The sequence below is a fragment of the Peromyscus californicus genome, unplaced genomic scaffold (genome assembly GCF_007827085.1).
Source record: "Peromyscus californicus insignis strain IS unplaced genomic scaffold, ASM782708v3 Scaffold_20__1_contigs__length_68692818, whole genome shotgun sequence".
In the NCBI taxonomy this organism is placed as follows: domain Eukaryota; kingdom Metazoa; phylum Chordata; class Mammalia; order Rodentia; family Cricetidae; genus Peromyscus; species Peromyscus californicus.
In genome coordinates, this window is record NW_026294503.1 from 11,513,653 (window position 1) to 12,090,368 (window position 576,716).

Below are 576,716 nucleotides of genomic sequence, written 5' to 3' on the forward strand. Positions count from 1 at the left end.
ACAGATTTAATTAATAGCAATTTGAAGGGTACTGGAAAAGTATTTTTGGTATAACTCCCAGCAACTGAGAAAATAAATGAGTCCAATAATGGCTAGGAAATCTTTGCAAGTGAATTGGTTTTCCGTTCTTGGCTCTCAACAAAATTGAAGATTGGCCTAATAGAATAGGTCAGGTAATAGATCATTAAGGATGATTTCTGATGTCAGACTACTATGAGATACTTGGCTGATCACTCAGAAAATATCACAGAATTAAATTAATTCCACTTTCATCTACTTATCACCAGATAAAATCCATTTCATTCTAAGAACCAAAACTATACAGGTTGATGCTGAACCTTCCCCATCTTACTCAAGTGGTAAATATATTCATCCAGATTTTCACTGTATTAGTCAGAGTTCTCTACAGTAACAGACCTTATATAATTTTATATACATATATAATATATATGGAATTTATTAGAATGATTTACAGGCTGCAGTCCTACTAATCCAAGAATGGCTGACTGTGAATGGAAAATCCAAGAATCTAGTAGCTGCTCAATCCTCAAGGCTGGATGTCTCTTCTGGTCTCCAGTATATGCTGGAATCCTGAACAAGTAACCTCTAATGCCAGTGAATGGACTTGCTAGTGAGGTGAGGGCAAGCAGGCAAAGAGCAAAATCTTCCTTCTTTGGTGTCCTTATATAGCCTTCCAGCACACTGTGTGGCCCAGATTAAAGGTATCTTCCTTCCTCAATATCTGGATTAAAGGTATGAGTTTTCCTACCTCAAAGGTCCAGATTGGAAGTGGGTCTACCTACTTCAAATTAAGCAAAATTCCCTCATAGGTGTCCCTTCAATTTTTGGATTTTAGTTAATTCCAGATGTAATCAACTTGACAACTAAGAATAGCCATCACATGCATTAGCTCATTAGAGAAAGTATTATCTCAGAAAGTGCTAATCTAATCCCATCTCTCTGTATCTCTCTTTTATTTGTTTTTTTTTTAATGTATATTGGTAATTGTCTGCATGTGTGTCTGTGCACCATGTGTGTGTACCCAGTGCTTGTGGAAGTAAAAAGAGGGTATTAAACCCCTGAGATTCAAGTTACAGAATGTTGTAAGCTGGGACATGTGTGATTAAACCCAGATCCTCTGGAAGAGCAACTAGTGCCCTTCACCACTAAACGACTTCTCTCTTCGACTCTCTATGACATCTGGTTTTACTCTATAGTCCAGACTAGCCTTTAACTTGTGGCATTCCTCTTGTCTGTCTCAGCATCCCAATTTCTGAGATTGCAGGCATGAACCAACATGCCTGGATGTTTTTGTTTCACAATTATCAAAAAAAAAACAAAAATTTGTCTGGGTCAGTTGGAAGATGAACAATGATGCCACAGCTCTCAGGTATATGGAAGAGCATGAGCCCTGTCAGGTTCCAGAAGTGGGTGGATATTGGTGAAGTTATTAAGGCCACTCCACGTAGTTAAAAGGAGATTTATTTAATGGCGTGACTTACAAATGAAGGGATAGGTAAGTTGAGGGTTCTGGGGAAGACGCAGCAGTAGTCCGGCGATGTTCTCTGGGGAACTCTCCTCCATCCACCTCTAGATGTTCTCTGGGGAACTCTCCCCCGTCCACCTCTAGATGTTCTCTGGGGAACTCTCCCCCGTCCACCTCTAGATGTTCTCTGGGGAACTCTCCCCCGTCCACCTCTAGATGTTCTCTGGGGAACTCTCCTCCGTCCACCTCTAGCGTCCAGGCTCCCAGCAGCAAGAGAGTGCGGCACATCCCGATCTTGGGTCTTCAGGCCCTCCCTTGGCCCCGCCTTGTGGGCATGATAGTTACCAAAGACTCAATGGGGGTTGGAAATTCCAGACCAAAGGTGGAGATTTATATTAGATCAGACTTAGAAGATAAAGCACATGATCAACTAAATGAACATTGTTTACGATATGCATGGAAACCTCTCTCTTTTGCACAACTATACGCACTGCAGAGTATCAAGACTAGAGAATGATGGACTTATACTTTACTTCTTAATTAATAACTATTGATATCATTTTGATATCAATGAAAGAGGCCTTACAGGACAGTTCAGTAAATAGCATAATACCACAATATACAATCTTACCAGTATTTGAAGAATCCCTACCCTAGCAGATATTACAAATGAGTAAAATAATTGGGTGAAGAAAAAAATCAAGTCTCTGATACAGAAGTGATGAAACTTCTGAAAAGGAACATAAACAATAGCAATCCTCAGAACCTCAATATAGGATGGGTGACCAGCAGTTTAAAGACATTTTACCTTTAACTGTTGGAGAAAAGGAAAAACAAAGAAAACCTAAAGTCTTTATTTTAACTGTTATCTCATGGGAAAATAAAACTGCAAGTGAATGGGCATGAGGTTACTGAGATTCCCAGATTTCTTTCCTCCTGATGACTCTTGGGCACCACTGGTGTGCTGAGTGGCTTGTGCTGAAGAAGTCTTGAGAAAGCTGAGACAAAAGTAGACAACATATTGTTCTGGTCTAGCACAGCAGAAGAAGATTTTAAAGATCTGTGAGATGCATTTGAGAAGAAACACTTAGGGAAGTGAGAGGCTCAGGCTCTTACCTATTGTTGTGGACAATGTTTTGGATGCAGCAGGGGATAAGCACACACCTGCTGTTGGTGAGATTTGCTCATGACAGTTATAGCCTTTAACAGGAATATGTGGGCTTTCTGCCTATGAAGCTTATGTAGAAATTTTGCCTAGAAAGTTTCCTTCTCACAGTGGCAAGAGGAAACGGAATATGAAGTATTGTGATGGGTCCAGGCTTATGTTATATACAGTGGGTTTTTCTTTCCAGTTTAGAGTTATAGCTTCTAGACTCACATAAAACTGTCCCCAAGCTATATAAACACCCTGGTTTTTCCTGGCCTAAAGCATGCAGTTAATAAAAAATCTGTCCCTGTCATATGGATATCAGTTGCATTCGGAACAAATGAGAACTTTGTTCTTTTTTCCATTGATCACAATTGCTTTTAAAACATGACAATGTAATTTCTGTTCTCTTTCAGAATCATGAAAAATAAGGTAGAGAAGTAAAGGAAATTCCTGAGACTCAGTGGACAGCAGGCATGCTTTTGAAATTTAGCAGAACTCCTATAAGCACTCTGTGGGTTTTGTTGTTGTTGTTGTTTGATTTTTGGTTGCTGTTTTTGTGTGTATTTTTTGAAATTAAAATATAATTATATCATTTTCCACTTTTTCCTCCCTCCACTCCTTCTATATACTCCTCCCCCTTGCTCTCTCTCAAGACATGGCCTCTGGCCTCTTTTTCTTTAATTGTTACATAGATGATGATAATGATGATGATGATGATGATGATGATGATGATGATGATGGTTGATGATGATGATGATGATACATAATAGATTGATAGATAAATAGATAGATTCTTATTCTTAGATATGTAAACATAGCCTTATCAGTTCGTGTATGCTACTTGTATATATATAATTTTGTGGCTGACCACTAGTATTGAATAGAAAATTGGGGGGCTTTTCCCTAAGGAAGACTATTTTTCCTACTCTCAGCATTTCTTAGTTACCTATAGTTCTTTGTCTTGAGTTTGGGATTTCATGAGATTTCCCCTTCATGTTAGTGAGTCTATAGGTATCATCCTTGTGCAAGTCTTTTTTTAGGCAGCCATGTTGGTGAGATTTCATGGATGTCACTTCCCAGACATTTCCAGGGGATGCAATCCCATGGCAGACATCTTGTTCTGCTGACTCTTAAAATCCTTCCAGCCCCTTGTCCATGAATCCTTATACCCAGACATAAGTGTTGCTCTTATTCCGTGGAGAAACTTCTCTTTGCAATAGATGGGGACTGTTAGAGAAAACCACAACAGATCAAAATGCAGAGAACAAGTGATCATGTGCTATTCAGCCCCACCTTATCCATCTGTAAGTACTTGTTTCATGTTTAGATGTTATAAAGGGCCATACAAGTATTAGATGGTATGATGACTACTCTTGGTTGTCAGCTTGACTATATCTGGAATGAACAATAATCCAGAAATGGAGGGCACCCTTGTGGTCCAGTGCTTGAGGCTGGAAGACACAGGCTTTTGATCCAGATCTTAACCTGGGATGATGCAGGTCTTTAATCCAGATCTTAAAGTGGGAAGGCACACCTTTTATCTGGGCCACACCTTCTTCTGGAAATCTATACAATGACAAGAGAAGAAGGAAGGGAAGGGAGTGTGCTCATTCATTCATACACACACACACACACACACACACACACACACACACACATCTATACATACATATATATGTATATATATATATATATATATATATATATATATATACATATATACAGAGGGGGGAGAGAGAGACAGGGGGGATTCATTCCAAAAATTCTGTGATTCTAGAGAACCCTAACTAATACAGATTTTAGTACCAGAAGTTCTAGAGAAACAGAAGTATAAGGATGAATCTTGTAAGTATCTAGAATAGACTTTTTAATGTTCCACCATCCTCAAACTCACCAGCACCTTCAGCTACTGAAGCCTCACCAGTCACTCTGCCTTCTGGGAGCTGAGAAAGTCTTGAAAGCCCATGGTGTAAACTATATTTCAAACATAAAGAGATAAACGCTTTTGGTTATCTTGATTCCTCAATAGTGAGTGGCAATGGATTTAGTGACACTATATACAAAACTTTTGACAGTTTGGGGGAAAATAAGGAAAATAATGATGCTGGTTTGTTGCTCTTAATATCTCTGGATAAATTGATAAAGGGTAGGAATGAGCTCCATGATAAAATTAACCAACTTCAGAATACGGTGAACAACAACAATGAACTTAGTGATAAAATTGACTGGCTCCAGATGTAAGTAAACAGTCTAAAGTCTTCTAAGTGTGCTCTGGAAGAGAATCTTCTCTCCAGCAGCCACAGAGCTTGAGTTGTGGAAAATCAAACCAAAGCGCTCATTATAAGGTTGGCTAAATTACAGCAAAAATTCAAGTCTTAGCCTCAGAAGATGTCAGTGGTTAAAGTAAGAGGGTTAATTGGTAAAGAATGGAATCCTGTAACTTGGGATGGGCAAGTGTGGGAGGACTCCACTGAAGCTGAGAATTTTGAACCCTCAGATTTTCATGAATTTAATCTCACCTGAGGAAGTAGTGCCCTCAGCCCTACCCCTACCTCTTTTCACCTTTCACTGAGGAAATGAATCCTTCAGTATCTGCTAAAACAGCATTGACTTTTCTGAAGAAAATTCCAGGCAAGGCAATACTGATGTTTCTCAAGGCCACCAATAGATGCCTGTAGACCTATAACCAGACTCAGGCAGGGCAGGCTCCTAGGAAGGGAGGTAGAAAGTGCAGTCCATGAGGATGTGCACTACACTACTAAGGAGTTTAATGATTTCACCAATTCATTCAAGCAAAAGTCTGAGGAATATGTGTGGAAATGGATTATAAGTATGTGAGATAATGGTGGAAGGAACATAAGACTAGATCAGGCTGAGTTTGTTAATAGGGACCCTACGAGTGGAGAGTCTAGGTTTGATGTGGAAGCTCAAACAGTTTTTTTTAAAAAAAAGTGTCAAGTTTGTTTGAATGGTTGGCTGGAGCATTTATCAAAAGATGGCCTACTGAAAAGGAGTTGGAGATGCCTGATATCCCTTGAGTTAGTGTTGATGAAGGGATTTTTTTTTTTTTTTCGTTTTTCAAGACAGAGTTTCTCTGTGTAGCTTTGCGCCTTTCCTGGGACTCGCTTGGTAGCCCAGGCTGGCCTCGAACTCACAGAGATCCACCTGGCTCTGCCTCCCAAGTGCTGGGATTAAAGGCGTGCGCCACCACCGCCCGGCCGATGAAGGGATTTTTAAGGCTCCAGGAAACTGCAATTCTAGAGTGGGTGAGCTATATAAAATCTAATCCTCCATGTGGTGGTTTGAAAGAAAATGGCCCCCAAAGGGAAGGGTTCTAACAGGAAGTGTGGCCTTGTTGAAGGAAATGTGTCACAGTTGGGGCAGGCTTCTTGAGGTCTCCTATGCTCAAGATACTGCTCAAGATACTGCCTGCAAGATGTAGAATTCTCTTAGCCGCTTCTCCAGCACCATGTCTGCCTGTATGTTACCACGTCCCAACATGATAATAATGTACTGAACTTCTGAACTGTAAGTGAGCCACCCAATAAATGTTTTCACTTATTAGAGTTGTCATGGTTACGGTATCTCTTCACAGCAATAGAAACCCTAACTAAGACACTCCACAATGGGAAGGCCCAAAAGACATGCCCTTCACAAATCCTATAAAATGCAAAATAGTGAGATACCAGCACATTTGAGGAGTTTTGTTGTTGCCCTTTTCCTTGTGCCAGACCTTAAAGGGTTGGAGATGCTGCCACTCAAATGGGCGGATTAAATGCAATGTATTTAATTGTGTCTGAGGTAGCAGGGACCAGGTGGCAGCATTGAATCACTAGAGGAAAGATGATCATAGTTATTATAATGGGCAGCATAACCAAAACAATGTTCATAATTGCCTAACTCATAACGGTCAGCACAGGCAAGGTGATTTTTATAGTAGCATGACTCATTTGAACCATTGGGGTTGGCTAATCAATCATAGTGTTTCCAGGTATGAAATAGATAAGAAGTCTACTGCACTTCTGTTTGATTTGTATAAGCAGAAAATTTCTTAAACAAATAAAAGAAAGGCTGCATTGGGTAGTAATAAAAGGCAGTCTCAGTCAGTGAATCAATTTCCAAACTTGAGCCGGCTTGCAGACCCAGAACCCCTTTAATGAAGGGATGGCCATGTTCCCTTGAAGAAGAACCCTGATAAGATATCTAAAAGTTTCACAGTTAGCCTTTCTCTGGTTTTTCCTCAGAGGGACCTACAGCCGTTTACAAGGGTAACTGTACACTGGGGGAAAGGAAACAACCTAACTTTCCAGGGTCTGCTGGATACTAGTTCCGAATTGACACTGATCTGGGAGATTCCAAGAAACATTGTAGCCCTCCAGCTAAAATAGGGGCTTATGGAGGCCAGGTGATTAAGAAGTTTTGCCTGATGTCCAACTCACAGTAGGTCCAATAGGTCCCCTAATTCATTCTGTGGTTTTTTTCCCCAGGTCCAGATGCCTTTAGAGTTGCCTCTGCCAAAGAAAATAGTGAATCAAAACCAGTTTTGCAGTCCTGGAGGGATTGCAGAAATTAGTGCCACCATCAAGGACTTGAAAGATGCAGGATTGCTGGTTCCCACCACATTTTCCTTTAACTCTCCTATCTGGCCAGTGCAGAAGACAGATGGATCATGGAGAATGACAGTTGACTATTGAAAACTCAATCAGCTAGTAATTCTGATTGCAGGTGCTGTACCAGATGTAGTGTACATACTTGAGCAAATTAACACATCTCATGGTATGTGTTATGCATGGTATGAAGCAATTAATTTAGCAAATGCCTTTTTCTCAGTACCTGTCCATAAGGACCAGCAGAACTAATTTGTTTTCAATAGCCAGCAGTATACCTTTAGAGTTTTGCCTCAGGGATATATTAACTCTCCTGCCCTGTGTTATAACTTAGTTAGAAGGGATCTTGATTGTCTGTCTCTTCCACAAAATATCACACTGGTGCACTATATTGGTGATGTTATGCTAACTGGACCAAGTAAACAGGAGGTAGCAACCACTTTGAACTCATTGGTAGCATATTTGCATATCAGAGGATGGGAAATACATCCAACCAAAATTCAAGGACCTTCTACTTCAGTGAAATTCTCAGGAGTCCAGTAGTGTGTGGCTTGCAGAGATATTTCTTCTAAGGTGAAGGATAAGTTATTGCACTTGGCCCCTCCCACCACTAGGAGAGAAACACAATGTTTAGTGGGCCAATTTGGATTCTGGAGACAGCACATTCCCCACTTGGGTGTGTTACTCTGCCCCATATACCAAGTGACTCAGTGTGGAGACACACAGAGGTTCCCTAGTGAGAGCGGTGGTGATATATTGTCTACCCTAATAAATTTGCCTGAAGATCAGAGAACAGAACAAGCCACTAGATTAAACATAGATGCCAGGCAGTGGTGGCACACACCTTTAATCCTATCACTCGGGAGGTAGAGATCCATCTGGATCTCTGTGAGTTCAAAACCAACTTGAACTGTATGAGATTGACTCATTCTAGGAGAGAAGCAGAGCCAGGCAGTGTGGCACACACTTTTAATCCCAGCACTTGAGGTCTCATGCCTTTGCTTGGGAAGTACACACATCTTTAATCCCAGCACTAAGAAGGAATTGATGGCTGGGCAGAGAAAGGTATAGAAGGTGTGAGGAGACAGAAACTAGAGGCTTTTTCAGGCTGAGGAGTCTAGAAGTAAGATGTGGCAGTGGCTTGGTTTTTTGTCTCTCTGATCTTTCAGCATTTACCCCAATATCTGGCTCCAAGTTTTTATTCTAAGACCTTTTAAAATTTGAACAACAGAAAACTTACTCAGGGTCAAGAGTCTGAGCTTGCTTTACCCAGTAGGGCTGCATAAGGGGATGATTTGACCACGGGAGTGGCTACCAGGTGTTTAGAAAGGCCTATACTTGACTATGCAGTATGCTTTGATCTTGCAAGGGGGGAAGTCTTTTGCCCAGCCCCTTGGCATTGTTATAAAAACCCCTTTTGAATAAAGAGAAAGGACTGTTTGGTATTGAAGCGGGCCCTCTTGAAGCTATCCTGTGTTTCTGTTTTTCTTCTCATCAGCTAGGTCTCTCTTTCTATCTAATATTTTCTTGTCCCTCTCTCACAAGAACCCTTCAAAAGACAGGAGCTGGCTTCCCACAACTCAGAAAGCTGCTAGCTTTGTGTGGGACCTGGAATAGGAAAAAGAAAGCTCTTCCACAGGTCCAGGCTGCTGTGCAGGCTGTTTTTCCACTTGGACCATATGATTAAGCCAACTCTATGGTACCTGAGGTATCAGTGGCAGATAGGGATGCTGTTTGGAGCCTTTGGCAGGTTGAATCACAGAATAAACCATTGGGGTGTTGGATCAAGGCTCTGCCATCATCTACAGACAATTATTCTTTTTGAAAGATAGCTCTTGGCTTGCTATTGGGCTTTAGTGGAAACTGAACATTTGACAATGGGCTGCCAAGTTACCATGCAACTTGGACTGCCCGTCATGAGGTGGGTGTTATCAGAACCAACAAGTCATAAAGTAGGATGTGCACAGCAGCAACCTATTATCAAATGGAAGTGGTATGTACAAGATTGGGCCTGAGCAGGTCCTGAAGCACAAGCAAGCTACATGTAGAAGTTGCCCAAATGGCTGTGGTTTCTACTCCTGTTACAATGCTGTCTGCTGTCAAGCATTCACCAATAGCCTCGTGGAGTGTTCCCTATTATCGTTTGACTGAGGAAGGGAAGAATAAGGCCTAGTTTATTGATGGTTCTGTATGTTATGTAGGCACCACCCAGAAGTAGACAGCTGCAGCATCAATGTAGCCCCTTTCTGGGACAACCCTGAAAGATACTGAAGGGACATCTTCACAGTAGACAGAACTTCAGTTTGTACACACGGTATCACAGTTTGTTTGAATGGAGAAATGACCAGATGTGCAATTGTTCAATGATCCATGGGCTGTAGACAATGGATGGCTAGATGGTCAGGGACTTGGAAAGAGCAAGATTGGAAAATTAGTGAGAAAGACATCTGGGGAAGAAGTATATGACTAGATCTCTCCAAATGAGCAAAAGATGTGAAGATACTTGTGCACCACATAAATGCTCACCAAAAGGTGATGTCTGTTGAGGAGGAGTTCAATAATCAAGGAGATAGGATGACCCATTCTGTGAGCAGTCAGTCTCTTTCTCCAGTCATCTCTGTCATTGCCCAATGGGCCCATAAACAAAGTGGCCATGGTGGTGAAGACGGGGCTTGTGCATGGGCTCAACAACATGGACTTTCATCCACCAAGGCTTACTTGGCTATAGTAGCTGCTAAATGTCATATCTGCCAACAGCAGAGACTAACACTGTGCCCCAGATATGACACCATTTCCTAGGGTGACCAGCCAGCAACCTGATGGCAGGTTGACTACACTGGACCACTTCCTATGTGGAAAGGACAATGTTTTGTCCTTACTGGAGTAGATATTTAGTCTTCTTATGGATTTACCTTTCCTACATGTAATGCTTCTACCAAAACCACCATCCATGGACTTACAGAATGCCTGATCCACTGACATGGTATTCCACACAGTACTGCTTCTGATCATGGAAGTCACTTCACAGCCAGAAAAGTGAGACAGTGGGCTTATGATTATGGAAGCCACTGGTCTCACCATGTTCCCCATCATCCTGAAGCAGATAGCCTGCTAGAAAGATGGAATGGCCTTTTGAAGACAGTTACAGAGTCAATTAGGTGGCAGCAGCATGGGGGGCTGGGTCAGGGTTCTCTAGAGGCAGCATATGCTTTGAATCAGCATCTAATATATGGTACAGTTTCTCCCATAGCCGAAATCCATGGGTCCAGGAATCAAGGGGTGGGAAAGGGAATAGTTTCACTCACTATCATCCCTAGTGATCCCCTAGGAAAGTTTTTGCTTCCTGTTCCATCAACCCTAAATTCCGCTGGCCTAGAAGTTTTGGTTTCAGAGAGGGAGTGCTATGGCCAGGAGCCACAACAAACATTCCATTGAACTAGAAGCTCAGACTTCCCTCTGGTCACTTTGGGCTTCTAATGCCCTTAAGCCAATAGGCTAAGAAAAGAATAACTGTGTTAGGAGGGGTGATAGATCCAGATTACAATAGGGAAATTGGGTTATCTCTTCACAATGGAAGTAAGAAGAATTATGTCTGGAGTGCAGGAGATCCTTAGAGTGTGTCTCTTGGTGCTACCGTGTCCTGTGAAGTTAATGGGAAGCAACAATAACCTAATTCAGGAAGGATGACAAAGAGCATGGACCCACTAGGAATGAAGGTATGGGATACTGCTCTAGGAAAAGAGCCTACTGAAGTGCTTGCAGAGGGTGGAGGAAATATAGAATGGGTAGTAGAAGGCGGCAGTTCTAAATACCATCTAAGGCCATATGACCAGTTGCAGAAATAAGGATTATCACCAGCATGAGTGCTTCTGCTGTATTTTGTTAAGAATGTATTTATACAGATATTTGTGTTTTCTTTCAGTTTCCTTATAATATGTTGTAACATCAATTAATAGAACATCAATGGTTATAATATGTAAGATTGAGACACTAGAAGGATATCTCCCAAGGGACAATGCCACCTACTCTAAACTTATAATGCCTTTGTGATTGTACAAGGGATACTTATTAGGAATAATTGTGAACTGGCTAAATATATAATGGATTTGTGATTATATATGGGATAGTTATGTTTAGGCATTACTATGACATGGCTATTGTTTTCATTTTGGAAATTAATCATGACATAAGGAGACATGATTGTGTGTCAAGTAGACAAGGAGTGGATTATAATGGCTATTCTTGGTCATCAATTTGACAATATCTGAAATGAACTACAATCCAGAAATGGAGGGCACATTTGTGATCCTGATCTTGAGGCAAGAAGATAACATACCTTTAATCAAGATCTTCAGGCTGAAAAACACAGGCTTTTGATCCAGATCTTGAGGTAGGATGACACAGGCCTTCAATCCAGATCTTGAGATAGGAACACACACCTTTAGTCTGGGCCACACCTTCTCCTGGAAGCCTGTATAAGGACAATGGCTTTTCACTAAGGACTCAAGCATGGAGTCTGATGATTCATGGAGACAGGATCTTCCCCTTTTGCCTGAGGAGTTGGGAAGTATTCCTTGAAAATATTACTTGTGAGAGTCCACCAGCACCCTTTGGACCAAGACGTGAGTCTTTGTTCTCCTAGCCAATCACCCCAGCTTTTAGACTTTGGGCCCAGGGACAAAACTCAATTCCCCCATACCAGCACCCATTGCAGCCCCAGTTTCAGGCCAGCAGGCAGGACCCTTGCAGGCAGGCTGGACTACCACCATCCCCCACTGACCCTGCAACTTACAAGCCCCAAACCCACTTACCCTCCAAGACCACAGCTGCACCCTTAGACACAAAGTCTGCTAGTGCCTATTGTACTAAGAACTCAGATTGGACCAAGAGTTCCCTGTAGCCCGGCTAGCTCAGTCGGTAGAGCATGAGACTCTTAATCTCAGGGTCGTAGGTTTGGGCCCCACGTTGGGCGCCATTTGTAACTAGAGTTTTCCTGCCTGACCCACAGTCAGGACAAATCTCTCTCACCCGCCAGTCCCACAGCCACTCAGACCCGACCAAGTAAACACAGAGACTTATTTTGGTTACAAACTGTATGGCCGTGGCAGACTTCTTGCTAACTGTTCTTGCAGCTTAAATTAATCCATTTCCATTAATCTATACCTTGCCACATGGCTCGTGGCTTACCGGCATCTTCACATGCGGCTTGTCATCATGGCGGCTGGTAGTGTCTCCCTCTCTCAGCCTTTCACTTCCCAGTTTTTTCTCCTCCTTGTCCGCCTATACTTCCTGCCTGGCCACTGACCAATCAGTGATTTATTTATTGACCAATCAGCAACACATTTGACATACAGACCATCCCACAGCAGTTCCCATTGGACCAAGAGTGTCAATTGGACTGAGAGAAGCTTCCTCAGACACAGACACCACTTGCACCAATTGGAGGAAGAGATGGGTAGATGCCAGTGCAAAAATACAGTCAACAACATAAAGAACAATATGACACAACCAGAACCTAATGGTTCTACATCAGCAAGACCTGAACATCCCAACACAGACGAAGCAAAAGAAATTGATCTTAAAAATGACTTTAAGAAGATGATAGAGGTCTTTAAAGAGGGAATGAAAAATTCCATTAAAGAAATAAAGGAAAAGACAAACAAAAAAAATTGTAAGAAATCAATAAATCCCTTAGAGAAATCCAGGAAAACCAAGAAAAAGCAATTAAATAGGTGAAGGAAACAGTTCAAGATTTGAAAACTGAAACAGATGCAAAGAAGAAGACACAAACTGAGAGAATGCTGAAATGGAAAAAAAAATGAGTAAATGAACAGGAGCTGCAGATGCAAACATAACCAACAGAATGCAAGAGATGGAAGAGAGAATCTCTGGTATTGAATATAAAATAGAGGAAATACATTTGTCAGTCAAAGAAAACAATAAAGCCAACAAAGTCATAACACAAAATGTCCAGGAAATCTGGAACACCATGAAAAGACCAAACCTAAGAATAATAGGAATACCAGAAGGAGAAAAATACCAGCTCAAAAACGCAGAAAATATATTCAACAAAATCACAGAAGAAAACTTTCCCAACCTAAAGAAAGAAATGTCTATGAAGATACAAGAAGCTTATAGAACACCAAATAGACTTGACCCCCCCGCCTCAAAAAGGCCCTTGGTCACATAATAATCAGACAGCTAAATATACAGAACAAAGAAAAAATATTAAGAGCTGTAAAGGAAAAAGCCCAAGTAACATATAAAGGTTGACCCATCAGAATAACACCTGACTTCTCAATGGGAACTCTGAAAGCCAGAAGGTCCTGGACAGACTTTATGCAAACACTAAGAGACCATGGATGCCAACCCAGACTATTATACCCAGCAAAACTCTCAATCACCATAGATGGAGTAAACAAAATATTACATAATCAAACCAGATTTAAACAGTACCTATTCAAATCCAGCCCTACAGAAAGCACTAGAAGGAAAAATCCAACCTAAGGAAGCTAGATGCACCCATGAAAACACAGGCAATAGATAATCATGCACCAACAAATACCAGAGAAGGGAAATACACAACACTACCACCAAAAAATAAAATAAAATAACAGGAATTAACAATCACTGGTCATTAATATCCCTTAATATTAATAGACTCAATTCATCTATAAAAGACACAGGCAAGCTAACAGAATGGATATGAAAACAGGATCCATCCTTCTGCTGCTTACAAGAAACACATCTCAACTTCAAAGACAGATAATACCTCAGAGTAAAAAGCTGGGAAAAGGATTTTCAATCAAATGGACTCAAGAAGCAAGCTGGTGTAGCCATCCTAATATCTAACAAAATAGACTTCAAACTAAAGTCAGTTGAAAGAGATCTGGAAGAACATTGCATATTCATCACAGGAACAATCCATCAAGATGAAGTCTCAATTCTGAATATTTATGGCCCAAAAAAAGGGCACTCATATATGTAAAAGAAACATTACTAAAGCTTAAATCACACATCAAACCCCACATGTTAGTAATGGAAGACTTCAACACCCTACTCTCGCCAATGGACAGGTCTGCCAGATAGAAATTAACAGAAAAATAAGGAATCTAACAGATGTTATGACTCAAATGGACTTAATAGATATCTACAGAACATTATACCCTAACAAAAAAAAAGTATACCCTTTTCTCAGCACCCCATGGAACCTTTTCTAAAACTGACCACATACTCAGACACAAAACAAATCTCAACAGATATAAGAAAAAAATTGAAATAACCTCCTGTATGTTATTGGACCACCATCGCTTAAAGTTAGATTTCAACAACAACACAAAATACAGAAAGTCTACAGTCTCATGGAAACTGAATAATGCCCAACTGAATCACCAATGGGTCAAGGAAGAAATAAAGAGAGAAATCAGAAACTTCCTAGAATTCAACGAAAATGAATGTATTACATACCCAAACTTATGGGACACTATGAAAGCAGTGCCAAGAGGAAAGTTCATAGCACTAAGTGCCCACATAAAGAAGTTGGAGAAATCTCACACTAGCGACTTAACAGCACACCTGAAAGCTCTAAAACAAAAAGAAGCAAACTCACCCAGGGGGAGTAGACACCAGGAAATAATCAAATTGAGGGCTGAAATCAATAAAATAGAAACAAAGAGAACAATACAAAGAATCAATGCAACAAATCAATGCAAAAAAGTTGGTTCTGTGAGAAAATCAACAAGATAGACAAACTCTTATCCAAACTAACCAAAAGGCAGAGAGAGACCATCCAAATTAACAAAATCAGAAATGAAAAGGGAGACAAAACAACAGACAATGAGGAAATTCAGTGAATCATCAGGTCATACTTCAAAAACCTGTACTCCACCAAATTGGAAAATCTAAAAGAAATCGACAATTTTCTGGATAGATACCACATACCAAAATTGAATCAAGACCAGTTAAACAGTTTAAATAGACATATAACTTCTATGGACATAGAAACAGTCATTAAAAGTCTCCTAACCAAAAAAGCCCAGGGCCAGATAGTTTCAGTACATAATTCTACCAGAATGTCAGAGAAGAAGTAACACCAATATTCCTCAAATTGTTCCACACAATGGAAACAGAAGGAACATTGCCAAACTCCTTTTATGAGGCTATAGTTATCCTGATACCCAAACCACACAAAGAGGCAACAAAGAAAGAGAATTACAGACCAATCTCCCTCAAGAACATTGATGCAAAAATACTCAATAAAGTACTGGCAAACCAAATCCAAGACCGCATTAAAAAAATCATCCAATACAATCAAATAGGCTTCATCCCAGAGATGCAGGAATGTTTCAACGTATGAAAATATGTTAATCGTCCATTTCTATCAGATTTTCTAATTTTGTGGCATACAGATTTTTGAACTATGATCTGATGATTCCCTGGCAGGAAAACTCTAGCTACAGATAGGTAGGATCAACATAGTAAAAATGGCAAACTTACCAAAAGCAATCTACAGATTCAATGCAATCCCCATCAAAATTCCAACACAATTCTTCACAAACCTGGGAAGAACAATACTCAACTTCATATGGAAAAACAAAAATCCTAGGATACCTAAAACAATCCTTTACAATAAAGCAACCACTGGAGGCATCACCATCCCTGACCTCAAGCTCTACTACAGAGCTATCATAATAAAAACAGCTTGGTATTGGCATAAAAACCGACATGTGGACCAATAGAATCGAATTGAAGACCATGATATTAACCCACACACCTATGAACACCTGATTTTTGACAAAGAAGTCAAAACTGTATAATGGAAAAGAGAAAGCATCTTCAGCAAATGGTGATGGCATAACTGGATGTCAACATGTAGAAGACTGCAAATAGATCCATATCTGTCACCGTGCACAAAACTTAAGTCCAAGTGGATCAAAGACCTCAACATAAATCCAGTTACTCTGAACCTGATAGAAGAGAAAGTAGAAAGTAATCTTGAACTCACTGGCACTGGAGATCACTTCCTAAATATAACACTAGTAACACAGACACTGAGAGCAACAATTAATAAATGGGACCTCCTGAAACTGAGAAGCTTTTGTAAGGCAAAAGACACAGTCAATAAGATAAAACAACAGCCTACAGAATGGGAAAAGATCTTCACCAACCCGACATCAGACAGAGGACTGATCTCCAAAATATATGAACTCAAGAAACTAGACATCAAAATACCTAAAAATCTAATTTAAAAATGGGCTACAGAACTAAACCGAATTCTCAACAGAAGAATCTCAAGTGGTGGAAAGACTTTAAGGAAATGTTCAACATCAGTAGTCATCAGAGAAATGCAAATTAAAATGACTCTGAGATACCATCTTATACCTGTTAGAATGGCTAAGATCAAAAACACTGTTGACAGCTTATGTTGGAGATGATATAGATCAAGGGGAACACTCCTCCACTGTTGGTGGGAGTGCAAACTTATACAGCCACTTTGGAAATCAGTATGGCAGTTTCTCAGAAAATTGGGAATCAATCTACCTCAGGACTTAGCAATACCACTCTTGGGCATATACCCAAGGAATGCTTAATCATACCACAAGGACACATGCTCAACTATGTTCATAGCAGCATTATTCATAATAGCCAGAACCTGGAATCCACCTAGATGCCCCTCAACTGAAGAATGGATAAAGAAAATGTGGCACATATACACAGTGAAATTTTACTCAGCAGTAAAAAACAGTGACATTATGACATTTGCAGGCATATGGATAGAACTAGAAAGTATCATCCTGAGTGAGGTAAACCAGACTCAGAAGGACAAACATGGTATGTACTCACTCATAAGTAGATACTAGATGAAAAGCAAAGGATAATCAGACAACAACCCACAACTCCAGGGAAGCTAGCTAACAAGGAGAACCCTAATAAGGATGCATGGATCACCCTGGGAAGGGGAAATAGATGAGATTTCCATGAATAAACTTGGGATAAAAGGGAGCAATGGGAGGTAGGGAATGGGGGATGAGAACATAAGGGAATTGGATGGTTGAGCTGGAACGGAGTGGGAGAGCAATCAAAGAAATATCTTGATAGAGGGAGACATTATGGGGATAGAGAGAAACTGGTGCTAGGGAAGTTCCTAGGAATCTACAAGGATGACCCCAACTTAGACTACTAGCAATAGTGGGGAGGGTGCCTGAACTGGCTTATCCCAGTAATCAGATTGGCGAATACCCTAACTGTCATAATAGAGCCTTTATCAGGTAACTGATGGAAGCAGATGCAGAGATCTATAGCCAAACACCAGGCCAAGCTTTGGGAGTCCAGTTTAAGAGAGAGAAGAGGGATTCTATGAGCAAGGAGCATCAAGTTCATGATGGGAAAACATACAGAGACCACCAAACCAAACTAGTGAGAACTCATGAACTGAAGGCCAACAGCTATGGAGCCTCCATGGGAATAGACTAGACCCTCTGCATAGGGGAGACAGTTGTGTAGCTTGATCTGCTTAAGGCGACCCCTGGCAGTGGGATCAGGATCCATCCCTGGTACATGAGTGGGCTTTTTGGAGCCCACTGCCTCTGGTGGGAGACCTTGTACAGTCTTGGTGCAGGGGGAGGGGCTTGGACCTGCCTCAACTGAGTATGTCAGGCTCTACTGACTCCCCATGGGAGGCCTTGCTTTGGAGGAGATGGGAATGGGGGTGTGTTGGGGGAAAATTGGGGGGTGGAAGGAAGAAGTAGAAAGGGATCTGTGGTTGGTATATAAAATGAATAGAAAATTTCTTAATAAAAAAATAAGGACAATGGAAGAAGGTAGGAAGCGAGTTCATTCCTTGCCTGCTTGTCCTCATGTTGTCAGCATATTCCAGCATATACAGAAGACCAAATGAGACACCCAGCCTCATGGGACTGAGCAACTACTGGATTCTTGAACTTTCCCTTCACAGCTAACAATTGTTGGACTGAAGCCTGTAAGTCATTCTAATAAATTTCCATTTAGATAGATAGATAGATAGATGATAGATAGATAGATAGATAGATAGATAGATAGATAGATAGATAGATGATAGATAGATAGATAGATAGATAGATAGATAGATACATAGATACATACATACATACATACATACATACATACATACATACATAGATACATAGATAGATACATAGATAGATAGATTCATTCAGTCCGTAAACTCTGTGACTCTAGAAAACCTTGACTAATGCAGATGGTATACTGGTTTTAACTGTCAACATGACACAACCCAGAATCATCTGGGAAGGGAATCTTAATGAGGAATTCTCTAAATCGGGTTGACCTATGGGCATATTTGTGGAGGACTACCTTGGTTGTTAATCAGTGAAGGAAGACATTCTACTGTGGGCCACACCATTCCCTAGGCTGGGCCTCAAACCATGTAAGAGTGAAAAAGAGTTTCCAAGTAAGCAAGGAGCATGTGCTGATTCTCTCTCTGCTCTTGACTGTGAATGTGGTAGTTGAAGTCCTTGCCTTGAATTTTCTGCAATAATACACTATAACCTGGCTTTGTAAACTAAATTAACCCCCTTCCTCTCCTCTGTTGCTTTTTTTGGTCAGGTTCTTTGTCACAACAACAGAAATGAAATTATATAGATGGCCTAACTGCACAAGGGCCAAGTGTTTGTACTCTGTAGAGGAATGACAATTCTAACTGCAGTGTTCCAATTGTATTTTTGAAATGTTTTATCTTTACAAAGGCCTTTGGGAAAATTTCCAAGGACAAACTTTGTATCCAGTACACAGACTACAGTACTTCTTACACTCTGTGAGGTAAAAGAAAATATTGAAGTGTATCATAAGATTTGGTTTGAAGAAGCCACACATTTGACAACCAGATTTTCTAAATTGAATCTCCTGAGGAAGTACCATAGGGCTCAAGCCAACCTCTTGGAAGAGATTACAATTCAAATTACAGTTTATAATGAATATATTATGTTTTCACATCATTGTTAAGTCAAAGAACAAAACCACAAAAATGGAAGTAAGATCTGCCAAACAAAAAAAAAATAACCAAACCAGAACTCAAGATGTCTTAAGTTGGAGAACATTTGTACATAGTTCCTAGCAAACAAAGAACTGAATTATTTGAAAGAGAAGTTGGAAAATGATCTCAGGACTGAGAAGGTTAACTTTTTTCTGAATGATTAGATGAACTAGTTTCCTTTAATTTCTTTTTCTTCTGAGAGTGCGTGGAGGGAAAAGAAAAGGGAGAAAACAACAAGATAGTAAGAGACCAGGATATCATACAACAATCCAGGTCCTTTAAAAAGAATCCCAGTATTGAATAACTTGATTTGAATTGTTCATCTTAAAGTAAGGCTTTACTGTGTTTTCCAACACGGCAGCAACTAACTACAGGTGTCCACTAAATAATGAAAATATCAGTAGAAAGAATTGAGATATACTCTAATATTAAAAGATCACACTAATTATAGTCCAGATTTATCACAACTTATCATAATGATATTTTTGGCAAATTAGATTAAGTAAAATATAATATTAAAATTAAATTTACCTTTTTAAAATGTGTATTCTGGGCCCACAAGATGGCTTAATGGGTAGAGGCACTTGTACACAAGTCTTACTGTTTAAGTTCAATATCTATATCCCACAAGGTGGTAGAAGAGAATCAATTCTCAATAACTGTGCTCTAACCTTCACATGCATGCTATAGCACGTACACTAACCCCACCCTCACACATGTGCACACACACACACACACATACACACACACAAATTAATCAAAATGTGGCTACTAGTAAAAGTACAGGAATAGTTTTGCTCTGTTATGGTGGCTTGCTCTTCATGATGATCCTGTGAGAACTTCACTGTTCAGCTGAGTAAACTGAGGTATAGAAACTATGTAAATTTTTGAAGAATGCACTCATGATGATGATTTGAATGTGCACCATCTGACTGTGGAGTCCGCACTCACAGTTTCCTTATTGGAGTACTGCTTTCACCCACAACAGAGCTGAAACTTTAAAAGGGGTGGGGGGGCTGTGTTTGTTCTGAAAAATGGCAGAAGCATACAGGAAGTGGTGAAAATTTTCACAGCGTGTGATAGCTATTTATACTAGTCTTCCTAGACTTTAAAGAAGACTGCTCTCTGAAACAAGAATGACATAAAGGTCTGGTTGACTATTGGGTTCCATGCTCAATTAGCTAAACCAAAATTTATTCCTGTACTATCTGTTGTAATTCTTTCCACTTAAGGATCCTTTCTTAAGGACTCACTCTTACAAAATTATATTTTCTTATTGGATCTCTTGGGGTTCAAATCCAAGTTGAGTTCTTCTTCATTGACCTAGGTTTTTAAAATTGTTTTTGCTTATGCATATGGATCTCTATGTGTCTTCTGTAACAATTTCTTCCAAGACAAAACATTCTGTCTTGAAGAGAAGCTTGTTAAGACTCAGTGTGGTGGTTTGAATAGGTATGGCCGCCATAGACTAATGTGTCTGAATGCTTGGCCCATAGCAAGTGGCATAATTAGGAGGTGTGGCCTTGTTGGAGTCCATGGGGCCTTGTCAGAGAAAGTGTGTCCCTGTGGAGGTGGGCTTTGATATTTCATATCAAAGCCAAGCCCAGTGCCTCAGTTCACTTCCTGTTGCCTGCAAGATGTAGAACTCTCAGCTACTTCTACAACACCATGTCTGCTTGCATGCCACCATGCTTCTTGCTATGATAATAATGGACTAAACCTCTGAAAATGTAAGTCAGCCTCCATTAAACATTTTCTTTAATAAGAGTTGACATAGTCATGGTGACTCTTCACAGCAATAGAAACCCTGAGACACTCAAGAAGTTAACAACTCAAAAGTTTCAAGAAATGTGGGAGTCCCTGAAAGTATCACAACCAGCTGGGGAGTGAACTATGATGGACAAGAAGGAACACTCACCAAGCAGTAGTGGCACACATCTTTAATCCCATCACACAGGAGGCAGAAGTAGGCAGATCTCTACGAGTTTGAGGCTAGCCTAATCTACAGAGCTAGTACCAGGACAGCCAGGTCTACACAAAGAAACCCTAGCTCAGAAAAAAAAGAGGAGGGGGGAGGAAAACTCAGTTCAGCCCAACTTAATTGGTTCTGGTTCAAACTTCTGGAGAGTCTGACACCAGGCAATTTATTGTAAGTGGATTTAAGTGCAGTAATTTTGGAAGAAAGCTTCCTGGTGTAACACAATCCCTGGTGCACAAGGAGGCATAATTACATCAAAACTCAACTCAGAGTACATGTGACCATGAAGATGGGATCTATAGCTTAAGGGCCGCAGATCTGGTCTTGTCTCTGACTGAGACAGAGTAGAAGTGAGCAGGCTGGAAAGTTCATGTGACATATCCCCTAAGATTGGGATCTACTGACTGAGAAACAAAGCTAACGATAAAAGGTCTAGGGAAGGAGAGTCTGGGATGAACATTCTGGGGGATGTAGGTGAGAACTGGTTCTACAGATAGCAAAGAAACACCTAAAACTAACTGGAGTCACTAGGTTCCCCTCCCTCTCTGAGCTTATATAAGCTGTAAAGACTGCTGAGAGACAATCTCAAGACACGACAAGCTGCCTGAAAGATGTTCAGAACAGCTGAGCTGCCTGAGAGAGACATTCTGTGACCTATTGAGTTGCCTGAAGTGTGCACTAGGATTCCAGCTTTTATGAGCTGTTTTCTATACTAGCATGCTAGCATGCATTTTTGATAATACAGCTGTCTTTGTGCCAGTTCTGTCCCTGTAAGATACCTTTCACCCATATTTCTATAAGAAACCCCAATAAAATCATTGGTTTACCAAATCGGGTATTGTTGGTATCTAAATCTGTTGTCAATTCACTGTCTGGAGTGAATAGAAATGTGTTTATGTCTTCCCAGAAATAGTGTCAACCAACAGTTTGGGTGCTATTGGTGAAATTATTAAGGCCACTCCACATAGTCAAAAGGAAGATTTATTTAGTGGGTAACTTACAAATGAAGGGATAGGTAGGTCGCGGGGTCTGGGGAAGGTGTATTGCAGTCCAGCGGTGTTCTCTGGAGCTCTGCTCAATCAACCTCCACCGTCCAGGGTCCCGGAACAGAGAGAGAGCTGGCCCATCCAGATCTCAGGTCTCCAGGGGCCTCCCTTGGCCCCACCTTGTAGGCGTGACAGTTGCCGAAGCCTCAGTGGGGGTTGGAACTTCCAGATCAAAGCTGGAATGGCTACTCACTACATCTCCCCCTTTTTGTCTAAATAAGAAGGTTCTAACTTAATACAAGACTATATATAAAGGAATGGTTATCAAATATTGCCCAGGAATAATGAGGGATAATGACCTAGATAAGATGAAACTACAACCAATGCAAACAATATCAAGCAAGAAACACATACTAAAATCCAGAGAAGTATAGAGCATAAGTAAATGGCATGCTACTAAGATCATTCCAAAAGGTGTCCTATCCTAAAGAACCTGAATCTAATACTTAATATGTTCTATCTAAGATTATATATATATATATATATATATATATATATATATATATATATATATATACTAAGTTGTAACTATAACTGCTAGTCTTCAATCCCATCAAAGACCTGAGAAGGAATATAATGGTACCTGAGAAATGGTAGATGGATGCAAGCAACTTTCAGGAATCTTGCAAGAGTAGACCAAGACAGCTGGAAGACTGGACAGTCACCTAATGTTTCTCAGCATTGTTGGTGCATTCAAATTGACTACAGGTCTAGAGTATTTGACAGACCATTTTCAGAAGCAGGAATTCTGAAAGACCATCTTACCCTGTCTTGGCAGAGTACAGTGGTCACTTTCCTTGTGTCCCACTTGTCCGGAACGGACAGCATTGCATTCGTACTGTCAGCAGTCGAGGCAAGGGCAGTTCTTTGCCCAGTAGGCCATTTTGTGCCAAGAAGACAAACTTCCAAATGGAAATGTCTTAGAAGCCCAACATTCTCTCAGGATCAAATTGGTGCTGCCAGGAGCAATTGTGTCTCACATCAACAGAATTCTCAGTTATTGAAATGCCATATTCTCTAGGTCTATGAAGTGTTTGAAGATTACCTGTCCATCTGACCTATGTATCTGTAAATCTGGATAACCTAACTAACATAACTATAGAGATGACAAGCATAGGTGACTATAAATCTATAAGTCTTATCTACCGAAATAACCTGAGGACTAAGGCTTCACGTAAACAAGGTAAACAGTCTATAAGCAAATGTATGGTAAAGAACGATGACTTCAAAATTGTGACAATACACAAGATATTTATACAGAGATAGGAATATATAGTACGAAATGCAATATGACAATAATCTTAAATATATATCAATATACCAAATATCCTAAACAGAAGTAGAACATACATAAAGTATGACAGATATAAATTTACATTTGTATCAATATACAAATATTTCAAATAAGAGTAGAAATATATGTACATTATAACAAATATAGTTCTGTATTTGTATCAATATACAAATTATCTTAAACAGGAATATAAAAATAGTTTACATTTGTATCAACATATAAGAATCCATAACAGTGCAAATTATCTAAGGCTGCTATTTTACTAAATTTGCTTACTAGTATATACAATAATCTACCATAATATCTTATACCTATCCATTCCATTTCTTCTTTTCCCTTTTGTTTTTTTTAGAATACTGAGTCTAATATTTTCTTCCACTCCTAACCCTATAACCATCATTCATAACCCTGAGAATTATGAAACCTAAAAGAGAACGGGCATTGTTTTCTTAGAATTGCTTCCTGCTGTTTAGGGGGTGATGGTATCTCTGTTGGGTACTGCGAGAAAGCTCAGATAGTTAAATCTTGGTTAGACTAACTGTAGGTTCCACAGCAAGTCTTAGAGTAATAGGTAAGATTGTCTGAAATTCTGGCAAGAAGTGTAATATGATGATGATTACCATGGCATCATTCTGGATTAGGTAGAGTTGTTGTTTTTGGGGCCCCATCTTCCTTCTGGAGACTTCAGAGATTGCTATTGGAAAAACTTACTTGTTATCAAAACAGAAGGTTGGATTTAAAGAGGACATAGCATGTAAGAAAGGATTCTGAGAAATCAAGAGTGAGCATGGAATTAGAATCTTGAAAACAATGGTCCCTTTTAATTGGTTTCCTTCTGTCCCACACCAGAGCGCTCTTCTGATATGGGACTGAAGAATCTCTCAACCTTTTCTTTTAGCAATATGCTTGGGTTTAGAGAAGGAGTGAGCCAATTCCATCTCCAAAGCCAGCTTGGCTTATAATTGAATTGGAACCACAACTTTACTAGATTGATAGAGAGATAGATGTTAGACAGTGAGATTTTACCGTGTGTAGATTGGTACCAATAGATTCTTTCTTTCTGCTGTAAACATCCAGATATCCAAGGCCTTATGATTTTTGGAAGATGGGTATTTCCATTATCCTGGAAAGACAAAAACAAAACCCTACCCCAACCTTTGATTGTTAAATTTTTCTTACAACTTGTAGAGATGTCACATTGATGGATGATCTTTTACTTCTCCTCATCAAGGGTTTTTTTCCGTTCGAATCGAATTTTTATTAATTTTGTTGGTATCCATAGCTTTTCTTCTCCTGCAGAAACAAAGGCAAAACCCCTTCCCCAACGTAGAACATATCCAGGTTTCCATTCTGAGGTCAGCACATCCTTGAAATAAACTGGTTGGTTTAGCTCAGGAGTTTTGTCTGTCGTCCAATGTCTCTCTGCAGCTGTTGTTCCTTTCTCATCAGCATTGAGAAAATTCAAGGTTAATAAAGCACTATGCAATCTATTTCTAGGAGTCATTGTTACCTGTTGCTGTTTATTTAGCATATCCTTTAAAGTTCAATTGGATCTTTCTATGACTGCTTGGCCTGTGGGATTGTATGGTATACCTGTAACATGCTTTATATTGTAATAAGCAAAGAATTGTCTCATTTTATTGGAGACATATGCTGGGGCATTGTCTGTCTTAATTTGTACAGGTATTCCCATGATGGCCATAACTTCTAATAGGTGTGTAATCACAGAATCAGCCTTTTCAGAACTCATAGGAGTTGCCCATTGAAATCCTGAATAGATGTCAATGGTATGATGTACATACTTTAATCTACCAAATTCTGCAAAATGAAACACATCCATCTGCCAAATTTCATTTCTTTGTATACCTTTTGGATTGCTTCCTGTAGGTAATGGAGTTTGGTTATAGATGGAACAAGTAGGACATTTTTTTCACAATATCCTTAGCCTGTTGCCAAGTGATGGAGAAATCCTTCTTCAAACCTTTGCTATTTACATGGTATTTCTTATGAAATTCTGAGGCTTCTAGCACATTACCTATTAGTAACTGATCAATCTCATCATTACCTTGTGCTAGAGGTCCTGGCAAACCTGTATGGGATCTGATATGTGTTATATATATATAGGATGTTCCCTCTTTCTGATGATTTCCTGCAATTGTATGAATAATGAAGTTAATTCTGTATTATCAGGAATAAATTCAGCAGTTTCAATATGTAAAACAACTCTCTCTGCATATTTAGGGTCAGTGACTATATTGAGGGATCCTGTGAAGTCCATCAGTACCATAAGAATGGCATACAGTTCTGCCTTTTGTACAGAGCTGTATGGACTTTGTACCACTTTACTTAAGTCTCCTTGTTGCTAGAGTTTTCCTGCCTGGCCCACAGTCAGGGCAAATCTCTCTCACCTGCCAGTCCCACAGCCGTCAGACCAGACCAGACCAAGTAAACACAGAGACTTGTATTGGTTTCAAACTGTATGGCCATGGCAGGCTTCTTGCTAACTGTTCTTTCAGCTTAAATTAATCCATTTTTATAAATCTATACCTTGCCACATGGCTCGTGGCTTACCGGCATCTTCACATGCTGTTTCTCATCGTGGCGGCTGGCAGTGTCTCTCTGACTCAGCCTTCCACTTCCCAGCTTTATTCTCCTCCTTGTCCCGCCTACACTTCCTGCCTAGCCAATAGCCAATCAGTATTTTAATTATTGACTAATCAGCAACACATTTGACATACAGAACATCCCACAGCACTTCCCCTTTTTTTTTTTTTCAAAAAGGAAGGTTTTAACCTTAACAAAGTAAAAATACATATAATTTGGGAATTTGGGCGTAGCTTCTCTTACTACTTCCTGCTGGAAGGGGGCGCTGTATCTTATGGGGAAACAAAGAAAATTTTAGGATTATGGAATAGTCCATGAGGCTGTATCGTCTGAGCCAGATGCCTTCAAACCGTTCTGGATGTTGGATCATCTGGGCCATGGTGTCATCGGAGACCTTTCAGGGGGTCTTGGCTGGTCAAACCTGATGTGTCTTAATCTGGAACAAATCCATAGCCTCTGGCTTTCTGTGGGAACAAAAGCAGAGTCTCCTTTCCAAAGTAACATATCCTTATATCCAAATTTTGAAGTCAAGGTACCTTTAAAATATACATTTTGGCGTAACTCAACAGCTTTTACAATGAAATGTTTTTCTGCAGTTAAAAGTCCCAAAGACAAGACAATGCAGATTCTCTGTGTAATATCCATTTTTACGTGGCTTATTTTTTATACTACCTTTACTGTCTCTTTAAAGACTTTATTTTTTAAAACTATGTATTTGTTTCTATAACTCTATATATCATCTTTTTTGTCTCTTTAAAGCCTACGTATATTTTACACACATTGTAAACTATTACATCTGAATCTGTCTTATTGTAAATCTATTGCCCTAAACTGCAGCAGCTGTGACTGCTGGATCCACCCACCTCAGCTTCCCAACATGGCCATGGTTTACCGCCAGCTCTGGGAGCTATCGGGGGTCTATGCTTTTATCCAAGCAGCGTGTAGTCCAGAAACCTTTTTTTTGTTTGGTTTTGTTTTGTTTTGTATTAGCAAAGTCTAAATCCACCATGCAGCTTAATGTGCCACTTGCAGAGGCCTTATTCCTGCCATACAGCATGTCGAGCATGCACACCAGGAACCCACAAGTAGCTCAAACCAGCAGCTGCTGCTCATTTGAGAGAGACAATTAGGAACTGTTTTTTAGCTTCATTTTAGAATCTTTTTTTCTCAGTTTTTAGGTGGAAACTCTTGCCACCACGTTGGACGCCATTTGTTGCTAGAGTTTTCCTGCCTGGCCCACAGTCAGGGCAAATCTCTCTCACCTGCCAGTCCCACAGCCGTCAGACCAGACCAGACCAAGTAAACACAGAGACTTGTATTGGTTTCAAACTGTATGGCCATGGCAGGCTTCTTGCTAACTGTTCTTTCAGCTTAAATTAATCCATTTTTATAAATCTATACCTTGCCACATGGCTCGTGGCTTACCGGCATCTTCACATGCTGTTTCTCATCGTGGCGGCTGGCAGTGTCTCTCTGACTCAGCCTTCCACTTCCCAGCTTTATTCTCCTCCTTGTCCCGCCTACACTTCCTGCCTAGCCAATGGCCAATCAGTATTTTAATTATTGACTAATCAGCAACACATTTGACATACAGAACATCCCACAGCATCTCCTGATTTATATCTTGCTTTCCCTGATTTATTTGCATCAGTATAGAATGTGAGGACTCCAGAAATTGACTTTGGTCATACAATGTGAGGAAGGACCCATTCAGTCTTCTTTATGAATTCTATTCTCTTTCTTTTGGGATAGTGGTTGTTAATCTCTCCCAAAAAGTTACTGCAGGTTCTCTGCCAGTATTCATTACCTTTCCATAGTGATGAAATTTCCTCATTAGTTAAAGGTACTAAAATTTCTGCTGGGTCCATTCCTGTCAACTGGCAAAGTCTTAATTTACCTTTTTGAATCAAATCAGAGATCTTTTTTATATAAGTCTTTAATTTCTTATTTGGTTTACATGGTAGGAATATCCATTTCAATATAATATCTTCCCTCTGCATCAAAATACCTGTTGGAGAATGTCTAGAGGGGAATATGACAAGAATGCATTTAAGTTCTGGATCCACACAATCCACATGTGCTTCTCGAATTGTCTTTTCTACTAGAGCCAATTCCTTCTCAGCTTCGGATGATAATTCTCTTGGACTATTTAATTCTTTGTCCCCTTCTAGAGTATTAGCCAAATTTGGTAGTCCATCTTTGTGTATTCCCATGATACCCAGTAAGTTGGAAATGCTTTCTAATAACTTTTGAAAATCATTAAGAGTCTTCAATCAATCTCTCCTTAGTTGTACCTTTTGGGGTCTAATTTTTTGTAGCTTTATCTTATATCCTAAGTAATTAATAGAATCTCCTCTTTGTATTTTTTCAGGAGCAATTTGCAGTCTCCAGCAAGGCAAAACATTCCTTACTTCTTCAAACATGCTTGCTAATGTATCTAACTTTGGATCAGCTAATAGGATATCATCCATATAGTGATAAATTATGGATTGTGGAAACTTTGCACGAATTATCTCCAATGGTTTTTGCACAAAGTATTGGCACAAAGTAGGGCTGTTTAACATTCCCTGTGGGAGGACCTTCCATTGATATCTCTTAACTGGCTGAGAATTGTTATAATTGGGTACTGTGAAAGCAAATTTTTCTCTATCATTTTCTTGTAAGGTTATGATAAGAAACAGTCTTTTAAGTCAATAACTATTATAGGCCATTCTTGGGGTAGCAGAGAGGGCAAAGGTATCCCAGTCTGTAGGTAGCCCATTGGCTGAATTACTTTATTAATAGCTCTCAGATCTGTCAGCATCCTCCAATTACCAGACTCTTTTTTAATAACAAATACAGGAGAATTCCAAGGGCTGGTAGATTCTTCAATGTGTTGAGCATTTAACTGCTCTTGAACCAGCTGTTCTAAAGCTTGTAGCTTCTCTTTCGTCAAAGGCCATTGTCCAACCCAGACACATTTATTAGTTAGCCATTTTAAAGGTAAGGCAGTTGGTACTTCTGAGATTTCAGCAGCAGTTGTGCTCTGTTTGTATACAGCCTGAATGGTTGGTGACTGTTTTTTATAGCATGTTATGATATTATTCCTGGAAACATGCATTGGTCTGTATTCCTTTTCTGAGAGTGTAGGAATTTTAATCTGGGTATTCCACTGTTGTAACAGATCTCAGCCCCAAAGATTTACTGCTACATTTGCTACATATGGCTTCAGCCTTCCTCTCTGTCCTTCTGGCCCTATGCATTCAACCCATCTCGAACTCTGTTTTATCTGAGATAGGGTGCCAATCCCTAAAAGTTGGACATCTACCTCTTGAAGAGGCCAATTCGGATGCCATGATTTTGGTGTAATTATAGTCACATCTGCACCTGTGTCTACCAGGCCCTCCAGAACCAGGCCATGAATTCGAATTCTAAGCTTTGGTCTTTGTTCATTTATGGAAGTCTGCCAAAATATTTGTTTTATAGTGTTCTTTGTAAACTGTGATCCATCTATCAGAGCTGTTTTATCATCCATTGCAGTATCAGTTTTTACATTAGGCATTGGTTTATTCAGTTGTCCTGGAGAGGAATTTCTTCCACAGTGGCTCGGAATGTTCATACTACATTTGATTTGGGGGCCTGCAAGAGACCCTCTGAGGCGTTTCCCGCCAGTAAAGGGTTGCCTTGTATATCTATTTTTGATCTGCACTCACTGGTCCAATGTCGGCCTTTGTTACACCTTCTACATAATCCAGGAGGTGGTTGGGGTCTCCTGTTTAGGCTATTCCTAAAAGGAGTATTACTTCTAGGAGTACCCCACATACAGTTTTTATTTATATGACCTGGTGTACCACATTTAAAACATGTGGTACCACGGGGCCTTCTTTCACCTCTGGGATTTGTCTCTCCTATCCAAGCCTCATTACTGTAGTTAAGAGACTCAACACCATTAGTATACTGAATCCATTCTTCCAAAGGAGCTGATCTGATCTTTAATGGTGTAAGTATTCTTCTGCATTCTGCATTAGCATTGTCAAATACCAAGGACTCAGTTAATACTTTTCTTAATTCTTTATCTGATACAGCTTTTGTTATAGCTGTGTTCAGCCTTTGTAAAAAATCAGTGAAGGGTTCGTGCAGTCCCTGAAATATCTTTGTGTGTACCTCAGTTGGTTTTCCAGGTTCTGGAATTTTTTTCCCAAGCATTTAGAGCTGCTGTACAGCATAGGGATATTGTATACTCATCATAAGTGGCTTGTACTTTCCTGTCAGTGAAACATCTCTCACCAAGTATTTGATCTTGGGAGATCACAAAACCTCTAAGTTTACCTTGTTGTTCTCAATTTTTTGCCTCTGCTCTCAACCAGTTTTTCCACTGTAACTGCTGGCTATATTTTAGAACAGCTGAAATTAACTGATGCCAGTCATCTGGAATGATTCTATGTGAGGTAGACCACGAATTTGACATCTGTTTTACGTGTGTGGAGAGTATACCATATGTAACTACTGCTTCTTTTATATTTTTAAAGTCCCTTGTTAAAATTGGTTGTAATGTATATGTATTATATGGCTCGGGGTGTGTGTCATCTGCTGGCTTCTCATGGATGATAACAGGATAAGCCATTTTATGAGAGCCATTTGGAGATGTTACAATCTCTATGGTCTTGCCCTTCTGCTTATTAGGTCCCTTGTCATGTTTACTGAGAGCTTCTTCAAGGGCTTGCAAATGAACACCTAGGATCTGTTCTAGGGAGTGAACCTCCCCTCTTGCAAGGGACTCCAGATTTCTCATGAAATCATAGAAGTTTTTATGTTCCTCAGAAACACATGATTTCATGGACCTTATCTTATCAATTAATGATAATTTTTCTTCCTTATATAGTGTCTGAGTAGCCACAACTTCACTCTGGAGAGTTAGTGTTCTATCCATTAAATATTCATATTTATTATCAATAAAATCAATTTTGGGTCCAAGCCTGTTTTGTAAATCCTGATTAGCAGATTCCAGAGAAAGAATCTTTTCCTGTAAGCTTTCATTGCTATCTTTTAAAGCAGATTCCAGAAAGAGATTCTTTTCTGTAAGTTTTCATTGCTATCTTTTAAAGCAGATTCCAGAAAGATAATCTTTCTCTATAAACCTTCATTTCTATCTTTTAAAGCCTGTATCAGTCCCAATAATGACTCATCTTCGTTCTTATTATTAAACCAGTGTTTGAACACTGTGTGAATTATTATGATGAATGCCAAAATGGTACAGGCCAAATATGCCTGAGGAAGGTCATATATTTCCAGGAGAATGTCATTCATCATACAGACAAAAAAGTTTTTAAATTCTTGTGTGGTAATGTTGTTGGCCATATTACAAGAATTACTCAAAATTTGTTAGTCAATTTTAAGATATAAAATTATCAAGTACTTTTACTTGAAATAAGACACTGCTTTGCCTATATTACCTTTCTGCGGTTCTGGGGGTGTAGTAGGACTTTTCAGCCAGAAGGTGGCATTGGTACAGCTCCAAAGCAGGGCCTGCTGGTGACCTTAGCTGACTGCAGCTAAAGGCAGGAATCCAAATGGCAGGGAGCCAGAGCTGGCACTCAGGGAGCAGGGGAATGCCTCACTCACAGCGATTTTTCACTGGTCTCAGGGCTAAGCTAGGGAACTGAGACCAGACTAGCTGCTCCCTTTTTCGAGAATGGAACCATGTAGGCATTCTCTGGTTATATGGAACTTTGCAGGCGGGTTTAGGTACCCACCAGCAGGGGAGGAGGCTGAGGGTGGGAGCCACCCAGGCTTTTGGAATTTGCCCCACGTGAGTGCCAGATATTGGTGAAATTATTAAGGCCACTCCACGTAGTTAAAAGGAAGATTTATTTAGTGGGTAACTTACAAATGAAGGGATAGGTAGGTCGCGGGGTCTGGGGAAAGTGTATCGCAGTCCACCGGTGTTCTCTGGAGCTCTGCTCAGTCAACCTCCACTGTCCAGGGTCCCAGAATAGAGAGAGAGCTGGCCCATCCTGATCTCGGGTCTCCAGGGGCCTCCCTTGGCTCTGCCTTGTAGGTGTGACAGTAGCCGAAGCCTCAGTGGGGGTTGGAACTTCCAGATCAAAGCTGGAATGGCTACCCACTACAGGGTGCATGTGGGTGCAGGTGCCTGGGGAGGACAGATGAGGGCACCAAGTCTCCTAGAACTGGAGTTGCAGGTGGTTGTGACTAGTTCTTGGGAACATTAGTGCTGGGAACCAAGCTCAAGTCCTCTGCTAGAGCAGCAAGCACTTTTAACTGCCAGACCATCTCTCTATACCCACAAGCTATACTTTTAGTACTCTACTTCTCGAAACTGTAAGCCTATTTATTCAATTTCTTTCTTACTTATTTAAATATTTTTTGAAAACTTTAAGACCTTTTATAGAACATTTTCAGTTCACACCAAAATAGAACAATTCAGACCTTCAGTATACTTTCAGATAGCAGATTTTTATCAAAGTCTTTTGCAAATATTTCCCCATTTACAGTTTGTGTTGTCATTCTCTTGACAGTATTATAATATGGACAAATGTTGTTACACAGTCAAATAGCCCAATACCTAATGCTATGATTCCTAAACTATTACTTGTACTTTCTCTGAGAGTCCTTTTATAGGTCTACACTCACTGTGCTCTAGTCTCATCTATTCTGTTTTTATTTAATGTATATCTATCTCCTACTTCCATATCCACAGGTCTTCTATAACCTACTCACTTCTTCCAAATACATTGCTTCCTAAAATTATCGTTATAATGTACATTCTTTAATACTCAAACCATAATATAAATAACTCTAAGGAGTGGGATGTCCAGAGAAGAAGTCTTCAGGACATAGGATCCAAGGGACCAAGAAAGAAACAATGTTTATCACATCTATGGAATATTGAAGACCAGAGACTTTTCAAATGTGACTTTAGCTTAGATTAACCAGGCACAGCAGGAAGGTAATGATGACTACCAAAAGGGCTCAGATATTATTAAATAGGTTCTGTTATAGCAAGATCTAGTCCTTAAAATCCTATGAGAGTCTTCTTAAGTGGAACTGGTTATGTAGGCTTGAGCTGTCTTTTCTTGGGTAAGTAGAAGTGTTCATGAATGGGTAACTTTCTTAGACTTGCTTTATATACTAATATAGAGCAGCTGCATATTCTAGATACTAAAGTGTAAACATATTTCCTTCTCTTTGGGTTTCAATACTGGGCATAGCACTGCAACACTTCTTAAACATAGCACACCCCAGGAGAAATCTTGATCTGAGTTTTTATTCTGAATTTTCTCCAATTTCAATGATGCCACTGTTCATTAGTCCTTAGGTGGTTAGGAACCAGTTACAATCCTTTTTGATAATCTACAACTCACCCTCAATGCATCAGGAAGTCCTGTCATCTCTCACTTTGTGGGTTTCTAAAATTTGATTATTTTCCAATTCCCCCATTGCTCCCCAAATTAGAACAAGGCATCATCTTTTCTAACAGAACAATAATAACCCTTCATAAGGGAAGGACCACAGAGGAGAAGTCTTCAGGGAATCAGGAATCCAATGCCCTTGAAAAGGCCAATACTTATGTATACAGGCCAACCACACCAAGGAAAACTTCAAATATGCCATAGATCTCATTAATAAGGCAAAATGGAAATATCATGGTGAATGCCAAAAGGGCTCAGATATTATTAAATAAAACCCGCTATAATAGGCCCCAGTCCTGGGAAGGCACTTTTCTAGTAGAACCTGCTAGGTTCAGTTGCCTCCTCATTGGTCACTGTGTCCTACTCCTGCTTCTCCAGCCTCTACATATAGTCAAATTGATCTCCTAAAAATCATGTCAGATCATGGAATTCCCATGTCAAAATCCTTCCAGTATCTTTCCAAGATACCTGTCATACAGTACGAGTCCTTATCATGGCACACTACAACTCTTCTGTCCCTTGTCTACCTCTTTAATCTCATCTCTCACCCCAGACCTAGGTCTCTTCAGAAACAGTACCTTTCTTTCTATTGGTTGGTATGACTAGGCTCATCAAGACCTTTATGCTCCATTCAGGTACATACTTAAACATCCCCTTTAGAGATTAATCCCCTGACCATGTATCTCATCAAAATTAGTTCTCTTCTTGTTCCCATTAATTAATCTCAGACTTTTTAACTTGATTTGTCTTTTTTGCAGGGTTTACTTTCAACTTGGAATCACTTGCTTATGTGTTCAACTGTCTTCTCATGTCCCATACTGATCCTGAAGAGATTATAAGTGATCTGCCTCATTCACCACTGCCCCTCCAATAACTAGAAAAAATGGTTTATATACCAAGTAGTCAAGAATTGGTTTTTAATGGAGAAGAAATGAGTTTGTTTATTCAATACAGCCGACTAGTTAAAAAAAAAAAACAACAGTTTATTTAGTGTCACGTTTTGCCTTTATTTACCTCAGTTAGCCTCTAGGGTTATTTTTACTTTAAAATAGTATCCAAATGAATTGATGGCAGACAAAAAGAAAAGAAGCTCTAATGAGATTCTTGGTGCCAAGAAATTGAGCGTGGTGAAAAATCTATCTAGAAACTCTTCATTTCTCCAGACCAGAGCTATCAGTCCCAAGATTTCAAATCATAACACACAAATAAAAATTGAAATATCCTCAAAGCCATATTAAAGATGAAAGCTATCCTTCTTACTTCTTTTGACAGTGAACCTGCTTTTATATTTAGTTCTTTAAGTAATTCAAGTAGTGAAGAATTGCATGTTGCAACAAGAGAAAAGGTTTTGCAAGATTAAAGCCTTAGACATTTCAATCCCTCCTGACCAAAGACCACAGGAACACTCCTGTACTTGGACAAAGTTAAGCTTATTGATTTATTCTGAAGAGAGAGTTGATACACCACAGAGACCCATGGGGTTTCTCAGTGAGTACTCAGAATTGACCTCTCATTTCATTTGTTCAAGCAAGGGTTGGAGTTTGTGGTGGAAACATCCAAGTTGGCAGGACCTTGTTCTGAATTGGAAGCTATCCAGAAGTACAAGAAATTTTATAAAATTACCTTAGTAAATCTTATCTACTTTTTGGAAGGTTATGAAACAAGGATAAACATGTGATGGACAACAACATAGTTGTTAGTGAACAGAGGAAAATATTTGGTCATTTTTGTTCAGATAATAATTATACTTTGTCTGAATTCATTCAACCTTGTTTTGTCTTGAATTTCCTGAGGATAGTACAGCTTGTCTAACATATCACTTGCTCCTTACTTCACATACTTGAACCCAACTTACTTCTTATCAACTGAAGGCTTTGGCTCAGTGATGGCAAAGTGAATATCTGTGTGTCAAATCTGGTGCAAATATAGGATTTATCTGTGTCTCCCAGTATCTTTCCAAGATCAAATTAGTTGCTAACGTTTAAAGTTGGGGAATTTTATGTAAGATAAATGCACATTGGTTTGTCTGGAAAAATACATACCCTTTGCAAAGCTGAATCTGAATGCCTGCCTGGCAACACTTAGTTGGGGCTGAGGAAGAAGCTGGCATGTGGCTTGCTCCCCTCAGGCGTATGGGCTTGGCAGATGTCTGAGCTGGAGCTCCAGGTTCCATTGCTTCCCTTCAGTACTTACTCTGCCACCGTTCACAGTTGTTTCAATAATTTCTGGGAACCCATCCAGCACTGGGAGTCCAAGTTTCATAACCTTCCCTCAAAATGATCTTGGTTCTTACTTTATTTCAGTTTCATAGCTCAATATTGCCTGTGGGAGTTTCAACCAACAAAGCCATCACTGTCAGTCTTCTCTGACAACAGCTTATAACCTCTACCCACCCTTTGTCTCCCACTAGAACTTGTAGTTGCCCCATATAGACCTTGTATTCTTTTAATCAGCTCACCTCCTCCTTCCAATACCCCCTTTTCATCACCACTGTTGCCAGCCATAATAGATTGTATGGACCATTGCTAAAACGATGCATTTGCAAGTTATCTCATGGACCATCTGACTTGTTTTTGAGCTCAGCTATCTTCCTTGCATTTCCATGTCAGAATAAATGAATGTAGCCAGAGAAATCATATAACTTGAAGATATCATGTACATTTTTTAAATTTACTTAAAATTCAAATTATAAACTATAAAGTTAACATAGCAAAAAGCCTATGTAATATTTTCATTTTTCCAGTTTTCACTCTCAGTCATCCTCATCTCCTCCCTCATACATTTGTCTCAGCTGTCTCACCTCAAATTCTTTAGAAGGTAGTTCCAGGATGGCAAGGAGTTTATTGTTTGGGATGGCAGGCATTATTGTTTACATTTAAGGACACCAAGTATAGTGGATGATACATAGTGAGAACCTAATAAATATTGTTCAGGGTGAATATTTTCCTGCCACCAAGTCCACCTAACTGCCTGTACATGTAAACATTCTTGTCTACCTTCTCTCCTAGTCAGCCCTGTCCATATCTGTGTATTCTGCAATTTTAGCCTTCTACATTATTTTTAAATACTTGATAAGAGTTTCATTGCATTTTTAAAGCAATCTGGGTTATCGCAAGATATCAAAATATTACATTTGTCCAAGAGTCCTCATGTACGACCCTTACATAGACTATTTTATTATGATGATGATTATAATCACAGATAACAACTATTCAGTGCCCTCCTTTGCTGAGTACTATTCTAAGGGCCCATTGTGTACAAACCTATTTAATCTTCATAATAGCATCAGATAGACACTAGGCTTTCATCTCTATTTAACTGAAATACAGAGTGTGGCTACCCACATTCTTACAGCCTAAAGATAATGGAACAAAACTCCTTTTCACTATATTTTTCTGCATCCTTTAGAAAGTAAAAATTAAAGGGGAAAACATTAATATAACCAGTCATAGTAATATGTAGGCTAGTACTCAGATGGAAAAATGAAAGTAAGGAAAAAAGAAGAAAAACATTGATTCTCCTATCTCTGGAACCTGACACACCTTCATCTTTCCATTTTTCTCCTGGTTCAAAACACCATTACTCTCCACCCAGGCTACTGTACTAGCGTACTCACTGTCCTCTGTCACTCTTCCTGAGGCAACCACAGTCACCTCTTTAAAACATAAGCTAGGAAACTAAATGATTTCTGTATGTTTTACCATTTTTTCTGGCTCTCTATCCCAAGTATCTAGAGCAGTGTTTTGAGTTCTGATGATACTCAGCATGTACACATTGAATTAACTAGTGAAATGAAATACTATGTAGAGAACACTTAACATCTCCGAAACCCTAGAATGTACCACAATGGCCAACAACTGATTAGTGACTGACTTCCTAAAATAAGGTAGAATGCTTCTTAATATACTTTGAAATCTCAACAATATTTTTAAAAATAAAGGAACAGCTTGGGCTAATTGTGCATTTCAAAAGAAGCTTAGAAATGAAGTCACTAAGTTTCTTTGAGCATGCATCACTCCTTCTCTAGTTACACACTGCTTTTTAAACAGTAGTGGTATTTTAATTTACTTCATCCCACCCAGGAGAGGGACTTTCCCTATGATAGTCTCTGCAAAACACTGTCATTTCCATAAAATAAAACCAGAAGTAATGATTTGAATGCTAAATAACTGTTGCTAACTTTTGATGGTGATTTATTGTCCATACAAAATGAGTAATATCTCATTTGTAGTTCCACCCATCAGTTAGCAGCTTTAAAAAAAAACCTGAAATGCTAATTCCTTTGATTTAAGGTAAAAAAAAAATTCTAATCTTTTCTTTTCATTTTGTGTCCCTCAAAGGAAGAACTGAAGACCATTTTTCATATATCTTGGGAAAATCAAAGGGTTTTTTTTATACACAGTCTTAAAGACTTAAAATATAGTGAATTTCTTTTTTGCCTCAGCTTCTACTTTAGATATAAGTCTAACTTCTCATATCAGCCCAGGGCTTTGTCACCCTTAACATGGTTTTTAGTGTTCTCTATCACACCCTCATGACTCAAGCCAGAGCCAGACACAAACTCAGCTGGATTTCAACTTTCAATGGTGCATTCACGCAGATGTCTATAGTCCCAGAACTTGAGAGACTGGGGCAAGAGTTTGCTATGATTCCAACCTTAGCTATTCAGTGAGTTCAAGTCAAGCCTAGAATACACAGAGAGGGGCCTTGTCTCAAAAGGGGGGGAGAAAGAAAGAAAGGAAGGAAGGAAGGAAGAAAGAAAGAAAAAGAAAGAAAGAAAGAAAGAAAGAAAGAAAGAAAGAAAGAAAGGAAGAAAGAAAGAGAGAGAGAGAGAGAGAGAGAGAAAGAGAGAAAGAGAGAAAGAGAGAGAGGAGAAAGGGGGAGGAAGGGAGGGAGGGAGGAAAGAAAAAAAAGGAAGGAAGGGAGGGAGAAAGAAAAAGAGAAAGAGACAGCCCAAACCTTATAAGCTCTTCTTAGCTCTTTATTTCTCATAAGAAGTGGAATATGAGAGGAATAGTATGTAGGTGTCTCAAAATGTTTTGTTATCTGTCACAAATACATCTAATTTTTTTCTGTTAAATTAAAAGTAAGAAAATTTGAAAACGTTTTACTAAAGAACCACTGTAGATCCCTATCCTGTCAATATACTGAGCTCTTCACTGCATTTCCTGGCCACTTCCCTCAAACAGACCATTCTGGCATTTGGAGAAATTGTAGTAACCTCCCCTCTTTTCTCTTGCATATCCTTTTAGTTGGCACAGCAATGGTTCTCTCTTTTGCTGCCCAACTTTTCATGTCTACCTCCAGCGACTAGGGACAGAAACTGCCTTGCAGATTCATTACTTCTTCCTGGCTTAGATTTGAAGCTAAATCTTTGCTGGTGTGTCAAATTCATGCTTCTCATCTGAAGAATTGGACACTGCCCCTGCCTGACTTTTCCCTAAGATGTCGGGAAAATACAAGATACAGCACCCAGCACCACAATTATGGACAAGCAGGCATGATGTTTTCATGGATCAGAGTCACAAGAACATCTACTAGTCTAGAGACAAGTTTCCTGCATGAGTGACCCACTCAAAATGGGCCAAACAACGAGACATTGTTAATTTGGTTGTCATCCAAACACAAGGCACAGCTAAAGAATTCCATGAAAGGCACACAGTAAACCACTATAGCTAGATTCTTTTTCCTTGTAAGGCAGGATTACTGGCTGCTCTCGTACTCAAACATTAGTTTAGCCGGGAGCTCTCAAAATATACTTTTTCCTCAATGCATCATTTTCTGAAGGCATTAATGTTGGACCTATTCTATGAAGCCAATACTTGTAGCTAGAGTTTTCCTGCCTGACCCACAGTCAGGACAAATCTCTCTCACCTGCCAGCCCCACAGCCACTCAGACCCAACCAAGTGAACACACAGAGATTTATATTGCTTACAAACTGTATGGCCATGGTAGGCTTCTTGCTAACTGTTCTTATATCTTAAATTAATCCATTTCTATTAATCTATAAGTTGCCACGTGGCTTGTGGCTTACCAGTATCTTAACATCTGCTTGTCATGGTGGCAGCTGGCAGCGTCTCTCTAACTCAGCCTTCCTGTTCCTCTAGTTCTCCTCTCTCCTTGTCCCGCCTATACTTCCTGCCTGGCTACTGGCCAATCAGTGTTTTATTTATTAACCAATCAGAGCAACACATTTGCCATACAGAAGATCCCACAGCAAATATTCTCTTGTTAGAAATAACTAAAAAAAAATAGTTTGATCAACTATTTAAATGTATCATCTTGCAAGACAACCTACAGGGTTTCCACAAGAGTTGGTGGCAGTCTTTGTTTTCTTCTTCCCAAATTTATTCACACAATGCTTTATGATTCGTAGGAAATATGGCCAATCTCTGAGTGCTACTTAGAGTGAGCTCAACATATATGTAAAATCTGTATCATGAAAGTATCTTCTTGATGTAAAGGGGGCCCTTTTCTGATATAAACTTCCCTATGTGGAATAATTTCTTTTCATGTTTTTAAGAGTATAACATAATTACATTTGTCCTTTCCTCCCCCCAATCTACCCAAGGAATACCTCTCTATTCTCCTTCAGTTAATGAAAGAACAGTAGGGTAAAAACAGAGAAAAAATATACAAAAAAAAAAGAAAGAAAGAAAACATAACTAAACAGTATCATGGTCCTCTTGTGGTACTCCTGACAGTGGGAACAGGGGTTGTCTCTGACTCTTTTACTGGCTTTTGGGACCCTACTCCCCATACTGGGTTGCCTTGCCCAGCCTCAATACATTGGGGAGGTGTTTAATCTTACTGCAACTTGATATGCCATGTTTTGTTGATACTCATGGGAGACCTGCCTTTTCCTAAACAAAAACAGAGGAAAAGTCCATTGGGGGGTGTGGGTGTGGAGAAAGGGACTGGGAGGAGAGGAGGGAGGAGAAACTGCAACCAGGATGTAAAATAAATAAATAAATTTATTTTTTTAAATGTTAAAAAAAAACATAAGATGGAATTTAAAAAAAAAATAAAAGGAAAGGAAAGGAACAGCTCAGATATGACACTATGGGACAAGGACCCTCCAAAGATGCCATGGCCTTCATTTTTCTGTTGGCCATCTAGTGCTAGCCATGTATCCTACCCTTAAGAGTAGTTTGTTTTCTCAGTGAGACTCCCTTGGAGGGAACTAAATTTTCATTTGCAAGTGGTTATCCACTGGAGATTGCTTCTGGGTTAGGGATGGCAGCATGTGTCCTCTTCTCTGTTTACTTCTAAGACACAATCTGATGCATGCTGCCTATGGGTTCATATGTGCTTGGATCATGTTGATTTAGAAGGCCTTGTTTCATTGGCCTCCTCCATCCCTTCTGGCTCTTACATTCTTTGTGCCTCCTTTTCTGCAGGGTTCCCTGAGCCCTGAGGGGAGGGATTTGATGGAGACATCTGATTTAGGGCTGAATATTCCAAGGTCTCTGTCTCTCTCCCTCTCTCCCTCTTTCTCTGTCTCTCTCTGTCTCTGTTTCTCTGTCTCTCTCTGTCTCTCTCTCTCCATAGTGTCTGACTATGGGTCTCTGTATTTGTTCCCATCTGCTGCATGAGGAAGCTTCTTTGATGATGGCTAAGCATGGCACTGATCTGCTTCCCTGGTTGGAGCATTATAACTTTTGTTTTCAAATATCATATGCCCTTGAAGAAATTAAGATAAAAAGAGAATGCAAATAAATTTATAAGTAGTTATATATCAGTTTATCATTCATGATGTTTTCCATTTGTTGTTATATTGTTTGAATTGCCATCTGGAAAAAGCTTCGTTTGCCTGAAGAACTTTCTGTAATATAACATAGTAAAATGTGTTTTATACTATAAATTTAGTGATAACTAGTTCTCTTGGTTTTTTTTTTTTTTTTTTTTTTTTTTTTTGGGTTTTTCGAGACAGGGTTTCTCTGTGTAGCTTTGCGCCTTTCCTGGAACTCACTTGGTAGCCCAGGCTGGCCTCGAACTCACTGAGATCCGCCTGGCTCTGCCTCCCAAGTGCTGGGATTAAAGGCGTGCGCCACCACTGCCCGGCTCTCTTGGTTTTAAATTGAATGTTTTTTATTTAAACTTCATTATTGACAGCTATACAAGATATTATTTGTTTCTAATAATTAATATAACGTAAGTTTTCTGTTTCTAAAAATGTCACCCTTTCTGATTACTTCCAAGATAAGTTTTTATAGTTGGTACCTGCTACTTTAACTCTGATGACCTAGGTGCTGTCTTTTGTATTTATTTTACTAGAGTTTCTTTGAAATTCTTGGATCTGTACTTTAATCTTCTTCACCAAATTTGTAAATGTTAGAGCTAAGGTTTCCTCACATAGTTTTATTCTCCTTTCTTTCAGCCTTCTTCTAGAACCTAAGTTACACTCCTAGTGAACTTCCTGTTTGTTCCAATAGTAATTTTTTCCAGGCTCTCTTGATGTATCTAGAAAATATGAAGTGTTGCTGTATGCTATAGCATAGATAAGCCTTGAAAACATTTGGTAAGTAAAAGAAGTCAGACTAAGAGTGTCTCTTATCAATTGGATTCATTTATTTGAAAAGCTTTTCAGGTTAACAGGGGACAGCAATGGGGAATGTAGTATGATTGTCCTTGAAGTGTCCTTGAGGAAGGATGAAATAGAATGGGATAGGATAACGATCACTGCACAATGCTATGGTTTGAGTATTTGTTCCTCAGGATTCACATATGCCAATCTTTATCCTCAAAATAGTGTGTTCATGGTATTTGGAGGGAGTGCTTCTAAAAAGTTCATCCCACAGTCCATTTGTAGGAGCTCTTAGGTGGCAGGTATATTAAAGATGTCATATCTGTCTGATGCTCTCAGATCTGATGTCCTTTCCATGTGTAACCTCGTGACAAAGAGATTCAGAAACCACATTCTTGGCTTCTCACTCTCTAGAACTGTGAACTAGGTAAATTTCTATTCTTTTCAGTGAATAGTATGTGACATTCATATATAGCAACAGAATGTGGGGTAAAGTAGACAACCTGCTGAGTACTTGAAAGCCATTGAGCCTTTAAAAATGGCAAAATCGATGCTATGTGAATTATATCCCTATTTTAGAAAACATAAGGATTTGTGTAGAGGAAAATATTACAACTAAGGAGACCAAGAATCAACATCCATAAAGGTAAGAAAAGATAGGAAATAATGGTGTCATAGAAAGTAAGACAGAAAAGATGTTCCTGGAGTGCTGTGCAGTACCAAGAATCACAGTGAGTGGAGGCTAGAAACAAACTAACTCCTGGGTTGAGAACTAGGCTGGAATTGATATCTTAGTAAAAGGTCTTTCAGCAAGTTGCTAAGAGAAACCAGGGAGCAGTGTAGGAGCAGATTAAAGGAAGTAAGAAAGCAATTATTATTTACTTCTTCTGGAAGTTTTACTGGGTAAGAAAGAGCAGACAGGGAGAACATAAATGAGGTAGAAGGTTTCATTGAAAAGCTAATGGGGGGGGCTTAATTGCTTTTTATGTGTTATCTAACCAATAAAACTACAAAAATGACAATGACTATAATTGAGGTAATTTAGACTTCTTAAAAGGACTTATGTAATTTTACCCCCTGGTATCACACAACCCCTTCTCTATTACTTAGTATCAATTTGAAATATTTAATGCTTTCCCTATAATTAATGGGCTTTAGCAATAGTTCCTATTTTATATTTGATTTCCTACTGACATTTTATATTGCTTCATATTACCTTAATATTTTGATAACATGCCAATGCCATGGAAATCACTTCTCAAGTATGGGGAATTCAATAATGCATCACATAAAGGAAATTAAATAATGCATCATTTTCTGTCCTTTTAAAATATGTGCTCATTGTTACCAACTTGTAATGAAAAGGAAAGAAGCAATTTCAAAGAAAGTGTCTATGTGACTTAAGCCACTGACTATTTAATGCTTAAGTTTGACTTATCCTTTACAATAAGAAACTTTTATCAATTTTGCTTTTAGGTTTTTAAATCTAGGTTTGTTTGGGGTTTTTTTTTTTTTTTTCATTTTTCTTAGGAATACTAACTCTCACCAAATAGTATAACCTTATGTTTTGACAGGTACCTCTTATGTCTCAAATAAGTCCAAGAAGAAAAAAAAAAAAGACAAAAAAATAGTGTATATTCCCATATACTAAACTCATTCAAGGAAGTTATGTTTAAGTCTTTCAGATACTCATTTTCTTTTTCTCCTAAAGATAAATATGAAGAACCTGACACATGTGAGACAAATGTAAACAATCCTTCAAGATCTTTACCCAAAAAACCATCTTTTTCACACAATGAAAAGAATAACCTTCTCTCTGACACACTATTTCTCCAGAACTCACAGAAGTGGCACCAGCTGGGTAAAGAAATATCCAGGCTCTGTTTCAGCAACAAAAGCACAGGTTATGAACTGAAATATTTCACTACACCTAATGCTCAATGTTTTTGTTGGTTTCCCCTACACTTCTATTTTTGGCTTTTTTTTTTCTTTTTCCTTTTTTAACATGATTTCTTTATTGATTCTTTGTGATCATGCACCCCAATTCTGCTCATCTCTCAATTCCCTCATATCCACCCCTCACCCTTGCAGAGCCCCCCCAAAAGAAATTTTTAAAAATTAAAACCAAAACAAATAAAGAACAAATAAAAAACCTTTTCATTCCTCCATCTTTCCACTACCTCTTCATTCCTCTTAGTGGCTTTGGGAACTGGGGTGTGTTACACAGCATACCCTTTTGTCCAATCAGCCTTACTTGTAAATGTTCATTGTAATGAGTCATTGGTCTGGTTCTAGGCTTCTGGTTTCTGGTACACCAACATCACTGGGCCCTCACTGAGACTCCTCTTGGATATTCTATGGCTGCACAGAGTCATGGAGATCCTGTGGGTATCATTCCATAGGACCATGTCCCTTCATGAGCTCCAGCAGGACACTGATGGGGTAGATGTTAGGGTGGGCCAACCGAAGACCCTGGATGTGGGTCTGGGTGGCAGCTGAGCTGGTCAGTCCTGGCCACTGGGGCCCCATCCCTCCCTCAGGTGAGGGGCAGAGCCAGCTCTTCTACACCCTTGCCATCAGGGCCAGTCCTCCCAGGCCAGTGGTGAGGTGGTGGGGCCTCAAATCACCACATGAACACTTGTGCAACCAGTCTCTCAGGGACAAAGCTCATGCAGATTGTCTCTCAGTTGCCAAGGACCAGTGAACCTCAGGACAGCACAAAATACTGGGCAGCCTGCCTGCTCTCTTCTCTTTCATAATATTGAAGATTCTTTTGGCAGTTTTTTTTTTTTTTAGAAAAATTTCTTATTCATTTTACATACCGATCACAGATTCCCCTCTTCCCTCCTCCCGCCCATCCAGCCTTCCCTCCCCTCTACCCCCCCATTCCCTCCTACATTCCCTACTCCATGGAGAGTCAGCAGAGCCTAGTGCATTCAGTAGAGGTAGTTCTAAGCCGCCGCCCACCCCCCCCCCCCCCCCCCCCCCAGTGCTGAACAGGATTATCTGGACTGCTCAGCAGGATTATCTAGATATCTTCAATCCAGGGTGTCTGCAGGAGGATAGTGCTCTGTATCTGTTCAAGCTGTCCTGCTGGAGCACATGAAGGGACTGGTCTTTTGGAATGATACCCACAGGATCTCCATGACGCGGTGCAGCCATAGGATATCCAAGAGGAGTCATTGTTTTGAGCACCAAGGACATCAACTCAGACCCTGGCTTCAGTAAGGCCATAGACCCAGACATGGGCATCAGATGCAGCTCTGTCCCAGAGGTCACCATGGCACTGGGCGGTAGCCCAGGCCACTCAGATTGGTATGGCCCCTGGGGCATCACAGCCTTCAGACACCTACATGGCCACAGGTACTGGGCATCCTTGTGGCCCTTCGTGGCAACATGGACCTAGGGTGTCAACACAGACCCTGGCTATGGTAGGACCACAGACCCAGACATGGCCCCTGGCAGCAGCCTGGGCTAAGATGTTACCATGGCCTCTGGTGACAAGCAGGGCACCCACATCAGCCCCCTCCTCACTGTTCTCACTTCTTTAGTCATGCCTCTTCCCACAGTACATGAACCCTTCTGCTTCTCTTTCTCTCCTATTTCTCCACCACACATTTGCTCATCATAATGGCATCCATCTGCTCAGTGGGTCTGTGGATGTCTTCCTGCCAGCCCAGGCCTTGAGGATCCAGGCTGGTTTGTGGATGGCTAGCACCCACCTGAGTGGGGTTGGCTTTCTTTAAAACTTCTGGGCTTAGTTAAGTCATCTTCACAGTGGGAACTCATTTTTGTCCAATTGTGAGTGAAGATCAAAGAATCTTAAATTTTTAAGGATGTTAAGTGTTGTGAACTTGTCAGATATGTTTTGTGAGCCTTGATGTGAGGGTTTGTCCCAACTCTTACTGTATCGTGTTATGCTGTGTTCCCTTGATATCTTGGGAGACCTGCTCTTTCCTGAAGGGAAATGGAGGTGCAGTGGATCTGAGGGAGAGGGGGTAGGGGTGGGAACTGGAGTGGAGGGATAGTAGTCTGTGGTTGGGATGTATTATATAAGTAAATAAAAAAGAAGTTATAATACAACAGCAAGAACAAAAATAATCAATTTTTCTATGCTCTAATCACTTGACTCAGGTTAGGTATAGCTATAACTTGGACAGTGTGGAACACTTTCCACCATACCAACTCTTCCTTCTTTCTGTTAGAAATGCTCCATCTCTGTGTACTAAAAATACTTCTGAGATAAGCCTTCTAAGAATGTTTTATCCCTGATGACAATACCTGCCACCTACCAGCTCTTTTGTAGGTTACATCCAACCTAGAAGTAGCGTCTCTGTGCCTTGAGTCAAGAAAAAGTCTATGGCCATTTTAAATATAGCAGAATACAATAGAAAGGCACTTGTCTTCAAAGACTGACCCATAAAGGGTGACACATCTTCTGCCAGATTCACAGAAACACTTGAGATTGGAGAACTATATTACTATGGAAGAACTGAGTGATTCAAGACCAACAGTCTACACAGAAACCAGGCTGTGTGAGGAAGACATATTCAGAAACCTTGGTCAGGGTTGTAGTCTTTGACCAAAACCACTGAGGGACCAGATATATAGCCTCCAGATAATGAGTTCAACTACCGAGTCCCCCTTGCCTTTGTATCCTTCTGGACAGTAAACAAGTCATCTATACTACAGGCTGACTGAAAGAATCCTCAGAATCACGAGAGTGATAAAACAGTCATTGTTTTGAGCACCAAGTGTTAAGGAAGTTCATTACATGCCAGTAGTAACCAGACAAAAAAACAGAGTCATAGAAATCTGTGGAGTGTAATGTTTAATTGTGCTGAGTTGTTGGGCAGTCCTGTCTGCCCTTCTTTCCAAATCAGCAGCAACAATGGCCTGTCCTTTACCTTAGATATAGCTCCGCAGATGATGACTGCTTTAAACTACAAAGTGCCCACAAGGATTCAAACTGAATGTGCCACTTATGTTGTTAACTTCTTGTCAGATTGTACCAACATGTGCTTTTTTTTTCTTTTCTTTGTTTTCTATTTTCTATGACTGAGATTGAACCGAAGACCTCAAACATGCAAAGCAAGTGCTCCACCACTGAACTACAGCCCTAGCCCTACATTTGCTTTTGAAAAGAAGTCAACTTATCTTTCCCCACTTGACTTTCTGCTGCTTCAGTGACAACAGTTGCCCTCACTTCCCCATTCCCCTGGCACTACCTGAACTGAATTGATGTTACTATGGCACCTCAGAGACAGCAACAGCTGCTGATCTTGGAGGCCCTCTCTTCTGATCATCACCTTGGAGCCACTAAGTACTGGAGCCTCTGCTCTGAGCTACAAAGTAACCAAAATTGGCTGGATTTTTTTTCCTAGCCCTGGGGTACAATGGCTGTATAGTTTCTTCTGGGAAACATTGTCCCTCAACTTAGGTCAGACCATCCTCTGGTTGCACTTACACTTCCTATTACTATTGTAATTGTTCCCCTGTTTCAAATATCTCTTGGTTGAAATATCTGTTGTAGGTTGTATTCCAAATTACCCCCATCTAATAGAGCGATGACTATTACCTTGACATAAACCAAGCAATAAGGCTACCAGGAGCCTGTGATTTATTTTTTTGTTTGCTTGTTTGTTATTTTGTTTTTTTCTTAATTCAGCAGACTTTTGTCAAGCGTCTACAAATAGAAGTGTTTGCTTGGCTTTGAAAATAAAAAATGTATTCTACACAGTCCTTTTTATTTTCAGGGAAATAAAGGGATATGAAAAGCCAACTTTAATTGGATTAAGTACCCATCAGACTGTTTGCAATCTAGCATATCACTTGGCAGCTCACTGATCAATACCAAGAGCTGTCTTGTATTGCATTTATCTCTATTAGTTTTAATTGCTTTGGGCATGTGTCCTGGGGGTTTTTTTTTGTTTGTTTTTTTAATTTTGGCTCTTAAAATGAAGACACATTTATTGTGACTCACTCACTTTTATCTTTATCAAAAGATGTAAGTAACTCCATGAATTATAAACAACAAATTATTAGCCAGAGTGTGTTAGTAAATATGATTTCTTCATTTAAACATCTTTGTGATAACTGGAAAGGGCATATTCCAAAAATATTTAGTAAAATGGATGAAGAGTGAGGGGAGACTTGTGAACAAGTTATGATAAATATAGCTTTAAAAAGGTTTTAGAATTATTTTTTGAAGAAAAAAAATCCACATTCTCTCTTCTGCTTGAAAATGTCCTGTAAGACAAGGAAAGGCCTTATTCAGTTACTAGCTTGTGTTCTAATCTTGTTTGTTTTGAGACCAGCTTTTTTTAAATGGTCCTTTCCTCTGCCTCCCTCTGCCTGAGACACTTGCTGGCATGTACAAAACTAGCAAAGTGAAAATGATAAATTTATTATGAGAATATTGTTGGATCTCACCAACATGAGGAATACACTGGATTTAGGACTATTGGAACCAGGGTATTACATGCTTTAGTTCTCTGGCTATTTTCTCTACTTTCCGTACTTCTGTGTCATTTTTTTTTTGGCCATTGATGCCACTAGTTGGTAGCAAGTAAAGCAGGGTTTTATGGGGATGGTAATAAGTTTTTTTGATAAAATTTATGTCCTATTGATAAAATGCTCCTTCCCAGCAATATAAAGATGGATAATCAGCCAAAAGGAAAATTATATGTGATTTAGTTACAAATTATATTCTGCTCAACAATATGGTAAACAGAAACCCTAAAGTAGAATACTCTTAGATGCCCTACTCAAGGAGATGATACATCATACTATTAACTTTCAATACAGAGACAGGTTTGCAAAAACTAATGATGTGTATTTGGAAATAAAATAAGATTGCAATGAAAACATAGGTACCAAAATAGATTACGAGCATATTCCAAGAGGCAAGGGAGGGTTTTAATATGAACATGAGAAGTATGCAAAATAATTTTTAAAAATGGTCCTAGGCCACAAGAATTCATAGCAAAGGTGGTATCAGTCTGAGGCTGAACAGGCAGCTGATGAGTAGATGTCTTTGTTACAGAAGTGTGTGTGTGTGTGTGTGTGTGTGTGTGTGTGTGTGTGTGTGTGTGTGTGTGTAAGGTTGTGATGGCCTTTACACCAAGTTGTAGTCCTAGGAGGGTCTTTTCTGATAGCTGCTGTTAGACAACTATGGTTGAAAATCATTCTTTAGATGTCTCAAAATGTCGCAGCACGGGCGTGTGGGTTCATGCAAATCCATGGAAAGAAAACTCAGAAGCACCTTAAGAATGAATTTAGCTTTTTTTCTCAGCTGCAGCAGGGAATCCAGTCTCTAAGGACTGAAAACTTTTCCTTTGCCCAGGGCGTTTTTATTTTTCTCTTTATTTACAGTTTAGCCAGTTGATTTTCATATATTCAAAACAACCTGAAAGAAGTTCCTTAAAAAATACAATGCCAAGTGCAAATTCCTCCATTCATTAGGTACCACAGTTTTCCAGGTTTCCTGAACCAAGTTTTGTATGGGCCTTTGTATCCTCGGGAGACTCTGAGACAAGGCTGACATAGGGAGACAAGGGAAACAAAAGGTGTCTGCTAAACAAAAGACGGATTAGGGCTAGGTGCTGCTCTCTGGAGCCCAGGCCAGGTGGAGCCCAGTGGGGAGTGCAGCCACATTTAGAACCTTCTGGCGCCTTTATATTTTTGTTAGTTTTGGTACAAAGGATTCCATTTTTATTCTGAAAATTTTCGTAGTTAATAAATATAAACAAGTAAGAATGTTTAGACTCTTTCCGACCAACCTGTAGGTATTGTTTATTTGTTCCCATTTTGAACAAAAATATACCAAGAAGGCTTTAAAGAGTTTTATCAGCGTGAGACTTTCTAAGCATACATATTACTCCTTTCTATTTAATAGTTAGTTATACTTGGATATTGGCAAGTGATCTCCTCCACTAAGGTTTAGTCTGTCTCCGCTGAGCCCTCTAAGCTTTGACGTTATCAGGCCTGAATAGCACTGTTGAACAAGGATGTCTCTAAGTTCTCTTAGAGAAAAAGTCTATCATCTTTAATATTTGGTCAGATTGCTCATCATCCCTCACCCTTGGCATCTGGCCACTCTACCTCCTTCACCCTGATGTCCCTGCTGAGTAGCTTTCCATCTATTGATTCTCCCTCCCCAACCCTAATCTTCTCTTGGCTATTAGTTACTATTTGCCTCTGCTGTATTGAGAAGCCATCCCAGTCATACACTGGGGTCTCTTTTCCTCTATTGCAATAGTTTCTAAATATAATTCCCCATTTAAAATTTGTTTTCTTTTTTTCATATATTTAAAGACAGTATTTGATATTTAGATGTGTTTTGGTCATATCCTCCCCCCAAGTCCTTCCAGCTGCTCTTCCCCCAACCCACCTAAACAAACAAAAACCCAATGCAGCAACAAAAGCCCCAAAACCAAGAAAACAAAACAAAATCACACCCAGAGAAGAAATAAAAAAAAAAACGCTAAACTGTAACCACATAAAAGCTGTGGAGTCCATTATATGTTGGTTAACTACTCCTGGTTAACCTGAGGCATGTCCTGGAGTGGTTGATATACCCAGTATCTATGGGAGAAAGTGATTTTCCCTCTCCCAGCAGATGTAAGTGACAGATCAGTAGTTAATCTTTACCCAAGTGACTAGCTTTTCATTCACATATAGAAAATATTCAAATATAGTAAAATGAAATATAATAAGCTAAAACGAAAACTGTCACATCCAAGTTGGACAAGGCAAAGCAACAGAAGTAAAAGAGCCCAAGAAGAAGCCCAAGAATCAGAAACTCCCTCATTCACATTCTGAGGAATCCCGTACACTGAACTAGAAGCCACACTATACACACAGAAGACCTGATAGAGATCCGTTCAGGCTCTGTGCATGCTGCTTCAGTCCTTATAAATTCATATGAGCTTTGTTTAGAAACTTGTTTTCTTTTTCTTTTTTTTTACACCATGCATAGATATTTATTCAGGATTTCAGTGGGAAACAGCTTTGAGTTCTGAAAAGGTTGACTCTGTAATTACACATCTATTAGAAGTCATGGCCATCATGAGAATACCTGTACAAATTAAGACTGACAATGCTTCAGCATACTTCTCTAGCAAAATGAAACAGTTTTGGAATATTACAACATAAAGCATATTGCAGGTATATCACACAATTATATAGGACAAACACTTATAGAAAGATCTAATCATATTTTTTTAAATACGCTTAATAAAAAAAGGGGTAATAAAGACCCCCAGAGACTTGCTTTCTTGGTGTCCTTGTTAGTTAATTGGCGGCGTTGTACCCTTACCCTGCAAGGAAATGTCACGAAACACGACAGAATTCGCTAGTAAGAGTTTTATTAAAGATAAAGGGATAGAGAGTGCGCAGGCCTGTAGGAAACACGTGTGTGGAGAAGAAAGAGAACCGGGAACATGGCGCCGGATTTTAAAAGGCTGGGCGTGCACAGATCAGCGTCACTACTCCACACAAGCACGTAGATCACATGGCTACACTGCGCGCCGCCTACGTAGCCATGCCACGTCACGGATCCTGGTCACACAAGATGCCCTGACCCAGAAATGGCTATCCTGACCTGGACCTGACTAGGCAAAGTGTCCGCGGGGCATATGCAAACACGTCCGACCATGGGGGCGTGTTGTGAACCCTTCAGTCCTTCATCCCCTTTGACTCTTACACTCTTTCTGCCGCCTATCCCTAGGGATTCCATGAATTCCGAGGGCAAGGATTTGATGGATACATCCCATTTCAGGCCGAGTGTTCCAAAGTCTCTTACTCCCTGTACAATGTCTGGCTGTAGGTCTTTATTTTTGTTCCCATTTGCTGCAGGAGGAAGCTCCTCTGATGATGGCTGAACATGGCACTGATCTATAGCAGAATATCATTGAGTCTTTTTATCACTACATTCTTTTTCTTTTATAGACCAGTATTATTTGTTTTTTTCCTAGGTGCCTGGACTGTCTAGTCTCGGGTTCTTGGTCTCTCAAGCAGTGTCATGTATGGGTTCCATCTTGTGGAGTGGGCATTAAATATAAACAGTTATCAGTTGGTTAGTCCTACAAGCTCTGTGCCACATTGCCCTAGCCTATCTTGCAGGTAGTACATCATTGTAGATAAAGGTTTTTTGGCTGACTTGGCATTTACATTTCTCTTTTGAGAGCATGCAGAGTATGTTCTTATACCAACGACACTGGAACTTAGGGCTTAAGCTTTAAGTAGGCACCTCCTTGACATCTCCATCTTCAATGAGTTGTATAGGTGTTGTCTTCAACATTGGGGATTGTAGCTAGAGTTTTCCTGCCTGGTCCACAGTCAGGACAAATCTCTCTCACCTGCCAGTCCCACAGCCGTCAGACCCAACCAAGTAAACACAGAGACTTATATTGGTTACAAACTGTTTGGCTGTGGCAGGCTTCTTGCTAACTGTTCTTACAGCTTAAATTAATCCATTTCCATTAATCTATACCTTGCCACATGGCTCGTGGCTTACCGGCATCTTCACATGCTGTTTGCTATCATGGTGGCTGGCAGTGTCTCTCTTACTCAGCCTTCCACTTCTCAGCTTTATTCTCCTCCTTGTCCCGCCTATACTTCCTGCCTAGTCAATGGCCAATCAGTGATTTATTTATTGACCAATCAGCAGCACATTTGACATACAGATATCCCACAGCACTTCCCCCTTTTTTTTCCAAAAAGGAAAGTTTTAACCTTAACAAAGTAAAATTACATATAATTTGGGAATTTGGGCATAGCTTCTCTTACTACTTGCTGCTGGAGGGGGGTGCTGTATCTTATGGGGACACAAAGAAAATTTTAGGATTATGGAATAGTCCATGAGGCTGTATTGTCTGAGCCAGTTGCCTTCAAACCGTTCTGGATGTTGGATCATCTGGGCCATGGTGTCATCGGAGACCTTTCAGGGGGTCTTGGCTGGTCAAACCTGATGTATCTTAATCTGGAACAAATCCACAGCCTTTGGTTTTCTGTGGGAACAAAAGCAGAGTCTCCTTTCCAAAGGAACACATCCTTACATCCAAATTTTGAAGTCAAGGTACCTTTAAAATATACATTTTGGCATAACTCAACAGCTTTTACAATCAAATGTTTTTCTGCAGTTAAAAATCCCAAAAACAACACAATCCAGATTTTCTGTGTAATATTCATCTTTACGTGGCTTATTTTTATATTAATTTTACTGTCTCTTTAAAGACTTTATTTTTTAAAACTATGTATTTGTTTCTATAACTGTATATATCACCTTTTTTGTCTCTTTCAAGCCTACGTATATTTTACACACATTTAAACTATTACATCTGAATCTGTCTTATTATGAATCTGTTGCTTTAAACTGCAGCATTTGTAAGACTGAATCGACGCTATGACTGCTGGTTCTGCCCACCTCAGCTTCCCAACATGGCTAGTTTACCGCCAGCTCTGGGAGCTATCGTGGGTCTATGCTTTTATCCATGTAGCGTGTAGCCCAGAAACCTCTTTTTCTGTTTTGTACTAGCAAAGGCTAAATCCACCACGCGGTTTAATGTGCCACTTGCAGAGGCCTCATTCCCGCCATACAGCAGGTCGAGCGCACAGGCCAGGAACCCACAAGTAGCTCAAACCCGCAGATGCCGCTCATTGAGAGAGACAATTAGGAAGCTGTTTTTAGTTCTGTTTTAGAATCTTTTTTCTCAGTTTTTAGGTGGAAACTCTTGCCACCATGTTGGACGCCATTTGTAGCTAGAGTTTTCCTGCCTGGTCCACAGTCAGGACAAATCTCTCTCACCTGCCAGTCCCACAGCCGTCAGACCCAACCAAGTAAACACAGAGGCTTATATTTGGTTACAAACTGTATGGCCGTGGCAGGCTTCTTGCTAACTGTTCTTACAGCTTAAATTAATCCATTTCCATTAATCTATACCTTGCCACGTGGCTCGTGGCTTACTGGCATCTTCACATGCTGTTTCTCATCATGGCGGCTGGCAGTGTCTCTCTGACTCAGCCTTCCACTTCCCAGCTTTATTCTCCTCCTTGTCCCACCTATACTTCCTGCCTAGCCAATGGCCAATCAGTGTTTTATTTATTGACTAATCAGCAACATATTTGACATACAGAACATCCCACAGCAGGGGATTGCCTTCAGTTTGTGGACAGCAACCTATAGTCTTGACAACAGCCTCCATTGTTTGGGGATTCATTTGGGGTCCCTTTGACCAACAACTACTCAATTACTGTAACCCAATCCCAGTACAGGAAACTTCATTTAGTCACAAGAGATATCCAGCTGGGACTTTTTCTCTCCCATTTATTTAACAATTTCATTTAAAATGCCTTCATGTACACATATATTTTAGAACATCTCTACTGTATTAGCTCTTCATACAACCCATCAAATGCTCCTTATTTTTAGCTCTTTTTCCCAATAGTCCCTCCCACAAGTACCCCTCCTGACTTGATAACTGTCCATAACTATCTATTTTATCTCCTTTTCTTAACAAGGTATATCTGTTCCGTCTAGTCTGCTACTCTATAATACCCTTTGTGGTTCTTGGATTTTAGCTTGGTTATTATTGACTTCACAGGTAGTATTCACACATAAGCAAATATATAATGTATTTGTCTTTCTGGATCAGGGATATCTTACTCAGGATGATGTTCTTGTAGTTCTATCCATTTGCCTGCAAATTTTATTACATCATTTTTTTTTAATGGCTGAGTAATACTCCATTGTTAACTGTACCATATTTTTTTTACTCATTCTACTGTTGAGGGACATCTAAGTTGTTTCCAATCTCTGGCTGTTATGAATAGAGTAGTAATGGATATGGTTGAGCAAGTGTCTTTATGGTAGGATGAAGTATCCTTTGGGTATATGCCCAAAAGTGGTATATCTGGATCTTGAGACAGACTGATTCCCATCTTCCTGAAGAACTGCCACACAGATTTTCATACTGGATGTATGAGTTTGCATTCCCACCAGCAGTAGAGAAATGGTCCCCTAACACCACATCATCAACAGTGTGAGCTATCAATTGTTTTATTGCTCTTAGCCATTCTGAGAGGTGTAAGATGAAATCTCAAAGTCATTTTGATTTGCATTTCCCTGATGGCTAAGAATGTTGAAATTTTCTTTAAATGTTTCTTGGCCATTTGAGTTTCCTCTATTGAGAACTCTCTGTTTAGATCTGTATGCTATTTTTTTAATTCGGTTATTTGTTTTATTGATATCTAATTTTTTGAGTTCTTTATATATTTCTGATGTTAGTCCACCATCAGCTGTTGAGTGGGTAAAAATTTTTTCCCATTATTTAAGCTGCCACTTTGTCCAAATGACAGTGTCTTTTGCTGTGCAGAAGCTTTTCAATTTAATGAGGTCCCATTTATTAATTGTTGACAATAGTGCCTGCATTAACAGTGCTCTGTTCAGAAAGTCTATTCCTGTCCCTGTGACTTTAAGGTTATTCTCCATTTTTCTTCTATCAGTTCAGTGTACCTGGTTTCAGGTTGAAGTCTTTGATCCATTTGGAGTTGAGTTTTGCAGGGTGATAAATATGAATCTATTTGGATTCTTCTGCACTCAGTCATCCAGTTTGACCAACACCATTTGCTGAACATGTCTTTTTTCCAGTGTGTATTTCTAGGTTCTTTATAAAAAAGCAGATGTCCATATTTGTGCAGATTTATGTCTAAGTCTTCAATTCCATTCCATTGGTCAATGTGTCTGTTTTTGTGCCAATACCATGCTGTTTTTATTACTATAGAGTTGTAGTATAACTTGAAATTGGGGATGGTGACACCTCCAGCAATTCTTTTATTAATAAGGATTGTTTTAGCTATCCTGGGTTGTTTGTGTTTCCATATGAAGCTGAAAATTGTAGCATGAATCTTAGAAGGTCTTATTAATAAAAACAAACCTGGGAGCCAGGTTTTGGGGTAAATTCTGAAAGATCAGAGAAATAAAACAGGCCACAACTAACCTCACCTCGATAACTTCTCAGCTGATCCTGTTTCCTCAGACTGGAAGCTTCTGTGTCCTCATCCAGAATGAATCTCAGCTGAACTGTTGCTCAAAAGCCTGAAAGCTTAACCAGGCTCTAGTTCCTCATCCTCATGCCTTAAATACCTTTCTGCTTCATGGGATTAAAGGCTCTTATTACCACGCCTGGCTGTTTCCAGTGTAGCCTTGAACTCACACAGATCTCTGCCTCTGGAATGCTAGGATTAAAGGCGTGTGTGCTACCATTTTCTGACCTCTATATCTAGTGGCTGTTCTGTTCTCTGACCCCAGATAAGTTTATTAGGATGCACAATATTTGGGGAACATAATATCACCACAGAAAATTGTGATTTCAAGATCTGTGAAGAGTTGTGTTGGAATTTTGATGGGTGGGGATTGTAGATTATTTTGGTAGGATGGTCATTTTTACTATTCATGAGCATGGAAGATCTTTCCATTTTCTGATATTATCTTAAATTTCTTTCTTCAAAGACTTGAAATTTTTATCATACAAGTTTTTCACTTGCTTGGTTAAAATTATCTCAAGGTATTTTATATTATTTGAAGCTATTGTGAAAGGTGTTGTTTCCCTGATTTCTTTCTCAGTCTGTCATTTGTATATAGAAGAGCTAGTGATTTTTTTTGCATTAATTGCATATCCAGCTATTTTACTTAAATTATTTATCAGCTGGAGGAGTTTTCTGGTGGAATCCTTAGGATCACTTATGTATACTATAATATCACCTGCAAATAAAGACATTTTGATCTTTATTGATCATGGTAGATGATCTTTTGAATGTATTCTTGGATTTGGTTTGCAAATATTTTATTGAGTACTTTTGCATCTATGTTCATAAGAAAATTGGCCTGTAATTTTCTTTCTTTGTTAAGTCTTTAAGTGGTTTGACTATCAGGGTAACTGTGGCCTCATAAAATAAATTGGGCAATGTTCCTTCTGTTTCTATTTTATGGAGTAATTTTGAGTAGTATTGGAGTCAACACTTATTTGAAAAGCAGGTAGAATTCTACTACAAAACCCTGGACCTTTTTTGGGGGGGTTGGGGAACTTTTAATGACTGTTTATATTTCACTAAGGATTATAGGTCTATTTAAATGGTTTATTTGATCTTCATTTGACTTTGGTAAATAATACTTTTTGAGAAAATTATCCATTTCTTTGAGATTTTCCAATTTGGTAAAGTACAGATTTTAAAGTATGCCATTATGATTCTCTATATTTCTTCAGTGTCTGTTGTTATGTACCCTTTTACATTTCTGATTTTGTTAATTTGGATAGTCTCTCTCCCCATTTTAGGTAATTTGAATAATGGTTTGTCAGTCTTACTTATTTTCTCAAAGAACCAACTCATTGTTTCATTGATTCTTTGTATTGTTCTCTTTGTTTCTATTTTACTGATTTCAGCTCTCAGTTTGATTATTTATTGCCATTTACTCTTCTTGGGTGTGGTTACTTCTTTTTGTTCTAAAGATTTCAGGTGTGTTGTTCAGTTGGTAGTATGATATGTCTCCAGTTTTTGTTTTTGTTTTTTAAATGTAGGCACTTAGTGCTATGAATATTCCTCTTACCACTGCTTTCATTGTGTCCATTTTTGGGTATGCTGTGTATTCATTTTCATTGAATTATAGAAAGTTTTTAATTTCTTTATTTCTGTCTTGACCCATTTTTCATTCATTAGAGAGTTGTTCAGTTTTCATGAGTTTGTAAGCTTTCTGTTGTTTCTGTTGTTGATGATGTCCAGCTTTAATCCATGGTGGTCTGATAGAATGCAGGGAGTCATTTCAATTTTTTTGTATCTGTTTAGACTTGCTTTGTGTTGAGTATGTGGTCAATTTTGGAGAAAGTTCCATGAGGTGCTGGGAAGAAGGTACATTCTTTTTGTTTGAGTAAAATGTTCTGTAAATATCTGTTAAGCCTATTTGGTTTGCCACTTCATTGGGCTCCGGCATTTCTCTGTTTAGTTTCTGTCTGGATGTCCTGTCCATTAGTGAGATTGGGGTATTGAAGTCTCCCACTATCAGTCTATGAGGGTCAATGTGTGACTTAAGCTGTGGTAGGGTTTATCTTACAAATGTGGGTGCCCTTGTGTTTGGGGCACAGATGTTAAGAATTGCAAAGTCCTTTTGATATATTTTTTCCCTTTGATGAGTATGTAGTGCCCTTCGCTATTTCTTCTGATTAGTTTTAAGTTGAAATCTATTTTGTCAGATATTAAAATGGCTACACCATCTTGCTTCTTAGGTTGGAATATCATTTTTTTTTTTTTTGGAATATCTTTTTCCAACCCTTTACCCTAAGGTGATGTCTATCCTTGTTGTTAAAGTATATTTTCTTGGATGCAGAAGAAGGATGAATACTGTTTTCACATCCATTCTGTTAGTCTGCTTTTTATTGGAGAATTGAGACCATTGACATTGAGAGATGTCAATTACCAATGATTATTGATACCTGCTATTTTGTTATGGTGGTGGTTATTGTTGTGTGTCCTTCTTTTGACTTTGCTGATCTAAGATTATTTATTCCCAGTGATTTATTGATGTATTTAACCCCTTTAGACTGGAGTTTACCTTTTAGCATCTTCTGTAGGGCTGTATTCATAGATATATATTGCTTAAATTTAGTTTTATCATGAAATATCTTATTTTCTCTCTCTATGGTGTTTGAAAATTTTGCTGGGTATAGCATTTATGGTCTCTTAGAGTCCGCAGCACATCTGTCCAGGCCCTTCTGGCTTTCAAGGTCTCTATTAAGAAGTCAGGTATAATTCTAATAGGTCTGCTTGTATATGTTACTTGGTCTTTTTTCCCTTAAAATTTTTAATATTCCTTCTTTGTTCTGTGTATTTAAAGTTCTGATTATTATATGCTGAGGGGACTTTCTGTTGGAATTCCTGGCCACTGGCCACTCCCCCAGCTACATGACTGCACATGCGCTGTCCAGTAGTCAAGCAAGAGACTTAATCATCCTGGGGCCTTACATCCTGTGTAATCCGTGCACTTCATGGTCACATAATTTGCACACAGTGTGATCATGTAATCTATGTGCATGCGTGGCATAGCTATGTAAGCCCATATGCACATGTGTGGGGGAATCCATAAAAATTGGTCACAGATTCCTCCCCCTTCTTCTTCTTCCTCTCTCTCCCTGAACAATCTCCATAGGCCTAAGCACATCTGTCCTTAATAAACTCTTATAATGGACTTTGTTGTACTGTTGTGCCCCCAGAGATTGCAACCCCCAGAGAGACCACTGAAGACGAGCTTACCAGAATGCAAAAGCAAGGTTTAATTCGGGATATCCAAAAACAATACAAGCCTAGACAGGGACTTCGTCCAATACATCCAATGCAGTGGAGGCTGGAGGAAGTGCCCACCTCTCTGCAAGCTCAGTTTTTAAAGGCAAAAACTACAAGGTTACATCAGTTAGGGGTGCTAGGATGGGTACAATTCTGATTGGCTCACTTCTAGGAACTTTTCAGAAACCTTATCTTTATCTTACATTTAAGGGGGGTGGATGCCTGTCACCATTCCTCATTGGCTACCCTCAGGTGGGGACATTTCTGTGGTTAGTTACCCTGGAAACCAGGGTTGGAACATTCCTAGAATCTGGGTCAACTGATTCCAGTAACTCAAGGCCTACACCTAAAATGGAGAACATTTAGTCCTTATTTCTAAGATGGAGGCATTTTGTTCTCATTTTGGTCTCACAGTACCTCATGGCTTTTCTCGTATGGTAAACAGTGCCACTTAATGAATAAAACTAACACTGCATAAAACTGACACTTTCTTTTCTGGTCCAATATATTTGGTGTTCTATATACTTCTTGTACTTTGATAGGCCTCTCCCTCTTTAGGTTAGGGAAGTTTTCTATTATGATTTTGTTGAAAATATTTTCTGTTCCTATGACCTGTGTTCCTTCTACTTCTATTCCTCTTATTCTTAGATTTTTGTCTTTTCATAGTGTCTCAGATTTACAGGATATTTTGTGCCAGTTTTTTAGATTTAACATTTTCTTTGAGAGGAGGTATCCATTTCTCTATCAAGTCTTTAATGCCTGATATTTTCTCTTTTCCATGTTTTATATTCTGCTGATGACTTTTCTCTGGGGTTCCTGTTCAAATTCATAAAGTTGTCATTTCCAGATTTCCCTCAGTTTGGGTTTTTTTATTGGTTTTATTTTGACTTTCAGATCTTGAATGGTTTTATTTATTTCCTTCCACTGTGTTTCCATAGATTTCTTTATTGGATTTTATTCATTTCCTCTTTAACTTCTATCATATGCATAAAAGTTGTTTTATTTGTGCTTCAACTATGTTAGAATATTCAGGGATTGCTGTGGTAGGGTTGCTGGGCTCCGGTGGATAGAGACACATCGTCCTGGCTGTTATTGTGGTTTTATGCTGGCATCTAGACATCTGGGATTGGTGAAAGGTTTTTTTGGGCAAAAGAATATCTCAGTGACCAAGGGCCAGGGAATACCACAAAAATCACACCATTCAAAAAACCTACACAAGAGATATTTGGGGGCAGGGGATGGCAAAAAAAATGACTGTCTCTGAGTGAGGATGGAGACAGCAACATGCCAGGCCATGACGTCAGGCTTTATAGGGGTTATCGAGATTGTGCATTGGGAAAATATAGTGATGCTAGAAATGAGTCGAATTGGCCATTTCTGATGGCGGGGGCCATTGGTGCTGATCATTGAAGGTGGGGTTGGGGTGGGGGATGGGAGAGCTCTGAGGCAACCCGGTTCTGGAATGTGGGCAGTTCTTAGTATGATCAACTATTGGGAAGATTATAGTTCTAGGTGCTGATATCCAATCTTGTCTTTGTGGTGGGAGGTGTGTTTTGTTCCTTGGTTTGTTTTCTCTCTGTTCTTAGGAGTGTGATGGCTGTGTTGTTGCCTGTAGGAAATCTTCTGGTGAGCACTGAGGGTTCCAGGTAAAATGTGTTTCTGGGTATGGGGACCTGAGATCTAGGAGTGTGGATGGGCCGGGGGCATGGGGGGGGCTTCACAAGAAGGAAGAAAGCAGGGTGTTCCACCAGGATCTGCTTAGTTTGTCTGCAGGAGTGGGGTTAGTGAGTGAGGAGAGGCCACAGCAGAAAGGCTGGTACAGAGCTAGGGAGGAGACTGTGGGAGCGGTCTTGGAGGAATGAAGGGAGCGGTGAAAATCTGCAATTAATCCTACTTGCTTTCCTGTTCAGAGTGGCCTGTGTTTTCCCAGGGAGTGCATCCTAGAGTTGAGGCTAGGATAAAGCGGTAAGTGCTGGGAAAGAGGTCTGGATGGGAAGATCTGTATGGTCCACTGGAGAAGGATGCTGGAGGGGAAGGGAGACTGCAGCAGGTGTTCTGCTGCAGAGCCGGGGGTGAGACTGAGATTTGGAGAGGCAGAAGGAAAAGTGAAGGTCTGCAGCTGGCATACCTTTCTTCCTGACTGGAATGGCCTGTGTGTTAGCAGGAAGCACCTGCTGAAGTTGGGGGATGGGGGAGGTTAGGAGGATAAGATCTATGTGATACACTGGAGGTGGGGGAGTGCTCGGGAGGTGGTCTGCTGAAGACTTAGGGACAGGACTGGGGGATTGGGCTTGGAGGAATGGAGGAAGGGGTGAATATCTGGTGTTAACCTACCTGTTCCCCTGACCAGAATAGCCTGTGGGTTCCCAGGGCCTACCTGCTGGGGTTGGAGGCTGGAATGAAGTGATGGGGGAAGTTAAGAGAGGAGATCTGTAGAATTCATTGGAGAAGGGCGCAATGAGGGGATGGGAGACTGCAGCAGATGGTCCGCTGCAGAGCTGGGCATGTGACTAAGGAATTTGGTTTGGAGGAGCAGAAGAAGTGAAGCTCTTCAGCTAGTCTACCCACTTCCCTGCCAGCATGGTCTATGGGTTCCCAGGGTAGGCCTGCTAGAGTTGGGGGCTAGGATAAAATAATGAGTGGGGTGAGGTAGGTTAGGAGGAGAATACCAGTGGGATCCACTAGAAAAGAAGTGGGATGAAGATGCCAAAGGTGGTCTGCTCCAGAGCTGGGGTTAAGACTGAGTGATTAGACTTAGAGGGATGGAGGCAGAGGTGAAGGTCTGGTGTTACACTATGTGTTTCCCTGACCAGAGTTAATATATCCTTTTAAGTATCTGCTCTAGATGTTATAACATATCACCCTAAGTATGAGTTTTAAAAATCTTGGAACAAATCTAAATGTATCCATGCTTGTTGCTTGGATTCTAATGACTCCCTTGGGGGAGGGGGTGAGAAGGCATGGCGTCAATGGCACAGACACCAGGAGTCCATTGAAGGCAAATAATTAACTCATTTATTCAATAACAGTGAAGGCCTTATATACTCTCCTCCAAGCACCCAGTCTGTGTGGTTGTCCCTCTTTGACTGGGCACAATCAGGAACTCTGACAGTCACCAGGACCTCTGACAGTGACCAGGAACTTTAACAATGACCAGGAACTCTGACAGTTCCTGTGGCTAGACCCTCAGGCAGACTCCAGGTTGGCTCATAAGGAGTACGTTATGTACATGCCTTGGCAACTGGTCTGAGCCAATTTCCTCGACTCTATGGGTCTGTCCTACTACACATGCTAGGTACTGTTACTCTGCTGGGACTGGCCAGAAAACAAAATCACTTGAGCATTTAAAACAGATTTGGTATCAGATAGCTTTATCCAGGTCTATCTTAATCCAAAATCTCTGTAGCTTTTCCCGAAAAGCTTCATAACATCATAACTGGCCTTTCAGCTTTTAAACCCCAAAGAAAAATTTTAAGGATGACTACCATCCTTCTGAGAGATAAATAGGCAAACAGCCCAAGTCACAAAGATGAGGGTACAATGCAGAGTTATACTAAGAGCCTGGCTGCAGACCATGAACCTTTCTGTTAAACAAAACAAAAATGTTGTTCTAACTTTTTACATAAATCATTATTATTCTACTTAATGGGGCTGCTATAAACTCAATAACCTGAAGGATTTGCAAACATTTTAATGAAAAATATACTGGCATTTTAGAGGAAATTAATTTGGCCCAGAGAGAGATAGTTTGGATACAGGGGGAATTTATCCTAGATAATCAACCATGAGCTCTGTTACCTGGGTGATGTAACACATTAGAAAAGATGAATTTATGTGATAAGTTGCTGCAAGCAAAATGCAGAACCTGACGCTAAGTAGAAGGGCTCAGAAGAGGTATACATTACACAAGATGCTAAGTGGAGATGAGCTGGGCTGTGAAGTAAAGGCCGCCTTGAGAACAGTGGATTGCTGGGGGAATTCTTCTGGATTTGTTGTTAGAAACCTGTCAACCAATTACTAACTTGTACAAATATATGCATGGTTGAGTAATGCACAAAATTCTCCTTCTTGAGTGCTTGAAAACCAGGTGTTCACATATTCTGATATCCATAATAAAGCCTCATCTACTTGATGATTACAGTTATTTTCCTTGTAGTAAAGTGAGAGTTTATACAATACTTGATTTATGAGTGTGTGTGTGTGTGTGTGTGTGTGTGTGTGTGTGTGTGTGTGTGTGTGTTGGCTTTGGGGTTTTTGTGCTGTGGACACAGACTGGGCTCAGAACTCTTCTATGAGCTTTGATTGGCCTCTTAAAATCAGGTAACAGAGAAATTCCCATGCCACAGCTGAGCTACTGGAGAGCCTTGCTCCTTTCACCAAAATAATTGCCAAGAGAGTGGTTCACAGACCAAGACTATCTGAAGGCCAACATGTGGGTTTCTTTTCTTAACTAGCAGATCATAAATCATTATTATGGACTACTGTAAACTGTGCCAAGTCGAATTGTCAGTAAATGGAGAAATCCTAGGAGCAGCATGATAGTGTGAAGGTGATATACTAAGGAAAAGAACCCAGAGGGAATGTGTGTCAATAGGGTTGAAGTTGTAGTTCACTTTCTGAAGTCCCACACAGTTCCTGGGTCATGAAGACCATATCTTTCCCACAAGTGTTTCTGTTAGATCCCATGTCCTTGCTTAACATAGCTGCTATAGGCATTATAGTGATTCAAATACCTTAGCTTTCTTTAAAACGACCTCTGTATTCATGAAACTTTCTCCCCTCCCTGCCCCAGTCAGGCCTTTACCCTACTTTCAAAGACAGTAAGTAGCTGATTCCTGGGGACTTTATGGTCTTCCTACCACTTTGAGTAAGTCGACTCAGCTTCTTGTGTGTAAATGACCTGTACCAAATGATGTGTTGAGAACACCACAGCCTCTTGTGTGACCGACCCTCCTCACAAAACTCACTCATTCACGTATGTGAGTTCAACAGACTGTGTGGAGATTTAGTGGCACCTGAGGAACAGCCACATGGCATATCCCATGACCTTTTCTTTTCTGCATTATTGGTACTTGTGTTTGTGTATACACACTCACATGCCTGTGTGTGGACCCACATGTGAGTGTGTTAAGGCACACCTGTGGGGGTCATCAGACAACTTGTAGGAGTTGGTTTTCTCCTTCCATCTTGGGGGTCCCAAGGATGAAACTCAGGTCATCAGGTTTAGTCACAAGCACCTTTACCAACTGAGTCACCTCACCACTCCCCTTCATAGCCTTCTACTGTAAGTACCACATTCTCTCCTCTCCTCCTCCCTTCCTCTCTCATATATATGGTTATAGATATGTTATTTGATTGTTTGAACTACTAATGTCACACTAAGGAAAAAACAAAGGTTAAAATTTAAACTTCAAAGCCTGAGATCTCACCATAGTATTTGAAACATGACTTATTTTTTAATCTTCAGTTTTATATTTTGTTCAGGGATTGTAGAAGGCCTGCTCCCACCTTTTAAAGGGTTCCTATAAGGAGGAGAGAGAAATAGAAAATATTAGGTAGAATGACAGGCCTAGCTGATGAGAGGAAAGACAGAAACACAGGATATCTTGGGGAGGACCTGGGTCAATACCCAGCCAGCTAGAACTTTATTCAAATGGGCTTTTTTATAACAATGCCATGGGGCAAATCAAAAGACTTCCCCATTGCTAGATATAACCAAGTGTAGACCCTTCCAAAGACCTGGTACCCAGGCCCGTGGTCTAATCATCCTCTTATGTAGCTGAAAATTTTCTTGTGTCCCACCCAGTCCACAGCCACTCACACCCAAATAAACACACAGAGGCTTATATTAATTATAACTGTTTGGCCATTAGTTTAGGCTTAGTATTGGCTAGCTCTTACACTTAAACTCAGCCCATTTCTGTTAATCTATGTCACCATATTTTCTGTGGCTTTACCTGTGCGCCATTACATGCTGCTCCCTGGATGGTGGGCTGGTGTCTCCTGACTCAGCATTCCTCTTCCCAGAATTCTCTTTTTCTGCTTATCCTGCCTATACTTCCTGCCTGGCTACTGGCCAATAAGCATTCTATTAAACAAGTGTAAAAAAGCATTATTCCACAGCACTCTTATGCAGTCCTGCTGGGTAAAGCAAGCCCAGATCTCACTAGGAAACCTCTATAGGCTCCCACAAGGGATTCAATTTACCATTTGCTCTCATACATGATAATTATATTTAGCAAATACTGAGTAGGTCAAATATGGATTACACTCTATAAAGGGCCACCTCTATTCTAAGGCTTTTGATCTTGAAATCTTGTTCCTCATTTAATTAACTGCTCATTATTTTACTTATATAGCTGCCTAATGAGACTCTTCTTATTACTTCACTTCCTGTGTCCAGTATTTCTTTCTTTTTTTTTCTCTTGGTTCTTACTCTCATTGATTTGACAAACCTGCACTTAGTAAGAAAATATTCACTATTCTGAGAGCTTACACACAGGGAATGTATCTAATCTGAACTTAAGCTGATGATTTTTAGGATAAAAATTTCTGGATTGGAAATAACTTTATGACAGAATTTTTAATTTACTGTGCCATTATTTTTATTTGTCAGTAGAATGGGGGAAAAATTAGGTGAACTGGGTTTTTTTTTCCTTTGAAGTATGTGGGACTATGATTTTGTGGTGTTACTGGGAAAGTTCATGGCACTATTCAGATATGGGTTTCCCTGTAAAAATTCAGTCCTTTTAGCCTGAAGACTCTTCTTTTCCTAATATTCACACAATTGTCATTACCAATCATCATCTAATTTTTTAAAAATAAATGTCATGTCATACTACCACTGATCATATTCTCTAATATTAGGAATCTTGATTTCTCACTAGGTCATTTTACGGGGGGTGGGGGGGGACGACACAAAAAAACCAAAACAAAAAACAGGGTCCTCTTTAAACTAGGAAATCTAGTGAGGAATTCAGCATCAGTTCATTAGTACAAGGCACCCTGTTGTGAGCCAGCAGAGAACTATCTGTGAAGCTACAGATCTGCCTAAATTCTCAAATGAGAAAGACTTTTCTCAGAAATGTTAACATCTTTACCAAGAACCCTGAGTGGGTTCAGAGAATCAGTTCTGGGTCTTTCACTTGAGCAGAAAAGGCCACAGATGCTCTTCTGCCCTGAAGAATGCTATATCCTTGTGACCTGTGAACAGGGAAGGGGATAAAAAAGGAAGCCACAGGCACAGTTGGTCATATAGAAACTGTGGAGTTGTGTAAATAGTACTTCTGATTGTATCTGGTTGAGGCTCCCTCATGCTGCCCAGTGTTTGAATCTGAGTCCAGGGTTACCATAGAGTTCCAGCTTGGTAAGCTGGTTCCTGTTTCCTCAGTATCCTTCTCAATGTGTGTATTCCTTTCAAAGTGTGTATTCCTCTCCTCATTTCGTCATTAGCCCACTTCAAATTTCTACTTTCCAGAAATTACTTTGAAAGGTGCTGAATCTAATATCTTCCCATTTGCCTAGCAGAAGGTCATTTTTAAATTTTTATTATCCATTTCTATGATCACTTCATTTATAAATTTTTTGTCTTAGCAAACATTTCTACTTATATGACCCTGTATGTTGTTTTATTTCAAACAGGAGTTGAAGTAGAGATTGTTTTCAATCTATCTGGAGATAGAGAGATAGAGACATACACATGTACACAATTTAATATCAATCACAATATAAATCTTAGATTCATTTAATTTGACACGTTGTTTTATACATTTTAATACAACAAATCACAAAAAATAGCAAATTATTGCAAACGCAGTCACTTTAAACAGTACAGTCTACGTTGTGCTTTGACTGTAAATGTCCTACATAGGTTTTTGTGCACAGAAGCTCAAATTGTGCTGCTGTGGTTTGAAAGGAAAAGTACAGATAGGCTTATGCCTTTGAACACTGGGATCCTGCCTGTTTTGGAAGATTATGGACCTTTGGGAAGTGGAGCCTCAGTGGAGGAAGTCGGTCACTGGATCAGGGACAGAGACTGGCCTCCTTTCTGTCTGCTCTCTGACTCCTGACTGCTTCGCGCTCCTGCCATCATGCCTTCCCTGCCCCGAGGTACTACCTCTTATTAAAACCAGAAACCAAGCTGGGTGTCGGTGGCACATGCCTTTAATCTCAGCACTCAGGAGGCAATGCCAGGCAGATCTCTATGAGTTTGAGGCCAGCCTGGTCTACAGAGCGAGATCCAGAACAGGCACCAAAACTACACAGAGAAACCCTGTCTTGAAAAACAAAAACAAAAACAAAACAAAACAAAAAATCAGAAACCAAATTGAAGACTTCCTTCAGACTTTGTATCAGATATCTGGTCACAGCACCAAGAAAACAAATACAAACTGATTGATATAGAGTTTTGGAGGTCAGAAATCCAAAGCCAGTCTGACAGTACTAAAGTCAAGCTATTGGCAAGGCAGCAGATGTTGGAGAGGCGATGGGGAGCATTCCTTTTCTTTGCCTTTGCAGCTTCCACAGGCTTCATACACTCTGTGGCTCAGAGTCTCTTCCACCCAGAAGCCAACAATGGTTGAATTTTCTCCATGCTATACAATACTTCCACACCTGGGTGTCCTTTTGATTACATGGGAATGCCCTGGCAATCTTTTTATTTATTATAAAGTTAGCATATTAATAAACTTAATTCCCTCTCCAGTTTTATTTTTGTTACTTTAGATATTTATTTTATTAGAACACTAGTATAACAAGGAATATCCCAAACTAATGAATCTCTAGGATTCTTACCATGATTATTTTTGGACACCTAGAATGGACAAAATAAGCTAAGTAACATAATTTTAAGAATGTTCTCTCTCAACACACTGTTTCCCTATTGGTAAAAACAAATTAATGACAAAAACATATAGCAACCTCTTTTTAATGTGCTTTTAAGTACAATTCTTGGAGAAAATTAGGGAATGTAATTCTCACAATTTCCATGCTACCAGCCATAAATACATATGGCAAATTTGAATTTCTCTGTTGATTAAAATCAGAATTTTTGACCCAAAAAGCACCATTATTTTGGTACTTTATCATGAATCAACTAGAGTTTCAGTCTGTGTTGTGATTTCAGGTTGTTGTTAGACCTGAGATCAATGCTTGTTAATGCCAAGTGAACACATTTCTTAACGGAAAGATGGTTGCTCCACTCCTCCCTCTCTTCAATGGGCCAACTCTTAGGAATCATGCTTTCCAAGTCCTATCAGGAAGGTAATGGGAGCTACTAGTTATATGTCTATCAGAGAACTTCACTCATCTACAAAAGTCTGTCATTGCACCTGTCTTCACAGGAGGCCAACTTGGCAAATAGGACTCCAGGCTTTCCAGCTTTGTAAATGACTCATGAACACTGGGCTTATTAGGGAGTTTAGATGATTGCTATCTTTGTAAAACAAGGTGTACAGACAAGTAAACAAGTGCTTTTAGGCCAAGATTAAACAAACATTGAAATAGTACTTTAAGAAAATACATCCTGAGAACTTATTTAAAACTCATCCAGGGTGAGGGAGGGGCCCATGAAGTGCCATCCCTACTGAGGAGCTATTGCCAATGGCTTTGTGAAGGCGAGAGTCAGTATCATTCAGTGACATGGTCCCCAAACATCTACACATGCTCCAGTAGATGCTCCTATATTCATGCACATACATACAGCACTAAATGGGCTCATTAAGTTTTTAAAAAAGAAAGAAAAGAACACATGAAGGTGAAATGGAAAAATGGTGGTGGTGCTGTGCAGATGTAGGAGGAACTGGAAGGGAGGGAAAGGTGAGTAGATTTGACCAAGGCACATCGTGCCTTAATTGTCAATTAAAAATATAATGGAGCCAGGAGTTGGAGGACAGAGTCAAATGACTCTTACCAAAGAGGAGCTGATAAGAGAGCTGAGCAGGTAAAGGCACTGATACCAAACCCGAGGACCGGAGTCTGATCCTGAAACTCACTAGGAGAGAACTGACTCCAATTTGTTCACTGACCTACACAAGACCACTGCTATGTGCTCCCTTTTTGCCAAAAATAAATGCTTAAAATTTTAAAAACAAACAGACATAAGCCTGCAAATGAACCATTGCCTGAAAGAAAGCTATTCAGGGGCAGCTTGACCAGCAGCTTTCCTTCTCATGGTGACAGGCTCGACTAACCTTTTAAAGCCTATTTAGGAGCTTTCCCACAGCTGGAGTCAGTGGCTCCTTCAGAGCACAGGGGAAATCATAAAAAGGAATTCATTTAAAAGCAATTCCAAAACCAGCATTCATGAAAATCACAGTGGAAAGTGACCTATCCACCACGTATGAGATAAAACCATGAGCTTCTTAAATCAGAAATCAAATTTCCCATTGGTGTGAAAACTTTTACCCACTTTTCCAAAGCCCCTGTCCTTGAAGATAATTTTGATAACTGCAAGGAAAGTCGCAAACATCAAAATAAAAGCAGTTGTTGAGACACGTGTGTGTGCCCCATGCTCTATCTGCCTATTAAACTAGAGATATGGGACAGAGATGATTTAAGTCATCACCATCAGAATCATGAAAACTCGGGCATAAACTAAAGACACAGCTCAGTGCTATAGTGCTGGCTTAGCTTACCAGGGACCGTTGGTTGTCAGCACTAAAGGAAAGACATTGATAAGCTGATGTTTGTCCAAAGCAGACGTGATTATCTTGGTTCAAATCAAGGCCTCACCACGTACTGGCTGTGTCACTGAGACAGCTACTTAATTTCTCTTTAAGGTTGGTATAAAAAGAGGATTAATGTATAAAGTGTGCTAACACTGGCTCATTCAAAGTAGTGCTCTCGATGTATTAGCTTTAGTAGCCTTTCAAGGCACATATTTCAATCTGCCACTAAATGTGTAAGTTGAAGGTGTGTTCATTCATCTTGTTTCGAGATCTCAAGAGATTTTGCTACTGTTTCTGAAAGGAGAATTCTGTCTTTAATGTGGGAAGGTCTTTCAAAGGAATGTAAGACTGAAGTTTTCAAAAGAGAATGGTTTAATATGTGTAATTATATTTCTTCTACAACTTTTCTCTAACCCTAAAGGCATGATTAAAGAGAAATTTGCGTTATATTTCATTTCATGGTTTTCTTTGCCACTCTTGTCTAATATTGTCTGTTTGCCCTCTGCTTTGGCTGCCTCTGCCACTACTCTATTTCTTTTCTAATATTTTCTATGTCCTTATCCTTTGACTGTCTCTACTATTACTGAGGAGCTCTTGCAAAGAGCTCATGCCTCCAGTTTCTCTGTTGTCCATACTCTTATACTATATACGTATAGTATAAGAGACGATATTAAGATGCGTGTGTGCCCCATGCTCTCATGCTCTGTCCACCTATTAAACTAGAGATGTGGGACAGAGATGATTTAAGTCATCACCATCAGAATCATGAAAACTCGGGCATAAACTAAAGACACAGCTTATATATATATATATATATATATAAACAGTAATGGAGAACAAACCCTGGCCCTTGAACCTGTTAAGCAAACACTGTGCTGCTGAGCGACACTAACTAGAGATGAATGTCTTCAAGTGTCAGTTTATTTCCTGTACTACTTAGCTCCCAAATTCCTTCAGTTCCCTATCTTCACAACCTAATATGTAAGGCCCTATCGAATTTGACTATTACTTAATGTTCCTCTTACAATAATACCTCTTATAAGTTCAGTGCTCTATTACAGCAGTCCATCATGAACACTTTTGTTCCCAACACACATTTGGCCGTCTTCACTGTCAAAGACAAGATTCAGAATCACTTAAGAGACACCCTTTGCATGCATTTGGGGGTTTCCAAAGAAGACTGAAGAGAAAAGGTCCACATTTAAATGTGCAGCAGCATCTCATGAAGGGCCCAGACTGAAGAAAAGTAAAAAGGAGAAAGCCATTTGAGCACCAGGATTCCTGCCTGTTTCCTGTTCCACGTCCAAGTGAGCACCTTCTGCTCCCACAGAAGCGAGCTGCTCCTGCTGCTCCAGGTCTCTGCAGTAACAGCCTGCATCCCCTAACCCATGAGGTGAAAACCTGTCCTCCTTCGGTTGCTTCTTGTCCCAGTGAGGAGAAAACTGGCTATATTGACAAAATTGTTACTGAAAAGAAGAGATGCTGCTGTGGTGGACATGGTTCATTGATTTGTGGGATTCATGTTGAAGAGTTTGAAGCTGTGGGCTAGGGAGGTCCTAGAATGTTGTAAAGATAGGAAAGCAGAGATTATGGGCTATTCCCTGGGAGTTCAGAAGATTGCAGTGGCAAATGAAATACAGGGAGTAATGGTTTCAGAAGAGGACACAATTTGATAGAAGCTTGTCAGTCAGGTTCTCTACAGGAACAGAATCAAGACAAACACACACACACACACACACACACACACACACACACACATCAGAATTTATTACATGAGCTTTTAAATAGTAATGACAGTCAAATCACATTTCAGATGCTAAGAACATGACATTGGGTCCTTTGAGGTTGGGTGCCTCAACAGTCAGAATAGTCCCAGAATAGCTCTCTCTCACTAGGGAATGGTGACCAGTAGTTACTCAATCCACAAAGCAGGGTACCTCGGTAGTCCCAGTTTGGTACTGGAAACCTGGAAAGTTCCCGAGATCCTTGTCCAGGATGAAAGCTTGGAAGTGCTGAATCTGCTACTGGTTGTGATGGGAAAAGGGGTGGGAGCAGCAACAGGGCCAATGAACTTGGCCAGCAAGAGGGAAGGTCAAGTGAGTAAGCAGCATGCAAGAGAAACTTCCTTCTGAAACTATTGTCCTCTATTGCTACCCGAAGGTGACCAGCCTTCCCATATCAAATCAGTTCTTCAGGTGTGGCTCACTACTGAGCTGATTATTAACTGTGGCAAATTGACATCAAAACCAACCATTTTAAAGACACTGATTGTTTCACCTGTGTACTGTAAAATTGAATGAGGCGAAATTCAAAAGTCATGGACTAAGGTGTTTGGCAGAAGAAATTTCAAGACAGTGTAACATCCAGGCAGTGGCATGGTTATTACTTATTTCGTTATGGATCTGCAGTGGGAAAGAGTGGAAGTGGATTCAGTCTGAGAGAGGGAAGCAGAGCTTATGTGGAAAAGGTGCCATTCTGTCAAGGAGAGCAGTGTGATCCTAGAGAAAATTGACAGCCATGTGCACTTTGTCCAGAAAGGGAGCTTGAGCCTCGTTAAAGCTGGGGATAGGTTCAGAAGTTACCTACAAGTGGCTAGCCATCCACCAAAGTATTACAAAAATACACTTTATCTCTGTAGATTCCAAAGAGCCCTCAATATGCAGTGTTTGGGGAGCTTTCTAAGAGATGAACACGGCTTCAACAAAAATACATTTATAGCTTTAGGAATTATATGGCAGGAAAAGGAATATTAGATCAACACATATTTCATATCTTAATTGTGCAGCTTATTATATATTAATCTGTTCAAATAATACCAGAAAGGTAAAAAACAAAAAACAAACAAACAAAAAAAACTGTCTTTGGGGAAGAGCAGGTACTTTAGGAATTGCAATTCAGAAGACATCAGGGATTTAGGTAGCTGTCAACCAATGTTCCTTCAAGCAAGGTAAGCAAGTGGGAGCTTAAATGGGACACTGAAGGCTGAGAAAGATCAGGGGACACAGAACACGACAGAAAACAGATATATGAACAGAGTGGTAGTGTCCATAAGTCAAGCCTGAGGACATCTCGACCCTCTGGGCACAGTAGAGTCCAGCATTCCGATGCTTGTGATTAGAGTGAAAGTGACCATATTCTAGGCAGCAGCTGGGACTGTGTGTAAGTGCTGCTTAATAGTTTCCATTCTGAAAAACTTTCTTTCTTGCATTACATTTTTCTTTTGAATTTCAGTCAATCCATTAGTAACACTGTTAAGAGTTTTAAATTAGGTATTGAAATTTATCAAAATTCTCCATATAACCTTATTTTGCTACATTTTCACGTGTACAACTTTTCTTACAGAACAATGGCTTCTCGCTGCACATTTCTTGTATTCTGAGCATCAACATCTATTTTTCTTTACATTGGAAGCAACACTATCATTTCTAATTCCATGTATTTGTATGCTACTGGATCCAGTCTTGGCACCAGTATGGAGAATACCACAAAGGATGAGCCAGTGGGTACCTTGCAAATGTGAAGTCCCTGATGACCAAGATTTGCTCCAGTGGGCACTTGACCCATTTAGAAATAATGGTTCACAATAGGCATTTGCTATGATTTTTGCAACAAACATTTATTGGATATGATAGTGATGAGATTTAAAGACTTGAATTTGTCACTGCAGTAAGATAAAATTTTTTCAAACTATATAACCAACTGAGAGAGGGAGCTTAGTGATTTTAAGAGAAAATGAGCCTTGATGATATCTAGTACCATCTACCAATGTTCAGCTCTACTTTTGGACTTCCCGGTAATATGAATCACTATGGCTTCTCTTTGGCCACGTTAGTTTAGATCAAGTTTTCCTATTTGTAGTCAGAAGAGGCCTGACTTCATGTTGAGCTGTGTGTGTGTGTGTGTGTGTGTGTGTGTGTGTGTGTGTGTGTGTGTGTGTAACTATACTCTCCAAACCTTACTCTATTTCCATCTGAGTTTATGGGTAAGATTTTTCTTTTCATTCTCAAACAGTTTAGCGACTCCTCAAAGATACATACTTATATAAAAAATAAATGAAAAGACCTTCTTTGATACCAAGAGGGAAAGAGAAAAGAAAAGTTGCAGAATCTTCCAATTCTGAAAATGTTTACAAATTCCTATATCCAAACTACACATCTTTATTCTAAACGGGGAGGGATTGTTCTGCAACAACCTGAGGCCATTTAAATTTCTCTCTGGAAAACTACATTCTGACAAAGAGCTGAGTTACCTACTCACTTTATAGTACTGGGCATCAAACACAGGGCTTTCAACATAGTGCTACCATATTTCACTCTGGTCTCCCCAGTCTTTAGGATCTCTGTTGAAAGAATTCAGACAAGCACAAAAAACGCACTGTAGAAGACAGGCAGAGTTTATTACAAGGTAAAAAGAGCCATTTTTGAGGATGAGGAGGGCAATGGCCAAAGTGGCCACTGGGGGTGGGGTGGGCATAGGGGAACCTCAAGGTGAAAGTGGACAGTGGACAGAGAGACTACAGTACTGACCTAAATTTTTAGGTATGCTCTGTATTATTTCTTTGAGTCCTTAGAACCGAGGGCTTCCTGGGCCTTTTCTTTCCCAGTTGACTAACAGGCTCATCTGGATTTAACTCTTAAGGGAGGTCAGGGCACCTTTTGTTTTTTATTAGAAACACTCACCAGACAGTAATCTTGGGATCTTTTCAACAGTTCCACCAAGATCTCAAATCCCAGTCTTTTGGCTACTAATCAGAGTTCCACAGTTTGCGTTCCTCATTTTACACGATGATTATAAAGGGTCCAAACTCAGTGATCTTTAATCCTACTACTGCTAGAGCTCCACCCCTGAGCTATGTAGAATTTCAATGTGTAATCTCTCTTTTTTTTTTTGCCTCTTTTGTCTCTCCAGAAGGCCTGGCCTGCCTTCCTTGCTTCCCTCCTTCCTTTCCTAGTCTCACTCACTATGCTGGAGAACAAATGCAAGAATTTCATTGATATTTAAATTCAGTCAAAATTCAGTTGAAACTGGGTGTTCTGGATAATGCTGTGCAGAAGACTGAGGTAAGAAAAGGGTGACTACCAGTTTCAGGCCAGTCTGGGCTACAGTGAGAACTAACTGTCTCAGATGAACTTAGCCACAACAGCAACAACAAATTAGTCAGTCACACCTAGCTGAAATTAACCAGTCAAATACTGGCTAAAATTTCTCTCTCTCTCTGTGAGCTATTATGTATATGTGTATGCTTATATGTATATATGTTGATGAGCCTGTGTGCATACGTGTATTCATGCATGGGGGAGGCAAATATCGATACCAGGTACTTTGCTCAGTTTCCGCCTTATTTGATGAGACAAGGTCTCACAGAACCTGGAGCTCAGCTGATTTGGCTAGACTGTGTGGCCAGCAAGAATCCTCCCACTCTGCCTCCCAAATGCTGGTATTACAGATATACACAGCCATGTCTGCTTGTTTTTCTTTTCTTTTTTGCCATGTGGGTTACAGGAATCTAAACTCGGGTCTTTATGCTTCTGCTGCATCCCTAGACCGAATACTTGTTTAAATTTAAGTCAGTTAAGTATTTGTTCCAGATAGGCAAAACATACATTCATACAAATATTTTCCATATTATAATTCTTTATTTTCTTCCTCTTCGATTAAATTCTTAAGGACTTTAATAAAACAAGAATTCTAAAAATAATGTGAAAATAAAAACAAAACAAACCCACAATAAATACAAATTGAAAGAAGTTTGGGGAGTAAGCCTGAACCACAAATATTTGGAGAAAAAATTCAATGTGTAAATAAAATAAACTGTCAGAAAAGTAAAGAGATTTTAATGAGACAACTATAGTATAATCTGTCCTATGAGCCTGTCACATCAATGGCCCTAATGTGTTACAGCTCTGCTGTCTGTCTAGACTTGGCCATGTGAATCACATTGTCTGTGGTGATATTGTGTTCCCCAAAATATTGTGCACCCTAATAAACTTACCTGGGGTCAGAGAACAGAACAGCCACTAGATAGACATAGAGGCCAGAAAATGGTGGCACACACGCCTTTAATCCTAGCATTCTGAAGGCAGAGATCCATCTGGATCTCTGTGAGTTTAAAGCCACACTAGAAAGAGCCAGGCATGGTGACTCACGCCTTTAATCCCAGGAAGTGAGCCTTTAATCCGAGGAAGTGATGGCAGAAAGCAGAAAGGTATACAAGGCGTGAAAACCAGGAACTAGCTGGTTAAGTTTTTAGGCTTTTGAGCAGCATAGTTCAGCTGAGAGGCATCCAGTCTGAGGAAATAGCAAGTCTGAGGAATTGGCAAGGTAAGGAAGCTATGGCTTGTTCTGCTTCTCTGATCTTCCAGCATTCACCCCAACACCTGGCTTCCGGTTTGATTTTATTAATAAGAACTTTTAAGGTTCGTGCTACAATTGTCCTTTTTTTTTTTAGCAAACATGGAAGTTCAAGCTTGGCAAACTCTTGCACCCTGGTTTGCTCTTAGACTGTTCTCTTTCAGGGCAGGAAGCACAGCTGAGCCTACCAGAAGACAAGAGACCACCCAGAGCATGAAAAGCCAGTTCACAGAACCAAGAAAAATGAATCATAAACCTTGAGTTGTTTTTTTTTTTTTTTTTTGGTTTTTCGAGACAGGGTTTCTCTGTGTAGCTTTGCGCCTTTCCTGGATCTCGCTCTGTAGACCAGGCTGGCCTCGAACTCACAGAGATCCGCCTGGCTCTGCCTCCCGAGTGCTGGGATTAAAGGCGTGCGCCACCACCGCCCGGCTTGAGTTATTTTTATTTTGAGACAAGGTCTTGTTATGTGGTCCAGGGTGGTCTTGAACTGGTAATTCTCCAGCCTGAGCCTCCCAGATGCTGGAATAAACTCTTAAACACCTGAGCTTTGTGGTACTTGGTTATGCAATAATGGAAAATGCCTAACTTTCTACAATGTAGTAGAGCAAATACATAAACAAATCTATGTTTACTATGAAAACAATTAAGGTTTATAAGCAACATTATCAAAACTGCTGTACTCTTGTAACTCTGGACTCACAATTCTTTACACAGACTTCAGCCCATTAAAATACCTTATAATGCTCAGTATTTTACTGCTACCCTAAACATTCTATATAGTGACTGTAGCAATCTAAACAATGAGCTAAGCACATGATAAATATTTTTATTTTTAAACAATGAATTGTATGTTTGTCATATAAAAGATGAGATTTAATCACCAGATTTTAAAAAATAACTACATTTGTCAAAATCATGTTTTTTACAGAAGTCAATGTTCTCTAAATCCGTAGCTTCATCTATCCCATAGCTTTTACAGATTCATAATCTCTTGAATACATTTCCAATACCATTTAAAAATAAAACTTCATGAAAGATATTTTCATTTAACACATTAAAACTTAACAAGTTACAGTACAACTGTTCAGCTCTCCAGGTGCCACTGGAAACTTTTCAGCCAAATGTTGGAGGATTAATTCTCCGTATTTACTTTTATTAAAAACAGGTTTCTGGTAGTGAGAACAAATAATCTCTCATTTGTTGCCTGAAAGCCTAAAATAGGATCATTGGTTTCCAGGCTTGCTACTTGCTGCTTAGCAACCTGCCCCACATGCCGGCCTTCCTTTCTGTTGTAAAGCACAGTGGACATGGGAGTAGGCTGCCGATAGATGAATACGCGGCGAAGGCACTCACAAAGGGCTGCATAGGAATAATCTGGAGAACAGGCAAAAAATTTCTTGTCTCTCTTTGATGCTTGGACGTAACCTGACAAGAATATAAGGAGGAAAAAAAGAACTGTATGTTAAACTGATGAGCGAAAAGTCACGATTGAACACTTACTATTTTACAGTATCCATGAAAAATTTAAATACTTAAGTAAAACATATACCACTAATAGTCAACAGTGGATGAATTCAGTACCATTAACACTAAGCCACAATTCCTTCTAAAAAGTGCAAAAGTACAAGCTTAATTTAGTTACTAAGGAACAAAACAGGGATTCTCTTCAACAAAAGCATAATACAGTTCTATTTAATTTCTGTGAGATAAAATAATAAAAATCTGAAATTTTAAATACTAAATATACAAAAACTTAAATGCCTCACTTAAAAGCAAAAAACTTAAAATGACATGTTAATTTTTTTTTTTTTATTAAATGAAGATGACACTAGATGATAGAAAGGCCTCCCACGCCCACAGACTGGCAGAATTAGTACTGTGAAATGGCTCTATTAGTGAAAGTGGTTTATAGTTTACAAAAGATCCTTATCAAATTCTAATGACATTCTTTACAGAAACAGATAAAACAACCCTGGAATTCCTATGGAAGCACAAAGGACCCTAAATAGCCAAAGAAATTCTAAGCAGAAAGAAATGGCTAGGAGTTATTACAGTACTTATTGATTGCAAGCTATACTATAGAGCCAGAGAACAAAAGCAGCACAACACAGACACAAAACCAGATGTACAGACAAGTGGAATGGTATAGAGGGCCCATAAATAAATAAGCACAGCCAAAGCAACCTAACTGACAACAAAGGTGTCACTAACAAACATTAGAAATCCTACAGCCTCTAGAACAAGTGATCTTGGGAAACAGGGTAGCCACATGGAGAAGAATGAAGAAACAATTCCAAGTGGATCAAAAACTTTAAGACCTGAAATTCAGAAACTAGTACAGAAAAACATGTAAAACAACAACTGATAAGTAAAGGGAGGACTTTCTGGGAAAGACTACAATAAGCTCAAGAAATAAAACCAAAAATGCCATTGGATAATGTGGAATTAAAAAGGCAATGCACAGTAGAGAAAACAATTGTGAGAAGACATAGCCTACAGAGTGGGAGACTATCTTTGCTTTCAATATATTGGAGAGATGATTTGTATCCAGAATACATAAAGAAGTCATAACTACCCCAAACCCAAACAATTCCAGTGTATAAATCAATATATCAGAGAGAAGATTTGTATCCAGAATACATAAAGAAGTCATAACTACCCCAAACCCAAACAATTCCAGTGTATAAATGAGTGATGAAATGAACAGGTAGTTCTCAAAAGTGAAAGCACAAATTTCCAGTAGACATAAAAAATGTTCAACATCTTTAATGTGGACATTCAAATAGACCTCCATTGAGATTCTACCTGTGTATTCTCAGGATAGCTGGTATTAAGAGAACGAAGGACAATAAATGTTAGAAGAATGTGGAGAAAGAAGACCCTTCACTTCACTGTTGATGGGTGTGCACACTGGTGCAGACACTATGGAAATCAGCACAACCTGAAAAATAGAACTACCATATGATCCAGTTATAGCTGGTCATATAATGGAAGAAACCAAAGTTAGCAAACCAGGAATGATTACACACCTATGTTTATTACAACACTATTCACAGAAGTGAAGATATAGAATTAGCTTAGATACCCAACAGATGAATGCATAGAGAAAATATGATACATACTCACAAAAATATGGTGTTTTATTCACCTGTAAAGAACAAAATATAGGTTGGAGAGATGGCTCAGAGGTTAAGAGCACTGGCTGCTCTTCCAGAAGTCCTGAATTCAATTCCCATTAACCACATGGTAGCTCACAACCATCTATACTGAGATCTGATGCTCTCTTCTGGCATAAGGTCATACATGCAGATAGAGCACTCATATATACACAAAATAAATAAATAACTCTTGCCAGACAGTGGTGGCACACGCCTTTAATCCTAGCACTCTGTGAGTCTAAGGCCAGCCTGGTCTACAGAGAGAGATCCAGGACAGGCACCAAAACTACACAGCAGCCTGGTCTACAGAGAGAGATCCAGGACAGGCACCAAAACTACACAGAGAAGCCCTGTCTCAAAAAACAAATGAACAAAATTATGTCATCTACAAGGGAAAAGATGTGAATGGAGATTACTATGCTAAATGAAATCAGTCAGATTCAGAAAGACAAATACTGCATGTTTCTTTCACATACCAACTCTAGATTTAAACACATACATTACACAAACACACACACACAAATATATGTAAATACAAAGAAAGATAGAAAGGTCAGACAGATGACAGTGTAGGGAGAGGAAGGGTTCTAAAGTGAGTGGGAAGTAAAGAAGGAAGGATAAGGGAGGAAACAAAATATCACAGTTTTCTCATATGCAAATTCTAGGTTTAAATGCAAACATGTATACTTATATATTTATATATATATGTTTATATATGCAAAAGTAAGTAAAGCCAAGAGGCAAAAGCTGGTCAATACTGCTTTTAAAATATTAGGTAAGATGTGAAGATGGAAAAGAGAAGATGTAGGGATCTATCTGAGTAGATGAACATAAGCTGTCCAGGCAACTTTGATAGTAATGCACATAATAACTCAAGTACTATCTAACATAAAATTGATTGAACTTAGGATCAAGCACAGCAGAATTCATTTGCAAGAGGGTTTTGACATGCAGTTGAAGACTCTGAGCATCTAAAGGTGACCTGGACGAACTTTGCTCTTCCTGAAGGAAGATAATTACAAAAGAGGAATTACAGTAGAGGCCTGAAATTGTGTGATTAATTAATCCATCAAACCTCTTAGCATTTCAAGTCATACAAATCCACTTAGAGTCTGAGTGAAGCAGTTTAGTCATAAGTGTGACGTGACAAACTTCCTCATCAATTAGTTGCACATATATAGGCATTAAAACCCACAATTTTACATTTTTGCTGCCAATTTAAAATTAGCTTACAATAAAGCAATCACTGTAGTTAAATAGCATAACAGAATTCCCACACAATATGGATATATTTTGGCTTAAAACCAATGATTGCATAGTCTATTGTTACATACTTTAAATTTTTTTCGAGGTGTGGTTTTAAAACAAATATTTTTAATAATAAATTTTAACAATAAATTCAATTTATACTTATCGTTTTCATAATTCCTTTCATTACCATGGCTTCTTGTTTTCATTGTAGTTTGGATTTTGAGTCAAACTCTTTGTATATAACTCTGACTGGCCTCATACTCCTGCCTCCTGCTTCATCCATCCAGGTGGTGGGAATGCAGGTATGTACCACCAGGCCCGGCTTCTTTTTCACTTAAGTTCAATGTATGTCTTCTCATTAAAAATGTGCATCCTTGTACAACAACTATATAATGTTTTAGAAGAGATTACTCTGAAGAGACTTAAATACAAGTTGACGTACTGTGCTGAGGGATGTCTTTCTGTATGCTGTGAATGTATGTTGTTTCCATTGATCATGGCAAAGCAGCTTAGAGGCAGGCAGGAAATCCAAGGAGAGACAGGAAAGAAGAAGGGCAGAGGTGCCTGCTGCCCAAGGAACAACATACCAGCACACTGGAAAAGCCACGAAACACGTGGCAAAACATAGATTAGTAGAAATGGGTTGATTTAAGATGAAAGATAAATGGGTTAATTTTAGATGAAAGAGCTAGCTGGCAAGCGGCTAAAGCCATAGGTCACAGTTTCTAAATAATATAAGCCTCTGCGTGTTTACTTGGGTCCAAGCGGCACCTGAGAAACTTAGGGCTATAGTACCGCAATGCCAAAGCCCCTACTCAAACTGTATTTTACTTCAGTATTTAATTCAACCCATTAGAAAGATTCAAATGGTTATATTGCCACTTCCATGTTCATTCTGTGTTACCATCTGTGCAACTGTAAGAACAGGTTCATCATTCTATTCTAACAGTTTAACCCCAGTGAATAGAACACAGATAACTAAATCGTAGTTAACTAGCAGGGCTCAAATGAAAAAGATAGTTTTCATTTGAGATGATGACTAATTGAGTGGACTGGAAACGCTACAGAAGAGAATGCTTTCTACCTAGGGCGTTGAAGGTCGCAATGTGCTCCCACATGTCATCCTGCTTGCTGCAGTGTGGTTGCCAGAGAAGGGCATCAACATCATGGCGTAGACAGAAGCAGGGCATTTCTTTAGGATCCACAATGACTGAGAACAGGTACTGGTTGCTGCCAAGATTTACCTAAAGTGATAAGAATAAGTTTATTCAAAAAATTAGTAAGAGTGATGAAAACTGACATACAACATCATCAGCAACTGTTGTAAAATGAACTTTCCTCCCTCCATTCTTTCTAAGACAAGGTCTTAGCATGTATAGCTCAGACTGGCCTTTACTTGGCAATTCTCCTGTCTCAACCTAGTATTTCACACATGTACCAGTCACCATGCCTTGCTTGCTCTAAACTTTGAGGACCTAACTTGATTGATTCTTCATAGAATTCACAAAAGGAATGTGTTTCTATTACATTCATTTTAAAGCTGAGTGAAGCAGTGATGCACACAGGGCACTTAACTTGTCCAAGGTCAGTATGGTTTTAAGTTACGGACATGAAATTTGGACCCAGAGTCTCTGTTCTTAACCATTATGCTATCTGAAGGGACACACTAGCCCACTCAAAGATGTGGCTCTGGCAGGCCTTGCCCTTCTCCCCATTTCCTCTGCCTTGCTAAAAACCATTATTTTGCAATCCTGAAGCTAGCCCCCAAGGTCTATTCCCTTATTTGACCACTTCCTCCTCCTGAGGTTAACCACCAAGGTCTGGCTATGAAAGTATTAAAGTCCAACAATCAAAAGCCCCTTTTGCTCACCCAATTAGCACGCCCAGTTAAAATTAAACACCTCATCCTAACATGGGCTTCCCTTCTTTACCTTTACAAACTACCATTTTCCTATGGGCCATGTCTGTCTCCTCTCTATCCAGAGATAGTCCTCTGGCCCTTCCCCTTATCCTTCATCCTCTATCTCCTGTCTTTGTCTCTTATTTCCTGCCCTCTGTCCCTCTGGGGCAAATAAATCTCCTTTGTGCTGAGAACTTGGTCTTGGGGTGTTCTTTCCCTGTCTATCCCTGTTAGTAGTTAGTTTAACATATGACAGGAAGTACCAACTGAATAAAAAGAATAGTTTTAAATGACAGAATACAAAGATTAAACTTACTAATGTTAACTTGTCAATATTACCAAGAATAATTAACAGCTACTACAACTTATGAGGATATTCTATATGTCAGGCATGGTCTAAGTACTAATTTCCATAGCTCAAGAGGCTGCTGTTATCTCCACGCAATAGTTGAAAGCAGTACCTTGAGATTTTGAGTAACTGCTTCTATGCTACAAGGAAAAAAAATCACAGTATTAGATAAAGCCTCAGGTCCACTTACCAATTGCTCCACTGTGCTCCTGAATTACAGTATTAATATCAATATTATTAGCAGCTATTACTGTAATATTGATGCTTGAGGAACTCATTTCACTACAAAAATCATCATTTCAGACTCACAGTTAGATCCCACACATAGAGCTTAATAGAGCTTAGTAGAGCTAGGTTGTAGCTGTGTTCTTCATCAGCCATTCTATTATTAAAGAATTAAATATTGGCAGAAATAATATCAAATGTAGATGCTAAGGTTAGGGTTAGGGTGGAGATGCCGAGTGTATGATAAATGCTGACTTGAGTCTATAAACTTTACAGTACAATGAAGAACAAAATGTTGGGTAAGAAGCTGAGACCTGACTTGCACTCTGTAAGGAACACTGTGAAAAGCTGTAGCACAAGGATTTACTGGCTCACCAGGGCAACCTAGGCTCTCAGAGTCCAACAGAAAAGCTGCCCACCCCATGAGAAGAACCTCCAGGAACAGAGATTTTTAGGGAGCCCCAGAGCTCACTCTCTGCAGCAAGGAAATGGGCTGGGGTGCTCTCCCCACTGTTTATCTCTTCTTCCCTTTGCTCTGGACTGTCAGGGGCTAAGTGAGGCTTATTTTCAAAATACCACTATTGAACGGGCCTGCTAAGAAAGCCTCAGAGGAGCCAGCACTGCCGTGGCTTTCCTCACCTCCACTGCTTTTCTCTGAATTACCAGGCTTTCCCAGGAGGACAAACCGAACTGAGGTACAAGTGGGCTACAAGAGAACTTTCATAAAAACACGCTTACTTTCATGAGTGAAGTGAGTATTACCATTACTAGTGAAATAACTAACTCACCCCCAAGCCTCCTATGCATGCGTGACTGGACAGCGTGTGAAAGAACAAATCAACCATCAACCGAAAGCTTAACCAAGAGAGAGATCAACCACCATGCAAACGAGAGGATGAGGATCAGGTCTCTCATCGCCAGCCCCTTATTCTGACTAGATCTTTCTCTTCTTCCACTTGCTTACCCATACTTGTGCTACGGGCCGCAGGAAAATATTATAAGAACTCAGCTGGTTATGGCAAAGCCACTACCTGAAGGGATCAAGGAATTTCTTCAGAGGAAGCCAAATTCCAAGGAGCTTTTGGTGTTATTTGGCTTGTTATGTATCAGTTGTCTTCTGTTATGGAAATCATGTGTGCCTTCATAGCTTTCCCAATTGATTTTTTCCCCGACAAATTGCTAACAGTGTGAACTGATCACTCTTTGCACATATACCTTCATGGTATTTGGAGAACAGCCTCAGGAAAGGCTTCCTTCCCCACTAGCCCATCTGTTTCTTCCCTTTCAGCACTGAAATCAGATATCTCCACATTCAAGGACTAACAGTAATAACAGTCCAGACCACCACATACTAGTCTCCTGATTTAAGGTAAATTCTACAAGGAGACACCGCCTAGGTCAGGTGGACCTTAAGTAATAGCTTGGAACCTAATTTCTTACAGTCTCACTAACTTTATAGACCCTTAACTTCTTACCTAACCACTTCTCAGAATGTAGACTGAGCACACAGATCCCTTTTTGGATATACTAAGCTGTCATTAGCACTCAGTTGACCTCTTCTTTTACCACTCCCATTTTGGATTGTAAAAGAAAGCCTGGTGGTCACTGCCTGAGGAAAATGCTTACTGTCTTTTTGACCCTGTAAGAATTCTAATCTGGTGACCTTGCTTGGGCAGCGGATTGCTATTGCTTGGGTTTATAACTGGATTCCTGAGAGACTTAGAGAGAGTTGGGAGAAGACAGAGAACAGAGAGGTAGAAGGGGAGAGAGGAGGATTTTTGAAGAGAGAACTTGAAGACGAGACAGAAAAGAGACAAGAGAACAGAAGAACTAGATGGGTAAGAACTGGAGAGGAATGAATTAGATGGGAAGAACTAGAATGAAGGGCTAAAAGAGAATACCAGAGGAACAAGATGGAAGATGAGGAAGAGCAAGATGGGGAAGAACAAGATGAGAGAGAAAGAGATGGGAGAGGAACTGATATGGGAAAGAACTAGATGGATGAGAACCTAGAAGGGGCAGAACTAAGATGAAGGAATTAAGATAGAACCTAGAGGGGACAGCAGATAAATGTAGAGAGAAATCAGGCAAGAAAGGAGCTAAAAATGAGAGCAGAATAGAAGCTTGTAGAGAGAGAACTGACACAGAATAATAAAGTGTATGGACTAAGGAGTTTGATGTATATAGATTCATTTATTTTCATCAAAGATTAATTATCAGCGGGTTGTAGATTCTTCCTGGACCCTGGGAGGGGACTATCAATGGGCTGGACCCCCAGAGTCCTCAATATACTTGTGCTACACAGTATGTCAAAGTGCTACAGTCTGCATTTACTGACTTCTCTTGTCCCCTTCACATTCTACTTATCCCCCCAAGACACAGTTCAATCATCACCTTTTCCTAGAACACCTATCATGATCCTAGGAGATGTTCACTTCTAAAAACAAAATATATTGCTATACTAGATTATAGTTAAACATGCAGACCATCTATGGTAGGCCAAATATTATCACCCTGGTACACCCACACCTTAGTCCTCTGAACTTCTCAATATTTCTTTAGATAGTGATGAGGTACGTTTAGGATTTTCAAATGGCAAGATTACCCTGCATTATCTGAGTGAACTCAATGAATTAGTGAGCTTCCTTGTAAGAGGGGGAGAGAAGGTAACGAACATGGATGACAACAGGAGAACAGATACAAAGAGAAGGAGTGACTGCAAGATCCCACACTGTTGATTGTGGGACTAAGGGATGTGCCAAAAGCCAAGCATGTAAGTAGCCTCTGAAAGTGAGAAATGAAGGAATGAAGTCTCCCTTAGAACTCCTCAAAGCAATACAGACAGACCTCACAACTATTTTAGGACTTCTGACATTCAGAATTAAACTGGAATGAATTACCATTTTTTAGTTACTAATTCATGCAATTTGTCACAGTAAGAGTAACCCAAGATAGTGGCCATGTTAGTAAATATCTTAAGAACTAAAAGTTTGTCTTGTTTCCATATTCTATGTCTTTACTGCATAATTATTTTAAAACTATTTTCACCAAGGCTCTGTACTCAGATATGAGAATACTATAGTCTATTTTACAGTTAGAAAAACTAAAAGACTTTTAAGTGAAATATCTGACAATCAGATTCTTAAAGAATATTCCTGGTGGGTAACAGGCTCACTGGTGCAGATGGGTTTCTGTGCTTTCTGTTTTGATCTCCCAAATTCGGCTACCCATCCTGCCCTGTCCCCACTCTCCTGCCCCCTGCCCTGGCTTTCAGTGTTTGTGACAAGATCCATGTACTTCCTTCTAATACACCCACATCAAGCTCTTTAGAGGACATGACTCCAACAGCCCAGCTCCATCTCATCAGTTTTCTCTGTACTTTCAGCACTACAACATTCCATATTTTAATTGATGAAGACAACTCACCTCTACAAGTTACTTTCTGCTTTGGCTATAGTTTGCTCTTTTCTTCATGTGGAAATTTAAGTAATGCAACATGGGGTGATGTAAATTTCCCCCTGAAGCACCTAGCCTCCTGTCTATGCTGGGTGTCATCTGTACTCAATACAAAATTTCTCTTGACTTGTGAGTTACTGAGAAATGTATCCCCGAATTTCCACATATTTTTGCATCATTAACTTATGGCCTGAACCTGCTAGCCAGAAAGCATTTTCTATCCATTCTCTTAGAACTTGTTTTTGTTTGGTCTTGAATATGTTCTATTTTGATGAGCATTCCTTGGCTCTTTTCAGACTCTCTACTTAGTGTTATATACAGAGCCCTTGCATATGTTTGAGGGAAGCAACAGCAAACACTGAACAGTCTCCTGCCAGACAGCGCGCTGCAAATAGACACTTGGATGGGATGTGGAAAGTTTCAGTACTGGAAATTTTTAGCATGCCCCTCTCAAGATTATTCATTTTTTTTTTTTGGTTTTGTGATGCACTGAATACACATGAATCTGTTTAGTGCAATTCTTTCTGAATTGCTTTTTTTTAATTCTTAATTTTATTCTTTTTCAATTTTTATCTCTAATGTGTAGCATGTCTTTATCTTTTCTACTCTGTCTTTACCATAATACTGTGGTGATTCTAACCATGAGTCACCTCTGAGCTTTGTTTCTTAACAACAGGATGTTTTTACTATTGTGGTGAGTTGCTTTTGCCGCTTCTGTGATGACGTGCCTGTCATAAACGGTGTCCAGGACGAAGACTTCCTTTGGCTCCCTGTTTCAGTCACCACAGTGGGAGAGGGAGGCACAGGAACAGAACAGCTTACATCATGGTGGCAGGGGTAGAGCGGGGATGGGCATGGAGTAGGGCATATGCTTGTGCCAACTGGCTTTCTCTTTTCCCGTACTTATCAATCTGGGACCATAGCCTATCATATGGCACCTTTCACATTCAGGGCAGGGCTTCCTCCTTTAGTCACTCCTCTCTGCAAAAGTCTTCACACAACACACCAGAAATGAACTTTTCTAATCTACATGCTTTTCAATCCATTCAAGATGAAAGTCAAGATTAACTGTGCAGCAGACTAAGCTGATTAAAATAACTACCTCGACATTCTCGCTAATTGGACTCCCAGAGATCCACCCAGGGCCTTGTCATGGATCTCTGCATCCAGATCCCTCAGTAGTTGGATGAGGTTTCTAGCACAACAATTAGGGTGTTTGGCCATCCCATCACCAGAGTAGGTCAGTTCGGGCTGTCTCTCGACCATTGCCGGCAGTCTGTTGTGTGGGTATCTTTGTGGATTTCTGTGGGCCTCTCTAGCACTTTGCTTCTTCCTATTCTCATGTGGTCTTCATTTACCATGGTCTCCTATTCCTTGTTCTCTCTCTCTGTTGTTGATCCAGCTGGGATCTCCCGCTCTCCCAAACACTCTTTCCCTCGACCCTCGCCTTTCATTACCCCCACTCATGTCCAGGCTGTTCATGTAGATCTCATTCCATTTCTCTGTCATTGGGCGATCCCTGTGTCTTTCTTGGGGTCCTGTTTTCCAGGTAGCCTCCCTGGTGATGTGAGTAGCAGACAGGTCATCCTTGTTTCATGTCTAGTATCCTGCTATGAGTGAGTACATACCATGTTTGTCTTTCTGAGTCTGGGTTACCTCACTCAGGATGATTTTTTCTAGATCCATCCATTTGTCTGCAAACCTCATGATGTCATTGTTTTTCTCTGCTGAGTAGTATTCCATTGTGTATATGTACCACATTTTGTTTATCCATTCTTCAGGTGAAGGGCATCTAGGTTGTTTCCATGTTCTGGCTATTACAAACAATGCTGATATGAACATAGCTGAACAAGTGCTCTTATGGTGTGGTTGAGCATTCCTTGGGTATATGCCCAAGAGTGGAATAGCTGGATCTTGGGGGAGATGGATTCCCAATTTTCTAAGAAAGCGCCATATTGATTTCTAAAGTGGTTGTACAAGCTTGCATTCCCACCAGCAGTGGAGGAGAGTTCCCCTAGCTCCACATCCTCTCCAGCATAAGGTGTCTTCAGTGAATGAGGAGGGTTTATATGAGCGAGAATTGTTGAGACCAAGGTTGGATAAAGCACAGGGACAAATAGCCAAATGAATGGAAACACATGAACTATGAACCAATGGCTGAGGGGTCCCCACTGGATCAGGCCCTCCGAATGGGTGAGACAGTTGATTGGCTTGATCTGTTTGGGAGGCATCCAGGCAGTGGGACCAGATCTTGTGCTCATTGCATGAGTTGGCTGTTTGAAACCTGGGGCCTATGCAGGATTGTTTGGCTCGGCCTGGGAGGAGGGGACTAGACCTACCTGGACTGAGTCTACCAGGTTGACCTCAGTCTGTGGCTGTGGAGAAGGCTTTGCCCTGGAGTAGATGGGAATGGCGGGGGGGGGGGGGGGGGGGGGGGGGGTTGGGGGGAAGGTGAGAGGGACGGGAGGGGGGAGAACAAGGGAATCCGTGGCTGATATGTAGAACTGAATTGTATTGCAAAATAAATTAAAAAAAAATAACTACCTCGATAAGTGAAGGAACTGAAGTGAGATAACTAAAAACCGTAATTTGTATTTTTGTATGATCCTGAAGAGGCTGAAACAGCAATAACGGAGGGGGGGGCACTTTTAAGCAAAAAACACATCAAGTTGAAGAAGACAAAACAAAAGTCAGACATTAACCATTACCTAACATGGGCAATTACCTGGAAAAAAAAAAAAAAAGAAAACAAGAACAAAATGTTTAGAGGGCTCCAGAGTAGCCAACGTTACTACAAGGGCTACTAAGTGTGCTTTAGTGGTACAACCCTTGTCTACAAAGCTCTGGGTTCAATCCCCAGATATTTTTCAATCCTTAGTCAGGGACAGGAAGCATAAATCACAATTTTCAACAGAGAACTCTATATCCCTGTTCTAATGAAAATCTCACGGAATTTATAACTGTAGACAAAGTAAACTGGGAGCATGACAAAAAACCCATGATTGCTGTGGGCAGACATACCGTCAACAATAGGTAATAATCAATGGTTTATTAGGAGTATAAAGAATATGGTAAACCAACTGCAATCAGAAATGAACATTGTAGGAGTAGACTGAAGGGCCAATAAATACCAATGACTTCAAATGCCTCTATAGACATATATAGGAACGGACAGTACGGTAACTGAGGTTTACAGGTGACTTTCTCTTCAGGATACTCTACATAACAACAATGGGAAAAGAAAAATTTTGAATGAGACCATTGGCAGGGCTTTAAATATATGCTTCATATTTAAATGAGAAAAATTAATCTAGACAATTTACTTTATAGAGGCTCATTCCTTGCTCATACCAAATAAATAAATATATATACATATATATAATTGCCTAAATTTAATAAATCTTTTGTCCAAAATTTCACATTATCTCTATTTTCATATTCACTGTCAATATGGCTATATTTAATGTTGATGTTCAGTGAAGACTACAGTCAGAGTAAACTATTCTCCTGAAAGTGGGAAGAGTGTTTCATCAAGTACTCAGTTGAAATCCTTCTTACCCAGCAAACAGGCTTGAATTCAATAGCAGAATGAAGAAATTCAAAGAATTCTGTTACTGTTACTAGCAAATGAAACTGAAAAATACTACTGAGAAAAAGATGCTATTTATCTATTGAAGAACAAAGTCTTTGTTGGGATACCAGATCAAGATTTGGATTTCCAGTTCATATGTGGTACACAGATTAAATCTCTGGAATACTCAGAAGATCTCTATTTTCTACCTTATTTAATCTTCATTGTCAAAGAAACAAAAATACGATCTCACTTCACAAATGAAGAAATTCAAATTTAAGGAGCAGAGATATTTAGGAAGTAACAAATAATGGCTATAATTTAAATTTTGATGTGCTACCAAACTTGTGTTCTCCATTACCAAACTGTATTATCTTCAACAATCCATTTTATAGTAACTATGAAGCAACTACCCTAGTTTCCCTGTGTTGTACTATTTCAGATATGGTAATCTACATACTGTATTATGTTTCTGTTCTATTTCTGTTAGTTAGGTTATACAGTAAGTTGTTCACGCGTTTATATCTTAAATTGAAAATGGAAGTTTTATAAAATCCTGTTTCATTTTGTTTGATCACTCATTTATTAAATTAACTATATAATTTTTTTCCATGAGTAGAAGCTAGGATGATATAATTAGCTAAGTGATATAAAATGCAAATGATGGAAATAAACTTTCAAATATTTACAAAAATCTCTAAGAGAATAATTTCCACTTATAAGAAAAAGACTGACAATTTTTCCATTTTCAAAACTGATGTTTTTGTGATATATCAAAATTTGATGTTTAGTGATATAAATCATAATTGTCATTAAATTCCACCAAAGAATTCTAATAGGAAAATATTAATATACTAAATGAATTACACAAAATAAATTCAGTGTCAAAAATGTTTTATAATTGGCTGTTCTATAGTAAAGGAGAATAAAGGGACACTAAATCTAAATGTAGTGTGTGCAGGGGATGAGTTTGTGAGTCAGGATCGAAATTGCTATAAAGTACATACTTGACCAACTAGTAAAATTTGAATATGAGTTTTATAGTAAGTAAAACTATTCTATCAATATTAAATTTCCTTAGCTGTCTCATGATTACAGTAAAAGATGCCTTGATCTTTAGTGTCTATATCAAATAGGCAAAGGGACAATATTTGAAGCTCATTCCTAAACACTCCAGCAAAAAGGGAGGACAGAGAAAAAAAATAAATGTGGTAAAATCTCTGCAGCTGCTAAGATCTGAGTTATAGACTGAATTGCACCTCGCCCCCCATACATGATGTACCTACCAAACCCTGGCATTGCAGAATGTGTCTGTAGTTAGAGAATGCTTTAAAAGAGCAGTCTCTAATCCAGAATGACTGTCCCTTAAAGGAAGACACCAGGATACAGAAATACAAAGCGGAAACCAGGTAATGACAAAAGCCAAGCTGGCCATTTACAAAGCAAGACTTTAGAAGAAGCCAGAGTTATCCACACTGTGATTTCAACCTCAATGATGAGCAGAGAAGTTTCTGTCACTTCAGCCATCCAGTCTCTTGGCACTTTGTTATGGTGGCTCTAGAAAACTAACTCTGAATTTTGCAAATTCATTTTGTTATTGAAAACTTTACCCAAAGTTTAAATTACTTTCAAAATTAAAAGTCAAAATTTAAAATGAAAGAAATTTTAGCTATTAAGTATAAAACTGACCACGAAAATCACGACTTTCTTCACTCACTCTGTAAAGTGACAATAATCTTAGAAGGAAACATCTCGGACTTAACTATAAGGAATAAACACAGAGTGTACTGTTGTAACTACTCTCAGCAGGTGAGTTACTCATGGAAAGCACACCTTTAAAAATTTACCCGGAGAGAGATGTGAATGTACCCTTACTTTTGCAGAATAATTTAAAGTATCAGATCCTATGGAGTACTGGAAAGGTTAAAGATTGCTCACTAACTCCACCACAACTTCCTGCTGCCTGCCACACACGGCTTTCAGATACGTGAGGAATCCTCTAGAGGAGCAACCAAAGCAAAGGTTCTCTGTAGTCAGTCTCTTTTCCTAATGATGTGTTAGCTGTCTGGCAGTCATAAGGAGGAGAGAGGGAAGCTGGGGTCCTTTACGTGACTGTCAATATTTCTTTAAAGTTGAGTTTTTAGGGTGGTTGTTCATTCATGTAAGATCTTCCAGAAAATCTTCTAGAGAATAAGCCATCTCTACACTACCTTGATTCACTCTCTTTAGATGACTTGGAGGAAACTTTCGATCAGATGACATTTCTACCCCCTCTTTTCCATTTTTCATGTGATGTATGACCACAAAATGAGCATGCTCACGCATGCCTTGTACCTGATTCTACAGATGATAATGGGTGTTAAGTTTCTCCCAATTTAAAAAAAAAAAGCCCCTTATCTCTCTCTTTGGAGTAGACTACTTGCCAATAATAAGCTTTTCTTATTTCTGTCTCCTGGTTGTGCTTGCTGGCTTTGTACTCAACAAAGGCCAACCCATTGTTCTTGGTACAAATCATTTGACTTGAGAACTCATTGCTGCTGACCTGAAGTCACACACACACACACACACACACACACACACACACACACACACACACATTGTTCTACCTCTTAAATTTTAGTGTTTACTCCTGATGGCTATACTACTAACCAATGTCTCCTGGCATTCTCTTCTTATTCTCTGGGCATGTCCCAGCTATGCTCTTTGGGACCCCACCACATGGGAATTTTACTTACTAAGACACTTGCGCCTCTCCCTCTATTAGAACCCTCCCTTTTCCAAAAGCCTCTCCTAGCACACCTCTTCAGCTGTTTTCTCCTATCTGCTCTATCTACTGGTCTCTCCCCTCCTACTGGGTAAGTGTCAATACAGAGATCCCTGCTTTTATCTATTTTTACTAGAAAAGCCACATCAGTGTGCCAGGAAGCTTCCTACACACTCCTGGGTCTGTGACCTTTTCCTTACCGTCTCTCTACCCCCACCCCAGCTACCTGCTCTATCTCTCCTTGTGCCCTCCTGGGATGATATGTTGTTGAGTTTCCTTGCCTCCCCCTAGGAGCTGCATGCTCCCACAGCTTCCATAGTCTTTCTGGGATACTGTGGTGACCTTGTCCCTCCTGCCTCTCAGCTCCCTCCTTTACTTGACTGTTCCATTTTGTTTCTTTTCAGCTGATGGTGAATTCTAAGAACAAGCCCTGTGAGCAATTCCCCTGAAGAAGATGGGAAATGAAGCTGCCCCTCACTTCTCCCCTGCTATAAGCATGGCCTTTTAGAACTAGACCTGACAAAATAACCAACCAGCCAGACTGCTAACCATACAGACCTCTGCATCGCCACCTTGGTCTATACCCTATGGTCCCAGAGCTACTGTGAACACCTAGAAGACAGCTGCGGTTTAGATGTGGCTGGACTGAAATTCTTCTCAATGTTCACCACTGTGACAGTGCTAGGTCTCAAACCCAGGACAAGTCTCACTGAGTACCTGTGGCTCTTCCCAGCATTCCTCACCCCCCAGCACTCCTCACCCCACACCTCTCCCTCCCAGGGGCGGGGCTTCAGCCTGATTCCTCTAGAACTCAGCCATTTTGGCTACTCCAGTCTCTTGATCTTTTGCTTCAGGCCACCTCTCTTGCTCTCCCTCCTCCTTTCTCCTCTCATGGTCTAGTTTAGTCTGCCAGCCATGGTCAGCCTGGACTCTTCCCTCTGCCTGCTTTCCCCTTTCTGTCTACAATAAAATCTTCTCCATGCTTCAGGAGTAGTCATGGCCTCCTCGTTTGATTTCATTTTTTCATTCAGAAAGCAAATTCAAACCTCTTTCCAGCTTCACCACCGCTCAGAACTCCCTCCTGTTGGGAACTAAAGCAAGTGGCCAGACATGGTCTGTTTGGACCCCAGGAGCAGACCTTAGGCCTGGGACTATGACAACTGCCCCACCTCTTCTTAATACTTTTAAAATAGTAACTAAATTTTAGCGTGGGTTTTGGAGGGACATTTAAGTTTCAACAACGTTAGATAGCCAGTTAGAAATGGACATGTACGGAGATCATTAAAGATGGCCCTCCTTCATAATCAGTAGTTTGTAAAATCCAACCCAATAATGCTACTCTGCTTATGGGTCAAGAAACTGATCCAAGTCCTACCTCTGGCACTAGATAGACAGGAAACTCTGAACTGCCCAGAAGGCCATTAAAATGGGTCACCTCTCTAAGTCTACAGCTGTATGAGAGGAGTTCTGATAAAGAACTGTAGCACGAATCTTAAAAGGTCTTATTAAAAAAAACAAACCTGGAGCCAGGTATTGGGGTGAATGCTGGAAGATCAGAGAAGCAGAACAAGCCACATCCAACCTTACCTTGCCAGTTCCTCAGCTGATCGATGTTTCCTCAAATTGGGAGCCTCTCAGTCCTCATCTGGAATAAATCTCGGCTTAACTGCTTCTAAAAGCCTAAAAGCTTAACCAGGCTCTATTTCCTGGTCCTCACGCCTTAAATACCTTTTTGCTTCCTGCCATCACTTCCTGGGATTAAAGGCATGAGTCACCATGCCTGGCTGTTTCCAGTGTGGCTTTGAACTCACAGAAATTCAGACAGATCTCTGCCTTCAGAATGCTATGATTAAAGGTGTGTGTGCCACCATTTTCTGGTCTCTATATCTAGTGGCTGTTCTGTTCTCTGACCCCAGATAAGTTTATTAGGGTGCACAATATATTGGGGAACACAATATCACTACAAAGAACAAGCATATATCACCATCCCTTCCGGTAAATGCCCATCCAAATAGGCCTGTCAATTACCCGGAAAAGCAACAAAAAAATAACTCCTGCCCCCCTCCCCCATCCCAGGAAAAGCTGTCAGTTCTATGGGTTAATGGAAAGCCTATCTTTGGCCCCTGTCTACACTCACTCCTTGAAGCTACACTGCTTAGTAATGGACTTCTTGGTCCCTGCCTGCCCAGCACTCCTGGCCTTGAAAACACTGCTCTCATTTGCAGTACATTACCTATCATCCACACTACATTCTGTGTCTTGTCTGAATTCTCTCAGTGGAGAGCATAAGAACCTGGGGGTCAGGAAAGTCTAGTGAGCGTTCAGTGACAACAAGAATTAAAAATCAGTTATCTAATCTCCTCCTAAGATTAAAAAGACAATTTAAATTAGATAAATAAAGCAGAAAAATAAGGAGCAAAGTGAATAAAATTGGCAAAAACAAAAAAATAATGAAACTGGGTTATTTTATTAAATTAATTAAGATGATCAATTTCTAGCCAGACTGACCAAGAAACATAATATGACATATAAAAGAGACTTAGCACAGGTTCTGCAAGCATCAAGGGTTTTTAAAAGGGACTATTCACAAGAACTTTCCCCAATATATTAAAGAAGGTGGATGGTATGAACAAATGACAACCACGCTTTCTCACCGGAGCCACTATCACTGAAACGCCATCTTTGCATGGAAAGGTGTTTGACTTGAAACAGCTGACAGAGTGCAGTTATTAAGAAGCTGATGTCTGATAGCAGCAGCCCAGAAGGTGTGGGTAAAGCGCAGTGAAGCGGGCAGTGACGGACACCCAGCTATGTGAATGACGGTAGAAGCCAGTCTCCAAGAGCATTTTCTATGACTAATTTGACTTCTCTAACTCTTTCTTAAAGATTTCTGAATATAAAAAAGATTTCGCCTAACTAAAGATTTGTTGTTGTCGTTTAATTATTAAAGGGTGCTAGAAGAATGGCTGGACACTTGAAAGCACTTGCTGAATAACCATAAGAACCAGTTTACATTTCAGCACCATATAACAAGCTAGGCATTCTGCAAATGCCTGTAACTTCAACTTTCAGGGGTCTGACCCCCTCTACTGGCCTCTCTCCGAACATTCCTGAGCTCACACACACATATTAAGCCATTGTTTTAAGTTATTAATAGCGAGAGAAAATGCTTACTTTTTCATGTTCAGTGTCAGAAAACAGGCATGAAGGAAGCTACTATATATATATACACACACACACACACACACACACACACACACACACACACACATATATATATATATATATATATATATATATATATATATATATATAAACGGAGTCACAACTGTATATAAAAAGTAGGCAGAGGACAAAGCCTGGAAAATATCAAGGCACAATAGTATTCAAATAACAGGCCTGCATTTTACTGGATTTGGTAGTATGGAAATGAGGCTACTTTGTGGAGGGATGAGATTTATTACATCCAATAAATATCAATCAAATAATTTTTGCAAAACATATATTTCATTCAATTTTTATCTGCCAAATTTCTACTTATTATCCACAGCTTTTTAGAATTCCCATTATCAAGAACTTACCACATGAGTTGTTTTTAATGTATTGCCATCAAATCTGCATAAACTGGAGCTCTCTTCAAAGAAAATATCACATTCTTCTAATTCCTGAGCATTACAAGGAGGTTTTTCTTTATCTGGATTTGGATTCTTAAACCAAAAACAAACAAACAAATAAATAAATAGCAAATAATATACCAAACAGAAGGAAATAATTTATCCATCCTTAAAAAAATGTTGTCAAAATGACAGATTCGGTCAGCTGGACACAGTGTCTCAAGCCTATGAACCTAGGACTCAAATGTTTGAGACAAAAGGACCATCGTGACTTCAAACCCAGTCTGGGATACATAGAGAGACTGCGTTCAGTCTGGACTCGAATCCAGTATCAAGAAACTAAAACCAATCAACCAACAAATTAGTTAACTAGCTAACAACAACAAACACCCTTAGCTACTGTAAATATATTCTATACACTCAAAGTTGAAATAAAAATTGAACATGATGAGATATGAAAGATAGAAAAAAAAAAAAGAACCTGAATGAACTTCTGGACACGAAAAGGCAAAGTGAGACTAGAAAACAAAACGTGAGCTATGTAATTAGCCAATGCATGAAGTATAAAGATAGAACAAGCTAAACACTATAAAACATCAGAAATCACTGTGTTTAAAAAAGTCAGAGAGTATAGCAAGTCAAAATAATAAGATTGCTGAAAAGTTGTAATAAAGAGAAAATGCTAAAAACAGTCAGGAGCAAATATTTCACATGACTGAACACAGATACAAATTGTTGACTTCTCACAGAAGCTATTTAAGCCAGATGAAATACAGTGTGTCTAAAACAAAAATAGAAACTGTGTGTCTAAAACAAAAATAGAAACTGCTGCTACCACTGAATGATACTCCTAACAAAAGTAACAAGGTTACTTGAAAAAGGTTAAACAAGAAAAATACTTTTACCAGCAAAGCTGAGAGAATGAATCCCCAGCATATATACACTACTGCAAGAAACACTTGGGGAAATTCCTAAAGCAAGGGAAAACGTCAGTGACGTCTGACTCGACCCAAATGGAAACCAGAGGAAATGAGGACAGACGCGTAAGTGAAAAGACTTCTTTTCTTCCACTTTTGTTCTTCTCCAAGAAACTGACTAAGGCTGAAAAATACTGCACTATCAGGGATAGGAGACAGAAATAAAATACATGACAACAATACAAACAATAAAGGAATGGATACATTACATAATTCTTAAGTTGTAAATGAAACAATACTTTTAAAAAGAGAAATGATATTAGAGATAGTCATTTAACATATACACACAAATATTCACCCAAACAAAAATAAGTGTACATATTAATTATTTTAAAAATTAATTGGCTAAGCTACCTTCAAAGGCAGAAAAAGAACAAACTAAATTCAAAGTAAGCAAAGGGGCAAGATAAATTTAGCAATTTAGAAAGTAAAAAACTGAAAGTCAATAGAAATTGATATTTAAGATATTACTCCATGTATTAAAACTGAATAGTTAAAAACTTCCAAAGAAGGGACTCAAAGTTCAGATGGCTAAAACATAACAGTGATATTATATAATTGTAGCAGGAATCTTAAATGGACTTACTAATAAGATCAAACCTGAGGCCAGTTATTAGGGTGAAGCTGGAAGATCAGAGAGACAGAACAAGCCACAGCTAACCTCACCTGGCCAACTGTTATTTGTATGTTAAATAAAGTTGCCCGGGGGTCAGAGCTATTAGCAAGCCATAGGAAAGCTGGGCGGTGGTGGTGCACGCCTTTAATCCCAGCACTTGGTAGGCAGAGCTAGGTAGATCTCTGTGTGTTCAAGGATACAGCCAGCATTGGAGACACATGCCTTTAATCTCAATACCAACCATAGAAGACCTGGAGGTCTGTACAGACAGGCAGTGACTAGGAGGTCATGTGGTTGGGTTTACAACCAATGAGAAGGCAGAACAGAAACTCTATAAAAAAAAGACAGACACAGGAAGTAGGTCTCTTTCGGAGAGGCAGAACCACCGCGAGAGGAAAGGTAAAGTTTTTAGCTCTTAGCTCTGACCTCTTGGTTTTCTTCTTTGCATTGGTTCTGTGTTTCTTATTTAATAAGACGGTTGGTTACATCTACATATAATCTCTTCCATGATGGAGGATGATTTCCCTAATCATTTTATAATATAAGCATTACCTAGCTTTTATCTGTCATAGTAATATACCATTTAACATTTACCTAGTTCACTGATGTTGGATGTAGATGACAATATTGTATCTCTCTATTGTTCAAATCATAAAGCACTGCTTGGGACATAAGTGACTTTTCTCATAAATATCAATGCTTCTTTGAAACCATCAAGCTTAAAAACAGCTTAATTATCTACAATCTCTTCTAGTGTCACAATTATTATATTCACAACAATGCTGGTCATAATAAAATCTGCCAAGTGAATGAGCCTAAGGAAGGAAGCTATTGTAAAAAGAGCTTGAAATCACACTTCATATCCTGGCATATGAATTCCAATAATTCTTGAAATTGTTAATGACTATTGGCAAAGATGAAACTTGTGTTTTCTATTTGGGCCACACTTCTCTTTGATACTTTTAATATTTTAATCTCTCTTTTCCAGACTAGGATGTACTTAACCCTTCAGGGTCAATAATTTTTCAGAATCTTCTTTATCACTTTAATTCAACATGGCAATAAGTCAGACAATTACACATGCTGATAGCACTTTTGGTAAATGATTATATTACCAATGTTCTAAAGTATTGCTGAATGTTTTCAAATTTTCAACAGGTTATTGCAAGTCATTAACATGGTAATATTTTCTACCCCTCAGCTGAATAAGTACTGTCAGGTCTTTGTAATTACAAGGAAATATTTCATCCATTAAAACAATTACTGTACTAGAAGACAGTGAAGTAGGAACAAACAGTGATCTTCCACATCTCCACAAACCTTAACTCAAGACTGGACTTGAGAAAAAAGGAGGAGGCACGAAGTGGCAATGGACAGCAATAAACAATGAAACAGATAAAGATAAGAACACTGAATGCAGACTTATAAAGTCGCAAAGCTTTAAATCCATGAGACAACAAAGGAATGCAGGACATTCACTAACACTGTAAGAGACATGGTCACTGTTGCTCTTATTTTATTTTTACCTCGCCTTATCCTTTTTTTAAACTTACTCTCATATAGTCAATAACTAATTAGGTTTTATATTGGTTTTCCTTTGACTGTTCTAGTCATGATTGTGAGCTCATGATGACATGGGGAAAGAGGGATTTATACACTTACCTGGGAGTTGTATATGGTACAGCTCAGACCCACAGTAGTTTTACTTTTAGTTTTGTGAAGAAACTCCATAGTAATTTCTACACTGGTTATGCATGTAATGCAGAGACATCTGTACACTCACATTTATTATAGCACTATTTACAATAGTAAGTTATAGAATCAGTCTAGGTTATTAACATAAATTTGGCATAATTGTAATTTCTGCTTCTGTCAACATTGGTTGATTCTTCTAAAGAATGTCAAGGTATATTTCTACATGTACACCATATATATATATATATATATATATATATATATATATATTCAGAGTAAAGCAGAAATATTAGAACTTCCATCCATAGTAAAACATTAATTAGGTTGATAATCACTTATCTGTGTCATTTCTATTAGGAAAGGCACACTAATGCTTGACATGCATAGCCATCATTTAAGATACTTCTGGATTCTTGGACAGTGCTTGACTACTGTAGTCACTTACCAGCTCATCAGAGGTCAAGTGCATCAAGCGTTCTGCTATTGCAGCACATTGGGCTGGGTCTCTTATAAGTTCCCCTTGTTTATCACCAACCACCAGCTCTGGCCATGTCAGACTTTCATTCTTCTTAATCAAGGAAATCTCCAAGCTAAAAGATTAAGTGAGAAACCTGATGCTACATTAAATATTACACATTTAAACCAGATGTGGTATTTCATTCCAGTATCCCAGCACTCAGTAGGCTCACACAGGAAAGAATCAAGAGTTCACAGCCACTTGAGGCCATGTAGTGAGAGCACATATCAAAATTAGAGAGAGAGGAAGAAGAGGGAAGATGAAGACTAGAAAGGAAGAGGGAGGAAGAGAGGAAGGTAAATATCTGGTATCTAGAGAATATTTTACCAAAAATCTTACTCACTTTGGCTTTACATCTGATGGAAAAATCTATAATCCAATGGTAAGTAACCTAAACTTAATAACTAAACACAAAAGTATCACTAGAAATGGAGCATCAAATGGCTTGAAGACAGAATGTGGAGTGGCTGGAAAGAGAGCTTGTAGAAAATGCTGTTGGAACGTAGGTATCCAGGGTATCACTAAATCCAAGCAATGAAGTCCAAGCAGCATGGATCTATGTGCAGCAGCTGTGCAGTAAAGCACATACAGAAAAAAAAAATGGCCTACAACTAACCTCTCAAGACACAGAGCCAACAATTTACTATCATAAACTAGGAGCCTTAACATGTAATTTTAATCAAAGACAGGACAAGTTAAATTAATGCCAATGTTAATTTTTAAAACATGTATTTTTAAACAACTGAAATCAAATGTAGGAATTCAAAAAAGAAACTTTGCAATACAGGAGAAATGTTAGTATAGTCTATATAACTTGTTTTCTATCTAATTCTATACATTTAAGCTGTTAAAGAACAACTCCAAATGCACTAGGCAGGGTCGGTCAGAGACCCACAGATCAAGAACTTAGGCTACAGGAAAATGAAGCACTGAGTCAGAGCAGACAGGAACAGAGGAGGAGGCAGTTGCCCCAAGTTTCTCTGGACAGGACAGGCAAATCAAGTGGCAGGCCTTGTGTTGCTTCCACAAGAAGGAATCTTTTCCACGAGCCATCTCTGATAAATATGCACCACACTTACCCACATCCTGGAACACAACTTCAAGCAAACAAATCCACAAGTACAATAATAATCCATTACTGCAATTATCAAATAGAACATGCAAACTTATAAACTATTCTTTAGCAAGGTTATCATGAATTCATAAAATAATTAAAGCATTAAAAATTTTCTGCAACTATTTAAGAGACTATACAAAATAATATCACTTACAGAGCAATATAAAGTTCTTATCATTAACACTGAAAATTATCACCACAATCAATAATGCCCAGACTTAAGGAATATGCTAATCTGATGAAAATGATAAAAACAAAAGCAACAACACTAGCTCATCCTCACCTAACGCTTTACCATATGATAGGGACTGCCTTGGGAACTGCATGTTTTACCTCATTTATGTTTAACACAACCAAATAAAGTTCTGTCTTTAGGTCCATGTTCCAAATATGAATGAAAAACACTTAAGGGGTTAAGCAACTTGCCAGACTTGCAAGTTAGGAAAGCACTGCATTTAACAGTATGTTCTAGCTACCAATTTTATCTGCTAATTTTTAACTGCCAATTTTAACTGCTATCCTCAAACAGATGTGGAAATACACAGTCCTTTCAAAAGAACTTTGAAGATAATTGTTTTCATATATTACGAAAAACAAAAAAAACAGTAAATTTGTGCATGCTAAGCAATCTCTCTACCAACTGAACTAGTCTAAGTCCCTTGGTTATCTTAGGAACTTGTAGGACTTTTATGCATTGAAAATGTAAGTTTTCATATAAATATTTTTGTAACTATTCATGTCTTACTTTAAAAGTAAAACATTTTTAGATGAGCATAAAATTTCAATTTTTAAAATTTGATTTTGGCTTCTGGAGATAGGGTTTCATGTAACCCAGACTGACCTCAGACTAAAAGTATAGCTGAGGTTGACCTTGAATTCCTGATGCTCAGCTTTGCAAGTACTGGGATACAAGTCATACACACCACCACACTTGGCTTAACATCTCAATTCTGAAGAGCAGAAACATTTTAGACCAAGTCCAATTACCATGCATTTCTTATATGGTTTAACTTTTTTGTGTACCAAACACAGAACACATAAAAGAAATGTAAGTGATCAATTTATACTGAAGTAAAATTTGTTTCTCAAAATTAATTCTTCAAAGGTATTTTATACATGCAAAATAACAGATATATATTCATTGTAGCAAAAGAATGGAAACATTCTAAAGGTTCAACAACAGAAAATTAATTGTTTTAAAGGATGATCTACCTAACAGACTTAACTTTACAAAGACATAAGAAAGTACTGAAAATAATCATGAATCCTTAATGGAAAAAGACCTAAAACTCACTGTTTGCAAATGCAAAAAACAAGATGTATAGCCATATATATATATAAAATTCTCTGAGATAGATATATATCTATCTATCTTAACAGAAAATGCCTCTAGAAGGAAACTAGTAACAGTAGCCAGAGGGGAGGATGCACCGATGACTGGGGGGACTTGTTGGAGGGAAACTTCTCACCCTATAACTTTTTACACTTTAAATAAATTTTAAAGAATGGGATTATATTATTATTTCGGAATTAAATTAAACTTGAAACTGTTTCTATCACAAAGCTTTTTTTTTTTTTTTTTTTTTTTTGGTTTTTCGAGACAGGGTTTCTCTGTGTAGCTTTGCGCCTTTCCTGGAACTCGCTTTGGAGACCAGGCTGGCCTCGAACTCACAGAGATCCGCCTGGCTCTGCCTCCCGAGTGCTGGGATTAAAGGCGTGCACCACCACCGCCCGGCTCTATCACAAAGCTTTAAGAGTACAAGCTAAAACAAGCAAATAGTCTCAGCTTTTGTCATCACTGTATCTACAGGTGGTAATAAGAAGCAGGTAAGTGCAACAGCGTCATTACTCTTAACTACAATTACTGTTTGATGTAGTTTCAGCATTTTTAATCTACCTAAAAAATCATCACTATGGGTGGACTATTATATTCATCTTCAATATTACTACTGTAGAGAGAGAAAAAAATAAAAAGTAATAAAAAATAAAATTTCAAATGTAAAACTACAAAAATACCTATCATTCTCCTTAATTGTCCATGTACTGCTTTCATGATCAATAGATGAATAGAGTTTTCCTTCCAAAACCTGGATTTCCTTCAGCATAATGTTGATGTTATCAGGCAAAAACTGTATCTGAATATCTTCCTTAGTACAGTTTTCTGGAAGCCTTACTGTTACTGTCAAATCATCGTCAGTTTGTTGCCAGTAATACAAAGGTTCTACTGGAAATAAGAAAATGCATTATGTAATAAAAATTAGATACAACATAACAAACTTAGACTTCTAAGAGAACACCTATCCAAGTCAATCAGTGTATTTCCTAGTGAGAATCCCTCTCACACATACACCAATTGTAAACACACAAGACTTCAAGGAATTTGACTCAAAGAGTTGTAACAAATACACATATTTTCCTCTTCCAGGCTCACCCAATACATTAAGGGATGGGCACTCATAAATACTACTGACAGCAATCCCTTACTTCATTACTTCACTATCTGCCTTTCCTTATCGCTCCCTCTCTTCTCCCTCTTATTTACAATGCGTGTGCACACAGGCACGCGCACACACACACACACACACACACACACACACACACACACACACACACACATACACACACTCACCAGTCTCCCTGAATTGTGAACCTATCAGTTAACTCAATATAATCACATAAAGGATAACTTCTGACAGACAATGAGGATAAGAGGAGCCTGTAAAATTACATGTTTTTTTAGTGAAAACAGACTAAAGAAAATCCAGAATTTTTTAATCCCCTCATCATAGGGAGTATATTAACATTTACATTTTTCCCTGTTTTCTTATGGTGAAGGTCAAACCTGGGGTTTGCACATGCTATGAAAGCCCTCCTCCAGTAGGCTGTTTCAGACCTTTTTGACTGTGGGTAACTTGAGGTGTCATCCTGTGCCATTAGAGATTATGTCTACATTTTTACAAGAAAATATAATTATTTGTCTTATTATGATGATACCAAATAGTTCAGACACCATTTTTCATGAGGTTTACAGAAAATGAAACCAGTTTCTATTCTCAGAAGTGTTAAAAAATGCTAATCAACCAAGCATATGTAATTTGAAATATGACTCTTTTCCTTTATCATTGTGGAAAAAAAATCACAAATAATAATAAATTGCAAAAGAATTCAAGTTGTAACATGAAGCATCAACAAGAAAACCAGCAGCTGGACTACAGTGACATAAACACATACAGTACTCTGCTGGGACTGTGATTGGTGCTGGTCCCAACATGGATAGAGACATCTCAGTGATCAAGGCTCTCGTTCGCTCGGTGAATGAGTTCTAAGGGCGTGTAGACTTGATACGTGAGCACTGACTTGGTAAGGGCTTTAGCACATTTACCAATGAAACAAGGTTAGGGAATTTATTGAGAGAAGTCCCAGTCTAACAACACGTGTGTGTAAGGAAACAAAGTGGGGGAAGGAGAGAAGGCCTCAAGGCACAACTTTTTCTATCTAGAGGCTCAAACATTTGTAAATCTGGGGAAATACTTTTAAATATTGATTACATTAGTATATTTAAATATGGTTTGAAGGATCCATTTTTTAAAAAAGTACACAAATATACTGAGGACACTTATGTTAAAGCTTTATTTATTGCTATTTAATATGTATGTGTGTTTGTATATATGTTTGTATGTCTGTCTGTATGTATGTATGTACATGTAAATGTGTGCCTGGTGCCCTCAGAGGCCAGAAGAAGATGTCAGATCCTGAAACTGCAGATAAGGATGATTGTGAGCCACCAAGTGGGTGCTGGGTACCACACCCAGGTCAGCAAGATCAGCAAGTGCTCTTAACATCTGAGTCATCACTGCAGTCCTTAATTTTATTTCAAATAATTTAATCATTTCAAAATAAAAGGTAGATGCAAAGAATAATATGCAACTATCAAACACTTTATAATTCTGTTAAATATACTATTCTCTGATAGGAACAACAATATCCTTTATTTATAAATATAAGCTTCTTCCAGAAGACCTTGTTGACCTCATGACCTTTATGCACTCACTCAACATTGAGGAAAACAATGATTCTGCCCTCAAGGAACTGTCAGTTTAGTATGAAGGTAAGAATATGGATACTACACCTTATTTTAGAAGAACACTATTGTACTGCCTTATCCATTGCTAATATAAACATTATTTATTAAGTATTAAACAAGGAATCATGTAAGCAACTTCAATTTCTAAAACACCAGATAATTACAAAATTATGAAGGTAAACCAGTCCACATCATTCAGGGAGAATCTTCCAAAAAGATGGGGGTGGGGGATATGAAATAAAATAAAATGAAGAGAAAGCATCTATTGTGCCCTAGTGGGACGCACAGCATCTGGGAGGACAAAGCAGACATCCACATCTGTGTACCTAAGTACGCATGAGGTCCCCTGACGGGCTAAATTACCTTTGATTTTCTCTGACCTGTCTTCATCCATACTTTCTTCAAGATCCTGATCAACTGAAATAAACTTGAAGGACTTGTAGGATACAATCATTACACCGTTTCCATTGGGCTCAATAGCAGCATAATGCGGCACTGACTTTCCACGGAGAACATGACGCTTGGTAATTTCATACTTTTTACTATCTGCAGGAAAATAAGTATTATGAAAAGCTACATTTTAAAAAATCTTTTGGTAAGAATAAAAAATTGACAACTTACGGCCACCAAGGCAGCTCAGTGGGTAAGGGCTCCACCAAGCCTGATGGGCAAGACCCACATGGCGGAAGGAAAGAACTGACTCCTGTAACTGTCCTCTCGCCTCCCCCCCCCCCCTCTCTCTCTCTCTCACACACACACACACACACACACACACACAGACAATCTTATCCACCTCAAGTCCCTACTTTAAAGTACTGGTTTTGATGAAACCCACTCTCAGTTGTCCTGTCCAGTGCAGCGGCCGCTTGCTGCAAACGGCTGTTAAAATCACGTCCATTTTGAAACTCACTACCTCAGCTACTTTGTCACATTCCAAGTGGCTAATCCCAGTGAATGACACACGCACAGCGCATGTCTAACCTGCACACGCTTCCTCTGGAGAACAAAGTCTAGACCTTCAAAGGGACTGACTACTTTCCCAGCAGGTATGTGACAGGCACCTTTTGAAAAGAGACACTAGCTGAGACCGAGGGGAAAAATGTGGAATGAACTATTTTCTCTTGTTTTAGCTAATGATAAAGAGGGTTTCTAAAAATGAAATATTTTCAGAGCAACTGATTTTTATATACCAAGATAGAACTGCATGATTATTATAATCAATAATGAAATAACAGAATTTAAAACCTTTACAATAAATACCAATTTAACTGAATTTTAAAGTTTTAATAAACTTATTCTCTTATGAAGACAGATTGTTTTCAACATGCTCAAAACACTTCAGATAAAAGAACCACTCTCTACCCAGAACCCCACAGCCCCCACAGTTGGCTGGGACCCAGATTACTTCATTGCTCAACCCTTACAAGAGAATTAACACAGAGACCCACAACTGGACAGTGTGCAGACAGTGAGTGATGTTGGAGAACTCAGACCTAAATGGGATGTCTATCAAACTTCTCCTTTCATGGCTCAAGGATTGTCTTGGTTAAGGTTTCTATTGTTGCGAAGGGACACCATGTCCACGGTAATTCTTTTTTGTTTTTTTCAAGACAGGGTTTCTCTGTGTAGTTTTGGTACCTATCCTGGATCTCTCTCTGTAGACCAGTCTGGCCTTGAACTCACAGAGATCCGCCTGGCTCTGCCTCCCAAGTGCTGGGATTAAAGGCATGTGCCACCTCCACCTGGCGACCATGATAATTCTTATAAAGGAAAACATTTCTTTGGGGCTGGCTTATAGTTCAGAGCTTTAGTCCATTCATTATCATCATGGCAGGACATGGTGGTATGCAGGCAGATAGTGCTGGAGAAGGAGCTCAGAGTCCTCCATCGTGATCAGAATGCAATACAAGTAAATTGAGACACTGGTCACGGCTTGAACTTATATAAGACCTCAAAGTCCAACCCCTCAGTGACACACTTCCTCCAAGGCCACACCTACTCCAACAAGGTCACACTTCCTAATAGTGCTACTCCCTGTGAGCTTATGGGGGCCAACTACATTCAAACTACCACATTCCACTCCCTGGCTCCCATAAGCTTGCAACAATATAGCATTATGTAAAATGCATTTAGTCCAAGTTCAAAAGTCCCTATGGTCTATTACAGTCTTAACAATGCTTTAAAGTCCAAAGTTCAGTCTCTTCTGAGATTCATACAATCTCTCAACTGTAATCCCTTATAAAATAAAAATGAAATAACAAATCACACACTTCCAACATATAATTGCAGAGGATATTCATTACCATTCCAAAAGTAGGGAAGAGAGCATAAGGAGGAAATACTGGACCAAATCAAGACTGAAAACCAGCTGGGCAAACTCCAAACTGCATCTCCATGTCTGATGTCAAAATTACTCTTCAGATCTCCAATTCTGTTCAGCTTTGTTGACTGAAATGCATTTCTTTCTCTTGGGCTGGTTCCACTCCCTGTTAGCATCTCTCCTTTGCAGATATCCCACAACTCCAGCATCTCTAACATCTTGGGGTTTCCAGGCTTCAACTCACAACTCACAGAAAATGGCCTCTCTAGGCCTCCATTCAGGGATACCTGTGACACATACCTGGCCTCACGGCTTTCCTTAGCTGCAGAGGAAGATTCCATGATGCCTTTCTTCTATCCTTGACTCTAGAACCACATGGCTGAAGTTGCCGAGTTCTGCTGCTTACTGGGCTGGATTATGGCCCCCTTGTTTAATTATATCTTCACTAGCTTTCTTTTTCCGATGGTTACCTTCACTGCCTAAGCTTCGCTATCCTGGAACTTGCTCTGTAGAACAGGCTGGTCTCAATCTCAGAGATCCGCCTGCCTTTGCCTTCCAAGTGCTGGGATTAAAGGCAGGTACTACCATACCTGGCTGTAAGCTTTTCTTTAATTCCTTTCCACAAATTGAAAACTTTGCTGTTTGGGATCTTACCCTGAGGTCACCACTCCCTTTATTTCGTTTCTTAATCTATCTCCTTGAACACAGGACTTAGCTCCATTCCACTTCCTGCTGCTCCTTTTCTCCTCAAATTTTACACTTTCTATTTTTCCTTGCTCAGCTTGCTCCTTTTCACTACAAATCTTCATTAGATTTAACACTAAGAACAATACAACAGAATCCATACTAGGCTGTTTTTGAGATTTCCTCTGCCAATGGAATTAATTCAAAAATTTTCACTTCAGTCTCAGGCAGACTCTTCAGACAAGGGCAAAAAGCAGACACATTCTTCACCAAAATATCACAAGAATGATCTCTAAGCCACACATTAACATTCTCCTCTGAAACCTCTTGAGCCAGGCTCCCACAGTTCAAACCACACTCAGCACCACTGTCCTCCAGGCTCCTACTAGGATGGCCCACTAAGCAGTGCTCAGAGCTTTCCACCGCTTTCTAACCCAAACTCCCGAAGTCCAAATTCCTCCAAACAAAAGCATAGTCAGACCTATCACAACAATACTGCAGTCCCTGGTACCAACTTTTGTCTTTAGGATTTCTATTGCCGCAAAGAGACACCATGACCACGGCAACTCTTATAAAGGAAAACATTTTAACTGGGTGGTTTACAGTTCAGAGGTTTAGTCCGTTATCATCATGGCAGGACATAGTGGCATGCAGGCAGACATGAAGGAGCTCAGAGTCCTCCATCGTGATCAGAATGCAATAGGAAGTGAACTTAGACACTGGTCGTGGCTTTAGCATATTTAAGACCTCAAATTCCACCCCCACAGTGACACACTTCCTCCAACAAGGCCACACCTCCTAATAGTGCCACTCCCTATGAGTTTATGGGGGCCAATTACACTCAACCAACCACAGGGATCTATGCAGAAAATGAGGTAGAAAGATTGCAAAGGCCAGAGGTAGAGGATGACTTCAAGGAAGTTGAGTTATCTAGACAAAACAGGGCTAATACACCTATGAACTCACAGAGACTGCAACAGCACACACAAGAATTGTACAAGTTCATGTCAGATAAAATTCTACCACAAAGAAGTACAAGTGAAAGTGTACAAAAGTCTCACTACTAACTAGTAAGTAATTTGCATTTGATACCTCCTGGTAAAATGAAAATCAGTTTTCTCCAGTGCAGTATCACTAGGTATACAAGCACACCTCAGTGCAGACTTCATGCTTAGGAGTAGCTGACCAACAATTTGGTCCCCAGAATATACATTTAAAACACCAAGTATGGTGTTTTTTGTGTGCTTTTTGTCTTGTTTAGTTTTGTTTTCTTGTTTTTTTGTTTTAGGGTTCTTTTGGTTTTATGAGAGAGAGTTAAAGAACATGTAGTTGGGTAGGAAAGATCTGGGAAGACTTGGGGAGAGGAAAGAATATGATCAAACTATATTACACAAAAATTTTAAAAATAATAAGAAAAAATGCAAATAAACAAGCAAACAAAAAAATCATTTCAGGTGAGTATATACCTTTATCCTACTAATATTTTTATAAGCTTAACATTATATAGTTAAAAAAACAACTCACTGTTATGAATTAAATATAACAATACAATCTTCCCTAAAACATGTAATTATTTTTACTCTATATCCTCACCTAAAGCCACACATTCAGTTCATAACTATTTAAGAACCAGCTTGTCATTTCATGAATGAACTAAAAACTTCTATATTTCACCCACAGAAACATGCATACCAAACAGTCCTACATTTCTTTCAAGACCCCAAACCAAGGATGATTTTTTCCTAATATGTTTGGGAAAGTAAATAATAGTAAGTGTTAAGCAGTAGATTCCATGATTAAATTTTCTATTTTGCTAAATAAAACTTAGAAACTTCAGCATTCTTAGTGTGTTTTGGGGATGTTAAACATTTTCATTTTCCAACTTAACTGACAACAAAATATAATTAATTCTATGTTCCCCTCAACGTAGTTTAGAAAAATACTGCTCTGCTATGTTAGATTTGAACATCAAAAGGACTGGAAACACAGCTCAGCCCATTAAGTACTTACTCTGCAAACATGAGAACTTGACTTTGGTCCCCAGAAAGCATGTTTAAAAAGCCATGCACAGTGGCATGTACTTGTATTCCCAGCACTAGAGAAGCAGAACAGGTTGTGTTACTGCCAACCAGTCTAGTCTACTTGGTGAGTTCCAGACTAGTGAGAAACACCATCTCAAAACACAAGGTGGACTGCATCTGGCCTCTACATGCACCTGAACACACACACACACACACACACACACACACACACACACACACACACACACACACACACACACACACACACACACACACACACACACACACACACGGGAAGAGGGGTTAATACACTAAAAAAAAAATAACACAATTCTATTAGTAATACTTGGGGAAAGCAAGGTATTAAAAAGAGCAGAGAAAAAGTAAGATAATTGCTGAGTTCCACAAATACCAATCCTCGGAGAAAAAAGAAAGGTCATTCTAATTGCGCCTGTTCAAATGAGGCGAGATGAAGAAATGGGGCTGCGATGGCAGAGCTGCTGTGAAATCTACAGGCATCAGGTAAGTAACATGGACTGACCTGCACTACAGAACCAAGTGTCTTGAACAGGGAGAAGGAAAATGCATGATGATTTCTCCTCTAAGAAGCTAAATCATATACAAAAAAAAAAAAAAAAAAAAAAAAAGACAAACAAACAGAAAACCACTTCTACTGTTTCCTTAAATAGCAGTCTTCAAAGTACTACCCAGGAGCCAAAGCTGAATCTATTCCTGTATTTGTACAGTTTGAGGGTTAAGCATTACTTTTTATTTCAAATGGCAGGAAATCAATCAAAAGAATATTTAAATACCTATAACAATTCTTGTCACTCAAGCTTCAATGTCCCTAAGTATTTTAGAACCCAGCTTACTAATTCCTTCATAAACTAGCCACTGCTTTTTTCTTGCCGTAACAAAACAGGTGAATAGCTGTGACACAGACTGTATGGTTACTGTCTGGTCCTTTAAAGCAGTGTTTTTTTTTCCAACTCCTAAAATATAGTTACTGCTTTCCTATAGAGATGGAGATAATGCTGGGAAAAACAAACGTAGGAGATTTATTCAGCTTAAGCATAAGCAATTCCATGTCGATATAGACGTTTCTTAACAGAGTTATTCCTTTTAGAAAGCAAGTATTCAGATACAGAAAGCCTGTATCTGAAATGTAAATTGGCAGTAAGGTTTTTTTGTAGTGAATAAGAAGAACAGTGGAACAATGTCAACATGGAAAAAACAAACAAACAAACACAAAGAAAAACAAGCAAACTCTCTTCTTAGCAGCAATTAGAGAAAAGCAGAGACTGACTGAGAGGAAGAATGCTAAATACATCACTTAAACTAAGCAATGGCAAAGAGCAGGCACTCACCATTAGGAACCTCAGTAATACACAAGAAACTACTTTTTAATGTCATGCTTGAAGTCTGACATATATTGATAAGAAAGTTTTATGGAAGGTAGAAGCAAAAGACTAGGTTGAACAAAATAAAGGCAGTCACTCCATTTCCCTTTTTGTATTTATATTTAAATGTATTTAAGTTAGACTAAAATTTACTATTGCTATTAGGTAGCTATTTCCTGTAATTTGAGACACATCCTCATTTAGAAAAAGAGGTTCCTAAGACTCAGGTGAAAGAAACAATTTTCAGGAAACTCCTCAAAGTTACAAAATTCAAAGGCCCTCCCAAGGTTATATAAGCTGTAATGGAGCACGCTGAGAGTTGGGGGGCAGGGAGACAGTTCTGTGAGTTTGTTACCAATGCAGGGGTGAGCTCTTCAGTGCTGTAGCTGCCTGTGCACCACCCAGGTCCTGCAAATAACACATCTACTGGGGCTCCTGTATGTAGCCCCAAAAAACGTTAGGGCTCACTCAGCTATACACTGTATGACTTTGGTCGCTGTCAGTGCTGTATCTAGTGTGGATGAAGTTTATTCATGTCTCACAACAGATATTTATATCCATGTTCATATATATGAATTTTTAGATATAAATTTTTAGCTGTTTTAATTATATATATAATTATTTATTATATATATTATATATATATATTATGGTCTCCAAAATTCATGTAATTCTTTTAAATAGACTGCATAATTGGTTGTAGAAGCATATCATAGTCTTTTTAGAAGCATAATTTATCACAATGCTCAAGAAACAAGCAGTATTCCATTTCAAGCCCCAACCAGCTAAGGCAAGCTGGAGAGGTTCAGAATCTTGTTTACCTTACCTTCTTTTTTCTTACTGACAGTGACCCACTCTAAAGAAACATAGAAGCCACTTCCTTTCATGTCCAATTCCTCCTTCTCTATGCGAAGAAGAAGCATAGCTACTGAGTGCTCTTCACCTTCCAGCAATGAGATACTATGAATTATAATAAATGGATTCCCAAGTTCTTCATTAAACATAATCTATAGGGGAAAAAAATCACACATATTTTAAATGCATGGTTTATAAAAGCGAAATATGATCATCACCAAAGAAATAACAGGACATTCGAATAGAATGAGCAGGGGGAAGAGAAATAAAGCATTCTCCTAGAACCATATATGGAAAAGGGGGATGCTTCACAAAGCACTCAGCACAGTCCCATAAATGTCTCCATCTAATTTACACACGCCTTCGGGACTCTGCACAAGTCTTACCAAAAACAAAAAACAACTCACCTCCCATTTTTCAGGACTATTTCCACGGTTGCCTGTTCCAATGACATATAATCTTCCAGTTCCGTCTGACAAGGTAACCCAGGTAGGGGATGTGAAATGGATAGAAGCACAAAGACGATTGTCATATGTTGTCAAATCTGTAGGGAGTCGGAACACCTCTCGAGGTTTTCCTAAGGCAGTGTCCTAAAACGAAACCAAGGATTATAAATAAATCCTTCCTATTCCTGATCCATACACACACAAAATACCTACAGTACGGCTGATTCTTCTGTATTCAAAAGCTGCGTCAATTTCCCTTCCTTTGAGTATGAAGTGTACTGATTTTAACAAATAAAAAAAAGTAGATGGGACAGGTGGCACGCAGCCTCTAGGATGAGATCACAAACATTTTACATCACCATCTTTGCTCTTTCTTAGGTTACACACTGTAAGGCGGCTAGCAGTTAAGCTGCGGTGAAGATCAGATAATGAGTAAATGTAAAGACCCACATTGAGAGGAAGGGGGGGGGAGGGAGAGGCTCCCAATAATAACAGCACCATGTTGAAATTGCATTCCTTAGTGGTGTCAAGTTTCCCATGAGAAACCATTAGGGAGACAGTCACTTACGCCACTTTGTGAATTTCTGACCACAGGGAGAGTGCGATGGTCATTGCTCACTGTCTCAAGTGACTGAGTTCTGTAACTGCTCTATCAAGAGAAGCTAGTACATTACAGTAATCTAATTTCGTTCTTAGTTTTAGGGTCAGTAGTGCTAATTTACTAACAGGACATACCATGTTATATTTTCAAATGCCTATGTAGATAATATTCTATAGCAGTGTTTCTCAACCTTCCTAATGCTGTGACCTGTTAATACAGTTAATCATGTTGTGATGACCCCCAACCATAAAATTATTTTTGTTGCTACTTCATAACTATAATTTTGCTACTGTTATGAATCACAATGTAAATATCTGTGGGTTTTGTTTTTGTTGTTGTTTTTTATTTGGTCTTAGGAGACCCCTATGAAAAGATCGTCTAACTCCCAAAGGGGTTGTAACCTACAGGTTGGGAACCACTGTTGTATAGCAAAAAGAAAAAAACAAGCAAACAAACAAACAAAAAAAAACCGAAAAACAAACCAACATACCTTTAACCCAGAACTCAGGAGGCAGAGACAGGAGGATCTCTGAGTTTGAGGTCAGCCTGGTCTACAGAGTGAGTTCCAGGACAGCTAGGGCTACACAGAGAAACCCTGTCTGGGGAGTGGTGGGGAGAGTGTTACATTGAGATACTATCAACTCAGATTTTTGTTAACAAATTCTCAGTTGTGTCTGTCTTTACAATATAGAGCTATGATATGAAGAATCACCAAAATGTTTTATGAGAAAATACATTCAGAATTTACCATTTAGGAAACAAATGCTCATAAACTACCAGACTATATTCATTTAAAAAATTTTTAACTGTCAGAGTTCCCTACAGAAGGAAAGTAATCCTTAATTTATGCACTGTATTTGTTCGATTCTACAACTGTTTTAATCTATACTCTTTTAATTACAAGGTTTTGAAAAAAAGCAAACCAATTTAGTTATCTATGAAATCATATCTTTAATTTTTTACTCATGTTTTATAAATTTGGTAATGTTGAATTAAATAAGAAATATAAAATAGCAAGCATAGCTACCAACAACTGTTGCAGAAACATCAAATCTGAATATTAGCCATGTGAAACAGGATTACATCATGACAGTACTGAGATGCCTCAAAGACAGGCAGTACAGCCTCCATCAGTACACACTTGACTTATTGTAGTCTCCAGTCCTGACGTTTCAGAGGAAACAACATCAGAAAACCCAATCAGTTAGATGGAGGTCAGTGAACAGAAATTTTGCCATAGGCTGATGTCCATGTCTATCTACATTTAGAACACAACATGGTATTTCCACTAAAAGTAAACAGACTGGTCAACAGGTGATACTGGCATGCTTGAATACTTCTGGGGAAAAAAATTCAAACCTGACACATACACGAAAATATTCAATATTCCAGATGGACTATTAATCTGAATGCTTTAGAGGAAAAGTTAAATAACTGATAGAGGACTGTTTTAATAATTTTAGGGTAGTCAATGACTGCCCATACAAAAATGCAAGATATAGGAACCAAAGACAACAAACACAGGACTAACGTCTGTATAAAAATCACCTTGTCTTTAAAATTAGACTTGCAATGTCTATCCTTGGCTGAGGTGCCCTGTTGGTAGACAAAATAAGTACAGGCTTATTAAAAATGAAAAGAAATCAAATTTATTGATGTTTTACATACCCTTTGATATAACTCAGCTTATAGGGATTTATATAGTATTTCTATTAATATAAAGCTCAAGTATAAAGAAAAAGACACTTAAGCCAGTAAAAACTGGGATGGAGTGTAACAGCAGCCTCTGACACAGGGCAGCTGGCTTAGGAGCCTCACGCAGGTCTTGGTTTGCCTAGAAAAGTCCAATACTTACAGCATTCTTCTAATGAACACACATATCAGACAAACACAACTCCAATGGAGCAAGACAAAACAACATCACTCTATGAGAATTCCTATGCACAGAAGAACACATCAACACTACAAATTTGATTCTATAGCACACTAGTGTGAGCCACTACATCTTCCTGACTAATGACAGCCAGAGTTCCATTCCAGTCTTCCTTCCTAGGTGAGACCTGACATACCCACACACCCACTTCCTTAAACCCTGCCCCTCCAAATCACCTAATGTGAGTCAGATCCCTCACTATCACCAATGCTAAATCCTCCCAGATACTCTGTGGCTCTCCTTCACTTATGTTCTCCCTTACTGTAAGAAGTAATAAATCCAACTTATTCAACAGTGTGACTGTTGTTTGCCTAGAAAGTGCTAGCAAGGAAATAGAACATCCACTCTAGGGAATCCCAAATACCAGTTAAATGTACTGAGATAGATTTGTATTGCTGACAAAAAATAATAAATTCAATGAGATACTAACAAAGAAAAAGACAAAATGATACAATGTGTTTAACATTCATTGTGAATTCATACATTCTGAAACAAATGTGAGGCATCAGCTTACAGTAAATTACAGACAGACACACAACAGTGCTTAGTATCAGGAAGGGAAATAAGATTGGAGTATGACTGGGGGAAAGGAGATGAGGGGGAAGGCAAATTTTCCTCCTTTGTTTCAAATATGTTGCTATTTTTGTCCTATACCAATGATTTGTGTAGCATAGATAATTTAAAAATATTAATAATACAGAGTAAAATAGAATTTCACAAAGCAGGTGTTTACTGCATGGCCCGTCAGACTTACTCTAGTGAACCATCATTAAGAAGGAGGGCTAAACTAGGCAATCACTGTTCAATCATATACAAGTAAGTGTTTCAGGTCATTTTCTTTTAAATACATGGCTACACATGACTGAAGTTAATAGCAGTATAATTATCAGATAAATTGGTACAATATCTAATAGAATAATTAAGAGGCTTGAGTATATAAATGTGAAGCCAAAATTAACTAATTTAAAACACACAGTGTCTGCCTCATTTGAGTTAAATGATAAAACAAAAACAACCCAAATGTTCCCGACTTAGAATTCAGTTCAGTTTGAAAGCGTCCTCATAATTATGCCTTATGAAAGTGACATCTCCAGTTCCAGGTTCCACCCATTTCCCTTTCCTCACAAAAAGTAAGGCAACCATATTCAAGGATATTGGAAAATTAGTCTGAGGCAATAATTCTCTGTTGATTTGCAGGACTGGAATTGTGTTGGCAAATTGACGACTCAATGAGGGACTACAGCATGAAGCAGTTCCAATTTTGGCCATCTCATTTAAACATCACCAAACCAATGAATCATTAACTCCAATTTAAGAAGAGGTTCACATGGATAAATGTGACTGAAACTCCACTGCCACAGGCCAAGATTCCAATCCTGCTCAGTCCTGTGGACGGTTAGTATTTCTTCCCTTTATCATTATCTTCTAGAAAAGAAATCATTTTTCTAAACAAATACTTCAAGTCTCAATGCAATTTCCAAATATCATCCCCTAAAACATTCACATTGACTGCAATTACCACATTAAGTTTTTCTTTAACCAAACATGATAGTTTTGGCTATACTGGTTCCTATACCAATAAGGTGTAATATAAGTCATAATGTTCATTTATTACAGATGGATGGCATTATACAGGAATAGTCAATAAGCACTTAAATAGCATATATTTATGTAAATTAGATTTGGGGACCCTTGTAGGCAGCTGGAGATAGAGCTTTGAATGAATGAAGTTTTGTTTTTTGTTTTTTAATACTTACACTCTAGAGGGAAACTCAAGGTTAAAAACATGTTCAAGCAGAACTTAGGAGGGATGCCACCCACCAGTGCTGTTAGAACAGCATTTAAAACTTTGTTCCTTAAAAAGGAAGCAAAAAAAGCATCCACTGCTGTGGGATGGTTTGTATGTTAAACTGCTCTGATTGGTCAATAAATAAAACACTGATTGGCCAGTGGCCAGGAAGGAAGTATAGGCGAGACTAACAGAGAGGAGAATTGAGGGAACAGGAAGGCAGAGAGAGACACTGCCAGCCGCCATGATGACAAACAGCATGTGAAGATGCCGGTAAGCCACAAGCCACGTGGCAAGGTATAGATTTATAGAAATGGATTAATTTAAGCTGTAAGAACAGTTAGCAAGAAGCCTGCCACGGCCATACAGTTTGTAACCAAATATAAGTCTCTGTGTTTACTTGGTCGGGTCTGAGAGACTGTGGGACTGGCAGGTGAGAGAGATTTGTCCAGGCAGGAAAACTCTAGCTACAAATGGTGTCCAACGTGGGGCAAGAGTTTCCACCTAAAAACTGAGAAAAAAAGATTCTAAAACGGAGCTAAAAACAGTTCCTAATTGTCTCTCTCAAATGAGCAGGCAGCTGCTGGTTTGAGCTACTGGCGGGTTCCTAACGTGCGCGCTCGACCTGCAGTATGGCGGGAATGAGGCTTCTGCAAGTGGCACATTAAGCTGCGTGGTGGATTTAGCCTTTGCTAGTACAAAACAAAAAAAGAGGTTTCTGGGCTACATGCTGCTTGAATACAAGCATAGACCCACGATAGCTCCCAGAGCTGGCGGAAAACGCCATGTTGGGAAGCTGAGGTGGGTGGAGCCGGCAGCGACAGCTGCTGCAGTTTAAAGCAATAGATTCACAATAAGACAGATTCAGATGTAATAGTTTCCAATGTGTGTAAAAGATACGTAGACTTGAAAGAGACAAAAAAGGTGATATATACAGTTATATAAACAAATACATAGTTTTAAAAAATAAAATCTTTAAAGAGACAGTAAAATTAATATAAAAAATAAGCCACATAAAGATGAATATTACAGAGAATCTGGATTGTGTTGTCTTTGGGATTTTTAACTGCAGAAAAACATTTGATCGTAAAAGATGTATATTTTAAAGATACCTTGACTTCAAAATTTGGATGTAAGGATGTGTTGCTTTGGAAAGGAGACTCTGCTTTTGTTTCCACAGAAAGTCAGAGGCTATGGATTTGTTCCAGATTAAAATACATCAGGTTTGACCAGCCAAGACCCCCTGAAAGGTCTCCAATGACACCACGGCCCAGATGATCCAACATCCAGAATGGTTTGAAGGCAACTGGCTCAGACAATACAGCCTCATGGACTATTCCATAATCGTAAAATTTTGTGTCCCCATAAGATACATCGCCCCCCTCCAGCAGGAAGTAGTAAGAGAAGCTATGCCCAAATTCCCAAATTATATGTAATTTTACTTTGTTAAGGTTAAAACCTTCCTTTTTGAAAAAAAAGAAAAGAAAAGGGGAAGTGCTGTAAGATGGTCTGTATGTTAAATTGCTCTGATTGGTCAATAAATAAAACACTGATTGGCCAGTGGCCAGGAAGGAAGTATAGGCGGGACTAACAGAGAGGAGATTTGAGGGAACAGGAAGGCAGAGAGAGACACTGCCAGCCGTCATGATGACAAACAGCATGTGAAGATGCCGGTAAGCCATGAGCCACGTGGCAAGGTATAGATTTATAGAAATGGATTAATTTAAGCTGTAAGAACAGTTAGCAAGAAGCCTGCCACGGCCATACAGTTTGTAACCAATATAAGTCTCTGTGTTTACTTGGTCGGGTCTGAGAGACTGTGGGACTGGCAGGTGAGAGAGATTTGTCCTGACTGTGGGCCAGGCAGGAAAACTCTAGCTACAATCCACCACTGTTAAGAACTAACTTCATTTCTTAAGCTTTCTCCATTTCTATTCTTATAAAGCTTTAAGCATAGATGTTTATAATCAATTTAGCTTCATTAATGTCTAAGTAAAATGAAGTATTTAATACTGCACTAAACATTTTTATTTTCAAAATTCACCCCTCTCATTTATCTTCTTCTTTTGCCTTAAATAACTAGGCCCCATTACCTAACTGAACTGTTATAAATAAGCCAAGCTTAGGCCTAGAATTAGCCTGCTGGCACCAAAGGATCTGGGCTGAAAAGTAGTTCTAACTTGTTTCTCTATGGCATGGCCACAGAATATATGTTTACAAATGAAATCCAAGAACTACTGCCTACATTTTAAAGACACCCAAGAAGATGACATACTTGTTACTGGAGAACACAAGATAGCTTGTCAAGTAAATAGAAGTCTATTATGACAGAAATATTCTAAATACAGAGAAACAACAAGTTTCCTTAAATTGTGCAGTAGCAGCAAATAAAATGTTTCTCCCTCCAGGCTTTTTCTATGCCCCAAGCACACTTTCTCCTCACTGACATTTCTTAAAGCTTAACTATTGCAATCCTGCAGTTAAACTTGCTTGGCGTGGGAGGCCTCTCTGTAACCGCTATATTGAGTTGCTGCCATCTGCTGGCTCCTAATAGTTAGGGAAGGAAGGAGCCTTCTACTTTCCCATGGTGTTATTTGCCGATTTAACAAGGGTGCTCATTTACACCAGCCACAGGGAAAAGCTGGTGTCTAATTAATGCTCTGCATTCTTCACATGCTGTCAACATAGTAGTTCAAAGAATTCGCTGGTTTATTTTATTGTTGATGAGAAAAAATAGTAAGTATGATATTCCACTGGGCTTCAAGATTTAGTCACTACTAGGACCCCAGGAAAATTACCTACCGTGCTGGATAAAATTTTAAATTTCCTGACCACCGTCAGTCATAACACACTGATTCAGAGGCTTTGGAAATGGAATCCTGAAATTAGTTCTCATGTTAGCCAATTACTCTACATGATTCTGAGGTGAAATGGAGTTTGAAAATCAAAGAAAGAAGCTGAATTAATGGAGCAAAAAACAAGGCAAAAAACCAAAACAAAACCCCTAAAACATGGCTTTTTAGAATATATACTATTATAATAATGGTCTCTTTTTAAAACTTGATTGAGTAAAAGGAGGAATATTTCAGAAAAGAGAAAAGGCACTAACTAAACTAAAAAAAGTATAACCACTTTCTATAAGTTGCCCATAGATAAGACAAATTAGGTCAGAAAAAAATGAATTTCAAAAGTATTGGTATTTGCTCCAATTACATGTCAAATAATCTGTTTGGATATAATTATAAGTAACTTGTTTCTGCTGTGGAATAATCCTCTTGTACACTGTAAAGATTTGTCACTTGAATTGGTTTAATAAAATGCTGATTGGCCAGTAGCTAGGCAAGAAGTATAGGCCGGGGGTCCAAACAAAGGATGATGGGAAAAAGGGTGAAGTCAGGAGTCACCAGCCAGATGCAGAGGGAGCAGGAGATGAACATGCCATGCTAATAAAGGTATCGCCACGTGGCAAAGCATAAATAGAAATATGGGTTAATTTAAATATAAGAGTTACCTAATAATAAGACTGAGCTATTGGTGGAGCATTTATAATTCATATTATGCCTCTGAGTGATTATTTGAGAGCAGCTGCAGAAGAACCCAGGAAAACTTCTGATTACATGTTTCCTGTGGAAGTTTTCAACAGAGGAAAATACTTGAACCAAGCTACAATGTTTACGTAGATTTCCAGTGAAATTAAATTTTACCTCAGATTTCTAATCAAGTATTTGTGATTTAAGTTGGACATGGTACTCCAAATCCTGGTCATCAGCAAGACAACTGATAACAACCAAGCTTTTGGCTCTGTGATCCTATCCATACACCCCTCCCATTTCAATATACTGCCTATAGGGAGCCACTATGCCTTAACTTTGTTTGTCCAATGTATATCTATGTTGCCAGAATACTCATCACCTCAATCTAAAAGGCAAGTTCTTTTCTTTCCTTCCTTTGTTTAGAGATAGTTTTGTTATGTAGCTCAGTTTGCCTCTGACTTATAATTCTCCTGTTTCCATGTCCTGAGTGACGTGAATACATCCAGCTCCTATGAGGCAGATTCTAATTCATCCTTCCAAACTCTGTTGAGGTGACATCAACTCAGGAAACCCTGACCAGTGCATCCCCAACATCTGTCATTTCCTCCTCTGTACTACGTACGGTACATCTTACTGCTGGGCTTCACTTTGGCATACTATCAACTTCTTTTTGACTAACTACATAGAAGCATTCAATCAATCTTTGAAGAAAAGTATTTCTTTACTTGGGAGATTAATTTATATAAAAAACTAAAGATAACTAAGAATACTTATTCATGTGGGTTTTTAAAAATATTGCATGGTGAAAAATGAGTAAAACAGAATAAAAGGGGTTAGAAATGAGCCTTTTATAGTGTGCTAATGGAATGTTCCCCTTCAAAGAGAACCACTAGGTTTTATTGAAAATATTTCCCCAAGAGCAATCTACCTCTACTTTACTAAGAAAATTCTGAGAGAAGAAGAAACAAAGAGGTGTGATGTCACTGATGAACAACAGTGGAAAGCTTTGAAGCATATACACGTGTCAAAAGTAGGCCAAACTGATCCTAAGCACATAATACAAGTTGCTTGGAGACACTATTCAGAGGACCAAAACTAAAAGAGGCAGCTTGAATTAAGTGGTCTGAATCATCTTTTTACAAAGAAAAAGGATGTAAGAAAGACAAAGGAACCATAGCGCCTACAATAACTGCCCACTCTTCTTCCTTTACGTTAAAGAGGCTCACTCTTCTTACTGTACTCACCAATTCAAGTCGATAATCATATACTCTAAAGACCATGACATAAAAAATTTAAGAATTATTTGACAAAAGTTGAAAATGTATATAGAGTATGGTAGTTATTTCAGAAATACAATGTCACCTGTAGATCATGCAGGCTTGTGATTTTTACCTGGTAAGTTTTCCTGCCAGCAGATCCAAAGGCTAGAATTAAGGGAATGACCATTATACCTGGAATTCAAACAGTGTATTCTGTGGGATGATCCATTAAGATTTACATAAAAATAAAATCATGTTCTAGATTAGTTTCATATACCATCATAGTTGATTGCTATTCTGTACGCCTGATTTGGACAGGAACTTCTACTAACAACAACAGCTAAACCAAAATCAAAAATCATATGGAGCAGATGAAAACACAGAGCCGCCTCTGGAGCCACTGTGAGGAAAGCAAACACTGGAAAAAATATAGGCAAGAGGATCCTTAGCCACTGTTGGTGGCAGTGTGGCTACTATGGAAACCAGTACAAGGTCTTCTCAAAACACTAGCCATAGGACTAACATGTGAGCCAGCTACACCACGTCTGGACATATACACAAAACCCAGATATTTGCACAGCCATTGTTAACACTGTTCTAGTTATATTAGCAAAGAAATAGAGTCAGGCTAGATGCCCATCAATGTGAATGGACAATAGAACTGTGAAATACATATACAATAACATATATGACATTATGGATAGAACTGGAAAATACTGTATAACAAGATAACCCAGATGTAAATAAACAGACCCTAGACTCCAAGTGTTAAATATGTGTTTCCAGATGGGAGTAAATATGGGTAAAGACAGAAAACTAGAAACAGTCCAAGTGACTAGAGAAAAAAAAGAGGCTTTAAGGGAGTGGAGAGTAGGAAAAACAATACAACAAAATGGATGGGGGAATACCAGGAGTGAAAGGTGACAGCAGGAGAAGGGGACAGAGAGAAAAAGGGGAGTAAAGAAGGAAGGAGAATCAACCAAAACTATATATATGGAAATCTATTACTCTTTAAATTAATTTAAAAACTAAAATCAATTATTAATATAAAAATTAGTAGTAGCAAATGCAGTAATGTAATGACAACAATGTTTCAAAGAAATGTGTTAAAGACACATGGCCTAGTCCACAGGTCAGCTAACAACAGTTCATCAACCATTTCTGGCTAACTCTCTGTGTTTATACATAAAATTTTATTGGAAGGCAGTCATACTTGTATTTTTTAACCAATTATTTTTATTTTCCCAAGGAAATCAAAAAGTAAGCAGTTGTAACAGAAGACGAGCCTATTAAGATTGATATATCTAGCCCTGAACAGAAAATCTGCTAGCCTCTGATAAAGGAGGTCATGGTCCATGCACATCTGAGCATTGGTGGCGTGATTATTCCTGGGCGGCAGAGGAAAAGATACAGAGCTTCTTACATGAAGAAATGAGTTACTGAGACTTACACGAAGGCCTGGAAGCAGCCGGACAGAGGACTAAGAGTACGGGCCAAATGGATGGGACCAGATGAGAAAAGCCCCAATGCTAACAGCTGGTTTTCAGGACTGTACTAGTTTAGTACTGATGGAGTATCATGGACGAAGTGGTAGAAGAGAAGATTGGGGGGAGGGGGTCTATTCCATGATCAAAATTGCATTTTTAAGAACTTATGTGTGCATGCACACCTTGCTTTAGATAAATGAAGAAATTTCACAAGAAACGAGTACTGGCGAGGACAGAGCAACAATGTGGTTAAGACGTCACTAAGTACCTTTGCCGTTTTCAGGGTTTTTTTAAATCACATAAATACTGCTTGTTCTAGTTACATACCAAACACTGTGCCCTAACATGAAATAACTATTAAATGAATTTAAATGAGAGAGGCAATTAAACAGACAGCACTGTAGGGGAAATGTACAGGAAGACAAAAGGAACAGTGAGCAGTTAGGGATCAGTTAACATACTACTTAGTAGCCGTTTAGCTAATACATTAACATGCATCATTTATATGATGAAATAAAATACATAACACAAATAGCTCAAAAGATGAGAGAAGTAAAAGTGGTTGTATATGGTTTTTATAACATAAATAGAAACATTCATGAAGGCTATGTACCATGATCTCTACACTGAACAATATAAATAATAATGTCACTATGTTTGGAAATAAGACAAGATAATTTCAAATAAAATTTCAGGAAAAAGTAGAGTCTGAGCAGCTGTGCTCAGTTAGGCTCAAATCCCAGCACAGAGGTGCTTCCAATCGCAGCACTGGGAAACAGAAACAGGCAGATGTAGGTCATTCATTGTGGACAAAACATTGAGCTTCAGGTTTCCCGGGAGAACTTGTCTCAAAAGCCAAGGTGGCAAAGTGATGGAGCAGTACCAGTTCCCTTTCTGGACCAGTGTCTCTGCACAGCCCTGGCTGTCCTGGAGCTCACTGTGTAGACCCAGCTGTCCTCAAACTCACAGATCCACCAGCCTCTGCCTTCCAAGTTCTGAGGTTAAAGGTGTGTGCCACCAAACCTGGTGGAGGAGCACCAAGCTAACATCCAACTCCAGTTTGAACATGTGTCTGCGGAGAGGAGCATACCCTCATACGTATGTCCACACATAAAGTTTTTAAAACTAGTCACTGAAAAGCATGAACTAAGCTTCTCAGGCTTGCTTTCCTCCTAGAAGTAGGAAGAACAGGAGTCAGAGTACAAACTGGAGGGAGGCCAACATAAAACCCAAGATATTAACCATGAATATACTAACCTTCTAATTAAGATTGTTATACTGGGTAAAAGACTAACAGCTAGCTACTTATTAGTTATTTATTTAAATATTCATTTATTTTTTTCCTTTTATTGAAAATGGATTTTTTTTCATAGAAAATATCTGATTTGTTTCCGCTTCCTCTTCTAGCTCCTCCCTACCTCCCCTCTCATCCAGATCTACTCCCTTTCAGTCCCTTATTAGAGAGACAGAAGCAAACAGGCTTCTAAGGGATAATAATAAGATAAATATGAGATATAAAACAAAAACTAACACATTAGAATTGAACAAAAACAAACAAACAAAAGGAAGAGCCCAAGAGAAAGCACAAGAAACAGAGACCTCTTATTTGCACACTCAGGAATCCATAAAAACACCAAACAGGAAGCCATAAAATATATGAAAAGGACCCAGGGCAGACCTGTACAGGCCTGTGCACACTGCCTCAGTCTCTGTGAGATCATATGAGCTTTGATATGTTGATTTAGTGGGCCTTGTTTTCTGTAAGATCATGCTGATTTAGGGCTGTGTCCTCCATGCCCTATGGCTCTCACACTCTTTGAGCCTCCTCTTCCACAGGGTTCCCTGAGCGCTGAGGGGAAGGATTTGATGGAGACATCCCTTTTAGGGCTCTATATTCCCAGGTCTCTCTGCATAATGTCCAGCTGTGGGTCTCTGTGTTTGTTCCCATCTGCTATAGGGGGAAGCTTCTCTGATGATGGTTGAGCAAGGCACTGATCTATGAGGATAGCAGAATGTCATTAGGAGTCATTTTATGGCTACATAGTTATTTTTTTAAGCATAGTAGTATTTGGTTTTACCCTATGTCCCTGGGCTATGGCTAACCAGTCTCAGGTTCTTGGTCACCCAGGCAGTGTCAGGTATGAGTTCAACCTTGTGAAGTGGGCTTTAAGTCAAATGAGGTATTAGGTGGCTACTCCCACAAGCTTTGTGTCATCACTGCACTAGCATAATGGGCAGGACATCATTGTAGATCGACATTTGTGGCTAGACTGATGTTTATGTTTCTCTTTTGGCAGAGTGCAGAGTATCTTCCTGTACAAAAGACATTAGCACATGGGGTGAAGACTATAATTGGGTACCAGCTCGACTTCTCCATGTTCAAAGAGTTGTGTAGGGATTGTCTTCAGCAATGGGGACTTTTTGTCAATATGTAGAGAGCAACCTATGATCTTGGCAACAGTCTGGGTTGTTTGGGGATTCCCTTTGGCCAATATCTCAATTAGATGTAACCCAATTCCAGTACTAGGAGTTTCATTTGGTGAAAAGATAGAGCTAGTTGGAGCTTTCTCTCCCCCATTATTTGGTGATTTTAGTTAGATCACCTCCATATATGTCTATATTTTAAGACACGTCTACTGTATTAGGTTTCTGTGCTGCCCTTAAATGGCCCTCAATTTTAGCTGTCTCTCCCCATATTTCCTCTCTTGTGCCCATCTCCCTCCCCACTTGACCTTCCCATTCCATCCTCCACCATCCATACGTAACTATCTGATCTAGTTCCCATTCCTAAAGAAATCTATCTGTCCCTCTTAGTCCATTATTCTATAGCTAACTTCTGTGGTTCTATGGATTGTAGCTTGGTTATCACTGTCTTCACAGCTACTATCGGACATAAGCAAATACATACCATATTTGTCTTTCTCAGTGTGGCATACCTCACTCAGGATGAATTTTTTCTAGTTCCATCCATTTACCTGCAAAACTAATGATTTCTTTCTTTCTTTCTCTTTTAAACAGCTGAATAATGCACCATTTTATAAATGTACCATTTTCTTTATCCATTCTGTTGAAGGACATCTAGGTTGTTTCCAGTTTCTGGTTATTATAAACAGAGCAGCAATGAACGTGGCTGAGCAAGTGTGAGGGAGGATGAAACATCCTTTGGGTATATGTCCAAGAGTAGTATAGCTGGATCTTAAGGTGGATTGATTGCCATCTTTCTGAGGAACTGACACACTGATTTACATACTGGCTGTACAAGTTTGTACTCTAACCAGCAATGGATGAATGTTTCCTTTATTCCATGTGCTTATTAGCATAAACTGTCTTGGCCATTCTGATGGGTGTAAGATAAAAATCTCAAAGTAGTTTTGATTTGCACTTCCCTGATGATGAAGGATGTTGAAAATTTTTTTAAGTGTTTTTCAGCCATTTGAGTTTCCACTTTTAAGAATTCTATTTAGATCTGTATCCCCATTTACAATTGGGTTATCTGTTTTCTTGATACCTAGTTTTTTTGAGTTCTTTATGTACTTCAAATACTAGTCCTAGTTGGGTTACTACTGCTGTGATGAAACACCATAACGGGGGAGGAAAGGGTTTATTTGGCTTATGCTTCCACATCACAGTTTATCATCAAAGGAAGTCAGGACAGGAACTCAAGCAGGGCAGGAACCTGGAGGCAGGAGCTGATGCAGAGGCCTAAAAGAAGTGTTGCTTACTGGCTTGCTCAGTCTGATTTCTTACAGAACCCAGGTCCACCAGCCCAGGGATGGTACCACACACAATGGGCAGGGCCATCCCCCATCAATCACTAATTAAGAAAGTGCTCTACATGCTTGCCTACAGCTCGATCCAATGGAGGCATTTTCTTAACTGAGGGTCCCTGATGACTTTAGCTGTGTTAAGTTGACATAAAACTACCCAACACAGCACTCTATCAGGTGTGTAGTTGGTAAAAATCCTTTCCCACTCTTCATGCTGCCACTTTGTTCCAAAGGATAATGTCCTTTACAGAGCAGAAGCTTTTCAGTTTTATGAGGTCCCATATATTAATTGTTGATCTTAGTGCCTGCTGTGGGATGTTCTGTATTCTGTGAATGTGTTGCTCTGATTAGTTGATAAACAAAAAGCTGATTGGCCAGTAGCCAGGCAGGAAGTATAGGCAAGATAAGCAGACAAGGAGAATTCTGGTATGGGGAAGGCTGAGTCAACAGACACCAGCCCACCATACAGGATAGCATGTAATGACACACAGGTAAAGTCATGGAAAACGTGGTGATACAGATTAACAGAAATAGGCTGAGTTTAAGTGTAGTAGCTAGTCAATGGCAGGCCTGAGCTAATGGCCAAACAGTCTTAATTAATAAAAGCCTCTGTGTGTTTACTTGGGACCGAGGGGCCACGGGAGCCAGGCGGGACCAAAAAAACTTCAGATACAAGTGCCTGTGCTAATGATGTTCTATTCAGAAGTCTTTTCCTGTCCCAATGAGTGCAACGTTATTCCTCAGTTTCTCCTCTATGAGATTCAGTGCAATTGGTTTTATGTAGAAATCTTTGATACATTGAGACTTGAGTTTTGTGCAGGATGACAAACATGGATCCATTTGGATTCTTCTACATGCAGTCATCCAGTTTGACCAGCACTATTTGTTGAAGATGCTTCCTTTTTCCTAGTGTGTATTTCTGACTTCTATATCAAAAATCAGATATCCATATGTGTGAATTTATGTCTGGATCTTCAATTCAATTCCATTGATTGTATCTGTTTTGTGCCAGTACTATGGTGATATTTTATTTGTATTAAAATGTTATTTGTATGTTAATAAATAAAGTTGTCCGGGGGTCAGAGCTATTAGCAAGCCATAGGAAAGCAGGGCAGTGGTGGCATACACTTGTAATCCCAGCACTTGGTAGGCAGAGCTAGGTAAGTCTCTGTGTGTTCAGGGATACAGCCAGTATTGGATACACATGCCTTTAATCTCAATACCAATCATAGAAAACCTGGAGGTCTATACAGACAGGCCATGATGAGGCGGTCATGTGGTTGGGTTTACAACCAATGAGAAGGCAGAACAGAAACTCTATATAAAGACTTTAACACAGGGAGTAGCTCTGGTTCGGAGAGGTAGGACCACCGCAGGAGGAAGGGTAAGGTTTTAGCTCTTAGCTCTGACCTCTTGGCTTTTTCTTTCCATTGGTTCTGTGTTTCTTATTTAATAAGAAGGTTGGTTACATCTACAAGTACCATGCTGTTTTTGTTACTATAGCTCTGTAGTATAACTTGAAATTGGGGGTGGTGATATCTCCTGCATGTCTTTTGTTATTCAGGACTGTTTTAGCTATCCTGGGTTTTTTGTATTTCCATATAAAGCTGAAAATTTTCCTTCAAGATCTGTGAAGAATTGTTTTGGAATTTTGATGTGGATTGTATCGAATCTTGAGATTGCTTTTGGTAGGATGGCCATTTTACTATATTAATCCTATTGATCCATGAGCATGGGAAATCTTCCCATCTTCCGCTATCTTATCCAATTTCTTTCTTCAAAGACTTGAAATTGTTTTCATACAAGTCTTTGACTTGCTTCATTAGAGTTATCTCCAAGATAGTTTATATTATTTGATGCTATTGTGAAAGGTGTTGATTTTCTTTCTCAGTCTGTTTGTCATTTGAATATAGGATTTTTTTTAAGTTAATTTTCTATCTAACTACTTTGCAGAAAATGTTTATCAGCTGTAGGGGTTTCCTAGTGGAATTTTTAGGATCACTTATGTATAGTATATCATCTGCAAATAAAGATATTTTGCCTTTTCCCCTTCCTCTTTGCACCCCCTTGATCTCCTTCAGTTGTCTTATTGTTCTACCTAAGTATATATTGAATATGTATGGAGTATAGACAACCTTGTCTTGTTCCTGATTTTAGTGGAATTGCATCTTAGTTTCTCCCTATTCAAATTTATGTTGGCTATGGGCATGCTGTAAACTGCCTTTCTTATGTTGAAGTATATTCCTAGTATCCATAATCTCTCCAGGACTTCTATCATGAAAGGGTGCTGGATTTTGTCAAAGGCCTTTTCTGAATCTAGTAAGATGATTATATGGTTTTTATTTCTCAGTTTCTTTATTTGGTGGAGTACGTTTATCAATTTATGTATGTTGAACCATCTCTGTATCTCTGGGGTAAAGCCTATTTGATCATTGTGAATAATCTTTGATGTTCTTGGATTCAGTTTGCAAGTATTTTATTGAGTATTTTTGTATCTACGTTCATAAGGAAAATTGGTCTTTAATTCTCCTTCTTCGATGGGTCTTTATGCAGTTTGGGTATCAGGATAACTGTGGCCTCCTAAAATGAATTGGACAATGTTCCTTCTGTTTCTATGTTATGGAATAATTTGAAGAGTACTGGCATTAATTCTTATAAAGTCTGTGCTAAAACCATCTGGTCTGGGGCTGTTTTTGGTTGGGAGTTTTTAATAATTGCTTCTATTTCAGTAGGGGTTATAGGTCTGTTTAAATTACTCATCTGGTATTGATTTACCTTTGGCAAGTGGTATGTATTGAGCATATTATCCATTTCTTTTAGATTTTCCAATTTGGTGGAGTACAGGTTTTTAAAGTATGTCGTTATAATCATAAGGAGTCCCTAGGTATCTGTTGCTATATTCCTCTTTTCATTTCTAATTTTGTTAATATGGATAAATGAATATACAACATATCCAAACTTACGGGACACAATGAAGGCAGTTCTAAGAGGCTAATTCATAACACTAAGTGCCTATATTAAAAAAAAAAATTAGAGAAATCTCATACTAGCACACCTGAAAACTCTGTAATAATAATAATAATAATAATAATAATAATAATAATAATAATAATAAAATCACACCCAAAAGGAGTAGACAGCAGGAAATAAACTCAGGGCTGAAATCAGTAAAACAGAAACAAAAAACAACAGCCAAAACAAAACAAAACAAAATAAAAAGAGTTAATGAAACACAGCATTGAGTTTTTGAGAAAAATCAGTAAGATTGACAAACTCTTATCCAAATGAAGTACTAGCTGTTTATAAGAGATACACTTTAACTTTAACCTGGCAGTAGGATCAGGATCCATCCCTGGTGCACACACAGGTGGAAATGGCTGGGGACAAAGGGTTATAAAATACAAGAACAAGAGTAAAAGCTACAATTGACATAAGCAGAAAGGGAGCCTTACAACTTGATGACAGGTTTCCACATTCCAAAGGTATGCTCACCTTGACTGTCTGGACATCAGATTCAAAGAGATTAAAGAATAAACAGAATAGGATGAGCTATCTTTATACTCTGTATGTTTTTCTTACCAGCATCACTGTTAAGTTCATAATTCTCCCAAGGTTATCAATGTAGTAGACACTGTCTTGATACCAGGCATCACAGTGCAGATAATTATACATTCCAAAAGCATGCATGTGCTCCAACGTATACTGGTCATCCCGAAGTTTTACTTCTGCTACAGCTGAAAGACAAATGTATGTATATATATATAGATAGATAGATAGATAGATAGATATAGATATACACACACACATATATTTACATAAACTGATATGTACAGTTCATCAAAATCATCAAATCATCAAATCACACAATCATCAAAACTTGCACCTTAGATAATTACTTTCTGGAGAATGCCTACAGGGCACAGAAATCAGGCAATTCCAGCTACAGAGGCTATAACACACAGGGCTTTCATAGTACAATCTTTTTCTTTTATGTACCTCTACAATTTTGAATTACAAAAATAGAAATTCTAAAAACAAAGGACTTCTAACCTATGGGCAAACAAGCCCAGTTTATAAAAGCATTTTATGCTTTGTAAAACAATCTTACCCCAGTGTATTATTCATCTCTATCACACATAAAGAAAGAAAAAAATGTCTTTATTATATGATTACATAGTTAGAAAACAATGTGTAAACACAAACAGTCACCTTATCATCATAGTCTATCATTCCTAATTATATAGAATAAAACAATATCATAGTCAGGACATACATAGGTTTTTCTATGTATAGAACAGGGCTCTCTAAACTAACACATTAGCTGTTTTCCTCATTCTGAATTGGCCAAATATAGTCTCTCCCTCACACTCCTGCCTTTCTGTGCAGTTAAGAACTCTTGCAGCTCAGGACTACTCATGTCCTACAACTAATTTCCGTTGTAACAAAAAATATGAAGTAAACTGCACTGGACCTACATGTTACCTTTATATAAAACCCACTTTAACTCTATTCTCATTGCAATTATTTTCTTCTTTACCCACGGTTTTACTTTCCCTTCTGTTGCTGTCGTAAACCTCATGACCAAAAAAAAAAAAAAACCCTCAGAGACGAAGGGGTTAATTCCAGCTTTCGCATCCAGGTCACAGTTCATCACTGAGGGAATTCAGGACAGGGACTCAAGCAGGAACTGAAGTAGAAACCATGGAAGACTGTTGTTGTTTACTGGCTTGCTTCCTCTGATTTGTGATCAGCCAGCTTTCTTCTTTTAATTAAGAAATTTTTAAATTTATTTTACATACCAACCACAGATCCCCTCTCTTCCCTCCTCCCACCCCCCCCCCCCCCGCATCCCCCCCCTCTGTCCCCCATTTCTCCTGCTATAAGGTAAGGCCTCCCATGGGGAGTCAGCAGAGCCTGGTACATTCAGCTGAGGCAGGTCCAAGCCTCTCCCCCTGCATCAAGGCTGTGAAAGGCGTCCGACCAGGGATAGTGGGCTTCAAAAAGTCAGTGCATGCACCAAGGATGGATCCTGATCCTACTGCCAGGAGGCCCTTAAAGCAGATCAGGCTATACAACTGTCTCGCTCACATAGAGGGCCTGGTCCAGTCCCAAGGAGGCTATACAGCTGTTGGTCTAAACTTCCTGAGTTCCCACTAGTTTGGTTTGGTTGTCTCTGTATGTTTCCCCATCATGATCTTGATGCTCCTTGCTCATAGAATCCCTCTTCTCTCTCTTAGACTGGACTCCTGGAGATCAGCCTGGTGCTTGGCTGTGAATCTCTGCATCTGCTTCCATCAGTTACTGGATGAAGGCTCTATGATGACAGTTAGGGTATTCACCGATCTGATTACTGGGGTAAGCCAGTGTTCAGGCACCCTCTCCACCACTGCTAGTAGCCTAAGTTGGAGTCATTCTTGTGGATTCCTGGGACCATAAGCCAGTTCAGGTACCCTCTCCACCACTGCTAATAGTCTAAGTTGGGGTCATCCTTGTGGATTCCTGGGACCTTCCCTAGCACCTAGTTTCTTCCTATCCCCATGATGTCTCTCTCTACCATAGTATCTCTTTCATTGCTCTCCCACTCCATTTCTGTTCCAGCTCGACCATCCTGTTCCCTTATGTTCTCATCCCCCATCCCCTATACGCTATTGCCCCCTCATCCCCAGTTTACCCATAGAGAGCTCATATATTTCCCCTTCCCAGGGGGATCCATGCATCCCTCTTAGGGTCCTCCTTGTTAGCTCACTTCTCTGGAGCTGTGGGTTGTAGTCTGGTTATCTTTTGCTTTACATCTAGTAGTCACTTATAAGTGAGTACATACCATGTTTGTTTTTCTGAGTCTGGGTTACCTTACTCAGGATGATATTTTCTAGTTCTATCCATTTGCCTGTGAACCTCATGATGTCATTGATTTTTACTGCTGAGTAGTACTCCATTTTGTATATGTACCACATTTTCTTTATCCATTCTTCAGTTGAAGGGCATCTAGGTTGTTTCCAGGCTCTGGCTATTACGAATAATACTGCTATGAACATAGTTAAGCAAGTGTCCTTGTGGTATGATTAAGCATCCTTTGGGTATATGCCCCAGAGTGCTATCATTGGGTCTTGAGGTAGATTGATTCCCAGTTTTTTGAGAAACCACCATACTGATTTCCAAAGTGGCTGTACAAATTTGCACTCCCACCAACAGTAAAGGAGTGTTCCCCTTGCTTCACATCCTCTCCAACATAAGTTGTCATCAGTGTTTTTGATCTTAGCCATTATGACAGGTGAAAGATGGTATCTCAGAGTCATTTTGATTTGCATTTCCCTGATGACTAAAGATGTTGAGCAACTCCTTAAATGTCTTTCAGCCATTTGAGATTCTTCTGTTGAGAATTCTCTGTTTAGCTCTGTATCCCATTTTTTAATTGGATCGTTTGATATTTTTATATCTAGTTTCTTGAATTCTTTATATATTTTGGAGATTAGCCCTCTATCAGATGTGGGGTTGGTCAAGATCTTTTCCCAACATGTTGGTTTTTATGCCAATACCAAGCTGTTTTTATTACTATAGCTCTACAGTAGAGCTTGACGTCAGGGATGGTGATGCCTCCAGAAGTTGCTTTATTGTACAGGATTGTTTTAGCTATCCTGGGATTTTTGTTTTTCCATATGAAGTTGAGTATTATTCTTTCCAGGTCTCTGAAGAATTGTGTTAAAATTTTGATGGGGATTGCACTGAATCTGTAGATTGCTTTTGGTAAGTTTGCCATTTTTACTATGTTAATCCTACCTATCCATGAGCATGGGAGATCTTCCCATTTTCTGATATCTTCTTCAATTTCTCTCTTCAAAGGCTTAAAGTTCTTGTCATACAGGTCTTTCACTTGCTTAGTCAGAGTTACCCCAAGGTATTTTATATTATTTGTGGCAATTGTAAAGGGTGATGTTTCTCTGGTTTCTTTCTCTGCCCATTTATCATTTGTATATAGGAGAGCTACCAATTTTTTTTTAGTTAATCTTGCATCCTGCCATATTACTGAAGGTGTTTATCAATCATAGGAGTTTCCTGGTAGAATCTTTGGGGTCATTTGTGTAGACTATCATATGGTCTGCAAATAGCAAAAGTTTGACTTCTTCCTTTCCTATTTTTATCCCTTTGATTTCCTTTTGTTGTCTTATTACTCTAGCTATAACTTCGGGCACTATATTGAATAGATATGGAGAGAGTAGACAGCCTTGTCTTGTTCCTGATTTTAGTGGAATTGCTTTGAATTTCTCTCCATTTAATTTTATGTTGGATGTCAGCTTGCTATAAATTGCCTTTATTATGTTTAGGTACAGTCCTTGTATTCTTGGTCACTACAAGACCTTTATCATGAAGGGGTGTTGGATTTTGTCAAAGGCTTTTTCAGCATCTAATGAGATGATCATGTACTTATCGTATATATCATCTGCCCAGAGGTGGCACTGTCCATGGTGGATTGGGTCTTCCCACATCAATCAAACTAAAGACAATTCTTCACATACAGGGCAAAGGCCAATCTGATCTGGGTATTACCTCAACTGAGATTCCTTTTTCTGGGTAACTGTTAATTGTGTCAAGTTAACAACAAAAACTATCCAGGACATCATATCACTTTGTTATTTTCATTTGCATTTTATTCTGTATGTTTGTTTGTCTGCAGGAATGTATGTGCACCATTTGCATGGAGGTCAGAAGGGGCATCCAATCCTTTGGACTGGAGTTACAGATGCTTATGAGTCATGATTTAGGTTCTGGGCACTGAACCCTCTACATCTCTCCAGCCCCACTTTCCCTGTTTTCAATGCCTGCACCGAGTCCTGCTTACATATTTATTCACTCATTTATTTAGTCTTTTAACAAGCACCAATAACACTAATGATACACAAAGAGAACATACTGTACTTTCTAAGAACTTAGGATCTGGTAAACCAAGGGATAATGGGCCAGGTGTGATAGCACACACCTTTAATCCCAGCACTTGGGAGGCAGAGGCACACAGATCTCTGTGATTTAGGGACCAGCAAGTTCTAGGCCAGCTAGGGCTACATAGTGAGACCATGCCCCAAAAATAAATAAATAAATAAATAAATAAATAAATAAATAAATAACCCCATTCCCAAACAAAACTAAGGGACACTGGTCAAATAATTATGTGTTGTATACTGAATTCTATAGAATTAAACCGTTACATAAAAAATACAAATACCACAGGAAATGTAAAAGATAATTGATCTTTAGGAGATTAAGAACAGCTTTCCAAGACTAAGCCAAGATACAGAAGGAAGAATTAGTTGAAGAAATACATGTTTAAATAATATACCTTCTAAACAAAAGCAGGAAGAAACTGGAAGAAAAAGATAAGTATTCATACTGGATGTCCTAGTTTTCTTTCCTGTTGCTGTGATAAAACCTGGACAGAAGCAACTTTGGGGAAAAAAGGGATTTCTGTGCATCATGACTCCAGGTCACCATCCATCACTGCTAGGGATGTCATGGCAGAAACTTGAAGCAGCTATTCACATCCATGGTCAAGAACAGAAAGAGGATGAAGGCATGCTCATTGCTAAACTTGTCTTTCCCTTCCCTGTCACTCAAGCCAGAGCCCAACCCATTAAACAGTGCCACCACATTCAAGGTATGCCTTCCCACCTCAATTAACTGAACAATTAATTAATTAACATCAATTAATCCTCACAATCACACCCACAGGCCACCCTAATCTACTCCTTATTGATATTTCCTCCGCAGTGATTCCAGATTGTGTCAAGTGACAATTAGAACTAGCCACCACATTGGCTTTGTAAAATACAGGAACTATGCACCAAGAATAGCTGCAAATGAATGCAGCTGGAGAATAAGGGGAGAAGTTAGATTTCTATAATCTAATCTGACTTTACCTTTATTTCTTCCTTTCTAAACTCGATGTAAGTAAGGATTCATCAGTTTCTAAACAGGAGAGGAAAGTTCAGATTTGAGTTCCTGAGACAGTACTTAAAAATAAGATGTGGAAAACAGCCTGCAGCAGAGAAGGGGCAAAACCATTATTAGCAAGCTACTGTGGTCATCCATGTCACATCCAAGAGGGGTGACTGAAGCCTGGAAATATTTCAAACTTCACAGGCAAAATCCGAAGTTTATGAGAATGTTGGTGGGAGCTGTGGAAATGTCCCCTTTAGTCCAATGAACTGTTTATTTTGTAAGGAACGGTTAGAAATATATACTGTACTAAATAAGAGCAACACAGTAGCCAACTGTTGGTTTTCTAGCACCACTGTGTGGATGAAACTTAATAATGCAGGAGGCATATATGAACATAATAGCCCAAAGCAGTAATGATATTAGATAATAATAAGCCAAGTATGTTCTTGTTATATTTGGATAAAGAACCCTGGGTAACCCTAAACAAACCAAAAGTTTTTAACCTTTAGCTTCACTATAACACCACCCACAAACATACATAGATCTGAGTTTGATTGATAAGATTTCTACAATATAATTCACATGTCACTAAAATACAAAAGTCAGCATTAGGTATATAACATGATGACTATTTTATAAAACTGTTAAAAATTTCATAGAAAAAGGCTATTTCTCTGGCCTCAAATGAGCAATGAATAGTTGTAACTGCATTTATCATGCCAATCATCTTAAATACAAAAATGAGATACAGAACACCCCAGAGGAAGAAAGCAGTTTTCAGTCCATGGCAGAGCTTAAGCACCAGAAGAACTCTTCCAAAAAGCCTGCCCATTCCAAGAAAGGGAGGAGGGGCCAGGATGGATCTAATCTCTCTGGGATATTTGAAATTGATGAAGACCGCTTTTAGAGAAGACAAAAGTTAATGTTTTATTATTTAATGTTATTATGCACTATAAAGAAGCATTACTAAAAATGTCATTATTTTACTCTTTTCATACAAAGAATCCAAGAAAGTGATCTCCCCTAAATCTTTACAACTCCTGCCCCCTGTCAACCCATAAAAACAGCTATGGTTATATGTTGACTATCTACTACAGGCCAGGCATGGATTGTACTTGGCTTTGGGCACATATTGATGAGAAAAGCAGACCTCACTCCTTTGCTAATGGTGTTAAAAATGCTACTCACTGCTACTTCTTGACCTCTTGAAATATACTATTATGCAGAACCTCTTGAAATGAAACAATCTAGTAAGTATATAAGTGCATTAGTTTACAATGCGGGGGGGGGGGGGGGCAGGACACAAAGAACATTGTTTGCAAGGTTGACTTTGAGACCATGAGCAAAATAACTCTTTTCCTTGAAGTTGTGACACGAATTGAATAACAGTCTCCCTGCACCTCTCAAACTTCTTTACAAAGCTGTATCCTCTTCCATTCTACACATCCTTATCAGCCATTTCCAATTGTTTCCTGTTTGTAACACAAATTTCTAAATGTCTTTTTAATAAAAACCCGCAGCCAGAATATTGTAGTAAATGCCAAAAGACCAGAGAGACAAAGGAACAAGTCACAGACACCTCTTACCTCTAGGACTCCCCAGCCTGAAAAAGCCTCAGCCGATAGGCCTCTAACCGAATGAGCTTCCTTAGCCAAAAAAGCTTTGGTTCCTGTCTCCTCACGCCTTAGATACCTTTCTCTGCCCACCATATCACTTCCTTTCTCAAGCTAGTGCTTGAATTAAAGGTGTGTGCCACCACAGCCTGGCTCTGTTTCTCTCCTAGACTGAGAGAGAGGTGTCTGTGGCTTGTTCTTTTGTCTCTCTGATCTTTCAACATTTGCCCCAATATTTTGGCTCTGGATTTTTTGGGTTTTTTTTTTTTTTTTTTTGATTATAAGACCATTTAGCAATTCATGTTACACCTGTTCAAATGCTCCACAGAAATCATTTTTTTCACTTAAAATATATCTTGAACAATTTTTATTTCCAACCAAGATGCAGTAACAGAAACCAATTTCTCTTTCATCAAAATAATCAGTAAGATAAATCAGACAAACTTACATGAAGCAATAGTTTCCCAAAACTATACACAAGCAACTAAGGATAGAGATCCTCAAGACACCAGACACACAGAAGGCCAGCCTGCCACGCCCCATCTCACAATCTTGAAAAGCTTCCAGACCACAGGACAAGGTACCTGAGATAGAAAATAGTGCTTGACTTGAAGACACTGCCCTGAAATTCTGAGAAAACCTAAGCGGCCATAGTTCCTGGCACAGAGTAGCAGAGAAGAGGAGAAGAGCACAAGACACAACCCTGGAGAAGGACACAAGGTCTCCCTCCCTCAAGCACTCAGCACAGCAGAACCTGCATGAGTTGATGAAAGTAATGGGCCTAAGTAAGACCCACAGCAAGGATTAGAGGGAGCAGTACTGGACACTCACACAAGGCTGGGAAATGACTAAGATCAGCAGGTAGAATGGAAAAATGTCCTAATTAGGTTTGTTGGGTGGAATATATGGGAAAGTCTTGCCTCAGTACTAATAGTTTGTTCTACCCTGAGCACTACTCCAAACCAGCTTAACCACAAAAACAAGGCCTAATGGTGTTAATGTTTCCAAGTAACTGAACTATATCCTAGGGGAAAAACATTTAAGAAGACTGTAAGATTACAAAAATGTTCTATATCCACATACTCAATCAACAAATGTAATACACTATATAAATAAACATAAGAAGCCATCTATCATCTTGATAGATTCAGAAAGGGCACTAGACTAAGTTCATAATTTCTTCATGACAAAAGTCCTAGAGAAATTAGGAATAGATGGATTATACCTCAAAATAATAAGTAACAAACCTATAACCAACATTATAAACTAAATGGGAAAAAAGCATTTCTTCTAAAACTAAGATGAGACAAGAGTAACTACTCTTTCCATCTTATTTAATATGGTGCTCATAGGCTGACATGATTCTATATAGACTCTATCAGAATACTCTCAGATCAAATAAAGGCTTTCAGTAAAGTTGTAGGATACAAAATCATCATTCAAAAATTAACAGCTTTCATATATACTAATAATGAGCTTGCTGAGAAATAAATAAAATATTCTATTCATGAATTCTTTGAAAGAAGGAAAGAAAAAAAGAACCAGCCAACCTAGAAACAAATCTTACTGAGAGATCTTTCTGTACAATGAAAATTTTAGATACTAAAAAATAAATCAAAGATGATATTAGATAATGGAAAGACCTTTCATGATCATGGACTGGATGAAATAATACTGTAAAAATGGCTATATTACCAAAATTTTTTCTATAGATTTAATGCAACCTCCTTCAAGATTCCATGGCAATCTTCATAGAAGTAGAAGAAATAACCCCAAAATTCACACGGAAATGCATAAGACCACAAATAATTAAAGCAATTTTAAGCAGCAATACTACTGAAGGTATCAAATATCTGACTTTATTCTACTGACATAGTGACAAAGACAATGTGACCCCAGCATGAAAACAGACACATAGACCAATGGTACAGGTGGAAGACCAGAAATCAACCCACACAGCTAGGACTACTTAATTTTTCACAAAGGTTTCAAAAACATAACTGGAAATAAAGATAGTGAATTCAACAAATCCTGCATAATAATCATTTCAAACTCCATCATAGGTCTTAATTGAAAACCTGAAATATTGAAATGGTTACAAGAAATCCAAGGGAATATACCTCAAAGCATAGGTATAGACAGAAACTTTTGAACAAGACTTCATCAGCACAGGAAGTAGCCACAGGAATTAATAAATGGGATTACATAAGATTAAAATGCTTCTGCATAGCAAAGAAACTATTAACAGAGTGAAACAACAGGTTACAGAATGAGACAAAGTCTTTACCAACTACATTTCAGTCAAGAGGTTATAACTATACAAAAAAAAAACCCTACAAAAATTAAAACACACATACACAGACATCACATCACATCCTTAGCAATCAGGAAAAGCAAATTAAAACTTTGAGATTCAGTGTCATCCCAGTCAGAATAGCTATCCATAAGAAATGAGAGGACAACAAATACTGATGAGCCCTTATTCACTACTGGTGGAAATTTAAACTAGTTATAGCCATGTAGAGATCAATATGAAGGTTCCTCAAAAACTTAAAATGAACTACCATATTATCCAGCTATACCATTCCTGGGCATATACCCAAAGAATTCTATATCCTACTACCAAGAGATCCTTACACACCCATGTTTATTGCTGCTCTGTTCACAGTAGCTAAGAAACAGAATCAATCTAGATGTTCATCAACAGATGAATAAATAAAGGAAAAATATCATTCTGGATCTATATCCTCTGCTGGGACCTTCCAGTGACTCTTGATTTTGATCATTTAATTTACTTTGGCAAACAGAACACATGGAAACTTGTTGAAAGCACACTGAAACAACCTACCTCCTGCAAAAGACCTGAGTTGGCCTGCTGAAAGATGACCAACCACACAGAGTACTCAAGTCAAGACCATCTGACACATTCTGAAACAAGCGAATAGTCAGCAAACCCTCTTGAAAAGTTGAACCAAGATGGCCAGAACTGCTTCTGCCAACCCATAACTGAGCAAAGATGCAGGAATGCGCCCTGTGAGGAGGACCTGCTGACGTGTACATTACAGAGCAACAGTACCTTCTGATTGGAGCCAATAGGCTTTGATCCTCTAGATGTTTTGTTCCCAATTAATTAGCTAACTGAACATACCAGTATCATTTATTGACATGGAGACAAAAACATCAAAATACCCAGGACAGAGAGTAAAAGGAAGGAAGCTCTTCTTTTATACTGCCCAACAGCGACCTACCTATCCTTCACCGCCAACTTAGTTATCAACTCCTCAGGAGGCTTTCCCAGATCTCCAGACAAGTTGAGAAAACATACTCAGTTATACCATTACATTGTGTTCATATCCCTATCACTGCTTGCCCATACTGTAATTCGATGCTTCTTCCTAAACGGATTACGATTTGTTAGGTACTTATTGTTTCATACCAATCATACCATCACCATAATGTAACACAAAACAGACCCACAATGACTTCTAAATTGAATAAACAAACTAAAAAACAGGCATTTGTTGGGCTGCATGAGGGAATGGGGGTGTATGCCAATAATCCCAGCACTTGGGAGACAGAGTCAGCTGGATATCTGAGTTCAGGGCCAGCCTAGTTTTCAAAGCAAGTGTCAAGTCGGTCAAAGCTACAAAGTCCCTCTATATATAAACAAATAAATATCAACACTTGCTTGATTCTCAAACGTCTGCTAATACTTTTGGATCAGTATTTGTCAAAGTGTGACCATCGGAAAACGTGGATCAAAATCAGAATCTGCAGAGGCATGTATTTAAAAACACAAAATTGCTGGGGGCTTTCATTAATAAAAACTGCAGGTCTTAACGTTGTAAAAAGAAGGATGAGAATAGCCTCTGGCCAGTTACAAATAAAGTCAAGTAGTAGCAGTAAGCAGTAGTTAAGTGCACTAACTCACTTTCCCTCAATAAATTATAGTGTCGTTGTGTGTGTGTGTCTTAAAACTGCTAACTGAATGTGGAAAAATTTCTCCAAAGAAATAGTTCTGCGTCAAAAGAAAAAGGAGCTGGGGAATTTTCCAAGGAGGTGTGGCTTCTCAGCGAACACGTTTACAAGAGGTGCTTCGGGAAGGAAGGGCAACCTTCACCACCGCAGGGGCCAGAGATGCATGGGCGGAGAACCTGAGCTCGGGCTGTGGATGCCGGGGAGGGCCCACCGTCCCGCGCGCGGCTAAGACGCCGAGGGAAGGGGGTGCCCCCGGGTCCCCGCGCGGACACCGATCTCCAGGGACGGCCGCTCTAGGTGCAGCCCCGCAGGACGCGTGGAGGAAGGCCACCACGCCTGGCTGGCCAGAGTGACAGAGGGTCGCGCCAATGGCAGCCTCAACGCAAAGGAACCGAGTGCCAGAGGGCGCCGCCGATTCCCACCTGCATCAAGCTCCAGCTGGTAGCAGGGCAGCGGCTCTAGAGACAGCTTGTAGCCCTCGAAGCGGGGATCCAGTAAGGGTCTCTTCACCCGCAGGGAGCAATTGGCTGCCTCCATCGCGTTCCGGGAGCCCAGCGAGAGAATCAATAAAGCTCTTGTTGAAAGGTCCGCGCTTCACTCCTGGAACCGAGGGTGGGAAGCAGCGTGGTTCCCATCCCAGAGGACTCTGCGGCGCCCAATCTCTTCTGGGAAATGTAGTGTGCATGAGCAAGCTGGCTCTGTTGCATGCTGGGAACTGTAGTTTTCCGATAACCGAACTCGCGCCCACCCCGCGGGCTCTGGACTCCCTTACCCAGAGGGCTGAGCGACCAGAAGGCGGCCCGCGCTAGTTGAATTCTCACATTATAGGCAGGGTGGCCAGATCCCGCCCCGGAAATGCGTGTTCTAGCTTTCTGTGTGCTTTAGGTGCCCGAGCTACTGAGGGTCTAAGTCCGGGCAGCCGAAGAGTGTGGTAGGTAACGGTCGTCAGCGCAAGGGTCATTTCGTCGCTGGGAAGGGACGGCCCTCGCCCGCGGTGATGGTGGTGAGCTATGCCCGTGGTCCTCAGGGCCGGGACCCGGGCCCAGCCCAGGCTCCTTTCGATGTGCTGTCTTTTCGTTAGCTTCCCCGACCCGCGCTCGCGGGCCTGCAGGGCTCTCCGACAGGGCGTGCTTCTGGAGTTGGCCTGGAGCCAGTCCTCGCTTTGTTTTCTGGCTCCTCCCCTCCCGCCTCTCCAGCTGTCTCCGCCGTGTTTCCTCTTCCCCCAGAATGTCAGAGCCGGGAGGGATTCCCTAGTTACCAGTGAGAAAACTGAGGCCTTGAGGAATTAAGTGACTTGTCCAAGGTCACCAGCCGTGATTTTTTTTTTTAGGGGCCAAGGCGAGATGAAGTTTCGCTCTTCTCCGTAGGGTACTGACGGAACTTTGCGGTTATTTTGGAAATGTTGAGCTCCAGCTACAGAAGTCAGGCATTACCTAGTGATTAACCCTCTGTTCTCCTGTTCCCTTGCCCGATCCAACTCTGAAAATTCTTCGTCAGTTTTCGTGTAGACGAGTTTTGGGCAACTACCAAGTAGTCTCAAGTTAGTGACCTTAAGTAGGAAAACATTAGCTTAGCCCTGGTTTTATTTTAAACCTTTAAATGGCAAAAATGCCCAAGTTAAGACCGTGCTTTTTTTTTTTCTACACCAGTTTTGGCATTGGTTGTCTGTTTTTAATGAAAATGGAGAATTTTCGCAATTAAGGACTAGTTGGAGATTTGTTTTCCCTTCTCATACCCTCCAATAATAAGTGTATTTGTGGGCACAGAACCCCACAGCTAGGGCGGCAGTTGTAATTCTCAGTAAATTTTAGTGGCGAGTAAAGCACGCAGTCTTATTTCATTTTTCATAATAGTGTCTTTTACTGGTATGCATACTGTATGGCTTTCCCAAAATTTGAATTCAGTTAAGGTGCAGAAATGAACAGTAGTCAGTTATGAATGTCCAATTAAATAAGGTGTTTGGGGCTCCTGGTGTCTGAGTACCTGAGTTTAAATTCTTCCCATCACCATTTTCTGTCTCTGTGCCTCAGTGTTCTCATCTGTAAAATGAGCAAGTTTGGGAGTTAAACTTGTATTAGGTATTAGGCAGTAAGTGCTTGATGATGTATAATAGTAGTGATTCCCCAAAGTCATTAATAAAGAGCATAGAAGGGAATAGCATAGCAAATAGGAATTGGGATACAATAAATAATACTAAGAATAATGATACCATGTAGCATACTTGAAATTCTCATCTTCTCCTTGCTACAATGTTCAATGTGCTGTTAGGATGATTGTCTAGAGAGGACTTAGAAGGAAACAGTTTTCTAAATATTATGTATCTCAAAATGCATGTTGATGTCCAGGTTAGCAAGATGAACAAAGATGCGCAGATGAGAGCAGCGATTAACCAAAAGTTAATAGAAACTGGAGAAAGAGAACGGTGAGTAATAAATTGTATTAATAAATTAGGTTTTACTAATCCATAGTAATTACGTTATATTGGAAGAATTTCTAGTGTCAAGGGGGAAAAAACCTATCTGGAAGGAATTAGAGAAAAGGAAAGATTGCCAGAGTTTCTGTTCTTAACAGCTATCATAGTTTGAATCAGCCTTGCAAGATTTGGAAGAGTTACATACAAAGTAAGCAGTAAATGACACTGCTAACAAGACAACAGGGACACAAGTAACTGCAGCTGGAGAACATTACCCAGGCTCTACTATAGAACTAGTGTTAGTTACCTCGTGCTCCTAACTCTGAGCAGCATGTGCTGTTACTATTTTCTGCAGTACTTTCTTCCTTCTCTTATTTAATATTCAGTTGTTTATCTCCAAATTGTAACTCTTGTATCCACTACATATTCCGTTAGTTTATGGTCTTCAGTGTAATCCAGGTTCCATGACAGAAATAGCTTTGTATACCCACTATATAATGTTATGCTTAAAACCTAATTTAAGGAGCAAATGTTTAGAGAAAGGACTGAGAAATATAGAAAGACTCCCAGAGCAGAGTAATCAAATTTACAAAAGGAAGGTGAATATTCAGAAACAGGAATCTCTTCCATGTTACCAGGAGGTGATTGGGTAAATTTTGATAATAAAAGAATTTCACCTAGGGTAGAAGAAGAATCAGTATTTCTCTAGGTCACAGAGGGAAAAGATGGTCTAGGCATGTTGAACAGGATATGCAGTCAGAGCTTTGGTACCTGAGAAGTGCTCAGGGAACTGCAGGATGTAGGGAAAATGTGAAGGCTTATAGCTGGAGTGGTATACAGGAGTGTAGAATTTTGTGTAAGAATTCTGTCCATTGAAAGCATACTGAATTTCAGAACTGTTCTAGCCAATGAAGTATTTAAGCCTGTCTAATTGAAAGATTGAAGATGGTTTTCCATCATTGAGACCAGGCACTTAGAAATTGTTGCAAGATTTATCTTTTCCTCTCTCAGCTCTCCTTTCCTCTTTGTTGTCTTTATTCTCAAACAGGCCCTACCCACAGGTGGCAGAGATTAGCAGTTCAAAATTTATATTCCACCAGCTCAGAGTACCTTTCTCAGCAAAGAGCCTCACTTGATTACCATCTTTCTTAGGTAATAGGCAAGTTATGATCAGCCTTGCCCAGGTCATATTTCAAATTACAAGAACCATGTCCAGATTTGTTTAGGGAGAGTGACACAGTAGTGTTGTTTGCTTGTTTTTCTGTTACAGAGCAGAAAAATGAGTTTGCACAAGCATAATGTTGCTGTCTTTATCCTTAGATAATGAGAATTAGTAAGAGTTTTTGGAAAGGAAATGATCAGGGTACATTTTCATGGTAGGGATATTATTTTGGCAGTGTGAATGTAGATTTGAAGGGGCTAAGATAAATGGCAGAAAATTAGTTAGAAAGGTAATGGGTGTGAAGGTGAAAGGAAGCAAGAATTCGGAAAGGAGGACATGCCTGTATACTTTTTCAAAATGAGAAGGAAAAACAGATATCCATATGGAGAAAGAGATACAGATGCTGTGCTGGGATGTGTACAGATAGTGTTGATAGGAATGTGTTTAGAGAATTACAGTTTTCTTTTTTATTCATGCCGTGTCTGTTGTGTGCCATTATCTGTTAGGTGCCCAGGATACAGTAGTAAAGTGTACTTTCGTGCGACTAACATTTTCATGGCAGGAAACACATCATAACTGTGTAATATGTCACGCAGTAATGAGTGCCAGGGGAAGAAGCAAGCAAGGGATATGCAGGGAGAGAGATGTAGACAAAAAAAGTAAAGTATCTCTTGTAAGCGATCAGACAAGTATGAACAAGTGGGGGAGCTCCAAGTGCCACAGTCTCAGATAAACTTGTCTACTGATCCATGCTAGCTAAGGAATAAAGTGGGTGAAAGGAAGAAATAGAGTTCAAAGCATGACTGAAGAGGAGGCAGGGCTTGTTTGGTCCATAGTAGAATCTTTGAATTTTACCCTGAGGAAGTTGGGAAGGCACTGGAAGATTTTGAGGAGAATGTTATGATCAGGGGAAGAGGCAGGGAGGTGTGTAGGAAGTTAGGTGTAAGTCCAGACAAGAAAAGATGGTAGCTGGAACTAGGGTACTCTTGGCAGAAAAACATTTGAATTCTAGGTAAGCATTTTAAAACTGAAAGTGCAGGATTTACTCATTCCTTGTATGTGTAGCAACATGAAGGATACTCCCAAGTTCTAGCTCAAGAAACCAGAGAATGAGATTGTCGTTTTGAGAAGGAGAGAAAGTGGGAGGGAAAATGAAGTTGGCTTCTGGCTCTTGAAATGGAAAGACCTACTTAGGCATCAAGATAGACATATCACATAGTGTATCTCTAGGACTATTATTGAAAGAGTGGTGCTTTGCAGGGAAAGAAAATCTGTTTAGTTTAAAGCCTGGCACATTTAAACAAAAATTTTTTCAATTAAGGATATTGAATTTATAAAAATGGGTGTGACAAAAAGATAGCATAATATCTTATTGGTGTCACTAATTGGTACAACATTTTCAGCATTAAGAAAAAGAAAATCCTGTTAATTATATTTCAGCAGACATGCCAATTGCTGAAGTATGGAAATGGGGAGAGACATAGGGCAGGTTAATACTATAGTCAGTGAATGGATTTGGAACCTGAGATAAGTGAGGCCGAGAATTGGCTTGTGTAACATCAGAAAACTAAGTAATGACTCAGGATTAGACCCCAGTTAGTCTGGGGACAGAAAGCCACGGGTTTTTGGTTGAACAGTTTGTACTAGTACATTGCTTCAGACATTTCTGTCTAAAGTATCTTGCTTTGATTAAATGAAAAACATTTCCTCTTTAAACAGCCTCAAAGAGTTGCTGAGAGCTAAATTAATCGAGTGTGGCTGGAAGGATCAGTTGAAGGCACATTGTAAAGGTAATCAGTTTCACTTAGATAAGCTGTGGCTGCTGCTCTGAACTGGGTTGGTATGGGAGTCATTACAAGAAAGTATAGTTCGTACCTTACAGTGTAAATCCTCAAGCATCATTTTAAGCAAATAGGAAATTGAGTTTTATGGTGAGAGTTTTCTTCTCAGTGATATTTTTAGACTTAATTTCTGAATTTTCCATGTATTTTCCAAAAGTGAAGCATAAATACTACAGATCCTCTGGGACCAAAATATGGTTGCCTGTGTTTTTAAGTAATGTTAGTAATCCTGATGTACTTTCTCTTAATAAAATGAGCGCTTGATGGTTGATAGACATAGAGCAGTTGTGTGAGGAATAGGGTCACGTGTTTTGTAACAGTGTTGTCAGGGGACTAAGCGTACTGTAGAAAATGTACAATAAAAGTTTTTATGTTTTTGGTAGCTATTGTTGATATTACACGTGCTTTTAAAATGAGCCCTTTTCTGGCTCAACTTTTGGTATAGTAAAATTCTAGATATTTTTAATGAGTTGTCCTTAGTACGTTTTCTACAAGTAAAAACAACAGACTGTGTATTAACTATAAAAAGCATTTTGACAAGTTAATAAAGAGGGAAGCTGAACTGTGCTCTGCCACGTACAAATGAGTGGTCTTCACGCTTCAGTTGCCTCACCTTTGACCTGGAGTTACTGTGGCTATTGAAAGTTGTAAACCAGCTCCCAGGGTACCAGTAAATGTTGATTGTATTCCTTCTTCATTTCCTTTGTTGCAGGCTAGAGAAGAGAAAAGAGCAAAGTAGCTGTACATCCTAATTCTTGCCTATAAAGTTATACAGTAGATTCCAGAAGTAAATTTTATTTCCTTGATGCATTTCAACTTAATCTAATTAGAGTAAAACCTATTCAGTTACAAATTTCCAGCTTTTTACAAAAGTTAGATTTGACACTACACAGTTCTAATTTATCCTAAGTATTCCAGCTATTTGCTTAAGTTAATTAGTGGAAGGATATACTGACTGTCTATAATCTGGAGATTAATACATTTATGAGTCTATAAATTTTCATTAAAAAAGAAAAAAGAAGTGTCCTCTTTTTATTTAAAGACCAATCTATACTCTAAAAACATGATTTTAACCCTTCCTCTATGAAAATCTTTCTTACAGATAATGATTTTAAATGATATGATTTGTTTTTTGCTTTTGCATAAGAGGTAATTAAAGAAAAAGGACTAGAACACGTTACTGTTGATGACTTGGTGGCTGAAATCACTCCAAAAGGCAGAGGTAAGAAACACAAATTGTATCAGAGGAAATACAGGCTTTCTGTAGGAAAACATCCTTGCCAAAATCATGGAGTTGTTCTTCCTGTGGGAAAGTTTAAGAGTACAGTTGCCTCACTGGCTGGTGTAGCAGTCTTGAGTAATTGATACAAATTGGCACACACACTGTGGGCAGTGTTAGGTTGATGTTTGCTGAAGCAGATTATTTTGGACATGAGATTTTATACAGGAAAATGTCATCTGAAGCTTGGATTTATAAACTTTATTAGATATGGCCTGATTCCACTTAAATATTTAATAATTCAGAGTTTTGCTCCAGTCCTGAGTCATTGTTCTACTCTTTCCTTATTAAAAATAAATGAAAGTCTGTCTTCTTGAATGTCTAATTAAGACTTTGGTAATTCAGGGTGATACATATTTAAGACTTAGAAGTGAAAGTCTCTAGATTAGGATGTCTTTACACATAGTCAAAACCACTTGACTATAATAAATGTCTGAAAATTATGACAGAATACAAATTCCCTGTTGAGAAGGAACTATAAAACCCATGGTCCTTTTTCTTAAAGTTTATTTACAACTTAAAAATATTTGTTTTTTTCAACTATGGCTCATGAAAAATTTGTTCATTTTATGAGTTTATACTTTAAGCTAGTTTTCTCTAATTTCTTTTTCTATTTTTTCCCTTAATCTGTTAAGATTGCGTAGACATTGTTTATTTAAATAAGAAATTATCCTCTGTTTCTCCTTCAACATTTCCATCTTGGATATGTTCATACCTTACAGCTTTTCTATTGGTATCCACTAAAATTGCCCCTTTTTTTGAAATTATAATTACAACATTTTTCCCTTTCCCTTTTCTCTCGCTTAATCTTCACACCCCTCCCCCACTTCTTCAAATTTATGGCCTCTGTTTTAAAGAAAAAATTCCTGTATTTTGTACACATGTATAGATTCATTTGGCCACTGCCTCAAGAAGGTTCGTTAAAGAGTTTCCTCACCCCCACTCCTCAAATAAAAGTTCTCTCCAACTCTATTGATGACTTTACAGTCAGACTATTCAGAGGTAACTTGCTTGCTGTCAGTCTTATTAAAGCCAGATTTGTCAGCGTGCCTTTGCATTTTCAAATGGACGTGTGTGTGTGTGTGTGTGTGTGTGTGTGTGTGTGTGTGTGTGTGTGTGTATGTGTGTATGTGTGTGTATATATATAGTTTAAAGAATTTTCCTGGGGCTTGGAGAGATGGCTCAGAGGTTAAGAACACTGGCTGTTCTTCCAGAAGTCCTGAGTTCAATTCCCAGCAACCACGTGGTGGCTCACAACCATCTATAATGAGATCTGGTATCCTCTTCTGGCATGCAGGAATGTATGCAGACAGAACAATGTATACATATAATAAATAAATAAATAAATCCTTAAAAGAAAAAAAAAAGAATTTCCCTAGGCTTCTCATTGATGTGCTGTGTTTAGGTTTTAGATGTTAAGTCCTGATATCATCTTTTTGTTTTTTTAATTCAACCATGAGAGTTCTGTGAAATCACTGTATTAGTAATGTATACTAAAATATCAAGTCAGATTGACATGTGGTCATTGGAATCCTCTGACTTTGCTGTTTGATTTTTATGTTTCAGCCCTGGTACCTGACAGTGTAAAGAAGGAGCTCCTACAAAGAATAAGAACATTCCTTGCTCAGCATGCCAGTCTTTAAGGGTGAACTAGAATGTGGTGTTCTGTGGGTTTAGTTCTGAAAGTAAAACTTGCCATAAATTAGAGATTGATTTCCCAAAATAAAGTCCTTTTTTGTATGATGGTATACAGTTTTCAGTAATGATGTATACATTGTATTGATTTTTTCCCTAAATGTGTTATTTTAATAAATATCTCATGAATGAGTTTCAAATTTTTTTCGATTTTGGAATAAATGGGACTCAGTTTATTACTGATTGACTAGATATGTTGAGAGAAAATGCCAGCAATTACTTAATAATCCAGTATTTATATGTGTGGTTCTCTGTGCTAACAGCTTAGAAGGCTTTCTGGGTTGTCTACATATGGTATGTTCTTCTTTTAAATTATCATATTTGATAACTGTTGTGCCCCATCTTGTACTATAGGTTGTCTAATTTCTTATTTGTTAAAAATTCTGAGGGTTAGGACTGGGTCTTATCTGTATGTGCCTTCCTTATGCTTCAAAGAATTTACCATCTAGTGGAAGACAGAACATTTGCAAGCTGACTGCACACCACATTCTCTACTCATCTGAACTTTGAAAGCAGAATCTCTAAATTGCATCCCTATATACTGAGGTCAAGAAAGAACTTTAATGGAAAATAATCTCTACCCATTAGCTTTCCTCTGCCATCAGGATTGTTAGAGCTAATGGACTCTTGTTTGTTAATGTGACCTTTGACGCAGAGTGATAATGTTGACCATCCTTCTGCTTGGAACTTTGCATCCCACTCCTCACACCTTTTCTGGTTGTTTTTGTTTGTGTGTTTCTTTGGGAGCTGTTTTGGTTGGTTGGTTTTTTTTGTTTTGGGGGTTTTGTTTGTTTGTTTGTTTTTTTCATCAAGTACTTTTTGCTGTATGTAACTTTTAAGTAATGTTTTGTAGGACTTTCTTCTGAGTCCTCTAATTAACAATATATTTTCCCTGGCTTGAAACCCAGGAAATGGGTCTGACCATGGCTTCAAATACCAACAGATTGATAAATGCTAAACTTCCTCATAGCCAGACTTAATTCTAGCCTCAATACCGGAATAACCATCAGTGAGTCTGCTTCCTTGGATAGTACACAAACACCTTTAAAATGACCATACTTTAAATAGTAGCATTTCCCCCTAGTAACCATCTTTGTTTTATTCCTTATTCATGGGGTCTCTCAGCTACAGATGACTCAAGATGATAGTTAATGCTATTTCTGAAGGTAAGAGATAAGAGACAGGATTATTTCTGAAACACTCTTAAGTTTGTATTACTGCTGCTGATTGATTGAGGACCGCTGTGAGAATATCCGATATAAACTTGGATTATCCTTTTTGGCCCTCTTAAACCCAAGTGATTGCAGTGACTTCTTTGTGCCTCCATTATCTCTCCCTTACTGTTACTGCCTATGTGGCCTTATAAAATTCAAGTCTGATCATTTTATTTCCCTACATGAAATGTTTCAATACTGGGTGGAATCCAAATTCAGCATACTAGCTAGACCTTTCTAAATCTAGTATGTACTTACCTCTCCAATCTGTAGAATCCTCAATATATTAAATTGTTCTATCCCTTAGTACTTTTCCAAACAAAGCCCGCTAAGTCAACTTACTACTTTACCTTCAGAGTTCAACTTGTGTTTCTAAATGTTCAGACAGTCCTATGATTTCAGTTCCTTATCACTGATTTCTTTTTGGGTTTTTGAGATAGGCTGTTTCTTTATAGGCCAGATAGCCTCAAACTCATAGCCCAGGCTGGCTTTGAACATAAACCCAGAGAGCTGGGCTTACTGGCTTGGTGATACATCTGGAGGGGAGGAAGCATGTCTTCATTGTAATGATGCTCATTTGTAAATAAATGGGTAAGGGAATGAATGAATGAATGGAGTGTGTGCTACAGGAACGTGAGATAAAGCCCTAATAGGGTATAATTGAGAAAAGGCTTCTCAATTTGTGGTTCATGGTCCACACTTAAAGTCATGAGTTCAAACGTCGTCAAGTCATTTACATAACTATGTAAACTATGTCTTGATATATGTATACACAAAATCTTACCCAAAGTGATATTTTGTTTCAGTTTCATGATCTAAAGTATTGATAGGGATTTTCATTTTGTTAACCATTATCAAAAAAGAAATAGTCTTACATGGTACACAGAAAATATTAGAAATAAGGGGTAGTTCTTCACAATTCTGTACATAGAAACAAATGGAAAGGGCTTATAAAGATAATGTTTTAATATCCCAAAAGATTTAAAAAATCAAGTTTTGGAAATATCTTGAGCTGAATTAATTGAAAATACTTTGTAGAAATTTAAGTTAAGAGCATAGATTTGGTTTTTGAAGGTGTTTTTGTTTTGTTTTTTTATGTTATTTTGGGGTTTTGCCATTTGTTTTGAGACAGGGTCACATGTAGTCCAGGCTTTCCCTGTTCTTGCTATGTAGCCTAGGTAAGCCTTGAATACCTGATCCTCCTACCTCTACCTCCCAAGTGCTGGGATTACAGGTGTGTGCCACCTCCGGGGCCCATAACTAAGTCTAGATTTAAAATAATGCTAAGACTCCCCTACCACTTTTTTCTTTGGCATCTTCTAAATGTCTTGTAGATTGAATCTAGAATCACTGGTATTTGTAAATAAATCAACTTTGTGAACATTTTGGCTCTCATTGATTTATGTAAAGTAGGAATACACTGAAACCTTTTCAGCCTTTCACACTTAGTGTTGGAATAGAGTTGTTCCATGCCTGCACTGGGTTAGTATCAGCATCACTGTATCCTCTTCTATAGGGTAAAAGAAGATCCAACTAAATTATTTATACAATCACTTGGGGCATTACAAGTGTATCATTTGGTTAAGCAGTGCCAAGGCAGGGACTGGTTGATGCTGGGGATTGGTAATTGGATACAGTACTTTACATAACTTGGTAGAAAATGCCACCCAACACAGGGGAACTGTGACATCTGCTCAATAGCTAGTGTTGGAATTGATCCTGCGTGTGTATGTGTGTGTGTGTGTCACACATGCAGCTGCACGTGTCTGACCCTTGCAGAAGCCTAGCTTGTGTTGGACCTCCTAAAATCCTATATATTTTCTACTAGGAACCTTTGAACAGAAATTGAATGAACCTACCAAGGAAACTTAAGTACAATCAGATCATTCAGGTTCTGAACTCATGATACTGTGTTAACAGATAAGAATGACTCTTGCCTTGGTTTCTCTATTTAGATAGTAAATCATATAATGTCCTGGCTGAAATTAATAAAGACTTAAATACTGATAGCGTAATGAAAGCATAAGGATTTATGTTACCAAGAAATTTAGAAATAATGTTAATTATACGTTTTACTACACTTGTGTGTGAAAAAAAAATCACATTTGTCAGGAGTTTCTAGATTGTATAGCTGCTGTGCAATGTACACAAAAAACGTCCTTGGGGTGAGGAGTAGTTGAGTTTTAGGTGCATACTTGGAATAATTCAAAGCTGGTTCCCAAGATCAATGTCACTGTAGCACTTAGCAAGAAGGGTTGAAATTAAGCCATTTTTAGCCTCTTAACTCCTCTGTGGCTTGGACTGTATCACATTTACCTTTCTGTCTTTAGTACTTAACAGGAATCTTACAATGATCTTTTACCTAAATCAACAGCAAGAAAAATACAAATAAATTTATGGCAAGTAAATTCTCTCTGTTCCTATTTATTCCAGATTTCAAATTATGTTTGGTTACTCTACTTGTCAGCCACAAGGGGGCCCCTGGCGCCCATACTTTGATCCTCTCTGGGACTCACTAATTGAACTGTATCACATTTTACCAGGCCCAGTTCCAATTTAGAGGCCAACCAGCTTGTTCAAGATGAAAGTGTTGGATTAAAACTTAATGTGAGAACATCAGAATGTCCTTCTGGTACAAATAATATGCCTCTGTCATTCAGTGTGTGGATGTCAGGCTGGGATCTTCAGTAGTCAATTTGGGAATTCAGGAAGTTGACTTAAAGGGCATATACAATTGCCAAAATAAAGCATGTACGATTCCCCAAGTAGTTTTATTTCACTGACTTATAACCAGAAAGGGAAAAGGATTTTAACTAATTAACCCTTGTATTTATCACAGTGAAGGGGATAAATATGGGACCTTGTGCATGCTAAGTAAATGCTTATTGCTGAGATGCATCCCAAGCCCAAGAGTCTTAACAAATGAAATAAAGATATTTTCATTGTTCCCAAAAGAATAATATTCATGTTTTTCCTTTTCATTCTCTGTTCTATTTTAAAGAGAAAAAAAATATAGGGCATATGTAATACCCCAAACCTAATGGACATTCAATGATGTGTTTTACAATGACAGTAGTAATCAAAAAGAAATCAAGGAATAAAGGCATGTGGGGTCTACACTCATGTTGCTGTGTTGCATTAGCATAATTCTAAATATAGGAGCTGGTGCCATATTTATTGCATAGTTTGACATTGTGCTTGAATCGCCAGAAGTAAGTAATAATAAATGACTTCCACTTGGCCTAATTTTATTGTTGTTGAGGACATATCCTTCAAAATATATCCCTTCTAGACAGTTACTTATATCAAACTGGGGCTTTGACAAGGTAAGAGCCACACCACAAAACAGGATAATTAATAAATGTCCATAGAGCTATAACTTGGTTGCTATTCAAGTGATTTAAGTAATAATGTACATTGTATGATTTGAGGCATATTCAGTTTGGTGGAGATAAACTGGCCAAGATGCTAACAACATGGGAGTGTTGTTTCTACTATTAATATGGTTAAGGACTTCTTTAGTTACTTAAGAGTTCCGCCTGACAATGCCTATCAATATGATATCTCCTGTTTTGCTAGGGACATTCATACTGCAATGAAGTATGAGATTATGGATGTGCCTCAGGAAAGGTGATATAAAAATCAAAGTAATGGAAAGATACTAGCACATATATTCTGACATCTAGTCCTCATAAAATGGTTCCATGCAGAAGGTTTGCCTTTCATATTTTATACACCCATAAAGGTAGGTTTTGCACACAGATATACAGGCATATTTAGTGAAAATGAAGACATTTATCTGCTGCATTTTCTGTTCTCCAATTCTGCCACTTTGTAGTGCCCTAGTACAGACTTCAGTGAAGTCACTGTCCCTTTTATTCTTATAGTAACTCTACAGAGCTGCAAGTACTTCACTTGAGCTAAGAGTCTGTGGTTTATCATTAGAACACCCTTGCCTGCTTCTTTTTTCTAATCACACACGGTCCCATTTATTAACTTCAACATGACTGCCCCACACTTATTTAGTGTAGGCACCTATCATTTGAACTTTGTTGAAGAACATTTCATAGCCCTATGTTTGCTTAATAAAAATGGCTGAATTCTGATTATTACTTGGCATAGGTTTTGATGTGGCACTCTTGGGTGTCAGAGGATTCTGCTCAAGGTCGCTTGACCTTGTGCACTTGGGCAGAGCACTGAAGGCAGAAGCCTGTGGTACAGAAGGCCCATCATTTCATGTCAGACAGAAGGGGGACAGAGACCTGTCTCCTCCAGCTCAGCTCCCCATTCAGAATTCACCACCACCCCAAATAGAAACAAAGCATTCAGTACCTGGGCCTGTGGGAGACAATTTATATTTAAAGTGTGACAAATCTTAATTAAGTGTGCTCAGTAGTTTTTGTTAGCCTGACAGAAAATAAAGTTATGTGGGAAGAAGAAGAAACCTCAATTGAGGAATGGCCTCCAACAGATTGGCATGTCTGGGCATGTCTGTGGGACCTTTTGACTGCTGATTGATGTGAAAGGGCCCAGCCTATATCAGTTCTCTGAGTTTGAGGACAACCTGGTCTACAGAGTAAGTTCCAGAACAACCAAGCTTAGGCAGGAAGCCTGGTGAATATGTAGTTGAATGAGGGTGCCGTGTTCCAGCCCCAGCAAGCAGCAGAACTTGGTAGCTTCAGCCACATGGTTCTGACTTCAAGGACAGAAGGAAGGCATTATGGAACCTAAGGAAAGCCAGTGAAGTCAGACGTGTCGGGAATATCCCTGAATGCAGGCCTAGAGAGGCCATTGTATGAAGCTGTGAAGATGAAGCCTGGATTGCCTTGGAGACCCCAAGATGTTGGAGATGCCAGAGCCATGGGATACCTGCTAAGGTTGTAGTTTGTATAGCTCCCATTGTAAACATTAAGACCATTACAGCCTTATCTCCTTAGATGACTACATAGCCTATATCTTCTAGTGTATCCCCTTTTCTTCTTCTAGTAGTCTTAAAGTTTCAGGTTTTCTGCTGAGGTCTTCTATCTGTTTTCAGGTGATTTTTGTGAACAAAGAGAGAAGGCTCTGTTTTCCTTCTAAATATGAATAAACAGTTTTCCGGTATCATTTGCTAAATAAGGCTACCTTTTCTCTAGTGTGCATTTTTGTTCTCTATCAAAAATCAAATGGTTATAATTGCATAGGTTTGTGTCCAGGATCTCTAATCTATACTACTGATCTATATGGCTGTTTTTGTTCCAGTACCATGGTGTATTTATTTTTCTTGAACTCTTCATTTTTGGCAATGGTACTCATTGGTGTAGTTGCTTAAGCTGGAAACCTTTTTTTTTTTTAATACAGGGAAGAGTTTATTTGACTTACTGTTCCAGAGGGATAAGAGCACATAGTGAGGAAGCATGGCAGCAAGCAGGAAGCTGAGAGCTCATATTCTCAAAACCCAAGCAAAAAGAAGAGAGAAAACTAAAAGTGGTATGAGGCTTCTAATATTAAAGCCCATCCCCAGTGACATACTTTTGCAAACAAGGCCATACCTCCTAAATCTCCTCATCAGTGCCACCAGCTAGGGACCACGTGTTCAAATGCCTGAGTCTATAGAGGACATTTCTCATTCAAACTACCACACTGTACTCCTTGGTCCCCATAGGTTTGTGGCCATATCATAATACAAAATCTGTTTAATCTAACTTTACAAGTCCTCATAGTCTTTCACGGTCTCAACACAGTTTAATGATCCAACATCTCTTCTGAGACTCAAGCAATCTTTTAATTGTAACCTCCTGTAAAATAAATAAGCAAATTACATACTTCCAACATATAATAGCATAGAATATGCATTACCATTCCAATAGGTAAGAGTGGGGACATAGTAAAGAAATACTGGACCAAAGCAAGACCAGAACCCAATTAGGATGAAGTCCTATAGCTCTGTGGCCATCATCAAAGGGCTTAGATGGCTGCACCCTTCCAGCTTTTCTCCCTGCAACACACAGCTCTCTCCTGGGCTGATTCCATTTCCTGTACACAGCTCTCATAGACAGATATCCTATTGCTCTGACATCTCCAACACCTTTGATCTCCAACGCAATCCAGGCTTCACTTTCACAGCTTCATACAATGGCCTCTGAGGGCCTCTTTCCCTCTCATGCAGGGACTCCCCTGCCACACTGTCTAGCCTCATCAGCTCTCTGAAACTACAGAGGAATAATCCATGACCTCTTTACTCTTTCATCCTTTATGGCTGTAAAGCCAACTCCATGTGGACAACACTGCCAAGCATGGCTCCAGTATAGAATGGACCCTGATCCCCATGAATCACATCAGTACCATCATTTTTGTCCAGTTCCTTTCTGGGAAAAGAGAATTGCTTATGCCCCTTCACAAATTGGAAGCTTAGCTGGGTGGGGTCTTTCCCAGGGGACACCCTTCCCTTAACTCCAGTGCAGAGCAGATCTCTCCTTAACTGTGTTGTTCTCCTTAATAATCACAGCCTCTCTTCTAGTACACACCTCGGCTGTGACATTAAATATCCTTGTGTTCTTTTTCCCTCAAAACTGTGCATTTTGTATTTCATTTTGGCACACTTGCTCTTTTTCATTGTAAACTTGCATAGGGGTTATCAATAATTACCATACCACAGTTCCAACATCATGCACTCTTGAAATTTCCTCTTCCATTGAAATTAGTCCTTTGCTTTTTAATTTAGCTCCAGGCAAGTTCTCAGGATACAGAGAGAAGGCAGCCAGAACTTTTTGGCCAAAATATCACACAAATGGTCTCTAGCCCAGATACTGTTAAAATCTTCACTTTCTTCTGAAACCTCTCGAGCTAAGCCTCTACAGTTCACATTACTTTCAGCACTGCTGTCTTTAGGACTCCTACTGGAACAGTGGAAGCTCTGCTTACCACATTCAGTGGCTTTTCTAGTCCAAAGTTCCAAAGTGTTCCACATTCTTCCAAACAACAGCATGCTCAGGTTCTCCACAGCAGCAGCCCATTCTCTGGTACCAACTTCTGCATTAGTTATTCTGTACTAGTTACTTTTCTGTGGCTGTGATTAAAAAACACCATTACCAAAAGCAACTTATAAATGAAAGAGTTTATTTGACTTATGGTTCCAGAGGGATAGGAGTCCATCATGTCAGGGAAGCATGGCAGCAAACAGCAAGCATGGCAGCTAGAGCAGGAAGCTGAGAGCTCACATCTTCAAACACAAGCATGAAGCAGAGAGAGTGATCTCAAAGTGGATCAAGGCTTTTAATCTCAAAGCCTAGCCCAATGACATACTTCTTAAGCTAGAAACCTTTGAGTTATCCTTAATTTATCCCTTTTCTTTTTATCCCGCCTCCCCTCTAATCCATTATTTCTGTCTATTTACTAAACTTAATCACTATATCTACTTCCACCACCAAGTAGTCAGTCTTCCATCTGTACCATGAAAACTGGATCACGTCTGCAAATAAGGATGCCTTGACGTCTTCCCATCCCATTTGTATCCTTTTAATTTCTTTTTCTTATCTTACTGCTTTAGCTAAGACTTCAAGCACTATATTAAAAAGAAGTAGAAAAAGTAGGGATCCTTGTCTTATTCCTGATTTTACTAGAAATGTTTTGAATTTTTCCCACCTAGCATAACATTGCTTATAGGCCTGTTGCATGTAGCATTTATTTTATTGAGATATGTTCTGGAGACCCTACTCTCCAGGGCTTTTATCATAAAGAGGTGTTAGATTTTTGTTGAAGGTCTTTTCTGAATCTACTGAGGTGATCATGTAATTTCTGTCCATGAGTCAATTTATATGATGAATTATATTTATTGATTTACATATGCTGAGCCGTTCCTGCCTCCCTGGGATAAAGCTAACTTAATAGTGATGGATGATCTTTTTGATGTGTTCTTGAGTTTGGTTTGTAGCTATCATTTCCTTGCAGTTAATTTTAAAGTGTATACTATAAGTATTGAGAGGTAGTTCAGGAGTAGAGTACATATCCACCATGTCCTTGGGCCTGAGTTTAATATCCACCACCACAAAACAAACAAACAAAGACAACATACTATATTTGTGGAATAATAATCACAAATGCCCCTTTTATAGTACACAAAGTTCAAAAAGTATTTGAAAGGGATGAATCAGTAAATGGAAGAAAGTTTACCCTTCATAGATTACCAAACTACAATATTTCTATTTCTTCATAATTTTTTAGCAAGAACAAATGACTTTAACATCAATAATTGTCTCAATAGTCATATGTATTTGACATTGCTTAGGCTATGTAGCTTCTTAGAGAGTTATGAAATTTTACTTATTCCAGTTACCTAACACTTTAACACACAGTGTAAGACTTCAACTCTTTCCAGGTATTGAATACAACTGCTGTATATTCTACACATTTTCCTTACTTATTGTCTGTGGCAAGAATATAGCCTCTATAAATATGGGACATTTAAAGGCATAACCCTATTCTTATTGTCCTGGATGCTAAATATTTGTTAAAGGCAAGCTTTTGTTTTGTACATACTTCATTTTGTTCATCATCACAGTTAAGTCTAACCACAAAATCAGGCTCCAGCATTCAGCTGGTTTTCAAAGTTAAGTCAAACACTCGCAGTTGGAGGCTCCATTCCCTCGGGTTCCACACAAATTTTTACCAACCCCTTTTACTTTCTCATTGTTTCATAGTCAAGGGATGATTTTAATATCTCTGTGTCTCAACACACAATTAAGAAGGACAGCAGCACCATTTTCAGTTTTTGAGACAGCCTGCAAAGTGAAAAGAAGGAACCTCTGACTCAAAGTGTGAAGGATTCAGGCTGGAAACTGCAGAGCACTAAACGACTCAGGGAACTGCAGCATTCGGGTGCCCATGACACAAGCCTGTAGGCAAGGATGGGTTAAAGAAATACGTGACACCAGGGTTTGCTTTCATGCTTCCTCATGCCCCAAGATGGCTGTAAATTACAAAAGCATGAAGATTTTAAGGATGAATACTGTTTTAGTCATAAACCACATAGCCATATATTTAGACCCTAAAAGACCTTTAGTTACGTGAATTTTCATCAGGTTATAATTATTTATTGTCACATTACCAACTCAAATTATTTTAATAATTCAGGATTAAAACTCTCACTATTGTGATCTTACCTCATGGAGTTTATTTATCATATAAATAAGTACCATTTAAAGAGGGAAAATCAGTTAAAGATGCTCATTCATTCAACAAAAGCTTATTAAAAATTTATAAATGTGAAGTATAGTGCTTGACTCTTTAAGAAAGCAAGCATTATAAGAAAATAGGCTAATTTGCTTTTTAAAATATTAACTTTTTAAAAGCCAATTAGCCAAATGATCTATTTGTTGAGTAACCAATTTGTCAAGTCAGATGAATAGAATGACTGTAGAAATATTTGTCTGCTTTTAACAGGATTTTTTTTATTTGGGATACCAATTATTATACATAAAATATATATATAATGTATATAAAATATAAAATGAATCAGTAATAATGGGATATCACATATTCATATGCATCATGCACATATGTAGCAATATACATGCAAATATATGTATTTATGCACATACACACATAGTTATAGACACACATCCAAATTTAACTTACTTAAAAAGGCTAAAGTTAATGAAGGTAAAGCTCAGTAGAGAGGACAACTGTAATGGACCAGGTAATTAGTGTTCGTTAAGCAGAAACATAAAATAGGACACAATAGGTCCAGAAAGATGTCTCAGAGAGTCCAGGCACTCATCACCAAGTCTAATGCTCTGCATTTGACCCCTGGGTCTCACAAGATAGAAAGGAGGAACTGACCACTGCAAGTTGCCTTCTGATTGCCAAATAAGAGACACCGGGGGCCACACATGAGTGCTCGTGCAAATAAATAAATAAATGTAAATTTTAAGATGTTAAAAAATAGAATATGATAGAAGTAACCAATATTATATGTTAAATAGCGATTATTGTGTGCCACTTTTTAGGCAACAGCTGACATGTTGTCTAAAACGTTTTAGAAGAATTGAAAAAGCTGCCCTTAGTGATGGAGGCCTGTAATGCTAGCTACTCAGGAGGCTGAAGCAGGAGCATCACATGTTTTGAAGGCCTATCTAGGCTACAAAGTAAGTTCTAGGTCAGCCTGGGCAACTTAGGAAGGCTTCCTCAGATTTAAAAACAAGCAAGCAAACAAATATCAGTGCTAAGTATGTAGCTGAGTGGTAAAACACTGACCTACCGTGTGCTGAGCCCTGGATTCACTCTCAATACTGACTTCCTCACCCCCACCCACTGCAGCAGGAGTGTAGGGGGGAGAAATAAAAGAAACTTACAAACATTAAGCATTAAGGATAAATAAATTGAGCAAAAATACATTTCTAATCACTCTGTTGATGTGCCCGGAATGCAGTTCTGTTTTCCTCTTCGCTGTAAACTGTTAGCATCCTTTCTGCAGGAAAGCCTGCCTCACCCAGTGATCCCTCATTACAAGTCAGAGCTTCAGTGTACAAGGACCAACTTTTCCAACTGCTTTTCTAATCTTCTATAATTTCTTCCAGCATCATTTTCAGAATTTTAATACCAAAACCATTTTAATATTCTTTTAGTATCACTTAACCTTGTCCTCAAATCCATTTTGTTTTGTAAATTCAGAAGCATCTGAAGGCGGGTGATGTATTTCAGAGGTAAAGTGTTCGCCTAACATGAAAGGGCTCCTGGGCTTAATTCCACAAAGGATAACATGAAAGTATTTGGTAAAAAAAAAAAAAATCTCATTTTAGGTAAACCTCTTAAAATTTAACTTTAATACCAAATCATCTAGAGAAATAAAAATAAGCAATTCCATGAAAAAAAATCCCATATTAAGTTTTATTTTGGTTACTGTTGGTTTCCTGCTTGCTCTCTGCTTTATAGAAGAGTGGGGTGCAGCGTGAGCTGAACCTGCAGCAGTGCCGATTTTCAGAAGGAATGCGGGGGAGAGCTGTGAAGAGAAAGGTAAGACTGCTCAGGAAATGGGATTTCCCATGTCAGAATGCGTGTGTGGAGGGCCCCGGGTGTGCCCACACAAACTGATTGCTCTGAGTAGCTCCAGCAGTAATCTGAAGGTCAGTTTGCAGACAACTGTGAGATGTATGGAGTGACCTGGATGATGAATGTGATTTTTGTAAGCTCAGCTTGATACTAACAGTGCCTCAGCTCCTCAACAGCAAGGAATTTATCTTACTAATTTTGGAGTTGTCATTGGTAAATAGTAACACAAACATGAGTTAAATTTGAATTTCAGATAGGATATGAAAAATTTTAATATAGGTTATGTCCTAAACATTGCATTTCATCAGATATATATATGCAGAGGAGGAGAAAGGGAGGTTTGCTATTATCTTGAATTCAAATTATACTTATTTATTTTTTGCAAAATTAAGTAGATGGCTGCTCTATCTGTCAAGTGTCCCTCCAAATTCTACCTCTCCCCCATCCTTCAAGCAATCGGGACAGAACTTGGAACATGGATTGCCTCTTGGAGTAAATTAATACTGTGAGCAGTGACCTTGGACAAGGAGTTTATTAAAGCAAGAAGTAATTTTGAGAAGTGTAAAAACAAATAGTTTGGGATTTTGCCATATTATTTTTTTAACAAGATGAAAGTCTAACTGGGTGTGGTGGCACAGGCTTGTCATTCTATTCCTTTTGGGCTAAGACAGAAGGATCCAGAGTTTGAGGCTAGCCTGAGCTGTATAGTAAGACCCTCTCAGGAACACACACACATATTGCACACTTCCCCCTCAACACACACATTGTTTCTAGTTTTTACATAATGAAAATTGTGCTTATTTCTAGGAAAAGTGGGCAAGAGGAAGAGGCACTCATTAGAAGGAGGTAAAAGGGGTGTTTATGAAGCAATAAGCCAGGGAAGAAAGAGTTTTGAGAATGCACAAGACAGGGGAGGGCCTGTCATGGAAGAAAAGTATTTCTTCCCAAAAGAGTGAAAAGTGGAAATGTGAACTGAGAATTTTAAATGATCTAGTTAGGAAAATTTTCAAAATTACAATTTTCGAAACTGGAAAGCATATGGAAATGTAGATACCTAAATTATGAAATTATTTAAAAATTCTATATTTTATTTAATCACTACTTTCATTTCACTTCACATATTTTCTTTGGTCAAACGAATGAGACTAATTCTAGGCATCATGATGCTGGGACCCTAAACGCTTCAGCATGTAGATCTAAAACATGAACATCTCCCTCATGGTATGATACTGTTACTCTACTTATCCAAACACTTCCACCATGTCTTAGTTCTCGGTCCATAGTCAGCTCCCTTTAGCATCCTGTAAGAACAAGGTACCTTGAAAACTAGGAGGTGTGGAGTAGAGGGAGGAGGTGGGCAGTCAAAGGATCATGAGGTTAGAATATTAAGGGCAGTGAAGATTCTGGAATTGCCCTGGGGAGCATTCAGTAGTTGTGAGAACCACAAAGCCCAGATGTGGGTCCTGATGGCTCTCATTCTTCTGCTCCCTGGCGCCCTGACAGCAGTGGCTGTTACCCGTCACCCCGTCACCCCGTAGCAAGCTCTCAGCAGAGAGCTACCCACTGAGGCTCTGGGTAGAATAAGCACACTGGCTCCAGGCACTAAGCGCTCGCTCCATCAGGTGCATATCCCGGGGCAAACTGCCCCAAGTCACTCTGCCTACGTCTCCTATGACAGTGGGGCCAGTACCAGCAAGGAGGTTATCGATTGTGAGTTGTGTCTGCTCTGCCATTGACACGGTGTCTGGGAAACTTGGAGCTATCACTCAAGGTTTTTTTTATCATTGTCAGCTGGAGGGATAGCACTATCCTGTGTGAAGGAAAACGAGCGGGGTTTGTGTATTATGTGGTCTTATAATTAACGTATCTCGGACGACTAATGAGCAAGGTAGACAGGCAAATAAAAATAGCTCTAGAATTTAAAAGTAGGAAAATAAAGGTGGGGGAAATAAAGAGAAGTGTGTGTGTGTGTGTATGTGTGTGTGTGTGTGTGTGTGTGTGTGTGTGTGTTTGCGTGTGTGTCTGTGTCTATGAAGTTCCACAGGCACAGCAGGAAAGCTGGGGGCGGGGCGGGGCGGGCCTCTGTGGGCCAAGTTCTTGGCTTCTGGGGCGAGTCCCGTGCGCAGGAGCAGCGTCGGGAGCCAAGTTTCAGCGCAGGAGGCCGCTGCGAGCCAGCGGCTGGTGCAGACTCTGCAGCACTGGCTTGCGATGGGACACCTGTGGCTCTCGGGGACCTGGTTTCTCTTGGGGCTGTTTCGATATGCAGCAGATTCCAGCACGGGTAAGCAGTCAGGACGGTGGGGGAGCCAATCCAGACACCAGGCTACACGGGTCACAGAGAGGCTCCGGGACCACCTGCCATCTGCCCTGGGCAGAGGCACTCCTGGGAACCTGGGGTCCTGGGAGGAAGGCCTCACACGGGGGGCCTTCTGACATGGTACAAAGACAGTACTGGGAGAGACTGAAACAGAGGTACGGTCCAGAGAAAGACACCGGTAGGACTAGCTCGGAAAAAAAAAAAAAACGCTCTTACAAATGTTATCAGTGCTGGGGTTTGAACTAAGGAAGTTCTTCACCTCCCTTCAAAATGGCACAGTTGAAGAGAGACTACAAAAGCTGCCTCGTGATGGGTGAGAGACAGTAGACACCACCTGAGTTCTCCCTCCCCTTGGTCTTCTTAGGTCTCTTTCTCTGCTGAAGGGAAGACTAGTCCCAGGAGGCAAGGAATGGGTTGTTGTGGCGGGTGTCAGTCAATTACAGGGTAAGCTGCCCAGCGTCTTCAAAGCAATCCCCAGGAGAGCGCTGGGGAGAAAGTGATAAGAAATTGGAGTTGAGCGCTGAGATAAGGAGAGGATGAACTTGAGATAGGCGGCAATGTCTGGAGATAGGATCCAGCTCCCCGCCGATCCTCTCTTGGCTCTCTGGGAGCAGGCACTGGAAGTAGGAGCATATTGTAACACATGGCCAACTCGAGATCTGTGCTACCCTGAAGCTCACAGGCCTTGGGTCTGGGCACCGGTGCCTCCTTTATGCTGACGAGCTATGGCTGCCGTAAATCAAGTCCATGCTGCATGTTTTCAGACCACAATGAATAATGCAATCATAATTTCCTTAACATTTTTTTTCAAACATCCATTCCAAGCAATAATTTCTGTAGCTGTTCTTTGTGTCTTAATATTTTCTACTTACTCCGATAGATTGCTTTTGCTTCTAGTTAAATTGCCACTCTAAGCAGAAAATAAAACACTTCTTGCCACTGTGCATTGTATTTCCAACTCATGTTAAAAAATTTCGAGCAGTTCTCCAGAGAAACTGCTAAGGTTTGCTCTGTTGGTCCAGCGACTCCTTCTGTTTCTTCATGGTAGATCCAGGCTGACTAGTTCGTATTTGACGTTCACGATGCAGCAGAGGAATCCCATTCCAGAAACCAGTGCTGCCCCAGAAGTACAAGTGAAATGTCTTTTCCAAGGCACCCAGGACCCTGTGCTCTTTCCGTCATTTTGTCCTAAGCTAGACTTTGGGGGAGCCGGCACTAAGGTTCACTTTTCTCTCTGCAGGAAGCTAACCCAGTTTGAGGAGATCAGTGGTCCTCACACTAAGCCCTCAGCATCACCGAGTTGCTGGAAAGCTGTCAGGAACTGTCTGTCATTCCTAAAGTGACAGGAAACGCTTTCATCTTCAAAGGCAGCATCTGTCTTTGTCCCTCCTTATCATGGCACTCTGTGCTCCACAGCAGTCCATTTCTCCATGCAGGTGTTCCCTGGGCTATGTGAACTGCTGTGTGTAGTTCCGGATCTGTACCTAGCCGAGCATGACACACGATTAAGGGTTTCCGAGTGTCTTATAATAGGGTAGATATAAATGTTGAAAATGGCTATGTTAGTCTTCCTCTTTGTAAACCCAAGGAAGTCAGTGTTAGTAAGTTATTTTAAGTCCTTAAGTCCCTGTTCGGGCATCAGTCACCTTTGATTCACATCTTACAATATGAATGTGAAATATGATGCTTGATGACGATTGATTCACTGCTACCGTCTTCGTGTGTCTTTCAGGTGGCCCGGAGACAATTCCCAAAGTGACAGAAGTTGTACCTAAATACGGCAGTATAAATGGAGCGACAAGACTGACTATCAAAGGAGAAGGTATGGTAGCCCTTGCTTGCCCAGGGGCAAACCCGGCGTTTTCCTCTTTTAATTTTGTGGTACCAGGGTTCCACTTTATTATTCCACATAACTCAGAGCTGCAGACGTTCTAGGTGGATACTCTTCCCCTCTTAGAGTTTTATGGTTAAATTAACCCCCAACACAAAAAACACACACCACTGATATAGTTTCTGCACTTGGCCAATGTGGTTGAAATCTTCCTCCTTGAGAGCAAAAATAAATAAATGAATAAACAAATAAAATAGTAAAAAGAACCCCAAAAACAACAATCCCACGTTATTGTCAACTTGATCACCCGGACTCTAATTACAATGACTTCTTTGACATTGAAAGATCTGGATTTAATGGTTAAGGTAAAGAGAAAGGAATTACTTTAACTGAGCTCCAGTTCTTTCCCTTTTTCCTCACAGGTCTGGTGATTTTAGTCATTCAGTGTTTGAATGTAATATGCTGGGGGTGGAGAGGCCGGATGTTGATGGAGAAACAGAATGTTAATGAAAGATGTAAGATAACAGAGAGCAAACCGTGGGCTCCCTCCTGCTGCCACCCAAGCCCTATCACATGCTGCATCAAGGCATGAGTTATGTATGATGCTTTCTCCTTGCCTGGTCTCAGAGCGAAAGCATAGACGGTAGATAGAGTCAAAGTGCACTTCCTCCTAGGATGGAATAAATATATGGTTCTGTCAGCCATCAGGCCTTTGGAATAAAAACGGCAATAGTACTCAGACACTTAGGAATTTTTGAAAAATGCGAAAGAAATACTTGAAAAAAAAAGAAACATTGACAAAATCTTCTATTTGGTCTTTTAAACAACAAGTAAGCCTTTGGAGTCAGAATTTGGCATAAGGAAATAGTTATTATTGTATATATTAAAATGTATTTTATTACTTTTAATGCTTCAAATCAACATACCTCAACTTTTCCTTCTGTCTCTAAACTTGAACTCCTGGTACAGACAGACAGCACAGCAGTTAAGCTCCACAGAGTCAGGACAGGTCTGCTCAGGAGTTTTCAAAGCCACCGCTCCTCAGCTGTAATCTTTGCCCTTTTGTGACCCTTGAGGCAATCATGTTTAGACTTCTCAGCAAAGAAGTGTAAGGTGTTAAGGCGAATTTTTCCTTTTCCTTCTGATCCCTACTATCTACATACTTTTGGCAGAGTTTATAGATGAGTGAGATACCGTTTGAATTGGCGACACCTGCATCCTCACCTTTACATCTTTTCCCTCTCTCCTCTTTAATAACTCTCTGTGGCTAACTAAAACAGTATTGGTACACGTCTTTCTTTCCCAACTGAGTTTAAATATTGTTTTTGCTACTTTATAGAAGCAGAGTTTAGCATGGTAGGTGTCAGGGATTGGGAGCAGGTGGAATGACGGGTATTGACTAAATTGCACAAAGTTTTAGTTATGAGAAAAGAGTATGGCCTAGAGGTCTGCTGTACATCATAGTGTCTTATTGGTGATGGTATGACTTGCATGCCTAAAGTTTGCTAAGAGAGAAGAAGATTGCATGCTAAGTGCTATTATTACAATTTTTAAAAAATAAGTGAAAGGGCCTAGGAAGAGACATTTCAAAATGATGAATATGCTTGAAGAATTGCTAGTAGTGATGTTTTATGGGTATATTTTAAATCTCTAAACTGATTAAATTATATACAGTACATTACATCTGTATAGCTTTTTGTATGATAATCATACTTCAGTAATGTAGTTTTAAACAAAAAAGTAAATTTAAAATTGGTTTTTGGATGTCTGTGATGTATATAGAAATTTGTATACCACAATGATAATGAACTTATACACCAAAGCTTATGAATGAATATTTTATTTATTTATTTTTATATTTATTTGATTTTTTTCGATACAGGGTTTCTCTGTGTAGCCTTGGCTGTCCTGGAACTCACTCTGTAGACCAAGCTGGCCTCGAACTCACAGAGATCCACCTGCTTCTGCTTCCCGAGTGCTGGGATTAAAGGTGTGCACCACCATCACCTGGCTTTATTTTTATAAAATGTATTAGGCAAAAGCAAGATATGGGAGAAAGTATAGATTTGCAAGTTGAGTTCTCTGTGATTCCACCCACTAGAAATCTGACTACTGACACTTCACAGTATCTAAATGACTCTTGACTCTTAAAAGACAAAGGTTTTCTAAAGGTTATTTTGCTCAAAAGGCTATGCTTGGGTTTGAGGTTTGTGTAACTCAGTGGTAGTTTGCTTGACTAATATACATGAAACCCTGGGTTCCACGCCAAGCACTGAAGGGAAAAAAATGGAGTGTGTTGGGGAGAGCAGCCAGGTTGTTTTGGGGAGGGCAAAGAAAGATATATGCTATTTTGGTTACCTTTCTGTTTCTCTATGACAATAGCTGGCACACACATTGTGTTGAAGCGTTCAACCATAGACATTTTATATTTTGGAAAAGATACAGGTTTTGGTTCAATCCAACTGGCTTTTAATTGGACTTTACATTGGAGCAAGTTAATTGTGTGATTGTTGGCATTCTCATCAGTAAAATAGGTATCATTTCCCAGCTGCTGGTGCTCATGTGACTGTGGAACAGGGTGACATAACCCGGGTACCTGTCACATAGTCTATGCTCTATCGGTTGACTTTTATTTTTGTTCTTCTGTGTTCATAGGCTTGGTTTTATTCTTCCACTTATTCCTCTGTATCTTTTCTCCCCATGGTCTTACAACATTGAAGGACATCTCACTTTCAAGCCAGCTTTGTAAACTAGAGAAGCCGAAACACCCTACACTGCATGACAACGGCCAGTTTAAACAACACTGCCCCACGATAACAGCATGGGTGTAACTGCTGGGTTGCTGCTATCAGGGGACCCAGCCCTGTGTACCTGGCAATGCCTATCTCCAACTTTAAAAAAAAAAAAGAGAAAGAAAGAAAATCAACATGTAAGGAATTTCCATCCAAAGTCTCATCCTTTCTGTTTCCAGGGTACACCCAACCCTTCCTGTAATCGTGTACTTTGGAAAACTTCCAAGGTGTCAGCTTTTTATCTAATGACTTATTTAGAATTATACTTAGAATTAATTTTACCAAATAATTTACCAAAGGAGTACAAATCTGTTTGTACTCCTTTTTATTCCTTGGGTTAACTTAGCATCAGACATATCTCTATTTTTTCAGCATTTCTTTTTGTTATTTCTATTTATTATTTATTTATTTTTTTCGAGACAGGGTTTCTCTGTGTAGTTTTGGAGCCTGTCCTGGAGACCAGGCTGGCCTCAAAATCATAGAGATCCATCTGGCTCTGCTTCCCAAGTGCTGGGATTAAAGGCGTGTGCCACTGTCACCCGGCCTTATTTTTATTTTTAATTTATTTACTTATAATTTTTATTTATTTATTTTTTTGCTTGCCAACATGCATGTCTGTCATCACATGCATGCCTGGTACCCATGGAAGTCAGAGAGGGTGTCAGATCCTGTGGAATTAGAGATACAGGTGGTCGCAAGCTGCCATGTGTGTGCTGCAACCCAAAAGCAGTTCCTTTGGAAGAGCAGTTAGTGCTCTTGGCTACCAAACAATCTCTCCAGCCCCATTAATCTATGTTTTTAAGGCAGAATGTATAATTAAAATGTTTAAAGGTCTTGCTAGTTTTCTTCATATTTTGTCATTGGTTTTACTTGAACAATGTCACACATTCATGCTTGATATTATAGGCACTCTTAAGGTAAAACTGATGTAATCATTTGATAGTATTGTTATTGAATATTGTACTTGTCTTCAGAATGCCAAAATGCAGACCTGTGTTAGCATATCATTGATGCAGCATGTACCCAATATAAAAATAAACACGTGTGTCACATCCTGAAGATCACAAGTAAAACTTCCCATTCTTTAGTTTCCAGCAGCCCTCCTGCATGCTGTAAACTCAATGTGAACCCCAAAGATAAGCAGAAGTTGGCAAAAGAAAAAGATTGGGTTGGCAAGTGCTTGCCTTGGGCTTTTTATGTATCTTTTCACAACTCTATTTTGGTTACTAACTGACTTTATACTCTTCAAACTTCAAATTAAGTGATAGTATCTTTCATATGCAAGATTTATAGTTGTATTTTTTTGTAAATCTATGCCTGAATAAGTTGTCTGATTAAGGTTTCAGTTTTGAGGAATAAGGTCTCTATCCTTTGCTGAGTTTCTTCTTACTTTCATTATTCATGAAAGAAAAGATAGGAGAAGAATTGAAAAATAGAGGATGGTGGAAGTTAAATTTGGTAACAAATAATAAACAGTGCTTACTGGGTCCTGTATTATTTTTAGAAGGATATTAACAGTTTTTAGGATGACAGCAGCTGATTAAAGAACTCCTAGATGAGATCTTATTGAACTAGTAACAAGTTAAGCACTACACACCACTATGTAGCATTCTGGCAGTCCAACAGCAGAGATGATGGAGGTTTTTCTGATGAGGAGAAGAAGAGAGTTTATAGGTTTGTTTAAAGTCAACTTGGCAGGAAGTGCTGGCACTATGACTCCAGCCCAGGAGCTGACAGTCAAAGCCTGGATTCTTTCCATGAAAAGGCACTGTCCCAGGTAGCTTTATCTGAGATGGAGGCCAGGAGCTTGGGGTGTGATGGGCATCTGTCACAATGAAGTCTTGCTTCTTGTCCTATGTTAAACTAGGCAGTATTACATGCATGTGGTCTAGTGGACCTTTGTAGGCTATGAAAATGTCCAGTTAATTTGACAGCGAGTCACACCATACCTTTCTGGATTTACTTATGTTTTCCTAACATTAATTAGTATAATAAACAGAATATTAATGTCACAGTGTCATTTATATTATTATAAATAGTATTGTACAAAGGAAGTAAAGTTTATTGACCTTTCAGGGTTCACCATTTTTTTCTTATTTGTTGATATTAAGTTATTGTTCTGGAGCCACAGTCTGAAGGTAATTATATTATGAAATGTAAACAGCTTATAATAGACTTTGATGACATAAAATAAAAATTTTGGTAATTTCAAACTCACTATAAATCAAAAATTTTGCCATAGTGGTATTTTAAAGTTAAGTGCTTTGATATCTTTAGGAAAATATTCTTTTTTTTTTTGTTTTGTTTTTTGAGACAGGGTTTCTCTGTGTAGTTTTGGTGCCAGGCTGGCCTCGAACTCATAGAGATCCTCCTGGCTCTGCCTCCAGAGTTCTGGAATTAAAGGTGTACACCACCACCGCCCAGCTTAGGAAAATATTCTTAAAATGTACATATTTTTAAAATTCAAAATTTAATAATTTTGGATTTTAAGCAATCTGGACAAAACTCTAAGGAATTAAATTTATAAAACAATTGTACCTTAGATAATTCCATAAATGTATATGATTTACCTTTATACTAGAATAACAGTAAGTGCCTCTTTAACATTATTTGAAGAACATTTAAAGATGTATTTTAATTAATCAATTATCTAATTAATCTTATACATTGGTTTCATTTTTTAGGTTTATTTTGGTTAATGTTATTTAACATCATAAAATATTTTATGCATCATAAACTACTTAGTGTATCTTTAATTACTCCTATTTATACTTTTTCATTTCCATATAAGATTAAACTAAATAAATAAGATTAAACTAAGTTTCTACTGTTTTACACTAGCCATTTGCTGTGTTCAGTTTCATTATCCCCATCAGCCTGATGATACTTTCGTTTGCCTACCTAAAAATAGTGTTAAAGGAACATCACTAGCCTCCTTGCTCTATCTGCCTTCCATCTCCAGCTATAACTCAAGTTCTTTGACTCCTTTTATAGTAAAATTCCTGAAAAATATTAGCAAGCTTTGTCTTTTGTGCTTATTGCCTTCAATATTCTCTTAGACGGATCACTAATCCGAACATTTTCCATCATTTGCTGAGAAGTTCATGGTCAGAATAGCAGTAAACCTAGGAAGACCACTCATTTGCATCAAAGTCTTGAGTGTTTCTCTACACACAGAAATTATCCAAATCCCTACATTTCTCCTGTTTTTGTTCTTCTCTTCATCTTCATACTTAGACTTCTCTAACCACAGCTTCGATTACTTGGCTCTACAAATATGGTCCGTCTACTGCCTTGGTACATTCTGTTTCCTCTACCTGAAGTGCATTTCTTTTAGATATTCTTAGGCCTTCCACCCTCTGAAAAGTTCCCATGACCATCTTTATATGTCTCTTAATGTCTCTGTCACTTAAGAGCATCACCTCTGATTTCAGTCACAGATTATGCAAAGTCACTTTGAATGCTTGTCTCCCTTTCCCACTGCCAATGTCCCTGGTAGTTTGAGCTGTAAAGATTGTACAGTCAGTGATTTGACATGCAGAAGAGAGTGGTTCAAGATTAAGTGATATCTGTGTATGGCTCCAAGGTTGTAGCTAATGATTACGCAGGGTCTGAAAAGCATTGAAAGATCAGAACAAGAAATTCTTAGAAGTGAGCAGGAGAGGGGACTCATGGCACCAAGAACAAAGTAGGCAAATCTATGTCTCAAGCTAACTCTTACAAGAGAGTGTCCTCACAGAGGAGTGGAACATGCAGGCTGATTCCATGACTCAAGACACTAGCTTCCCTCATTGGCCAGCTCAAGGCTTCTGCAATAGGTCTGTGAAGAACAGGCCTGTGTTGGAGGCTGCATATGGTGAAAAACAGGCATTGTTTTTCACCAAAGCTATCACTGAATGCCTTGTCTGCCAGGAGTAGAGAAATCTTAGTTTATGGTGGACTTGAATTTGCTGTCCAAGTTCCTAGGTAGGAAAGGCTTCTCCTAGGAATTACAACATGAGTTTTGATGTTAACTGACTGGAAATTGCCAGTAATACTTATTAGCTTGATTTCATCAAGCATTTTGAGTACACGACTAGAGATAATTCATTCTGCTTATCACAGAGAAGTAATGATGTTTTGCTTCATAATAACGGGGAGGAGTATATCTGGAATTCATGGTATTTGGGGGACATATCTCTTGGCTCCAATATCCAAGGATAACTAAGAAAGGGTAACTGTAGCAATGTAATTCATTTAAGAGAAGGCACCACTGAGAGATGAAGGTTGCTGTTACCCTGTTAGCTGTGGCAATGGTTAAGGATGAGAGGCATCTATAATGAGAATCAGGAGTTCAAGGCCAGTTTGGAATGTATGATACTCTTGATTAAAAAATAAAAGAAAAACAAAGAAAGAAAAGTCTAGAGCATAGCAGTTTTGTGTAATATGAGGAATAGCCTCCACTCAGTCCTTTAGAAAGAGCTAGCTTTGCATTCTCTTGCTCTTACTTTTATTTCTAATCATAACTTCGGCAAATAGATTTTTGTGTACTTTGGCTCAATCTCTGCCTGTCTTCTTTCTCGAAGTTCCCACATGTCTTTGTTGCCTCTAATGGCTTCTCTGGTGAAATTAAGTAGAATATTGGAACCTATATAGTACATGCTCACAGGAAGCTTCATTACATGGGATTGTAGAGTATATAAATGAAAGTGTGATCTCTCTCTCTCCACCTCATGTGTATTTAACAAAAAGTCATGAATAAGTTAATTCAAGGCCAATATTTATGCTCTCAGAGTATGGACATAGGGATAAGTATGTAATAAATTGAACTTTTTCCTTCAGTACTGTTCATTATTATGTTATAAATAATGGTTCAATACTGGGTTATATCTGTTAGAGTTCAAGAAATGGAATGTCATTAATAAGAGTTTTATTACTTTTGCAGGTTTTTCTCAAGCAAATCAGTTCAACTATGGAGCTGACAATACTGAATTGGGAAACCATGTGCAATTAGTTTCTTCTTTCCAGTCAATTACTTGTGATGTGGAGAAAGATTCAAGTCATTCAACTCAAATTACATGCTATACTAGGTCTGTTTAAATACGCCTTTAATAACATTATTTTCATCATGTCAGAAATCAGTTATGTATATTGGTATTTTAACAGTTTGATCACTCTGCCTATTACAGGTAATAATTCTGGTTACTAGTCATTATATTTGATTTCGTGATGTTGATATTGGTTTATACTGTTATTATGGTCAATCATAATGCTCTTTATACATGATGACATCATAAACATATACTCTGCACACATTCTGCTGTTATTGGCACTATCACTTTATTTATTTATTTATTTTTTCATTTTCAATTTTTTTTTCATTTTACATACCAATCCCAGTTACCCCTCCCTCCCCTTCTCTCACCCTCCCCCCATCCCATCCCCCATCCACTCCTCAGAGAGACTAAGACCTCCTTTGGGGAGTCAACAAAGTCTGGCATAATAAGTTGAGGCAGGACCAAGCCCCTCCCCCACTGTGTCAAGGCTGAGCTAAGTATCCCACCCTAGGGAATATGTTCCAAATATTTCATGTATCCTGGATAAGTCCTAGTCCCACTGCCAGGGCCTCCCCAAACAGATCTAGCCACATAACTGCCACCCCCATTCAGAGGGCCTAGTTTGGTCCCATGAATGTTCTCCAACTGACAGGCCAAAGTCCATGGTCTCCCACCAGCTTGGGCCAGCTGTCTCTGTGGTTTTCCCCATCATGATCTTGACCTTACTTGCTCCTGTGGTCCCTCCTCCCTCTCTTCAACTGAAGTCTAGGAGCTCAGCCTAGTGCTTGGTTGTGGATCACTGCATCTGCTTCCATCAGGCATTAACATTTTTAACATTACTGGACTCTTCTAAGAAATGAATGGCTGCTATTAGTAATTAGTAATGATGTGTCTCAAAATATTCAAATCATGCTTTCCTGTTCAGTTTAATTGACCTTATTCAAATATTCATATATTTACTGTAATTAAAGATGATCATTTTGTATGGTAACATTTCAAATTCTTTGCTATCACCTCAAATTGATCTGTGTTATTAATAATTTAGGAGAATATTAAACCATTTTAAAGTGTAACTTCTAATACTGACTTAAATGCATGTTGGAAGGATTTTATCTGCATTAGGCTTGCTACCTGTTCAGGAGCCATAGAAACTTTTAAGGGAGACCTTATTAACAGCTTTTGAAATGTGTAGCCAGGGTAACTAAGTGTACCAGGGTGGCACACTTTGTATGATTATTATTGCTGGATGTGGCACCATTTACTTTATTTTTTAATACAAACCCATATGTGAATCCACAACAAGCGTTTGTTAAATGGTATTATAATTTGTAATATAGGGTGGTTTAGAATGAAGTTCTTTTCATAATATGAAAGTGGACCTTACGGTAGTAGATCAATTAGGATTTGAGGCTTTATTTCAACAATGATGTAGACTGGAGCAGTAGTTCTCACTGTTACTATATGCTGAAAGAAGTTACTGTGTGTCTCATGTGTTGTAGAATATTATTTGAAGGTGTGTTACTTTTGTTTATGCTGCATTTATTTAACTCTGTGAAGCTGTGTTACTGTGCCTGTCTAAAATGCCTGATGGTCTAATAAAGCACTGAATGGTCAATAGCTAGGCAGGAGAAAGGATAGGTGGGCCTGGCAGGCAGAGAGAATAAATAGAAGGAGAAATCTGGGAAGAGAAAAGAAGTGGCCAGAGAAGGAGGAGGACTCCAGGGACAAGCCTCCCAGCTATACAGCAAGAGTAAGATTTACAGAAGTAAGAGAACAGAAGAAAAACCCAGAAGCAAAAGGTAGATGAGATAAGTTAAGAAGAAAAGCTGAATAGAAACTAAACGAAGATAAGACTGGGTATTTATAATTAAGATTAATTAATTCTCCGGGTGTGATTTGTTTGGGAGCTGGGTGGCGGGCCCCCAAAATAGTAAAACAACCAACAACACTCGTGCGTTCTTCATTTATTTTCCAGAGCAATGCCAGAAGATACCTACACCGTTCGAGTCAGTGTGGATGGGGTGCCTATTGCAGAAAATAACACTTGCAAAGGACTCACCAGCAGCCGGGCATGCAGCTTCAGTGTATGAAGGAGCTTTTCATTGTCAATAATTAAGTTTATTTCTTTCTCACAAACCTGGACTTTTTTTAGTTTTATAGATTGTTATCCATTTCCACATTAAAAGATATATTAACAGGTAGTGAAATGTAACTTTCCATTTTAATTGACTTCCATAGTAACTAACTGAACCTCTTTTACTGCTGCTTTGTTTCTGCCTCCTTACATTAGTTTTATCAATGAATTAGTTGCTCATTTCCTGAACTCATTTTCCTGTTCGTCATTCATTCCCTTCCTTCTAAATTCTGCTCTGGGTTTGATTTTCTCCTTTCTTTCTGTCAAGGGAGTCACCCCTCCATTTTAAATAGTAATGTTAGCTATTCTTCTTTCTATATAATTGCTAACATAATGAGCCTAAAGGAACACATTCACCCCTCAAATTTAGTTTTTTTCTAAATAATAGTATTTATGAAAATATGTTTCTCCAAATATTGTCTTATATATTCTTTAAAATTCCACTTAGGTTTCAAGTTGTTTAATATTGAATACCATGATGTCTCAGTGCCACTTAGGATGACCAGTTTTGTCCATCAGCTCTGCTCTTTACTGTAGCTAGAGTTTTCCTGCCTGGCCCACAGTCAGGACAAATCTCTCTCACCTGCCAGTCCCACAGTTGCTCAGACCCAATCGAGTAAACACAGAGACTTATATTGGTTACAAACTGTATGGCTGTGGCAGGCTTCTTGCTAACTGTTCTTACAGCTTAAATTAATCCATTTCTATAAATCTACACCTTGCCACGTAGCTCATGGCTTACCGGCATCTTCACATGCTGCTAGTCATCGAGGCGGCTGGCAGTGTCTCTCTGACTCAGCCTTCCACTTCCCAGCTTTATTCTCCTCCTTGTCCCGCCTATACTTCCTGCCTAGCCACTGGCCAATCAGTGATTTATTTATTGACCAATCAGCAACACACTTGACATGCAGACCATCCCACAGCACTTCCCCTTTTCTTTTCTTTTTTTTTCAAAAAGGAAGGTTTTAACCTTAACAAAGTAAAATTACATATAATTTGGGAATTTGGGCATAGCTTCTCTTACTACTTCCTGCTGGAGGGCGGCGCTGTATCTTATGGGGACACAAAGAAAATTTTATGATTATGGAATAGTCCATGAGGCTGTATTGTCTGAGCCAGTTGCCTTCAAACCGTTCTGGATGTTGGATCATCTGGGCCATGGTGTCATCGGAGACCTTTTAGTGGGTCTTGGCTGGTCAAACCTGATGTATCTTAATCTGGAACAAATCCATAGCCTTTGGCTTTCTGTGGGAACAAAAGCAGAGACTCTTTTCCAAAGCAATATAGCCTTATATCCAAATTTTGAAGTCAAGGTACCTTTAAAATACACATTTTGGCATAACTCAGCAGCTTTTACAATCAAATGTTTTTCTGCAGTTAAAAATCCCAAAGACAACACAATCCAGATTCTCTGTGTAATATTCATCTTTACGTGGCTTATTTTTATATTAATTTTACTGTCTCTTTAAAGACTTTATTTTTTAAAACTATGTATTTGTTTATATAACTGTATATATCACCTTTTTATCTCTTTTAAGCCTATGTATATTTTACACACATTGTAAACTATTACATCTGAATCTGTCTTATTATGAATCTACTGCTTTAAACTGCAGCAGCTGTGGGAGCTATCGTGGGTCTCTATGCTTTTATCCAAGCAGCGTGTAACCCAGAAACCTCTTTTTTTGTTTTGTACTAGCAAAGGCTACATCCACCACGCAGCTTAATGTGCCACTTGCAGAGGCCTCATTCCCGCCATACTGCAGGTCAAGCACACGCCAGGAACCCACAAGTAGCTCAAACCGGCAGCTGCCGCTCATTTGAGAGAGACAATTAGGAAGCTGTTTTTAGCTCCATTTTAGAATCTTTTCTCAGGTTTTAGGTGGAAACTCTTGCCAACTCTTTGGGCACCATTTGTAGCTAGAGTTTTCCTGTCTTGCCCACAGTCAGGACAAATCTTTGTCACCTGCCAGTCCCACAGCTGCTCAGACCCAACTGAGTAAACACAGAGACTTATATTGGTTACAAACTGTATGGCTGTGGCAGGCTTCTTGCTAACTGTTCTTACAGCTTAAATTAATCCATTTCTATAAATCTACACCTTGCCACGTAGCTTGTGGCTTACTGGCATCTGTCTCTCTGACTCAGCCTTCCACTTCCCAGCTTTATTCTCCTCCTTGTCCCGCCTATACTTCCTGCCTAGCCACTGGCCAATCAGTGATTTATTTATTGACCAATCAGCAACACACTTGACATGCAGACCATCCCATAGCACTTTACTTAATCAATACTACCTTTTTTCACATACTAATATTTGTGTTTTTTATTAGCTATCTCTCATTTTATTCTGCAAAAAAGGAATGGTCATGTTTATTTGATTAATTGTTCAATGTGTTATATACTGTATGTCAGGCAATGTTCTAAATATTTAGTGATTATTAACTTTCAACTTATATAATAATCTCATTTTTGGATGCTCATATTATTATCTCTAAAATAGATGCACAGAAGAATTTTATTATGTTTATTTGATTAATTGTTCAATGTGTTATATACTGTATGTCAGGCAGTGTTCTAAGTATTTAATGATTATTAACTTTCAACTTATATAACAATCTCATTTTTGGATGCTCATATTATTATCTCTAAAATAGATGCACAGAAGAATTTTATTACTTACATGTAATCATATGACTAGTAGGTGGTTGAACTTAAATATCCATTTGAACCATTGACTATCCCCTTCTTCATACATGTACTCAAGCATGACTGAGAAGTAGGTATTTGTTTCTAATTTGGTGCTGTAACAAATCATCCTCACAGTGGCTTGATATACAAGTATCCTATCCTACAGCTCTGTAGATTGAAGTCTGATGTGAGTCTAAGTTGGCAAGGTGCCTATGAGGGGCAGCATTCTTTCCATAGACTCTAGAGGGAAAACATGTTTCCTTGACTTTTCATGCTGCTGGATGCTGCCCACTTTCCTTAGCTCCTGTTCATCTCTCATTGTCTCAAAACTAGCAACGACATTCTAATCCTTCATTACACCACTCTCACTTTGTTTCCCATGTTATTTCAAGGCCAGCTACTTAGCAATCTTCAGTCTACTTGTAGCCATCTGTGTATATCCTTATGTACTCACAGATTGGAACATACGTGCCTTTGGGGGGCTTTTGTCACAGGTATTGGAGTTTCTGTCATACTGATGACCTCCCTGTAATTCTGCTGTAGAAGAATACCATTTGCATAGTGACTAAGCCTTGCTGAGATGTTTCTACTTTTCATTTTTATGTTTGAAATACACTTTGTTATTTATTTTTCTACAAAAGATTAATCAAAAGCAGTCTTAAAAATGTATTTCATCCATTCCCAAAAGTCTTTACTAAAGGGCTATTGCTGTGATTTGGCTTATACTGCTTACAAAGGGACAATTGACTTTTAAAATTCTAGACTATGGATACTGTGAAATGCAAGACAATTTTTAGAGAATAAAGAAAAAATTTTGAAAAAAACAGAAAATGCCCTAAACTCCCTGTTTTATCTGAAAATCTATTTTGACAGTCAGATTATGGGTAATGTTGAAATACAAATAATAAAAAAAAAACGAATCATGAAATTAGGATCAAACTAGAGATAGGAATGCTAATTGACACGATTATAAATATTTTTCACAGGCAAGAAGTTTTAGAACCCCAACAATAAGGAGCATCACACCTCTATCTGGGACTCCAGGTCTGTTCTATGGCAATTGAAGTGTTTTGGGGTTTGTGGCAATTAATTTCCTTTTAGTGTATAGAAGTATATTTAATTCATAAATATATTTTCTGACTACAAAAATAATGACTAATTTAAAAATTATTTACAAAGGTTGAGTTTTAATCATTAATAATGGTTTTTCCATGTTAGAGATTTAGCTAGTATCTAGTGTTTATTATGATAATATGATTTACCAGTTTCTAATCCTGTAGAAATATGTGAGAATGCCTTTTTCTTCAGCCTGGACTAATGTAAGTCCTAATTGTTGTCAAGAATTTTGTGGTAGGCATGTCTGCATATCCAGAACTCAGAAGATGTGGGTGAAAATTAGCTGATACAAAGTGACAGTTTGTTTCAAAAAGGTTGATTAAAAAAATAACTGCGGCCGGGCGGTGGTGGCCCACGCCTTTAATCCCAGCACTCGGGAGGCAGAGCCAGGCGGATCTCTGTGAGTTCGAGGCCAGTCTGGGCTACCAAGTGAGTTCCAGGAGAGGCGCAAAGCTACACAGAGAAACCCTGTCTCGAAAAACCAAAAAAAAAAAAAAACAAAAAAACTGCTTTTAAGTCTTTCTCCTTTCTTTGATAGATGCCACCACATTTATCTAGGGTTTATTTTTCATTGTCTTCTTTTAAATGTTGTTCATTTATTTGACTTTTTAAACAAGTTGAGACAAGATCTGGCTGTGTATCCCTGGTTGGCCTGAAACTTACTTTGTAGATCAGGCTGGGCCTGAATCACAGCAGTTCTGTTTCTGTCTTCCAAGTACTGTAATCCCAGGTGTGAAACACCAGAACTAGTGGTAGTCATGTTTTTCATACTAGGAATTCTTTGTTGCAATGATATTAAATGTTCATTTTTGTCATATATGTGGGAAATTATATTTTGAATTTATAATTTGCTTTAAATTTTAATAGTTTTCTGTGAAGCAGTTTTCTTCATTCAATCTATAGATTTTTTTTTCAATCTATAGATTTTAATGTCTCTATTTTTTTCTTCCTGTTTATACTTGGGAAGACCATAACATCCTGATTATATAAATGTGTTGTAAAATTTCCATCTAGTTTTCAGGATTTTTTTTATTTCATTTTATATTGTTTTTATTTAAGTTACTTTTTAAACATTTGGGATAAAGTGGGACTTTTTTTCTTTCCAAGTAAGTCAAATACTGACTCAAATCATATTTGTTAAGAAATTCATCCTGTTATTCATTTTATAACACATTAATCTATGGCTCTTTACTGATGTTCTTTCATGTTTTGCTGTATTTTTAGCTATTTGAAAACAATACTGAAAAATAGTGTTAAGCAATCAATATATGTGTCTGGATTCTAGTTTTATTGGGATAATCTATAATGTTTTGGAATGAAATGTACACATAGATACTGTCAACCAGAACCAATTTGAAGATTTGGTTTGTTTTGCCTTTAGGTACATTAATAACAATTCAAGGTAGGCTCTTCACTGACGTCTACGGAAGCAATACTGCATTGAGCTCAAATGGAAGAAATGTTAGGATTCTGAGGTAATCTGTTATTGTGAAAATATTACAATAATCTTATAACTCATAGATGAAACATGATATTCTAAAAGTAATAGAGTCTTAGTGATATAAAAGTCGACTACAATTGGATGGAACTGGTCAGGGTTTCAGTTACAGAGGAAGAAAACCAGAGTATAGCGGATTCCTTTTTTCTGGTGTGAAATCACTCCTTTTTCTGTGAAGGCGATGTCTAGTAATAATTGGGGTATAGCCACAGAACTTGATTAATAGAGAACCTTACTACTTACCCAGCCACATTTTACTCGTGAACATACCCGAGGCCTGGAATGCATAGCTCAGTGAAGGTTAGTAGTAGAATTCAAAGCTTCTAACACAAATCTACACCCTTCTACTGTATTTTGATATGGGGGGGCGTATAGAAAGCAGGAACAGTCAACAGCTCATGAGCAGCCAGAGCTTTAGTCTTGGTTACTCTATTTACTAGCTGTGGGCCAGATGATAATAGCACTGGCTAGTCAAAAAAACAACTGTCACATTTTGGGTTGGAGATCTTTGCTGTCACTTGAATGTTTTCCTGTAGCGTATGTGGGGTTATGTCAGCCCTTTCTTAAAGGACAGAAAGGTCTCCATTTCCTACCTAAGGAAGTGTAGATGCCATTCTATTGTTTTCAGGGTGCTTCATGCCTGCTGAATACTGGTATTAGATAGATGACAGATAAACTCAATTTACAATTTGTATAGTACTTAAAAGATTTGTTAAATACTAAAAAGGTTATAGAAAACAATTTTACATATATAGTTTTCTAAACAAGCAATGTAAAGATTTGTACTAAATGAAATCAAAATGATTAATATGCTACGTTGTGAGCCAGAACTCACAGTTAAATCAGGGTAGTATATACTATTTTACAATCCTTTATAGTGAATACGTACATATACGTAAATAATTACAAGAGAAATATTTTATATGCACAATTCAGTGTACGTAAAGAGTGTTTGCTTCAGTATAATTGAGTGTCATAAAAGGCTTATATTACAACTATTAGAATTTTCTCACTTATCTTTTCCTATAATGATTCTAGGAATGGAAGCTATAAGCTTCAAAATGAGATTCCAATCCAGCAAAATGGTTCAGCAGGTCAAAATGTTTGCCACCCAGCCCATCTGTCTGAGTGTGAGCCTCAGAGCCCATGGTGGACCTCTGACCTCCACACGCAAGAATGCAAGTCCCAGCCTATGCAAAGCCTCATAGATGCACATCATACACACATACACAATAACAAATAAAGCTAAAATTGAAAAAAGAGATTCCTCTCCCTACCATTAGAATTTATTTCTGTGCCGTAACAGGAAATCAATGAAACCTGTTTTATGAAATCACAAAATCATTCAGAAGGGGCCTCAGAGGTCAGCCTACTTAACCCTTGTAGCCTGGAAATCTGAGAGGTTACAGGCAAGTGTGGGAACCTTTCACCTGCTAAGAGGATGAGAATTCTTAAACAGTCAGTGATCTCATCTGCACCTTGTTGATTCTGACCCTGGGGCTCCCAAGACACTTCCTCTACCTGAGTTGCAAAGGGCCTGTGTACTAGGAACAAAGTGAAGAGACCTTCCAGCCAAATTTCCTAAACTGGCCTAGGTACAAATCATAAAAGACACTCAAATAAGTTGAGGAACTTGTACTATTCACAAGTTTTGACCTAGAAGTTTCAACAAGAAAAATACTAAAACATATATATGTTTAAGGTCAAATAGGGTACTATTTTAGACACATATGTTTTCTATCCATGGGAGTTAGCTCATGTGAGAACACAGAACACTTGGGTTTGAACTCTTACTGTATCCCTCATTAGCTAGATGTGGACAAGCTACTTCACATCTCTGCTTCGGTTTCTTCATCTGAAAATGGAAGAAAATGGGAGGGTAATAATTACTATACTGTAGCATGATCACAATGGCTAAATCTGTCCAATAAGAGCCTATGTTAGCTGCTGAATTTATTATTTACTTGGACTAAGACAGAAGGTTAAAAGGAGAATTCGACTTGATAGAGCTCCAAAATGGGAATAACGATTTATTTTTCTTTTTATTTATTAAGAAACCTATTGTAATGGTTAAAAGAAATATATTTATGCACTTATACATATATGTAACAATAATAAGTGGTCATGAATTTGGAAGGGAGAAGGGGAATAGTGACATGGAAGGGTCTGGGGAGGAAAGAGAATGGGGGAAATTTATGTAATTATATTTTGATTTAAGAAAATGAAAAAAGGACTGTGCATAAAAGTACATTTAAAATATCAGCATTTTCTTCTAATAGAAGTTTTAAATTTTATAGTTCATATCTATATGTAGCTTGGAATTGAGTTCACAGAAGCTGGGTAATGTGTTCTGATACTACAAATAATAAATTCTGGTATTACAAAATAATTGTCAACTGTGAGCTTCCAAAAGCATTTGGTGATGACATTGAGTGTTCTGATATTTAATTCATACATATTAGACTTACAAAAATATTTTTATATGACTTTATTAAACTTTCAGTGGCTAAGTCCCTGTTTTGTTTCATGCTTAGTTTATGCCAAAAGTGTCACGATTGTCATATTTAGTGATCCTTCCCAGAAAATTGCCTGTCACAAAACTATAAAGAAGTCTCACATTCACAGATGTGTCCCAGTGCCAATAGCAAGTACTAACACACAGTGATGATGAATAGATGTTTAAGGAGTGAATGATGAATAATAAGAGACTGAGGGAAAAAAATAAGGTAGCCACTGAGTTTGGTAAAAAGTAAAATTTTAAATAATTTATTAAATATGACTTGATTTTTCTAATACAAAATATTTATACAGAATTTATATTGGAGGAATGCCCTGTGAACTCCTCATACCACATTCTGATGACTTGTAAGTAATTAAAATAATTTTCAAAATAAAAATTCATATGAATGTAATAATTTTAAGTAGTAATCATAAATAATGCATACCTATATGTGTTGTAATAATTATCTTGTGTGTAGTAAATTCATATTCATTTATGTAACTGGCTTCTTCCTTATACACATCTATATGTCATTAATGTAGTACACTATTTAGGTTCTTTTGTACTAAGAAATCGCTTTATGAGATCATTGTTTCACTTGATAGCATTTTAAACTCCTTAAAAGAGCATTCGCAAAGATACCAAAATTAATCATAAGCTATTTGACTGATAAATGAATTTGATTGAAATATCTTCAATAGTGCCCGAGAAGTGATTCATTTTGCTGAAATTTTAGTTGCAACAATAGCTGCCATCTGGACCTGTGCTGTGAAGTCATGAGATTGTTTTAGGGAGCGATGGTATCAAATAATCAATGTGAATTTCGATGTGAGCTTATCTACTTTGCTAGGTATGGTCTAAAACTTGATCATCCCAATGGAGACGCAGGGTCTGCGACTTGTAAGCCAACCGGGACTTACATTGGTGAGTGTTGACGCCCCTCTTCTCCAGCCTGGCTCTTCCCTGGTTTAGTTCCTCCTCGACATTCCCCGGGTTACTTTCCCCTCAAATCTCTAACTTCGTTCCTTCCTGAGGTTTGCACAAGATGCAATTTGTTTCTTCTTTTGTCCTGCATTCCTCCCTCAGAGGATTCATGACTAATTCCGCTGTTGTATTTATTCTTTAATTTAGCACCCTTTTTTTCTTCTTTATTTCTCTTCATGGAGATCAGAAACAGAAAGGCAGAAAAATTAGTAGTTTTTATCTCACAAAGAAGAGAAAATATTCTTAACTTTTGTATTCTGATGTTCTCACTTTTCATTCTCTTTTTTCCTGTATTTTATTTTACATCCCGACCAGTTTCCCCTCCCTCCTGTCCTCTCGTCCCCTCCCCCACCTCCCTTCTACCTCCGCCCCCCCACCAATCCACTCTTCCTCTCTCTCCATTCAGATGGGGTAAGGTCTCCTTTGGGAATTTTTTTCTCACGGTGTATACTCCAAACATATAGATCTTTTAATTCTTTAAGGTTTTATTAGCACATATAGTTATACATAAGAGTTTCACTGTGGTGTTCCATACACACATATAATGTACTTTATCATATTTACCCCATTACCCTCCCCTGCCTCCTCCAGCTCCCATTACATAGCTTTTAATTTCTGAGCGAGCTTCCACCCTTCTGTCTCAGGCCCTGTGTAAACATTCTAGCCTGAACATTTCAGATAAAATTGTTGGCCCGGAACTCTTTCTCAGACCCCTGTTTTCCATTCTCAGACCTCCCTTTTCTTTGCTTTGATAACGTTATCACAAAGGTTAGTTCTCTGTGTCACTGCTCTTGACTGGCTCTACTCTCCCCGCGATAATGTGTTGTGTTAGAAGAAGGACACACACTTTGTTTTCACTGTACCTGCTACTGCTGGCCAAAGCTCTAAACAACTTGATAGCTTTTGAATGAATGAAAGGGCTTCAGGGCAGTGAACATACCATCTTTTGTCATTCATCATTTGTAATCGTATTTTGTCAGATTTTCCAGTTACAACCTCAAAATACCTGCTTATATAAATTTATGTTGTACATACTTTAAAAATAATTTGATTTTCACTTCATTAGGGCTTTATAGGTCAAGTATATTTTTTTTATAAATTTCTCTAAATTTTAATCAGCCTTTTAATGTAGAGTTATTGTTCTCTTCTGATTGAGAATTTAATTGATTGTGTATTTTAATTAATTCCAGGTCATCACAATGTCAGCTTCATCTTAGATAGTGATTATGGAAGGTAGGCCATTTTGTAAATAATAATTTTCATAATTTATTCAAATGGGTAAATAAAGTATATATTTACTTTGCTCTATTGATGCAGAGATTAAAGGATTAATCATGTTCTTCACCAAAATTTACATTTAAAGAGTCTGTAATTCCTGTTCACTTATAACTTGTGACTTACAAAAAATGCTTTCTGTTACTGTCAATCTAGCTTATAAAAACAGTGAAAAAAGACAATGTAGCTGAGACGGAAAAAGTGTTATTTTATGTCTTTTTCCTCTTCTGATTTAGTTGTAGTTCTTTTCAGAACAAAAATAAAATTTGTTTTGAATTAATGTAAGAATAAATAAAGTGTCATGACTAATGTTACCTGATATTTTCCTTTAATATATCCATACTCAGAATGTTGAAAACGTTATAGTTTTCAAGACTGTGTCTTAGAACCACTACTAATAGCACAGAGCTCTGTCTTTGAGTAAAACCAGAATTTATTTCTAAATTTCCTATTCCCATATTTCAGTAAAAATGCTTTCAAATATTGATAGAAAAGTAAGAATGTACATATCTCATTGTGCTGCAAGCTCTTGGTATATATAATGATAAAACCGTGGCAGGCATGGTGTTCAGCATGTTACCTGCGTTATCTAGTTTCATCTTCCAAAGAACCTATAAAGCAAGCTATCATTCACCCTGTTTCCCACTGGAAAAAATGAGATGAATATTAAATAGTTCATCAGAAGTATCTAGTGTGTAGAACCAGCTAATGCATGCTGTCTAAATCCACGTCCTGGACATATCATTTCAGCACTCTGCCATGACTGATGGAGGGTTTCAGCATTCAGTACCACATCTCCTCACTATCTAAAATTCTGACCTAGGAGTTTTACCAAGCAGGGCTACTGCACTCTTGGGAACATTTGAAGATGTGTGTTGGGGCAGCATTTCCTGACTGTCAAGAAAACTGTGCATGCTAATGACTCTTGTGAGCAGGACCATGATGTATCAAACGTGCATGAACTGTTCTGTCCCAGATGTCATAGTGTCTTTCATTGAGAAAATGAGCTAGGTGACAGACATCCAAATGAGTAATACTGTTTAGTATCTGATACTAATAAAGTTGTAGTGAATCAATAATATGTAGGCCTTTTGATTTATTTTTTTGATTGAAGAAGGGCTCAATGATTAAAAGTGTGAAATGAATGACAGCAATGTAATAAAAGTATGTGGTGTCATTCCTGTCAGTGTCACAGGCTGAAGGAGGGATTCAGAGTCTGTCCCTCCCTGCATGGAACTGAAATTACAATTAGGACGAGGTCCACTATCATTGTATTTAGTTCTAAACACACAGAAGCAAAAATTTTCCAACAAAACGATGCCCACGCTGGATACTTCATTATAGATCAATGTGGACTGGAAGAGAAACATGAAGATTAATATAATTCAAGCACAAATCAGGGTAGAAGATACACAAATGTGTTAGAAAACATCTTTGAAAATTATTCAACGTGAATATCAATGTGACTTAATAGCTATTTTCTGTAAGAACAGACCTATGTCCAAAGAATTTGTGAATTAGGCAGTAGAATTTTACCAAAGAGTTTACAAAACAGTGTCAAAACCAACCACTACTGAGTTTTAAATGATTTCTAGAACCACATAGAGTTATTTTAGGTTCTCAATCTCATTCTTTCTAAGATGAAATAAAATGAATTCTTGCTTCTGAATCTATATAAAAAGCATTAATTGCCAAATCCATCATGCATCTCTCAGAGAAGTAATTACTCTAAAGTAAATGGTTTGAGTGATCAAGGCAGAATATGATTGTGCAGCAAACATAAATCAATCCGCCGCACCAACAGGCCCAGACTCCAGCTAAAAACCCACCAAAGGCTGGTCAGGAAAGAAAGCTCAGACCTGTAATCTCAGCACTCAAGAAGCTGAGACAGGAGGATCGTCACAAGTTTAAGACCCACCTGGGCTACATAATGAATTCCAGTGTGGTCTGGGTTACAAAATGAAACCCTGTTTCAAAAAATATTTTTAAAGCTTTCAAATTCACACATAATGTTGACAAAAACACTCCATTAAATTGTTAATTGTGTGGCTTGACTTCTAATTTCATTTTCATTCTTTTTAAAGCTAATGACCAGCTGGGCATGGTGGTGAACGCCTGCAGTCTCAGTACTTGAGAGCCTGAGACAAGAGATTTACCATAAGTTCAAGGATACCCTGGGCTACATTGTGAATACCAGACAATCAGGGCTACAAAACATGACCCTGTCTCAAAAATAACAGAAGAAAGAAAGAAAAAAAGAAAGAAAGAAAGAAAGGAAGGAAGGAAGGAAGGAAGGAAGGAAGGAAGGAAGGAAGGAAGAAAAAAAGAAAGAAAGAAAGAAAGAAAAAGACAAAAGAAAGCTTCTGGCTGATATTTTTGCATTAATGACATATAATTTAGAAGACAATGTTTCTATATAAAATAGTCTTAGGAATTTAAGGTAGCTTTTAAATTTAGACATTTGCCACATAGAAATCTTCAGTTTAAAATTACATGGTATTATTAAAAAGTGTTAAATCATTTTATAAGTTATAAATTAGTATGTTACAAGTTTTAAGAGCACCCCTGCATATCAAATGAAACAATTAAAGGCCATATTGGCATCCATTCTGCATTTCTTTGAATGCCCAACCTTTGATGCTCTGTTTCCCCAAGTTCAAACAACAGCTGTTCCAAACTGATAAGGTTCAGATGAGGCTGTCTTAATTGAGAAATGCCTAGTCATTATCAATAAATTAGTGGAAATCACCTCAGTGTCATCCACAATAAATTACATTCAAATTTTATTTCAGGAGGCAATTTTCCTGTTAACTTTAGAAGCAGCATTCATTTTTAAGATGCGGTGTCTGGCCAGACACAGTGTTATTGACGCTGGCATGGCTTCAGATCATGGGAATCAACTGAAAAGCTTATGATATGAAAATAGACAAATTAAGATGGTCTCCTTAAGTGACAAATTTAACAAAGTATTTTCCTAGACACTTTGGTGTTGAAAGTGCAGATTGTAAAACCTGGGTTAGATTGATAGCAGAGTTCACCTTTGGTCTCAGCCAAAAGACTTGCATATCTTAGAGACTAGTTCAGTGTATTATGATTATGATCATTGTGTATGGCTCTTAAATTATTATTTGAATTTTTTAATCTTTTATAATCATGACTTTATTGAAATAATTATCATAACAGTATTAATTTTCAGGATTCTTTTCAACCTTCTAGTTATGGAATTATGACTGTCTATCAAAAATATATACATCTATTAGAGCTCTGTGTTTGTGAAGGATGATTTAATCCTTGTGAGTAAAATCTTGCTCTCACTGTTTTTACTATCACACAAGCGAGTGGCTGGCTGGGAGTACTATGCAGTCTCTAGTTAGGAGCTGGGCTCTGGATACAAGGGGCCTGGGCTGCGGTTCTGGTTCTACTTTTTCTTACTGGCTTTGTATCCTTGACTAAATTAATTCTTTGACGTTTATCTCCCTCACATGTGAAGATCTGATGATACTATACACTGAACACTCTTAACTCAGTGTTCTTGGATCCCGGGGAGACGCTATGCGAAGGGTGGTGTGGGTGGCAAGCGGAACAGCTCACCTGTAGAAAGCGGAGTCTTCCTGCGGAGTTCTGGTTTAATCCTTTTGCAAAAAATTTCCTAAAGTGAACTTTATTTTAAAAATATTTGGATATAATAAACAGTAGATGTCTGGAATGTGCAGTTTAGTAAGTTCTCCAAAATCTATGTGCAAGCATAACCAACAAGCAAATGGGTGTGTGGAACATTCTATTGTCTTCCTCAATGGTTCCGCTTTGCTACCTTGCAGACTATGACATAATTTTTACCATTGTAGTAACCAAATTGAGTAACAAAATCCTTTAGTAAAGGTGATTTTTAAAACAAAGAACTTTTGCTTTTTTTTCAACAGGAGTTTCCCAGAGAAAATGACGTATTTTGTGTCATCTCTCAATAAAATTTCAATGTTTCAAACATATGCAGGTATGTGACATTTCCCCCACTTTGGTGTGAGAGAGGTGTTTGTATACTTCACCCAACCAAATATAGTAATGCCAATCAGGTGTGTATTATTTTATGTACTGTTAGTAAATGAGAAATACCCACAATGAAGCATGTCACTGAAGGCGTGACAAGGAGCTGGAACCCCTCAAAGCTACTCTCAGTGTGAAGTTGAAAAATAAACTCTCCACACTAGCAGGGAGAGTGCTGAAACATGCCCTCATCAACTTTAGTTGTTGAGTTAAGGGATAATAGTCTCTCAATTTCAACCACATGCCAAGTATTCTCAGGTTTGTGCTCTCAGTGCGGTCCACAAAAATCCCTTAGCACACTTTAATTTTATTTAATTATTTTGAGGTAACCTCAGGTTAAACTACTCCCAGGAGAGTATCAGAAGCAAGTATAAAGTCTGCTAGAAGAACTGTCCTTCTTCCCAGATCAGGAGTGACCCAAGGACAGGCTGAAATTCCAAGGGCATTAAAAATATAAAGGATTCTGGAGCTGGAGAGATGGCTCAGTGGTTAAGAGCACTGGCTGCTCTTCAAGAGGACCCAAGTTCAATTTCTAGCACCCACATGACAGCTCACAGCTGTCTAGTTCCAGGGGGTCTGATTGTGGCATACATGGTTGCAGGCAAAACACTAACGTGTATAAAATAACAGTAAATAAATTATTTTTAAAGATGAGAGAATAGTGTGAGTGTTCAAATTAACTGGCTGTAGGAAATCTTGATTTATCCTTCAAATTTATTTACTGTATAGAACTGTGATATCATAATAAAAATAATTGTCCTGAGATTGAGGTTATTTTAGAAAATAAGATATCCACCTTCTGATTTGATCATGTTAAATGTTACAGATTATATGTAAGTACAAGAAGAAAAATATTTATGAAAACAATTAGCACTGATTTACCATATGTCTTGGACTGGGCTGTTTTAATAATAAAGCTAAACCTTTCTGTACAAAAAAATATAACCATAGTTAAATGCATTTTTCTTTGAGAAAATATCAGATGTCAGTCCAAAACAAAACATAGCTCCTGCCTATGTTTCTGGCACTTGTGAGGCTGAGGCAGGAGCTTTGCAGTGAGCTCAAGGTCAGCCTTGGCTACTACTGAGTACCAAGCCCACCAGGACTGTCTAATAACACCCTGCCAAACCAACGGTTGCCCTATAAATATGTTATGTGTTCTTCAAAACCCTGTAGAGAGAGGTGCTTTGACCTTAATCTTCCTGTTTTCTTTGGGAGCTGGTTGTGCTCAGCTCAGGTTTTCTCTACTTCTGCAACCTTCTGAGGGCCACTGTCTTTTTCATACCATTCCCTGCTAGAAGACTCTGTGAAAGCTGTGTTGTCAGCTTCTTTGCTGGACTGCACCAGGGGAAGCCTGAATTCATTCCTTGCCAGTCTACCTTAGATGCTCTCAAGCTTGCTTGAGTGAGCGATGGTGACGGGGATACACGGAAATGTTTGTAAAAAATAGCAGATTGGATTTGTGTGTGACCTTTACCACATTTTACACAATGTGCATTCCTTCCTCAGAGGTCACGATGATTTCCCCTTCAAAAGGCAGCCTTGCGGGGGGCACCACGCTGACAGTCCACGGACACTTCTTTGATCAGACGGATCTCCCAGCGAGAGTTCTAGTTGGAGGTAGTTTTTTATACTTTTTTTATTGTACTACTTTATAAGATCAAATCCTGCCTGTTCTTTAGGAATTTGTGTGGAAAGTTGTCTTCTCACCATTGTTATCATCTATTTAGTACCGGATGTTTACACTAAATATTCTTAGTTAATATTCTTCCTACTCCCTGAAACCTTGTGCCACTGGAATTTGAACTCCAAGTGTGGCACCAGAGAGCATCCTGACTGCCACCGTCCACTTCCTCACTGCAGCTGAGGACACCCTCTGGGATATTTCTTAAACATCCTTCTTCACCTGCAGTTACCTTTCAATGAGTTTGCTAATAATGGGGGGACTTTAGTTGTTATTGGGGGATACTCTTACACTTTTTCTTGTACTCTTCAAGCATTAGCAGTGACTACTGATGATATTGGCCTTGGAAACAGCATTATATTAGTTTCCTACCTATTTATAAAGTCCCATGGCACTTCATTCTCTGCGGACACATCACTGTGATTTGTCTTTTCGGGATCCCTCTTGGGAGGAACTACACAGCTATTAACGGGGCTTAGGTCAATGCCATGGTGGGGCTCCCCCAACTGGGTCACGATAGCACATCACTTGATAGCCAGGGGACAGATTCCTGCCCATGCACTAGGCACATAATTCCCTACTATAGCCCTCTTTTCCAGGTTTTTGCTACCTTCTAAGGACTCAGTCTATGACTCTGCTCAAATGGTGTATCCACAGTTTAAATATTCCAAGCCACCAAATGAAACTTGGTAAAGACACCTTCCTATTCTCCTCATCCTCACTTTTTATAGAGTGTGATGGCTATTTCAAAAATTACTTACCTTGCCCTGGCCTTATGTGAAGCCTGTGTTGGGGTCTAAAATCCAGTCTCTTCTACCAAGTGCAAGTGTGTTTACATAGAAGTGCTAATGCTCCTCTTGGGACCCTTGTCTGTTTTGCTCTCAGTCTACCTACAAAAATACTGTATACAAACTGCTGAAGAACTACAATAAAGGCACTGAGTTTCCACCTAAGAGGGCTGGGGATCCTGTACCTTCATACAATCTGAACTTCTTGAATGTTCAATTATCAGTAAAAAGCAAAATTAAAGGCTTCCCTTTGGACCCAGAAGTGACACGTGTTATACTTACATGTAGTTTTAGGAGCTTTTCCCCATATTTTTAAAAAAAAAAAAATAAAGAAATTTTCTGTCTCAGATTTGTGATATATTCCCAGGAAGCAATTTTCGTTTGTGGAAGTGTAACTAGTGAATGAGGAGCCCACTGAAGACTATATGAAGGGCATAAGAGTCCCAGCTTTGTCATTTGGTTATATATATTTTTTTAATTAAAAAAGAATTTCAAGGGCTAGAGAGGTGGTTCAGAGGTTAAAAGCACTTAATGCTCTCACAGTAGATTTGGGTTCAATTTCCAGCATCTATATGGTAGTTCACAACCATTCATAACTCCAGTTCCAGGGAATCTGATGCTCTTGTCTGACCTTCCCAGGCACCAAGCATGCATGTGGCGGACAAACATCTACTCAGGCAAAACAAACATAAAATAAAATTAATAAATCTAATAAAAGGTTTTAACAGCCTTTCAAGATTGGCTGGTGTGATTTACATATAAAGATTGTTTGCAACAGCTTTATATTTTGCTTCACTGTAGGTCAATCCTGTGATATTTTGAATGTCACAGAAAATAGTATATACTGCAAGACTCCTCTCAAGCCTAAGATCCTCAAAACCATATATCCAGGTAAGTTATTGTAAGTGAGAATGTCAATTTTTGTATTTTCAGGAAAAATTATTATTGAGATATATTCTTAGTACAAAAATATTAATTGAACTTTTAGGAATTTTAGTAAATTTCCTACAAGCCTTCTGGTTTATATTTTCTAGGCCCATAGATATTTTTTACAACAGGCACTCTGTTAATTGAGCAACATCTGAACCCGATGTTTATAAACCCGAGGGCATGTTTATATTAAAATAGCTGCATCAAAGCTATACCTTGGAGAAAACTGACCCTAAATTCTAACATCTTTTTGTAATATAGCATGACCTTATTAGAAAAAATGAAATGGTTTGCTTCTTTAAATCCCATTGTGGTTACTGAATATAGGCACAGTCAATGTGGAAATTTTAACAGCCTATGAGGCCTCAACCCTACACAAAGAACTACAGGCAGCTAATGAATGCTGATGGTGGGATAAATTGTCTTTGCCAGGGACGAACACACCAAACAATTATCCAATGCCAAATGGTCATCCCTGAAAACATACATATAAGTAACTGTATAAAGACTTAGCAGGGTCTATTTAGGAATATACATCTACACACACACACACACACACACACACACACACACACACACACACACACACACACGTATGCATCTGCATACAATAACAATTAATAAAACAGAGGCCATGAATTTGGAGGAGAGTTAGAAGGAGTGTATAGGAGGGTTCTGAGGAAGAAGAGATAAATGTAAGTAAATTATAATCTCAAAAATAGTGCTTTTTTCAAAATTATTAAAAAACCTTTTGTGCTTAAAGTATAAATGTAGGAGATTAAATCTTACTGTCCTAGAATGATCTGGGCGTAAAAGAAATGGGAGAAATGACACTCTAAGTTCTTTTGTAGACTTTCTCATTGTTGCATTTGAGATTGCCAGGTATGGCAATCCTGTTTCTGCATACTGCATCTTTGAAAGGCTCTGTGGAGCAGCAACTTTTTTGAAAACAATGAAATCTATTCTTTATCATGCCATTGGTGAGGCCACCAACAGTTTTTTAATGAATTCTTGCCACGTTGGGTGCCAATTGTAGACGAAATTTTAAACGGTCTTATTAAATAAGAAACACAGAGCCAAATACAGAGTTAAAGCCAAAGAGATCAGAGCAAGAGCCACTACTGCCTTATCTGACCACCTCGCTGCCATCACTTCCCCAGAGAGAACTTCTTCCTGTGTGTCTTGTGTTTTATTGCTTTCTTGTTCTGCCTTCTCATTGGCTCTAAGCCCAGCCACATGACTTCCTCATCACTGCCTGTCTATACAGACCTCCTGGTCTCTATGGTTGGTACTGGGATTAAAGACTCAAGGGTCACCACGCTTGGCTGTGTCCTTGACCATACAGAGACTCTGCCTGCCATGTGATTGGATTAAGGGTGTGGGCTACCACTACCTGACTTCTATTCCTGGCTCACGACCTCTGATCTTCAGGCAAACTTTATTTATTAAAATACAAATAAAATCACATTTCAGGCACAATTAAAATATCACCACATTAACAAATTATCATTTGCAACCCTCCTAGACTTCTTTGCTTTGAATATAAGGAAAATATTCTCAATTTACAAAACAATTTTTACATCAGTGACTGATGATTTGGGGGAAAGTTGTGTATCAGTGACCACTGATGCCATAAAAGGCTGACTTTGATGTGCTCAAGTTTCTCCCCAGCAAATTCAGATGAAGAGCATTAGCTAACAGATGCAAACAAACTGAAGACTGTTGAAGGAAGGTGTTGACCTGATGGTGTTACATTTTTCATAAAAAGAAGAAAAAAGAATGTGACAATTCAGAGTTTATCTAACACATGTAGTTACACCTAATTGAGAATATTCCCTTTTTGGTTCTATCCAAGAAGCAGATGACATATTAGAGTTTATCCTACAAGTATAGGTACACCTAATCTAGAAGTGGGTGACACCTTAGCCCTGAATCAACATTCTAAAAAGCAACAACAAAGGAAAGCAAATACTGAGAGATATATTAAAATGCCAATATCTGTACTTTTACTACACGCTTTGCAAGCCAGTTATTGAATAACTTTTGTTAGAGAAAATTATCAAGCCAAGTTTTTGTTGTTTTTTTTTTTATAATTAAATGGTTTGAATTTTGAAGCTTTGGGATTTCGCTATGTGAAGTCATATAGTTGAGCAGCATAGTATAGCCACATGTTGTCATCTTACCTAAAGAATTAACCAGGTATAAAATGATTAAAATGCATATCATCCACACTATCGTTTCTATGCTTAGTATGGATAGAACTATCAACTCAGAGAAATTAATAATAAGTGAACAGTGGATGGCTCTGATAGCAAGCACACTGTCTCCAGGATCAGGCACATCTAGGGTGTGTGTAACTGCTTACATATATGCTCTAAAAACATAAACTGACACAGGACCTCAGTAACGACCACCAAATAGGCCATTGAGATACGGCACCGTTATCCTGATGAACAATTTCATTTATTGCAATTATATGTAGGTGGAAGAGGCCTAAAGATGGAGGTTTGGAATAACAGCCGGCCAGTACATCTAGAAGAGATACTTGAATACAATGAACATACCCCAGGGTACCTGGGTGCCAGTTGGATAGATTCTGCTTCCTATGTTTGGCCCGTGGAACAAGACACATTTGTTGCACGCTTCAGTGGATTTTTGGTGCCTCCAGATTCTGATGTTTATAGATTTTATATCAGAGGTGATGACCGCTATGCTATTTATTTCAGCCAGACTGGACACCCAGAGGACAAGGTAGGTAGGGAACCTGCAAGATGCTTTTGGACAGCATGAAGACACTATTATAATCTCTTTAATGTGTTTTGCTTATTTTAATCAAAATTAGTGAATATATTAACAACCTTATGAGAAATGATTTCATGAGATTAGGTCCCTGCTATTTTAACACAAATGTTATCTCCAATACTGTAAACTTCTAGTAGAAAGTTGACAGTCTGAAAGAAAATTATTTCCCTAATCAAATCCTTTGCCAAGGGAAACATCACACACACACACACACACACACACACACACACACACACACACACACACACACAAAGGAAATTTTCTATATTATGATGTAATTATAACCAGAAAAAGAGAAATTTAAAATAATTTAAAAATCTTATTACATTTTCTCAGTTATGAGATGAAAGTTTGTCTTAATGCTACAATATATTTTTGGGTTTTTACATAGGTAGAATCAGAAATCCAATTTCATAGTCATCTTTTATTTTGTTTTAGTATTATATGGTAAAAACAATTGTTGTTTGTTGTCATTTTAAATTACTGGCTATGCTGTTCCACAGGTTTACTAAGCTTATACATCTTACAACTAATGACTTTTAAACTTTGGATTTTCTACACCCATGAATAAATACTCTATTGAGTACTACTATTCATTTGAAGTTTTAGTATTGTGGACTAGTCTCTCAAGACAGTTTTAAGAGTGTGAAAATAATAAATCAATTTAAAAATCACACTTTAATACTCAATCTATTTGACCCGATATTTTCTTGTACTGCTATGTAGGCTTAGATTGTCATTTGCAGTTTATAAACGCTAATGCTCCATAGCTTGTTCACACAGTTATTCAAGGGTGATATAGTTATTCTTTTTTTTTTTTTTTTTTTTGATATAGTTATTCTTAATGAGAATCATAAAGTCCTCTCACCCTCTTATGCATTTAGCTAGCTTGGGTAACTTCCAAGTGTACATACAACTAAGTAACTTAGATAATTTCTTTAAGAGTTTTTTTCCACAACAAAAGCCCATTTGTTTAATAATAATAACAGCTCTATCCCTAGTTTGTATTGCTGCTATTTTCTGCTGCAATTCTACTATTGGAAAGGCTAGAACTATTCAGTAGACTTGGGTAATGATATTGGTATTAGGAAAGGATGGAACAAATAAAGATTTGATGATTTTCTTAAAGTTAATGTTGCTATGAATAACAGAACTTAGAAGAAAACAATGGATTTTCACATTTTCCTATTGATAAAATTTCTAAAATTGAAGTAGTGATAAATGAAAATTAACTGTTGAGAAGTTTTATTTTAAATTCTTTCTTCTCTCTTTCTGGGAAAAGGTGAAGATTGTATATCACTCTGCCAACGCCAACAGTTATTTTTCAAGTTCAACACAGAGATCGGATGAGATGCATCTTCAGAAAGGAAAAGCGTAAGGGCATTTTTTTATCTTGTATTTTAGTTCTTGTGTGGTGTTTAAATTGTAACTTTATATTTTAAAACATTTTAATTTGTTTTTACTGGTATACACAATGGTCTGCTGTCTTGATTTAGAGAGTTAATCGCTATTAGAGGCTGAGGACATTGTTCACTGTAACAAGCGTGCTAAGTGTGCTCAAAGCCCTAGACTCAGTGTCCTTACCACAAGGTATTTATAACTGTTTATTTTCCACAATTTGGGGAAATTTGATTCTATATTTTCAAGAATACTGACACTAAACAGGTAAGTTTAAATTTTAAATTAATCCTATTGCAGAAATTATAATTTTGTGAAGTTTAACATTGATTTTAATACTTTTTAGGGCCGGCTTTTCAGGTACTTCACTTCACTAGTTTCATCCAATATCTGAGGGTCTGAGTATTGTTAGAGAGAAAATAACCCCACAAAACCACATAAATTTTATAAGTGCCACTGGTAATATATATTTGTTATTCATTGATGTCTTCTATATGCTGGTAAGTTTGCCCATTTTAAAAAACAAATCTTTAAATCCTTAATGTTTTTAGGTCTTTTTCATTCCTTTGAAGAGAATAAAACGATACCTGTTTTAATGGGGCATTTGTGAGTTGAACGGAATAATGTTAATACAATGCTTAATTTGAGTTTCTAATGCATAGTTAATATTTTTACGCCACCAATAAGAATGCAGAACTTAGTGTGTCTTCCAGGGTCATGAACCTCAATCAGTCTTGACCAATCCTTAAGGCACCTCAGAGCTTCTTGTCATCCTCCAGTACCAGTTTAACAGGGAGACTACCTAAAATTCCATGATCTCACCCATCATAAATGCCTTTCTTTCAGGGTCTTCCATGAACTTACATCTGTAAGATGAAATAATTTTTTGGAATGCTTATATGTAGCCTCATCAAAGATGGACATGATAGTGACATTCCCAGAGATTCTGATGAAGAATAGAATTTTACTCACATATAGGAGATGGTCAGTGACCATTAGTCAAGACCAGTGATTCTCAGCCTTCCTAATGCTGTGACACTTTAATACAGTCCCTTATATTGTGGTGACCTCCAACTATGAAATTATTTCATTGCTACTTCATAACTCTAATTTTGCTGCAGTTATGAATTGCAATGTAAATATATAATATGCAGGATATCTGATGCATGACCCTAGTGAAAGGGTCTTTGGCACCCAAGGGAGTTGAGACCCATAGATTGAGAACTTCTGGCCCAGATATAAAGTTAGATGAAGGTTAGGTGTTCTTAAAAATTCAATAGTTCTAAATATTGCACCAGTCTTGTTGGAGAAACACAGTCAGTCTAAATGACAAACAGAGCTGCCTTTAAGGCATATTATTACAGATCCATGTCAGTTTTCTATCACTGATAGACACCTGAGATAATCAAATTAGACAGAAGAAAGACTGATATTGTTTCATGGTTTCAGATGTTATAGTTCATGGTCCCTAGGCCCTGTTGCTGGTCCAGTCCATCATGGCAGGGAGTGTGTAATGGGTGGACAAAGCCCATTCCCCTCATTGTATTTCTGGGGATGGGGGGAAGGAGAGATAGAGATGGGGATAAAAAAAGAAAGACTCTATATCTTTCTCATAGATATGTCTTCAAAGACTTCCTTCTACTTCTCTCCACTTGATAAAAGTTTCATTACCCTAATAGTGCCATAAGCTCTCCACCAAGCCCTTATCATTTGACCTTTTGGAGAACACATGTTCCAAAACATATCAAGAACTTTCAACCTCAACTCATACATCCACTGAGCTATAGAATTATGATAAATGTAAACCTAGTTGCTGTTTTCTTTGAAGCTCTAAGCTTCTTCATTTAACTTCCTGCTGTTCTCAGTGTTGTGTTCCAGAGAGGTATTACCATGGTCTGCACCATTATTTTGTTCCAGCTCCTCAAGATTAGAGGTTGTTATCTTCTCCAGTAAATATTTATTGGCTGGCCTGAATAGAACTACTTTATGGTAATCTTTATATATTACATAGTCAATTTTGTTTAACAGACTGCTATAAAACCTTGTATTAATTATACATTTATACACTAGTATAATTTAATAGCTTTTATTTGTGTTACTAGTTTTATTCATTTTTTAAAAAATATTTTATGACCTATGTTTTGGGGAAAGTATTTATCTTCCTTACTCTATTTCTCAGATATTACATTGAAATCTTGCTGCAAGAGTATAGCTTGAGTGCATTTGTTGATGTTGGACTGTACCAATATAAGAATGTCTTCACTGAACAACAGACAGGAGATGCAGTAGATGAAGAACAAGTCATCAAGTCTCAGTCAACAGTCATGCCGGAAGTACAGGTTTGCAGTGATGACAGATCCACTTTACTGAAAAATCAGTGTCTAGTAGTGAGGATTGTCACTGGAATATCTGTTCAACTTCTGTGAGGCCCTGGGTTCACTCTTTATCCCTTAAAAGAGTAAATGTATGACAGACTCCATTTAGTTATTAGGTTGTATGTTAGGAGAATGTAATTTTGTAGTTGTTGAGTTTTGTCTTGACATTGTCTATATTGTATATATCTATACTATAACCATCAGGCTTTTATTTCATAAGACTCATTTAAACATCTTGTTAAAATATTATTTACATTAAAACAGAATAGTGGAGAGACATGGAATGGCTAAATTACAATTATTTAAAGTTCACTTATGTCTATATATTAATTTTTTTTATTTGGAAAATAGATTATAACATTGGAAAACTGGGAGACAACTAATGCTACTAATGAAGTTCAGCAGGTTGCAGTAACCAGCCCATGTATGGGAACTAACTCATGTTCACTTTCCCAATACAGACTCATCTACAACATGGAAAAGACGGGTATGCTATACTAACAAGAGAATTATTTGCTTTTTTGTATACACCTAGGTATAAAGTATTCACTCCAGCACAATGATAACTTAGAAAGAATCTGTTACACAGAGAAACCCTGTCTTGAAAACCCAAAGAAAAAAGAAAACAACTTTCTCACATATATCATTATATTTATTTATAAAAATATTAATACATTATACCTATAAGCATATACATATTTATATACATATGACTCACAGGTATAAGTTCAGAAACTAGGAATTGAATTTACCATAATTTGTCTTAGTAATACACCTACAAAATACAAATTTATCAGTTAATAACACATTTCTATATTAATAAATCTTAATTAATAATCCTAAACAATTTTTGTTGTCCTAAGCAAAAAATATCAATTAATTCATGCAATACTTATGATTATGGAATATTAAAATAATATGGTTCCCTACAATCAAAGACATTACTAACAAATTAAACAGCCGACATTATTATCCCAGATCAGTTTTCTGCTTGATGACTTTAATGTTATGAAGAATAAATTTAAGTACAAGACACCAGTTTGGGCCACAGTAGTCTAGAAAGATTTCAATACTTCTGTTTTCCTTTTTTAATTCGTCCAAAGTCTGGCTGCCTGCTGATGCTTCTGACTTCATGTTGCAATCAGCTTTAAATGACCTTTGGTCTATAAAACCAGATTCAGTTCAAGTGACCAGCAAGAGGGATCTCCAGAGCTATATCTACACAATAACCTTTGTATCAGCAAGAGGTAAGCTTGTGCTTCATTTGTATTACAGATCATAGAGAAACATTGAAACTTCAGCAGAGATCTTAACAAATCCATGGCAAAATCAAAACAGGGTATATTACAATACTGTACCCAATAGAGAGAAGCAATGGAATTCAGGGCCTTACTTGTCGCAAAGAGGCACCTTGTGCACAAGCCTTGAGTGTAAGCCGTTATTGGAAATAGACTTTATGCTCTATTGACAGTCAACAAAGCTAAACAGATTTTTGCACCAAAATACTTACATTGAAAAAGAATAAATTAGTGTTTTGAATACCCTGCTGCTCTCTTCCCCTTAACTGCCCAATTTGAATGTAATCTGCTTTTCGTATGTTTCCTCTTAACCCATAGATAGAATTTAAATGGATCGAATGTTACGTTACTGTTTCTGCTGTGAATAAGTCTACTATATTACAATTCTCTGCATCTTCCCCATTCCTCTTTCTTTCACGTTAATGGAACTCCAAATATAATCAATTTGGTTACAGTTGAATGTCTCTTTTAGATTTATGGGTGTCATGTTAATTATCTTTTTAAAATTCTATTTGGTACCACATGCAGGAGACTTTGATCTGCTTGGTTATGAAGTATTTGAAGGGAATAATATCACGCTGGATATCACAGAGCAAACCAGAGGAAAACCCAGTTTGGAGACGTTCACATTAAACTGGGATGGCATTGCTTCTATGCCCCTTGCCCCAGAGTCATCGGAAGCTGAAGTATGCTCCAGGAACATTCTACCATGTATTTCTTCTGCATCCTTTCACAGTTCACATAGTCCATTCTTAGGCAGATAAGAAAGGACATTGCTTCATGGCATCAGTGAAAATCACTTAACATTTGGTTAACTTAATGAAATGTATATCATGCTTCTGTCTCTAATGGGCACAGAGCCAATCTAGTGTGACCACCCATTTTTTCTGAAGAAAACATCTAAAAACTATCACAGCCATTCTCTGGGTTTGTGTGGGAGATGTATGCCCCTTACCCATCCCAGTATTGTCTTTCTCCCCCAATCCAAATGTTCATTATGTGAAAGTCAAAGAGATCTTTAAAGATGGATACAGCAAAGACTTTATTACAAAATTCAAATACTTTATTTTATAAAAAAGAAACCCATCTAAATATCAATCTTATGATGTAAATAATACTTCAAGGAGATGCAATACTTCTGCTACTGTCTTGGCCAATTCATTGTAAGGAGAGAAGGGAAGAAATAGTACAAAGACTGAGAGAAGAAAAAAGGAATTCTTTGACCTGTGTCAATATGACCTATTACGCTAGGTAGGGGAGGAGTGGGAGCTGTTTTTAAAGGTAGCATGCTTGTGGGTTACCTAGTCTTGGAACGTATACAGTGAGTTTCAATCAGTATTTGCTTGGGGATTAAATATTATGCTTTGCCTTAAGCCAACAATTCCAAGCAACAATCATTTTCTATGCTTTGCTAGACAAATAGAAATAAAAGTTATAAGACTCATGAGTGTATAAAAATTCCTATTTAATCCAAAATATTTAGTATTTTAGATAATTAGAAATTTAGGGTTATAGTCAGTGTTTGATCTGTTCTTTTGAAAATAGAATATATTTCAGCATATTTTTCCTAGTTGATTTGGATGTATTGGGGAAATAATTTTTTTGGAATATGCTTAATTAAGTAATTATTTATTTCAATTTTTATTGCTGTCCTTAAAACACTACTTAATAAAATGCCTGCATTATATAAAAACTAAGATAATAGTAATAGCCAATTGGACATAATTATCATTAAAAACTTCTTAATAAGACCAATGGACACTAAAACAATCACATATTAACTTGAAAATTCTTAGGAAATTATAGATGAAAGTATCCTAATTATGGCTAACATGGGAATTATCTCATGAAAATATTCCAATAGAGAGCTAATTAGTCAAATTAATAGAGGAGTTACTATATTCTAAGTTGATTAGAAAGAAGTTACTAAAGCCCACACTGTTCCTTTAGTTTCAGGTAGCTGTGGAAGAGATGGTGAGTGCCAAGTGTCCACCAGAAATCTCACATCTGGAAGAAGGATTTCTCGTAAAATACTTCAGAGACTACGAAACTGATTTTGAACTGGTATGTAGTGTTTAATGACCCTTGAGAGGGACTCAACCAAACTTCCCATAAGTGTTTGAGATTTTGTGATTTCTCTTCTTGAGCTAACACTAGTTGTTAGTTCTAAGTCAAACTGCAAAGATAATTTTGTACAGATTTGCTGGCAAGGCTCAGTCTAGCATCTTCTTAACTCTAAGATGAGTCATTTGTGAAAACAGTACTTCCATCATGCATGAATTTACTTGGTAAGTAGACAGTGAACAAAATGGGTAAAGGTAAGAACTTCAAGATTTTGTTTATGTGTTTTCTTCACATGAGTGAAGAATATGTTCTCTTCCTTACCAGCTTCAGAGCATATAATTTGTGTGGGAAGGAATAAATTATGCAGTTAATTCCCTTTCTTGCTTTTTGAAATCACTTAGTCAATTATTACAATTCTTATTTCTTTCTTTATGAGATATATAAATTTGTTTAGTATATAGAGGAAAATAAAAATATATATTCTAATTTTTACTTCTGAATACTTGAGAATGCTAGATGTGCACTCTTTTCAAGTGACACTCCAAGAGAATGACATACGCATGGGGAGAGGGATCAGTGAACAAACACTCGTACAAATGTGAGGACCTGAGTTCTTATGTCCAGAATACAAGTAAAGCCAGGCATAGTGGCAAGTTTCTGTAATTCCAGTACTCATATAGTGAGATTCCAGGTGGTCATGAGAATTCCCAGAAACTCACAGCCAGCTAGCCAGTATATGCAACAGCAAGCAAGAGACCCAAATGAGGTGGAAGGTGTGGACTGATCACTAAATGTGTGCCATGGCACATGTACACCTCACACGTAAACATGCATGTACAGATATCATCCACACACACATATCCAAAGATAAAATATAGGGTCTAGATATTTAAATTAGATGAATACTCTAGAAATAACTATGATTCTTTAAAATGAATACTACATGATACTTTGCACTAGCAGATTTGTTAGAGATAAAATGGAAAGTTTTCAGCTTAATGGCAGCCTTTTCAACTTAACGCGCATGTGTTACCTGAATGTAGTTCTACTGACTATGAGGATGAGATTATACTCCATTCCTTCATTACTGCATCTCCCATCACTATTTCAGAATTTGTTTCTGTGCTCTGCTTAGCTTCAATATTTGCAGCACTAGGATCCTCCTTTCTTTGATGTTTTGTACAGATTTTTACCCTCTGGAGTCCATTGATTATTTCTCTGATTTGAACAATTCCCATTTATTTAAAGGCAACTCATTTGTCACTTTCAGTGAGGTTGCTTTTACATGAGTTAGACACCTCTCATCAAGACTAACATAATCCTTAGCTCTTTTGTCCCAGAGTGTTACCCCTTCATATAAGGATAGTGTTCTTCATCAGTTGAATTATGAGAAATAAAATAAATATAAACAAAAACCTGGTACCTGGTACTAAACAAATATTCATGGAAAATGAATAGGCATCTTTAATGAGATTGTAGTTTAAAAAAAAGATTATAGGACTTTGGAAGCAGTCACACAACAGATTGCATGATTAAGGAGCAGAATGAATGTATGAAGAATTTCATAGATAGAAGAGATTATTTCAAATTAAATACCAAAGAAACAATGGGATGAGAGTAGGATCTTGAATAACATAGTTGGACATGTTGAAAGAAAAGCAAGATAATAAATCATATTTTCCTTTGAAATATTGTTGTTTCTGTAGGAACCTATTAATAGAGGGCAGAAGACAACTGAGACGGATGCTTACTGTGGCCGTTACTCCCTGAAAAACCCAGCTGTTCTTTTTGACTCAGCAGATGTTAAGCCAAACAAATTACCATATGGAGACATTTTATTATTTCCTTATAATCAGGTGAGCTTGTGAAAGCTATACGCTAATTGAATCTGGGAAATACCCTGCTAATAAAATTTCATGAAATTTTAAGACTAGGAAAAGTGCTTGCCATTTTGAATCATGTCATGTTGGACAGGAATAATGATTCACATTCTGGCTTCTGTGATCTTTCTCCTGGTGAGTCTCAAAAGAAAAAAGAAGGAAGAGGGACAGGGAGGGAGAGAGCAATAAATAGTAAGAAGGAAATAAGTTGTCATGTTGTATGCATTATCTTATAATTTCAGGAGTAATTATTTGCATAAAGTTTAATTGGAATTTTTAGATAACTCACAGAGGGTGGAATATTTTCTATTTTTTTAAAAAGAAAATCACAGTCAAATACACAAAGACATTATCATTACGTTTTGTTTTCTGTAAGGGGAAGTCTCCCAATTCTCTCACAGCTAACAGGTTAAAAATCTACTGCTTTTGTTTGTTTTTTAATGTTCTGATATACTTTATATGAAAATGTTCAGTAAATATATATTGATTTGCATTGTAGTCATTTGAATTTTTATCATACAAAATAATTGTAAAATATTGCTATTAACCCCTCCTGTATTTTTCATGTAGTTTTGTTTAGCATACAAGGGATCCTTGGCCAACTACATTGGTCTGAAGTTCAAGTACCAAGACAGTGGCAAGATCGTTAGAAGTGCTGATATGCAATTTGAATATAACTTTTCGTCTGGAAATAAGTAAGATACATTACAGGTTCAAAAAAAATTATACTACAATATATAGACTATAAAGACAGTCTCACTTCTTTTTCTTTCCATGATCAAGTTGGTTTCATTGCACCAGGCTTTTACATAGACGTGGGGATCTGAACTAAGGTCCTTTGCTGAACTCAGCACTTTCCAAATGGAGCCATCTCTCTAGCCTGTTGTTCTTTAAATTGTAATGCCATTTATATTACATATACATGCATACATACATATGTATTACTAATTTAAACACAAAATTATTCAACATATTTCAGGTGGATCTACACTTGCATAGATCTTCTAGATTTCTTGCAAACCAAATATGCTGGGACAAATTTTTCTCTACAAAGGATTAGCTTACAAAAATCATCAGAATTCCAGTGCATCTATGTGGATGCAGTGTACATTGGACAGACACCTACAGTCTCAGCCTTGGGTGGTATGTTCTTTCATTTTATATATAGTTCATCATTCTAAATCTAGATTTTAGAATATTACCATGGAAATCATTCTTATATTCAGTGGTAGAGACAAAATACTTATCTTTAAATATTAATGATCTGCTCTTTTACCTCAGTAGTATCATGACTTCACTTCATTTGTAATGAACAGGGCTGTGTGGTTATTTTAACAATGAAGGAATTCTTAATGGTGACTTCTTCCCATCATATCAATAATTAATTTTATGATTCTGGACTTTGCTTGTTAATAACTAAACAATGGCAAACATTTTTTGCTTTGCTTATCTTTGAGAAAACAATTTTTAAGAAAGAACACTGTTCTTCAAATGCAGCTAGCTATTTGACGGTAACAACTTTCTAATAAGATTGACCTGAAAGTTTTCATAGACTTACGTGATAATAATGCTACAAGTGAAAATTTTATTTACACATCTTAGTATCATTTACCAAGTCCTGGTCATAGATTTATACATATATGAATTCTGTCAAAAACATAGCAAAACCTAAAAACTGTAATCTTATCTTTCACTTACTTTTTCAGAAATGCCAAAGAGAAGACTTCCAGCATTAGCAAACAAAGGAATATTTCTAAAGTATTTTCAAGTGAATAAGACCAAATTCAATGGATCAACTACAGCAATTCAGTATTCTGTTACCATGACTTCATATAACTGCAGTCACAATATACCCATGATGGCTGTGAGCTTTGGGCAGGTAAGCCTAGAGTAGTGCATTTTCTTAAATAAAAAAATGCTAGTATACAATTGAATAGCTCTTATGCCAAGCAGTGATCATGGCATATAGACTTATTGACCCTGAAGATGAAAATGCTTTGAGAATTCCTTTAAAAAATGTGTCTTTATGGAAAAAAACACAGGTAAATACCCATAAACGTCAAGACTGGAGTCCTATGATGTGACTTGGGTAAGGGTGCCTGCTGCTTGTTTACAGGGCCTGAGTTCAATTCCTGGAACCACACGGTAGAAAGAGACAACCAAGTCCCACAAGTTATCCTATGACCTCCATAGCACATCATGACATATCACACACACACACACACACACACACACACACACACACACAGAGAGAGAGAGAGAGAGAGAGAGAGAGAGAGAGAGAGAGAGAGAGAGAGAGAGAGAGAGAAATTAAAATGTAATAAAAAGGAAGAAAGAAAGTATGACAGAGTTAAATAGAATTTTCCTTGTAAATATAAAAATTCATGGGCTCTTCCAGTAGAGATTATTTTTTAAAGAATATTTTAGTTTACTTTATTCATGTGTATGGGAGCATTGCCTTCATGTATGTCTGTCACCACATGTGTGCAGTGCTTATAGAGGCTACAAAAGGCATCAGATCACTGGAACTGCAGTTACAGATGGTTGTGAGCTGCCATGTGGGAGCTGAAGATTAAACCTGCATCCTTTGAATGGCAGCCAGTGTTCTTCACCTCGGAGCCCACATAAGAGACTCTTAAATATAAGTCATTGAAGAAAAAGTTGAATGTTGCAATGTTTTAATTTTTTTTCTGTTATGAACAGCAGCATTTCACTTGCATGCATGAAAATCTGTTCAAAGAGGGAGGTTGTGTTTTTCTATGGATCTAAAGGAATCTGAGCAACAAAACTACTAAAATTCAAACATTGAACCAGAATTCAGCGCTAAAAAATATAATGAACATTTGAAAACTTAATTTTCTATAAAATTACATAATTTATTAGATTCATTTCCACGACAAATTAAAAGCACATATGAAGGCTCAAAATTAAAGTTTAATTGACCCTTGTAATTAGAGACCTGCAGAAAACCTCTCACCGTGTCACCAACTTCGTAATTGAAGATAATGAAGAACTGTAATTATTCTCCAAAACATTGTCTTTACCTCATTCTGGATCAGTGTTTAGTCTTGCTGCCTTCAAGATACTCATATTTCCTGTAAATGCTTTACTTAACCATAGTCTAAAATGTGCTGAGTTGGGGCTTTGGGTTCTTCCAACACAAGCACCACTGTCTCATTTCCCAAGATTCCTCATTTGCACCAGTAATTGCTAATTGTAATGCAATTTTAGTTATTTATTCAAGGTTAAATTGGAGAATATGGGACTTGCTTTGTGTTTTTAAAAGCATATTCACATGCAAGATAAACGATACAACACACATTACTTTAGAAATTTTAACTTTGAGGTAATTGCAACATTATATCCAATAGAAAAAAATAACAAAGATAATCTCATATCCCCCAGCCATTTTCCCTCAATAATAATTTCTTCTGCTAATAGCATAACAACATAACAGGATAATGAGGAAATTGATGTTGGTACAACCACCAAAGTGATCTTGTGAGATTTTGTCAGTTTTACATGTACAAGTGTATGTGTGTTTCTATACATTTCTATAGGTTCATCAAGCTATCAGCAGAACTGTGCTATTATAAATATCCACCATGTTATCCTTTTATAGCCAAAACCACTTTCCTTACAAGCTTCCTGCCACACATTTCCATCTGACAGACATTGATCTATTTGCATAATTTTACCATTTCAACATTATGATATAAATGGATCAAGACATTAAATAACAAAATGATATACAGCCTCCTAAGATTGCTTTTTTCTCACTGAGCATAATTCCTATGAGATCCATTCACATTTAGTGCTCTTTTAGGGTGTTGTGTTCATAGAAGCTACAATTATAGGATAATTTGGTAATTACATCTACCATTCTAAAAGACACTTTATGCTCTTTTCCAAAATGGCCACATTACTATACATTCTTTCCAACAATACCTGAATGATCCAGATACCAAACAAATTTTCCAACATTTTTGTGGTTTCACATTTTGCTTTTCATTTTAGCCGTTAGGATAGATGATACTAATCTCATTAGGATTTGATTTACATTTTAATGGATAGCGATGTTGAACATAATTTTATGAGCTTCTTCAGCACTGGTGTATTGTCTGTGGAGTGCCTGTCTCTATATTTTAAATTGGATTGCTGATTGCTCGTTTTTTTAGTTTTATAACATCTTTATACATTTGTTAACTAACATTTTCTCTGAGACGGTAACCCGCCTTTTCATCTGCACTGTAAAGTCTCCCAGAGAGCGTTTAATTGTGGTTGGTTGAAACTTATGAATTTTTTTCTTTTGATGAATGATTCTCCTGATTTTAAATCTGAGAACATTACCTTAATTTTAGCTCTAAAGACTTTATAGTTCATACTTATGCTATAACCCACTCTGAGTTGAGCTTTAATAAGACTTGGTCTTAGGGTAGTGCATATTTGCTCATGGCTAGTTGCTCTGGCATCAGTTATTGAAGATACTGTCATTCCTCTAATGGATGATTTCCATGCACTTGGGGAAATGTTACTTAAACACATTTTGTGGTTATATTTATAGGTATGTGTTCTCTTCCGTTCTCTATATGTGTTTCCTTCCACTAATATCACACTCTCTTAGTTACTATGGCTACACAGTAAGCGTGAATATTGAATGGAGTGGGTTCTTTTGCCTTGTTCTTCTTATGTTGAAGCACTTTATTTTAGGTTCTGTCCTCATATACATACTATTACAATTTTTTTTAGTTTACAGAAAGTCTCGCTGATGTTTTGATAGCAATTGCATTAAATCTATAGATTGTTTGGAGTAATAACATCATTATTATGTTGAATCCCCTAATCTATGAATTATCTCTCTTGATTTATTTTAATGTTTTTACAAAATTAGCATTTTAGATATTCTTTGATTACTTCTTATTAGACTTTTGTAATTCTTAGGTCAGATTCAGAACATGGGTTTTGTGTGTGTGTGTGTGTGTGTGTGTGTGTGTGTGTGTGAGAGAGAGAGAGAGAGAGAGAGAGAGAGAGAGAGAGAGAGAGTTTGCTATATGCACATGTGTTATGTGCATATACACATAAGTGGAGGCCAGAAGAAGGTATAAGCTGCCATGCTCTATCAATCTTCACCTTATATTCTTGATATAGGGTCTCTCTTTGAAGCCTAGACATGCTTGTGGTCAGCAAGCTGCACTTACCTTGCTGTCTCTTTTCTGTAGCTATGGGATCACAGGCATTTATGGATATGTCCATCTCTTTATGTGGGTGTTGGGATCCAATCTCAAATCCCCATGTTTGCATAACAAGTGCTTTCACCAGCTGAACCAACCATCTCGCCAGTACTCAGAATATGTTTTGCTTGATCTGTATGCAATTATTTCAATTATAAATGGTCTTGCATTTTTTATTAAAAATATATTCTTCTCTCACACAATACATCTTGACCACAGTTTTCCCTCCCTCCACTTTTCCCAGATCCCCCCACCTCCCATCTCCACCACATCCATTCCCCCTCCATTTCCCTTCAGAAAGGAGCAGGCCTCCAAGAGACAACAGCCAAACATGACAAAACAAGATACAATAAGACAAGACAAAAGCTCTCATCTCGAGGCTGGATAATGCAACCCTGTAGGAGGAAAAGAGTCCCTAGAGCAGGTAAAAGAGTCAGAGAAACACCTGCTCCCACTGTTAGAGGAGTCCCACCAAAACATCAAGCTAACAGCCATAGCATGTATGTAGAGGACCTGGTACAGATCCATGCAGACCCTGTGAGCCCATATGAGCCCTGCTTAGTTGATTTCCAAGTTCTCCTGGTATCCTTCATCCTCTCTGGCTCCTACAGTCTTTCCTCCCCCTCTTCTGCAGGGTTCCCTGAGATCTGAGTGGAGGGACACAATGGAGACCTCCAATCTAGACTCTCTCTGCATAATGTCTGGCTGTGGGTCTGCTCCCATCTGCTGCCAGAGGAAGTGTTTCTGATGATGACTGGACAAGTGACTGATCTATGAGTACAGCAAAATATCGTTAGGAGTCATTTCATTGATCCCCTGTGCCCCCAGCTTCACTCAGTTGTGTTTGGTTCTATCCTAGGTCTCTGGGCTATCTATCCCGTCTCTGGTTCCTGGCCATCCAATCAGTGCAGGGCATGGGCTCCCTCTGGTGGCACAGGCCTCTAGTTAAACCAAACATTGGTTGGCCACTCCCACAAGTTCTGTGTTAGCATTGCCCTAGCAGATTCTGTAGTCAGGAAAGACTGTAGATGGATGGTTTTGTGACTGGGTTGGTGTCCAGGTTTCTCTTTCAGAAGCCTTCAGAGGACTTTCCCACATCAAAGAGACTATAGAAGAGCTGTGTAGGTGTTGTCCTTAGCAATGGGACTCCGTTATCAGTTTCTGGAGAGAGACCCTTTGTCCTAACATTAGTCTGGGTTGTTTAGGGATCTCCATGGGAACACCTCGGCCAAAAACTCGACTGAATGCAGCCCAGTCCCACAACTGGGAGCCTTGCCTGGCTGTAAAGGATGGCCAGTTCAGACTCTGTATCCTCCATTACTAGGAGCCCTCACTAGGATCACCCTCATAGATTCCAGGACGTTTCCACTGCACTAGGTTTCCCTTCTAATGTCCCCCCAATTGTAGTGTCTCTCCCTGTGCTCTCTCCCCCCACCCCTCCCCACCACCGGGCCTCTCCCTCCTCTATTCCCACCTGCCCCCAGTCCACCGGCAAAAATCTATTCGATTTCCCCTTCCTAGGGAGATGCACCCCACCAGTAGGCCTCCTCTTTACCTAACCTCTCTGGGTCTGTGGACTGTAGCTTGATTATCATTTACTTAACACCTAATATACACTTGCAAGGAATACATAACTGGTCTTTTATTTTAAATTATGGTTTCCAGGTGTTCGTTATTTGTACTTAGAAATATGGTTGAGTTTTTGCTGTTGCTATTCGTAGTGTATCCCTTGAGCCTTGATGAACTCAGTGAGTTTTAAAAAGTTAACTTTGATTATTGAGATCACCTTAGATCAAGGAAAAGAAAATCATTAATCCACGGGAGCTTTCCCCACGACTGTTATTTTGCCTTCTATTATCAATAATTCACTTTTCCTATTTTTAAACTTTATCCAAATAGAATCATAAATGTTTACATGATTTAAAACAAATTTTCTCTATCAATATTGCAAGATTCACTTCGTTATTTTTTGTGATAGTTTTTTGGAGTTGCTATATACTACAGTACAAATAGAGTACAGTTTGTCCTTTCTATTGATGGAGGTTTGCATTATTTCCTATCTTTAGCACAGATAAAGTTGGCGTGTACACACACACATATTTTTTTCTATCACTTATGTTACTTATTTCTGTATGGATTTCAGTTCTACAAGAAGGACAGAAAACTTCAAAAGGCCAGAAATTGGAGACTATAATATTCCTTATTACACTTACAACCTATGATATGGATTACACATATTGCTTCTGTCAGTTGATTGGTGTTCAATACTTTAAAATTATTTAGTGAGGCTGTAACAGTCACTCTAATATATTGTTGGTTATGTATCTACAGTTATTTCTCCAAAAAGTGTTTTGGTCATTTTTATAGTGATGATTACATCTCACACTTCTTTGCCTGCACACAGTGGTGTGTTTTGTACCCTGAACAGAGTGCTTACTTGATAAATATTTGCTCCTTGAGTGATGGAGGGTATGCTCTGAATTAATGAGGTATTACTGTGATTCCAGCTGATGGCTGCACAGATGACTGAGTTGACTTTGGCCTCATTATTGCAGCTGTATAGGCATGGCCTGTGTTGATTTATGGAACTCTCCTTAATGTCCTGAGGAATCCTGAATATATGAGGCTCATTTATGTCACGTCACAGAATCCTACATGATGAAATGGAAATTGTGTTAGCCATTGTTAGGTTTAATCATTCTATCAATATTTATTTTGGAAATTAGATAACCACAAATGAGACAAAGAATGAGTCGGTTTACAGAGGAAATAATTGGCCAGGGGACTCAAAGATTCGTATTCAAAAGATTCATGCAGCTTCTCCACCTATAAGCGGCAGCTTTGACATCCAAGCTTATGGACATACCCTGAAAGGTATATTTGAAGTGTTCAGAATTACTGGAGATATATTAAAGTTGTTCAAATACACATCTATGCATTGGATATTAAATGTTAACTATTCTTGATAATTGCTGTGTATAGTTATGTTACATTCAAATATCTAAATAAAGGATACATAATAATACATATCATATTAAAGTCAGTAATTAATAGCATTTTTGTCTCTGACTATTCTTTTGGTAATTTAAGAAAGAATGCACCCATCTAAAGTTAGTATTATAAGTTATAGACATTTTTATTTGAAAATATAAATAATAAATTCTTGAGTCCTTTTTCTGGAGGTGGTTGAAATTACGACCTTATATAGAGTTATGGCCTTATATGATACATACATTGAAAGAGATCATTACTGTGATATCCAGAAATGTTATAATATTAAAATATTTATAAAATGGGATTGGAATAGGATTTTTTTTGTTTTTCTTTTTCTTTTTTTTTCAAGACAGGGTTTCTGTGTGTAGCTTTGCACCTTTTCTGGATCTTGCTCCATAGAACAGGCTGGCCTCGAACTCACAAAGATCTGCCTGCCTCTGCCTCCCAAGTGCTGGGATTAAAGGCGTGCACCACCACCGCCCGGCAAATCTTTTTTTGTTTTGTTTTTTGTTTTTTGAAGACAGGGTTTCTCTGTGTAGTTTTGGTGCCTGTCTTGGATCTCACTCTGTAGACCAGGCTGGCCTCTAACAGATTTTTAAATATGATCTTAATTAAATCATCTATACCTGTGCTATCCAAAATGGTATCTACTATCACACGTGTCCACTGAAAACTCTGACTGTAATAAGCACCATATGTAGAAATAAACAACATTTATGTATGGCTTCATACTTGTTTAGTTTTAGTTTTGGTACATGTTTAGTTTCGCTTTGTAAAATACTACAACTAGTACCAGAAAAATGTTAATCTATGTCTGAGCATCACAGTCTTTATCCAACTTACAGCGAGTGTTAATTTAAACAAAAGTAATATGTGTTTGGTACATTTACTTTTAGTAGCACTTTTTACATGACTTATATAGTTAAAGTTGTCAATAGCATGAAATAAGATTGCAGAACAAATGACATTTGGGTGATTTCTTCACTGCCTTAGTATATATAACTGTTTTAATTTCCAAAATTTCTCTTACATTCATGATTTATAGATTATCCATAAAGCAAACTGACATTCAAATAAAAGTTTTGGGTTTGTTTGTTTGTTTCGAGACAGGGTTTCTCTGTGTTGTTTTGGTGCCTGTCCTAGATCTTGCTCTGTAGACAAGGCTGGCCTGGAACTCAAAGAGATCTGCCTGACTCTGCCTCCCGAGTGCTGGGATTAAAGGCGTGAGCCACAACCGCCCGGCAAATAAAAGTTCTTTAAACCAAGACAACACTGAGATGCATTACTCGTTTAATTTTATTTCTCATTAATACACATGAGATAAAAGCTCTGAATTTCTCTTTGACCGGAGTGGAAGAGGTGTGTGATTGACAAGTGATACTTTCGATACACAGTACTTTGAGGAGCGCTCAGTTTGTGAGTCTTTGCTCTCTCTGTGGTGCAGGCATCCCCGCTGCCGTGTCAGCCTCAGACTTGCAGCTTGCCCTGCAGAGCCTGGAAGAAATAGGACAAGTCTCAGTAAACAGAGAGGGAACCTGTGCTGGATACTCATGGACCATCAAGTGGAAAAGCCCCTGTGGAAAGCAGCCGCTTCTGCAGGTCCCTTCATGAGTGCAACTTTTATCTCCTCATCTCTGCTCTTTGCTAATTTGCACTCTTTCTTAGAATCCTAAAAAGAACCGGGGACTGTGGATTTTTCAAAAGCAAACCATAAACTGATTTTATTTGGTTTTTGTTTTGTTTTGATTTTGTTTTTGACATAGGGTCTCACTATGTAGCCTTGACTGGCCTGGTACTTGCTATGTAGACGGGGCTAGCACTGAACTGATAGAAATCTGCCTGCCTCTGCCTCCCAGGTGCTGGGATTAAATCTGTGTGCCACTGCACCGGGATCATAAACAGGCAGGTGTTCTTTTTTACGGAGAATAGTTGTTGGTGTTTTAAATCCCTGTGAGAAGCCTCTTGATGGTATACGGCAGGGCCAATCTCACAGATAAATTCAGCTGTTAATTAAGAGAGAACAGAAGAACAATTAGCCTCATCACTTGTAATTCCTCCTCTGCAGCTGTATTCCATGGAAAACTTGTTATTGTAAAGATGACCTCTTCAAGTCAAATCTAAAGCTGTCCTCTATTTGACACTGTTATATTTTGAACACCAGAGAGGAAGAAGGGTGAATGCCGGCATGTGTGAAGGAGATTAGTGTAGAAGAACTGGGGATACCATAGGGTCTAAAAGCAGAACAAGTCTTCTACAGACAGTGATAAAGCAGGATACTCTGGTATTTGTGTTTACAGGGCATGCACACCTTCACACACACACACACACACACACACACACACACACACACACACACACACACACGACATACAGGTAAACAAAAGCATAAATCAGACACACACACACAGAGAAGGATGATGCTTTTTAGTGATGATAAAGATACGAGCTAGCACTTCCTTTCATACCTGTTGGTTAGAATGTAAAGGAGGCCAAATGTTTTGAGGATTATGTGGTACTATCTTAATATAGCTTTCTGTGATTTGGCAATCTGTTATATAATTCCATCTTATTGAAATAATTATACAAATGTGAAATGGTATAAGCAGAAAGGTAGTCACCACTGCATCATTTCTCACCACAAAACTCTCAATACCTAAATCTTTTCTATGGGAGAATGATTGTTGAAATGTCAGAACCCTCAATGACAGCTGTGTAGTCACATGTCAGACCCACATATATTCACCGGGAAAGATGCTTCGACATAAGGTGGAGAAAGTGCAGAGCCCTACTCAGGAAATATTTGAATGAGGAGATAGGAAAGTAGGAGAAAAAAAAACACACAGAAGCGTGTAACCATAAAATTCACCTGGATACGCAGACTATAACAGTTACAAGGACACAGAGATTATTTTACATGCACATGCTTGGAACTAGAAGTCTACAATTCTCTAATTGAGACCGGCCTCCTCTTGCTAGCTCGCTGTCTCTGGTATCCATCACTCTTTTCTCACCAGTCTCCGCTGCTAATTCATCATTGCTGTCCATCATCACTAGCTCATGCAGAGTCCATCATGGAGGCATCTGTCTGTGCTGGTGCCTGTATATATCAGAAGGTGGCCATACCGGAATAAAGACTTTGAAATGACCAGACTGTGCATATGGACATAATTTGGCTTTATTTTTATGACTAGAAGACAATATAATTTAAGAATGAGACACCAAGATAGCCAGAGATGAAAAATGCTAAAGGGGCAAAAATAACTCAACTTTTTAACTATTTACTAACAATTTACCAAAGTAGCCATATTGAGAAAGAGCAGAGAATATTTTAAGATAAAAAAAATTAAATTAATTTGTCTTGTTTAGTTCATTAATATTTTAATTAATGCAATATATTATTATGCAATAGTCTTACCATTTTTCTTTGAATTGATTATTGTTACTCTGGAAAAGTTTTTTTTTTTTTTCGAAACAACCATAACTAAACTTTTAATTTTTTTCATCCTTAAGCTTTTATTTTCTCCAGCCATGCTGCTTAAATTGGTTATATTCTCCATTGCTACTTTAAGTAAATTTATTTTGTGTAAAAATAGATTAATGATTCCAACATTATTGGAGAGAAGGCTAACGTGACAGTTACTACAGTAAAGGAAGGTGGCTTATTCAGACAACGTATACCTGGAGACATGCTCCGCACCCCCAGTCATCAACCACAGGTATTTTTCAAGCTTTTCCTATAATATTTATAACTTCAACTGTATAACTAATTTACACTAACGTACCAATGACCTTGTAAAATAGGAGCGTTAACAACTTGAGTTTCATGTGAATATTTTTGTTAACAGTTGACCAACTAACTCATTATTATTCTCCAACTTTTGGGGAAATTATCTTTCTAATGATGAAAGACTTTTTAAAATCTATCACTGACAGAATTAGTAAAATATTATTTTATTTAACCTTTATATATTTACATCAGATAATTGTTGATGTTGCCACTTTAGTGATGAGAATATTAAAATATAGAGAGTGTAGATGAGTTTCCTTAAAGCAACCTCTATTTTTCTTCATAGCACGAATTAAAACAATGCCTTCATGATTTAACTTATGTAACTTTCTAGCCTAGATTTACTATGATTAACTGTTTCCTTTCATGTATTTATTATATTCCTATTTACAACTACATCAGAAGCCTAATGGTGCATTTGCTGTACAAACGAATAGATGAATGAATGGATACATGAATGAATGAAATGTCAAAGCAGAAAGTATAAACACATTTTTCGCAGACAATGTTCTATTTGTTCTAAATCCTGTGCATAAAGACGTGCTTTCAAGGATGATTGCTATACTTCATTACTAAATTTTGTGCATATTGTACTGAGCTCTCCTGTCTCTCTATCCTTGTTCACTTTTTTGGTCTATGTTTCTTGACTTGAAGGTTGAAGTCTATGTCAATGGAATTCCAGCTAAATGTTCAGGGGACTGTGGCTTTACATGGGATCCCATGGCTACTCCCCTGATTTTGACAACAACACCTTCTGAAGGTAACACCTGCTTTTAAACTTGAAATACGAGGTGGAGGATAGCTAGAAAAATGTGTTCTGTGATCATGATTTTTAAATATATATTACTGTCACTAAGGCAGGCAAACAGTTCAATATGGTGAAAACTATTTGCTAGCTGAAACTATGGAAAGAATACTCATTACTTGAAAAAAATACCACCCAGGAAGCCAACATATAAGTCATTTATCTTCCTATTCTTTACTTTCAAAGTTAGAATCAGTCTCTATAATTTCCCTGTGAGTTTGAGACACTGTTCTTCTACTCTTCCAGTGTATGTATTAACATTCATTGTATGAGAACACTTCCAGCAGAGCCAGCAAACAGGCAAGCAACAAGATAGCTGTGATTTAACAAAAGAAGAGAATTGAGTATTCACTTTGAGAAAACCAAATGATTAATGCCAAGAACTCATCTCCACTTAGGGGAAGCATTATTATTGGGGAAAAATGTAATTGTGCTTTTTGTGTGAGCTCCTAAAAATTCAAATAAGCATCAGGGATAAGGACTGTAAGGAGTAAGTTTTTAACCATAATGATAAATTCAGAAATCATAATCTTATATTTAGTCTTTGCAGCTGCTAGTAAACTTTATCTGGTTTTTGCCCTTGTATTTGCTAGTGATTTTCCATTTTTGTATGCAGTTCCTAAAAATCACTTTGGGCTCAAAATAATTAACAACTTGAACTACCTTTTATTATATTTGATCAACTTAAAAATAGTGGGAAAATACAATAGAAATCAGCCATTTTTTTCTTCACTGACAATTAACGACTGCTTACTTTTTGTTATACACATTCCAATCACCAGTTTAAAAAAATATTATGAGAAGCCAAAATTCTTTTTAAGTATCATTCCTACTCCTAGTCTTCAGAGCTCCCTGAGGCAACTACAGTAATAGACTTTGTGTGTTTTCTTTCATACTTTTTTAATGCCTTTGGTATTTAACATACATATATAGTAATTTTGGGTTGTGTGTGTGTGTGTGTGTGTGTGTGTGTGTGTGTGTGTGTGTGTGTGTGTAGTGTAGGTGATAGGTCAGCCTTGGGTGTCATTTCTCAGGGCCTGTCTACTTTGTTTTTATCTATAATTAGAATATTTTAATAATACATAATAATAGGCTTCATTATGACATTTTCATACATGTATATATTTTGATCATATTCACCCTCCATTTCCTTCTCTTCTCTCCTCTCCTTTCCTCCTCCAGCTGATCACCTTCCTCTTTCCAGTACCTTCTCCCAACTTCCCCTTCCTCTGCCTTCAAGGTCCATCTCCTCTCCCCACGTCCTCTGCAAGTGAAAAGTGTCACTTGTAGTTTATTTTTTCCTCCACGGTTTCATGATGGCTTGCTGCCCTATCAACTTGCTTGTCATTAGAATACATTTTCCTTTTCTTATCTAATTCCATATATCAATGAAATAATTTTCTGATATATATTAATGCATAAAATATGTTATCAATACAGAGAAATTATGTGGAAAATATCATCACCAAATAAATGTGTCTTTTCCCCTTGCTTAATTTCAGGCTTATTGTTTATATCTTATAGAAGATAGGCATAGTTTTGCTTAAGAAATATCTGATTTTTATAATAATAGGTTCTAATTTCTTTATCAAAAATGTAGTGACTTAAATTTATCACTTTCAGGGTCCTATGCAGAAAACACGATATTAACTATATCGGGCTCTGGATTTTCTCCCACATCAGCTGTATCTGTCTCTGTTGGGTCTACCAGTTGCTCTCTTCTTACTGTGGATGGTAGGTTCTTTTAAATGTCACAGATTTCTCCAAGAGAATTGGAAGAAAGAGCTATTATAAATATAATATGTCTTCTAGTATATACAGAGTAATGAAATTAGCAACCTAGTCTGGAAAACTATATATATAATACTATATATATAATATATAATATATATCACAATCAAAGAATATATATATATTAAAAGAATATATAATCACAGACTGATTGTTATACAGTGTCTTTATCCCACTAAGAATGACCTGCCATACATTTATTCAGATATACCTTACAAACTGAATGCACAAGATTTCTCATACTTTGATGTATATCTGAGACACAAAAAATGTTCAAAGTATGACTTTGTTGTCCCATGGTTTCTAGCCATGTTTGTTGTTGCTGTTTGTTTTTGTATGTACTGATGATTGAACCCAGGACCTCAGACATGTTAGGTAAGTGCTCTACCACTGAACTATATTACCAACCCTCTGTCTTAGCTATGACAATGCTATAAGGCAAGAGGACATGACTATATTCTTTGACTTCTAGTTCCATAGGACCGCTTTCCAGTTATGCAGAATTTAAATATTGTTTACATTTTTAGCTTCTTGACATTAGTGGAAACACAGTTACTTAATTTCACCAAAAGTTATCATTCACAATCCTAGATATTTTTCTTAATTAAATCAGATTTAATTCCCATGAGCAAGACCACTTACCAAATCATTTCTGTTGATTTTTATTGAAAAGTGTTTTTGAGGTCATATAGCCAATATTTTAACAATATTACCTAAACTGTAGTAAATAAAGTGAAGAAATGCTTTCACTTAGTTTTATCACTTTTATTGATAGAACCTGTTATTTTACTCAATTTTGGACATAAGTAATACGTTGAGCCAAAAATTTAGTAAAAATTTTTAGTATAAATTTGAATTAAAAATTAGAATGATAAAAATTTTTATGTGCACCTTGTCTGGGCAATGTTTTGAGACATGCTTTCATTGTTGGTTCACTGTTCCTAGAAGCAACTAATTTACAGCAGCGAGTAGTTTGCAAAGATTCTACCTTCCCACTAAGACTTCCCTGTCCCAATCAAAACATGAGTAGTTTACCTTGGATATATTTCTTGGAGTCTAAAAACAAATGCCAATGTTAATATTTGCAAATTAATTTTACTGAGGGTTTTTTTAATCTTAAAAACCCTGCCACGTGTATTTTATCATTTTCCTCTTCTTTTTATCACAAGATAATGAGATCAAGTGCCAGATTCTGAATGGAAGTGCTGGACATGTACCAGTTGCTGTGTCCATTGCTGATGTTGGACTAGCACAGAATCTAGAGAGTGAGGGATCCCACTTCATTTATCGGAGTCAGATCTCACATGTCTGGCCTGATTCTGGAAGCCTGGCAGGTAATAGCTAACAGTTCTCAACTGAGGTGACCACATACATTTCCACAACTGGGTTTTCAGTGTTTTATTTCTAGTGCCAGGAAAATGGCATGGACCCTAAGGTTCCCTCATAGGACCAAGGACAGTGTCCTTTCGAAAGGCACAGAGATTAAATGGCTGGCTAATTCTTTTCTTCCTTATGAGAGGCACAAGTCGGGGACAGCTTATACTTACATCATAGGTTATTGAATTAATATCATCAATTATTACGTGTTTCTATAACAACCTCATTAATTATGTCAAGATAAGATTTATTAGTTATTATTCTGCTTACCAGCTGCTCCATTTGTAACCAGAGTCTCCATGGAGCTACTCGACCTAGAATAAAGTTCTGGGACAAACAGGACAAAGGAAGGCTGACACAGACAATAACACATTTTTCTTGTGCTGTTTCACTTACTTGGTGTTTTTTTAACCATGATTAATATTGGAAATTTGGCTTTGATATTGATTTGCGTGTGTGTGTTTTAATTACTTACTTTTACTTTATTTTCTCTCTTCTACTTTTACTTTATTGTGTTTTTTTCTCTTAGTTTTCCTCTTGCTTAGAGATATTAAAATTTAAGTCTTAATTCACCCTCGTTTCACACATATGAGACAAAGTAAATAGAAATATTGTGACTTCTTTCCAGGTCGGAGTGGTTGATGCTTACATATCCCAAAGCCAATATGAAAAAGCCCATGCAATTGAGAGCTTAGCCGGGCTTGGGGTGGTAACTGTGTGCACGGCTACTTCTTCACCCACGTACCATCCCTCTGGTGTGACTGGGTGATTCAGAAATGATGAGTTAGATGGTGAGGAAATTTCTGTTGTAGTTGAACTGATTTGGGGTTTTATTTTCTTTGTTTTTCTTACAAAGGTGGTACTCTGCTGACTGTAGCTGGATTTGGCTTTAGTGAAAATTCTACTGTTTTGGTTGGAAATGAAACCTGCAATGTGATTGAAGGAGATTTGAATATGATAACCTGCCAAACATCGAAAGTAAGGCCTCTGATGTCAGCCATCCCTCACCTCCAACAGACCTAACCTTATCAACTAGGAAACATGTACACAGGCAGAGAGACAAATGTTATATTTCTACAAATTTCAGAGTTTTCATGATTATCTGTAAAAACTGTTTCTTCAATACCTTTTAACTAAAATACAAAACCAAAATATTATCTCCACATCTGAGACATTTAAAAATCACAATGAAGATGTTTACACAAAACTACATCAATAAACAATGCATCTCACTTGAAATAATAGAAATAGAAACAAAGTAAAGATGAAATTCAGTGGAAATTGGAGATCAGAGTCTTATAAAAGGATTAATGTTATATCAGCACTAGAGGGTCATCAGAAAATTTCTGAATAAACTAAAAGATTAAAAGAACTCACTATTAATTCTTTGTAAATTTCAATGAAACAAATCTAAACGTGTTTAATTTTTAAAAATAAATTTAGCTGGACATTGGTGGTGCACGCCTTTAATCCCAGCACTCAGGAGGCAGAGCCAGGTGGATCTCTGTGAGTTCAAGGCCAGCCTGGACTACCAAGTGAGTTCCAGGAAAGGCGCAAAGCTACACAGAGAAACCCTGTCTTGAAAAATCAAAAATAAATAAATAAAAATAAATTTATTTTATTTGTATTTTTGTATTGAAAACTTACATTTATTACTTTGTGTGCATGCATAAGTGCACACATGCCCGTCATTGCACTCATGTGGAGGTAGGAGGACAAGTTTGCAGAGTCACATCTCTTCCAGGGATCTTCCTGGGATCAAACAGATCAACAGAGTCGTCAGTAAGCACCTTTACCCTTGAGCCATCTAGTTGACCCAGAAAACTATGTTTAAAAGTGATAAAATTTCAATTTGTTAGCAAAAAGTTTGAAGTTTGCTATAGGATATAAGACCTCAGAATCAGCCATTCTTCTTCTTTTTTTTTTTTTTAAATAAATCATCCTTAAAGCTGGGTGATGGTGGTGCATGCCTTTAACCCCAGCACTCCAAAGGCAGAGGCAGGGGAATCTCAGTGAATTTGAGGACAACCTGGTATACAGAGTGAGTTCCAAGGCTATACAGAGAAACTTGAACTCCCCCACCCCAAATTATATTTAAATTTAAATCAGGTCTATGGCTCACCAGTTATGTGCAAAGAGATGATAAATGCAGATGCACTCATTAATCTCAAAACACAACAGAGGAAGAAGGGACATCGGTAAGATGTCTAGGGAAAAAACTCTTTGAGTGTGTATTGGACTGAATGATAGAATAAAAATGTATAGGCTATGACAATATGAAAAACATTTTGTTTAAATCATTCAGCTAAATACAACACGTGCATTAATACAATGCCAGACAATAAAGTCTGCCTGAGAATTCGCACAGATGCCATAGTGAAAGTATGAAGTGCTTTATAGCGTTTAAGCTATATTTTTTAAAGAGTATGAAAGTAGATTAAATATCCAACCTAGTTTGTGAATGAAGTAGGATTATATTGGAATCTATAGCAAGAGAAAAAGGGTTAAAATGGTATCTTATTCTTTATCAGTTGGAGAACCATTTGCCCAGAGCATCTCAGCTGCATTGTGTAGCCCTTAAACTCTAATAACATTTCCCATCATGATCCTGATGCACTTGCTCATAGAATCCCTCTTCTCTCTCTTTGACTGGATTCCTGGAGCTCTGCCTAGTGATTGGCTGTGGATCTCTGCATCTGTATCCATCAGTCATTGGAGAAAAGCTCTGTGATAACAATTAGGGTATTCATCAGTCTGATCCCTGGGGCAAGCCTGATCAGTTCAGGTACCCTCTCCACGATTCTACGAGCAAGTGCATCAGGATCATGATGGGGAAACATGCAGGGACGACCAAACCAAACTAGAGGGAACTCATGAAAGTTGGATCAGTGACTGTGGAAACTACATGGGACTGGACTAGACCCTCTGCATGGTGAAACAGTTGTGTAACTTGATCTGCTTGAGGGGGCCCCTGGTGGTAGGATCAGAATCCATCTCTGGTGCATAAGGGGGCCTTTTGGAGCCCACTACCTATGATGAGACCACTTGTGCAGCCTTGAGTCAGGGGGCAGGGCTTGGACTTGCCTCTTCTGGATGTGCCTCCCTATGGGAGGCCTTCTCTTCTTGTGGATAAGAATGGGGAGTGGTTTTGGAGGGGGAAGCTGGGGGATCGGGAGGAGGGAAGAGGGCAATCTTTGACTGATGTGTAAAATGAATTGAAAAAATTACCTTAATAAAACAAAGGAAAAGCAAAAACAAAAAAAATGGTAATAATATAAATGCAGTTAAATGAATCATAAACCATGCAGGACCATTGATCTTTGTCTTAAGAATTTAATTGCAGAACCTGTGCTTAATATGACAACTTTAACTATCTGAGAACTACCTCTGATTCATGACTGAAATGAAACAACTTCAGAAGTTTATTTACAGTGATTCTCTTTCTTCAGCCACTGAATGTGTGTGTGTGTGTGTGTGTGTGTGTGTGTGTGTGTGTGTGTGTGTGTGTGTGCGCGCGTGCGTGCGCGCGCATGTTTGTGCACAGCCTTGGATGTAGTTCCACAAGAATTGTCCATTGTGTTTTTTTCAGTGTGTCTTACTGGCTAGATGTTGCCAACAAGGCTAGGATGGGAGGTCAAGCCACCACCTCTGGCTTCTTACTGCTTTCTCTCTCTCTCTCTCTCTCTCTCTCTCTCTCTCTCTCTCTCTCTCTCTCTCTCTCTCTCTCTCTTTTATTTAATGTGTGTTCTAGGAATCAAACAGCTCCTCATGCATGCAACACAAACATTGACTGATTATCTTCCCCAGCTAAATGACTGGATTTCAATACCTCATCACTTAAAAGTTTCTATTTTGTTTTTTCCATGCATTCCAGAGAATTGAAGGTACAGTTGATATTTCTGTTATTACCAATGGAATTCAAGCCATAGCAAAGGATAGTTTTAGTTACAACTGCTTACAAACACCAGTTATCACTGATTTCAACCCTAAAGAACGGGCAATTTTGGGTAAGTTCTTCAGTAAGATCAATCATTCATCTTTCTGGGTCTGGGTTACCTCATTCAGTATGGTTATTTCAAGTTCCATCAATTTACCTGAAAATTTCATAATATCCTTTTTCTTCACAGCTGAATAAAACCCATAATGTGTATGTACATTTGCATTGTCCATTCTTGAGTTAATGATCATCTAGGACAGTGACAGCTTCATAAATAGTAGTAGTTTCTGTGTGATCTCAAGCTATTCTTCACTATATCTTTATTGTAGCACCTATCACATTGCTGTAATTTTGAGTCCACAAGTGACTTTTCACACAAATACACAAATAGAAAAAAATCAATCATTTAATGAATATATGGAAACCACTTCCAAAAGTCTTTCAAAGCATAGTCTCTCACCAAGTTTTGCTCCTTACTTTGAAATATGTTCTTTACTTTCCTTTACTTTTAAATACAAATAAGTCAACTTATAATTTTGCTCTGAACATGAACAATGGTGAGAAAGATACTGTATCTTTGCAAAGTACTTAAACACTATTTTCTTTGTGAAACAAATATGCATTTTATGTGTATATGGAATCATGAACTCAATTTTTTGAATTTTGCCTCTGAAAGTTTCAGTGTTTTCTAACTCCAATGAAAGATAAATATGTTGATTTGGTTAATATGCAAGTTTGATGCTGGATAAAAAGTTAAATTTTTGTAAAACAAATTCTATTTTTTTCTTTTAAAACAATAGGAAACATCAATTTAACAATTAAGGGTTATAACTTTGGAAATGAAATCACAGAAAATATGGTGTATGTTGGAGGAAAAGCCTGTCAAGTTCTTCACTCAAACTTCACAGACATTACATGTCTTTTGCCTGAGTTACCTCCAGGAAAACATGACATCTATGTCAAAGTCAGAAATTGGGGCTTTGCATCAACAAGGTATGATACTGATTATAACTGATAGAGTGTGGAATGGTTGGGGCTAATAAAATTGAGATAAAAAAATCATTAAGTTCCAAATATGTTGATTGCTTTCTTTACTTTTTTATAGTTCCTTATAGAAAAGATGCTTTAAAATTCTCATAAAATGCACAATAACACTTTGGTTTTTTAACCGAACGATTTAGAACAGGTTATACAAAATCTCTGTGCGATTCGATTTCTGTATCTGTCATGTGACTTACATTCATCCAGGAAATGTTTTTTAAGCAATTTTGAAAGTGCAGTGGGAGAGCATTTGTTTAATTCTGGATTTGCAATAATTTGCTGCACTAATGGTACTCACAATTTTTTTGGGAGGATTCTCAGCAAAGAATTAAATGAGTACTGTAACAATTATAAATGTGAAAAAATTTATTAATAGTGGATCTTAGTTGTTATAAGAGTGTATAATGGAGGGAACTAGCATCCCATGGGACAGGGCAGGATTCTCTGAGAAGTGACTTAGGTAAGCTGATATCTGGCCATCTAAAGAAAGGAGTGGAGCTAGTCCCTCACTGATTCTACTTCCTGTAGGAATTTTGAATTTTCTTCCCTGAAACTGTTAATGGCATTTTTTTTCTTCTCTGAAACAATTGTTCATTTGGAATACTTTGAAGAAGAGCAAGCTGAATCAATGGCTTTAAAAGAAGGCAAAGAGAGCAGGTGTCAGAATAGAAGGATAAACAATTGCCACAAAATCTTACAGGGACGGAGGGCCAGTAAACCCAAGATTCTAGGGCTGCATTCCTTGGTGGGTTTACGGGGAGGAGCTCACAGAGTTCTTGAGTTAGGAGCTCTTGCTGCTTTTGCAAATGCTCCTCGTTCAGTTCCTAGCACCCATGTTGAGTGACTCACAACTACCTACAACTCCCTGCTCCTGGATGATACAGAGTCAGACACAAACTGTGTATTTAGATGGTTGTTGGAGAAACGGCAATTCAGCACGCTAAAGGAGTTACATAAAGCAACACCAAACTTCATTGGGATCTACAGAGATTGTGTTGTCATGGTGGGACTTAGGACGTAGGATGTATCTAATCAAAAGAACATTGCACAATTTGATGGCATAATATCTATAATAAAACAAAGTAAAAACTGCTTTCCCTGAGATAATGAGAAGGAAAGTCTTGACAAGTTTTCAAAAAGTGGGAAAAATTAAACAGAATCGCACAAAAAAAACTACTTTAATAATGTATGGAATTGTGTTGCTACCTTTTTTACATGTAAATCTGCCTTCATATATTATTATAGTAAAAATGTCAAATACTTTAAAGAATTTCATTTATTTCTTGTGACCTCATTTCTTATAATCATATTTTCTATATTATCTTAAGACTTTTCATCTCACATACTTCTGCTATTAGATTTTTTTAAATTCTAGCTTTCAAAATTAACATATACATTTGACCAAAGTAAATATTATTACCAGATTATCTGGTCTGAAAAATTTATGTCTAATTACATATGTACTCAGTTATTTCCTATTCCCCAAACACTGCGGGCCTGAGGTGAGGAAGCTCTTTGGAAATCTATTCTTTTGTTCTTTTCAGGAACAAGCTAAAGTCTTCCATTCAGTACATTTTGGAAGTTACCCACATGTTTCCACAGAGAGGCTCTTTGTATGGTGGCACTGAAATCACTATAATGGGTTCTGGGTTCAGCACAATACCAACTGAGAATTCCATCCTCTTAGGTAAAACCTTTGTCCTGCAGGGGGCTGTTAAGGTTCTCCTTGATTAAAAGGATCTGCTAGAGGCACTGGGCTGTTACACAAATACTTTCAGTGTTTTTTTTTAACATTGTAAGAAAGGTTACGTAAATACTATTAATTGCTTGTCTATATTTTAATGTGTGCATGGAGGGTGGGTCCATGCATATGAGTACTCATAGAAGCCAGAGGAAAATACTGGACACCCTGAAGCTGGAGTCATAGATAGTTGTGAGCCACTCAACATGGGTGCTAGGAACTGAATTCGGAGCATTTGCAAAAGAAGCAAGAGCTCCTAACTACTGAGCCCTCTCTCTAGTTTATTTTTCTATTAATGTAGAAAAGGTCAAGTGTTTGTGGTTAAAGGGCTGATGAGAAAGCGAACGACTTTGCTTTTGAATCTTTCAGTTTTAATCAATTATCACTGCGTATTTAAAGTGCATAAAACACTTGTGTGAAAATATAACCATGATCACCGTGGGGAACAAAAAGTTTTAAGATCCTCCCGTATGACAGAGTTTGTTAAGCATTGGCTCTTTACTACTGATAGTTCATCTCTCTAGTTCACAAAGCCAACTGAAAATGTTTTTCCTACCTTTGTATTTTTAGGATCTTTCCCGTGCAATATTACATCATCATCAGAAAATGTCATCAAATGTACTCTTCATTCAACAGGGACTGTATTCAGAATTACCAACAATGGTTCACATTTCGGTACCAATCAATATTTAAAATTTTTTTTTTATTCTTCTTTCATGAAATACATCCTGACCACAGTTTCCCCTCCCTCCACTCCTTCCAGTTCCCTACCTCCCTTCTCTCCCAGGTCTATTCCTGGCCCCCAGTCTCCCCCCAGAAAAGAGCAGACCTCCCAGGAACATCAGCTGAACATTGCAAAACAAGATACAACAAGACCAGGCACAAACCCTCGCGTAAAGGCTGGGTCAGGCAACACAAGAGCAGGCAAAAGAGTCAGAAAACACCTCTCCCACTGTTAGGAGTGGACTCAAAACACAAAGCCAACAACCTTAAGATACATGCAGAGGACCTAGTGAACCCATGCAGGTTCCGTGATTGCCGCTTCAGTCTCTGTGAGCACCCATGAGCCCTGCTTAGTGGATTCCCCTGGGCCATGCTCTCCCAGTGTCTTTGACCCCTCTGGATCCCATAATTCCTCCTCCTCCTCCTTCTCCTCCTCCTCCTCCTCATCCTCCTTCTCCTCCTCCTCTTCTGCCTGAGCTCTGAAATCCTAGTCATTCAGGCACTGTCAGTCATGGGCTCCCTCTCCTGGCATGGACCTCAAATTGGACCAGTCATTGGTTGGCCACTTACACAAGTTCACTGCCATCATTACCCCATCATTACATCTTGCAGGCAGAAAAGATCGTAGGTTGAAGGTCTTGTGGCTGTGTTGGTGATCCAGTCCCACCACTGGAAGCCTTGAAAGCCTTGCCTCGTTACAGAAGATGGACAGTCCTAGCAAGTGTCACCCTTGTAGATTCCTGAGATTTTCTCCTGCAGTAGGTTTCTTACATCAGCCCCCAAATGCTCTCCAATCCCAGACGTCCCTCTCTGTCCCTCTCCTTCCATCCCCCACATGATCCTTCCTATACCCATCCCCACCCACCCCTAGTCCACCCACAAAAATCTATTCTATTTCCTTTCTCAGGGAGATTCCTGTGTCTCCCTTAGATCCCTATTTATTACCTAGCCTCTCTGGGTCTGTGGATTGTAACATGATTAACAGCTATTAATCCTTTTAACAGCTTAATATCCACTTATTAGTGAGAACATATCATATTTGTCTTTCTGGGTTTGGGTTACCTCACTCAGGATGATTTTTTTCTAGTTCCATCCATTTGCCTATAAATGTCATGATGTCGTTTTTTTAAACTGCTGAGTGATACTCCATTGTGGAAAGGTACCACAATTTCTTTATCTATTCTTTGGTTGAGGGACATCTATGTTGTTTCTAGTTTCTGGCTATTATGAGTAAAGCCACTATGAACAAAATTGAGCAAGTTTGTGGTGGGATGGAGCATCCCATGTGTATATGCACAAGAGCTGAATAGATGTGTCTTGAGGTAGATCAATTCCCAATTTTCTGAGGAACTGCCATATTGATTTCCATAGTGGCTGTACAAGTTTGCACTCCCATCAGCAATGGAGGAGTGTTCCCTTTGTTCCACATCCTCCCCAGCATGAGCTATTACTTGTGTTATTGATCTTAGCCGTTCTGACCCTTGTGAGATGGAATCTCAAACCAGTTTTGATTTGTATTTCCCTGATGGCTAAGATACCAACCAACATTTATATGTTGGGAAGAAAGGGAGAGACTTCATGCTGAAATTGAGTTGATTTTTATTTCACATTTCAAGCTGTTCAAAGAATTGATGTTGTTTCTTATATACTTTTGCAATGTTCTCCATATGCAGTTAAAAAGTCAAATACATACTACATATGTAGTCATATATGAGATACTCTTGAGTTAAGGCTGGGCTATGTACTACATATGTAGTCATTTATGAGACCCTCTTGTGTTGAGAAGGACAGGCTTCATAATTTCATGGTCAGGAATTGCCAGGGACTTTGTTGCAGTCCAGGACCCAGAGATACAGCAGTCATGAATTTCAGAAAGAAAATTCAAGTTGAAATTATGAGCATGCCCAGTTGTGCCAAAAAAATTTTATGTGCTAAGAGTTGATCAGTTCGTTACAAACATTCCAGGTAATACTTATGAACAACTTATTTATTAAGCATCCAGCTGTTTTCAATATCTCCTGCTTATCACTTCTGGAGTTATTAGTTACAATTTATTTCTTCATTTACATCTCATTATCCTGCTTTTTGTAATCCTGCTTTTATTTTGGTTGATTGTTTAAATTATGTACAAACAGAAGTGTACAGTACTAATTTAAAAGTTGTTCTCACTTTGTAAAAATAGTTGTTTTCATGGTTAATTTTTCAGACATTTACTTCTTTGTCTTTTAAAATTTGCCTCAATTCTGATTCCCAGAGCATGGACTAGGTTATGCCTGGTCACCATCCATCTTAAATGTGACTGTGGGTGATACTGTGGTGTGGCACTGGCAAGCACACCCCTTTCTTAAGAGTATAGGGTACAGAGTCTTCTCAGTCTCCAGCCCTGGAAGTGTGACTTATGATGGCAAAGGATTTACAAATAGCAGGCAAAAATCTGCATCAGGTATGTCTCTGTTTTGTTGAAGTTTTCATCATGCTCCTGTTTCTTAGATTTGGTAAATATGTTTACATAAATTAGTCATACAAATAAAACCAGGAAGTAGTTTACCTGGCATTTTATACCTACTTAAAAATATTGTAAATAATTATAAACGATTATCTTAAATATACTATAATTGATTCTGGTCTTTATTATTTTATTGATGCCATGATAATTGACAAACTGAAATGTGTTATTCAGCAAAGTACAATGAAAATAGGACTGTATGTTTTAGTCACACAGATCTGAAAATAAATAATGAACTTTTGTTGATTAGAATCAGCTTATTAGCATTTCTTATAGAACAGCTAAGAGTTAATGTGCCTTTCAGATTGGCTAGTTTGTTCTATGCTTGTAACAGTATATTTATACTTTCATTGTGTGTTATTTTACTTTAAAAGTTGACAAATTAGGCCTGACTTTCTATAGTTTTCCTTAAAAAATAAAGCTGGATCTCACCTTTTGGTATCACAATATGTATGTATATGTATCCCTTTATAGCTAGTGAATCATTCTTTACTACTTCCTTTTGAGCCATTAGACACATGAAAAATAAGAAAATTTTCATCTGCTCGTACATTTAAATGATAATTTCTAATTTCCTCACCTAGTTTTCAAAGACTCATTAATGGCTCATATTTCTTGTGTACAATCTTATTTTATGGCAGGTTCATTTTCCTACCAGTTTACTTCTCCTGGAATCCATTACTACAGCAGCGGATATGTTGATGAGTCTCTCTCCATAGCTCTCCAAGGAGTCATTAACGTTTTACCAGCTGAAACCAGGCACATTCCCCTGCACCTGTTTGTGGGAAACAGTGAAGCAACATATGCTCCAGGTAAGATGGTTAAACATGGAAACTGCTCCAGATGACCCAGGCTTAAAGTGACCTTTGTAGAGTAGCTATCAGATGACTGGGTCTACCCTGCGTTTGTCTTTTCCTAAGGCTAGAGGGTATTTTGTAAAATTACTCTGTTAAAAAAAAATACCCAAATCTCCAGAATTTAAAACCACCCGCCTCCTTCATTAAAGTAAACTGGAGTCTGAACGCAGTTCTTGTTTTAGGATGGTGTACATGGCTTACAGATTGTTCTTTTGTCTAAAGCAGGCCCAGAGAATTTGTACTTGGCAAGTTCTGCAACAGGCTGCCTAGCAACAGAACCCCTGTGTGGCCTGAATGACACCATGGTTAAAAATTCAAATAAATTATTCTTTGAGCTTTCAAATTGTATTTCGCCATCTATAAGCAACATTACTCCCTCTATGGGAACAGTGAATGAACTCATAACTATCAGTGGACATGGCTTCAGTAATCTTACATGTGCTAATAAGGTAAGCAAATCAAATCTCTTCTTCTCCCTGTCTACATACTCAATGAAAAGAAGATACTTTGACCACAGTCTTCTAGTTTAATTTCATAAGATTTATGATCTATAACTGTCTACTTACTCACTTAAAGTTTACAATTACAAATATTTGTGTATATTTAATAGTATATTAATGGAGTTGTATACCTGTGACTGAACAAAAATTTTGGAACATGCCGTAATCATAAAAGAAATCTCCTTGGGCATCACTCACCTCCTTCATGCATTTTTGGCACACTAGTAACCACTAATCTGTTTTCTTCTCTATCGATTTGCCTATTCTGAACACTTTTCTATGATATAAAGTTCTTTGTGAACATCTATTTTTATTTGGTGTAATATATTTGAAATTTCATTCATGTTTCAGTACTTCATTTCTTTTCATGGCTAAATAGATACTTCATTGTATAGCATGTATATCACATCAAGTCTATTCATTCATCCAGTTTATGAGCATCTAGTTTTTATACTTTTTGGCTAATGTGAATAGCATAGTTGTTAACACACTTGTACAATGATGACATTACTTTTCAAGTCAATTTAAGATATGTCTTCATCAATTCCCCAAATTAATTTTATGGATACAAATTTTTCACAGAGTTATCTTTTTAAAAATATAATTGATGCTAATACAAATATAAATTTCATATGAGAGTTATGTATTAATATACTTTATTTCATATTCATTTGTCTTCCAGGTTTCAATTGGTAGCTACCCTTGTCTTGTAGAAGAAAGTAGTGAAAATACTATTATGTGTCATATCGATCCTCAAAACTCAATGGATGTTGGCATCAGAGAAATTGTTACTTTGATTGTTTACAACCTAGGCACCGCTATCAACACAGTGCCCAATGAACTTGACAGGCGATTTGTACTTTTGCCGAACATAGATATGGTGTTGCCAAAAGCAGGGTCAACTACAGGAATGACGAGGGTGACCATCCAAGGCTCTGGATTCATGGTTTCTTCTGCCGATGTAGAAGTCTTTATGGGGGATTTCCCATGTAAAGTTCTAACTGTGAGCTACACAGCTGTTGAATGTGAAACTTCTCCTGCTCCCCAACAGCTTGTTCTTGTATACCTTCTTATACATGGAGTACCTGCCCAATGTCAGGGCAACTGCAGTTTTTCATATTTAGAAAACATTGCTCCTTATGTAACAAGAGTCTTCCCAAACTCTATCAAAGGATCAGAAAATATCCTTATTGAAGGAGAGGGTTTTGGGACAGTGTTGGAAGAGATTTCTGTATTTATTGGAAGTCAACAGTTCACAGCAATAGAAGTTAACCAAAACAACATTACCGTTCTTATGACTCCTCTAGCTGCTGGACTTCATTCTCTCCATGTTGTGGTTGGGTCTAAGGGCTTGGCTCTGGGAAACCTGACTGTCAGCAGCCCAACAGAAGCTTCTGTGTCACCAAGCTCTGGAAGCATTGCTGGTAGAACCACTTTGAGGATCACAGGCAATGGCTTTTCTCCTGGCAACACCACAGTTACTGTTGGGGATAACCCTTGTCAAATTGTCTTCATCAACTCCAGTGAGGTCTCCTGCAGCACCCCAGCTGGGAGAGCTGGTACAGCCAATCTGAAGATCTCTGTTAATGCAGTCATTTATCCACATTTGTCATTTACATATACCATGGAGGATACTCCATTTCTCAAAAGAATCATCCCAAATAGAGGTACTCCAGTATCTACATACCTTTTTAATGTGTTGATGTCATATTACAGTCATATTCCTGTAAAGGGCTGGAGGGATAGCTCAGCCGTTAAAGGGTAGGCTCACAACCAAAAATACAGTCATATTCATTATTATGGAGTTATGATATTAAAGTATATCATTTGCTTAGTTCTACTTCAGCCAATTAATACAATGCATGGGATTCAATTTCTATACAGTCTCTATTTTGTATTCTTTTCATGCATTCTCAATATAAAATTCCAACTTTTATATAAGAACACAATGTCCATCAACTTGACCTAAATTACAAATGAGGGAGAAATAGATGACTGTCTTAGGAGCAAAGTGAGTAGTTTATGTCATTAAAACTGATATGGCACAAGAAACAACTATTAACATTCACGAATGATTGATCTTATTAACACTGATAATTATACAGAGTATTTTATTTCTATAAACTCCAACTGATTATTGTTGGGACAACAGAATTCTTTATGAGGAAGTGACATATTTAGATGGAGATGGCATTTTATCCTTTGCCATGTGCCACAGTTTCTGATCTCCATGCTATTTGAATGTTCATCATCTGTGTGAGGGGTCCTAGAACAGCAGCTGCAGCGTAACTTAAGTCAATAGAATGGCTATTTTAGTTTGCTTTCTATTGCTGGGAAAACACATCATGACTCAAAACAGCACACAACTTGTGTAGAAAAGGGTTTATTTGGTGAACACATCCTTATTACAGTCTATCATATAGAGAAGTCAAAGTCGGTACTAAAGGCAGGAACTTGGAGGCAGGTTCTGAAACAGAGGCCCTGGAGGAGCACTGTTTAATGACTTACGTTTCATGGCTTACTCAGCCTGCTTTCTTATACCACCTGGGACAACCTGCCCAGCTGTGGCACTTGCCCATGGCTGGTACTGGCCGACTGGCCCAGGACTTTGCATATCAATCATTAATCAAGAAAATGCTTCATAAACTTGCCTTCAGTCAATCCAATGAAGATGTTTTTTCAACTGAGGTTCCTTCTTCACAGATGACCCTAGCTTGTGTCAAGTTGACAAAACAGTAACTAGCACAATGGCCTTGATGTCTGAGTGAACTTCACAATGACATTTGGACATCTCTTTCCCTTAACATCAATTTCACTATTATATATATACTTACCTACTAACGATTAAAGAAATTCATTAATAATATATAACTAAGAATGTTAAATATAATAAGTGATTCAAAATGTCTTTTTTTAGTTTGTATTACTGGGAAATATATTTATTATGTGTGGGTAAGATGCACTCACCACCTTTAGGAAGTTTACAACTAAGTTTTTCTTTAAAACTGAGCAAATATGTTTATTTGGAAGCACCCGCTCATCATAAAGTGACATGTCTATTTGATGTCACTGAAAGTAATGGCGTTTGTTTTTGCTTCAATGACAATTCTTCCTTCCATCTCTGTCTTTGAATGTGACCTCCAAAGAACATCTGTGACAGATAAGAAACTAGTAGAAAGTGAGCCCTGAGCTGCTTTATTTAGTAATGAGGCAGGCTTTAGATCACACTACAAGAATATGGTATTTCAAATGTCAAACAAAGTTTTAACCTTTTTAAAACAATTTTAGCTTATATTTGAAAATATTGCTAGCATGAACTATTTCATTAACATGTGTAATTTTATGGTAATGACTCATAATTATTTCTGTTTTCATAATTCTTACTGCATTAGTCAATCATGAAGTAATTTTTATTATAAGAATTAAATGTAACTACTTATAAATTTTAATTTGTAATAAGCTATAAAGATCATTATCTATTCATGTAAAATTTAGGTATTTTGGTACCTGTTTTAATACCCTATGCAATTTTCATGTTTACTGCCCTCAATGTATATATGTTAAAAACAAACAAACAAACAAACAAACAAAGGAATTAGCTAATTACCTGAAGGTGAGATTGGAGAGATAAGCAGAGGTATCAACAAGTAAATTCCTGTTGGGCTTGCTTAGAAAAACAATGAACTTTGCTGGGCGGTGTTGGTGCACACCTTTAGTCCCAGGACAGGCACCAAAAACTACACAGAGAAACCCTGTCTCAGAAAAAAAAAAAAGAAAGAAAGAAAGAAAGAGAGAAAAACAATGAACTTTACTCAATAAATGAGATCTCACTAAATAATTTCAGCAAATGGCAGACTATGAATAATTAGCTTAATGATTAACTAATGACATCTTTGTTATGACTTGGACAACAAATAATACAGATTTGGATGAGATGAAATTGGAAAGCAAGAAGAAAACTCACATGTGCAGTATTTGGTCTTATAGATAATAGTAATTTGATATAAAATAATAGTGTATATGGAGAAAGAGGGCAATATTCTTCATCATCTTGGAGTCTCTATCTTCCTTGATAATTAAATCAATATAAGATTGGCAGAAAAATAGACAAAAATATTTTTATATGTATACAATGACTTCACATGAAAATGAAAGCACAAAGGCAGTTATAATTTTTATTTTATTATTACGTGTATAAGCGTTTTGCTTACAAGTATGTATGTGTGCCACTCATGGGACCATTGTGAGCCATCATGTGGATGCTGGAAATCAAACCCCCATATTCTGGAAGAGCACCAGTGCTCTTAACTGCTGAGCCTTATCTCTGGCCCTGCAAAGACAGTTGTGCCTAACTGCCATTACACAAAGTAAGAGGTGTTTAAAACTAACTAGAATGCATGGGGAGGTTGAAAATAAAAGTATTATTTTATCAAAAAAAGAATTAAAAGAACAGATTAAAATGAAATTTTGGGGTTTGTGTCTATTTAAGGCCTTAACAGCAACATTTTCTTTAAATTAGTTTCATTTCCTCTATTTTTCAACTGTAACTAATTAACTACATATCATGACATATTTTTTTCTCAAAGTACAGCTCCTGAACACATATGAGCAAAAGAAAGTACAGCTTATTCTCAAAAAAATTGCTATGATCAAAGGAGAAAATAGCACAAAATGCTAAGTCTCCTGCTCAGAAATCCGTTGCTCCCTCTCTAGATCATTCTTCCCTCTTTCTGTTTTCTCTACCGGTTTAAAAAGATAAGTCATAAGTAATGAATGCATAATAGGCTATTATATATTATAGTAAAATATATATCTAACACATCCTGTGTACTGTTATTCATGTAGTTTTAAAACACTGGATATTATTTTGTTTTGTTTTGGTTTTCTAGACAGGATTTCTGTCCTGGAATTTGCTCTGTAGACTGGGCTAGCCTTGAACTCAGTGGTCTTGATCCACCTGCCTCTGCCTCTAGAGTGCTGGGGTTAAAGGCATGCCCAGCTCAACTGGATATTATTTTATTCACAGCAGTAAAGTTACATATTTAAGTGCATATAGAAGCATTAGCATGTAGTATGTATTTATATTGTTTCCTTTTTGTTTTAAGGTCCACCAGGAACTGAAGTTGAAATAATGGGGTCTAACCTTGGATTTGATATCTCGGAAGTTTCAGTGATGATAAAAGACAGTGTGTGTAATGTGACTACTGTCAATGACAGTGTGTTACAGTGCATTGTGGGAGAACATGCAGGGGGCATTTTTCCTGTTATGATGCTTCACAAGACAAAAGGCTCTGCCCTCTCCTCCATTGTATTTGAGTACCCACTTTATATTCAGAATATTGATCCAAGACAAGGTGATAAGATAGTTTATATTATTTCAGCACTCATTTAGAAATATATTCTTAAAGCCCTGCCATAACTTGCACTGCTTATAAGCATAAAAATACTTCATTTGTCCAACTAATTAATATATGTGTATTAATTAAAAATTCCAAAATAATAAGTTTTATATTTCTCTTCCTACTGTATCATTTAAAGTTTTCCAATTTTAAATTGTCAAGTTACATAAGGAAATTTTACAATAGTATTTAGTTTAACTGAAATATAGTTGTTTCCACAGAAAATAATGTTTCTAGTTTAAAATTCGTGGTTAAAAACCTCCAAAGAGTATGATGAATATGCTCAAAGAAGTAATGTTCCATGTATGTCTTGAGTTCTCGGAAATGCTTTGTGACATCTCTTTTAAATTAAATTTTAATTTCTAGAATTATTTACCTAAGTTACCAGAAATAACATTTATTCATTGAAAATTTAAACACTACAATTAAAAGATATTTGGTTTTATTAATAATATAATAAACTTCAATCTAAGAAAGTTCATGTAAAGCAATTTCCTTTTCAGATTTTTAACTAAAGCAAATATGTACAGAGAGAAAATTTTCTGCGTACTCACTCAGTTTTATCTGATTCAGGGAGCTTTGGTGGTGGCCAGACCATGACTGTGACAGGCACTGGATTTGATCCACAGAACTCAGCTATATTGGTCTGTGGCTCCGAATGTGCAGTAGACAAACTTGGATCTAACACTACAACACTGTTCTGTGAGATTCCACCTAATAATGGTAAGTACTCAAAAAAAATGACAGCCTTTGAAAAATGAAAGTTTAAGGACGATTAGTCTCTTTTCTCAAGTTGTTGAATTCTTCTGATGTGGCTGAGTCTGATTTATGACCATCCTGACTTCAAGCAATTTTGGTCAGAACTTTACTTTCTACCTTTGCAACTCCGAAGACTTCAGTTTGTAACATCAATTGGTGGCTGGCTCTTAACTGGGCATTCAAATGGAGAACATGTCTTTGGTTCTTGTTAGTTAAGTTTTCTTTAAAGGCAGCTAACAAATACCGAGAGAGGGACAAATAATATTCTCCAGGAAGGTGCACACTAACTGGTTATCCAGTCCCAAATGGTCAGCCCCCCAAAACATACACACGAGTAACATTACACAGACTGATCATGTTGTATTTAGAAATCTATAGGTAAATATGTATACATAGATGAATATAATAACAATTAATGGAAAGAGAAACTATAAACTTGAAAGAGAGCAAGGAACGGCATACGGGAAGGTTTGGAGGGAAAGAAAAAAGGTGCAAATTATGTATTTATAGTATAATCTCGAAAGATAAAAGTAACTTTAAAAGATGAATTAGTACAATTCTTTTGTGTACGAACTTCGGCAGTCATCAACAGGATTTGAGCCCTAAGCATTTCTTTGGGAAAGCTTTTGAACCTCTCTCTGCCCCAGATTCTTCATGTACCCAATTGGGTTTCACTTAGTGGCATTCTTCATAGTTACTGTGGGGTTAATATATGTAGAAGGATGGATATCTGGGACATGATACATGATTTTCTGTTATTATAGTTCTTATTTATTTTTGCTGGTTAAAAAAATAAATTATAAGCTCTGGGTAATCCCTGAATCTCAAATTTTGCCACTTCTTTTTTAACCCTCAACTAAGTAACTAGGCTTCTCCCTACTCCAATTTTTCTGTCAAATGGTGACATTGTTAGTGCTAATTTGATTGGTTCTGAATCTCAACTATCTCCTATCATGTAAAGATTTTTCATCATTATTTAACAAAATTTGAGAAGGTATATATGTGATTTTTAGACTAATAAAGAATATGCTTTATGTGCAAATAGTTTAGCAATATTTTATGGTTTTGTGAACTTTTTGCTTCCTTGATATTTTTGATGTGCAGTTTTATTTGTCATTTCAACACTAGAGTTTATATCTTGATAAAATTATGCAGCAGTACTGTGAAAATTGTCAGGTTGTGAGTCTCAACACTGGCTCCTCTTCTTTTGTTTATGTTACATGGGCTCCTTTGCTCCTCCCCTTCCTGCTCTGGTGCCTATGCTTCTGTCTCTCCTTTTCCCAATTCTAATTTTCAGCGTTGGACCCGCTAGGACTAGATAACTAACTAAGCTGACAGGTTTGCAGAATCGTCCACAAGAGCAGTTCTGAGAGAAAACTGAGAGTTTTTTTTTCTCTTTCTCCTTTCCTTGTTAATAGTGTATATAGGTTCTGTGATAATTTTTAACTATTGCTAGAGGATTTTGCTAGCTCGTGTACAACCTATGGGCATTACGAAGTGCTCATATGAAAAGCAGAATTATAAAGAAAATAATTAGGGATTTTGGCAGTCAATCTGGGCCTGATGGCAGAAGTATTCTCAGTTTGAGTCTCTTCTCATAGGCAGGGGACCTGATCAAGCCTGTGCAGTGAGTGTGGTCAATGGGAAGGACTCATCCCAGTCGGCGATGCTGTTCACGTACACCTTGTCTCTGACTCCACTCATCACTGAAATATCTCCCAGGAGGGGCAGCACCGCAGGGGGCACCAGACTTACAGTCACAGGATCTGGATTCAGGTACTGCTCACACAGGCACACACCTACATGCTTCTAGACGCAAGCCGTTAGTTATACTTGCTCTCTCCTAAGCCTCACAGTAATCAAGTACAGTCTCATAATGTGGACCTTTCTGTCTGTAAGTCATGCTTAAGGTATGAAACAGTACTAACAACCTGCACTCACTGAATACATACTCTGTGCTAGAGTCCTTCCTACCCACAGAAGGTTCTTTTTCTGCCATATAAGGTGTTTTTATCCCATTTAATGTTCAGGAGGCTAAGGTTCAAGAGATGAGATGACTTGCCCCGAACCAGCAATAAGTAGACAAACACAAATCATTTGTTATACTTTCCCCACCAGCTCCTCTCCAACCACAATGTGTTTCATTGGTGGAAAAGAAACATCTTTTCCCTCATCAGATCCATTCCTTTGCAACCAACCAGGGTCTTTTTCAGATGCCGTTACTCAGCCGCACTGCCGTCATTTTTTGGTAGACAAAGCTGACTTCAAAGCATGGCGGACTAGTTCAGTTTCTCAAGTGTGTACAGTTACTTTGAGCACACGTTTCAAGTAGAGGTTACATTCTAAGGCTTGTGACTGTGCTCAAAATATTGCAAAAGAAAAAAATACATGAGCAATTTCTACAATTTGTAAAATGCAACTATTTAGAGACCACAAAGAATGTTGGTGGCTTGAGCCTAGGCAGGCTTTCCTTTAATATTGGAACACTCACTAGTTTGCACATTTCTATGTCCTGATGTCTTAAAGTCTTTTTTTACTTTTTCTTAACAAATATTTCTGAATCTTAATATAGTGTCAACCTGCACTTTGATAGACCAGAGGGCATGATCACTGATTTTACAGTAACATATGAATGCAGGGCTTTTAATATGTGAAGTAGAAATTCAAGATAAGCATGTATGGTTAACCTTTTCTTCCTTTGCAGTGAAAACACACAGGATGTTCGTGTCTCCATAGCCAATGACAAATGTGATGTCCAGTACTCCAACAAGACACATATCATCTGCACGACAAGTGCTCATTCTCCTTCAGGGTGGGCGCCAGTTTGTGTCAGCATCAGAACCATCGGCATGGCCAAACTGGTAATAGCAGCAGTTGCATATAGTAGTCACAGCATTGCAAATCTAGCACCCTGGAGGTTGGCTGATTGCTAGTGGATATCTTTTTTTCATGGCTCCAACAAGTAATTTAACTGTTCCTGTACTAAACTTAAGCAGTGCACATTTTTGTGGTTTATCATTCATGTTTTATTTTATATTTTAACTATTTTGTGTGTGGCATAATTAATAATAGATTTTAACTTTTTAAAATCATGAAATAATTGAGTCACCTGTAACATCTTTAAAGTGAGTTTCATTTCATTACTTAGATAAATGTATTTTGTTCTATTTTTTTTTGAGAAATTTTCTGATAAATCCTCTGAATTTTATGGCTTCTTTACACATTATTACAGGAGAATGCTGACTTCTTATATGTTGATGTTTGGTCTGCCAACTCCTCATGGGGAGGAAACCCCCCACCAGAGGAAGGGTCACTTGCTGTTATTACAAAAGGACAGATAATTCTGCTGGACCAAAGTACCCCTATTCTGAAAATGTTACTCATTCAAGGTAAATTTGTGGAAATCTGTTGCAGAGACAGGCTCCCTCTTACTCCTCCAGGGTACTCTTGAGGAGAGAGAAATGTGGAGTTAGTAGATAGAGGGATAGAGAAAGAGACAGATAGAAAACCTTGGGAGGGTCTGGGTCTCAACCCACCAGCCCCTTTTGTCCCTACTAAAGGGCTTTTTTTGTTGTTTTGTTTTGTTTTTGTTTTTCGAGACAGGGTTTCTCTGTGTAGTTTTGGTGCCTATCCTGGATCTCACTCTGTAGACCAGGCTGGCCTGGAACTCACAGAGATCTGTCTGACTCTGCCTTCCAAGTGCTGGGATTAAAGGCATGCACCACCACCGCCTGGTACTAAAGGGCTTTTTAAAGGAATGCCAAGGGGTGAGGCAAAAGACCTCCCCCAGCACAGCAAGTGTAGACCATCCCAAACACCTGGTGATCTTACACGTGGTCCAGCCATCCCCTAATGCAGCCCTGCTGTGTAAAGCAAGCTCAGATCTAACTAGAAAACCTTTGTGGGCTCCCACAATCTGTGTATTAGACTCCATTGCTTATTTCTATGAAATGAATTTAACCAAAATTCATAATTATGAGCATTCATCTTTGTGCTAGGCTTTTAAAATCTGTTTGTAATTATGAATTTATTTAGTGTGTTGCCACTAGCATTTTTCAAACTTTGCTTTATGAAACTTTTTTTTTTCAGTAATAGTATGGGAAGATGGTAAACATCTTGATGTACTCACATTTGATTGTTTGAAATAACAGCATTTGCGACTATCCTTGAAAGCTGACTATGATTCTCTCTTTTGCCGTGAACTTGATTTCAGTTCTCACCCAGGCTCTCTCTGCTTCTTCGTATTCTCACTCTACTATAATAATGAAATTACTGCAGCAATTAGTTATACACAAAGGAAATATTAAACAGTAATTATAAAGTGCTTGGAGCTTTTGTGCATAAACCTTGGCATAAGGTTTTATGTGCTTGATGACTACTGTAATTTTATGATTTTATTTAGCTTCTGCAATTATAAAAATGTTTGTTATCTGAAGGTAAAGTTGTCCTATCTTCAAATTGACATCCATCTTATAAAAAGGCATCTTAATATATTCTTAACAATTTTGCTACTCAAGCTGTTCCTGTGGCACAAAATAGTAAAAACTTCTGCACTAACTTTTTTTTTTTAAAAAAAAAAAAAAAGATCAGAGCTGACCTTTTATAATGGCTTCTCTAAAGATAACCATGTTGTGGTGATGTTTTATTTGTGTACCTCAATAATGCTTATCTGAGGTTCAGAGGAAGAAGCAAGCCACTATATTAAACATAGAGGTCAGGCAGTAGTAGCACATGCCCTTAATCTTAGCATTCTGTAGGCAGAGATTCATCTGGATCTCTGTGAATTCAAGGCTACACTGGGAACAGAGCCAGGTGTGATGACACTCGCCTTTAATTCCCAGCACTAGTTAACCATAGAGGTCTGGAGGTCTGTACAGACAAACAGGAAGTGATAGAACTGGGCGGAAAGAGGAAAGTGAAGTAGCTGGGCAGAGAGAGGAAGTAAGAGGGCATTGACAGGAAGGTATATAGGCGTGGGTATACAGGAAGTAGCTCTCTGGAAGCTGAGGAGTTGGTAAGGTGATGTTGGCTGTGGTTTGTCCTATTCCTCTGTTCTCTCAGTTTTTACCCCAATATCTGGTTGCAGGATTTTTTGTTAATAAGACTATTTAGCAAGTTGCCTTACACCATGTCTTTGTTTTTAATTTATATTTTGAAGCCCTGTTTTACAGAATTAACTTGTGTAGTTGCATTGTTTAATGATAATTGAAATAACCCTAGAATTTTTAAAATTTCCCTAGAATTTCTTTTGCTGTCAACTCTTGGGGGTCTCATGACATATTAAAATTATGTGGTTCATAGGTGGGACTCTGATATTTGATGAAGCTGATATTGAACTCCAGGCAGAAAACATCCTAATCACAGATGGGGGTGTTCTTCAGGTATAGAAAATAATATATTTACCTAATTTTGTTGTTTAAAATACTATGTATAAAATAAATAGTTAATCCCTCCAAATTTTCCTGAAGTTGTCTTTGTTTAGATGGGTTTCATTAGTGTAACAAACTTGCAGGAGGTTGAGTCTCAGAATATTCCTGCATCTTAATAGAGAAAACATAGTGTATTGTTGAATATAAAGTAAAAGGAAACCTGCCCTGAGTCAGTCAGCCTGCTTTCTGAAGGTGAGCTGGCGTGTACTGACCCATTTGAAAATTCAGGTCTTAGGGTTGGGAAGAGCTAGAAAGAAGACACAACAAAAAGTGGGCAGCACCTGAGAAGCAACACTGGGGGTCCCATTCTAGTCCCCACATATAGAACCATTGGCTCTCATCGCATTTGAGGGACCAGGCTAACTTTGTTTAAAAGCTGAGTCCTTTCAGTACTGATGTTTCTTGTGTTACAATAGCATACACATGCACCTACACGCACATGAAAACGCATCCACAGAAAAAATTTAAAGCTTACATGGTGAGAGGAAGATATGAATGACTAAAGAATTCTCAAATGGGAAAGAAAAGGAAAAATAATTACCTTTGCTTGATTAAGAATTGTGAATTGTTGAGTTTTGGTTTTCTGGACAAGGTTTGTGAATTCTTTCAGATTGGGACAGAAGCATCCCCATTTCAGCACCAGGCTGTCATTACCCTGCATGGGCATCTTAGGTCGCCAGAGCTCCCCGTATACGGAGCTAAAACGTTGGCTGTGCGAGAGGGCACCCTGGATTTGCACGGTAGGCTGAAGACACTCCAACATGAGCTTCCCAGGCTTCTGCTCTCTTGGGAGAGTCTCTGTTCCCTCTTTCTTTCTGACTCTGCCCCTTAGTCTAGAGCCCCCCACAAGCAAGTCTCAGAATCGAGGCCATGCCTTCCTTCTGGGCCATCCAGTACCCTTTTTATAGCCATTTCAATGGATGGCCAAACACTATTACCTCCATCGGCGATTCCCTATGTACTCTGCATACTCATTACTCTGTCTGAAAAGGCACTAATTTTGGAATTAGAAGATGGTAATATCTTCATTTTTATTTTCTGAATAGAGGACATTTCTAAAATATAAAAATAAATGTTCAGTGATACTTTTCTATAGCTTTATCTCGGGAAGTTGTCATCAAGGAATGTGGTATGATCATGTTTGAGGTGCCAGGGTGACATTGCATGAGCATGGACTGAGTCATTTTTACACTGATGTCTTTCATATGGGGAAAATCATAGCTTTTTGTGGATATAAAATGCCATGAACAGGAATACTACGACAATAGATGTCCTATGTGGTACTGTATATCCATCCTATTATAATTTTTTAGAAGTTTATATGTATGATTTATCTGTATATTATCAGTTTAAGCAGTTTGTGCTGGCAATGATAATGTAATCAGAATTTATACTGTTTCTATAAAGATTTTCACAAACAGAACACATCATTGCAGAAGCACAATTTACTAATTTTATGCATGCATCCATTATTATAAAGGCATGTTATTATAAACCTGATGGTTAATTTTCTGAAGCAGGAATTTTTCACCTTTCTTTTTGGAGGTAAGTGCTGACATCTTAAGGTAAAATAAGTCTTCCCCCCAAATTGACATAATCCAAATGCAGAAAGCACTTAAGTAACCCAGAAAACACATCTGAAGAAATGCCCGGTTTGTGTGCGGCTTCCAGGTCTGCCCGTTCCTGTGGTCTGGACTCGGTTGGCTCACACTGCAAAGGCAGGAGAATGGACTTTGATTGTACAAGAAGCAGTGACATGGAAGGCAGGAGACAGCATTGTGATTGCTAGCACAGGACACAGGTATCTAGCAATGTTGATTTATTTAAGATACAGACTTTAAAAAAAAAAAATCTATGTAAAAGAGGAATGATTTGGAATTCCCCCAAAGTATTTTATTCTAACTTGAGTCATTTGGTAAAGAACTATAAACAGCCAAATACATGTGGGTCAGATGTTATTCTCTGTGTGATCACCACTGTATTGAATTTTCAGTGACTGAATTTGTTATAAGAACGTGAATAGATCTGAACCTTAGTAAAACCATCTGTAGCAATAAAATATTTTACACGGTTAGGTACTTAGATGAGATTTTCTTCCCTGGAAAGGAGCATTCTGCTACTAAAAGTCATTTGAAAACATCAGAGTGGTGCTTTAGCTAAAGACATTCATGAAAACAAAAATGTAAACAAGCTTCTTTGTCTGGGGTCACCAGAGGACATGCTGAGCTGCAGGTGGAACTCCTTTGTCCGACAGGCTTGGCTGGCAGTGCTTCCCACTGAGCAAAACTGGCGGTAGTGATGGAGTAGAGAAGACATCAGTGAGAGCTAGCAGAACTTTTCACAACTGAAGTTGCCTACACCCCTTAATTTCCACTTAGTTACATATTCTAGCAATTAAGAAATTAAAATATAGTACAGCTGCTCCAAGAATATCAGGGAGCAGGGATGAGAGGAACTGTAGTTTAGCTTGGTGTTTAAATTACAGACACTAAGATTGCAAGTCGTTATGTTTATCAGGAAATGAAGAGTAATTACAACAAGAAACAGATCTGCCAAGCCCATGACTGACTTTAAAAATTAAAATGCAAGATGCCATTTTTTGGGTTAAAAATAGGCTTGCAGATGTTAGGGAGAGATAAATATATACTTACTAACTTAGTTCTGTAAGTGCCTCTTTATTCTCCCCCTTGGAAGGAAATTTAAATTATATAATGACAAAATAAAAAAGGAGGAAAATCACGGGGCTCACTAATAGAATAGAAAATTCTTATTTATAGCTTTTCTATGTGGAATAAAAGAGCAGCTTTACATTTTAGGATAGAGCTGGTTTTAAGAAACATGACTTAGGGCTGGCAGCTAGGTTCACAACCAAAACATCAAGAAACATGAGTTAAGAGTTTTCCCATCAAATCTAATTCACTATTCATATGTGAATTTGTTATGCCCAGATGGTGGGGACCCCCAAAAACCATGGAGACCGAATCCCATATATAAAAGCAAAGAACCTTTATTTTCAAGCTCTGAGCTTGGACTCTGTCTGATGCAGCAGTGAGAGCAGAGAGCCCAGAGCCCAGGCAGGGTGGGGTTTTTATCATAGCAGAGGTTGGGGTGAGAGGATTTCCAGGGTTCAGGACCCTGATTGGCTGACATTTGTCTAGGGGTATAGGGAATGTTCAAAATGTCAGGTATTTCTTCTTAGATGCAGGCCTCCCTGGGTGGGGTCAGCTTAAGGGTTTTCCTGGGTCCAGATATTGCGTGTCAGAAGCTGTGTCTGAGCCTCTAAGCCGGTCATGGCAGCTGTGCGGTCAAGCTGTTTGGGGGCGCCCCTACAAATCCAATATGAGAATTTATAAAATCATAGTTAAGAAAACATTTTTTTTTTTCCAGATGCAGAGGTTCACAGCCAAGCACTGCCCGGTGTGTGTGTGTGTGTATGGGCAGGGGGAGTGGGGGAGGGGGTGTCGGGGTGGGGGGGATAGACACAGTAGCAAAATGTGCCTCAAAGCAAGTGCCTCATGAGCTTGACATGTCACTACCGAAGAAAGAAAAATGAGTTTAGGTTCATATGACGTTAAAAATGCCATCTCTAGCTTCCTAGGGATATAGCTCGGTTGGCAGAGTGCTTTCCCAGCATGCACGAAGCCTCAGTCGGCTTCACCTTGCAGCAGCATAGAAACTAGGCCATGGCGGTACATGCCTGTAAAGCCAGCATTCAATGGGTCAGCAGGAGGGCAACGCTTAAGGGTATCCTCAGCTACACAGTGAGTTCAAAGTAAACCTGGGATAGATGAGACTCTAAAAAACAAACAAACAAACAAACAAACAAACCACTCTCTTTTCTATAGCCTCTTGGTCTAAGACAGTTCAAGAACAGCCTAAACTGCTTCCACATTCCACCTATGAGATCTGATTTTGATTCACCCTTAAACATCCTAAAGTCTCCATCTTGCCCTGTCTCTGTCCCCACAGCTCTTCTTATGGGTCTTTAGGGATTCTAGGTTCCTATGGCCACCCTACCATCTTGGAAAGCAAATTTGTTTTGTATCTTCTAGTTTCTTTCATTATCCTTAAACAAAATCATTATACTGTTTAAAATGTCCACGTCCATGTCATGCCAAGTGCCCTCCTTCCCCTGTACCAGAGTCTAATCCTTTACTTCCAGTGCCCATGATCCTCTCCTCCTGCGTATCAAATCCCTTCAGCTCTGCCCTTGAACTTCTGTTGCATCGGCTTCTCCTGCTTCCAGTTTAACTTTGGTTACCCTGTCTAGATGATTGTGGCATCTGTCTTGTTTTGTTAAGTGCTCAGCAGGCAAAATAATGCAAAATAATTCAATGTGCAGCAGCCAGAGCAGAGGATGGGAGGGAGAGGTACAAAGAGGACCGCAGTATAGTTGTTCTGAGTGCAGACGGAGAAGGGTGCGGGTGGTGATAGCAACCTAGAAGGGTTGCAAAAGAGGAAAGAGTTCATTTTTAATCTAGTTTATATATGACACTGGCATTCTATCCAGTTTTTCAAACGAAGAAAGAATTATAAGAAAAAAAGAACAGAAGAAAAGCTCAGTCATCTCCCCTAAGCTCGCCTGTTCACAGAACCAACTACACTTTGTAGAAACTGTAAAAGAACGTCGTGGTACCCTGAGCTTAAACTCAGAGACCCTTTCTGTTTGCTATTTCCAGGGTTTATCTCTATGCCTGGAAAGCAAGCTAGCCCCCAAATTTGCTGAAGAACTAAGTATATGAATGTATACATCATAGAATTAACAAGAGTCATTTACTATAGCTAGAATTTTGAGTATATTGGAGAATAAACTGCACCTGAGTAATTTCTCTGCTTAGAAACTTTTTTTTTTTTTTTTTTTTTTTTTTTTTTTTTTTTTGGTTTTTCGAGACAGGGTTTCTCTGTGTAGCTTTGTGCCTTTCCTGGAACTCACTCTGTAGCTCAGGCTGGCCTTGAACTCACAGAGATCACCTGGCTCTGCCTCCCAAGTGCTGGGATTAAAAGTGTGCGCCACCACCGCCCAGCATGCTTAGAAACTTCTAGTGACTTTCCTTTGTGAGCGTTTCTCTACATTGCTATGATTGATACCTTGGACCAGGGATGATCGTGGCTGTAGGAAGGCATCATATATGTCTTCCAGGATGCCGAGAAAAACTATAAATGACTATTTATTTTTGTCCAGCCTGAACAAATCTAGCACTTGAATTTGAAATGAGTCACAAAACTTACTCTAAGTATAAAATACTTTCCTCAAATATCTTTTTAGAATATGGCATGAAATTTTTAAAAAGCACCTTACTTGAGAGGAGGGAGGGGAAACTGGTCAGGACGTAAAATAAATGAAAACAATTAATTAATAAAAAATGAATGTCAGGTATAATACAGATAAATATTTTACATACACATGCATGTATTCTATGCTCAAGACTGTTATAATTTTATCCATAACTTAATTTGTATTAACTGGAACTTTAATTATGTTACTCAGTGCTGTGAGTTGAATACAAAATGTTCCCTATAGACTTGTGTTTTTGTAAACTTAGTTCCCAGCTGGGGATGCTTTGGAAGGCTGTAGAATCTTTAGGAGGGAGAGCCTGGTTGGAGGAAGCACTTGACATTTCCATCTGCCCTCTTCTTCCTGGTTGTGGAGGTCACATGACGCGTTGCCTTGCACTCCTTCCTCCACCTTCCCTGACAGGGTAGACTATATCTCTTAAAGTATATTTTAAAATAAATCCTTCCAGTTAGTTTTATCTTCTTAGATATTGGTCACATCGATAAAAAAGTAATCAAGAAAAAAAGCACCTTACTTTATGAGTGAGGTATTCAAATGTATAAAACAAATATGGCAAATATGTATGCTAACTTTTTTTTTTCTTAAAACTTTACAGACACAGTCAAGGAGAGAATGAGAAACGGACCATTGCATCGGTATCAGCTGATGGGATGAACATAACACTAACTAGGCCACTGAACTACACACACTTAGGAATTACTGTCACGCTCCCCGATGGAACTGTGTTTGAAGCAAGGGCAGAGGTTGGAATTCTTACAAGAAATATCTTAATAAGAGGGTCTGATAATGTGGAATGGAATGACAAAATTCCATCATGTCCTGATGGATTTGACACAGGTATACTTAGCATCCATCATCTGACAGTGATCAGATTTTCAATTTTCAAGAGTTGTTGGTTTATATTGAAGTATATTATTCTATTTTCTACTTTAAAGCATACCATGTAGACGTTAAGTATGGAAGTTTACAAACGTTGATGGCTTGAAAGTATCTGCAATGTAATGATGAAAATGACCATTACTGATTCCAATTTGAAGAAATTAGTGTGCTTAGAATCCATTGATGAAGTCCCTTCCTAGTCTTGTGATTTCTTATTATATGTTTCTATTCTCAGGATCCTTTATTATGTGGTCTTGATGACTACAGAGTCATATGTTATCCAGAAGCTACATCACTTAGATTTACCAAGAAAATGCAGAATATAGTACTTGGTGTTTTATTTAGCAAACCTTTAACGATTCTTTACCTCTTTTTCAAACTCTGTATTATATGTAAGGGTAGTTTCATTGTAGATAGATATTGTAGTGAGTAGTTCATGGACAATGCTGACTAGATGGAAAAGTGGATATATGACAAGATAAAGAAATATGGGTGTAAATATATAGGTCTATAACTTTTAAGATAGGCTAGGGCAGCTTGAATGCCTTGAAAGTTTGGCCCGAATCATTCTTTGCATGAGGTTCTATCCTGTGCACTGTAGGATGTTTGACAATAGGTCTGACCTGTACCAATCAAATATTAGTAACATTCCTATCACTGTATCAGCTAAAAATGGTTTCCAGATGTTGTAAAAGTATTCTCTGGAAACAAAATTATCCCTAGTTACAAGCCACAGAACTACACTTATGCCCCATAATATCCATGGTTTTCAATAACAAAGGATACTTCTTATTTGTGCTCCATCTGTCTGGTCTAATATGGGTCAACAAGAGTTCCTTTTCATTATAATCATTTCAGAATTCAGATGGATGTAGGCTTTGTCTCAATGTGGGTTTTCATCATATCAAAAGCAAACTTGAGATGACTAAAGAGGCAAGCCACCAATTAATTGGTTAGATTCTGAAATGTTGTATATTGTTTCTGTTTCTGTGCCATTGGCCAGAAATAAGTCAACAGCTATAATGAAGTTCAAGGGAATGAGTTAGTGAAAGGTCCTGTACACACAGTAGAGAATTATTGGATATTGATGCATCTTAATGATGTGTTTATACTATAAAGCAGAATGTCTTTTGACAAGTTATCTCTTAATATTTTTGTAGTCATTAGTAAGTGATGATATAATAACAGACACAAGTTAGTTAATAGCTTTTTCTTCAAAGGTAAGAATCAGTTCTTTGGATTTTATGTTAAATGACCTATTTTCTGATGCCATTTTATCTGCATCAAGTCTTGCTGTAGATATGAAAGTAAGTCTCAAGCTGTTTAAAATGAAAATACTTCCTGTTATGCAAAATGGGCTGTCAGAATCTAGTGCTATACAAGCATAATTTTGTATTATGTTAATTCCCAATTTGAAGATGAAGCTTCAAAAACAATAAACAAAATACAATTATCATTATTCACTCAACCATTCAAATGTTATTTAATACTATCTCTAAAACATGCTTTAGAATATGCAAAGATGAATAAGACAGAGCACTTTCTTATTATCTAGAAAAAAATGATATGAATATGTAATAATTATGTTCCAGAATGAGGTTAAAATTATATGTAAATGAAGAGATATAAAATGAGTATAAGGAAATTTTTAACAAGAATATTGTTGTAAGGTCTTGAATAATGCATTAAAATATTTTTAAAGGAGAATTTGCTACACAGACATGCCTTCAAGGAAAGTTTGGAGAAGAAATAGGAAGTGACCAATTTGGAGGCTGTATTATGTTGCATGCTCCTTTATCTGGGGCTAACATGGTAACTGGAAGAATAGAATATGTAGAGGTAAGGACCATTATTGTTAAATCACCAAAGTGTTGTACAGTTAATGTGTATTGAGCTCCTACTCTTTGCCATACCCTACTTCCGATATGATAGTAGACAGTTATTGAACAATTTTAATACAGCCAATTATTTGATCATTCCAAATATTTGTTTCTTTATTTTTAAAAGGAATAAATCAGATCTGGCTACATACACAATTCAAAACCTAATAATGACTTCATATTACATCTAAAACATAAAGTGCAATTCCTTTTCATGGGAACCATAGGACCTGAATTCTAGCTGTTCATGATTTTGTCACCTGTGACTTGTTCAAGTCAGCTTAGCCATGTGGGCCTCTTTCTGTAACTATGTCAAGCACATTTCTGACTATGTTCACTGCCCTTGTTCTTTGTTCAGTTTTAAATGCTCATTCATCAAAGCTTGCATACTCCACACCCTTATTTCCACTGGGTTTCTTCTCAAAGTTACTTCATAAGAAAGCCCTCTTCTTACCATGTTTAGTTAAAATTTCTACCCAAATTCTTCTTTACCTTTATTTACTCAAACTCTAATATTTTATGGATTTTAGAATTTTCTTCATGTCTTTTTAATAATCAGACTTAATAATAGTCAAGACTTATCAGTTACTATCAAGTACTCAGTGAAGAAAGGAGGAGGGAATAGATTAAATACACAATATCAAAATCCATAAACCCATTCTGGGCACCCCTAGATAGCATTGATAGTGGCAGAGTCAACACTTCCATTTTGTCATAGTCTTTTCTTAAGATAAATTACACATGTGACATCTGAGATATGAACTGATTGAGAGTTCCAGGATTGAGTTGTATATTAAGAATTAATGAAGTTAATTTTATAGAAAGAAAATAAAAATAAATAGCTGTTTTGATATTTTCTTTCCTTAGACAACTGGCTTATGTTAAATCATACATGTGAGCATCTTGTATTTTAGATCATAGATAATTAGATAATATGGATAAATAACCATAGATAATTAGATCACAGACTTGAAAGGACGCAGAGCTGATTGGTTACTAACTGCACCTGATCTGGATTCGTTCCCACTTGGATTGCATCAAGCTTTGCAAATGTGACAAGGTGCTCGGACTATTTACAGTTTCTTCATCTGCGAGATGAAGTAAATGGTGACTGCCTATGATTAGGGTAAACTCTATGACCTTGCATATAAAACAATACAGTGTCTGGTACTGTAAGTATCCCAAAGTGTTTCTTACACATAGAAATCAAAGGATCAGGCAAAAGAAGGCATAGAACTTTGTTTTGTTAAAGAGAAAAGTTCAGTAGTAGGGAGTTTTATTAAACAAAAGTTTAGTTGTAGAGAGGAGGTATAACACAAAAGAATCAAGGATTGGTTTGGGCACATAGTAAAGAGCAAAGCTACCTTGCAAGAATAGGTTTGCGTATTCCATTTATGTGCTCCCTCATTCATTCGTGCCCTAACAATTATTGTCGTATTGTTTTGTATTATATAACAGATTATATTTATAATAAAATACTATTCTCAAATACTGACATGAATAATGTGGAAGATAGTAATATAAATATATGCATACCTTAATTTGATATTGGAGATTATTTTGAAACAGGAAATTACTGAACAGTTCTGATTTCTGGCCTGACAGGTGTTCCATGCTGGCCAAGCTTTCCGTTTGGGACGATACCCAATACATTGGCACCTACTTGGAGATTTACAGTTCAAGTCTTATGTAAGAGGCTGTGCAATTCATCAAGCATATAACAGAGCTGTTACAATCCACAATACACATCATCTTCTTGTTGAGAGGAATATTATATATGATATAAAAGGAGGAGCATTTTTCATCGAAGATGGTATTGAACATGGCAATATTCTACAGTATAATTTGGCCATCTTTGTACAACAAAGTACTAGTCTTCTGAATGATGACGTGACTCCAGCTGCATTCTGGGTAACCAACCCTAACAACACCATACAACACAATGTGGCTGCTGGTGGCACTCACTTTGGCTTTTGGTACAGAATGAATGACCACCCTGATGGCCCATCCTATGACCGAAACATTTGCCAAAAAAGAGTTCCTCTTGGAGAATTCTTTAACAATACTGTTCATTCTCAAGGGTGGTTTGGACTGTGGATTTTTGAAGAATATTTCCCCATGCAAACAGGATCTTGTACTTCTACAGTCCCAGTGCCTGCTATCTTTAATTCACTCACTGTCTGGAATTGCCAAAAAGGAGCTGAATGGGTCAATGGAGGGGCCCTGCAGTTCCACAACTTTGTGATGGTGAATAATTATGAGGCTGGAATTGAGACCAAGAGAATCCTGGCTTCTTATGTTGGGGGATGGGGAGAAACCAATGGTGCTGTGATTAAAAATGCCAAAATTGTTGGTCATCTTGATGAACTGGGAACGGGGCCTGCATTTTGCACTTCAAAAGGCCTGGTTCTCCCATTTAGTCAAGGCCTCACTGTGTCATCTGTGCACTTTATGAATTTTGACCGTCATGACTGTGTGGCTTTGGGAGTAACATCGATCACTGGGGTTTGTAATGACAGATGTGGAGGCTGGAGTACAAAGTTTGTGGACATCCAGTATTTTCATGCACCAAATAAGGCGGGCTTTCGATGGGAACATGAAGCAGTACTGATGGACGTTGATGGTTCACTTACAGGTAATATTATTCTTCACTCTGTGATGAAAATACATCAGAACTATACTTAAGTTTATGTGAAGTTGAATAGTTAAGGCTGATTCACCAGGATCACACATTGTAGCCCAGCAGTAAACTATGCTACTGACTTGAAAATTACAGGAAACACTAGGCTCTGATGAAATATTCTTTTTTGAAAGAGATCCTAACTGTCAGAAGCATTCTACAAACATGTCCCTTTTCTCTTCCATTTGTAGTTTGATTGTGAATTAATGGCTGTTTTATGGAACATTAGTGGAGACACTGCTCACTGCCATTTCAATGCTAGAACTCCATTATCTGCCTTCATTTTTCATTCAGAGAAAAATTGTTTTCTTCATTCCCAAGTCTGGACTCAGCCACACTCCATACAAATAGATATAAATTCAAACTCCATTTTTAAATCATGCAGTCAGAATATAACCTGATTAGAATACTTTTTAAAAGAAGTGGCAGCCTGCTGTCAACTCCTTTTTAGTTTAAATTCTAAATTTGCATTTTTTAAAAAAATATGTTAAATTGACAAGAATTATGGAAGAGGATATAATGTAGCTGTTATTTTCTAGTTCCAACTCTGTCATGTATTTTTTTGTTTTTGATGGTGGATAAGCGCATAAAAATATATTTGATAATGAAAGTATAAAACTCAATGTAAAACTCCATAGTTTCAGAGTGGCTACTCTAGCTGTATCAAAGTTTATTGAGATGTATGAACTTTAGATCTGGTTAAGGTCAGTGTGTGATGACTTTTATTTGCAAGTTTTTTTTACAATAAAGTGTATTAAATTATTAAATAAAAAGTTAAACCTAGAAAAATCAATATGTATCATAGGGTTTGTTCTACAATTTTAAGTAATGTAAGTCCCAATATGTCATATTTTCTATATATATTCATGATTTCCAAAGGTTTTTATCTTTGCAAATTGGTAATGATAAGACTTGTCTAAACAGGATAGGAAGTATGTGTGAGTGTGTTACCTAATACTTTTTAAGAATCAACTGACAGATAAGCCTAGAGATAGTAGTGACTGAGTTCTGAAAATTTCCTTGAAAGATGAAATAACATTCTTTTCAGTGTTCACATGGTCCGAGTTCTGTCTCACTTTCTAACTGTGGCTTTCAGGAGGGAGGCTATTGTAGTGGTTCTGTCAATAGTTACGTATAACTTTTATCCACTAACTTAGTACAGGTTTGAAAGATTAGTTCCTTTACCACATGGGCCTATGGAGATCAATTATCTTGCTTAGTGTCTGGGAGGCATGGTTCTTAGTCCCCTTGGTCCTTCCTAAGGGTGTGTTCCCTTTCTAATGATTATGGAGCCATGTGGGGCTATCTCTAGTAACTGATTATGTATTTGTTTAAAAGCACATGATATATGAGCAGACTTCTCAGATTCAAATCATTTTGTGAATCCTGAATCAAGTCACCTGGGCTACTTCCCATCCCTTACTTTGACTCTTGTGGATGCTTCAGGTCTTGTGTTTCAAACACATTTGTGGTGAGTCCCTTGACAGAAAAGTCTGCCGTGAAACCTATGCATCCTTGTCTCTTGAAAACAGAAACCACTACCAAGGTTTCTGGAATTTACTGGTAATATTGTGGTCACAGGATCTATGCATTGTAGATCAGTTTTATTAATTTTCTTACATAAAACTGCAATCATGCCGCTTCTGTTTCTTTCCCAGGGCACAGAGGGCACACTGTCATTCCACACAGCTCCCTACTAGATCCTTCACACTGCACTCAAGAGGCTGCGTGGAGCATTGGTTTTCCTGGATCTGTCTGTGATGCCTCAGTCAGTTTTCACCGTTTAGCATTCAACAAGCCTACTCCAGTATCTTTACTTGAAAAAGATGTGGTTCTCTCAGACTCTTTTGGTAAGTGAATTGGAACAGTTAAACCATTGATTTCAGTGTTTTCCTAAGTGTTTGTCATCATCTTATTCATGGTGTTCTGAACATTGCAAAGAGCACACTTATGCCAGTCAGATTCCAAGCAGGAGACCAGCTACTCAAAGTGAGCACTGGAGGGACAATAAGTAGATGTATGATAGTCTGTTTACTGAGGAACCACCAGACAATATTATGACAAAGAGCAGGAAAGTTACCGTAACCATTGGAGCAAGGCAGTAAAGACAGATATATCAATCTGAAGGCAAGTTTTTGTTATGCTCACTGAATGAGATGGGATGCGTTGAGCATTTCTTAGGTCAATAGATGTATACAAAGTGTCATGGACTGTGGATTTGTAGCCGTAATAATACTGTCCTTAGTACACCTGCAGTACTTGGCATCATTACCCGACTAGGTTGTATTAATTTATTATTATTCACAATCCATATGCAATTTTTTCAGCCAAAAGGAAAGCTAAATGGGGATGTGATCATAATCTTGCTTTTCATATGTCATAAATCTTTGGTTGTTTCACTGACCTCTGCAGTTCCTTACAGTGTGTTATGCTGTCACTCATCTTTCCATTATAACAAAAGTCTGAGAAAATAACTCACTTGTATGGAGAAAGATTTATCTTGGCTCAGTTTTGGAAGTTTCAGTCTGTGATCAGCAGGCCCAGTTGCTTTTGAGCCTGAGGCCAGAAAGTGCATCCTGGTGAGGAACACATAGTGGAACAAAGCTATTGAATCATTATCTCCCATTCCCTTTTGAGGGCCTGTTCTTGATGATCCAAATACTTCCTATGAGGTTGCACCTTTTCAAAGTTCTGTTGCTTTTCAATAACACCAACCTGGGGACTATACCTTCAACACATTGGCCTATGGAGGACAATCTCCTTGTTTAGTGTCTGAGAGACATGGTTCTTAGTTCTCTTAGTCCTTACTAAGGGTTTTTTCTCTCTATAATGATCATCGAGCCAGTATAGGGCTTTCTATAAGCATATCTTTTCTTACACCTTAGCTAGCTTACCTTGAGTGACTCAAATCTTCACATTTATCTATCTCTTAGTATACCTATCCATTTATCCATCTATTTAGAAATTACTAATATTCTATGACTTCCAATGGATTGTATTCTGATAAACCTGTTCCTAGTTGAAAATGTAGTAAAGTTGAAAATGCTCTACTACACATAATTTGCTAAACAGGACAGCTCAGTCTAGCTTACTTTATCCATGCTCAGATACTTGCATCTGCCCCTAGTTCAGAAAAGTCATCTAACACGAATCCTGTTTTATAATAATGGCTTGAATGTCTAATGTAATCAATTGGATAGTAAGTTATTGCTATTTTATGACATACCAATGTAGACTAAAAATAACTCATTAAGTTGAACCATCATAAATAATATCTTATCTGTATAAAATAAATATCTGTCTATAATGAAAGAGCTTTCTTTTCCACAGACTGTTATGATAGACTGAAGATTCTCATAATGGGTGAAAGCCAGTGAGAATCAAGGATTTTCTAAACAAAAATCTTTATAATATTTACAAATGTTATTCTTTACATTTTCTAGGTAAAGTCAAATGATGCAGCATTTTGATAACTAAATCTGTACCTGTGAATGCCAATTCCAAACACATAAGGAATTATGACTATAGAAAGGAATCAAGTACACTTGCCTGTCTTTTTATGTTATCAATATTCAACATTATTCTTCAACACTTTGTAAATAATTACAAAATGGCACTTTAATGTTCTCAGTATTTCCAAATACCCCAACCCCCATTTAACTATATTGATAAGGTGATTGATAATTTGAAACAAAAAACAGGTATTTCAACAGTAGCCTATTCCATTTGAAATTTTTATAACATGAATATACCAGCAATATGCTAACTGCTAAAAGTACCTATGACTAGTCTAATTAATCCACACTGACATATTGCAATATTGTTATTCCTTATCCATCAGATCCTCTCAAAATGTTCCTTGCAAAAATTCCAAGTTCTTCCCTTGTTTCAAACAGAACTCTACACTCTACACATATTTTACTGTGTATTTTGAAACTGGGTAAATACCTGTGACCCACTCCTGGACTCACTTTGAGACTGAGCAAAGATTCAATCTATCACCTACTTTAGAGTTCCCTTTCTGGATGGTGGGTCATGCAAGTATGGGGTTTTGAAATGTCCACTGTTCCTTCCCTCTCAGTTAAGTGGCTTTTGCTCTTTGAATTGGTAAGGGTCTAGAAAGTAAGAAAGAAGTGGTAAATTATTCAAGTAACGTAGATTAGACTTCTGTCCCCAGACCTCATATAGAAATGTTTATTTCTAGATGGAGTATATAGTAGCAGATACCACCTTAGTATGATTTCTAAAAATCTATGAGCATGCTGGTCACGAAAGGGTGAAGTGAGGAACGACAGAGAAAGCCAGAATCAGGATGTGCTAATGAGAAGTAGGCTGACTCACAGAAACCATGCTCTTTCCTGGGTGACACAGGGCACCACCAAGGCTCCGCATCCCCCCAGAGAGGTAATTACAGGAACGGACTTACTTTCGTCTTCCTTCCTTGTCTGTCCCGGCACAACGAGAAGACAGAATTTTGTATTTTCTCTTGTTCAAAAGCAGAGGCATGTCATGAAGGTGGAGAGTATGGTTGCTGCTTATTTCATGTTCTCCTACAGGCACTAGCATTGTTCCCTTTCAGAAGAAACGGCTGACCCATATGTCTGGGTGGATGGCTCTGATTCCAAACGCAAATCACATTAACTGGTATTTTAAAGGTGTGGAACACTTAACCAACATATCATACACGTCAACGTTTTATGGATTTAAGGTAAATAAAGAGATTTATTTAAATGCATTTATTTAAATTTAAGCTACAAAGAACCAAACAGCAGCCTACGCTGTCATTCTCACACACCCATGTTTTTTTTTTTTCTTCCCTTTTCTGGGTGTGTATGCATGTGAATGTGAGTTTACGTATGGGTGGTATATGTGCATATGTGTATACAGATGGGAGCATCTGTGCCTTTATCGGTCTCTACCTTATTCCCTTGAGATAGGTGATCGCCCTTGAGATGGGCTATCTGATTTAGCCTGTGGAGCTAGCCCTGAGGCCAGAAAGCCCCAGCAATCCTCCAGTCTGCATGCTTACACACTGGCACCATGAGTCATACCTGGGTTTTATATGGGGCCTTGGAATGGAGCTCAAGTCATCCTGCTTCCACACCAAGCACTCTAGTTCATTGAGCCATTTCATTCACCTCAGTCAGCCATTTCTCAACACGGAATGTTCTTACTTCACAAGTCAATCTTTTAAAGCCTCATGATGCTCCCTGTATGACCCACTCACTCTAAATCTAAGAAGGAGGCAGGTTTTGGCATGTTCCCATATTATGCTTTTGCCTGCCTGCCTTTGTCCTTATTACTGAGGTAATAACTTACATTTACTGAGTCCCAAGTATCAGTTAAGGGTTTATTTGTATCATGAACTCAATAGAGAAAATTATTTACAGAATACAGTATTTTTATTTCCACCACATATCTCTACCATCATATTTTCAAATATTGACAATCTTTGAAGAGAAATAAAAGTTTGCAGAGAGAGTAGGCACTCCATACTCTGACGTCAGTTCTCCAGTGTTCAGTAATTGCAATCAGCATCTTGCAGTAATTCCTCCTATGTTCTTCTACTGATGCTACATATTTGTGTGGCCCAGAAACCATATCTAGCATTATTTTTTAAATTTTAAGCTATCATAGAAAAGGCACATATCTTAAAAACATATGTGTGTGAAACATCCACATCCATGTGCACATGTGAGTGGAGAACCTGTATATGTGTATAGAGAGAGGAAAAAAGAATAAGAAAGAGAAAGAAGAGATTGATGGTGGAGCTAGCATTATTGACAGAGACCTGCAACAAGTCAAATACATAAATGCCAACTGAAAGGTAAACCAGTGGTTGTAACACTACATGGGCTATGTACATGACATTAAAACTAAGTCGTAATATGCAACATATTTCTAGATAAATCAAGCCATACTTTTCTGCAACTATCTTAGGAAGAAGACTATGTCATTATATCACATAACTTCACTCAAAACCCTGATGTGTTTAACGTGATTGATATGAGGAATGGCTCCTCAAACCCACTGAACTGGAATACTAGCAAGAATGGAGACTGGCATCTTGAAGCAAATACCAGCACTCTCTATTACTTGGGTATGTATTCACTATGCAGAGTGTTTTTTTAACCTAAGGATAAGAACAATTTTCTAATAGAAATATGTGACATACGGTACCCTGTATTATCAGAACCTAGTAAATATTTTTTGAATAAAAATACTAGACATAAAATTTGTATTGGAAAAGGCCTTTAATTTAAAAGCTTGTGTTTTAGTTTTGAAGATAATACTTGTATAATCCCACAAGGTCCTGATTACTTTATTTCACAGAATTAGAGGTAGTTAATATAATGGCAGCTGGTATACATTCCATGAATATTAAAAAATAGTTTTAGAAAATAAAAGTATTTAAGAATAAAATTAAAGCTAGGCAGTGGTGGTACACACTATTAATAACAGCACTCAGGAGGCAGAGAGAGGCAGGCAGGTCTGAGTTTGAGGCCAGCCTGGTCTACAGAGAGAGAGTTCCAGGACAGCCTGGGCAACACAGAAATATCCTGTCTCCAAAAACCAAAAATAAAAAGGCAAAAAAAAAAAAGAATAAAATAAAACTCATTTTAAAGCACTCTTATTTTATTTTATGTGCATGTGTGTATGTTTATTTTTACGTTTTGCTTGCAAGTGTATATGTGTTCTATGTGGTTTCCTTATGCTCATGGAGGCCAGAGAGGAGCATCAGATCCCTAGAACAGTAGTTACAGACAGTTGTGAGCTGGCATGTGGGTTCTGGGAATAAATCTGGGTCCTCTGGAAGAGTAATCCATGTTCTTAACAGATGCACTATCTCTCTCACCCCTTCAGGCATTCATTTTTATTAAGATATTTTCATTCTCCTCAATATTTCATCTCTCAAAATGATACCTATTTTGTTGAAGTTTCTCAATGTCTACTTCCTGTTTATGAGTGAGTGATATTTCCAAAATGCTATGTATGCTAAATATGCTATATGTTGTATAGATTTAAGTACTGTAATCATTGTTAATATGTTCATTTAAGCCATTTTACTTCAGTGTCAGGGAGAAGTGACCTTCCTCAGAGCCAGCCCATTCCTGGGACACTCGATCCTGATGTGAAAGATGTGATCATTAATTTCCAAGCTTACTGCTGTGTTCTCCAAGACTGCTTTCCTGTTCATCCACCATCAAGAAAACCAGTTCCCAGGAAACGACCAGCCACTTACAAGTACATAAGTCTTCTTCAGCTAACAGCTTTGATGTCTCTTGTTCAATCTTTTTTATAAATCTGTCCTGGGTGAGATGAAACTACCTTCCTCCTGCCCAATGACATTTAGTTCACAAAACACATCCATACCAATACTTTCCTCATTTTATAATCTACTCCCACTCCCCATGAAAAAATGGAGAAAGCTCATAAAAATTGGGTGCAAAAGTTGCTGACAGTCTTATATTAGCAGAGAGTTAATTTGGATTGTGAGAGCTGTCCCAAGTTCTTTATTACACAGGTGGGAATGATCAAGTCCAGTGACATAAGAGAGTTGGATGAGTTTTCTGAACTGGCTCATCACATGTCCAGTCTAGCATCAGAAGCTAAGTGTCTTCATTATTACCAAGTTGTCTTGGGTCGTGTCAATTTTGATGGATATCATGTCAAACTCATAAGAGAACTTTTAATTTTTTTTCAAGTATTGATTTCAAATTTTAATTCTTCTAGTTAAAAGTTTTTCCTTCTAGCTTTTTAGATTTTACAGGTCTCTACTTTTTTTTTTTAACTATATGAATCATCACATTAGCAAGTAGTTTCTAGAAGGCACAATTACAAAAAGGCCAAGGCCCTTTCTTCCCAGTGTGCTTTCCATGTTTATTTCAGTTTGATGTAGCCTTCATTCTGGGTGCAAACCTATCACCCCAAACCCCTACACTGTCACTGCCCAGGACATAACCTCAATTTATCCTTGGCAAGTAAAAGATCATTCTTCCTTCCCTTCCATTCACAGAATCAACCCAAATATGTTCTCAAAGTGTACTCAGTGAAATAGCACCATTTGCCAGGGGCCCATAAACAGATACAGGATGCCCTGATTTTCAAGGTCCGGTGGCCAAATCTTATAAGAAAATGGAATAACTGGTATATCTTAAATTAAATTAAATTAGTTTAGTTAAATTGGCATATGTCATAATAAGGATTTGATGTGAAGAAAAGTGTTCAAAATTTTAAAAGTAATATTTTCAATAAAAAGTACATAGTTTGTATATGTTTTATGAATACTACTAATTGTACATATTAACTTGGCTAGTTAGTAAAATTATTAAATATCTAATTCACATTCTACCATTTGCAAGACATCTAATGAAATGCTGTGCCTTAAGGAAGTGCTCATTAAATGCATAGAGGTGCCGATTAATGGAAATATTACTTTTCTTTTCAGTTTATGGTCAAATGAGTCTTTTTGGCAATCATCCCCAGAGAACAATTATACTGTACCCTACCCAGGAGCAAATGTGGTTATTCCTGAAGGTAAACACACAAGTTTTATACATAAGTAAAATGTTAGCGTTTGGGTAACATTAATGATGCGGTGGAGCAAATGTGCCAGGAGTTGTATTTGTCTTTAAGCACCGCACGCTGGGGAAGAGTAACTGTAAAGAGAAGTGTCTCGGGTACGAAGCAGAATCTTCAGGTTTTCTGTATCTGATGACATTAGCTGGGTGTGGTGGCGTTGCCTGGTTTCCCTGAGACTCATGACCAAGAAAGGAGTTTTGCTTCAGCACAGGCGTTCAAGGCCAGTTTCAGAAGCATAACCACACTGCTTCAAAACACTCACAACAGCTACAAAACAACAAGCCTATACGTTCAGTGAGATACAGGAATCATGTGGGAAGAAATCACGGACTTCAAAAACGAGGCTCTGGAGTGAGCTTGTCAGTGTTTTGTCATGAGCTTCACGGTGTGGGTTGCGTTATGTTTCTTATTGCTTTTTAGGATCATGGATTGTAGCTGACATAGATATTCCCCCAATGGAAAAGCTCATTATATGGGGAGTTCTAGAAATGGAAGACAGATCTGAGGTGGGATCTGCAGCCCCTTCTTACAGAAGAGTTGTTTTGAATGCCACCTACATATCAGTGCAGGTAGGAGTGAGGTCTTATCATTTATACTATTAATCTTATTAATTTCTAACAGGAAAATTTAAGGAATTGGTATTTAGTATGTACACACACACACACACACACACACACACACACACACACACACACACACACAGAGAGAGAGAGAGAGAGAGCTGTTGTAGCCCAGAAAATGCAAGCATCGCATACCTCCAATGTATTTCTGCTCTCTTTTAAATTATGCCTTCTTCTTCCTTTACTGGGATAATATCAGCATACACTTGAGTGTATGCTTGTTCCTGTTTCAGTTTTACTTAAATATTTGTTTTGGTATTATATAAATTTTAACTATGAGTTCACACCAACAAATAACAAATCCTTAGGTGTTCTGGAGAGAAAAATGAAAAGATTTTCACTATTGTTGTAAGAAAACTAACAGTATTTCTTAACAATGAATGGACATAGATGGGATTATGAAGACAAGAGCAGTCAATGGACTGCTTCAGTTGCTTGGAAGAGTCATCACATTCTTCTGTAACCCTCAGGTGGTCCTGAGCTTGTAACAGTTTAATCAGCTTGTTTTGTCATTCTATTGCTATTTATGAGAAAAGAATGACTAAACAAGAAAGCTATTAAGGCTTTATTTTGAAGAGCATTTATTGCACAAACAAACTTCTCTGATGAGATTTGAGAGCTGAACTAACAGTCCATGGGTAGAGAGATATAAATGTAGATAGTGGTCTGATACTATGTCCATTTAGCTGCATAATAATAGTAAGTTCACCCCTTAGGCCTTTGAGCTCCCCAAATGGGTTGTTAACCAGATTATGCTCCAGTAGACGGCCCCATACCCATGAATATACGGGCACAAATTGGTTTGGGTGGGTTATTTATAAAAATGGGTGGGGAAAAAAACATGAATTTGAGAGCAGGGGGTAGGAGTAGATCTGGATGAACAGGAGTTAGAGGGAGGTATGGGAGGTGAATAGGATCCAAAAACATTGTATGAAATTTCCAAAGAATTAATAAAAATGTTATATTAAAAAGAATTTGCTAGACTTTTAATGAAAGTATAAAGAACAGAAACTCCTTTTGATGCTTTATAGAGCATAAGATTTTGGACAGATGTATGGCCTTAAGGAATAGTGCCACATCTGTATCCTTACTTCGCTGTTTATTAGTTGGGTAATGTTGGATAAGTTGTCTGACTGCTTTCATTTCAGCATCAGTTTTCTCACCTATGAAACAAAAATAAAAATACCAATTCATGGGTTTAGTATGAAGGCTAAAGTTTATAATTAATATAGATGAAGTCTTACATTAGGTTTATTTGATTACAGCCATCATTAGCAATGATGGCCCTTGATTGGTATGGCTTAGACAGAGTATTAGGAGCATATTGTGTATAACCTATGCATCCAACTATAGTGTAGTCTGTTCAAACATCACTAGCTTAGATCTTGGGAGATCTTAGTTCTAGGTCTGATTCTGACAGTAAATAGATATTGTATTTGACTTTGGAAAAGCATTTAGATTATCTATCCTAAGGCTAAGGGCTACTGCTGTGGGATGGTCTGTATGTCAAATTGCTCTGATTGGTCAATAAATAAAACACTGATTGGCTAGTGGCCAGACAGGAAGTATAGGCAGGACTAACAGAGAGGAGAATTGAGAGAACAGGAAAGCGGAAGGAGACACTGCCAGCCGCCGCCATGACAAGTATCATGTGAAGACGCCGGTAAGCCATGAGCCACATGGCAAGGTATAGATTTTTTTTATTTTATTTATTTATTTATTTTTTATTTTTTTGGTTTTTCAAGACAGGGTTTCTCTGTGTAGCTTTGCGCCTTTAGAAATGGATTAATTTAAGATGTAAGAACTAGACAGCTAGAAGCCTGAGCCATTAGGCCAAACAGTTTAAATAATATAAGCGTCTGTGTGTTTATTTTATAAGTGGGCTGTTGGACTGCTGGGGCTTGATGGGACCCGGAGAAAAAACTCCAGCTACAGGCTACTAAAGTGTAAGGTTACTAAAGTTACTAAGGCTAAAGTCACTTCCAGCTACAAGACTGATCTAACAAAATTCTTGCATTTATTAGGGAGGCTTCTATCTTCTTTTTTATGGGTGATTTTTTTTTCTCCTGCTCAATTTTTTTTTAAGTACTAACAATTTTCTGCTTCACTGCAGGGAGGTAGATTAATTGGTGGCTGGGAAGATAACCCTTTTAAAGGAGAATTACAGATTGTTCTTCGAGGAAATCATTCTACCCCGGAGTGGGCTTTTCCGGAAGGACCAAATCAAGGGGCAAAGGTCTTAGGTATGTGTTGTCATATACTAAATGTCTCTTGTCTTTTTTCTTAGTCTACTTCAAAATACACAGCACTAAAGTATTTAGCTCATGATAGTATAGCAGTGCAATCTTTTATAGCCATTCATTTATACTAAACATACAAGGATCGGAGATTTAAAAATATTAAATAATGTCACATTACAATTTAGTAACTGACATATATATATATACTTCAAATAAAAACATAAGTTATTATTAAATTAAATTTAGTAAAGCTCTGTATATGCATATTATTTCTCTAGACTGGTCTCCTCATAATCTTTCCTTGATATGAAAGAGCAATAATACTTTTTATATTTTGTGGCTTCCCCCTAAAAGACCACTTCCCTACACATAATTCCATTTTCAGTATTCATAAACACTCTGAGGCTCAGTTGACTATGCTGTCAGTTACGCACTTACAACTGCAGATGAGCTTAATTTCCCCGAGGCATTGGTGGATTGTGCATAGTCCTATTTAAATCTAAAAGGCAAAGGTCTTACAAGAGTAATTAACAGCTGCCTTTATTAATACTATTGCATATTCATTTAGGAGACACATAAGAATATTACTACAATACTGAGGCAGGCAAACACAGTCTTAAAGATATTTGTTTTTCTATGTTTATTTTTCAAAAGTGAAATCAATTATTACAAAACAATATCAAAGAAAATACTATTAAAAGCCTATATCTTTCCAGCTCTAACCGTGAAGAAAACTTCTATTAGGTAACAACTTTGTATCTTTTCATTTTAATCAATTCCTCTTGTGCATATATTGTTTATTAATTATTGTGTTTTCCTTTTGTTGAAGCATGGTTAAAATAAATACATCATGATGCAACTTTTTGTTTCTTTGCCAATGTATTATGGATATATATATGGTCCAGATAATCAGTGCCAACAGACAAAACTCTCCTGTTTTTAGAATACTGTTACCCACTATTAACACAATTGAAACATACTTAATCATTTATATATCTTCATTAATTCCAATTTTTTTGTTTTCCAAAATAACATTGTGGTAAACCTTCTTGTTTCCTTTCATTCTGGGTTTACTGGTTCTAACTGGCAATGCTTTTTGCACAGCCAACCTCAATCAATTCATTCCATTCATTCTTAAATGTTTAATAGCTTGCTAAAATACATTAGTGAATAGTCTCATTCTATGCTAGCTCTTAACCCAGGAATGTGTGGGAAGTAGAAATGCTTCTCTCTTTCAGGAGTGTTTGGTGAGCTGGACCTGCATGGACGTCCACATTCCGTATATAAAACTAAACTGTCAGAAACTGCAGAGGCAGGCTCAAGAATCCTATCCCTGATGGATGCTGTGGATTGGCAGGTAGAAAACAAATTGTATGTTATAAGATGAATATCCCATCAGTCTACTTGGAATAGTTTCTTCTCTGTTTACTTCCTGTAATTAACAGTATGAGACGTGTATATCTTACAGTCTGCTTGCAAGGAATGGCCTGATAATAGTTAAAAATCATGATATCAAAAGTTCTTCAAACCATATCAAGGGCATCGTAGGTGCATTAGTTATAAAATAAAAATACATAAGCTGTTGGTTATAAATATTTGTAAATTGTAAATTCTTGCAAAAGAGACAGTAGAAGTATTTTAGATATATGTTACTGTTATCTCGGTTACCTTATCATTTGTAATTTTAATGTTATATGTTAAGCATTTGGAAAGAATACAAACTTAGAAACATGACTACATTCAAGTTATGTCTATAGTAAATGAGAGAATGGTAGTAACCTCATAATTTAAACTTTTTTACATATTATTTATTCATTGTGTGTGTTTCTGTGCAGGGTGGTTGAGGGTGGAGGACATGGCACATGTGTATTTGTGGGCATGGGGTTGTGTGTGTGTCATGGTATGTGTATAAAGGTCATACCCCAGAATTCTTTCAGGAATTAATAATAAAGTTAGAGATTTAAATGTATACTTTATTATTTCTGGTCATACCCTGATTGCTAATAAGACATAAATTTAGAATTGTTTAATGATTGTTAGAAACATAAACGTACTTTTAAAATTGCTCTTGCATTTGGCACTTGAATTTTTCTCAGGAGGGAGAAGATATTGTGATAACTACCACAAGCTATGATTTACACCAGACAGAGACTAGAAGGATTGTGAAAATTCTGCATGGGCACAAAATTCTTGTCCTCAATGATAGCCTTTCCTACACTCACCTTGGTAAGTGGCTGTTCTTTAATCAAATGCATATGTAATTAAAATGTCTGGAAATGTCCATATTTTAGTTATGTATCCTACAATTATAATTCTTTGATTAAACTTAACAAACATTTTGCCAGAGTAGTTGGCTTTGGCATCAGTGGATTCTGCTGTTTATGTCTTGGATTCCAATATCCTTGCTATATGTGTTTTTTATTCAATCATTTACTCACTCAGCAAATATTCAACAATGACATACTATGTAACATTCTGTACAGTAAGACCCTGTCTTTTTCTTTTCTAAGTTTCCAAGTAATTCTTCATATACCATGGAATTCTAAAAGCTTTTATCTTGAAGCTGGAGAAATGGCTTAGCAGTTAAGAGCACTGGCTGCTCTTGCAGAAGTCTGGGGTCCAACTCCCAGCACCCACACAGTGACGCATAACCATCTACAACTACAGTTCCAGGGGATCCAACACCCTCTTCTGGCCCTTGTGAGAAAAGCATGTGGTACTCAAACATACATGTAGGCAAAACACCCATACATATAAAATAAATAAAAACAAATAATATGTAAATTGTGTTTGATACACTATTGCATATTTATATAGAATTCTGGTTCATATGCAATATGTACATGAAAGTAGACCAGTCTCAATACTAGAATCTGGGAAAAATAGTATCAATTCCACTCAGGGTATAGGGCATAACAGGGTAGAACTCTGTTTCCTCATTGACTAAAATTAAAACAAATATTTCAAATAGCATTGCAATAATATTTTCCTATATAACTTGATATAATTGCAAACTGTCTTCAAAGATTTTTAAAAGTAACTCTTATTTAAAATAACCTTAAGCACTATCTACCTTTCAATTTTTTTCATTAGTGTGTATTCATTGTACATGGTACTGTGTTATATAAGGATATTTTTATACAAGTATATGATTACTTTAAGTCTATTCCTCCTGTACTATCTTACACTCCTTTTCTCACTATTCATAATAATTCAGTCCAAGAACAATTCTAGGTATTCCTCCACAGAAAAATAGATAAGGAAAAAATATGGTGCATATATATATGGTAAACTTCTCAACCATAAAGAAGAATCGAGTTATTTTGTTTTCAGGAACACCGATGCAACTGGAAACAGACACATTGAGCAAATTAAGTCAGTCTCAGAAAAAACAATGTTGGATTTTTTTTTCACATTTGTGCTTCATAGATTTTACAAAAATATAAAACTATCTGGAAAAAGAGAGGAAAACAATAACTCTATACTTTCTAATTTTAATAATTTTATTATATAAATAGAAGCTGTATCTTGGATGTATTAGTATATAAATAATAGCATCTTAATTTCAATTTACCATGTATCTCTGTTGAAACAGATTATCCAATCAATTTATACATTTGTGTCAACATTTGGCACGTTAGAAAGTTGTTTATCTTACGAATTATAAAGAAACTAATAAACAAATATTTCCTAGCATTGACAATGACCCATCTTTCTGTTGGCAGCTGAAAGACAGCAGATCCTTGAAACTGGCCAGAGCTACACATTAGCAGCTGATGTTGGGATACTGAGTAGGAACATCAAAATCGTTGGTGAAGATTACCCAGCTTGGTCCAAGGACTCTTTTGGTGCCAGGATCCTGGTTGGCTCATTCACTGGAAACATGATGACATTCAAAGGTTGGTAATATTTCAGTCAATTTTTTTAAGTGAAATATATAACATTATCTCTTGTGCTTATAATTCCTGCTTCTTCATAGGACCACACAGAGAAATAAAGCTTTAAACGTGATTATGTAGTCTGTGTTGCTCTCTGAGTAAATTTCCTAACATTATTAGCTATTTACCTCATCTTCATAGACAGTAAAATTATCAAACCAGGAATGGCATAAAGTGATAGCTAGATTGGCTTCTAAGCCAAATAAAAATTATTTCATAACATCTCTTATATTTGTTTTAAGGAACACTTCAAATCTACCAAACACAGAGAAAAAAATGTAGTAAATTCCAATGTCTCCATCACCTCTAGTGATCACTAACATACCAGTTTTAGCCAATCTAGTTTTATCTGACAGTATTTTAACTCTGTCATTCCCTCCTCATTTGTAATCTAGAAAATTTTTCTTGATAAGCTTCATTAAACCTCACAGCCTTGAAGAAGAGTTCCTACAAATGGAAATGCAGGGAAAATCATTGATTCTCATCTCATACTGACTATTGAATTGATTCTCCTGCATCCTTCAAAGATGGCTGTGTGTGTGTGTGTGTGTGTGCATGTGTGTGTGCGCATGCACAGATGCACGCTCATGTGTGTGCAGGCACAGATGCAGGCATGTGCATATGGAAGCCAGAGTTCAACATCAGGCACCTCCTTCAATTGTTCTCTTTATATTTTGAGACAAAGTCTCTGAACCTATAGTGAGACAGTTAGACTGGTGCACCCCAAGATCCTCCTGTCTCCTCCCCAGCACTTTAATTATCAAGACCCAATCACCATGCATGGCTTTTTTTTAAATTAACATTTCTCATTTATTTTACATACTGACTCCAGCTTTCCTTACCCCTCCTCCGATTCCCTTCCCCCACCTCCCTCTGTCCCACTCCCTAGTCCACACCTCTTCTACCTCTGATCAGAAAGGGGCAGGCCCCCAATGGGTGCCAACAAAGCATGGCATATCAAGTTAAAGTAGGACTAAGCTCCTCTCCTTGTATTAAAGCTGAGCAAAGCAACCCAGCATTAGGAGCAGGTTTCTAAAAGCCAGCCAAAGCATTAGGGACAGGCCCTGCTCCCACCGCCAGGAGTACAGCAAGTAGACCAAGCCACACGACCATCACATATACACCCAGGCTGGTCCCATGCAGGATCCCTAGCCATCGGTTCATAGACTGTGAACTTCCATGAGCAGGTCAATTGCTTCTGTGGGTTCCCCTGTGATGACCCTGACCCCCCTGGCTCTTAAATTCCTTCCTCCCTCTCCTCAGCAGGATTCCCCAGGCTCAGCCCAGTGCTTGGCTGTGGATTTCTGCATCTTTTTTATCCTGGACAAAGGCTCTCAGGTGACAATTGGAATAGTCACCAATCTGATCACTGGAGAGAGCTAGTTCAGGCTTCCTATCCACTATTGCTAGAAGTCTTAGCTGGGGTCATGCTTGTAGATTCGTGTGAGTGTCCCTTGCATTAGGTTTCTACCTGACCCTGAAATGCCACCCCCTATGGAGAAATCTTTTTCATTACTCTGCCCTCCACCCACCCTTCAACCCAATCCCTCATGTTCCCATTCCCACCTGCCCCCAGTCTACCCAGGAGATCTCTTCTATTTTCCCTTCCCAGGGAAATCCTTGAGTCCCCTTTGGGACCTCCTTGTTACCTAGTCTCTATGGGTCTGTGGATTGTAGTATGGTTATCCTTTACTTTACAGCTAATATCCACTTAGTGATATTAGAGTGAATACATACCATATTTGTCTTTCTGGGTTTTGGTTACCTTACTCAGGATGATTTTTTTCAATTCCAGCCATTTACCTGCAAATTTCACAATGTCATTGTTTTTAACAGCTAGGTAATACTCCACTGTGTAAATGTACCATATTTTCCTTATCCATTCTTCAGTTGAGGGGCATCAAGGTTGTTTCCAAGTTCTGGCTATTACAAATAATGCTGCTATGAACATAGTTGAGCAGGTATACTTGCGATATGATTGAGCTTCCTTTGGATATATGCTCGAGTGGTATATGTGGGTCTTGAGGTAGATTGATTCCCAATTTTCTAAGAAACCACCATATTGATTTCCAAAGTGACTATACAAGTTTACACTACCACCAGCAGTGGAAGAGTGTTCCCCTTACTCCACATCCTCTCCAGCATAAGCTGCCATTGGTGCTTTTGATTTTAGTCATTCTGACTGATGTAAGATGGAATCTAAGAGTCATTTTGAATTGCATTTTCCTGATAGCTAAGAATGCTACACATTTCTTTAAGTATTGCTTGGCCATTTGAGATTCTTCTGTTGAGAAATCTCTATTTAGATATGTACCCCATTTTTAATTGGATTATTTGATATTTTGATGTCTAGTTTCTTAAGTTCTTTATATATTATGGAAATCAGCTCTCTGTCAGATGTGGGGTTGGTGAAGATCATTTCCCATTCTATAGGTTGTCATTTTGTCTTATTTACAGTGTCCTTTGCCTTAGAGAAGGTTTTTAGTATCATGAGGTCCTATTTATGAATTATTGATCTCAGTGTCTGTGCTACTACTGGTGTTCTATTCAGGAAGTTGTCTCCTGTGCCAATGCATTCAAGGCTACTTCCCGCTTTCTCTTCTATCAGGATCAGTGTAATTGAATTTATGTTGAGGTATTTGATCCACTTTGCCTTGAGTTTTATGCAGTGCGATGATATGTATCTATTTGCATTCTTCTACATGTTAACATGCAGTTAGGACAGCACCAATTGTTAAAGATGCTCTCTTTTTTCCATTGTATAATTTTGGCTTTTTTTGTTTTTTCAAAAATCAGGTGTTCATAGGTATGTGAATTTATATCAGCATCTTTGATTCAGTTCCATTGATCCACCTGTTTGTTTTTATGCAAATACCATGCTTTTTTTTTTATTACTGTAGCTCTGTAGTAGAGCCTGAATTCAGGGATGGTGGTACCTCTGGAAGTTCCTTCTGGATTGTTTTGGCTATTCTGGGTTTTTTGTTTTTCCATATGAGGTCGAATATTGTTCTTTCAGTGTCTGTAAAGAATTTTTTTTAGAATTTTGATGGGAAGTGCATTGAATAGGTAGATTGCTTTTGGTAAGATGGCCATTTCTACTGTGTTAATCCTTTGATTCATGAGAATGGGAGATCTTTCCATCTTCTGATATTTTCTCCAACTTTTTTCCTCAAAGACTTGAAGTTCTTGTCATACAGGGTTTTCACTTGTTAGGTTAGAGTTACCCTAAGATATTATATGTTATTTGTGGCCATTCTGAAAAGTATTGTTTCCCTGATTTTTTCTAAGCTTGTTCATCATTTGTGTATAGGAGGGTTACTGTTTTTTTGTTTTTTTTTTTTTTTAGTTAATCTTGTACCCAGCCACATCACTGAAGGTGTTTATAAGCTGTAGGAGTTCCTTGGTAGAATTTTTTAGGGTCATATATGTATACTATCATATCATATGCAAATAGCAATACTTTGACTTCTTCTTTTCCCATTTGTGTCTGCTTGATCTCCTTTGGTTGTTTTACTGCTCTAGTTAGACCTTAAATACTATTTTGACTAGATATGGAGAGAGCAGACAGTCTTGTCTCATTCCTGATTTTAGTGGAATTGCTTTGAGTTTCTCTCCATTTAATTTGATGTTGGCTGTCAGTCTACTGTATATTGCTTCTATTATGTTTAGGTATGTTTCTTGCATCCCTGGTGTCTCCAAGACCTTTATCATGAAGGAATGTTGGATTCTGTCAAAGGCTTTTTCAGCATTAGTGAGATGATCATGTGTTTTTTTTTCTTTCAGTTTGTTTATATGGTGGATTACATTGATAGATTTTCCAATGTATCCAATGCTGGGATGAAGCCTACTTGATTATGGTGAATGATCTTTATGATACATTCTTGGATTTGGTTTGCCAGTGTTTTGTTGAGTATTAGTGTTCATGAGGAAAATTGGTCTGTGAGTCTTTTTTGTTGAGTATGTGGTTTGGGTATCAGGATGACTGTGGCCTCATAAAAAGAATTTGGCAACGTTACTTCTGTTTCTATTGTGTGGAATAATTTGAAGATTATTGGTATTGGCTTTTCTTTGAAAGTCTGGTAGAATTCTGCACTGAAACCACCTGGCCCTGGGCTTTTTTTTTTTTTTTTTTTTTTTGGTTGGGAGACTTTTAATGACTGCTTCTATTTCCTTAGGGGTTATAGGTCTATTTAAGTTGTTTATCTGATCTTGATTTAATTTTGATATATGGTACCTATCCAGAAAATTGTCCATTTCTTTTAAATTATCAAATTTTGTGGAGTAGAGGATTTTAAAGTATGACCTAATGATTCTTCAGATTTCCTTAGTGTCTGTTCTTATGCCCACGTTTTTGCTTCTGATTTTGTTTATTTGGATGTTCTCTGTGTGTGTGTCTTTTGGTTAGTTTGGATAAGGGTTTGTCTATCTTGTTGATTTTCTCAAAGAACCAACTCTTTGTTTCATTGATTCTTTGTATTGTTCTCTTTGTTTCTATTTTATTGATTTCAACCTTCAGTTTGATTATTTCCTGACCTCTACTCCTCCTAGGTGAGTTTGCTTCATTTTGTTCTAGAAGTTTCAAGTATGCTGTTATGTCACTAGTGTGAGATTTCTCCGAATTCTTTATGCAGGCACTTAGTGCTATGTACTAAGCTTAGCACTGCTTTCATGGTGTCCCACAAATTTGGGTAAGTTGTACGTTCATTTTCATTGAATTCTAGAGAGTCTTTAATTTCTTTATTTCTTCCTTGACTTGTTTGTAATTCATTTGAGAGTTGTTCCGTTTCCATGAGTTTGCAGGTTTTCTGTAATTTTTGTTGTTGTTGAAATCCAACTTTAACTCATGGTGATCCGATAAGATACAGGGGATTATTCCAATTTTTTTTATCTGTTGAGATTTGCTTTGTGACTAAGTATGTGGTCAGTTTTAGAGGAGATTTCATGGGGTGCTGAGAAGAAGGTATATTCTTTTGTGTTTGGGTGAAATGTTCTGTAGATGTCTGTTAGGTCCATCTGAGTCATAACATCTATTAGTTTCCTTATTTCTCTGTTTAGTTTCTGTCTGGAAGACCTGTCCATTGGTGTGTGTAGGGTGTTGAAGTCTCCCACTATTAATGTATGGGGTTTGATGGGTGATTTAAGCTTCAGTAATGCTTCTTTTACAAAATATGGGTTCCTTTGTATTTGGGGCATAGATGTTCAGAATTGAGACTTCATTTTGATGAATTTTTCCTTTGATGAATATGAAATTTCCTTTTTCATCACTTTTGATTAATTTTAGTTTAAAGTCTATTTTGTGAGATATTAAGATAGCTACACCAGCTTGCCTCTTAGGTCCATTTGATTGGAAAATCTTTTTCCAACCCTTTACTTTGAGGTAATACCTGCCTATGATGTTGAGGTGTATTTCTTGTATGCAGCAGAAGGATGGATCCTGTTTTTGTATCCATTCGGTTAGCCTGTGTCTTTTTATTGACTATTGAGTCCACTGCTATTAAGAGATATTAATGACCAGTGATTGTTAATTCCTGTTATTTTTTGTTGTTATTGGTGGTAGTGGTAGTGTGTGTGTGTGTGTGTGTGTGTGTGTGTGTGTCTGTCTGTCTGTCTGTCTGTCTGTCTGTCTATGTGTGTTTCCCTTCTTTGGTTTTTGCTGTGGGATGTTCTGTATGGCAAATGTGTTGCCGATTAGTCAATAAATAAAACACTGATTGGTCATTGGCTAGGCAGGAAGTGTAGGCGGGACAAGGAGGAGAATAAAGCTGGGAAATGGAAAGCTGAGTCAGAGAGACACTGCCAGCCGCCACGATGACAAACAGCATGTGAAGATGCCGGTAAGCCACGAGCCATGTGGCAAGGTATAGATTAATGGAAATGGATTAATTTAAGCTGTAAGAACAGTTAGCAAGAAGCCTGCCACAGCCATACAGTTTGTAACCAGTATAAGTCTCTGTGTTTACGTGGTCGGGTCTGAGTGGCTGTGGGACTGGCAGGTAAGAGAGATTTATCCTGACTGTGGGCCAGGCAGGAAAACTCCAGCTACAGGTTTTTGTTGGTGTGAGATTATCTATTGCCTGTGTTTTTGTGGGTGCAGCTAACTTCCTTGGGCTGGAGTTTTTCTTCTGGTACTTTCTGCTGGCTGGGTTTGTGGATAGGTATTGTTTAAAGTTTGTTTTGTCATGAAATATCTTTTATTCTCCATCTATGGTGATTCAAAGCCTTGCATCCATGGTCTCTTAGTGTCTGCATGACATCTGTTCAGGCTCTTCTGGCTTTTAGTGTCTCCAATAAGAAGTCAGGTGTATTTCTGATAGGTCTGCCTTTATGTGTTACTTGGCCTTTTTCCTTTGCAGCTTTTAATATTTTTTCTTTATTCTGTATGTTTAGTGTTTAAATTATTATGTGTGGAGGGGACTTTTTTATTTTTTGATCTAGTCTATTTGGTGTTCTATAAGCTTCTTGTATCTTTATAGGCATGTTCTTCTCTAGGTTGGAAAAGTTTTCTCCTATGATTTTGTTAAATATAATCTCTGAGCCCTAGAGCTGAAATTCTTCTCCTTCTTATATCTCTATTATTCTTAGGTTTGGTCTTTTCATGATGTCACAGATTTCCTGGATGTTTTGTGTTTGGAGTCTTTTAGATTTAACAGTTTCTTTGACTGGTGAATCTATTTCCTCTATTGTGTCTTTAACACATGAGATTCTCTTCCATCTCTTATATTCTATTGGTGATGCTTGCACCTGTAATTCCTGTTTGCTTACCCAAGTTTTCCATTTCCAGAATTTACTCAATTTGTGTTTTCTTTATTGCTTCTATTTCCCTTTTTAGGTCTTGAATATTTCCTTCACTTGTTTGATTGTTTTTTTTTTAATTATTTAAATTTTTTTCATTTTACATACCAACCACTGTTCCCCTTCCCTCCCCTTCTCCTGTTTCTTCCCCCACCTCTTCCCACCCCACCCCCATTCACTCCTTATAGGTGGTAAGGCCTCCCTTGGATAGTCAACACCAGCTGGCATACCAAGGATTGGTTGTTTTTATTTTTTCTTTTTTTGATTTCTTGGATTTCTTTAAGCAATTTACTGATTTCTTCCAATTTTTTGTTTGTCTTTTCCTTGATTTCTTTAAGGGAATGTTTCACTTCCTCTTTAAAGGCCTTATCATTTTTCATAAATTTATTTTTAAGATCCTTTTCTTGTGCTTCAGCTGCATTGGAATGTACGAGTCTTGCTGTCATAGTTTTCCTGGGTTCTGGTAGTTCCATATTGCTCTTTCTGTTATCGAATGTGTTCTTACACTGGTGTTTAGGCATCTGGATTTGGGGTGATATAGGTGTAGGTGTTGATTCTTGTGTTTTTTCATTGTTGGAAGGGTGTTTTGTTTTTTTATTTTCTATTTCCTCTCTTGTCTTCTGGCCTAGGTGGTCAAGGGTTCTGGTGACTGGCAAGTCTTCAAGTCTAGTAGGGTGTCTTTGCTGAAGTTTGAGGAGTCTTGGGTGCCTAGGTCCAACCTAGCCTCTTGTTAAAGCTGAAGTCTTCTTCCAGAGTTGGGCCCAGTGGAGGATGTGGTGTTCCTTTGACTGGTGTGGGCTGTACCTGGGCCTGTGGAGCCTGCTGGAGTTTCAGGGAATGGGAAGGGCTGGCCACAAGGACGATGATGAGGTTAGTGGGGTTGGGTGGTGAAGTGGGTCGTGGGGGAACAGATCCAGTGAGTGGCAGCAGTCCAGCTAGCCAGAGGGTCACTTACCTACTCACTGGCTGGTGTGGACTGCCCATGCATGGCTTTTTATGTCATCCTTAGGGGATAGAAATCAGGACTTCATGCTTCTGTGCCAAGAATTTCACTAACTGAGTCATCCCCACAACCTAAAAAGAATTTTGTTTTGTTATTTGCTGTGGATATCGTTCTGTATAAATAAAAAACTGATTGTCCAGTGGCCAGGCAGGAAGTATAGGTGGGACAAGGAGAGAGGAGAATTCTGGGAAGTAGAAGGCTGAGTGGGGGAGACACTGCCAGCCACCACCACGACAAGCAGCATATGAAGATGCCGGTAAGCCACGAGCCACGTGGCAAGGTATAGATTTATAGAAATGAGTTAATTTAAGAGTAAGAGCTAGACAATGGTAGGCCTGAGCTAATGGCTGAGCAGTTTAAATAATATAAGAGTCTGTGTGTTTTTTTTTTTTATAAGTGAGCTCCAGGACTGGCGGGACTTGGCGGGAGCTAGAAAGAAATTCTCCAGCTACAGTTATTAGTAGATATACAAGCCATGTATTGGTTCTCAACCTGTGTGTCATGATCCCTTTGGAGTTCACATATCAGATAATTACATTAGGATTCATAACAGTAGCAAAATTACAGTCATGAAGTAGCAATGGAATAATTTTATGGTTGGGGTCACCACAACACAAGGAACTGTACTAAAGGAATGCAGCATTAGGAAGGTTGAGGACCACTAAGTCTAATCCACCATGATTGCTTGTTGTATTGATATGTCAGTGTTCCACCATTTATCTTAGTAACCTTTCCATGTTGATGGCTACATCATTTACAAAGGAGTTAATATTTTTGAGTCTTCGTTTTCCAATAGAGCCAACACTTCTTATAGTTTTTTCTGGAATTAAGAACCAGTCATTTCTGTAGATAACCCTGGTTATATAACCCTGGTGACAGAGGAACCCAATGCATCCAGTTGGTTTCAGGGACTTCCTGAAGCTTCAGAACCTGGCACAGAGTAATCTCCTGTAGATTATTACCACTCTTATTATTGATCTACAATATTATCTTTTGTCACCTAGTGGTACTATGACAAACTGACCAGCAGATGATTGGCAATACATATTCTGAAAGAGCCTCTGAAATAGAATTCTCTTAATAAAATCTCTTGATAGCAACAAGATTGAAACATCAGGTAAATTATATCCATGCCTTATGTGTGCTTTCTTAGCAAAGCAATATTACCATCAAGTAGAATAAAATTGGTCCTTTAGATATGATTATAAATAAATAATACATAAATAAAAATTTGCAATGGTTTGTGATATTCTAAAGGGTCACTATATATTTTAGATGCATGTTAAATGTATATAATTTAAATTTTATGATTTTATGGGGAAAGAGGGAAAATTAAAAATAAAACAATGGGGAAAAGATTGAGAATAATTATTTCATTCAGAGTAAAGGAACAAAGAAAAATAAAGTTTCCATGAAAAACTTGAGTAGTTTTATATAGCTTTTCAGTATTTTTTGTTTTATTCATTTTAGGAAATTTTCTTTTACTCTTTACTCCCTTAGGAAGTGCAAGAATAAGCAATGTGGAATTTTATCACAGTGGTCAAGAAGGCTTCAGGGATAGCACAGATCCAAGATATGCTGTGACATTTCTTAACCTGGGACAGGTTTGTGCTTTGATTTTTGTATGTGTTTAAAATAAGATATGTTTTTCCATAAAAAGTCTTTATTGTAAGAAACCCACAAGTAAAACACATTGCACAGCGTCATTAACATAGTCACTTAAGCCAGCACTTGCACAGTCCCAACCAAAGTCTCTATATTTCACTATTAACTGGATTTTTATGCACTTAACTGTAAAAATTACAAAACCCATGACAGAGTTAAAGTAGCGAAACAATTAGCTTTAGAACCTCTTTCTTAACTCAGATATCCTTTGCTTGTATTGTTTAACCTAGGACAGATTTCTAGTTAGTTTTTATATATGTTCAAATTAAAATATGTGCATTTTTGAATTTTACTTGACTAAATAGCTGTGTCTTCAGATAGATAAATATATCTTCTAATATAAGGAAACTCCCTTGGCCGTGCTACCCATCAATGTGTATACACATAGTAACATTTGCTTCAATCATTAGCTGCTTATTTAAGGTCAATAAGGCAATAGGAAAAGTCATAAAATTGAATGATGTGCATGTTGTAGCCACTTGCATGAAGGTCAGTGAAAGCTGTGGGAGTCGACTCTCTCCTCCACTTCGTAGGTCCTGGGATGGAACTCAGGTTGTCAGCTCAGTGGAAAGCATTTTTTTCCTGCTGGAACATGTCACAGGTCCAGCTTATTTTTTAGTAACAAAGAATAACTTTCTGTTAAACGAAGTGAGAATTGCTTAAGTTTCTTGAAAGATAAGCAGAATTAAAAATCTGCATCTATGTCTCTAGGCAAAAGGGGAGAATAATTGTTCTAAGAAGACTGGAAAGTTAAGAGAAATGGGAAAGAGCATATTTCTTAAGAGAAATAAAACTAATATTTCTGTGCTTACTGTTGAAAACTCTTGAACCTGTGATATGGCTCATCAGGTATAAAAGCTTTTCACTGAGCTGACAAACCTGAGTTCAATTCCAGAACCTACATGGTGGATGGAGAAAAACAACTCCCAAAGCTGTCCTCTGACTTTGAGGCATGTGCTACAACACACACACACACATACACACACACACACACACACACACACACACACACACACACAGAGAGAGAGAGAGAGAGAGAGAGAGAGAGAGAGAGAGAGAGAGAGAGAGAGAGAGAGGAGAGAGAGTAAATAAACAAATAAATAATTACAAATTTTTTTTTTTTATATTTGAAACCTCTGACCTATTCACTGACTCATTCCTATCAACATCTGGATTATGATTCTTGCCTGAAGTGTCACTATTAATTTTTAAAAATCACTACTAACAATTCAATTGTTATATAAAACAGTTTTTATCACATTAGCATTTTAAAGGTAATAATAGAAATATGAACAAACAGAAAAAGCTCTTGAGAAAATTTTAATCTCCATTTAAGATGGCCATATGTTTTTTACTTTATTTAATCATAAATGCATGACATGAAAATCTTCCATAATTAAAAGACTATAAGGAAATCATCTCTTCTAAGTAAGAATATGTGTATGTGATCAAGGCTTGCTTATTAAAAATCACTTAATTAAAATTTTTCTCTAAATGCATTTGGATTCTATTATAAAAATGTTCATCTATTCAAAATATTCCCTAGATTCAAGAACATGGTTTGTCTTATGTCCGAGGCTGTGCGTTTCATCACGGCTTCTCCCCGGCAATTGGTGTGTTTGGGACAGATGGACTGGACATAGATGACAACATCATCCACTTTACAGTTGGAGAAGGTAATATAATGATATTTTGGTTCACATAGTGCATCCTTCTGAGGCAATCTTACTGTAAACTCTATAGTTAGCTTGCTTAGTTGATCTTTCTGTGAGAGTACAAATGGTCTGTCTGTACTGTCCAATAAGACAATTACTAAGTCACATGTGGTTAATTAGCCTCTGAATTGTAGCTAGTGCAGTTGTGGAAATAAATTTGTATTTTAATTTTACTTAGTTATATTTAATTTACATCCAAATAGCCACCAATGGCTATGACTGTACTATCACACAGCAGAGACCTGAACCTAAAGTGAATTATCAAATCATTTATCTTTTCAATTACTGTGAGTTAGGCTGGAAAGATACCTCAGTAGTTACAAACATTTGTTGCTCTTGAAGAGGACCCAGGTTGGATTCCTACCACCAACAAGGTGGCTCACAACTATCCCTAACTCCAGATTCAGGAGATCTGATACCCTATTCTGATTTCTGCAGGCACCAGGAATATATGTGGCGCACATCCATACATACAGTCAAAAACATTATAAACATAAAATAATCTAAAAAATTTAGTTACTATGACTTTATAATACGTTTTAGATGTATTCATTATTCAGTGTGTATATGGTGTGAACAGGAAGGGGGCATCCGTGCCATAGCATGCATGTGGAGGTTAAAGGACAACTTTGACTTGATCACAACAATCTGTTGACTGTTTCCACTAGTATATAGGTTCCAGGGATGGAACTTGGGTAGCCAGGATTTGAGGCAAGCATGTTTACCCACTGACCCACTGAGCCTACTGAATTAGGATATGACCTTTAAGATATTCCTCACATATCAATCATAAAGATTATCCACATGTAAGGTTATCTTGATTAAAAATTATACACAATATGAGTATGTTTCTTTCATTTCTATCATATGAAGTATACTGCAAACTTATTTAATGTACACAAAAGACATGCATATATTTATTAAAATCTGAAGAAACCCATAAGTCAACTGATTTAACAAGTATCTAGAACAGTGGTCCTCACCTTCCTAATGCTGTGACCCTTCAACACAGTTCTTTATGTTGAGGTGACCCCCAACCAAAAAATTATTTTCATTGTTACTTCATAGCTGTAATTTTGCTGTTTGGGATCATAATGTAAATATCTGATATGCAACCCTTATGAAAGAATCATTCATTCTCAACAGGGTTACAACCTATGGATTGAGAACCACTGATCTAGAAGATTCTAATTCAGCAAGTCCATTATAAGAGTAAAGTTCACTACCGAAAAGACAGGGGACCCTGTCTAAGTCTCAAACTAGAAAAAAAAAATAACTTTGCAGAAACAATAAAAGACATTACACATAGTGTTTATTACTAAATGAACAAGTCTTTTGCTCTCTTTTAAAAATACAGGTATAAGAATATGGGGGGATGCCAACAGAGTACGGGGAAATTTGGTTACACTTTCAGTTTGGCCAGGAACCTACCAGAACAGAAAAGACTTGAGTTCAACACTTTGGCATGCAGCAATTGAGGTAAGGAGAACACCCTTCTAATTGCAAATAATTGTAACATTAACATCAATTCTGTGAAAGTTGTAACTTCTCAAAATTGAGTAGGATTTCTTCCTTAGGTATTGATGATCTGTTAAAGCAAATTAGTTCAAAAAGTGAATGAACTTTCTTAAAAATTATTTTTTATTTGAGAATTTCATGGGCATCTACAATTTATTTTTATCACTCCTATCTCCTACTCTTATCAGAACTCTCTCTACATAGCCTTCTCCCAACTTTATATCCTTTTCCTATCTTTTTTATAGCCCACTAAGTCCAATTAGTGCGGCCTTTGTGCTCATGGGTGTTTGGCAATCCGCTGGAGCATGGACAACCTACTAGGAACCACACTCTCAGAAAAAAAAATGGCCTTCCTGCTCTAGCAATCATTAATTGTCAATATCTCCTCAGCTGGGGTGGAGCCTCATAAGCCCTCATCTTCTCCAGTATGGAATGTTGACTAGTTTGATCTTGTGAAGATTTTGTGGGTTCATGGGTAGAATGGCCCTGTCATCTCCATAAGACACTACTTTATAGCATCCTCGTTGGCTTTTACAATCTTTTGAGCCCCTCTTGCATCATATTCTCTGAGTCTTGGGGACATGTGATGTGATATAGATGTCCAATTGAGGACTGAATGAACTTTGAAAAATATATTATGAATTATGTATGCTATTGGGTTTGTTGTTGATGATGGGGTGTGTGTGTGTGTGTGTGTGTGTGTGTGTGTGTGTGTGTGTGTGTTCAGGCTTTCTACTCATGCTTATTAGTTTAAACAATTATCTTTCTGTCTTTCTTCTCCAATGTTATTCATCATTTTTAAGTTCCATTATGGACCTTCTCTGCTATTATTAGACTGAGCATCTTGTGGACATTCAATGCAAGACTGCTTATATTTATTAAGGATTACTCATTTTATCCTTATTTCCCATGAAGTTCTTTACAATTACTGCAGTATATTTTAGGTATAGAGTAAGACTTCAAACAGGAAAATGGAAATTACAGGAGGTTTAGACAAAAGTCAACTTCCCCTTTAGTTTATTTACCTTTAATAACGTAATGGGAATGAGTTTTATAATAGCCTGTTTTTGGAAGATGAGATAAGGATTAAGTTTTGCTATTGTGTTACCACTAACTATTTTAAGGAAAAATCTAAAAGCAGGAACATAGCACACATGTGCAAGGTAAAAATATTCTCTTTTTTATCTATTTATAGATGTTAAAGTGCAATCAAAGATCAATTCCAAAGCTATAAAGTTATCCATAGGACAACTTCAAAAAAAAGTATCACAGCTTAAAACTAATTGTCTAATATGCTTCAAAGAGTGAAGGAGTTTTTGCTTTTGTTTATGCTAATACTGCTTTGTTAATACTATGAGAAGTAGCTAAAACTTCCATGATCCATACTTTCATTTTCCTTGACTTTGACTCAGCTCATATGGTAAAACTGAATACTAATTACTATTACTTGAACTAACCAGGTCTTTGATGAGAGCAGATGTTACTAAACTAATCAGTATCACCACTGAATCTTGCACTTCCTTGTAATGGACTCAGATATTTTTCTTTTAATGAATCAGTTAAATTGACAATAAATTGTAACAAAAAAAACCTTCCTATAGTTTTGGACTTTGGCCTAGTGCTTATAAAATTTTAACCACATCTGTGACTAAATTAAGAAGCAACCTCTATGGTGCATCTTTCCAATGAAGAACTTAAGAACTTAACATGAGACTTAATATTTAACTCATTGTTACAGAACTGGCATATAAAGCATTGAGTACAACCTCCATCACCACTAAATGAAAATCGTGATTTCATTTGTAATATATATTTGAATGGGATGAGTTATAATTAAAGCAAAATACTGAATAAAGATTTTTCCACACATGTTGTCAAATATACTTATGTTCTTGCATAATAGTGTACTTGACTAACCCTAAGCATTTTATTTGTTCCCATGCCAGATAAACAGAGGGACAAATACAGTCTTACAAAATAACGTGGTTGCTGGATTTGGAAGGGTAGGATACCGCATTGATGGTGAACCATGCTCAAGTGAGTCCTTTAACATAGAATTACCAAAACTAGTGAAAAACTTGTCCAAATCATGAAAATGAGTGATTATTATTTGTCATTTTGATATATAGTATCTCCTCCTTTTAAAGACTAAAAAAGCTGCATGGTTTCAGAAGCACCCAGTCTAACAGATAGTTCCACTTGTTATGAGTGTGTGTGTGTGTGTGTGTGTGTGTGTGTGTGTGTGTGTGTGTGTGTGTGCTACTGGGGATTGATGCAGGGTCTTGTGAATCCTGGGCAAGGGCTCTATCACTGAGTTCTATATACACCCCTGGATCCACTTTGAAGGAACCCTTTTCTTTCTAGTGTTACAATGCCCAAATTCCGATGGCTACATCAGTTCTTGATTCAGTGGGTGTTAGAAGAGTGAGGACCTTGTTCCACTTCCACTCTATCCAGACCAGCATGGTATTTAAATTTACATAGACAAACTGTGCTGAACATACAAAGAAAATTTGTGGAAGGCATAAGCAAGGGAGCAGGGTGACTTAGAATTCATAATTACACAATTTTATAGTTTTTTTTTTTTACTTTTTAAACATATCCATAAATTATTGCCAGATCATAAAGGAAAATAAGAGCTGGAAAGATAGAGGATAAAACACTTGCCACGCAAGCATAATGCCCAGAGTTTAGATTCCCGGGATCCACAGAAAGGGCATTCTAGAAGCAATTATTTTTGTTTGTGCTTTAACAAATAAAGCTTGCCTGAAGGTCAGAGGGCAGAGCTAGCCACTAGTTAACCATAGAGGCCAGGCAGTGGTGGCACACATCTTTAATCCCACCACTTGGGAGGAGGAAGCAGGAAGATCAGGAGTTCAAGGCCACCCTGGACTACATGAGATTGACTAGTCTAAAAGAGAAACAGAGACAGGAGGTGGAGGCTCACTGCTTTAATTCCAGCACTTGGGATCTCATGCCTTTAATTCCAGCACTAGGGAGGTGGAGACAGGAAGTGATATGACTGGGCAGAGAGAGGAGTATAAGGCAGGAGGAGATAGGCGCTTACCCCTTTTCAGGCTGAGGAGTTGGCAGGGTAATAGGTGGGTGTGGTTTGCTCCTTTGTCTCTCTGATCTCCAGGAAAGCTTTATTTGTTAGAGCACAAACAAAATATCACCACCCAAAGTGCTTAGCTAGTCTGTCAAAATCAGCAAGTTCTGCATTCAAATGAGAGATCCCACTTAAATATAATGTGGAGAATGATGAAGGAAGATATCCAGTGTCATCCTCTGACCTCCACACACATACACACATGCACCCATACAAATGGAAATGTTCACACACACACACATATCGGGGATCATGGGGTCTGGGAAGAATCTACAACCAGTAGATAATTAATCTTTGATGAAAAGAAATGAATCTATGTACACGAGACTCCTAGTTCATACACTTTATTAATTCTGTGATAGTTCTCTCTCTACATAGCTTCTATTCTGCTCTCATGTCTAGCTCCTTTCTTGCTTTATTTCTCTATATTTATCTACTGTCCCCTCTAGGTTCTACCTTAATTCCTTCATCTAGTTCTGGTCTTTCTAGGTTCTCATCTATTTAGTTCTTTTCCCTATCAGCTCCTCTCCTGTCGCCTTCTCTCTCATCTGGCTCTTCCTCATCTTGTTCTTCTCCATCTGGCTCTTCCTCATCTTCCATCTCATTCCTCTAGTCTTCTCTTTTAGCCCTTCAATCTAGTTCTTCCCCATCTCAGTTTGTTCCTCCCAAGTTCTTACCCATCTAGTTCTTCCATTCTCTTTTCTCTTCTCCGACTCTCTGTGCCCTGGAAGTCCTGGTATATAAAGCCAGACTTCCAGGGTCAAACGGAGGGGTGATAAGAATCACATTGAGAGGCAATAACCATTAATTATCATTTGCAACCCCAAAGGGAAGTGACCAATGGGGAAATGAATTAACTAAAGGCTGAATTCAGGTAATATCTAAGAAGAGGGCTCTTATGTGTTCAACTATAATCTTAAACGTGATTGGTAGAAAATGTTAAGAATCTATAAGTTGCTAGGTCAATGGGAGAAAATAAAACTGTCTTCTTTTTTCCTGTGGCTCCTATCTGTCCAAGCTATCTGCCATTTTTCTGCAGGGTGGGGGAAAGTGTGCTCAGTCGCTAGGCAACCTGTGTACAGCTAGATGCCTCTGGTGATAGTTAAAGGGAGATCTTTGGAAAGGAGGAAGTAAGGCTTAATTGGCACATCTGCCAGGCCTTCTCAAACAGGTAGCCTGGATGCTTAAGTCTGTTCTTAGAGAATACAGAGGTATCTCTGATAAAGTACTCTCCTCCATCTGGGGATGGACCTGGCCGGATGCTGCTAATGATGATAATTACAAGGAGGCTTGAACTGGGGTTCTGGCTGAGCATAGCTGTCAGCACAGAAGGTTATCCAAATATTCCTAGAAGTGGTTAGATAAGGAGTTAGAGGTCTATAAAGTTAGTAAGGCTGTAAGAAAGGAGGGTCCAAGCTAAATTGTGTAAAGCTACTACTTAACGCCCACCTCTCCTAGGTGGTGTCTCCTTGTGGAATTTACCTTAAGTCAGGAGACTTGCCTGTGGGCTGCTATCATTGTTAGTCCTTGAAAGTTGGATGCCCCCCTGGGCGGTGTCTCCTTGTGGAATTTAAATCAGGAGACTTACAAGTGGGCTGTTGTCATTGTTATCCTTGGAAGTTGGGCGCCCACCTGGGTGGTGTTTCCTGTAGTCCTTGAAAGTGGCTAAGGGAGATAATCTGATTCCAGAGAAAGCCTTTCCTGAGGCTGTTCTCCAAATACCTGGAATGTGTATGTCCAGAGAGTAATCAGTCCACACTGTTAGTCCTTCTTAGGGAAAAGTCAATTGGGAAAACTATGAAGGCATACATGATTTTCATAACAGAATACAGCTGATATATAACAAGCCAAGTAACACCAAAAACTCCTTGGGATTTGGCTTCCTCTGGAGGAATTCCCTGATCCCTCCAGGTAGTGACTTTGCCATAACCAGCTGAGTTCTTATGATATATTCCTGCGGCCCGCAGTACACACACACACACACACACACACACACACACACACACACACACACACACACATACACACACACTGACGGGGATGGGGAAGAATGGAGGGATAAATTATAAAGTTTCTACTTCACCCTTAGAAACTGAAAGAATATTAAAGAAAATGGATTTTTATCTGAAAATTTATTCTATTTAGTGCTGCTTCTGTTTCACTGGAGCATTATTTATAACAGCTTCAAGGAAAAAAAACCTGTATATTTACCATAAAGCTTAGCTGCTCTGCCAATATTCTAGTTAGTTATTTTTAAGATTATATAAATCAGTATTTTCTGTTAATTCAAAAACTATTTGATTCAAGTCAATTTTATTCTTGCCCCAAACACATTACATTTAACTGATTCCTTGATACATGGTCTTATTAGATATTTTTAAGTCTCCAGCAGCTCTGAGTAGCTTTTCTTTGACATGCCAAAAACTTAAAACTATAAATTTTCTAAAACTTCTATAAAGTTGTTCCTATGGCTTTTTGTAAAATCAAAATATAATCCTTGGATACAAATATTTACTAGTAAAGTGTGATGATACATAAATACATTTTTCACTGACTGTTGATATCACTAGATGAGACTGTTTGTGCGGAAAGCCTACAGGCTAGAGAGATGGCTCAGCTGTGACTAGCACTGCCCGCTTCCTTTTCCAGAGGGCTCAGGTTCAATTTCCAGCACCAACACTGGCTGCTCACAACTGTCTGTAACTCCAGTTCCAGGCAATCTGATACCTTCTTCCGGCCTCTGTGCACACCAGGCACACAAGTTATCACAGGCAAACATTCAGCCTAGACACCCATGTACATAAAGTAAAACAAATTTTTCAAATGAATGGAACAAAGACACTAAAATTTAAAAAGCATTTGTATTTTTAGCAATGGAAATATAAAACGCAAAAGAGGAAAGGGGGCTTACGTTCCTATACAGGGAAGGGGATGGTGGCCCATGTGGATCCAAAGAAGGGGCTATCTCTTTCAAGGGGCTTCACTATGTAGGAACAGGGAATGTAAACAGACTCTTTTGGAGAAACAAACTCAAGCCAAGCCCAGAAAGACGAGAAATAAATGGTACAACTCAAAGGATTAAAAAGGAGGGGAGTGAATGGAAGCAGGGAGGAATCAGATATCAGGGGACCTTAGTGAGATCATCCTAAGTGCAATTTAGGAAGGACACTGCTTGTTGAATATACTTCTTCCAATGTATTAAGGTCATTGATCCAATTTGGACTTAAGTAAGACTTCCATTAAAATCTTCTTCAATTATGTAGTATATCAATAATGAGTATAATGTTCTTCGTAGAGAGAATTTGTACTTGTTTGGGTTATTTAAGTTGATTTTAAGATAATCCTAAACTAGAGATTAAAACTGTTTACATACATGGAAATTGAGGTTCAAAGAGATTAAACAGCTTTCCCAAACTCATGTATACATCACTCCAAAATGCATTTAAGGAACACTCTCTGAATCTGATGATGGATGAGGCAGACATGGTGGCTTCTCCCCTGAACCTAACTTTCTAGAAGAGAGGAAAGATAATTTACCAGATATCTACCAAGTGGTAACATTTGAATTGCAATGGAAGTGGACTGGAGTGTTATTGTGAATTAAAGGTTCAGTAACAGCCTTTTAAGAAAGTGACTCTTTAAAATGACATGGCCAGAAAACACATTTTTAAAAAAAGATGGGATGGAGATGAATTTTATACATGCAAATCATTGCATTTCAAGCTTATACTTGTTTTAATCTAAACTTCATGCTCTTTCAAATAAAATCCATGCTTGTTTTAAATGAATACAATAATTAGGGGAGTTAATAGTGTAAGTGGCTATACAATTTGCCGGTGACTCTACAATTATTCTGAGTAATAAAAGGCAAATTAGATGAAGGAATGCCAAGCCCCCTCCCCCCCAAAAAAACATAGCAGATTCATTAAGATATCATCACATTAAAACTCACATTGAGAATATATATATGTATGTATATATATATATATATATATATACATATATATAAAATCTTTAACCAATAGTGATGATTAAAACTATAAAACATTCCTTGTAATTTTAAATTTCTGATTTCATATTTGTTTTTCAAGGTCAGGCTAATTCCATAGAAAACTGGTTTGACAATGAAGCCCATGGGGGATTGTATGGCATCTACATGAACCAGGATGGCCTTCCTGGATGTTCTCTTATACAAGGATTTACCATTTGGACATGCTGGGATTATGGAATTTATTTCCAGGTGAATATTATTGAAGGTGGTGATGGCTTGTTTTCTCTTAGGCTCACTCTTAGCACTGTATAAACCTCAGCTTGTATTACAGACTGCAGAGAGTGTGAACATCTACAATGTGACCCTGGTGAACAATGGGATGGCCATTTTCTCAATGATCTACATGCCACCTTCTGTGTCTCACAAGATTTCTAGTAAAACAGTAACAATTAAGGTAAGCTATGGATAAGGATAAAGAGTGACAGGGAGGAAACCAAAATTCTTAAAGGTCTCAGGAGAATAATGTCCTGGGTGCCTCTCTGACCAGTCCATGCCTTTGAGATCACACAGACACACTTTCTCCTGACCACTCTGCCTTCTGCTCTTTCTTATCGACATCATCTGTGACAGTTCACTGCAATTTCATCCCCTCCATCAAGGTTTTCCTGAAACAGCAGAGATGCTAATGGCACTCCCTCCACTTTGTATTTCTTCTATTTCTGGAAAGGTCCATATTTCTATCATCACAGAAACAGAACATTCCATTTAATATAATTATTTGCATGCATAATATATAATCATGCTTATAAATATTTGCATGAAAGCAAACATAATTATTTCTCATTCCTCTTTCTATCATCAGTCTCAAATTTGTTCCCTGAGATCTTTGTTTAATGAACAATCTACTTCTGAAAATTTTAGATGGTATTTTGCTGCCATACAGTTCTGCTGTGGGATGGTCTGTATGTCATATGTGTTGCTAATTGGTCAATGAATAAATCACTGATTGGTCAGTGGCCAGGCAGGAAGTATAGGCGGGACTAACAGAGAGGAGAATGGAGAGAACAGGAAGCTGGGTGAGGGAAACACTGCCAGCCGCCATCAGGACAAGGAAGATGTAAAGTACCGGTAAGCCACAAGCCACGTGGCAAGGTATAGATTAATAGAAATGGATTAATTTAAGCTGTAAGAACAGTTAGCAAGAAGCCTGCCACAGCCATACAGTTTGTAACCAATATAAGTCTCTGTGTTTACTTGGTCGGGTCTGAGCGTCTGTGGGACTGGCAGGTGAGAGAGATTTGTCCTGACTGTGGGCCAGGCAGGAAAACTCAAGCTACACAGTTCAGTATGATTATGTTTTCTTTTAGGAAAAGTGAGTGTTGATATTGTCTTATTTGACTGTCTTTGACAGAACTCATTAATTGTTGGAAGTAGCCCTGAATTTAACTGCTCTGATGTCCTAACTGATGACAATCCTGATGTAGAACTTACCTCTGCACATCGAAGTTCTAGACCTCCCTCAGGTAAAACTTTGGAATCCTACTGTTGGTTTTAATGTATATGCATATGCATCTTCAGTTAACTTATTTCTTTTTACTAAAAGGTGGGAGAAGTGGGATTTGTTGGCCGACGTTTGCTTCAGCTCATAACATGGCACCTCGGAAGCCCCATGCAGGAATCATGAGTTACAATGCAATCAGTGGCCTTCTGGATGTGTCAGGCAAGTTTAGATATAGTCTTTCACAAATCTACTCAATTTCTATAGGAATATGTAAAACACCTATTAGTTAATAATGCCTCATGGTCAGTAGAATGTAGTTAAGCTGATTTCCATAGTGATCTGATGAATATGTTTTAATAATTTATTTATTTTTATTTTATGTGCTTTGGTGTTTTGCCTGCATTTGTGTCTATGTGAAGAAGGTGTCAGATCCCCTGGAACTGGAGTTACAGACAGTTGTGGGCAGCTGTGTGGATGCTGGGAATTGAACTCTGGTGCTCTGGAAGAGCAGTCAGTACTTTTAGCCTATGAGCCATCTCTCCAGCCTCTACTGAATGTATTTTAATGACAATAAAAGAAATAATATTTTAAAATCCATTTCAAGAATGGTTCTTTAGCGAAATGCATACATGTATATGTGTGCATTGTATGTGTGTGAGATGAATGTGCATTAGTATGTGGGTGTGAGTGAGGGCACATGTGAAGAAGGCCAGGGCAGGATGTTTCTCATCCTCTATCATTCACTGTCTTATTGCCTTGGGACATGAAAGTTCACTGTCTGAGCTGGCTATCCAGGAGGCTCACAGGACCTGCTTGTCTCTGACCCCTCAAGACATGTACAGTCATGTTTGGCCTTTTACATGGGTTCTAAGGATTCAAACTGAGGTTTTCATACTTGCAGACCAACCACTCTTACCCACTGAGCCATTTCCCTAGACCCCTAACTTTTACATACTGAAGAATAATATTTAATATTTCTTATAGAAAACAGAAAAATACTGACATAGGGATTTAATATTAATTTGCATAATTTGCAATAGGCCCCTTTGGCTGCTTCTAACCAATCAGTTAAGTCACTTAGTGCTGACTCGAGTCTGTGTATGTGTACTTCTCTCCCATTTCACTATAATAACATATTAGAGACAACCAAAACTCTAACCAACCACAGGAGCCATCTGAATTCATTATTTTATCACATTATATCTCAGGGCCACTGCATCTGTCAGCTGTTTAGATCAGACTCCCTAGAGGTAGACTAAGAAGTGGAATTTTTTGGAAAGTGATTTGTTCAAAGTATGCTTTCAGGAAAAAGGACATTGAAAGGAAGGTTAAGAGGAAGGAACCCAGCAAGTATATGGGTTCACTGGGGTCCAGTTTCCACCTGATCATCCAGAGAGCGGTGGCAGCCAAATTTCACCCCATATTTTTTCCTGGCAGTCTTTCTTGACTCCTTTTGGTCAGGCCTGGCTATGCGTGTATCAGCAGTTGATGAGTAGTGTCAATTCTTAAGGCAAGGATGCCATAAGTGGTCAAGAGAATTTCTATGGAAATGATAAAGCTGTTACTGCTTTGCAGGTAACACTTAAAGGAAGAGCTAAAGTTGAGCTCACTGGCTTAATAAAGATCTAGGCGAGGTACCAACAGTATCTATCACTGCATCTTATTTCTACATATTTATGTTATTATTCATGCACAGAATTTCTTAAGATAAAATATATTTAATAAATGTAATAGAAAAACTTATTTAAGAATTTTTAAATGACCGTTACGTTATTGAATTTTAAGTATGATTTAAAATATTAAGTCTTTTATTCAATCCAGCCTGAGTTACATAATATAAACAGAGAGTGAAAACTTGAAGAGTTTTAAACAATTTTTAGCACAGAATCAGTGGATTTACTATTTGGACTTTGTTTAGCTAAGTAATTCTTTAGGTATTGTCCCCTGGGCATTTTCACTGGGTTTATAGGTTGAATTATGGTTTATAGGTTTATATGTCCCCTGGTTTATAGGTTGAATTTAGGCTGGCTGGTTAGATAGAAATAGCCTTACTTCTTTCTATAGAATTTGATGCCTGTTGACTATTGCTGGGCACTAGCTATGGTGATGGGAATGATAGAGATAGAGCCATGTGTGTCCTAGGCTTACTTACACATTGAAAGTTATAGAATTCCAAGAAGCACCAAGACTACTATGCCTAATATAAAAGCATCATCCAAATGTCTTCTTATGCCACAGTTAATACTGTCCTATTATTTAAACCAAGTGTCATAACCAAATCTAGGGAAAATGTGGGAGAGAATTACCCAGTCATTCAGATATTGTTGCAGTCATTTATCATAAATAGTGGGAGATGCTTTTGCCATACCAACCCAGAATTCCATGTTCTAGGCAGTGAGAAAAAAATACGTATTGGGTGAAATGATTCTGGTCTTAACTATTTCTCCAAAGAAGGCTAATCACTTTTATATTATTTATGTTTTAGGTTCAACGTTTGTTGGATTTAAGGATGTTTGTTCAGGAGAAACTAATGTGATATTCATTACTAATCCTCTAAACGAAGATCTACAGCATCCAATTCATGTAAAGAATGTACAACTGGTTGATACTATTGAACAATCTAAAGTATTTATACATAGACCTGACATAAGGTATCATTATGAAAAATCATATTCTTTATTAACGTTCTGTTCTCTATCCCCTATTAAATATCTGAAAGGGTTACTATATTAAAATAACTACTACTATCTAGAAAACAGTAGTATTCACAGATATTCAGACTTTAATAATATAAATTTAAGCATTCTCAGTTGTTTCAAGAACTGAACTTTACTGTATGTATTCTCACTCTATTTTCCATGCACCATTAGTAACATCATCATTAAATGCAAAGCATGGAGATGCAGGCTTCATCTGCTTTCCACATTAATGTTTTTCCATCAATCATCATTAAGGGATAAGAGATATCTCTGTATCACTTCATTTTATTATGTTTTGTAACCTGTTGTTTTCCAAATATCCTACACAGGCATTCCAAAAATGTGCTCAGGAACAACACATTATAATTACATAATTACATAGAAACTTAGACCTGAGACCATTTCTGATTAGTTAATGTCAAAACATTTCCAAAAAAAAAATGATTCCATAGATTTGAGGTCATAGAAGAATCTAGTCAACTCATGATATTTTTATAGGACTTCTAAAACAGGAATTTAGGTGTAAGATGATATTAGAGAAAAGAAATATTCTGTCAAAACTATTTGGCCAGTTTACAGAGACTAAAAGGAGCAACGCTCTATAACTTAGTGGGTATTTCTCCCAGAAAAACACAGTATTCCACAAATAGCTCGACTTCATATGATTTGATTTTGATGACAGCCCAACATTTACTTGTTTAATCAATTTTGAACAGTGGTAGTTTTATTTAACAGAGCTACTTCCTACTAAACAATTTATATCTGCTATTTAGTGGTCATTGAATTCTTCAGATTTCAGGTATAATTTTAATGTCTAGGTCATGGAGACTGTATTTCTTCTAGTTTTGTTTGCAGTGGATATTGTTGGTAATCTTCCAGATCTTCCTTGCCAAGGAGTGCACTCAGCCTTCAAAGACTCTAAATGTTGGTCAATAACAGCTATGGGTGCCTTTTCACATTTGCTATCATAGAAATCCCTGCATTACAAATAGTTATTATCACCCTTGCAACCCAGGGAAATGATTGACTGATTCTGGAGAATAAGGCTGCCCCACCCTCACTCAATGCAGTTCACTTTCCAAAACCTGTCATAAAATCAGAATGATGCTTGTCTGAAGACCACAGTCAGGCATGCTCTGTGTTGCTTCTCTCCCTTGGTTTTGAGAGGTACCCTTCAACAACTCACAAAAATCTACCTTTTGAGGCTCTTGGGAACTTGAATGAAGACAGCACACACAGCTACCCAGTTTGAGGGCCCCTGAGCACTTTACTTACAGATTTGCCTACAAAAGCACCCTACACATACTTGAATATAAAAAACACATGAACCACTAAAATATTTATTGAAATTCTCTCAAGCATATGTATTATAGCAAGAGATAACTGATAGTATTTCTCTTATGACAAAATAATCTTAGAGGCATACTTTACTATATACATCATAGCAATTCTAAGTACACAGTATATGATTTAAATGGGTGATATATTACATATTCAGCAGCCTTTCATTATTATATCTGAGGACAATCAATTAACACTGCAAGTAACAGAAGATGAAGCCAATATACCATTTTAGGTTAAACCATGGAGACATTTACAATATAGTTACTTAAAGAGCCGGGAGGTGGTGGCGCATGCCTTTAATCTCAGCACTTAGGAGGCAGAGCCAGGAGGATCTCTGTGAGTTTGAGTCTAGCCTGGTCTACAGAGCGAGATCCATGACAGGCACCAAAACTACACAGAGAAACCCTGTCTCAAAAAACCAAAAAAAAAAAAAAAATGGTTACTAGGATGTAACAGAAGGATCACAATCCAAGTTTATCTGTATATGCAAAGACAAGAGTCTTTAAGATTATATAGCAGCTTTGAGTCTAAGATACCAGGTAGGAAAGTGAAAAAGACAACTATTATTAATTATTTATATTATTTTGTAGTAAGTATTTATCATTTGTCGAGATAAGAAGGGTGAGAAAATTAACAAAGACTACTTGGCCAACATAGAGATTTCCATCCTGTTACAACAGACTAAATGTCCATCTGATGTATAGAGAAATGTTAGTGTATTGTGAACAACACACAAAAATCAAATCTATGATTATACAAAACATAGAATACCAACATATAGTTCTAAGTATATCTCCAACATGTGCAACTTGTCATTTTGAAAGACTAATAAATAACAAATAAACACCATGAAAGAAATCACTCTTTGTTGCAATGCTAATTGCATAAGCTACTTTGTTCCACTAGGAATATGACTCAATCAGCAACCTCAGTCATTCATTTTGCCTTTTCTTCCCAGTAAAGTGAACCCATCTGATTGTGTGGACATGGTTTGTGATGCCAAAAGAAAATCCTTCCTTAGAGACATGGACGGTTCCTTTCTGGGCAATTCTGGGTCAGTGATCCCTCAAGCAGAGTATGAGTGGGATGGAAACAGCCGACTAGGAATTGGAGATTATCGAATCCCTAAGGCAATGCTCACATTCTTGAATGGAAGTAGAATTCCTGTCACCGAGAAAGCACCTTATAAAGGTTTGTTGTTCTAATAATATAATAATAATTCTATTATTAAACCTCAAGTTAATGGAACAAAGTTCATTTTTTCTCAAGAATTGGATGATGAACCAATAGCTTGTTGGCTCCGCTTATTGATCCTATATACAAGATAAAGACAACAGAAAGAAATTTTGCAGAGATTTCCTATCATTTCTAAAATACTAATACAAATGTTTCTAGGGATTATTAGAGACACAACCTGTAAATACATCCCAGCATGGCAGAGCTATCAGTGTTCTGGACTGGAATATGCAATGATGGTTATAGAAAGCCTAGATTCTGACACAGAAACACGAAGACTTTCCCCAGTGGCCATCATGAGCAATGGTTTTGTTGACCTCATTAATGGTAAGTGTTCAGTGTAAGTGAACCTGAGTTAGTAAAAGCATTTCATTAATGCATAGACCTTCCTGAATAATTATTTACATATAAAATTAACAAGCATAAAGGCTTCTTTGCCTTCCATATTTAAGAAATATCTGTGTGCAAGAGTGAGATATAACTTAGCAGTTCTCCATCCAGGAAAGCCAGGACATTTATTACATATTGAGTACTTGAAGGAAGAGGAAGAAGAGGAGATGAAGAGGAAAAGAGCCAAAGCAAAGGAAAAGAAGGAGAAAAGTTATTCCTGTAAAGACTCTCACACCTTTATTGATAAGGATATATAAGTATTTTGAGGAAAACGATTGGCCTGAACATCTTCAAAAATACACTTTGCCTTATAAAAATTAAAAGCAAGCTTAATAATGTGTTATTCAGAATATTTAAGAAGGGTATTGAGGGCCTCTCATCTTCATTCTATGAATTTTTGAATGTATTTTGTGGCTAATAGAGGTTGTTTATATAAGCACATAGCTTATCCCTTTGACATTTGAGAAGAATTCCTCAGGTTCTGAGTCTAGGCTCTTCCCATTCTGGTCCTAGATAGCTGGATACAAATAGGAAGAAATGGTTTCCATAGAGATTCAGATCGACTTTGGAGACCAAGAGGTTTTCAATTAATAAGATGAACTTCTAAAAGTTACCAAAAACACAGGACAGGGATTCATGTATATCCCCAAAGAGCACTGGGCTCAAATGCTAGTTTGTCAGCAAGCTTAGCACGGAAGAGGAACTGAACAAGGACCACACAAATTTCCATGCTCTAGCTGTGCAGACGTGGTGTCAAAAACAGTCTAGGAGTCAACTAAATGGCCGTTATTTCACAGAATCTGCTTTTAAAAGCCTGTGAAAGAAACAGAAGACACTGAATGAGAGAAAGCTGGAAGTTCCTTGATTTCTGGCTTTCCTCACTTAGCTCCTGTAGCAAGCAATCAATGTAAAAGACTGCCTTTGGGTTCTAAAAGCAGAGGATATGGGAATAATCAGAGAAGTCAGTGAATAATGGTGAAGTGGAAAAGAAGTTTTCAAATTGCCTTATTTTTGGTTTTATTTTATTATTAAGAAAATTTCTATTCATTTCACATACCAACCATAGATTCCCCTCTCCTCCCTCCTCCGGCCCATCAGCCTTTGCCCCCCCGAACCCGCCCCTCATTCCCACCTCCTCCAAGGCAAGGTCTCCCATGGGGTGTCAGCAGAGCCTGGTACATTCAGTTGAGGCAGGTCCAAGCCCCTCCCCCCTGCACGAAGACTGCACAAGGTGTCCCACCATAGGCACTGGGCTCCAAAAAAGCCTGCTCATGCACCAGGAACGGATCCCAATCCCACTGCCTGGGGGCCCCCTAAACAGTTCAAGCTAAACAACTGTCTCACCTATCCAGAGGGCCTAGTCCAGTCCCATGGGGGCTGCACAGCTATTGGTCCACAGTTCATGCATCTCTGTACATTTTCCCATCATGATTTTTCCCCCTGAGGTTCTTTTTTTTTTTTTTTCATTTTACAATATAATTTAGTTCTACATATCAGCCACGGATTCCTTCCCATCATGATTTTGATGCCCCTTGCTCATAGAATCCCTCCTCTCTCTCATCGATTGGACTCTTAGAGCTCATCCTGGCACCCAGCCATGGATCTCTGCCTCTGCTTCCATCAGTTACTGGATGAGGCTCTATGATGAGAGTTAAGGTATTCACTAATCTGATTACTAGAGTAGGCCAGTTCAGGCATCCTCTCGGCTATTGCTAGTAGTCTAACATGGGGTCATCCTTGTGGATTCCTGGGAACTTCCCTAGCATCCTGATTCTCCCTGTTCCCATGATGTCTTCATTTATCGCCGTGTCTCTTTCTTTGTTCTTCCATTCTGTCCATGTTCAAGCTCTAACCTTCTGTTCCCTTATATTCTCATCCCCCATCCCTTGCCTTCCATTACTCACCTTCAACCCCAGTTTGCTTATATAGATCTCATCTATTTCTCCTTCGCTGGGTTATCTATGCATCACTCTTAGGGTCCTCCTTTTTAGCTAGATTCTCTAGAGCTGTAGGTTGTAGTCTGGTTACCCTTTGCTTTACATCTAGTATCTACTTATGCATGAGTATGTAGCTGAATTTTTCTTGTGTCCTGCCCAGTCCGCAGCTTTTCTCAGTTCTGTCTTCACATCTTGCTTCCTCTGTGTCTGGCTGACTACTCCTGACTCAGCCTTCCTGTTCCCAGAATTCTCTCTCTTTGTCCCACCTATACTTCCTGCCTGGCTACTAGCCAATCAGCACTTTATTTATTAACCAATCAGAGCAACACATTAACAGCATACAGAGTGATATCCACAGTGTGAGTACATACCGTGTTTGTTCTGAGTCTGGATGCCTCACTCAGGATGATATTTTCTAGTTCCATCCATTTGCCTGCAAATTTCATGATATCATTGTTTTTTACTGCTGAGTAGTAATCAATTGTGTATATGTGCCACATTTCCTTTATCTATTCTTTGGTTGAGGGGCATCTAGGTTGTTTTCAGGTCCTGGCTTTTACAAATAATGCTGCTGTGAACATAGTTGAGCATGTGTCCTTGTGGTATGATTGAGCATTCCTTGGGTATATGCCCAAGACTGGTTTATAGTGGATCTTGAGGAAGTTTGATTCCCAATTTTCTGAGAAACTGCCATACTGATTTCCAAAGTGGCTGTACAAGTTTGCTTTCCCACCAACAGTGGAAGAGTGTTCCCCTTGTTTCACATGCTCTCCAACATAAGCTGTTTTCAGTGTTTTTGATCATAGCCATTCTGACAAGTGTGAGATGGAATCTCAGAATCGTTTTGATTTGCATTTCCTTGATGACTAAGGATATTGAGCAATTCCTTAAATGTCTTTCAGCCATTTGAGATTCTTCTGTTGAGAATTCTGTTTAGCTCTGTAGCCCATTTTTTAATTGGATTGTTTAGTATTCTGATGTCCAGTTTCTTGAATTCTTCATATATTTTAGAGACCAACCCTCTATCAGATGTGGGGATGGTGAAGATGTTTTCCCATTCTGTAGGCTGCCATTTTGCCCTTTATCCTACAAAAGCTTCTCAGTTTCGAGAGGTCCCATTTATTAATTGTTGCTCTCAGTGTTTGTGCTACTGGTGTTATATTTAGGAAGTAGTCTTCTGTGCCAATGTGTTCAAGACTACTTCTATTTTCTCTTCTATCAGGTTCAGTGCAACTGGATTTATGTTGAGGTCTTTGATCCACTTGGACTTGAGTTTTGTGCATGGTGACAGATATGGATCTATTTGCAATCGTCTACATGTTGATATCCAGTTATGCCAGCACCATTTGTTGAAAATGCTTTCTTTTTTCCGTTGTACAGTTTTGGCTTCTTTGTCAAAAATCAGGTGTTCATAGGTGTGTGGGTTAATATCAGGGTCTTCAATTTGATTCTATTGGTCCACATGTCAGTTTTTATATCAGTACCAAACTGTTTTTATTACTATAATCTCTATAGTAGAGCTTGAGGTCAGGAATGGTGACGCCTCCAGAGGTTGCCTTTATAGTACAGGCTTCTTTTAGTTATCCTGGGTTTTTTGTTTTTCCATATGAAGTTGAGTATTGTTCTTTCCAGGTCTGTGAAGAGCTTTGTTGGGATTTGAATGGGGATTGCATTGAATCTGTAGATTGCTTTTGGTAAGATTGCTATTTTTACTATATTAATCCTACCTATCCATGAACATGGGAAATCTTTCCATTTTCTGTATCTTCTTCAATTTCTTTCTTCAGAGATTTAAAGTACATATCATACAGGTCTTTCACTTGGTTAGTTAGCACTATCCCAAGGTATTTTATATTATTTGTGGCTATTGCAATGGGTGATGTTTCTCTGATTTCTTTCTCAGCCCATTTATCATTTGTGTATAGGAGGGCTACCTATATTTTTTGAGTTAATCTTGTATCCTGCCACATTACTGAAGGAGTTTATCTGCTATAGTTGTTCCCTGGTAGAATTTTTGGTGTCACTTATGTATACTATCATATTGTCTGCAAATAGTGAAAGTTTGACTTCTTCCTTTCCAATTTGTATCCCCTTGATCTCCTTTTGTTGTTTTATTGCTCTAGCTAGAACTTCAAGTACTATATTGAATAGATATGGGGAAAGTGGACAGCCTTGTCTTGCTCCTGATTTTAGTGGGATCGCTTCAAGTTTCTCTCCATTTAATTTTATGTTGGCTGTTGGCTTGCTGTAAATTGCTTCTATTATGTTTAGGTATGTTCCTTGTATTCCTAATCTCGCTAGAACCTTTATCATAAAGGGGTGTTGGATTTTGTCAAAGGTTTTTTCAGCATCTAATGAGATGATTATGTGGTTTTTTCTTTCAGATTGTTTATATGGTGTATTACATTGACAGATTTTCATATGTTGAACCATCTTTGCATCCTTGGGATAAAGCCTACTTGGTCATGGTGGATAATTTTTTGATGTGTTCTTAGATTTGATTTGCCAATATTTTATTGAGTATTTTTGCATCAATGTTCATGAGGGAGATTGGTCTGTATTTCTCTTTCTTTTGTTGCATCTTTGTGTGGTTTGGGTGTCAGAGTGTGTTTCTTGTATGCAGCAGAAGGATAGATCTTGTTTTTGTATCCATTCGGTTAGCCTGTGTCTTTTTTTTTAGTTGAATTGCGTCCATTGCTATTAATGGATATTAATGACCAGTGATTGTTAATTCCTGTTAATTTTTTTTGGTAGTAGTGTTATATGTTTCCTTTCTTTGATATTTGTTGGTATGGGATTATCTATTCCCCGTGTTTTCATGGGTGTATCTAACTTCCTTAGGTTGGGTTTTTCCTTCTAGTGCTTTCTGTAGTGCTGGATTTGTGGATCGATATTGTTTAAATCTGGTTTTATCTTGGGATATTTTGTTTACTCCATCTATGGCGGTTGAGAGTTTTCCTGGGTATAATAGTCTGGGTTGGCATCCATGGTCTCTTCATGTTTGCATAACGTCTGTCCAGGACTTTCTTGCTTTTAGAGTCTCCATTGAGAAGTCAGGTGTTATTCTGATGGGTCTGCCTTTATATGTTACTTGGGCTTTTTCCTTTCCAGCTCTTAATATTTTTTTTCTTTATTGTATATGTTTAGTGGCTTGATTATTATGTGTCGAGGAGACCTTTTTTTTTATCCAGTCTATTTGGTGTTCTGTAAGCTTCTTGTATCTTCATAGGCATGTCCTTCTTTAGGTTGGGAAAGTTTTCTTCTATGATTTTTGTTGAATATATTTTCTGTGCCTTTGAGTTGGTATTCTTCTCCTTCTTTTATCCCTATTATTCTTAGGTTTTGTCTTTTCAAGGTATCCCAAATTTCCTGGATGTTTTGTATTATGACTTTGTTGGCTTTAGTGTTTTCTTTGACTGATGAATCTATTTCCTCTACTTTATCTTCAGTGCCAGAGATTCTCTCTTCCATCTCTTGCATTCTGTTGGTTATGCTTGCATCTGTAGGTCCTGTTCATTTACTCAGATTTTCCATTTACAGTGTTCCCTCAGTTTGTGTCTTCTTTATTGCCTCTAATTCAGTTTTCACCTGTTTAATTGCTTTTTCTTAGCTTTCTTTAAGGAATTCATTGATTTCTTCCAATTTTTTGTTTCTCTTTTCTTCAATTTCTTTAAGGGAATTTTTCATTTCCTCTTTAAAGGCCTCTATCATCTTCTTAAAGTAATTTTTAAGGTCAATTTCTTCTTCTTCTGCGTTGGGATGTTCAAGTCTTGCTGATGTAGAACCACTAGGTTCTCATGGTGCCATATTGGCATTTATGTTATTGACTGTATTTTTGCACTGGTGTCTACACATCTCTTCCTCCACTCAGTGCAAGCAATGTCTGTTTCTGAGGGAGCCTCTCTTGGTCCAATTGACACTCTTGGTCCAATGGGAGTTCTTGGTCCAATTGTGCTGATGGACTCTGTGTCTCAGGGAGAAGCTCTTAGTCCAACTGGCAATTGGTGCTGATGGACGATGGTGAGTGAGTTTGAGAGGTGTGGGGCTTGTAGATTACAGGGTCTGTTGGGGGATGGTGGTAGTCCGACCTACCTGCAGGAGATCTGCCTGCTAGCCTGAAACTGGGACTGCAATGGGTGGTGGGGTGGGGGCACAATGTTGTGCCCCTAGGCCCAAAGACTAGAGGCTGGGGTGTTCAGCTATAAGAACAAAGACTCATCTGTTAGTCCAATTGGTGCTGGTGGGCTTTGTCTCAGGGAGTAGCTGCAGTCTCGGAGGGTGTCAAATTGTCCTATTTTTGTAATGGAGAGATATCATTATATTTATTTTTATATTTACGTCTTCTGACAGGAAGGATAAGTTTTCCACTTAATGTATGACACATCATTTCTTTTATAAATGTATTTAAATTTGACAGTGTTGATCAATTTAAAAAGTCTACTGAAGGTGATACTAGTGTGGAAAAAAACATGGAAGTTTTATGAAAATCATGTTGGCTTGGTGAAAAATACAGTAAAAATTACTGAATATCACTAGAGTTTCCTTTCAAATCTTAATGTGAATTTTTATGTCTTTTTAATATCTTTTTACTTTAAATTTTTTATTTTATATACATTTTTGTAGTTTTCTTTTTAAAGCCCACAAAGAAGATATATTTAAAGTAGGATTTATATTTGTGTGCTAAGTGATAAGGTTACATTCTCCTTGAAATTTAGAAGTTCATATTGATTTAAAATTTGATTGAAATTCAGTTATAAATATTAATGAGGTTTCTAAGTGAGCCAGAAAATTCATTGTACTTAATGAAGAAATCCATCAGGAGATTTTATCAGTCATGTCTCATGTTGTTTTTATTGAAATAAAACAGAGAAGTTTGCTGTGAAAGCCATGGTGTACTCATTCTGAAAATGTCTAGACTCTAGGAGAAAATCATCTGCTGTGTCTTAGCTTTTCAGAGGATCTACTTGATGATAGAGTAGACTAAGATGATTTTAGTTCATTAATCATGTCTACTCTTCAGTGGTGCCAATGCTACTAACAAAAGTTTACTAAGTTACTATTACTATAAGAAAATAATAAAGACTTAATCCAAACAAACTTGTTAGCTGGCTCTTACAGGGCAAGACAGATAAATATCTTGCTACAGAGTGAGTTCAAGGCTAAACTGGACAACTTAGTGAAATTCTGCCTCAAAATAAAACATATAAAGGGTTAAGGAAACAGTTCAGAGGCAGGATTCCTGACTAACATGCATGAGCCCTGAGGTTGAATCTCTACAGCTCCAAATCAAACGTGTTGTGCAATTTATGGATTGACTAATAAACAAATGAGCCAGTGGCCAAAAAACATGAATGAATCTTGTTTAGGAATACAATGTCCATTCTTTGCTGGCAGGCTCCATCTTAGTAAAAGAGGTAGATTATAGCACATTTCCTAGAAAACAACTCCAGAAAGCTGACGAGTCTTGACCATATTACATTAGTGTCACATACAAATATATCACACAAATCCTGGTTAATGTTATGCCCAGATTGGGACCCCAAAGATAACCACCACAGACCTTAGGTACAGAATGCAATAGCATGGTTTATTTCTGTTATTTACAAGCCACGGGCAGGGAAGCTCGATCCAAAGCACTCACTCGTAGTCGTGAGGTCAGGAGGAACTTGCTTTTTCTTTGTGTGGCTAGCTTTTTAAAGGCAAAAACCACAAGCCCTTCAGGGGGTTTGGGGGAGTTTTGCATGGGTGCAACTTGGATTGGTTTATTTTTATCTCTGTTCTCTCTTAATTGGGTGAGGGTATGTAAACTTTGAATTTACTGGTTGGTGGTTACAATTTATTACTTTGGGGGCAGTCCAGCACAAGTCCCAGGCTTTGTCCTTGAGCCACCATGGGGGCTGGCTGGCCAAGCACGTACTGCATGTAACTCTAAGTTGGTGAGGGGCCCCAGAGAGTAAACATCTGGCTGAACTTTGAGCAGTCATAGTACATGCAGAAAGGGAGCTACTGCAAGGATTATGTCTTTTGTTCATGGCCCTCCCAGAAACTGCTTGCTCAAGTCTCAGGAAACTGAAATTGAGGCCTGATCTCTGAGAGAAGACTGAGCAGCCTGTTATGGCATCTGCTTGGTCCTTTCAGTTAACACATTGTTATCTCTTTAACCCCAATCAGTATGAAAGTAAGGATAATAGGAGCAAGTTGCTTCTCTGCCTTCCATTTCAAGCCAAAGTGTGAGAATCACCTTAGAAGTCTGGGTAGACAGCGGATGAATAATGGATTTAAATGCTGAGCTTGTATCTGAACTAAACCCTTGCAATTTACTTTAAGTATAATGATTCTTCATGTTTTGTGGGGGGGCGGGGGGAGGACAAGCATTCATGAAATAAGAACATGGAGTATGATATTGCATGGATTTAGGCCCACAGGACCATGGCTGGTGTGCTGGTTATACATGCCAAAGAAGATTGTCCCTGTTCCATGGCATAGTGGCTCTGAACAAAATGTATGAGGTTTACTTCACTGGGACAAGTCCTCAGAATCTTCGGCTAATGTTGCTTAATGTTGAACATAATAAGGTGAGCCTAGATAGAAATAATGCCTTAAAGGTTGTCATAGTTACACACTGCTAGCAATTAACTCTCATTCCTACCTTCTCTAATTTTGTCATCCTTCTAACTCATTTGAAAAGATTCATTAGTGTAGTATTGAAAATACTATTAATCTGGATAGGTTTTCTCTTTTTGAAAGAATGTGTATGTACCAAATACCTCCTTCCAATATGCATTGATTCCTGAGCTCCATATATGAAGGCTGACAGTGATATTTATGATCATGTGACTAGCAAGCAAGCCTGAATTTTTATACCAAAATCATGTATTACTTAAAGTTATGTATTTGTTTTTCTTATTCTTACATATTCTTGTGTATGCATATACAGACAAAACATATAACTTTGAAACTTATTGCAATGTTTTCAGCATATTGTTTTAAATATCTTTGATAGTGTCATATCTTTGCTGTACATGGAACTCAACTGGGAGCATTAAATTTATTCAAACTGTCAGTGGGGAAAAATATAATGTTGGACAGTAGTCCCAAAATTCAGATTTTCTTTTCTACATATATAAGACCTCAAAGTCCTAGAGTATTAGGTGGAGGAAAACATCTGACCAGATGAAGCAGGGAACAGGGGGAAAATGGGAGACATCCTTCTTAGGTAATAGCAAGTCCATCCTTTCCATTGCTCAAGACATAACTTGGGCATTATTATTTTAACCTCTCATTCTGTTTCATTCCTTACCCAGTCCAACTGTGAATTCTGCTGAGTTTTCAAACATCTGGAGTTAGAAGACCTCTTACCAATTCCCTTGCTACCATTTAGTGAAGCAACATTATCTTGTCCATAGATGTAGGCAATTGTCTGCCACCTCTTCTTCCTGTGTCTACTCTTGCCCTCCAGTGATCTGCTCACCTCAGCCAGAGAGGGAATGTTAGAACTTTCCTCTAGCAAACACAAGATCAGTTCCACTCATCTCTGTGTGACTCAGTTTTCACAATGACCCACAAGACTCTATGGGAATCGCCCCATGTTTCCACTGATTTTTATGAGTCTTCATACCCAAGTTTTGTGAAATAGTTTTCAACATTTCAGATTCAATTTGTGTTTCTACAAAGCAGAACACTGTTAAGTTTCTTCCCAGCTCCTGGATTCAAAAGTCTCTTTTGTACTTCATTGTCTTTGAAAGGGACCCTTTCTTCAGCTTAGTGTATGGCTTCTCTAATCATTTCTTTCTTGCACTACGTTCTTCTCCTGGGACTTACCACTTAGGGGTTAATTTATCATACCTGCATGAATGGTTAAATACAAGAATATTTTTAATTTTTGTTCAATATTTGCCCTAAGTTCACAAAAACTTGGATTTAGTATCTTATAAAATTTGTGCATAGTTAGAACAAAGTTTTAAGAACTAAATTCTAAACGTCTGTTCTATTGCTCTAATAAAAACACATAAATGTTTATTTTTAACAGGCAGTTCTAGTAGGAATTTTTTTTTCCACACTTCAGCGTTTGGATGTCTATGTGAACAATTCACTGGTCTGCCCCAAAAATACAGTATGGAATGCCCAAAAGAAACTCTGTGAACTTCATAGGCATCTGAACACAGGTATTTCTTTAGGACAGTACACGTGTGTGCGTGTGTGCGTGTGTGTGTGTGTGTGTGTGTGTGTGTGAATATATATATTCGGTTCCTTGCAAACATTCTTTGAAACATTTCATTATTACACTATTTCCTTAGCTATTGGAGAATAAAGAAGGAAGTAAATTTTTTAGCCCCATTCAACAAAAAGCTAAGATGTGATCATTGATAAAGTGCTTTGAAAGATCACTGCTGGTAGAACTCTTTACCTATAGGTGAATGAAGATAAGAGTTTTTATCATGGACATGCTGAAAACTTCCTGACAAAGTTTTCCTTTGACATGTATGCAATTTAACTATTCTTATGTCCAGAAGAGATTTCTCTCAGAAGTTTTTACTTTCCCTCTGTTTTATTTCTGTTCTATAGAGGTCAATGCCTGAATTATTTCCAGTTATCAGAAGTATTGTCAAGAAAGCTATCATAATATCAACCTTATTAATTAAATATTACATAATAAAATTGATTTAAATGTAATATATGAAAAAGGCTACATTTATCTACATAGTGATATTTATAAACCAAGAATTATCACTGTTCTTTTAGGGCTTTTTATTAAACAGGATTCTAATATTGTTGAGAGTAGATATTGTGTTCTATGAGTAGATTTATATCACTTATCTTGGCCCACTATTGCAGAAATGTAAACAGCAAAATATAAGCTAGACCTGGAAGTATGAATGAGTGGTCAGTATTCTTTGCCATTTGTAAAACAAGTCTTGTTTTTACTACTTATAAAATAGCTAAAATTTCCAGAGACATTCTCACATGTCAGACACTCAACTCTAAGTGCTTTATATGTTACTTTATGTTGTGACTTACCATTGTACCTTAGAGTAGTGGTTCTCAACCTTCCCAATGCTGTGACCTTTTAACACAGTTCCTCATGTTGTGGTGACCCCAACCATAAACTTATTTTTGTTGCTACTTCATAACTGTAGCTTTAATACTGTCATGAATCCTAATGTAAATATCTGTGTTTTTTGATGTTCTTAGGTGACCCCTATAGCCCACGTTGGGTGCCATTTGTAGCTGAAGTTTTCCTGGTCCTGCCTGGGCCACAGTCAGGATAAATCTCTCTCACCCGCCAGTCCTGTAGCCAAGTAAACACACAGAGACTTATATTACTTATAAACTGCATGGCCGTGGCAGGCTTCTTGCTATCTAGTTCTTATATCTCAAATGAACCCATTTCTATTAATCTATAAGTTGCCACGTGGCTTGTGGCTTACCGGTACTTTACATCTCTCTTCTAAATGCCGCAGCTGGCAGCATCTCCTCACTCAGCCTTTCACTTCCCAGAATTCTCCTCTCTCTTTGTCCTACCTGGCTACTGGCCAATCAGCACTTTATTTATTAACCAATCAGAGCAACACATTCAGAGCATATAGAACATCCCACAGCAGACCCCTGTGAAAAGGGTGTTCGAGCCAAGGGATCATGACCCATAGATTAAGAATTACAGCCTTAGACAATAACAAACAGCTGAATAAAGTAAGGTCAGGAGGTGATATCATTTGCCAAAGCTTCAACTTTAGTCTCCTCAGACTACTGTGACAAAATTCAATGACATTAGATAGTAGACAGCACATTATTTCTTTCCTTTTCTTTTTACTGCACCACAAATTATTTATTTATTCATTTTTTAATCTTTCTTTTTTTTTGGAGACAGGATTTCTCTGTGTAGCTCTGGCTGTCCTGGAATTTGCTCTATGGACCAGGGTAGCCTTGAACTCAGAGATCTGCCTGACTCTGTCTATTGAATGCTGGGATTAAAGGTGTGCAGCACCACCACCTGGTTGCATGCTGGTATTTTTTTTTTCTTTTATCCTCACAATTCTGGAAGGAGTCTGCTGTCAGATTCTGATGAGGAAATTTTTTTCCTGGACTGCAAAGGCTTCTTGCTTTGTTCCCACTCTGTGAGAGTGAGCTCTCTGGCCTCTTTAAAGTTTCTAATTCCATAATGAAGTCTTCACTCACAATCTTACATAAGCTTAATTTTCCTCCAAAGAGCTCCACTTACAAATATCATCAAACAGAATTAAGGCTTCATTTCAACATAGGAGTTTGGAGAGGATGCAGTCCAGTTCATAGCAGTCTCAAAGCCAGAACAGACTAGTGAGGACTAGAAAGTATTGCCTAGTTCTTGAACACATGCCTTTGGTGGTTATGCTGCATTACCTCTTTATAACCTAACCTTTTAAATACAAATCATGGCGTTTATTTCCAGTTTAGTTTTCATACATGTTTAACTCTTTTATGAAGCAGTATCAAAGTTAGAAAAATAGGAACTATTTCAATCAGCAGAATGTAATGTAGAGACAAAGGGCTGAAAATCAACACTACAGAAGCCTTTTAATAGATCAACTAGACTGTGTATATGTGTTGTCAGTTTGTTTTTTCATGTATTGCTGGGTTTTGTTTTGTTTTGTCTTGTTTTTCAATGCTGATGCTCAAACATAAGGATTTCACATATAATCACTTCTCCAGCCAAACATTAAAATTAAAAAATTGCATTTTTCAGCAGGATTTCTTTAAAGCTTTAGTACATTGAATGCAGAATGCCCGTATACCACAAGCCCCTCTATAGTCTAATGCTCTACTGTCTTTATCTCTATATTATTGTTATAACATAAAAAAATCAACTAAGCTGGATGGTCCAGACATTGTTAACAAGAATGTGACCTCGTACCCACTGTCCACTCTGTACCACAAAGCATGTTCTGTAGATTCACACGATGAAATGCAGTCAGAAGCTACATGATTTGTTCTACCACTGTGGTACAGTTCAGCCTTTGGGGCTTACAAGATTTGTTACTTCTTAATTCTGTTGATTCTCTCTCTCTCTCTCTCTCTCTCTCTCTCTCTCTCTCTCTCTCTCTCTCTCACACACACACACACACACACACACACACACACACTGGAAATGTACAATGACCTCCATTTCACAATCCCTAGGAGAATTTGTTTTGATTAATCATAGATTTTTACAAGCTTACATGTAATCCCATTTCATTGGCATAAGATTCCTCTGAGATGTTTTAATAGATCCTTCATTTTTATTACATACCTTCTGTCCTCAATAAAACTAAAAATATTAACTGTAAGTGCTCCTTTAAGAATTGGCATCTAGGACAGAATGAATTAGAAGACCATTAAATTTATACTTTAAATTACCAAATTCCTTCATCCGTGGCTTTGAAAGTCAGAATATATAAGTAGTATTCTATAAGTACAGAATTAATTCCTGGGTGTATAATTAGTTTGGCTTCTCATTTATATTGTGACTATAGAGTAATTCTTTTAGAAATAAATTTTATATATAGGCTATTAATAGTAGTATTTTAATGGAGTATAACTTTGCAAGTTAGTTTAATAAGCATTTGGTTTTTAATACGTTTTTTGTTATGAAAATGGTATCATTGAACTTTTTGGAGTTCAAACAAATATGAAGTACTGCGCGTGGCCATTGTGCTCATAGAAATATATTTTGCTGTCTTGGCCTTTTTCTTTTATAGAGCGATTCCCTCCTGACTTGGGTTCCGCTATCCCTGGTGAGAACTACTTTGATAGAACCTACCAGATGCTTTACCTTTTGGTTAAAGGTACTACACCCGTGGAAGTCCACACGGCTACAGTCATCTTTGTTTCTTTCCAACTGCCTGCTGTGACCGAAGATGATTTTTTTAGCTCACACAATCTGGTTAGAAATCTTGCCTTGTTCCTAAAAATATCAAGTGACAAAATCCGTGTCAGCAGGACAACAGGAGCGAGTCTTCGGAGGAAGAGATCCATGGGACGCATAATGGAAGTAGAGATTGGAGCCGCTCCCTCTTGGTTCTTTAGCAATTCTAGCACAGGTATGGATATCAGACTTTGAGATAAAGGAATGTGATTGTAAAGTGTAAAGTCATAAATAAACCTACCAGAGCCTGATTAGCCAGGCCATAGGGAATGCTGCTACCTCTGTTTCTTGAACCCCAAAGGCCTACAAACCCTCTTACTTCTCTACTCCTATAATAATAACTCATTGAGGAATTATGATGGGGTTGCACAAGAATAAATTAAACAAAAGGATCTGACTTAATAGGAGGTGACTTCATAGAGGAGTGATAAAGAGTGAAAATGGGGCCGGAGGGAGGAGGACAGGGGAATCCATGGCTGATACACAAAATTAAATTAAATTATAAAATAAAAAAGTTATAACAGTAAAAAATAAAGTTAAAATAATCAATTAGAAAAGGAAGCTGCCAATGGAACTCTGTTGCTTAGAAGAACATAGAAAGCCTAGGCTTATGTTGTAGCAATGAGTTTTATGATGTTATCTGCCTGGAGTCATAGCTGACTTCCCTTCATCAGCTCTGTACTTCCTTGGATTAATATGGCCAGTGTTCTGGTTTCAGTATGACTTAACCTATAGATTTAACCTAGGAGTTGCAGCAGGCCCAGGTTACACAGGCAGATAGATTATTTACCCCTTTGTAGCAATACCAGATAAACTCTGATAAATATAAGATACAGGTCTGAGAACAGGGAACAGAGGAACAGGAAAATAAGGAAAAGCAAGCTTATGGTGTGTTTTCAAAGCACAGTATAGGGTAGGGTCTCAAGTCTCAAGAAAAGACCTAGGACTTGGCTTGAAATGGATAAATCATGGAAAAACATGGAGGAGTAAAAATAAAGATGTGTACATAGTCATACAGCTAATACATAACATCAGGTATCCAGGATGTACACATAGTCATATGGCATTCACATAGTGTCAGGCACCCTAGAAAGAGGCAGCGACAGTACTGAGGGAACCTCTTGGTGGGCAGAGTCCTCAAGGTAGGAGTAAGAAGCTTTCATGTTAAGGTCTTCAGTAGTGAGATGGCCATCAGGAGAAATGGAATGGCGATCAGGAGAAATGGAAGAGCAACATAGCAGAGGTTGGTTCTGCCACTGGGCTGAGAGCCCGTGACCATAAAGTAGCAGTGGACATGGAATGATGCACCTTGGTACATTTACCCTAGACCATAGAAGCACTCACATTTAAGAGATCTTGGAGAGGACAACTGGAAGGAGTTAGGGGAGAGAGAAGAATATGTAAGACTCCGCCTTTATCCCAGAGTCTGAGTCATGCAAGCAAGGCCTTTCGAACTGAACTGGAAATTCCGAGTTGGGTTTCCAATGTGTCATGTCGGCTCATTGGCCAATGTTGCTGAGAACACCAAGCTTTCTACTTTATCCTTAATGGTAGAAATTTGGTGATTTGAGTCCTGAAGGCATGACTTGGAATGTGGAAGATGGTGGATCTTTTAAGCTGCAGAATCTTAATAACACCCTGGTTACAGTGGTTTTCTAAAAATCACTGACTACAGTGCTTGGAATAAAGTAGAAAATGGAAAGCCAATTTAAAATCTATTTTAATAACCACTACTTTAGGCTAGGGTTTTGGTAGTAAGGACAAAGAAAACTGAAAATTAGTGTATGATTAAATATGGATTGGTAGGCTAGTGGAGAAGAAATCAAGAAAAAGTATCAGAATCTATCTAAAGGCATTTGGAGGTGTCAATTCATAAAGTAGGAATCCTTGTGGAGGTGGTAGGTTTAAGAGGAAATCCCAGGTCTGCCATGAAAGGAAGAGAGAAGGGAAAGCATGTGCAGACTTGAAAATTGCCAGAAGTCCAAAGAAGGTAACAGGTTGATAGGAACCTGATAACTTTAGCAAGTTATTAATGCACATGCTAATAGTGGGTAGATGCTTATTATACTTAAGTTCTAAAAATATTCTATTCTGAATTAGTAATGTGTGGTTACAGAAAAGGCTGACAATACTTCACTTAACAAAGAATGACATGAGAAAGTTTAGTTTAAATCAGGAGACACATTCTCTCACTGTTTCTTCAGGTGTGTGTGTTCTTCTCTACCTTTGTCTTTTTCTTTCCTAAATTCTATCTTATAACATTCTCTTGAGTTTTTCATTTTCCCCAATTTATTAACGTGACTGTCATATTCTTTTCAGGTACTAAAGTGTTAGTAGTCTATAATGTGGCAAGTCGCAAGAATATATTATAGAGTTTCAGATGTGTATTGAAGCTATACTTTGACCGGCCAAGGGTCTGTCAAAAGGCAAGCCATTTATTATGAATATTTGGTGTTATCCAGCCTTTAGTACTTCAGCTGTCTTCTGCTATGAAACTCTTGCGTGCCCAGGCAGATGGGCAAACAGTTCAGCTCCTCAGACCTGCTGAACTTCTAGGTAACTAACTTCCCTGCAGGAGCCAGTACTTGGATAAGGTCAAGTAAGCAAAGACAAGCTGGGGGGAGACACATAGCTTTGTTTCTTGTGCTAATGAAGTTCAGACCATCCTCTCTCCTTGAGGCCTATTGGCTCTCCAGAGCAATTGACTGAGAACAAAAGAGGTTTTTACATATCAAGGTAGAAGGTAGAGAACCGAGTAGCCAGGGGAAGGCATCACCAGGGAGAAGAGAAGAACATAGGGGTAATGTAGATGGTAAGGCAGAACTCTTGAGCCAGGAGTAGAGAGTAGCAGAGATGGAGAGTGAAGAAACAGAGGATGAAGATGAGGCTTGAAGCATAAGAGCTTAGTCGTTAGAAGGACTATGAGAGGGAACCGGACAGAATTGAAGCTATTTAGACGGAATTTCATCCCAGAGAAATAAAGAGACAGATAACGAGCTTGGGGCATCTAGAGGTATTCCTGCCCTGAATGCCTGGTGGAGTTATAGTTGTATTGATAGAATTTTGTCCTAGAGGAATGAAGTTAACAGACATAAGAGCGTAGTATACGTAGATTTTTTTCTCTCAGATATCCCACACTGGATGTAGCAAAATCCCCGGAACCCCTGGGTAATTCATACTATGATGTGATGAAGTATGCAAACAAAATGAAGGCCAAAACTTATGCATATTCCCACAATTCCATTGTCTTGTAATCCATATGCCCTAATGCTTTTCCCCCATAGGTCAGATGCAACTGTCTGAACTCCGGGAAATTTCTGACTCTCTTGGACGAGCGGTCATCTTAGGCAAAATTAGTACTATCCTTGGATTCAATATCTCTTCCATGTCCATTACCAGTCCTATTCCACAACCGACTGATTCTGGCTGGATTAAGGTAAGAACACACATCTAGAATAAAAATGTATTTTATCTTATAAATGGTGTTGCTTTTTAAAAGGAATTTAAGACCCTCTTTACATTTCAAAACAGAAACCTAGATAGCATGTATTTCTAATTTATTTTTTATGGGGTAACTAAAATGATAATAATGAAGTTTAAAAAAATATAAGATTGAGGGTTTGAATATGGGTCAATGGCTCACAGTGCTTACAGTGCATGCTGCATGTGTCTTAGGGTTGGGGTTTCAATTGCTGTGATAAAGCACCATGACCAAAAACAACTTGGGGAAAAATGAATTTATTTCAGCTTACAGTTATAGTCCATCATGAAGGGGAGTCAGGACAGGAACTCAAGGCAGAAATCTGGAGGCAGAAACTGAAACAGAGGCTGTGGAGGAATGCTGCTTCCTTATACAACTCAAGGTCACCACCCAGGGTTGGCACTACCCACAGTGGGCTGAGTCTTCTTGCATCAAACATGAATCAAGAAAATGCTTGACAGACTTTCTTATAGGCCCATGGTATTGAGGCATTTTCTCAATTGAGATTCCCTCTTCCCAAATGACTCTAGCTTGTGTCAAGTTCACATAAAACTAATAAATACACATAAGGACCTGAATTTTGAATTCCCATCATTCACACTTAAAGGAAGCCAGGCATGCCTGTAGCCCAGTACTGGTTTGGGTGAGGGGACGGGAGTAGATTATTATGATTTGCTGTCAGGCTTAGAAACAGCTAGTTCCAGGTGTATTGAGACCCAGTCCCAAGCAGGTAAGGTGGGAAGTGACAGAGAATGACACCCTACATCCTCTGGCCTTCATAGGTAGGTGCATGTATCTGCAGGAATACACACACACACACACACACACACACACACACACACACACACACACACGCATTGAACATGATCATATCTTCTAAAACTTAGTTTTTCCCATGCACCTTGCTTTGAATATTTTTAACATTGTGTCATAGCTTTGATCAAGAGGGAAATTTATAACAATGCCAATCTTGCATGTCTAATTGACTGTTAGACATGTTTAATTGATAAAATGTTTAATTCATTTTAAATGAACTGAATATTGCACTTGGCTTGGCTGAGTTGGCTGTGAAATGCAGTTTGTCCTGGAAAAATCACTTCCTTGCTCTGTCCACCCCAGGTGACTGCCCAGCCAGTTGAAAGATCTGTATTTCCTGTTCACTACGTGGCCTTTGTGTCTTCACTCTCAGTGGTGGCTCAGCCAGTGGCAGCACAGCCAGGACAGCCATTTCCTCAGCAGCCCTCAGTAAAGGCCGTAGATCCTGAGGTGAGTCCTGACTCCCATTGTCCTAGAGTGAATAGCTTTGACTATAATTCTGGAAGGGACCCACTTCCCTGGCAGCTTGAATGTGAGAGTTAAAACTAATACCTGTGGATAGCCTTTTCTGTTTACTGTTTCCAAAGCATTTCTTTGAAATGAATGTGCTTTTCTGTTCACATTCAGGATCTCTTTTGGAGAGGTTAGGAGATTCTGTAGATTTTTAATTTGTAATAGACATGTAAAAATTAGTAGATCTTTTTTGAAGATCTAGGACAGGGCATTTGTTATAATTCTCCACTGTTCTTTTTTTCTTGAGGGTAACTGTGTATCAGTTGGAATTACATCACTTACTTTGAAGGCTATCCTAAAGGACTCCAATAACAATCAAGTTGGTGGCCTTAGTGGAAATACAACAATTCCATTTAGCAACTGTTGGGCCAACTATACAGATCTCACTCCTCACAGAACAGGTGAGTAGACCATATTAGGTCCTCATACATCTCCTCAGTAAAGAGCTGTGTGGTTTTTTTTTGAATGGACAAAATATTCTATAATGCTTTGGTCAATAAACTGTAGAAATCAAAATGCTATATTATGCCTTTTTCTGAATATAATTGGCCCCCCTTATAAAATACATTTAATATACAAAAAAGAAATTAAAATAATGATTAGAGAAATTTAAGTATAATTGGAGACCACACATAAAAAAATCATGATTTGTATTCTCTTTTTGCCTGTTATTGCTCCAAATTTTCTCACTAAATGTGTTACATTTATAATTTTAATAATTAATATATATTTTTTTCATTTAAGAAAAGGTAGACTTGTAGTAATTTAACAATCTATGAAAGGATTCAGAGCTGAACTAGGAAGTTCCTTGTAGACTTTCTGCAAACTAATAAAAAAAAAAAAGAGAGAAAATATGTACAGATGAGGATTTGTGGAGCCTTGAATCAATAAACCAGTTACTGTAAAGAATCAAAAGTGTTCTAGTGAATTTCCTGTTGCTATGATAAACACCACAGCCACAGGCAACTTAGGGAAGGAAAAGGTTCATTTCAGCTACACATCCAGAGAGTAGCCCATCACTCAGGGAAGTCCAGGCAGGAACTCAAAGCAGGAACCTGCCACAGAATCCATGGAAGAGCTCACTAGTCTACCCTCTGGCTTGCTGTGGTAGCTTTTTTCACATCCCAGATCTACCTGCCTAGGGACAGTACTATTCCCATGCCTGTGGTTAGATGCAGGCTGAACTTCTGAGAACTTCTTTATCCCTCTCTGCACTCAAACTATGTCACCTGACGCCATTTACAAAAATACTTCATTAGAAATTAGTCACGATTTTCAAGCCAATAAAGGATGAATGGGAACTGACTGAAAACAAGCAGAGGAGTCAACTACTACAATGATTTTTCTCCCCCTAGGAAAACATTATAAACTTGAATTTATCCTGGCTAATACTGTCCGGGTAGAGTCGAGAGCCTTCAGCCTGTCAGCACAGACTCTCCCTGGTGGAGGCGGAAGTAGCAGCAGCAGTGGCCACAGCAAAGCATCCCCTGTGGGAAGTCCTGTCCAGATACTGACTGTAGTAACAGGCTGTCTCGTAGGAAGACTGTTGCTCTTGGAAGTATTTATGGCTGCCGTTCTCATCTTGAACCCAACCACAGGTAAGTACACTTCATTTCTTATGGAACCTGTCTCCAGGTTTGCAGGGGCCAGCAAGCGTTTCCTAATCAAAAGCTGTTCGGACAGCAGTTGTGTCTGGCATCACTGGAGACACAATGAGAAATATAAGTTCGATGGCAGACAAGACAGCTCTATGGAAATGATACCGCCTTTATGTGTAGAATACAAGAATGTGGGGGTGGAGACGCGTGGGTAATCTCAGAACTCTTCAGGTGTTACAAAGGGCACACACAGCTCGAAATGCTTATGCAACTAACTAGCTAAGAAGCCCAGAAGTGGTCTGGTTTCTGTCACAGCAGAGTCAAGGACTCAGGTGATGCTTCTCCACTTCTTGGTTTTATTCTCTTAGTGGTAACTCCATTTCCAGGCTGACTCCTCTTCCAAGTCTTTGTGGTAAATGTCCCCATACACTTATGCTTATGTTATACAATCCAGTGGCCAACACAATACACAGACACCTCCTCAACAGATCCAGCAGCCCAATCCCACAGCCCAGTCATTGACCTGGGTTGGGGCACATGCTCATCACTGAACGAGTAACTGTGGCCACAGGGCTCTAATTGGTGTGGCTTCAGCAACATCAGGTATAACCTGGTGAAAATAATGTTAGGACCAGGTGTGGCCAGCAGATAGTGAATTTGAAGAGATTAAAAGAAAGAGAGGCCTTTCTGAGCTAGAATGATTCTAAATGATGGTCTATGTTACTCTATGAGTAGCATGTGAAGCCTGGGAGTGTTGTATAAAATGTCTACAATTTGGAGAGAAAAGGAAAAGCAGGAGCCAAGAAAAATGTAGGAGCAGGAAAAGGCATGCCTTCAACTAAATGCAGTCAACACTGAGTCCTCATGTACTTCTTCAACACCGGCCTCATCTCAGTAACAACACCATGCTTTCCTGACCCCTCCAGTTCATACTTCTCAGACTCCACATCCATCATCAGCTCTTCACCATCTTCATCAGACTAGAATGTCTCATATCTGTCCTTGTTTAACGTCTCCTTGCTATATACTCTTTCCTTCATCCACTGTATTAGTCTCCAAAACTTTTCCTCATGAATTCATTCACTTTTACCCTCCAAACTGTTATTAGATTTCACTTTTTGAAGAACAGGAACATATGGTGATAACAGTAACTGCCAGGTGTCACTGTACACAAAATGTCATCAAGACCACAGACTAAGAACCAGTTTTAAGGACTGCCTTTCTGTTATTTTCAACTTCAGGGCTGACTTCTATAGCTCAGTGGTAGGCTTACTAGCATGTGCAAGGCCTTGAGTTCAACCTCAGCACTGAAAATAGACAACACATAAATTAATTCATTCTTTCGACTCCACACGCTCCCTCCATCTAGACTATGTTCATCTACTTGTCCACTTTACCTACCTCTTTCAGCATTTTTCTGGGTTTGGCTCAAAACCCACATTCTCTAGTCTACTTTCCTTTTCCCTTCCCATTCTGTGAAACATTTTCCCCTTTTCCTTGGTCTCTTCATTCATATAATTATCATAGGCCTTTATATACTTGCATTGAATTTACATTCAAAATATATTTTTCATCAAACTTCAAGCACCTAGAAGAGCATATTCTTTATGTATTATATGTACTGAAAATGCAGTAGAGTTGATTTTAATTCTCCAAAGGAGAATAACACTCACCTCTGACTTAGAACTGTTAATTGGGCAGGGTCCGGCCAAGCAAAGTGTAAAGTGCTTAAAAGCTTGGCAAATATTAATCTGTTTATGATTTATTTAAAAGATAAGAACTTCTGGTTTGGGGAAGATAAATGAAATGGAGGCATCACATAACAAACAATGAAAGTAAAGAAGAATTTTAAAGTGGGACAATCATTCAGACTACTCAAGTACTCAAATAAAAAATCCCAAACTTGAATTTAAACCAGGTGTAAAGAAGGCCAGGATGAGAGGTCACCATGTTGCTGGTTCTAGGAGTAATAATAACAGCAAAGGAGGCTAAAATCAACAGCTGGGACATGGGGAAGAGCCTGAATGGCTCACCTTCTAGTGGCCGAGAATAATTAGGGTCCAGCTGGGAAGGGAGAAGCATGGTTATGAGACCCACTATTGTCTTCTCACAGCTGAATACATGTGAGAGAGAGGAAGAAAAAGGAAGTGGGGCTCGAAGCTGAGGGCCAATAAGTGTATAGGCAAATAACCAACACACAAGTTGCACGAGTCAGCTTTATGTCTGACATCGTCTCCAGAATTTTAATAAAAGAACAGATTGTTTTTCAAAATTGTTTAATAGTACAATGAATATTACTTACAAGGCCATTGACTAAATGGTAAGTACTGCTGACTGTATGCTAGTGCAGTTTGTGACTGATAATAAATGGCTTGATTTTCAATTATTGTCCACAGTCATTCTGACTGTCCCTCACAACTTTGGTAGTTTGCCAGCTAAGAGCATACTGTTTTCAAATCAATAGTAAATTGTATAATTATTGAGTCCTGTCTAGGACTTTTTCCAAATGCCAAAATCTGTCAATGGCTTCTGCTTTGCTGTTAATATTTGTAATGAAGGTAAAAAATTCAATTCCCATAATACATTGAAACACTGTTTTCATTGTGATTTAATACTTTGTTTTTGAGAGAATCACCATGCTTTGCTAAATAAAATTGCTATCTTACCTACAAAGACCATAAAAAACTATATATGAATTGTAACTCTATATACATCTCCACCAAAAAATTATTATCAATGGTAATGTAAAATTTGCAAATTTTGAGATTATTTTATGTTACTTTTGCCTTGTTAGTCAAACTATGAAATATATTAAAAGTTAAAATTAATGACACATACTTTTAAATGTATAATATGTTATTACTCCTCTTTTAAAAATGTATTATTGTTATTTTACAGCAAGCAACTGAAGTGCCTACTGAAGAACAGGCTGAACACAGAACCAGAAGACCTGCTATGTATCAGTCGTTTTGCTGCACAACAAGAAAAGCCTACAGCATTTTCAAGGAAATATGCAAAAATACTTTTGTATTTTTATAATACTTGACATGTAATCCTTATATTTAATCAAAAAGTTCAAGTTCCTTCAAAATACAAGTTTCTGTTGATTCCTTATACTTACATGTTCTTATTTCATGAAAAGTTACAGGAATCTCACATTTGGAAGCAGATACTTCATCTCCAAGTACCCTCAAAGTACCATTAAGGAGTTGAAGGAGTCAAGCATAGTGCCTCATGCCTCTAACCCTAGTGTTGAGTAGTCAGAGGCAGAATTGCCACAGTGACTCCAAGGCAAGCTAGGCTACATGCTGCGACATGTAGTCACAAAAACAAAACAGGCAAACAAAAGCCAAACAAAAAGCAAAGAAAAGAAACCAACCTTTTCTGGTGTTCTGTGACCTTCACAAAGCTCCAGTTTCCAAAAGGCTGTCATTGGACTTTCTGGCAGTCTTGGTGGCAAGACTGTTCTGCACCTTCCTCAGGCTGAACGCTTGCCTTTCAGATCTGCAAGTATTCTAGGAATCCCAGAAGAAAGAAGAGTTTTCTTGGCATCCCTAAAACTGGCCATTGGGACAAATTTAGTTTCCATTTAGTCCGCATTGCCTTCCAAAACTGTCTCTACTGAGCTTGTGTTCTGACTCCGGAGGTTAACAGAATCAAAAGCAAAACAACAACAAAGAACACAAAAAAATCCACCTTATTTTACAAAGTAATAAATTAGAGAATGCAGAAAGCTACAGATTAATAAAGTTACCCAAAAGCTTTCATACTATTAAAATATAACTTTTACTCAGAAAATTTTAAAGGGAATGATTAACTTGGCAGAATGCCCACCAAAGGCATGGCAGTCATTTTTGTGGCAGGCACAGATGGAGCTCAAAATGAATTTGGGTTAATTGATAAAATTCTATGAAGCCCGTGCATTGTCTCCCGTATACCATCTCCCAGTATATTCACCTTTGATCACTGTTAGGCATCTGTGCAAGCAAAAGGGAAGAGAGACAAGGTTGGGGGACAGAGGCGGCCTTCTGCTAATACACCTGAGGAAATTTTCTTTGTTCTGTTAGTCACAGAACACACCTTTAGCCAGATATGAAAACATAAATTTTGGCTAAGACAAAGTACAAAGAGAGATACCACACAAATACGTAACATGTTTCAAAGTAAGTCGCCTAAAAGCCTAAATATTAGAAGAAGATTTTTTTTCAGGAGCAGATCTTTGGAGACAGCTGTGTTTAGAAGCCACATTTCAAAACAGAGGGGATATCGAAACCAGCTTCTAACCCCAAGCCAAGAGAAAAGGACCTTACATTTAACTCATGGAAAACTTAATATATGTCCTTGAAGGGCAAGGTATGCAATGGAGGAGTTTGTGGCCCAAGAATTTAATCAGAAAGCCAGTAGCAATCTTTTGTAGCGAATGGCAGAACTTGCACAGTATAGCATCTTCCTGATGTGCAGGGATGAGCTATGAACTTCTGGGGGGCGGGGGGTCAGTGAGAGTCTAACAGTCAGAAGCATTGTCTAGGAGGGCTGCCTAAAAGGGAAGGTGACTGGAAAAGGAAGCAGGGAGGGCCCAATGAATGGCAAGAAGCAATAGAAGAAGTTCCAGCCAACAGCTGGAATAGAACAAAGTCATAACTTTATGGAAACTGCAGGTAAGAGGTCCTTGACAGGAGGTTTGGAGAAGATGCATGAAAGCCCTGTGACAAACACTTGCCGTGTCAAAGGATACTGCTGATGCTTGGTCTTACATCACTGGGTAACTGAGCTCTTTCATACCCACTTCAGTCATTTCCAGAGAAACGTCTGGTCCTGATGGTGTTGAGGAGGTCAGACATACCTCTAGTCCATGCTGAGACTTAAAGTCAGGCTTTCTAAGGCAGCTCCCCTTTTCTTTCCATCTCATGATACTTCATTTCTGTTAGAAAATTAAATCCCAAGATGTGTAATTTACTATCTCCAGAACAAATTAGGGTTCTGGAAGAGATATATGCATTGTAAATGCCACAAAATTGGCACTGTATATAGATCTTTTTCTACCTAAGTTCTAGTTTCACCCACTGGAAGTTTTTGTCAGTTTTTTTCTGTAGACATTTAATCAAGAGGTCTTATAATATGTTACTTGGCAGTAAAAGGGATTTCTAAAAGCTTTCTTCTTTGCCACAGACTTGTGAAAAGACACTAAATTAACTGTTCAAAGCTTTTGGCTGTTTTCAAAAAACTTTCTAGAATTATCATACTACATTCCCATAATAGACAATGGAAAAAAATCACATTTTAATCACTACTTTTTTTTATATTTCCCCAGTTTTTAGGAATCCATAAACAATATCACTTCACATGTCTTCATTCATATAATATTCCCCTTTTTTCTTTTGAATTTTTTGCTTTGAAATAATTTTTCTCTGGCATTTTTGTACTAGAAATTGAATTTTTTGTATTTTTAACATTTTATTATCAATGTGTATATAGAAAAATTAGATAACATAATTTTACTTTTTTCTCTTTAAATGATTTAGAAGAATGTTATGTTTTTATTAAGAAATTTTCTACTCATTTTACATGCTAACCACAGATCCCCCCTCTCTCTTCCTGCCTCCCCAACCTTACCCCCCAATTCTCCCTACATTCCCACCTCCTCCAAGTCAAGGTCTCCCCTGGGGAGTCAGCAGAGCCTGGTACATTCAGTTGAGCAGGTCCAAGTCCCTCCATGGCACCAAGGCAGCACAAGGTGTCACACCTTAGGCACTAAGCTCCAAAAAGCCCACTCATGCATCAGGGATGGATCCTGAACCACCAGCCTGGGCCCCCCCTAACAAGTTCAAGCCAAACAACTGCCTCGCCTATCCAGAGGGCCTAATCCAGTTCCACAGGGGCTCCACAGCTATTGGTCCACAGTTCATGAATTTCCACTAGTTTGGCTGGCCATCTCTGTATGTTTTCCCATCATGATCTCTATGTCCCTTGCTTATAGAATCCCTCCTCTCTCTCTCTCATCAACTGGACTCCTGGAACTCAGCCTGGCGCCCAGACGTGGATCTCTGCATCTGCTCCCATCAGTAACTGGATGAGGGCTCTATGATGACAGTTAGGTTATTCACTAATCTGGTTACAAGAGTAGACCAGTTCAGGCACCCTCTCGACTAATGCTAGTAGGGTATAAAATGGGGTCATCCTTGTGGATTCCTGGGAACTTCCCTAGCACCCTGTTTCTCCCTATTCCCATGATGTCTTCATTTATTATGGTATCTCTTTCCTTGGTTTTTCACTCTGTCCCTCTTCCAGTTAAAATCTCCCATTTCCTTATGTTCTCATCTCCCATTCCTTGCCCTCCATTATGCCACCTTACCCCCAGTTTGCTCATGTAGATCTCATCTATTTCTCCTTCACAGGGCTATTAATGTGTCCCTCTTAGGATCCTCCTTGTTAGTAAGTTTCTCTGGAGCTGTGGGTTGTAGTCTGGTTGTCCTTTGCTTTACATCTAGTATCTACTTATGAGTAAGTGCATACCATGTTTGTCCTTCTGAGTTTGGGTTACATCACTCAGGATGATATTTTCTAGTTCCATTCATTTGCCTGGAAATTTCATGGTATCATTGTTTTTTTACTGTTGAGTAGTAATCAATTGTGTATATGTGCCACATTTTCTTTATCAATTCTTTGGTTGAGGGGCATCTAGGCTGTTTTCAGGTCCTTGCTTTTATGAATAATGCTGCTATGAACATAGTTGAGCATGTGTCCTTGTGGTTTGATTGAATCCTGTATAATAAAGCAACCTCTGGAGGCATCACAATCCCTGACCTCAAGCTCTATTATAGAGTCATAGTAATAAAAACAGCTTGGTACTGGCATAAAAACTGACATGTGGACCAATGGAATTGAATTGAAGACCCTGACATTAATCCACACACCTATGAACATCTGATTTTCAACAAAGAAGTCAAAACTGTACCATGGAAAAAAGAAAGCATCTTCAACAAATGCTGCTGGCATAACTGGGTGTCAACATGTAGAGGATTGCAAATAGATCCATATCTATTGCCATGCACAAAACTCAAGTCCAAGTGGATCAAAGACCTCAACATAAATCCAGTTACACTGAACTTGATAGAAGAGAAAATAGAAGTAGTCTTGAATGCATTGGCACAGGAGATCACTTCCTGAATATAACATCAGTAGCACAGACACTGAGAGCAACAATTAATAAATGGGACCTCCTGAAACTGAGAAGCTTTTGTAAAGCAAAGGACACAGTCAATAAGACAAAAGGACAGCCTACAGAATGGGAAAAGATTTTCACCAACCCCACATCTGACAGAGGGCTGATCTCCAAAATATATAAAGAACTCAAAAAGCTAGACATCAAAATACTGAACAATCCAATTAAAAAATGGGCTACAGAGCTAAACAGAAAATTCTCAACAGAAGAATCTCAAATGGCTGAAAGACATTTAAGGAATTGCTCAACATCCTTAGTCATCAGGGAAATGCAAATCAAAACGACTCTGAGATACCATCTTAACAACTGTCAGAATGGCTAAGATCAAAAACACTGATGACAGCTTATGTTGGAGAGGATGTAGAGCAAGGGGAACACTCCTCCACTGTTGGTGGGAGTGCAAACTTGTACAGCCACTTTGGAAATCAGTATGGAGGTTTCTCAGAAAATTAGGAATCAATCTTCCTCAAGACCCAATCTTGGGCAAAGACCCAAAGGATTCTCAATCATAGCATAAGGACACTTGCTCAACTATGTTCATAGCAGCATCATTTGTAATAGCCAGAACTTGGAAACAACCTAGATGCCCCTCAATCAAAGAATGAATAAAGAAAATGTGGTACATATACACAATGGAATATTATTCAGCTGTAAAAAAACAATGACCTCATGAAATTTACAGGCAAATGGATAGAACTAGAAAAAATCATTTTGAGTGAGGTAACCCAGACCCAGAAAGACAAACATGGTATGTACTCACTCATAAGTGGATATTAGGAGTAAAATATAGGGTAACTAACCTAGAATCCACAGCCCCAGAGAGGCTAGATAACAAGGTGGGTCCAAAGAGGGATTTATAAGGAAAGGGGAATTAGAAGAGATCTCCTTGTAAACTGGGGGCAGGGTAGGGGGTTGGAAGAATGGGAACTTGAGGGAGTGGGTTGGATGAACTGAGTATAGGAGGTGGGTAGGAAGCTGGACAGAGGAGAGAGTAACAAAAGAGATGTTTTGATGGAGGGAGGGCATGTTGGGGTTAGTGAGAAATGTGGCACCAGGGAAACTCCCTGGAATCTACAAGGATGACTCCAGCCAAGACTCCTAGCAACAGTGGAGAGGGTGCCTAAACTGGCCATCTACTGTAATCAGATTGGTGACTACCTTAATTGTCATTAGAGACACCCTATCCAGTAACTGATGGAAGCAGATGCTGAGATCCACAGCCAAGCACTGAACTGAGCTCTGAGAGTCTTGCTGAAGAAAGGGAGGAGGGATTGTATGATCCAGGGAGGTCATGAGGAGGAACCCACAGAGACATCTGACCTGAGCTGGTGGCAGCTCATAGACTCTGGACCTTCATGGGACCCACCTAGGCCCTCTGCATATATGTGACAGTTTTGTAGCTTGTTCTCTTTGTAAGGCTCCTAGCAGTGAGATCAAGACCTGTCCCCGGTGCTTAGCTGGCTTTTGGGATCCTGCTCCCCATGCTGGATTACCTTGACCAGCCTTGATGTAAGGGGAAGAGCTTGGTCCTGCTGCCACTTGATATGCCATCATGCTTTGCTCAAGCCCATGGGAGGCCTGCCACTTTCTGAATGGAGATGGAGGAGGAGTGGAGGGAAGGGGAATAGACGGAAAGCGGGGTGGGGGGATCTGGGAAGTGAGGAGGGAGGGGAAACCCGTGGTCAGTTTATAAAATCAATGAAAATAATGTTATTAAAATAAAATAAAACATAGAATGATATCTTTTCATTATGATGGGCAACCAAGAGCAAAAGAGATATCCTTTTTTTGTGTTGGTGAATGCTGTGGCTTCTCTGGCCAATAACTCAACTTTACAGAGGTATCCTATGACTTACACTGAGATTTTTGTTGAATAACTTTGTCTTCTGGGAGAAGGATTTTCTACCTAGGCAAAATACCTCAGTTCAAACTCCCAAACTCAGTCTTAAAAAAGAAACAATATTTTGCAATTAGTTTACAAACTAGTATATCTCCATAGGGTTTTTCATACATCTTTAGTTTTGGTTGACCCAACTCCCATCTTGCTGCTCTCCTCCCTGCTTAAACCCTTAAGCCCCAATACTTCATGTTTCATACCTTCCAATTATATTCTTTAATTCGGTTGTAAGGTCCAAGAGTTGTTTCATACATTCTTCATTTTGGTCACCCTCCCCTCCATCCTCTTTGTTTCTCACATCTCATCTGCTCCCTGTTTTAACCTTTCTGCCCCCAGAACTCCCCTCTTAATTTTTGTTTTTACCTATATTCTATTCCCTTTCCCTTAATGCACTGTAGCAAATGGCCCCTTTCTATTTTCCTAGTTTCCAAATGTACTCCAAATTAAATATAGAAAACAAAAGATTTAAAAAGCTAGGCTAAACGTACCAGGATGAATATGCAACATTTGTCTCTCTGAGCCATGCTATATAATTTTTTCCAGTCATTATCTGTGCTGGCTAATTTTCTGTCAACTTGACACAGGCAGAGAAGAGGTAACCTTAACTAAGAAAATGCCTACATAAGATTGGGCTGTAGATAAGCCTGTAGAGCATTTTATTAATTAGTGATTGATATGAGATATCCTAGCCCATTGTGGGTAGGACCACCTCTGGGCCTGGTCTTGGGTTCTATAAGAAAATAGGCTGAGCAAGACATGGGGAGCAAGGCAGTAAGCAGCACCCCTCCATAGCTTCTGCATCAGCTCCTGCCTCCAGGTTCCTGCTCTGTTTGAGTTCCTCTCCTGACTTCCTTCAGTGATAGACTATGGATGTGGAAGCATAAGCCAAATAAACCCTTTCTTCTACCAGCTTGCTTTTAGGAATGTTGTTTCATCATAGCAATAGTAACCCAAACTAAGACATTATCCATACCATCCAAATCAGAAAAACCTATATCTTGATTTGACCCATTCTGTGGTTGGTCAGGGTACTCTTATCTGCAGGGTCCAGATTCAGTGGGCATTTTCATCTCCTTCATGTGGGCTCCAGATACCAAGAATATCCATTTCTCAGTGAAAGAAACACTACCATTTATTTCTTCTGATTTCTCTTTAGACAGTAATTACATAAATTTTGTAATATCCAAAGAAAGTACCCACCAGAGGACATGCAGTAAGTGTCTGGATGCTTGTTACCACATTCATAGGACCTAATATATTAAGTAGTTCAGTTAGTATGAATTAATGATTGAATCCTTATGGAAAAACTGCAGTGCCCATGAATGCTGACTTTATTTGACAAGTTCCTTTAGGCTGAGGGTCATGTGAGGATTTGGCACACAGCGCATCTCTAAGTACAGAAAAAAATCTCTAAGTAAATTAACTAATAGAGAGGATAATGAAAATTTTCTTGCATTGTATATTTTTCAGATAAAAAATTCTTCCAAAATATTACTGAAACTGCACTTCATCCTGACTTACAGTCCTAATGTTTTAAATAACATTGTATAAAATTCACACTCAGTGACAGAGCAAATAGTGATGGTTGCTATGGCAATGGCATCTGTGCCTATGAGCAGAGAAAATAATCCCTTTTGGGCAAGGAATTTATGAGTGTATCCAGCCACATGACAAGAGCACTTTCACTGTTTTTTTTCTTTAGACAAATTTATATATTTAGACTGATGAGCCTTTGTATATGTAAATTCTTCCTAAGAAGAGAAAATATATGACAAAATTTTTAGTATTTCTTGTGTGATTGCAACTTGAACTTAATCCTCCCTGATAAAGAGTTTAATGTCATTTATAATATTTATTATGATGAGAGATAAGTAGCTTTACTATAGCAAATATATATACATATATAGGTACTATATATATATATATATATATATATATATATATATATATATATATATAGAGAGAGAGAGAGAGAGAGAGAGAGAGCAACATCTTTGACAAGAATTGCTAATATTATATTTTCAAGAGCCAGAGGTGGGTGGCCAGAAGGAGATCCAAAACAACAGCTAGCAATAAATTCTGACTTTAAATAGCAATTATTAAAACAAAGCCTCCCAAATAGATTTGAACTGATAGACAAGGGTAACTGAATCTATTTATTTTAAACAGTAAAGTTAAAATCCTGAAGAAGGCTGCACCTAAAACCTATTTATAATAAGCACATGGTAAAAGTACTGAGATGGCTTATAGGGTGCAAAAAAACCCTTAAAACACATTATAGGATGCTTACTTGTGATGAAATGATGGGGTACAGGCAGCATGGATTAAATTTGGCATGGATAATGTTGTGAGTAGTAGCTACAGTCTGAGGAGCCAAGAAGAGGGTTACTGTGCTTCAGTTCTGATCTCTGCACTTTCACTCTTGCTTTTAACAAAGGGTCAATATTGGTGGGAGTTAATTTCAAGTTGCAGCTTCAACCTTTAGTGATCCTATTCCTTTTCCTTTTTAAATAATATGCTACTGGCAAATACATCCATTGCTAATGATGGAAGGATCCTCCTCTGTTTTCCTTGGAGGCAGCATTTCTAGTAGTGAGCTCAAAATTTTCCTGGATGAGAAGACCATAAGCTTCTATGTCTGAAAACTTTCACCAATTTTTACTGCTGCTTCCAAAACATTTCTGCTTACATTATGACATTTAGTTTGCAAAATAAAGGGTTTTATTAACCTAATATTGCAGATATAAAAACTGAGGCTTAAAATTATGGAAGGTCACAGCTGTCATGGCCAGCTTGTTGTATGTAGCTAAAGGGTTGAGTCTTTCACTGTAAGTTCACAATATTGACAAGTTTGCAACCCACATACAAGACAAACCATATTGGTATTTCATATTGTTGTACAACAACACAACATTTGCATTTCAAGATGATAAAAGGCCTTGGGTCTCCACATCATATTCAGATCAGATTACTTAAACCACAGAGTAGCAGATAAATGTGGAATAAGCCAAGTGATGTTACATCACCAAGCCATAAGCCTAGACACAGAGTGAGAACTTATCTGCTGTGGAATAATCCTTCTGTATGATGTGAATTTATATTGCTCTCGTTGGTTAATAAAAATGTTGATTGGCCTATAGCAAAGCAGAATAAGCCAAACTGAAAATGCTGGGGTGAAGAAGGGCAGAGTCAGAGAGACCCGATCCCAGCTGCCCAGGAAGGGAGACATGCTAGAGGACAGGTAAAGCCACAAGCCACGTGGCAATACATAGATTAATAGAAATGGGTTAATTTAAGTGTAAGCACTTGTGGTGGTATATGTTAATAAATAAAGTTGCCTGGGGTCAGAGCTATTAGAGCCATAGCAAGTGCGTGACAGTGGTGGCGTACGCCTTTAAGGACCTGGAGGGCGGTACATACAGGCAGTGACGAGGCAGTCACATGATTGGGTTTACAACCAATCAGAAGCCAGAACAGAGAAACTATAGAGACAGACACACAGGAAGGAGGGCTCCTTTTCGGAGAGCTCTCTTGGCTGAGGAGGATCCCTGAATCAGGAAGGGTGAGGCTCTTGGCTCTGACCTCTTGGCTTTCTTCTCTGAATCGGCTCTGTGTTCTTGTCTGATAAAACCATTGGCTATATCTATACTGAATTACATCTACAATTGGCGCCCAACGTGACAAGAATCCGTTAAAAACCGTTTAACTGCTGAGCTGGATTCACACCTCGGACACTAGGTGGCTGTTTTGAAATTCCCTTGGATTTGTACTGTTCTACAAGGACTTAGTTATCCAATATTTTAAAGGAAACTATTTAACAGAGAAATTTTTTTCCACATTTAAAAAAAAAATGGGTTTTCTGTGCTCATTAGAAGAAAATTGGGCTTTGTTTGCAATTTTAGACAGTCTAACAATGGAACAGCTATATGAGAAGATTAATGTTGATAGAATTATGCATTTTATTACTATATTTATTCTTATTTTACTATTTAAGAAGATAGTCAATTTAAGTGCCAGGGTGACAGCTTTAGAAAAACTTAATACACCTGTAAAAACTCAGACAGAAGAAACTAACAGTGAAGTTGCTTCAAGATTTGATCATAGGGTTACAGAAAGAAAGCCTGTTTTCACACAGTCACCCTTAGTTTGTCCAGTAACCGTACAGAAGTTGCCTGATCAAATGACTACACAAAATATTTGGGCTCCAATCGAAATGTTGGATTTACGAAGGTTTAAGGAGGCAATAGTATCTTATGGCATGCATTCCCCATATGTAAAGCAAATGTTAAACTCTTGGTCAACATATAATAGGATTGTACCACAGGATTGGCGGGAGCTGGCACAAGCTGTTCTTGAACCCAGTCAAAGGCTTCAGTGGCTAACTTGGTTCAAGGATGAAGCTAAAAACATAGAAAAACAGTGGAGGGATAAAGGAATACAAGTCTGCCAGGATCAGCTTATTGGAGAAGGTCAATATGCTTCAGCACCAGCACAATGTTTATATGATGTCCAAACCCTAATTTTATGTCGAACAGCAGCCTTGAATGCATGGGACAGAGTTGAGGAACCAGGAAAAAAAACTAAGTCATTTACAAAGGTTGTACAAGGCCCAAAAGAATCTTTCACAGATTTTTTACAAAGACTGGCTTCAGCAGTAAAGAGAATGGTCCCGGATTCAGAAGCTGGTAAGATAATAATTGAAACTTTGGCCTTTGAGAATGCAAATGCAGCATGCAAAACAATAATCAGGCCATTAAAGGCAAGATCTGCACCTTTGGAAGATTGGATTAGAGACACGGTTAATGTTGAAGCTCATGAGCATGATGATACGTGGGTAGGAGAAGCAATTTCAAGAGGTTTGAGGAATGTTAGATGTTTTGGATGTGGAAGGCAAGGACATTTGAAAAGGGACTGTAAACAGGTCATTCCTAGAAACAATGTTTCCTCAAGGAACAATGGCAACAGAATGCCCCTTCCTTCTGGAGTATGCAGAAGGTGTGGTAAGGGAAAACACTGAACCAACGAATGTAGATCAACAAGGGACAGACAGGGTAATCCTTTGCCTCAGTCTTCGGGAAACTCCCAGAGGGGCCTCATGCAGGCCCCAATAGCAAATCCAGTTCAAACCTTTCCTGCAGTCGTAGAGGAAACCCCTACTCAGAGCAATTAAATAACCAAATGCCTATTGGAATAAGTCATGCTGGTCAGGATGATGAAACAGAGAGAATAGAAAATTCAGGAGAAAACATAAAGAAAATTTTTTGGCAAACTTCTATTAATGAGCAAAGACCAAAATTATCGATAAAAATAAATGATGTTTTGTTGTCTGGTCTGGTAGACACAGGTGCGGACGTTACCATAATTGCACCAGAATTTTGGCATCCAACTTGGCCTCTTCAGGAGGTAAATGTTCAACTGTTAGGTATTGGGACATTATCTCAGGTGAAACAGAGTGCAAGATGGCTCGAATGTATAGGTCCAGAAGGACAGAGAGGAAAATTGAAAATGAGACAACTGAAGAAAAGGGACAAATCATCTATCCCAGGAAACAGAGTGAAACGGCATATGGTTTTCTGCAGAAAATCACGGCTAGGCCTAACATCAACTGAAGTCTCCAGGAAGAAGTTGGGGCCCCACGACAACAACAATACCACGTGGACAATAATAATATCACTAAGCTGACAAACATCATCTACAGATCAGCTTTGAACTACAAGGTGCTCAGAGTAATTTTGAGATGACTAGCTGAGATGATCCAGTCTCAAAGACTACTTGAATAAGGACTTGAGATAAACCCTGAACTTTGGCATTATACACAGACTGGATAATGAAGGATATGGTTACCTTTCCTAGAATTTGACAATTAACCTAAAATTTTTCTTTCAGGATAAAGATAACTTCGCCCATACCCAGCAGGAAGCAATTTTAAGAATACGACGCCCACATTCCCAAAGAGGTGGTGTGGGGCAGGTGGTTTTTTGGTCTTTTTAATGGTTTTGGGTCTGGGATAATTTTCATTGTTTAGGGGGTTGGTTACAAGTTGTTGTCAAGGGTTAGGAAAAAGGCTAAGCAAAGGAGATTAGATTTAAGGTTCTTATTAAAAAAAAAAAAGAAAGAAAGAAAGAAGAAGAAAAAGACAATTACTAGTTTTAAGTATTTTACATTGGATTGGATTGTTTTATACTGTATACAAGTTATATATATTGGAATTGATATTGTTGAAATTGCTATATGTATATTTCTAATTGTACTTATACCGTTCATTTAACAATGCAATTTTCTGATCCTTGAATGTTATTATTACCAACTATTAGGATATAAAGAAATGAAAGTTAGTTAGTTATAGTTGAAGATTAGTTAGTTATAGTTGAAAGTTAGTTAGTTATAGTTGAAGATTAATTAGGATAGAAAGTGAATTAGATACATTTTGGACTTAACAAAATAAGATAAATAATGAAATTATTTTCTCTGAATTTGTCAAATACAAATGGACTAGAAATTATTTAGACATTGTATATAGTTATTGTACTTTTGTATGTAGTTTTCTTTTGTTAGTTATAACCTTTTTCTTTTTTTTAAATTAGAAAAGGGGAAATGTGGTGGTATATGTTAATAAATAAAGTTGCCTGGGGTCAGAGCTATTAGAGCCATAGCAAGTGCGTGGCAGTGGTGGCGTACGCCTTTAAGGACCTGGAGGGCGGTACATACAGGCAGTGACGAGGCAGTCACATGATTGGGTTTACAACCAATCAGAAGCCAGAACAGAGAAACTATAGAGACAGACACACAGGAAGGAGGGCTCCTTTTCGGAGAGCTCTCTTGGCTGAGGAGGATCCCTGAATCAGGAAGGGTGAGGCTCTTGGCTCTGACCTCTTGGCTTTCTTCTCTGAATCGACTCTGTGTTCTTGTCTGATAAAACCATTGGCTATATCTATACTGAATTACATCTACAAGCACTAGTTAGTAATAAACCTTAGCTATTGATCAAGCATTTGTAATTAGCATAAGCCTCTGTGTGTTTATTTGGGACCAGGCAGTCAAGAGAGGTAAACTCTGTTTACACTTATCCCTCTTTTCACTTTAATCTATTTCTACTAGAAAGAAAATTAAATAAAACATGTGTTATTTTTCTAAACTTCTATCCAGGCCCCTTCTAAAGAAACTTGGCTAACTCAAACAATTGCTCTTAGATCACAGGTCTTCTTGTTTTAAGTAATAGGTTACTCTTGGTTGTTATATAATGTTAGAAACTATGCAATTGCTTCATGGGAAGTTAATTTTCACTTAACAGCACTGAAGGTTTTTTTTTTTAAAGATGCTTTAGACTGTTCAATTTGTTTATTAAATCATTAACCCCAATTAATAAATAGTGGTTTTAGATATTTAAAAATATTTAAATTTCTAGAATATTGATGTTTATTATTTTAAAATCAAGTAAAAGTCTCTAGTAGCTAGACCAATAAAACAATATACTAAAATTATCAAAAGGTTTATGCTTTCAAATATGCCTGTTCAAACTGTCACTCTGTGTTATGAGCTGCAAGTCTTTTGTCTCGCTTGATCAGGAAATGAATGTGACTTCATAATTTGTATTCAACTATGAACAGCTGCTCATTAATAAAAATTATTAAAGTCTAAGTTTTATCAGTTGATCTAAAATTGAAGAAAATAAAAAGAGGCACCCTTCAATGAAAAGCCAGAAATTGAGTGAGGTGATCTGGAAGTGCAGAGCTGGTCAACCTCTGAATGAGTGTCAGTGCACCAGATTCAGCCACAGCTGGAGAATTTAAACAATGAAGACCCTCCCAGGGGGAGCCTGAATAAAATGAGGAGGAGGCTGATCAGAAGCTTTAACATGGGCAAATGTTTTATGCACAGAACAGGCAGGATGAACTGGACCCCAGGGCAAAAGGCAATCCAGAAAAAGTCATTCATGTACAGTTAGGATCAGAAACAGTTACAATCTATGAGTGTTTTCTGATGGTAATTTTAGTGGACTGTTTTATTGCCCTTTCTACTCAGAATTTGAAAATCTCCTTTGTTCTTCCTACTTTACACATCTGCTCATCTCCTTCTGCATGCCTCCCCCCCCCCCCCCCCCCCCCCCCCCCCCGCTCCCCCAAGATTTGGGCAGCAGACAAGATTTAAAGTTGCACACTTCAAGAAGTGGTCTCTAAATGTGGGATCCTGAAGTGTTGGCTTGTGGGATCACCAACAAGATTTAAAATATTCTCTTTTCTTTTATAGGTATTTTAAAAGTAAGTTCGGTTTGCAATCTTTAGTTTGGTTGTTGTCTTGGCTAGGGTTCTCATTGCCATGATGAAACACTATGACCAAAGGAACCTGGGGAGGAAAAAGCGTATTGGGCTTACTCTTTCAAATCTCTGCTCATCAATGAAGGAAACTAGGACAGGAACTCAAACAGGGAAGGAACCAGAGGCAGAAGCTGATGCAGAGGCCATGGAGGAGTGCTGCTTACTGGCAACCTCCATGAGGCTTGATCAACCTGCTTTCTTACAGAAGTTAGAGCCACCGGTACAGAGGTGGCCCCAGCCACAATTGGTTGAGCCTTTCCACATGTGTAGTAGGACAGGCCCACAGGGTCCAGGGAATTGGCTCAGACCAGTTGTCAAGGTATGCAAATAATGTACTCCTTAAGAGCCAACCTGAATTCTGCCTGAGGGCAGAACTCCTGGTGTCTGGTTGTTGATGCCATGCCTTCTCACCCCCTCCCCCAGGGAGTCATTAGAATTCAAGCGCTTAATGTGTGGCACAAACCCATAACCTTGAGATTAAGAGTCTCATGCTCTACCCACTGAGCTGGCCGGAAGAACTGAAATGGCACTTGAACATGGGGCTTCTGTTACTTTGTTTCTCCCAGCACAGGTTCTGATGTCTCCCTCTCTTTACTAGCATTGCTTGACAGTGCCCCCAAGATGGTGTGTTTTGGTGAGAAGGCCCCTCAGTGTGGTGTTCTTTCGGTCCCCTTGGCAGGTGATCATTGGGACACCACTTCTTTCCTTCTTTTGTGCTGTCTGTCATGTTTGCCCATCCCATTAGGATCGCACATTTTTTTTTTTTTTCATTTCAGTTTGCCTGGCACCTCCACATAAGAATTGACCCCCCAGGAGGTGGAACCAAGGCTTGGCTCCTGATTGCTGTCCCTCATCTGGAGACACCATGTGGATATAGGGTCATGGCCTAAAAACCATGAAAGTCCCCCACTAAGCACAGGACATAAGGGTCCGATACAAATTTCCATTCCGTTGAAAAAGATGGGCAATCTTTTTTATCATCCCCACCACTTCCCTGTCAGATATCTCTACGATATCCGATGATGAGGAGAACATAGATGCCAGTTTGGGCCCTGAGAAATCTGTCAAGGAGAATGTAACTGTCAGTTTGGACCCCAAGATATCTGTAAAGGAGAACATAGCTGTCAGTTTGGGCCCAGAGAAATCTGTCAGTTTGGGCCTCAAGATATCTGTCAATTTGGGCCCTGTGAAATCCATCTAGGAGAACGTAGCTGTCAGTTTGGGTCCCACCAAATCTGTCAAAGAGAAGGCAGCTGTTATTAAGTCATGTGCTGCTACCCCTTCTACCCCACCACCACTGCTGGCAGCTACCCCTCTGCCGCAGTATTCTTGGGGCAATCTACCCAAATACTAGCCTGTCTCAGGAGGTGGCTACTCTTCTGGGGTGCCAGATGTCTTACAACCCTCACAGCCTGCACCACTGTCAGTCTGTAGGCCCATAGAAGCCTTCCCACTCAATATGGGCCCAAATGCCGATGACCAGCCCTAGATTCCCACCCCTACAGCTGATCTCCCCATCATCTGGAAGGCAGCCAATGAGTCATGCTCAGATTCCCCCTACTTACAGCAGGTTCTTGCTCAATGGTCCATTCAGTTACAAACATATTTCAGTTGGTACCATTTGCTTAAAGCTGTGTTGGAGCCTGCAGTCTTTCTCAGCTGGAAATCAGCCTATGAGAATTAGGCAGAATCCCAGGCCTGGAAAAACATCTTGCTTAACATCCTAGTGACCTATGATATGCTCACAGGGCATGGGGAATATGTCTATTCTGTGCACCAGGCACAGATTGTTTTGAATCCCTATTTTCAACAGGTCTCAGACCTGGCCCTTAAGGCCCTACAAGGGGCTCAGCTCAGCCTACAAGCACTGGGCACCTCTGTCAAAGAACAAGCCTCTGCCACTGGTGAGATGGAGAGATCCTATCTCCCTCCAATGGCAGCTGCCAGCCCCCCTGCTAACCCATGGGAGAGGATATGCTTGTGTTTTTCCTCAGAGTGCCACTATACCAATATGGGTCTTAGCAAGAGATGTGCACTTGGCCATAGGTCAGCCTGCTTCCACCAAGGAGAAAATCACCCAGGATGGGTAATGTATATACTCCCCTTTCTTGTTCATTGCCTCTCTAAAGGTTGAAGATTTGTGGAGCCTTGCTTTTCCTCATTTTGTATAATACCTTTTGAGATGAGGAATATAAGTTTGGCAGGCCGGGAGCTAGCTAAATATATTAAGGGCCCATGGTCAACTAAGTTTCTATATTATCCATTACAGCTAACACATGAAATTTTCCAATTAAGTCAGACAAGAGCACAGGTTATGGCCTTTGACTCTTTATTTTTTGAAAAGGTTTGGCATGATATAAAGAGGCTGTTAGATCCCTCTTGGATTTTACTTATGTGTTGATTGGCGGGGTGGTACTTTTGCTCTTTCTCCTTTTTAAGTGTCTCCTACAGCACATCCAACAACAGGCAGTCACTAAGGTAACTCTATAGGTGTTAATGGCTCTTAGACATCCAACTCATAGCCCTCCACAGGAGGTTGTGCATGCTTGGCTTTCTGAAATTCAAAATCTACTGCCTGACACTCCCCACCTAGGGTGACTCCCCAGGGATGGATGCTCTTGAAGGGCTGGTAGTCAAAGACGGTTATGAGCTTGTTTGGCAAGCCAACCTAAGACAGTCACAGTCCAGTTGCTGAGCCCCCCTGAGGCGGGGTCAACAAGGCCGGAGCAAAGAACTCTCAACTCCTGCTGAGTGCCCATGTAGTAAAATAAAAGGGTGGATATGTAGTAGAACAGGCCCAAAGGGTCAAGGAAATTGGCTCAGACCAGTTGCCAAGTCATGTACATAATGTACTCCTTAAGAGCCAACCTGGAGTCTGCCTGTGGGCCTAGCAATAGGAACTGTTAGAGTTCCTGGTCACTGTCAGAATTCCTGATCATACCCAGCCAATGAGGGATGACCACATAGACTGGGTGCTGGGAGGAGGGTACATAAGACCTTCTGTGTTATTGAATAAATGAGTTTGTTATTTGTCTTCAATGGACTCTAGGTGTCTGTGTTGTTGATGCCGCACCTTCTCACCCCCTCCCTCAGGGATCCATTAGAATCCAAGCAACACACATGGGTCACTAATAAAGAGAATGCCCCCACAAGCTTGCCTACAGTCCTATCTTATGAAGGCATTTTCTCAATGAAATTGAGGCTCCCTGTCTGATGATCCTAGCTCATGTCAAGTTGATATAAAACTTGCCAGCCAGTACAGTTGCTTTCCTTTTGTTGTATGTTGTGAAACAAGTATGCAGGCACCAGGATTTCTATAGAAGTATGTACCTCCTTCCTTTTAGTCAGAAGTGGTGAATTTAAAATGAAGAAGGAGGAGGAGGATGAGGAGGAGGAGGAGGAGGAGGAGGAGGAGGAGGAGAAGAAGAAGAAGAAGAAGAAGAAGAAGAAGAAGAAGAAGAAGAAGAAGAAAAAGAAGAAGCACAGAAAAAGAAATTATCATGGGGATAATAAGTAATTTGTTTGTAACAAAGATATAAGTAATCAATTAAAAAAAAAAAAACCAGCCAGGCACACCTTTAATCACAGCACTTGGAAGGCAGAGGCAGGATCTCTGAGTTAGAGGTCAGCCTGATCTACAGGGACACAGGGAAACTTTATCTAAAAGAAAACCAAAAGAAAAAAAAGCTCATGTCAAAATTATTGGACTTTGGAAATATGAAAAATATTGGAAATTATAGATTATTGGAATTTGGACAATAAAAGAGATTACAGTTAGAATACCTGTTTAGGGGACTGCAGGGGATTTCTTTGATGTAGGGAAGTATCAAATGGCTATAATCTATTAGTGCTCGATATATGCCAAACAGCTGTGAAATATTATTTTAAGATGTGTTACATTTGTTTATGCGGTGGAACATTTGTTCTAATGATGCAATGATGTGTTGCATTCTTTTATGTTGCATTTGTTTAACTCTGTGAAGCTGTGTTACTTTGCCTGTCTAAAACACCTGATTGGTCTAATAAAGAACAGAATGGTCAATAGCAATAATAGTAAGGCAGGAGAAAGGACAAGAGGGGCTGGCAGGCATTGAGAACAAATAGAAGGAGAAAAAGAGGGATTGGGAAGCAAGAGAGATCAAGGAGAGAGAAAAGAAGGGGCCAGTCACCCAGCCACACAGTCGGCCATGGAGTAAGAGTGAAATTAAGATTACAGAAGAAAAGGAAAAAGCCCAGAGGCAAAAGGTAGATGGGATCATTTAAGTTAAGAAAAGCTGGCTAGAAATAAGCCAAGCTAAGGCCAGGCATTTATAAGTAAGAAAAATGTCTCCGTGTGTGATTTATTTGGGAGCTGGGTGGCGAGCCACCAAAAGAGTGAAGAGAAAAAAAACAAAAAACAAACAAACAAAAAAACCCAAACAACACCAGACTTTACTAAATGCTTTGTGAACAGTAAGTTCACTTATGAGGAAATCCAGACAAAAAGATTAAACAATATATTCATGTTTACCTAGAACCAGAGTAAGAATCCTAAATTCACTGTCTTCCTAATTGCAGGGTAAGCATACTAAGTTGCTGTCTTGGATTGGTGGTACACATCAGTCATCCCAGAATACCATGGAGCCTGAGGCAGGAGGGGCTTAAGTTTGAGAACAGCAAGATTCTTTTTCAAAGATAAAGAAAATAAAACACAATAAATTACTAATAAAAATGTGGAGCAGACTGCAGGGAGGAGGGGGAGGTGGAAAGCTAGAAGTTAAATGGATAGATAATGGATGAATCATGGTGGGAGAACAAGGCAGTTGTCACTTTTAAAAGGTATTTAAAGAAAATGGCTAGCTGAGCAACAATTTGAAGAAACTGTTTTCAGCTTTTGGATTTACCATATACACAAATACACAAACACACACACACACACACACACACACACACACACACACACACACACACACACACACACACACCCTTACCAGCCACTTTCTAATAGTAGCTTCTTGTGGAATACTAGACTAATACAGCAATAAATAGCTCAGTGGTTCTCAATCTTCCTAGCGCTGCGACCCTTTAATACAGTTCCTCATGTTGTGGTGACCCCAACCATAAAATTATTTTTGTTGCTACTTCGTAACTGTAATTTTGCTACTATTTAGGCCCTGGACTCTAGGGGAACAAAGGTCTATGGGAGGTGGAAGAAAAAAGGGTGTAGGTAGTACAGTCTGTGTGTGTGGGAACATGTGTTCAAGGTACAATATATCCTTATGTGAAAACATTTTTTATGGGACATAGTAATGAATATGTACAATAAAAAAGTAAACACAAGCCGGGCGGTGGTGGCGCACGCCTTTAATCCCAGCACTCGGGAGGCAGAGCCAGGTGGATCTCTGTGAGTTCGAGGCCAGCCTGGGCTACCGAGTGAGCTCCAGGAAAGGCGCAAAGCTACACAGAGAAACCCTGTCTCGAAAAACCAAAAAAAAAAAAAAAAGTAAACACAAAACAACAAAAACAAACACACAACAGAAAAACATCCGATTCTAAGATAAAACCACAATAAGGCCAGGGGCTTGGTAAAACGCCTAGCCCCAGATGGAGGCCAGGATATAATGAGGGACTTAGAGGAAATGCTCCTTTATCTCCAGTTAAAAACTGAATTAAGATTTAAGCCGAGCAGGCTAAATCCTGGAAAAGACTCGTAAACGTCTCAGGTGCTGCAGTAATTGGGGGTCTGTCCTAATCACATCCAAGTCATTCTGAGACAGGAGCCCCTCTAATGTTTACTAATCTAGATGCAGCTTCCCCTTGGCCCCATCCGGAGGAGAAGTTTTACGGATGGAACAGAAAGGGGCTTGGTTACAGGCGAGACACTCATCTATATGGGAGGAAAGGAGGACAGCTTGGCACAAGCCCCATCGTTCCACGACACAGAAAAACAGAAAAATCAGGGAAACCAACCACCACCACTATCAACAAAAGGCCAAAGGCTCAAGCCTCCTTAAGGCTGTCGCGCTGGCCACGCCCTCTACGCTGATTGGCTTGCGGCTTGTACGTCAAAGAACCAGCCTCTCCCCTATTGGGCCGGAAGATACCTGAGGCGGGGTGCGGAAGGGAGAGCCTGGAGACAGCCCCTAGCTCCGCCTTAGAGGCGGGGCCGGGGCGGGGCCGGGGCGGGGCCGGGGCGGGGTCCGGGCGGGTTTCTGGCGAAGGGGCGGCCACATGGCGGCTGCGCGGCGGCAACGGCGGCTGCGGCCGAGCGCGCGCCCGGCTTTGAATGAGCGGAGCTGGGACTGAGCCGAGCGCGGGCGCGGGCGCGGGCGCGAGCGCGAGCGCGCGGACTCGAGGCAGAGACGGCGGCGGTGTGTGTGTGTGCGTGTGCGTGTGTGTGCGCGCGCGCGCACGCGCACGCGCGGCCCGCGGCAGCTCGGGAGCCTCCGCCGGGCGGGCGGGGAGGGGGAGGGGCAGGTGAGTGTGTGCGGCCCGCGCGCGCGCCCCGCGAGGGGCTTTTTTTTTTTTTTTTTTTTTCCCCCTCTTCCCACCCGCCTCCTGACCCTCCCCTCCCCCGCCCCCCCGGTTCAGGGGCCTGAGGGCCGGTGGCCGCGCTTCCCCGGCACCCTCTGGGTCGTCCCCGCACTTCCTGCTCTCCCGCCTTCCTCTTCGGCCCTCTTACCCCGACCTCCTCCACGCCGGGCCACCGCTCCGGGGTACTGTTTCCGGGTCAGGGTGAGCTGTAGGGGGAGAGCCCAGCGTGGCTAGGAACCGGCCCGGCGGTGTGTACCCTCTGCTATGCCACGCTCACGCCCGGGACACCGGCCTGCGAGCTGCCGACCCGGAAAAGCCCCACGTTCCGTCTTCCCCCAGGGCGATGTGCCGCCGTCCTGCCCTCCCTCTCCGGGCCTCGCACCCCTGGGGCCCCGATCGCCCCAACATCCACACCCCAGCCCACCCGGCTCCCACCTTCTGCAGTGGAGAGCGCCTCACTTGACGCCCGCCTCCGGGCGCGGGATTGCGTAACCCGACAGCTCGCTCGCGTGTTGTTTTGCTCATCCGTGCAGTGGGTATGATTTTTTTTTTTTCCCCATCCGCAAAAATTCTAGGTGGGTGATCTGAAAGCGCACATTTGCTTGGTTAGGAAACTCTCCGTGTAGTCGTTCAGAAGGCAACCCACCTAGATAGCAGTCCCGGCGGTGTCCCCTGTGAAGGCCTGATGGTACAGAATGGTCGATTTTTTTTTTTTTAACCACCAACTTTTCAAAACTGCACGGCTGTGTCTGCTTCCTTGCCTCTGCTGTGGACCCTTGGTTTTTCATATTTGAGTTCAGGTGGCTTTTCATTGGGAGCTTGGTGATTTTTAACTTGAGCGAGTTACGGACTTCAGTTGAGTATGTTCTGTGCTGCTGTAGATCATAGGACTTTGAAGTATTTGTGTGAAAAGACAGACAGACTCGGGTTTAGAAGTACAGCAGTAGATGTCTCCTTTAGTGGGTATCAACCGGCTTGGCTTAATGAATTGTATGATGGATCTCTACTCCAGGATGTGATCACCGAGCACAAGGAGGGATTGACTTAATCATGCAGGATTCTTTTTCTTTATGCCTTCTGCCCCAGGTATAGAGAAATCTTTCTCACTTGACACAACAGAACTCTTTTTCCAATTGCTTAATCGGAGATGACATTTCTTCAAAACTCTTCTTCTGGCATATATAAAGTTTCTGAATTTTGTTAGTCGTTTTAAGCAAGAAAAAAAAAATCAATTCGTGTATTTTGGTAGTAGGTTATTTCAGTATTGCCCGGATCTAGAAAGCATTTTAAAGCACCTAAATTACAAAGAGGAAACAAGTAAATATTTTCCTAATTGGTGATCTATAGGGTATTTTAGAAACCAGACTGTAGCGATATGCATAAAATTAAAATCATTTCAAATGAAATATGTAGGGAGAGCCAGGCCTTGGAATTCTTCTCTTCCAATTAATCCTGATTTAACCTGTTTAAATTACTCAGTACAGTTATGGCCCTCATCTATTAAATGGAAATGGTGAAACTGTTGAATTATATCCTGAACATGTTAAGGGCCCAAGGACTGTTAATTTCTTTTCATTCAAGAAGTATTTGAGCACCTAAATGCTGGTATTAGCTAAGATTTAGAGATAACAAACTCAGTCACACTGGTGGGGTCTTGCCTTTCCAGGCTCTCTTTCCTTTGAATAAAGTAAATGTAGGAAGAAACTCAAGACAATTCAGTAGCAAAGAGGGTTTCTCTGTGCAGGCAAGTGTTTTCTCCTTATCAGTTTAGCATATGTAACATAGTATGTGCTAATACATATTCATTCCTTTGAATTGGCAACATTATATACAAGTCCTGAATAAAATTTGTCTATAAGCCAGTGTAATTGATAAAGTGTTGCTTAATAGCTCAGTTACATTTTCCTCATTTTAGTGAAACTGGCTGGAAATTTTATCCTGGAACTTAAGCTATCTCCCCTGATTACTAAGGATGTTTATGACTAGTTTTTCTTGGTTTTCAAATCAAATTGATGTAGGTTTGAGTGCAAATGGTTATAGGAATGTGGAAACATGTGCTTACTCTGTTTCTATTCTATAAAATGAGGAAAATAATATCTATATCACTAGAAGTTCTGTGGATTCGGTTAGCTAACGTTTAGATAGTGCTTGGTTCATAATAGATGGTTAGTGAATTTTAGGTCTCTTTCATTAATTACAGAAGCAGATTTGTCACAGAATCAGGATATTGTTCATTGCTATGGAGGAATTCTGTTCTGTAATCGGTAATAATCTGGTTTTCTGTTTTTTCATTTAAACTTGAAATCTTATTTCTGCTTTTTATTGGAGTCATTCAAGATGACAGGTACTTACTGAGGACTTACACTTAAGGATGTTTGAGAAGGTAATGACTGTAGCTACCAAGACTCTGACTGAAGTTTGATCCCAGCCGAACACTGAACCCTGTGCATGGTACCAAAGTATTAAATGTCTTTTTTTCCCCTAAAAAATCTTGCTGGAGTATCTCTTTGGTTATATGTCCTTTTCCAGTGTTGTATGCCATGAATCTTCTAGCTGCCTTTTAAATATTTTTTCTGAAAATTTCTTATATTTTTAAAATTTACCCTCAGTTTTTATTAGCGCATATTGACTGTACAAAATATTGGGCTTCATTATATTTCATTCCTTTATGTAATGTAGTTCCCCCTCTCCCTGCTGACTGCCTGCCATTACTATTGTTCTACTGGTCTCTGTCTTCTTGCCAAATAGTACATCTATTTTCATGTCTTCTTGTACTGGAAATCTAGCTTGTACAAATGAGGGGGAAAATGCTATCTTTGTCTTTTTGACTAGCTTATTTTGCCCAACATTATGGTCTCCAGTTCCATCCATTTCCTGTGCAGGGCATTAATGCTGTACTCAAACTTCTCTTTGAGAAGTTTGCTTTTCTCTTTGTTGACAGTTACTTTTGACCAATCAGCTTTAAATGAAGCCTTAATTCACCATTTTATTTATGTTCAGTTCATTCTACCTATAATGAGGCATCAAATATTTCTTTGAAGTTTTACTTTGCAAATGGTAACAACATACCAAGTAAAAAACTCCTCTAGAGAAGTATCGTGTGGGGCAGAAACAGTATGCAGATATTACTATACTATGAAGTAGAAAGTGTGGAGTTTCCCAGTAGAAAAACACTGGGATTAAGAAGACTTTATTCCACCAAGAAGGCAGGAAACAATATGGACAACATTGGGAAACTAAATAAGATTTATAAGCCATTTGGCATCTCTAAGATTCTTTGAGAAAAAGGAGTCAGCTTTGTTGCATTTTTGAAACCTAGTACACCACTTTGGGGTTATTTGTCAGAAATATATATATTACTTGAAGAAGGAAATTGTTAATGTGCTCTTGGTTCCTTTTCTTTTAGAATCACTGTTCTTTGCACCTGCTCAGTAGTGGGCCACCTCCAGCCTTGGTCATTGAATAGATCATTCAGTTAAGATAGGCAGTCTTCACATGCACAAAAATACATGACATTGCTAAGGGAACCTTGTGGGACTTTCCCATTGTGCCTTTAGTAGTCTGCATTCTACTTTTAACCCTAGAAACAGAAAGCACTAGTTGTGTTTTTCTTCAGAAGGAACTGCCAGTTAGTGACTACAGAGCAGTCAAGGTCAGGGACATGACAGTTAGTGCGTTTTCCTTGATTTCCAGTTTGCTTCTTTGTTTTTCTTTACTGTTTTGTTGTGCATGTTGAGCTTTTATATTGAGACATAATATGTAAATAATATATACAACAAAGCAAATCGTATTGTTACCTTTCAGGTTAAGATACAGATCTTAGTTTTCTAATGCATTTATTACCCTCCCCCCCAATTAGAGGTGAAGATTCTTTCTTCCTATTTAATTTTTAACCTACTTAGTGAAATACTTCATTTAGTTGAGGAAACTGTATTATGAACTCTCTTTAAAAACCGAGAAGTTACTGTTGGATGTGATATGTCCTTATTCCTCGGAGGCTGTGGATTAATAGACTTACTAAGTGTAGGCCCAAGCATCAGTGTGTCTTTGAACAGATGGCTAGATTTGCAAACCTGAACTAGATGGGCTTTATCTTTTGTTTGAACTTACTAGCTATGCTCAGAACAGGCTATTTGATTTTTCCTCTGTTCAGTTTCTCCGTCTGAAATACACATAATGAAAATACCTAAAGGTTAAAATGTTGAAGTGAATCAAATTTAAAAAGTTATAGAAAGGTTTAATATATATGATTTTATACTTTTTGAGTTTTTTAATTGTAAATAAAGTTGTACTAATTTAGGCAGAACATTTTTCAGAGACTGAGAATGAAGGCAATTCTTCCTCACAACTACTAAAAACTCTATATGACTTACATTGTGTTAGAATTTACTGATATGTTTATAGCTTTTAGAGAAAAGTAAAAATGTCAGATATTTTTTATTGCATAAGGACTTCTTAGTTTGAATTAAAAAGAACATGGCTTCAGCAATGTGTCTAATACATTGTTGTTTTTGTGTGTGTGTGTGTCACTTTTCCACAGGTTTTGGCTCTCACCATGGCCATCACTCAGTTTCGGTTATTTAAAGTTTGTACCTGCCTAGCAACAGTGTTCTCGTTCCTAAAGAGACTAATATGCAGGTAAATGATTCTGTGTTCACACTGACCTATGTCTCTCTTTATTGCTTTGAATTACTTCCTAACTTTAAAAGACATGGAATGTTTTATTTAAACTAGTTGTCCTGTTTATAATATCCACTACTCTATGTTTTTTAAAAACATTTTTGCAGATCTAGAAAGGATTTCAGTTGTTTTGTTCATTCAGATTTTTTAATAATTAGTCCTGTGAATTTGTAGAAAGAAGCAGACCAACATTAAGCATTATTGTCACCACAGAAATTATGAATTCTTTCATTTGGAATATTTAAAAGTGGTTAGGCAAAATTAAGCATAGGTATTTCTATGTGTATTTCTATATGAATGCTATTTTTATATTTATATTGAAAACTTTCAACAGACGGGTTGGAGTGATGGCAGTGGTTAAAAGTACTTGCTGCTCTTGCAGAGAACCTGCTCTTGCAGAGAAAAAGTAGAATGCAGACTACTAAAGGCACAATGGGAAAGTCCCACAAGGTTCCCTTAGCAACCTGCTTGGTTCCTAGCATCTACATGGTGGCTCACAACTTTCTAAACTTCTGTTTCAGGAAATCCATTGCCCTCTTCAGGCCTCTGTGGATACCAGGTGTGCACATGGTGCACAGGCATACATGTGAAATACACAGACACATAAAATAAAAATGTATTTTAGAAACTTTAAATAAGGAAACTATAAATAAAAATAATTTGTGTGTGAGTGTTCAGATTGGCCAGAATACATTGTTTAGCTTCATCTGGTTATCCTTAGATTCTAAACCCTTCTATCTTACCATATGGCTACACTCTAGCTGTGGCTTCTCAACTTGGAGGTGCCTCAGGACTCACCATGACATTCAGAAGTGTGTTCGAAGGTTTAACAGTTTCCAGCAGAGCTGCACTACTCAGTAGCTGTTGAGCACTGGTGGAATCCACATTCAAGGAGTTCATATTTGCAGAACTAGGGCCTACAGCTTTTTTGGTAACAGATCTTTGCAAAGCTAGGTTCTTGGGTTGTAATTAACCGCCTTTAATCCCAGCACTTGGGAGGCAGAGCCAGGCGGATCTCTGAGTTCGAGGCCAGCCTGGGCTACCAAGTGAGTTCCAGGAGAGGTGCAAAGCTACACAGAGAAACCCTGTCTCGAAAAACCAAAAAAAAAAAAAAAAAAAAGTAATTATGCCACCAAAATTAATGTAGAGCAGAAAGTGAGGGTGGCAGTATTCAGTCTGATTCAAGGCTTGAGAGCCTGTGCAAGAACAAAAGGCATACATATTTCAGTAGTAAAAATTTGGAATTTATTCCAAATAAAAAAATAATAATTTTTATTTTCTGCCTTTTTTTTCCTTTTTTTGTTTTGAAACAAAATGTTGCTGTGCTTCCCAGGCTGGCCTCTGTATTTCTGTGTCGCTTAGGCTGTCCTCTGTTGCATTCTTCTTTTGTCAGTTTTCTAATTGTAGAGGAGAGAGAGAGAGAGAGAGAGAGAGAGAGAGAGAGAGAGAGAGAGAGAGAGAAAGAGAGAGAGAGAGAAAGAGAGAGAGAGGTGTATTGAGCTTTTCAATTGACTACTAAGAACTCAGGACATATTTAAGTACTAAGTTGTTCAGGCCTAACTCGTCATCAGTGGAACTGAAGCCAGGATGGTTCATGCCTTTAATCACAGCATTTGGAAGGCAGAGGCAGGCGGATCTATATAGCTCAGAAGGCAGAGCTATAATAACTCTGTCTCAAAAGAAAAGCTATGAATCAGTGGAACTGTTAGACTGTTAGGTTTTTGGCCTAAATATTTCCAGAAAAATTTAGTGATACACTTAAGGTAAGGTAGAAGAAAAAATGGGTGTAAATGGTAATCAGCTCTCTTTTCAGTGAGCAGTTTTAGAAGTTACACACAATGCTAGGCTGAGCCTCTTCAGGAGTTAGCATGTTGATGAAATGATGTTGAGTAGAAATGATCACTGCTAGATGAGAAGTCAAGAAACAGCTGGAAGACATGGGTTGACTGTTGAAATCTCCCTCAAGGATAAAAACTGATGATAAAAAAAAGGCTCAAGTCAGAGAATGAAGAAGAGTGATTAGAAATTTACTGGGAAAGCAGGATGAGAGTGAGTACTAATATGAGACAGAGGTAAAAGGTGTTGTTAACAATCCCCATGGAGCATGGGTGTCCCCCATGCATCTGCAGTTTCTAAAACTGTGGTCAGTGTAGGTTAGTGTTAGAATAAGAAACTGTATTTGATTTCATATTTAGGACTTTGTTTGTAGTCACTGTGAATTTCTGTTGCCAGTGTCAATATGTTTAGGACTGACTGTACATTCAGTTGTAAAGAAAACCAGCTCTGGGCGGTGGTGGCACACGCCTTTAATCCCAGCACTCGGGAGGCAGAGCCAGGCAGATCTCTCTGAGTTCGAGGCCAGCCTAGTCTACAAAGTGAGTTCCAAGAAAGGCGCATAGGTCTTGTCTTAGGTGTCAGAACGAACCTGGATTGTGTGTTGTAAAATTCCATACTTGTGGAATAAATTTTATAATTAATAGGCTGTAATAGTTTTGTCTTCATCCTTTAAAAGCGAATAATATAAAACTTGTGAATTTGTCCTAAACTAACTCCTTTAGCTCTGAGGGAATGAGTTACAGGCTACTGGATTGTAGTAAATGCTGTGTTTTAATGTCTTGCTATGTAGCTGATGATCTTCTAGTTGCTGTAAATCTGTTTTATAGTGAAATCCTTAAAAGAACATTAGAAATGTAGGTGTGACTATCCATTTTACAAATGAGGAAATTGTAGGTGATAAATTGAGTTATTCTCACTAGACTCAGGAAAGTAACTTTGAAAATCTTGGTTAATGGAGATTCCATCACTCATGTTAACAACTGCTTAATGTATTTTCCTACAAGTTGTTAGAAATTGGTTTAGTTTGGCTAATTGATTTTCAAACTTTTCTTTTTAAAAAATATTTTTGTTTCATGTGCATTGGTGTTTTCCTTACATGTGTGTCTGTGTGAGAGTGTCAGATCTTGGAGTTACAGACAGTTGTGAGCTGCCATGTGGGTGCTGGAAATTGAACCTGGGTCCTTTGGAAGAGCAATCAGTGCTCTTAACTGCTGAACCATCTCTCCAATCCCCGATTTTCAAACTTAACTAGCTGAATACTTAATTTTACAAGAAATCTATAAAGCGTAAAACTAGCCCTACCTGGTTAATAGTGAAGAGCTTTACCTACGGAGCCCGGAGCACTTGAGTAGCACAGGGCTTCAAGGGGCTTGCATATGTGTCTGGTTTTCAATTCATTCCAAATCCTATAATTTTGTCTGTATTTCTGAATCCTAAACTGAAAAGCAGCTACATTGCTCAAGATTTTGGAAAGCTTGACAAGATTGCTGAGTCATGCTTTTTCTTTCTGAGCAGTTATTATTTAAAATAATAATTATAAATTGAAAAATCCATCTTCTGAGTAAATTATGAGTAAATGCTTTTTTTTTTTTTTTTTTTTTTTTTTTTTTTTTTGGTTTTTCGAGACAGGGTTTCTCTGTGTAGCTTTGCGCCTTTCCTGGGACTCACTTGGTAGCCCAGGCTGGCCTCGAACTCACAGAGATCCGCCTGGCTCTGCCTCCCGAGTGCTGGGATTAAAGGCATGCGCCACCACCGCCCGGCTGAGTAAATGCTTTTTTACTCATGCTTGTTTGGGTTGTTCTTGAACTATATCCTGTTTCTTTCAGATCTGGCAGAGGAAGGAAATTAAGTGGAGACCAAATCACTTTGCCCACCACAGTTGATTATTCGTCTGTCCCTAAGCAGGTAGTGTGAAATGGAGCATGTGCTCCAGAACAGGGCTTTTCAAACTAGGATGCATCAAAGTAATTGAGTGGTCAGGACTCTTGCTGATTTTCTTATTGCTTGTTATACTATTACTTTTACTCTATTCTTTATATTGTATCTATTTCTTAACATCTAATTCCTCCCCTCCACTGGTTTTAACTATATGCTGTTACTTTTATGGAACATTTAATATTTAAAAATTTCATGTATGTCCTACATTTATATCATCGTGGAATTGCCATTTTATAATTAGTTTTCCATGTGATTTAAGATTCATGGATTCCTTATATATTAAAAATTCTGGCTTATTTTTGGGCGTTTGATACTATATTTTGAGGCTTTTACTTCCCTCTTGTCTTGTGGAGAATGTTGATACTTTTTTTTTTTAAGTCAGATGATCAGTTTGGTTAGGATTGAACGGAAGGTTCCAGTCTACTTTCTGTGAGCTATACATGTAATGCTAGCTCAGTTTTCAAAAGCATTTGCCTGAAAAAGTTTTGGTATGTGGCTTGAATTGCATATATGTCTGTGGCTCAAAACAGTTTTAAAACCAGTGTCTTAGAAAGCCTGTTTCTCTAATAAAGATTGTGGTGATCATTAGGTTGTCCCTTCTTGGCTGACAGTTCAATCAATTACGTTTAGACAGATGTGGAGGAGTGGACTTCCTGGGATGAAGATGCACCCACAAGTGTGAAGATTGAAGGAGGGAATGGGAATGTGGCAACACAACAAAGTTCTCTGGAACAGCTGGAACCTGACTATTTCAAGGACATGACACCAACTATACGGAAAACACAGAAAGTATGTTGAAGAGTTGTGCTTTTGGAGATTAAAATACTTTTTAGATTCTAGTAGTTAAAACCAGACAGTTTAATTGTATATTTTAGAAAGCCTGTTTATCATTTTGATTCCTCTCACATTAAATAAGAATTTTATGTATTCACGTGACCTAGACATAGATCTGATAATGTATATTTCCAAGTTTTCTAACATAACTAAGCATTTCCAGAAATTCTATTCTATCTCAGATAGTAGGTGCGAGTCTTTGCTAAGAGAAACATAAGCCAACAGTTTGAACACGTTGCAAGTATGATGATATCTATAAATTAATATTTCCCATTATATACAATGTACAGCTAGTGCAAGCAGTCCATGGTAAAATACTGTAAAGTTGGTATGTTTGTTAGCATTTCCCCTTCACTCCCTTTGGAGTTGACAATGAGATCACTTAGAGATGCAGAGATATTGGAAAGAGCACAATACTACTCTCCTCTCTTTTTCCCCAAATAGAGTATGTACTTAAAGAGAGAAGAAGAGCTCGTAATGAAACATGACTGACTTTGTCTCATCACTTAGCCAATTCTGCCTCCCAGAAGTAGCCATTCAATAACCTTATGCTTGTTTATATTTCACATATTGCTGTTTCTTGATACCAGTCATACATACTGTCCATTCATATTATACTCTGATAAATGAAGAGTTAGTTCTGCTTCATCTTCTAATATTGTAATGTTATTCCATTTTATTCTATTTCAGATAATTATACTGAGCATTCCATTTTTTATTCAAATACAGAAAACATTCTATACATATGCTTGTATATATATGTATATAGAGATACATATATTTTATATAACATGAAGATATTATTTATTCAACACTCCTTATGTATTTCCTTGCCAGCTTTTTCTTGGTTTCAGCTACTTATGTGCTTTTTTTCTTTTTTTTACTGTGTTGTTCAAATATTTCAGTACTGAAAAGGAAGGGTACTTATAAGTTTCTTAGTTGATATATACCTTGTGGAAATATATTGCTGGGACTTAGTATATTATATGATGCCTTGTTACATTAATTTAGATTGATGGTGTTTTCCTGAAATTTACAATATTTCAAGTAAATAGTCTAATTATATTAGCCAGGAAGAGTTAATTCACTTACAGCTATTCCACATGTTAAAGATGGTGGGGTATACTTTTGGTAGAAAATATTAGACATGTTATTATTTAAATAATTTTAGGGACCCTCATAAAATAGGGAGAAGAAAAAGACAAGATTTTTTTTAAACTGAGCTACAATATTTCTTAGTATGAAACTGATTTATGTTCTAATTGCATGGGAATTTTGGTACTATTTACAGGGTAATTCTTACTGCATTGTGCATAATAAAGAACAAGCACAATTTAAGCCATTACCAAATTTATTGATCAATTATTTTCTATATGGTTTTATATAAAATATCCTTGTCATCCTGTTGTAATTTTTCTTGCAGATTGTCATTAAGAAGAGAGAACCATTGAATTTTGGTATCCCCGATGGTAGCACAGGTTTTTCCAGTAGATTGGCGGCTACACAAGACATGCCTTTCATTCATCAGTCAGTAAGTATGTTAGTAAGAAAAATCTGGGGAGAGGTTTTTTTTTTTCTTTTTTTAAGAAGAAAAAAAATTCTCAAGTAACTGAACAAATTTAAAAGTTCATCTATAGCTTTACCAGCATAATATTTTATAAGATTACAAATTATATTGGGCACTTGGTCAGGATATCATTATATACAGAGAAGATAGAGACAAAAATGTGATATTTACAAATTAGAATTTTAGGAATTACCCCTAATATGATTAAGGAAAGTTTTGACTTGGGAATTTTTTTCATCATAGAGTAAGTTTACATTTAAACTGTGATGTAATTTAAGATGAATTTGACTTAAGTGAATCTTTATAAAGGAAAAAGTGGTGGGCAGAGTAGAAAGTTGGGATACCCCAGCACTGGAAGTATATCAGAATGATCTGGGGAGCTTTTTAAACCAAAAATGAAATTAAAACCCTTGCAGATAACTAGATGTCTCCTTTGAGTTATTGATTACACCAGCTAACAGTTGTAAACCCCCGATACAATGAGTACTGAAGCTCATTGTCTCAGTGTCTCTGTGGTCTTGGAATCCAGGGGTGATTAAACTGGGAGGTTCCATCTCAGGGCTTCTAGTGAGTTTGTAAAAAGTCACTGCGTTGAGTCTGTAAACAGCTGTTGACTTTACTGGGTTTGGGAGGACTAGTGTGTTCACCTTCAAAGTATACATGAAATCTTGTTTTTTATCATGTACCCTTCTCTAAGGCTGTTTGGCTTTACTTGTGCATAAGTAAGTATTGATTTTTCAGGGTGTGGGAAGAGGAGGAGATTGATTATAATGAAGAGATAGTGTTAAATGATTGCATACACAATTACAGATATTCATAACACATGATGCTATGAAACTGTAACATTGTAGCTATTTCTACTTTAATGTCTTTTTCTTTAATGACCCACTAAGTTTTATTAGGATTGTTTATGAAGAGCATGGCTGAGGGATTATTTACAATGGCAGTTTATAGGAGCATGAACACTTTACCTGTGGCTATACCACTGAAGAAAATGTCTCTTCCCCCAGGAAGCATTAACTGTTGCCTATAGGTTGTCAGTGTAGACTATTTTTCAAATCAAATATTCTGTTTTTATCCTCATTTGTACTATGGAAACTTTATACTAAGGATATCTACTTTTTTCCATCATCTTTTACAAATTTTCACTGTTGTTGGCTTCATTTGGATGTTTTTGAGGTATTGAGGTATTGAGAGAGAGAGAGAGAGAGAGAGAGAGAGAGAGAACATATGTGTGAGCATGTAGAGGTGAAATAAATGCTGAGTGACTTTCACCTTATTTTTGGAGACAGGGTCTATCACTGAACCTAGAACTCACCAGTTGTTGAGACTGGCCAGTGAACCTCTAGGATCTTCCTGTCTCACTTGCCAGCCACTAGGATTTCAGGCACACACTGCCATGTCCAGTTTCTTACCCGGATGCTGAGGGTCCAAACTCAAGTTCTCATGCTTGCATAGCGAGCACTTTACTGAGCTGCCTCCCTAGTCTCAGATGTGGTTAGTTTTATGTATGCAAACCCACCTGTCTTGTCTTTGTTTTTTTTTCTTTTTTTCTTAGAAGGCCATTTTTACTCAGGAGATTACTGTATTTAATGGTAATTTCTCAGTAATATATATACACACACAATTTTAAATCTCTAAATGTCATGTCAAATACTTCAGTGGAGAAATGGGCAAATATTATAAACGTAAAGATTAGCAACAAGAAACATAACGTAATAATATCTCATGTGTTTTTTTAATCTGTTTAGAAATTCAGTTGAATAATAAGGTACAGTTTTCATAAGTTTTTGCCTGGTTTATTTTATCTGTGTAGGATGGAAACAGAAAGTGCCAGTGAAAACACCTTACATTTCATATGCTTAACTGGAAAGCACTGTTCTAGTTTTAAACTTAACATCCAGCACAGACTACTCCAGTTAAACGTTGTCAGTAATTCTGGGATCGATCTGTATTCTTTCTCTCCCTTTTGCTCCCAAAAAGAAACAGAAACAAACAAATAAAAAAGAATTTATTCTTGTCTAATCCAAACTAAGAAAGTGAAAACCAAAATTAAATAGAAAACAGTATTCTGTAAAACATATAAAATGAAGAAGGAATTTGAAGTAATCTGGTTGTCTTCAACACACTCACATAGTCTCTCCGTCTGTCTGTATGTCTCTTCTCTCTCTGTCTGTTCTTTCTCTGTGTCTCTTCCCCTCTCTCTCTCTCTCTCTCTCTCTCTCTCTGTGTCTCTCTCTGTGTGTGTGTGTGTATTTTAATTGGTTGCTTACTTGCCAGTACCTGCACCACTGAAGAAAATGTCCATCTCACCAGCTGTCAGTAACTTTAGGTCATTAGGTGTAAAAGGGGCCACATGATCCCCTCCTCCACTCCCACGAGGGAATGTTGAGGGACTATTCACATGCAAGTCTTACGCAGCTAATCATAGCTACTGTGAGTTCTTGCTGTGCCGTTTCAAAAAGACTGCATTTCACAATACTTTAACCATTGCTCAGTCTCTTTGGTTCCTTCTGCCCCTTCCATGATGTTTTCTGGGCTTTGGTAGTGGAGGCAGGAGGTGTTGACAGAGTTATCCTCTTAGAGTTGAGCATTCGGCAGCCGCTGATTCTGGTCATTTTGAGTACTTATGAGTCTACAGAAACCCCAGCTGATTGGAAAAGGAAGCTCCTCTGACCCATGCTGACAGGAGCACCAACTTATAGACACAACCCTAAATCTTTAGAAGGTAATTTAGTGAGCACAGCATGTCTGTCTAGCAGAACAGCAGTGGTAGCTGTTCCCTACTAGTGCCTATGTCCCCCGCTGCCATGGACTTTTGACCAGGTTTATAGTACCAGCCGTGAATTCTCAGCTGTAGAGCCAACCTCGGTCCAGACAGCCGTTGGCTCCATTAGGTGTGCACTGTTACACCAGTTGCCTAGAACATTTTCACCACTTGGGAAAGTCACACATCATAACATTATTGCGAAATCTGCAGTTGTAGACAACCTACAGGCTAGATCATTTATGCCCTATTTGGGGACTGGTACAGAGTTCGGGAACCATAGGAGAGTAATAGGTTTTTCTGAGTTAGGCTTACAACCACTCTGTTTTGATTGTTTTGGTTTTGAACTGCTGTATAGAGAAATGATGGCTCTTTACTGTCTTAGTTTTTCTTTGTTTTCCATTGTAGTCAGAATTAGGTGACTTAGATACCTGGCAAGAAAATACCAATGCATGGGAAGAGGAAGAAGATGCAGCCTGGCAAGCAGAAGAAGTTCTGAGGTATTTGGATGATGTTTATCGTACACCTTGAATAGAAAACTTAGATTTGTTTCCTGTATTTAAGATCAAGAAAGCCTACTCTGCCAAATATCTGTCTCCATTTTTCTACACTGAACCTTATAGAGCTTGTTTCTCAGTGAACATGCTCTGAATTCCAGATTTCATATCTTGTTATATGTACTATGAATTTCAAACACTGTCTGACTCAAGGGATAATAATCTCAACGGTAAACGTTGTTTGCCTATACATACCACATGCTAGTTATGATGTCCTACTGTGAAATGTGACCACCGTGATACGCTGTTCTAGATTAGCAGTTGTAATTTTGATTTTATTGTTTCAGTTTAATATAGTGTCTGAACTTCACAGTTGAATAAAAGTAGCTAATAAAGCACCCTTAAACTCTACATGTATCTTACTTTGGTGTCGATGAAAGTACCATAAAACAGGGAAGTCAGATTAACAATCCATTCTACAGAAAAGTAAATATTATTCTGTAGTTTTAAAGTTCATTTTTTTTGGATGTTCATTCTGTGTTTCTTGTCTAAGAAACACAGTAATAAACTCAGTTATTGAACTTCTGTGTTGGGTCAAAAAGCAAGGGAAGAATAGCGAAAAGCAGACCTGTGACTTTTATCTCTGATGCAACCTCAAATATAAATCTGTCTAGTCTCTATGTGTTTAGGATCATATAGCAAGGGACTGGAAGATGGCTCCGTGGGTAAGAGCACGTGCTTCTCTTCCAGAAGACCCAGGTTCTGTTCCCAGCACCCACATCAGCTTCAGGGGATCTAGCCTCCCCTTCTGGCCTCTGTGGACACTTGTACACACATAATGCAAATACATTCAGGCTCACACATACATGTAAAATAAAATATAAAAAATTAGCAAAATATAGTGATAGAATTTTTATTTTAAAATTATGATTGTTTTTGCCCTAAGGATAGAGAGTGAATTATCTTTTACTTGTACTCATTTTTATGTTTTTTTTCTTTTCTTTCTTGCTTTGTCTTGTCTTTGATGGCCAATTTATAGTAACCTTAAATAACCAGCAGAGGGTGCAGTTAAATAGATAGAGGTTTTGTTTTGTTTTTCTTTTAAATCTTGTTTCTGCATGTCTTCTTTAAACAGGAAGGGGAATCACATTTTTAAAGTTGTGGGAGTTTTTCACACTTAGCTTCCTTTTGGTCTGTGTAACTGAGTCTTTTTAATAAAGGGTATTTTTTAAGTTGTGGACTAAAGTAATAATGTTGCAAGGATGATCAAAAAAGACATTTTTATTCTGGACTTTAAAAACTAATAATAGGTACAAAAATCAAATGTCTTAGAAAATTTGAAGGGTTTTAATAATTATTAGTTTCATGTAGCACAAGGAAAGAGCTGTTCATTTGAATCTAATAATCTTAATGACAGACAGTGTTACAGATATTTTAGCCATGAGCAGAGCATCTTCATGTTACTCTAAAACCTTCCCTTTTCCATCCTATCTCTTATTCCTTAAATAAAACAAAAATGATGACAGTTTAATTGAATGAGATTATTAGTTAATAGTAGACAAGCTTCGTGCTGTGTGCTGCATGAGTATAGTCAACACGACATGGAGGCTTGTGGCATTGCTACCTCTAGAAAGACACTAAGCATTGTGAAAGTGTATCTGTGGTCCAAATTCTTTAAGCTCAGAATTTTTTCCATTGCCAACTTAAAATAGTCTAGCTCTGTGGTCAGTTATTTGAGTATGATTCTAGTACTGAAGCAGTTCCAGGCTTGACTCTGGGTGGGTAATATATATGTATACATTCCTCTTCAGTAATCTCAATTGTTTCTTGTGCCTGGACGGTTCATTACTGATGCTTTCATTTTAGAGAGGAACCATGTCCAAGTTTATCTTCTTATAACCTTTATAATTATTTTCCTTTCTACTTTTTAATGCTAATGTTTTGGGCTGCTTTTTTAGTACATATTTTCAGGTTTTTCTTATGCTTAAGCAGAGCTAGTGTGAAATAGGTTTTCTTTCATTCTTTAAACTTGTTAATTGATGTTGAAAGTTGGAGTGTTGCCACAAAGAAATGTTTCTCCTTTGTGGAATTATGATCATCTATAACTATGCCTCCTTGCATTTGTAATTGCTACTGAAAATCAACCGTACATGCATGCACATGCATATTTGTATGTATGCATTTGGTATGCATTAACATATCACTTTCATAAACTTTAAGTTGAACATATGCTAATTTAGATGCCCCAGCCTGGACTATTCTACATAGACCTGGATTTTTCCTATTCCATGCTCAGTGGTAACCTATGCTTTCCTTCTTCAACCTTACATACTTGAGTTACTTTTTGACACCCAATTTAGGTTCCTTCCCCTCTTTCCTGTGTCATCATTCCAGGCCCAGCCTCCCTTCCTATACAAGCCCACTGGTAAAGATAGAGTGCTTTTGTCATTTCTAGTCAGTGGAGCTGTACTGGGCTAAGAGCCAGACAGAGAGTCATTGATAAATACCTACTACAGTATGCTTTATGGAGCTGCTCAAATGTTAATCTTTAAATTTCATAGTTCTGAGTAGAAGGTACATGGGAAATTCCACTTCCTTTTTGCAATGTGTCTCTAACATCCTTTAGCTAATTAAAAAAGTCTCTTAGACCAAGAATAGAATTAATTCCAATGTCAAACTTTTTTGGGTAGTTTCCCCCTGACACACACAAAGGCTGTGGTTGAATACAAGTAGAGTTTTGTGGAATAAGGTAAAGAAGCAAAGCAAGAAGATGTGGGTTCCTACATATTAATACTATGGCTATGTAAGTCTCTGAGCTCTGTCACTCATTTTGCCTGTTTGTTAATAAAGATAATGTTTCTGTTTGTGAAGTCATCTTCTAAGGATAAGCAGAAATCCTCCTATTGAAAAATCCTTGAAAATTTCAGAGAAATGAGAAAATTAAAGACATTAAGCATTTATTTCTTGATTATAAGAAGGCACCCTTTCTGTAATTTATTTGCTATTTTACCTGTGCAATATTTTATAAAAGTAAAGATACGAATGTGTTTCTCTCTTCAGGCAGCAGAAAATTGCAGACAGAGAAAAAAGAGCAGCAGAACAACAAAGGAAGAAAATGGAGAAAGAGGCGCAGCGTCTGATGAAGAAGGAGCAAAACAAAATCGGTGTGAAACTTTCCTAACACACGCTCGCCTGTCACATCCCAGTGCCAGTAGGAGAAGCCTGGGCCTGCAGCCTACAGGACAAGCATTTGTATGGACTGGAGATCATTTCAGAATACAAACACTGCTTGATCTTAATGTGTTTGAGCCATCCAGGACACCAGGATTCTCCCCCAATACCTTGAACTGTTAGTAATCAAGACTCAAAACTCAAAAATAATGAGACAATTATTTTCTTCAACATGTTCCAAATATAAGACAGTTGTTTGCTGTACAGAAGTTATTTCAAGTGGAATATACCAGACCAGTACCTCTCAAGCTAGTGTTTCTAGCTGAATAAATTGGGTGTAAATAATTTTATGGTAGAAAAGTACTCTGCTATCTATTATGCTTTCATTCATTGTGCATAATTATAAAATAATTTTAATAGTCTTTGTTTCCATGATCACTTGACGTAAATTAAACAAAATGTAAGTAGGGCTTTATACCCTCCTTAATTTTGTTTTCAGGTAGTGTTGACATACATTTTCTATAATTTGAACTGGCGTTGTTTGGTACAACATTAAGGAATATGATGATTTGGATTTTCAAGAAAAATAACATTAAATGCAATAATTTTATTTATCAAATATTTTGTATATCCTTATTTTCTTTTGGATGGTATTGTAATGTTATACAGAGCTGTAATTTATATTGCATGTATAAATGTTGAAAATCAGCTGCAATGACAAGTTTGTGTGACGAAGAACTAGGATTAGTAGCTTTTCCCTTTCATTACAGATGTCAAAATGTTAACAGTGTCTTTAAGAACCATAGTTCTTCATCCTTCTTAAAAGCCATTAATTTTCAAATGCTGAAAGACTTCAGTTTCATTTGATTTTTTAAAAAGTGATTCTGGAAGATTTCTCTCTTTTTTTTTTTTTTGTTTGTTTGTTTTAATATCTTACATAATGCAGGGTACCTATACATTTGGCTAGATAACATTACTGATTCATTACAAACCAAGTTATAATTTTTTTGTTGGTGATACTGATTGACTTGTCTAAAGAAATAATTGCATATTGTGTTTTATGGGGGAAAATCATATCTCACAGTTTAAAATGAATACCATTAAATTTTCTCCACAATTGAAATATAACTGGCCTGATTTTCTGTGGCTTTGGAATTTTTAAAGATGTTTTGCTTTCTTCATAGTTATTACATAGATTAACATTTTGTGGGGCTTTACAATGTCATAGACAGTGTGCAGGCCAAACATTATTAATATGTTTGAATTAAGGCAGTACTTCATAGAAAAATCAATAACTGTACATTGAGACTTTTAAATTTTTCTTAGCCTGAGATTTCAGACTAAGTATTATGGTCAGTTGACTTGAGCTCTGGTACGAAGAGTTTTTGAGCACCTGACCACATTGCCAGTTACCATGTTTATTCTTTCTCCAATACACTCACAATTGGGTAGAATTAAACTTAGAATTTTAATAATCTCTTCTCTCCCATTTATTTATTTTAGTCATTATGAAGATAGATATGATGTCTATGAATGTAGGATTCATAAAGGGTAATTTTCTTTAGTGTAGTTAATCTTACTGCCTTCCCCCAATAGCAAGCAGTACTGAGGTCTGCTTTCGTCATGCTTTTTGAGTATATGAGCTAATTTTTATGTTTGACTCTTTAGCTTTTGAGAAATTAAAACCTGTTAGAAATTACAGCATATATGATCAACTAGCAAGAAATAGATTCTTCTTTAACAATTTTGAATAATATTTTTACCTAAACTTCTATGTTAAATTGGGTATGTATGATCCCCACAAAATTCATGGGAGTCAAATACATCTGATAAATACTTCATGGTAGCAAACTGTGTTCTTCAGCTTCCAAATTTATGTTTTTTCTTTTAGTTCTTTTGATTTTGATAAAGCATAATGTTTTTGTTTTGTTTTGTTTTCAGGATGGTTTCTCTGTGTAGCCTTGGCTGTTCTTGAACTCACACTGTAGACCAGGCTAGCTCAAACTCAGAAATCAGCCTGCCCTTGCCTCCCAAGTGCTGGGATTAAAGGCATATGCCACCATGGCCTGGCAGGGTATAATGGGTTTTAGATGTTTTGTAGAACAGAAGAACTATGCCAGGTCTTGTGAAGTTCAGCTCATAATCTAAATTCTGTGCTTGAGATAAATAATCAAAGACAGTGTAAAGCTTATTTCATGTATTTAATAGAAATGTTGAATTCCCAACCTTTTCTTAATAAGCTTTAGCTAGAATGCCCTTTCTTGGCTATTGGTGATATTTGACTGAATATTTTGAACTGATGATGCGAAAGCATTTTCATCTAGATTCCTCAGTTTTGGTGTGTATTCACTTTTGGCTGCAACAGTGACTATTTCTGGATGAAGATTGGTAGTTAATAAGAAAATGGCAGTGATAGGACCTGTATTTGGACCAGGCTATTACCAAGTATGAACCTAACTATAACCAGTGTTCAAAAACCCTAAGACAATTACGATGTTTCATGTACTAAAAGGATGGGATGAGCCAGATACAGCTGATACATTGACCTTAATTAAGCCTATCTAGTTCAGGTTTGCTGTGATCTACCAATTGCTGTCACTTTCACACTCTATACCTTTGTTCAAAGGAAACCCTTTATTAGGTGTGGAAGGTAATGTAACCATTGCAAGTTGAACGATTATTCTAATGGAAGCTAAGTGGAGTGAGGCATGGGCTTTGTTCTGTAGGTTGGTTGTCTTAGGAAAGGAGATGAGATTAGGCCTTTTCAGAAGGAAGTTAGAGGGCCGGAGAAGATGTAAAGAGTACATTTGATTCACCAGTAACTTCAGCTCGATGTTACCTTTGACCTAGTTCTTTGTTTTTGACTTGCTGTATGGTCAAAAAGAACTGTGTGCATGCATGTACACATGTATGTGTGATCTCCTTTATTTTTGCTTAGAATATTCAGTTTTGTTTCAAGATCATAGGAGCAACTATAAGGATTCCCTTTTCTTCTCCCCTGCCCCCTCCTCTAGACTGGTCTAGAACTTACTCTGTGGCCAGGCTAACTGTAATTCTAACTTGCCATCCCTAGTGCTGAGGTAATTCTAACTTGCTTTACTTCCCTAGTGCTGAGATTACAGTCATGGCCCACCAAATTTTCATGCACAACTTTTTTTGTTGTACTTTCTTCCTACCTTTTAATCTTTCAGTGTCCCTTGGTTATAGCCATTAGGCATGTTTAGTAAATGGAGGTGGTGGTTTTAAGGGTTAAATGAGACTATTAAGTGTTGACTATAAATTGGAGATTTTAGCTAGGCATGGGAGAGCAGGGCAGGCCCACAATTTTCAAGACTTAAGAGGCTGAGACAGAATTGCCTCAAATTAATGGCCAGCCTGGACTACATAACTGGGCTTGTTGTAAATCATAAAAAAATAAATGGGAGTTGCCAGGCCCTGTCCACTTTTCTTTGTGAGGTCCTACAGATATTTTCCTAATTGTCTCTTCAGTGCTGTTATTGGCCCTTGCAGAAGGTAGGAGAGGCTGGCTAGTTACACATAGCAATAGTCTTTGCATTGAAGTCCAGATTGAGTATGTCAGCAGTTAGGGTGTGATGTCATACATCTTAAGCTAATGTGCCCTGCCGGCTGTTACTCGAAGGCTTGGTTGCTGGCCTGTAGTCATAGAGGTGTACCATTGAAAGGGATGTTGGAACATGGTCCACTCCTCTTTTCTGTGTCACTTCTCAGTTTTTACAGGTGAGAACCTTTCCTCCACTCTATCCTTCCAGGATATTCTACCTTAGCACAGTCCCAAAACCAATGGGACCAGGACACTGCCATGTGGACTATGACCTCTGAAACTGTAAGCCAAAGTAAAATGTTCCTCCATTTAAGTTGTTTGTCTCAATATATTGTCATAGCAACGGAAACCTAAATATTACATGCTTAGCACTAAGTCTGAAAAACTATCCAAGCTACCTGGCACTCCCGTAAGTCAATCATCATTTCACAATACAGCTTAGGAAGTTTGAGCAACACGGTATAAAATGTCAAGCTTCAGAGTAGGTTATAAAGTGATTAATCACAATTCCCAGTGGATTATGACTTCTATGATATTCAAACCGGATGTGCTATGAACTGCCAAAAATATTAGGTTTTAGATGTTCTTCCCAGTTCTAACTCAACGAAGATGGAATTAATAACTGATAGTAAATAACATCTGTTTGTGTTTTCTAAAAAACTTATTTAAAATGGGCATGGTACCACATGGCTGTAATCCTAGCACTCAGCAGTCAAGGGCAGGTAGATTTCTGAGTTCAAAGATGGCTTTGTCTACATAGTGAGTTTCAGACCACTGAGGTCTACATAGTGAGACCTTGTATTGGTTTGGGGCTGGGGGCATGAGATAAGACATTTAATAAATGACCTTAGTTTTATTTTCTGTAATTGATGACTGTAACTGAGTGGCAATGCTGTGTCTTTAGGTGTTCACAGTTTATTGGGTCAAATATGGACAAAACAATAATTTCACATTTGTAAAGTTAGGTCATAAAGCTCATTTGATTGGGTCATAATTCTAATAAGGTCAAGGCTGCAGGTGTCATGCATATGCAGACCAATATTATGCCTTGTTAGAGACCCTTTCTGCTATAACCTGTGACCATCTGAAGGATCTGGTTGAGACACAGAATAACAGAACATTCAACTTCTCACATAGAAAATTCAAAAGACACGGTTAGTCAACGTTAGATTTTCTTACTGTACTCTTCTGCCAGTTTTGTTTCCTTATAAATGACTAATTATCACCTCGTAGTTTAATTTGTTAAAATATTCAAACTATAGTTTGAATTCTTAGCTCATACACTGTTGCTGTTTATAAACTTGTTGATTTTTGTTGAATAAAACTGTGCTTATTTTATAGCAGAAAAGCAACAATTGCTAGATAAGATGAGACTTTCTTTTTTCCTTTCTGGTTTTTTTTTTTTTTTTTTTTTTTTTTTTTTTTTTTTTTTTTTGAGATAGGATCTCTGTGGTCTCCTGGAGCACATTTTGTAAACCAGGTGGTCTCAAACTCATAGAGATCTAAAACCCACCTGTCTCGGCCTCCCAAGTGCTGGGATTAAAGGCATGTGTCACTATGCCTGGAGAACCAAAACACATTTTTGTTTTTCATTTTGTGGTTTTTTTCAAGACAGAGTTTCTCTGTGTAACCACTCTGACTGTCCTGGAACTTACTTTGTAGACCAGGCTGGTCTCAAACTCACAGAGATCCGCTTAACTCTGCCTCCCAAGTGCTGGGATTAAAGGTGTGCACCACCACCACCCAGCTCCAAAATACATTTTTCAAAACATTTTTGAAGCTGATAGTGGTAGTGAATACTTATAATCTCAACATTTAGGAGATAAGGCAGGAGGATCACAATTCAGGGCCAGCTTGAGCTGCAGTGTGAGGCCCTGTCTCAAAATACCAAAAGTAAATATAATTTTTATTTTTGAATCTGCATTTTATTGTAGTGCTAAATGAAGTATGGTATGTACACAGTTATAGACATACTTAACCTGCCACATTTAAGTTTAAAACACATAGAAATACAAGTGCTTTATTTTATAAAGCACTGTGTACACCTGCATCTGATGATTTCCTAATCTGTCTTGATCAGAGGGAGCCCTTATGGATCAAAGTAGTACATGGATGATATTTTGAAAGTGCCCCCCCCACCCCCGTACACTGCTTTCTGCGGGGAGATAGGAAAATTGTTAAAACTGTTTTCATTTTCTCTGCACAACAAATATTTCTGAAATGATTATGATGGTGTAAAACAAAGTTCAGTTTAAGAATGCAAGGACCTATTATTTAGTGTAAGAAGAGAAACTGGTAAATCATTTCAAACACTGAGCTATTTTGATTCAAAGGAAGAATGGACATTCTAAAGAAGCTATGAGGCCTATTCTGATATTTACAGGTTGAGAGGGGATGTTGACTTCTCCATCAGTTTATGTCACTGTGGGCCCAGATGCTTACATGGCCTCCCTTCTCTGAGTAGGAGGTAATTCGTCCTCTTCACAGTTAAACCAACATGACACTGGGAAACACATTTCTAAAAATAGTACTAACCAGAATACTATTCCAATTAACTGAGAGTTTCCATATGAAGTCTTGTATAAACTGACAATTTTCAAAGAACATGGTACATAGTAAAGTGGTTTTCAAACTCTTTCAGATGCTGTGCCCTCATTTTGGTAGGAGATGGGCGAAGGCAGGTGGCAAGGTCCCAGGCTTACTGTCATCCCCAAAACATTGTGCTGTGGATATGTTTTATATATTGGGTTTTTCTTGTTCAAAATGTTTTTTAATGAATATGCCTTTGACAAAGTTGAATTCAATGGAAATACTTCAGTCTTAAAATTCTTCTGAGTAACACTTGGATTTAAAAATTACTTGGATTTTTTTCATAGAATCATGTAACACTCATGACAGGCAAAATTGGTGGTCATTCCAGAGGACATTTCTAGTGGTTTATTATTATTATTATCACTATTGGATTTTTGAGAAAGGGTTTCTCTCTGTAGCCCTGGCTGGCCTGGAACTCACTCTGTAGACCAGGCTGGCCTGGAATTCAGAGATTCACCTGCCTTTGCCTCTGAGTGCTGGAATTAAATGCATGAACCACTCCTGGCTGGTTTAAAAGTAACTGGTATAAGCCTATTTCATTTTATTTGGACTTACTAATTATTTGTATTTTCAGACAGCAATTTGTGGACATTGTCTCGAGAGTAGTTTGCTATAAATTTGTTTTCCTAAATTACCACTTATTTCACCTGGCAAGATTAGGACTAGATAAATTTTATAAGTACTCACTGACCCAAAATGGAAGTAAGGAAACAACTCCAAACCTTGTAAAAAGAAAAACCCTCAAGAGAGAAAACACTAACAAACCGCATGGGTGGAGCCTAGGACAAATGCAAATCACAGACTTCCTTCTACCGCAAATGTCAGAATGCTTGGCGTCTGAGTGCATTGTGCATGCACCCCACCCCCCACTTGGAAAGGTCAGCATATCCCTGTGGGAAAAATCTTTCCTTATAAATTGAAATGTTTGCTCACATAACCTTAGGAAATATTTAACATTTGCTTTGATGGGATAGCAACGTGTGCAATAGAATAGAATTGTTGATTTTGTTTCCATTTTCCTGTCTGTTCGTACATCACAGGCACCCAAATTACTGAAAGCAACTCTGAGGCACGTCTATCTGCAGGATCAGATCATCTTGTTCACAGAGCCAGGCAACGCCTTGAGCTTCCAGAAGGCAAGCATGCGCCATCCTTTTTTGTTCCAAGGAACTTATTTGAGAGACTGGTCTGAATAAAAGCAGTAATTTTCCACACATTATACATGCTGACGCTCTAGCGCAGGAGGAGGATGGGAAGGAGGCAGATAAGAGGAAAAGGAGTAACTGCTGCAGGGTCCCCTTTCACCTTTGTGACGGGTTCACTGTGCATAGGATGCGCAGGGCCTAAGGTCTCAAATGAACTGCCTTCTTTGAAGCTTTTAAATTATATGAAGGAGGCAAGGCATTGAGGCAAGGAGGAAATTGGCTGATGGTGATCATCTGTCCCCTATTTCCTAACAACTGTGTAGTTCTTGAAGATCATTTCTCGTAGGAGTCCTTTCTCTAGATCCATCTTGAATTGATTGATTGCAATGTGGAGTTCTGGTTTATGACAACACCAAGCAGATACCACAAATAGATTTATAATTTTTTTTAAAGTAAAAGTGCCTTAAGTTAGCAACGACTAAAAATAAACATAAAGAGGGACTTCAAAGGAAGCAAGCTGTATCCAGGTTCTTAGTCTGGGCTGGACCGCAGGAAAGAACCTGAGTCAGTATGGCTCATTATTTTGGAACACTTCCGAATATTCATGTCCCTGAATAGTTTCCCCTTTCCTTTTAGCCAAATCCTTCTACCGCTGACTAGAACTGCAAGATAAGTTACTGCGTAAGTACAAATATATGTGCCTCCCATACATACATCCCAGTAGATAGGTTACTCACAGCTCTCATCATGTACCCTGACAGGATCTTCTTTACGCTTCCTTTTTTCTGTTAACCCTTTCTTTCTCTGTCTCCACTTTCTTTCCTTTCAGTGATTCACTAATCAAACTCTGACCTCATATCTCCTTGTAGGGTTTTGCATGTTTTTCTACTTCCAAGTAAAACTTAAAGCAAACAAAATCAAATTTAGCTGCACACTCTTACTTATTTTCATTTTCTCTCTTTACCTTTTGGTTGTTGAGAATTTCTTACAAGAGTAACTGCATTTGCATAATTTCCACCCCTCTCTCCCTCTTCATTTCTTCCCAGGTCCACTACTCATTGTCAAATTCATGGCCATTTCTTTAGTTATTATTGTTACATGTATACACACACACATAGACTCATACTCGCCTAACAACTTGAAGAGAGGTTTCCATGCCTGGCACTGGCATTTTTGATAGTCTATAGCTCTCTTGGGAGAGCATTGTGACTCCATGTGGTATAACTGCATTCAAAATACATATATATTCACATGTAATGATATATATTTTTAAATTTTTTATTCATTTTAAATACCAACCACAGTTCCCCCTCTCATCCCTCTTCCCACTCCCCCTGCCTTTCCCTCAGGCTTCCTTCAACCCCTACCACAATCTCCTCCTCTGAAAGGGTAAAGCCTCCCATGGAGAGTCAGCAAAGCCTAGGACATTCAGTTGAGGCAGGACCAAGCCCCTCCCCCTGCATCAAGGCTGAGCAAGGTGTCCCGCCATAGGTAATGGGCTCCAAAAAGCCAGTTCATGCACCAAGGATAGATACTGATCCCACTGCCAGGGAGCCCACTCAAACAGACCAAGCTAGACAACTGTCTCCCACAGGCAGAGGGCGTAGTTCTGTCCCATGCAGGCTCCACAGCTATCAGTCTTGAGTTTGTGAGTTCCCACAAGCTTGGTTCAATTGTCTCTGTGGGTTTCCCCATCATCATCTTGACTCCCCTTGCTCTCATAATCCCTCCTCCCTCTCTTTGACTGGACTCCCAGAGCTTGGCCTGGTGCTTGTCTGTGGATCTCTGCATCTGCTTCAGTCAGTTACCGGGTGAAGGCTCTATGATGACAGTTAGGGTATTCACCAGTCTGATTACAGGGAAAGGCCAGTTCAGGCACCCTCTCCATTATTGCTAGTAATCTAAGGTGGGGTCATCCTTGTGGATTCCTGGGAATTTCCCTAGCACCAGGTTTCTCCCTAACCCCATAATGACTCCCTCTATCAAGATATCTCTTTCATTGTTCTCCCACTCCATCCCTCCACCAGCTTGAACATCCTGTTCTGTCACGTTCTCATCCCCCATCCCCTCCCCTCTAGTCCCCCCCCCCCCCCCCCCCCCCCCCGCCAACTTCATGATGTCATTGCTTTTTACAGCTGAGTAATACTCCATTATGTAAATTTACCACATTTTCTTTATCCATTCTTCAGTTGAAGGGCATCCAGGTTGTTTTCTGGCTATTATGAATAATGCTGCTATGAACATAGTTGAGCATGTGTCCTTATGGTATGACTGAGCATTTCTTAGGTATAAGCCCAAGAGTGGTATCATTGGGTCTTGAGGTAGATTAATTCCTAATTTTCTGAGAAGTCACCATACTGATATCTAAAATGGCTGTACAAGTTTGCACTCCCACCAGCAGTGGAGGAGTGTTCCCCTTGCTCCACATCCTCTCCAACATAAGCTGTCCTCAGTGTTTTTGATCTTAGCTATTCTGACAGGTATAATTTAGAATCTCAGAATCATTTTGATTTGCATTTCCCTGATGACTAAAGATGTTGAGCAATTCCTTAAATTTCTTTTGGCCATTTGGAATTCTTCTGTTGAGAATTCTCTGTTTAGTTCTGTACCCCATTTTTAAAATTGGATTATTTGGCATTTTGATATCTAGCTTCTTGAGTTCTTTATATATTTTGGAGATCAGCTCTCTGTCGGATGTGGGGTTGGTGAAGATCTTTTCCCATTCTGTAGGCTGTCATTTTGTCTTATTTACTGTGGTCTTTGCCTTACAGAAACTAATTGGTTTCAGGAGGTCTCATTTTGCTGCAGGCTGCAGGAATATATCATAAGACCTCAGCTGGTTATGGCAAAGTCACTACCTGGAGGAATCAGGGAATTCCTCCAGAGGAAGCCAAATCTCAAGGAGTTTTTGGTGTTACTTGGCTTGTTATATATCAGCTGTATTCTGTTATGAAAATCATGTGTGCCTTCATAGTTTTTCCAATTGACTTCCCCCTAAGAAGGACTAACAGTGTAGACTGATCACTCTCTGGACATACACATTCCAGGTATTTGGAGAACAGCCTCAGGAAAGGCTTTTTCTGGAATCAGATTATCTCCCTTAGTCACTTTCTTCAAGGACTACAGGAAACACCACCCAGGTGGGCACCCAACTTCTGAGGACTAACAATGATAACAGCCCACATGCAAGTCTCCTGACTTACGGTAAATTCCACAAGGAAACACCGCCTAGAGAGGTGGACGTTAAGTAATAGCTTTACACAATTTAGCTCGGACCCTCCCTTTATATATTGGGACTTCCAGGGCACAGGACGGAGAAGAGAAAAGAGTATGGAAGAACTAGATGGGTAAGAACTTGAGAGGAACAAACTGAAATGGAAGAAGAACTAGATTGAAGGGCTAGACGAGAGGACTAGAGGAACGAGATGGAAGATGAGGAAGAGCCAGATGGGGAAGAACAAGATGAGGAAACGCCAGATGAGAGAGAAGGAGACAGGAGAGGAGCTGATAGGGGAAAGAACTAGATAGATGAGAACCTAGAAGGCACAGAACTAGATGAAGGAATTAAGATAGAACCTAGAGTGGACAGTAGATAAATTTAGAGAAATCAGGCAAGAAAGGAGCTAGACATGAGAGCAGAATAGAAGCTGTGTAGAGAGAGAACTATCACAGAATAATAAAGTGTATGAACTAAGGAGTTTTGTGTATATAGATTCATTTCTTTTTATCAAAGATTAATTATCTGGGGCTGGAGAGATAGCCTAGAGGTTAATAGATTAATTATCAGCTGGTTGTAGATTCTTCTCGGGCCCTGGGAGGGGACTATCGAGGGGCTGGACCCCCTAGTCCCCGATACCATTTATTGATTGTTGATCTCAGTGTCTGGTGTTGTATTTAGGAAGTGGTCACCTGTGCCAATGTGTTCAAAGCTATTTCCTACTTTCTTGTCTATCAGGTTCAGTGTAACTGGGTTTATATTGAGATCTTTGATCCACTTGGACTTGAATTTTGTTCATGGTGATAGATATGGATCTATTTGCAATCTTCTACATGTCGACATCCAGTTATGCCAGCACCTTTTGTTGAAGATGTTTTCTTTTTTCCATTGTACAGTTTTGGCTTGTCAAAGAAATCAAGTGTTCATAGATGTATGGATTACTGTCAGGATCCTTAATTCAATTCCACTGGACCACCTGTTTATTTTTATGTCAATACCAAGCTGTTTTTATTACTACAGCTCTATATTAAGTAGAGCTTGAAATCAGGGATTGTGATGCTCCCAGCAGTTTCTTTATTGTACAGGATTGTTTTAACTGTCCTGGGTTTTTTGTTTTTCCATATGAAGTTGGGTATTGTTCTTTTGAGGTCTGTGAAGAATTATGTTGGGATTTTGATGGGTATTGCATTAAATCTATAGATTACTTTTGGGAAGATTGTCATTTTTACTATGTTGATCCTACCTATCCATGAGAATGGAAGATCTTTCTATTTTCTGATATCATCTTCAATTTCTTTCTTCAAGGACTTAAAGTTCTTGTCATATAGGTCTTTCACTTGTTTGGTTAGAGTTACCCCAAGGTATTTTATAGTACTTGTGGCTATTATAAAGGGTGAGGTTTATCTGATTTCTTTCTTGGCCCATTTATAATTTGTACATAGAAGGGCTACTGATCTTTTTTTTAGTTAATCTTGTATCCTGCCACATTACTGAAGGTGTTTATCAGCTGTAGGAGTTCCCTGGTAGAGTTTTTGGGGTCATTTATGTATACTATCATATCATCTGCAAATAGCAAAAGTGTGACTTCTTCTTTGTTTCCAATTTGTATTCCCTTGATCTCCTTTTGTTGTCTTATTGCTCTAACTAGAACTTCAAGTACAATATTGAATAGATATAGAGAGAGTGGACAGCCTTGTCTTGTTCCTGATTTTAGTGGAATCGTTTTGAGTTTCTCTTCATTTAATTTGATGTTGGATGTTGGCTTGCTGTAAATTGCCTTTATTATGTTTAGGTATGTTCCTTATATCCCTGATCTCTCCAAGACCTTTATGATGAAGGGATGTTGGATTTTGTCTAAGGCTTTTTCAGCATCTAATGAGATGATCATGTTTTTGTTTTTGGTTTTTTTAGTTTGTTTATGTGGTGGATTACATTAACATATTTTTGTATGTTGAAACATTCCTGCATCTCTGGGATGAAGCCTATTTGATTGTATTGGATGATTTTTTTAATGCAGTCTTGGATTTGGTTTGTCAGTACTTTATTGAGTATTTTTGCATCAATGTTCTTGAGGGAGATTGGTCTGTAATTCTCTTTCTTTGTTGCATCTTTGTGTGGTTTGGGTATCAGGATAACTATAGCCTCATAAAAGGAGTTTGGCAATGTTCCTTCTGTTTCTATTGTGTGGAATAATTTGAGGAATATTGGTGTTACTTCTTCTCTGACATTCTGGTAGAATTATGTACTGAAACCATCTGGCCCTGTGCTTTTTTTGGTTAGGAAACTTTTAATGACTGTTTCTATTTCCATAGAAGTTATATGTCTGTTTAAACTGTTTATCTGGTCTTGATTCAATTTTGGTATGTGGTATCTATCCAGAAAATTGTTGATTTCTTTTAGATTTTCCAATTTGGTGGAGTACAGGTTTTTGAAGTATGACCTGATGATTCACTGAATTTCCTCATTGTCTGTTGTTTTGTCTCCCATTTCATTTCTGATTTTGTTAAATTGGATGTTCTCTCTCTGCCTTTTGGTTAGTTTGGATAAGAGTTTGTCTATCTTGCTGATTTTCTCAAAGAACTAACTTTTTTGCATTGATTTGTTGCATTGACTCTTTGTATTGTTCTCTTTGTTTCTATTTTATTGATTTCAGCCCTCAATTTGATTATTTCCTGGTGTCTACTCCCCCTGGGTGAGTTTGCTTCTTTTTGTTTTAGAGCTTTCAGGTGTGCTGTTAAGTCACTAGTGTGAGATTTCTCCAACTTCTTTATGTAGGCATTTAGAGCTATGAACTTTCATCTTAGCACTGCTTTCATAGTGTCCCATATGTTTGGGTATGTTGTACACTCATTTTCATTGAATTCTAAGATGTCTTTCATTTCTTTTTTATTTCTTCCTTGACCCAGTGGTGATTCAGTTGAGCATTTTTCAGTTTCCATGAGATTGTAGGCTTTCTGTAGTTTGTGTTGTTGTTGAATTCTAACTTTAAGGCATGGTGGTCTGATAAAATACAGGAGGTTATTCCATTTTTTTTTGTATCTGTTGAGATTTCCTTTGTGACTGAGTATGTGGTCAGTTTTAGAGAAGGTTTCCATGAGGTGCTGAGAAGAAGGTATATTCTCTTGTGTTTGGGTGAAATGTTCTGTAGATGTCTATTAAATCCTCTTGAGTCATAACATCTGTTAGTTCCCTTATTTATCTAAGTTTCTGTCTGGCAGACCTGTCCACTGGTGAGAGTGGGAAGCTGAAGTCTGTGAGAGTGGGAAGTTGAAGTGTGTGGGGTTTGATGTGCAATTTAAGCTTTAGTAATGTTTCTTTTACAAATGTGCATGACCTTGTATTTGGGGCCTAAATGTTCAGAATTGAGACTTCATCTTGATGGATTTTTCCTGTGATGAATATATAATGTCCTTCTTGATCTTTTTTTGATTAATTTTAGTTTGAAGTCTATTTTGTTAGATATTAGGATAGCTACACCAGCTTGCTTCTTAAGTCCATTTGACTGGAAAGATTTTTCCCAGCTTTTTACTCTGAGGTAGTATCCGTCTTTGAAGTTGAGGTATGTTTCTTTCATGCAGCAGAAAGGATGGATCCTGTTTTTGTATCCATTCTGTTAGCCTGTGTCTTTTTATAGGAAAATTTAGTCCATTGCTATTAAGGGATATTAATGACCAGTAACTGTTAATTTCTGTTATTTTTTTGGTGGTAGTGTTGTGTGTTTTCCTTCTTTGGTATTTGTTGGTGTGAGATTATCTATATTGCCTGTGTTTTCATGGGTGCATCTAACTTCCTTTGGTTGGATTTTTCCTTCTAGTTTTCTGTAGGGCTGGATTTGTGGATAGGTATTGTTTAAATCTGGTTTTATCATGGGATATTTTGTTTACTCCATCTATGATGATTGTGAATTTTGTTTGTATAATAGTCTTGGCTGGCACTCATGGTCTGTTAGTGTCTGCGTAACGTCTGTCCAGGACCTTCTGGATTTCAGAGTCTCCATTGAGAAGTCAGGTGTTATTCTGATGGCTCTGCCTTTATATATTACTTGGCCTTTCCCCTTTGCAGCTCTTAATATTTTTTTTTAATTCTGTATGTTTAGTGGATTGATTATTATGTGGCCAGGGGACTTCTTTTTTGGATCCAGTCTATTTGGTGTTCTGTAAGCTTCTTGTATCTTCATAGATATTTCCTTCTTTAGGTTGGGAAAGCTTTCTTCTATGATTTTGTTGAATATATTCTCCTTGCCTTTGAGCTGGTATTCTTCTCCTTCTTCTATCCCTATTATCCTTAGGTTTGGTCTTTTCATGATGTCCCAAATTTCCTGGATATTTTGTGTTTTGACTTTGTTGGCTTGAGTGTTTTCTTTGACTGATGAATCTATTTCCTCTATTTTTATCTTCAATGCCAGAGATTCTCTCTTCCATCTCTTGCATTCTGTTGGTTATGCTTGCATCTGTAGTTCCTGTTTGTTTACTCAGATTTTCCATTTACAGCATTCCCTCGGTTTATGTCTTTTTTATTGCCTCTATGTCAGTTTTCAAGTCTTGAACTGTTTCCTTCACCTGTTTGATTGTCTTTTTTCATGGTTTTCTTTAAGGGATTAATTGATTTCTTCCAATTTTTTGTTTTTTTTTTCTTGATTTTTTAAAAGGAATTTTTCATTTCCTCTTTAAAGATCTCTATCATCTTCTTAAAGTCATTTTTAAGGTTGTTTTCTTCTGCTTCTTCTATGTTGGGATGTTCAGGTCTTGCTGATGTAGAACCACTAGGTTCTGGTGGTGCCATATTGCTCTTTATGTTGTTGAATGCATTCTTGCACTGGTGTCTACCCATCTCTTCCTCCAATCAGTGCCAATGTGTCTGTGTCTCAGGGAGCCACTCTTAGTCCAATTGGCCTTCTTGGTTCAGTGAGAGCTGGTGGAGTCTGTGTCTTGGGGAGCAGTTGCAGTCTTGGAGGATGGGTGGCTTTAGAGGATGGAGTGGTTCTTGTAGGTTACAGGGTCCGGTGGGGTGGTGGTGGTGGTGAGGCCAGCCTGTAGGAGTCCTGCCTGCTGGCCTGCAACTGGGGCTCTTGGTCCAATTCATGAGTCCAAAGTTTCGTACCTAATTTATCTTTTATTATAACTAAGGAAAACTGTAAGTTTAACTATTATTCCACAGCAACTCCATCTCTCTATAGCTGAATAGATTTCCATTAAGTGTATGTATCACATTTTATTATCTCTTAGTCAAAAGGCATTTAGGTTGTTTCCATTTTCTAGCTATTGTGAATCAGCAAAGTATCTGGTGGGGTAGGGTATGAAGTCCTTGTACATACACATCAAGTCTTGTATGGCTTGTTTTCTAATTGGACTATTGAGGGATTTTTTTAATTCCATCTTCATACAGTTCTCTTCAATATTCATATCTTTTTACTGCATTCAGTTTTCAGATCCTTAATTATGTTCATCATTCTCATCAGCTGTATTTTTGTGTTTTCATGAACATCATTTAGGAATTTATTCCTGTCCTCTTTAAGTTTACGGAGGTATTTGTTTGTGTTTTCAATAAGTTCCATGAATTCTTTCATGTTTATGATGATTCTTTTAAATTCTGTGTCCTAGGGTTCATCTATATCATTCTCATTGGAGAACAGACATTTCTATAGTGGGCTTGGGGGGCCTGTTGGCTTGGCCTTTCATATTATTTGTGTGTTTGTGATGTGACCTGGGCTTATGGACTTCTTTCATTGGTTGTGTGTCTGATGTGAGAAAGTAGCACACCTCAGCTGGGACTGCTGCAGGAGCAGCGTGGCCAGATCTAGGACTGGAAATGTGGAGACAACACAGGTGGCTTGGTGTGGTAGTTTGAAAGTAATTGCCCCCCCCCCATGGCATTACTTCGAGATTTAGCTTTGTTAGAGGAGATTTGGCCTTGTTGGAGAAAGTATGTCACTGTGGGGATGGGCTTTGAGGTCTTCTATGCTCAAGATATAGCTCAGTGTTTCAGTCTACTTTCTGTTGTCTGTGGAGCAAAGATGTACAATTCTCAGCTCCTTTTTCCAGCACCATGTCTGCCGGCACATTGTCATGTCCCACCATGATGAAAATGGACTGAATTGTAAGCCACCCAACTAACCTTTTCCTATATAAGTGTTGCTGTGGTCATGGTGTCTCTTCACAGTAATAGAAACCCAAACTAAGACGCTTGGTTCTGGGGAAGCTCACTAGACAAGACCAGTAAAGGAACTGAGCAATTGAACCATACCTAGGAATGTGGGGTTGGTGCAGGTGGAGGTGGTTTGGGGGAACTCATCAGGCAAGGTGAGTGGTGTACATCTGCAGCTAGACCTGGGAATGTGGTCATGGCATGGACAGGCAAGATTCTGGTCTTCCATTCACTCTTTAAGCTGGTCCATTCTGGCTTCGATCCCTAAATCTCCCATAAAGGTGAACTGATGAAGTCATAAGACTTTGGTATCAAAGCCAGTGAATACATTCTTGCTTTCATATTGTACATCTTCATAGAGTTTTAACACTATGCTCAAATCACTCTGTTTCTCCTCCTCCATTCACCTAGTTTTCCTCATCTTTTGGGGAGCCTCTTCTCTGATTTTATCATTTCTTTATTCCTCACTTCTGTCTAAATGTGGGAGTAAGACAGGACTTAGTATTTGATCTTTCCCATTTCTTGGATAATTTCATCTGTTTTGTGTTTTTAAATACTGTGCAGAATCAAGGAGCCCAAATTTTATAAGTAGCTCTGGTAGCTCCTGGGATCATTGTAAGTATATATACAGTTACTTACTTGGCATTTCCACATAGTTATTGTAATAGACATTGCAATTTTTTTTCTTAGTCAAACATGATTCTCTTGAACTCTTCATTTTCAGCAAATGGTATTCATTGATATAGTATCTCAAGCTGGAAACCTTTGAGTTATCCTTAATTTCTTCCTTTTCCTTTTACCTTCCCTCCCTCTCACCTATTACTTATTTCTATGCTTATCAATTAATGTACTTAATCAATTTATGTACTTCCACAGTCAAGTAGTCAATCTTCCATCTGCCCTGTGACAATAGAACTGTGCTTGGTCTCCTTTCTCATTCCTGCCCAACTACAATACACCCTATACCCAGCAGTGAGTTTTGAAAAATAAACATGCCATTGTTCTGCTTAAGTCCATTAATATTTTCTCATTGCGTTGACAGTAAACCCAAACCACTATGATGGTTTATTTGCCCCCATATGAACCAGATTCCTCTCTATTCCCTTCACTTCTCTCTACCATCCTGGCCTCTCCCCATGCTCCTAAAATATGGTGAACCCTTTTTTACTTTTGGAGTCTTCACATTAGTTCTCTTTTTCCTGCCTGCCTATTTGTGACCAACCCCATAAAGTGGCTACCTGGCTTATGAGATCCCAGTAAGTGGCTGTTGGATGAATTAGTATACCATGATTTCTAGATCTTTTCTAAATTCTTGACACTTGTGCATAGGACAGAACACAGGCTCCTGCCCCATTCACAGAGCTAAAATATCAAAGGGAGATATGGGTAATAAGACATTAAAGGTATAAATACACAACTATGACAGTACATTATATTTAAAGTGCTATGGAGGAAAAGTTTTGGGGTGAAAGACTATTTGCCAGATACCGCCATTTCTATAGTAAGGTAGAAAAGGCATTTTCATTGCAGACATTTAAAACCCTGACTTATGAAGATGAACTTAGAAATCTTGAGCAGTTTTGCCCTCTGAGGCTCTTTAGCTCCATTTGTAAAGTAGAATACCCACTTCACAAGGCTCATTAGAATCAACAAGTCACTGCCGATCTTTTCCGCCACCCACCCCCATGCTGTCATTGAAAAAGAAGGAGGACAGAGGATGGACAGTACTCCTGTAATCTCCTCAGGAGAGGGAGATTAGCTCTAGCTCTAGTCTCTAGCAAGCTTAAATAAAACTACCCACCTTTCCTGGAAAGAGTTAACACATGCCACTGATTATGTGTGTAAGCAAGCGCATGGCTTATTTAAGATAAACAGAGCTATTCTTATTTTAGAAATAATGCTTTTTAAGGTGGGACATATTTACCTTTTTTTTTTAAAGAATTTTTATTTTTAAGTGTGTGTGTGAGAGAGAGGAGAGGAAAGGTATTTTTTGAGTGTATACTAGTGTTTGGTAAGAAGGTGTTGTGAGCCACATGGGTGCTGGGAACAGAATTCAGGTTTTCCACAAGAATAGTTAAGTTCTGCTCTTAACCACTGGGCCATCTTTCTAGCCCTTCACCTTTCTTTAATAATCATTTTTCCTTTCTCATTTCTCTGATTAATTACATTTTACAGAATATTGTTAATAGAGAATGATCTACTTATTTGGCCTTGTATAGTGGTAAACTCACAATTACAGGAGGCATAAAGACTTAAATGGAAACACTAATTTTTATTTTCATGCTGAAGTGTGTGGATACAAACAATTTCCAATAAAACACTATATATAATAAGCAAAAAATAAGTTAGTACATTGTAACATTGTAAATTTACATAGTTCCATCCACTGACAGGTTTAAGAGCTAATGAGCCTTTTAAGACTTTGGAGCTACAGTTAGTTAAAAAAAAAAATTCCAAACACTCAAACCTTATCAACCTCAAGAAAGACAATAAAGAGCTATTCAAGTGTTCTTTGAACCAGTTACACAAATACATTTTTATTTTTGGTTACAGTCCCCTGCTATGCACAAGACCATTGGAATGCTGGAACAATTACACATTTTGAAACGGCACAAAGCGAAGCAAGGAGATAACATGCCAGCCTTGGGGAAGGCTGTGGTGAAAGTGCGAACTGCATTTTCTCTTCCTGAACCATTAGTGTGAGAACGGGCACCTCAGACGACACGGCAGGGGCATAAGCATGCTTTCTACTCCACTCTGGTGGGGACAGCTACCAGAACTAGGTTTCCATGCCTTGGAAGATAACCTCTGGTTTTTCGACAGTGACCGGGCTTCAACTGACTATAGTGCAAATCAAACAGCGAGGAGCAAAACGACAGAATAGAGACTTCCACTGACCCACCTGCTGTTGCTCTATCTGGCATATAACACCACACGGACACATTGGCACACAGTAACGACTAATTAGGTTTTGATGTGGAAAGCTGTGCGGCGTAGGGAGTGTAGGGCCACCACACAGCAGCCCCGGAGCAAGGCTCCGATATTGTAGACAGGATCTGTACCCCCTCTCTGAGTACTGAATGCCCACAGAACAGTGGGCACCACAGGGGCAGCCACGGCCAGTAGATCCACCAAGAAACTGCTGCTCCAGTACTGCCTCACGACGCCTCCCTGAGGCAGCGAGAGGATGCTGTCCAACCTTTCTTCTGTGTAGGCTGCAAAATCTAGCTCTCTCATGAGGCGATTTGTACCGGCTTCCACAGCTGCCTTGCTGAATGGAATCTCCACGGGAGACAGAAGGATGGCTGAGTTGGGACTTCTTGGAGTTAAATCAACCATTAAGGCAGAGATGGATTCTGGGAAGCTTTCCACTGAGTCAGCTCCAGATTCATCTGGGGATGCTGAGCTTGTGGGACAGGAGTCCTGAAGCTTTAGCACACTCTGAAGGAGCTCTGAGATGGCAGGGCTGAAGGGCACCACGTCGGTCTGAACTGCTTGCTCCACCACCAGACTGCCCTCTTCCTGGCTCACCAAGGGGAGAGCCTTGAGGGCTTGTGGCCCTGGGGTAGAATGAACAAACTCCAGGTCACCAGATTCTGTGGCAGTGGCGGTCACCATCTCATCTAACATATCTGTGCCCTCGGCCATGCTGTCTCCCAACAGAAGCTCGCTGTCAGCACCTTCCTCTGTAACCTGTTCCTCCAGAGATAACCCATCTGCCATCTTGCCAAATGCAGTGCTCGGGGGTAAGCTTTTCTCTGGGGAATCATAGGAAAAGTCTAGGCACAGTTCATCCCTCAGGGAGCTATTGTGTGCCATCTCCATGCTTTGGAGTAGGGACTCTAACTTCTTGTTTTGGATGTTTATGTCCACGAAGTACTTCTGAATGCCTTTGTCTTTATCAGCCAAGTTGTTCCTCATGGTCTCAATGACCTGTTTGAGCTGTTTAATCTCCTTTCTGGCTTCCTTGAGTGCCAACTGGGCCTCCACTCTGTGGCACTCTTCTTCAATCCAGTCTTCTCTCATCCGAGTCAGCTGAGACTTGAGCTCCACGATCTCAGACTCCCTAGAGGAAAGGCAGGCAACGTTACAAGCAAAGGTAACCCTGAAATAGACAGCTCATGACTGACACCAGCCCAAAGTCCATGCTCTTCCACACAAAATACAGGCGTTAAAGCAGTTTCTGTTTCAGGATTTATTTATTTATTTATTTTTTTGGCAAGTATTAGCCATGGAACCTCCCCCTGTAATTATAAAACAGCTCAGCTAATAATAGTAACCAGAATCGGCATCAAAATAGCTGCCATTGTTTCCTATTTGAATACTTACTGTGGAGCAGGGATTGGACCAAATACTTTACTAGTATTATCCTCTACTCAAAACTCAGTATCTGATGTTTTACTCTTTGTTTCTCAGCCCGCTTCTAACTCTGCAGCTTACTCTTTCATAATGTACATGAACAGCTGGAGAAGAGAAGTCCACATCACCGTTAATTATGGATTAAAGAAAAGCTGAGATGATCAATCATAGCCTTGTGTGACTGTCCTTACAGTCCAGGGATACTTGTTTGAAATCATAAAATGCTATATGTTCAAGAAGAGCTTTGGAAAAGTTGCATAGTCTGTCCTGCCTCAGAAATAAGCATAGTTAACCTGTTATACACTGAGGTGACTCTCTGAGATGTCCTACCATTCCTAATAACCTATTTTAAAACCTTTTCCAAGAAATTCTTACAAAGAATTTCTTCAAAGTCAGTGCAAATGTATATCCTCATGGTGTGAATACCAAGACCAAGCAGTCCGTATCTTCATATATCTAAGAGCTATTTTACCAAGTTTTCCTGCTTTTCTATGCCTTCTCTTACAAGAGTTCAAAGATCCCCCTGGATTTTTCATAAATCACAGTAGTCTACCTGGAGGTGAGCTCTCAAGTCCCTTTCAATCAGGTAAAGAATCAAACTACATGGGAAGATGAAAACTCGCTGCTTGTACTGTCTGTCTACGCTTTACCAGTCGAGCTCACTGGTTCTTCACCATATCTTGTGGCAACAGAGGAGGAGAACAGAGCAGGTCAGTTCCCAGAGAATGCAAACGCTACTTCGCTAAGGACCTAGCTCCCTAGTTACAGCTAGTACGTCTGGCAGTCACCTTGTCTCAAGAAATTCCAAGAGGAAACTATGAAGCAGAAAATATGGCTTGCTCCCAACATGTCAACAGTTTTTTTTTTTTTCTGTCTGTGATAAGATCTAGACACAGGCTGGTTTTTGTTTTTGTTGCTTTTTTCCCCTCTTAAGCCTTAACGACAGTCCAAGAATAACGAAGCACTTCCTTCAGCATGGAAATAGCTGGCAGGAGTCTCAGCACACACAGCTATCCACTCTCTCCAGAGATTATCGGGGCTTGATGGGGGCCACTGTGACCTGTTCTACTGGAAGTAGAAGACTGTTCCTGCAAGTGTTTCTGCCATTTAAAAATAGTCATGTACACACTCAATTCTTTATGGCAAAGCTGAGCACACCCAGGAGATAGGGTCTCCTCTAACCTACCAGCTACTGTGAGCTTCTGCAAAAACCGGGGCACAAACAATCATGAAATGAATCTGAAGACTGAAAATGTTAATAGAATTGTTTTCTTTTTCATTCTTCTGTGTAGTCTTGGCTCCTATGTCACTTTCTGAAAAGAAGGGACTGTGCTAAGCCTCGAGGGGTAGACAATCCAGATTTACCTCTCATGAAGTCGGCGCTCAGACTCCTTCAGCTTGGTCCTCAGGTGCCTCACGGTGACCTCCTTCTGCTGTAGAGGAGTCAAATATTGTTCTGGATTTGGGGGTTTGACACCATGATTTTCTCCACAAGACATATATCTTCCAGACCTCCTGAAATAATTCAAGCAGAGTAATAAGATGTTAATCCTCTTTTCCCTGTTTCCTTTTCTTTGGAAAGAAAAGGATGGTAATATACGGGATGTTTACACACACCCCTTTCAAACTGGGAGGTAATTAAGACATAATGAGCATAGAGCCTCTGTGATGGGATTAATGCCCTTATCAGAGATGCTAACTACTGGGAAGATGAAAGAAACGAAGAGTAAATATGATCTGAGTGTATGATCTACATGTATAAAAGTCATGATGAAAACGTTATTTCACACCATTAATAATATGTGCCAAGACAAGTGAAAAGAACTCTAGAGAGTTCCCTAGATCACTTCCTTCTTTGTGAAGATTCAATAAAGAGGAGTCTTCAACACATAAGTGAGCCTTCCCCGGAAATTGACTGTTTTTGCATCATTTCGGACTCAACCATCAGAACTGAATGAATACCTCACTTGTCTTTGTGTCTGGAGTCACCTGGTCTCTGGCACTCTGCTCTAGCAGTTCAAACAGACAAGAACTGACAGAGTGGAATAGCATCAGTGTGCTGGAGCTGTGAGTTACAGAACAGATAACTGTGTTGGAAGAGGAACTATGACACACCAGCCTGCCCTAGGGCTGTTAGTTATAAGGAAGACTGAGGTATATGTGTGTTTGTGGAAGGATGGGGCAGCACAAGAAGGCTTTTGAAGGCTTAGGATTGATTTCATATGAAATAGTGCATGCTTGTCTATGTAGGGCCTTGGCTATCAGTTCAGATTAACAGCTAGTAACATTAAAGAACAGAGTGGGGTGGGGTGGGGACCAGGAGGGAAGAGTGAGACAAGATGACCTAACTTTCCTCACAATTTCTCCCTGTCTGAAGATCTTGCTTATTATTACATGAATTCAAATTCTTCTGAAGTCAGTAGCAGTGTGAATGTGCTGATGTGGTGGGAATGGAAAGTTCTGTGTTCAGAGGGAACAAGGCCACTCCACTCTTACCAGTGTGCTTTGTGGAGAAGCACTCAGTGTTCTGCAAACACAGTCCAGCTGGAATCTTGGCCCTCCTCAGACCTGGCTAAGCCTGAGCATCTAGGCTGTACGAGAGCTGACTAATGAGAATAGGGATGCTGGGGAGGAATAGGGCTGTGGAGGGCTGCCAGGCTCTCCTCTAACTCTGGACTCAGTTCAAGCTCCCATGCTGCTTGCCCCTGTGCCTACACTCTGCTCAATATGGCCCATGTTCAGTTCCCAACCCTCCAGGCCCTCCTCTTCTCCATCCCCTCTGGATATGCCACCCCTTCTTCCTCTCGTCCACCTCTTTCCACCAACTATTAACGCCCCCACCCACCTTTTAGATATCACGTCAAGTTTTATTTTGGTAGTGTGGCCTCTCTGATTGCTCTGTCCCACTGCCCCACCTCTTACATATTCATATAGCAATAGATAGTTGCAGAATAATCTAAATTTGTTTTTGTATTAGAATCCTTTCCCATTGGGCAGAGAGCCTAGGGCCACTTTCGTTCACCTCTCTATTCTTGGTGTTGAGCACAGACCCTGCTACTCATTTAATGAAGGAGTGAACACAAGCACAACTCCTCCCTGTGCCCAGGAAATGAGAACAGCTCCCTGCTACTGTGCCGTTTTCCCTCCCTATCCAGTAACTAATTGGAAGGTCCAGTGTTGTTTCAGCTTGTGGTTTGTGTCTTTCTGCATCAGCCCTGAAAGGATTAGCTAACTATGAGAAAGAAGAGAAGTGTCTTATTACAGATTAAAGTAGGGAATCAAGAGTTATATAATTTTTCCCATCTTAAGAAAAGTTCCAAACTGGACAAATTAAAAAGCATCCGTTCAGTGGCCAATGGGACTCACCTCATAACTGGACTACAGTCACTTCCTTTGTAGGAGCCGGAGTTGCTGCTACTTGGAGAAGAAGGGGCGTAGCTAGGGTGGATGTTATTGGGACTCAATGGATTCCTGCACAGAATAGACACAAGATCCTTTTCCCTTGGGGATGGTGGGCTGCTGCCAGACTTGTGGGATGATGCTCCATTGCTCCGCCCATGGGGACCTCGGCTGAAAGAAGAGCGTTACAGATGCTAATCAGAGTCCTTGTGGCTGGAGAGATGCTCAGGTGTTCCCTTGCTCCTTCCTCCAGCTGCTTGCTGCAGAGGAAATGTGACTCCTAGTGTTGACTGGGACATTGTGGTCACTTATGTGGTTCTCATGAGCAACTTTTTTTTAAACCTACTTAATATTTGCTCCCTTTTTTATCATGAACACAAGGAACTACTCCCTCGGCTGTTATTTTAAACAGTTTCTATTTGGTCTTGCTCCCTCTTATAGGAGGCTGATGCCTTTCTAGTGAGCACACTATTGCCCTCCTCCAAGACTTTCAGTACTTTCCCATTGTTTCCAGAGTAAAGGCTAGACTTCTTAAAATGGCTCGCAGGTCCAATTCAGTATTTCTTCCAGCCTATCCTACCATTCCTAAATACACCAATATTCCAAATGATTTAGCTTCCTGAAGAATCTATACTTGTGTTCACCTTTATATTTTGAACCTATATTTTTTTGCCATCTTGCATGATTGCTGGATGAATTAACTGGGTGTGAGTCCTGGCACTATCATTTACTAAAAATTTAGGAAAGCTACTTTATGTACACACACACACACACACACACACACACACACACACACACACACCACACACACTGCACATACCACACACACAGGCACATCACACATAACACACACAAACATCCCGCCTTCCTTGTAGAGTCAGTTTGAAAATCTAGCCTGGTGTGGTACACCCCTGTACCACCAGGAGGTAGATCAGGAGCTTAAGGTCATCTTTGACTATAGAACAAGTTTTAGGCTAATCTACATATTATGATACCTGTCTTTAAAAAAGAAAAGCCAAATTGAAAAGGTATGTAACTTTCTTCCAGAAGCTTCATGCACCTCTGCTCTAGGCTGGTACTACAGGATCAGCTTGTTTAGATTCTTCTTGTTAATCTAGTTCCAGAGATTTTGAGTTGCCCTGTCTAGTTCCAGAGATTTTGAGTTGGAAAGCATCCAGAGAATGCTGAAATTACTTAAACAGGATAACATGTTCCATCAGGAGTTTTGCTGGGTATTACAGGAAAATCAAGAAGAACATTCTTTTCATACAGCAGCACTGCTTCCTGAGAACCTCTTCTATCTGCAGCTTGAAGTCTGGCCCTGTCCCACTGATGTATTTCAGGGAGAAATGTGTGTAAGAGTGAGTGCTAGTGTGACTGAGGGCTCAATGCCTGTAATCACTTATTTAAATTCAAGTGCATTCTCAACTTGCTGTCAACCAAGTACATTGCACATTAATGAACCCCAAATTCTAAACTTACAAGTTCTTTCCTCTTGAAATCATCCAAATCGACTCGCTCTCCTTTTCACAAAGAAGGAGACATTTTATATGGAACAGATGGCTGATGGCTTAGTGACAAGCCGACTTCAGCAGCCCAAGGGTGGGAAGAACTTCATGAGTAGCTGAAAGGAACATGTACTCTGGCTTGGGTTTTCTTCTCTATGCTTCACTTCTAAGCCTGGCACTGGCTATTGTATTTCCCAATGTGACTAAATGAAAATATGGAGGGTTAACCCTTGCAAGTGATGAGAGAATATAAAGAATTACCTATAACTGTGACACAGGGGATTTTATTCTGTATTAACCATACCTTAGAGTAGTGGTCCTCAACCTTCCTAATGCTGCAACACTTTAATACAGTTTCTCATGTTGTGGTGACCCCTAACCATAAAATTATTTTATTACTCCTTCATAGCTGTACTTTTGCTGCTGTTATGAATTATAATGTAAATATCTGATATGCAGGATATCTGATGTGCAACTCCCAAAGGGGTTATGACCCACAGGTTGAGAACTGCTGCCTTAAGGCCTTCTATGACGCTGGTGCTGCTCCAGATACTTTGTGAACACTTGACCCTGATCCTGTCAGACAGACGCAATCACTGCTTCCCATTTACCTATACTCACTGAGGCTCAGGGAAAATAAATAGTCCAAGAATGTATAGCTGATCTGGGATTCAAAGTTGGAAAATTTAAAACTTAATAGTAATGTCTCCCACTTTATAGAAAGGGAATACATTGCTTTGGTCCTGTAAACAATTTTATCAGGTTCTCATTCAGATATCGTTATTGTTTGGACAATCCACTTGGGCATTTACCCATTCACCTTGCAACAAAGTGCTGAGGTATATGATCCATGACAAGTATTAAATTAGGTGGTTTCATGAAAACTTACCTACCATATAGAAGAACGCAAAGACTCATCAAGTTACAAAACATTACTCAAGTCTTATAAAACATCTAATCATATGTGTTCATATGTGTTTCAGGACACGAATTTTATAATGCCTTAAGAGCTAATTTTCAAAAAAGAAACTTATGTGTAAAACTATCACTTTTTCTCCTTTCATTTATTTCAGTGCAAATGTTAACCAATATGGACCTAAGCATCATCAATTATTTTCATCATTTTCAAAGAAGAAACTGGAGTTCCTTGTTTGTCCTGGCCATGGAGCTTCTCCACCATTCTTTGTTCTAGCAGGCAAGAACAATGTAATACACAGAAAAGAGAAAATTTGTCACCCTGCACCTTTTCTGAATACCTGAACAGCGTAATATAAAAGAACATATAGAAACCTCGCAGGAGCCTAAGGGATCTCTGTTTGCTAGCCACAGGCCCTTCATTTCAGGTATTATCACCACCACCATGCCACTATTTCTTCTTCTTCATCATCATCATCATTGTTACTATCTTCATTCCCTGCTGTCATTGTTTTGGACTTAACTCTATTACTGTCAACATCCCAAGTTCATATGTTGAGACCCTAATCCCCAAGACTTGAGAATGTGACATTTGGAGACAAGGACTTTAGAGAGTTAATTAAGTTAAAAGTAGGCAGTTGTGCTGGGCCCTTATTTAATTTAACCAATGTACATATAATAAGGGAGAATTTGGACATAGATGTGTATAGAGAGATGATGATGTAAGGATACTTGGGGGGGGGGGGTTCAGGCATCTATCTCCAAGCCAAGCAGACAGGCTCAGAAGAAACCTACCTACCAGACCTTGATCTGAAAGTCCCCAAAGTGGCAAGTAAGTGTCTGGTGTTGCTCAGGCCAGCTGCTCTGTGGCACTTTGCTCTGTACTTCACTAGTTATTATGTTCATTTTCTTTTATGAATACACCCCTCCCACTTTTAGTCAAGGTCTGGACTCTTGTGATGTGGTTACCTACATCAGCTCACTTAACTCAGTGATATTATGTGGTCATTTCTATTTTCCTGAACAGAAAATGAACCTAGAGTCATACACCTAATAAAAAATGGTGTATTTGATGCCAATGGCAATTACCCATTAACCTCACTCGTATTTCTTTTATTTCTAGACAGATTAATGTTTTAGTTAAAAAAGAGACTTCTCAGAAATATCATCAGATTTGGATAATAAGTTAGTTGATTTGCAAGTCTCTAAAGCTTTGCTTTAGAAATAACCTGTCAAAAATTTTTTCAACAATTCCATGTTTCCTTCACATCCCAACACTTTCATTGAATGTCCCTGCTACAGCAGGAAGCAACTAGTTAGACATTTGACTCTCCTACACAGTCTGGGATGGGTAACCAGTCCACTTACAGCTGCCCTTAATGCTTGGTTCTGTTGAACACAAAGATTACATGAAAAGCCTAAGATATTCCATCACTGAATTTACTGATGACTCTCTGTGCCCTAGGTCAGGGACAAAAATGAGGAGCCAGTCTCAATTTTCAAATACTAATTATTTGGCTATGAAAGATTCTGGTGTGGGACTAGAGAGATGGCTCAATGGTTGAGAGAAATTATTGCTCTTGCAGGTGGCCTGGGTTCAGTCCCTAGCACCCACATCAGGCAGCTCAAACTGCTGGAAACTCCAGTTGCAAGGCATGACACCTGTACCTACATACATGGAAATAAGAAAAAACAAAAAAACTAGCCGGGTGGTGGTGGCATATGCCTTTAATCCCAGCACTTGGGAGGCAGAGCCAGGCGGATCTCTATAAATTTGAAGCAAGCCTGGTCTACACAGTGAGATCCAGGACAGGCTCCAAAGCTACACAGAGAAACCTTGTCTCAAAAAACCAAACAACCCCCCAAACCAAAACAATTCTGCTATGTTTGATTTGTATTAATTGTATTATATTTACTACATCAATTTTTGATCACTTTTCAAAAAAAAATCCTAAGTTTCAGACTAGAATGTTTTCTCTAAGATCTCCATGTCGTTGACATCTTGAAATGTAACTACAGATTCAAATTCATTTGAAATGCTCAATAAAATGGCCTTTTTTTTTCTGGCTCATTTTCTTTGATACCATTCACCATGGGGATGTGCTTACTTCTCAGGGGAGGATTTGTCTCATCTATACTGCAAATGTTTACATCTCTCCCCTCTGATCCCAGAGGCACTTTATAACCCAAGCATAGAGGGGGCTGGACAGAGCAATAGCGCTTATTTACTATGGGTTCTACTTTTTTTCTCATGGTTTAGTCTGGATTTACTTTTAACATGAAGCTGTGCACTGGAGGCATCTTAGTCCCATTTATAAACATCAGTCAAACCTTCTGTTCACTCAAGAGAAATAGGAAACGTTTGCACAGGGTTCCAGAGCTGTAAGCCTGTGGAAATGGAAATGATCTTGAAAAACATATACTATTAATACTTAGAATAATTTTTGAATGCAATGGCCCAGGACAGTGATGTGACAATAAAGTCAGAAGACATTCTCCAGGTGGTGGTGGAGCTCACTTTATCCCTGAGGTGTGCTGGAACTAGCCCATCAAAAATGTATCACATGCCTTATTACACTCTCTATTTTCCCTGTGTCATTTAAAAAAATTATATAACACACCCACGTATTATCTTTTGTACATTACTAGAATAATTATGGCTTTCACTGAGTTCTGTTTACTGCCTTACAGTAGATGCTCAATGAGTACCTATTGAGGAATAATGACACTGTTCATGGGTAGAAAATCCTGGGCTTAGAACTCCTCCCACTAAATGTGAGCATTAGCATGTTTTTCCCATAATCCTCTGCCCCCGATTCAACTATTGTTAACGGTAAAGCATTTACTATGCCTACCACATGTCGAGCACTGTGCTAACCAGAAACCCTCTGAAGTAGGTATCACGATAACTCTATTTTGCAGATGAGAAGTGAAGTATACAGAAATGAAGCCCCTTATTCAGGGCCATGCAGCCTGTAGAGGGTGGTACTAGGGTAAGGCCAAGACAGCCTGACTCCAGAGGGCACACATCCAGCTGCTTTGCTTGGCTGCCTCTGGCAGTGGTGGCTACCCACACCTATTAATATTTTCTCTCTCTCTCTCTCTCTCTCTCTCTCTCTCTCTCTCTCTCTCTCTCTCTCTCTCATTTCTTCCTAAGTAAATGTCTCTTTCATAGAAGGGAAGGTAGTCTTTGCCGGTGGCTAGAAAATGATAGGGGGTCGTGAGGGGCAGGCAGGGGGCAGAGCTTAATTTCCCATTGCACACACAGGTGAGTGAAGGGAAGAGCAGGGGATGGAGGGAGGAGGGCAGAGGGCCCAGGTCTGACTGAGAGACAGCTGGGGGCAGGAAGGACAGGCTAAGTCACATGAGGACAGTAGGTGAAGCAAGGAAAGGAGCAGCCGCAGATCACTGTGGAATACCTAACAATCAACCTCACAACTAATAACGACCTCAGAATCCAGGTGGTTCCACAGAAACCCGTGGACAGGAAGTCACCAGCATAAAGCTTCGTAATTACAGAGCGGGAGTCAGTGCCTACTTGCGTGAGAAAGAGGCTCGCTTGTTTCCTGCAGTGGACATGTGGACCTCAGGAGCTGAGATGCTGCCTGTGCTGCTCGAGGAGCTGAAGTCTGCTTCACTGCCTGAAAAACAACAGGAGAGAGAGAGAGAAGAGTGAAGGAAGTGAGCCAAGAAGAGGCAGCCTTGCCTCCCAGGTCCCAGCTTCCCCGAGCTGCATGCGCTAAACCCTCCAAGTGCCAACATTCCAGAGCTTCCAAAAACTGTGTGCTTTCCTCCGGGCCAACAAGAGAAAGCACAAGACACCGTATTCATAAACAGGCTAGAACAGAAGGCCAGGCAGATGGTTTCTCCAAGAGCCAATCTCCAGCAGACGATAAACAGTGTGGCCCGAGCAGGGCAAGGAATTCCCAACCCTCCCTGGGCCGCTCTTACCGACAGCTCACACCACCCAAAGAGTAAGCAAAAGGAAGGCCACTGATCAGGGCGGAAGTAGTTTTCCCCAGAAGTTTATCTTGGAGCCCTTGCAGTCAGCTCCTGATAGCTGAACTTGGCACCTCTGGTCTGGAGTCAGGCAGTGAAAAGCAGTCCAGGGGTGCGCTGGCTCCCGGAGGGGATTGAACCAACATGGCCTGATTAGACACGACTTTCAAGGACAGCAGTGTCGGTGTATGTATATACTTAGGGGCAGAACCTTAACCCAGACAGAAAATCAACATTTCCATGCAGAGTGACCACCGGAATGGCATCTGTGAGTGAGACAGAAGTTGGGGGTTGAGCTTTGAGGTGGGGCTGTTCATTTACAAAGGGCATCACGGGAACAAGCAAGAGTTGAGTGTGTGCCGGTAATACTATGCTGTGTGTTGGAATGATGCAGACCCATTTTAATAAGAAGACATAGTTATCACATATCAATAATGGAATTATTTCCATAGGTTTCCTAGGGAAGTGAAGGGGTGGGGGGTGGCAACAGAGAACAAGGAAAGCCGTACAATTGGATGTTCCAAAAGACATGATGTTGCACATAGCTCTGGAAACTGAATCTGGGTGCATTTTATTTGACCTTCTCACTCAATTCCTACAACATAATCTGTGTGGTGTTTTGGCCTAGAATCCAGAGGCAGCCCCCACTTCTGAACTGAGAGAAATAAGAGTGATCTAAATCCTTTCATTTCTCACAAATAGTGAACCATTATTATCACCACAATGACTATTTATTCAGTGCCTCTTAGGTCATCAGCTCTGTATGAGGTACTTTCTGTAATTCCATCTCGGGAAATTGGTACGCTAAGATAGACATGAATTTCACTGTTGTATTTTGGAAGAAATGGAAGCCGATTGGCCCTAGGCTTGTGGGAGGTTGATCCAGGGTAGGATCAAGTCATCAAAACACGTCTGTGATACTGAACTGCTTCCCTGGGAAGACAGAGGATGAAGTAAGGGGATCAACAGGTTTTCTGGGGTCAATTAGAAATTGCCAAGAATAGCCTGATACACAGTGCAGCCAGAATTGGGACCCTGCTGTGTAGATTCTGACAGGTTTTATTAGTTCTGTCAGTGGGAAGAGTGGATCATAGCAAGACAGGCAGAGAAAAATCCCTTCTCAAGCTTCCAGGACCCTCAGGATACCCAGCTTCTTTTGGAAAAGAGTCAAGAATGACCTGTTAACTGAACAGTAACTCTTATTTCCAGGTCTTAGCATATTAGAGTTACGATATACTGGGACCAAGACCAGCAATTCCTTCTGCATGGTAGAAGCTGTCTCCTGATGACATGCACTCCCAAAGCTCTGTGAACTTAATTGGTTGCTTCTGCAGAATACACTGGGTAAATTTAGCATTTGACAATCTCAAAGACTGGTGATGGGTAGTGCAATCTGGCAACACACTATTCCTGGCAGCCCAATTCCCCAGCGTTGTCTGCTAGCAGATCACCAGGCTGGTTACTAAGTGACAGGGATGGGCAATTTTCAAAAATATATCTTGTGGTTATAGCCTCCAGGCCTAAGGTATTATTTTCAAATGTGAAATTATTACTTGGAAACACCTGGTTTTCATTTCTTAAAAGACATACAAAAAGTCATGAGATGTAATAACTGCCTGCATAAAGACAAAAATTCTAGAACAGAAACAGACAATTACTAAATATTCAGGGTTTTACTAAAAATCCAGGATGCCTTTGATCTCTAGTACTTACATCTTCAAGCTAAATGGTTAACTTGGTTTAACATTTTATTGCTACCGGAACACAATATATTGACTCTCACCTATTTGCAGGGCCTAAGCTCTCTTTGTTCCAGTACATTCTATCTTATCTCCTGCACATCTGTAAGAGATTAAGAACCACTCTCAGGGTGGCCCATAGTTGCAGCTGCTCAAAACCATTTAAATGATACGGCAGTGAAATAATGCATATGCTACTTCACAATGATTTCAGGTAATGAGTTTTGTTTTTTAATATTTGTAATTTGGGGGCTGGTGAGATGGCTCAATGGGTAAAGGCACTTGGTACACAAGCTTGGTAAAGCTGCACAAGACTGACAGCCTGAGTTCGATCCCTGGACCCTGTGCAGAAGTGGAGGGAGAGTATCAACTCAAAAAAGTTGTCCTCTACTGCCGTGCACACACACACACACACACACACACACACACACACACACACAGAGTTTTCAAAAATTACAATTTGGTGAACATGATAAAATATAAGATCAATGAGCTTTTTAAAAAAAGTATTTTATTTTAGTTTGAGATAGGGTCTTACTATGTTGTCTAGGGTGGCCTTGAACTCCTGAACTTAGTTGATTCTCCCATTTCAGTGTATCCTGGGACTACAGACACATGCTGCTATACCCAGCTAAGAAAGTTAATTTTGTAAATTATCTAATATTCCCAGCCAATTTACTAGGCAACAAAAATTTGAGGAAGAAGAGGCACCTCATGGTAGCTCCTTTGCGTTTCTACAGAGAGCATCTCACTGGAACCGCAGAACTGGTCAAGTGGTGTGGGGCCACTCACATCCCACCTCTGCTTTCTACATGAGGATGTTAGGAAAATTACTCCACCCCTACGTGCATCAATTTCTTCACAGCAACATTGTACATAGGCTTACTGTAAGCCACTGGGATATATAGAATATGAAGCTGAGAAATGCTCTTGGCAGACACAGCATAAGCTCTAAATAATGTTATTAACCATGGTTTTTATTTTGTTGCAATTGAAAATGCAGCTTCTATTTACTATATATTTCTTTTTCAGAACATTTAGAAAATGGTGCTGGTTAGTAAGGAAAAAATAAGTCTGTAAATTTACCCTCAAATATAACCTTTTACTATATACTACTCATCATTCACACTTCACACATTAGTTGTGTAGGCTACTTTCCCCCTTAATACAGTAAAGTCTTTGAAATGTAGCACATCTTAATGAAATGAATAGATATTACTCTCCTGATACTTTTTCCTGTTATTGGAAGCAAATGCTATTTATGAAGACCTATCCCAAACACCTTTCCCTAATAATTTATTTCTCATAATAATACAGAATCTATGAAGTAGAGACAGGTGTCATGAAATCGTTTCTATGAGCAGGAAGGTGCTCACAGACACATTGACACAACTAATAATTCAAGGCTGAAGTCTAGGTCATCTGATCCTAGGAACTAATATTCAGTGAATACGCTTGGTCATATAAATTCATATACTTGTTTACTGACTGATTTCATTAAATTCTTCGAAGAATTTTGAGGCAAAAGATGTATTCCACTGAAAGACTTTTAATACCTCCTCCATCTCCACAGGGATTTTGAACTGGTACTGGCATGAAGCAGTTAATACCTACTCCATCTCCACAGAGATTTTGAACTGGTATTGCCATGAAACAGTTAATACCTATTCTATCTCCACAGGGATTTTGAACTGGTACTGGCATGAAGCAGTTCTGTGCCTGAGAGAGTATCTGCCTCATCAGCCTGTGTGTGGGTGCCCAGCTGGAAAATCTCTGATGTCACTGGAAATAATCTGACAAAGCACTCAAAATGATCTTCTCTTTGAAAACTGGGACTGAAAGGCTTTTGGAACACCGTAGAGTCGTGATGCATTTGAGCACAGAGCAGTCTTAGGATCTAGTGAACATGGACAAGTCCTTCTAAACCACCAGTGGAAGTGCCTGCAAGTCTTCTGCTGTCCTTTGTCACTGCAATGATCAAATTAACTCAGATCAGCCATCTATATCCCCTGTTCAAATCAAGGCCGGCTTCCGCTCCCATTCTCATGCCTCCATCACCACAAATACACAGTTACTCTCTTTAACCGCCTCTGGTGAGGACAGAGGAGTCACTTTCACTGAAGCCAAGCACACCCATAATGGAACAGCTGGAGCAGCATGCACAAGGTTACCCCAGACACTCCTGAAGGCCCTACGCCATTTGGGAAAGATCGCTCTTAGCTGGGAAGGCTGTGTGTGTGTGTGTGTGGGTGTGTGTGGGGGGTCAGCCACAGCAACTGAGAAATGTTCTATAGCCAAGCAGAGTATCCAGTCATCAAAGACTGCCAAAAATGCTATGCAGAAAGGGGACTTGTGATCAAATCCATTAAAGGCAAAGGCTTTCTTATACTTTTTAAACAGATATGTTCTTTAAAAGCTGTCAGTATAATTCCCATTTATATTAGTGTAAGTTCAGAAATGATTTATTTCCATTATGAGTGACACTCCATTGGCAGAACACCTAGATGTTTAAAAATCTAGGTGGAGGGGCTGAAGAGATGGCTCAGAGGTTAAGAGCACTGACTGCTCTTCCAGAGGTCCTGAGTTCAATTCCCAGCAACCACATGGTGGCTCACAACCATCAGTAATGAGATCTGGTGCCCTCTTCTGGCCTGCAGACATAACACTGTATACATAATAAATAAATAAATCTTTTTACAAAATCTAGGTGGAACACTTAGATTATTAAAAATAAATGATAGCACTTAGAAGCAAAAGAAAAGTCCAAATTTAAAGTACTTAGGTATAGTGTATATTAAAATAAAACTGCTAATGGGAAAATATAAAAGTCAAAGACAAATGACAAGATGAGAAGAAATATATAGCACTGGATAAGAAGCTAATTTCTTTATTTCACTAAAAACATAAAAATTAGGGAAATAAAACAATTCAATAATAAAAAGAAATAAGCAAAGGACATAAGAAGATATGACAGAAAAATAAAAACAATTAATGTACATGAAAAGCTACTTAAAACAAGGAGACATTTTGCATTTATCAAACTGGAAAAATGTCTGATAGTATGTGTTCTGTTAAGAGTGTGTGAAGACAAACAGAGCCGGTAAGAGCATGTATTAATACTATATGCACAAAAAAGAACATTGGATTCCTAAGACTTTGTGTCTCACAGGAGCACCTGAAAGACAGCCTTGGTGTCTATTAATAGTGAGTGGCCGAATCAGGAAGTAGAGCAGCCACTGAGAACACTGCAATCATGGGAAGAGTAGCGTGGGTATATGGAAATGAGGAGACCTTGTGGAGTGTTATTTAGATTAAAAACAGGACGGTAGGTGTGGGGAGCCTGCTTTTATGTAAGCAAATCTTAAAATCACATGCAACTTACTATATTCTGGAACATTTTCTCAAGGGATGATAATGATCTGTCAGCCGTGGTCTCCCTTGGGAATCATAAAGGAACTTGGAAAAGGGCAACTACAAACACATTTTCACTTTACTATCATCCTGAGTAATTTGGTTTTCCTGGGCCATATGCATATTACTCTTACCAAAAAAATGTAAGTATGGTGACTTGTGTTAAGTTTTACTTTAAAAGTAATCAAGACAGTGAATGTAGCATTTTGAGGGCTCTGGAGTCAAAAAACCTTTGAATCTAGGCTCTCTAACTGATAGTCTCTGTGGAATCTCGGGCAAGGTATGGAGCCCTCTCCTACCTTAGTTTCCCCACCTATAAAATGGTGATGAAGACATTAATAGTATTACTAAACAATTGTGAGAATTCATGGGAAACTTACAAAGGAAGGACTACAGGGCCAGGTACAGAGCAAGAGTACAACACATTTTCATCATTACTTCCGTAGAACCACAACTACGGTACAAGGATCAAAAGATATTGCAGACAATATCCTGCCTGCCCCTGAGAAAGATCCACAATAAATATTGTGCTGAACTCACATATGTTTTATAATCACTTGATAAAAGGGTAGTTTTCCCTAGAATTGTTCAATAAAGAGCCCCTGAAACAAAACTGTGTGGTGTGTGTACCTGCACAAAACACTTTCTAAAGATGGAAGATTCTAAAACAGACTCCCAACAGGCTGCTCCAAGAAGCTGTAGAATTGCCCTTAGTCTTGCGAGTCTTGCTTCCAGAAAAGTCTAGGGAAAGTGCTAGCAAGTTTACTACAGCACTCAGCCACCTGGCCAGGTGGCTGCCAAGGTCTAAGAATATAAGCGGGGAGGTATTCAAAAGTAGTCTCTCAGAGAGCTGCGAGGTCACGGGCGGCTCTGCACAGCCCGTCCCCTTATCTTCGCAGCCTCAGCTACCTGCTTTTGGCAGAGATACAGGCAATGCACCTGTTGAACAAGGGTGAATGGGAGAACGATAAACAAAGCAAAAAAAAAAAAAAAAGCTCAGCAGAGGAGCGGAAAGTGAATACTTCTTAACCAAAGGCACTGCCCTTAACTAGATATTTGGTTTTGGTTAAAGTTTTAAAATCTCTTAAGCCTTAGACACACACACACACACACACACACACACACACACACACACACACACACACTTAAAGGTTAATATATTATTTATTCAGCAAATGTTTGTCCTGTCCATGTGTCAGGTTCTGCTCTAGATAAGAGCATAATGATTCCAATCTTGTATGGTTGTTTTTAAAGGCGAAATGAGTTTGTGCATAGCATGTGCTTGATATAATCATTAATATTCATATTGCTAATAAATTAATGATTTCTACATCTTAGCATGGTAGTACATTTTCCTGGGAAAAACCCATAGATACTCCAATTCCGAAGGTGTAGGAGGAAGAGGTGTAGGAATGCATATGTTTAATAGCTGTCATAGCTGACTGTGGGGCCCATGGAATGGAGCTCCAATAATCAAGAGAAGTGGATTTTCTCTCCATGGTCTGCCAAATTTCTAGAGCGTTTCTCAGTGGGGTGAGCAGAAGCTAAAGCAGAGGCCATTGAGGAGAGGAGGCATTTAGTGGCAAATCCTCAGGAAGGAGGACTTTAATTTGTACAGTAACTTGTAGTTTCATGGGTCTTCAGGAACAGAACATATGCATGGTGGCTTGAAAGAAAATGCCCCCCAAAGGGAGTGGCACTACTAGGAGGTGTGGCCTTGTTGGAGCAGGTGTGATCTTGTTGGAGGAATTGTGTCACTGTGGAGGCAGGCTTTTTTATATGCTCAAGCCATGCCCAGTGAGACAGACTACTCACTGTTGCTTGAAAAATGCAGAACTTTCAGCTACCTCTCCAGCACTATATCTGCCTGCATGCTTCCATGTCCCACCATGATGATAATGGACTGAACCTCTGAAACTGTAAGCCACCACCTCAAATAAATGCTTTCCTAAAAACAGTTGCTGTGGTCATGGTGTCTTTTCACAGCAATAAAAAACATAGCTAAGACAATATGAGAACAATATATAGGGTACAGGCTCTTTAAAACTGGGCCACTTCCAGGCAAATTCATATAAAAACTTGGGATGCAAAGTTAGTATGACACTTTTCAGTTGACCCATGGTTTAAGGCTCCCATTATCCTGTTTTAAAAGGAGGGATAGCCAACATGCAACTGCATGTTTCAGACACCATTCAGCAGAGGGAACCATCTTACTATCTAGTATATGCTAGTATTCTGGATTTATACTAGATTTGGATTAGTCTCTCAACTTTAGGCTGTTTCTTTTGATGTAGCCTATGTAGCCATGGCAGAGATACTGAGCAAAAAAAAAACCAACCCCAAATACGTCTCTATGACCTCTCATGTAGATTCAGCATTGGCAACTATGTGATCAACCCACATGAGTCTATTTAAATAGGTAACAGAATTTATTAAGATATAAATTGAGGCAATGCACTCATAAACACAGAGTGGAGTAGACAGCTGAAGTAGTCCTCTGATCTGACTGGGAGGAGTAGGGAGCAGGGAGAAGGGGCATGTGACCCTTCTCCCTTTCCTGATAAGAGGTTGTGTATAGGGGCAGGAAGCACCACCTCCTTTGGGTTTTATAGCCCAAGGTCATGGGTGGAGCAAATACCACTAGAGGCAACAAGCTTGATGGCAGGTGGGCTCCAGGAGTTGCCCCAGCCATACTGCCTTTGACTAAACAGGTCTGGGAAGAGCCCCATTCACAGTGGTCATGAACTTCACTCTAATCCATTACCTTGAGGACCTGGTACATCTTCCTTTGAGTATTTCTCTGACTCACATGCTCCTTGCTTCCAATCCATCAGCTTGCTGGGCGGAACGGACTCTCTGCCCCTCTACAAAGCTAGCTGGAAAGGATGCTGCTTCTGTTTAAGAAGTATTCATCTAGTGTTTCCCCAAATGAGATGGCTCTGCACGCTGAGCAGGAAAATCTACATTAGGGAGCAGCAGCATAGAAGGCAGCCATGATGAGTGGAAGCAGAATGCCATGTAGGGGGCAGGGAGTTGAGGAAGGTGATGAAGGACTGGGAGAGAAGAATGTGGGCGAGATGCTGGCAACGGTAAAATGCAAGAGCAAGGCTGTGACCCTAAGTCCAGAATACAAGACGGAAGGAAAGGATTGACATATTTCTTGGCACCACCTCTCCATCCACTCTTGTCTTGGGAGGACAGGGGTGTGGTCGACTTGTGTTGCTAGATCTCAATAGAAGAAAAACTCCCACTTGCTGGAAACAAGCGAGCATAATTTACAACTCACTGCCAAGGCATCCACCAGGACTCTGAAATAGCATCTCAGTGCTATACTTAAGCACATTTACAAATCAGCTCTGAAATCTAGCAGCCTTAAATGCCTCTCCCCATCTCTGTCTCTACTGGTCGGTAACTTCCAGGGAACATCTCAGTCTACTTATGGACACTCTTCACCCTTGGCAGCAGCAATGAGAGCATCACACTCCATAGCCCACCAAACAGTGGAGTTTCACACTGGATCAAATCCTTAACATCTCCAGGAGCACTGGCCTCTGCATTCACACCATAGGCCAGCATTTTAACTCTGGACTCAGCTGAGCTCCAGTTCCCACATCTCAGTGTCCTTTCATCCTGGTTCATGAATGATCTCTTCTTTACTCACTTGTATGTTCACGTATCATGAAGCTGTTTTTTTTTTTTTCTTTTCAAATGAGTAGCCACATGCACGAGCTATGTGGCTTTGAAAAAAGTTCATAACCTCTCTGTTCCTTGCATTCATTCCTAAAGGGAAGATTACCATAGGATGTGTCAAATAGAGTTCTAAGGGCTATGCAAGTTGGTTAGGTAAATAAACATAGCGTCTATGTCACAGTATTGCTAGTATCTTAACTTTTCTTCTTACAATCACCCTACCTGAATCACATCTGGATCTCAACCTGTATGAAAATAACCAGGGGAAGGACTTAGAGCAGGAACTCAGGAAACAGTGAAGCTGTCATGTCATATGCGTGGGAAGGGAGAATTCAGAACAGACACATAAAAAAACAAAAAGCAGACAGTCTGGCAGAGGATAGTAAGGACCGTTCTTTTTGCCTTTAGAGTACGAGCTACTACTACGTGAATCCTTAGATCTCATCTATATTGGTCGACAGAATGTTTCACTATTTTAAGAAAGTCTATGGCACGCTAAACAATGAAGACCCATTTAGGGAAACCTTCTGGAGGAGTCTGTGGTTCTCAGTAGGAACAAAGAGCTCATCAAGGCCGAGACATCACTAGTTCACATTTGTATGCCGCACAGTTTTTTTCATTCTTAATAGACATCAGGTTGATACCTGGTCTTTGTTTCAGGAAGAGACAGCTATCTAAGCAGGGACAACATTTTCACAAAGAAAGCAACAGAGTCTATTTCTACCTAAAGGATTAGGACATGAGGCAGAAAGAATACAGAACTAGCCAGCTTCGGAAACTACACAGGACTATTGGAGACTCAGCACCCAGAGCAGAGGAGTGGACATGAGGAGGAGCCAAGTGTGGAAGTAGAAACAGGAAGAGGAGAGAGAACACTCACAAGCCCACAGTGGTGACTTAGAGATAGCTGAGCTTAAAATCCTCCTGAGCCATGAGACTCAAAGTCTGTGACTGGTAGAGTTAGGAGTAGCTCTTACTTGACACAGAGGTCCTTCCTGGTGTCTTCGCTGAGGAAACATGTGAACACCATTCTCAGAGAGATGGATGCCAAAGGAAGGATATGCCTGATTTCTCTAGACCTGTAACACCATCACCATAATTCAAAGGGTTCTACTGACAGCCTCTTAACAGTTCTCTGATATACCACCTTAGTGGTCATTATTTAGAAAGTAAGTAGCTGCCAGGTAAGATGGGAAATAGAGATGCAAAGGATTAGGTCACACTGCTCAGTGTGGAAACCAAACATGTCATTTCTCTATGGAAGAGTGACATTTTATATTCTTTCTGTTTCCTAAAATCTATATTATTAATTTACTTTTATTATGAATCTCAGAGGCACAGAATTTATTTAAATACAGTCTTTGGATCTTGAAATCATTGGTTCATGCAAAACCAATCCTGATGTATTTACTGAGTAATGTATACACTTACACTTTATTTCTTTATGCTTAATATTTTAACAAGTGAAGAAACCACCACCACCACTTGCCCCAGAAACCTGATGTCAATACTAGTCTTCCAATCTTACCCCTATTCAGCATTTACTTGTTTTTATTTTTGTAATTAATGAGTAAATTACCATCAGATGTATAATCTTTGGGGACAATTTTCTAAAATTCTCCAAATAATTGTACTGAATTCATTTTATTCCTACTTAATATTTTATTATACAATCTATACAAAACCTTATTACTTCATTCTTCTGTTGGTGAGAAAATGAAATGGATTTATTAGATACTTTTTATTCTTTGTTTTCTTTTGTCCTTTGAGATAGTCTCATGTGGCTTAGGCTGACCTCAAACTCAACATGTAGCTGAGGATGACCTTGAACTTCTGAACCTCCTCCTTCTACCTTCTGCCTTCCAAGATTAGAGGTGTGCCCCAACATGCCCTGCTTTATGTGACACTGGGGACTGAACCCAGTGCGTTGTTCATACCAAATAAGCTGTCTAGCAACTGAGATATGCCTCAGCCCCTATTTTCAATCTGTTATTTATTTATGGTTCCAGGAATACGACTCTTCCCCACAAAAGTCTAGAACAAATCCATATGTATCATAGATCCTTAGGCAAAAAGAAATGTTCTACAGAGCATCTGTCCTTAAATCCATTTCCATCTCCTTACAGAGACCCAAGAGTTCAGAAAACAAAAACATAAACAAAACAAAACCTAGAAGCTCTGCTCTACTCCATCCTAATTTCTGGGTACAACATGGATATTGTTATGCTGCCTTCTATGGTAGTTCTTATTCCGCTTGGTCCTATAACATTAAGAGGCTCTTCATGTCCTGGTGGCCTTGCCTGTTTCCTTGACTCTGCCTCTTGCCTTGACAAGGAGGCAAATCAACGGATGTGAGAAGATTTTTGTTTGTTTGTTGCTGTGGGATGTTCTGTATGGCAAATGTGTTGCTAATTAGTCAATAAATAAAACACTGATTGGCCATTGGCTAGACAGGAAGTGTAGGCGGAACAAGGAGGAGAATAAAGCTGGGAAGTGGAAGGCTGAGTCAGAGAGACACTGCCAGCCGCCATGATGACAAACAGCAAGTAAAGATGCTGGTAAGCCACAAGCCACGTGACAAGGTATAAATTAATAGAAATGGATTAATTTAAGCTGTAAGAACAGTTAACAAGAAGCCTGCCACGGCCATACAGTTTGAAACCAATATAAGTCTCTGTGTTTACTTGGTCAGGTCTGAGCGGTTGTGGGACTGGCGGGTGGCAGAGATTTATCCTGACTGTGGGCCAGGCAGGAAAACTCTAGCTACAAATGGCGCCCAACATGGGGCAAGAGTTTCCACCTAAAAACTAAAAAAAAAAAGATTCTAAAACAGAGTTAAAAACAGTTCCTAATTGTCTCTCTCAAATGAGCGGCAGCTGCCGGTTTGAGCTACTGGTGGGTTTCTGGTGTGTGCGCTCGACCTGCAGTATGGCGGGAATGAGGTCTCTGCAAGTGGCACATTAAGCTGCTTGGTGGATTTAGCCTTTGCTAGTACAAAACAAAAAAAAGAGGTTTCTGGGCTTGGATAAAAGCATAGACCCATGATGGCTCCCAGAGCTGGCGGTAAGCACACCGCCGCCATGTTGGGAAGCTGAGATGGGCGGAGCCAGCAGCCACAGCTGCTGCAGTTTAAGGCAATAGATTCACAATAAGACAGATTCAGATGTAATAGTTTAAAATGTGTGTAAAATATACGTAGGCTTAAAAGAGATTAAAAAGGTAATATATACAGTTACAGAAACAAATACATAGTTTTAAAAAATAAAGTCTTTAAATAGACAGTAAAATTAATATAAAAATAAGCCCCATAAAGATGGATATCACACAGAGAATCTGGATTGTGTTGTCTTTGGGATTCTTAACTACAGAGAGATATTTGATTGTAAAGGAAATTGAGTTAAACCAATATACATATTTTAAAGGTACCTTGACTTCAAAATTTAGATATAAGGATATGTTACTTTGGAAAGGAGACTCTGCTTTTGTTCTCACAGAAAGCCAGAGGCTATGGATTTGTTCCAGATTAAGATACATCAGGTTTGACCAGCCAAGACCCCCTGAAAGGTCTCCGATGACACCATGGCCCAGATGATCCAACATCCAGAACGATTTGAAGGCAACTGGCTCAGACGATACACCCTCATGGACTATTCCATAATTCTAAAATTTTCTTTGTATCCCTATAAGATACAGCGCCCCCCTCCAGCAGAAAGTAGTAAGAGAAACTACGCCCAAATTCCCAAATTATATGTAATTTTGCTTTGTTAAGGTTAAAACCTTCCTTTTTGAAAAAAAAATGGGGGAAGTGCTGTGGGATGTTCTGTATGGCAAATGTGTTGCTAATTAGTCAATAAATAAAACACTGATTGGCCATTGGCTAGACAGGAAGTGTAGGCGGAACAAGGAGGAGAATAAAGCTGGGAAGTGGAAGGCTGAGTCAGAGAGACACTGCCAGCCGCCATGATGACAAACAGCAAGTAAAGATGCTGGTAAGCCACAAGCCACGTGACAAGGTATAAATTAATAGAAATGGATTAATTTAAGCTGTAAGAACAGTTAACAAGAAGCCTGCCACGGCCATACAGTTTGAAACCAATATAAGTCTCTGTGTTTACTTGGTCAGGTCTGAGCGGTTGTGGGACTGGCGGGTGGCAGAGATTTATCCTGACTGTGGGCCAGGCAGGAAAACTCTAGCTACAGTTTGTCTTTTGATTTCTCGAGACAAGGTTTCTCTGTGTAGCCCTGGCTGTCCTGGAACTCACTTTGTAAACCAGGCAGGCCTCAAACTCACAGAGATCCACCTGCCTATGCCTCCTCAGTGCTGGGATTAAAGGCGTGCATGACCACACCCAGCTAAGCTTCAGATTTTGTACACAATCTCTCTGAAGGAGACAAACTGTGTTCCAGGGAGGTAAAAGAGAAATGAGTGTGTGCAGATGACCACAGCAGCTCAGAACTTGATCCTCCTTTTAAGGCCAAGCACTAGGTCTGAGTGGAAAATGAGGGAAATATCTGAGTTTTAAATGAAGGCCTGATTTCTTTGGTTTTTGAGAGGAGAGAGCCACCATATAAAAGTCTCTATTAGAAAACACCTGACCTGCTTTAAAGCCCTTTGATTGTCACGTAAGCATCCATGAGGTAAAGCTGATGCTGTGCCAACATGCCTCTGGGAAGTTAAGCAACTGCTTGCAGAGCAGGTCAGGCGATGATGGGACCAATTTTAGACTAGCCTCTGTTCTAAAAGTCACCGTGATCATCCTTCTAATTATGCTGTGATTCTTGGAGGATGCATTGACATCACCTGGAAACATGTTTCTGATTCACTGAGAATGGTCTTTGTGAAGTTCACTAACTTACAGGTGGGGCCAGGCTCAGTGCTAATGAGCCCTCTGGGTCCAGAAACTCCAGAAACACTGCTCGAAGGCACTCCTGTGCCTGAGAGGACTCCCAAGGCAATTTTCTCAGAGGCTGCCTCTGACAGAGTGGGACAGAAGGTTTGACTGTTATTTCAAATATAGCTATACACTATAGTATATATTTTGGGAATTGTTTTTTACACATTTTATATCCAAAATGTGAATTTTAATGAATTTTACTTGGCGGAGTATTGATTCATACTGACTGTGCTTCATGCAACTGTCGGCAACATGTACTGCACTCTGCTCAAGTGGTCTCTAGCCAGCAGGTTCGGGGGTTGCCTTTCTGTTCTGCCATTTAATGACAGTGTGAGCTCAGGCAATTGCTTAACCTCCCTGTGCCTCAGTTTCCTCGTGCCAAGAAAGGAACAAAAGAATTGGCTTTGCTTGGGATTACTGCAGGGATTAACTGTCATGATGTTTTCCTAAGTGCACAGTCAGGATTCTTCATCAGCATTATTAGGCTGTGGATCCATGGGATCCACACTTAGCATGTCTGCTGCTAAACAGCTTCTCTAGGAACTCTTGCATAACAGGAATAAGCCTGCATTCTCAGACAGGATAACATATTATAAACATATTTTAAAAAGAATTGTCAGTACCCAGAGCACCAAATAGATAAGGGCTTTTAATAGTGTGATGAGAGGTGCACATGCAACTGACATCCTTGTCTGCCTGATGTGCTGATGGAAATTTCCCTATGAAAATGTCATTGTGCCATAATTGACCTTTGTTCTTTTGCAAGTGGCCTTTGTGACCGTTTATGGTGAGCTGTGACAATAACAGGGTCTTGTTTTCAGTGTGCTATTACATGCTGCAGTCAACTGTTCAACCCTGGGTATCGATCTGCCTGCTTCTTCCCATCCTGTGTGCTCGACCTGAAACCACCAGGGTTTTTGTTTTGTTTTGTCTTGTTTTTGCTTTTTACTTGTAATTTCCATACTACACCCAATGGTTGGATGTGGCTCCAGATACTCCGTCTTCCACACTGCTCCAGAGCATAAATCTCCTTAGGTAATTCCCTCCTTAAAGTCTTCCATGCCACCTGTGTTGAGACCAGGTTCACTGTCCTTAGCATGATCTATGATGCCAAGGAATATGCTGTTCCTTCCCCCAGAGTTATTTCCTTTCCCTCCAGGCTTGTCTAACCACTACCTGTTCTTCAGGTCTCAGTTTACTTTTGACCTTTACCTCCTTCAAGAGGAGAGTGGGTGCCCCTCCTCTGTGGTCATATTACATGGCTATTGAGGATGCCCTTTAACACATCCATCCCTGAACTTACTCATCATCACATCCCAGAGACAAGTGCTGCACTTTGCCTGTAGGAAGCACAGTATCCTGAAAATGTTCACAGCACTAAAATTCTTCCATTGTTGGAATTCAGTCATATCTCCTGGTCATGACCAAGTTGAAAATCTTTTCTTCTATGTCCCCAGCTCTAGGCAGAGTTGGCAAACTGACGTTATTGATAACAAATCAATATTCCCCTCACTTTTACCTCCGCCTACCTTGCCCGATTCTCTTAAAACTCAAGTTTTGAGCTCAGGGTACTAGCATATGGCTGGGACAGCCTCTGTCTTATTCATCATTGCATACCCAGAAGCAAGCATGGTGCCTGGGATATGGCAGACTGGAAGAACATTCCCTTGGGTGTTGGAGGAGAGGCACTGAGAACACTTAGTGATATGACCACTTTCTGCACTACTACCAGTTTTTGTAAAATTACAAAGTGGTGGCAGGTTGGAAATGAGGGGGCAGGATATGCAGGTTGTAGAGGAAAAGACAAACTGTGAAAAATCACACCCTATATTGACAGTGGTGTTGATCACCATGAATTGTAGAAAAAGTACCACATGAAGGCAAAAAAAGAGCCAGCGATAGTTCCCTGAGAGCCACCTATGAAAAACACCCCTCATTTCTGACGGGGTTATGAACGTCATATAAAGCACATGTCTGGAATTCAGTGGACATTTGATACAAATATTTAAGACACTCTGACAAACAAAGCTGCCATGTGCACTGACTGGGTGATATCATGCTTCAGTACCCAGAGGGGCCTGACTAATGGATTGCCCGCCCACCTCCAGGGAAATCTCTAGCAGTATGTCACCCTGCTCTATCCTTGTCCTTATCCCGTTTAATGTGCTTAATTGACGACACGAACAGAAACGTGGAAGGCACGTTGCCGACAGCAGACTACAGATTACACACGCCTTGAAGGGATAACAGACAAGACATGACAGTACGAGATAACAAGGCTACTGTAAGCTCTGTGTCCTGAGAGCCTTCTCGCTCAAGAACCCCGCCTCGGCTGTTTTCTCTCATCCTTTGAATCCCAGAAAGGCTAAGGATGAGGGAACTGAAGTGCTCAGGGGGTGAGAATGAGTCTCCCCAAGTTACAGAGCCAACTGCCTTGTCTGACTTTGAGTCGGCATTCCTCCCAGTTTGGAACCTGATCATCACAAAGAGCTGACAGCTGGGGTCCGGGGTGATGACATTTAACTCAGTTTATCTCAAGTATGTGCTGTGTCTTGTACATGCCAAGGTTCCGTTTGGGGCAGCAACGTTGAGAACACAGGTCCAGCACTCAGGATCTCAGGGAGCGGGCAGAGCTCGCACTCAAGCAGCTAGGCTACATGATGCGTGCAGCACATGTACTCACAGAGTGCACAATGCACACAGCAGAGGAAGAAACTCTCAGTGACTGTGAGGGCAGGAGGGCAAGGGGCTCTGCGGTAGGGACAGGGGCTGCTTGCTTGAGATGGTCCTGGAGCTCGGAGCAGACTGCAGTCAGGGAAGGGAGCTGAGCTCAAGTAACAGGAACGGTGCAAACTAAAACGTGGACGAAGGGAAGCAGAGGTGCTGCGCGGACCATGCAGTCCCTTGTTGGAACGGAGTATAGTAATCAGATGAAAAAAACAAGTCGAAATGGGGGCACTGTAGCAGTCATGGAAACTGAGAAAGCTATGCTTCAGAACGAGGGACGCAGGCCGTACCAAAGGCCATCTGTGAATGGGGCGGGGATGTGAATCAAGTGACGCCTTATGCAGACATGGGACAGCACAATGTGGAGCCGAGGCTGGGGCTGGATAGAAATCAGGTCAACTGTTACAGTTAGGAGACAGGGAGCATGTGAAAGGGGAAGGAGATGAATGTGGGGCCTCTTCATGAGTAGCTTCTGAGTTCACAAAATTAACTTCATAGTGCAAAAATCATGTAAAATTCCAGGTGAACAAAAGGATTGAACAGGAGAAGTTAACATTAAAAACACTTTTGTCTCACACTTCACACTTGACTGTGGTGAAGCCTACATAAAAAAAAAACAAACAAAACAAAACAAAAAACACAAAAACAAAACAAAACAAACAAGCAGCCCAAAACAGATATGTATAAACCTACTCAATCAAAGGGTGGAAAACCCAACAAAATGGAAATTATTTCAGTCAGTAAATGGAAAGACCATCTGGCATTCAGCCTGAGGAACTGCTTTAAAAAACTGAATGATTCAATCCAAATAGTTTGAGATGCTCCAAGATCAATGCTGGGTTTACCCCTATGCAATCTTCATGGAAAGCATACTCCAGTAAGAATAAAACAGGATGGGCAGATCTTGACATCTGTACAGATTATGGGAACAAATACAGTTGGAGAAATGCAGGTTCTCAGGGTGGTTGAGTAAAAAGGGGAGAGGTGGGATAATGAAGTAATCTACAAATATTTCCAGGGGAGGGCTTGGCTACCATCAGAGCTTCTAGATCAGCAGTTCTCAACCTGTGGGTTGTGACCCCTTTTGGGGTTGAACGACCCTTTCACAGGGGTCGCATATCAGATATTTACATTGTAATTCATAACAGTAGTAAAAGCTCAATTATGAAGTAATAGCAAAATAATCTTGTGGTTGGGGGGGTCACCACAATATGAGGAACTGTATTAAAGGGTCACAGCATTAGGAAGGTTGAGAACCACAGCTCTAGATTTTGGAAAGGGCTCAAAAGAGAGCAGGTGCAAGACAGGTAGAGTGACTCCTCTCTCCCACCCTGTGACACCTGTTCAAGGTATGATGCTGTCATCAGGCTAAAGATTACACTGTCTCTGGGTGGGGGTGGGGGAATGCCAGGAACAATGAATGATGGGAAATAATATTGCTAGCCTCTGTGTGCTCACAGCCTCCCTGGTCAACAACTCTACATGTGCTGTTTACTTTCTACTTTCCTCCTCCAGGGGAACAAAGAGGAGTAGGTTCTGAGGGGTCAAGCACCCGGAATGCTGTGCTGCACCTCTGCTTTCCTTCTGGAGCTGCTGTGCCGGTGAGGATGGGGAGGTAGTCCATCTCCAGCAACAGTTCTGCACCTCCCATCACTGTCTATCAACTGAAAACCATTCCTACCCTCAAGCCCCTAAGACTCTCAAGTCTCTGGGCACACCCCTTTGGCCCTTCCTTCCCTGTGAAAGGGCTTTCTACTCATCCTAATGGGGTTTATAGCCTTTAAAGAGAATGAAGTGAACTTACGATTAGATGATGCTCAGCCCAGTGACTAGCTCTGCATGTCTATGGACTGCTTTAATGGAACCATCCCTAGGATCTCACTCTCAGTGACAGCTGGCACAGAGGACATGTTCTCAGGTCAAGCCTTTGCCTGCCCAGCTACTCTACCCTACTCCCTGTACAAGTTAACTTCTAAGTTCAAGTGCACTCAATGTTCTCTGTGCTCTCTACTCCTTCCCTTCTTGTCTTATGAATAATTAATAGGGAGCAGAAAAGTATAGCAGAGCCTTACAAACATATTAAGGCCACTGGAGAATGTTGGCATGGCAGCAAAAAGAAGATAAGTAGGACCTGGAAATGCTAGTATGAAAATGCCCCCAGGCAATCTGATAAGACGTGTGTGTGTGTGTGTGTGTGTGTGTGTGTGTGTGTGTTACATTTACAAGCACCCCAATAAGATAAAACAAGGATCCAAAGGACCAAGTCCCATAGAGTCAGTTAATACTACTTTGCAATCTAGAAGCACAAAAATACCTCCTAGGCTCCATGAGGTCTAGTCAAAAGCATCCCTTGAAGACCTACCAAGTATCAGGTAGAATGAAGCAATGAAGGAGAACATAAAGGTAGAGAAATGGCTCTAGGATTTTTAAAAATGTTCCTTTGAGTTCTATCATATTTTCAAGGATATGTGTCTAAGGTGGTAAACTTATCGTTAAGTGTAAAGAAAGGAAAAAAGTACATCTTGGTACGGTGGTCCCTCCTGTTGTGAGGCAGAGAATAGAATCTGGGAAGAACAGGTGAGCTTTCAGGGTGGCAGCTCTTCAAATAGAGTCAGGTCATTGTCATCGTGCTGCATATTTATAGCACACACATGCTATAAATGCCCTTTTCTATACACACATCATGGACACTGCTGAAGAAGGCAGAAAGGACATGGCAAAATCTAAAACAAAACAAAATATAATGAAGTGGTGGAGAGGAAGAGAAGAACAAAAACACACTGAAATGACTGGCAGAGAGTGAGATAGAGAAAGAGGGTGGCTGGGCGAAGGGCAGGGTAAGGGAAGAAATAGTTCTTGTTCTAGAGACATTCACATCTCAATAAAGAACAACCTAAAAATACCAATTACACAAAGACTGTCGTAACAGCACCACTAGCGTGTGAATGGAACTGGGCTCAGTTCTGTTGAATGGTGGCTCACACTGATGGTGCGAATGCTAAGTGCAGAACCCTTGCCAAAGCTCAAGGCACAGACAAAACCCCTTTGCAGTCTGCTGCTTTGGGCTTGGCAGCATGGAGACAGTGGTATGGTCTGCAGATCCCAAACCATCTTTCTCTACTAACTCTCTTCTAAGCCTGTGGCTGGGATCCCTCACTTCTACTACTACCTAGTTGTGGGGAAGCATTGGATATCATGCTGTAACCCGGTATCAGGTTAAAGCACAGCCCCCATCACTCCCGAACAGTCAGGCCCGCCCCTAGTCTTGAGTGGAAATCAGATCTTCCTGGAAGAGACCTGTGGAGCTGCTTATCTTAGTAGCTGAGGTGAGCACAAGAAACCAGACTCAGGAATATCCAGTTTCCATGAACAATGTCACCACTGCATCAGCCAAGGGAACACCCCTCTACCTGAATGGCCACAAGCTCCCACTGTTGCAAAAGGACTCAGCATACACAACTGTTAACCAAGACTGCCTAATGCTCCCAGGGGTCAACTAATGATGTGACAGCAGCCCAGAGACCTAAGGCACAAACTGTGACAGCCTGCCCACAGCCCGGGTATGCATGACTAACAACAATGGGAAAAATGAGGGCATTTTTTCATTTACAGATCAGTAGAATAAAACTGAAAGTTGCCTGGTTAGTAGGGATGATGCTAAAGATTTAGTTATTGTCTTGGAACATTAGAAAAGAGACTTATTCTTACTAGATTATCTGAGTGATGTGCACGTCCAATTATACTCAGCAAGACGTAGGTGGGGTGTGTGGACTTACACTGCTTCGGAGTTCCTAACCTCTAGAGCCCCACCCCACCCCATTTTCTATTCAAGTGAGATGGTGGTATCGTATTTTTTACACATGCTATATTCTTTCCAGGGCAAACAGATGGAAGGGATGAGAATATGCCAGAAAGAAAAGTAGAAATGAAAATGACATTAAAATAAAAATAAAGTTGCAAAGTATAATCTAAGGTCAACTCTGCATATGCTTTAAATAACTACCAGCAGGCTCTGGGCATATGGCACCAATTCCCCCCCCCCCCCCCCCGGTTTGGTTTATTTATTTATTTATTTTTACTTGACTGTCACACGGGACTAGTGCAAAAGGAAACACCCCAGCATGAGGCCTATTTTTATACAGATTAATCAGTCATTTCCCATCTCTTTCTCTCTTGTCATTCCCTGAATTTTCAACTTAATGCAATGATTCTTTCAACAAAATGTTTGATCCACTAAATCCTGAACAGAAATCTTTTCAGGAAGTGAGATTAAAAACCTCAAGCCAAGGTTTTAATTGTCACATTTTCAATTCATGTTATAAATATGGGCTAAAACTGTGCTATGGCCTAGCTTCATCCACCACGCCTGCACACTGTAATAGCCTAAAGAGTTATTGCTAGCAGGAACAAAATTAATTGGAAAGTATTCTGTTATGCATGTGTAACAATTTAACAAAGGAGAAATCAACATATCTGAAGTGAACGAAAAGTCTAAATATTTCAATTTGGGATAGTCACACTCTCTTGTACATTGGAACTCACAACTACCTTCAAGATACCAACTGTATATAAGTTTTTAGTACTTAACATACAATTTAATAAACTGAAAAATATCAAAGAATTGTTCAAGCTGTTATCTAAAACCTCCCTTGACCACTGTGTGTTGCCTGCCATAATGATGATTATGCTTACAGTAGTCATACCATATAATACCACCTCATAGTTACTCTATGCCATGTGTCATCAGATTTTCAAGAGAACCTTAGCTGATGGCACTATTTTTCTCTGCACATTTTAGGTAAAATACATAGACACTTTGAGGTCAAAATTAAAACAACACTCACTCGCGTGCATGCACACAGACACAGACACAGACATACACACACACACACACACCATTTTGAAAGATATGCAAGAAACAGAATTTGTTAGATAAAGTGAAAAAGAGACACAGATTCTTACTCTCTTAATGAAGTGAAAACGTTGGGGACAGTGTCATAGACAGAACTTCCAGATTACCAACATCATGATTTCTGCAAAGTTTGTCATAAGAAGCTTTGCTCATTGCTTCATCAACTATGGAAACTTTTTATAAAACATTAAATTGATGACCTAAAGCTTGACCCTTGTGACAAGTTGGGAACATAATAGTCATCAGTCCATTCATGCTCTCAGAGGGTGGGACCTTCTGCCATTTGGGGCAACCACCACTTCATGACTAACTGTTGAAAAAGATATCAAACATATTATGTCTTTTGCTTAAATGGCCATAAACTATGGAAAACAAAAGAACTTTACAGTCTGGCCCAATGCTCTGTGCTCATTCTTTTTTATTTTTATGATTTTGACTAAACATCAGCATCTTAACACTTCACGGCCTATTTTTGCTTTTCATTTGGAGTCATTAGATGCCACATGTCTACTGAAGACATTCTAAAAATCTTAATTTTACAGTTTTAAGACTATCTAGCTAGAGGCATAGTAACCATATGTATAGCCGTCCTTACGTTTCTACTAGTTAATTTTAATGCCACAGGCATTAATCATTTGCCCAGCAGATAAAAGGCTCTTTAAGATGACTCACATGTTTTACAACAGCAGGAATCCAACTCCTATGCTCCTAGAATGTACAGTAAAGAGGAAGTGTTCCATCAACTCAGACCACACAAAAAAATCCTCCACACCCCAACCGGTGGACATGAGTTTGAGAATGTCTACTGGATGTCATGGAAGAAAGTAAATCGAAATAGGTCAGACAGACGTGCCCTGAATATTTTCCACAGTTAAACAGCAGACAAGGGCATTTCTTGCACTAATCACAGAAGCAGACTCTCTCTTGACAATAAATGCATCGCATCTCGGCCTACGCAGAGGCCCTCTGCAAACCGTGTGAGGTGCCAATTAGTGTTAATTGTGGCCATGCTTGTCTATTCCCCTAGCCCAGACACTGGTTGTGCTACATTCAGTATTTATAAATGTGCGTGCAATGCTCAGAGTGAGGAGAACATGTCAAAATGTAGCCATCCAGAGTCATTTTAAACTTATTTTTGGCATTAGTTCACATACACAGACTCATAAAAGACTGAGGTATTTGAAACAACATATGTAGGCATTAAAGAAAGAAAAAGAAGTTTAGATATTGTCCCCACATTCAGAATATCTAAATGGCATTACATGGCAGAGTCGACATTTGTTTTAACTATATATTTTTACCCTGTTATAACTTACACACACACACACACACACACACACACACACACACACACACACACACACACACAGAGCATATGCACTGTGATCCAATATAATCATTTACTTACTGTGACTAACACTACTTACTAAGAAAGTAAGCTCCATAGACTTTCATGGCAAATACTGCAAACAGCCTCCCACCACAGGCTGGGGTATGTCTTTTGCAGAAATACAGTGTGTGCAGCTCATGTCTCGGCAGAGTACAGTCTCAGAGTGGGGTATCCATGGAGACGGAGCCTCCTACATGTGCAGGGCAAGGAAGTTACTCTGCTGGGCACCATAGCAACAGGAGGCAGAGGGAGAGCTGGCCTATCAGTGAAGAGCACTGGGCCTTTTCCCTGGTGACTGCAGCATTTCAAATGAAAGCATCGCCCTTGTGAATGGACACAAAGCATTTGCAGAAATACCAAATTGTCAAATGGAAGTAAATGCTTGCACGACAGTCATGGCTAATCCGTTGGCAATACTGGGACAAAAGCACATAGCCATTTGACACATCCTGATTGTAATGCCCCAATGAGTAAGCAAGACATGACACTAAACATCCACGGAGCTCTAAAGTCAATGGCAAACATGTGACATTTTGAGGGAAAAGCTCGGGCACTTCATGAATTAGAGCTATTTAAGTATGCAGGTCACTTCACCACGCTGCCAGGCAGAGAAGAGCTGGGGAGTTCTGTTGTCCTGAGAAGAAGAAAAAGACTGTAGGAACAGTCTTTCTAAACAAGAGCTTTCTCGAAACAATCACTTCCATCAGTGTGCTCCCTCAAATCAGGATGATTCATACCAACAAGACAATAGAGACAACAGAGGCCTAATAGAAGGAGGGGGTGGTATTCAAATGCCTGGACGTTTTGTCATTTGTAAACTTCTCCCGTTTTTGGATCACATTGAAACTGATCATCCACTGAACAAATACTGTTTGACAGATGAAGCCTTTCCACTATGATATGGCATCCTGTCTAATACTGACACCAATGATCGCAAAGATGGAGGCTGTGTACATTCTCTTCCTAGTGCCATGCGGGGATGAGGCACTGAGTATGCTCTGCTACGTGCCTCACATCCTTCATGACCCCCATAGCGCTAGAAAAAACCAAGTAGTAATTATTTCCCCATGCAACTGAGAAAAATAGAAAACATTTCTTGACATTATATTCTCCCTTCTGCTATCCCTCCCCCACCTGCTCACGGGTGACCTAGATCACCCTCCTTCACTGTCTAAATATAAGTTGAGTACCTCCTCCCACAATTACCTCTCACAGAAGAAGGAATCTCTTTATGTTGAGCCTTCCCCAAGCCTCTTATTGTAGGCTTCTCATAATTACCTTCTTTGAACAGAAAGTGCCATTTGGAAGCCACACGTCAGTCTGAAATGGCCCAAGTCTGTGCCGACTCGGCTGCTTTCAGAGCTCATCCGATGGGATTTCTTCAAATGAGAATCTTAGATATTAAGTGGTAAAAACTCACTTTCTTTTTTTAATTATAGATTACAATATAATCACATTTCTTTCTTCCTTTCCTTGTCCAAAACCTTCCACATACTCCTTTTTTATAGATTTTTCAAATCTATAGTCTCCTTTTTTTCATAATTTGTATGTGTGTGTGTGTGCGCGCGCGTGCGCATGTGTGTATGTATTCCTAAATGTAACCTGCTTGGTCTGTATAAGGTTACTTGTATGTATGCTCTCTGAGATAAGCATTTAGTCTGAATAACCAGTTTGTGCGCTCTTCCCTGGGGGTGACTATCTCTCCCTCTCTCCTCAGTGTTCCTTAGCTGGCTACAATTCTTTGTACGAAGTTGAGGCCTTGTGGTCTTTCCCCCATCCACTTTGGCATGCCTGTTTTTGCTGTTCTTGTTCAGCTCATGTTTAGGCAAAAACACCAACAGCAATAACGACTCATTTTCTAATTATTCCTAAAGAATGATACCCTCTACCTTTTACAAATCCCTTGGATGGCAATACCGTCAGTGATTGGTTGTAGAGATCATGTAACCCTACACCTCTTGCTATGTGTGCTCTAAGGCACTGAATAGCTCCTGGTAGTGAAAAGCACTCAGATACCTACAGGATAACAGAAAAGCCAGCTGTCCTTCTGCTATGCAGAGACCACTGGGACAGCTTGTTGGTCATTTACTAATGTCCATCTCTGCGGTCCCTTCTTCTATGACAACAGGTGTCCATGTGACTAAAATGTCCTGGGATATAATTAGAAATGACACGTCCCACTTCTTTATTCTGACCGTAAGATGGTCAGGTGCCTTCAAGCTCCCTTTGCCCCTTCCTTCTGCCTGGAACATAGTGGGTGATATGGCCACTCAAGGAGAAGATAACTGTTAAAGCAGCCTGAGTGTGGACCAGCCCGGATCACCCAAACACCTACATGTTATTCTGTAAAAGACAAAGAAATACCAGTGTTTGTTTAATTACTATATTTAGGCCTACTAAAAACCTACAGCCTCACAATAAATGTAGGCTTATTAAAAACAACCAGTGAGCGTACAAGACATGGGTTCAAAATTGCTCTAGCAAAGGAATTAGGCTGGAGTGAAGATGACTTGATTGAAAAACGTAGATGAATTAAAAAGTGGCTCAAGAGATGAAAGAAACTGAATACAAGTTTTAAGTAAAATACAACAGTTGTGCATGGAGTGACACACTTGTAATCCCAGCACCTGTGAGGCAGAAGCAGGCAGACCTCTGTGAGATCAAGCCTAGCTAGTCTACATACAAAGTTGCAGGTCAGCCAAGGGTACACAGTGAGACCCTGATTAAAAAAAATTATATGTTTATATATGATATGTTATATATAAAGCCTTATTTATAAATCAATAAGACATCATTAATACTTTTAATTGAAACAATAAATTCAAAAGTACTTGTTATTTATGATTTCATGTATCTGAGACTCACATGAGTTGGCAAATGAAATAGTGCTATTAAGAAAATGGGAGCCTCGTGCTAAGTCATATATGCTCGGTCTGTTTACTTTATCCAAATCCTAGGCTAAGCCATCTGAATTTTACATCCTGTTCAGTTTCATTCACTCCTGGACAATCAAGGCTTCATGGGTTACATGCGGGGTCTCAAACACATAAATCAAACTGCATCTCCTCTCTTGAAGTTCTGAAATGGCCTCCCATTACTCTGACACACAGACCTCATCTGCTCCACTCTTCCCCTTCTGACTACCACTTTGTCAACTACCTGTGCAATTCCTAAGCTGGGAGGAACAGGCTACGTTCTTCATCTCGAGACATCTCCCTGTCCTTCCTGGTGACTACCAATACCTTGCTTTATTCTCACTCCCAAAATTTATCTCATATGTGCTTATGCATCAGCCACATCCCCACATTTAAAGTGGGTGACATGAGAACAGAGGCCACACTCATTTTCCCCTTCTCTACTCACGAATGAGAACACTTTCAATACATTGAAAACACTTCATATATATGTGCTAGATTGATGAATAAGCTAATGAATGTATAGCCAGAAGGCAAACCTAGGTTTAGCCAAAACCTCTTAATCACATGGTAAACTGAGGATCTCCTCCCTCTAAACTATGCAATGCTACAAATGTTCTCTCAGGTGCCTTCCAGCCATGTTTCAGAAGCTAATCCCTGGTTGGGGCCATGTGACTTATTGACTGATGCCCTTTACAAGCTCCCAGATCCAGGTCATATGGTAGGAGAATTTTACTACTTGAATTACCCAAGGAAAGAGACTATGTTGTTAAATACATACATTTTTGTAGAGCACTGTAGAAGCACAACCAAATGCTATACTACAAATGCACTTTTGAAGAAAACAATAAATTTGTTTCATTGGTTCCCCTATCCAAATTCACAATTTTTTCACATGGAGCCTCTAAACTCCTTCTCTTTGGATTTTTAGGGAATGTGACCTGTGGAGGCTAATCTTGGTTGTCAACTTGACTACATTTATAATTAATTAAAATGCAAGTAGCTGGACACACTTGTGATGGAATTTTCTTGGTTGGGTTATTTGAGGTGGAACACCTATCTGACACCAGGATAAAAGTGTTGGTCCTATCCATCCTAAATGTGGGCCACCTCCTGGTGGCAACCCACACGAAAGTAAATGAAAAAGCAAGCCTTCCCTGCTCCTCTGTTTGCCCTCACTCTTGCTGGCAAGTTCATCTATCCTGAGCTATTCATTCACTGGTGTTAGAAACTATTTCTTCAGGATTCCAACACAGATAGAAGACGAGCAGCTCTCTAGGACTTCCCTGGGACTCCAGCACCAGACTGGCACTGCTGAGACATCAAGTCTTGTGGACCAAACAACTACTGGATCTTTGGCCTTTCTGTCAGGAGACAACCATTGGACTACTCAGATCACAGCCTATAAGCCATTCAAATAAATGCCCTCTTAATGTATATTTGTATATATAAATTAGCTCATTCTATCGGGGTGCTCCTTTGGAGAGCCCTGACTAATGCATGACCCTCTTTTCTTGTTCCCTCAGGATGTGGGACTGGCTCCAATCAATCACAACCATGTATTTTTACCAAGCAAGTAAGTACGGGATCCCTTCAAGTATGCCCTCTCCTTTGCAGACAGTTTTCAATAACTTTCTCCTGCACGGAGGAAATGCAAAGTCCAACTTAAAGCATTCATCTGTATGATTTGTAGCTCTTGTTTGTTAACTTTGCATATGGAAGACGTTTCTGGGTTTATGTCTGTCATGCTGAGGACCAATGAGTATGCTCAGTAGTGGGTGTAGTCTTCCACCAAGTATTAGAGACCTGTGTGGCATCCTCAACACATTAGAGTAACTAGAGAGCATCTGGCAGACCCCCAACTCAGTGGCTGAGAACACCAACCATGCAATAAATCCTAGGAGACTGGGATTTGGACAGCAGTTGCCTTTGAGAAGAGGATTATGATTTACTAATTCTTAGGGGAAGCCCATTAAGGCCCATTTGGCACCATTATTTTGATTGAGTACGTCATCAAAGGCACAGATGGGAGAAAGACATGAGAGTAAATACGTAAACCAGTCACAGAGATAAACACTTAAGTACGCTCATTATGTTCATGCTTGATGCTGCTTTTTTGGTCCTGCTGGGATAGTCTATGAAACTGTCCACCACAAAGCATTATTTGCTGTATTCTGCATACATATTCTCTCAGCATGAGAACTTCAGAGTCCCATTTACAATAACTTCAAATGCTCTCTTGGACAAAGTAATGATCGTCATTCAAGAATCTAGGAAATTAAGTAGAGCTCCTGTCTAATGTTCCAGCTTCATTCTCTCGCTATGATAAAACACTTGACCAAAAGCAACTTAGTGGGAGGAAAGGATTGCTGAGCTTATAATTCTAGGTAGCAGTCTATCATCTATGGAAGTCAGAGCAGAGACCTGGAGCAGAAACCATGGAAGAATGTTGCTTACTGGATCACTCTCTGGCTCATGTGGAACTAACTTTCTTATCTATCCCAAACCCACCTGCTATGGATGGTATTACCCACAGCTGGTTGTGTGCACCCTCCCATACCAGTCATGAATCAAGACAATCTCTCACAGACATTGACACAGGCCAATCTGATCCAGGCAATTCTTTAATTGAGGTTCCCTCTTCCCAGATGACATTAGGTTATGTTAAGTTTGCAGTATAAACTAACCAGGACATCTAGCAAATGCAACACTCTGAATTCCATCACCAACTATTCTCATATTCATATTCTCTGTCTGTCTGTCTGTCTATCTGTCTATATATCTTTATAGTCTCTCTGTGTGTATCTCTGTTTCTGTGTGTGTGTGTGTGTGTGTGTGTGTGTGTGTGTGTGTGTGTGTGTGTGTGTCTGTATCTGTGGTATGTGTCCATTCACAATAACAAATTTTGCAAAGAATGGCTTCACTCATGATTAAGTGGAAAAATTTTAGTACCTTAACATCCCTTTGATGTTTACATCCTGTCTTCATGATTTATTTTACTGGTCTGCCTAAAAAAAGCTTATGTTCAATCTTATGGATGTAACTAATGCTACACTGTTATCAGCCACAGTCATCGCCATCTATCCATGACTGTATCAGGGGATGTAAAATAATAAGAATTTTTAAGGATTTAAAAATAGTAAAAAAATTCATATCTTATACTAGTACATCTTTCCTAATTGTCACACTTCTGTACTCTATTTGAAATTACATTTTTGGAGGCAGACCTTAGAACTTTTGTAATAGTTAAAAAGTAAGGAGCATAGGTACCTCATCTAAAAATCTATTCATGAGATGAGTTACAAAACATGTTTGTATCTTAGTGTCCCTAATTGCAAAATGTAGGATAATGACATCTGTTTTTGTTTTGTTTTGTTTTGTTTTGTTTTTGTACTAAAGTTAGAATTGAATGAGTTATGAGCTTGGGCTTTTGCCAAAGACATTGAGTGAGTATTGAGTAAAAGTCTCAGCTTTTTTTACTACTGCCTTTACTGATATTTCAGAATGCTAACCAATGCCTTATTTCAGAATGCGATCCAAGCCCCAAAGTAAATCTAATATATCCTTTCAAATATTCCAATTTACCTATTTCCATGTCTGAAAAAGATTGCAGTCTATACTTGAGGCTGCACCTTGCTGCTGGAGTCTTTTGCTTATGGCCGACAAGATGTGAGAAAATTAACTCCACGTCAAAGAACACAGAGAGTCGAGCTGGTGCCTACCTAGAGCTTTCACCCATACTGACTAGTGTTCACGGTACTAGAAGGTATTCTGCAGACCAATGAAGGAGAAATGCAAATAGCAACCTAGCTACAAATCTTTCAATCTACAATGGTGACCTGCCTGTAAGATATGCTGATACAATAGTGGCACAAAGCTTGTGGGAGTAACCAACCAATATCTGATTGAGTATAAAGCCCACTCCATGAAACGGAACCCCTCCTTTGCACTGCTTGGGTTGCCAAGACCCTGAGACTTAGATAGGCCAGGAACCCAGGGGAAAACCAAATCCAACTCTTCTGCTAAAGGAATATAGCAACAGAATGACTCCTAACAACATTCTGCTGTACTAATAGATCATTTTCTTGCTCAGCAACCATCAGAAAAGCTTCTGCTGGGGAGGGGCTTGGACCTGCCTCGACTGAATGTACCAGGCTTTGCTGACTCCCCGTGGGAGGCCTTACCTTTTTGGAGGAGGGAATGGGGAGAGGGTTGGGAGGAGAAGACTGGGGGGAGGAGTGGGAGGAGGAAAGAGAGGGGGATTTGTGGTTGGAATGTAAGATGAATAAAAAAATTTCAATAAGGAAGAAAAAAAAAGCTCCTGCATGCAGTAGATTGGGACAAATACAGAGACCTTCAGTAAGGCAATATGGGAAGAATGAGAGACCTTGTAATACTTAGTCCTGTATGAGATGTCTTCATCAAATCCCTCCCCTCAGAGCCAGAAGGGATGGAGGATACCAAGGAAACAAACACTTCTAAACACAACAGGAACAAAGCACATATAAACTCAGAGAGACTGTGGCAGCATGCATAAGGCCTATACAGATCTAAGCCAGATGAGGTCCCAACACTGAGAGGGGAACTGGACACATGCCCCAATCCCTAACCCCAAAGCTATTACCAATTGATAGCCTCTCACAAGGGAAAAATCGTTTTCTACAACAGAGCCTCATTGGGTATATGAACTACTCTTAAGGGCAGGCCCCCACGTCCAGCAGTCGATGGCTAATTAACTCAATGGCATTTTTGGAGGTTCTTTGACTCATAATGTTTTGTCGGGGGGGGGGGGCGGTATTGTTTTTCTTTTGTTTTGTTTGTTTTACAGGTCTTTTGTGTCTATATTTTGGTTTTCAGTTGGTTTTGTATTTTTATGGGATTTCTGTGTGTGCAAATGTGTGTATCTCTGCATCTATATGTGGTTCTTGTGCATTTTCTTCAGCTGCTTTTCTTGTTCATTTTGTCCTATTCCAGTTTGCATGTTTTTATTTTATCTTATATTATTTTGCTAGTATTTTCCAGATGCCCGTTTGTTCTCTAATGAAAGGGAGGAAGGGTGTAGATTTGGATGGGAGGGCAGGTGGTAAGGATCTGGGAGGAGTTAGGGGAGGGGAACTGTGATCATAATATACTGTATGGAAAAAAAATCTATTAAAAAAGATGGCAGTTATAAACCACATGTGGTGGCTAATGCTTAGAACCTCAGCACTTGGGAGGCTAAGGCAAAAGGATTGCTGTCAGTTCAAGGCCCACCTGGGCTACATAGTGAAAGGGATTCCAATTCCAAGTGGCACCAGGAAGACCTGCACCCGGCATGCCAACTCCCAGGCCTGAGGCTGGTGCTCTGGCAGCTGAGGTTTAGAAGAGTGGATTCGGGTAAGTGGCCAAGCTGTTATTTCAGCTCACAGAAGTAGAAACAACAAGGAACACATCTGGACTGAACTGGGCAAAGGGCTCTATTAAGGGAATCAGGGCTGCTGAATCACTAACCCAGTTGGTACCTTCTGAGTTTTCTAGCAAATGCCTCTTGGATGCAGGAAAACTTTTTTTTTCTAGAGGTAACCAATCCCAGGTCATTGTTTTGAGGTTATTATAGTTCAGCCAGCCAGGTCTCTTATTTCAATAGCTGCTGATATCTGATGACAGGCTAAGGAGATACAGAGGCATCTTTCAAATGCAGATTTCAACATTTCAGCTCCTAGGTAGATTTCTTTCCCATTATTGTGGCCCTAACCACTCACTGTGTACTTAGCCCTTCAACTGCCTCTAGTACTTTTTCCTCTGATGGTTTGTTTAAGTTGTATAATTGTGCACCACCCCCATATACCTTTCTAGCCAATCTGTGGACAAAGGTTTTAGTACCCCAATTTGTATAATAAAGACAGTGGATCCTTCTCTTTCCAGGGTTAAGATATTCTCCAAGTAATGAACCAGCAACTACAAGAAGCTCTGGAATATTTTAATGGACTTGCAGCAAACCAGTTAGGGCTTTTACTTCTGGGTAGTTTTAAATCCTGACAGCACACACTGCATACAAGAGAGAGAGAGAGAGAGAGAGAGAGAGAGAGAGAGAGAGAGAGAGAGAGAGAGAGAGAGGGCTGCAATCACCTGATTCCTCAGAAAGTCACCAGGGAGGAAGGCCTCCATTCCTTTCCTTTTGATCTGTGTTATCACCCAGATTTATCATACTGTGCTCTGCCTTGAATTACAAACTCCCTCAAAAATGGGGTCACACTTGCTCATCACCTCTATGCTCCCCTCACACTGAACTCATTGTCCAAAGAGCACAGTCCATTTCCCACTGAAGTATCCACTGGATACTTAGCTCACGACAAATACAGACGCATCCTCCAAGGTTTTGCCAAAATAGGAATAAAAGGAAAACTGGAAAGCAGCGTCATCATCCAATAGCACCATAGGAATGCTTTGCTTTCACTCTCTGATACAACTTTTAATTAAATCTGCATAGTTAGTAAGCAACAGAAGCCAACATGACAGATGGCCTCCCAGAAGTTTCCAGAAGGAGCTTCTGCCTGGCAGGAAGGATTTTCCTGCTGAGGGCACCTCAGGATTCCGTTGGCAAAGAGCAGGCTTGCTTACTTGCTGCTCACCTTCCCAAGCCCTTCCTGCATCCCCTGGCATGTTTCTCTGCTCGGTCTACATCTCAAAGCCCAGGAGCCATTATTAGTTCTTTATGTCAGTGACATTTCAATGACTACTTTCTGAGGTAGGGACAGCAAGCATTCCCAAATCTAGAGCAACGGACTTAAAATTAGATGGGCTTAGGTTACTTCATCTTAAGGAGTCCCTGAGCCCCCAAGTAACAGCCACTAATTGCTTGCTATTTTAATAAACTGGTATTGGTTTTAATGAATTGCCTTTTTTTAAAAAAAAAAAAAAAAGTAGAACATACATCTAGGGCTGATGACCAGCTTTGGCAAAGGGTTGGGGGGAGGGGGGATGGCTACGGAGGAGCAGATGGTTTTAGCCTGAGAGCAGGACCTTCTGGAGCTTTAACCAACTGTCTCTGCATGCTACAGATTGTAAGAGTCATCCAAGGCCTTGCTTCCTGCATTTCCTCTCTTTATATTCCTGAGATGGCAGGTTTACTCAGCCACAAGTTCAGAGACTCTGTTGGTCACCCTGCAAGTTTTTCTCATAGAAGGAATTTACTGTACAGAATTGGGCTCCATTCAAAAGCAGCAGGGACTTTTTCAGTGACAACGTTTGAAATTTTTTGTTGACTCAGAAGATTGAAGGAGTTCTTTAACATAAGTATGAAGATCAAGAAACGATTGCTTAGGTGGTATTTATGCCTATGAACAACACAATCAAAAGCAGTCGACAGAAGTTTTGTCTCCAGAGTCACCTTTGGGCAAGGGTCGTTAAATCAGGATTCACACATCTCAATAAACCAGATCCATGAAGATGATGAAAACTGTACCAGACACTTTGTGCACATGATCATTTTTTATGGACTGTAGGTACATAAACAACCGTATGTTGGGCTATAAGAAAGAGATGAAAGACACCTGGGATGATATACTACCCAGCTTCTGCATGTACCACCTTCCACTATAATACAATCCAGCCAGAAGGCCCAAGCAAGATGAAGGCTCTCCACATTGAACTCCTTAGCCTCCCAAACCATTAGTAATAAATATCTCATGTCAGGTATTCTGTTGTAATGACACATGATAGACTAAGGCCAAAAAGAAAAGACTATTGTTTTTAAATACAGATAATCTATGACCAAAGTTGCTAGAGCCCTCATATATTGCCGGCAGGAATGTCAAATAGTTCAGTCATGTTGGAAACAAATCTGGTAGTTCATTCAAAGGTTAGCATAGAGTTACCACATGATCTAGCATTTTTATTCTTAACTATATATCTGAAAGAGCTGAAAACATGTTCACACAGAAACATGTATACAAAAATTCATGGCACCATTATTCATAAGAGTTAAAATGTAGACACAGCCCAAATGTCCATCAGCTTATGAACCGACCAGCTAATGGAGTGACTTAGAACGCTAGCGCAAAGCGTTAACCAGAGGGGAACCTGGAGGGAGTGGCGGTGAGGAAGCCAATGGGAACTCTCAATACTGTTTACTCATTTATTTTTTGAAAATCTAAAACTGCTTCTTTAAAATGTTACTTTGAAATTAGAATTTCCACAAAATGGAATATTATTCAGCCATTAAAAAAGAACAAAATACCAATACAGGCTACGCTGATGAGCCCTGAAGACATTATTCTAAGCGAAAAACTCATACATGAAAGGTCACATGTATGATTTCATTGTCTGGGGAGATACAAATCCACAGAAAGTAGATGCTAGGAACTGCAAAGAGAAGGACTCAGAGCAGCTGCTAAAGGACTTAAGGTTTCCCTTTGTGGTAATCAAACATTTTTTGGATAAAGATAGTGGTGATATTTGTATAACAGTTAAGCAGAGTAAAAGCAACTAAATTATACAATTTAAACAGATGGACTTAGGATATTTGAATCCTGTCTCTATAATGGTGACTCTCAGGACTTAACTTGATGAGATCTAGAATTACCTGAGATGCTAGGCATGACTGTGAGTGATTATCTTGATTAGGTTAGCTAAGGTGGAGACCTGTCCATTCTCTCTCTTTGTGTGTGTGTGTGTGTGTGTGTGTGTGTGTGTGTGTGTGTGTAGCATAACCATGGGTGTTAAAGTCTTATGTCATCATAGTACTTTTTCTAACACTATATTTGTTTATGTTTTTGAGATACAAAATGTATTTATTCATATATTGTAGGTTCTGAGAATTTACCTTTTGTTTTAAGCACACGGCTCCTCCATCTTTGCAATAGCTATCTGCATGTCATCTTACAGCATCTAATAGTCTGTAATTTTTGAAGAGATGCATCTATATGTAAACTTGTTAACCTTTAAATCTTTAAAAAATATATATATATATTAGCTAATTTAGTAATTCTGCCTAGCTATAGAGATTGGCATCAAGATCAATATCTCTCTTCACATGTTTTGTCACTTTTTATCTTATCATTTATTAATAATACAGGTTAGAATTGATTATAGAATTTAAATGTCTGTTAAACTATCAAGCTTATACATTTTCAGCTTGTTTTCTTCTTCTTCTTCTTCTTCTTCTTCTTCTTCTTCTTCTTCTTCTTCTTCTTCTTCTTCTTCTTCTTCTTCTTCTTCGACAGGGTTTCTCTGTGTAGTCCTAGCTGTCCTGGAACTAGCTCTGTAGACCAGGCTGGTTTCAAACTTGAACTTACAGAGCTCCACCTGCCCCTTCTTCCCGAGTGCTGGGATTAAAGGCATGTATCACTACCACCAGGTCCAACTTGTTTTCTTAAAAACCAACCAACCAAACAAAAAAATCTGTCTATGATGGACGAATATACCACTATACTTAATGATTAGAAGCTATTGCATTAAACACTCTACTACATGCTACCTCCTTTAAAAATGTTTCTGGGTACCTGACAGTCAGTTCTGACTTGATAGGGAGGTTTCCAATGGAAATCTCTCTTACTGCACCATATCTCCCTTAAAGAAGAGCACATCAATTTGTTATCCAATACAAAATGCTCATCCCAGCAAACATACATACAAATATTATACAAACTAAGCAGATTGTATTTAGAAATATATATATATATATATATATATATATATATATATATACATATATGTATGCAACAACAATTAATGAATAAAAAAGAGGCCATGAATTGAAAAAGAGCAAAGAGGAGTCTATGGGAGAGTTTGGGGCATAAAAAGGGAAAGGGGGTGATGTTATTATATTATAATATGAAAAATAAAAGAAATAATTTTGAAAACTATGAATAGTAAGGGCACTTACCTGGCTTTATGACTCCTCCCTTTGGTTCCTTTTTATAACGAGCTGACTGGACGCCTCCCTCACCAACCGTTCCAATCCTGCATTTCTTCCTGGTAAAGTCTTCATCGCTTCCAGGGCAAAAGCCACTGGGACTGTGCCCTGTGTCTGAGGGAGTCTTCACAGGGGATACCGACTGGCTGCTGGGACAACCTGTGTCATCTATGAGACAGAAATCATTGAGTCACAAGAGAAGCCAGTCATGCAGTGTGCCAGGCACACATACACACACTCATGAATGAATTGCTTGTAAAACCCAAGTGAACTGGGCATGACTCCTATTAGGATACTTCTGGTTTTTCCATATTTTGGCTACTCACATTGGCAAAGAAAATACTATTCTAAGGGAACACGATACAGATATACCTCATAAGCCTTTTCATCCTAAAGACTTCTGTAACATGCATTTTTAAAAATCAAAGCATATGTCTATTTGAATATTTTCTATGTTATGATTTGTGTTCATATCTGTCCACAGATTTTAGTTTTGTGTTTTGTTTGTTTTTGCTTTTTGTTTTGTTATTCAGACGGGGTCTTGCTCTGTGGCCCTGGCTGGCCTGGAACTCAGAAATCCATCTCCCTATGCCTGCAAGCACTGGAACTAAAGGTGTACACCATCAGGCTTTGCCATCATGCTTTGTTGTTCACAGTGTTTGGATGGGGTGAGTAATATAAAATTTACAAGAAAAACTCAAGATAATTAGCATGCACTTTTTGGAGTTGTTTTTGTTAAGAAAATAAAATTCTTTGAATATTACTGACATTACCTAAGCTTTGGATCACATGGCCCATCATCTGGTCAATAGATTTATAGGGAGCCTTGGATTTTAGAAGTTCAAAGAAACAAAAAAAGAAGCGATCCTAATCTATATCTAATCCAAAAGAGGCCAATCAGATCTATCCTACCTGCAGTAAACTGGAAAAATAAATACTAAATTTCAATTATAGCTAAACATAACCAGGGTCATTATTTTAGGCTAATGTGTATATTGTGAGGTTATCAGTGCAGATGTCTATTAAGCAAACAGAAAACTCACATTGTTGTTTCTTATAAATGCTTTTCATATTTATTAATTTATTTAGGATTGCTGATTCATGCATTTAAGCTTTAATGAGAATTGCATGAAAATTTAGAACCAAAGTAATGTTACTTTAAAGTATGTATACTCAGCAAAATAGTAAATTTTCATTACTCAACACTTTTTACTAGGTGAAATTATTTTGATACCAGAATTCCTTTACCAATGAAATAAAAGGTTATAAAAAAGATCCATACCACTAACAATCCTAGAATTATTGTATTTCTATGAGTATTTGAGTAGTCAGAGTTATTTGCCATCTACCATAGGCTATCTTGGGGTTCAACATCTGGAATAACGACAGGCTGGAAGTAGAGCTGAACAGAATAAATGGATTGCATGAATTATGTCTAGGCTTTGTCTAAAAAGGAATTGCCATTGCTTCATTGCTTCATTTCTGGCTTTGACTTCATTTTTTATGATGAAATGTCCCAGTCCCTGGAACAAAATGAACTTGGCACTTCAAGACAATGTATTTTTTCTTGCTTTTTTTTTTTTTTTTAAACTTTTGGACACACTACTACTGTTCACGGGACCTCCATGATCTGTTTCTAGAAGTGAATGGTTGTTAGCACACTGTGCCTGCAGATGTGCTATATCCTTTCTGAGCTGCCAGAGGCTTTAGGTCCTGTGATCTAAGGGTGAACCCCTCTCTGGCCTGCCACCTTTCAGCTATCTCATCACATGCTCTCTTTGCCCCCCCAACCCCCAGCATTTATATGCCCTTGTTTCAGTGCAAAAAATAGGAAAAAAAAAAAATCAGAGCTCCTCTCTCAGGGTGCAAATTTGCTTACTGGGCCAGACTCCAGCAGTTAATACATCTCCACATTGCCCCAGAGAAACTTTTCCTTAATTCCTATTCCAAAGCAGATAAACTCAAAACAAATGTTATTTGAACACTCAAAATTACCTCCTGCCTTTACAATGATTTTCTTGTGAATCAGACCCATCAATTATTTCTTTTGAAAGATACTGGGTTCAAATAAACAAAAATCTATTGCTTTAGAATGTCTTTTTTTCTTGAAAATGCCCAAAATCAAAGGGATAAAATTAAGTGATTTCTAGTGGAAAAATACAGTACTGAGAAATGCTTTTGAAATTGTGTTTTAAATAAATAGGAATCAAACATGTTTTGATTGGTTCTATTACATCTTTCTGGAGTTAAAAAATAAAGTATGGCTGGGCGGTGGTGGCGCACACCTTTAATCCCAGCACTCGGGAGACAGGGACAGGTGGATCTCTGTGAGTTCGAGGCCAGCCTGGGCTACAGAGTAAGTTCCAGGAAAGGCACAAAGCTACACAGAGAAACCCTGTCTCAAAAAAACCAAAAAGACCCAAAACAAAACAAAACAAAAAATAAAGTATGTACAAAGCATCTTTTTCAGTACTGTGGCTTCTCAAGCAGCTGGGATTAAGTGCTATGGTCTAGACAAAATTTAGGATGTGAAACCGGTGGCATTGTGGGAGAGGCAGAAGCAATTTTTCAGCCCCAGTCCATGGTCCACCTGTCATCAATATTTACAGCTTGCATCTCCAGGAGATGGGAATGAGAAGATGAATATGTAAATCAATCTCAAACTTTGGGTACCTCTTAAAGCATTTGAATCTCTATCTACCATGGTTGAGTAAACAACAGCAATAGAAAATAGGGATTTTCTTAACAAATATGTATCAAATTCTGGCACTGAAGGGGCTCACAGTTATTGTACCCAGCCTGCATCCTGATGAAACTTACAAAGAAGGCAAAGGGAATTTGTGTATATCACTTTGCACATTTTGTCTCAACTGAGAAGTCTGAGTCAATGCACAGGCCAAAAAAAAAAAAAAAATCAATAAGTTCTCACAGTGGCCTGTGCTATCTGCCTGACTTGTCTAGTGGAACACTAACAAAGGAATGTAGCTGTGAACGAGAAGGCCTATTATTTCTGCTTTGGTACAGGACATGTTATGTCATGCAAGGAAGGCCCAGCACAGACTCAGAACTTCATGTGCCAAAGAATCATCTAGTCACCTGTGGTATCTGAGGGATTTCCTCTGTGCAGTGCTGAAGAAGTAATCATCCTTTCAACAAGTCCTTCTGGGGCTGTTTCTCTGCTCTTACCAGTTTGGGTAAAGATAATACTTTCAAAATCTGTTCAAAATATCCTCAGTTGTCATTTACAATGTGTCTGGGTGGGAGCTCCACCTCAACCCCTAGCACCCTATACCCAAAGAGTCTGGAATGTTTGGAAGGAGTCTGGTGGAAGATCCACCTCAACTCCCCTCCCCATCTCTTTCCCTAAACCTGCCCCTTCAAAGGCCGACAAACACAGCTCCTCTCCCAGAGAGGCTCAAGACCACTCCCACAGGGTATGTAAGAGGCATCCCAGAAAACAGAGTTGTGGTTCTTCCAGTCTCAAGTCCCTGTCTCCTCTCTGCGGGGCCAGGGAATAGCCCAGGAACTGCCCAGGAACGCTTTACTCATTAAACCTGGGTTTTCCAGTTCGGTCTGATTTGGTTTGTTGCAATGGCGGAGAGACCTTCAGGAGGTCCAGCACTTGTCACAATGATACTCTAAGAATGGCAGAGCCAAGCTGCTGTCCTTTGGATGTTCATTTTCAATCCTACGATTCTGAATTGACATAAAGATCAAGCATATATATATTAAAAAGACATAGTTATTGGGGGCTACAGAGGTGGCTCAGTGGTTAAGAACACTTGTTGCTCTTGTAGAGGACCCAGGTTCTAGTTCCAGAACCCACACGGCAGTTCACAATTGTCTATGCCTCTAATTCCAGGGAATTTGTCCCCTCTTCTAATCTCTTTGGGTACCAGCCACACATGTGGCAAATATATACATGTAGGCAAAATATTCATACACATAAAATACAAATAAATAAGTCTTTTTTAAAAAAAGAGATGTAGCTATTGAATCCACTGCACTTATTAGAGTGAGTCTTGTTTCTTACTACTACTAACTGTTAAACTTGCCTGTGTAATCAATCTATAGATTCACAATCATGGTATTTATAATTGTAACATTTATTGGTTATATTAACATGAAGAAATTATTAATTGCAAACATTTCTAAATAATAGAAGCGAGGGAACTATTTCAGGCAGGAAAGGAAGAAATCCTCACAGGTTCAAATTGTGGGAGAACGCCTGTGATAGATAGGTCATGGCTTCATGAGGAGGCTGTAGTCAATTGTTGGTCTGTGGGAGGAGGAGGGACTGAAAACACACACACACACACACACACACACACACACACACACACACACACACACAACTATTATTTGACTGAATGATTACATTTCCTTTGACTCATGGTAAATATGCCTGTTCTAGAGTGCTTGATAAAAACCATTAGGAAAAACAATTTAGGAGAAGGAAAGGTTTATTTCAGCTTACACTTCCATGCCACTGGGTCATTGAGGGAAGTCAGGGCAGGAACTGCAGCAGAAAATAAGGGAGACTATTGTTTACTGACTCACTCACTGGCTCATGCTCAGCTGACTTTCTTATACAACCCAGGACTGCATGCTTAGGGATGTCACAGTGGGCTGGACCCTCCTACATCCATTAGGAATTGAGAAAATGCTCCCAGGCCAGTTTGACCAGGCAATTCTTCAGTTGAAGTTCACTCATCTCACATGACTCTAGGTCATGTCAGGTTGACAATAAAGGCTAACAAGCACAGCTCCTATATTTTAAAGAACCAGGATCACTTTACACAATGAGATTCATTAAAAAGACTGGAGTAATTTCCTTCTGAGAGAAAGGATTTGAATTCCCAATGAGACTATACCTAAGTGATCACCAACTGCAATGAAGCAGAATAATTTAAATTTTTTTGTTTAGTTTATGTACTCAGAAATGAGTCTACCATGCTTGTTGTCACATGTCCCAAATCAGAGCACTTAAGAGGCTAAGTCAGGGGCCAGGGATGGGAGTGAATGCCAATAATCTCAGAACTCTGGAGGTAAAGGCAGAGGCAGGTAGAACTCTGAGTTCAACATCAGCCTGGTTTACATAGTGAATTCCAGGACATCCAGGGCTATGTAGAGAGACCTTGTGTGAAAAAACTAACCAACCAAACAAAAAAGAGGCTAAGGCAGGAGCATTGGTAGCATTGTTCATTTAGTGAGAATCTGTCCATATGGAATAAAGAGCAAGGGAAAGAATACAGGGCCTGAGGAACCCTTAGAAGCCACTGTCTATAGAAGGCATGGTAATAAATGTAGAAATACACCCATAGAGCATTTTCCACACTGCTGATTGGGAGAGAAAGGCCTTAAAGTCTATAAAGACAGGCAGGGGAAGCTGGCAGCTATTATAATTCTATTGCCTTGATGTTAAAAATCTTAATTGGGTATGGAGAGCCATTTTCCTTTCCGAGAACATGCAGTATAGTTAAAATTACATGACTACCTACAGTTATTAAAAAATGTATGTCTATGTATTTTATAAAATAATTTTAATTTTATTTTAAATGTGCTATGGGAATTTATAAAATTAAAGGAATTAAAAAATCATCTATTGCTGCAAAATTTTGAATTGCATTTTACCATTCTAAAATTAGTACTCAGTACAAATAAGTCAATAAATAGTAAAAAAATATTTTCTTGTAATTGTTATTCAGAATAAAATGAATAATTTGGCCTATTTGATTCCTTAGATTAAAAAACTATGACAGGGGGTTGGGGATTTAGCTCAGTGGTAGAACGCTTGCCTAGCAAGCGCAAGGCCCTGGGTTCGATCCTCAGCTCCAAAAAAATAAATAAATAAAAAAATAAAAAAACTATGACAATGAATAGGCTTTACTTGGTTGCTCTTTATCAACATTTTAATAAATATTAATATACAAGCTTATTACTACACCATGGAGCAGTTTCACCTAGAGCTTGTAGCTTATCAAGAAAGAAGCTATGAAATACTAAGAAGACCAAAAAGGGGCTCCTTTAGTCGAGGATGGGGTGACTTGAGCACCAAAAAAAGTAATAAATATAAGTGATTGCTAATCATCGTACAAAAATCTATGAATACATTTTTACACACAAAAATTAAAATAGTAAAGAAAAGTCTACATTCCTTAAATTCCCAATACACTGGAAATCATTGGAAATGGAAAATTGTGGGAAACTGTCCATTAGGGGCTGGGAGTAGCTCACTGGTTATCTAGGATGCATGAAGCCCTGGGTTTGACCCACAGCACTGCATCAACCAGGCCTGGTGGTGAGTGTCTGCAATCCTAGAACTCAGGAAGTAGAGGCAGGAGGATGAGAATTTTAAGATCATACTTGCCTACATAGCAAGTATGAGGCTAGTTTAGACTCCAGGAGACACTGACTCAAACAAAAACTGTCCATTAAAAGGAAAGACCCATCAAATATACTGGCTGCAAAAAGTAAACAATCTAATGCCAGGCTTCATTCAGTGAACCTGAAATTTCTCAGTGGATTTCAAAGTTCTTTTTCTTTTACAAAAGCATTTTGGCTAATGAAAGTAGGCAGAATAATAGAAAATGGCTTTTATGCAACTTCTAATGAAATAATTGAATGAGGCAATAAACTTAGTGAATGAAGTCATGGACAAAAAGCTGAGAATGTACAGTAAGAACAGACACTCCCCAAATGTACCCAATTAGAGCCAGTGATAACGCGCTGTCAGTCATGCACCATCTGAGGGCATCTGAGATGAGAGAGGCTGGGGATACAACTCAATGATAGGGCATTTGTCTGCCAAGTGCAGGGTCCCCATGCTACAGAGTCAGAGGAAAGGACTGCTGCTGTGGGATGGTCTGTATGTCAAATTGCTCTGATTGGTCAATAAATAAAACACTGATTGGCCAGTGACCAGGCAGGAAGTATAGGCAGGACTAACAGAGAGGAGAATTGAGAGAATTCTGGGAAGTGGAAGGCTGAAGAGGGAGACACTGCCAGCCTCTGCCATGACAAGCCGCATGTGAAGATGCTGGTAAGCCACGAGCCACGTGGCAAGGTATAGATTTATAGAAATGGATTAATTTAAGCTATAAGAACAGTTAGCAAGAAGCCTGCCACGGCCATACAGTTTGTAGCCAATATAAGTCTCTGTGTTTACTTGGTTGGGTCTGAGCGGCTGTGGGACTGGCGGGTGACAGAGATTTGTCCTGACTGTGTGTGGGCAAGGCAGGAAAACTCTAGCTACAGACTTCCTAAGAAGTATTCTTGACACACATAAAAAACTGTCCCTACATCTATTCAACACTTTAAAGCTAATGTCCATCTTCCAAAATAGACAGCTAAACCAGTGGTTGACAGACTTTAGCCTGCAGGCCACATCTAGTTCTGAGTGCTTGTAAAACTAAAGTGTTACTGGGACATAGACACCCCACTCCTCTCCACTGTGTGGATGGCTTACCAGCATAATGGCAGATCTGCAACATAGGCTGCCTGCCCAGCAAAGTTGAAAATATTCACTAATTGGCTTTTTACAAAATTTGATCCTACAAGGAAGTGAACAGATACCTTTGAAATAATTAGGGATATTTCAGTGTTATGTGCCATTACATTAATTCTATTAGTGATTTAAATAATTCTGTGATTACATCATAAAATGCTTGCATGCTTTTATAAATGATGTGAAGGCATCTAAAGAGACATATAGTGACATGAAGTCTCGAGACTTGCTTTAAAACGTGTAACAGGGAATAGATGCAATGAATTAGGAACCACCACATTTTAATCTGGATGAAATTGTCAACAAGCATAAAATACTGTAGATGTAATGGTCTTATTAAATAAGAAACAACAGAGCCAAATGCAGAGTTAAAAGCCCAAGAGGTCAGAGCAGTAGCTAAGAGCTGAGACTTAAAACCACCTTCTTACCCTTTGCTGCCACTGCCTTCCCCTGAGAAAAAGAGACCTACTTCCTGTGTATCTGTCATTTGATTGACTTTCTGTTCTGCCTTCTCATTGGTTGTAAACCCAACCACATGACTTCCTCATCACTGCCTGTCTATACAGACCTCCAGGTCTTCTATGGTTGGTATTGAGATTAAAGGCGTGTGTCTCCATGCTGGTGGTGTCCTTGAACACACAGAGATCTGCCTGTCATGTGATCGGGATTAAGGGCATGTGTTACCACTGCCAGACTTCTGCTATGGCTTGCTATTAGCTCTGACCCCCAGGCACTTTTATTTATTAACATACAAATAAAATCACATTTTAGCACAAATAAAATATCACCATAAAATACTGTATTAGTCTGATTTTGAGTATCCTTTAAAAATTTGAAATATTTAAATTCTTATTTATGTTTATTCTGGGAGAGACCAGTTCTATTTAGTCCTGACTGGTCATAAATTCTTCATGTAGACCAGTCTAGCCTTGAACTCACAGAGATCCATCTGTCTCTGCCTCCTTAGTACTAGGATTAAAGACATGTGCCACGATGCCTAACTACTTAATTTAAGTATTATTTTAAACAAGAATCTAGTCAAAATAGGTAAAAATGTGAATTTTTAAAGACCATTTCCATGTTATAGGGTATTTTAGGCTCCCATTTTTTTCTCACTATTTTTAAAATTGCTTTTACAACTTACAGATATATTTTTAGTCAAATTTCATTAGCATATAGAATGTATGTCTAATAGAATTACCAACATTTCCACGAACTTTGAGATAATTTATATTTCTCTATTTAGTATCTCACTTAATTCCTGACAATAATAAATATTCTCTTGCTTATAATTTCTCGTTAATAATTACACATGATGTTTTGATGTCATAATTTGCATGGTTTTGTTAGTAAAGCTTCATGTCTTTCATATATTTGTTATCCTTCTTTCTGTATCCTACGGCTTGTTCTTGTCTTTTTTTATTTGAATATTCAGGCTTTCCTAAAATTTACATATGTTATATACACATGGCATTAACATACTATTTTAATTTTTACCTTCATAATGTTTTGAATATTCAAACATTTGCTATATTGTCAAGTCTCATTTGTGTTTTCTTTCAATAATTTTTATACATGCTTAGAATATCTTTTTATCCTTAAAGATCATCTAAATAAAGAGCCATACTATTTTCTAGATATTATAGTTTCATTTTTCATTTTTATTAAATCTATCTGGAATTCATTACAATGTTCAATGTCAATGTTAGATAGTAACTGTTATTTTATTATGTATTTCAGGAAATCAGTCATTTTAATATGTTTCCAATGCTCTTACATAGAAATTTGAAAGAAATGAATATTTTGGCAAGTTAATTTATACAATTTAAATCTTAATATCACCAAAATGTTTATATGAGTGTATGGATTTGTGTTATAAAATTTCCTGATCTTTAACAAGTATGCCTAACAACCAGTATCACCAAACACATAGTAGGAACTATGATGGCCAAGCCCTACTTAAATGCTCTTGCACCAATTACATAAAATAGTTAGAATTTTACAACAATAAATCACCAGCTCCCAGACCTGGGTGTGGTAGTACAAGCCTTTAATTCCAGCAATCAATAGGCAGAGGCAGATGGATCTCTAAGTTTGAGGCCAGCCTGGTCTACAGTGAGTTCCAGGACAGCCAGGGCTACACAGGGAAACCTTGTCTGGAGAAACCAAAACAAACAAAAGGAAACTAAAGCAAAACCAAAACAAACCCACAAACTCTCAGAGATTAGAAAGAAAACACTCTGACAAAGTCTTAGAAGTATCTCTCTAAATTTTTTGGTCCCACTTGAAGTAGAAAACCTCAGAGCTCATTTGCTTTCCAAGATGTTGACCTAAACAATCCCAGGAGACACACTTAAATTTAACATCAGTCAGAAGAAAACGCTGCTTTTGTATCCCAGTGTCCTTAAACATTCAGTTACACTTGGTTATGTAAGTTCAGGGAGAATCACTGTCATTGTAAGGGAGCATTACTTGGAATAATATGGAAGTCTGCTTCATTCTCACAAAGAGTTATTGATTTACATTCATTCAGCAAATGGTTATAGAGTACCCACTATGGGCCAAATACTGTATTTATTTTTGAAGATAGTTTGATGAATATATATAAAATATCAAAACTTAAGTTCATGGTTAATATAAACCAGGTCTAATTCTAGCCACACACCATACACTAGAGGGACAAAGGTGAGGCAAGAAAGTAGGACACTCACATCTATCCTGTAATTCTAATGATGTCTTAGAGATGGAGGACCTGGGGCTCCGAGAAGAGAATTTTCTACTAACAGAGACTCAGAGTTGACTCAGAGTTGTATGGAAAACATGTATCTTTTTTTTTTTTTTTTTTTGGTTTTTCGAGACAGGGTTTCTCTGTGTAGCTTTGCGCCTCTCCTGGAACTCACTTGGTAGCCCAGGCTGGCCTCAAACTCACAGAGATCCGCCTGGCTCTGCCTCCCAAGTGCTGGGATTAAAGGCGTGCGCCACCACCGCCCGGCAAGGAAAACATGTATCTTTTAAACATCGCCATATTCTTATTTTTCTTTTCATTTTTGTACTTGAGCCTGTTCTGAGAGGAAACACCAGCAGTTCTCAGAATGCTCAAATTAAAAACAGACAAAGCAATCTGTCAGAAAGCAGTCATCCCATAATAAGCAGACCACAAAAATTTGAGGGAAGGAATGCTTCCATATTTCTGTGAAGGCAATGTTCCTGCCTCCACACATGGAGCCATTTGCACAGAAAGAATACTTTTGCATTCAATGTTTTAGTGGAAAACTTTGACCTTTTATTTTATTCACATAGCATCTACATCTTTTCATAGTAGGAACTCACATGTGTATAGGACTCTACACTAATTTTGTTTCAGAATTATACAAAGTATAATTATTATCTTGTGTCCCGTGTTGAGATATGATAAACTCATCAATCCATCCTTTCTGATGATAATTCCTGATTTCCAAGTGGGTGTCAGGTATTCTGTATAGATGCCATGAGGACCAACACTGAGAGCTCTTCCCTGGGGAGTTGGCGTTGTAGTAGTGAGGACAGACAGCAGATAAGGAAGTAGAAAAGTATGTAAAGAGGGTACTTAGGAGTGTAATGTACTATTAATGACGCACACTGGATGGCATTGTATAGACTAAACAGTAGGAGGGGCCTTGTTAGACAGCTTGTCATGGAAAGCTCCAAAAGAGATAATTTGAGTTGAGATGAGAGGGGGGGAGGGAAGGAGGGAGAGAGAAAAAGAGAAGAAAAAAAGAGAGAGAGAGAGAGAGAGAGAGAGAGAGAGAGAGAGAATAGGAGAATAGGAGAATAGATAGATAAATTAGTTCCAGGCAAAGGAAAACCTTCTGAGATAATAAAGGATATGGCACCTTAAGGAAAGTGACAGGTGGCTGATGGGAACAATGGGTAATACTGAAGTTGGAGGAAGACTGAAGTCCAAGCACGTGTAAGGCTGTAGGAATCATTAAGCGCATCTCAAGTATTTCAGCACATTAAGCATGAAATGACAGAAATCTGGTTTGTGCTGAAGAAGAGCAGGCTGCGTTAGTGATAATACATGGTAAGGACTAAGTACTCTTCTAAGCACTTAATACAGATCTTCACTATCTTAATCCAATGTCCCCCTCAGACAGTCACCATTGTCAGCATGACTTCCTGGTCACATACAAGACTGGCACCTTCCCAAGCTTGTAATTCATGAGTGGGTAAAGCCATGGTCTGAATCCAGAGAGGCAAGGCCTGAGTCTCCTTCAACACTATGCTGTGTGCCTGCTTTAGGAACAAAAGATCGGAGGCAAATAAATCCACCAAAGGGCCACTCCTGCAGTACAAATGAGGAGCAGCAGTGGTCTGATTGGGATGCTAATAGTAAAAATTGAGAAAAGTAGATGTATTGAAAACTATATTTGGAAAAATAATGGAAAACACGTATTTATGACAATGAAAAATGGGAAAGCAACAAGGTTATATTCTGTATTTTTTCCTTGAAGTGGCAATATGGTGGCTCATTCCTGGATGAAGAAAAATGAGTTTATGAGAATGTCAATAGTGAAATAAAATATTCTGATTTTGCTGTGGTAAAATGGAGGGATGGATGAAACACAGCACTGAGATGTGGAACAGACACTTGGGTGTTTGAGCCTCAAGCTCCAGGGTGGGTTGAATATCATCACACAGGACAGGGACATAAAGACACAGATTAGATAAAAACCCTTGGGGTAAGCCAGGATGAGAGAACAGGGTGGCTAAGGGATGACCTGACAGGCAGGAGGTCCATGGGGGAGGGAGGGGTACAAAGGCTAAGACAGAAGATCGTTGTGTGGAGCATCACTGAGGGACCAAGGGAAAGGCGGCAGACAAGGGAACATAAGGCTTGCAGCATGGCCACTCACATGCTAGTTGAGGGCAAATTGTTGAGACAAGAGTTCTGGTGACGTGTTGCTGTGAGGAAGAGCAGAGGGATGGGGTGGTAGCTGCAGAGAGGAGGGGCTAGGGGAACTTTTCTTTTTTCTCTTAATGCTGTGGAATTTTGTGGATGCTGACGGACATGGCTTGTCCAAGTAACTCAGATAAACATCTCACCCTCAGCCTTGGAACCTGTGTCTCCCAGAACAAGTGGACATTGGGGTAATTATTTAGTGGACGCTTCCCTTGTTTCTTGGAGACAAAAATAATCATCTCACATGTGAACATTCCCAGGATTTCTGAGCTAGTTTGGAGCCCTGGGTTCTCCCTTAAAAGTCCTTGGGTGAAGTACTGGGCAGGATAGGGGACGATACATGAAAAAGTCTGTTCATTTTCTCAGATGGAGGACCGGGGACCTTACACAAAACAGGGCCTGTGACTTGGTTTCCTCCCAAGACTCAGGTTGCTTAACTTGTCCCTGGAAAAGGAATCTGGTGGGAAAATATCATGGCAAAATATTTAATATAGTATGAGGAACACATTTACCTAGATGTTCTCGGGGAGAAGGGGCTGAAACTAGGAAGCTGGAGAGGTAGGTGAACTTGGAAAGGGGATGCTGAATCCACCTGTCATGAAAGCTTTAGGCCAGTGGTTCTCAACCTTCCTAATGCTGTTAATATAGTTCCTCATGGTATGGTGATCCCCAACCACAAAACTATTTTTCTTGCTACTTCATAACTGTAATTTTTCTACTGTTATAAATTGCAGATACATGTTTTCCAGTGGTTTTAGGGGACCCCTGTGAAAGGGTCTTTCAACTCCCAAAGGGGTCAATCTGACCCACAGATTGAGAACTGCTGTTTTAGGCAGTAACAGATCTTTCTGAACTTCTTTCTTTTTAGCAATGTGCATTTATTTACACTTTCTAGCTCATAATTTCTTCAAGGCTCAGATTTTTTTCTTTAATTTTTTTTTTTAAAAAGTAAAAATAGATGGGAGCGCGTGGGAAGAAGGAAAGCGTGGGCTAATGGAAGGGAAGAGATGGAGATAGACAAGGAAGCCAGTTCTCAAGTCTCCAGAACTCAATATTAAGAAAGCTCTAAACCTTTCTGGGGCCGCCTAGATCACAGTAAACTGTGCTGTAGCAATGTACTTCCCCTTCCTTCTAGTTCTTCTTATACTGAAGACCTAAAGACAGCAGTGGACAAAATAAAGCAAGGCACAAAACAGAAGAAAGGAGGAAAAACTAGAATGCTCATGGCATTCTCATCATTTGCAAGATTTGAGACTTGTTTTTAGAAATAAAGACTTGTTCTAGGTAATGATGCTTTGTTAAAGATTTGGGTTTTTTTTCTATTTTTAATTAATGTGTATATGTGTGTGTCCGCAGGTGGGTATGTGCATATGAGTACAGGTGTCTGCAGAGGTCTGGGGTGTGGATGCCCTGGAGCTGGAGTTACAGATGGTTATGAGCCCCCTGATGTCAGTGCCTAGAATCCAACACAGGGCCTCTGCAGGAGGAGCAAGCGCTCTTCACCGATGAGCCATCTTCCCAGCCCTAATCTATGCTTATATTTGTGAGTGCTAGGGATGGAGGATAGAAGTTGGGCCTTGCTCATGTTAAACAAATGAGCTACACAACTAACTTACCTTAAAAAAATAAGAAGGAAAAGGAAAAAGGAAAGTGAAAGAAGGAACATGTTCCTAAGGAGTCTAATTCCTATGACAGTCATAAAGCAAAACTCAGAATTATGAAAGGTAGTTTCAGAGACAAAATGCGCAACTACAGAAGCATGGTTTAGATAAGAGATGCCCCTTAGTAGAATATTGTGTCATCACAGAGTGATGTGAATGAAGGGGATTTCTGTGTGTTGACAAGCAATGGCAGGTGTGGGTACTGGTCAGAATGCACCTGCCAGGGGCCCTGCTGGGATTGTCATTGCTCCAGTTTATCCATTAGAACAATGCCTCTCCTAGAACATGAGCTCTATACATATTTACCCAACGAATGAGCACAGCCTGGCCAGAAGCAAGACAGAGCCAGTTTTAGAAATGAAACCATATCTATTCTGATAGACGCCCTTCCACACTTAAGAAGAAATATTTTTGTCAGTTTTCAATTAAATTATAAAATACCTTTTCACGAGACGTAGAATCCCTCCCTGCAAATACCACAGATTATATAGAAGGAAAGTTTAGGATCCACACGGCCTCTAGAATTCTGAGAGTCTGGCAAGTGCTTCATGGGAAACTCACCCTTCCCCCACCTACCCCACACAGGCAACCACACAGAAGACAGAAGGAAGATGACATTAATTTTTGAAGAGGAAGAACCCAGAGAAACACACAAGAGCATTCATGCTAAGAGAAGGAGGTAGGTTCTTCTGGGATGGGCTTCAGAATGAGTTCAGGCAGACACTGCCAAGTGGTTTGAATTCTCTGTAAAGACAAATTACTGGCCTCTCTCTCCTACAACAACCACCCCCCACAGAGACTCCTAGGCAAGGTTGCTAATCTATCAGTGCTTGAGGACTATCCAGTCAGAGGATCTTTTCTCATGCAGAGAGGAGCTGAGCTGCACCTTTCAAAGCAGGAGATGGGCCAGGAGAACAGCAGTGAAGGTCTGGGGCAGCTACTTTGCCTCCAAATCAGGAAAGTCACCATAGATAGAAATGTACCTAGTCGCTTTGTCTACCTGAACTTGCCTGTGTCTCCAAACAGCCAGCTGGGAGATAGAACTTTCTGAGAATAAAACCACCTGTGTGTGAAATAGGGTGGTGGCTGACGTCAAGTCAGCCTGGGAAATACAATTGCTGAACATCTGGCTTGTACTCTGAGCTGTTGGGTTTGCTCAGGGTTGTGCAACTGAGCAGTGAGGACAGTATTCCTCACAGTTCCCTCTATATACTGAACACTTTAAAGACTTTGGACTTTTACATACATTGATTTCCCTCTCTGTCATGCCACTCTCTGCTTCTCAAACTCTTACATAGCATCAAAGTTTTACATGCCAACTTTTGAGGGGAGCATTTTCTGAATTTCTGTCTACCAGCTACCCACGGCACTGAGATGTAACTTCTCTATGGAATTTAAGTCTTCTGATGTTTGGAGACACTGGACTCCCCAACACAGGAATGTTGCCTTAATTTGACAAAAGCACTAATATGGACACTGGGTTTTACTTCAAGAATGACTGGAACTGGATCCCCTTCTCAACAGACCTTCTTAAATTGGTGATAGTTCTTCCCTTGATGTGTACTCATGAATGCACGGTTCTAGGGAGTCAGGCAATATGATAGAAGAAGCATAACATGGGCAAATAACCCAGGCTCTGAATTGCATTCACTCTATACTTTCCTACTCCAGTCTCAATATATCTTTTCCAAAATGCCTGGGTCCAGAGTATTTTATGTTCTGAATTTTCTCTGGATGTTGGAATGTGCATAAACATTCACAAAGGTTCAGATTTTGGAGTACTTCAGACTTGGGTTAGGAATAGCTATCCAGCAATATACTCAGACCCATATCCTGCTTTATAGAAACCACTACTTTTAGTATCTCTTCCTCTTCCTGTATTGTCTAAAACCTTCATCAAGTACTTGTTGCCTGATATTGATGCAATATTTATTATGTTTTATTTGCTCCCTCCCCATTTATGCTCTGAATAAACTGAACTTTCTCTACTTACCACCCTTCTCTCAGGACCCAGGCTCCAGTCTCCTGTGATTTGGGTTGGGCTTCGCAACAGTTTTCTACAATTTTTCCTTGGTGATCATTGTTACCTATTCCTGGGTAACTATGGCATCATTGACGTCTACTCCTGGATAACTATTTAATGCAGCTTTTTCTTGAAGTTTTATTTTTAATTATTTGTGTATATGTCAACTTATGCACATGAGGGTGTACAAGAGGGTGTTGGGTCCCTTAGAGCTAGAGTTACAGGCAATTTTGAGCTGCCTGATGTGGGTTCTAGAAACCGAACCTGAGTTCTCTGCCAGAGCGGTACTTGCTCTTGATCAGGGAGCCATTTCTCTAGCTATATACAGCCCACCTTTTTGCAATCTAGCTGTGGCCTCTGAACCTGCTGGTCCCTTTCCTCTGGAAACTCTCCTTCCTGTGGACTCCGAGACTATAAAGAAGATTCTTTCTTCTCTCTGCATATCCAGCCTTGGGCAGGGTGGGGGTGGGGGTGTCTTGCTCTCCTTTTCTGCCTGTTTCCCCCTATGGCATTCTGTTCAAGGTCGCCCTCTCAACTTCCTTCTCTACATACCCATCCATGAAGTTCAGCTGTTGCCATCTTCGAACAGTGTTGAAGGCTTCTGCTTTTCTCTTTAGTGCAATCAAATCTAAACTGAACAATTAACTCAACTTCTTCCTTTTTCCCAACCCTGCTATTCCACTGTATTCATTCAGTAGAAATCGAGATAAGACCACTCCTTTCCCTCCCACATGCAACTGGTATCCAAGACCTATTCATTGTGGTTCCAAAGTTCACACCTATCATTCGATTCCTCATTGCTTGTACTGCCACAGTAACTGTAGAGCCAGGCAAGCTCTTCACCATTCTCTCATGCCCCCTACATCCACTGTTCCACCACGGAAACAGAGAGAATTTTCTAAATTAGAAAACTGGCCATAATTCCTCCCTGCTAAAAACTCTGCATTGGTTTTGCAAGATATTTGAGAACTGCAAAATAGAAGCCCATGAGCCATAGCTGGCTATTGACATATGTTATCTGGCTCACAGAGTTAATTACAACGCTGTATAAAGATTCTGAATGCCCGTGGAAGTAACACACATACTACCTAGTTTTAAAGTCCCCTCTAGTGTCTTTCATCAGTCTACGCCATTGATCTGACTTCTGTACGGACACTTATCCTCACACATCAAGTGCTTGACATGGAATACAAGCCCTTCCTAGTCTAGTCAAAGCTGCTTCTATCCCATTTCAGGCTTTTAGTGAAGTCTGCTAATGTCAAAGTTTATGTTTATTCAGCACACCATGCTAGCAAATGTTACATCTTTGAAAAGTTGGGCGTAGGAAATGTGAGAGGCCAATGTTGACAGTAAGTGGAAGAATAAGTTCAAATTACAGGGCAGGGGTGTGTGTAGATATGGGTAAAAGGGACAGCGACATGAAATGAGCGAGTAAAATGAACAGTATAGGAATCACATCTAAAGATTGATTGACCTATTGTTTAGGCATCTGAGTTAAGGCAAAAAAAAAAAATGGTCTTTTTAATCCCTGTGTTTCATTCAATCTTGTAGTCTCAGCACACTCCTCATCCTGAGCAAGCATCTAACAAATGCTTACTGGATAAATGTGTGCTGTCAGGAACTTGTATGGATGGAAGTCCTGATACACTCTGGTGTCCGTTCCTCTTCCTTTACTTCTTTCACTGTAGCCACAGAGTGTCTGGGCTTCTTTCTAGGTGTGCCCCACACACTCCCTTGAAGTCGGCCACCAGTCATTCTCATCTCAAAGAAGCAAAAGTGAGAGAATAAAAAGTGTAGGTACAGAAGGCAGATCCAGAGAGTGGATTGCACAGGAAGAGAAGGAAAATCCTTTCTCCCGCCTTTATTTTTCTACAATTTTGGCACAAATTAAACCCATTACATAAATGTAAGTGCCATTACTGCTAAGACTAGGTATGTGAGATATTTGTCTCTACAAAGCTAGAAACTGTAATTCTTGGGGATATTGGAGCATTTCTTTTGCCCCATAGCCGGTGGCTGCCAGCTCCACCATCTTCCGTATTTGTGTATTTCACAGTGAGATTTGGGGCATCACCCCCTCCCCACTGCCTACACATACTCACATATACTCACATGACACAGACCATAAGCTTATGAGCCTGGGACTTCAGCATGCATGGGAATAATCGAGTAAGCCTGTAAAATGTAGATTCTCAAGCTCTTGAGTTCCAGGATGACAGTCTTAGGAAGGAGCCCGAATGTCCACATTTTAAACAAGTAAAGTTTTACTGGGGATTTTAAATCAGACAAGCAACATAATCTGAAACTGTCATGATGAGAGCTTTAGAATGTACAGATTCTTCAGTTTGGATACAATAGATGTGACTCAATTCCTTCAGTATGATTAACCAGTCACCATTTCTAAGGATTTTTTTAATTGAATGGAAAAAGTTTGTTCTTATCTCCTCTGTTTGTAATAACAAGAAATACTGCCTATAAGCCTAACACTCATAACCTATTCCACTAGGTATATGTTTATGTGGCCGAAGAAGCTATGTACTTGGAATATGTATTATACGCCATAGTGTCTAGGCCCCCAGACTCATTCAAGTGCTATTCAGTTCTTAGGGTCTTTGTTTTTCAGTTCACAGCAGGTTGGCAGTCATTCAATGATAGTATAATTTGGTATTACAGCTTATGTCGCTTGAAGCAGTTCATCTCAATTCTAATCATCATGTTCAAAGGCTCGTTTTATCCAGATGTTGAGTTTCCTCAAGCCAGACAAAAGCAAAGCAGAACTATTTCTGCTTGGCAAGGCCTGGCAAATTTCTGAAGGCTTTGCCATGCCTCAGCGGTGTTAAGCAGGTTATAATTTGCCTTAATTGTTCTGCCGCAAACAGCAACAATGGTTACCTCGAGGTCAGCGCCAGTCCAAGATTTCACCCAAGCTACTGTAAAAACTCAAACACTTTCTGCCAATACCTCACTTGAGATTAGATGGCAAAGAAAGTCTGAATCTGATTCTTTGGTATCTGTTTTCCTTAGCAGAACTCATAAACTTGTCCATGTATCTCATTTCCACGTGTACAATCAGAAGCATGAAGAGAATTCTGAGAAATTATTGGTAGCCCATAAAACAACCAGTGTTCTGTATGCATAATCTGTTCCACCTGCCATGTTTACAAGGCTCCCCACGGAGAACTAGCTTAAAACCCAGCAGTGCATCTGCCTCCAATTCTAAGGGGGTAATTATTGCCTCAACTAAGCAAGGAGGAACGCCCAGCAGGCTGCTAACTATGGCAGGTGACTGATGGCTGGACCTCATACTCACCTATGTCACCAGGGTTCCTAAGGGCAGCCAGGTCATGATAAAATGACCAAGTCATTAATAACCAAAACAACAACAACAACAACAACAAAAACCAACCAAACAAAAACCACAATCTCCAACAACAACAACAACAAAAGCCCCAAACCAAAAACAAAAGAGGCCATGAATTTGAAAGCGCAAAGAAGGGTATATGGGAGGAATGGCAGGGAGGAAAGGGAAAGGGTTAATGATGACATTATATTATAATATCAAAAAATAAAATAACAGATTTGAAGAATTAAAATAAATAAATAAAAACAGCACCCCCTCTACCCCTGCAAAAAGGGAGGGAAAAAAATAAATAGAAGCCTAGATTCAGTGGGCTACATTCAAAACACAAATAGCCATTGTGGGCTTTACCACTTCTTATGGGCATGTTAGAAACAAGGAAGACGACCTGGGCAGAGGGATGGTGATGCTCTGCCAAAATCATGTTCTCAATGAGACAAAACCCTGGCTTGAGTAGAACAGCAGCACATGAAAGCAGGTGTTGTATTCCCACTAACAATATTAACTGTACGTCTTGTGTATTATTTACATAAGGCTAAGAACCCACAATATTCTATTTGTAGTATACAAAATAAGGCCTGGCCTTAGCTGTCTCCAACTGCAGTCAAAGCCTAAGACAGGATATGGACTGTTCCAAAGGGTCTACTTTAGCTCTGGAATGATGTCCATATATGAAGACATCCATGTGCTGATGAAATGCAAAGCACATACTCATCCTCAGTGACTCCGCCTCCAAGCAGCCACTCAGAGAAAAAGCTCTTTGGGGACACACCCCAAATGATTGGGGAAAGGTCACACACATTTCCTTCCCTCCAAAATGAGATAGACACAACCTGCAAATTAGCATATTTTTATCCAGCCATTAAATGCTCCTTTGCCAAGGCTCCCCTGGAAGGAAAGGAGGATGACAGTGGAGTCCAGGAGGGAAAAGAGACCCTAGGTAAAGGTGAGCAGGTCACTTTGGAAATGGTGTCAGACTTTTAATTTTATTGATCAACAAAATTAGTAGAAAACATATAGTAGGCATAAAGAAAACACTAACAGAGTTCTCATTGTTTTGTCAAAGTATAAGGACTATCTGCTATGAAACTTTTTATATTAATGATAGGAATGTCAGTCTATCAAAAGAAGGGATAATCTTTTATATTAAGTAACTTTAGCTCTATATAAATTTATTATCCTGTAAATTTATTATCTTTTAAAATTTGAATATTTTAGAACCGATAATGCTCTTTGCAATTAATGCTTCTGATACCACACTTAGGAAAAAGAAAAATGTAATTTTCAAGTTAAATCTCAGAAAGGACATTTGAGTGACACCTTCCTCTGTATTTTCAGTTCCAGATTTTAGAATTTCTTTAACTCCCCATGGTCCCTTCGTAGTACTGAATGTAAGAGCTCATAAGGAACAAATACTAATGTTGAGAGGCTCATACATGGCTGACCACTGTAAGTGGTCTGGTTTCATATGGGCAGATAATGGCATATTCAAACCTGTGTCAACATTGGTGCTTGTTGTCTGGTATAACTGCTGTGACTAGGTCATATATATATTCTGGCCTCAGTATTCCAGTGTCTGGGTTGAAATCAGCTATTCCCCCTGCTGGCTGGACATGTTTTACATTCTTTACCTCACTGCCTTCGGCTTTAGTGTTCCCCATAGAACCAAACCCATTTATTTTCCACCCGCTGACTGACCTCCTGAAGCATCATTAACATGCCCCCAAAGGCCTTGCTGCTGTCAATTTCAGTCAGTTCAGGATTCAAAAGCCTTTGTAGAGCTCATCAGTGCTCTGCAGGAAAGGAACTTAAGACAGGGAAAGGCATCAGACCCTAACCTTGGGGAATTGCCAGTACAGGACGCTGGGGAAAAATGAGGGAGGGATTCAGGAGTGGAAGGAATCCTATCTGGAGATGAGGCGCAAGGCTAAGGATTGAAAAGCTGGTTTGTGGATACCCATAATTATATGTGTCTGCCACTCAATTCTCAGCCAGTTAATGGCAGAAAGATCAATATCTCCTTTCGATTTTCATGTCTACCATTATGGTCTTCATGAGAGACAGGTCTTCGGGGAAGAAGGTATGATTCTGGAAATGGGTATGGGAGAGACAAGACTCATAATCAAAATGAACAGTTTCATTGGTTTGCTTTTATATTTTGTAAAATACATTTGTTCACTTTTCTGTTGTTTTGACTAACTACTTAGCTTCTGACAAACACTCACCTTGAATCAGTCACAGAGAATGCTAGTATGTGAAAAGGCTATCAGGAATAAGTCTGGAGTCCAGTTATACACACAAAGCTGGAAGTCATGCCCCATCCATGCTCATCAGAGTGAGCTCCGAACTCTACAATGGTGTTCAAATAAACAACCATGGGGCCACTAGCTTTACGGTCATCCTCTTCATCTCAGGAGAGTATCACACAGCCACAAGTGAGTTTTCTTTTAACTAGATTTGTTCATTCAAATGGAAGGAAATACATTTCAGAATAAAACATGGTGATATCTTTGTTTTAGAATGAAGGAAAGGATTTGAAGCTTCACAGGGGAACAGCATTTAAACAGTAGATGGCTACATTTCTAAAATATAACATATATACAAAATAGGATCATCTTGTGAATGAAGGCCATAAGGTCAAAGTTGCATTCATCAAGAAAGTACAATTTCTGCTTTACACATAGTGGAATGCTCAGCCCTGCTAAGTTAGAACATTGGTTATAGCATACAGATCCACTTACCCCTCTTACACATGTTCTTTTAGTAAGTTTGAAAAATTTGTGCATTACAAAACATCCTTATTGTAATAAGACAGTCAATACTTTAAATTTCATCCAAATTTCCTTAGAAAAGACCCATGTCCTTTTAAGTTACAGGCCTCAGTACCACAGGGGCTGTCCACTGGAACCAGCAGCATTTGAGAAACAGTGTGGTATTCATAAAGGATGCTTCTGACTTAAAAACAACAAAAAACAAAACAAAACAAAAAAACCCTCTTCATTGTGTGTTGGAGAGACAGCTGTATTCATGACATTAAGAACCATCAGAAATTAAAGCTCTCCATAAGCCAGGCTCTACACTAGGGATAGCCTTAGGTGAGCCTCCCAGCAACTCTATCCATAATACAAATAACCCAAATCCAAAATGCTATAACATGTGTGACTTTTTAAGTAATGAAATAGGCCATCAGCTATGGGTGGAGAAAAATGAACGCCTAAGTTCATGTAACAGATTACATATAAAAGGTAGGCACATTAAATATCTGGGCTATGTGTATGAAGTGTGTATGAAACATTAATTAATTCTGTGTTTAGATTTTGCTCCTACCCCCAATCTATTTCTCTCTGCAAATACTCCAAAAATTTGAGAACTCTGAAACAGCAAACATTTCTGATAAGGAATCCTCAACCAGTATTTATTGTCCCATTTTATTGCTGTAACAACTAAGGTTTACCAAGCTTAAGCAACCTAATCAAGATCACACAGCCTCTAAGTGGTAGGTCTGGGATTCCAGCCCACCTTGGGAATCAGGTCTGGCTGGTAATAAGCCTGTGTTCTTCCCCCACTACACTACAGGGCCAGGCCTGCAGCATAGTTCTCCTTGGTCTTGACTTCGTTAGAAGTTATTTTATTTGGGGTATTTCATAATCAAAAGTACATGGAGTTATAGAGATTGCTAGTATAAAACCCAAACTAATATAATTTTTAGATTCAATTATAGAACACACTTTAAAGGTATAGAAAGAAGAAGTTGAATTTTACATTCTGAATCATAAGAAATTGAACTGGGCTCAACCATAGGAAACTGTTGTATTGGTATCTTACAACAGCCAGAAAGGGTCACCGCACATGTTGTGGTGGTTGGCGAAGTGCCTAGCTGTAGCTTCGAGGATCAGCCACAGTCTGCAGGTCACATCTTCCTGCCATGGACGCCCACAGTGCTACTGTACCTGAACAGAAGCTGTTGCTGCTGATTGTCCTCGCTGAGCGTCCAGAACTGCTGGGGTTGAACTCCCGGCTCTCTTCCTCAGAAAAGGGAGACTCGGAGGCCGGGGAAACCTTGTTCTGCTGCTGTTGAGGCAGATGCGGCCGCAGAATCAAGCGGGGAATCCGGCTCCTGGAAATCTCCTTCTCCTGATGCTGCACCCTCTGCTCCTTCTCCAAATTGGAAAGCCAAAAGAAAGCAATCATTTTCTCTTTGCTCCTGCAAGGCTCGGTTTCTGAGAGGTCATATTTCTGAGCACCGAGCCCTCCCAGAACAGACAAGCAGTCTGTACCTCAGTTGCTGAAACTAAGCTCCCAAGCCTTGCCTTTCGATCCCATAAATAGCACAAGTGCAAGTCTACAAGCCTCTCTCTCTCTCTCTCTCTCTCTCTCTCTCTCTCTCACACACACACACACACACACACACACACACACACACACACACACACACACACACGAGAGAGAGAGAGAGAGAGAGAGAGAGAGAGAGAGAGAGAGAGAGAGAGAGAGAGAACACTCATCAGCATAAGCGCCATCCATCCCACACCTCCACGCCATTCCTGCCTCACCTTCTCATCCTGTCTTTTTCCATCACATTCAAGCCCGAGGGTCTCGAAGGCTCTGTGTCACTCACAGTGCACCCCAGCTTTTTGGTTTTTCCCTTTAGATTCTTGTGTTATGCCTGAACTAGGTAACAATTTCACTTCTGTTTTTCTGTCTCCTCACCAACTAGATAATGGATCATACACACTTATCTTTAAACTCCCTCCTCTTCCGGACAGGGTCTTAATTATTCATTAATATCCTGGTACACAAGGCTGGCTGCCAACAGAAAAGCAAACACATCCAATACCCAGGAAAATGGCTCCACCTTTTACATCACATCTAGCTTTTGTTTTTTTCCAACAGGACAACCATGAGAAGAAAATTTTCTTTATTTAAAAATGCATGTCTAATATCTTGCCATGCTTTGGCTTTAAAACATGAATACGGAGTATATTTTTGACAGTGTTTTCCATGTAAAAGTCCCCTTTCTTAATAGCCAAGATGACTCAGTAGATAAAGGTACTTAGTCAAGTCAGCCAACCTGAGCTTAACCCCTGGGACCCACATGGTGGAGGAAGAGGACTGCAAGTTTTTTTCTGACTTCTACACATGCTGTGACACCCACACTGCCTCCCCACACAAATAAATAAACATAATACAAATCAAGTTCTGTCTCCACCATTAGCTCATTTAATGGATCCTTACACCTCAATCTTCAACACAGACACTTATTCAAGTTCATCTGAACAGATGGGGAAGCTGAGGCTGGAAGAGGCAAAGGCTGTACATCATCTAGAAGAGAACTTCAGACCAGTTTTCAGGGTCACCACTACTCCGCCTTGTTACACTAGATTCCCAGGAAGAGCTTTTTATGCAAAAATTCCACAGCTCCTTCCAACCTCTGTAACTGAAGGAAGGCTTTGGCTTAAGTAGCAGATGCCATTTCCCAACATGACCTCCTACTTGTTTCCACAGCTTACCAGGAAGGGTCAAGGCCAAAGCGAACACCTCTGGGAGGCCTCCACAGGGAAAACCCCCTGCAGCCCGGAACCTGGCTCAGGCATCCATGCCATCCTGGTGCTGCATCCAAGCCACACCCAGACTCTGGATCTGTCCAGCCCATCAGTCACCCAGCAGGTATCCCACGCCAACCACTCTGCTTGGCATACTGCAGACTCTTGAGCTGGGTCACTGTCACGCTGCAGTCTTTATTTCTCAGTCACGAATACACCAAATTCCCTTTGCATTATCACACACATATACACACAGGCAAACACACGACACCCGCTAAAAGCTTCCACCTCAAGTCACATCTTCAGGAGCTAGGATTAACCCTCTAAACCCAATCTTTTAAATCCTCATATTAATCCCCCAAATCTCTTCCTGGAGTGCCACCTCCCCATCTGTTACATCCCATCACCATCGGATGACCCTGGGCTTCCCTGCTGTCTCCAGTGCCTACTCTCCCACCCCCCCCCCCACCCCCCATTGCTTGGACTCTGAACACCAGGGTCCATTTCTCACCTGGCTCTCTCCTAGGCAGGCTATACCCACCTTGTCTTCTTCTACTGAAAGCCCCCTCGGACCCTGTCACCGTGCCCGCACACCGGGTCCCCCCCTTACCTTGCTCTCCCGGAGGGGCCCCATCTCGCCGCTGCCTGCCGGCTCCCCGCGCCGCCGCCGCCGCCTTCCAGGAGGAGGCACCTGTGAGCACCGAGCGAAGGAGGAGACTGTGTGAGCCCCGGGCTGCGAGCGGCCGCAGCAGCAGCGGGTCCGCCGCGTCCCCGCCAGCGGTCGCGCTCGGCTCCGAGGGCGCGCCCGCCGCCCCGCCCCGCCCCGCCGGACACGTGGTGCCGCCGCTCGCGGGCCGCTCGGGAGGCGCCTCCCGGTCGCCGCCTTCACCTGCGGCCCCGGGAACAGCTGCCTGGCACCTCCGGGAGCCTCACCCACCAGGTCGCCCGCCACGTCCCGCTCTCAGCGCCCCTCCCTTGCAAGCCTAGCCCGACCCACTGCGGGCAGACTGAGGCTTCTTCGCAGCATCGCCAGCCCCGGAGTGTCCCCATCTTTTTTTTTTTTTTTTTTTGCACCTGGTCTGGGATGGGCAAGGGGTGCAAGTTGGATGGAGAAGGTGAGAAAAGCTGCGACACCCGAGGGCCAAGATGGAGAAATTGGGAAAGTCACCCTCCCCACTCGCTGTCCCTCTGTGACCTCTAGGTTTTAAGTCAACATATGATTCTCTACCATGGCCTCGCCCGAGGGAGGTGGGGCGCGCATACCCTGGTCCAGAAACCCAGGCAAACCAATGCTGCAGGACTGACACAGCATCTGGGTTGCAGGACTTCCTTCCAAGGCTGCGGTTCTCCTTGGAGGAATTTGCGTCAGAAGGGCCTAAGGTGGTAGTGAAACCCAGCTGACACCAGGAGGCAGGAGCCCAGCGCCCATACCCAGGCTTTTTAACCGAGCACACAGCCCCATGCCCAGCTCTACAACTGCTCCCTGACTACACAGTGAAGAAGGCCCTGATATAGACTGTAGAGGGGACAGGACACCTGTACTGGGGAACCAAGATGAAGGCAGCACGTCAGTCCTTCCAAGCAGAGACCCTTCTTCAAATTCGTCTTGGTGAACATGGGGGATAATAATACCCACTCGAAGGCAGCTGGGAGGGGTAAAGAAGGAAAACAAAGTAGCTGTATCCAACTGACAAAGCAGACCGTTCCCAAGGGCAGCTAGGTCAGGTTTAGGTGATCCAATATCTGCACGTGTCTTTTATATGACAGGCAGAAGAAAGCATTTGTGGTGTAGCCAAATATGTTTAAAAAGCTCAAAATGTCTCTGAGGAGGACAGAAGAGTTGATAGCCTTGCTATGCTCACTCAGGTCTTACCTGGTGATAGATTTAAACTTGTAAAATGACTTACACACCCTCTACTCAGAGGTAGAGAATATTCTAGGTAGCAATGTGAGTGGTGAACCATCTCAACACCCTAGGGTCCTGTGTGCAAGGATTGTGATTAATGGTGATGTAGTACAATTTCCACTATCTTGTTTGTATTCTTTTGAGTACCAACTCTGAAACCCAGGAATGCCTGAGTTCCCAGAGATCCTGAAGTGGGAGGATTAGTGGAATCAATTGGTTGGCTTCTTAAAACCCCAAGAGATTGTATTCCACAAATCCTGATCCCCTTTCTATCTACTTAACAGAGACATAATCTTAGGACTCTCTGGGGGAGAAGAGGTGATTAATTCATCCTTTCTATACCCACAACTGTCTTAACTATGGACCTCACCAAGGTACAGCCCAAGAGAGCTCATATAATTTATTATTTCTAAATTTATGTGCCAGAGTTTGTAAATGGTGAGCTAGAAATGCACTGTAGACATCAAGAGTTGCTTCTGCACTCCCTACCAAGAACTGAAAATTGGTTGCAGGGACCTAACAGCTGAAACTGTCCACAGCGTTATTCAAATCGGAATCTCAGGGGGCAGTTCTGACGTCATCCAAACCCCTCTTCTTCTACCGTGACCAGTGTCACTATTCCTAGTGACTGAAGCCTCACGTCTGCCTACCTGCTCACAGGACTTGCACATGACCACTCCTGTGCACCATTTATCCTCCTTATCGTCATTTGCAGTCTAACTTGCTCTGAGTTATTTCAGTAGTGGGCCAGCTGGAGCTTTTCTGCTTCCAGTCTCTCACCCATATTCTTTTCTAACCAACTAGTTCATTTTATTTTTTCATCCACAAAGCTTTCATGGAAAACAAATTGGTGTATTTATTTATTTATTTTGGTAGTGCTGGAGAATAAGGCCTTGTGTCTGCTAAGTAAGCACTCCTGAGCAAATCCTTGGCCCCTTTATGCAAAGCTAAGTCAAATCATACTTCTCCATTAACCTCATTAATGACTCACTGTTTTCTAGCAGGTAGTGTTCAGAGCCCCCCTCCCCTCAAGATGGCACCAAGGCCTTTCAAGCTCTGGATGCTGTGTTTGCCTCTCCTCCTCTACAGGTGCTCCCTGCCCTCGCACATCCCCTAAGCCTGCTGCTCTTGCTCTCTCCACAAATGGTTGTTGTTCAAATCCTAGTCCTTCAGTTCTCCGGAGGTTTCGTGTTCTTTTCCCTCCAGACTTTTGCACACTACTGGTCCCCCTGTTTATGGTTCTTGCATTCTACCCACCCATCCTCCTCCATTCTGAAAGACAGTAAGTTTAATTTTAGACAGCTTCTTCCAGGAAACCTCCCGAGCCCCCCCAGGCCACCTGTGCTTACCCTAGGAGAACTGTTGTTATGATCCTATTTCAGAACTGCCCACTCACTTCACCAGGGATTGTAGGCAGTGCCTGGCACTATATGTCTTCCATGCAGTAGCAGCAATGCATAACTACCAAATGAATGAATGCCTAAATGAATGAGTTCCACAACCCCATACAGGGCCCACTGGTACAGGATGAAGAACACGGATACAACTTGTGTTTAGCAGATGACTCAGATAAAGCTGCCTCCAATGTGTCTTTGTATTTAATGGTGGGATGTGTGCCTAAAAAATCCAACATGTGTTCAGCGAAAGCTTCTACTGCAGAAGTGCAGGCACTGAGAGGCTGTGCAGTAGCCTCGCTGTCGCCATAGCAACCTTACCGAGGGAAAGTCTGATGGTTTACTGTTCAGATGCCTCTTGGCTCTGTAGTTTTGGAAACCAAGCCTGTTTTTCTGCTGTTCTAAAAGGCAAGTTTTACAAATAATCATATCTTCATTGCCTTTAATTTCATTGAAGTGTTTCTCATGTCATTAGGAGAAATTTAACATTTGGCTATAGCATCAAAGAGATTTAATCTAATATTGTTTAAGCTATTCATCTCTCATCTGCCTATCATTATGCACCATTTTTATTTTATACTTAAGTACTTATTGTCTTCTTTTGTAATTTTGTGGCATTTTCTTGAAGAAGAAAATGTTTCTTGGATATTTAGAAAATATCAAGCAATTGATAATATCAAGCAATTGATATTTTCTAAAGGCTTGAACCCTTAGATGTTTTAAATAATATACCTGCCCAGACCTGGCAAGAAATATAGGAGATCACATGTTATGGATTGGGAGGAAAACAAAGTCTCTATACTTACTTCCCAGATCTAGGGATTCTTTATGTGAAATTTGGAATTACATGATCTGTATTTTTTAATATGCAGAGAACTTTACAATTTTCAGAGCCCTCTCACCTAATATAATCTTACACGAGTCTCACAAAAATCCTGTGACATGTAAGTGGCCAGCTGCTGAGGTCAGATGAGTGTTAAAGAACAGGTTTTCATTGACAGAGACCCCCACCTCCCCCAGACTGCAAACTTCATAGAAAAGACAATACAGATGCACTGCCAAAGAGAAACATTTGCACTATGCAATCTCCACACCTCCCAGTCCTACGCATTCCCTCTCCCTCACATCTCACCTGCGTATGCTGGGGCTGTCTTGGACTCAATCAGGGCTGACAAAGCACCGTCTCCTAATCCTATCAGCTGTGCGAGCAAGCGCTGCTGTCTCTCAGTGACCCGATGTTGGGTGATCTGCACAGCAACAAGGAGCAGCTGACGTGTTTTACAACACGTCATGAAGAAAAGAAACTGCATTCTGGGGCATCCTGGGATTTTTTTTTGTGGTGGGGTGGAGACCCATGTTTTTCTTACCAGGGAGAGAGCTGCCTGTTTTCCTGTAAGAGCTTGTGTGAGTGACCCACCCTCCTCTTATTGTATGCGTGTTATTGTTAAGCTATGGTTAAGGTATTTAGATGCTGTAAACTGTAATGGCTAGGATTATGCAAGATCACTCCCTGAGGAGGGGGCCCAGAGAGTACTTGGGGCAGAGAGGGGAGTGGGTAACCTGAGGCAGTGTGGAATGAACATTCATTGGGTTTGGAGTGTGCCAATTATCTAGGCTCTGCAAATGAGTTTTCAGTTAGAGATGCTTTTAAGTGACGAACAGAAATTACATCAAAGTCCAGGTGAAGAGGACTGGCAGAGGTTTGGGCCTAGGGACTTTGAGGCATGGAGGATGTATTTTTCTGCCTGTCTAATGGGGAATCAGATGTAAGTTAGTGTCTCAAACCACACTATCTGGCGTCTGTGGCCTTTTGTTCATTTGTGAGAACAGGGTAAGAAACTAGCCAAAACATAGGAACAGTGACTGCATTAAAAAAAAAAAGGGGGACCACAGGGTGGGTCAAGCAGGTGTATACTGTTTGGGAAAGTGGACTAAAATGGTTGAAAATCTGATACCTGGAACGGCTGTGTATAAAGCTGGGCATCCAGGTAGGAGAGGCCGAGTCTGGACATTTCCCTAATGAACTGCCTCCGATGACTAGACAGTACGTGGACCTCGAAGATTGACTGAAAGGGCACAGGAAATCATCTGTGAGGTAGGCACCGGAAGGCCTAAAGCCAGATGTTGAATTCTGGGCCTGAGGGAGAAGTACCTTCTGGTCCTAAGAGATTGGAGGTATGAGAAGGGCAGTGGCGAGTCCCCTGACCCAGCAGCAAAGCTTTCTAGAAAGGAGGTGAGGGGAAGATGACCAGACACTTCTGTCAGGTACCTACCTCATCTAGGAGCCCTGAGGATTGGTTCAGCACCCGTATCAGTCTAGGCTTAGAAAAGGCATTTATAATGTCTTCTCAGAAAGCTATAGCTAGATCTGAGTTATATTACTAATTTGTTTTCCATAATATAGTTTATGTCTATGACTTTGTACTTTTCCCACCATCAACTTTCTAGTAAACACCCTTTTAAAAATAATTGTTTTTTTTTCTTCTGCTAGAAGATTGGGGGGCGGGGGGGGGGGAGGGTTGATTTTGAAATGTCTACTCAAAAAGACAGCGTTGTTGCAAAACCGAACAGAGCGCCGCTAGCGGCCAACTGCTATGACAGCAGTTGCAGGAGCCGCCGGAGTTAGGGGAGCTGTTTGCAGGCCTGAGGGACAGGGAAGGAGATGGGAGCTTGGGGTTCCGAAGAGCATGCAGAGCCAAGCACACCTCTGCCGGGTTAGAGCTGAGGGCAATCTTGATTGCTGCTTCATTCCTGAAACCCGCCGTACCATTGTTCTCAAGCAGTTTTCTCCATTCCTGTCATCATGTGACCTAGTGAGTAACCGCACAGCTTCGCTGTGACCTTTCTCCTCTCCAAGCTACGGCAGGAAAATTTGTAAGAAAATAAACCTAGAAACTGGGAATCTGTCCTGTGTTGTCTCAACTCTCCATGGGTCTCCTTTCGCCACTTCTGGAATTTAATGCTATTTAATCAAAGGAAAATTGCCTTTGAAAGGAGATAACTTTCCTATCAGCTTTACAGGGACTGAGATGACATCATCCAAGAAAACGGGCAAATGAAAGACTAAAGATGTTCATTATTATTTCTTTGGCCTAACAGGTATGATCCCATGGTTTTTCTGTTAGCTTTCCTTTTCTTCTGTTTTTTTTCAAGCGTATTTATTGAACATCAAAACAGTATCAGAATGAGAATAAAATTTTCAGTAACCTCTTTCATTTGGGGGTCTGTTGATGCCGTGTTACCATAAGCTGGAATGCCCCTTGTTTTCCCAAGAAGTTGATCCCCTCCTCTTGTCCTCTGATTGGGCAGTGATCTGAGATGTGCTTCTCAGGCCTGCTTACCATCCTCCACCCCCACCCTCACCCCCACCCCCCACACACAGACAAGCAGTTGGGGCTACTGCTGGGAAGCCTGGAAGCTCCTCCATGGCTTCCTAACCCCAGCCCTGGTGATAATTGTAGTATATGAAATTTTAAAATGAATGGCCTGGTAGAGAATTAGTGAAACTAAGACCGGATAAATGACCTTGAATTAGGGGCCCAGAGAAAAACACCTGTGTCTATTTTTCCATTAAGAAGCCCAGCTACTGGCTGGCCTCACTGTGGCGCTCATCCGAGAGCCAGCAGGAGAGTGAAATGAGTTTCCTCGTCTGCATAGAGGTTTGTGATGAGTAGTAAATGAAAGATACAAGGGCCTGAATCTCAGAGCCCTGGACTCCAGTCAGTTGTGTGCCTGGTTCTGACTGTGCACCTCATAGGAACTGTTTAAGGACTCCCCTCGGACCCAGCATGGTGTAAGTGCAGCTTACCAGTTAATGTCTGTGAACAAATTAAGTTCTCTCAGCTTCATTTTCACACCTATAAAATAGACTTAATAATAGTAATTAGCTTGTAATGCTGTTAGAAGGATTAGACAAGTCTAGTGTTTAAGCCTAGCATATGGTTACAGCTTCCTAGATAGCCTGTCTCCCTCCATCAGACCGTTCTAACTACCATTGCTGCTTCCTGTTTGCTTGATCTCGTCTTAAACGTCTTCATTTTTACCAAAGGGGAAGACCTTTTCCTTACCATCGATTGCCACACATAAAGAATGAAGTGGAATTTCACATTAGAAAAGAGATTGATAAGCGCGTCCTACCAACGTCTGATTAAAAAAGGGTTAAATAGAAGGGATGCCGAAAGGCCACACCCCAGTCACCCACCCATCCTCTCATCCATCTGTGGTTATTGCTGTTCCTACTCTGAGCTAGGATCTCCTGTTCTTTGGGGTCTAACCGAAGGGAGGGCATAACCATGACATACCTTTCGGGATGTTGATGGTGTATCAGATAGATGCCAAAGGGGCTGGCCAGAATTTAAGTTAGGCTGGGATCTGAGGTGATCAGGCACACATTTTGAGATGAGTTTTGAGGGATAAACAGGCTCTGTTATGACTCCGGCTTCTTGAGGGTCCCCTTACTACGTTTGTTCTCCTCCTCATTTTGTCTCCCTCGCTACCTTCTCTCCTCCTCCCTTCTCCTCTCACCCTCTTTCCTCTCTCCTTCTGGCCCTCTGCTTTTCTTTCCATTTCTTCCCCTTCGGCCCTTTTCCTTTGTCGCTCCTTCCTTTTATGCAAAACCTTTGCTACTCAAACGGACGATCGCAGACAGCAGCTTTGGATTCCTCTTGAATCGTTACTCACTTTCTGTAGCCTTTGGGAAGAAAGGGATTTGACTTAGAATCTTGACTGAGTACAAAGAGCACCAAGTACAATATGTAGCTTCTCCATCAGTTTTTGCTAATTAATATTATTTAAAATTTTTGAGAGGCCCATGTTATACTGCCACCTATTGGTCCATTGGTGAATTTTTCCTTTGGCACCTGTGTTTTCATTGAGATCTTCATAGCATATTCAAACTTACTCAGCATTGTTTGAAATTTTTCTGAAACTTTCAGAATGTAAGGCTACATAGCTGTGTCAGTGAGTGAAGTCACCGTCAGTGAGTGCGTATGGGAGAATGAAGGTGTGCTTTTTCTCTTCAGGCAATTGTTTCTTCGGCTCTCTGCTGAGCTGTATCAGACAAGTTAGTGTTCCTAAATCTTTGTATCTTTATTTGTAAAATGCATATATGGTCTACTTCATAAGTTTTTTCCAAATATTTAATTTTCTAACACCCACAGAAAACTTATGCAGTTTGGGGATTCAACTGAGAGCTTATTTTTCTTCCTTTCTTTTTCCTTTTCCCAATTAATAGTCTGGGGGAGAATAAACTATATGATTCAATTTTAGCTAATTAATGAGCTAAATCCTTCTAAAACAATAATGGCAAGTTGTGGGGGGGTATCCCACCCCCCACTTTTCTCCAGGGTGCTTTTGAGCAGGAGCAACAGGAAATATTAGATAGAAATATAGTTAGAGAGACAGACAGAAACAGAATAGCCTCGGGAGGGCCTGGATCCTTATCCATCGGGCCCTGACTGTCTCCACCAAAGGGTTTTTAAAGGGATGCCAAGGGGTGGAGCAAAAGACCTCCCCCCAGCACAGCCAAGTGCAGACCATCCCAGACACCCGGCAACCTTGCCTGTGGTCAAACCATCCCTTTATGCAGCTCTGCGGTGTCAGGCAAATTCAGATCTCACAAGAAAACTTCTGTGGCTCCCACAGCAAGTGATCTTCAGATAGCTCCTCTTTTGCCTGTTCTCATGTGTCTGTTTCTATATAAAATGAATAGGCTTGACATTTTTAAGTTTTAAAGCTGTTTTAGTTTCATCGATTAAGTAGGGAGTGCAGAGAGTAACCTCAACCCTTCCACTAAACTCCGTCTTTTACTTTCACATTTTGGATGCAGTTCCATCACCACTTGCTTGCTGGATTAGATATAATCGTACTCCACTTTTGAAGAAGTTGAAAATAAGTACAGGTTCAACGTATCTACCCCATCCCAATCTCCTTATCTCTTTCGGTTGGTTTCAAGGTCTTCCATGCCTCTAATGTGTAGTCAAGACCCAACTTCCAGAATCTTCTCAAACAGACTTAATGCAGCCACCTCTGCTGTGACCTGAAGCTGCATAGAAGGGACCCTGTGGCCCCACTAATGAATAGTACTATTTGTTCTCTATCTCTCTCTCTGGCTGCTGGGAGGACTTAGTGATGTGTGGCAGTCTTTTGATGTTCGGTAGTCAGTGGTATTTCCCGTTCACTTCAGTGTCTATCTAAACCTTCCCCATACTTCAAACCTACCAGCCTACTACTGCTCTCGCATGGTGGGCAGATGCCCTTAGCTCTTGATTGACAGACAAAATAGAAGGTACAAGAGAACTTTCCTTCTCCTTCCAAACACATATATCTGCCTGCCTCTCATTTCCTTTCTATCTTGTCAATCTTTGTTCCCCTCTACCAGGGAAATTCCTAGACATGAAAATTCCCGTACAAGACAGCCTTCCATGCCCTGTAAAGGAAATTATCCAATCAGTCAGCCCTTCTAACTCTTCAGGATTTTATTTCCTTGGCTGTAAAGTAGAATAATTATATATTGGCTTCTATAAGCATTGGTGGAACTAATACACATAAAGAGCAGAAGAGAGTTTCCAGTGTATTCCAGTCATACAATTGGCCGTGAACTGTTATTAGCCTCATTCTCTTAAAAAGTGACTTCAACATACATTTTCACTGGACATTTCATACCAGGGTTTAAGCATACTGATATACTGATATATTCCTCTGTGGGAGCCCATTTTCAGTTTCCTCGTGACTTTACCCAGCAGGTCCTCATAGAGAATGATTAGGACCACTGGCCTGAGTGCAGGTGTCTGAGATGGTCTGCACTTGGATGTGCTGGGGGAGGGGGTGGTCTTTTGCTCCACCCCTTGGCGTCTCTATAAATACCCTGGGGCAGAGCTAGTCAGGGCTCGTTGGAATAGCTTCCAGGCCCTCTCAAGGCTATCCTTTATTTTCTATCTGTTTATCTCCACAATGTAAGTCCTTCTATCTAATATTTCCTGCTGTTTGCACTCAAGAAAACTCTGGGGAACTGTGGGGTTGGTGGGTAAACGCCTGGCATTCCTCAATGAAAGATGCCTCACTCAAATTCTCTATCTGCCTGGGCTCCAGTACTACTGGTTTGCTCCTCTTCCCATATCAGCAACTTTCTGATGAAGGGTTAGCTGGACATATCATCTGAGACCCTCCCTGCCCTATGACACTCCACTCCAGTGCCAAGCAGTTTTAGCTGGCAGCACTTGCCCTAAGTCACAGATGACCTCTCTGTGGTTGCTTTAATGACTAGTTTCAGCTGCAATCTTGATTTCTGATCAGCCTTTGGAGTAAACACTACTCCATTTTTCAAATATAAACTTTCCCTTCTGATTATCTCCTACTTTGCTGCATGCTTTTAGCCTATCCTTTAAACACTGGTATTGCCCCTCCATTTGCTCCTCCTACCTTTCCTCCCTGGGTAATTCTTTTCAATTGCTTTAATAACTATTTATAGGTAGATCAGCTATAAATTCTATAAATCTGTATCTCTCTTATAGTATTTCCCATAATCCACTTGGATATTTCAGCTTCTATTTCCCCAAAGGCCCCCAAATGCATCTTATTCCTAGCTGAATTTATGGCACTTCCTCTGCAGGTGAATCTTCTGTGCTTTCTACGGTAATAAATGGTTTCACCATGCAAACCTGGGGACCTTGGTGATTCTGTTAAATCTTGTGTCTTCTACACTTCTACAAAGAATTGTCCTTTCTTTCTAAACTCCTAATTATCTTTAATGTCTCCATTTCTCTACATCTCTTTTTCCCCCAACCCTCACCTGGCCTCCTAGACTTTTCCACAAGAGTATATTCTTAGATAGTGGCCCAAAATGTTTCTTTAAGGTGCACATCTGACTACCCCCAACCTTACTCTGGCTTTCTCAGGCCCAACTAAATCCTTTCAATGCTTTCCAGTGCCTTGGAGATAAAACTATTATGGATATGCCCTTCTGATCTAGCCCTGGCATCACACCTTGGATGTTCACACAGGGTCCCTCTCCCCAGAGCTCTCTTTACAGCCTCTGGTCTCCACCTGCAGTCCTTGTCCAGTCTCCTTTGTCCTTCAGGTACACTCATTAGGCAACCACACTTGCTCAAGTCAAGGAGCGTATTCTTGTCCTGAGAGTAATATAGGAGAGAATGATTTCTTGGCTTAGAAATGTTGTCTACGTTTTTGCATGATTGTATAGTACAATGGAAAACTAAAGCCACATGCAAGCTATGATAATCAGAGGCTGGATTTGCTTTGGGGCTTGTCACATGAGTTGAATAGCAATTCAAAGGAATTTTTAAGTAAGCAAGTGAAAATAATGATTTCCAAATTGGTATAACTTGAAAAGCTTCTGTCTCAGAAAATACATCTATTTTATCTTATGTATTATAAAATATTAATCTTAGCTTCATTTTTAATGGGTTCAATTCTCTTGAGTGAGAATTCAAAGAATATGCTTTGAAAAACTATTCCCCTGATTCCTTGTTATGGTTTTTCTTCCTCTTTTCTCCTGTCACTTATTAGATTTTTAGTATTAAAACAGAAAACAATTCTAGACAAGGGTTTATTTAAAAAAAAACTCTAGCATTTGAATATTTAAATATTCACATAGTCTTATTGCTGCATTTTGTTATACAGGTTAATGCAGTATTTTCACACACACACACATGATTTAAGTAGTCCTATTTTGAAGCTTGGAAAAATTAAAAATAGTAACTAAGGCAGGGAGCATTAGAAAAATTCACACTGTGAGTCTACTTTAAATATTCTTTGAGAGCGGCCAGTTTTCCAATGCTTGGGATGCTAAGGATAGATGTGTGAATTACTATAGTCAGCATGCTTGTGGTTCCCACCGTAAACACCTGGAAGTTTTGCATCTACATTACTAGTTTTATTTAAGTTTTTGTTAATGTTGTTGTTTGTTGTTTTTTGCCTTTTAATAACAATGCAAAATTGGATACTTGAAAAATATTGTCTTGAAATAAGAAGACTATTCATCTGTAAATATAATAAAGGTGAAGCCAATAATTATTAAGTATCCTTAAACCTTGTCTAGAAATTGCATAACAGTTATAGTTTTACTAAATACAAATCTTATACCTTAAATCCAAGACTTTTTTGTAAATAAGTAACTTTCATTTATTCTAAAAATATAAGTTGAGTCCTTCCTTGTTATTTACAAAGAACTCCAATAAATTTTGGGAGAAACCTAATCAATTTTCCATGATAATATAAGCAAGTCTAATTTCTTAATTTTATTTGACTTCTCTGTATGGGGCTCAAGCAATGTTGGGACTCCTATCTGGTCATGGAAAATAGACGGAACAGTTAATGTCACCCAAATACTAAGCCATGCTGTGGGGTGAGTGGTTATTTATTTATTTATTTGTGTGTGTGTGATAATTTTTAATTAAATATTAAATTATAATCATTTTTAACATAGGATGAACACATGAGTCATTTAATATTAGTATAGAGACCCATTTCTAGCTATAAACTCTTTTAAGATAAACCAAGAATGAATTCACATACAAATATGACAAAAGTAATATTTATTAACCTGAAATATGTTACATTTTTTCAAGTTAAAAATTGTGATCATATGAAAATTACATATTTTAAAAAAAAAGTCCTTAGCTGAATCTTTTGAATCTCTTTTCCACAGGGCATTGCTATTTCTATAAATATTAAAACAAGGCGGGCATGCGGGTTTCCTAGAGTTAGGACACAGACCTCTTCCTTCACTTTCTTTGAAAGTAGCTCTAGTATTATTCTTTGCTGCAGACCACTCAGTTCTCTGTAATTAAAGAAATATGAAGGGAGATAGTTCACACAGGAGGTTTTAGCAGAAAATGCCACTTTTTTTAAAAATCAGTAAGATTACTGTGAACCTTTAAAATCAAGGTTTTCTGCTTGTATTTTTGCCCAAAGGTAAATTGTCTGTTTTAATGAGCTTCAGTAATAGAAGGCAGGTCTGTTGCTGTGGCCTTCTGTGGTGTGCTCAGTATGTAAGTCCTTGCTCAAGCATTCTATTCCTGCAGTCTGACTTCATCCTTTCCACTGTTATCGCGGAGACTGGGAATGGCTGCAGAATACAAATCATATGATAAATATTTGGGAATTTGTCTTTGTGGTTTTTTCAGCACCACCGCCAAACTTCTTGCCTAGAGAGCTGTGTGAGGCTTTTCAATCAGAAACCTTTGAGCAATCCTGTTTTCTTGCCAGCTGGGAGGCATCCACATGATTGAATTGCAGCAGCCCTTCAAAGAGATTAATAAACATTTCCAGTTCTTTGCATCTTTCTACAGCTTGTTTATTTGTTGATAAAATTTTATGCTCAATAACTTTAAACATTAGAATTCATCTCCTTTGTGTGGATTCCCAAATGTGATCCACAGAATTTTGAATAGCATTAGTATAAATAAGGAATCTTTCCCTATTTTTTTTTTTTTTTGTATCACAATTTTAACCTCCATTTAGTGTGAGACTCCTGGAAGATACTGCCTTCATGTTCATTCTTCATTCACTGAATGCTCCATGCAAGGTCCCTTCCTCAACTCTCTTTAAGGTACTGTAGCGCATTTCAAGAAATTATTTGATGCTAACCCATCACATTGTGATTCAATGCTGTTTGGAGAGTAGGTCTAATATTCAATGATGAGTTGAATGTGTGGGACAAATGTTATGTTGGTCAGCATCCTCAAGTAGCTTTAATTTTTCAGCCCAACATTCCAAACAGTTCTACCGTATTCCCCCAAACAACATGGTCAGGCTTGTTACCAGCCTAGCCTATTTTCAGTACGAAGTTTGGTGTTTGCTTTGTATTGCTGTTGTAAGCATCATGACTAGAAACACTTGAGGAGGAAAGGATTTATTTCATCTGACTTTTAAATTAAACACTGAACCAGGAAATGCAGGAGAAATGCCCTTGCTTGCCCTGTTTTTATCCCATCTGTTTCTTTGGGACTGTCAAACCTGTTTCGACATGCAAAGACTAAGATTTTTCAATTCACAAGGGCAAAGTGAGGCTATTTACTGTAAGTAAGTAAAGTTAGTATGGCAAAAACTGTCAACAGAACCAGTGTTTTAAATTTGTTCAGAATGCTGAGGCTGTAGATGAGTGCTTGCCTAATATGTGCTAGGATCTTCATTTGATTCCTGAGCACACCAAAAATGAAAAAAAGGAAGGAAGGAAGGAAGGAAGGAAGGAAGGAAGGAAGGAAGGAAGGAAGGGAGGCAGGAAAAAGAAAAATCAAAGGCCCACACAGAGGTAGTGGTGCATGCCTGCAGTCCAAGCACTTAGAAAATGAGGCCAGGATGATCAGTAGCTCAAGGACATCCTTTGCAGAGATTTCTAGGCCTGCCTGGGCTATATGAGGGCTTATCTCAGAAAAGTAAACAAACAAACAACAAATAGAAACATGTATTCATAGGTAGCAAATCTCTTACTAAAACAAATGACTGGAATAAAGATGGACTTTTCCTGCTCAAATGGGTCAAAAACTTATCTTATTTGGAGATTAGAATCAATGCTGGTGCGGGTTCAATTCTCAGCATCCACATGGCAGCTCACAACTGTAACTCCAGTTCCAGGGGACCCAACACCCTCACACAGAAATACATGCAGACAAAACACCAAAGCATATAAAATAAAAAATAAATAAATCAGTAATAAAGAATTAAGGTCATCACACATTGTACTACTTACTTGTATTAAACCATAAACTATATTTTATGTTTTTTTGAGAGGGGAAATCTTATGTTGCCTGAGTTTGGAGTCCTGGTCTTCCTGCCTCACTCTCTTAAATAGCTGGGATTATAGGCTTATGTGACTGCACATATAGGACACTGTCTTAAGAACTAAGATGCTTGAGTTGTAGCTCAGTGGTAGAACACTTACCTGGCCTATATAAGGCTTTAGGTTCAATTTACAGAATAACCTTTTGCATTCATCCACTTGGTCTCTTTTCAACTTCATAGTTTAACATTTGGTAAAGCAACCTCACCAACACAGAGCGTTTTTGTGGCTTCAAGGTCACCAAAACACATTTTGTTTTCATAGCCTTGTGTATTTATCTAATAAATGGAAAAGAAATGTGCTCACTCAATAGTGACTGTTAGAGCTGGTCCTCTCAATGATGTGAACAAGGTCATATTTACTTCCTAAAAGGTAGTTTCCCTTAAATCTATGACAGGTTTCTAGTTGAACCATAGAAAAATAGTAGTCAGGGAAGTTCCCTGTTAGCCATGTAGGCAATGACAAACAACCTGACGATCTGATGCCTCTTGTTTGCGTTAGTGCCTGTGGAACTTCTGTTGGACATTACCCAGTTCAAGTTTCCCAGGTGATCAAGGTAAGGATATGCCAAAGCTTATAGCTTTTGTTGCATTTCACTGCCTGTGTTCTTATGCACTATTCTTTTTCAGCAATGAGTCCAAGATGCTATTGGCAAAAGCAGTTGTGTATTCACACTGGTCCAATTTGCATTTTTTCTTTGACACATAGAGGACAAAGACAAATTTGCCCATCACGACCCAACCACCAGACCCACAGGAGCTCTCTCGATCTGCTCACCACTTTAACTCTTTCCATGATAGGAGCCATTCAGCTGCCCCCTTCTCTTTCTGTTCTGCACTCGGGTATTTTTCTTTTCCAAATATTACCTCTCTTTTGCATTGTTAGTCAAGAGCGATCTGGTGAATTGTCAGAAGCTCCCAAATAAATATTCACAGTTGTTAATTAGCATTCAAATACAGGTAGTTCTTTAAGATGATGTCTCCAATCTATTTTTAAAATGTGTATTGATAAAATCCCAACTACATTGGTCATGTGGAAATATAAATGTTGCAGGAAGAAGGACAGAAAAGGGTTTTACAGAAATTCTAATGTTTTAAACCAAATAGCCGCCGGGCAGTGGTGGCACATGCCTTTAATCCCAGCACTCGGGAGGCAGAGCCAGGCAGATCTCTGTGAGTTCGAGGCCAGCCTGGGCTACCAAGTGAGTTCCAGGAAAGGCGCAAAGCTACACAGAGAAACCCTGTATCGAAAAAGCAAAAAAAAAGTGACTCTTTCTTAAACCAAATAGCCAATTACCCAGGTAGCACTGATAAAATGACTGCAATATATACCTAATTCTGAGACACATTTGGGCTCTTCTGAGAAACATTACCCACTTGGATTGGCTTATTTTAATTAAAAAAAATGGATAAGTATTTTTCCACATTCATTCTAAGCTTAAAATAAAACCAGAACTGACATTTTGTTTGCACATTAGAAAGGAAGAAGGCATTTTGGTTAGGTTGGGGAGACAGTTGTGTTAGTTACAAGTTTTCAGATAATGTCTCAAGTAGTCCAGGCTGACTGTGAGTTAGGTAGTTGAGAATGACCTTGAACTTCTGATTCTCTTGCTTCCATCTGCCAACTTCTAATCACAGGTGGGCACAACCATACCTGGTTTATATGGTATTGGTGACTAGACCCAGAGCTTAGTAATGCCAGGCAAGCATCCTATCAAATGAACTACAATTGACCTTCTTTTGACATTTTGGAAAAAAATGTTGCATTTGTAGCTTTAATAAATGGTTTCTATCAGTACTATGGTAAGAGGTAGCACGTTAGGGTAGAATCTGTTTCTTTAATAATCTATATCAGAACTGTAAAATTAAGTTTCTGAACTGTATAGTTAAATATGTTAGTGTAATTATCTCAAGTAATACAACTGAGGTCCACAGCTATTATCTAATATCTTAATATTCACACTAGCTATTTTCAAGTTAATGTTTATTTTCTATGTCTCAAATGAGAATGTATTTCCCTCAGGTCACTAGCCAGTTAGGCTAGGCTAATTGGTGAGTTCTGGGCCAATGAGACCTACTGTTTTAGGGATGATAGACATCATTTCTGAGGATGACACCTGAGGTCTTCTTCTGGAGTCCACATGCACACACACACACATATGCAGATACATTTACATACACATAATTCAAAAAAGTCTTAGATAATAGTGAGAACCAAATTATTAATACATAGTCCAAATAGTATCAGTATTATCATTAATGAGACTAGTAAAAATGTAGTATGACCACCTAAGCTAATTTAATAGGCAATTATTCACTTTGCACAGTGATAATGATGGTATTTTCTGGCCTTAGTAAATCTATATGTATCAACAATAATGAAAAAGTTGAAAATTTAAGTAAATTACTGATTTGTACAATGGCTCTAATCAAAAGAAAAGAGAAGTTTGCTGACTAATGGCACCTTACACTGTTCCCCAACTCTATTACTTGGCATTTACTTTTGTATCATACCTAGAAAGAGAGATACTCCAATGTAAAAAAAATTAATTGTATATATTTTAATTTAACTCAAGAAGTTCATTTCCACATATATTCAATATAAAAACCTATGAGCATTTTTGGGTGCCAATACTTCAAAACAGGATTCAGTTGAGTTGAGCCATCTGTCAAGTTCTCAGTGAGCATGTGGCACATGGTACTATGCTGGACAGCACACACCATGCATTAGGAGTAATCAGTTGGATGAAGGAGGGTCGATTTCTAGAGTTTTCTAACTGATTTTTACCATGACCAACGATTCTAAATGTGTAGAGATCTTTGTTTTGTGTGTCTGGAGGAATTTACATTTCTTATTTTCACTGGATTTAAAAGAGACAAATTAGTTAAAAGGTAACAAGCCCAATGCTCCCTCAAATCATCTAATCAATGCAAACAAATTAATGGGAAGCTCCCTGTTGATTTATCTAAGGAGGTAAAAAAAGTCAGTAGCTTTGCGACAGTTAGTCAGAGTCTTCCACCTGTGTGTGTCAGCTGACTTGTAATCAGGCACATGTTCTATGAAACTATTTTTCACTTTTTAAAAATTTTACTGATTCTTCCTGCTGGTGCAGTTTCTTCACACTCCATCACACTTCTAAATAAGCGATCATGTAGCAGCGAAGATTTCATGTGCTGAAGGCACTGTACCAATGCTTCCCAAATAAATCTATTTAAAATACAAAGTAGTTCTATTCACACTTCCAATTTTGGATCCTCTAAAGGCATTTGGAGTTGGGGGAGAAAATGCCTGCTGTTCAGCTTTTCTGTTCCACAAACTCTCTTTACTGAGAACTTGCATATTTCTTGCTAAGTTTCCAAAGCACATTAAATTCCCACTAGAAACCAAGTAACTATGGCACGCTCCGTAAATAGGAGCCATGAGTGAATGCTTTAAGATAAAAGATGAATACCAAGGCTGCCATGCTTCTGAGTAGAGAGAGCTATGCCAACAACAGGGAGAGAGCGGAGTTTGGGAGTGGGAAATCCAGCAGCTCAACACATTCTTTGAAAGTCCATGGCTTCATTCCTGGGTTCTGAATCTCAGCTCGATAAAAACCACTGAGCTGGATAATACCTGTTGTGAGGCGGTTCTCTGCTTCAGAGGCTGCTTAGGAGCACTTCCAACTTCTACTCATTATCAACCACCTTCCCACGACTCAAGTACTGACAGGTCAAAAATGCCTCCAAATCACCAAATGTCCCCTGGGGAAAAGACTCTTCTCAATTGAGGATCAAGGCTTTATTCAAAGCCTAAAAATTAGACATTTAAAATATAGCATTAACTTTAATATCAGGGTCAAGTTAACTAATTCAGTAATTTTATATATAGAGTATACTTAGAGCCTTTGGGAAATTCGATAGACTCACAGGGTATTCTTTCTCTTCTCTCTTGCCTTCTCATCTCAGTGCTCCCCATTTACCTTGTCTTCTAAATTAATTGTAAATACCTCATTTTATCTGGCATTGGTTTACATACGAGAATTTCAACTTTCATATCAGATCAATTATCACATGCAACAGAGACTGAGAAGATGCAGCTACTTGAACTCTCTTGGATATATTTCAAGGGTGTTTACTGAAACTGGTTTACAGTTACCAGCACTCCCTAAGTAAAGACAATGATTGTGTGTCACTACTACCAATTTTGAAGCACTACAAGAAAATTTGATAATCCGTGTCTTCAATAATAGCACAAACCTCTCTACCTCCATAAAGTATGATGAGTGAACAAAATCTCAAAACAAAGTTTGTAATTTTCTCCTTTGTTCCCTTAAAATAAGCCCACTCAAAGCATTTTAGCACATCTACTTCCTGTTGTGAAAAATTTAGATAGTTAAAAAGTAGTAGTATTAATAAAGAAAAGTAAGAGTGTATCCATTCATTTTGTTTGTAAATTTTTTTTTAACTTTTTTTTTTTTTTTGGTTTTTCAAGACAGGCTTTCTCTGTGTAGTTTTTGGTGCCTGTCCTGGATCTCGCTCTGTAGACCAGGCTGGCCTTGAACTCACAGAGATCCGCCTGGCTCTGCCTCCCGAGTGCTGGGATTAAAGGCATGTGCTGCTGCCACCACCCCCACCCTGGCTTGTTTGTAAATGTTTTGAATGACAGAATAAGTTAATAAATGCAGTAAAGGACAAGGAAAATGGCAATATAGCAGAGGCCAGGCTGGATAGATTTTTACCTGGAATTGGTATACATGTGAAGTTGTCAACTTCAATATAAAGTCAATTATTGTATATCTCAAAGGCTGAGAAGATGTAGCATGCTGTTTAAACTCTCTTAGATATATTTCAGGGGTGTACAATGTATACAAGTTTCCTCAACCCTGGTTGTTTGCTTTGACAAAAGCCATAACGAGTCATTATTCTAAGTATTGATATTGAAGCTGTCATTTATTGATGAGTCCTGTGCTGGGCTAAAGGAATGTTCACCCATCTAACACTTAAAGATTGCTTGGGAACAAAAAACCAAACAAAAACCATAAACAAACAAACAAACAAAAGGCCTGGCTATGGTGGCACACGTCTTTAATCCCAGCACTCCAGGGACATAGGCAGGCAGAGCTCTGTGAATTTGAGGCCAGCCTGGTCTACAGAGGGAATTACAGGACAGGCTCCAAAGCTACACAGTGTAGTAGAATATTATTTTAAGGTGTGTTACTTTTGTTTGTGTTGCATTTGTTTAACTCTATGAAGCTGTGTTACTTTATCTGTCTAAAACACCTCATGGTCTAATAAAGAGCTGAATGGCCAATAGTGAGGCAGGAAAGACAAATAGGTGGGGCTGGCAGGCAGAGAGGATAAATAGAAGGAAAAACCTGGGCAAAGAGAAAAAAGAAGAGGAGAGCTGGGAGCCAGAAAAGGAAGATTCTAGGGGCCAACCACCCAGCTACACAGCAAGCCACAGAGTAAGGAGTAAGATTTACAGACGAGAACGGAAACTCCCCAGAGGCAAAAGATAGATGAGATAATTTAAAGTTCAGAAAAACTGGCAAGAAACTAAGACAAGCAAAGGCAGAGGCCGGAATTCATAATTAAGAATAAGTCTCAGTGTGCTGGGTGGAACCCCTCCCCTCCCCCCCAAAAAAAAGAGGAAAAAAAAAACCCAGCAACACAGAGAAACCCTGTCTTGAAAAAAAAAAATACAAGATTTTTTGAGGTGAGTGTTGCAACCTACATCTGATGAGTTAAGGGAAGCTCCAAGTGTTGAAATTGCTTGTAGAGAATGGTGACTCCCACAAAAATAAAATTCAACTTGTACATCTTTAATGCCAAAGTTCAAGTTCATTCTGGACATTTTCCTGATTTCCAGGAGACTGAGTGAGAGCTGGCCTGATTCCACAGGCCTTTGAATTCAGGGAGGCTAATGGGCTTTTTGGCAAAGCAGCAGAATTTCACCAAGAGAAAGAAGGAAAGAGGAGGAGGAGGAGGAAGAGGAAGGAAAGAGGAGGAGGAAGAAGAGACATTAAACAGCTGTTCAAGTTAGGAGAAGATGGATGGAGAAGTGAAGAGAGAGCAGAGATGGAAACAGACATAGAAAGCCAGAGACTTAGTAGTGGAGGCTCTTTCCAGCTTACGCTGATAGCAAACTGTAGATGTGTTATGTCCTTGGTTCTCCCACCTCGCTGAACCATGTGTTTTGAGCCTTTAGAGACCCAATTTGAATACTAGGGCTCTAGTTATAAGCTACCAATATTATCTAGTATTTAAAGAAAAGTAAGTTTTTCTAATTTCATAAGAAAATTGACTGTGGTGAAATCACAATATCGCTCAGACTATTTTCTAGTTGAGATTATTTGCTCTTTCCAATTTATAGTACAGCAAGAAGGCATGAAAATCTCACTTCAATGCACAATACTGGTTTTCTTTCTACAGAGTAATTCTTTTTGGCAGAGTGGACCAAATTTGCATGGAGATAACTATATGTGAGGGTAAACCACATTAAATCTGAGACTATTATTTTAGCATCCCTTGTTTCCTCGTTACAGGAGCAGTACAGTCTAAAAAGAGAGGAAGGCTATCTGAGTGCATATTTCATAAGCTTCCTATTCATTATTCACGCATGTCATTGGAAATAGAAGGAATACACACATGGGCTTTGGTTCAGAAATGTGTTCTGAGCAGTGTATGAGGCATCCGCCTCAAAGGGTGCTTCTGTAGTGGGGGTGGAAGGATGTTCACAGAAGGTAGCAGCAGCCTTCCTCGGTGAGTTCTTACAGGAATGCTCTAGAGGGTTCTAAGATCCACTAGAGTTTAATTTTCCACTCCATAAATTAGGCCTACAGCACTTTCCCCCTAAAATAATTTTAGTGAGGGTAGCATTTGAGAAGTTTCACACTAGTTTTGCTCTATGTTCTGTGTAAATGTAAAAATATCAAATAAAACTGACACCTGGTCAATTTTGGGAGAGTCCATAGCACTCATAGGATGTGGAGCTGATTTAGGGCTTTAACTTAGTTGAGGGGCCCAGAAGAGCTGTGGTTACTTTATAAATATTCACTTACAAAAATGAGGAGCATATACTCCTCTTCTACAAAAATGGAAAATGATTATTGCTGTAGCTCTTTTTGGGAACATTTATTAAAAAAAAACTGGATAACATGGGTGTAAAAATGCAGCATATCATTTAAGAGTAAGAATTCAAATCATCCTTATTTTTTCACTAAATTGTTTTGCCCTGATCTGTACAATTTTGATAATGAATAAGAAATTAGGCCGGGCAATGGTGGCGCATGCCTTTAATCCCAGCACTCAGGAAGCAGAGGCAGGCGGATCTCTGTGAGTTCAAGGCCAGCCTGGTCTACAGGGAGAGTTCCAGGACACGCTCCAAAGCTACACAGAGAAACCCTGTCTCAAAAAACCAAAATAAATAAATAAATAAATAAATAAATAAATAAATAAATAAATAAATAAAATTGAATTTTGAATTAACCTCGTCCTGCATCCCACTTCTGCATGTACCTTAGATTCATATTTGTCATCTTAGGAGAACTCTTTCTGGCATTATTAATTAGCTGCTCAGAAGGTAGACTGTCATCATTGGAAAGGCTGTAGCAAATGCAAATAATTTTGTCTGTTGTGCATTTAATAAACTGTGCTTTAGCAACTTGGAATCTGGTATTAAAAGTAATCTGACCCATTATTAAGACTATCTGTGTAACTCTAATTTCATGATTGGTATCAAAGACTTTTGTTTTTCTTCGTTATTTTTGATATACAAATATAGATTAGCAGGAATTCAATTGAAAGAACGGCAGGCAGTAGAATTTTCTATGCTGAGAATCATAGCTCCATTGATGTTTATAAGTTGCATGATATTAAAAATAACTTATTAAATGATTAAAATTATTAAATGATTAAAAATTTCTTATTAAATTGAGCAACAGTCATAGTGCTTGAGAGGGAAAGGATTCCTTACAAAAGTAGGAACATGTGAACCTGCCATTTAAGGGATAGCTTTGGAAGCGGTCAGCTGTTAAAAATATTTAAGCCTTATAGTATATGCTGTAGAAAAAAAAAACCCTTTTTATTTTCTGCATGATTTTAGTAACTTCAAATTCCATTAATTATTTTGAAAACAATTACAAAGAAATACACATTATGTTCCAGTAAAGCTTTGAATTCATCTGTATCTAAAAAACAAGAAGTAGGGCTGGGGAGGTGGCTCAGTGATTAAAGGTGTAGCTGCTCAGCCTGATGACCTGAGTTCTCTCCCTGGGCCCACACATTAGAAGGAGAGAGCAGATGCCCATAGGTTCTGTGAGTGCCACACCAGCACCATGCACACAGGAAAACACCCTCCCCCAAAAAAATATTTAAAAAAACAATAAAATTACAAATCATAAAAGTTTTTCACACCCATTGTTAGGGATAGCAGATGTTTTAATGCTCAGACTAATAAGCTAAAGAGCAAATATTAAGACTATCTTGAAATATGTACCCACTGTGTGTCAGGGACCCTGATAGAACTTCAGATAGGCATCATTTCCTGAATTTTTTTAGTAACTCAGTAAATGAAGCCAAAGGCCAATCTGATTTATTTTTCTCTATAAGGAAACTGTCTTTGTTGACTTCCAAATTATAGACTGAGATGGCCCTCAGAAGCAGGAGGAGTATGATAAACATTGCTGCATAACTCAAACACAGTTTTTTTTTTTATTTTTAGATACAGATATATTTAGATCTAGAAAAATAAAATTTGAGGCCTCTTAAACCTTAAAAAAAAATAAAAGGCTGGCCATTGTGGTGCATGCCTTTAATCCTAGCAGTCAGGAGGCAGAGGGAGGCAGATTGCTGTGAGTTCAAGGCCAGCCTGGTCGTCAAAATGAGTTCCAGTACACCTAGGGCCCTGTGTTGAAAAACCAAATAATAATAATAATAATAATAATGAAAGAAAAGAAAAAAATTGCTTTTCAAGACTTGACTCCAAATACATTAACACTTAGGACATAAGACAAAAGACATCTGTGTCACATTCTTGAAGCTAAACATATAGTGTGATTGGTGGATTAATCTTGGAATGTCATTTACGGCTTTGTCGTAAAGATGTACCTATATTTTCTGTACCTGATTTAGGCACAGAAAACAAAAAAGCAGTTCCAAAGGAATTTTAAGATAGTGGAGAAAGACAATTCTTTCTCAGGATGTGGCTCTGCATCTTGGCTGAAGACTAGAATTCTTTGGGGTCTACTATGCGATTCTAACTGACTCACACACACAGCTCTTAGTTGTTTCCAACACTAGAAGCAGGATTCTGCAATGTTTGTTCATGTGACTCAAATAACATTTGGTGTGGGGTACCAGGTGGTTATGAGGGATGAAGCACAGGGAGAATTCGATGATTCTGACATCTGAGATGTCATAACCGAGTCACAGTGATGGCCGCCACTTCAGAATAGATTTCTGAGTGTCTGGGAAAACATAAACCTTACTACACAGTTGCCTGAGGTCTTTTTGTCCTTGTGGAAATTTAACTTTGCGTCTCCCTAACACCAAATAGCACTGGAACCTATAAACATTTCAATCCAATTTTGTCTACAAGAGTCTCCAAGTTCTAAAGTCAACTATTATATTCATGCTATTTTCAAAATATAAGCGCTAGATAATTAAGTAAAAAGAAAATACAGTACAGTAGTTCCAGTTAGGAACAGAAACAAATTCTAAACTGTACTAATTTCAAACTAGGAAAGCATGTACAAACTCTGAAATGCTGTAGAGATATTCAATTTGTACAACTTCAAAACAGCTAACTTCTCACAGTACATTTCATAAATGATTTTGAATTTAGAGTTAGTTCTCAGTTACTTTTTAAGATAGAGCTTGCAATATAAAACCATCTAACCTGGAATAAACTCAGAGTAGACACTAACTGAAATTCAGTCCCCAGCTGCTTTCAATCTGCCGGGTGTGGGACTAACCACACGCTACCACAGTTTGCGCTTCTTTCCTGTCAATCGGCTTACAGATAATCACAGTGAAGTTGACAGAATGGAGTTTTGTGTGGTTTGACGAAAGCCAAGCTGCTCTCTACCCCAAGGAAAAGCTGGGATAAATTCTAAGTTCCACAATTTGTAATTCTTTTGGAGAAAGTCAGAAAGTGTGAGTTCTTCACTGTTTAAACGCTCATTTGAAAATTGAAATTTTCTCCAGACTCCTTCTAACTTCAAAACTAAACTTTGAAAAAACAGCAACATTTTATAAAATAGTGCCCAGCTAACCTATCTTCTTTAAACTTCTTAGGACATTATGACAAATCTTTGATAAGAAAATAACCCCTCTCAAAACAAATATTTCTTACTTATGATCACAAGCAAACTTACCTATTAAGAAGGAGAAGTTATCAAAAAATTACTGCTCTACCTGCCAGGTATGGTGGTGAATGCCTTTAATTCCAGTACTCAGGAGGCAGGGGCAAGTGGATCTCTGGGAGTTCAAGGTCAGCCTGGTCTACATAGGGAAGTTCTAGGCCAACTGAGAGTACAGAGTGAGATCCTGTGTCAAAAAAGATAGTTTTAGTTCTGGGGCAAGGGATGGAGACTTAGTTAAAAGAATTCAAGAGTCAGTGGCTATGTTTACCCTCTAATTGGAAACCAGAGAAGTCTGTACTGATTTATAGTGCCCTCTGATACCTCTTTGTTTTAAGTAGAATGCTAATGATAATTTTCTGTTTGCATTTCTGCATGCTCAGAGAACATTGATCCCCTCTGACAAAGCTTCCAGCTGAAATACTCTGATGGAGCAAGTAAGGCCAAGGAGATGAGGCCTCCCTTTGGTATTCTAGCAAAAAAAGACACATGATAAATGTGAGTCCAGATAGTTAGAAATTGGTTGTCACATTGTGATTGGTCTCCTTTATAAGAGACATACACTACAAACATTGCATTTCTCCTTACTTTAGATGTGCATTAAGAAAGCCAAGGACAGATCTTTGAAATTTTCCACAATTTTCTTCTTCCTGGTGTGTAAGATTTCACTGACATGTACAAAAGCAGTCAGGAAATCAGTTTCTAAGGACAGTGAAATATAGATAAAAGCACAACATAATGGGATTAAAAAATGCTGTGAAATAGTTAACAATATGAAAAGAAAAAAACAGGTAGCCATATAATTATTTATGTGTTAACAAGATACATTTTGAAGTATGGAGGAAGTTTAATTTAAATAATATTTAATGCTATAATTACTATATTCAATAAATACAAAGCAAGTTATTAATATCTGATCTCAAGATTTTAGGAAGGGTTTGAGATGCTTTTCTTAATTTCCTTTCTTAGTGTTCATATGACTAATGCTCATTTTCTTCTCCTTATATGTGATAATTGAACAACAAAATATACCGTTCAATGACAAGGAAAAGTGTTTTAGAGCAAGTAATGGTGCTATCATCATACCTATATTGTACAAGTCTCTGTGGATATTTTTTTGCATATAGAACAACTAAGCACATGAATAACATATCAGCCACTTCATCTAACACATAGCTCTATCATCATTTCACCAAAGAAAAAGATTGTCTTTTGTCTTCTGCAATGAGAAAAATGAGGTATTCCTAGTATATATAGTGTTTTTATCAGTGTTTAGTTAATTTTTCAATTTTGATTCCCTTAACTGGATGTCAGAGTGCTAATTTATGAATGGTAGGAATTTTATATGCTTAATATAACTTCTCCTCTACAGACTCCTTTCTCCCAATGCTCTTTTATGTTATTTTTTAGTTGATTTAAGATGGTTGGTGAGTTTTCTGCATATGTGCTAGTGATGATTAGCAATGCAAGCTCAAAAGAGATGCAAGATTTGCAAGTTTGGGTCTCAAAAGTACAACATAAAAACAAAAACATCAACTGCACTAGGGAAATGTAAAAATAGTTGGTGGCTTTACTAATGATGCTTCTGTAATGAGTTTAATGTGTAAGTCAGAATTGGTCAACAAGTTCAAATGTTTGATCTAGGTCTTGTTGGAAAGTAGAAAATTTTCCCTTTGCAGAACATTTTCCTCAATCTGTAACTAGACACCATTTACTATAGGAGAGAGTACACTTATAGAGAATTATTCCTCTAGTGGAGTGTCAGGAAACATTGCTAACTGAGAGCACTGAGTATGATTCATTTTCCATGATGTCATTTTCTTTCTCTATTTCCCATGTAACCCAATGGTAGGTAGGAAAGGAAATGTATTTATGCACAAGAAACTTATCATAAACTGATCAAGAGGGCTAGATTTTTGAAGAGATTTAATTTAAATGGTGATATGAAAATTGAAAAGGCACTTAAATGCTAAAGTTGGCTGAGATTTTGGTACTCAACATTAGTCATTTAAAAAACTTTCAATTCGGCCGGGCGGTGGTGGCGCACGCCTTTAATCCCAGCACTCGGGAGGCAGAGCCAGGTGGATCTCTGTGAGTTCGAGGCCAGCCTGGGCTACCAAGTGAGTCCCAGGAAAGGCGCAAAGCTACACAGAGAAACCCTGTCTCAAAAAAAAAAAAAAAAAAAAAAAAAAAACTTTCAATTCTTATTTATTTGCTGGATTATGTAAGCAAATTGGTTAACTTCCCATATTTGAAGGAAAAAATGACAACAGTTGTATGACTATTAAAGGAGGTACTGTAAAGGAAACACACCAGTATGTAGCATTTAATGCACACTATGGAAAATCACACTAATTTTTGCTATTGATATTTTAATACATTAAGGAAAACAGAAAAATGCATATCAATTCTCTAATTTGGCAATTGGTGAATGTGTGTCCTCTCTAAAGGGGATACCTCAGAGCTGGTACCATGTGATCAGTGCCATCAACTCTTGTTCTTTTTGTACTTATTCTATCCTTCAGCTTCTAATTCATGCAACCAATAGGAACTAAACTTACTATGTGTTAGGAACTGAGTTAGGGAATAGAGATAGTAAATCAGTGAGAATACCAAACTGACTCAGTTCCTCACTGATGTTATGTTTTAGTGATACATACTGCCTTATGGTCTTATTTTCAATATATGTGCAACAATTATTAACTTTTTGACTTCTTAGTAGCAAGCACCATATGTTAAAATCATTGGCAATCATCAGAACTATATGTCTTAGAGAAGTTTCCTTGATGAGGGGTGAGGACTACACTTACCTATGGGTATACAGACAAATATTTAGAATGTAGTTAAGGATTATGTTGGCTTAGTAAAGTGGTGGTAGGGGGTACTTCTCCAAGATCCATGACTTCATTAGCCTTGGTAGTTTGCTAGGTTTTCCAGTACCAGGCATGATTTACTTCTTGTTGAGTGAGTTTAGTCCAATTAGAGAGCTGTTGGTTACTTCCAGGGTATGTGTGTCACTGTCACACCATTCCTTTGGTTTAGTATGCCATGAAGGTAGTGGTTGTGGTTCATAAGTATCATAGCTGGACAGAACAGTTGGTTGCTTCCCTATTTTGGTACCATGGAAGCTAGTCCTCAGGTAGGGAACTTACAGGTTAGTTCCAGCTCAGGGGCCTCTGGCTTCTGTATGTGAAGTGCATGGTGTCTTCAGCAACAGGAACTTACCTCTCCCACCCCAGGAGGAAACCAAGGGCAATAGCAATAGTCTTTAATGTTTTGGGAGTCTCTTGAACAATCCTGACCAACAATACAAAAGGGAGGCTTATCATGCCTAGTGCTAGGAATGGTAAAAGCTACACTCATAAAATCTCATCAACATGACTGCCTAAACATGAGCTGAACAAGGACAACAGCAATAAACATGCTAATTTTCAACCTTACACAAAAAACTATAGGCAAGTAAGGAATGTTACAAGGGGAAGAAAGTCTTCTCCAGGGAAGAGCACACTACTGGATTATCCAGTAATGAAAGATCAGCCCTGAAACATACATACAAGTAAAACTGTACAGACTAAGCAGTTTGTATTTATGTATTTAAGAATACATATGTATACACACATATACATATATGTATATAACAACAACTATTAAAAAAGGCCATGAATTTGAAAGAGAACAAGAAATGGCATACAGGACAATTTTGGAAGGAGGAAAGGGAAGAATGATGTAATTATAATATCAAAATATAAAAGATACAATTACAAAAAAAGAAATAACCTTACAGTATCCACCTTTCTTTTTAATACACCAAGAAACAAATGGGTATGGAAGAATCTTCATCTAAATAGTATGTAGAGTTTACACTTCTCTCCCCTTCTATCTTATGGAAACATAATGGCCCTTTCAAAGGCATGTATCATTTTAATAAATGCATCAAAGGTGTCATTAGGTTTAATAGCACCCACTCACTCAGACTATTATTCCATACCTTTTAGAGTTAGTTTAATGTGTATTAGTGTATTAATGGTGTGAAATTGATGAAATTACAAATTGAGTTTCCCTGGGCACAAGTTAAACCAAGGAAGTAAGGAGAAGGTTGGTTATTATTACCCTCTACCCCATTCTCTGTTCATCCTACAATATATGTCACTCTGCCCCAGGGAAAGAAATGCACTGTTAGTAGGTTGAACATAAAGTGATTTTTATGGTTTTAAGTCAGGAAACTGTCTTTGGTTGGGTCATCAAAGGTTCATCATTTTCTGTGGGGAATAAGAAAGAATGTTCTCTTTTGAGATTAAATTCCTATTTTTATACATTCAGATTTCTTTGAGTAATAGATAGTTTCTCATTGTCTTTTCCTTCCCTTTCCCACTTGCTGTTCAACTTAGAGGACCAAATCTATTCTGCTACCATTTATCAAGTGAAATATTATGATAATAAACATTATCACTGCTAATACAACTAACATGAATAGTTGAAAAATTCAAAGTTTTGGGTTCCTGAAACATGTGATACAGTAAGACTTCATTTCAGAGTGTCAAAAAGATTAGCAAGCCATTTAACAGTGACTTGCAAAAATAGTAAGAGACAAAACCACATTCATTTTAATTATATTTGAAGGGAACAAAAATAATTTCCAAAGTTAAAGCTGCAGAACACAGCTTGTAAGTGAGGAGCTGAGCTAAGGTGGTTATTAGTGTGAAAGCACTTAGTTCATTTGACAGCTGGATGATTATGGCCAGGCTTCAGAGTGTCATCTTTTACCAATAGGACAGAATCACAGCACCACAGTGGGCATCTCTAAAGAGCCCTGGGGAAGAGAAAAGAGCCCCACTGCAGCCCAAAAAAATCAAATGTCGAAAGGAAACATCCAGTGTTGCTGCTTCAAAACTAAAGAAGGAAGAACCACTAAAACTGTTGAGACTTATGTTTTTAAATTTTTTTAAATAATATTTAAATATTTTATGTATTTTAATTTTATTTACTTCAGTCTTTAAATTTAAATTATTAAATTTAATATCCAATTAAATTTAAATTCACCTTAATTTTTATTTGAATATTTAATTATTTACATATAATATTTAAATATTTAAAAATTTAACTAAGAAGTGCTTTCTGAGCAGTTAGTAAAGAAAACATTGGTGCTTAGACATTGGCTTTTGGTCCATACCTAGCTCATTTTGGAATAGCAGCAGATCCCCTCTGTAGAAAAGCCTACGCCTTTGCCTATAACCTGCCAGGCCCTCTGAAGCTAGAAATTTTGATTTCTAAAAGCAAATTATCTTGATTTTTTTAAAAAAAAAATAATTTCAACCTTTTATAAGTGAATGTCGTCCTGACTTTTAAAATGAAGTAAATACATTTGTGAATTGAATCTGGCCCGTAGGCTGTCTGTCAGCTTGGGACATGTGGGAAAGCATATGCACTTCCATGAGGAATCTGGAAAGTTTTACATGAGATTATTACTGAGAATTTCTGGTTGGGTGCCAGGACATACACTGTGATTATGTGAGTCTGAATCAATTTCAAAATAAGGATGCTTGAGTCTCTCTAACGTTGGAAGGGGCTAGGATAAAGCCCTTTCTGTGTTGGGATATAGCACAGAACTCTTCTAGTCACAAGGAGGCACTTTGCAAGACCAGATGAAAAGATAATGAGGAGTCAAATGCGTAGGTCAGCATTAGTACGTTCTCCTGCTGTTCTGTGTAACTAGGCTTCCCTTTCTCATCACTCCCTAAAGCATGCCTCAAACCTTATATTGTCTCCCAGCATGCCAAGTGCACAACTGCGATTCACAGATGACTTTAGGTGATTCCCAAATAATTCTTTAAAAGTTATGTATGCATTTTTCTACACAGTAGAAAAATTACAACATACAAAACCTGTTATTGGAATGGGTTTCATTTCATAGATAAAGTCTAATGGAAAACAGTGTGTTTAAGATAATATTAAGTAAATACAGTAGCTCATATTCAGCAATGGTGGAAATTTTAAAGGATACCAGTAAAACTGGCATTTTTGGAGTCCCATATTCTCTATGCAGAAAGCCTACGTAGAAACTTGTCTAGTGTTGCTAAGCAAAACTTGGTCTACAAGACGACCAATGATTTAGCTTCCAGACTCCTTTAGGATTACATTTGAGTACTATGGGGCTTCTTCCATTGGTGGTCAATCTTCGAAGTAGAGACTCCTTAAAAGGGCAGACCTTAAAAATCCAAATTTGATTTATATCCCTGGTTTTCTTAAAGAGAGGATTGTTTATGAACACACTTCCTTTCTATAGAAAATATACCCTTCCTATCACTTCTGCAAGGTGCTGGCTCTGCACGCAGGTGCCTGAGGCACAGAATACATTTTGTTAAGATGAAAGCAAAGTTATAGATTCAGGGCCTCAGTATTTTCATGCAGGAAAAAAAAATGCCAGGAAAGAAAAACATCAAGCTGCTAATTTAATATAGCAAGCATTTCAGAGATTATTTGTTCCTCATATCCCCAAAATTAAGAGAAAAAAAACCTGCTGAAATTAGTATACATGGCTAATATACTGCTGAGTTACACTATGCAGTTTTCCTGCACAGGCAGTAATACCTAAAATGTGTATTTTACAATCTAATGTAATATCTTATATATGGAAAATTGATCTTTAACAATATCAGTTAAGAAGCATGCAAATATTAGTTTATATAACAAGTATTTTAAGTGTATTTAAATACTTTAGATAGCACATATATTTAAGTAAATCATTTTGTGGATGCTCGGATTTATAAAAATAGGCAATGTTGGAATTTGATGTACTTTTAAAATGACCTTAAAGAAAGGTTTCTATTGTGAAATAATTATAGACTCATAGGAAGTAGCAAAGAAAGTTACAGAGAGATCCCACGTACCCTCCATTTATCTTCCAACAACTACATTTTATATAGCTATAGCATGACATCCAAATCAGGAAATGGACGTTGGTGTAGTATGTCTAAAGGTCTGATATTTTGTCATGTGTATAGTTTGTATAACCATCACAATCAAGATGCACAACCATGGCACCATCTCAGAGTTTACCCTCATGTTATCCTTTTAGAATCATACTTCCCTCAAGTGTGGCTAAGCTCAGCAAATCACTACTAGTTTGTAAAATCACCCATTTACTAAAATACACATGAACCTACTGTGTCTGGGCTTTAGCTGGTTTAAAATTTGCCATTGGCTAATTATTCACACCTTTGATGACTTTTTTTGCCAGCCTCAGTTGCTCATCTACAAAACTGAAGTTTGGGGACTGTGATGTCTCATCTCAGCATGTAAAGTTGCTTGCCTCCAAGACTACTAACCTGAGCGTCACCCAAGACCCATAAGGTAGAAGGAGAGAACCGACTCCTAAAATTCGTCCTATGAACTCTACACAGGATCCATGAGACGCATGCACCTAAGTACACATGCATGTGCACACACACACAAAATAAATAAAAATATGAAATCGGGGCCCAATATTTTCAGAGTGGCAACACTTAATATATCTGATTATTTAGTTTTATTAAGATATTACCTTAAAGACTTTAACTATAAAGTCCACATCAAGTTAATGAAATGCAATTTAAAGTAGATTGAACGCTATGCTTTACATGTACTTTCATTTAAATGGTGCCATTGTCAAATAAAGTAACCAAAATTGGCATTATAGTAATATGCCGCTTTCAAAGTGACAAATGTACTCGTCTCTCAAATGCCACCTGAAGAAAACTTGGCCCAGGGAGCCTGCCTAAGCCCTTTTTGCCCCCAGGGTTCCCTTTGGGGTAGTAAAAGACACTGTTTCCCTGCTATACGTGATCAAACAACCTGGCCGGCATTGCTGCAGCAGAATCTAAGATGCAGATTCTGAACTGCAGGGGTTCAAGTTTGGCTCTGTTCTAGAAAAGGACATTCAGGGGTAGAGTGGCCCATGCTCCGTGGTCATGAAGTAAGACGATGAGCAAGACCCTGACAATCAACACTGGAGTCACTCACTTGTATCCACCACTCTGGAGAAGATAAGAACACCAGGGAAGAAGCGTTGCCCAAGTGACTTCTTCATTTGAAGATTTAGGTGTCTCCCCGACACAGCAATGTAAGGTTCCAGATCCCTTCATTTGGCTGATTCTACCACCCATTCCCATTATATATTGACTGCTCTTGACACCACCCATTTTGACATGGTCTATCATTTTCAACCACATAGCCATGAAATCCAGATTCATCGTTTTTACCTCGGATAATCTTTATGAAAAAAATCACCTAGGAAACACAAACATGGAAACTTGGGAACGATCCATCCTCCAGAGGCCTTTTGGAGACACTTTTTTTTTTTTTTTAAACTGAACCTTCCTTTTCGAAAGGCACCATTTCCAAGCCTGGCTTCTGAGAAATACCAGGCAAGGGGCATCCAAAACTGATGGCCAACATGCTGGTCTAGCCAACCTGACGGTTGCAGATTGCAGTCAGATTGTTTCAATAACCAATCACACAGGGCCACTTTCGCCTTGGTGTCCCTCTGTGGAGAGCACCCCCTGTGTCCAATTTCCTATGACCTCCTTGAGTTTCTCCAGAGCACCCCGAGTATCTCCTTCAATGAAAGGGGTGGTTGTGGGGTCAGTGGTCCTCTCTGACCTCCTTGAACCCAAGGCATTGGTTGCCCTCCTCTGTCCACAGACACTGACACCAAAGCGTGCATCTTACCGTTTCCTTTGCAGACCGGGTCCATCGCGCTGTCCAGAAGGTGTCCCCGCGCGCCCTGGAGGCTGGGACCGGGCTGGGCCGCCGGCCTGCGACTCGGCGCGTGACAGCCGGTTTGCGCTGGGGCTGGAGGAGCCGGACCTGGCCCGCTCCGTCCGCGCCAGCCCGGCTAGCACACGTGGTGCGGCGGCAGCCGGTGCGCTCCGGTCCCCTCGGCCTCTTGGCTTCTGGAGCCAGCGCGGCGGCACCCGGGGCTTCGGAACACGTGGGGACACGCGCCGGAGACTCGGCACGGGTAGGTGGGGGTGCAAAGACGCTGGCGACCAGAGGACCGATTATTCCCAGGCTGCTCCTCTGGGGCTCACAAACCAAAGGTCAGGCTGCTGTCACCAGGGCCTGTGTAGAACACAAGCTCCCGCTTCAGATTCAGCTCCCAGCGGGGTGTCGCACTGCAGTGCCTCTGGTTCCCGCCAGTTGGGGGAGCACCATCCAGGGCGGGAGATGGGTGTCTGTTTGCAGGGCTGCAATGAAGCCCCAGGGGTGACCGTGGGTCTGGGGCAGGAGTACTCTGACCCTGGAGAAGGAGCTGTAAAACCTTGGAAACCGCAGCAAGGACTTATGGTGGCCTTTAGGACAACCTGTCCTTGGAAAATTTCCCTTCACTATCAAAGGCTGCTTGGGATCTCCTAAGGAGACAACATTTATGCAGCTGCAGACCCTTTCCAAGTTCATCAACGACCTTGCCTACTTCCTGCAAGCAAGGTGTCTAAGTGCTCAGATTTCTGACCTGGGGACATACATGGCCATTTACTTTCTGGTTCTTAGGAGGTAATAGCATTAACAACAACAATAACAAATTAACTTCTTTAATAGCTAATGGAATAGAGATAGAATTTGTGCTGTTTTTAGGAAAGGCTGAAAAGACTCAGGAGACTGAAGATAAATCGTGTTTTAATTTTCTAGTTGAAATGCAAAACTAGGCATCAACTTCTCTACCTGCCGCTCTGCAAAGGTGAGATTCTGAAGAGACCAATAGGAAGATGTTTGCTTTCACCAGAAATACTACAGTTCCAAGTAGTCCACCCAAAACTTCGAAGTCCTCTAGAACTCTTCAGGACTAGTCTATTTGCTCCTCCTGTCATAAACTAAGAGGTAAAGGGCATCACCACAGCTGGCTAAGGAGTTCCAGGAGAGTTTCTTGCTGGTTTATGCTTATTTTCACTCTGCATTTGTGCTTCTGGAGGAAGCCTTCTGTAAGAAAGGTTGTTTCTGTCTTGTCTCTTCCCCCTAACTCTGGATAGCATCATAGTCCGTAGACTTCTGCCCATAGAGAGTTTCATAAAGCCCTTTCTCCTTTCCTGCCCTCTCCTGTTCCCTCCCTCCACCTCTCTCTTTCCTGTTCAGTCTTGACCTTAATATGTCTTAGTATGCGCTTTGCCCTACCTCCTCTACTGCTGTTCAGAATCCAACCTTTGAATTTAATCTTCTATTGGTTTTTAATGGATGGATCTGAGTTCCCCCTGTGGCTTTTGGTTAAAATTGCTGGTTGTCCTGCATTTTATCAGTCTGGCTTAGGTTGTTGCAGAACTGTGTTCTAGGAATTTGGTTTCCTCTGTCAACAACCCATTGTGTCCCTTGAACTGCCTATGAGTCCTTTAAAGATCATTGTGGAGTTAGAAAAAAAAAGTACAATAGAAATTTGGGTGATTAGTTTTAAAGTGAAATAGCCTTGCTTACAATATAGATTCTACCTGTTTGGAAGGAAACATCACTGAATCTGTATACAGAAGATTGAAAAATTAAAAACACAAAGTGTGGTATGTCGGGTGTGAGGGTTGGGGGTGAAAGCTTTAATGTGAGGAAGGAGTACAGGTGCTGACTGATGGGCAGCTCCAGACCAGACTATCCAGACTAGGGTTAAGCAGACTGGAAATAGAAAGGGAAGGGAAATCTCAGTAGGAATACTTTTTATCAGAGAGGGCACAGTGCTGATTATACTGTGGAACCAGAGTGGAGGGTTGTCCAACAGTTTTGTTCCACATTTCTTGACAAGGTAGTACATAGGTATAAAAGGATCCTTTGAAATTGAGGATATAGCAAATACCTGTAGCCTCCCTTGAAGCTAAATCTTTATCATTTTTATTTGACTCTAATTTTTGACAGTTTCACATGTGTGATAAGATAAAAAGGTAGACTATTGAATCTATTTTTAAAAGGCAACTACTAGTTTTAAATATTTTACATTGGACTGGATTTTGTATATTGTATATAAATTATGTATATTGATACAAATTTGAGATTGATTTTGTTAGGAAATACTGTACATATATTTCTAATCTTGTTCAAGTTATTGTACCTACTGCTCATTTAACAATGTGATGCAAATTGCTAGTCCTTAAAGTTATTATTACCAACTAATTAGGATAAAAAGAAATGCAAGTTAGTAGTTAGTTACTTATTAAAATCAAACTTGTAGTCATATTAGGTATGTTTTCAAGGTCAAACACAAATACATATTAGATAAACAAGTCTTCTTCAAACACTTCAGAGATCTACAGAATATGGCATTTATGATGTTTTAATAACATAGATTTTTTTTTAATGACAATAGACATGTCTGCTCCTGGCAGCACCAATTTACTTCAGAGATGACAGGCATCAAAGAAACTCCATGTGGAGTTCTTTTTTTTTGTAGCAAGTTAGCCACTGGGCAAGAAAATGCCGTTGCCTCGACTGCTGACAGTATGCTGTCCAAATGGACAAGCAGGACACAAAAGAAAGGACTGCTAAACCTTGCCAAGACAAGGTAGGAAGGCCCTTTAGAAAAATCCTGCTTCACAGATGAATCTGTCAGGTATGCTAGGCCTGTAGGCCAAAGATGGATGCCCCAACGTTGCAGAGAAATCTTGGGTGACTCTCCAGGGAGTCTCATTTCTCACATTTTTTTGGAAGTTGCTTGTTTGCACTTCCTGCTTACTTAGGTAATATTATTTCCTTCTCAGGTCTCTGAGGTAGTTGAAGATAAGATAGTTATAGTTACAGTTATAGTTTTTCTTGTTAACAAATTTAGAAAAGAAACTCTCTAAAGATGTGTAAAGTGTTTAAGTTTGAAAGACATCAAAAGATCGTTTTTGGTTGGTAATACAAGTTAGGATAGAAGTGAATTAGGTACAACATTTTGGATTCACCAAAATAGGATAAATAATGTAGCATTTCCTTTGAATCTGTCAAATATTAATGGACTGGACATTGTTAATGTAATTCTTGACTATATATATTGTATATACTTATTCTACTTATTGTATTTAGTTTTTCTTATATTAGTTATGGCCTTCTTTTATTATTTTAGACAAAAAAGGGGAAATGCAGTGATATATTATATATTCTGATAAACTTTTCTGAGGGTCAGAGGACAGAGCCAGCCACTAGATTAGGCATAGAGGTCAGGCAGTGGTAGCACACACCTTTAATTCTATCACTTGGGAGGCAGAGATCCTTCTGGATCTCTGTGGGTTCAAGGCCACATGAGAGAAACAGAGCCAGGCAGTGGTGGCACATTTCTTTAATCCCAGCACTTGAGATCTCATGCATTTGCTTGAGAAGCACACATACCTTTAATCCCAGGAAGTAGTATGGCAGGGCAGAGAAAGGTATATAAGACACGAGGAAACAGGAACTCACTCTCTTTAGGCTGAGGATTTCATAGAGGTCAGAACTAGTGACTGGCTATTCTGCTTCTTTGATATTTCAACTTTCACCTTGATATCTGGCTCTGGATTTTTTATTAAAAGACCATCTAAGATTCGAACATTGCATGTGAGTATAGTAGCTATGCATTTCCTGTCTTTCCTTTTACTCCCAAATTCATCATCTCTTTTGTTATTATTATTACATATATATATATATATATGTGTGTGTGTGTGTGTGTATGCACCCACACATACATACATACATATGTATATATATGCATACATGTATATATACCCTACTAAGTCAACTTAGTGTTGATTATATGTATATGTGTCAAAGATTGACCACTTGAGATTGGATACCTATGTAGGAGGTCATCTGTGGAGGAAACTGATTTTTTTCTCAGCAGCCATTGAATACCTGTAGCATTTCATCTAGAAGTAGAACTATAGGGAATTTCCCCTGTCCATATTGGCATGCTAACTAGTAGTTAAACCTTTGAAATTGTTCTAGTTCCTACTCATTGCAGCATCTTTCTGTAGGCAGGCATTTATTCAAAGTAACACACAAATGGAGAAGTAGTCAGTACTCTCTTATTGAGAAGCGGGTAGTTTGGTCTCATGGGTCTTTTCAGTACTTGTATTAGTTACCTTTCTCATTGCTGTGGTAAAGTACCCAAGCGCGCGGGGTGGGGGGGCAAAACTTACAGGAGGGAGGATGTATTTGGGTTCACAGTCTGAGAGGACACCTCTATAACCAAGAGCGCACATTGGGGTGTGCTGTCACACTGTGTCTGCAGCAGGAGGCAGAGAGAGTGGGTATTTGCTCTCAGATTCCTTTCTCTTTTTCATTCAGCCTTGCCTCCCAGCCCATGAAAATGTGCTGTATACTCAGGGTGAGTCTCGCTCCTTAGTTACATGTCTTCAGAAACTCCCTCATAGACTTGTCCAGAGGACTGTTTCCTAGCCGACTCCAAGTCCATTCAAATTGACCATAAAGATCAGCCATTGCAATACTCAAACTGGCAGAGGATTTCTTAAAGGTGCGCTGGGTTAGTGTCCTCTAAAAACCCTTCTGAAGATTGGAAAATAGTATTAGAACTCCTTAAGCCACATATGTGACGGTTAATATTAGTTGAAATAATATTTTAGATAATTCCTGGTATATACCATGATGATAAAAATTTGTAATGCAATTGCACTTCATTCATAATAGATTTGTTAAATGAAATGTGATACATGGCAAATCTGAAGAACTATCATAACCTCTTTGAGCCTGTAGCTCCTCATCTGTGAGGTAGAAACTGTACAACGTCTGGGAGTTTCAGGTGAATGTCAAAGGAAGCTACAGAAAAAAAAAAGTGCTCTGAATTACAGCTACATTACATGTGGTATTATCATATAACAACTAAAGAGACCCAAGTGGAAATCACATAGTGGATTGAGTGGGAAAAGAATATTCTGTAATTTAAGTCAGCTTTGCACATAGTCAGTTGTAGAATTTTTGCATGGATAGGAATTTATGGTTTGTTAATTTGACTCTTTTTTTTTTTTTTTTTTTTTTTTTTTTTTTGTCTTTTTGAGACAGGGTTTTTCTACGCAGTCCCACCTCTGTCCTGAAACTCACTTTGTAGACCAGGCTGGCCTCAAACTTTAATTTGCCTCATTTTATATGTGAAGCAACAAATATTCATAAGTTGTCTACAACCTTATTAGCATACCGAAGAATACTATTGAAAATTCTATAATAAAAAAGTGGCGCCGGGCGGTGGTGGCGCACGCCTTTAATCCCAGCACTTGGGAGGCAGAGCCAGGTGGATCTCTGTGAGTTCGAGGCCAGCCTGGGCTACCAAGTGAGTTCCAGGAGAGGTGCAAAGCTACACAGAGAAACCCTGTCTCGAAAAACCAAAAAAAAAAAAAAAAGAAAAAAAAAAAAGTGGAGCCACCAATGATAAATGAGGCCACAAATTTGAAAGAAGCATGGGGAGGGATGTTTGGGAGGATTTGGAGGGAGGGATAAGTATTGTAATTATATTATATATTATTATTATATGATGGTGATTATATTATTATTATTTTATATATTTAATTATATTATATATTATTATATGATGGTGATTATATATATTATATATACTATATTAAATCTCAAAATCATTTTTAGAATGGTGGTGCCATGGAAGGTAGCAGTAAATTTATTGAGTGACTATTATATGGCAGCTAGTTGCTAGAAATACAGTGAAGTACAAAATGATTACTATGCCTACCTTCTAAAACCTGATGCCCTAAGAAAGAGAGCTAATAGTCATTTTAACCACCAAGTGTCTTAAAGTTTTTAGAATTGGAGACATGGTAATGAGTTCAGAAGCTAAATGTGATGAGAAGTGAAAATATTTCAGAAGTCAAGCCGACAGGATTTACTGGTTGTTTGAATGAGAAGCCAATGGGGACAAAGAGTCAACAATGTCAGACTTTTGGCCTGATCAATCAATCACTCTGGGGCTGGGTTGTAGTGATGGTTGGTATGGGGATGGGAACAATGATTAGGGTTTTTTTGTTTGTTTATACAATATTTTAAATAATAATTAAGCACCACAAAAGGGATTTTTGAGTAGGAGTCTAGAGTTCAGAGGAGACTCAGTAATGTTGGGAATCTGTACTTGAGAACTGTATTTGAATATGGGATTCCACTGTTGGTAGTTGGGTCTGCTGTATAATTGTAATAGCCTCCTGTTATCATCATGTTTGGTCATACTACACAGTTTTGGGCAAAAAGGTGGATGCAGATAGTGTAGTAGTTCTATGTAAGGGAGGAATTGACTTTATCAAATTGGAATCAATGTCTTTAATAATTTAAGCCAGGCATGGCAAGCTAGTAATGCACTAAGGTACTGTTGACCAAGAAGTCGGCACAATAGCAAGTTTCTAAGTTATGGAGGCAAGAGATCAGGGCTGTGCCCACCATGTTGGCATGGCATTATATGTCGTGATCAGGACACTATTTAGTAGATTAGCCATAGTTATAAAAGTTGTTAAGAAAGTCTTTACATGATGTCAGAGCACCAGTGTTCCTTTCACAGTGTGACTAATACAGAGACACAGATGTAGAGAGCAGTACTGATGGTACAATGCCAACAGATGAATGAAACCCTGGAGAGGACAGCTGTGACTTTTTAAAAAGTAGACTGTGATAAACAAGGCTCATCTAGTGACATGGCTTCAACATGTGTGTCTTTAGAAATTTAACACACTTCTCCTGTGACTAATTTGGATACTCTGTTGCTAGAGAGACTAAGAGTTAAGGGCCTTAAGAAAATTATGTTTGGGAATCCTTACCATTGACATTGTCTCTTATTATTTATGTCATGTCTCTGCTACCTTGCACAGTGTCTGGCACAGAAAGTAATGGTTATGTCTGTGTCACACTGACTATTTGACACCTGAGTAAGTCTTTGCCTTACATTATCTTTTCCTCTAAATTATTGTGTAACAACATCTAGTCAGTCCTTGTTATTGTCTCTTGAATACAATAGGTACTTAATGAAAATTGATTCCATCAGTGTGTTTTAAAATGTGATAACACATTATCTCAGAGCAGAGGACTGCCTGAAATTCCTGGGAAGGTGCCTTTTGTCCCTGAAGGTAGCACATTATTAATCTCTGCCAAAAATTATATAAGACCATGGTTGAGTAGCTGAGACTTTAAAGGAGTTATGGAGTTCAGTGAGATGAAACTCATGAGGATGCTTTGAAATCACCAAAGTTCTTGGCAAATCTCAGTTGTAATTATTATTCTTTCCATCAAATTCATTTGTATCAAGAACATTTTCACCTACCTTGGTCTCTTTTATTATTGAAAATAGGGTTTTGTTGTTGTTGTTGTTGTTGTCTTTCAAGACAGGGTTTTTCTGTGTAGCTTTGGAGCTGGTCCTGGATCTCGCTCTGTAAACCAAGTTGGCCTGAACTCACAGAGATTTGCCTGCCTCTGACTCCCAAATGCTGGTATTAAAGGTGTGTGCCACTACCGCCTGGCAAAAATAGGTTTTTCATACAATGTATTTTGATTAGCATTTCCCCTCCTCCTACCCTTTCCAGTTCCTCCCACATGCCCTCCCATCTGGATCCACACCCTTTATGTCTCTCCTTACAAGACAGACAGACGTCTAAGGAATGATAATAAAGTACAGTAAGACAAAACAAACAAATCAGAATAGGACAACACAAACAGGAAAACACAAGAAACACATATAGATGCGAAGACACACAAGCTCACTCATACAGGAATTAAAACCACAAAACCGGAAGCCATAGTATATACACAAAGGACCTGTAAGGTGGGAAAAAAATGCCCTGACAACATTATGAGACAAAGAACCCCCAAAGATGCTGCTGAGTTCATTTTGTGTTAGCCTTCTCCTGCTGAGCATTAAGCTTACCCTTAAGAGTAGTTTTTTTCTTCCGTGAAACTCCCATGGAGAAATCTAATTTTTCATGAGCAAGTGTGTTCTTCCATTCTTGGGAGAGCTAATCACCAGCCCTTTACGTGTGGAAGCCTGTGGCAAGAGTATACTTAACAAGTCTTTCAGTATATGAAGTTTCTAAGGGCAGGGTAGCAAATAAGTTAACTCCATCCTTTCTATCCAAAGCAGTCAGTTGCCAGAGAAGCAAGAAAATATTAGTGTTAGTCCTTATAAGCTCAAAGGTGTCCTCACATGCTTCCTTGATGGAGTTCATGGCTGGTCCCTGTGACTGATTGAATCAACACTCTAGTAGAACCTACTTGCCATCTTTGGTAATAACAAATTTGTAAGTGTGTGTGCATTAGATTTAATTACATATTTATTTAAGACATATACACATGCAGGTTGTGTATAGATACGGAGACATATTATATGTAAGGTAGTATTTGTTTTCAAGTTGTGTGTGTCCATGTATATGTTTTTCTATGTGTATGTCTGTTTATACATGTAAGATAAAGAAAAACCAAGGGAGTATTACAATTGTATTTTTAGGTCTGGTTTTGGCATTAAAATTGACAATAAACTGAAAAGATTTTAAAGAATAGTATATACTATATAGATCTCCTATTTCTAATCAATTTTTATAGGCAGCCTCCCAGGTCAATTGCCAGACTCCATTGCTATTTTACTTATAGGGAGACCCAACTTGGAGTCTTATCTCTTTGGAATTGGCTAAGAGCCTAAACTATTTGGATATATTAACAGATACAATAAACTGAGCATTACAACTAAGTGAGATTTTAATATAATTCCTAATGATGGAAGTATCTGTAGTGCTTTGGAATGGTGGCCCAGACTCATGCCTCAGAATCTCACTCAGGTATTTCATGTCCTAAATGAATTTTCCCTTCTCAAAAAGATGGTTTGTGTGTAGAACATCCACTAAGATTCTAGAGAGTGTTGGCTGCTACATACAGAAACCTCTAAAGTCTCAAAACTTACAACAAGTGCTTCTCTTACATGCTCCACAGGGCTTTTAAACCCCTCTTTCAGAATTCATCTCATATTATACTGTCATTGTTACTATCTCTGGCTGAAGAGTTCTATAGGAGAGATTGAATCACTGTTTCTGTCCCTGTTGGTTAAGGTGGGGATTGACAAACTTATTCTGTAAAAAAATGAGACAATAGACATTTCAGGACCTGTGGACCATATAGTCTCTGTCACAAATGCTAAGCTTGCAATTGAAATATGAAAGCTACTATAGATAATATGAAAGTGAAGACACATGCCTGTGTTCCAAACATTTCCATTTTCAAAACAAGGCAGTAGGTTAAAACTTCTCTATCATTTGTTGCCATGTAAATGTTAAATAGAATTTTTTGTTCCTCTTGATTTTGAGACATGGTTTTGCTATGTGGCTCAGGCTAGTGTGGAGCTCACAATCTTCTTGCTTGGCTGTATTCACACTGGGATTAGACACCTAGATTTTGCTGTGGATATTGTTCTGTATAAATAAAACACTGATTGGCCAGTGGCTAGGCAGAAAGTATAGGCGGGACAAGGAGAGAGGAGAATTCTGGGAAGTGGAAGGCTGAGTCAGAGAGACACTGCCAGCCGCCACCAGGACAAGCAGTATGTGAAGATGCCGGTAAGCCACGAGCCATGTGGCAAGGTATAGATTTATAGAAATGGATTAGTTTAAGATATAAGAACAGTTAGCAAGAAGCTTGCCAGGGCCGTACAGTTTGTAAGCAATATAAGTCTCTGTGTTTACTTGGTTGGGTCTGAGTGGCTGTGGGACTGGCGGGTGAGAGAGATTTGTCCTGATTGTGGGCCAAGCAGGAAAACTCTAGCTACAAGATTTTGTAGGTTTCTTTCATTTTGTTATTAGTAGTGGTATTTTAGTTTTGTTGAGTGAATAAGTGAAAGCATGATGCAGTCTGACAACTTAGGTTCTTCTATGAAAATGAAGGAAATAAATAGAGTATGGAAAGTCCTGTGAAGAACCATGGGCAGTGATTCTAGAAGTTCAGAGAACATCATCCTCATCTAAGAAGAAGAGCGGGGGCTAGAAAGGGTTTCCAGGAAAAGGCAGATTCTGAGTCCCGTTGTGAAGAAGAACTAGAGGTTATATGCTTATGATTAGAGGGAGAGAGGGTGCTGCAGGTGGAGAGTGCATTGCTAAGTACAGGAGCATAGAGGCAAGCACAGAACTATATAACAAACGTGGGGAACTGCAGATAATTTAGGATGGGAACTGTAGTTATAGAAGGCAGTATTGCAGTTTATTCCTATATTAGTGTTCTAGTAATCTTGTCCATTTTTATCTGGGGCCAAGAGAGTTGTCCTTTTTATCTTCATTGTTTCTCTCCTTAGTAGGTAAACCTGCTCAAGTGTCCTATATTAAAGCTAGTGCTTCCGTTGTTGCTACCCCAGCCACAGTCATGACTACATTCATCTTGACTGACTCCCACTACCCCTTACGTTTTCACTTACACCACTCCCTTGCCCTGACTCCAATTCCTCTGCTACCATAGCTACGATGACAGTGGTAAAGTTGGTGGAGGAGGGGGAAGTAATGGCAGAAGTTGAGGACATGCTGGTCGTGGTGGTAGTCTTGGAAGTGTACAGGCAGTGGTGAGGAAGGTGGCAGAGGTGGCTGCTGGGGGATGCCTTTCTGCACACTGTCAATATATGTTGTTCCCATTGGTTAATAAATAAGCTGCTTTGGCCTATGGCAAGGCAGCTTAAAGGCAGGCGGGAAATCCAAGGAGAGAGACAAGAAAGAGAAAGGTGGAGTCTGGAGAGATGCCAGCCTGCTGCAGCCCAAGGAGCAACATGCCAGCAGACCTGTAAAGTCATGGAACACATGGCAAAACATAGATTAATAAAACCATTTAATTGAAGATATAAGAGCTAGCTAGCAAGAGGCCTTCCATAGGCCACACATTTGTAAATAATATTAAGCCTCTGAGTGATTATTTTATGAACAGCTGTGGGACCGCGGGGCAGTGGGGGGCACTGGAGAAAACTTTCGGCTACAGGTGGTGGTGGAAGAATTGGAGTTAGTGCAGGTAGTGATGTAAGTGATGCCAGAAAGGTTCTCTCTTGTATTTTCAACATTGGTCTAAACTCAGCTTATTTATTGACATTTTTTTTTTTTTTGAGCTGAGGACTGAACCCAGGGTCTTGTGCTTGCTAGGCAAGCACTCTACCACTGAGCTAAATCCCCAACACCTATTTATTGACATTTAAGAGATTGGGTTTTATTAGTAGATAGGAAAAATTGTAATTAGAACTAATTAATGTACTACCACTTCATTTAACATGAAATTAAAACGAGAATAAAAAGACTAGCAAAAAATAACTATTTCAGATCAACAAGTATAGGTGAATGGTCACCACACCAAGACTCAGCCGAAATCCTCTCCAGGTAATGGGTTTCTAAACATATTCATTTTGCTTACTCTTCCCAGGTCCCCTTTATGGCTTTGTCTCTCCCTTTCCTGTGGTGACCTTTAACTCCAGTGTTCCTCTTTCTACTTGTCACACTGTCTTCCCCTCTTCCTCCCTTAAAGCTTCATTTCTGCCCAAGTCAGGTGGGTCCTTTTCTAGATTCCTGACCTGTTCCCATATTTGTATTTACCTAGATAAGCACATTTAACAGTTAGGGCCTAGGATCCACATATAAGAGAAAAAAATATTATGTTTGTCTTTCTGGGCCCTAGTTACATTGAGTAATAAAATATTTTCCAGTTCCAGTCATTTTCATAGAAATTTCATTTTTCTTTATGGCAAAATAAAATTCCATTGTGTGTATGTACCACATTTTCATTATCTATTCCTTTGACAGGCATCGAGCTTGATTTCATCTCCTGCTAGTACAAAAGAGTAGCAACAAGCATGGTGATGCAAGTGTCTGTGGTAGAACATAGAGCCCTCTGGGTTCGGGCCCAGAGGTGATAAAACTCTATCATATGGTAGTTGTAGTTTTAGATTTTGAGAACCCTCCATACTGAGTTTCACAGTGGCTGGAAAGTTCACGCAGCCACCCACAGTGAATGGGAGTCCCTCTTGTCCCATATCCGTATCTTCATTTGTTTTCTTGATGATGGCCATTCTGACTGGATGAGATGTAACCTCCAAATAGTTTTAATTTGCACTGTTTGATGGTTAGAGTTATTGAACACCTTTCAAAGTGCTCACTGGCTGTTTGTAGTTTTCTTTGGGGAACTATCTGTTCTGACAATTGGCCCCTTTATTGTTTGAAAGTTTTGTTTGTTTCCTGTTTCATTTTGGCTGTTCTCTGTAATGTCTACATTACTTTGTAATGTCTAAATATTAACTTCCTGTCTGAAGTATAGCTGACAAATTTCCCCTTCATCCTATAGGTTGTTAATTGTGTTCAGTTCTTTTGCTGAACCTAAGCTTTACACTTTCATGTAATCCCATTCCTCAGTCTTGAGCTTATTTCCTGTGCTCACGGGGTTCTACTCAGAAATGTGTTGTCTATATCTTATGCTTTGGAACGCTTACATCAGCTTTTTTTTTTTTTTTAACTAGAATGATCACTCTAACTTGCATGATATGTGTATATTTCAATTTATGTGTGCTCCTTAGCATTCATATGTTTTTAAAATTCTATTTCTCATTGTAGAATTTTATTTGTTCTTTGACAATTTAATACATTGTATACACTGAGCTTTGGTTACTGTGGCTCCTCCCTCCTGCTTCCTGCCCCCTTTCATCCGACTTCCTGTCCTTTCCTTTTCCTTGATAACCCACATTTTAACAAGGACCGCCATTTTTGGTCCTTTGTCAGTAGTTTGAGCTTTTTAGTCTTCTTCACCGTATATAGCAATCCTACTGAATTACTTCTCCACAAGAATTCTACTCGACCACTGTTCTGTCTTTGTACATGCTATTTCTCCACAGTGGATAATATTATGTCCTCATTATCTCTGGCAAGCTATTTAATGCTTCACTTCCACTGAGAAATGTTCTTGGTCACCTAGTACTAACTATATCTTAAGATTTCCTACATCATCCTGGGATGTATTTTATCCTTGTTTTCTATTAGATAATATGGTCATTAGGGACTCTGCCGTGGGGCTTGACAAGCAAAGGAATTCAATTATTGCCATTTCATCAAAATGAATAAATGAATCCATGAATGAAAGGACTGTTTCCATTTTCTTCTAAAAATATGCATTATGCTAACATAATTTAGGCATGTGTCATAATTTCTTGCTTGATAAGTTTCTGTTTGAGTCATAAGCATGGTTTCTCGGGGTCTCTGTATCTTGGTGGGTATCTACATTTTCACCAGAGACCTTATGCTATTCCTGCTCCCATCAGCTTAGCCTTCTCCGTTTTCATGCTTTTTCTTGCTTCCGCCTACAGGCCTAGACTGGTTCCTGCTAGAGCAGGAACTCTGTAAGAAGCTTCCTGCCAGGGATTGAAGATTGCCTTGGAATCAAACACTCCCGTGTGCTGCTACCTGGTACCTGTTCTGCTCACCTTACTTGCAGATCACCTGGTTCCTGCCGCCCTGCCTTAGCTTTTTACCACCAGCTCTGGGAACCTCCACTTCATCTCTACCTTCCCTCTCACTCATCAGCTGTTTGCTCTGAACATCCACGTAGTCATCGAGACATAAATCTATTTTTCCTTTTTGTCTTGGTTTCTGACTGTTGGCAACATCACGACCTTTGGCCCCCTTGTGTGCCTGAAATGTGGGCTATGTAACTCGTTACTTTTCATCACTTTACCTGGTTCCCTCCATCAGAATTTGTCTTGTCTAGTATCACCTCTGGCTGTGAGCCAGGTCTTGCCATACTGTTTCATTTGAACAGGAGTACTACCTCCTGTTGTATTATCTCATGATGGTGGAAGCTGAGGTGCAGAGGTGACAAACTCCAGCTCAGCTCACCTGCTATGCTTTTTAAGTGAAACTTACCCTAATGAATTGAAAGGCAGTGTTTAATCACACGTTCTTGAGCCTCTGAATTATCCCGGAGCCTGAGGTAAATACAGACTCTTGGGTCTTGTTACAGAGAGGATGAATTAGAATCTTGAGATAGGTCTTGGCATATGTATTTTCAAAATTTTTTATAATGTATCTTGAGGTAAAACCTGCCCTGCAATTGAGCACTGTTAAGCCAGTGAATACCTGAAATATTGTACAATATAATGACAATAGCCTCTCATTAAATGCTGGCAGCCATTGCCATCTGTGTACCAAACAGTAAGTCCTCTACATCTAGTTTCTTACTTATTAATCACTGAGTCAATATCCGCCATATACGCCACATAAAGAGGATGAGTCTGACTTAATTAGAAAGAGGTTAAATTACCAACTGAAGTTAATAGTTCATTGCTGTTATTATTTCTAGCCACTTCCTAGACACATGACAGGGCAGCAGTCAGGCAAAATGCTTAGTCACTCCAGGGCCTTACATCCTGTGTAATCCGGGTGCAGCATGATCATGTAATCTGCACATAGTGTGATCACGTAATCTATTCGAATGTGTGATGTAGTTACGTAAGCCCATATATGCATTTGTGAGGTGACCTATAAAAGCAGGCTCCACCCCCTCCCCATTCTCTTTCGCACCTTTCTTCTCAGTAGGCCTATCCACATCTACCTCCCCCTTTCCCTTACCTAATAAAACTCTTATAGTGGGCTCTATTGTACCTCATGTTTTCTCGCGCCCAGTTAATAACGCCGGCAAATAAATAACAATTGCACAATAGGAATTTAAATCCAAAATTTTTTTATACTTAAGTCTTGTGCTGTAGCACACATCAGTATCCCAATACTCATATTTCAAAATACACAGTGTATTGTAACTATCAAAGTATCATTTTACTAATAGAGTTAATATGTTCATCCAATTGCCCTGTTTGAGGATTCTTATAGTTTTATTATTGCCTATAAGATAAAGTAAATTTATCTTTGTAGTGGTAATATTTAATATCTCTTAAAATTTGTCTTACAACTGCCAATCCAGTGCTGGCTCCCTCTTTATTTCCTCTACCATCCTGCTGAATTTTCCATCATTTTTGTGAGGCAGTGTCTTGGTCACTGTTCTGTTGCTGAGAAGAGACACTTATGAAAGAAAGCACTTGATGTGGGGTTGACTTACAGTCTCAGAGGCTTAGTCCATTATCATCATGTCAGAAAGTATGGCAGTACACCTGGCTTCATCCTGTCATTGTCCAGTTCCTAGGTTGAGACAGAGAGAGAGAGAGAGAGAGAGAGAGAGAGAGAGAGAGACAGAGACAGAGACAGACAGAGAGACAGAGACAGAGAGGGAGAGAGAGAGAGAGAGGGAGGGAGAGAGAGGGAGGAAGGGAGAGAGAAACAGAGAGAGGGAGAGAGAGAGACAGAGAGAGGGAGAGAGAGAGAGAGAGAGAGGGAGGGAGGGAGAGAGAGAGGGAGAGAGAGGGAGGGAGGGAGAGAGAGAGGGAGGGAGGAAGGGAGGAAGGGAGAGAGAGGGAGGGAGGGAGGAAGGAAGGGAGAGAGAGGGAGGGAGGGAGGGAGGAAGGGAGGGAGAGAGAGAGAGAGGGAGGGAGGGAGGGAGGAAGAGAGAGAGAGAGAGAGAGAGAGACAGAGAGACAGAGAGACAGAGAGACAGAGAGAGAGAGCAAGAGAACACACTGGACCTGCCTTGGGCTTTTGAAACCTCAAAGCCCACTTCCAGTGAGTGACACACTTCCTCCAACAAAGTCATACCTCCAATAAGGCCATACATCCTAATCCTTCTAATCCTTTCAAAGAGTGCCACTCCCTGGGGACTAAACATTCAAACAAATGAGCCTATGGGGGCCATTCTTATTCAAACCACCACAGGCAGCAAGTGGAAACAATGGCATGTCTTTGTATTAGCATTTGAAGGTCAGTGGTGGACCACACTAATTCTCCTTCCCAGACCGTATCAACTGAAAATGACTCATGATAGTGATGGCTCCATAGATGAACTTCGTTACAAGTTAAGTTGAATTGTAGCAGTGGCTTGGATTCAGTGTCTGTGACCCTGAGTTTACCACCGTGGCATAGGTGCAACACTTGAAGGAATGTGGGCTCCAGTGGCCCTCAGCTCTGGCATTGAGATCTTGCCAGAATGTTCCAGCACACTTTGTGAAGTGAGCTCTTGGGCTGAGGCTGTTATTGAGATGCTCCAGATCCTGTAAGCTGCCTGCCTGCAGGGTGGAGGGGACAAGCAGTAAAGAATCCCTGCGTTATGTTTGGAAGGGAGTAGATGACTTCCCCCACATGTTTCCTATACAGTTGACCTTTCTTTGATTTCACCATCAGCCTATGTGCTGCTTCCTGGTTATGCTTCTGCTGTGTGTCATGTAGAGTATTCAGCCCCGCTCTCTCTACCCAACGCATTCAGTTCATACCTGATATGATATACATACACATAGATGCAGATTCTTGTAAGTTCTTTTTTTATTCAAAATATTTTTGTCATACAATATAATCTGATCACGGTTTCCCTTCCCCCCACTTCTCCTCTATCCTCCTCACCTCCTCATTCACCCAACTATATGAAGTCTTCCACTCTTTATTTAGAAAACAAACAGGCAAACAAAAGAGAATTAAACAAAGGAAAAGCACAAGAAACACACACATATACCCCCCACATGTTATTGTGTACTGTCTGATGTCTAAACTTTCCTGAGGCCAGAGCGTCATCTCATAGAACCTTTAGAGTAAAGCTTGGAGTGTTTTCCCTTTATAAGCCTTAAGAGTGCTCCTCCAGAGCCTGGCATTTCTAAGCTGCTTGTCCTAGATGGAGCCCACCTTTGTTCAGTCTCCACCTAGAAGTAGCCCAGGATGTGGAAGGATTAAGTTAAAGCAGATCATTTCATGGAATGGTGGTGTTGACTGCTGTTTTGTTTTAAGGAATTGTTTTAAATGTACAGTAGAAGATGCATACATGAAAAGAACAGGACAAGTCTGGTAAAATCAATGCAAGGTCACCACCACAGGACAAACAAAGAAATACCTAAATGTCAAACAAAAATTACTGCATTAGGAATCAGTAAAAATCCTGCAGGTTATAAAGAATTGGTCTTATGAAACATATTCATATGCTTTTGAAAATATCACTTATATAAAAAGGTGAACCATTGATATAAATAGTCACATGTATTATTAGGCATTACTTCAAAGGAGAATAATACACTTATAAAACCCATATTTTAGTACATGGAAGCATAACCTTTTTTCAGAAATACTCATTTTAACCTTCACAGTTATATTATAGATTCTCTCATATGTTTTTTCAGACTGATTTTATTTTAAAAGTTAAAGCTTCTTGAACTTTAGGAATAAATTTAAGTTAGTACATGGCCCTATTAGGTATTAATGTATGAAATAATTAAAACACATTGGATTAGAATTGGTATGTTTATTTTTCCCATTTGTCAATTTATCTCATTCTTGAAGTGGCCAATGAAATTGCTCAGGATTAGGTTGTCATGTTTCCCGCACAGTCTTCATTACGTTCAGTTTCAGGAACAGAATTTTAATTATTTTTTTCCTCCATAAATATCATTATATTTTCTTTTATATAAGGCATAATTGCTAGGAGGAAACTAAGAATAACATGAAGATCTTTATTTCCTGGATCCTAGTGAGGGTAAGAGAATGTGGTAAGCGGCCATGTTTGATACATGTGAGAGAATGAATTCGCGTTACTAGTACAAGTGTGTTGCAGGTGACTGGCGATTCTGTTCTTTGTGTCTTCCAACACCCAGCCTCTTCCCTCCTAGGAGACATACTGAACTTTAGTTAATCAGTGAGCTAGCCAGTGAACCACAGAAACAGTGGCAGGGCAGCATATATGATAACAGCTTTTTACTTATGAAAAGCCATTCTGATAAGAAGGACTTGTTCTACTGTTTTGTGTTTGCTCTTTTTGAAGTACGATTACATTCAGAGAAGTGTAAGGTTTAGAAGATGAATAAACAGATGCAGTCAGCTCCCAAATTAAGTTCTTCCCAGCAGTCAGAGGCCTTCTGTTTGCCTCTGCCCAGTAACTTTTCTCCAAAATTAACTACTGCCTTGACTTATACCATTAGACATTTGTTTCTCTGTTTCGTGAGATGGGATCATTAAAGGTCTAGTCTTTGCATCTCAGGTCTGCTGTATAAGCTATGTGGAATGAATTCATGGAAAGGGTGTAGCTATTATTTACTCACAGACATTGCTGTGTAGTATTCCTTCATATAAATACTATAATTCATGTATCCTTTCTAACTGTAGAGGGACATTAAGGCTTGGGTGTTTTTTTTTTTTTAATTTGAGGGTGTTATAATAGTCCAATGGTTAATTTTCACTGGTCTTTTGATGATTTTATGCACAGATGCCTAGGAATGGAGTTTCAGCAAAGCTCAAATACACAAGGTTAGCTAATACTGCCATCAGTCTTCTCAAGCTTTTGTACCTGATTTCATCCCATCATCAACATCTGAGAGTTTGGCTCCTCTTTATTGGAGATATTTGGTTTCATTTTGGTCATTCTGTGGGGTGTGTTGTGGGATAATAGGACACTGTTGTATACATTCCTATGATGACTTATAATAATAAAGACCCATTTTCTATCAGATATGTGCTCTTGTGAAGTTCCTGTTCATAGTTTACACTGTGTGTGTGTCTGTATTCTGTACCAGTTCTTCATGTATTCTGACATAGGTTCTTTGTTGGGTAGAGGCACTATGCACTCTGTCCTTGTCAGCAGATTTAACCTGCAGATTTTTCATGGATCTGACACTGGTGGTATAGACTCCTGTGTTAGAGCTTCATTCTTGATTAGCTGAACTGGAGCTGGCAACTGGCTGTAGACATTATCTATTGTTTCATCTTCAGTGCCGTGTAGTCATGTTCTTAATATTGAAACATATTTTTTATCTTTAGTTCAAGATGGGCTTTTCACAAAATTACATATTAATTTTTAATGACCAAAAAGCCATATTAGAAATTAATAAATGGGGAGAAATAAAAACTTGTCTTCATAGGTTTACTGTGCATTCATAATTACAATAACCTTTCTTCTGAGCTAAGGATATAACTTAGTGGAGTGCCTAATGCAAAAGAGCCCTAGGGTTGACTCCAACTCCACATAAACCAAGCATGGTGGTGCAGTCTGGGATGCCAGTAATCAGGAGGAGAGCGCCCATGAATCAGAAGTTCCAGGTCATCCTCAGATATATAGTGAGTTTAATGCCAGCTTATATGAGGTCATGTCTCAATGAATAAAGTAAAACATAAATTTACTTTCTGATGGAATAGTTAATACTAGTCTCACATAAAATGAAAATATTATTATTTTATGTTATTCTTCCTAAAATGATGGCATGCTTTAAAGCATTGTAAAAGCAGACGATGAAATTCTACATTGTCCTGGAAGAGGTTTATTGTTCACTGATATGTGGATAAATATCAGTTGGAATATGTTGTCCCAAGGGTCAAATTGGGTGAAATTAAAAGACTACAGGTTGTGGCTCATTATTAGGGAAAAAGCTGCAGGATATCATTCTTGCTTCCAAAGGTTGCATGACCCAATCTTAAAGGTAATCACATGGAGCTGAAATTCCCACCTGGATGGAGATTTCCATGGTGGGTCACCAGATACAACCTCTCACAGTACTTCCCAGCTTTCTTTCTGCTCTGCCTTGCAAAGTAAAGCACTTCATATATTGTGGGCATAATTCTTCCCTTGTTTGTGAGACCCTGCTAACCTTAATTCTCTTGAGATTCTTGACCTGGGCACAGAAAATCACACATTTGGCTTTGGAGGTCACCCCATTTGAGAGAGTGCTGACATAAAGGAGACTTTCCTGCTATTGGCTTGGTCGGGAGCTAGTGATAGTCTCCCCTTTCCATTTATGTTTATTCTTGCTGTGTGATTTTTAAGGACCCTTACCTCCTTCAGCTTGAATTTTCAGGATGTCCTATGAAAGGGAAATGTAGCAGTATGGAAAAGAAGATTGACAGCCAGAGTTCTCATTCTGCCTTTCATGAAGGATAATTTGTTCAACATTAAATATAAAAAAGCTCTGCCTGATGGCTGCATTAAAACCAGTGGGGTGTCATATCAACCAACATCCTGGGAAACACGTTTATACAACTCACTCTTTTTAGTAATTATTGCCTTCATGTGAGGGCATCAAGCATGTTAAATGAGACTCAGTTCATAATTGTTAGACACTAGTATAATGGATTCAGTTAAAAGGTTTTTAGACATTTGGGGCTATTTGGCCTTTTTAAGAAGCAGCACATGGCATGGGATGAACTTGCTTCTTGAAATTGGAGAGAGGACAAGATCAACACCTGGATGCCAGGCTTTAGTTTACAACATTTTCTGACCCATCTGCCACTCACAACATTCTTGACCTAAGGGTGTGGAAACTAGGGAAAGCCTACCTCCAACAAATGACTGTGATCTGCAGAAAGTTACTGAATTGAATGATTCATGAAGTTCAGAGTTTGATTGTCAGATAAAACAAAACAAAACAAAACCCACACAATCAAGAACAGTTTTACTTATTTTCATAGTCTTTCCCGAGAGTGTTGTATGAGTTTGTTGGGCATACTTTAGTCTTACGTTAGTGTTCTAATTTGAATGGGAATTGTCCCCCATAGGCTCATGTATTTGAACACTTCGTCTCTAGTTGGCAGTGCGGTTTGGAAAACTCATAGAACCTTTAGGAGGTAGAAAGCATTGAGGTTTGACAGATTGGCCCCACTCTCTGTTCTATATCTGCCTCTTGGATGTGGATAAAAAATATGATCAGCCAGCTTCCTGGCTACCAGGCCAGTCTCATGTACCTGCTAACCTGCCTTCCCAACCAGGATAGACTGTATCCCATCTGGAACTATAGCCAAATAAATCATTTTCCCCCTAAGTTGCTTTTTGTCAGGGTGTTGTTCTATTAGAACAATAGAAGTAACTAGTGTGGTTAGGAAGTGAGTTGTGCCCAGGCTTTTACATTCTGAACTATTTAGCATATTGTCTTAGTAGCTAAGATCGTGGAAGTCTAGGAAACATAGTATTTTCCCCTTAAATCTTATAAATAGGCATGCTTTTATAGGTACAGCAGAGAAACCATATCAATTATAGAAGTATCATCATGACAAGTTGGGGCCTGATTTTTACACTTTGATAGAACTAGCATATCACAAGTAGAGTTAAGGACCACTTGGAGGACACTTTCTAATTTTACCTCAGGAACACTTTAGTGAGTCAAAGGTGTGTTAGTCAGTTTTTCATTACTGTAATGAAATACCTGAGATACAACATAAAATGGTTTGCTTTGGCTTACAGTTTGGAAACTTACAAATTGCCTTGTACCTGTCGTAAGGCAGCACCTCACAGCAGGAGCCCAGGATAGAGCTCCCTTCATGGTGGCTGGGAAGTGTAGCAAAGGGGAATGAGCAGGGGCCCCATAATTACTTTTGAGGTCATGATTCTCGTGATCTAAGCTCTCCCACTAGGCAATTACTTCTTTTTTTCTGTGAAGAGATGTTGGAGATATTAGTGAATTTATTTTAATATATGCTTAAGTGTGAGAATTTGAAGAAAATAAGGCCATTTAAAGAAAGTAAGGTACACCTACATGTGTTCCTTGAGAGAGGGGCACCTGGACCTCACTTCTTGAAGATTTCCATCACTTCCTAATACTGCCAAGCCAGAGACTGAGCCATAACACATGGACTTTTACATCCAAACTGTAGCACAGAGTAAACATTCATTACCTTAATGAACAGAAATCCAAAGGAGTCTTTCAGCATAGGAGGCTGAGCTTCAGAAAACCTTTGGGTGTGGTAGAACCCTCACTGGTAAAGCTTCATTTTAGAATTCCTCTTTATTTAACCTGTTTGAGATTTAGTTTTATTCTGTAGCATTAGCTAAATCCAGCTGTGGAATAACCACAGTTAAAACATATTTTGAAGATTAGTTAGCATACCTAGGTAATAAATGAATGCATGTATGTATATATTGTTTACACACACACACACACACGCACACACGCATGCACATAAACATACATGCTTGGAATTGAACTTAGGGCTTTATAAATGGAAGGCAAATGCTCTACTATTTAGCTGTGTTCCTTATTAATATAATTGTTTTTGAAAATATTCAAATAAAGGGATGGTCTCCCTTCAACCCTTCTTCAAATTCCACTCTTACTGACCCTGTTATAAATATAGTCAGTATTAATACTGAAGTATTTTTCTAATCATTGCAATGTTTATATATATATATATATATATATATATATATGATCTCATATATATAAACCCATTCAAATATATAGTTTACCAAACATTAAAGAAACTACAAAGTCTGATTTTCTATTATTTTACTTTTATTTAACGATATGAGCAAACTATATTTGAACCAGAGACCATGAGACTTGGGAATATATCCCCATCTAGAAGCTGTATGAGAGATGTTTTTCCAAAGACCTTCTTCGAGTGCGGCCTTGACCTGACCAGTTTCACCCACAGTCTTTCCCATTGTTCAGCTGCACCAAGAGGCAAGACACGGTATTCCAGACAATTTAGAAAGCCTTGTTTGTGTCGTCATATTAAAGCGTTCATATGATTTTTGAACTAACAGGATGAGAAAATGGAGATTTTAATTAAGAGTTAAACATGCTACATAAATAGGCTACCCAGGCAGCGAGGGAATATTTCCCAGATCCTTGGAGACCCAAATGGGATAATTACTAAGACAAATGGGTCCAATCTGACCTATTATCCCCTTTTTCTACCGAATTCTAGCAGCTTCTCTCCTCCTTCCTTTATGCCCACTTGACAATGGAGCAGAAAGCAATGGCTTTTTTTTGTAACTGTTGCTCTTGATTGCTTGCAATCTCCGACCCCCAGGGGTTCACGTCCCCCCCCTTGATTAGGAGAAATGGCCCCCTGCTCATCCTGTCAAGACTTCCATGCTGCACAGTGAACAGGGGAGAAATCTCATTTTGGAGACAAGCATTTTCTGTGAACTCTATTAAGCCACAAAGAAACCAGCCTTTCATAGGGTCACATGTCCAGGATATAATCACCAACTTCTTGGGTGCAATATGAGGCCCCCACCGGAGTCCGCTCTTGGCACGTTCGTCAGTGATTATTTCAGCGTGGCAGCTTTCTCGGGGGAGCTGGAGATGCTCTCTGCACATTTTAATGAACCTGTCATCCTGCCTCAATTTTCCTCCTTCAGTTTTTATTTCTGATCCCTTTCTTTCATGTTGTGAGCCACTTTATTTGGAAGGCACAGGGAACAGAGATTTTTAAAATGTCATTCAGTTATAGATGGAAATCCATTGTCCTCCCCTCTTGAGACTTAACAATATTGTATTTCCTGGTTAAGTAGGGTAAAAAATATTCTTTATCTGTGTTCTGGGTAAAATGACCTATAATGAGATATGGAACTTTAATGAAGAATACTTCTATTTTTTCATGAAGATTTGAAATGTGTGTGAAGTGAATATACAATAAAAGTAATACAGCAAACATCCCTGTGTAGCAAGAGAGGTCAGACTTGGCCCATGACTCAGCAAATGAATATTCTGCAGTTCTTGCAGTTCTGATAGTAATGTTTTATTTTTAGAGGTTAGCTTAATAGCAAATGCAAAATTTAGGATTTGATTTAAAAATTTTTTATAAACAAAAGAAATACTAGAATAGATAAAGGGATAGTCAGAATATTTTATATAATTTCATTGTACTAATTTTACCCTTCATTTCATTCTGCTTTATATTTTTCTCACATTAGAGCTTAATTTTATAACTAAATTTACCATGGGATTTAGTATCAGTAGATGCTAGGATAGAATTTGATTTTATAAATAAATTTACTTTAGGATTTATTATGTAAGGACTGTCAATTAGGTTATATTTTAATGCATCATAGCTACCCGTCAATGATTTTTATTTTAATTTTTTCTGGTAGCCTTTGTTAGCAAAATAATGCCCATGACTAATGCTCCCTGTAGCTTTCCCTATTTAAATTAATCTGGTTCTTTATCCTTTGCAAACATATGTATGATCTGCTTCAATCAGATTTTCTGAAAACAAAGGAAAGTATTCCCCATTTTCCCCCCAAGGGCTTTACAAATGATATGCATTGAACTAATCCAATTGGACTAATATGATTATTTTTGTGTGTATGCAGAAGGGCATAGAGTCTTCAATAATACATGAGAAAAGAGAGGGGGCCTCCTGACAATTTCTTTGCATGGATCTGGAGAGCATGATTGCTGGGCTAAGAACCCATATGGCCACTAAGACTTACCTATCTGCGTGTGTGGTGCCTCTTTGGAAATGAGGATGTAGTGCCCCTTTGGAAATGAGGATGTGGTGCCCCTTTGGAAATGAGGATGCACTCTCTAATATGGACAAAGAAGATGTCCTGGCTCACCTGCACTCATACTTTCTTTCCAGTAGTGATAAGCATTATGTAAGCACAGACTATGACTCTCACCTGGCCACAGCTGTGACAGAGACCAGGCGTGGGTACCCAGACCAACTCTTTGTCTAAGTCTGGGTGTGGTCCAGGAGGTCCTCCCTAGTGCCTGTCCTTCCTCGTCCTCAAACTGACATGCTGGTGTTTGGAAAACTCTTCATTGGTGGGTCTCCTTTATTCATGCCACACACTTTTTGGAATTTTCAAAAAATTACTGGTTTTTATCTTGTGCCAATTATTTCATAACATGTATGTACACATCTATTATTAAATATAATATATAATAAATATGCATGCATATTTAATATGAATGAATTTCCATTCATCCAAGGGATCAGTTTAGTTATTGTTTTATAAGAGAGAGATGTGGATGATAGGGAAATGAGTGGTTTATTTGACAGATGTGTTGTAGGCTTCTCATTAGGCACACTCAACCACTGAACATACAGCTCTGTTTTCCCATCTTCCTAGAAAGCTTTTATCAATAAAAGATGTTAAAATTTATTAGTACAAGTTCAAAGGCAAACCTCAGCCCCACCAGTAGTTTTTCCCTGGTGATCGCATGTTCTTCACATCAGTTTATACTTTCACTAACTTTATATGAAAATCTTTTTATTCTCACTGTTCTATCAGGACCTGCTATTCTTCTCATGAAGCACCATAAAAATAATACATTTAATATTTCTATTAAATTAGAGGAATGTTTTAGTACAAAGAGCTATAATGTGTATGGGATACTCCTTGTTTTCTAATGATGCTTTATGTTTTTTTTTAATAATTCACTTTTAAAAATTTAAATGAAGTGCTGTTTCCTGGTCTTTAAGTCTTAGTCTCCTTTCAAGTGGTACCAGTGCCCACCTCCACCTGCAGTCAGTCCTGTTGCCTCTGGCTTATAACATTCTGATAGTGTCTCACAGTCTTTCATTTGTTGATAAAGATTTTAGCCTAGTAAAGGTCATTTGTGATCTGTTTCCTTGTTTCCTCTTATCCACCCATCCAGTACTCTATGTTAACTCTGTAGAGTACTCAGGGCAGTCCCTCTGTCTGAGATGACTTTCTGTTTTGTCTTCTTGGAAATTCCTGGCTATCTTTCTAGATTCAAATGTAGTCATTCATTCTTTCCTTAGAAAACCATAGAACATATATTCTTATTTCCATCATTTTCATAATGTTTGCTATACCAATGCACCTTTCATCTTACTTACTAAATAGAACTCACTAACATATAGATGATTATTAATTTAAGTAACACTACTTTAAAAAGAACTTTTATATTTCTTCACTAAATGGAAATTCAATGTGACTTGCAACAGGTAAGAGAAACCCATCAAAATAAAATCATCACTATAAAAATCTACTGCACCCATCACTTTTTATATAATCTTACACAACAATAGTGACATGTTTCTACTTTAACAACATCACCCAGCAGCACTGTTGATCAGATCACTGGAAATCCAAGTTAGAGAGAGAATTTCTGGCAGATATTTACGGACCATTCTATAATCATATTTATAGAAATGTAAATTTATGAAAGATTAAATGCATCTTTATTTTGAGCTTTTTTTTTGTAAATGGCATTGTTAGTCTTAAACCTTGTGCTGGTGGAGCAGGTTGGCTCTGCAGCGGCTGCATTACGCACAGAAAGGGATACAGTGCCCCTCAGCCATCAGTCCTGTGGTGGTGTTCTTAATCCAGGAAGGAAAGTATCAAATGCAAATAAATGACAGTGAGATCAGCAGGGCAATGAAAGTGGAGTGTCTGTCTCTGGAGGTAGATGTTGTCATGGAAAATCCAACTGTCCCGCTAGATTTGTTAGATTATATGGTAGAGTGAACATGAACTCAGGATAAAACACAATATCGTGTAGAGTTTGGAATGCTCAAGTGTTGCTGCTTGACTGGACTTAGTTATACATGCCACTTGACTTTGTGGTGTTGTATAGTCATAAAACTTTATAAGGACTTTTATTGGAAAAACTCAAATATACAGTTCAAATTACTTCTAGTCTTCTATTGCATACATCTGTAGTTGCTATTTGTATACTAAGTAAAGGTGCATTATAAATAGTTTGTGTTCAAATGTCTTCACTATTGGATTTACTAAGAATATGCTAACATGCATGTTGGATATTTAATGTACCAAAAGCTAGAGCAAAATAAAATTATTATTTAAAATAGTTCAAATTTGTTGAAATTTTAAAAACAGGATTCAAAGTACCAATTTATACTAACTCCTGAAAATGCTACCCATCTTAGAAATCCAGAGAAGATACTACACACTAAATAGTAGTATAAATATAGAACTTTGTAACCAGTAATAAAGGGGAGTTTATTTCCTATATTATTTCAACATGTATAATTTCAGTTGTTCCTTTTTAAATTATAACCAGATACAAAAAAAACCCCTTCTTTTCACATGGAAAGGATGTTATTAAGTTTTCCTTCGGGTAAAAAAGACAGCTGTGTGCAGGCAAGTCTCAAAATAGCTCTAAAGATGCATGCAATAGCTTATTAACAGGACTATATTGCAATGAGATGAGCCACGGTGTTTGATGCCTTATTGTTTGCACTCATGTTATTACTGTTCCCCGTGCCTGATGTGGGTTGTGAGCTAGGCACTCAGCCTGGCAAAGCTCAGGCCTCACGCATGCACTTTTGGACATCAATACTATCTATATCCTTTGTTCTGCTATTCCACTCTTGAGGACTTCAGCTAAACCCAAACACCACATATCAGTGAGAGTTCCTCTTCCTTAACAAATCTATTAATTACTCTTCTAGCCTCTATCTAACAGCAGCAACTTAAGGGAAGGGGTTGCACTTTGGCTTCTGGTTTGAGACAGTGCAAGTCTGTCCAGGTAGGAAAAGTCATGACAGCAGGAACATATGACTAGAACTCTTCACATCTTGATGGATCAAGCAGTGGAGAGTTTGGCCTAGAACTGGAGTGGGCTATAGCCTTTTATCCCTACCCCTACAGCCGTGCTTCTATTTTTTGCATGCCCCTTCTCAAGACCAAAAGATTTACAGACCTTCCCACCAAATAGTGCCAGAGCTAGGAACCAAGAGTTCAAAGGTATGAGTCTAAGGGATCCATTGCCCAAGCTGACCTTAACTAATGTGCTGCAAGGATGCCATGGTGTTGTTGAATCTTGCAACATGACTAATCTCTAAATTCAACTCACTGAGTGACTTCTGTCACCAAATTTCCCACAACAGTAAGTTTTGTGTTTTCTCTACACTGTTTTCCCCAGAGAGAGGCTCCATGGTTTCTCGAAAATTCATCAAGAATCCACTAATTAAAAAAAGATAAAAAAACTATTCTGGTAATACTTCATTTTATAGTAGTTTAGAATACTGGACTCTCTCGGCCACCACACTATGGAGACTCTAAATATTTCTAGTTTAGAACTAAATAAACTTCTTTCTAGAAGGTCCTATGATTAAAAAAAATATGGTAACCACTTGAGAGTGTACACTTGAGTAACATTAGATACAATCACAATGATTTGTAAACATCAATACTATCTATATCCCAAACATTTTATCTTCCACAATAAAAATTTCTGAACCCAGTAACCAGTGGTTCTTCCCACAGTCTCAACATCTTTTCTGTTATGTCTCTGTGGACTTGCCTCATCTAGTGGAATCATACAGTATTTGTTCTGTGTTTGGTTTATTTCAATGATATACTATTTTCACTATGTTGTTGTATGTATCAGAAAGATTTTTTCCCTTCTTATGTCTGTGTGCTATGCCATTGCATTTTATACCATATTTCTATGTATTTATCTGGAGATAGGTTACTGGTTGCTTCTACATTTTAGCTCTCACAAAGAATGTTACTCTAAATATTGGTTTAACATTTCTGTTTAAATCTCTGCTTTTAATTATTCTGGATATAAAACTAAGAGTGGAATTTCTGGGAAAGTTATCTTTTTTAGATTAAAAAGTTAAATTAGTGTCTTTTGTTTACTATGAAAAAAAATACCAAATGAGTACCCAAGTTCTTGGTTCCTGGATAGCATTGTCTGTAACACATCGGCTAGGCTCCTCATGAGTGGTTGTCTGTGTGATCATCATGTTTTCAAAAGTGTTTTTCTCATGGTATTGCCTTGTAAATACTTTTTATAAGGAGACAAAAGTCTATTATAGATTGAGATAATTCTTCACTGCTGATCTTTAGAATAGACCCTCTCTTTTCAACATCCACATCATACAATCCTTTCTTTCTTTCTTTCTTTCTTTCTTTCTTTCTTTCTTTTTTCCTTCCTTCCTTCCTTTCCCTCTCTCTCTCTCTTTCTCTCTCTCACTATCTCTCTGTCTCTCTTTCTCTCTTACCTCATGGCAAAACAACATAGGCATTATTTTCATGCAGACTTCAGAATTTATTTTGCAAATTGCTTGAAATGGCACTTGTCACCAATGAGGAAGATGGGATATAAGGACATGTCATTCTCCTTGTGGGAATGATTATTCTGGACACGGTACTAATTTGCTAACCTGGAAAAAGTCAGTATTGTTTATGAAGACCTTGACATATCCACCAAATTGAGAATTTTAAGTAAATATCACGGGCTTGTACTTGCTGATCCCTGGGGTAATTGCTTAATACAAGTTCCTCAGAGCTCCTTATCCTCGGAAATCATATTAAAACGATGACATTATCAAGGTGTAGGAGGATGAGGGAGAAAAAAATTAAAGATGGTCTCATTGTAGGAAATGAGACAGAAAGTTCATTTCCATGGAGATATTTTGTCCTTTCTCCTTAGACTCATTCTTCTATTGGAAAGGCAAGAGAGGAGGAACGGACATATTCCTTAGAGACGCATAGTTAATTATCCCAAATAATGTGGCTCAGGCTGCCAGTTAATGGGAATGGAAATCGAGTAATCTCAGAGACTGGCAGGGCCACATCGCTTTCTTTGCCTCCTGCTGTCAGTCTTGCTGTGGATTAGCTCTGGTCCTAAGGCTGGCCAAGGACAGAAACATGATGGAATCACAGTGCTGGATGTTTAGATGGTACTGGTTTAGTATGTTTCTGGGTTTTGTCGCATCTCTTCTCAATAGGAAGCCAGATGCCAAGTAAGTTGTTCAGAGAAAGTGGGCAACATACAGAGTTAGGTGTTCAGGGTCTCCTGATGTGAAAGCCAGAGCACTTTAGCTCAGATTTTAGATTCTGTCACTTACTGGCTCTGGGGCTTTAATAAATGATGCAACTTCCTTACCTTCAGTTTCCTCTTCTTTAAGATGGTTCCAATAAAAACTTCGCATAATTGGTACAATGACAAAATAGAATAAGGTTTATATATTCCTCTTATTATTGCATGGCTGCTTCCCCCCTCAATACATTAGTGCTTCTTCTTCATACACATTATCTTGGGTTGAAGCAATGAAAGTGTTATGAAAGTCTTAGCTATGCATCCCCTATGCCGGTAGGGATCTTAACTTCAATGTTAATGTAATACAATGTAATCAAATGTCACCATCCCCATTTCTTCAATCCTTTCTCCACAATAAGATTTGAGCAATCACTTTAAAAATGAGTTTGATTCCATTATTTCCTGACTTGAAATGTGTCAATGTCATTTGATCACCATTAGGGCCTTGTGAGCATCTTATCATGATGGCATTTGATTGGCCTTGGTTTCCACTGTCAACCCTGTACCTTGCTCTTATTTGTCCTCAGATGTAGTTAAGTATCCAAAGTCTCTCACATGATGTTTTCTTTTTGGTCATCTTCTGTTATTCTTCTTTTCCCTGGTCACTCTCAAATGTTCTAGGGACTTCCTTGCTACTCTTATGTACTGCCCCTGTAGGGTTACTTGACTGTGGTGAACACAAGGCCCTGGTCTCCATAGAGCAAGCACTGCCTTTCATTTTCTGTATGAAAATGTTGTCTTTTATTCCTGATCTTTGGTGGATCTCAACTCATATTTACTGAATTGATGAGTGAATGAGAATCTCATTGCTTTGAAGATAATTAGTTTCATGTCTACACGCGTGCGCGCACGCAGACACACACACACACACACACACACACACACACACACACACACACACACACACACACACACACACAAAGTCAGAGACACATCCCTTGTTATCCTTTATTCCTTGGTGGGCTCCGTAGCTATAGGACAGAGCTGACCTTTGCTTGTTGACCAAATAGAGATGAACACATAGTGGCCACCCCTCTGCACTCCCCAACCTCTTCTGGAACATGAGGAGAAAAGCACAAAGAGGAATGCGGTCTCATGAGTTCAGAGAATGGGAGCAGGGCACACTGTGGCAGTGACCTTTCTCATTGCTGTGACCAAATCCCTGACAGAAGCAACGCGGGCTTGTTGGCTCATGTTGGCTCACAACTCAGATGCTGTAGTCTATCATAGCAAGGAAAGCATTGCATGCTGGGAACTGACAACTGGACATGTTCATGTCGCATTGCGTTGGGAAGCTGAGATCTGCGATGGGACCTAGAAGTGGGTGTCACATTAAGCCCTACTCCCCAAGTTTTTATTTACATTCTCCAGTTAGGCTGCATCTTCTAAAGCATCCACAACTTCCCCAAACAGTGCACCAATCAGAGATGAAGTATTTACACCTATAAGCCAGGGGGAGAAACTTGTAACATTCATACCACAACACACACAAAATATCTTAATTAACTTCTGGAGAGTGTGATGAAGGGCCCACATCTAGGCAGATGGCCAAGAAGATCAGTATGAATTAATGGCAGGTCTTTAGGTCACAGGGGACATGCCATTAAAGGGGACTGTAGATCTTCTCTATTCCAGCCTTTTCTTCCTAACCATGATGTAGATGGGATTTGTTCTGCCATACACCCTACCGTGGTGTCCCGCTTTGCAACAAACCTAAGCCAAATGGTAGCATTAACTCTCCCAAATTTTGTTCCGAAACAACCTTACTCTACGTAAGTTATCCATCTCAGCTAGTGGTTACAATTAAGGAAAGCTGGTGAACACAAATGTCCTTTTGAAATTCCTTTACTGAAGCAGTGAATATATGAAACTGTCACATTTTCCTGTGGTTGTGGTCCCCATGAAGCAGGAACTGTCCAGAGACAAGCTCTCTGCTTTACCTGACTTTGAATCTCAGTCCCTCACACTGTGCCTATGACACTTAGGCCCTCTGGGCCTGCTGATTAAGGAGCAAGTGCATGCCTTTGGCCTCTGTGCTTTTTAACAGTGCCAACCTGCCTGTGTGGATTATGCTCCAGTTGGTTTATGGTGTTGAAGATGCAGCTGAGTTTATTGTAAAAGGTCATATTTGCAATATTTAACACGTATTTTATTCTAGGCAAAGGGATTAAAATGCATAATGCAAATAAAGTTCATAATGATAAAGTAAGACATCATTGAAAATTCTACCTTTCTAAAAACCTGTTTTCATTTTGTCCACTTCTTTTTGGATGTGCTGAATACATGATTGAGATTTTTGCACGCCTTCAATCCAGAATAAATCAAATACCACGTTCTTTGCCTTTTTGTTTACTGTGTCATATTTAATTGATTGCTACCCAACCAACCTTGGTCAATCTGTTTATTTAATTAAATTGGTAATATTAAAATGTTTGGTTACTCTCACTTTTAGAAGCTATTTTAGTGTTTACAGACTATTTCTCATATATGTCTTTTTATGTGTTTAGGGTTCATGCTTTACAAAAGCAGTTCATTTGGTTGAATACAAGTCAAGGTGTGATGAACATTCTTATTATTCTTGTAAAAGAGCCTATGCTATTTTTGAGAATTTTTTAAACTAATTTATACTCCCATCTGCCATCCATCCATGTGTATCCCTTCCAATGCTTTGAAAACTGCGAACTCCAGAACTGAATCAACCCTGCCCTCTTGTGGTCAATTTTAGAATTTCAGGACAGACCTTCACGGAGGATTCATTTGCTATTTCCTTTTATTGGAATTATGATTGCATGTATATGTGGAATACAGCGGAAGGCTTTTTTACATTTGGAGACATTCTTTGCTGTTGTGATCCTAATATAATGCTGCTGTTATTGGCATTTTGTTTTCAAACGCTGGTATTAGTTGAACAGATTCAGATATGATTTGATTGTACAGTCCAAAACATTAACTGGAAAATAATCTTGGGATAGATTCATGTACAAAGATATTTCATGGTTTTACTTAAGAATAAACTTTTTTGAGGGCCTGATGGAGTTAAATCCTTTAAAAGGGTGAAAATATGCAGTTGAAACTGAGGAGGGTTTTTTCTTTTTGGTAGACCCAGAAGAACCAATAAAGATTGCCTAGTTTAATTACGTTCCAAATGTGGAGATATAGATGCAGGCAGTTAACTGACTTTCCCAAGGGGAAAACAATAATAACAATAAAAACAAAAACAGAAACCCGAGGAATTCATACAGAAGCCGTAACCCAGCTCACCCTTTCTCTAGCCTTTCAATTCCATGAGAAACCTCTTTCCATTAAGTCTCTCCCAGAACTGTGGCCAGCAGCAAATGGGAAGAGATACAGGAAGCACTTTGAGAAATGGTGCAAGCATAGAGAAGCAGACTTATCAGGTGTCATGGCAGAGAGATGAATCCACAGGTCTGTTCTGTGGGTTTAGGACTTGCTTCTACACGTGGTCTTGGGCAAGTCACTTAAGTCTCAGATGGTCAGTTTTCTAACCTGCAAATGAGAGATGGTGATAAAAATCACAAGTGTTATTGTTAGGGTGATATAACCTGCTTAAAATCATTGGACATGGTGCACCTCAAAAGGGACTTAGAAGAAGATGAAGGCTTAGTACATTGGAACTAAAATAAAAAGTTTGACTCAGTCCTTGTGTGCAGCAGTGGCTGCAGGGTTAAGCACTAGCCGTTACCTAGTTGTAGTGACCTGTATAGGTTACTCCTCATTGCCTCTCTACATCTGTGTGAAGAGTTCCCATTTATAATTCCATCTATAGACAAGGATGCAGAGGGCCAGAGAAACTTGATATGACCGCAAAGGCAACTAAGACAGATCGGTCTTACATACTCATGGTACTTAGAGAGGAAATGAATATTAGTAGATCACAAAGGTAGATGTAATCTTTTCTATAAAGAATTGAGATGTGGAAATTATCTTTGGGAAGTCCATCTTTATATGATGTCTGGATAAGGTTTTCTGAGCCATTAATATGAGAACTGAGAGTTGAAGACAAAAATACACAGAATAATAAAGAGCAGCTGAAATGGGAGGGCTTTTAAAGAAAGGTTGATATAGGAGTATGGAGGTGAGATGAAGTGTGGATGATGAACAGGAGGTACAAAACTCTTGGGTTGGGGCGTGGTGTTTGTCTTTCTTCTTAGGATACTTGGTAATTGAGTAAAGGGCTTCACTTGGTGTGTGTATGTCTGTTTCTTGCTATATACTTTAAGGTAGTGGTTCTCAACCTGTGGGCCGTGACCCCAGGGACCCTTTCACAAGGATTGCCTAAGACAGTTGGAAAACACAGATATTTACATTACAATTCATGTAGTAGCAAATTACAGTTATGAAGTAGCAATGAAAATGACTTTATGGTTGGGCGCTACCACAACATGAGCATTAGGAAGGTTGAGAACCACTGCTTAAAGAATGGGCTGGAAGCCAGGCGGTGGTGGCGCATGCCTTTAATCCCAGCACTCAGGAGGCAGAGCCAGGCGGATCTCTGTGAGTTCAAGGCCAGCCTGGGCTACCAAGTGAGTCCCAGGAAAGGCGCAAAGCTACACAGGGAAACCCTGTCTCGAAAAAACCAAAAAAAAAAAAAAAAAAAAGAAAAAGAAAAAGAAAAAAAAAAAAGAAAAAAAGAAGAATGGGCTGGAAAGGCACATTGTTGAGACCATGGTTACATGTCTAGGTGGATTTGAATAAATTATAACTGATGCCAAAAAGTAAGTAGGCTTAATGGATCTTAAAGAGATGCTCTCAGTGGTCCTTGGTAAGGAAGTGGCTGTGAGAGATAAGAGGGTGGAGAGGACAGCTTTAGGTGTTCTTAAGTACAACTCAGTGGAGAGTCTTCAGGAGTCTCTTCATCACTATCATGGAAGCACAAAGTTATAAGTGACATGAAATTCACTACAAGGAAACATCATTCTTGTTCCTTTCTGAAAACCATGGCTGGAAGGGCTGACTTATCCAGGTTGGCTGTGCACAGTGTACACACAGATTGAGGAAGACCAAAGGGTTTGCTCTCTTGGGAAGATTTCTGTTTGCATTCTCTTCATCAAGCATGCAATATGCTCCAGGCTAAAGAAGGTCTTCAACATCCATTTTGAGATGTTACCCTTAAAGCAAGAAGGGGTGGGCTAGAATTTTATAATCATTTATGTTCAGTATTAAAAATATGTATGTAGTAAAATGTGTCTATATTTTGTCTACTTTCTTTGCTTTTGTGTTTATTGAGGAGGCATTTGTGGACCATGTATCCAACACTAGCACTGTGTCTGATACAGCATGTAGGGCTGTGAAGGAGAGATGCTCCCTGCTTTCAAAAGGTTTACAGCCTGCTACAAATGTGATACACACAGAAAGTAAGCTACTGAAAGAAAATAAGCATGTTCATGCCAAGTGTTGTCTGCTTTGGGAGCAGATAGAAGATGTTTTGAGCTTTGGGGGTCTGCAAAGTCTTGTCTTAAGATGTAATTTGGAAACAGAGAACAGAGAATGACTAAAGCTAAGTGAAGTGAACTGGAGGGGCACAGACTTTCAGAAGGAACAGGCTAGGCCCTGGGTCATGTGCAAGATAAGCCTTGTGTCCAGAGTTCTGGATGAGGCTAAAGAAGTAACCCTGGTAGTTCAAGAAGGTCCAGACAATAATCACAGCAGATATGAACCAGGTTTTATGCCCAAACATATATTAGCCTTTATAAAAAACAATCTAAGGTACCAACTAGACAAGGAAGCCTGTGAGGGCAAATGGATTTCCTAAAGTCACACTGGTAACTGAGTAGGTTGTGGAGGGTGGAAGATAGCATCTCAGGATAGACTTTGACAACTGTGCCACATAGTCTCACAAAGGCAAAGCGTTTGGAAAGATCCATCTAGAGGGTCTTAAAAACACAAACGTGAAATCATGGTTCAGATAGAAATTCTGATTTTTGTGGTGTTCTGTACTTATGCCATACCCTAATAAAATATTTATCTGATAAAAAAAAGGCATCCTATAACAATCTCATATCTGTTTTCTCCATTGTCAGCAGAATATAATTATGAAATATTAGTTGCATTTATTCAATCTCATTATTTCAGCAATTGTTAGCTTTAAAACATCACAGCAGCATATAAAATGTATCTTTGTAAAAAAAAAACAAACAAAAAGCTAAAAAATCAAAAATAAAAATTGAAACAAACAAAAAAACCAATGAGACAAAAAATAAAATGTCAGAACAAAACAAAAGGCCCACAGAAAAACAAGCAAGCAAACAAGTAAGCAGACAAACAAAAATACCCATGGACTTCACTTTGTGTTGGCCTGCTCTGGAGTGTGGGTGATATACCCAGTGACATTCCAGAGATAGAGAAAGGGAAAACTGATTTTTCCCTTTCCTATCAGGTAACCATTGTAAATAGCTTCGTGGTTACAGGCGTGACTTTGTGTCCACTTTCCCTTCTCAGTGCTGGAAGTTTTGTCTAGCTTGAACCTGTGCAGGTCCTGTGCATGCTGCCACAGTCTCTGTGAGTGCCTATGTGCATCTTTCCTGTTGTGTCTGGAAGACACTGTTTGCTTGGAGTCGTCCATCTCCTCTGGCTTTTACGATCTTTCTACCTCCTCTCCTGCATAGATTGTTTTTGAAAGAGTGTGTGTGTGTGTGTGTGTGTGTGTGTGTGTGTGTGTGTGTGAAAGAGAGAGAGAGAGAGAGAGAGAGAGAGAGAGAGAGAGAGAGAGAGAGAGAGAGAGAGAACATTATAAAATTGGGTGGGTTGGGGGAAAGGAAACATGATCAAAAGATATTGTATGAAAAAATTAACTAAAAAAAGCACTCGTATAATTTACAGAAAATTTGTAAAATGAACATTAGTCTCTATCCATATAGCTTAGGAAATGGAAAACAAAACAAAGAGATATCTTTTTTTTTTTTTTTTTTTTTTTTTGGAGGAGGAACGTCCATGAGAAATGTATCTACATCTAACATGGACTGGGGAAATTCCATATAGTTTCACCCACAGATAGAGTTACAGATGACCAATGGTCTATGAGAGAGTAGGAACAGCTGCTTCTAGGGACCAGCTCCCACATAGCATGTTCAGTCCTAAGTGGTCAGCCCTGGACACATGTACAGACCAGATTCAGACTGTCTTGGACATAGCCAGTTCTGTGGCCAGGCATTTATTATCACCAAAAATCACCAAGTGCATCCTGGGAAGGAGAATGTATGTAGGTGGAGTCTGGAAAACCTGAAACTAAAGTAGGAGACTAGACGAGTCTAACCCAGATGGTGAGCCTAGGTAACTGAGGACACTTAGTGATATTTCAGATGTCCTGTTGAGTACCTGACTACTTAAGCTTGCAAATAGGTAGATGACCTCTTGACTAGTAGTGAATGTTTTGTGCCTATGAAGACAGATCTGGAGTTTTGCTGAGGATAGTTGGATGACAGCTACACCAATATGCTGAATGAAAACGAGGAATTGGGACGAGACTACATAAATACAAGGGTAGTGGTGAAGTGGTATTATGTGAGAGAACACAGAGCAGGGCCAGCTGGGCATCCTCTGGGAAGATGGGGGAACGGCGGCTGAATCTGGGGAGCTCCAAGCCCCACTTTTCAATTTGCAGCTGGCTTATTCTCTGTGAAACTTTCACGTGCTGGGGAAGAAAGGCAAGGAGAGAGAGAGAGGAGGAACAAAAAAGTGTATCAGGCCGGGCGGTGGTGGCGCACACCTTTAATCCCAGCACTCGGGAGGCAGAGACAGGCGGATCTCTGTGAGTTCGAGGCCAGCCTGGTCTACAAAGTGAGTTCCAGGAAAGGCGCAAAACTACAGAGAAACCCTGTCTCGAAAAACCAAAAAAAAAAAAAAGTGTATCAGTCCAAGGGATCAGTCCTTCAAGGGACTGATATGACTTAACTGTAGGTAAAGAAGAGGGAGGCGATGTAGTCGGAGGTGCTTGAGGAGTGGGTGTAGGTTAGCTGTGCCAGAGGCAGGGGGCTGGGAAAGGTGGGAGGAGTATGCAAAAAGAATAAAAGGTGGTCATTACTCTAACAGCAGGTGTGAGGATTCATTTGGCAGAACAAAGCAGAAATGCTAACTATTTTAGGCGTGTTTTTTATGGGGAGTAGGTAGTGTACATTGTCTTAACAAATATTTATAATTTAATGAGAGTGGAAGGGCAAAAATAAATTTAAAATGAGCACTCACATCTAATAGACACAACCACAGTGACGAAGCAATGCTCCATATTTGAAAGACAGTCAAGGAATGCTCCAGGAAATGAACAGCCTGGTACTCTACCAGGCTCAGCGAAATCTGTGGTTTTGGAGCACAGACGTCTTTCTCCTTCCTCACCTCATCCTCCTCTCCCGCCCCTGCTCCTTTTTTTGTTACTGGCTCCTCTTTTCCTCCCTGTGGAGCTTCAAAGGATGCCTGAGGTAGAGAGGGTGAACCTTGCAGGTGCTAAGGTCACCCTGGCATCTCCAACCCTGAGGAGGAAATAGGACATGAGTGATGATATGTGGAAAAGAAAGCAATGTACAGAGAAAAGGAGGCCAAGCTGTGCAAGGGAATTATGGGAATGTTTGCCGTGTGCTGGAGAAGTCCAGCCAAGAAAAAGTGAGTTTTGCTTCTGACTGAAGTGTGATGGGAGATACATGTGGCTTACAAGTTCCATGGTATGGCTCTGAGTTATGAAGTCCACACAAACTCCTTCTTTCTCTCATTGTAGCCATCCACTCAACTGTGTCCAATTATTCTCCTTTCACAGATGAAGAAATTGAAGTCTGGGAACAATGAATAGTCTTACAAACCACACCCCCAATCTAATTTAAAAACAAACCCCATCTCTACAGCATCTTATCAGACAGATGATTCACCCTATAACAGGTTTTTGTGTGTGTGTGTGTGTGTGTGTGTGTGTGTGTGTGTGTGTGTGTGTCCATACTCAAAAAGCAGGTGTCTGGCTCCAGCTAATTCCAACAAGTCTTGCCATAGAATATCATAGTGACTTTCATTCATTAAATAGTATAGCTGAGCAGCAAAAGATTTGGCTTACATCTTAAAGGATGTAGTCAGTCATGATATGAATTTGCTCCTTTGTGAGGTAGCATATTTAATTCTGTGGCAGAGACTTCAGAATTAACTTTCTGTCCACTTAATTGCCTTTGGTCTCAGAACAAACTTGTGTATGAATGTCAGCTGTGGAACACAGCTTGTGAATAATCAAGCAGGAAGCTTCATTTTCCAGTTGTTTTATTCCATGCTGTTCAGCTTAAATAGAGAGCAAAGGAGCAGTGATTTCAGATTAATTGCAGTGAAACTTGTTGGGTAATGTAAATTAGTGTCTGTGGCACCACAGGGGACGCTTTCAACAGATCCTTTCCAAAGCTGACTCTAATTGATCTTGAGGATACATCTTCAGATGTTTTTAAAAGGTGGTTTTCTCAATAGTTCCTGTTCTAGATGTATCTTTTTTGTTACATATTAGCCATATAAAGTGTTTTTATTGGTGGAAAGTGTTTGAGAGTCTTGGGCAACCAATGTCTGGTGTGATAATTTGAATGTAGCCACAAAGGCTATTGCAGGAAGTCTGGGATGATTGAGGCTACCCTGAAGACCATGTTTAAACTTTGACTGAGGACAAAGATCAGTGCAATTTCTTCACATGTCTCCAGAAGCAGCAGATCTTCAATGAAGTTTCATCTTTAAAATCTTTCTTTCTTTCTTTCTTTCTTTCTTTCTTTCTTTCTTTCTTTCTTTCTTTCTTTCTTTTTTTCTTTCTTTCTTTCGTGTGTGTACACGTACATGCCAGGACACATATGTGTGGCAGTCAAAACACAGTTTGCAAGGATCAGTTGTCTACCATGTGGACCAGGAATTGAACTTACACCATTAGGCTTGGTGCCAAGTACCTTTACCTGCTAAGTCATCTCATCAGCCCTGAAGTTGCAGCTTCATTTCCTGTCTCATGAGACTTTCCAGGGCAGCTATGTCTAGGCTCTAGTACATCTGTGGAGAAGGGGACAGGAGCAGTGGAACAGTGACCACCTTCTGTTCATTGTCACTAATGTGATCGTGGCATTCTCAGGCTAGGGTCAGGTGTGAGGGAGACAGATGACAAGGTCAATGTGTGAACGCAAATAGTTGAAAATCACTTTCTTGTTTCACAGCTCAGCCCCTGAGAGTTCAGATCTTTGCTATCTGGACAGATTTAATATTTAATAAGTAAAAGCCTGTTTCTTAGTATTTCAAAAGAAGTGCTGTCACTTGGAAATGTACATTTTTGTATCTTCTAATTCCTGGGCCACAATTTAGGGTAGAGGAAGAAGAGTAATCATTTTGAAGACATTTTTATTATTTAGGTGTCATCTCCTTAGGTTTTGAATTATTCAGACAGATTACGTAGATTTTGACTTTCTCCTTTCATGACATCTGTGTTTATTTCATTTTTATTTACCTTACTAATATGATAGTTCAAAGATTCCCACCAAAGGAGACAGCAGTCATGGCAGAGTAGCCATTTACAAAGCATCTTGATCACCTCAGCCCCAAACTTCATCAACTTGGTGCTAGCTTGCTCTTAACTGCTTCTCCCTTCCTTGTAAGTTTCTTCTCCATTTCTCCACATCTGAATATGTGTCTGTCCCTGAAAGTAGTATCACCTCAGAGAGGGCCCTGAGTTTGGCCCAAGTGAATTTAGTTTGTGAAGTGAAGCATTCCTTCTATGTGCTGTGAGATGCTGAGACTTAGATGATAGGGTATGTTGTAGTTGGTTGTTTTTACTCTTTACTCTTTGGGGGTGGGCACCACCAGCTCCCAAATAAATATACATGGAGACTTATTCTTACTTATAAATGCCTAGCCTTAGCTTGGCTTGTTTCTAGCCAGCTTTTCTTAAACTATCCTGTGTACTTTTTGCCTCTGGGCTTTTACCTTTCTCTAGTCTATATACCTTTATTTCTTACTCCATGGCTTGCTGTGTACCTGGGTGGCTGGCCCCTGATGTCCTCCTCCTTCTTCTCTTGATCCTCAGACTTCTCTTCCTAGATCTCTCCTCCTATTTATTCTCTCTGCCTGTCAGCTCCTTTCTCCTGCCTTGCTATTGGCCACTCATTTTTTTTTATTAGATCAATCAGGTGATTTAGACAGGCAAAGTTGGGTTTTCATCTCCACCTTCAGGTCTGAGAGTGACAACAGTACTCCCCAGCTGGTATCCCTTGAATATTACATTATCCCTGCAAAGCAGAGGCCAAGTGGCAGCCACTCCATGGTGGTGGCTCTGATTAATTTAGGCAATAAGATACTTTCGGAAAACTTAATGTCATGACATTTTTTATTCTATAAAAAACATAATAAAGAAATATGTAAAAATAATTGTGAATTCATCTTTATAAAAATAGTTTATTTGATGGAACAAAACTAGAATGTTTTGTTCTGAGATATGACATAAGATGTATAAATTGCAGGAAAACCCTAACTACTGTCCAAGGGGTCATTGGTGATTATGCTAAAAAGAAACTAGTGAAGACATTTAAAAAGAAATTTGCTTACAGTGGTACTGCAATTGAGCATCGAGGGTATGAAGAAGTCACTCAGCTACAGGGTGACTAGCACAAGAATATATGTGAGCTCCTGTTGGACCAAGGACGTTCAACTGAAGGGTCATGGATTGAAAGTGCTGGTGACACTTTAAACTTAAGTGAGGATTTCCTGTCAATGAGTAGAATTTTCCTTTTGTCCCTTGTCGCAGTTTAAAAGTCACAGAACTTGTATAATATAACTATTTGGGTTTCACTTTAAACTTGGACTAGTGTAACTCCTTTATGCAACAACAAAGGGAAAAGAGACAAAACTAAGCAAAACAAAAGATAATATGCAGGTAGGAAAATTGCTGGCTCAAAGGCCCTTGGGTAGGAATGTGAAAGAACAAATACTATAGAAAAGGCTCGAGTGATTGGACACGACAGGATGGAAGGAAAGCAGAGAGGGACCAGTGTCCTGGTGCCCAGCCTAGCACTGGGGAGCAGTCCTTGGAGAGATCTGGTTGGAAGTGAATGTGTGCACAGATGACTTTGTTATATAAGCTTGCTTTTCCTGTCTCACCTACCTGGAGACTCCAGGAAGACAACAGATCAATAACTATTTCTTCCCTTCTAGAAAATATAGATGTATCTGTGAGTTACATTTTGAAAAGAAATTCCATTGTGAGAGTTGAAGATCGAGGTCAATATTTGTCCATTCCCCTTTCTGCTTTTTAAAACATACCTGGACTTCTCTGCTTCAGCTTGCCACTTTTTGTCATCCATATGTCTAAACCTGGGTCTGTTTTATACCATTACAAAATTCTCTTCCAGAAAGCCAGCCATGTGTGTAGTATAAAAGCTAAAGTTAACCTGTATGCCTTACTTGCCCAAGGACAGATAACTTCCTAGAATGCTGGGGACATTTGTTCACGTAAGACAACAAGCCACATGTTTTTACTTCAGTAAACAAGGTTGGTTACCCCAACTGTCCAGGATGTGCTTGATCATATGTAGGCAGGAGGTATGTAGGCAGCAAGAATGTCAGAATATATGCTTGCTACTGATTGGACAAAGGCAGAAAATACTATAGCTTTGTGGGTTTTTCCTCTAGGAGCATCTGATTGATATAATTCAGCACCGTTCTCTGGGAATTCTGGTTATGGGTCTGGCCAGTGTCCATCTTCCTAGCCAATATTTAATAAAGCTTGTTTCAATTGGACAATTGTGGGTTTGGTCCTCCTCGTTGCCATTGTCAGGTTTAAGAGTAGCTCACCACACAGAGCATTCCTTGTGTTTCTCTTCCCTTTAAACATGAAGAAGCACTGTCTCCAATTTTAAAGCTCAGGCCTGTCACTGCAGGTGGGTGTATGACTCTTGTAAACCTTCTTATCTCACAGTCACCTTTGGTCCTCACCCTTTAGCTGCTTCTACAATGCACTGTGATGTTAACAGTAAACAGGAGTCGGCAACACAGCACCCACAGCACCCTGCAACACTGCACCCTGCAATACAACACTGCACCCTGCAACACAGCAGCCTGCAATACAACACTGCACCCTGCAACACAGCACCCTGCAACACTGCACCCTACAACATTGCACCCTGCAACACAGCACCCTGCAACACTGTATCCTGCAACACTTCACCTTGCAACACTGCACCCTGCAACAACACTGCACCCTGCAACACAGGACCCTGCACCAGTGCACCCTGCAATACAGCACCCTGCAACACAACACTGCACCCTGCAACACTGTACCCTGCAATACTGCATCCTACAACAACACTGAGCCTTGCAACACAGGACCCTGCAACACTGCACCTGCAACATGGTACCCTGCAATACTGCACCCTCCAATATAACACTTCACCCTGCACCACTGCACCTGCAACATCTCACCCTGCCACCCTGAACCCTGCAACCCTGCATCCTGCTCTGTATTGCTGACTTTTCAGCAGAACCACCCACAGTGCTGAAGACCATTGAGGCCTGTCTTTGTGGGGAAAGGTTTTGAAGCTGCATAGGCATTGTGGTGAATTCCTGTGATCCCAGAACTCATGGGGCTAGAGACAGGAAGAGTGAAGCTCAAAACCAGCCTGTTCAGCATAGAAAGGTCTGCCTGAAGACCTCTGAGCCAGCAAACCTCTACCTGTGTATTACTGCCCTTTAGTGCCCGTATTAAGTCAAGTATACCTCCTCTGAAAAATTTTCCAATTTTGTCAATTTTAAAATTAGTTCTCTTAAAAGAAACTTTAAAAAATAGTGTAAGTGATCATATGTTAGTTTCTCTACACATAACTTTAAAAATGCAGGGTGTGCTTTTTGATTATCAAGTTAAAGTACTCAGAGACTACAATTCTATTTTGTTTCCTTATTCAATTGTTTTGCTTGAGGAATACCTTCAACCAGCAGTTGTAAATACTGTTCAACATTTAGAAAAAGACATTGCTTGACTCACTAGAGTTTCAAAAATACAACTTTTCTGAGAGACAATTTTCCCAGTGAATGCTGCTGGATAAGAGAAATCTGTCAGTTCTCCAAATACATCCTTATTTTTCAAGATTTTGGCTTCCTGTTGACAGCGACAAAGACGGAACATTCACAGACAGAACAGCACAGGAATTGTTGCAAAGAGAAACAACTGAAGAACGCCAACTGGACTTAATGGGTTATAAAAACCACAAATAAATAAAATTACGAGACAATTCAGTTAGACATGGTGGGAAGGGAGGGACCCAGGAGTATAGGAGAGGGAAGAGGGTTGAGTATGATAAACTACGTGTGTATATGTCTGAAATGGTCGAATAATGATAATGAAAAAAGTGTTAAGAGAGAGACGTATCAGATTTAGGCATTAATGCGTTGTAACCACTAGATGGCAGGAGTGAACAACAAAAATAAGCTGGCCTCTAGCTGCAGGAAAGAAAAAAAAACCACTGAAAAACTCCCAGTTTTTATTTTTCTCCCCACTTACTACAGGCTCACTTCCTCACCCTTCCCCTAATGCTCCCCACTGTCCTTTGGTTTACATACATAATTTTGAGACGCCCTACCTGCTTCTGCAGAATTAGATATGAAAATCGGCCATGAGAAGAGTTACTAAAAATGCACAAAGTATTTTCTCAAATTCAAGAGTTTTTTTCATAACTGCTTTGTGCTGGAGGTGGAGATCAAGCTTCAGAAGATAGCAAGGCTCAGAAAGACTTAGGCTTTCAGTCCCGGGCTCTCACATGCTGGCAGGTTGAGGCCAGCTGGGGCTGAGTGGAGGGGAGGGTGTGTGTGTGGGGGGGTATGGGGGACAGACAGAACATGCCAGAAACCCTAGGGCTCTGTCTACATTGATAAGACATATTCGATCTCTCTGATATTATCAAAGCATTGGTTTGATAAGGATCAAAGTGCTGAACGGAAGTTTTTCTTTGAAACAAAGCAAAACAAAAGAAAACCTACCCAGACAAACAAAGCAAGTGTGAAAGCCAAGCCCAGCCTGATGAAGGTGCAGAGGTGAAGACAGAGCTGCCTGCTGGCTAGTCCATGCGCAGGGGAGGCAAGGGCTTGACTGGCAGTGCACTCCAGGCCTCTGCTGGAGAGCGTGATTCAGGCTCCTGATTCTCCTGGAGTCATCATTCTCCTCAGTAAATCCTCCTTACCTGTTATTGATTTATTTATTCTGTTTCCAAAGTCTTCCCCCTTTGAAGACTGGGTTCTGGATTCTGAAGTGTAGAATTTGAATTTTGGCCCCTGATCCACCAGGCACACAAAGACTCTATGAGGAGGCCTTATGAATCCTTACTAGTTGTAAGCTAATTTAAAATACCGACTCTCTCTCTCTCTCTCTCTCTCTCTCTCTCTCTCTCTCTCTCTCTCTCTCTCTCTCAAATTATATCATTTATATATTTTATATATATGTCATATATATATATAGTATATATCTCAAAGGGAGTTTGAACAGGAGTACTCTGCATTAGTGAACAAATAACAATTCTGTTGCCAGAAGACATGGTCTATTAAGTGAAACTCTCACTGTCTGGCACATGTTACTTTCCTATGAGCAATTGTCAGAAATGCCCAAGAGGCACCCAAAGCATGTCAGGCTATGGCCATTGCTCTTGGCTGCCTGCCCACCATAGCTAGATGAAAGACTTATTGCTGAAGACACTACACACTTTGATGGCAGAACACAGAGAAGCCAGTATTGGACTGACCAGGAAACTCTCTCTACTGGTTTAACATTCACAGGTTGCAGAGCCCCATGCTGGCTGCTCGAGGACAAAAGATGACAATGGTCCCCCCCCCCCCTCCAAATGTGGACTCTGTATGTTACAGTATTAGCCTGCCAGACCATAGGTACCCACTGGTGTAATAGTGGCAAGACTGTTGATGGGGGCAACCAACCACTATCTTGAATTGATTTGAGACCAGCTCCACAGGAAGGAACTCGTGTTCAAATCCATGGCTAGGGAACTCAGGTTCTAGGGGAGAAACTATTGATGCTTTTCTAAGTGGTTTTCTTGTCATACTGCCTTCTTCTAGGTATTTATGTTTATATCCATAGATTTGTGCTTGACTCTCCTTGGTCAGAGAAGTTTCTTACTGCAGTGGGTAGTGATTAATGCAGAGACACATTACCATTCAAAGTGCTAAAAAATAATTGACCATGAGTACTGAACTGTAAAGATGGTCATTTTTTTCTTTTGGACTGTGACCATTGATAGGTTCCCCAGGTCTCAGGATAGCCCCACACCCTTGCACATATGGGCAATAATAATTAGACACGGTGAGAAAAAAATAAGTAAATAAAAATTATAAAAAGAGGGCATGAAGCTGGGAGGAAGATGTGATGTGGAGTAATGGTGGGATTTGGAAGGGGTGTGGGAAGGGGATTTGGTCATATCCATTCATGTATATGTATAACATTTTCAAAAAATAAATATACATGCATGTATATGTATGATTTTTTTTATCATTTATTATGACATTTTCAAAGAATACTTAACAACTATTTTTAAAAGTAGGCTTCACCTGGGTGGTGGTGGCACATGCCTTTAATCCTAGCACTTGGGAGGCAGAGGCAGGTGGATCTCTGTGAGTTTGAGGCCAGCCTGGGCTACAGAGCAAGGTCCAGGAAAGGCTCCAAAGCTACACAGAGAAACTGTGTCTCACAAACAAACAAACAAAAACAAAAACAAAGAAACAAACAAAGCAGGCTTCAGGAAGCTTCTGTGAGGTTAGCCATGCCACTTGGGGGATACTCTGAGCAAAGGAGTGTCCAGCTGCCATATTTTTAAAAATTTATAGGTAATAAAGGCACAGAGAAAGAGTCACCTCTTTAGCCATCTTCCTCTTTTTTACAATCTTTGTCTTTTTCACACAACGTTGCAAATGAGAGAAGGAAACACATGCTAGTGTAAAATGAACCCTGTCATAACCAAAGGGGATTTTTAAAATTCCTTTAGGTGTTGTTACCTGTTACTTGTTCTCTCCTGGTGTTGAGACAGGCAACAGAAAGGGAGGTGTTGACTCTAAAAGAAGCAGCCTTTGTGATTACAAGTTCACTGAATAAGGGCTATGTGACCTCTGACAACAGTTCAGACACCCGAGAGCCTAACATGTCATTTAAAGACATCTTTGTGCTGACAGCGCATACACAGGGAGTGTAATTGTGTAGCTGAGTTGAGAAGACGCTGCTTCCCTTGATGGGTGTGAGTCCTTAGTCAAGTGGTGGAACCCCCAGAGCTGTGGTTTTCTCATTGATAAAGCAACATTGATACTACTTTGCCCACTATTGGTGAAATTATTAAGGTCACTCCACGTAGTTAAAAGGGAGGTTTATTAGTGGCGTAACTTACAAATGAAGGGATAGGTAGGTCACAGGGTCTGGGGAAGGTGTGTCGCAGTCCAGCGGTTTTCTCTGGAGAACTCTGCTCGGTCAACCTCCACTGTCCAGGGTCCAGGAACAGAAAGAGTGGCGTATCTGGATCTCGGGTCTTCAGTGCCCTCTCTTGGCCCTGCCTTGTAGGCGTGACAGTTACCGAAATCTCAATGGGGGTTGGAACTTCCAGATCAAAGCTGGAATGGCTACCCACTACAGCCCACAGTGTTGTTCTAGGTGTGAATTAAGCTGGGAAGTGCCTTACATATCTGGACCCATTGTAGGTGTTTAATGAATGGAAGTAATTAATTGGGGACAGAGATAGAAGAATAGATTGTGGACTGTGGAGTTTATTGGGCTCCATTTCATTCTTGTTCTCCATCTGAGACAGGCTTCGGATCATGTGTGAGCTACTGAATCTCATCTGCAGGATGATGATGATACCATGCTGGCTACAGGCTTGTTGTCCTGGCACTTGTTAATAATTCTTTCCAGGTGATTAGTACTGTTGTTCAATTCTTAAACTGCTTCTTGAAATAAAAACAGGTTTGGTCTTTGGAACCGAGAAAGATGTTACAGCAGAACTATGGCTTTGAGCCAGGTGTGTTGGTGTATACCTTTAACCCCAGGCAGAAACTGATTACTCTCTGTGAGTTCAAGGCCAGCCTGGTCAACATAGAGAGTTTCAGACTAACCAGGGCTGCATGATGAGACCCTGCTTCAAAAATCAACCAACCAAAAAAATAGAAGAACAATTGCTTCAGGGAGTGTATAGACAGCGAAGGGAAATTGAAGGAAAAACAGAAGTATAATAGGTAAAAAACATTGTTGCTTAAACTTAAAGCAAGCCGGCATCATTACCAATTGTAATAACATGATATAGTGCATACTCAAGCTTGGGAGATTTAAAAAAAAAGGGGAGTGTCAGGAACTGCCATCATTTAGATGAGGTTTTTATGGATGACTAAGATGGCAGATGTGGAAACTGAGATGAACAGACCGTAACTTGCTGTGCAAGAGAAATAACAGAGGAGAGGAGGCAGTGATGGGCAGGCCACAATCTTAGGTGATGTGAATAGAGAAGACCCCAAGGAGAAGTCCTTATGAGCTAGTGCTAGAAACAAAGAAAGGGAGAGAGTGAATTACAGTCATATTTGGAGAAAACGCCATGCAGCATGAAAAGTTGCTGCAAGGGCCGTCTCTAAGAAGCCTGCTTGCTATGTTAAAGTCTTCAGGACAGTCATGGCTGGACAAGAGACAGCAAAGGGAAATTGAAGCAGATGGAGTTAGAGAGGTATCATTGTGCGGCAATGACTGATGAGGGAGCAGATTATTTGGACCTCGTGTGCTGTCTCAAAGACTATGGTCTAAACTTGAGTGAAATGTGAGATCATTAAATGATTTTGAGCAGAGAAAAGGTAAGACCTGAGTTTGTCTACTGAACATTTTCCCAGCTGTGCTTTCAGAAATACTTTAGAGGGAGTTGAAGGCAGAGAGTTGAAGTATATTGGACTCTTGAACACACGCACGCACACATGCACGCATGCATGCACACATGCACACATACATACACATGCACGCACACATGCACATACAAGTTATTTTCTTAGGAAGGTTTTGGTAGTGAGAGAGGTTTTATGAAACGGATACTATGGTATAGGTAAGTATGACTACACTGGTAATCCATGTTGGTAGCCAGTTCAAATGTGACGATATGAAAGGACAGTCAATGGAAGGGTCCTTCACTTGCCTTTTGTGGAGAATGAGAGACCCAGAAAGCTCTCCAAATGGGGAACAGTGAACCCATAGAACTCTTATCTCATTTGGGGGCTCAAATTAGAACTCAGAAAACTTGCTTGGGCTCATCTTCCTATAGTTTTTAGTGCCGTTTCCTTGTATGAATTCTCACCATTCTTTACTTTTCAATGAAATGCCTAATGACATCCTAAAAACTTGCTGTGATGAGCTCTCTCCTTCGCCAAGGAGGAAAAGTCCTGGGAATGCACATTTCTCACAACTGCTGCTGCTCAGAGTGTGAGGGAAGTGTTCCCACACTGTTTCCATTACTTCCCTCTCGGAATTCATCCAGTCTTCATGAACTACTTTTATCTCCTTTAGTGCAACCAGACTCAATTCAAAATATCTGTTTTACAAGGTAATTATGATGTTATACAGGTGTGGTTTGCATGGAAAGAACTCAGCCCATGTCTTGTTTATACCAGAAAATCAATACTGTGTTACATCTCATCTCCCAGGTTTTCATCTGCCCACTCTTGTGAGCTTATTGAGGACAAGAATTGTGTCTCATATCCTATCAATCACTTTTCTCACTGAACAGAAGATAGACCATAGTAAGTGTTCCTTCATCAAAATTTCCTGTTCACGTAAATTATGAAAGAAAGTTTGTCAAAACTCAGATGTGAAGCAGCTGTCTTATACAGCTGTTTAACTCAGTAAATCTGAGGTAGAACCGTATAGCTGATGCTGTTGTAAGTAGTCTTCAGAGAAACAATTGCCAATGCCTTGGGATGCCTTGACTGAGCTCACTTGAAACAGCCAGAAGTTAACCTTAATGTGTCCATATCTGTGCATGAGGGTACCTGGTTCAGTCACCAGCCAGTAAAGATGCCCTGTCGCCATTCTTATCTTCCGTGAGAAATTCACACCTGTGAGGGGTTTTGACGCCTTTTTCATCATGGCTAAGAATCCTCATATCTTGGATATATGTAACCCTTGTGTCTTTGTGCAGACTGGCCATGCTCAATTGGGACATATCAATTTTTGAAAGTAGATAGAAGTCCTAATGACTCCACCTTGTCTATTTTGACTCCTGCATTTTTCAGACCATTGGCATATAGTTGTATTTGAAATGAATTGTATACTTTTTGGGAAATTAATTGTACAAATGAATATGCACAAATTCACCTGTCTGCACAGCTCCCTCAATCACACAGAAGAGATCATGTCTACATTTCTTACTTCTTGCCAACAGTGATAGCATTTCTGAGAAAAAAAAGAAAAAAAGGAAATGTTGATGCTGAGACTGAAGAGGTTTTCATTATTTCAAAAGAAATAATCCCCCTTGCCTGAAGGTTATTCTACCCTAATGGAACAGACTTGTTTTTGTGTTTTCCCTATACCAATGAAATCTGTGTGCTTGTGTGTGAGCTTGGAAATGTTTCCAGGCACCAGTGTTTCCTTACTCTGACAAACAGGAGTCCCAGCTAGCACTAATTGAACAGAGTGTTCCAATTTAAATTTTTATAACCCTGTCCAAATTCTTACCTTTTTTTCCTGACCCCTGACTAAATTAGCATCTCATTAAAAAAAATACAGATTCTTTTCCTCAATAAATATCCCCTTTCAAAGCTCTTTTTACTTGCTGTCCTTTTTATGTAACATACATTTCCTTCTCTTTGTCACTGGGTAAAACCCCATCCAGTCTTCAGAGGCCCCTGCTCCTCTGCCTGCTGCTCTGCTGTCTTGCAGCACAGCTGGTTCTTCTCCCATCAACAGTGAGGATCACTTACAGAACAACGACTTTAACTGGGAAAACGCACCTCATCCAAACAATCCCATAAGGTAAGAATTCTTATTTCTGTGTGTCTCAGTGGAGGAACTCAGAAGACCAGGGAGGTAAGTGGCTTTCTCAGCTTTCACACACAGTAAGAAAAGATTCTGTTCCAAGTCACCAGAGGGTGAAGTGAAATTCCAATACTTTTGTCCAAGTGCTGTGAGGCCTGGATACTCCTGGAGTGACATCATCAAATCTAACCAGCCACTGTTTCATCATGCTGTAGTTATCACATGGGACAATAAGCTCTTTGGAACTGGAAACTCTGTGTTAGCCTTTTGCCTACACATAATCGGTTTTAAATAAATATTTGCTCAATAAATTAGATAGAAAAGCACCTCTCAGGTGTGGTGATATTTTATTTGTGCTGAATGTGGTGATATTATATTTGTGTGTTAATAAATAAAGTTTGCCTGGAGATCAGAGGTAATAGCAAGCCATTAACACAAAAGTCAGGTAGTAGTAGCACACGCCTTTAATCTGATCACTTGGCAGGCAGGGTCTTTGTGTGTTCAAGGACACACTAGGGAACAGCCAAGTGTGATGATACATGCCTTTAATCCCAGTACCAACCATAGAGACCTGGAGGTCTGTACAGACAGGCAGTGACAAGGAAATGAGGTAGCTGGGCTAAGAACCAATGAGAGGGCAGAACAGCAAGGCAATAAAAGCCTGGGAAGACAGGAAGTAGCTCTCTTGGGAAGCTATAGCAGTAGTTCTTACTATTTCCCTGATCTCTAAGGCTTTTACCCCTATATTTGGCTCTGTGTTTCTTATTTAATAAGACCGTTTAGAAATTCGTCTACACTCAGAGCCTCTGGAAACTAACAAGGTCAGTATTAAGTCTCTAACAATTCTGGCCTGTTAATAGCTTAATTCAGTACTGCCAATAGTTTGAAAGTAGATCCATATACGCAGAGATTTTTAAAACAGTTACTAAGATCCACAAAAGCTACACATTGAAAATGAAGGTGTTGTCAAGAAAAGTCATTGGTGTCCATGATTCTCCTTAATAGTAACTATTGCTGTTACTGTCAGAGACTGTAATCAAAGGCTATAGTTATCAGTTATTCCTGAGACATTCCTCATTTTACTTCACTTTTCAGGAAGTCTATAAGAAATAGCTTAAAAAAATACAGGATACTCATTTTTCCATTTGTATGTGACCTATTCTATGTGCACCTTTAATAATATTTATTATAACATTCTGAGAGAGTTAATATTGGAAGTTCTACTACTTGCTGAGTAGGTTATAAAGGTCTTTTTTTCTGACATTGTGATTTTACATTTGGTATTCAGTCTTGCAAACCATGAAACCTAATACAGTACATTTAGATGTAAAATATTTGTGAAATTTCACTTCTATCCCTTGTCTTTGGGGTTCCCATTTTCCCTATGCTGTGTAGATTTCCATTTTTATTGCTTCACAGCTGGTTTCCAGAATGAAAACCACTCCAATTTTCTACCATTGTGGACATATGAAAGTCCCTTTTTATAGCAATCACTTAGCAAGAAATGAAGCCAGAAGCTGGTACATAGATGTACCAGCCCTTTTCTTTTAGGCCACCAACCAGCTCCCAAATCATGAGATGGAGACTTACTATTAGTTATGAATGCTTGGCCCGGCTTAGGCTTGTTTCTGGATAGCTCCTTTAACTTAAATTAACCTGTTTCTCTTTATCTTCCTTTTGTCTCGGGGCTTTTTACCTTGCTTACTTTCTGTCTGTCTGTCTTACTGTCACTGCTTCTTATGTCTGTCTGTCTGGTGGCTGCCTGGATGGCGCCTGGCATCTCCCTCTTTTTCTCCCCCATTTTCTTCTTTCTCCTCCTCTCTCTTCTCTTCTTCTTGAGCCTAGATTTCTCCTCCTATTAATTCTCTCTGTTTTTCAGCCTTACCTATCCCTCTCCTGCCTAGCCATTGGCTGTTTAGCTTTTTATTAGACCAATTAGGTGCCTTAGGCAGGTAAGGTGAAACAAATGCAACACATCTTTACATAATTAAGCACACATCCTTACAATGTTACACAAATGCAGCATAAACAAATGTAACACATCTTTGCTCAGTTAAAATAATATTCTACAACATTTCCTCTTTTTTGTATAAAAGAAAGGTTTTAACTTTAACATAGTAAGACTATATACAATAAGACCAGTTATCAAGTAAGACTATATACAATAAGACCAGTTATCAAGTAAGCTTCCAATGTCCAGTCCATTTACATTTGGCAAATTCAAAGAAAAAACTCAATTATTTATCCTGTCTTGGTGAGTCCAAAGTTTTGTACCTAATTTATGTTCTATCATAACTAAAGAAAACTATTACTATGACTATCTAGTCTTCAACACCATCAAAGACCCCAGAAGGATGTATTTCCTGAGTAAACAGAAAGAGTGGAACAAGCTATTTCCAAATCTTTAGAAATGATAGAGATATCTGGCTGACTGAATAGTTACCCAAGGTTCCTTGGCAATGTTGGGGCATCCAGTCTTTGAACTATAGGCCTAAAATATCTGGGAGACTCTTCTATGAAGCAGGAATTTTGAAGGACTGTCCAACTTAGTCTTGGCAAAGTCTAGCTGTCACTTTCCTGTGTATCCTGCAGAATGTCTGGCAGACTTTTCTACAAAGGACGAATTTTGAAGGACTGTCCACCTTGTTTTGGCAAAGTTCAGCATTCTATTTCTTCTGTATCTTGCATGTCCAGTTTGGATGATATACTGTCAGTAGTGGAGGCAAGGACAGTTTCTTACCCAAATGGTTAGCTTTGTTGTATTGAAAGCAAAATCCATATGAAGATTCTTCAATGCCCACCATCCTTTTATGAATTAAATTTGTGATGCCAGGAGCAGATGTGTCTCACTGTCATGAAAAGCCTCAGGTTGTTAAACATCTTGAATGCCATATTCTGTAGGTCTTTGAAGCATTTGAAAATCACCTGTCTATCTAAAAAAAAATCCATTTAATCTTAAAAACATATCTAATAAGGCTACAAGTTTGATTATTATAGATGACAACTACTAACCTGCATTTCTTAATCATACATTTTTAAATAAACTGCATAAGCACAATACCTTAAACAAGAATAGAAACATATACAGTATAACATTAAATTTGTATCAATATACCAAAATCCATACCAATGTAAAGTATTTTAAGTTAATAGTTGTCCTTTTTACCCTATATTCCTGTATCCCCACTAAATGATGACAACTATCCATAACCCACAGAATGACCAAAAACCACCTACCCCACCTCTTGGGAATGTGGGCAAAGACATTGTTTTAGGAGACCTGAGAAAATTGAGATAATGATTAAGTCCTGGGAAGATCAGCTATAACAATTTGTTGTTCAGTCTCTGTGCAATGGGAAAATGCAAGGCTTATCTACAATTCTGGCTAGAATAGTCTGAGGCTGTATCATCTCAGCCAGCATCCTTGAAGCTGTTCTGGATGTAGAACTCTGAGGAAACTGTAACAGAGGCACTCTGAGAGGCCACCTGTTTTCATTGGTGTCTGGCTCCTTGCTCTGAAAACACACAAACTTTCAAAGGTAACATACATATCTGCATTAACACAGTCAGAGACTATATACTGTACATAGCCATGCAAATATATTTTTTTTGTTTTATGTTTGAGCAGGTAAAATGTATGTCACCTGTCTTGTCTTATAGTTTTTCTAGGTTTATTTCATTATATCTGTGGCCAAGATTTTCAGGGGGTCTTCCACTATCAAACCTGATCTTTATCAACCTTGAACAAATCTACAGCCTTTCATTTCCTATGAAAACAAAAGCATAACCTCTTCCCCAAAGCAATACATTTTTTACTTCCATTTTAAAATTAAGGCATTCCTAAAGTATCTAGGCTGGTTTAATTCAGCAGTTCCTTTTTCAATCCAGTGTTTCTTAGCAGCTGATGTTCGGTCTTCAGCATTCAAAAAAATTCCAAGACAACTCAACCATGTACAGGATCCAGACTCGCTGTGTATTTCCCATCTCTATGTGGCTTATTCATTTTTTATTATTTATAAACTATTCACTTTTTTTCTATGACTGTCTATACCCATTTTCTTTTCTTTCTTAAGCCTGCATATATTTTTAAAAGCACTATAACCTGTTTAGAGGTTTTTTTTGTTTTTTTGTTTTTTTTTTTTCTGTCTGAACCTGTTTTACTGTGTATCTCTAGCCTTTTCTGTCTGCATGAGGAAAACCTTAAACTGCTATGTCACTACTGGGTCCTCCACCTTTGGAGGCTGGCTCTACCCCTTTTTCAGGTCTGTGAGAGCTGAGCCTTAGGCTAGCAGCACCTGGTTCAGAGGTGCCTTTGACCAGAACTTCATTCAGTCACTCCAGCTCTGTGATGCCCATGCTGCAGTAGGCTTTTTTACTTAGCTACTAGCTGCTCAAGTACTTGCTGTATGGCAGAGCCTCTTGAAGGAGCTGTATCTCTCTTTTTTTTTTTTTCCTTTTTCAGGCCCCATGTGGAAATTTGGGCCCCATATTGGAACACCAAATGTACCAGGCTTTTTCTTGTAGGCCACCATCCAGCTCCCAAATCATGACACAGAGGCTTATTATTAGTTATGAGTGTTTGACAGGCAAGGTGAAACAAGCACAACAGATCTTTCCGTAATTAAATACACATCCTTACATTGTCAGACAAATGCAGCATAAACAAATGCAGTACACCCAGGGTCCAAGGGGGCTTTGCTAGGCTCGGCGTGGTATATCAGGGAAAAAAAAAATCTATGTCCACTATGTTCTTATGACTGTTAACTTCATTCCTCTAAGACAAAATTACATCAGTTCAGCTATAGCTCCACCAGGCACTCAAGGCAGGAATAACTCTAGACATACCAAGCTCTGTATCCACCTACTTTATTTCTCTGGGATGAAATCCTGTCTCCATAACTGCAATTCCATCCAGCTCCCTAGCTCACAGTCCTGCTAACAACTAACTCCTATGCTTTCAGCCTCATCTTTGTCCTCTGTATCCTCTTTCTTCATCTCTGCTACTCTCTACTCCTGGTACTCAGAAAACTGTACTCGAGATCTGCTTACCCTCTATGGAACCTCTGTTGTCCTCTCTTCTCTGGCCATGCTGTTCTGTCTTTGTCTACAGAAAATACCCACCTTTTCTTTCCCTGGGCACCTTATTCCCTGCCTCCTCAGGAATGTTGTTTTATCTCTCACATTGATATGTAAAAACCTCTTTTGTTTTTAGTCAAAATGCTTTGGAGAACCACTAGGCCTCCACAAGGTGAGGGGATGGTCTGAGCTTCATTAGCACAGGAAGCAAAGCTATGTGTCTCCCACCACCTTGTCTCCTAAGCTCAGCAGGGCAGTTAGTAACTTAGTAGGTACAGCAGGTCTGGGGAGCTGAATTGTTTACCAATTGGTCTGGTCATGCAAGGATTTCATAGCAGAAGACAGCTAGAATATTAAAGGCTGGGTAACACCAAATATTCATAATAAATGGCTTTGCCTTTTGACAGACCCTTGGCTGGTCAAAGTTCAGCTTTAATACACAGCTGAATCTCTATGATATATTCTTGTGGCCTGCAAGACTTTACACAGTTAAAGTACTATTCCACAGCATAAACAAATGTAACATATCTTTGCCCAGTTAAAATAATATTCCATAACACATAGACACATAGGGTGATGAGCTGAGAAGGAACCCTTTACTTATAGTGAGATTCAGTGTAGACCCCCTTAAAATAAAATAGCATTAGTGACCACTATGATATTTTACTAATGAAGACAGTTTCTATCAGACATTTCTTTTTTTTTTATTATTAAGAAAAAATTTTTTTATTCATTTTACATACTAATCACAGATTCCCCTCTTCCCTCCTCCTGCCCCTCCAGCCTCCTCTCCCCCAACCCACCCCCATTCTCTCCTACAAGATGGTAAGGGCTCCCATGGGGAGTCAGCAGAGCCTGCTGCATTTAGCAGAGGCAGGTCCAAGCCCCTCCCCCTGCCTCAAGGCTGTGCAAGGTGTCTCACTCTTGAATATTATTATGGTCCAGCCTTAATAATATTCTTCCCAGGGTCCCAGAAGAGAAACTATGAATGGCGAGGATTATTTTTGGGAATTGAATCTAAGTACACCAAGCTTTTTGTCCATCTAATTTATTCTTCTGGGATAAAATCCTATCTACACAGTTTCAGTTCTGTTCTCGGGCCTTGATCCTTTCTTGCATGATTTCTCTCTTCCTTTTTTCTGCTGTCCCCTCTAAGTTCTATCTTAATTCTCTCATCTTAATTCTGCCTCATTTAGGTTCTTCTCATCTCGTTCTTACTCATCTAGTACTTCCCCATCTGGCTCTTCTTCATCTTCCACCTTGTCCTCAAATTCTCTAGTCAAAATCCTCCTCTAAGTCTCCTTATACCTCTCAGTTCTCCCTAAGACTCTGAGGGATCCAGTTATAAACCCAAGCAATAGCAATCCTCCCCCTCCAGCCAGGTCACCAGGCTTGAATTCCTACAGGGTCATAAAGGCAGACAAGAATTTTCCTCAGGCAGTGACCTTCAGGCTTTCTTTTACAACCCAAAAAGGGAGTGGTAGAGAAAGAGGTCAACTGAGAGCTAAAATTGGTTAATATATCAGAAAAAAGGAATTTATGTGCTCAAACTACATTCCTAAAAGTGGTTAGGTAAAAATGTTATGAGTCTATAATGTTAGTAAGGCTGTATAAGAAAAGAGGGTCTCAGCTTAAATTGCACAATAAATAAAGCTATCTGCCTGACCTAGGAGTCAGGTATTGTTTCCATAAGGGTGTTACCTTAGTTCAGGAGATAGTTTGGCCTTGGATGCTTGATAGGTATTTTAGATAAGTACATTGTTAGGAGTTCTTGGAAGCACACAAAGCATGCAAGAAAATCATTGTAGGTACCAGCTAATATATATAAAGCTAAAATATCACCATGGCTTGACCTTTCCAAGTAGTAGTTTTTGCCATAATAGCTGAATTCCATTACATTTTCCTGCAGTCTGCAGCATCCCGCCATAGGCAGTGGGCTCCAAAAAGCCTGCTCATGCACCAGGGATGGATCCTGATCTTACTGCCAGGAGGACCCTTAAGCATATCAAACTACACAACTGTCTCGCTTATGCGGAGGGCCTAGTCCAGTCCTTTGGAGGCTCCACAGGTGTTGGTCTGAATTTCATGAGTTCCCACTAGTTTGGTTTGGTTGTCTCTGTAGGTTTCCCCATCATGATCTTGATGCCTCTTGCTCATAGAATCCCTCTTCTCTCTAAGAATGTTAACTTACAGCAGACTTTGGTGCTAAACATAGACACTATTGCCTGGACATATGAAGTGAATAGAGGCAAGTGGATCTAAGAATACTGACCACAGTGCGGTGAATACTCTCTTGAGTAGCTGTGCACTGAGTCCAAACAAGGCTCTGCCAACTTATACAAGATCATGTCTGCTGCTTTAATTTCCTCATCATAGGCATTTCTGATGTACATGCTTAGCATCTTATTTGCCTCTACAACTCAAAATTATGGACTTTTTTTTAAAGCTTTCAAATATTATTTACTTTTGTATTATAATTACAACATTTTCCTCTTTCCTTTCCTCCCCACAAACCCTTACATACACCCCTACTTGCTCTCTTTCATGACCTCTTTTTTCACTAATTGTTGAAATTACATACATACATGTATGTGTATATACATATATATACATATATTCCTAAGCAAAACCTGCTTAGTCTGTATAATGTTACCTGTGTGTGTGTTTTCAGAGCTGATCACTTGGTATTAGATAGCCAATTGGTGTGCTTTTCCCTGGGAAAGACAATTTCTCACTCTCAGAATTCCTCAGTTGCCTGTCCTTCTTTGTGTAGGGTTTAGGTCTTATGGTTTTTACCCTGTCCACTTCAACTGCTTTTTAATAGTATTGTCTGATGCAAATTCACATGATCCAACATGGATCTGTCCTTAAACAGAAATGGTTGTTTCAAAAGACTTTCTTCTCTCTCTCTCTCTCTCTCTTTCTTTCCTTCCTTTTTGAGGCAGAATCTCTGTTATGCAGCCCTGGCTATCCTAGAACTGCTCATGCAGACCATGCTATCCTTGAACTCACAGAGATCCCCCTGCCTCTGCCTCCCAAGTGCTGGGATTAAAGGCATGTCCCACTATGTCTGATCTCAAAAGAATGTTTTAGTAAAGACTTGTCCAGATAGCTGAGGATTTTGTTAAGACTGGAAAAAATTAGAACATTTTCTATTAGTTTTAAAAGTGAGCTCATAAATAATAGCTTTTTATTTTATTTTACATCTAATTGTTGTGTAAAAGTGTGCCAAGGGAAAAATGCTACCTGTCTGAAACTAGAACTTAGAATTGTTCTTTGTGTCTAGTAACCTACAACAAATACTTACTAGAAAAGTAAAAAAAAGTCAAATCAGCCACCATCTTAAAATTGGTTGACAAAATGACTATCTTTTTCTTCAATCTGTTTTGAGTCTTAGCATCACAGTTCTCAATATTTAGTTACCTTGGTAGCATCTCCACTACTTGTATAACTATTTCTTCATTTCACTTTTAGCCCATGCTTAAAAAGCGACATCTGAACAGTACCTACTGTAGGATGACAGGAAAAGTAAGAAGTGAAATATTTTGGACCATTGTAAAAATTTATTTATCCATTCATCCAAAAACTTTGGTAACAGTGTGTGTGTGTGTGTGTGTGTGTGTGTGTGTGTGTGTGTGTGTGTGTGTGATTGTGTGATGCCACAGTAGGGCATTGTCTTAGTCACTGTTCTATTGTGGTGAAGAGACACCATAACCAAAGCAACTCTTATAAAGAAAACATTTAACTGGGGCTGGCTTCCAATTTCAGAGGTTTAGTCCATTATCATCATGGAGAAAGCATAGCAGGCATGGTGCTGGAGAAGTAATAGAGGTCTACATCCTGATCCCCAGTTGGTGGGAAGAGAGAGAGAGCTACTGGAAACCTCAAAGGCTACCTCCAGAGATACACTTCTTCTAATAAGGTCACACCTACTCCAACAAGGCCACGGCTGCCTAATCTGTACAGTATTTTCAAGTTGTTCCACTCACTGGTGACTAAACATTCAAATATTTGAGGCCATGGGACCACTCTTATTCAAGCTCCATTTATCTTAAGGAGGGTGCCAGAGATGGATCCACAGTTTTCTTCCATTTTGGCTTGGACAGGGATTCCCCATAATTTAGTTCAGCATATATGCATGAACACCATGAGAAGGCTGCAAATGTCTATTTTGTGAGTAGAGAGAGGTTTGTTTTGGCTGGAGTCACAGAGGACATGATTCTTGAGCCAGTACTTCAATGCGGAGCAGGTAGGAAGAGTCTGGAGAAAAGGGAAACGAGGAGGAGCAGACGTGTTGGGGCATTTACAGACTGACTGAGCCAGTTTGCTTCTGTACCTGGAAGGATACATTGGTTAAAACTCAGGCGAGATGGCTCAGAGGTTAAGAGCACTGGCTGCTCTTCCAAAGGTCCTGAGTTCAATTCCCAGCAACCACATAGATGGTGGCTCACGACTACCTGTAATGCGATCTGGTGCCCTCTTCTGGCCTGCAGGCCTACATGCAGGCAGAACACTGGGTACATAACAAATAGAGACGTGCCTCATTCAAAGAGCGAGGAGCTATATGCCCTGAAGAAAGAAGACCCTGGCAGAAAAACTGGAACGGAAGCAGACATTCTTAAGAAAGTAAACCCAAACAGAGATATAGGTGCCTTGATTCACTCACATTTATGCCTTGAACTTTTTAAACATTTACCAGATATCTACCAAGGACTGAGAGATGACTAAGTGGAATTTCACTTCTAAGGGGCTCATGGCCTAAGAGGGGAGACAGGAAAACAACTCAGTGATTATTACACTTATTAAAAGGGCGGTATATAAACCCCTCCCCTCAGGGCTCAGGGAACCCCGTGGAAGAGCAGGGAGAAAGAGACAGAGGGGAAGGAGGACACCAGGAGAACAAGCACAGCTCCTGGGAACTCACAGCAACTGCAGCAGCGTGCACAGGGCCTGCACCAGGCTTTACCGGTCCTCTGTGTATATATTATGGGTTCTAGTTTAATGTTTGTTATGGGATTCCTAAGTGTGTTAACAAGTGGGGCTCTGATTCTTGTGCCTTCTTTTGGGTTCTTCAGTTTGTCTTGTCCAACTCCAATATGATAGTTTTCGTTCTGTCTTATAGTTTATTATTATCCCGTAGAAGTCTGTTTTCTAATGAGAGACAGAACGGGAGTGGATCTGGATGGGAGGATGGAAAGGGGAGGTGGGAAGGAACTGGGAGGAGAATAGAGAAGGACAACCTTAATTAGGAAATTAAGAAAATACTTGAGAAAATAATCTATTTTTTAAAAGATATGGAATAAAAAAAAGAAAAGAATATTTTCTACCTCATGGGAGAAATATTTTCCGTGGCTGTTCCCATTGTTTTCTGTAGTGTTGTGCTTAATAGCATTTAGTGTAAACTATCTGGAGTTGGGTAGAGTCCCTGCTGTACCCTCTCTGCAAAGCTGTTGGCTTTCAGAGGATGCAAAACCTGTTCTTTTTAGATTCCATTTGCTGCCTCAGGCTCATCTGCTGCTGTTTAGCTAAGGATGAAAGAACCCAGACAGAGAAGGCCAGCTGAGTGAAAGGGAGAGCAGACGCCCCGCAGACACACCTAATTGGCTAACTTCCAAAACATCCTCAGGCTTCCTTGAGCTTTGATGAAGCGTTAAAATCGTGTTTTCAGGGACTGAATGTCTTTTCAGAAGGGTGATAGATCCTCTTGCCAGGATAAAAAAGAGTAGAATGAGTCCCATAGCCTACACCTGTCATCATTTCACTTTATTTAGACAGCAACAGGCTGATGAAGAGGGCTCCTGCCTCCTAAAAAGAAGGAACAAAAAAATGCTAGTTATCACACACGGGTCTCCAGGTTGTGTCAGCAACACTGTGGGCACTTGCCAAGGAAAATGATTTAGCAGGTGGGAAGTAGTTTATAAGTGGATTTTCCACCCCTCCCTGTGGAAAGTAAATGGTGACTCAGACACTAACAGTATCTCAGGGTGTAAAAGAGATTCTCTGGGGTTTTCTTTTGAGTTGACTCATTGACAGGAGGTAAGCTCAGTTTTGCATTGACTAGGTTTATGAAATGCTGAGGTGCGTCAAAGAGGGACAGATGAGTGCCAAGCACGCAGCAGGCTCTCCGTTAGCCCTATGGAAAGTCGTGCTTCTGTTCTTCATTCCTTTAAATTCTTCTGTTGTCATCTCCACACTTGGTGATACCCAAAGACACATATTATCATTTCCCTCGCAATTCCAGGACATTGTATACATTATAATTAGTGGGCAAGATCTATTTTATTAACTAAATACATTTGCCTCCACTTTCTATTTACTATTTATCAAAGTATTAAATAAAATCAACAGATGGGTTTGGAACATTGGACGACAACTCAAGTGATACATCCTGCTGCTGTCCTCCTTCCTAAATGTTGCTCTTGTTCTTTTTAGGCAGAGTCTCACCATGTAGCTTAGGCTGGTCTGGACATCACTGTATAGCCCACAGGGGCCTTGCTTTATGGTAATCTTCCTGTTTCAGCTTTCCTAATGCTGTGATTACAAGAGTGAGCCACCTTGTTTTCCTCTTTAAAAGAAGACTAATGCTCTCAAATTCGGATGCCTTTTACTAATTGTTAGTACTCCACTTGTAGCTTCAAAGCCTTAGACATATCTTTTTAGGCCACACTTCTTTTATGCCTGATTTTTAGAGGGAAAAGGTTGCAAGATCATACAAGAAAGGCTCTAAAATCATAAGACTTAAAACGTGGCCATCAGAAGTTGTTTTCCTCTCTTCTATGTGTTTAAGATGGCCATGTAATTGTATACACACGTTAGGTAACTGTTCTGAGGCATGAGACATCTTCTGACTTCCTAATTATAGTTGAAAATACTGTTAGCATTCCACTTTCAAAATAAGAAAAAACAGCCACAAAAACATTTAATGCTATCTTCTTTATAAATGATATTCTTCCTTGCCTTGCATGGAACTGTTATAGCCAGAATGACTAATAATCCCTCCCTATATAGACTATACATCAAGCATATGGGCTTTCCATTTTATTTTGTAATTCATGTTTGCCTTAAATTTTAGTTGAAGAAGAATTATCCAAGGAGCTTATCAAAGTGGGGAGACTAATATTCTGCCAACAGAGATTCTAACTTAATGGGTTTGGGGAGAAGTTACAGAGTTTTTTAGTTTGGAAAACCTTCTTGTGGCTTCTGAGGTACCATTGAGATGCACTCCCATTGAGATGGACTCTACCTGGGTTTTTGAGCTTTTTGTTAATGCAAATGCCACTCAGAACTGTCCGCTCTTGTGTGCTCTAACGCCTCTCATAACAGTCATTCACATCTTTCCAAATACAGCCTCATCAAATTTTGCTATTGCTAAAATATACGGTGATTAATTTTGTAGTTTTCTTATTATAATGTAGCTCTTTGTGAATTTAGGAAAGCTTTGAGTTCAATGCCAACCTGATCTACAGAGCGAGTTCTAGGATAGCCAGACAGAGAAATCCTGTCTTGAAAAACCAGCCAACTACCAACCAACCAACCAATCAAACCAAACAAACAAGCAAGCAGTGCTCCCCCACAAAACTTACTGATTTAAATATATTTAGGAATACATGTAAATATATTTAGGAATACATGGATAGTAGTTGCTATATCATACAGCACAGGTCCAGACAGTACATTCAGATTTCACCTGTAGCCATAGAATTTATCTATATCAAGGCAAGACAAATTTCAAAGTCATTTACAAAAGTTCAGTTTTTAAAAATGTGATTGCTGGAATGGTGGTTGTTTCAGGCTGTGTGTGGTGGTGGAAAGAACACTAAGTGTGAATCAGGCTTTGCCACCAATTATCAGAATTCTCTTCAGAGAAGACACTTTCCCTATTGAAACACATGGGTGTCTAAGGTTTCCATCTGTGACTTTTCCATATGAACAAATGTCTGTTCATCCCAGCTAGGACACTGATGGTCGATGAGAAACAATTCTACCCACATCCAGCTTGGTGAAGCAGTGGGTTTCTTGCATTCCTTACAGACAGACATAGGTGTCCCAAGGGCAGCCACATCACCTAAACTCTTCTCAGCATGGGTAACTCATGAAAGTTGCATCCCCAGAACTCACTGCACAATTTGCAGGTAGTTGCACTAGAGAGGGTCTCTTGTCCCCAGAAATTGTTTATTGTTCTTATAACATGTGGTGGGGGCAAAAGCCTGGAAATCTTGCAATTTTCTGAGCTTCCTGAATTTTGTAAGTTTTTTTTTTCAATTTTTACTTATTTATTCAAATTCCTGGACTTTATGAGCTCTTCTTCTTATTACAGGAAGGGATGTTCCAATTTAGAGTAAATAGCCACAACTGCCCCCCAAGTCCAGTATAAGACCATTGCTAGTTACTTGAGTGAAGAAGACAGAGAAATCAGGAATACACTTTCCTAACACTATGTTTTTAACTACAGGGTTGTCTTTACATGGACCTCCTTCACTTAACAATTTTCTAACGTTATGTTTGTGCGATTACATTGCGCCTACAAATCTCTTATATTGCTTCTTGCATACTCTCCTGTTATATAATTACAATGTTCTGCTTTTAACTCAGTGAGAGCATATCTGTGTGTGCTAAATAGTGTCTCCTCCCTCCATTTCCTGTGTTGATGTCCTGACCTCTGTTTCCAAAGAATGTGACTACATTTGAGACAGAATCTTGAACAATGTTGAGGAAAACTATAGGAGGCTTAATCCAGAGTCACAGGTCTTGTGTATAAAAGAGATTCGGACACTGACTCCCTGAATGAAGACTATGTGTAGATGCAGGGGGAACATGGCCCAGAGGGAGCCGAGAAGAGAGAAGGAACTGACACTTCTAGTCTCAGATGCCCAGCCACTAGGAGTGAGGAGAGATACATTTCTGTTGCTTAAGCCTCTTTAAGTCTCAGCCTTTAATTATTGTTGCCTTTCATTATTACACAGAACACCAAACTTCCTATCTTCCACCAGAATTGCCTAGAATGGTGACCTTATTTTGATTGTTTTTATTCAAGGGAACAGTTTGTGCATCCCTCAGGTAGGGGAAAAACCCCTTCAAACATTTGAATGGACTTTGGTCAAGACTTTTATCTTGTATATCCTGTTTGTGTTTCTTATGTCTAATTTGCTTATTTCTTATATCCTGTTTCTGATCAATCACCACCCACAACTTTGTCACTGAGATTCTAGTTGTAGACTCTGTCTTTCCATTTCTTCTGCTTATCATAATTATAATTGTTTATTTTTATTTGTTATTTTTATTATATTTATTTATTTTTTGTATTTTTATTTTTATTGACCCTGCACTTCACTTGGATGTTCACACAGCCCTTGTAAGATAGTGCTGTGATTCTTCTTTCTGGACTGCCTGGGTGGGTAACCGTTGGAGCATAAGAAGTACCTGTTTGTATGATGTAACATAATAGTGAGTTGAACTGAACACTTTTGTGTGGACATCACTTTCAGACTTGATTTACATTGCAATAGTTTGGCTTCATAAATATACTTTTCTTTAGTAAGTCTTTCAAAAAAATAAGCTATGTTATAGTTTATCAAATTCAAAGAAGCCCTCAATCAGTTTGAGAAATCAGAAATTATTATCACTTTCAGTGATGCTGAGTTGAGTCTATTAAAGCCGGATTTTATTTTACTTACAAATGGCTAGTTTGCATTGATCACATGAAGGTTTCTGAGACAAATGTTTTAAAAGATTAAATAGAAGAAATAGTAAGGGAGGGAAGCAGTAGCAATCTTTTCATTTTATAATTCATTTTTTATTTGACTTATATGCATTTCAGAGAAGAATAGTTCAAAGTGCCAATGCAGGCAGGCCAGAGTGGTGATGATCTCTCAGTTCAGAGCTTTAGTAAATTGAAAGGCAGGGGACAGATGAAAGGGAAACCTGGAAACAATAAAAAGAAGAGTTAGATTTTATCTTCCCGTTCACTTCACATGCCAGATATAATTTTTAAAGGACAGAAGGACATAGAAACCATCTGTCTGAAATTCTGTTGATTCAGTAAATAACTTCAGAAAGCCCGGGGGTGAATCTGTGCCTAACTGGGCCCACTACCTCACCAGAAGTGGGTGTGTGAGAAGGGAAGTGGCTTAGTGGGATTTGCTGCCCATTTCTACTTTCAGCATCCCACTGTGCTATACAAACCAAAAAGCCTTATAAAGACTTCTACTTCAGTGATCTTATTTAACAGATGAACGTAATGGGACCTCGAGGAGCTAGGATCTTTGACAAAAGCAGATGTTTGTTAATTCACTTGAGTGTCATTTTACCACATAAACAGCGATAATAATTAACATTGAGCTACTGCTATGTGAAAAGCAAGTAACTGTGGTTTGCAAATATCTAGGTCCATTACTGCTGAGATCATAGGAATTACTAGATATTTAAAAATAATAACAAAATTGATGAGTTTAGTCAAAAAGAGTAAACAGTAACAAGAAAAAGTAAGGAATAATAATAGGACAAATGTTACATTCAGCACAAGAATCCAACTGTACCGTTGGCAAAGATAAGATTGCATATCTGGATGGATAGTGTGGAGCCATTAAGTCAGGGTTCAAATTTGAGTGAATCTCTGACTAGTTAGATATATTTGACAAAACTTATTAGCCTCCCTTCTTTTAGCAGGCTTGTCTTAAAATGGGAAAAATAATTCACTCACAGCCCTGTATCTACCCACGTGAAACATGTCTAAGCAAGACAGTGGGTAGATGCACTGTAGGATGTGTCCTATGATTTCCTTGAATCCATGAGCTTCTGTAATCAGTTCCCTCTTAACTGTGACACACACTAAGGGGTTAACCTTCAAAGTGTAGATTAGAGAACTAGTGATAAGATGCCAGGCCTGTGAGTAGCTTGCCTAGCACAGTGACTTCTATCTTCCTAGACGGCTGTCTCTCTTGCTGGTTTTGGTGACAATATCAGCTACAGGTGACAGGTTCACATGGTAAGGAACTCAGGCCCTCACCCCAACAGTTGTCAAGGAAATGTGTTAACAGACAGCTCAGTGAGTTTTGGAATCAATCCTTTTCCAGCTAAGCCTTGATTATAGCCGTGGGAGATGACTCGCACCTCAGCTAGCTCAGATTCCTGGCCCACAGACTTGTGAGATAATATATGCAATTTAGAGCCCCGGAATTTGGGGACAATGCTATGCAGTAACAGATAAGTGACCCAGACAGTGCCCAATACAAAGTGGTGAGTTGGATGGTAAAGATAAGTGATAGTAGAGTAAGAATTTAAGGAGAGGCACTGAGAAGGTAGATTGACAGAGGGTGCTTCCAGATAAGTAGGCATTGAAGAAATAAATGATTGCTATAATACAAGCAATACCTATGACCTAGAGTGAACAGCGATTTGAAACTAGAAGCATGAGCCCAGAGACTTCAGTATGGAGGTGTGGGAAAACAGAAGAGTCTTCTAGGCTGCTGAGAGTGAGTAGCCTCTGAACAGAGAAAACCAGAAATCACGGCTTCTGAAAAAAAGATGGTCATTTAAACTTTATTTGTTATTAAGTTATATTACTTAATATTACAATAGTATGTGTGTGTGTCTGTATTTGTGTGTAAAACACACCTAAGTAGACGTTAGAGAACAGCTTGCAGGAGTCAGTTCTCACCTTCTACTCTATGAGTCTCAGGGATCCAATTCAGGTCATGGGACTTGGTGTTGAGTGCCTTTATCTTCTGAACCATCTCACGAGCCCAAGTGTGGCTCTTAGAGGCTGCATTAAGACAGCTGTTGTCTTCTGTATTTTCAAGTCAGTGTGTATACACTTGTGTGTATCAGCAACCTGGGGGGGCTTGTTAACACTGGATTGTTGGCCCCTGCTTGTGATTTCTGACTCAGTAGTTCTTGAATTGGGGCCAGGAACTCAAAGTTCGATCAGGTTTTGAGGTTGCCTATGCAGGTGATAATGCTGCTTTGAGTTCCAATATCATCCAATTTTATCTGACTTTGGTCCACAGAATATTCTGGACATTTTGTCCATTTTCCCATTTTTTTTTAAATGTATTCAACAAATTATTGATTTCTTAGTTACAGACATTCTGCTAGGCATTAGGGTTAAAAATATTCAATGTCTACTACTGTGCTTATGCTTAAACATTTCTTGGTGTAGTATGGTAAGTCCAACAGCAGAGCTATGTGCCAGGTAGAGGGAGAGTATGGGGATGGAAGAGGTGTCAGAGGAAGTTTCATTGGGGAGCTTTTGAAAAGCAGGGTGATATTTTAACTTTGAGTTTTGCTCCTTATATTTTGGATTTTTGAGACAGAACTTCTATAGTCAGGCTGGCTTTGCAATCCTCTTGCCTCAGCTTCTCAAGGGCTGGAATTACAGGCATGTGTTACCCAAACCTGATTACCTTAGGGTGATCAAAAAGAGAAAGTGCATTCTACGAGTAAGGGTATGCAAGGACAGAAAAGAGGAACTGGGAAGATGTATGCATATGATTCAAGACACTGCCAGGAGCCCAATTTAGAGAGCTAAACAATTAGAGAGGACCGTGGAAGGAAGGAGGCTAGACCTGGGCTGTGCTTGCCCCAGTGTTCAGCATCTCACATAGCTTCAAGTGGTGATTTACTGATAGGGACAACGACACTTCTCTGAAAAGCAACATGGATTAGCTTGTTCTAAACAGCAGTTAACAACCCAAGCAATTAAAATGGTTTTCCTAAAGAGGATAGAAAAGGCAAAGAAAAATGCATTATGTGATTCTATGTTTTTGAGATATATGGTGTAGGTAAATCTGTAGAGGCAGAAAACAGCCTAGTGATTGTTAGGAGCTGACAGGGGGGCCTCAGAATGGATTGTTAATGGGAAAGAGGTCTGCTTGGAAATAATAAAGGTATCTTGGAACTAGAAATGATGTTTGTGGACTCATTTGAATTACTAAATGCTATCCAAACATACTCTGCAAAAGGAAATTTATTTTAATTAAATTTTTAAAATCTCAACTCACAAAATATTGGCATGATGTTCCAAATTTAACGCAATATTTAACAATTTTGCATGTGGTATCAAAAATACAGAATAGGACTATTTTAATTTTAATTTTCATGTGTGTCCAGAGAGAAATATCAGAGAACTTGATTTGGTAATAAAAAGGTGAATCATCATTAACCTGGTTGAAACAACAATAGGAATTGTTGATAAATTAACTTAGCAATGGACACATCAAATTCTAGATGTGTAGAAGATTTAAATGAAGATAACCCTTTTCCTGATGACGTTTGCTGACAGGCAGGCCTGTCTTGTCATCTTAAGGGTTAATGTCTTAAAACGGTACCACGTCAAATGTACTGCTTCTCTTCTAACTCACAGCTAGGAAAAAAAATCTATCTAATATTGTAAATGAATAAAGGATCAGTGTCAGATTATCTCAGTATGTACACTGATTTTAGGAGGAAGGCATTCTTTTTTTTTTTACTTGAGTATTATAAATACAAATTTACAGTAAATTCTAAAATTATGGGAAAACATACAAAATGTATCCAGCATGAGCACAATTATTATTTTGTGTAGTTCCTTCTTTGCAGTTTTTACATAGAATTTTTCAAAAACTTGATTTTAGTCCTCTGAGGCAGAGAATTGAGTTTATGATGGTCATTTTCACAGCAAAGCATATCAAAGTTCTCTGCCAGGCCTTTCTAATTTTATTTGTATTTTCTCCCTTCTTTTCTACTGTATATCACTTTCCTACCTCCATTCATTTTTTAATTTATGCTCACCAAGGTGTGTCCACATAAACATTGTGGGAAGATGTAGTGCTGTTTCAATAATCATTGTTTTTCATTTGTAGAAATGGTATTACACAGATCTCATTCACTCCACTTTGTATTTCTGAAGTCCTTTCTAATTAAAACATTTTAAAGTTACATTTATCTAGTGTGTGTGTGTGTGTGTGTGTGTGTGTGTGTGTGTGTAAGCATGCATGTGTCATAGTGTAGGCATGCATGTGTCATAGTTCATGTGTGGAGGTCAGAGGACAACTTGTATGGCTTTGTTCTCTCTTTCCGTTGTGTGGGTCCCAGGTATCAAACTCAGGTATGAAGCTTGTTGCCAAGTGCTTTTCACCTGACAAGACATCTCATCAGTACTGAAGTACCTCCTTAACAGTACTATGTTTTCCTGGAGTCAAGTACCTATGTGAGTGTAGCACGAATCTTAAAATGTTTTATTAATAAAATCAAACCTGGAGCCAGGTATTGGGGTGAATGCTGAAAGATCAGAGAAACAGAATAAGCCAGAGCCACCTCACCTTACTAATTTCTCAGCTGATCCTGTTTCCTCAGACTGGAAGCTTCTGAGTCCTCATCCAAATGGATCTCAGCTGAACTGTTGCTCAAAAGCCTAAAAGTTGAACCAGCTCTAGTCCTGGTTTTCATGCCTTATTTACCTTTCTGCTTTCTGCCATCACTTCCTGGGATTAAAGGCATGAGTCACCATGCCTGGCTGTTTCCAGTGTGGCTTTAAACTCACAGAGATCCAGACCGATCTCTGCCTCCGGAATGCCAGGATTAAAGGCGTGTGCTACCACTGCCTAACCTCTGTGTTTAATATTATGGCTGTTCTGTTCTCTGACCCCCGGATAAGTTTATTGGGGTGCACAATATATCAACCACATTTCATTTCAATTATTATATTTTCATTTCCAGTATCTCCAAATGTTATCTGGTATGACTGTCCTTGCTTCTTTTTGTTTATTATTATTTTCATTTTAGTCCCATTTTATTTACATCCTGACCACAGTTTCCCCTCCTTCCTCTTCTCCCAGTCCCTCCCCTCACCCCTATCTGTTCCCACCCCTCAATCCACTCCTCCTCTGTTTCTATTCCGAAAAGGGCAAGATATCAACAAAACACAGCATATCAAGTTGCAGTAAGATTAAGCACCTCCCCACGTATTAAGGCTGGGCAAGGCAACCCAGTATGAGGAGTAGAGTCCAAAAGCCAGTAAAAGAAACAGAGACAGCCCCTGCTTCAACTGTTAGGAATCCCACAAGAAGACCAAGCTACACAGCTGTAACATATGTGCAGAGGGCCTAGGTCAATCCCATGCAGGCTCCCAGGTTGTTGGTTCAGTCTCTGTGAGCCCCTATTAGCCCAGGTTAGTTGATTCTGTGGGTTTTGTTGTGTTATCCTTGACCCCTCTGGCTCCTACAATCCTTTCTTTTCATCTTTTGCAGAATTCTACGAGCTACACCTTATGTTTGGCTATTTGTCTGCATCTGTTTCCATCAGTTGCTGAGTGAAGCCTCTCTGATGACAATTGGGCTAGGCACCAATCTATGAGTATAGCAGAACATTGTTAGGCATTATTACATTGACATTTTATTTTTCTCCAGTTGTGTTTGGTTCTAATCGAAGTGTCCATTGAGCCTTTGAATCCTGGTGCTCCAGGCAGTGTCAGGAGTGGGCCTACTCTCCTGGCATGGGTCTTAGGTTAGACCAGTTATTGGTTGGCCACTCCCCCAATCTCTAGGCCACCCTTACTTCAGCACATCCCACAGGCAGGACAGACTGTAGATTGAAGATTATGTGGCTGGATTGGTATCCCAATCCCTCCACTAGAATTCTTCTATCTCCTGGTCACAGGAGATGACCAGTTTAGGCTACATATCCACTGTTGCTAGGAGTCTTAGCTGGGGTCATTCTTATAGATTCCCGGGAGATTTTCTTGTGCCAATTTTCTTTGTTGAGTCTTTGTGTGGTTTGGGAATTAGGGTGACTGTGGCCTCATAGAAAGAATTTGGCAATATTCCTGCTGTTTCTAGTTTGTGGAATACTTTGAGGAATATTGGTATGAGCCCTTCTTTGAACGTCAGATAGAATTCTGCTTTAAAACCATCTGTCCCTTGGCTCTTTTTTGGGGGGGGAGACTATTAATGACTGCTTCTGTTTCCTTAGGGGTTATAGGTCTATTTAAATTATTTATCTGATCTTGATTTAATTTTGGTAAGTATTATCTACTAAGAAATTTGTCCATTTCTTTAAACTTTCCAATTTTATAGAGTACATGTTTTTGAAGTATAACTAATGATTCCCTGGATTTCCTCCGGGTCTGTTGTGTCCTCCTGATTTTGTTAACTTGGGGGTATTCTCTCTCTCCCTTTTAGCTAGTTTGTATAAGGGTTTATCTATTTTGTTGATGTTCTCAAATAACCAACTCTTTGTTTCATTGATTCTTTATGTTGTTCGGTTTGTTTCTATTTTATTGACTTCACCCCTCAGTTTGATTATTTTCTGCTATCTACTCCTCTTGGTGTGTTTACTTCTTTTTGTTCTAGAGCTTTCAGTTGTGTGTTAAGTCACTAGTATGAGATCTCTCCAAATTCTTTATGAATGCGCTTATTGCTATGAACTTTCCTCTTAGCACAGTTTTCATTGTGTCCCTTAAGTTTAAGTATGTTATGGATTCATTTTCATTGAATTCTAGGAAGTCTTTAATTTCTTTTTTGAGCCAGTGGTAATACAGTGGAGAGTTTTTCAGTATCTATGAGTTTGTAGGCTTTCTGTTTGTCATTGTTGAAATCCAGCTTTAATCTATAGTGGTCTGATAAGATACAGTGAGTTATTTCAATTTGTTCTATCTGTTGAGACTTGCTTTGTGGGTGAGTATATGGTCATTTTTGGAGAAAATTCCATGAGGTGCTGAGAAGAAGGTATATTCTTTTGTGTTTTGTTGAAATGTTCTCTAGATATCTAGTAGGCCCATTTGAGTCATAATGTCTGTTAGTTCCATTATTTCTCTGTTTAGTTTCTGTCTGGATGACCTATCCATTGGTGAGAATGACATGTTGAAGTCTCCCACATTTCATGTGTGGGGTTTGATGTGTGATTTAAGCTTTAGTAATGTTTCTTTTACAAACGTGGGTGGCCTTGCATTTGGGGCATAGACGTTCAGAACTGAGATGTCATCTTGGTGGATTTTTCCTTTGATGAGTATGAAATGCCATTCTTCATCTCTTTTGATTAATTTTGGTTTGAAGTTTATTTTGTTAGATATATCAAATAGCTATACCAGCTTGCTTCTTAGGTCTGTTTGATTGGAAAATCTTTTTCCAATTCTTTACTCTGAGGTAACGTCTATCTTTGATGTTGAGTCTATCTTTGATGTTGAGGTGTGTTTCTTGTATGCAGCAGAATGAGTCCTGTTTTCATATCTATTCCAATAGCCTGTGTCTTTTTATTGTTGAATCGAGTCCACTGATATTGAGAGATATTAATGACCAGTGATTGTTAATGCCTGTTATTTTGTTGTTTTTGGTTGTGGTGCTGGTATTGTGTGTGTGTGTGTGTGTGTGTGTGTGTGTGTGTTTCCCTTTTTTTGGGTTTTGTTGGTGTGAGATTAACTAATGCCTGTGTTTTCATAGGTGTTGCTAACTTCCTTGGGTTGTAGTTTTCCTTCTAATAACTTCTATAGAGCTGGATTTATGGATAGATACTATTTAAGTTTGACTTTCTCATGAAATACCTTGTTTTCTCCATCTATGGTGATTAAAAGTTTTGCTGGGAATAGTAGTCTGAGCTGGCATCTGTGGTCTCTTAGAGTCTGCAAGACATCAGTTCAGGCCCTTTTGGATTTTAGGGTCTCTGTTGAGAAGTTGGGTATAATTCTAATTGGTCTGTCTTTATATGTTACTTGGCCTTTTCTTTTTGCCATGTTTAATATTCCCTCTTTGTTCTGTCTGTTTAGTGTTTTGATTGTCATGTGGTGTAGGTATTTTCTTTTCTGATTCAATCTATTTGGTGTTCTGTAAGCCTCTTGTACCTTTATAGGCAAGTCCTTCTTTTTGTTGGCAAAATTTTCTTCTATGATTTTGTTAAATATATTCTCTGAGTGTTTAAGCTGAGATTCTTCCCCTTCTTCTATTCCTATTATTTTTAGATTTGGTCTTTTCATAGTGTCCCAGATATCCTGGATGTTTTATGTTAGGAATATTTTAGATTTAGCATTTTCTTTAACTGATGAATCTATTTCCTCTACCATGTCTTCAGTGCCTGATATTCTCTCTTTGACCTCTATCATCTTCATAAAATTATTTTTAATTTGTTTTCTTATGCTTCAGCTTCATTGGAATGTTCCAGTCTTGCAGTTATAGAATAGCTGGGTTCTGGTGGTGCCATATTGCCCTTTCTGTTATTGATTGTGTTCTTACACTGGCATTTAGGCATCTAGGTTTGGGATGGTTATAGATCTAGGTGAGGATTTCTGTGTTTGTCTTGTTATATGGATGCTTTATTTCTTGGTTTCTGTTTCTTTGCTGGTCTTCCCATCTAAATGGTCAAAGGTTCTGGTGACTATCAAGTCTTTAGGTCCAGTAGGGTATCTCCGTTGGGGCTTTGGGGGTTTGTGAAACCTCTGGGGTTTTGGGTGTCAATATTGCCTGTGTGGTTCCAAGTACCTGTGTAGCCTCTGTAGTTCTGGGTACTTGTTTGGCTTCTGGGATTCTTAGTACAGCCTGGCCTCTAGTGTGGCAGAATTTTTCTGCTAGAGCTGGGGTTCCTATATCTGGCCTAGCATCTGGTAAAGCAGAAGTCTTCTTCTGAAGTTATAGGCCAGATTATGGATTTCAGGTGAGAGGGTGCAGTCTGGGGTTGTTGGGTGCGCTTAAAGGGGTTTAGTGGGTGGTGGGTGGTGTCTTACCTAGGGTCCCTAGGACCAGCCTTGCCTTGGTAAAGCTGCCAGTGCTGTGGGCTGGAGTCTTGTCCTTTGTTCCTATTATTTAATGCAGTTCATTTATTCAGCTTTCTTCTCTACACTGTAAGCTTGGCAATGCCCTTCTGCGAGTCTTGTTTTTCTCCTGTTAAATTTGGGGATTGAAGGGGGCATTACCTTGGAGAGGTCACTGTTAACATGTGGTCTAGAACTTTGCCTTTCCCCGTCCTCTTGTTCTTTATTCCTCATGTCATTGATTCTCAGTAACATATTCCTAATCTCTTGCACCTGCCCCCTTTTTGATTTACAAAATTGCTGTTTTTGTATTATATTGCCTAGACATGTTTTGCATTAGAATTATCAGTCCTAAAGCACAGAGGAATGGATCCCTACTCTCATCCCCTGCTGAGTTTTTGATACATTAATTTGGGGAGTAGAAGAACACATATTTATAACCAGCTGCCTGTTGCTGCTCCTGCTGCTGTTGTTACTGATGTTGTTGTTGATGATGATGATGATCAGGGAGAGCCGCTGATTTTCACAATGTTACCAAAGATGAGAAGGTGATCATTGGCCCACTTACCTGCAGTTATTGTTTTTGGCGCCCCCTATTGGTTGCAGGGTTCACCTTTGCTCAGATAGTACCCAGAAGTCAAAGGCTATCTCTGGAGACCCTGGCTAGTCCTTATGCTTTCTGAATCTGGTAGCTGTGTGGACTGTAATCTAGAACCAGGTGAGGTCAGATAAGATGCTCAGGAAGAAAGTTCTTCCAGACGTCATTTTGGACCATCTTCTGTGCTTACCAACTTGGACCTAATCTACTCCTCTTTTCACTGTGCTCTTGACAGTTTCATTCTATGGAGTCAACCATTCTCCTCTGGTTCTGCAGATGATGCAGGTACAGGGACACTGGCAGCATCCTCTGGGAATTTGGCATCATGCCATGCATCCTAAAAGTTTTCAGCTTCAGTGTTCCCTATAAGAGCTCACCTCAGTTTTAAATACATTGTATTGTTTGTTTCATGCCTTGACTGTACCTTACAGTTTGAAATTTTGATGCATGTGAGGCATAACAATTGCAGACTATGACAGTATTTCTCACATAACTACAATTAACTCAGTTCTTTCCTCCTCTTTGACATTTGAAGTTTCTGCCATTGTTCCAGTATTATCCATAGCATTAAATACATTGTTTTCACTGCTGTGAAAATATTATTAGTGACTTCTTTCCCAATTGTCCTCTTTAAAAATAAATCCCCCATTATTTGAAAGAGTTAATGTGGCTTCCAGAAGTGCTTGGCATTCTGGAAGAACCAGGCTCCTTGTGTCTGATTCATTTTCTGTGTGGGAGGTGTGCAGTTCTAACCTTGTCACTGACAGGAAAGTTCAGACTCTTCTCAAACTGCAGAGAAGTCTGTCCTTGCAGCTTTCTGGGACTGAAGCATAGCAGTCAGACAATGATTATATATGCTCCTCCGTCAACATGCTGGTGCTTGATAGTACCATGCCTGCCTTGGATTGGGGAACTTGCAATTTCTTTTCTTCATCCAGACTGTCTTAAACAGATAAGGTGATTTTAGTTTTTAGATACATTGATTGCAATTTGGTAAGCAGCATCTGAAAATAGTTTAATGAGTCATCACAGGAGGAAAGGAAGGAAAGTTTGATTTTTAAAGGAGGGTGCTGGTTGATGCCAGCTTTTCCTGTAGGTCAGTGCATCCACCACACTGGAGGGAAGCACATTACACTTTGCCTTTCTGTTCCTGTTTGTCTTTGCATATGGTGTGGTTTCAGATTTTACTTACTCTCTCTGCTTCAGGTCCAGCTGTCCTTTCCAACCACCCACTCTGCCAAGCGACAGATATTGGGACAAATAGAAGTTGTAGAGACAAGAACCCTAAGTGGAATACCTCACAGGATTTCATAATTATGCAAGGGCTGGTTCTTCTAAGCAATCTGTATGAGTAAAAACAATTAAAATGACAAAAAAGATATTAACATTCGTTTAAGCCAGGCTCCTACCCACAAGCAAACCTCATCTATGATGTACAAATGGGGATAATTTCTTCTTGAATTCTGTCTATACCTGGAAGATCTTTATCTCATCAGAGAGCTCATTTATTCTTAGAGAGTTATAATGAAATATTTTACTGGGTACACTTGTGGACATCTGTAATCCAGGCACTCAGGAGGCAGAAGTATCATTAATTCAAGGCCAGACTGGGATATATGCAAGATTCTGTCTTTAAAAGAATCCCATTTTATCTTTTTTTGCATTCATTGTCTTCTTTGGAAATCAAAGTATACTATTATGTGAAATTTCTTTGTGTTATAATTAGAGACATATATATTCTCAATATATATGTCTTATTCTAGAGTTCATTTGATGAAACATGGTGCCATCATTTATGAGAGTTACATTTAAATTGGTCATTTCATTAGATTCTGTCACAGACTATGTGTCTTTAATAGGAATATAGTTTGTAAAAATAGACAAGCTTATCATTTCCATAAGACTGAATGCATGATTGCAGCATGAATCTTGTCAATGAAATTGAGAGAAAGACAAATTAGAAAAAATATTTTCAATATACTATACATAGAACAAAAGATAGTGTTGGGCCTGAGGGTTTTGTTTTTTATTATTAAGAGATTTCTATTCATTTTACATATCAACCACGGATTCCCCTGTCCACCCTCTTTCCACCCCCCAGTCTTCACCCTCACCCCACCCCCACCCCCATTCCCACCTTCTCCAAGGCAAGGTCTCCCCTGGGGAGTCAGCAGAGCCTGGTACATTCAGTTGAGGTAGGTCCAATCCCCTCCTCCCTGCACCAAGGCTGAGCAAATTGTCTCAGCATAGGCACTAGGTTCCAAAATGCCAGCTCATGTACTAAGGACAGGTCCTGGTTTCACTGTTTGGGGGCCCCCTAAACAGTTCAAGCTAAACAACTGTCTCACTTATCCAGAGGACCTAGTTCAGTTCCATGGGGGTTCTTCAGCTATTGGTTCACAGTTCATGTGTTTCCACTAGTTTGGCTAGTTGTCTCTGTACTTTTTTCAGTCATGGTCTCGATATCTCTTGCTCATATGATCCCTCCTCTCTCTCGTTGATTGGACTCCTGGAGCTCCGCCTGGGGCTTGGCCATGGATCTCCACATCTGCTTTCATCAGTCACTGGATGAGAGTTCTATCATGACAGTTATGGTGTTTGGCCATCTGATCACCAGTGTAGGTCAGCTCAGGCACCCTCTCAACCATTGCCAGTAGTCTATAGTGGAGTCATCTTTGTGGATTCCTGGGGACCTCTCTAGCACACTAATTTTTCCTATTCCCATGGTGTCTTCATTTATCGTGGTATCTCTTTCCTTGTTCTCTCTCTCTGTTCCTGATCCAGCTAGGACCTCCTGCTCCCCTAAGCTCTCTTTCCCCTGACCCTTGCCCTCCATTACTCCCTCTCCCCCAGTTTGCTCATGTAGATCTCATCCATTTCTTCATTGCTGGGTGATCCCTGTGTCTTTCCTAGGGCCCTCTTTACTAGCTAGCCTCTCTGGAGCTGTGAGTTGTAGTCTGGGCCTGAGGTTTTTTTATACCTTCTATATATACAACTGGCTGACCACACCGAACTCACCTCCACCATCTGAGCATCATCTGTAATTTGAAAGATTACTTAAAAAAAACTTTTCTAGTTCTAACTCTATATAGAAAATTGTTTTGATAATTTTGATCACTTTAGTGAATACAATTTATCTTTTTATCAGAAAACAATTATTTAGTATTTAATGCTATTTCTTATTCAAGTTATCTAGAGTCAATGCAGCAATCCTCTAAAGATATAAGCCCTATGGAGCTACAAAGATGGCTCAATGGGTAAAAGTGGTTGTTGAACATGCATGATGGACCTGAGTTCAACTCCCCAGAATTCATGTAAAGCTGGATCAATAGAGTAAGTGCCCGTAATCTTAGTGTTATTCCTGGGGAGATAGAGACAGGAGACTCTCTGGAAGAACATGGGTGTATGAAGCAGAAAAACGGTGAAGAGACCCTGTTTGAAACAAGATGGAAAACAAAGAACTAATATCTGAGTGTGTCCATTGATCTTCACACACTTACTATGGCATATGAGCCCTTGTATTCACAGCCATGGAGGCATGAGTGCACACACACACACACACACACACACACACACACACACGCACGCACACGCACCCACCACACACACACACACACACACACACACACACACACACACACACACTTACTGTGGAGCCCCTGCTTTCACAGCCATGGAGGCATGCATGTGCGCGCGCACACACACACACACACACACACACACACACACACACACACACAGTATGTTACATACTTTGCATTTGGTCTTTTTATATGAACTTTAAATTTTAAGTGATCAAATTTATATATAAAATGTACAAAGGCACACACTATACACACGTTTCCCGCAGTGGATAATATACTTCCATGTGTTTTTCTGCTTTTGTCAAGTGTGTATCCATAAAGAATACATTTTTCAGTCTTGCCCATTTGGATCTTAGTTTCATACTATTATGTTTTCTAGGTTCTATGTATGGCTGGTTTTGCTCAACCTTATGTTTGTGGGATATGTCCATAAGGATGGGGGTAATGTGGCTGCTCATTTATGTTTACAATGTAATGCATGTATATATTGTAATCAATTCAATTCACTGTTGATACACCATTAGATTATTTCTAGTTTTGGAGTTTTTGCTTGTTTTCCTTTCATCTATTACAGACAATGCTGCTAGGGACATTTTTTCTGTTGTCAAATGGTTTGCAGAGGCAAGAGCTCTCTTCTGTGTGAGTCCAAACCTGAAGGTGCTGCATAGTAAGGTATGTGAGTTTTCAACAGTAGTGAGTCAAGCCCCAACATCCTGAAATAGATTATATCATAACACACAAATGCTCCCCTCACTTTCTACCCAAGCACATAGTTGGTTTTGTCAGGTGTTTCACATTTTACAGCTGGATGATATGTCTTGTACTTCATGGTGTTTTTTAATGCAAATTCAGTTACTAAAAATCTGCACATTTCCAATTATTTGCTAACCTTTTATCCCCTCTCCTCCCCCACCTTCCCCCTCCTCCTTCCCCCTCCTCCCACTCCTCCCCTTTCTTCTCCTCCTCCTCCTCCTCCTCCCCCTCCTCCTTCTCTTCTCTTTGAGACAGGATTTCAAGTAGCTCAGGATCGCCTCAAGCTCACTATGTAGTGGAACTAGACCTTGAACATCTGGTTCTTTTGCCTCTGAATTCTGATTACAGACTTGCATCACTGTATTTGACTAAAGATTGATTTTTTTCAGATTATTTTATTTATTTATTTATTATGTATTTTTATTTTATGTGTATGGATGTGTTGCCTGCATGTATGTCTCTGTTAATCACGTGTGTGCATATATACAGTACTCATGGAGGCTAGAATAGAGCATCAGATCCTCTGGGACTGGACTTAGAGATGGTTGTGAGCTTCCATGTGGATGCTGGGAATAGAACCCAGGTCCTCTGAAGAGTAGCCAGTGCTTTTAAATACTGAGCCATGTCTCCAGTCTGCTCCCCAATTAATGTTCTTGATGTTGGAATTTATTTTTTAAGTATTATAAATATCTTTTGCTAACAGAATTTTTACTATATTAATATTTTAGTAAAATATATTCTTGATTTTAGTGTAATAAAATGCATCAACTTTTTGTTTCTAGTCAGTACATTTGGAATATTGGATCCTGTTTAAAAATGTCTTCTTCACTCTGAAGGCATACAAAATATGCTTTTCAAAAATTTTTGAAAATGCTTATGGCTTTGCCTTCAATTACAAAATAGTTGCAAATATCATACGTATTATATATGGGAAAGTGAAAATATTAAACATTAAAAGAAAATAGCCAGTGCTTTTTTCTAAACAAGGTATTTGGCATTTGTGGAAGATAGGAGACTTTTCTGTATGCTGTTTAAAATTGCACAGAAATTACAATGTATTATAAATTATAACATATTTATGAGGTTTCCAGACATTGAAAAATTTTATTCTTTTAAATTTTATTTTATATATCATCATTGTGTATGTGTGTATATGTGTGTGTGGATGTGCCTGTGCCTCCATGCATATGTGTGAGATAGAAGACAACTCTGACATTAATGTATGAGGCCAGCTCTGACCTGTCAAAGGGTTCTTGGGGGGAGGAGTGAGGAATGAGAAAATATTAGATAGAAATATAGACAGAGACAACAAGAAAGATAGAGACACAGGATAGCTTTGGGAGGGCCCTGGGTCAATACCCAGCCACCCCGACTTTATACATAATAGGCCTTTTACACATTAGCAAGGGGAAAGGAAAAAGACCTCCCCCTTCCAAGGTCGAAGTATCAACAAGTGTAGACCTTTCAAAATACCTGTTACCCATGCCTTTGGGCAAATCATCCTATTATGCAGCCCTGCTGGGCAGAGCAAACTTAGACTTTCTGACCTTGAGTAAAGCCTTACCAGGGAGTCTCTGTGGGCCCCCATACATTAGTTCCTTCCTTCTAACCTTAGTGAATTCTGGGGATCAAAGTTGGGCTCCCAAGTTTGTGTGTCAAGTACTTTTACCCACTGAGTGATTTCTCTGGCCTAGGTCCAGACTGTTTTTTTTTTTGTGTGTGTGTTTCTGTAGTGCTAGAGAATGGTATTTTCAAATGATGAGAATAGCTTCTCTGAACCTTCCAGAACATTTAGACATCCCTAAGTCAGGTACACACTTTGTGCAGCCATAATGAAATCCAGAACACTGGACAATGATTAATTTTAATCTTTCTATTAAGGTGACAATAAATGCTCTTCCCTTAGGATAGTAAGTAGGCCCTTTTAGTTTCATGGAAGCATGAATGAAAGAGTTGGGTATGGTCTTATCATTTGTTGTTATGTCGAAGAAAACTTTGCCTAATTCAGCATGACATATATTTTCTCCTCAACTTTATTCACATAGTTTTAAAACGAGTCTGTGATCCATTTTGATTCTTTTTGTGTAGGATCTAAAGAATGGGGTCTAGCTCATTCTTGTGAAAGTGGATATCCAGTTAGTCTAGGACCATTTATTGGAACAATGGTTCTTCACTGATTTATCTGGCATTCTTGTTGAAATAAGTGGATTTTAACTGTAAGCGTTCATTTCTTCACTTTCTCTTCCAGTAATTACTTTAGTTTTTTAAATAGTAATTGTAAGTCCACTAATTTCTTAGTTTCTTTGCTTCTCTTCCTCCTTCTCTTGAGGGGTGGGGAGTATATATTGGAGATCAAACTCAAGCATTTGCCATGCCAGGCAAGTATAGATACCCCTTTCATATTAATAGTAGTATATGCTCTAGAATTCTCATGGAAATATTAGCAAGGATTTTAAAATAGATGGTATTGAATCTATCGATCAATTTGGAGATTATTGCCCTTTTATAATATTAAACTTTATGTTTAGTAAGTATTAGTAATTAGTAATAGAATTAATTCTTTAATTCATCTCAACAATGTTTTGTAACTTTTAGGGTTTAAATTTGTACTTCTGTTAAATCTTTTCGTAATTTATTTTGTTGCATATTTATTATAAGCCAAAGTACTTGGCTTTACTTTCTCCTCTTTCCTTTCTTCCTTCCTCCCTCCCTCTCTCTCTTTTTCTTTCTTTCTCTCTCTTTCCCTTTCTTTCTTTCTTTCTTTCTTTCTTTCTTTCTTTCTTTCTTTCTTTCTTTCTTTCTTTCTTTCTGTCTTGACAGAGTCTCTCAATGTCACACAGGGTGTCCTTGAACAGATGTAGGTTACCATGCTTGGTATAAATAGAATATTTTACTAACTTCACTTTTGTATTTTTTTTTTCATTTTTAGTTTATGTAAGTATAATTGATTCTCTAAGACAAGTTCTTATCATGTAGCCCAGGTTAGCCTTCAAGTCACTATATACATCAGGCTGGCCTCAGTCTCTTAGTTGTCTTGACTCAGCTTCCTTAGTATTGGGATTATAGGTGTGCATCATATTGCCTGGCTGTGTAATACTTTTCTAACTTAACTTCTGTTTTCTGTCTGTCCTGCTGTCTTTCTGTTGTCTGGGTCATTTCTGAGTCTGCCTTACCTACCCACCCAAGTAAGCACCCTGAGTCAGATCTCCTGTGAACCAAGCCTATGCCAATTATGTAGAACTAATAATGGGGGCCTAGGCTAAGTACTATATTTAAAAGGCGTTGGGAGCCTTATGGGTGAAATTCAGACCTAAGAAGCCAGAAGGCTGAGCAGACATACACTCTAGGAGTTCTGCTTACTGGTGAGTTCAAAGGTGGATTCTTACAGTCTCATTTAGAGTCTTTTCATTGAAGGGGATTAATTTTATTCATTTTATAATGAAGACCCTAGGATCTCACGAACTTTAGATCAGGAAACATCAGCTTTGGGGAATTATTATTGCCCATGAATTCATTAGGAACAGCTGTGCCCCATCACCTCCTGTTAGTAAGCCTGCTGGGAAACTTTTTCTAAAGTTTGCAAAGGAGACTCAGACATAACCATTAGTGTGCGAGCTGTGTGGTACAGGAGCCGGATCTGCTTCACATCTACTCAGGCACAGTGAGAAATTCTCGGTAGTTATGTGGTTTGGAAATATTTGTGAGAAATTATAGTTCAGCTCCATGAATTTGTATCTAGATGTGTGGAGCACTACAGTACTTTTGTGTACCATATAGATGAAAAAAATCAATGGCCGCATGATCCACACTTTCCTCATTATACTGTTGCTGCAGAACTTAGCAGAAAAAGCAGTAAGTATTTTTTCAGCTTTCTTAAAACTGAGAAATTAAATTAAAGCTGATGAGCTTTCTACCTTCTCTGGACATGCTGAAGTACACTTTTCCTAAATTAAATGAGAAACCCTTGTGTTTAGAAAACTTGCTTTCATTGCGGTGAGTTAGTATTTTAGCTATGGTTTCTTTACTTTCTTAACAGAGAGGCTTATTTAGGTAAATTCTTCCAGATGGCTTAAAACTGTTTTCCTTTCTCATAGTTTGATAAGATAATTTCTCATTAGACAAATTGTGTGTGGGGGAGAAGGAAGGTAAAGAGATGGAGGAGGGAGGGAGAGTTATTAATCCCTTCTAGGTTGTAGGTCTGTCTTCTCTAGATATTTATATGGTAGGTTTTCTCTCCCTTCCTTCAGTCAACTTAGAATGGAGAAAAAACATACAAGCCCATTTCCCTGCCCAGTAAAGGATGTGCTGTTCTGGACATTTGCCAGGGTCTGGTCTGGCTGGTTCAATTTCTGGCCTCTTTGTTGCTTCTCTGAAAAATCGCTTTCTCTTATTCTGTTCACATCTCTCTTTACTTTCAGCTTTTCCTATTTTAGTCAGAGACAAAATGTGCTGCCCTGGCTCTATCCTTCTGTGTGGATAGTATAGTGCATGCATTCAATCAACCCTGTGTACTTGACATCCAAGGCTATTTAGTACTTGGTTAAAATGCTGTCTAGTTAGCTACTTTTTGTAACTTGGGGGATTGGATGTAGGGCCTTGCACATAATAGGTGAGAACTGAGCTGTGTACCCAGTGCCCTTCGTTACTTGTTATTCTGAGTCAGGACTCTGCTAAGCTAGCCAGGATGGCTAGGGCTGATTGATAACGGTATACATCAGGCTCCAGGGAAGCTGGAATCACAGTGTGTATCCTCAGCCCAGCCCACATAGCTTTAGATTTAGAACATATGTTTAATTATGAGTTTTTTCCTATGCCAGTCATTCAAAGGTAATATTTTTAAATTACATAAATTAAGGAGTTTCAGTAGAATGTCTGTTAAACAAAGTGTTATAGTTTTTCTTTTTTTTTTTTGTGGGGGGGACTTATCAGTATCTTTAAATGCCCATGTTATAAATTAGATTTGGAATATATAGTCATATTATTTTATATTCCACTGTTTTTTTCAAGTAATCCTTATCTCTCTAAGTCTATATAATTATACCTTTCTAAACCTGATTTTCTTCATATATGCACATGAGCAATTCATTGATCTTAGATTGTTCAGGTTAATTTGTTTTTTATTTCATTAATTTTTTTCATTTATTTTAATACAGACCATAGTTTCTCCTACCTCCTCTCCTCCTGTTCCCCACCCCTGCAACATCTACCCCCCTTCCTAACCTCTCATGGGCTTGAACAAAGCACGGCACATCAAGTTAAGGGAGTACTGAGCTCCTCCCCCTGTATAAAAGCTGGGAAGGGTAATCCAGCATGGGGAACAGGTTCCCAAAAGCCAGCTCAAGAGCCAGGGACAGGTCCTGATCTCACTGCTAGGAGCCTTACAAACAGCCCAAGGTACACAACTGTCACACACGTGCAGAGGGCCTAGGTCAGTCCCATGCAGTCTCATGAACTTTTGGTCCAGAGTCCATGAGCTCCCTTGTGCTCAGGTCAGCTGTCTCTGTGGGTTCCCCCATCATGACCTTGGTTCCCCTGGCTTGTACAATCCCACTTCCCTTTCTTCAGGAGAACTCCCAGAGCTCAGCCCAGTGCCTGGTTGAGGATCTCTGTATCTGCTTCCATCAGTTACTGGATAAAGGCTCTCTGATGATAATTAGGGTAGTTACCAATCTGATTATAGTAGATGGTCAGTTCAGGCATCCACTCAACTATTGCTAGGAGTCTTAACTGGGGTCATCCTTGAGGATTCCTGGTGCCAAGTTTCTTCCTAAACCCAAAATGCTCCTCCCATCAAAACATCCCCTGCTCCATTGTCCCCCCAACCCACTTCCTGCACCTAGCCTGCCCAACCCAAATCCTCAAATTCCCACCCTCCCCACCAACCACCAGGTTAACTATTTCCCCTTCCCAGGGAAATTTATGCATCCCTCTTAGGGCTCTGTTTGTTTTCTAGCCTCTCTTGGGTTGTGGATTGTAGGTTGGTTATCTTGTACTTTACCCTAATATCCACTTATGAGTGAGTACATACATGTTTGTTTTTCTGGGTGGGGGTCACTCAGGATGATTTTTTTCTAGTTCCATCCATTTGCCTGCAAATTTCATAATATCATTGTTTTTTTTTTTTTACAACTGAGTAATAGTCTATTGTGTAAATGTACCACATTTTCCTTAACCATTCTTCAGTTAAGGAGTATCTAGGTTGTTTCCAGGTTCTATCTATCTATCTATCTATCTATCTATCTGTCTCAGAGTTGTTTTGATTTGCATTTCCCTGATAACTAAGGAGGTCGAACAATTCTTTAGGTGTATTTCGGCCATTTGAGATTCTTCTGTTGAGAATTCTCAGTTTAGATCTGTAACTCATTTTTAAAATTGAATTATTTGGTATTTTGAGGTCTAGCTTCTTGAGTTCATTATATATTTTGGAGATCAGCCCTCTGTCAGATGTGGGGTTGATGAAGATCTTTTCCTATTCTATAGGCTGCTGTTTTGTCTTATTGACAGTGTCCTTTGCCTTACATAAGCTTTTCAGTTTCAGAAGGTCTCATTTATTAATTGTTGGCCTCAGTGTCTGTACTACTGGTGTTATACTTAGAAAGTGGTCTCCTCTGCCAGTATGTTCAAAGCTACTTCCCACTTTCTCTTCGATGTAACTTGTTTTATGTTGAGGTCTTGGATCCACTTGGATTTGAGTTTTGTGCAGGGCGATTGATATGAATCTATTTGCATTCTTTTACATGCAGCTGATAGACAACAATGACATCCAGTTATGCCAGCACCATTTGTTGAAGATCCTTTCTTTTTTGTATTGTATAGATTTGGCTTCTTTGTCAAAAATCAGATATTCACAGGTTTGTGGATTTATGTCAGGGTTTTCGATTTGGTTCCATTTATCTACCAGCCTGTTTTTAATGCCAATACCAAGCTGTTATTATTACTATAGCTCTATAGTAGAACTTGAAGACAGGGATGGTGATACCTCTAGAAGTTTCTTTATTGTATAGGATTGTTTTAGTTATCCTGGGTTTTTTATTTTTCCATATGGAGTTGAGTATTATTCTTTTGAGGTCTGTGAAGAATTGTGTTGGGATTTTGATGAGGATTGCAGTGTGTAAATTGCTTTTGATAAGACTGCCATTTTTACTATGTTAATCCTACCTATCCATGAACAAGGGAGACTTTTCCACTTTCTGATTTCTTCTTCAGTTTCTTTCTTTAATGACTTAAAGTTCTTGTAATACAGGTCTTTCACTTGTTTGGTTAGAGTTAACCCAAGATATTTTATGTTATTTGAGCCTATTGTAAAGGATGTTGTTTCTCTGATATTTTCTCAGCCTGTTTACCATTTATATATAGGAGAGCTACTTTATTTAATTTTTTTGAGTTAATCTTGTATCCTGCCAATTACTGAAGGTGTGAAGGTATTTTTCAGTTGTAGGAGTTCCCTGCTAGAATTTTTGGGGTCACTTACGTATACTATCACATCGTCAGCAAATAGCCAAAGTTTGACTTCTTCCTTTCCAATTTGTATCCCCTTGATCTACTTTTGATGTCTTATTGCTCTGGCTAGAACTTTGAGTACTATATTAAGTAGATATGGAGTGAGTGGACAGCTTTTTCTTGCTCCTGATTTTAGTGGAATTGCTTTGTTTCTCTCCATTTAATTTGATGTTAGCAATTGGCTTGCTGTATATTGCTTTTATTATGTTTAGATATGTCCCTTGTATCCCTGATCTCTCTAAGACCTTTATCATGAAGGGGTGTTGGATTTTGTCAAAGACTTTTTCAGCATCTAATGAGATGATCATGTGTTTTTCTTCCCAGTTTGTTTATATGGTGTATTACATTGACAGATTTTCGTATGTTGAACCATCCCTGCATCTCTGGGTTGAAGACTGCTTAATCATGATGGATGATTTTTTTCATGTGTTCTTGAATTCAGTTTGCAAGTATTTTATTGAGTATTTTTGCATCAACGTTCATAAGAGAGATTGAGTCATAACATCTGTTAGTTCCCTTATTTCTCTGTTAAGTTTTTGTCTGGCAGACCTGCCCATTGATGAGAGTGGGGTGTTCAAGTCTCCCACTATTAGTATGTGTAATCTGATGTGTGATTTAAGCTTTAGTAGTGTTTCTTTTACAAATGAGGGTTCCCTTGTATTTGGGGCATAAATGTTCAGAATTGAGACTTCATCTTGATGGATTTTTCCTGTGATGAATATGAAATATTCTTCTCGATCTCTTTTGATTAATTTTAATTTGAAGTCTATTTTGTTAGATATCAGGATAGCGACACCAGCTTGCTTCTTAGGTCTATTTGATTGGAAAATCTTTTCCCAACCCTTTACTCTGAGGTAATGCCTGTCTGTGAACTTGAGGTTTGTTTCTTGTATGCAGCAGCAGCAGGATGGCCCCTGTGTTCATATGTGTTTTGTTAGTCTATGTCTTTTTATAGGAAAATTGAGTCCATTGATATAAAAGGATATTAATGACCAGTGATTGTAAATTCCTGTTAATTTTTGGTTTAGTTGTTGTGTGGTAGTATGTGTGTGTTTCCCTTCTTTGGGACCTGCCGGTGTGAGACTCTCTATTGCCTGTGTTTTCATAGGTCCACCTAACTTCCTTGGGTTAGAATTTTCCTTATAGTATTTCTGTAGAGCTAGAATTGTGGATAGGTATTGTTTAAAGTCTGGCTTTGTCATGGGATGTCTTGTTTTCTCCATCTATGGTGATTGAAAGTTTTGCTGAGTGTAGTAGTCTGGGCTGGCATTCATAATCTCTTAATGTCTGCAAAACATCTGTCCAGGACTTTCTGGCTTTCAGAGTCTTCATTGAAAAATCAGGTATAATTCTCATAGGTCTGCCTTTATATATTACTTGGCCTTTTTCCTTTGAAGCTCTTAATATTCTCTGTTTATTCTGTATGTTTAGTGTTTTGATTATTATATTGTGAGGAAGTCTTTTTCTTCTGGTCCAGTCTATTTGTTGTTCTGTAAGCTTCTTGTACCTTCATAGGCATGTCCTTTTTTAGGTAGGAAAAATTTTCTTCTATGATTTTGTTGAGTATATTTTCTGTGCTTTTGAGCTGGAATTCTTCTCCTTCTTCTATCTCTATTATTTTTAGGTTTGGTCTTCTCATGGTGTCTCAGAGTTCCTGGATGTTTTGTGTTTAGAATTTTTAGACCTAACATTTTATTTGACTAATGAATCTATTTCCTCTGTAGTATCTTTAACAATTGAGATTCTCTTTTCCATCTGTTGTATTCTGCTATAGATGCTTGCATCTATACTTCTTATTTGCTTACCCAGATTTTCTGTTTTCAGAATTCCCTCAGTTTGTGTTTTCTTTAATCCCTCTATTTCAATTTTCAAGTCTTGAACTGTTTCCTCCACCTGTTTGATTGTTTTTTTCTTGACTTTCTTTAAGGGACTTATTGATTTCTCCCTTTTTTTTTGTTGGTCTTTTCCTCGATTTCTTTAAGGGAATTTTTCCTTTCCTCTTTCAGGGCCTCTATCATCTTCATAAAGTTATTTTTAAGGTCATTTTCTTCTGCTTCATCTGTGTTGGGATGTTCAGGTCTTGCTGTTGTAGAGTCACTAGGTTCTGGTGGCTCTTTATATTGTTGAATGTATTCTTACGTTGGTGTTTACCCATCTGTTCTTCTAACTGGTGTAGCTGGTACTTGTGCCTTAGGGTCTGGTGATGTTGTGGGAGAGGGCTGTGCACTGGCAGGATGCTTCAGTCAGTGGGGTTGGGTGGGTCTTGTGGGGACAGAGTCTAGTGGGTGGCAGTGATGGTGGGGTGACCTGCCTGCAGGTCTCTCACCTGCTGCCTGGCTGCTGGGGCCTGCCTGTTTAGGTTAATTTCAATGTACTCCTGACTTTCCTTTATTAGAGATATATTTGGAAGGAACCCCTTATTCACACAGGTTTGACTGTTGATAGGAATGAATTCCGAGGAAATAAACTTATGAACAGGGTTGCTATGTAAAGACCACGAAACTAAATATTTTTATTAGTGAGAGAAGAAAAGTAACCCCTCCAACTTCCTTGTCCTCATTGGCATTATTTTCAGTCTTTTTGGGTGAACACTAATAGATTGCTTTAATCTTTTTTCAGGAAACACTGTAAGCACCCCTCAAAAACAACCCAGCCTCATGGAGAGAAACCAGGAAGAAACCCCGAAGGCCAGACTCCTCTACCAGGAAGTCTGCTTGGCAGCTCAGCGACTCGATTTCTTCCTTCAAAAAGGAAATGCCCACAAAGAAGTGTTCAAGCCACACATCCTGGCTCTCAGAGAGATGGTTCAGCAAGCCTGCATTAGACTCATGTTCCTACATCCGGTGGTTTATGGTAGGAAGGCTGAAGAGCTCTTATGGAGGAAAATGTACTCTGATGTTGTCATGCTGCTCATGAAGACCAATAAGAAACAAATGGACACTTTCCAACACTGGGGAGGGCCCCTACAGGCTCACCTGAAGGCTGGCCTCAGGTTCTATGAGCATCTCTTCCTGTTCCTTCAGGGTCACTATGAGCTGAGGTTACAGAGCTACATAGACTGGCCTCACAGCGCTATCCACTTGATTGGCTGTAAGAAAGTGGGACCCACACCAGCAGAAGAGGCTTCCTGGGCCCGCATGGCCTGTCATCGCTGCCTGCTCTACCTGGGGGACTTGTTTCGCTATCAGCACGAATTCCTAGACCTGGCCACCAAGAACTTGGCAGAGAGATGCTATTACAGAGCCTTGTCAGTGGCCCCACATATGGGAATGCCTTTCAACCAACTAGGCGCTCTCGTGGGGAGTAAGTATTATGACCTCGAAGCCACCTACTTCTATCAACGCTGTCTCCACTCTGAAGTGCCTTTTAAAGGAGCCGCTTGGAACCTCAAACGGCTCTATGATCATGCCGGAAAGAGGTACAGTTGTCTGAAGAGGTACCAGGGAAGGAAACTGACTCATCGCCAGAGGCAGTGTTGGGACAACAGAAGGCTTCTGGTTAGCTTCCTCTACCTGCAGAGTCTCTTGCAGCCTAAGAGGAAATTCAAAGCCGCAAGGCTGATAGCCCTGTGCCAACTGGTTCTCGAAGACTTTCGTCTCTGTCTTTCCTATCGGCCCTGTCAATCGGGCCTATGCCAGGCTTCCCCAGAAGAGAAACCTCCTAAAGGGTATCTGTTTCTCCCGGACTTCCTCATCTTCCACATGGTGGTTCTTTGCCTCATGAATGTGCACAGCCTGAGGAAATCAGGCTCCAAACAGCAAAAACCAGCTGTCATCTTCACCTTGACTCTTTTCTCTCATCTACTACAACATGTGAACACGCGGATCCAGGCTGAGCTGCAGAGGAGGAAGCTGAATCCAGAAGTGGCTTCTTCCGGCGATGGATGCTGGGAGAAAGAGCCTGGGAAGCAACATCAAGATTTTCCATCGCCTGAGCTCCAGAACAGCCACCCTCAGAAAAGCCACGGGTGGTCTGGCATTTCTAGGGAGAGCGAGGCCGGTTTTCATTCTGATTACGACTCAGATGAGACAGAGGAAAAGGAAAGCTCATCCTTAAGTTCCCAGGTCCAATCAGACACAAGCAGTGAAGAAGCATCCCACTCAGACACCACAGATGAAGAAGGGACTGGCCCCTTGGGTTCAGATGCAGTTCAGAAAAGCAGAGGTACATCCAAACCTAAAGCTGCTCATTCTAGAAACACACTGAAGTCGTACATACCTCCCGACAGTCTCCTCGATC

At 39.0% G+C, this 576,716-nt stretch overlaps 6 protein-coding genes and 1 long non-coding RNA gene across 37 annotated transcripts in view; 4 read left to right on the forward strand and 3 right to left on the reverse strand.

Moving 5' to 3' along the window:
• Nucleotides 1–74,506: 74,506 nt before the first annotated feature.
• On the reverse strand, nucleotides 74,507–143,038 carry Nudcd1 (NudC domain containing 1). Of its 2 annotated transcripts, none has more exons than XM_052747750.1 (10): nucleotides 142,819–143,038; nucleotides 131,454–131,608; nucleotides 113,467–113,649; nucleotides 113,031–113,211; nucleotides 106,143–106,325; nucleotides 103,712–103,916; nucleotides 100,507–100,651; nucleotides 96,741–96,866; nucleotides 81,979–82,138; nucleotides 74,507–77,910 (listed from the first exon to the last, which is right to left on the reverse strand). In XM_052747750.1, exons 1-10 carry the CDS (start codon nucleotides 142,931–142,933, stop codon nucleotides 77,618–77,620), a joined length of 1,746 nt encoding a protein of 581 aa, XP_052603710.1. In that variant the 5' UTR covers nucleotides 142,934–143,038; the 3' UTR covers nucleotides 74,507–77,617. The 2 variants fall into 2 exon arrangements, with proteins under 2 accessions (XP_052603710.1, XP_052603709.1); XM_052747749.1 differs by having other exon boundaries at nucleotides 103,712–103,919.
• Nucleotides 143,039–143,220: 182 nt separating this feature from the next.
• Eny2 (ENY2 transcription and export complex 2 subunit) lies at nucleotides 143,221–153,383 on the forward strand. Of its 2 annotated transcripts, none has more exons than XM_052747753.1 (5): nucleotides 143,221–143,327; nucleotides 144,742–144,818; nucleotides 147,691–147,761; nucleotides 148,960–149,034; nucleotides 150,658–153,383. In XM_052747753.1, the coding sequence occupies exons 2-5, from the start codon at nucleotides 144,751–144,753 to the stop codon at nucleotides 150,732–150,734; spliced, it is 291 nt and encodes a 96-aa protein (XP_052603713.1). In that variant the 5' UTR covers nucleotides 143,221–143,327; nucleotides 144,742–144,750; the 3' UTR covers nucleotides 150,735–153,383. The 2 variants fall into 2 exon arrangements, with proteins under 2 accessions (XP_052603713.1, XP_052603711.1); XM_052747751.1 differs by having other exon boundaries at nucleotides 143,247–143,399.
• An 11,835-nt stretch (nucleotides 153,384–165,218) lies between these two features.
• On the forward strand, nucleotides 165,219–321,755 carry Pkhd1l1 (PKHD1 like 1). Its single transcript, XM_052747754.1, has 78 exons — nucleotides 165,219–165,309; nucleotides 167,078–167,167; nucleotides 174,893–175,037; nucleotides 176,980–177,088; nucleotides 180,813–180,870; nucleotides 182,324–182,417; nucleotides 185,252–185,305; nucleotides 185,791–185,864; nucleotides 187,115–187,157; nucleotides 191,120–191,190; nucleotides 192,750–192,860; nucleotides 194,514–194,603; nucleotides 197,125–197,393; nucleotides 198,727–198,818; nucleotides 201,022–201,181; nucleotides 201,569–201,704; nucleotides 202,321–202,464; nucleotides 203,044–203,201; nucleotides 204,466–204,579; nucleotides 206,286–206,435; nucleotides 207,030–207,154; nucleotides 207,439–207,602; nucleotides 208,166–208,338; nucleotides 214,417–214,564; nucleotides 216,129–216,283; nucleotides 218,278–218,400; nucleotides 219,126–219,231; nucleotides 220,900–221,010; nucleotides 222,237–222,401; nucleotides 223,301–223,422; nucleotides 226,319–226,451; nucleotides 227,182–227,374; nucleotides 228,967–229,109; nucleotides 229,734–229,838; nucleotides 232,141–232,329; nucleotides 233,034–233,204; nucleotides 233,472–233,698; nucleotides 234,432–235,416; nucleotides 238,855–239,103; nucleotides 239,722–239,871; nucleotides 241,509–241,683; nucleotides 242,612–242,768; nucleotides 243,140–243,296; nucleotides 245,209–245,288; nucleotides 245,947–246,076; nucleotides 247,008–247,137; nucleotides 251,228–251,469; nucleotides 253,214–253,350; nucleotides 254,997–256,026; nucleotides 257,730–257,921; nucleotides 260,628–260,779; nucleotides 262,012–262,171; nucleotides 263,145–263,316; nucleotides 264,521–264,609; nucleotides 265,075–265,223; nucleotides 267,388–267,517; nucleotides 268,753–268,871; nucleotides 269,611–269,740; nucleotides 271,240–271,413; nucleotides 280,748–280,851; nucleotides 282,459–282,588; nucleotides 283,985–284,106; nucleotides 286,092–286,182; nucleotides 291,346–291,494; nucleotides 291,577–291,699; nucleotides 292,657–292,768; nucleotides 292,849–292,965; nucleotides 295,232–295,397; nucleotides 297,748–297,980; nucleotides 298,185–298,352; nucleotides 306,770–306,927; nucleotides 308,382–308,517; nucleotides 312,067–312,408; nucleotides 315,518–315,669; nucleotides 316,834–316,980; nucleotides 317,291–317,444; nucleotides 318,399–318,641; nucleotides 321,540–321,755. Exons 1-78 carry the CDS (start codon nucleotides 165,237–165,239, stop codon nucleotides 321,548–321,550), a joined length of 12,735 nt encoding a protein of 4,244 aa, XP_052603714.1. The 5' UTR covers nucleotides 165,219–165,236; the 3' UTR covers nucleotides 321,551–321,755.
• LOC128116484 (uncharacterized) lies at nucleotides 215,958–342,850 on the reverse strand. Of its 2 annotated transcripts, XR_008220477.1 has the most exons (5): nucleotides 342,737–342,850; nucleotides 322,021–322,156; nucleotides 237,357–237,501; nucleotides 224,092–224,196; nucleotides 215,958–216,178 (listed from the first exon to the last, which is right to left on the reverse strand). It is a non-coding gene; the product is annotated as an uncharacterized LOC128116484 (long non-coding RNA). The 2 variants fall into 2 exon arrangements; XR_008220476.1 differs by lacking the exon at nucleotides 237,357–237,501.
• On the forward strand, nucleotides 342,337–361,006 carry Ebag9 (estrogen receptor binding site associated antigen 9). 4 transcript variants are annotated; one of them, XM_052747758.1, is made up of 7 exons: nucleotides 342,337–342,531; nucleotides 347,129–347,226; nucleotides 350,931–351,009; nucleotides 351,673–351,831; nucleotides 353,300–353,407; nucleotides 356,619–356,710; nucleotides 359,768–361,006. In XM_052747758.1, exons 2-7 carry the CDS (start codon nucleotides 347,144–347,146, stop codon nucleotides 359,886–359,888), a joined length of 642 nt encoding a protein of 213 aa, XP_052603718.1. In that variant the 5' UTR covers nucleotides 342,337–342,531; nucleotides 347,129–347,143; the 3' UTR covers nucleotides 359,889–361,006. The 4 variants fall into 4 exon arrangements, with proteins under 4 accessions (XP_052603718.1, XP_052603716.1, XP_052603717.1 ...); XM_052747756.1 differs by lacking the exon at nucleotides 342,337–342,531 and adding an exon at nucleotides 342,850–343,124; XM_052747757.1 differs by lacking the exon at nucleotides 342,337–342,531 and adding an exon at nucleotides 343,140–343,163.
• Nucleotides 361,007–378,790: 17,784 nt separating this feature from the next.
• On the reverse strand, nucleotides 378,791–485,820 carry Sybu (syntabulin). Of its 5 annotated transcripts, none has more exons than XM_052747783.1 (8): nucleotides 485,475–485,820; nucleotides 451,937–452,017; nucleotides 449,734–449,941; nucleotides 426,263–426,460; nucleotides 390,258–390,360; nucleotides 384,264–384,467; nucleotides 382,263–382,412; nucleotides 378,791–380,604 (listed from the first exon to the last, which is right to left on the reverse strand). In XM_052747783.1, the coding sequence occupies exons 2-8, from the start codon at nucleotides 451,958–451,960 to the stop codon at nucleotides 379,503–379,505; spliced, it is 1,989 nt and encodes a 662-aa protein (XP_052603743.1). In that variant the 5' UTR covers nucleotides 451,961–452,017; nucleotides 485,475–485,820; the 3' UTR covers nucleotides 378,791–379,502. The 5 variants fall into 5 exon arrangements, with proteins under 5 accessions (XP_052603743.1, XP_052603742.1, XP_052603741.1 ...); XM_052747782.1 differs by having other exon boundaries at nucleotides 449,734–449,938; nucleotides 485,475–485,583; XM_052747781.1 differs by lacking the exon at nucleotides 485,475–485,820 and adding an exon at nucleotides 455,759–455,866 and having other exon boundaries at nucleotides 449,734–449,938.
• The window catches only part of LOC128116485 (nonsense-mediated mRNA decay factor SMG5-like), a 122,577-nt gene continuing 1,785 nt past the window's right edge, over nucleotides 455,925–576,716 (forward strand). The window contains exons 1-5 of one of the 21 annotated variants that reach the window (XM_052747765.1): nucleotides 455,925–456,018; nucleotides 534,925–535,020; nucleotides 536,112–536,251; nucleotides 564,799–564,896; nucleotides 575,097–576,716. The exon at nucleotides 575,097–576,716 is cut by the window's right edge and continues 1,785 nt beyond it. In XM_052747765.1, the coding sequence (XP_052603725.1) occupies nucleotides 575,135–576,716 (1,582 nt within the window). In that variant the 5' untranslated portion in view covers nucleotides 455,925–456,018; nucleotides 534,925–535,020; nucleotides 536,112–536,251; nucleotides 564,799–564,896; nucleotides 575,097–575,134. Of the gene's footprint in view, nucleotides 456,031–456,051; nucleotides 456,722–457,186; nucleotides 457,440–457,460; nucleotides 457,726–485,655; nucleotides 485,767–533,208; nucleotides 534,825–534,924; nucleotides 535,021–536,111; nucleotides 536,252–554,875; nucleotides 555,516–564,798; nucleotides 564,897–575,096 lie in introns of those variants that run through there. The other 20 variants (XM_052747759.1, XM_052747764.1, XM_052747760.1 and 17 more) reach the window with 20 other exon arrangements.

Bases quoted from the DNA above. Each gene is read 5' to 3' on its own strand.
- Nudcd1 (XM_052747749.1), bottom strand. From the start codon at position 142,933: ATGGAGGCAGCCAATTGCTCCCTGCGGGTGAAGAGACCCTTACTGGAT. The intron at 131,609-142,818 runs GTGGGAATCGGC...TTTGTCTTTCAG, and splicing joins CCAGCTGGAGCTTGATGCAG to CTGTAGCAGAAGTAAAACTT. The intron at 113,650-131,453 runs GTAAGAAAAACA...GTTTCGTTTTAG, and splicing joins TGAACTTAACAGTGATGCTG to GACACTGCCTTAGGAAAACC.
- Eny2 (XM_052747751.1), top strand. The intron at 144,819-147,690 runs GTGAGTAATAAA...CTCTTTAAACAG, and splicing joins GAAACTGGAGAAAGAGAACG to CCTCAAAGAGTTGCTGAGAG. The intron at 147,762-148,959 runs GTAATCAGTTTC...CTTTTGCATAAG, and splicing joins GTTGAAGGCACATTGTAAAG to AGGTAATTAAAGAAAAAGGA.
- Pkhd1l1 (XM_052747754.1), top strand. From the start codon at position 165,237: ATGGGACACCTGTGGCTCTCGGGGACCTGGTTTCTCTTGGGGCTGTTT. The intron at 202,465-203,043 runs GTAAGCTTGTGC...TACCACATGCAG, and splicing joins AACCTTTGTATCAGCAAGAG to GAGACTTTGATCTGCTTGGT. The intron at 208,339-214,416 runs GTAAGCCTAGAG...TTTGGAAATTAG, and splicing joins TGGCTGTGAGCTTTGGGCAG to ATAACCACAAATGAGACAAA.
- Ebag9 (XM_052747755.1), top strand. The intron at 347,227-350,930 runs GTAAATGATTCT...TGTTTCTTTCAG, and splicing joins CTAAAGAGACTAATATGCAG to ATCTGGCAGAGGAAGGAAAT. The intron at 356,711-359,767 runs GTATTTGGATGA...TTCTCTCTTCAG, and splicing joins CAAGCAGAAGAAGTTCTGAG to GCAGCAGAAAATTGCAGACA.
- Sybu (XM_052747783.1), bottom strand. From the start codon at position 451,960: ATGGGGCCCCTCCGGGAGAGCAAG. The intron at 426,461-449,733 runs GTACAGTAGCAC...TCTGTCTCATAG, and splicing joins CAGCAACAGCTTCTGTTCAG to ATGACACAGGTTGTCCCAGC. The intron at 384,468-390,257 runs GTAGGCACTGAC...CTCTTCTTTCAG, and splicing joins CGAGCCTCTTTCTCACGCAA to CCGAGGTCCCCATGGGCGGA.